The sequence below is a fragment of the Podarcis cretensis genome (genome assembly GCF_951804945.1).
Source record: "Podarcis cretensis genome assembly, chromosome: 3".
Taxonomy (NCBI): domain Eukaryota; kingdom Metazoa; phylum Chordata; class Lepidosauria; order Squamata; family Lacertidae; genus Podarcis; species Podarcis cretensis.
This window is the reverse complement of record NC_137172.1, coordinates 46112338-46689053: the sequence shown is the minus strand read 5'-3', so window position 1 is coordinate 46689053 and position 576716 is coordinate 46112338. Positions and strand designations below refer to the sequence as shown.

The window sequence follows — 576716 nt, the reverse complement described above, 5'->3', positions numbered from 1 at the left end:
CAGTTGCTGAGGCAACTGCAATATGAGCATTCAGAAGAGCCCTGTATAGATAAGAGAGTGATTCAAGTAGCAGAGAAGATGTATCTGCACTGCTGATAAATCCTTGATGCGGTTTATGTACCAAATATCCATGTTTGGATAGAAATGTAAGACATATGAGAACTGTTTTTACAAAACTTTAAAAAATAAATTCACATCCCATGTACCTGTTATTTCAATCTATAAAACTTGCATCTGTAAAGTTATTTACAACCCTTTACATTTCTCCCATAATGCCATTTGAGGGAAGACAAAATTAACCAATGCTTCATGGAAGAAGCTAAACATTAATGCAAATATGCACTGTGATATATTCTTTAAATAAGTTCAATATAACTTGTATTGAAACACAGTGCCCTTATAGCACACACCAAACTGGAAGTCCCTAACCCTTGAGTTATTATTATTATTTATTAAAATTAGTAGTTACTTTTTTAAAAAAATGAACTCAAAGCAACTCACAAAAACAAAAATGACTAATAGATATAAAACAATAATAGAAACAACTTTGACAGCTCACAATAAAAGAGCAAATCCAACTAAAAATATGCACCCCACTAAAAATATGCAGAGAAATTAACTCCAAAGGTCTGCATGAATAAATATGTTTTTACCTGGTGCCTAAAATCAAATAATGTAGGTGCTATGCATGCCTTCCTTAGGAGAGATGAAGACCACAGGGCCTGGGTTAGTTCATGTGGGGAGAGGTAGTTCTTAGCTGCATAAGAATTCATGGGTAAAAAAACCTTTGAATTGTGCCCATATACTAATTGGTAGCTGTCAGAGCTGCCTCTAGGTCCCAGCTCACAGAGGACCAACGCTAGGCTGTCGTTATGTACAAAAATCTTTATTGAGGTTCAGTTTCCATTTCAAAGCCGCAGCGCGCAGCTCTACGTCTTAAAGCCTAGACCAGCGAAGTACCGTCTGAGTCTCCTCCCCTATGACACCAGTTTAAGATCCTAGCCCTGCTCCACCTTTTCCGCTGCTCTCTCCTCCTCTGGGTCCTCCTGCCCGCTGGGGCATTGCCCTTTCTGGACTCTTCCGACGCTGAGTCGCTTAGCTCCTCCCCCTCCCTCCGGCGGGCTTTAGGACCCGGCTCCCAATCCTCATTCTCTGCTGTCCCGCGCTCCTTTACATTTGAACTTGCCTCTCGCGCCAACCCAGTGACCTTCCTCCTGACCGTTACACTACTTCTGTCACTGCTTCCCTCTTCCGGGATGCTGGCCGGATCTGACCTCCCCTCCGTTGTCTGACTCTCCGATGGAGGTGTGGTCAGCCCTGCCTTATCTTCTCTCCCTGGTGGGGAAAGCACTGGCCCCGATCCTTGGGACTCTTCCCTCCCACTCTGCTCTGGTGGGGAAGCTGGTCCTGATTTCCAACTACTGCTCTGGGAGTCCCTGCTGCCCCCTTGCTCCTGGGGCGTTCCCCTTGGGAACCCCCTACCCCTGGCCACTGGCGCCCCCTTCTGTGAATCTTCCGATTCACTGGAGAGGCTCATGGAATCCCTCGGTCCACTGTCCTCTTCTCCTACGCTCCCCTCGGATTCTTCCCCTTCGCTCTCCATCTCCTCTCTTCCCTGTGCCTCTGCTCCTGAACCCATTACAGTAGCCAATGAAACTATGCCAGAATTGTTATCATGTGTTCAGACCATCTTACTCTGCCCACCAGTCTGGCCACTGAATTCTGTACCAGCTGTAGTTCTGAACTGTCTTCAAAGGCTGCCTCATTTATAACGTATTGCAGTAATCTAACCTAGAGTTTACAAGAGCATAGACAACAGAAGCTGTCTGATGGAAGGCACTTTGTACCATCATATCCACATAAACTTCTAGAAACAGTAGAGGAACCAGAAGCAACCCCACCCCCAAGCTGTACTCCTGCTTCTTCAAAAGGAGTGTAACCCAATCCAGGGCAGGCCAGACCTTGCCCATCTGGTCTAGCAAACCACCCACTAACAACGCCACAGCCTATCTATCTATCTATCTATCTATTTCCAGGGATTCAAGTAATCTCAGATGTGTAAAAAAATTGAAAATGATTTAATTGCATAAGAACAGTTAAAAAAATGATGTGTGTGTAAATATATATATATATATATATATATATATATATATATATATCCATTCTTCATTGGATGAGACTTTCTCTTCTTTCCATTTCTGGGCGAAAAGCATTCTTGCAGTGGTCAACGCTTATATAAACAGACTTATGTACAGAGTCCTTTGGTATTTCATCTCCTATTATTCCTAATAAGACAGTGTCTGGTTTTTTGACAAAGATTGTCTTAAACTTTTTTTTCAATTCATTATATATCATTTCCCAGAATTCTTTTGTTATTTTGCATGTCCACCACATGTGGTAGAACGTGCCTTCTTTTTCCTTACACTTCCAGCATGTTGGAGGTGTTTCTATACATTTTTGCTAATCTTATAGGAGTCAAGTACCAATGATACATCATTTTCATATCTGGATTACACTTTAGTTTATTGACTACTCATCCAGGTCATTTTTATATAATTCTTTTATTATTATTTTTTTATTGTTAAAATAATTCAACATTAATACACATACAAACATACAAACATACATTTCATACAACATACCTACATACATACAACATACCTACACTCAATCCCACTGATAATTCCCATCACCATCCACCACCCCTCACCCTTTGTGTTAGACTTCCAATCTACTCAATTGCAATTTCTTTCCACTTCTATTACTTTCTTTCACACACCTTTAACCTAATTTCATACTTCTTTTTCTATTACACATTGTTATCCATCTTATTTAGTATTCCAATATTTGAAACGAAACTTGTTTATTCTAATAGGAGTTCTGATTTTTCGATAGAGTTTTGCAAGTATCTTTTAAACACCTTCCAGTCCCTGTCTGCCTTCTCTTTTGAGATCCTTCCAACTTCTCCCATTGTTTTGGATATATTGTAGTACTCCAATAATTTGGCAAGCCACTCTATCTTTGTTGGTACAGTACCACTTTTCCAATTTTTCGCAATCAATAGCCTTGCAGCTACTGTTGCGTATAAATATAAGGTCTTGTCTTCTTCCTTTAGGCTTCCTGGTACTATTCCCAATAAAAAACCTTCTGGTGTTTTCCTAAATGAATATCTGAACATTTTTTTTCATTTCGTTATATACTGTTTCCCAAAATTGTTTGATGTTTAAACAATTCCACCATATATGTATCATAGTACCTTTTCCAGTGTTGCATCACCAGCAGACATCGCTACTATTTTTATTCATTTTTGCTATTCTTTCAGGTGTTAAATACCATCTGTGTTGCATTTTGAGATAATTTTCTTTCAATATATAACACATAGTGAATTTCATATCTTCCTTCCACAATTTTTCCCATTGTTCAAACATAATATTTTTCCCAATATCTTGCGCCCATTTGATCATTGATGCTTTAACCAATTCATCAAATTATACAATTTACATATATTTTTTATTTTTCTTGTATTAAATATTTATCAAATTTTGATATTTCTTTTTCAAATCCTAACTTTTTGTCTTTCGCTAATCTGTACTTAATTTGAATATATTGAAACCAATCACTAATATGAGCTTTAATTTCTGTATAATCCTTTAATTCCAATTCTCCATTTTCTTCCTTTAATACCATTTTATAGGTAGCCCAGTTTTCTTTCATATTTAATTTTTTCACTGCGACAATTTCTGCTGGCGATGCCCACCAAGGAGTTTTCGGTTCTAGAAGTCTTTTATATTTCTCCCATGTTTTATATATAGACTTTCTAACTATATGCCCTAGGAAGCCTTTATGCACCTTGACTTTTTCATCTATTAGATAGGCATGCCATCCAAATATCGTCTCTACTCCCTCTAAATCCAATACATCCGAGTCATCTAATTTGATCCATTCTTTTGATATAACTCCGTGTCATCCAGGTCATTTTTATATAATTCTCTTTCAACAAGCCATAAATTTTAAATCCTTCTTCCACAACTTTCCCCATGAGTTAAGTTGTATATTATACCAAATGTCTTTTGCCCAGTGTATCATTACTGATTTGACTTCTTCAACGTTAGTATCCCATTCTAACAATAGTTTATTCATTTTTGATAATAATTTCTCATTCTTTTCCAATAGACCTTTTTCGAACCTTGAAAACTCTTTACCACAACCCACCCCTTTGTCACTCCTTAAAAATATCACTTAGTTGGTGATATTGTAACCAGTCCGTTAATAGGTGTCTTATACCATCATTTCCCCCCCAATTTCTGTTGATCTTCAACTTCAGTTAACAGCTCTTTATAGGTTGCCCATTCCCCTTTCATATTAAGTCTCTTAACAGATATCGCTTCCAGTGGGAGAGCCAGCATGGCGAACAATGCCTCGGTCTTATCTGGATTACATTTTAGTTTATTGACATCTCATCCAGTTCATTACTGAGGCCAGGCATATGTCTAACACATCCAATGACACATCTGCAGATGTAAAGGAGAAATTGAGTTGTGTACCATCAGTGTATTGCTGCAATGCACTCCAAAATTCTGTGGTTTCAAGTAGATGCTAAATAGTAAAGGTAAGGGTACCCCAGACCATTAGGTCCAGTCACGGACGACTCTGGGGTTGCGTACTCATCTCGCTCTATAGGCCAAGGGAGCCAGTGTTTGTCAGCAGACAGCTTCCAGGTCATGTGACTAAGCCACTTCTGGCGAATCAGAGCAATGCACGGAAACGCTGTTTACCTTCCCACTGGAGTAGTACCTATTTATCTACTTGCACTTTGGCGTGCTTTCGAACTGCTAGGTGAGCAGGAACTGGGACCGAGAAATGGGAGCTTACCCAGTCGTGGGGATTCGAACCACCAACCTTCCAATCGGCAAGCCCTAGGCTCAGTGGTTTACACCACAGCGCCACCCTTGTCCCTAGATGTTAAATAGTAGGTGTTAAGTTGATGGGGGATAAACCCTGCAGCAACCCATACTGAAAGCTCTACAGATAACATTTCCTAAGCACCGCCTTCTGGTGACAGTCATCCATGTAGAACTGGAATCACTGCAAAGCAGTGCCACCTCATGCCCCAACTCTGACAGCCCTCCACTTTGGTCATCTCCAGATGACCTCTTTACTGAGCGTTTATCCTGATTTGCTTGTAGAAGACACAAGACACTGGCTTTTGCAGAGGTTAATCTATGTCTGTGTACCCCTACCGACTCTGTTTCCAGTTTTTATACTTTGAGAAGGGCATATTTCAAAACTGAAATAAATGTTCACCACTTATTATTTCTGAGAGCCACAAACAATTGGAAAAGTTACAAAAATAAGTGGCTGTGTTAAATGTCATCAAAATGTTTAAACAATGTGCACGAATGCTCTCAGCCTGGAAAAACAAGCACTGAAAACTAAGACAAAACTTCAGCTACATATTAAAGTTTTGAACAATTGCAACAGAAGTGTGGGTTTCCTAAAATATCAACGCTTGCAGCAATATATTCTGTAAGTAGTTTCCCTCCCTCATATTCATTTTTACTGCTACTTTCTAATTAAATCCTTAGTGTAGCATACATTGGGTAGATGATGAGCTGTCAATCCATGGTCTCTTTTTCTAGCTCATTCTGGATAATATTGTGTGGTATTATTAATTTGGATTAATATGATGGGTTTAGGGTTCATATCTTGCTCACTGATAATCCCATTGTTGTGCTTCATCTGCAATGTATTCTTGCTATTGTAGTAGATATAACTTCCCTTCTTGAAGCTGTAATTGATAAAACCAATAAAAATGTTAATTCCAAATATTAGTTTTAATATATTCTGAAGCTTGAGATTCAAAAATAAAATAACCCGAACTTTCTCAGCTAGTAATTGTCTCTAGAAAAACTTGGAGAACTCTTTATTGAGCTCTGCTCCTATAAAAATTCTCTTGCACTAAGTGGGGCTTACTTGAGAGTTGTGCATAATTGAATAGACCAGGGTTTATCCTATTGATGTTTCTACTTGCAAAAGAAAAATAGAAGATCTAGACAAACTTTTTAAATCCTGTTGATTTCAAAAATGAGAGGCAGAGAGGAACTGAAATATATCCCAAAGAAGTTGCTAAATAATATTTGAATAATTGGGTGACATTTCTTGAGCTGTTGTCCTTGAGCCCCATGCAATCATTTGCTGGTTCAGTATTATATGATATAGCTTCACCCAGCTCCCCTGCCTTTGCTCCTTCTACCCTTCTCACTATTGGATGTTCTTTGTTTATTGTTAATTATGTTGTGTATGTGTGTGAATGTTTGTGCTGGTTTTGCATCTCTGATAATGAGAACATTAGCTATGAATGATGGTGGAAGAGGAATACTGGTGTGTGTGTGTGTGTGTGTGTGTGTGTGTGTGTGTGGGAGTACTTATAAAGATAGGATCATCTGAGACTTCCGAGTATACGGCAGTATATAAATTCAGTTAATAATAATAATAATAATAATAATAATAATAATAATAATACTCACTGTTTGGCTTTAGTGTGCAACAATGATTTCAGCCTGATTTATAACTACATAACTTGTCAATTTCATAACTTGCCCATAAAAATCACCTTGGGTGGTATCCAACTACATTGATCCATCAGTGAAAGGATTTCTCCATGCATACCGCACAAACCCTCTCCAGATTTGCTGCAGAGGGTTGGTAGAACCCCCATAACAGATTGAGGGGACATGTAGGGGAGAAAAGGGAGGAAATTCAATTGCATCAATGGAAATCCCTGCACTGACAAAATGAGTTAGTGGGATACCACCCTATGTTGCATTGTCTTCAGTGATAACCATACATCTTAGAATGGCTTCATTTATATACAGTGGTACCTTGGGTTAAGAACTTAATTCGTTCTGGAGGTCCGTTCGTAGCCTGAAACTGTTCTTAATCTGAGGTACCACTTTAGCTAATGGGGCTTCCCGCTGCCACCATGCCGCCGGAGCATGTTTTATGTTCTCATCCTGAAACGAAGTTCTTAACCCGAGGTACTATTTCTGAGTTAGTGGAGTCTGTAACCTGAAGTGTCTGTAACCTGAGGTACCACTGTACTGTACTTGGGCACAGAGCCATCTGTTGATTGTGTTCTACATCTGAATATGCCATGGCTACATAGGTCATTTTGTTTTCCTGATGAGTGGGTGACAATGGTGATAATGAATATTTTCTTCAAAAAAAACCCATTCACAATGAAATCAAACTACCTGAGCTCCAAGTCAACCAAGTTCAAGATGCCAAACCGTTCTGCTAATGGATACTTTTCTAAACAGAATATCATATGCTTAATTTCTGTCAAAAGGGTGTTGAAGGGAGAATCAGTGCCTTCCCACATACTTAATTTTGTACATAACAGTGCGTGGCTACAGAGTGGGAAGATGCCACCTTTCACTGTAACTAGAAAAACCCAGAATGCCAAGAACTAAAAACCGAAATAATGATGATTTATTTTTGGTTAAAAATAAAATTAAGAACTACATGGAATGCTGATAATAGCGATGTAATGGTTATTTAAATTTCCTGCTCTTCCTTTTGTTCAAAAGTGCTGTAGTGTTTCTGGAAAATTATCAATCTTTGAAGTCTCTTCAAAGAAAGTAAACTGTAAAGAGGCAGTCATGAATAATACCTAGGTATTGAAGGTGTGTTGAGCTTTATAACTGAGAATATATATTTTTCCTTCTTGTTGTGGATCAGGCCTACGGGCCCATCATTTGTCAATGGGGGAATGGGAACTGTCAGTTTTATGAGGCAAGAGGTTGCACATAATGTTTCTGAAACTCAGTGGCGTAGCGTGGGTTGTCAGCACCCGGGGCAAGGCAAGTAATTTGCACCTCCTAACCCATGGATTTGCGCCCCCTAACCCGTGGATTTGCGCCCCCTAACCCTAACCCCCAGATGTTGTGCCCGGTGCGGCCGGCCCCCCCTGCACCCCCCACGCTATGCCACTGCTGAAATTTACATGACAGTGATGTTGGTTTCAAGAGATAAACTGTCCCTGAGATTGAAATAATTGCGCTGCAGCTAATCTTGCCTCATTGATAAGTGTACCTTTCTGTGTCTATGTAAATGTGCATTGGATGCATTCCAGTCTGGCTTCAGGCCTGGTCATGGCACTGAAACTGCTTTGGTTGCCCTGGTTGATGGCATTCATCAGGAGGGAGAAAAGGGAGTGCAATCCTGCTCATTCTCTTTGACCTCTGAGCAGCTTTTGAGACTGTTGACCATGGTACGCTTCTGGAGCATCTCAGGGAGGTGGGGGTTCTGTACTTCACTGGTTCTGTTCCTACTTCCAGGGCATTTCCAGAAAGAAGTAATGGGAGGCTATTGTACATCACCATGGGAGTTGTCCTATGGCTTCCCAAGGGTACCATCTTCTCATCCTCCCAACACCATGCTGTATGAAGACTCCAGGAGTCCTCATCAGGAGATCTGGAGTGAAGTGCCATTTAATATGCAGCTGTCACAATTATGCTACTCCAAAATGAGAAAGTCCAGATGTACTGTGGCTGTACCATGATCAGTGATTATGTTTCTGTCAGGATGTAACCCATCTTCGTATGTAGACTGTGACAATTCAGAAGATTGTTCATTAGATGTTACCCACACCTGCTGTGTCTAGGAGGAGGACCTGACAACCTTAGTGAACAGTGTTTTACAGTGGCTGGCAGGGGAGATGTAGACATAATGTGGGCAATATGTGGCTGGTAGTGTATGACATTAGTCATAACACCAATAACTCATCCTTGGTCTTTCTAGCCACTCAACAGATGTGCACCTGAACAGCAACAGGTTAATAACTACCAAATCTCTTCCACTACCTTACAATATTCCTTCATGCAGTAGCATTCAGAGATTCACACTGGGTAGCAATCTGGGAACTGCCTCACAACCCACCATTGCTTGCAGAGCTTCCACATAGTTGACAGGATGATGCTTTCCTGAATTTCTGGATGAACACAGATTTCTGAGACATCCTATCACACGGATAACTCAGGGTAGCAGGTTAGAGCCTAGAAATCTGTTGATACAACAAACTAATACACCAACTTTTGTAGTTTGCATGTAATTATAGAAGCCCATAGGTTTGCTTATCAGTTTTTCAAGACGGATTTTTAATTGCTTGTGGGATTCTGTGTAAGATTAAGATATCTCAGTTTTTTAAAGGATTATTTTCAACCCATGCACACAGACATGGAACTCATTTGTTTTGTAAAATAATTACATTTTGCAACCCTGTGAGTATGAAATACCCTGTTTCTAAAGTAAGGACATGTGATTTGACAGTGCACTACACCCAAGTATTGTTGATGAGCACCTTGCAGTCTATATTCCATTACAAACAGATCACGTGAAAACAGTATCATTGTTTAATTAACCTAAATATAACCAAATGGGCTTTTTATGGGAGCTGGTAACATTTACAAATTATGCTTCATTAATTAGAAAAGAATAGGTTCAGAAGTGCAAATTGTATAAAAATCTAAATACCTTATTAACTTCTCCATAATTAAAATTCTTTTGCCGCCTACCGCAGAGAATGTTAATTAAAAAGGCTTATAAACCCACACCTCTTTCTCTGTTTCAAAACGCTGCCTACAGTCTAATGTTGCTATGCTGATGAAGGATTCGTGTTTTCTCGAAAAACAGCCTCAAATTCCTTATAAAGTGACTTCATGGCTTCAAATAGGCCAGGATACAATGTCATGAAGAAATTGTTTTAAACAAGGCTTCTTTGCACATGTATTTGTTGTGCTGAAAGTCTGTGCTTACTTGCATGCATGGTACAAATGTTTATGCTTATATTCAGTAACATATTTAACAATACACCACTTAAAAGCTTCACTTTAAAAAAACAACAAGAAGTTTTGATTGTCCTCAGAAAGGCATTGTATGATGGAGTCAGGCAGGTCTTCTATAGGAAGGAGTACCATAATTGTGCAGTCACAGAGAATGTCCTGTTATGTTCATCTGCAAGTTGAGGAACACTTTATGGTTGGTATTCATAAGTTGGAAACATGTTTCCAGTTTTATAAATGATGGTTTTCAAAACTGGGAAAGAGCATTGAACCCAACCATTGCAAAGTGTAAGAGGCAATCCTCTCTCGAAGTTTCATCAAACCCCATAGCACTAGTTAAATTTACAAGCTATTTGCAATTATAAAATACTATTTGATTTAAATATAGCCATTTGACTCAGGTAAATGTTTTGGCTTATGTTAAATCTGCCTTGTTACACTTTACCTCATAACAGCATGTGGGATATTTATTCATAAGGTGCAGGGAGAAATATTTCTCATGTTTTAGGTTTCAAGAGGGAGTTTATACCTAACAGACCTATGACAAAGGCCCAGATGAAGAAACTCATTACACTGGGCAGCTGACGTGTTCCTCCTGCAAAATCATCTTCCTTTTTATTCCTTTTGTGTGACATTGTGAGATCACAAATCTAAATTGTCACATTTTAAATTGCTTCTGAGAAGAGGACTTGTCTTAGAAAATTACTCACAGATCAAAAGATAATTTCTTGTCTTGAAAATAATTTAACAATAAGCATAGCTACTGAACCAGACTAGATATATTTATCCTCCAATCCTATTTGGGGAGACTGGTCTATGCTAAATCAGAACAGCAGTGCAATGAACAGGAAATTAGAATTAGACCTAGGAAAGGGGTTCTCTTTCCAAATTACAATGTAGCTACTGTATAGTCCCGGAGCTCTTAAAATGGTTAGAATTTTTGGATAATCAGTAGGATTATGCAATTTTGGATGAAAATGATTTCAATTTAGCTAGTTACCAACTCTGCAATCTGCAAATGGGAATTTAAAATGCAAAATGCTCAGTAGATCATTAATAGGTAGGGATGGAAGAGATGTTAGATTCAGTACATATTTAAAGCCAAATCAAATCCACATCTTCCGAAAAATTATGCAAAGCAAAACAGCTAGCCTTCAAAATCCACATTTATCTAAATTATGTGAAGCAGTTCTCTAACCAAATTGTTGTAAAGTATGGAAAACTGGAGTTGAGATTGTTAAAATTAGAAATTGAGAAAACCTAAATTGACAATTTTTTCCATTCATACTCATCTCACTGGTCATTCGTTAACTCAAGGAACATCAACAAAGGGAGGCTGAACTTGCGTTGGTTGGGGTTCTTGTACCAGCATTTCACACTGATCTCATGGTTGATGAGTTGATCACTATTCTTGATCACTAAACAAATTAGTGATAAACAAAAGGAGAAGATATGTTTCTTGAACATTTGTACTCTCTGAAAAAGTAGACTCCGTATTTTAGTGATGTTTCTACACTGCTTTGCAAAATGTTGAGAATATCTGAAGGACTATTGTATTTTAATATTTTATTGAAAGCCGCCCAGAGTGGCTGGGGAAACCCAGCCAGATGGGTGGGGTATAAATAATAAATTGTTATTGTTATTGTTGTTGTTGTTGTTGTTAGTTTGCCTAATTTTCAGTTTTGTTGTTTTAAAAGGTGAAATACTTTCTGGCTGATTTTCATTTGTAATATTTTACTTTCCAGTGTTTATAGAGGATATTTTTAGTTGTTTTCCATAATTACTATGAAATTTCCTCATATTAATTCTGTTTTATAGAACGTTGGAATTCTCTGGTCCCCTCACCCACTGCATTTTCCTGTACCCCCTCCAAAAGCATCTCCAGAGGGTTGTGGGCTCCCTGAGATGTGCTGTAATGGAGAGAAGGGATCAGGAAAGCCTTAGTGCCTAGGTGGACATATGCTCACATTACTTGCCTTGCAACCTATTATTTTTTCGCAGCATGCAGGCTAATCCCCCCCCCATCAGAAAAGCAAATTAAAAACCCATCAGCATGTGTTTCATTCCTTTCCCCCACTGACAGAAAAAGAGACAATCTTTTTTCCTTCTCCTCTTCATTTAGTTGCTTAATTGTTTATCAAAGTGTCTTACGTACCAATTAGTTTTGTGCACTACTAGTGAAGAGACAAATTTCATTATGACTTCCGGGTTAGCGCGATCGGCTAATGGCGGATTCCCTCCGAGCTCCGGAGGGAATCTGCTCAATGGGGGCTGGGTCTTGCCGTGCCGGCGACACGGGGACCCTTTAAAACCACGGGCGTGAATGCCCGGGGACGTGGTGACTCGGCGGGCACCGTTAGCGCCCTCCCGACCCGCGAAGGAGCCTTTTTAAAGGCTACGGAACGGGTGCCGGGGAGCGGCGTGGTGCTGTGAGTCCTCTGCTTCCCCCGCTGAGTGAAGCCGCAAGCCATTTGCTGGACAGCGCTGACTTCTTCCATCTAAAATTCGGACTTAAATTTAAGAACAACAACCAGTGAGTAATTTGGAACCGAACTTTTTAAATTATTTCGTTTATGGATCTGGTACGAGCGGGGGGAGGTGAAAAGAGGAAGTCCGCCTCACCCCCATTGTAAACAGTCTAACAGCAAGGATCTGCCAACTAAGGTTGTGAGAAGAGTCGTCGGTTATCTTTGGTGATTGGATAAAAGATATTAATTCCACGGACTTTAAAAGATCAAGTTATCGTGCTGGAGGGCAAGAGCTTATATGTTTTGATTAAGTACCACTTTTCTAGAGACCGGGAGTAACTCGTGAAAGAGCCTGTGGTGGACTTACAGGAAGCCTTTGACAGCTGTCAGATTAGCTGTCAAAGTTTGGAAAGAACTGAAAGTTTTAACTTTAGCCGGTTATTTTGATATAAAGTAACTTAAAGCAAAGGAAGATTGATACAAACAACATTGACTTTTGGGTCGGAAGTGAAAGGAATACTAAGTAACAAGAATCCCTCTAGAGGGGATTCACGGACACTACAAGATGGAAATACGTCGGGAAATACGAGCAGAGCTGAAAGAGCTGGTCGTTCTCATGAGAAAGCTGCAAGAGACGTATGAGCAAGGTCATGTTTGGTCTACAAGCCCTTCAAAGTCGAAACCTACAGAAAATATAGTTACTGAGATGGAAAAGGGCCTGATACTCAAAACACGGGCAGCTGGACAAGAAATGAAAGAGGAGGAAAAGACACTTGTTAAACAAGGGACGGCCGAAGTGATTCAGAAGACAAATGAGAGCCGAGGACTTATCAAGATGATTTCAAACCCGACCAGAGTGAAAGTTGGACTAGCTGGGATGTATGAACTTAAGAAATAAAGAAGGAGCTTCACATTTAAACAACTTGACTTGGTTGAAAAAATCACTGACAGTATTGAGAAAGTACTTTTTCGAGTTTGGGTATTTAACATAAAAGACTTCCAAAGAAGCCGGCTGAGAGGGACTGAAGGGGACTTGAGAGCCTCGGACGTAAGGGCACCGGGCTAAAAAGATAGACTTACGGATTTAGGTTTGGGGTGGAAACCAGGGATGGAAAAGGAGGGTTTGGGAGCCCGAAGGGGGCCTGATTTTCACTATGTAGTGTAAAAATCCTCTTTTCTTTTTTTATGTCATTCATTAGTAATAAAATGGGGAATTCGTGGATGGGAACCAGGGACAACCTTAGGAAAAGTATTTTTATTTTGTTTTTTATTTTTTCTGTTCTCTTATCTTTCGTATATATGAATAAGGTATATAGTTTAAGTGTCATTGATTAGACTAAAGTAAATATAACATTGAAATAATGGCTAAAATAAGTGATGATATTAAGGTAAAAACTTGCTGAACAAATATGGGAAATGGAATACAAGAAGGGGAGGCGTGGGGAAGTCCAGAAAAGAAGCTATTGAAAATGGGATTTAAAAGGTGGAATCTCTTTTTCTTTTTTTCTTTTTTCTTTTCCTTTTCCTTTTTTCCTTTTTTCCTTTTTATGTATGTATTTTTGCTATTTGTACCTTTTAGAAATGATAATAAACATTATTTAAAAAAAAAAAGACAAATTTCATTAGGCAAAGAAAACGGATTCAAATGGGTTCCCTGATACCTGCTGTTCAATATTGTTAAGCAGATTAGTTTGGACCTTTTTAATGAACAAAGACATTCAAAATACAGAGTCCTGTGACACCTTAAAAGACTAGCTAGTTTATTGCGACATGGATTTCGTAGGCAAGAATGTATTTCATTAGATGCCTGAAGTGGACAGGGAAAGTGGTGATTTTATCCAAGTCACGTGAAGTGCAACTGAAGTGGGGGGGGGGAGAGATAGGTGAAAGTGAATGGTAGTAGAAATGCACTCTGTATGGGATGTGAAATGTGAATGCAGTACATAATCTAAAACTGAAGTATGGGCAACAAGCAATATAAAAACACACAAGGTTTGTAGGTATAGAGCCAAGCACAATTGTAGGCTGTGGCAAATTGTAAATATGTCTAATGAATTACATTTTTCCCCATTTCAGCTTTCCCTGGAATCTTTTTACATGATTAAGCATGTACCAAGATCATAGATTCTGCTCTGATTCACCTATGGGCAATATGCCTGCAGAAGACAATTTGGCACTTTCCTTAGCTGGATGAGAAAGGCATGTGCAGCTAGGTGCTAGATACACACACTGCTTTCTCCAACCCAGCAGCCGAGACTGCATACATGAACGCTTTTTCTTAAAAGAATAAGATCAAGGTCCTGTTTGGAAAGAGAAGGTGAATTCGGCCTGGATGCTTCCTGTATCTGATAAACAGCTGACCGACCGGGTTTTAGCTTTTTAAAAGGTCTCTGTGTGCACAGTCCCAGCTGCTCCCCTGGTGCCCCACTGGATCAGGGGAGCATGCCCACAGAAAGAGAAGCAGACCTCTCTTCACTGCAGTATACGTTGACTATTTTAGATTCAGAAAACACACACCTACAAAGAGCAACACATACAAACTATAAGTAAATATGAATTATTAGACTATGTATACCACAGAAGGGAAAGCAAGCACCCTTCATTTTCTCCATGATTTAATTGTTAATCAATATTTCTCTAAATTTAATCAGATATGATTGTTTTATTGTATTAGCAAGACCAATTTGTTTCAACTATGTATATTTAATATCAATATGAATAAGATTTAACTATGTATTGATGGATAGGAGGATTAAATTACTGGTAAGTTAGAAGTTTTGCTGTCACCAGTAAACAAAGCACAATTTTCTTCTGATCCTTTAATTGTGTTAAAATATGCTATGAGTATTTTGTTGTTGTTGTGCAAGTGTATTCACCATTATTTTTCAAATCAGAATTCTTTTCTATGAGTTAGCTATTTTTAAATATGTATTTTATATTTTATATCTTTAAGCAGAGGCTTGACATCCATATGTCAGGAATGCTCTGATGGTGTTTCCTGCTTGGCAGGGGGTTGGACTCGATGGCCCTTGTGGTCTCTTCCAACTCTATGATTCTATGATTCTATATCAGTATTTTAAAAACTACATTAGCATATCCATATCTCCAGCATTTGCTTTAAATTAAAGGAAGACTATATCACTGATTTCCAGTACTGATATTTAAAGTAGTCACTGAATATTGATACTAAGAATCTACAAAACCTTTCAGCTGTGGGGGAATTGGTCTAAGCCTGACACATTTTCCTCATACATATCCAATATGTGGAATGCTGGCATTGACATGATGAGCTAATGTAGGAAAAACACTGAGAACTAATTTGAATAGTAGAGTGCTTGGTATCTGGTGGGCGAGGCTTGCGTGTTATGCTTTGGAATCAGCCACTCCCTTCAGAGTGTGTTCAGTTATGTTCAGTTAAGAGTGTCAGTTAAGAAAGATCAACTGCCTCTTCTTGTTTCTTGCCTCATGTTATTGTATTTAGTTTCTCTCAGACATTGTGTTATTTTTTTCCAGTTTTCTCCCCATTTATTAGCCACTTATTTTTCTCAAAGAAAAAGAAACTCAGCTGAGGAATGGTGGAATATCTTAAACTTGGGTGAATAAGGGGATATTCCTAGTTTATCAGGAGGAATGATTTTATTAATCACCCTCCTGCCAGCTCCACAACAGCTAAGCATCCAGCCCTGATGGGACAGAAATGCCTTTCTTCAGCTCTTGTTGTGTACGTGACTCAACTTCTATCCATGTGTAAAGCTAAGGTGACGAAGATGCCTCTATAAAAAACCTTTAGACTATTGGAACTCGTGTCTGTGGCTTCTCCAACATCCATCACTCTTTGCCAAATAAATGTGCACCAGCTATCCTACTGTGTTTTCCTGGGATGGTAAATGTTTGCATAGCACAGATTTAGTGCAAGAAGCATTCCTTGGTGGGCCAGGGCTAGTTTGAATCAAACTACTGGGAATGTACAAGGGATAAAGGTGGTGCTGTGGGTTAAACCACAGAGCCTAGGACTTGCTGATCAGAAGGTCACCAGTTCGAATCCCCGTGACGGGGTGAGCTCCCGTTGCTCGGTCCCTGCTCCTGCCAACCTAGCAGTTTGAAAGCACGTCAAAGTGCAAGTAGATAAATAGGTACCGCTCCAGCGGGAAGGTAAACAGTGTTTCTGTGTGCTGCTCTGGTTCGCAAGAAGTGGCTTAGTCATGCTGGCTATAAGACCCAGAAGGTGTACGCCGGCTGCCTCGGCCAATAAAGCGAGATGAGCGCTGCAACCCCAGAGTCGGTCACGACTGGACCTAATGGTCAGGGGTCCCTTTACCTTTACTGGAATGTACAAATCCTAAATTCACTTCGTCACCTTTATTGTTTCCCCACCATATCTTGCTTGAGTGCATTTCCCCCCTTGTTATTGTTTCTTTCTCTTTTCTAGAGTTAAAAGGCTGCACTGAAAAATGTGTGTATTTGGAGATATGCACTAATTGGCCTTGGGACTTCTCTTTTTTTCCTACTCCATACTGTTGGGAGTCCTTCTCTTGGTGGCAGGGAAGACAAGCTAAGATCTCATGGGGTAAATACCTGGGGGATATTTGGGTTAAGGGCACACTTTGTAATTCTGTGCCATTTTTGGCATTGGGTTCTTTGAGGTCCCTTTTGGGCTTGGCAGGTGCACCAGTCCCTCTCAACTTCTGGGCATGTTTACAGGCTCTATCTGTGGCCCCACAGCAAAGGATTGGAAGGAATTCTTCCTCCTTGCTCCAAGAACTTTGGATATGTGAACCTGACAAGTGCACTGTGGTCTGCCAGGCTGGCATTCACCAGGCAGGTGAAGTAAGCAAGAATCCCTACCCATGCCTTTCGTTCTCAACCTTCACTTTTGTCCAGCATACTTGGGACTTACAGTTTGCATCTGTCGTTACCTGCAATCCCACAAAAAGCTTTGGGGGCACCTCCTATACCATGTGGGAGGAGCAGAAATGCCAGGGGAAAGAGAAGATGGGAAACTTTCATCCTATTCACTTCCTCAAATTCACTTATCTCAGGATCCAAGCCAATGTTTTGTAGCAAAAATAACAGATTTTATGAAACAAGATATGCCTTGTTCTAGCCCTTTTTTTTGTCTCTACTCTCCTTCTCTTTTCTCTCATGGTTTTTCATTTTATCTTTATTAACATATATTGTTGTTTACAACTCTATAAAATATTTCCCAGAAGCAACATTTTATTGGCTTTTTCCTGGGCATTGTTATGTTGGTATCGCAAAAGCCAATAAAAACTAAATCAAGAGAAATGATTTTTTGAATTGTCTTTGAACAAAGAATGTAAGTGCCTGGCTATAAGAAGAAAATTTCAAGTGCAGATTGCAAAGTAATAATTTGAGATGTTACCTAATCACTGCAGTGAATTACTAGGCAATCTGAATACCGAATAAAGAACACATTTTCAATGTCAGCCAAGAAAATGTATTGAGCATATGTGAATCCATCTCTGGTGATATTGTTGCTTTCCCTAGAAGGAGCTGCAGGTCCCTTATTTGTGTATGACCCTCAGGATCCTTCCAACTCTATGATTCTAAGAAGTGGCAAGGAGAAATATCCTTTAATAGATTCAGTCTTGCTTCTTGGAACAACTAGTCTTTGGCAAACTGTCCTAAAAGCCTCTTGCATATAAGTATTAAAAGCTTAAGTCTTATAAATGAATTGGTGTGGGGTTTCATTAAAGGTAGAAAACAAAGAGACTAAGCACAGAACTTTGTTTCATTGTTAAGATTCACCTCACTGGAATATTTTCTCTTTAACTGAAACTACCAAGCTTTATTTCTTCCTTTCACCCAACTGAAAAACTATTTATTTGAGCAGGGGTATGATAAAAAAAGTTCACGTCTTCCCCTTGGGCTATAACAGTTTATGTGCTCTTTAAACACATGAATACCGCATATGCAGCAAATTACAGCTGTCTCCAGTCAAGCCTATAATGGAAGTGATTTCATGCCAAACACACAAGCCCTCAACGATGGCTAAATGTACTGTATAAAAAGCAGGACTTTACCATTGACTGCATTGCTGTGTTTGTCACTGGCAATTCTAACACATCCAACAATGGAGGGTGAAGCAGAAAATGTGGAGAGGCAAGGAGTGGCTAAGTGTTGTGTGGCTGAAATTTTGTCCCAACCTTGTATTTGGTTTGTGATGGTTTGTGAAGTCAGGCCACTTCATCCAGCCCAGCACCTTGGTTGACCAAAAGCTTGTTTAACTTATGAAAGAATGGTTAATTCATTGTTAGTGGACCTGTTTATATGATATTGTAGTTTTTGAATATTGTTGCTTTTTCTGTTTATTTTTAATACTTTGTTCCTCATTCTGGGCTTCAAAATATTCGGTGAAGAGCAGGCTATATAAAATAAAATATAAAATAAATAAAATAAAATATAAAATAAATAAAATAAAATAAAATAAAATAAAATAAAATAAAATAAATAAAATAAAAAAATAAAATAAATAGCTAGCAGGGCATCTGGACAATAGCATTACTATTGTCTTCAGTATCTAGATACAATAGCACTGAAGATGGAGGTTTGGGGAGCTGGAGCTGACTGAAAATTTGATAGGAGTGGACTTGTAACATCCACACTTTTAGATGTACCCCTTTTCTGAAGTCTTTGACTGCCTTCTGTCATGGAAAAATTCCATTACTAGTTCTAAGACAATTTGATTTTAAAATGTACCAATAGTTAAGCCTATTGGCCTGGACACAGATGGCGCTGTGGTCTAAACCACTGAGCCTCTTGGGCTTGTCAATCAGAAGACTGTGAAAGAGTGAGCTCCCGTTGCTCTGTCCCAGCTTCTGCCAACCTAGCAGTTCGAAAGCACACTAGTGCAAGTAGATAAATAGGGAAGTTAAACGGTGTTTCCATGCACTCTGGCTTCTGTCACAGTGTTCTGTTGCGCCAGAAGTGGTTTAGTCATGCTGACCACATGACCCAGAAAGCTATTTGTGGACATACGCTGGCTGCCTTGGCGAGAGGTGAGATGAGCGCCACAACCCATTGTCACCTTTGACTGGACTTAACCATCCAGGGGTCCTTTACTTTTACCTTACCTTACTGGCCTGTACTGATTTTCCATATTTAAAGCATTATAATTTTAAAAAAAATGTGTAGAATACCCTTTTTTATTTTGCTGCTTTAGTATGTCTGACATAGTTCTTAACATTCAAGAAAAATCCTAAACTTTAATGTTGCTCAACGAGACAGTCTTCTAAGCATGTGAATATCCTGAATGCACTCTTAAACTATATGAAAGTGATATGTATTATATAGCCTTGTTTTTATATGAAAATATATGTTAATGGTTCTCCTCCTCTTTTCAACTTCACAACCTTATAATAAGCCCGTGAATTAGGTTTGGCTGGGAGATTTTCACTGGCCCAAGGTCACCCAGTGTGGTTCATAATTTAAACGCTGGTGCCCTAGATCCAACCCAACTCTCTAACTACTATACTGTACTGAATTCTTGTTGCAATGAGGCTTCTAAGTGTGTTCAACCAAATGAATGGAAAACACACACAACCCTTTAGACCTTCCCACTGAATGCAGGTAGGCCAGGAGTGGAACGAGTAGGGCCAGGACAAATGGGATGTTGTGAGCAAAGCTGCCATATATGTCCTCACAACTTCCTTGTTGGGATTCCTTGTTGAGGGATTCCTTGTTGAGGTACAAAGCCTGAACATAGCTTATAACTACAGTGGTACCCCTGGTTAAGAACTTAATTCATTCTGGAGGTCCGTTCTTAACCTGAAACTGTTCTTAACCTGAGGTACCACTTTAGCTAATGGGGCCTTCCGTTGCTGCTGCGCTGCCGGCGCATGATTTTTGTTCTCATCCTGAGGTAAAGTTCTTAACTCGAAGTACTACTTCTGAGTTTGCAGAATCTGTAACCTGAGGTACCACTGTAATGTGAATTAAGGCTGTTTTCAACCAACCCATTGCACTAGCATAAGCCTGCATAAGGATTCCCACCAGTGCAATAGGGATTTCCTGCTTCCTCCTCTGCATGCACCCCACACAACCCCCAAATATGTTCTGGAGGAGTAGGGGAGCTCCCAGAACAGATTTTTTTTTGGGGGGGTACATGATTTGGCTAACACTGAGTTAGGGGGATGGGATGTGTGGGTTTCCTTTCATGACTCTTTACGGTTTTTTCAAGCAGTGTGTGCCTCCTTTGCAGTTTATAGGCAGGCCTTGCCCCACAATCTGTGTTTTAAGCACTTAGGCAGATCTGCCACTGTCAGGCTTAACAGAGAGCTTGCAATGAAAGAGTGGTAAAAAGAAAATCTCACCAATTAAGCATTTTTGCTTTTAGAAGGAGAAGAGACTGCATGATGAATGTTAAGTATTCCTGGGTATGCTCCCCTCAGTGGGCTTCTTTAGCTCTGACAATCATCTATTATCTATCCACATGCCTATTTTCTCTATCACAGAAGGAAACCATCACAGAACTTTTCCTGCTGAACTACCTTAGTTGCTTGGGAAATCAGTTAGTGTCCTAATTAAGTTATTGCTTTTCAAATCTTTTCACTTTCTCCAATACAGTGTCTCAACTATTCAGTCTTCCCCTTCACGGAAATCTCCTTAGGGAAGTCTTCTCAGCACTTCTTTTGTTACCTGCAGATTTTGCATATTCAAATACCTGCCCAAACTGTTCATCCCCTTGGTATCAACAACGATGACTCACTGACTCTGTTTAGTTACAGTCCTCACACATAAGGAAGGAAAAAGCTTCAAAAAACTAGGCCACAAGCCAGTTCTTGTAAGTCATCCATAGTCCCTGTATCCCCACATCTACACAGTTTTGTCTTTTCTCTTCCTGATCACTGGTCTCTTTCTTGCTGTTCAGGTTCAATGCACTGTCAGGTTAGGATCTAGGCAGAATGACCCCCTCCCCTCTCCCTACTCACAAAACAAAAACAAAACAACATTATAGGAAAAGGAAGCATTTGCCTGCCTCTGAAAGGGATTAAAATAGAGATTGTCTCTCAGGAATTTTTTTTTTTTGTATATCTATATCAAAGAAAAATCTTTGAAGATATATTTGTCAAATTAGTCATTCAGTGATTCAAAATAAAATATCCCTTTCCTTTTATATATATATATTGTTGAACTAGTCTGTAAGATTTTACAGGAAGATTACAGGAATGTTGCTTTTTATATCTCCACTCTCATAATTGCAGTGCACACTAAACAAGACATTGTGGTGTTCATTATTGCTGGTTTCTCCCTGTTCTTGGAGTATCAAGTTCACATCCTGAAGCCTGTACTGTGCTTTAATACCGTTGAGCAAATTTTTCTATTCAGACTCTGTATAAAAAATGGCAGTTACATTGACCATCCTCATTTATTTATTTTAAAATGTCTTACTTGTAGAGAAGAACTCAACATGGTAGATGTTACAACAAACATTACAGTGGTACCTCTGGTTACGAACTTAATTAGTTCCGGAGGTCCATTCTTAACCTGAAACTGTTCTTAACCTGAGGTACCACTTTAGCTAATGGGGTCTCCCACTGCCGCTGCGCTGCCAGAGCACGATTTCTGTTCTCATCCTGAGGTAAAGTTCTTAACCTGAGGTACTACTTCCGGGTTAGCGGAGTCTGTAATCTGAAGTGTTTGTAACCCAAGGTTTTTGTAACCCAAGGTACCACTGTACTTTGCATATTAAAAGTATCATATAAATAGTAATAATAAATTGTACAACAGTGGAACATGTCAATCAATAATATAATGAACATCATGAAATATAATCAACATTCAAAGATGAAGTTGTTTGCTTCTACATGTTTAGAGCTTGACACAATGGGCTTGCTTCTTACTTCTCTGTGGAACACACTCTGTATTATTGGTAGTAAAATATGAAGAGGAGCTCCAGCTGTGGTAAGCACAGATATAATAATATAAATAGCTTTTCTCTCTCATCACTAATCTGTGACACCATTATCCCAACAAGACTGCTCCTGAATGCATGGGAGCTGTCCCAGGTGAGGGCTAACCAGGAGCAATGATAAAGCCTGTCCCTGACTCCCTCAGCAACACCATGCTTAGCCCTGGGATGGCAGACTCTAGTGAAGGAAGGAGAATGGGGCTGGAATAGATGTTACCTCTTCCCTCACTCTGTCACCATCTGGTTCCAGTTTAAAGACAGGACTTCCAACTCCCTCCCTTCCTGAAGAGGAGAGAAAGTTGCTAGAATCTAGGGAGGACTCAGAGAAGCAGCATGGCATGGCTGAGCAGGATTCAGTGGGATGGGGAGGGAGAAGGAGGTCTAACACTCTCCCAAGACCTGGTGCTGCCTCTGGAGGAGAAGGGCAATGCATCCATCTAGATGCAGTGCTCCCTTGCAGGCCAGCTACTCATCCAAGGACATGTGCCTTAGCTTTAAAACTTGGTGAGTAGGCATGGACAGCTTGTTGGAACAACTTCTTCACACTTGTGCCATCTTGAACTTCTTGTACTTGGACCTTGAACTTGTGGACCTTGGCCTTGCCCCTAGACTGGGCTCAACCACACCATTCCTTCACCTTGCTAGAGTGCTGGGACTGTGATAAATCTGTGCTGCTACTCTGCCCCAATAAAGATCTGGCTCATACTTGCACCTTAGAGCATCTGCTGTTGTGCTTTGGGAGAGGAGGCAGGACAAATCTGGTACTACTGTTTGGTGCAGTGCTGAAATTGGAGGAAAGAGGTTAGTCTTTGACAGAGAGCTAGGCAGATAAAATGTTAAACAATCAAATCAGACAGAATCATGTATATGAAATCAAACTGTTAGCAGGAAAATTGTGAAATGCCCTTTTTTTGGGAGGAGAGCTGCTTGCCCATCCTCATGAAGGAAAGGGGGAGTGATGTGCAAGTCTGTGCACGTGAACTCTGAAATAAGTCCCACTATTGTCAATAGGGCTTACTCCCAAGTAAGTATGCAGAGGCTTGAAGCCTGAAAATGGCTTGACGCCCCCACCCCATCCCCGGGCTTGATTTCCAGTTGTAGAGTTTAGCTGGGTTGAAAAACAACCTGGGAAATATTTACATGGGGAATGGGAAAAGGATTAGATTCCTCTCCCTATTTTCCAATTGTTCCTTGCCTGTCCTCTGTTCCCCCTCCCCTCCTGAATGCAAGCTAATTTGACAAAGACAGGTTTGAGAACACACATTTGCTGAGATAGTTCTACCCTGAGTGTGGATTTGCTGGGTTGTACTTCCTTTTCAGCAACTGCAGTGTTCATACTCTTCAAACCACTTATTCCAAAATGGCAATGCCCATGTGAACTGCGAATTTCAGACTTTGTAGGATAGTGCCTTACATAAAATCATGTTATTCATTGCTGGGTTTCTTCCAAAGTCTCCTCTCTGCTTCCTTAGGCACCGCCTGTCACTCTATGTGTGTATGTTTTCCAGCTTGAGCTATTGTTTCTGTTCTCTCACTGGATGAGTGATCAAACACTCATTGCATAAACAGTCTTGCATGCAAATTTAAACTGCATTGTCAAAGAATACTTATTCATGTGATTTTAAAATTTTCTCCTCCAAGAGCTTGTAAAGTTCAATCACATGAACATTTCACAGAAAACAAGCACAAAGAATTCCTGAGAATGACTGGAACAAACTCATTTGAAAATTAAAGTGACTATAAATTGATTTTATTTTGATCACCCAGTACTATTATATGCTACTCAGTGCTAAGATATATTTTCATGCAAGTTGGAAGCTGACAAGTTAAGAGTACGTAAACATAAGAAAACCATAAAAGACTCAGCAGTAATTTTAGTTCCTAAGCTTTGGCTCACAGAACAAAGTTCAATCATATATTTACTGCGTGGTTCTCTTAATCAGCTATGGTCAAACCTGGCCCTTCAGATATTTTGGGACTACAGTTCCCATCATCCCTGACCACTGGTCCTGTTAGCTACAGATGATGGGAGTTATAGTCCCAAAACATCTGGAGGGCCAAGTTTGGCCATGCTTGTCCTAAATGATTGACTAGGGCAATATCACACTGAAGAAGGTAAAACCCAGTGAAGTCAATGGGACTAAGTCCAATGGCTACTAGCCACAATAGCTATGTTTCTGTCAATCACCCATCTCATATGACCCTTCTGAGAAAAACCCCATCCCACCCACCCACTATATATAAGGGTCTGGTGACTTCTGTTTCAGTGTACAGTGATACCTCCAGTTGTGGATGGGATCCGTTCTGAAGCTCCGGTCGGATCCCAAGGTTTCTGCAACTGGAGGTGCCTGTTCTGCGCGCACACGCAGCGTGATAGAGCGCTACCGCACATGTGTGTGGGGTGAAATCCGGAAATATACTTCTGGGTTTGTTGCGTGCGTATCCCAAAGGATATGTAACAAGAGGGGCACGTAAATAGAGGTACCACTGCATCTGAAGAAGTGTGCATGCACGTGAAAGCTTATACCCGGAACAAACTTAGTTGGCCTCTAAGGTGCTACTGGACAATTTATTATTATTATTAATTTTGACTCCTCTGTTACAGGCAGTCTGCCTCTGAATAGCACCAATGTCTGGGATTCACAAGTGGGGAGAGGGCTATTTCACTCAAATGCTGTTGTGGTATAATTTCATCCCAGTACAGGGTTTGTCAGACTTGTTCCTGGTAAGAGATAGGTAAATGCCCTTCTCATTATTTCCATGGGTGCCACAACCTGAGATATGATTAAAAAAAAAAAGTGCAAAGTGATGTGGGAATGTGGAAAACAGAACCTGAGAACCTGATAAAAATTAAAACTGACATATTCCCCTCCCTTTTCATGTATTATGATGGAGTAAATGAGCACTAATGTGTCTGTGGGGCAGCATGGTTCCTCCCTGTCCTACACACATTTATTTGTAACATGTGTAGAAAGCTCCAGCCCATAAAGCTGCATTAACACCAAGAAATCAGTGGAACAGCCTCTCTCTGCAATGCCACTCCCCCATGTGCATTAATTTAGTCCCCATGACATATGAAAAGGGCTCATGTTTCCGAAATTGATGCGGTAACTGATCAACCTAACACCTGATGCATCTCTGGGCTGTGCCAGCTTTGGCTTGATGGATAAAGGCTGCTGGAAGAGATTCTAAGAATTCTGCCTTGTGTTGATTCACAGCAGCTTTTAGCATTATAGCCATATGGAGAAGAACATGAAATGGGCATCAACTGAAAATGGAGTTTAGCCTTTAACTTTGAGATCTCAGAATGACCTGGATTGAATGATATTTGGGATTTGTTTCAGCTAGAAAAATCGGTTGCTTATGAAGTTAACTTTCAATTTCTGCTTTCCACACAGTCTGTGCCACATCATGTTAGCATAACTATTAGTCATTACACACACATAGACATAGATTTATTCAGTACCCAACGATAATAAAATGTGATGTTGTCCTATCCTGTTAGGGTAGGTTTCTAAAGGGCAACAACCCAGTAGGGTTACTTGAAACAAGGTGAGTTATATAATATTTCAGTATAGTTCATGGAAATAGAACTGAAGAATGTTGATTCATCTTTCACAAAACAAAGCATTTACCGGTATATTGCTCATGTCTGGTATTCATGCCCTATACATAATATCACCTTTTTTTTAACAATAACCCTGAGAGATAGGTAAGCATTATCCCTATATTGGAGGAGGAGGAGCTGAGGCAAGAGTAGCTTGCCTTAGGCCAAGCATAGGCAAACTCCGGCCCTCTAGATGTTTGGGACTACAATTCCCATCATCCCTGACCACTGGTCCTGTTAGCTAGGGAAGATGGGAATTGTAGTCCCAAACATCTGGAGGGCCGGAGTTTGCCTATGCCTGCCTTAGGCTGTAGTTGTATATTACACTTATTGGGGATTTACCATGAAATTTAGTGAGATGTTCTCCTGAATATACATGCTTTTTTGTTGTTGGCATCCGTCTGTCTCGAGAGACAATGGAATGTGCCTCCAGGGCTGAAGTCAAACCACTGCGTTAGCAGCACCAAAGTGACCTCCCTGGGGTGCAAGCCTGGACAGTAGGCATGGAGGTCCCAAGCTTCCCAGATGACCAGACTCACTGAAGGGGTCCAAAGGAAAGCAAAGCAATACATTTGGCACCATCTTGGCTGCAGGAGTTGCCAGAAAGAGGCGTACATGACACCATTCAACCGTTTTAGGGACACCGTTCCAGATTTGTGTAGGGTTTACTCCTTAGCCTTTTCTTCTCCTGAAGATATCCCACAAAGCACCAGAGGTTTAGGATCAGAGGGTTCCTTCTCCAGATCCCAGAAGTTACCACCAAGGCAGCATGTTCAGAGGAGACAGCAGACATGCATAGGATTGCACTACAAGGCTCAGGATCATCTTTAGCATATGTGCCGCCGGGATGCAAAGATCCGCCTAGCACCCCCAAATTTAGTTTAGCCCCCCAATTAACTTTTATTAAGCTTATGGCAGACACCACACCTTTTTTTAACGATTTCTCTAAACAAATTAGAACTGTAAGTGATGAAATTAAAATTTGCAATGTTTCACTCGGGGTCAGTGGCACCTTTGACACGACTGATCTCGCGTGGCTTGCATGCAGGCGGTGCAAAATCAGTCGTGTCCAAGGTGCTGCTGACCTCTCTGCTGCATAGCAGCTCAATACAATATGTAACATAATATTTTGTAAGAGTTAATTCCACGTGCACGGCGCCGTTGAGAATGACAACTGCCGCCGCTAGCGTGGCGCGTCTTTGGTAAATGAGCGCACAAAGTCTAAAGTCCTCTAGTGTAACAGTAGGTATACATTTTGGTAATACCTAGGTATATATGTATTTTGTTTTTATAGCTTGATCAAAATTATTATTTGATTACAGGTAGATAGTTAAGAGCTTAGGCGGCTTCAGTGGTGGGTGCCTGGTGCCCCCCAGAATTTGGCGCCTGGGTGCCCCACACCCCTTGCACCCCCAGGTAAAGACGGCCCTGATAAGGCTGCCTAGTGAGCTCTCACACACTCAGTAATAGCTTCCACATGTATACTCAAGCATATATTCCACTGATTTAAATTATGATTATTCTTAAATTAATCAGCACAGGACTGCAGACTTTCATTCTATTCTACACCATACTAAATTCTGTTCTATTATTCTAAGGAGTTCTAGTCTGCATATCCTTACTGTGCAGTGTGATATTATCAAATAAAAAACTCACAGATACTGTGCTTTGTTAATAGGGTCTTTTGTACCCCCAAAACTGTGTAAAATAAGAATGTGTTGGAATTCTCAATAGACTAAACTTTCCATAGCAGGTACTGGTACTGGTATAATAAATATTTTAATAATTGATAAAGTCTAGCACATAATTTTTTTATATTTATGTATATATTTTTTTAAAAAACAATAATTCTTTTTCTACTACGCAAATTTGATTTGTGACAAAAAATGACAGAAAGCAAAATTTTCCATTTTGACACTTCTGTAAATAATAAGGGTGATTTGATGCATTCACAGGTATTTTCTACACAAGAAATAATTTTATTTAGACTCTTCCCACCCCACTATCTTTAGGAACTTATTTAGAACATATTACAAAACATGTATCTAAGACAACCACAAAACATTGCTTGTGGGCTTTCTAAATGAAGCAACCAAACTGCTCTAGTTTCTGGTCCTCCTGCATTTCAGTAGTTATTACAAATAAAACAACATAAGAAAATAAAATTGAATGTGCTGTCAGGAAAACTGAAGCACCTGAATTCTAGCAAAGTAAACCAGTGCATGCAATTGGTTCTTCTCTAATTACAGTGGTACCTTGGGTTACATATGCTTCAGGTTATGTACGCTTCAGGTTACAGACTCTGCTAACCCAGAAATATTACCTCGGGTTAAGAACTTTGCTTCAGGATAAGAACAGAAATCATGCTCCGGTGGCGCGGCGGCAGCGGGAGTGGTGCTTCAGATTAAGAACAGTTTCAGGTTAAGAACAGACCTCCAGAACGAATTAAGTTCTCAACCTGAGGTACCACTGTACTTGTCTCTTTCTCTTTTTCACTCAGCATGCACACACTCACACACCTATCTCTCTTTTCCACTAAAAATACTTGTTAGGCATATAGGAAGCTGTTGTATACCGCCATTCCTAAAATACACGGACACATTATTTCCATTCCAGTGAAAAAAGTGCTGATTCAGCCCTCAGATTAGCTGGCTTTAAGCTACTCCTTCCTATCACAAACCAACACTGTGTCTGTGAATAGAGAGAATCCTCAATTTTTTGACTGACATAAGTGTTCCTGGAATTAGTAATATTTTCGTTCAATGGTCTTAAATATTACCCTATCTTCAAGAGTCAGTATGTGATCATTTTCTATAAATGTAATCAACTTAACTGAAGATAAATGTTATCTGCTCAAATATGCTGAAATTTACAGGGGAGTTTCATATCAATCAAGTGACAATAGTGGATTTACATTCCCGCTTGACATACTTATTTAACATTTCTTTTTTAATAACCAAAATCATTACTTTCTGAAAGCCTATCTATCAATCACTCATCTGATATACAATCAAGCTTGGATACATCTTTTATTTCTCTTTTGAGTGGGTCCTTGAACATCCAAGCTGAAAGGGATGAGGAATGAAGTTGCTCCTCAAACTGTATCCAGTGGTGAAGTTTGTGTTCTAACTTCCAGTTCCCTGCAGTCCATCTCTAGTAGGGTTGCCATATTTCAAGCAGTAATAATAATAATAATAATAATAATAATAATAATTTATTATTTGTACCCCGCCCATCTGGCTGGGTCTCCCCAGCCACTCTGGGCGGCTTCCATAAAAAACAAAAATACACTAAAATATCACAGATTAAAAACTTCCCTGAACAGGGCTGCCTTAAGATGTCTTCTGAATGTCAGGTAGTTATTTATTGCTTTGACATCTGATGGGAGGGCATTCCACAGGGCAGGCGCCACGACCGAGAAGGCCCTCTGCCTGGTTCCCTGTAGCTTTGCTTCTCGCAATGAGGGAACCGCCAGAAGGCCCTCGGCACTGGACCTCAGCGTCCGGGCAGAACGATGGAGGTGGAGAAGCTCCTTCAGGTATACTGGGCCGAGGCCGTTTAGGGCTTTAAAGGTCAACACCAGCACTTTGAATTGTGCTCGGAAACGTACTGGGAGCCAATGTAGGTCTTTCAAGACCGGTGTTATGTGGTCTCAGCGGCCGCCCCCAGTCACCAGTCTAGCTGCCGCATTCTGGATTAGTTGTAGTTTCCGAGTCACCTTCAAAGGTAGCCCCACGTAGAGCGCATTGCAGTAGTCCAAGCGGGAGATAACTAGAGCATGCACCACTCTGGCGAGACAGTCCGCAGGCAGGTAGGGTCTCAGCCTGCGTACCAGGTGGAGTTGGTAGACAGCTGCCCTGGATACAGAATTGACCTGTGCCTCCATGGACAGCTGTGAGTCCAAAATGACTCCCAGGCTGCGCACCTGGTCCTTCAGGGGCACAGTTACCCTATTCAGGACCAGGGAGTCCTCCACACCAGCCCGCCCCCTGTCCCCCAAAAACAGTACTTCTGTCTTGTCAGGATTCAACCTCAATCCATTAGCCGCCATCCATCCTCCAACCGCCTCCAGGCACTCACACAGGACCTTCACCGCCTTCACTGGTTCTGATTTGAAAGAGAGGTAGAGCTGGGTATCATCTGCACATTGATGAACACCCAGTCCAAACCCCCTGATGATCTCTCCCAGCGGCTTCATATAGATATTAAAAAGCATGGGGGAAGAGGACGGAACCTTGAGGCACCCCACAAGTGAGGGCCCAGGGGTCTGAACACTCATCCCCCACCACCACTTTCTGAACACGGCCCAGGAGGAAGGAGCGAAACCACTGTATAACAGTGCCCCCAGCTCCCAGCCCCTCTAGACGGTCCAGAAGGATGTTATGGTCGATTGTATCAAAGGCCGCTGAGAGATCCAGCAGAACTAGGAAACAACTCTCACCTTTGTCCCTAGCTCGCCGGAGATCATCAACCAGCGCGACCAAGGCAGTTTCAGTCCCATGATGAGGCCTGAATCCCGATTGGAAGGGATCCAAATGGTCCGCATCCTCCAGGCGTGCCTGGAGTTGTTCAGCAACCACGCGCTCAATCACCTTGCCCAAGAAAGGAAGATTTGAGACTGGGCGATAGTTGGCCATACTGGCCGGGTCTAAAGATGGTTTTTTAAGAAGCGGTTTAATGACCGCCTCTTTCAGCGGATCTGGGAATGTTCCCTCACAGAGGGAAGCATTCACCACCCCGCAGAGCCCATCGCCCAGCCCTTCCCGGCTTGCTTTTATTAGCCAGGATGGGCAAGGATCCAGGAGACAGGTGGTTGGTTTCACGCGTCCAAGCAGCCTGTCCACATCCTCGGGGGTAACGGATTGAAATTGATTCCATGCAACTTGACCAGACAGAGCTCTAGCACTCTCCCGTAAACCTCCCCCCCCGCCAAAGTTGTTGAGTTTTGTTTTTTACAAACATGGTTCAAAACCTATCTCTAGTGCAAGACATTGGCAATAAAATGACAAATCAGAATAAATATTAAATACAGGCAAAAGGGGTACCATGCCACAAATAATGGTCTCTATTTAGATCTCTGTGTCTCCCTTACAATTCACTGCTATATTGTCCAAGATCTTTCTTTTGATATTTTTGGCCACCAAAGCAAAAGGGGTGACTTTATCAGTCACTGAAGTGTTTTCATTGCTAAGAAGCCATAGGATCTTCTCTGCTGGGGAGAGACATCTTTCTTGTACAGATGGTAGGGTGAGAAATCACCTCCTGGATTGAATGTATAGTAGGCAATATAGTGCAAGACGTATTCCACCTGAGGTTGATCACATGTACCGAGCCTGTCTTTGTATGGTACCCTGTTATATCATCCGTCTAGGACTGCAGAGGGCATAGCTTGAAAATGCAACTCAGTAAAAGCAAATCTAAGTGAGGCTGGCTGGAGATTCAACAGGTAACTGGCTCTAAAATGGACCGTTTTTAGAAGGGGGAACCAAGGAGAGCATTTAGAGGAGTTGATTGCTTGCAGATCACATAGTGATTCTGTCCAGTGACGCCAATCCCTTAATTGGTGTCTGTCTATGGATATAATCTCCTCCAACTTGTGGAAATAATAAGAGTTCAAATAATGTTGTATGTTAGATTTCCACCATTGGCTATTCTCCAATACCACATAGCACAGGGCTGGCAAGTGCTTGCAAGGCATGGAGGACAGTTTTTTCATGTAATTAAATCTGGTGCAATCAGCTCTTGCAGCTAATGTTGGCCATCCAGCTTCTGTGGTTACAAGTGTGGCTGCTGTTCCCTTGGGTAGCAAAAACAGTCTCTTGAGAAATTCGTTTTTTACCATTTCTAACCCTTTAATGGCACTCTCATCCTCACCCCAGATTTCAACTTATTTACTAACCAGAGCAGATTCAGCTGAATTGCAAGGCAAAGGTTCCTAGTTGCTTAATTTCCCTCCCCTCCAATGAGGTGGCAAGATGGTGGCATCTATCGCTTGGGAGGGCAACCTCTGGCCCATGGGGCAAATTTAATTCAGCAGGGGTTGCAGTTTGGCCCACAAGGCCATGTTCCCCAAACTACACCCATGTGTGGGGCAGATAGCAAAGCTGTGTGTCCAAGTTCACTGGGGACTTGTTCATACAGACCGAAGAGAGCAGGTTCGAATCTACCCCCCACCCATTGCCCAAATTCAACTCCATTGCTGGAATAGCTTTGCAGCTGAGTTGTCCATGGAGAACTTGATTGTGTAGCCAATCCCTGCAGCAAGCAAGGTTGAAGACACTTAATAATGTCATAATAGCATCTGGTAACTGACAGTTGGATTGTCTCACCCACCTGTCAACGTTGTTGTTGTTGTGATGAAAGGTGGTATATAAATTAAATAAACAAGTTTTCAGGGCAGTTCATAAGATAAAAGTACAAGGTAAAAACACAAGGAAATAGTTGAAACAAAAACAACAGAACAGTAACCCTCCCCTCTCACAAACACATATAAAAGGCTGTAGAATATTAATCAGCCTTATCAAACCAAAAATTACAAATACAAAATACAAATTAACATATAACACTTAAGAACAGTTTAAAACAACCCCACCCCCAATAAACAAAACCCAATCAAATTAAATCCCCACCCCATTGAAACCATAATTTTAGTGCAAGGGAGCTGCCCCATTCCCACATTCAACTCCCAAAGGGACAACTCTTTGATATTGTCCCTTCAGTGGCAGCCCCGTCTCCAGGGCAGGTAGGCTTTATAGAGCTGCCTCAGCAACTGCACACCTGGCTGGGGAAGCAGGTGTTTCCAGTGCTGCCTGCCTGCCTGCCTGGGGTCCTGGTGTGGGTGGGGAGGGATAATGATCTGCCCCCTCCAGCCAAAAATGTCACCCACCCCTGATCTAGAGTAACAATTCCTGAGGAGAAACCAAGGAGTCTCAGTAAGATATTAGCTGGCTTCCTGACTTTACAAAAAGAACAAAAATGTGCAAACTAAAAATACAGTTGACGACATGAAGATCAAAGAATGGACCCCAGTTAGCCTTGGTATGGCCTGATGATTATCAGCTTGTGGTAACAAAGAAGGGGTACAATCCCACTGCTGTAGAGCTAGCTTTGTGGTTTTTCTCTCCTTCTCGGTGAAATTCAGCGTAGAAACAGTGGCAAAAAGAACTGCATAACTAAAATCCCAGTTAACAAAGAGTTAAAGCTATTTAAAAATAAAATAAAATCCCAGGCCTTTGAAAATTGGTATATTCACAGTTGAAATATTCAATCACATGCTATTTCAAGATCAACCACTAAATCTCTTTTTCAATCTTGACCAGGTTACAGTGGTTACATTCAAAGGTTTGTTACGAATTTAGAAATGAAATGGGGAAATAGCTGTATTCCTTGAGGGAACATGGGGGAAGGAACAGCTGTCTTTCATCCAAATAAGGAACAATGCTGAGACTCTAAAAGAAAATTTCTTTCAGCTGTATTGTCGGTGGGAAGTGAAATGTCTGCCTGTGCTTTAAGATAAACTAAAGAGAATGGTACACTAGGCTACAAGCAGGAACCCACTTACTTGGGAGTAACCTCCATTGAATTCAATAGGATTTATTTCTGAGTAGAGATACTTAGGCTTGTGCTGTACCTTAGCCATCAGGTGAGTTGAAGACATTGATTTTTCAGCTTACTGTACTTAGTTACAGTTACCTCAGTGTAACCAGATATGACCAAACTCACTTGCATTGTCTTAACTGACTTCTGGTAATAGAACATTCTAGTTGGTTAAAATTGGTTTATACCAAACTATTTTGATTGATTTTTCATTCAATTCATTAAAAATATCTTTAAGCAGTGTACAGAAAACTGAAGCAACAACAGACAACTCAAACAAAATATTATTAAAATACACAGTTACATATAAAATGTGGACAGGATGTGGTCAGGCTGCTTGGACAAGTGAAGCCAACAACCTGTCTCCTGGATCCTTGCCCATCCTGGCTTATAAAAGCTAGCCGGGAAGGACTGGGCGATGGGCTTCGTGGGGTGGTGAATGCTTCCCTCCGTGAGGGAGCCTTCCCAGACCCGCTGAAAGAGGCGGTTATTAAACCGCTTCTTAAAAAACCATCTTTAGATGCGGCCACGATGGCCAACTATCGCCCAGTCTCAAATCTTCCATTCTTGGGCGAGGTGATTGAGCGAGTGGTTGCTGAACAACTCCAGGCACGCCTGGAAGAAGCGGACCATTTGGATCCCTTCCAGTCGGGATTCAGGCCTTATCATGGGACTGAAACTGCCTTGGTCGCACTGGTTGATGATCTCTGGCGGGCTAGGGACAAAGGTGAGAGCTGTTTCCTAGTTCTGCTGGATCTCTCAGCGGCGTTTGATACCATCGACCATAACATCCTTCTGGACCGTCTTGAGGGGCTGGGAGCTGGGGGCACTGTCATACAGTGGTTCCGCTCCTTCCTCCTGGGCCATGTTCAGAAAGTGGTGGTGGGGAATGAGTGTTCAGACCCCTGGGCTCTCACTTGTGTGGTGCCTCAGGGTTCTGTCCTCTCCCCCATGCTTTTCAACATTTACATGCAGCCACTGGGAGAGATCATCAGGAGGTTTGGGCTGGGTGTTCATCAGTATACAGATGATACCCAGCTCTACCTCTCTTTTAAATCAGAACCAGTGAATGCGCTGAAGGTCCTGTGTGAGTGTCTGGAGGCGGTTGGAGGATGGATGGTGGCTAACAGATTGAGGTTGAATCCTGACAGGAGGCGGGCAGGTGTGGAGGATTCCCTGGTCCTGAATGGGGTAACTGTGCCCCTGAAGGACCAGGTGCGCAGCCTGGGAGTCATTTTGGACTCACAGCTGTCCATGGAGGCACAGGTCAACTCTGTGTCCAGGGCAGCTGTTTACCAGCTCCATCTGGTACGTAGGCTGAGACCCTATCTGCCTGCGGACTGTCTCGCCAGAGTGGTGCATGCTCTGGTTATCTCCTGCTTGGACTACTGCAATGCGCTCTACGTGGGGCTACCTTTGAAGGTGACTCAGAAACTACAACTAATTCAGAATGCGGCAGCTAGACTGGTGACTGGGGGCGGCCGCCGAGACCATATAACACCGGTCTTGAAAGACCTACATTGGTTCCCAGTACGTTTCCGAGCACAATTCAAAGTGTTGGTGCTGACCTTTAAAGCCCTAAACGGCCTCGGTCCAACTACCTGACATTCGGTCCAACTACCTGACATTCAGAATACATCTTAAGGCAGCCCTGTTCAGGGAAGTTTTTAACGTGTGATATTTTAGTGTATTTTTGGTTTCTATGGAAGCCGCCCAGAGTGGCTGGGGAGGCCCAGCCAGATGGGCGGGGTATAAATAATAAATTATTATTATTATTATTATTATTATTATTATTATTATTATTATATTATTATTATTATTATTATTATATGCTCATTCTGGTGTGCTGCTATTAGCAGGGTTTATTCTGAGATCTGATGAAAATTAGAAAATAAAATTGCAATTGCAAAGAAGAATTAAGTCAACTTTTAGGCTTTGTATACTGAATATCAGGAAAATAAACATGTTAAATTAGCTCAATCTCTAGGGCATCAGATTTTTTTTTTTTCAATCTATGCAGAAAATTCACGATTTTTCAGAAAACCCAGTATCCCTTTCCTAGATGCCAAACCAGAGATGTATGAAGAGAGCCAAACTCAGTAAAATAGTACTTTTGCCTTTATACCAAGATAAAGATGCTAATAATGAGCAGATTATTAACAACACCAGTAACTTCTTACAGAATGAGAAGCTTGAGAAATATACTACCAGCAAGATTCTCTGATAAATGCTTCAAGTTTTATGTTGCAGATCCATCATTTGATTATTTGAAGGTGAGACAAACTTGTAAACACACAGGGACATGCATGGTTATATAGCCCTTGGTATAAGTCCACTACATTTGTAAAAATATGTGTCTCCCCTTCATGGTGCTAACTGGGTGGACCCTCTGATATGCCTGCTGCACAGATTATACTGAACACAGGTACAAATTGTACGTGTTTGATCTTATCAAAAAAGAAAGAATGATAGAAAAGAAACTACAGGTCTAGATTTTCAAATCTTCTTTGTTTACTGGAGAAACAGGCATACCTGATAATGGAAGCTGCTTGAGGGACATAGAAGATCTGTAAAAAATAAAAATGTTGGTTGGGCTGCTTGATTTTTGTATTTGCTTTTTAGACTGAAGCTAAAAACGGATAATATTTTGACAACCCTGTATCTTGAGTTCCTTCCTTTTCTTCAGTGTTTTGGGCTAGCTTTAGCATTTCCTTTTTTGTTTGAACGCACACACCTTTCAACGCTGCTTATTTCTATTTTCAAATGGAGATGTTTTTGTTGCTCTTCCTTTTTCAAATGCCTGTCTCTCGAGGCACACCAAATAACGTTAAAATGTAAAAAGAGACATAACAGTTCACGAAAGCATTATGCAACCGGCTTGGTATGGAATAGCAATCAGATAAATTACTGGCAATCTGATTTTGTTTTTGTCTCTTGCAGAAGCCCAAACGGAAGCAAAGCATATTATAACCTTGATGCTTACACAAACACCCTGACACAAGAACCCAATAATGAAAAATAATGTTTTCCCTTTTCAGAAATTAGTGGCAGCAGGAACCTGCTTAGCATCAAGCCATTTTTAATCTCTCTCTCTTCTGAAGTATAACCACTCAAGAGCAGCAGCACAACTCTTCAGGGCAGCAGGCACCTTAATAAGCGACAGCTGAATTTTCAAAGAGCCCTTTAGTCCACATCACCTTCCTGTCTTCCGGGAGAACATCATGACTCGAGTATGCATATGCACGAACATACACACTCTCACACACACTCATACACTAATAGGGTAAAGGGACCCCTGACAGTTAGGTCTAGTCGTGGACGACTCTGGGGTTGCGACACTCATCTTGCTTTATTGGCCGAGGGAGCCGGCGTACAGCTTCTGGGTCAGGTGGCCAGCATGACTAAGCCACTTCTGGTGAAACCAGAGCAGTGCATGGAAACGCCATTTACCTTCCCGCCGGAGTGGTACCTATTTATCTACTTGCACTTTTATGTGCTTTCGAACGGCTAGGTTGGCAGGAGCAGGGACCAAGCAACTGGAGCTCACCCCGTTGTGGGGATTTGAACCGCCAACCTTCTGATAGGCAAGCCCTAGGCTCTGTGGTTTAACCCACAGCGCCTGCCCTCCCAATTTTGCCATAGTCTCTTCCCTGATGCCCTCTTCAAATGAGCACTATAGCAAGGTGACCCATGGTGCTATATATCCTATGATTTTAACCCACAAGCTATAATTTGCCACTGCAAGCCTTACACTTACAGTAAGATGTGTGTGGTACAAGATGGGCTAGCTACCATAAACTTCAGTGCAACTAGTGCCTATGTTGTCATTAAGAACTGCATACATTCTCTGCACCTTCATCTGAACTTTGACTGTCAATAGTTGACCTGTGATAATTGAAAGTGTATTGACAGTTGACACTTACTTGATTTGACAATAGAATGGATGTGAGATTCATAGATTTTGATATAAGCCAATGATATTTAATGCCACAGTAAAAAAGAATTTAATATTCTAGATATACAATTCATTATTCTCATTGATATGTGCAATTTCATATAGTCTTTAAAATAATCAACATCCAGATCCATATATATTGCAACACACTGAATTAATAACAAAAACAAACTTGAAGAAGAGAGCATGTAACAAATCTCAGCGATATCATAACGCAAAAGACATATAAGGAGTAACCTAAAGTTATGTTAATGTGATTGTTCTATCTGGGCGAGCATTTTGGCATTTTCTGAGGTCTTCCCAACCCATCTCCAAGCCAATTTTAGAAGGGGCAGGAAGGGCACAGGCGGAGAAAAAAAAAAAGAGAGAAGCTCCATCATGCAAACAGAAGTCCTTATGCAACGTTCCCACTGATTGGACTAATGAATTGAATCCCACTTATAAAGGTAGATTATGACATTATAATTGGGATCTGCCTGCACCTCTGGGGGTGAAGTAAAACCACAGCATCAGCAGCACCCAAGTGACCTCCCTGGGGTGCAAGCCTGGGCAGTATGTATGGAGGTCCTGGGCTGCCCAGACGACTGGTGTGGTCCAAAGGAAATCAGAGCTGTCCTTCATGTGAGACAGCTTTCCTAACTCCTTACAACTCCCACCGACCCTGACTATGTGGGCTGCAGCTGCAGCCTAGACATCTGGAGGGCACCAGCTTGGGGAAGGCTGACATAGAGGATGACATGAATCCACATTTCAAAGAAGTCTTGTTAAGCTGTGCCATTTGCTAGATGTATTAACTTTTTGGACAATGCCAAAACCGAAATCTTTTTGAACCTTTTCTGGATTGAAAATCCAGAGGAGCATTTCCAGAGCTACCTCCAGTCTGTTAAGGAGGAATAGGATCAGGTCTTTGTGAAGAAGCTTTTCCTTGGTCCCCTTCTTCTATTGAAAGAAACACCCAAGTTCATAGATTCATTATTTGGCAATTACTGTCTTTGGTTATTCTGCTCTTTAAGGTCTCAGGCAGGATTTTGCTTTTTTTTTTTTTTGCAGTGTTATTCCCTGATCTCTTTCTAATTTAATGTGGGACATTCTGCATGCAAAGCATGTGCTATGGCCCTTCCCCTAAAATACTACTTACTGACCATAAGATTTGGGCTGTGGGCTGTTAGTAGAAAAGGAGAGAGCAGAAAACAGGTCTTGGGTGGCTGGTGGAAGCCACAGAAGGTGGTGGCTAGCAGGCTTGAGCAATGGTTGTTTTGCACTGGGCCCTGTATCTCCTGCCCCTTCCTTTCTCTCTTTAACCATGTTTTGCTTACAAGATGGCTGGTTGTGCCGCAAAGCACAGTTCCAGTAAGACCTCAGCCAGCCACCCTTCATCATAACTTGCCCAGAGGAAAATTTGTGTCGTGCTCCTACAACACCCCTGAACCACAAAAGGCAGAGAGGCCATGGAAACAGCACATCTGCCTGCAGGTCTGTACTCTGAAATGCTTTATACTGGCCTACTTCAAAAATAGCTGCATATGAAGAAACTGCAGTTCTAGAAAGCAAGGATAAAAATAATATTACAATTATTGCTTTCCCAGAAGATGTAGAGGAGGTAATCCAATTGCTTTCTTCAATAAGGCACTCAGGGAACTACTGTAATTTGCCTGTTGAAGTTCTGTAGGGAAATCACAAGCTGATCACAGAGAAATAGCCAGAAGAGGAAGAGCCTGCAGAAACACCACTATCTCAGCAAGAAAGAACAATCCACTATGTGCTATAACCTGTCTTACATCAATATCAGAAAACATGAAACTAGCAGGGTGGTGGTGGTGGTGATGATGGTGATGATGGTGATGATGATGATGGTGATGATGATGATATATTACTTATACGCCACCCACGCAACTGGGTGAGCCCCAGCCACTCTGGACAGCTGGATGGATCTTGGGAAGTAATATATAGCCCCCAGTATGCAAATCCCTTTTCTCCCCATCTTGATTCCGCCCTACATTCTTGATCTCTGCTGAGGAGAAGGGGACTAGGAAACGGTTTTCCCTCCACCTCCCCATTCCTACTTCCACCACTTGGACATCCTTTCTCACAAAAAGACTTACCTAATGGTAGAAATCATCACCCCATGCTCCATAATGTCTACAAGCTAAAGAGCTTACCCAGTGGCAGCCTATTCTAGCAATGGCAGGTAAGCCCACTTGATAGCAAGCTCTCTTGGAAGAGAAGGCAGTACCCAGCCTCCTTAGAGCATCACTCCCAGGTGAGTGTATTAATATGTTACCATTGGATAATTCTTTGAGGGAGAGGGAAAGGGTTCTGGTTGCAGAAGCACTACTGCTGGGCAGGGCTGTCTTACCCATAGGTGCTAGGGGTGTGGGGAAGCTGGGCACTGGGCTCTCAGGGGCACCAGGCTGAGAGTCCAGGGCCTGAGAGTTGGGTCTGGGGAAGACCCCACCCGTCGGTTGGAGTGCAGGCTCTTCTGCTGCAAGTGGCTCTGCGCCATGAGTTCAAGGGCAACCTAGCCAGCGAGATGCTGGGGTGGCTGGCTAGCTCCGCCCTCCTGTGCACCTGGGACTGGGCAACCTGGGGGGGGGGGGCGCTGGGCAGATCTTTGCACCCCTGTGCCACATGTGCTTATGACAGCCCTGCTGCTGGGATCCCCAAGTGGTTGTGGGCACTGAAGTTTCTGAACAGAGGTAGTCCTATGTATAACACATTGCAGTAATCTAACTTAGAGGTCACCAGGGCATAGACAACAGTAATTAGGCTTTCCCTGTTCAGATAGGAATGCAGCTGTGCCAACAGTCACAGCTGATGGGAAGTACTCTGCACCACTGAGGCCAACTGAGACTCAAGCAACAGCAAAGGATTCAGAAGTACCCCCAAGACATGTACCTGCTCCTTCAGAGAGAGTGCAACCCCATCAAGAGCAGGGAAACCCCCCCCCCCCAATCTATCCAGTCGGGGGAACCACCCAGTAACAGTGCCTCAGTCTTATCTGGCTTGAGCTTCAGTTTGTGGCTCTCATCCAGTCTGTTACTGAGGCAAGATGACCGTCTAGCACATCCGCTGCCAATCTGATGAACTTCAGCCTTTGTGCAGCATAGGAATTGGCTTTTAGAAATTTCTGTGTAATTACAAGTAAATAGATCAAGCATATTTTTTGCAAAAAGCTTTATATATAATTATGCACAAGCTTTTGCAAAACATAAGCACCAAGGAATAAATTACTGTATAATTAGCGGAATTCAGAGATCTGTGTATTGGATCCCTATTTTGCAAAGGCTAACAAAGCATTAAGTCAATGTTCAGAAGAGCCACCATGGGAGAGCCGTGTGGAATTAAAGTAATGTTAAGTATGGATGTGAAGGGCTTGATGCTCAGTTGGTTGCCATTTTAGCCTGCTAATTGTTTGTTCTCTGTTTGTGGATCGTCACTGTTTCCCCGTGGAGTAACTGAAAGTGAAGAACTGCAAAAGTCTGAGGACCACAGAGATGGAGTTGTTCATTCAGTCTAGCCAGCATGGTTGAGCATAGGGATGAATGCTGGAATATGATTTCCCTAGGTGTTGAGAAGCATTTGCAAACATCATTTGCAATTACCTTTCCCATTACACCCAGTAAGCTGGGATTGTATGCCAATTTTTACAGATGGGTCATATTATCATACACTAAAACAGAAGCAGCTGTAATATCTCAAATAATCATTTCAGATAATTTCCCTGTGAATAGAAGCACAAGAGAACGAAGCTCAGGATTTTCCCTCAGGGTTTATCTTACATTTTTATTGCCACATTAGAAGCTGCAATAAAATAACATGGCCGTCACCAAGATGATAAAGAAGGAATACTCAAAAGAGCTGAGAGCACATGCTGATATCTTAAACTTCAGTCGGAAGTATTTCACCAGTAATTCAGGGGTGTCCATTTCGCCCAGAGTGATGTGCTCCTCACCCTTTGTCCTCTTCCAGCCCATGGAAAACATATGCAGCAGTATGTGTGTGCTGTTTGCATGGGGGCAGTGCATGTTGGACTTGGTGATGGGCCCTCATGAAAATTTTGGAAGGCCTGATCTGAGGCAGAACAATCATCTCTTATAAGTAGTGAGAAGTGATTTGTTCCTCAAATAAAATACAGTTGGTAATATCCATTTAAGTCAAATTCAGAGTAGATCCATTGAATTAAATGGACTTAATGGATATCACCTAATGTAATTTTCTATGCAAAGGTGCTACAAAGCACAAAGAAGCCTGAATTGGGGCTTTTGATTTCCTCCTCCCTCACCAAAAGGGGTCTTTCCTTTTGGGTAACACAATGATGCCCATCATGTCAAGGCCTGCATGTCTTCAGGAATAGGACTATTTATTAATTTAAAAGGGTCAAAGTAAGATAAAATATATACATATTTAAGAAAAATAATGGGAAAATCCCCCATCTCCATGGAACAATGTCTCTTCTAATGTATGAAATAAATAATACCCTCTGTGTATTCTCATAAGGTTGATTTATGCTCCAGGTGTTTCTTTATGGCCTTTTCACATAGCTGCTTTAGAGACTTCCTCAGTTCAGTGAAATATATAATTGAATTTGCGAAATAACAGCCGTTAGGAATGCTTGATTTAGTTTGCTCTTTTTTAGGGAGGATGTGTGTGTGTGTGTCCCATCAATTATGGGAGAAGTTCTTGTAATTATTGCAAGCCTTTTTAATATTTTTTTTTTTAAAAAAAGCTATAGTAATTTTTGTCCAAATCCTTTCTGACATTTCTCTGTAGTATGATGACATTATAAACTGCACCCTGGTATTTATAATGACCTTTACTCTTGGAAGTTTTGTAATAACTGTATTGTTCTGTAAGAGATGATATTAAATTCAGGCAGATGCAACAAGCACAGGTTTGGGAACATAAAAAAATGAGAGAGAATAAAAAGTAGCAGATAGCACTAGCCAAGTGTGGCTGGGGCTGAGGGTTCAAAGCATCTGAAAGGCACCAGGTTGTGGAAAGCTCCTACGAAGACACCCTGACACACACACACACACAGTAATTGTACTAGTTGATTGGGAACCAACCAACTTTGCACTTCAGGGAATCATTTACGTATTACCAATGCGTTAGTTTCCAGTTTTCCCATTATTAGAAAACAGCTATTAGCTAAAGCAGGATCCTGGATGAGAAGAAATGCATGCTGCTTAATCTTATAGCATTTGGTCATAGTGTTTTTCTCCTGGTTTCCTGCAGCAATGTAGAATTTTTGCAATATTAACACAACATCCCAGTCATCTCTCTCTCAAAAGGACTTACAAATGCAGGGGGGTGGGGTAATTAGTAATAAGCAGCTCAACAACTGTAACTGAAGCTCTCTCTCTTTCTCTCATTTATTCATTTATTACACTTATATCCCACTTTTCCTCCAAGGAGGATACATGGTTCTCCCTCTCCCCATTTTATCCTTATAGCAACCCTGTGAAGTAGGTCAAGCTGAGAGACAATGACTGCTCCAAGGTCACACAGGGGAAACCCAATGAAACATCTGTTGTGTTGAGCCATTTCAATTGCTTTTGTTTGATCTGCTCAATGCAAACAGCTGAAAGTCTGTAAATTTTGATAATGAACCTGATTTGCAATGGGGGGGGGGTTGAATAATTTTGATTGCAACTGTATGCATGCAGTGTGCTTTTCAGTGTACTTTAAAAATGAACAAATGCCTGTGCCCAAAAGTAACGGTTGAAAGATTGCCTCTTCAACTCCTTGTTCCTGGGTCCCTTACAGCAATGACCATTTCTGACGGATGTGTGGCTAGCAGGGATCTTATTTGTCTTTCATACCACTGAGGGTGTTAAGCATCACCAGCCTGCTACCTAAGAGCAACTGCAGTGCTCTGGAGATACAATGATGGATGCACGCTAAGTCCTCCGCCCTGAAGAGTCATACAGACAAAAGTGTCATACAGCCTGTAGTTCATAAAGAGCAGTGTACTGAAAGAGCAGTGAGTCCTGAATTAAATACAAGCAGAATTCTCAAAATGAAATTGCCAAAAGTCAATTCTGGGCTGAAAATGAAAAGGACTACATAAAATAGTCTTAATGCGTTGGCATGATGTCTTCTACTTACAGCTTTAGTCCTTCTCAATACTGTGAAGCATTAGGTGTGCCCACTTTGATTTCTAGAGCAATAGCAGTTCTCCAAATAATCTCCTCCCCCTTCAAATGTGCTCTTATATTGATCTCCTGTCCACAAGTGTCGTTTACTGCATCTCTTGCTGTCTTTTAGGATGATGCTAATTGAAAGCAGTGTGTTAATTTAAAGCAGGGCACTCCCATTAACCTTGTCAATATACCAAGGAGGGAGAAGAAAAGGGTGGCACAACAGCGACATTGTTGCAAGGAATCTTGAGAATTTGAGGGCTTGGTATACCAAGCACTGAACATATGAATCTACAAATGATTGGCCCATCCAGCCCAGATGCATTGGTTGTGGTTGTTAAAGCTCTTTTGCTACCTGTGATCCTTTTAAGCAGCAAGCATAGGGACAGACTATCATCTTGTATATGCAAAGCATCTGCTCTGCATAGTTTCTCTCTCTGCAGTCAGCTCAATGGGGGTATGTGATGGATGCCATCAATGTGTGCAGCATATTCTTGAGAAAAATATACAAAAGGCCTGCCTCTGGTCCAGGGAACATGTAAGCTCAAGGAGGAAGCTAGAAGGAAAGTCAAAGGAAGAAGAGGTGAATACAAGCAAAGTGAGTAATATATTTTTTGGGTTCATTTTATTGGGGGGTAAAGATGGGCATGTTAGCATTGCACCCATATAGTTTTTCCACAAGCAAAGACACATGGTTGTGCTAAAGGTTAAGACAGTGATGGTTGATGACAACTACTTATAATTTAAGGCATGATTCACAGATCGCAGTGTGTTTGCATAGCAGGCTTTCCTCTATGCCATTTGGTTGGCCAGTGGCTGCCTGTTTGCTTATTGAGGCAAACAGGACCCCCTGCCGCAGTTGCTGGTGCCCTGTGTCCCCATTGCGGGAGAAATGACATACTTTGTGGCTTCTAGCTGGAGACTGTTGTGATTGGTCACAGCAGGTTCAGTAAATGCTGGACAGCTGCTTGGGCATGTAGCATTCTGGATCCGCAGAATGCCTGCGAGTGAGGCGGCTGCCAGCACTGTTGCAGCCGCACCATATCAATTCTGATTGTAATGAGGAATACAGTGGCAATGTCATCTGTGTGGAATCAGTGCTGGAATTCAGGAGACAAAACATTCAATGTAGAGATATACTCCCCTCAGGCATTTAGAATCTGAGTAAAGAAACCACACTGGTTCTCTCCCACCCACCTTGCTGTTTCCATCCTGCAGGAATTGGAAAATGATTGCCTGAAGCAGTTCTACAGTTTGCCCACCTCATGTGATCCTTTTACTTGGCTTCTCAATGTCTGAAGAGGGCAGTGGGGAAGCAGAATTTCAGGGGGAGAAACCCCATTCCTGTCTTTTCAGCTGAAAGTCAAGACATACCCTATATGCATACTAACTATACATGCTTAGGCTTTTTCTGAGATCAGGGATTATGTTGGCACATAATGTTCAACCAAATAGTTGCATGCATGCAAGGATTACCTGCACAATGGGACTTCCATCCCCCTCTCTCCCTGCCACAGTACACACTCTGTGCCACCCTCAGATCTACTCTGGAAGATTGAGGGAAATCCCAAAACAAATTTAGGCGGGGGGGGGGGGGGAGGAGGGATGGAGAATGTTATGCTACACAAGAAGATATCCTTGTGCTGAGGGAACCAGCAACCCGCAGCCTGTTTGTGTACAAATTGTTGTTGCCACAATCCTGCTCCTTTTGTGCCAATGCATTCAGTGTACCACCAATGAACGTGCAAAAGGGGTTCCACTCCCTTCACATTGGGTCTAACCATTTGAGTAATGCAGTCAAGGACAGAAACCCTGCTAATGCCTCAGCTATTTTAATCTTTAAATTTGGAGGCTGCCCCCCCCCAGTACCCAGTATTTCAACTTTTGTCTCTCACAAGCATTAGTCTGAATTCATTTTAATTTAATGTGCAATATAATTTAGTTTCTTAATTAATGTGACATTAAAATCAAAAACTTAATTAAAAGGTATTTTGTTATATACCACCAATAAAGCTTTTACTCAACTGAGATTACCTAAAAGATACAAATGCCGACATATTATCAAAAATAAATGTGCTTTGTCCCTCCCTGAAGGGGTGGGTGGGCGTGGAGGATGGCTTTAAAGACTTGGAAGCTACGAGTTTTATTCCTTTGTTGTTGTTTTTTGGAAGAAAAAACTTTTGGAAGAAAAACTTTGTTGTTGTTTGTGGTGGCCATGCGGCTTTCAGCAGCCCAGAAGTAGTATTCCTTTCTAATTTCGGAAATAATGTCTCATAAGAATGACAGAACATTCTTGCAGGGGTCATGGTGGTTGTGGTTCGAGGACCCGACCCCCGCAATGTGAAATGAAGACACAAGGACACATGATATAAGGTTAATGGGCAAGGAAAGGCCACAACTTTATTGGTTACAGCAGTGAAAAGGTATTGGCTTAGGCATTGGATCTCTAAAACAAGTGGGTTTATTCACCAGTGGTTCATCACCTGTTGATGCTAATCCAACTATAGGCTCACCCCTGATGTCACCGAGGGTTGTGCCATGGCCTCCCGCCAAGCAGGCATCGGACAGAATACACGACCGCCAGATTCCTTTAATAGAATACCCAAAAATTGAAGGCATAGGCGATGGCCACACCTAGCACTTCGACACACCACAACACATTATTCCAATGCCTAACCTACCCACCAATACCACAAAAGTTGTGACGATTGCTACGAGGTAGGCGAAAAAACCAAAAAGCCTCCTGACTCGCAACGAGACGATGGCGAAGAATGAGGCCGGGGAGAGGCTGGCGCTGCAGCAAAAGGCTGCTGAACACGCCCCCTCTGTGGCACCTGGTTGGATGCCTACCGGGGGGCGTGGGCGCCAGCCAGGTGAGGTGGAGGCAGGGGGCTAACGCCCCCTGCTAGGGGCGGTGCTTGGGCTCCCGCTCACAACCACTCCCCTCTCTTCCAGGGAGGAGAGTCTTTGCCACCATTGGACAATGTCTCAACCCAATACTATACAACCAAACATTCCACCAAAAGCAAGAACAATAATTCCAAGAAATGAGGTCAATCTGAATGGCTACATCCCCAATAGCACTATCCAGGTTTCTGCTAAAGAGGTGAGGGCACAATTTCGCATAGTGAGGGCATGGGTGTATGCACCACCCAGGTCCCTAACATGCACAAAGATCTGAATGGATATTCTAATTTTGGGCATTGCTCTTGCGCGCCATGAAGCATATGGTAAAAGTTACATATTCCAATTAATCAAGCAGCGGCTCTATGACCATGAAAGACAGAGCTTGCTACCTCATACTCCGAGATCTTGTTCTCTGGAGGCCTTAAGTATTACAACACCCTACGGAACCTGTGCCAAATATCTAAAGGATATACTACTCCCTACTACATCGAAGAGCCTTTATACTCACAAGATTAAATGCTTTCCCTTCTGCAGTGACCAACGGCAGATTTTCACATACTCCATATCAAGCCTGTTTGTGTGCCTGCAACCAAGGAGTATCTGATTCAATGGACCACATTGTCTTAGTCTGCTCTTAGATTGACCTCGGCAACTGATGCTGAGCAAAATGTTGAACCTCAGTGTTATGTACTGAAGTTCTTACCCTGGGCCAGCAGGGGGATACTGTAGATAGTTATGCAAATGAAGGATCGAAAGTGACGTTCAGTGATTGGATAGTTTTAGAAAGTTGCAACAGTTACATTGTTCTGGAGCTCTATATAAGCAGGCTGACTGAGCTCCTCAGTTCAATTCTGTTCCAGCTTTGGAAGAATCGCTGTGTCGTCTGGTATGTTCGCCCACAACTTAACACTCAGGCCCATAACTCTGAGAAGAAGTCAAATGAGGTTTCTCCTGGCAGATCGGGACAAAGATATCATTGTTTTAGTAGCTTCCTTTTTAGCCACAATTTTACCCCGAAGGGTTCCCAATAAACCATCCTTTCAGGAAACAGACAGGGCAAAGCAGAATATCTAAGTGCACACGATCACAGTGTGATCTTATAACCCTCAACAGCTTCACCCTTGTCCTTTTAATTATCGCAGTGACTTGAAACGTTTTATACTGTGATGCCAATAAAGGTATTTGATTTGATTTGATTTGGAGATTCTAACCATGTTCATCTGAATGCACCTTGGTGTGTCTGGGGTAGAGGGGGAAGCACACACAGGAAGATTAAGAGCAGGGCCCTGCTCCCAATACATAGTTTGAACCCCTTTGCATTTGACTAAACAGGTGTATAGAGGTAATGGAGTCAAGTGATGAGCCTATGAAAAGACAACCCTCAAAAGCTCAATGAGAATTTTCTACAAGTTCAGTAGTGGAACATTTACTAATCTTAAGTGCAATATATGCTTGCTGGTTTTCTAGGAAATGGTAATGTGAAAAGATTTTGACATTACAGCTAAAATTTGCACTTCCACTTCCTTGATAATTCCATAGCAAAAGCAAACTGCATTCAAGTGGCACTTACCCTATTCATAGCCACTTAGAATGAAATCCTCAGAACACTTCGGTTCCATTGACTGCAGTCTTTACAGAGAATGATATCTAAATTGCAGGCTATTTTTTTTTTTTTTTTTTACTTTCCCCAGCATGAATCTTTGTTAAGAGTACCTTGGTTAATATCTCATACCGAATGTTCAGGCACCAAGTAAACATACAAGAAAAATCTCTGAAACAGTAAACACCCTGAAACAGAAAAGTACAATTTTTGAACAGCTTCCTTTTCTTTCAATAGGGCATCTGTGTGTGACATTTTCCATATACTGTACTCCTACTCTATATGATCGTTCATTAGATCTCTCACTATCTAGATAAATTGCACCACAATCCTACACACAGTTACTTGAAAACAAAGCTCCCCCCCCCCCCAAATTTATTTTCCAAGCATACTTGGTGTGGGATGGGTTTTAATGGATAGGAGATGATATATTAATTGCTATTTATCCCTCTAGGTGCCCATGTGTGGGGGCTGAACAGAGTTTTAAAATCCCACCCTTGGGTGCAAAAGTAAAAGCATAGGAATTATGCTTTAAAGCCTCATTTTGAGCAAGTACATTTACCTTTGAGCAAGTGCTCAATAAAGAATCAGGAAACAACTTAGGAATTAAGTTTAAAAATGTAATAGTTTTGCACTGATTTACAACAACGGCAGCAGTAGAAACTATGCAGGCAAAATACTCATATTCACTGGTGGAGGAATGGGGGTGTGAAGGGAGCGGACTGCTCCCAGCACCACTATTCCATCACAGCACCCCCCATGCGCCGCGCCCCCTGCGTGCTGGACACCACGCCCCCACAAGCGGCGTGTCATGCCCCCAGAAAGCATGCCACGCCCTCATGTGCGGCGTACCACACCCCCGGATGCATGTCATGCCGCCCTGGGGCACGTGTTACGCCCCTAGGTGGCGCCAGCCATGCCCCGCCTGCTCTCTGCCCCTGGTAGCAGAGCATGCAGCTTTGCCACTGCTCATATTTACAGCATAACCAGCTTCAGGCATGTGCCTAAAGCTGGAGCAAGCAGAGGCATATCTGCATCCTACGCCTGGTAAAAGGAAGAGAGAGATTAACAGGAATTTAACTGGGAGGGGTGGCTCCAAACTGGGAGGGGTGGCTAACACCCCAGAGGACAGGATCACACTTCAAAACGACCTTGACATATTAGAGAACTGGGCCAAAACAAACAAGATGAATTGTAACAGGGAGAAATGTAAAGTACTGCACTTGGGCAAAAAAAATGAGAGGCACAAATACAAGATGGGTGACACCTGGCTTGAGAGCAGTACATGTGAAAAGGATCTAGGAGTCTTGGTTGACCACAAACTTGACATGAGCCAACAGTGTGACGCGGCAGCTAAAAAAGCCAATGCAATTCTGGGCTGCATCAATAGGAGTATAGCATCTAGATCAAGGGAAGTAATAGTGCCACTGTATTCTGCTCTGGTCAGACCTCACCTGGAGTACTGTGTCCAGTTCTGGGCACCACAGTTCAAGAAGGACACTGACAAACTGGAACGTGTCCAGAGGAGGGCAACCAAAAGGGTCAAAGGCCTGGAAACGATGCCTTATGAGGAACGGCTAAGGGAGCTGGGCATGTTTAGCCTGGAGAAGAGGAGGTTAAGGGGTGATATGATAGCCATGTTCAAATATATAAAAGGATGTCACATAGAGGAGGGAGAAAGTTTGTTTTCTGCTGCTCCAGAGAAGCGGACACGGAGCAATGGTTCCAAACCACAAGAAAGAAGATTCCACCTAAACATTAGGAAGAACTTCCTGACAGTAAGAGCTGTTCGACAGTAGAATTTGCTGCCAAGGAGTGTGGTGAAGTCTCCTTCTTTGGAGGCCTTTAAGCAGAGGCTTGACAACCATATGTCAGGACTGCTCTGATGGTGTTTCCTGCTTGGCAGGGGGTTGGACTCGATGGCCCTTGTGGTCTCTTCCAACTCTATGATTCTAAGTACTATATGTCCCTTCATCTACAGGAGAAGAGGGGAAATGACATCCCACAGAGCCCTCTCTACTAGTTGTATTTCTATGGTCTGAGTATTCTATGGTGTGAGGTTAGCCCCTTCTCATGTTAACTAGAAAGAATATGCATTCAGTGGCGTAGCGTGGGGGTGCAGGGGGGGGGCGGCCGCACCGGGAGCAACATTTGGGGGTTAGGGTTAGGGTGCGCAAATCCATGGGTTAGGGGGCGCAAATCCATGGGTTAAAGGTAAAGGTAAAGGTACCCCTGCCCGTACGGGCCAGTCTTGACAGACTCTGGGGTTGTGCGCCCATCTCACTTAAGAGGCCAGGGGCCAGCGCTGTCCGGAGACACTTCCGGGTCACGTGGCCAGCGTGACATCGCTGCTCTGGCGAGCCAGAGCCGCACACGGAAACGCCGTTTACCTTCCCGCTGGTAAGCGGTCCCTATTTATCTACTTGCACCCGGAGGTGCTTTCGAACTGCTAGGTTGGCAGGCGCTGGGACCGAGCAGCGGGAGCGCACCCCGCCGCAGGGATTCGAACCGCCGACCTTTCGATCGGCAAGTCCTAGGCACTGAGGCTTTAACCCACAGCGCCACCTGCGTCCATGGGTTAGGGGGCGCAAATTACTTGCCTTGCCCCGGGTACAGACAACCCACGCTACGCCACTGTATACATTTGCTAGGTTTGGCTGTTAATCTCCCACACTTGGGACTCGGGGCCAATCTACACATTCATGTTTACCACCATGGCACTGAGCTAGTCAGGGCCAGGGTAGGGTCATTGGTTGTTGTTGTTGTTTAGTCATTTAGTCGTGTCCACCTCTTCGTGACCCCATGGACCAGAGCACATGTCTGTTGTCTTTGTCCATAGAGTTTTCTTGGCAGGGATACTGGAGTGGCTTGCTGGTTCCTACTCCAGGGGTCATTGGTAGCCATACGCAAATCTAGAGTTGAAGGGTTGCCCAGTCAGGGTCTAAAGTCAGTGGAACCAGCTGGAACTGCTTTGTTGACCAGTTGCAGAAGCACCTGGTATTTGTTGTACGCAGAGGTCAACACCAGGCTTTGGCGAGCCCTCAACACAGTGTCCTGGTACCTTGGCTGCTACTTGTCCCTCCACAGGGGCTATTATTGTCCTCAGTGGTGCCAATGCCAGTGCTTTGCAGCTCCAAATGGACCTTTCCCTACTGCAGCATTACCTGGTGCTACATCCATGCTTCCTATTGAAGCCACGTAGTTGTTTGCTTGGCTTTGATCACTGCCAGGTGGATGCTGTCTTTCTTTTTCTACAGTGCAATGACATGGAGTATAGGTAGGTAAGTAGCTCATTCACCACTGTGTTCACTGTGGGTTGGGGTAGGTGGCAGCTTCAGTGATCCCTGCCAGGTCTCATGGTTGCTGGTAGGAGGATCTGGCAACTCGGCTTGGCTAAACCATTGCACTTAAAGTGGCTCTGGGCTTCGAGCACAAACCACCCACAGAAGCTCACTAGACAACTCCAGCCTCAAACCATGAAGTCCCTGACAGCTATCACAGATAAAACTAGTGCCTCAAATACAATAATGGGTGTTTTATGGTGCCCTAATGTTTGATATCCAGTGATAAAAGTTGCCCCCATATCCTCTCATAGAGGTTTTTAGTAACAGATACTGTACACACTTGGAAAACGCAGCAAGCAAAAATATGAAAAACAACAACAGTCAGTCCCTTTTGAGCTCTGAAAAACCAGTGCATCCATTAGTTCCTTAAATAATAATTTTGGATTCTTTCTACCTACCATCTGTTATTTTCCCACTGTTATGCTTTTATAAATGATGTATGGGATTATTTGTGTTGTGTGGAATTCTCTAAGTGAAAAGGATGGCAGATCATTAGTTCCTTTAGTACTATGCCCTACTGTGAAATTATTATGGGAAGATTATATACGTCATTATAATAATATTAGCTTTACTGGCTGGAGAAGCTGCGGTTTTTCATCAATAACCTGACAATCGCACACACAGTTTCATCAAAACCAACAAAAACTAAACCTACATTTTTTACGTATTAAGGCGTCTTCCATTAACATAGCTTCCCCTTCAACAGAAAAAGGAGGAAATGTGGTATAATTTCCCAGTCCATGGTATATCAGCATTAATAAATGTGGTTTAATTTGACAAACGTTGTCCATTAGCCAGTTAAAATCTTCTTTTAGTTCTGTGCTCACATGCCACACTCATGGCTCTCACTGTGGCCAAGTCCCCACCTCATTGAATGGGAAGCTACACTTTTTATGTCATAAGCACACAAGGAAGTTTACATCTGAATTTTGATTAGCAAACAGAGAGGATGAGAACTACAAAAGCAAATACCAGTGATACTTTAATGTGCAGGATTCAGTTATGCATGTTTAGCCCCATATCCACCTGTACTGGGTTGAAATCGTTCCCCCCCCACCCACCCCGGCCATGTCTTGAAAATCCTCATCCTGTGCAAAACACTTTTGTTGCTGTTGTTTATTTGCTTTTGCTGCTTTTCGTAAGGAGGGAAGAGAAATTTATCTGACATTCTCATGTGGGGGTTGTCATATATCTTCCTGCATTTCCCCAGGAAGTGCAGCCAGCAGGAAGCTGTGGATAGAACCCCATGCTGCTTGCTACTGGTCACACATCCAGGAGAACTTTGGAATTAACAATGCAATGCAGCATGGGGTTATTGTTTTGATATTTTCTATGTATTTCCTAGCCTTCATTGCACTGAGACATGCGGAGTTATATTGAAATCAGTAGTGCATAATCACAGGGTTTGTTGCAGCTGCAGTGGTGGGGAACCTACCTCCCAGAAGTGGTTTTAGTTTGGTCGCATTGGGCATGGAGCCTCAGGGGCACAGCAGCTATTGTGCAGTATGGAAGGTCAGAGGTGGGGGGTGCTGAATTCTGGCATCATACAGGCACCAATGAAATTTAAGACCCCAAGATCTGCCACTGCACCTCCCCTATACCCCATGGGCCAAATCTAACAAGTGGGTCCCCACCCGGCTGTCAGTCATCTGATGCCACAATGAGGTCAGGTGTTACAACACTTTGGCGCCTCTGATAAAGAGCCCTGCACAGCACTCTTAAGAGCTGATAATCAGTAAAGAGTGGGACTTCAAAGCACATCACAGGGCTCTTTGCGAGCCTCTATTCCTGGACAAAGACAGGCCAGCCCTGTCTCTCCTGTGGGAAACTGTAAAAGACAAATCATAATTCACTGCCTCAATTCCAACAAATAAATTACACAACAGATTAAAAAAAATAAATGTTGGAAAGGAGCACTTTGCAAAACACAAACCATACTATGATTTTGCTTTTACAAAGGCTCAAGGGAAGTTGTAGAGAGAAGTGACAGCTATGAGTCAGGCTCCTGTTTACTGGTAAGACAATGACTCATCTCTGTACATATTTAGACTTCTGAATAAGATTCTTGTTCCTAATAAAGCATAACATTGGATTTTGACATCCCCTCCAGTTTTCCCTCACCTTTAAGGAAAAAAGAAGAGGGCTGGTGGAAACTGATCAAGCTGAAGGTTTTCAAAGTCATATTAATTAGCCATTTCCTTTTGTCATCAGTTCTAACAAACTTTGTTCTAGGAGAAAATTAGTGGGAGGGAATCTAATACATATTTCCCCTTAACACCTTGTCTTTTGGGTCTTTGTGGGTTCTCCAGCGTTAGGGATCCCCTGTTAATCAGAAAACATGAATGGTTCAATCACCATACCTTTACTGCATAATCATGTGCATCTCTGCTTAGAAAAATGAATAGTTCAATGCAGTTGACTGCCAGGTATTTGAAAGCAGTGGGACTTAAACATGCATAGGACAGTGTTATACGTATCTTTCTTCAATAAATTGTTATGACTTTGTGGGGGTATGTTGAGATCTGACTAATCCCTGGATCCAGCAAATGTTAAAATATAAGCTAGGCTGGCTTCTTGGTGAGATGATCGCCTAGGGTTGGGAAGAAATGAAGATCTGTGCAAGACGGCAAATGGGTGGGCCCCCTCTCTCAACTGGCTGATAGTTAGAAAGGGAGTGATGTGTGAGGGGAGTCATCTGAGACAGAAGCTGGAAAAAAAGCAGCAGGCTGGGAAGCCAAAGAGAGAGCACTATATCTGATATATTTGTGAAGGGAGCCTCCACATCCTTTCTTATCACTGAAAGGATGATGAAGGGAGAAGCAAAAGGGCTCTTCTGTGAATTTTTAAGAATCCCTGCTTGTTTACGTTTCCAGGTAAAATACTCTGTGTAGGCACAGAAGATACATGCAGGCCTGGCTTTGGTTAGGGTGAGTGGAGCAGAAGATAACTGCCTTCAGTTATGAAGGAGAGAGGAGGGATGAGGCCAGAGTCAGAGAAGTTTAACTGATTTTTTAATGGAATGACCTTGTAGCAAAGTCCAGAGCATTGTCTTAACAAGCTTCTTGTATAAGGAGACATGATGTCAGAGAAACGAAACAGCAATTTTCTGCAGCTCAGAGTTGGTCTCACACAACTGTGTCTAGTCACGAAAAGGTGTAAATGAAAAATGGCCTGTTTTCTTTCTGGGCTCTCAAGATTGGTGCCTGGAGGAGGTTTTTGAATGTGCTATGGGTGACTTGCTCAGTTTAATACCCATTTGTTGAGTTCTTGGTTCCCCCACCCCCAGCATAAATGCACTGGGAATAAACCAGAAACTATATTGGCATTAATATGTGTATTCATTGTAAGAGTTTTAACAAGTTAAAATACTTGAAATAGGGAAAAACCAACAAGAAAGAGACAGAGAGGCAAACTAAGCATGAATTTTAATGTCCTAGTGTACAGGTTGTGATCTGTAGGGCAGTGGTGTTGATTTAGAGATGGCAAATTTTACTCAGCCCAACTCAGAAATGGATCACTACTAATGAGTATTTTTAGAGGACAACCAGGATGGATGTAAACACCAGCTTCAGGTGTGCCCACACACTAAGAAGTGTATGCCCACCTTGTGAACTGAGCTGCCAGGACTTCTACACTGCCTACAGCCACAATTTTACCTGTATGATATCAGAGGATTTCAACAAAAATGGAAATGTAAGCAGAAATTGCTGATGTTTGCTTCTTCACCCCATATCCAGCATGGGAATCCATCCAGTGAATACAAACAATATTCACTGTTGTTGTTGCTTTCAGTTTGCAAATGATATATAATTTCCATTGTCTTTCCTTTGTACTGAAATGAATGAGGTGGAATAAGCTAAGGACCTGTGGTTTTGTTTGATTTTATAAACAAGTGGCATATGTTAAACAAAATAAAATCAATAGAATGAAGAAATTTATGAAATAAGTAAATTGAATAAGCAAATTATGTAAGCTATGCAATTTTGCCACAGTGGACAACAAGACAAATAATATAGTTTTTTGACAGAAGACAAATTGCTATGGAACAGAAACAGTGCTGCAAGTAAAGAATACAGGGCAAGACAGAAAACAATTCTTTCTTATATCTCTAGTCTCCAGTGGAATTAAGGCACAGCAAGGCAGGAGTGTCTTATTATTAGTTTAGTTAATTAAAATGTATGCAGTTCAGTGAATCAGTTCACCTGCACAACATCACTATCTGTGTTCTTTTGATGGGGTTTCTGCAGCAGCTGCAAGATTCAGTGACAAAAGACATCCCTGAGCCCATGTGTTCACTTTCTCTTCACCAAGCAACCTTTTAAGCCCTGTGCATTTCTTTTACTTCCTTTGTTCTCTCCATTCCTTATATTTATCATCTGTTTTGTATGTTCTTCCACACTGGCTGTTGCAGAGGGGCTCACCTCATGTTCAGGAATCTAAAGGTATAATTGTTGTTGTATTTAATTTCAAACAGAGATATGAATAGAGCTTTCAGGGCCCTGGAAATTTGGCTGCAATTCTATACCTTGGAAGTCCTGTTGAACTCAATGGGACTTACCTCTGGGTAGACCTGTATAGACCTGTGCTATTCTCATTTCAGATCTGTTGTCCATATCCAAAGATACAGCTCTACTGTACAGTACTGTACATGCAGCAGAACTTCTTCTGTCCCCTCCAATCCCCTTCCCCATTCCTTAAAACCAGCTCCAGAGGGTGGGGAGGGGGACCCCTCTGGAGCAGATATTAGGGCCATGCATGAGGAAGAGAGGAAACAGAAGTCCAATTGTTCCAGCTGAACTAGGCATGAAGAGCATTAGATGCAACCCTGTATTCAAACACTGATGTTCAAATAGATTTCTAGAACACAAACCCTCCCTTCCACACATGAAGTGTCCGGCTTTTATGCCTATCAAAGTTTGCATTCTCTGGTGTTGATTTTACCACCGAATAATAACTGTCAAGTGAGATTTCTGTCTCTTGCCTTCTACCTTCCAAACACTGAGCAGTGCAATGCAAAAACAGAGGAGCACGTCAAACCAAATGTCAAAACCTGTCAGCTTTCAGGGAGGCTTCATCTGTGTTCCATGCACCACTTTGGGACGGATATTATTCCCTGGCATTTGGGATGACTATCATTTGACTTTGTCACTACTGCTTGGGCTTAAGAAGTAAATATGAAAATGAAAATGAAAAGGACCAGCATGCACTCTCATTATCTCAGGATGAGTTAGCTGTAAGTGTTTATAGAAAACACAGTATCATCATGTGGATTTAGTTCCTGCATTACAAATTATTACAACTGTAACCCTTTGTGGTCAAATCAATTCAGCCTTAACTCACTGCTGGCAAACTTACTAATTCTCTCTCTCTCTCTCTCTCTCTCTCTCTCTCTCTCTCTCTCTCACACACACACACACACACACACATATATATCCCTATGAGCCTCCAGCTCTAACTTTTAAAGTTACTCTCATTGTGGGGAATTTTGCTCTTGTCAAGGAGAGTCTACTTATCCTTAGGAAAACTAGAATAAACTACAGTGGTACCTTGGGTTAAGAACTTAATTCGTTCTGGAGGTCCGTTCTTAACCTGAAACTGTTCTTAACCTGAGGTACCACTTTAGCTAATGGGGCCTCCCACTGCCACCACCGCACAATTTCTGGTCTCATCCTGAAGCAGAGTTCTTAACCCGAGGTACTATTTCTGGGTTAGCGGAGTCTGTAACCTGAAGCGTCTGTAACCCGAAGTACCACTGTATGAGTAATAAGTATGGAACCACCGTTATGTCATAAATGTCAGGGAGTCTGTGACTGCATCAGAGGAGAAGATTGACCTGACTCCATCCATCTGGAAAATATTCCCACAGCTGATATGAGTCTACCAAGTGTGTCACCGCCCCTCCTGAAAATAGTCATCAAAACTGCCAGGTTACATATTGGGAATGGCCAAAGTTAGATGAGCATGGCAGAACACTCCATGCCATCTATTTGCTGTAGGCTTTTCAGGAGTTTGATGCCTGTGTGTGAGAACAACATTATTATCCATCATTAGAGTTAGGTGCATGCAGTGTCCGAACTTGAACTTTCAGTGGCATCTCTGGGTAGGAGTCACCCTAGAATCATAGAATCATAGAATTGGAAGAGACCACAAGGGCCATCGAGTCCAACCCCCTGCCAAGCAGGAAACACCATCAGAGCACCCTGCTCACAATCACTTTGCTCTGGTCTGACTAAAGCAGAAGTAGGGAGCCTGTTGCCCACCATATATTGTTAGACTCCAGCTCTCATCATCCCTGACCTCTGGCTATGGTGACCAAGGCTGATGGAAGTTGAAGTCCATGAACATCTGGAAGGCCAAAGGTCTCTGAACTGAAGGGAGGTACTAATTGGAGACCATCCAAGACCATGGACTCCTCTTTAAAATAGGCAATGGGCAAAAATCCTTGACAATGAAAAGCTTCCTAGTCAGTCTTCCTCACTGCTTTGAGCAACAAGAAAGTTCTGCACCTACATTCCCAATTATAGACTGCTTTTGCCTTTCTGACTCATAGACAGCAGTTGTCCTTGTTGCTGATTAAATTTCTATCCTGCCCTTCCTCCTGAAGGAGTTCAGAGCAGTAAACATCAAAAAGAAAAATAATAACAAAGCTAAAATAAAAAGTAATTGCAGAGTTCCCTACAAAGAGGGATTGATTGTTAAACCACTCTGCAAATTGCAGCTCTGGGAGGGGAATAGGAGCTTCCTAACAACCCTTAACAAACTACAGCTCCCAGAATTCTTTGGGGGAAGTCATGCCTGTTTAAAGTGTTAATGTATGGCGAGTGTGGCCTTGGTGTGTGAGCAAAGCCACTGAGGTAGAGATTGGAAAAGAAATGAATGTACCTATCCAATCTGAATATTGTGGTTTTGAAGGGACAGGGGCAAGACATTTCTTTCTGATTTCTGATACAATTTCAAAATAGCAAACATGTGACATTCTTGTGTACTTCAGCTTTACCTTAAGCCTTGGGAACATTGATTTCTTGTACCTTTAGTTCAGTCAAGCTGTCAGTTTGATTTCAAAAGAATGGAGGGTTGAGAGGGATTTATAGCTAGTAGTTTAATTATTGGTGGAAGGGCTGATATCAACACTTGAGATGAAAGCTGAATCCCTCCCCCTCCCCCAAACTGAAAGCCATCAACCCACTTCTGCTGAAATCTACCGGCTTGCTGTTTCACCTTAATGAGAAAAGGCTCAAGTTCCAAATCTCCCCTTCTGCTCCTTGAAAGAGGAAATCGAAGTTCATTCTGCTGGTTTCATTTCCTCTGACTTGTTCCTCCTCTCTTGTTCCTGCTTCTCAAGGGGTCATTACAGGCACATTACTGAGTTGGCTGCACAAAAGCACCAATGACTTTCTGCATCTGGGGGGCTTTGTGTCACCCTACAGTTCCTCTACATTGAACTTGCATTGCATCTGTGCATTTAAATGTTATGACAGACAGGCATCTCTCAGGCAGGATGGCAATTTATGCCATCAGCAGACAAAACAGTCTTCAGGCTGGCTTTCGAGCATTTCATCTTTCTCACATATAGAATAATAGTGTTGGAAGGCAACTTGAGGGTTATCTAGTCGAACCCCCTGCAATGTAGGAATCTCAACTAAAGCATCCATGTTTTGCATTTCCCTGTGAAATGAGTGGGGGAAAGCAACTGATCCACCCAGTATTTATAAGCCACTGCTGTTACTATGCTTGCTCCGGAGATCTCTAAACATGTCTGTAAATTACTTATCTGTGTTCAGGGACTAAGTGCCCTTGGAACACAAATGGATGCAGGAATTCAGTTCAAATTGTGTCCTAAGTGAACATCTTCCCAATGCAACCCTGGCTGCATTTCATACTGTCAGTTTGGGGCGTTTGTCAAGTATTAAAGCACTCGCCAACATGCATGTGAGCCAAGCATGGTTCATGTCATTTAGTTTGGGGAGAGGAGTGCCCTCACATGGTACTCAAGGAAACAACATAGACGGGTCAGAGCTTTTCCAAGTAAGGAGAGGTTTGAAAGAATATAAGAAACAGGAGGTAAGTTACGGTAACAATGAGGTCTCCTAGGGAATGAAGAAGAGAGAAGTGGACCTGCACAATGCATCTTTTGCCTTTGGAGGAGGGAGGGGGGAGAAAACAGAATATAACAGAATTTACTAAAACAGGCAGGAAAAAGTACAAAGACATTATCACCAATCCTTCTTAATCATTCTGTCTGGGATCTGAAGAAGTGGACAATGATTCAAGAGGAGCAACCTGGAACCCCTAAACTTAAGACAGGTGGCAAAATTATTACGGGACTTAGGAAAACTTTGGAGACTGAGAAGGGGAGGAGGCAATCAGGATGGGATGAAGAGCTTGGGGAAATCTGGTGTAACAAAGCAGTTATAGGGTCTGGTGAACCAAAGCTTACAAAAGAATTGAATGGCCCTGGGCAGGTAAGTCTCAGGTGTACAAGGGAACAGCTATTGTGTGTTGATTGGTTATCAAAAAGAGAGGAATCTTACAGCGGATGTAGTACTTTATATACAGTACTTTTGTTTTTAGGGCTCAAGGAAGACCACAGTGAAGCATTGCTTAGATCAGAGCTGGGTATTGGCAGGGAATTTACACTCTCAGGAGGTCCCATGCTAATGAATAGTGGACAGGACTATTTTCTTGTCCATGTCAGTAAAGACATTTGGTGGTGAACTGGCTTTGTTTACCTTATGCACCCAAGCTATTGCTCAGTTTTCTTTTACCAGGCAGAGTGGAACCTTTTGGAGCCAAATGCTAGGAGATGCACACAAAATTACAATGAATACTTGGTCTCCTGGCAACACCCTACAACAAGTTTTTTTTTAGGCTCGTGTTTCGCTCATTACCTAAATCGGATAATTATGAGACACAACAAGCAGAAATTTCAGCAGTCTGTTGAGCAACTCAGTCTGGTGGACTCAAACAAAATATCAAAACCACCTATTATAGAAAAAGGAATACTTCCATTCCAGGACTTTTAGTTAAATCGATCTGGGAAGAAAACATGGCAGTCTTGAGCATTAACAAAAACCACCCATTTGGTCTTGCAATGTATAAAATAAAATAAAATAAAACAGAATGAGCTGCTCAGTACCAGCACTGTCCATCTCTGATGTATCAGAACATAAGTGGGAAGAATGCTGATTCTGAAGTCATGTTCACCACCGATTTAGAGGAGGTTGCATTGACTTTTATATGCTGAACTTGCTAGATTTTCACTGCAGTGAGCATCTTCTAAGCATCATCAGCACTTAAATCACCAGGGACCTTAAGTCCAGAATTGTACGCATCCAGACAGTCCAGAGTCTGCACTAAGAAAAGCTGCATTCTGCAATCTATAAAAGTTGTGCAAATAGGGAAATGTGCATGGTTGCTCCTATTTTGTGTAAACTGATCTTTTTGCTAATTTGGGAAAATGGCAAGGAGCTGTACAGAGGACTGAGGCCCTGTCAACAACCACTGGAAATCTAGTTACTTACTTCTTTAGATTCTGATTTCATGAATATGTTAATGACCATAATGGATAGAAACTTCCCTTTTATTTTCAAAAACCAGCCTCCTGATACTCATAGTGTACCATCTGAGTGTAACACCATACGTGTTTTCTCAGAATTAAGTCTCATTGAAGGTTAGTATGAATAAATATGTTTGCCTTAACTTTTGTGAAGGCAAGCAACTAAACTACTTCCTCTCACCACCATTTCAACCTAAAACTAAACAGCACCACTTTAATCTCTGGAGTGGCAATGATCAAATACTGGGGAGGTGTTCACGAGGGAAATATACACATTATTGAAACTACATTTGCACCACATTTTTTCCAGTCATTTCCACTGGTGTTCCAAGATCATTACAGAAGAGTCAGCAAAGTAATTAGAGAAAATATTATTAAAAACATAGCTACATGCTCAGACTGAGTAAAAAAAGAACAACCCCAAAATCCAAAGTATCTAGTTGAAACAAGGGCAGCTTTCCAGAATGCATGGATTGAAGTGCAGAGAGAATAAGTACTCTGGTGCATCACATACATGGATTATTAGGATCACCGTCCATAAATATCTTAATTCAGAATAATTACTCTTAATCTGATTTAGGCTGTGATCTGAAGCATATTTACTTTGAAATAACTCCTTATTTAACACAAAGATTAGGACAGTGTTATTATCCCTACGAATATCAGTGAATAAGCAGTCTGGAAACAATGTTATGCGGCTTTTTACATGTCTGGAGGAAAATATCTCTCTAAAAGTGTATTATTATTGATTCTACAATTCTACAATTAAGCTTAGACCTGTGTCTAGCTTAAAATAATGGTGATTATTTTGCTTTCTGTTAAAGGCTACTGTAATTTGTTTTTTGGAATGCTTAGTTAGAGGGACGTGGGTGGCGCTTTGGGTAAAAACCTCAGCGCCTAGGACTTGCCGATTGGAAGGTCGGCGGTTTGAATCCCCGCGGCGGAGTGCGCTCCCGTCGCTTGGTCCCAGTGCCTGCCAGCCTAGCAGTTCGAAAGCACCCCCGGGTGCAAGTAGATAAATAGGGACCGCATACTAGCGGGAAGGTAAATGGCGTTCCGTGTGCTGCGCTGGCTCGCCAGATGCAGCTTGTCACGCTGGCCACGTGACCCGGAAGTGTCTGCAGACAGCGCTGGCTCCCGGCCTCTAGAGTGAGATGAGCGCACAACCCTAGAGTCTGTCAAGACTGGCCTGTACGGGCAGGGGTACCTTTACCTTTACCTTAGTTAGAGTCAGATCATACACTGCATTAAGAGTGTGCCTCATCGCATGTTCCAAGTGCTTCAGTACTTCTTACAGCAACATTTTAAAGGGAGGGGAATGCTTTATATCTCTGCACTGCAGATTTGTATTAATTAAACTTCTTTACCACCTTTCCTCACAAAGGAACTCAGGTTGGCAATGGGGCAATATATGTGGGCTGAGGGGTAGAGAACATTACTACTAAGGCCCCCTGATATTATTTATTAAAAACTATTTAAGAGTTCAAACTGTCCCATAGTTTCAGTTTGTTACTTACATGATATGCTTCATTGGAAGGGTGGTTTGAATACAATATCTAGCACATTTAATGAAGACATCAGGATGATAAAACATGACGCTAAAGTAACCACATAGGGAATCAGCCACCAAGTTCAAAAGTCAACTGAGTAAAATACTAACCTCCAATAAATAATTACAGTTAAAACAGCCCAAAAATCTATTTAAGCAAACTCAAGATGTCTTCCAAGCTCTTCCAAAAACTTGCAGTAATGGGGACGGACATCATCTTCCACAAACGTGGGACCACTGCCCCCCCCCAAGTCTCTCCTTTATGCCTGCCAGCCAGCCTTGTTGCTCTTCATGATTATAGCCAATCACGAAGTCCCTTGGGAATACAATGAAATTAGTAAAAAATCACAAAAATGATACCTCCTCAACCAATCAGATGCATGCAGTTGTGAACTATAACTGTTCTCTGAAGAAGAAGAGTTTGGATTTGATACCCCCCTTTATCACTACCCGAAGGAGTCTCAAAGTGGCTAACATTCTCCTTTCCCTTTCTCCCCTACAACAAACACTCTGTGAGGTGAGTGAGGCTGAGCTGCATGTGGAGGAGTGAGGACGCAAACCTGGTTCACCAAATTATGAGTCTACCGCTCTTAACCACTATACCACACTGGCTCTTTCTTCAGTCAACCAGCAATATCAGCATGTCTGTGGGTTTCTAGTGTTCATCACTCCTATATTTTTTATTTTTCCAATGCTTCCCCCCTTCCTATTTTGTGATGTAGTTTTAGCAAAGTGAAACAACCTTTTCCCTAGCAGCATAATAACAGTGGGTGGTGTTCAACAGTTTTACTCAGTTTACAGCCGTTGAAATTAATGTACCTAAGTGAAACTGAGTTGAATGCCCACTCAGTATAATTAATTAAGGAAGAACATTGGCTTATATACTAGGTTTGGAGAAAGCAGTATAGCACACAAAGTAAATTAAGGAATTGTAGAACTGGTAATACTGAGATGGAAAAGGGTACAATAATTCGCAACTGTTCTATGGGAAAAAAATAGGAAGAGCTCTTTGACATTGCAAACATTTTCTTTTCAAGCTGAAAAAATAGTATTGAGTAAAACAATGGCATTGGTCTACAAGTATCAACACTGATGTAATTTCATAATTCTTATCTGTCTGAGTAAGTTGCCAAGCAGTTGTGAGTTCTTCCTAGATACTTTTCAAGTAATTTTTGTGTGTACCCAAATATACTTTGCATCTAACCCTCTAACTATGCATTATGTGATTGGGTATGCTTTTGATTATGCACACGAAAGCCCAGTGTCAGTACAGTATTTACCGTATTTTTCGCTCCATAAGACACACTTTTTCCCTCCTAAAAGGTAAGGGGAAATGTGTGTGCGTCTTATGGAGCGAATGCAGTGGGGAGGCAGGCAGGAAAAGCCCCCAAGAGCCGCACACAAGCTCCGTGCGGCTCTTGCGGGCTTTTCCCCAGGAGGGAGAAGGGACTGATGCAGCCAGTCAGTCCCTTCTCCCTCCTTGTAGAAAAGCCCACAGGAGCTGTGCGCTCCTTAAAGGGTGCACGGCTCCTGGGGGTTTTGCGGGAGGTGGGGGAAAGCCTGCAAAAGCCATGCGCTCTTTAAAGGAAGCGCGGCTCTTGGGGGAGCCTTAGCCGCATGCAGCCTCTCCCGTGCAGGGGATGAAGGCTCCCCTTGCGCGGGAGAGGCTGCACGCGGCTAAATAAGAAGCGAGGACAGCGAGCGGGATCCCGCTGGCTTTGCTCTTTGGGGCTGGGGGGGGGGGGACCCGGGCTTCCCCCAGCAGCCCCGAGAAGCTCTGGGAGAAGAGCTTGATTTCTTGATTTCCCCCTCAAAAAACTAGGTGCGCCCTATGGTCAGGTGTGCCTTATGGAGCAAAAAATACGGTAATTTAATTTTTAAAAACCCAAAAGTGTCCAAGATGCAACAAGATGTGGGACACCTTGATCCTATTTCCAGTGGCCCTCCTGGCCCTGCCACCACTTAGATACCTGGCTGCCTGAGAGATCTCGTGCTCAGCAGCCTCCATATGACTTCTCCCAGCAGAGGAGCACACGGAAAAGGGTTCCAGATGATCAACATAAGTTTTAATGACCAATATCTAAAGACCTCAACTTTCTGTATACTTTGCATCAAATTATGCTTTGTGTTCAAACAAAGAAATGATGACTACCCAAGTTTTGTCATTTTCCTTTTTTTCTAAAATAGTTTTTCTTAGCCAATTTGGATGTTCCAGCAGATATTTCCCCCCAGGTCCCAAGGCACATAGATGAGTATGCATTACAAAAGCTTTCCAATTACTTTAAATTTTTTTTATCAAAAGTGAGATCCATTTACCTCTCAGGTTACAGCATACTACCCATCTCTTGCCACAGCATGTAGTCTTCAACGGTTCCTTTGCCCTCTCTTCAAATGTAAATGTAATAGTTGACTAGGGTGGTCCATTGAGGCATCTTTTCAACAGCCAAGCTTTTTCTTGGAAGCCAGCATGGTGTAGTGGTTAAGAGCAGTGGACTCGTAATCTGGGGAACCGGGTTCATGTCTCCGCTCCTCCACATGCAGCTGCTGGGTGACCTTGGGCCAGTCACACTTCTCTGAAGTCTCTCAGCCTCACTCACCTCACAGAGTGTTTGTTGTGGGGAAGGAAGGGAAAGGAGCCGCTTTGCAACTCCTTAAGGGGAGAGAAAGGTGGGATATTAAGTCCAAACTCCTCCTCCTCCTCCTCTTCTTCTTCGCATACCAGAAAAGAGATGCTGAGATGACCAGGCCACATAAATTTGTGGTATGAATTCCGACACCTTCAGGCAGATAAAATCTTGAACTGTACACACCCTGGACCATATTCAGCCTGCAGAATAAAACAGATGGGTTAGTGAGAGTTGGGATAAACAGTGGTTTAGTTCATAGGTACAGCACATTTTGGTCTAAATTAAACATTAATTAAATGACCTCATAGTCTTGATTATATTCAATGTAATATACCTAGCGGGGGGGGGGGGAGTGCAACAAGTCCTAATTAAATGTGATCCCTTGCTCTTATTATTCCACATTAATTAAGTCAAGTAGTGCTTCAGGTCTGGAGAACATAAGCCATGAATAAAGTATAGGACAGAAAGTTTAAAAGCAAAAATACACTGATGAGGCAAATCTGCAGGGCACTTAGTTCCCTTCTTTGTCAGAATAAATTCCTTTGGTTCTTCACCATGTTGAGTCATGACACTGATCCGTGGTTTGCATTTCAGGCATGAACAAAAGGGCACTACTAGGGATGACTTGGTTTAAGTATTATCAAGACGAGTCACAAAATCCTTCTCAGCTGCAAGGCAGGAGCAGCCCCCCACCTCCACACTGTGTCATAAGAGAGCAGAAGGTAGGGCAAACAGCTCCAGGTGGTTTAGGTGAGCAAATCAAGTGATGCATCACAGCACAGGCAAACAGCTCAAAGGATGGTTGGGGCTTAACCAGATAATATGAGAGAAATGAAGCTGCTTCTCATTGTCTCTCTCATAATTTCATTGCATTTAGCTAGATGTTACATTCTTTGCAAAGCACAGTGTGATGTCATTGTGCAGTTACTTATCCTTTCCCTGCTTTTAGCTGTTGGTATGAATCCATGCATAGCGTGACAATGTTAGGTCATGCATTATGCTTGCCTAGACCCCTAGAAGAAGAGCAAGCCTCACTTCTTCCCTTTCTAGGGAGATGATTCATTACCCTGGGGGTCTGTGACAACATAGAAAATACAATCCATACCATAATTATAACATCTATACATAAATCTGTAAACCCAAAACATTTGAGTTCACGCCCAAAGGCGCTATCCTCCAGTTTCTCCCGAAACAGATGGGTGCCAACAACAACAAATCCAAAACAGATACACCAACAATACATCTGTGTCTCAAAAGCCCAGGTGAACGGGTATGTCATCATTATGCATCCACCAGCATTTATCCCTAGATAGCAATGGCAGAATTTGGCTCATCTTGTCATAAAGTAGCAAAGGGAGCAACACTCAATTCATCACCCAACCTGTGTCCCGTGAAGGCGACTGGGGAAAGAGTTTTCTTATGTCCCAGTGATGGAGACTAGCAATCTAAATTTGTGAAATTTATTATTTATATTGCACCCTTCAGAGATGCACAAATGGCTGGAACATTAAGCCAAGAGTTTCAGTTTGAAGGGCATCCACAGCATCAATAAGATCGCATGGCTCAAAGCTGCTTAGAGCAAGAGCTACCAGTGCTATGTTTGTGGCTGCCAAGGAGCCCTTGATGTCTCCCCCTGGGGCCCACAAAACTCCTGAGCTCTCCCACCACCACCACCACCACCACCACTGCTCTTTTGGTCATGAGGTTGTGAGAGTAGTTACCTTTTGTGCCCTTAAAAAGTAGGTGGAATTAAATAAGGAAGTTAGAAGAGTGATGATCTTTCTGACTTCCTCTTTCAGTTCCATGTATATTTCAGGATTCAGATTAATTCTCATGGATCTGACATAGATCTGCTGGCAAAAACGAAAATTGTGTGCAAGCACTTCTTTCTTTCTGGCTTGGGGGGGGGAGGTTTAAAAGTTGAGTGGTACCCACAACACTTGCTCATAAACCCAAATGTGCCCAAAGGCCTATAACTTGGCAATTCCTAGTTACAGATTCCGATGGGACATAACTGGACTCCGGTGGCACAGTGGGTTAAACCACAGAGCCTAGGACTTGCCGATCAGAAGGTTGGTGGTTCAAATCCCCGTGACGGGGTGAGCTCCCATTGCTCAGTCCCTGCTCCTGCCAACCTAGCAGTTCGAAAGCACGTCAAAGTGCAAGTAGATAAAAAGGTACCGCTCCGGTGGGAAGGTAAATGGCGTTTCCGTGCGCTGCTCTGGTTTGCCAGAAGCGGCTTAGTCATGCTGGCCACATGACCTGGAAGCTGTACGCCGGCTCCCTTGGCCAATAAAGCGAGATGAGCGCCGCAACCCCAGTCAGCCACGACTGGACCTAATGGTCAGGGGTCCCTTTACCTTTACCTTTACCTTACTTTACAGTTTAAAGCCAGTACTTTGATTTGTGGAGTGAAATGCTTCATTTCAGTTAGCTTTCTTGATATAATTGAGCCAAATATTACTTACAAAAAAAGATGTATATGCGATGCTGCCAAAATTGGCCTTGAACAGGTGTTCTGATTTGTTTAAAACATTTTAAAGGTATGTTAAACTTTCACAACAATAAGCAGAGTGACAACTGATGGGGAACAGCAATTCATGAGTAACTGGCATTTAAACAAGAGCCAAAAAAATATTTGGCAATTTAGGCTTTGCTTAAGATGAGCCTCAATGAGATAACCTTCAATTGCTTAATATATCATCATTAATTTTAATCAGTCACATTTGTTGGGTATTTCCCCCCCACCCCCCCGTGCTGCAAAAGTCTCAGCTAAAGTCTAATGCAACAATTGCATCTATGTCTTCATGCACAAGGCTGTCTTAATGAAAATATGTGTCACTTTCTCTTGTCACCTCATCAATGAAATGACCCCAGTTGACTTTACTATCAGTATAGCTGCAGCTGAAACAGGCAGCATTCTAATAATCATATGCTGAATTTCACATTTCAATCTTACACTGACAAGGACGACGTTGTCAGATAGCTGCTTTGCATGCCGAAACATTGGAATGGGCTTTTTTTTAACCTTTCGGAAGAGCTAATGATTTTCATTCCCTCCTGTCTTACATTTTAAAATTTGCTGCTAATTATAGTACTATTGATAAAACATTCTTCTTGACTGCGAATTTTATTATTATTGGACCAACTGGATGTTGATCAACTATGGCGGATACTGAATTGAGATTCCCAAATAAGCAATTCTAGAGCTGAAAGAAAATGGTCCTATAATCCAGGCTTTCCCATCTAGAAAGATGGGGATTTGAGCCAAAGCAGAAGTGAAATTAATCGAGTTAATGCAATTCATGTGCATGTTTTTAAAATGTAACTAAAAGTTGGGGGGGCATGCTGAGCAGGATCGTAGAATCATAGAATTGTAGAGTTGGAATGGACCATGAGGGTCATCTAGTTCAACCCCCTGCAATGCAGGAATCTTTTCACCCAACGCGGGGCTCAAACCCACAACCCAGGGATTAAGAATCTCATGCTCTACCAACTGAGCTAGGATACAACAACTTAGTTGAATTCCACCCTAAATCTACAATTCTTTATTGTCCTACTCAGAAGTTTTACTCACTTGGTTTGCTAATGTGAGGGGAGGTCATGGCTGCCCTTAGTGACTAGACCCCTGCCACCTTGCATGTTGACTAACCCCACCCCAACCCCCCTTATTTGATAAGCTGTGCTGTTCCAATATATTCAGATAGTACTACACATTGTGTAAAAGCAGGTGGCACTGTGGTCTAAACCACTGAGCCTCTTGGGCTTGCCTATCGGAAGGTTGGCAGTTCTAATCCCCACAACGGAGTGAGCTCCCGTTGCTCTGTCCCAGCTCCTGCCAACCTAGCAGTTTAAAAGCATGTCAGTGTAAGTAGATAAATAGGTACCACTGCAGCGGGAAGGTAAACGCCATTTCTGTGCGCTCTGGTTTCCGTAACAGTGTTTCATTATGCCAGAAGCGGTTTAGTCCTGCTGGCCACATGACCTGGAAAGCTGTCTGTGGACAAACGCCAGCTCCCTCGGCCTGAAAGTGAGATGAGCGCCACAACCCCATAGTCACCTTTGACTGGACTTAACCATCCAGGGGTCCTTACACATTGTGTGCTGATGTGAATACGCTTTTTAAATAAAAAGCTTCCATTTTAATGTAAAGTAGATCCTCAAAGTTTTATTATATTGTTGAGAGTTTGGGGGATTCCATTATTGAAGTGGACAAGCAAGTTTCTTGGTGACTTTATGGCCCCTAAGTATGGGATGCTACTATAAGGAAATAAGTTGTTCTGTGCTAGAGGGCAAAGAGGTGGACTCCCCTCCCTCACCTGGCTAGTAGTGAGAAGAACAATAGCCAGAGCATGTGAGAGAACTGGGCAGGCTGCTGGCAAAAGCCAGAGACTGAGCGCCATGCTTGATTTCTGCTTGAATCCAAAGTTATGGGAGAAGCAAGACCTTCTGGGGTGTAAATGCTGTGAGCCCCTCCATCATAGGCTCAGGTTGTATATATGTGTGAATAAACCATATATCATAAAGACACTGCAGTCTCTGCTATCCCTCATTCCAACGAAACTGAACCCTGATAAGTACCTGTAATCCCTGGAACTTTGCACTGCTCAGAGACTGGGGTGGTGTGCAACAATATATCTGATACGTTTTTTAGAAAATACACGTTGGAACAAATTCCCAACCCTAGCAATGCAACCGAAGACATGTTTCATTTTCTGTGACTGTAAATGTAGTCAGTACAATAATTAGCAGCAATAGATGCTTAACAAGAGTTAAACTCCTAAAGTTGCCTTTCTTCTAATGGAAATACATGGCATTGCATTTATTCCCCTTCTGAGATGGGAGGAGATGGTTATGTAAGCAAGTGGTTCTGAAATGCCAGCAGATACTAACTGGCTTGACTGAGAAATGTTTAATGCGGAGTGGGACTGAAACAATTGGATTATTATGTTGTGTGAGCCTAATGGATTTTTTCCTCCAACTGGGAGCTTTTAATCCCAGGAACAGAGGAATAAGGTGTTACCTGTAAAATTGATGTTATGTTTGTTATAGCATATTCCCAGGAAGGAGAAGAGGGAAACAAAAAGACATGTTTACATTTCTGCAATAGATTATATAATGGATTGTACTTGCATTGTTTTACATTGTCCTACTGGAGCTGTTTTTATTGGAGGATTATCCTTAATCATGTCGTTGAGAAACACATACTTTATACATTGCAGAGTGTGTTCGGAAGCACCATGCAACAAGTGTATAATAAATATACACCCAAGATATGTGTTTCTCATCAACATGATGAAATATAGCTATCTAATTAGTAGGATACTGCAATTCACTGTTTAAAATGATTTCCCTTTTTCTATCAACTATAACAAATGCAATATAAATTCCACAAGTGATAAATGTATTATGGGTGGGCATCCATTGGAGACAGGGAAAGGAGAACTCTTCTGCAGAAACATGCTGGTAGCAGAGCACATGAACTGCACGCTTGACCTAACAAAACAGAAGGTGGATTCAGGTTTTCAAAAAAGAAAGTGTGGTTAATACTTCAAAAGCAGGCACCAGGCTTCCCTGGAGTTCTTTTCATTTATCACTGAATATTCAGTAGAAGTCTGTCAAGTTGCTTGAGCTCTGGTGTACTCAGTGGGTACTGTGCATGCACACGGAAGCACGTATTTTATAAAATATATCTAAAATACAAATTTTAGGCACTATGCACAGACTTACTCTTCATTTGACATATTGGTGTTGTAAGCAGCTTTGCGGGGGGGGGGGAATGGTTTTAAAAGCACGTAGAAATTAATCCAACTAAATAATCAAAGCAACTACATCTAGATAAAAGTTGTTTGTTTGTTTTTAGAGCAAAAAGAAAAAGAAATTTAGCCTGATTTAAATAAGAGATACTCTAAGCATGTGTAATGCATGTGTAATTCTGCATTTTAAATATTCATTTAAATCATAGTGGCATCATGACAACATCAATAAAACGGGGTTTGATTCTGCTACCTGATGCTACTTGGAAATAAGTGCCACTTTGTTGTAGAAAAAGATAACATATAATTAAAAATAAAAATAAGAGAATGGGCCCGTAGCTATGGATGTGACTGTGTAATGCTCTTTTCTATGCTCAGAATGGTTTTCTGCCTTTTTAAAATGGCATGTGAGAAATTCTCAGACACTACAGGCACCCTTCATCATTGTGTGAAGTATAGTTGTAATTAGTTATTGATTCACATAGCATTGTTCTACATTTGCTGCTACAAAACAAAACTATCGATTTGAATCCACTCAGGTTTTTCCTCATGGCGGTTATAAATACCTATGGGCACATGCTGAAGGAAATGCATATATCCAGATTTTTTTATCTTATGAGATACTACATGCCCTTCACAGCTTCCTTCACTGATATGATAGTCAAAAGTTGGAATATTTATCCTTCCTCTGCAGAAAGAAGACAGGAGGCATCTGATTCTTATTAGGAAGGAAGGAATAATTGCTAAGAAGTTATGAATGGTCATGGTCACTATCTCCCGCCTTAAATGAAGTTTTGTTTTCGTTTTAGTATAGTATTTTGAAAGGCTCTATAATTCTCAGTGCCCAGCTTCCAACTTCTAATCTTCTGACCTACACTTGCAATTAAAGTAATGCGTATAGCAGGGATGGGAAAGTCCATGGCCCTCTAAGACCTTCAAGATTTTTCCTAGGCCATATTTCTCCCCAGGCCTCATCCCTTATCAGTCCTGCCCTGAGTACTTTTGTCCGGCTGATATGTGATAATGCCTCTTGCTTCCTTGGATGGGATGAGTGTGTCTCTCTGTGTGTAAATTCTTAAGCACTTCAGGGTCTGGGGCAGTCCTGTTAAGGCGAGCATGTACCACTGTCTCTTTAAGAGGCAGTAGCACCCCTGCCTCGTGGAAGAAGGTACTGACCATTTCCTGGACCCTCCCAGTCTATCTACCTTGATCAGCTTTAATAAGCCATGATAGGGAAGGGTCAGCAAAGCAGGTGGTCACCAGAACACTTGCAAGCACTTTGTCAATAATAATAATAATATAATAATTGATTATTTATACCCCGCCCATCTGGCTGGGTTTCCCTAGTCACTCTGGCCGGCTTCCAACAGAATATTAAAATACAATAATCTATTAAACATTAAAAGCTTCCCTAAACAGGGCTGCCTTCAGATGTATTCTAAAAGTCTGGTAGTTGTTTTTGACATCTGCTGGGAGGGTGTTCCACAGGGCAGGTGCTACTACCGAGAAGGCCCTCTGCCTGGTTCCCTGTAACTTGGCTTCTCGCAGTGAGGGAACTGTCAGAAGGCCCTCGGCACTGGACCTCAGTGTCCGGGCTGAAAGATGGGGGTGGAGACCCTCCTTCAGGTATACTGGACCGAGGCCTTTTAGGGCTTTAAAGGTCAGCACCAACACTTTGAATTGTGCTCGGAAACGTACTGGGAGCCAGTGTAGGTCTTTCAAGACCGGTGTTATGTGGTCCACATAGCCATAGCAATTGGACCAGATGGTGCGGTAGACACTTCCTCAGAGTTTCCTATAACGGGGGTATTTTCTTTTGTATGAATCTTCAAAGTGCTTCTTAAAAATGTCACTGCAAGTTTCTTATACCTTACTTAACCCTTCCTGTTGGTCAGGTGTAATGAGCCTACTTGAAATTCGGAACAGCTGTATTGGAGGTGGAAAAGTAGCATTTATTCACCACCATATGATAGGCACTCTCACTCATGTATGGTCAGGTTCATTTCAGGATTTTCCCTGCTTGCACTCTTGTCATCCTCAGTCTTGCTTCATCACATGCAGTTCCCCAGAATACAAAGGAGCCAATCAGTGATTGGCAGAATCAGCAAGGGCACTCGGGAGTGATCACACTGATCGCCCAAATACATCTCAGCATTCTGCAGAGCCTCAACAAGTCATGTCAACCAAGAAATTCCCCAGCGCATTGAGAAATCCACCCAATTCCATAAGTCTCTGAGAGACTATTTCAGTAGGTGCCACACCCTTACAGAGGGTTATATCACAGCCATTATATCACAGTTATATCAAACCTCACCAGGAATGATCTGTCCATGACAACTGGATAATGACCATGCAGCTGGATAATAAGCATGCAACTTTTTTACAATGCAGTATTACCAAGCAAAATAATTGGGAAGGTTTCCCACATCCGTATTATAATCAGAGAGATACATTTGAGTTTCACTGAACACTGCAGCTAAGCTGTTATACAATTCTACCTTTGCGATTACTACTGCTTCTAACTATATGCTATTACTGTTTTGTGATTATTTTAAACAGTTTTTACCACTTCTTGTGCATAAAAGTACATATTGCAACGAATACTTTCATCTGTTTTTAGCTTAGTATGTATTCTGGTTATTATTGTACTCAAGAAGCAAACACAAACCTGGATAGAGTTACAGCATTTCTGAAGCAGCTGCATATGTGTTTGAGCTTCATACCCTTTTTGGTCACATTCAGAACTGTCACGAACAGGTGCAGGCTCCTGGATTTAGACAAGTTACTGCTTCAAATGCCAGAGGTATTGTCTGCCCTATTTCTAGTCAGCTCCAGATGAGTCCAATATCTGCTTCAGGTCCTTTGACCACTCCAGCTTAGTGCAAACATTTTAAAAAAGAACCCCTCTGTGTTATGAATGAGCCATTTTGCCATTCCAGCTTGCTGCATAACCTAGGGCTTGCCAACCAGGTCAGCGGTTTGAATCCCCGCGATGGGGTGAGCTCCCATTGCTCGGTCCCTGCTCCTGCCAACCTAGCAGTTTAAAAGCACGTCAAAGTGCAAGTAGATAAATAGGTACCACTCCGGCGGGAAGGTAAACAGCGTTTCCGTGAGCTGCTCTGGTTCGCCAGAAGTGGCTTAGTCATGCTGGCCACATGACCTGGAAGCTGTATGCCGGCTCCCTCAGCGTAGTAAAGCGAGATGAGCCCCGCAACCCCAGAGTCGTCTATGACTGGACCTAACGGTCAGGGGTCCCTTTACCTTTTTAAGTATCTTTCCTGCTTTCCCTCCCAGAGGAGCTCAGGGAAGTAAATAACCAAAATAATAATAAACTAAAACAACAACAAAATAAAAATAAATCAAACAAAACCTACTAAAACATCTAAAAACAGTTTAGAAGAACGGTTACATATCCTCATAGCTAATGAAGACCAGACATTTATTGTCACAAAAAAGGAAAAAATGGCTTTGGGAAAAGCAGCACCAGTGTTGAACTGATTTAACTGCAAGTAGTATTTTTCATATTATTTTTCTCTACACATGTTCTTCACATGTAGAGCCAGCCCCACTATTAGGCAGTGAGAGAGTGATGGCTGTTTCAGACAGTTGGTGCTGTGGTGCTGAGGGGCAGAGCGTAAGGTGTTTGGAGTTGTGTGCACATTGCATCCCAGAAGCTAACTGTCTCCCCTCAAGTGTGGTGGTTTTGTGGGGAATAAAGATTCAACTGCCATCCAGTCAGCCTCATTCACCTATTTATTTACATTTATTACCTGATTGGTAAATACTTGGCTAGAGATTTGCGTAATTTTAAATTGACTTTGAAATCTGATGCCAGGTTTGGGTTTGTTTGTGGGCACCGTAAACACTGAATTCAATAATAATTTAAAACACATACCACAGAAGCAAATATATATATATATCTGTATTGGCATTATCCTTGCAGAAGATACAGTACTCTGAATTAAGCTTGCCAGATGTGATGCAGCTATGAATTACCTTGTGCTGCCTGGCTCTGGAGAGATGCCAATTCCATCTACATAGCCTGGCAATGCAACATAATGTTGTAAGTGTCCTTGCATCATAATTCCAGTTCAGTGGAGCACAAAAGACGCTACAGAGTGGGTGGCCAGCCAACACCTTTTCCCATGTTCTGAAGTCAGGAATGATTTAGCTCATCATGGTTCAGCATTGCCCTCTCAAGACAGTGGATGGTGCTGAAAGCATCCCCTTGAATTATAAGATTTAATTCTGAATGCTGAATCACTGTTCAGCTGATGATCACCGCATGTCTGGGCAGTAGCTATCCTCAATAGTTCCCGTCACAGTACAGTTTGATGCCTTTCGCGCTTCATTTCTGTTCTGTATTTGGGAAATTAACTTAAAACCACTCACTGTTTTGGGGTAATATTGTTGGCATCAAATAATCTTTCAATGATCTATCAGCAACACTGCTGTAATTGCTCATCTGTTCAATTATATTGAGTGGGATTCACCTAATTAGCTCCAGCAGTGGAAGCCCTGTGAAAGGACTTCCTCTTGCACAATGAGGTTTTCTCCCCTCTCCTCCCCATGCCCTCCAAAATTGGGAGAAGCCCCAAAACAGCACATGGGAGAAGAAGGGGGAGTCATTCTGTCTGGCAAGCAGGAATGGTAGACCTCATCCCATCCCTTCTAGACCCCTCCCTGTGGTCCCTATGATGATTAGTTCTTCCTCGTGATAGCTATTTACACTAAAAATCAATGCACATTTAATGCAGCAATGCACTGGGATGGGGAACCTGTGGCCCTCCAGATGTTGCCGAAATACAGCTCACACCATCTCTGAGTACTGGCCATGCTGGCTGAGGATGATGGAAGTTGGAGTCTAACAACATCTGGATGACTACGGGTTCCACACCACTAATATTCATCACACTTCAACATTAGGAGTATTAAAAGTCACATGATGCAATGGCTGCATGTCAACATTGGCTTTAAATGCTGGCGAAACACTTAATTGCCCAACCGTCCCTTCTTCCCCATACTGACTGACTGATGAGTTAATAAGAAGCAAATGTCTGAGTGAGGCTGGTGCTGATGATCAAATAACTATTGTCAGATTATGATAGGCAGGGAAATTTACATTTGCCTGGTAATTGCATCTAGAACATAAAGGGATGGCGCATAGTGCTTTAGCCTCATAAGAAACAAAGAAAAAAGAAACTTATGAATATGTGATAGTCTACTGGGATTTAAAGTTGAAACAACTAAATTAGATGTAAACTTCTTTATTTAAAGCACTTAACCCAACGGAGGAGAACTAATAAGTCATTCAGTCATCAAACTCAATTTAATAGATGTGCTTTGTGGCCTTTCTATTACCCCACCAGGTAGGTCTTTTTTAAAGAAGAGCTGTGTGGAACTAATGAGTTTTGCATTGCATGAGTTATATCAAACATCTGCTTCCTTTTATTTGCAGAGGTGTTTCAAATTCAAAATGAGGTGTGTTTTTTTAATAAAGGCAAAGCACTGAATGATTGCTAATATTCCACATTTGTTTAGCACCAGTAGTGTACAAATGCAAGGGTTTCTCGGCAGCCATCACTGTCTCCATCTGCAGCTGCCCTCACAATCTTTAATCTTATATCCTGAACTAATACAAAAAGCAGGTCACAGGAATTTGCTATATGCCAGGTCAGGCTCATCTATCCCAGTCTGGTTTACTCTGACTGGCAGCAGCCCTTGTAAGTTAGGTCGGAGCTGCAAGATTAAACACAATTACAGAAGACATAAAACAAGGTCACAATTTAGCTGCACTGTACTTTTTCATGGTACGTTCAGCCCCCCCCCCCCCAGATCTCTCTGCACTTACTCCATCTCTCAGTTGTCCTCTTTCTTTCTTTCTCTCTCTATCTCTTTAAATATAGTTTCATTGATTTCCAATATATAACAATTACAAAAGACAGAGAGAAAGGCATACAAAAACAAAACTAACATTCCTCGCCCCGCTCCAGGACAGATCAATCTAATTAAATTTGCCCAAATCCAATCTGCGATTTGGGTAGTTGCCAAATGCTTCCAGATTATCAGCAAAGTTTTTAATAAAAGGATACAATGTTTCAACAAATTTGCCTACATCATTTGTATTATTCAATGCATATAATCACTGTTAATTTTTTTTGAAACAGCAATAGACCATTCATTCTGTTAACAAGGAGAGATACACAGATGGTCCGATCCTTTCCAATGCTTCACCACTAGTAGCAGAGAAAATTAATTAGTTCTTTAAAACAAAGAAGGTTGCTCTTCTTTAAATTAACAATCCCAAACTTGAAGCACATTCCACATGTTGGCCTATAATATAACTTATTTCATAGAATCATAGAATCATAGAATCATAGAGTTGGAAGAGACCACAAGGGCCATCGAGTCCAACCCCCTGCCAAGCAGGAAACACCATCAGAGCACTCCTGACATATGGTTGTCAAGCCTCTGCTTAAAGACCTCCAAAGAAGGAGACTCCACCACACTCCTTGGCAGCAAATTCCACTGTCGAACAGCTCTTACTGTCAGGAAGTTCTTCCTAAACACTGTCTGCCAGAACGGCTTTAAAAGTTCTCTTTCTTCACGCCATTCTACAATCTCCTCCCCTGTCCTTCCTCCAAGGAGCTCAGAGCAGGGGAAATAGCTTTCTCACACACATACTGTTTAAAGAAAGTGTGCCTGCCTGGTTGGTTGGTTGGTTAGTTAGTTAATTAATTAATTAATTAATAAGAAGATCCATGAACACATCAGTTGCCATCATATTGTCAACTACTGAACTCTACTGTGTGTCTTTTAAATGCTACTGAATGTGTACTTCCAAACACTGTCAAATGCTAACAATCTTGTTTGCTGCTTGTCAAACACTACTGCATTTCATCTCTCCCCAATGGTTGGGCATGATTGAATTATGGGCGTTATAGTCAAACAACGCCTGGACAGACAATATCACTGGATGCCAAATATGCTCATTCAATATGGAATGTCTGAAACCCAACATTTGTAGGTATGGACATGCTTGCCTTAGGGGTGGGGCATATTGATGTCAGGCCTAGTACCTCTGTAACGTATGGTGAGGAAAATGTGTACCTAATTACAGATTATTGATATACAGTGGTACCTCGGGTTAAGAACTTAATTCGTTCTGGAGGTCCGTTCTTAACCTGAAACTGTTCTTAACCTGAGGTACCACGTTAGCTAATGGGACCTCCCGCTACCACTGCACGATTTCTGTTTTCATCCTGAGGTAAAGTTCTTAACCCGAGTTACTACTTTCGGGTTAGCGGAGTCTGTAACCCGAAGCGTCTATAACCTGAAGCGTCTGTAACCCAAGGTACCACTGTAACTTGTATTCCTTAGTTCTACAAAAGAAAAATAAATCTATGGACAGGTTTCAATATCACTAATAAAATGCTATTGGTGTTCTAACTCCTGCTGTGAATAAGATAGTTTGGTTAAATTTCACCAAGGGACAGTTTACTACAAATGATAGGAATGACTGAGTTGCTTTGTAATGACTTGTCACTGCTAGCCTACAGTAGGAGCTGTCGGTAGTCACCTTTTAATCTTCAGAACACCACTCTTCTCTCTCCATTGCTCAGCTGCCTAGAGTTTATAACTTGTGAGCTGGATCCTGTATAATTGCTGGCATACATGAACACCCAGGGTACAGCTCAAACGCATTATGGCTTTTCCATTTGGGGACAAAATCTCTACAACTCAGAGCAGTCAAGAATGAAGCGGAATGAGTTTAGTGATATTATCTCAGCCCTTAAGGGACAGCAGTTCACAAAGTCATAAGAAAACAATTTCATAGTTATCAGCAGGTTCCAACTTGGGGGGAGAACCAGCACTGTGACTGCATAGAAATGGAATTGTTTCTGATCTTTTTGTATAGCAATTAGGAACATCTGAAAAATGGCAGGAAAGCCACAGAGATATAGCAAGCGAACCAGACCTCAATGTGACAAATACATCTAGCCCTTGCCCGACAGGAAGAATAAAAGAAATCCTTGAGTATTAGCTGGCTTCAGTTCACTCCTTTCTTACTCAGCCACCAAAAAAACCAAAACAAAACATAGGATCAAACATATTTGCCATATATTAAAAAAAACCTAACAGCTCCAAATAGTAAATTTGTGTGCATATTTTCTATGTTGCTGAGAAACACATATGGGTATGAATTAATCATACTTTGACTACAAAAAGAGCATGAACGATGTTAATGTATCTGTAGAAACAGCTTGTCTTTTATATAATTACCTAAGTGCAAAATATAAAGCCATTTAAAGTTGGAAGATTCAGGACAGATAAAACAGAAAGGACTTCTTCATACAGTGCACAACCTATGGGACTTGTTCCCACAGGGGGCAGTAATGGCCTCCCAACTTGATGGCTTTGAAAGAGGATTAGATGAATTAATAGGATATAAGGCAATCACCAGCTTCTAGCCACAATGGCCATGTTCTACCTGCACTTTTGGATACAGTATGCTTTTGAATATCAGTTCCTGGAAATGGCGGGGGTGGGGCGGGGAGAGGGCTGCTGAGCTGAGGTCCTCCTTGCATGCTTCCCACAGGAAACTGGCTGGCTACTGGGAGAACTTGGTGCTGGGCTAGATGGGCCATTGACACCCCCACCAGCAGCTGGAAAAGGAGCATTACTGTAGCTGGACCAACTGCAAAGCGGATAAAACTTTTGATACTATCTTCCTGCTTTGCTTTGCTTTTGCTCCCCCCCGAAGGGAGAGGAGAGATGCCGGACCAGCCCTGGAAGACACTGGACCCACCCACCACTTACCGGTATATGCAACAGCTGGCTTTGACACCAGACTTCTGGGTGGGGAGGGAGGGAGGCTAAAGGGGGGAAATTGTTGGTTTGACGTGAGTGATTTTTGGACCAGGAGGAAGTTGAGATTTATTTATTTTTTTAATGTTATTTAATGGGTTCAATTATTGCTTTGTTTCTTAGCTGAGTATGCTTTTTAAATGGATGCTATGTTATAGGAAATATCAATGTATTAATGCATTATATTATTTCCCCCACTTCCCCCCCCTCAATGTACCGTGTATCTCTTTTTGCTGTCACACATGGTAACCTTCGAGTGACAAGCAGCTAATAAGTCTAATAAATGAATGAAATGAAATGATCGATCCAGCAGGTTATTCCTATGTTCTTATCTTCAGTCTACAAGTTGAAACCTACCCTTGGGACCTGCTACTTCTCTTTAGAAAAAACCGCCATGGAGGCCAATCTGGATTGTGACCATGTTGTTTTTTGGGAACTAACCTTCCCCTTCGTGCCTTTGTTGTTGTTGTTGTAAATCATTCTGAAGCTGCTATTGACACCAAAGATGCTAAGTGCTACAGAAAGTACATGTGGGGGCATCACTCTACTCATGGAGTAGCTGTGCTTCCTCTGTGAAAAACAAAGACTAGTCTTTTTTAAAAAGGGGGGGGGGGTGTAGAAAATGTTGATATCCATTATCATAGCCAAGAATGATCAAAACTCAGCCTTCTCTATTTCCCTGCATTCTGAGCCAGCCATTTCCGCAAGGTAACACTGCAGTCGGCTAGCTGAGCGATACGGCAGTGGAGAGGTCGCATGGAATTAATCATAATTAGTTCTGAATTACTGTACTGTAAACACTGCTGAAATAATTATTAGCGAAAACAGTGTGGGAAGTGCAGAACAATGAAAAGGGAGTATGCGATGTAAAGTGGAGCTTATTTGATTCGTATTTTGCAAATTACTCAGCAGTGAAGCAACTTTTGGTATAGTGTTCTGACATTTATGTCCTACATCTTGGTAGGCTAGAAGTCAGGACACAGAACATGAGAAATATTTGCTGTGTGGCTGCAACCCATAAAAGGATCCTTAAAAGAATCTTTTTCTCCCATAAAAGGATATCTTAAAATATATAAATTAATTCAGAAGCCAGCCGTTTACATTAAAGTTACTACTTGCTTGGTTATAAGGCTGCAATCCTAGGCTCATGTACTTGGACATAAATCCCATGGAGAAGCCTGAAGCCTTTGCTATCCCCTATTTTGTTACCTATCTGTACATGAAGGGAATAGTTGGAAAGGCTCCATTTAGGGCATAAACTACACAAGCTTCAGTGAGACTCTGAATATATCTCTTCATGAATGGCATACTAGGCAAGGCTAAGAACAATGTGAGAAATAGGCAATGTTTCCCAAAAGTATTAGCTGTACCTAGCCTAAAGTCTGAATTAATGTACTACAGTGGTACCTCGGATTAAGTACTTAATTCGTGGTCCGTTCTTAACTTGTAACTGTTCTTAACCTAAAGCACCACTTTAGCTAATGGGGCCTCCTGCTGCCGCCGTACCGCTGGAACACGATTTCTGTTCTCATCCTGAAGCAAAGTTCTTAACCTGAAGCACTATTTCTGGGTTAGCAGAGTCTGTAACCTGAAGCGTATGTAACCCGAGGTACCACTGTATGTGTTTAGTGCATGGCTGGAAAAATGACATGTTTTCTCTGCATTATTTCTCGTTTGGGTCACAGGGAGGTTGGGTGTGTGACACTACAAGTATCTGTCTATGTTTACAGAGCTATAGTATGAAACCAGAGGTAGGGTGTTGAAAAATAAAGTGGAGAGAATTAGGCATTAAATTGGTGTTTTTAACTGAAGTGATTAGTTTCAACTCACTCTTCATAGAAATCTACTCCAAATCCAAGCCTTCTATCTCCCCTTTGTTCGCATTATATGCTCCTTCTGAAAATCAGTGATCAATATTAGCTTTCTATAGTTTCACACCAGAATGAATGTTGAAACCCATCACGTAACACATTTGTGATCTCCGTACTTTAGAACATGGATTGTGAATATCTGGCTGGATTATGAAGCATCATAAATAAAGCAGCATTGGGAAAGCAGAAGGAACTGCAACTCACATTCCACCACCAGAGGCCAGTAACCCCTACTGGAAAAGTTATAAAAAAATGAAACACTTTCCAAAGGATAAGTAACTTACCAACAGCTGGCTTTTTGTCTGGCTAACAACAACAGTTTGTTCCTCAGATTTGCCCATCTTGTAGGAACTGGGCTGCCATTCTCCTTGAACCAAGTCTGTTTTCTTAACTTCCCATCTGTGTTTGTCCTTGTTGAATCATTTAACCCATTTTGTCTCATTCCCCATTGTCTAATCATTTCTTACTGCTTAATGTTTCAGTAGCTAACCCTGAAATACTTTGACTTTACAACTCAACTTCTTATCTGTCATTCACCTATTGGAAATTGTAACAAATGGAAATGAAGAACTCTGTTCAGGTGTATGACAGCACTGAATGCCATTTTTTTCAAAGGAGACCATGAAGGGGAAATATGGATACAAAGAGGCAGTGGAGTCCCACATTTACCCTGGTTCCCAAGTTCATGTGGCTCATCCCAGCACATTATGCACAGAGGAATAACTTGGTAAGCTCCATGTGTTGAGGTAGAACCCACAGTTCTAAATCATGTGTTTGGGGGGCACATGGGTAGAAAAGGTTCCCCACTTTAGGTTCCCCAGGGGCAGGTCTAAACACATGGCCCCACAGTCGTTGGTTGGCCCTTTGTGCAAGCAATGTGTAATGAGGGCTCATCAGTAGACCCAATCATCTTCTGTGGACCACTCAAGACTCACAGCATGGATTACAGCCAAAAGAGAATGCACACAGTCAGCTCCTGGACTATCAATTGCTAGCCACTCTTAATTGAGCTAAGCTGGAGTTGCATCTATTGCCATTCCTACACAGATCAGATCCATTACAATTAAAGGACACAGCTAACTTATGCCTACAGGACGCAGGTGGCGCTGTGGGTTAAACCACAGAGCCTAGGACTTGCCGATCAGAAGGTCAGCGGTTCAAATCCCCGCGACGGGGTGAGCTCCCATTGCTCGGTCCCTGCTCCTGCCAACCTAGCAGTTCAAAAGTACGAAGTGCAAGTAGATAAATAGGTACCGCTCTGGTGGGAAGGTAAACAGCGTTTCCGTGTGCTGCTCTGGTTCGCCAGAAGCGGCTTAGTCATGCTGGCCACATGACCCGAAAGCTGTACGCCGGCTCCCTCGGCCAATAAAACGAGATGAGCGCTGCAACCCCAGAGTCGGTCACAACTGGACCTAATGGTCAGGGGTCCCTTTACCTTTACCTTTAACTTATGCCTGCTAGTTTCAGTGGGTCTACTCTGAGTAGGATGTAGTTGGTTATAACCCATAAATTTAAAATAAGCAAGCACTGTAACTCAAGTCAGAAAAAAATTAATCACTAACATGTTTTATAACTATAGGTCTGTTTGCTAACTAATCAACCTACCTAGCCTGCAAATTGAGAAAGACAAATGCTCTATTGTTTCCCTAAGTTGGCTATAAGTCCTGAATGCTGGGTTCTAAAACTTTCCCTTGATCAGAACTCACTTTTCACCTGTCAAGTTCTTATTTCCTTGTTGTCCTATACATAAGCTGTGGGAATAGGTCCCCAAAGGATCTCAGTACTGTATTTTGAAACAAGTATCCATCACTTTCCTGTAAAATGTGTTTTTAAAATGTTGGTCATTTGATCTCATTTCTGTTTACCACAATTGCTTTCTACTAATGTTATTACCAGGTCTCCAAGGCAACTGTCTGTCTTGTTGGTCTTTGCTGAGCTACATTAGTTTACATGAAGTCCTTAGTTTTCAATATGTATTGGCATGATCAAAGCACACATAGTTTTCAAATGGGGTATAAATATATCTCCCACTCCCTGCAGTTTAACCTAATCAGAACTGAATGCTTTTTCTACTGTTGCCAACTCATCTGTGCACCATAATCTTTCTTTTCGTGAACCAAGGAAAATAAACATAGTCAGACATTTTTAATGAAAGATTGTTCCACAAAGAGAAAATATAATTAGAAATATGAAACATAGACTCAGCGGTAAGAAAGGTTGGGCATTGTGATGGGTGTCATGAAGAATTCTTCAAAAGTCAAAAGCCATGTTGTCAATATGACCATTACAAATACTACAAAAGAAAAGGCTAGGAAAGATCTACATCAGTCTGCAGTCCTATGTTTGCTTTCCTGGAAAGCGTGTTCTCCTTCATGGAGAGCACGTGTTGCGATGGGGACCGCCAGTACACTCCAAAGTTGGGGGGCGGGCTAATTGATCGTTGGCCACTGATGCGATTGGGGCTTCCCTTGTTGTTGGGAAGAAGTTAATGTTGCCATTTATTGATTGACAGCCAGAAATAGTAAAACTCCTTGCACGAGGCTAGGGCTTCCTCTTTTCGCCCGTGCATTGGATTGCCTGTCCCTCCCTCCCTAGAATAGGGTTGTTCGCTTTGACCTTGCTATGCCTGTCATGGGGTCGTCTGCTTTGGAGCAGGGGCCTGGTAGGAATTTTGTCCATCTGGCTGATTGGCTGGGGCCATTTGGTTTTTGCCTACTGAGTAGCAAATCGTAAGGTTCGCGGTTAGGCATTGGTTTATGGTTTGGTTGGTTGAGGGGCATGGATTGGCTGTGCCTGCCCCTCTAATGCTTCTGCTGCAAGGGATTCCGTTAAAGGAATTGGGAGCTAACCATTGCTTGTCCACTCTGTCAAGGGGGCTCGGGCCATAGCAATGAGCTCCTGGTTGCATTTGGGGTGAGGGCAGGTTCCCTGCTCAGCGTAACTCCCAAGTGTATTCCCCCATTCTGACTTTTGCATCGTGCGGAATGTCAGTCTGTCCCCCATGGTGGGGGCAGATAGTCACAACCAATGCCTACGCAACCACTCACAAATTTGTATTTTAATGAAGCTGTGGCCAAAATTATGCCAAAAATCTTAAACAAAAATTTCTGTGTGATGTGTGAGTTATTGGGGTGGACCTGGGGACCTCAACACGCAAGCAAGTCCCATTGCACAGTGTCAGACTAATTTCTGAACAAAAATAGGGTCCCACTGTATTTAATGGGGCTGACTACTAAGTAAATGTGCATTGAATTACAGGGTAAATTTACAACACTCCTGCAGCCTCATCTCTCTCTCTCTCTCTCTCTCTCTCTCTCTCTCTGTGTGTGTGTGTGTGTGTCCATCTGGATGCACACACAAAACCACACAAACACACACACCAATTGATGATAATACTTAATGCTGTGATTAAGTGGCCTCCAGCCCCCAAAAGCTCAAGCCATAATAAATCTGTTAGTCATTAAGATGCCACAAGACTCTTGTTCTTGCTGATGTTGTTTTCCAGAATGGGAACAAAGATTTGTGCAAATTGCACATATGGCACTGTGATGTACTGTTTATTTTAATCTTGCCCTATTTTGCATTTTTACTCTTTGCATTTCCTCTTAGACTTGAAGTTCAGTAAATTTAACTTATCATGGCTGTTGGATTCACGTGCTATTTTATGATGACATTTTTTTAAAAAAAGAATTTTGAACTTTTTCACTTCTAACATTGTGATGAATGATGAAGCACTTGTTCTGGATGCAGATCTATGTGTTCATTAGGACCTCTCCATTAGAGAAAACTGTATCATGGAAACTTTTTAAAAATCAGTTTTCGGTCATTTTGAATTACTAATATTATATAGCACTTTTATACAGCATCTTCAGATGTATTCCCCAATTTCCTTTTTAAGTGGCCAGAGAATTTTCTCTTTTAGAAATATTTAGGCTGGTACTTCACTCAGAGTAGACCCATTGAAATGAATAAACATGTCTAGGTTAGGTCCATTAATTTTAATGGGTCTACATGGAATAAAACTTCATTGAATACCACCCCACCGTTCTCAAAAGACATTTCTACTGCAGTGAAATCACAGGTGAATATATTTTGATGCAAGCATGATCAGGACAATTGGGAGATAAATGAAGACACGTATCACTCTAAGTTTAGCTCCGTAAATTCCAGGGGCAGACACTGTTAAGTGTGATACTGTGTAGGGTGACCATAACATTTGAATTGGCATTCAGGAGCCTAGGCTGCTACAACATCCGTTGCTTTTGTGCAAAGTGATTTAAGTCACATTTCACATTTGGTCTGCAGAGGTGAAGGATGATCATATTACCTCATTGTGACTCCCGCCTCTCTGTCTATATCTCTTCTTGCTTGTGCGGCCTGCTTTGTATGAAAGGATTTCCAAGTTGACTATCTGCTATAAGTTTGGAATACTTAAAAATAAGAAATGACTGTTGGGAAATCTTAAGATTCGGAGTGCTATTTCAGTAACTTGCATTAGCACTTCCTTGTCAAGGTTTGACAGGTAATAAAAATTCAAACTTTTTCATTAAATATACTGAAATGAGCACTTGCAGGTAAAGGACTTCTCCTAATAGCCCCCTGTTTCCTATTAATGTGTCGTGAAAAAATACTTCAACTAAGAGTGAACGTAATGCTCACTACTCTGGAAGAATATTATTTTATGTTGGTTGGATGAAACTAATGATGTAAGTCTACAGTTTGGAGACCCATTAGACAGATTTTGTCTGCAATGCACAGTTTTAGGCAAGGGCATCAATAAATCATTCAGGACTTAATATTTAGCTTAATGGTGTAAACATCCACAACATTTTTCATTATTTCATACAAAGGTGGAGAGTTTCAATTTAATAAGGTGGTGCTGATGAGTTGCATTTTCATAAGTAGGCGAAGTGATAAGACACTCACCACTAGCTGTATGGTGGAATTGGTAGGAGAGGTGTGAAAAGAAAGTAGTTGAGCAAAGCCAACAGTCATATGAGCATAAGGAAAGTTGCCGTTGTGTTACTGGGCCAACATCAAGATTTTACTATTAGTATACAAATGGCGCCACTGCTCCCCACCAGGAGTAGTTTGCTTGAAGGATGACCTTGCCCCATTCATGTAATAATAATAATAATAATAATAATAATAATAATAATACTCCATCCATCTGACTTGGTTGCCCCAGCTACTCTGGGCTGCTTCCAACACATATAAAAACATAATAAAACATCAACATTAAAAACCTCCCCATGCAGGGCTACCTTCAGATGTCATCTGAAAGTTGTGTAGTTATTTATCTGCTTGACATTTGATGGAAGGGCATTCCACAGAGAGGGTGCCACTGCCAGGAAGACCCTCCACCTGGTTCCCTCTAACTTCACTTCTCACAGTGAGGGAACCACCAGAGTTGGACCTCAGTGTCAAGGCTGAACGATGAGAGTGGAGATGCTCCTTCAGGTATAAGTCTGTTTAGGGCTTTAAAGGTCAACAACAACACTGGGAGTCAGTGTAGATCCTTTAGGACTGGTGTTATATGGTTCTGCCAGCCGTTCCCAGTCACCAGTGTAACTGCCGCATTCTGGATTAGTTGTAGTTTCCAAGTCACCTTCAAAAGTAGTCCAACATAGAGTGCATTGCAGTAATCCCAGAGGGAGATAACCAGAGCATGTACCACTCTGGTGAGACAGTGTGTGAGCAGGTAGGGTCTCAGCTGGCATATCAGATGGAGCTGATAAGACAGCTGCCCTGGACACAGAACCACTTCTGTCTGCATTTTACAAATGCCATATCATATCAGATATGATATGACATATCTGTTCCACATCTGTGAGGAATCAATATTTTAGTGTGGCAGCACCTCTGCTTTGGAACTCCTTGCCTCTTAACATTAGTCACTCACCTTTTCTATTCTGTTTTAGACATCTGCTTAAAAAAACATTATTACCTACCCTGACATATAGTTTAGTTATGGATATCTGTTTTTCAAAATGTTGCTATTTTTATCCATGTATTATTGATAATAACCGTATTTTCCCGTCTATAAAACTCCCCCATGTATAAGTATTTTTGGGGACTCAGATTTAAGAAAATAAGGGAGATGGCCCAGAGCATAAGATGCCCCCTAATTTTTGATATTATTTTTAGGGGGGAACCTAGTCTTATACATGGAAAAATATGGTAAGTTTATATTACTTGATTGGCTGGTTTGTTGATTAAGAGGGTTATATTTTTTTTCTAAATAAACTACTAGATAAAATAAATCATCAGAGAAAATGCATGAGATCAAGGTCAAAACCAGCCTGTTCCTCCCCCTTCATACCTTTGATCCATCCTATACTAGTTTTCAATGTTCATTTAAAAAAAATAAAAATCCAGTAGCACAAGAAACATGGACTGCAGTTTACATGCTGCATCCCAACATTTGCAACTGAGAAGCTACTCTACTTCTTCCTAAGAAGTTTTGCATTTTAATGTATCCAAAGGTTAATTTTATCCATAGGAAGCATATGTACTTTTTCATAGTTCTTGCCTTTTGCTGAATTTAACTTTCCCCCAATAATCACATTTCTATGGTGTCAAATGAAACAGTGTGATTAAGCCTGGTGAGCTGTAATTACAGTCATATACTGATAAAATACTGAGTTGAATACATTTGGCCAAGTATTTCCTTTCAGTGGTATGCTTTAAGGGCTCATCATTCTGTGGGAAAGTGGGTGGGTTAGGGAAATTACTGATAATGCAGCAGTGTAATATCCTAAGGATTTGGTACCGAAATCTTAGAAGGATGCCTATAAAAATAGATCAGAAACTGAATGGTAATATACAATCATTTGTGGAATGTACAGAGGAGGGAAAGTTTGCTGCAACCTTTCTATTGACCAGGAAGTGCATAAGCCTATGTGCTTCCTTAGGAGTTGTTCTGGGCTGTGCTGGAAAGTGAGACAGAATGGGGTTTCATGGTACAGTGAAACCTTATAATTTAGAAACATCCCCTTACTATAAACCACCTATGCTATATACTGTATATAATTTAGAGCCATCTCCGGTCTCAGACACTGGTGATTTATGGACATGCCCAATGGTCACATAAGGCTGCTGGAGCAAAGGAATACCTATTGTGCAAGCTGCTGACTGGCTCTGCAGATTAAAGTTGTGTTTTGTGTAAGTTCTCCTCATTCTATGCATTATCTCTTCCCATGTGCCCAAGCATAATATATATGATAGATATGAGATCTTTGTTGGCAGGATTCAAGTTGCAAAAAGGAGAAATAGAAAATACATGTTGGTTTTGGAAGTCTACAAGCCAGGAGGAAGGTAAAGTCTCTAGATGGGATTAGGGGCGCAGTGGGGGGATTTCAGTTCACATTTGAAGGTGAACCTGGGGCAACCCAGTCAGATGGGTGCGGTACAAATAATATATTATTACTGTTACCTAATCCAGAAGTAACAGGCACAAAACAGCATACAATGGGGCAAAATGTCCATAAAAATGCACATATTTGGTGAAAACAACATATAAAAATGCATTATTTGAGGGGAAATTGCTTTGACAAGATGTGTATGTTAGGAGAAATTTACGTTAAAATGCTGATGAATTTTCATGACAACTGAAATAATAATTGCAAGCTGATGTGGAAGAGTGGGCAAGTGAAATTAAGATTAGGAAAATGATAAATTAAGAGAAACAGAAATTGACAGATTCACCCATCCCTAGGTGGGATGCAGAGACATGCTACTGATTTTTTTAAAAAGTGGCTTGTCTTTTTGGTGCTGAGAACAACTGAGGGGAAAACAGCCAGTAAGTATCTAACAAAGATGCAGACCCTTCTTCACCCCTTCTTCATCTGTTCGGCCCTTTTGGATTCCACCACAAATCATCAGTATCATCTGCTTTCTACAGATCAATTGGAAGGCAGAGCATGGAATTAGGAAAACTGTCCGGAGCCAGTTTTCCCCACAGCTGGTTCCTCCTATCTTTATATGGGTCACTTTGCCGAAGGAGTATATTTGCAGTTGGTTCCAAAACCCAAAGGAGACAGCCTGACATATAATTTGGTTGTGCTTTCTAAACTGGTGGTAGTGTGGAGAGTCTTTCCAAGCTTTCCCAGTTAGAAATTTACCAGCACTGCTACTTGTTAAACAGATTGAAAATGAGGAGGTAAGTGAACTCCTTGCCTCCTGGCCCAGTGAAAACTTAACAAGAGATAGAGTCCAAGCCTTTTCTAGCAACTGTTTCCATTTCCTGTGTGAGGGGGCCTGAGTCACCCTTTTCCCAGCAGAGAAGCACAGTACACTCCACGATCAAGTAGACCTGTCACTCATGTCAGTTGTTCTAGGTGAATCTGAAAAATTTAAGTGCAAGAGCGCAGACAGTAGCCTGGCATTTCTGAGCATGAGTGATATCTTTATCATCCTCAGTGTATATACACAGGGCTGCTAGTATCATACTTCAATATTGGAAGTGCAGGAAGCATCAAAACAAGAGAGACACAATCGACACACACTGGCAGCTCATTCTCAGTGCTGCACTCATGGAAAAGGGATGAAAGATGAAACTAGAGCTTGCCAAAATATCGGCCTTCTGCAATCTGGTGAGCTAGACATCAGAAGGACTCAGCCCTACTGCCCTTGCCAAAAGCACTTCATGACATCGCCATTAACCAGTGTGCATTCCAGCCATGCCAAAGAAAAGACTGCCAAGGAACTGTATTTGAATTTCCCCAATATGCTAGGCCTTCAGGGTCCCTTTCAATCCCACACCTGGCAAGACTCCTATTGGCATGATGCCAGGGACTGAGCTTCATAAAGGACTGCATGCCTTTGCTCCTAGGCACTATCACATTTCCTTTTGGCACTGATGGTATGACTTGCTCACCAAAAAGCTGTTGCCTTATTTTTGAAAAATAAAGTAGCATGTGAACATAATTGGTGTGATTTGGAGTGGGGTAGTCAACATTAGTCAGCACAATCTCATCCCTATTAGTCGAGTTCATCACACTGTGAAGATAGAATCCTTAGATTTCTGATGGTATCACTTCAGTTACTTCAACAAGATTAAACTAATTTAAATGTGGGTCCTCTGAGATGCTCTTCAGATGGTTTCCCAGCTGCCATATGGGGAGCCGTTCATGAATAAGTGGCTTCTGCTCCACTGGAAGAGCATCTGAAGAACACCTCATAAATCTAGTTTGTAGAGAAGCCAGACTATCATTTAACATGATAGCCTAGAAGACAACATATTTGAATAATCCAAGATAGATAAATAGGAGTTTTATTTAGATAGCATCATACTTGGGATGACCAACATTTTGGGGCCTGTGGGCACATCTGCAAAGTGGAGTAACTGTATTGGGCACCACGCACACCCCATGGCCAAACACATACTACAAACTATTCCATTGGCTACAACAGAATTATTCTTTCAACCTTAATTTCAGTGGGGGCAGGGGCAAACCTATGTTGAAAAACAGGACCCAGAATTTAATAGTATCAAGAATTGTGGTACAACATATCTGCTCAACTGTTAAAAAAAGAAAAGGCAGTGCAGAATATGACTAGTGTCTTAAGCACAACTATTTACGCAATAAGTCCTATTGAGCTCAGTGGGAAAACAGCAATAGGATTTCAGTGCAAGAGTATGATGAAGGCTGTTGTTGTTAATAATAATAATAATTCAATTTATATACCGCCCTATACCCGGTATCAAAACAAAATCAAAATATAAAATTACAAAATATATAATCAAAATAAAAAGAACCCAATAACCCCCCCCCAAAAAAAACCAAATTTTAAAAGGGCATACACTTTGTACTACTACATTCAATTCCTCAGTGACACTGTTTTGTTATGTCAACACTTGCCTCAAGGTCCAAGCAGAGATGGATGGATCGGCGTCAGCTTTGCCACTGTTCTTTCCACAGTAAGCTGGGGATTTTCAGTTTTTAAAGATTATGGAAATTAATATTTTGTCACAATGTACACATTTCTAAATTAACTTATCCTAAATATAGCAGTTGTTGTTTTAAATGCCATATTTGATAATTTTTCTGAGCTTACAACTGCAAAATTCAGAGGAGTGCAAAATCTGAAGGATAATTATATTCTGATCCCCACATTAGAGTGATGAATTAGGTTGATTTGCATACAAATATAGACTGAACAAAACTCTCTTTCATCCTCACACTCAGAGTCCTCCGGAAGGCAGGTGGTGACTGGGGACACAGCCTTTTCAATAGGGAGCCCCTGCCTTTGGCATTTCCTTCCCAGCAACATCTACCTGGCACTGTCTTCATATTATTTCCTTTGCCAGGTGAAACCTTGTTCTTTGCCCAGACAGTTCTTTCTGCTTGCATATTAACCGTTTGTCTGTGAATAGTCTGAATTGTTACTTTATTGTGTTGGTGGGCTGTGTTGTTTTTAATTATTGTTATTCTGAAAGCCCCTCTGAGAGTTACAGCTGAGGAGCAACTAAAAAATAAACCGACTAAATAAAAAGGGGGCAATTGATATGTAGGGCGAATCTTTGCTTACAGCAAGCACAATAATCATTTGGCCATAATTGGAGGATGTGATCTTCAGGAATACGACAAATGGATGGCATTAGCAGCGCTGATTGCCTTAAAATGGCTTAGATGATAGTCTTACTTCCACCTGCTTGCTGCCAACCTCTAGCAGGGCTATGCCAGGGAGAATGCAGCACAACCATCTGGTTAAAGAAACACAGGGTTGTGTATTTCACTCCATGATTCTTCCAGTATCTCTGGGTCAGAGACTTGTGACTAATAATTCTTAGTTCTCTGAGTGTCCTGAGCACTTACTCACATTAGATTCCACTGGCTCCCTTAAGTATACTTTGTCCTTGGGTCTTCAGGTCTGGCGAGCCTTTTCTTTAAAAAAGCCTATGAGAGAGGAGGAACAAGTAAACACCATATGGGTTGGTTATTCCCTTTTAAACCACCTCCAGAATCACTCTCTGCTTTCCACTATTTGTGGAGGCTGCCTTGAAAGCACAGAAGACTTACATGCGGTCGTGCTGCCGCCTCCGCAAAGCACTCCTCCACACAGTGCCACTTGGAAAGAAAGCTTTCCTCCCAGCGTCTGACGCTGACATACAATCTGAGACAGAGGTGCTGTGGCACTCGGCATGAGCTTCTCGCAGTTCTGACACCTGGCTCTATCGAAGACTACTTGAATCAATGTGAAATGTCAACCCCCTTTTTTTCCTACCCCACAGTAGCAAGTAAGGGCCTTTTAATAAGCCCGACAAAGCTCCATGCTTTTCTTTTTTTGACCTGTCTTCTGTGTGAAATGGGAACTTGGGCACTGGTGTGTAAACCATTTTGGAAAATAGCTATCATCATTTTCTACGTCAATTGCAACAGAAAACACCAAGCAATTGTATTAGCCTTCCTTCGTTTTTTGCTGGAGGTCCATAAACGAACAGATATGCAGCTGAATCATTGTTTTGCACAAGCTGCCCAGACTTTATCTAAACATCATTTTTTGGAAGAATAATGAGATGAGACTCACAGTTCCAATCATCTATGCTTGCTTAAGCCAATTCAATATGCAAAGAAATTAGAATAGAAGAAGGCCCCTGCTGGATCAGACCAAAGGTCTATCTTCTCCAGCATCCTGTTTTTACACTGATCTGTCAGGTGCCTATGGAAAGTCCACAAACAGGACTTGAGTACAACATGGCTCTGCCCTTTTGTGATTCCAGGCAACTGGTATTTAGAAGTATACCACCTTTGACACAGGAAAAAGATCACAGCTATCATGCCTAGTAGCCACTGATATCCTTCATGGGTGTGGAAGTGATTTTTTGTGGTTTGCCCCAAATATGTTTAGAGGAGGCTTTCTTTTATGAGAAGGAAAGAATTACAACAGTTAAATCATCTTTTCTTCTAGTGTGCAGAATTTTATATTATTTTTTTTTGCAATTGCTTCCTAATTGGTGGTAACTGAGTAGTTTTGCTGGGTTACCTCTTCCACTATCTGAAACTATTTCATTTGCTGGGCATATTCTTGTCAGGAAATGATAGCAAGCCACATTAGATTCCCTGCACATTGAAGTTTTGGGAAACAGCAGCATTTTTTTCAGTATGTGCAGTAATAACATCCTTGTTTTTGTGTGTGTGTGTGTGTGTGTGTGTGAGAGAGAGAGAGAGAGAGAGAGAGAGAGAGAGAGAGAGAGAGCAGGGAAGAATAAACAGTTCATCTCTAGTTGTGAGGTGCTCAATAGCGTTAATGCGTTTAAGTTCTGTGTACATAACAAGGACAGGAGAATATCATCGTAGAGGTAGGGGGTCTTTCATTTGCAGCATAGTTGTCTGTTTAATGGCAGACCCATGACTAAATGCAAAAATATCCACAACTTTTGCCTGTGAGGTGCTCAATGCCTAGGTCACTGCAGAGTCAGGTAATATTGATTGGGAAGGTCCCTGATGAACAGAAGCAGTGGAGGAGTTTCAGGAGAAATCATATCCCTGATGAGAAGCCAACTCCAAGGTCCCAGTTCAGAGATGGGCTTTAGCTCAGTGGCAGAGAAGAAGCAGAAGAAGAAGAGGAGGAGGAGGAGGAGGAGGAGGAGGAGGAGGAGGAGGAGTTTGGATTTGATATCCCGCTTTATCACTACCCGAAGGAGTCTCAAAGCGGCTAACATTCTCCTTTACCTTCCTCCCCCACAACAAACACTTTGTGAGGTGAGTGGGACTGAGAGGTTTCAGAGAAGTGTGACTAGCCCAAGGTCACCCAGCAGCTGCATGTGGAGGAGCAGAGACATGAACCCGGTTCACCAGATTACAAGACCACCGCTCTTAACCACTACACCACACTGGCTCTCAGAGGACATGTTTTACATGCTGAAGGTCACGGTTTCGGTCTCTGGCCTCTCCAAGTAGGGCTGAGAAAGACTGAAATTCTTGAGAGTCACTGACAATCAGTGTAGACAATATTGAGTTTGGTGGACCAATGAAAAGCATAAGAACATAGAAAGCTACAATATGTGTTTGATAACTAGGCAGAATACAGCTGAAATACACAGGTCAGGAAGAAGAGGGGGGAAATGGGTGTAGAAGGCACAACAGATAGGAGGGAGGCAAGAAGCAGACAGAAAACTCTCTAGGCATGGGCAGAACTGCCCAGTTATACTCTGTAGGTTTGACAGAGAGCAGAGTGAATTAATTTTTATCCCCAAGGTCTAGTGTGAATGGCATAGGGGTAGGGCCTCCCCACTTGGCTCAGGAGGCCATTTTGGGACTTTGCAAGCATCGCCAAAACCATGTGACCAAAAAAGGTCACCTGATGGCATTCTGATGGCAGGTGATTGGCTGTCAAACTTGGTATGGGTTTGTAGTGGCAGAGATAATTATTTGCCTGCCAGATAGATCCAGTTCTCTTTCCCTAGCATAGCAGAAGCTGGAACAGCTTTGCAATCACTTTGGCAAGAACAAAGTGACTTAGCATGTTTAAGCTTCTCTCCTCAGTCCCAAGGTAGTTAACAGGACATAAAGATTGGGAGGGGGCTGGAATGGCCCAGGGTTGTCCTAGGGCCATGATGAACCCTTTAGTGTGGCAAAGGGGAACGATTTTATACTGTACATGGGGAAATAACTAATGTAGATAATGGGAGAGATGTGAATGAATTGACAAAACTGAAAGCTGTGGCAAACTATACATACCCCAATTCCAGAATTCATTTTAGAAATTAGTAAGAATTGAGGAGCAGCGGAAGACAGGGCAGACCAAACTCATGTCAGAGTAAATGAACGGAACAGATTCTTAATCTTTTCCAAAGAAGATCCACAACGAATGAGAGAATTTACAAGTGCTTGTGGCAGAACCTGTTGGCATTTCTAGCCTGCAAGACTTCCTGGGAATGAAAATTGGCTGCTACTTCCTTCTAAGGAGTGATTGCTAAGGATTTTTCATGCTTGTATTATTGCTCATTTGTACACACTGCAACTAGCTTGGCTTGAGTGTTGAACATATTATCCAGAAAAATCAGCAGGTATCTGTGCCCCAGTGCTTCTAAGCCACAAAATGAATGCGTTTTTGTCTGTAGTTGTGGCTGCTGTAGTCTGAGTTTAGAAAGCAGAGAGCGCCATAAATATATACCTTGTGGAGGATGCACAAATGTTGAGGGCTGGACCATAGAAGGCTGTCCATAAAAGGCAATGCCATGCTTTTAATCCTTCAGAAGGAACATGCAAATTTTGCTTTAAGAGACATGCAGTGGGCTCTTTTAAATGGCACAAACTGGTATTTTTCTCTAAGAACAAACGATGAGCAATTTGCCCTTGTGGATTCCATGGAATGCCGTGATTCATTCTGTGTTTATGCTTTTGAGAATGACTTTGGTTAACTGAGTCAAGAAACAAATAGATTTCACAGTGTTAACACTCAGCCCTGCAATCTGTCATCACACACACCTGGTGTCCACATGGGGCTTGGCGTCCTCTAAAAGGAGCTGAATTTTGTGACAGCACCATGTTACGTGTTGTCAGGACACCACCGCAATCAGAAGGGTAGCCTGACTGCCAAAACCAAAGAGATGGTATATTTTGTAACATTCCGGAGCAAGAATTTCACACTTGAGTCCATGGTTCAGGAGAAGCAATGTCTGCTTTCCCTTGTTCAAGACACAAGAAAAATAGATTACAAAAAGAAATTGAGTTGAATAGTATTGCTGGCATATCCCATACCCATCAAAGCACATTAGTAGAGTAGAGTTGGCTTCATGTACCTTTATAGCTGTTATAACCTGTTATAACATTTTTCCCTTTGCAAATTTGCCACCTTCAAGGATGCTAAATTAGGTAGGTCCACTCAACCCTGCTCTCTTCTGGGTACAGACCTGTTGCCAGAGGCGGAGCAAGGTGGGTGTGGTCCACCCTGGGTGTCATCCCTGAGAGGGGTGACATTGCCGCGTGCCCCCCTGGATGCTCGCCATGGGCGATGCACTCCCTGGGACTCTCACTGCGGGTGGCACACCCCTGAGATGCTCTTCCTGCCCCCTAGGACACTAGCCCCGCCCCCACAGCTAGCCTCCCCCAAGTGCACGCCACTCAGGGTGCTGGAGCATCTATCTCCCCCACTGCCTGTTGCTAGCCTTGTTACCTCCCTATACAAGAAGGCTGACCAATAAGGACCTCCGTTATTGTCATCCATTGGAAACAGGTGGTCATTGAAGTAAAGTCTTTAGACAGAAGATCTCCTACAATTTTGTTATATATTTCTTTGGTATGCGAGGATGTTTGAAGGGCATTCCCCTTGAAGAGCTCTTTTTCTTGCTATGTTACTACCAAATTTGCATCCAAAATTTCTCTCCTAAATTCTTCCTGAAGTTTTGCAATGCGAGATCTTTAACTAACCTGCCTTACATTGTCAGCATTTAACAGCATCAACAGTATTGTACCACTCAACATTTAGCAGTATCCCTATCCAACAGCTGATGTGAGCAGACAGTATTTGATAGGTGATTAGCAATACAGTAAATAGTGTATATTTAATATTAACTTCATTCATGCATTTAGCTAAACAAAACTTAGTGGAAAGGGAGGGAGTTTAGCATTCATCTGTGTTAAAGAAGCACTACCCTTCTGTGATTTTTGGTGATTGCTTAGAAAGAAGATGAACTGCTTCACTTAATCAGCAAGTATTAATCTCACTCAGAAGGGGTTTGATTTACCCTCAGAGCCATCAAGCCAAATCTAATTGGCTTTGTAGCATAATGACATCACTCCTTCACCGTATGATTCCTGATTAGCTATGGTCGTGCCCTTACTTTTAATGCACCATTTGAACTCAGTGACATCAGAACACATAACCTAATCTGATTAAACAGTGGCACAACATCACAACACTGCCATCATACCCACAGCAAGGACCCAAGATGCAACATAAGCATACCAATATACCGTATATGGTATAAACAAGTAATATAACAAATTAAACTGATTAGCCAAATCAAAGTCGTCCAGGCAGATGATGTATCCAATAAGTTGGGGGAGGGGAGGAATCTGATCCCTCTCATCTTCTGGGCAAAGCCAGCTTTCAAAGCCTCATCTGAAGGAGCGTATATACCTGAAGGAGCGTCTCCACCCCCATCGTTCTGCCGGGACGCTGAGGTCCAGCGCCGAGGGCCTTCTGGCAGTTCCCTCATTGCGAGAAGCAAAGCTACAGGGAACCAGGCAGAGGGCCTTCTCAGTGGAACGCCCTCCCATCAGATATCAAAGCGATAAATAACTACCTGACATTCAGAAAACATCTTAAGGCAGCCCTGTTCAGGGAAGTTTTTAATGTGTGATATTTTAGTGTATTTTTGGTTTCTATGGAAGCCGCCCAGAGTGGCTGGGGAAACCCAGCCAGATGGGCGGGGTACAAATAATAAATTATTATTATTATTATTATTATCATCATCATCATCATCATCATCATCAACACCACCTATGCCTGATTGGGTGAGATTTCCCACCTGCCAATTCCCAATCCTTCCCTGGGCCAAACCTCTCAAGACTTCTTTGCAGAGGAGGCTGTGTGTGGCAAATTTGCCCACCATTCACAACACCACCCCTAATTGGATGGAGAATTTTGCCTTAACCAGAAAATAACTGCCACCGTTCTGGCTACAAAATACAGAAAATAAATTACAGCAGACAAGATTGGGGAAAGGTTCATTTTTTACAATTCAAAAATTTAAAAGTCAGAATGTGTAATGTCAAGATCAATTTTCAATACCAAAATCTGATTTCTCAAGGGCCAAATAAAACAAGGTATATACCGTTGAAAACTGAAACATGATGTGAGCACATTTTGTGCTCTATGCAATTGGCTGGGAATATGGAAATTCCCCAGGTAACTGCAAATCAGCTGATAAGTATGGTAATTAAGGGAATATATATATGGCTAAATATCAGTGCATATGTAGCCAAATCAGAACCATTCATGTACAAGAGAAAGGAATCAGTAGCTGTGAGGTAACCCCTAGATTTGCAGGACAAAAATGAGTCAAATGAAGAATGGGCATGCTTAGTGGCTACAGAAGACTTCTGACTCCTAGCGGGAATGGAAAACCTGGTGGGAGTGAGACCTAGAGTACAGTGGTACCTTGGGTTAAGAACTTAATTCGTTCTGGAGGTCTGTTCTTAACCTGAAGCACCACTTTAGCTAATGGGGCCTCCTGCTGCCGCTGCACCGCCACTGCACAATTTCTGTACTGATCCTGAAGCAAAGTTCTTAACCCAAGGTACTATTTCTGGGTTAGCGGAGTCTGTAACCTGAAGCGTCTGTAACCTGAAGTGTATGTAACCTGAGGTACCACTGTATTGTGGAATAAGGCATGACCAGATGGCTAGAAAAGTGGATATTCCCAAACATTAAAAACTTTTCCAAATCAAATTTAAGTTACAGTGTAAGACACTGCTCTTGGTTTTATCTATGTTCTTTAGCTCCTCATTGTATCTATAACTCTTTTGACTATTAATATTATATGCAGTATTATTATATGCAGTAGTATGTCCTTTGGTGCCAGTTTTATGCCACATTTCCACTCATTCTAAAGTAGTTTTGCTTATTTCCCCTACCCTCTTTATTATTGATGCTGAGTGAGCATTGATAATATGCAAAAAGGTCCTGCAGTCTTCAGATATTGGAGAGGGAACTCCCTCCCCACTGAAGCTCAACATGGCTCCTCAGTTGTGGCCTTCAGCGAATTACTGGAGACCGCTGTATTTCAGCAAGCATATGGCATTTCAATTTTTAAAATCCAAATCTTGTTGTAGTTTTATTGGGTAATTTTATGTCTTCTATGGCTTTATTATGATACAGCTGTTTTTCTTTTAGAAGCCTACAACAGTTTCTTGATGTAATTTATATTTTATGGATGTATTTTTTTAAAAAAAATATACATGTATATTATGTATATTTTATGTATTCTAAGCTACTCTGAAGCCTTTATAAAAGAGTCCATGTGGTGAGACATGCATTTTATAACTGAATGGATACAATATTTAATGCTTCTGAGAGCACTCCTTCATAGCAACCGGGGTGTAGGGTGTGTTAGGCGAGGGGTAGTACCTCTGGTGGGGGGCACATTCATGCTCCTTCTGGGATAGTTTGTCCACCTTGCTGTCAGTGGCTCCCAGCTGGTTGCCCAAGAAACTATAAAGACAAGGAAAAGTTTCTTACAGTCCTTTTTTATTTCAATCTTTACAGAAAGAGGCTATAGAGAGATGGTGGAGCTGCAGTCCACAATATCTGGAGGGTGCCACATTTTGGGTACACTGGGAAATAACGTTAGAAGCCACTGAACATTTCACCACCAGGGAAACATGACAAACTTTCAACTACTCTAGGTGAACTAGTTCACATCCCACCCACTTGACAAATTGCTAGTCTTGGCAAATTAGGTCAAATGGCCCTGATCAAATGGGCACATGCATAGCCCTGTCATATAAGTGGGAACCATGCTCCTCAATGGAAGGTGGAGTTCAACTAAGCTGTTTCTGTGGTCCTGTACAGACAGCTGATCAGTTCTATCCCCCAATTGCACAGGGGGCCTACATGCACACAGTCCCAACGGCTGGATAAGAGCAATTACAGTTCAGGTGTACTCCTAAGATTTGGTTTTGAAATGCACCCCTAAACATGAAAAATAAGAATGAAAACAAGTACTCATTGAAAACACATTTTTCACACAAGTGCCTTTATTAAAGAGCCAAGATTCTCCAGATTATTGGCACCAAATTACACTCAATGGCAAACTCAGGTTCATTGCTGTACAACAGGGGTAGAAATGGCCCTAAATCACCTCTACCCCATCTCTGGCAATTATAGGATGAAGTATTTTTGAAGCAACCAAGTCTCTTATTAAAACCTCCCCCCCCCCCAGCCGCTGCCTTTGGTCTGCCCCGGATCCATTTGCATCCCATAAATGTTTATGGATTATATGTTTGCTGTTAGCAGAATGACCTGCCAAGCGCCAGGAAACAAACTTTGCAGAATATAGTGATTAAGTACTAACAGGCAGCATTTATTTTATGTGTTTTTCTCCCCTATGATAAGGAATTGGCCATTGTGGTTTCGAGCTCTAATTAAAGAACTTTGCTGTGTTGAAAGTGCCCATGAAACAAAAGATGATAAAATGCTGTTGGCACGCACTAAGCCAGACAGCTCATAGCAATATAAACCAACCGCAAGCTGTGTGGAACCCATTAGAGAATTTGGGGTACCTTATAGCTTTACATAAGAACAGTAGTTTTGGCTCTTTAAAAAAAAAATCACACCCACAATATAATCCACAAGACATTAGCACTATATGCTTAAAACGGCAGTGGGCGCACAGGTGTTCCCCATTCACCTCACCAGCCTTGCCCTGGGCCTTCTTCCCCAGGATCTGTCCCCTTCTAGGCCCTCTTTCCCCTGCTGCTCAGCTCTTTCACTCTGATTAACACAGCAGGGGGTGGGGTGGGGGAGTTATGGGAATGGTGTGTTTAAACTTAGGGGTTTTTTTCAGCCAGAACTCAGTTCTAGAACCTCTCAGGTGGCCACCATTGACATTATACAAGAACAAGGGAGATAGATATTCATGGTGAGGTTTGGCACCTCTTTTTCTAGAAAAATAGCACTGTTTAAAGCTCCCTTCTCTGTGATCTCCCCACACACAACTGCCCACTTTGAGCTTGCCCCATCACTGGTATGTAGCCCCATTTCATTTTCACCACAGCTGTGCTTTTAAGACTCGGAAAATAGAAATCAAACCAAAAATTGATTGTATTCTCTCTTTTTTAAATATTTTCAGATATCTGAGAAATAAGAAATTTCCCATCTGTGTTCAATGAGGTCTTGGGATGTATCAGTTGTGTATTCATGTACATTAGTCCATGTGTTGTTCTCTGGCATGCAAGTAACATTAAGCTTAGTCTTGTAGGTGTCCTGATATAAATAATTTTCTCCTCATAGTTTGGGTTGTTGCTGCTTTTTTATGAAATAAGGGTCACATAAATATGATTAATTGTACCACAATAATTTTATTATGCATCCCATAAAACTCAGGTTGATGGCCCATGGTGCATATGTGCCTGAGTACATAGGTTATCCACATGGCAAGGCATAAGAGCCAATTTCGGGCTTGTGAAGCTGGAGATACTTTCACTCTGCAGATAACATGTAAAGAAAACCAGGGACTGTGCACACGTGCATATATGTTCCTATGGGAATATATTTTTGTATTGTCTTGCATATACTATTATTCGCATAAACAGTGTGTAATGTGCACCAAATATGTGAAAGAAAATGTGCAATTAAGCATTTTAATACAGGAAGATCCATTACAAAGTAACTTTTGAGAGCTTAAATGAAAATTAGAACCTCTATAACTCACTGAGAATCTGGCTGGCATCCACAAAGAAACATGACCTATGTGCTGATTGAAATCAGATCATGCAGTTTATTCTTGAATGTGTCATTTGTGTTACATAAACAATTACTACATTTGTCTTATTTAAATTAAATCCGATCAGCAGGGCATTCTGTATATCTTTAGCCATTCTTGTTTGCTAATTGTGTTCTTTTAATTTATTCTGTATTTATCTTTCTGCCCCGTTACTTCATGTCTTATGCTGTTCTAATAGAGTGTAGTAAATGCACACTACAATAATTCATATATAACTGATTCCTTGTTTACAGTCTTTAACCCACTGACATAATCCCGAATGTCTGGCTCATGATTTTGAACACTGAAAGTTATTGGGTCCATCATTCCCCCATCTGCCTGGTAGAATCAGCTAGTGTGCCTTGTACTATTCAGCACTCCAGAGATAGCTACCTGAGAATGAAATGCCAGATTCCCTAGGTCTGAGTTTGGCAAATTAGTTGGAGATCAGCTAATATTGACAGATGAGCTTGGCAAACAATGAGCTGAGAAGTAGCTGGGATAGAAAGCTAGTTAATTGGGAAACAGGTAATCTGGGAAGCAGGTGGGTCAGTTTGACAACAGCTTAGTCTCCATGCAAAAGCCAATTAGCTCAGACTAACAACAACAACAAAGGAACTAGGCCTCAGGAACAACCAAGTGAAATTCAGCTGGCAGCTTTTGTGACCCCATTGAGCTAGTAAGTGCAGTGCCACTCTGTGGCCATGGTACTTGGTGGTGCCACCAAGTGGTGGGAAGAGTAGGCCAGAAATGGTCTATTCCGGGACCTTACTGAAGTAGAACAGAAAATGAGGGGGCTGTGAGTCCACAGCTCAAAATTATTTAGCCTACACCAACACACTGAAGTTTCCCTGAAATAAAAGGCACATATGGGTAAACACTGAACCCACATTCATTTCAACACAACTGAAGCACAAGGTGCCTACTTTTTAGGTTATGCCTCCCGACTGGTCATGTTTTAACAGATTTAGATGATATTAGGCCAAATCAATGGTCTTGAGAGCATCCAACTCAGTACTGTATTATGGCCTCTTCATTTCATTTGAGGTGGAAGGAGGAGGACATAAGTCTGATGATCAGAGGTAGGCTTTTAAAATTTTGATTTCAGGGTGTCTGCATGGAACCTGACAGGGCTTAATCTTTAAAAGCAGATTCAGGCTGGAGGCCAAACTACAGCCCCATTTAGTTCAAAGAGTCTTACTAAATTCAAACATAAACCCAGGAAGAGTTGTGCAAATGAGCTGAACATGTTTTGAAGATCGCTAATGGCGACTAGGTACATAGAAATGGAAGGTTATATAAAATATTCTGGTTTGCCAGAATTAGATGACAGCAGCTGAAACAAGTACTGCTCCATTGCATCCACCTGATTCTTCCTTGGGGAGAGCCTGGAGACATTCAGGGATGCTTTGAAACAGAATCACTATAATATTGTTTTGGCACTGTAATTAATCATTTCATCAAGTGGCCTCTTTTTGTTCTTTTAGAGCCACAATCTATTCACAAAAACCTCAAATAATTAAAAAAGAGGTCATGAACCAGCCCAAATTAAGCACTTTACACAGATCTCCATGGGAGAGTCAAGCACATGTTCCAATATCTCCTGGTGGGATGTAAAAATGCTTAATTTTGAGTGGAGTGTGTCCAGTGCTAATAGATTTTAGAATGGGGAAAAACCACACATCTCTGAAAGAGCAATAATTTCTTCTGTTACCCTCAAGCCACTGGGGAAACATAATAATTTTAATTGAATTTTGAAAGATAGCTAATACAGGCCATGATAATGCAGGGAGTTATACAACATGATCCACTAGATTGACTTTAGCTGCAGCTGTTCAAAAGCCGCATGAGAGACAGAGTCCTCCTGGTCTTCCCTAAATGTCATTAAATCTCTTTTCCTAAAGAGGAACTGCAGTGTGAACTCTGTTGCTCTCTCCAGTTCTGGGAGCAATACATTGTCTATGGGAGTTGAACACAGCTCCTCCTGGAGTCCTGGATGGTTGATTATTGCTATTCTGAACACAGAAAAATGAATTAATATCCCACATGGCCATCTGTTTTGACCTATTAGCTGAAAGTCCTTTAAAATGCTCCTACAGGACTATGCTGTTATGACATAGCATTGTTCCAGAAGAGACAGAAGGAGGAAAAGATGGTTATCCCCACTATTATACAGGAGGCGTTTGGACAACTGTAACCTATGCTACTTAGGATGGCTATTGGAGCTCCTATGACTGCGTTTGCAGCACCAAAGTGATGTCTCCGGGTGCATGTATGGAGGTCCTGGACTGCTCAGATGACAAGAATTGGGTTCCAGTCCCATTCAGTTTAGGGAAGACACACAAAGTGGTCACAGCTCTGTTGAATGTATTTTAAGCCATTTATATGCCACTTAATTACAGTAATCCCTGAGCACTGCGCAAGGAGTATAATACCAATAAAAACTACAAAATCAGAATTTAGTAAAAATGCACACTGAAATAAAAAAGGTCCCAGGCATTGTGTACGGGGTGCTGTCTAACCTATACTGGAAGGGTTCCCTAAAACTGGGCCCACAGTACTGAACACACAGCTCCTAATGTGCAAGAGCTGTGTATCTGAGACATGGTAGACCACCATCAACGACTCTCCTCAAAGTGGCTTTGTAAAATTGTGCCCATCCTCTTTTGCCACCTGAGAAAAGCAGGAAGGTGCCCTCCTTCTGCCACTGCCACTGCCTTGCTTACTGAGGTTGTGTGTTTGTAGCTTCCAGAGTCTAGCAAGATCTTGCAAGATCTCCCCAGAAGCTGCAGCCACTACTCCACTGGCAGTGGAGGTGTCCTACCACCATAGGAGGTGTCCCATCACCACAGGTGAAGTGAGGAGAAGCAGAAGCCGTAACGAAATCTCACAAGAGCTCTGTGAGTTCTTGCTTGAAATCACTGCTTCTCCTTGCTTCCTGGTGGCGGGGGCAGGGGCAGACAGGCAGGGTGCCTCAGTCTACCTCAAGGATAGGCCAGACCTGCTTCTACATCTTTGTGGTTTGCTATAGTTCCCATAATCCAGTATACTGAAATGTGAGTTCCTGGTTGGAGATCTAGAAGCCCCTGGCACTTTCCTCATTGTTGGCAACCAAGTCAATAACTTTTAAGATCGGTGGTGAAAACCTGGTGCTTTTGTAAGCAGCAAAATGTTTACACGCAGCTACGAAAGGCACAATTAATCCTAATTGACGAAAGGAGAGAAAGGGCTGCTGCCTGTTCTACCAAACCTAATGGCATTCTGGAAGGAAAAGCATTTTGCATTGTGTGATTATTGCTGATGCCAGGAAATCCTTTCATGCAGCACTGACAACCTTCCACACAGGAGAAGATAAAACAGTGATCAAGTGGAGGAGGGAAGTGGAGGAGGAGAATTTAAAAAGTCAGTCTTTAAAATAATGTTAATTTCTACCAGTTCTACTTTTCTCCTGCGCCTGCTTCTTTTCACTACAAACGTGGCTTCGTAAACAACAAATTGGAAGCACTTTTACATATTCTTTTAAATTTATGGTACATGTGAAGATAACAGAATGGCCCATCTAGACCAGCATTCTGTTCTCACAGCAACCAACCAGGTGCCTGTGGAAAACCAGCAAACAGAACATGAAGACTAGAACATTTGCTCCTCCTGTGGGTCCCAGCAACTAGTACACTCATACCTCATGTTGCGTCCGCTTCAGGTTATGTGTTTTCGCATTGCGTCCTGCAGCAACCCGGAAGTACTGGAACTGATTACTTCCGGGTTTTACCGCTCACACATGTGCAGAAGCGCTAAATTGTGCCGCGCGCTTGCGCAGACACGACACTTCAGCTTGCATCAGTTCCGTGTTATGGATTGGCCTCCGGAACGGATCCTGTCCGTAACACGAGGTTCCACTGTATTTGGAAGCATTGCTGCTTCCAACTGTGAAGGCAGAGCATAACCATTGTGTGTGTGTGTGTGTGTGTGTGTGTGTATCTCACTAGATATATGTTCAGTTACTACATTTGGACACTGCCTACATTTTGGTTATATGAAAGTCCTGTTCATCCTGCTGCATGCTCAGTGATGTTGGCATCTGCCTCTTATAAGAACATAAGACATAGCTGGTTCTCTTGCATGCTGTTTGGCAGGGTTGAATGGTATGAAAGCTGTATCCAGCATCAGGATGGAACAGCTGATAAACTGCTCTCTGTTGTGCTGCTATCGATGCCATAGGAGCTCTGCAGCAGCTGCAAACATGCCACATGTGCCTTGCCTTCAGAACCACCAGTCATTTGATTTGGGCTCAGAAACAATCATCTGTTTTGCTCAAGAGCAAATGGGCCGGCAGGTTACGGTGATGTCATCTTTTCTTAAAACAGGACAATATCTCCCGCCCCACCGCTCCCAATATGATTCCCATTCTCCAGGCACATTCTCAAATGAAAGAGAAGAAATGATCAAATTTCAAAAAAATATGTATAGCCATAGTTTTGGGGGTGGGTGAGGTGCAGGACAGAATATAACTCTTTGCTTCAGTGACTTTGCTAGATCTTTCATCTGCCACCAACTGTGGTGGAGGCTGCTTAACTACAGTCTAGCATCCCAGCTTAACTGTGGTGAATCAAAAATGGCTAAAAATAAGCATCCTGCAATTTGTTCTTTTGGGCAGTCTCTGCATGATTCATTCTATTTTCAGAGATGCAACTCCAATCTGATTAATCATGAATGCTTGCCTTGGCCTCCTTGGATAGTGGCTGAAACATTTCATTTCCCATAGTTCCCATAGAAATATTGCTTTCTATTGTTTGATAGAAACTCAGTAGTGTTCCTTTGCTTTGGGGGTTAGTAAAGCACTATTTATAGGACCTAAGAGAGTTTTATCCATAAATCATTGTCTCCTGAAGGAAATATTAAAGGGAAAACTGGAGGGGGTTCCCCCTGCTTTTTCTGTTATGTGTGCAAACTGTAATACTGTAAGTTTGCCTTTAAGTTTTAACTAGGGGTCATTATCAGGAGATAAATCTGAAAAGGCCTACAGAGATAACAATGTCCTCTTCTATGTAAAAAATGAAGGTATCTTGTAGATAATCAGGATACGGTCAAAAGGTTTGGCTTCCAAGGTCATATGCTCTCCTGGCTTCTTTGGGTTGTCCTCCAACATGTTCTTCCTATTCACATTTTAATGTCTAGAAATACTGCCATATGTAAGGTAAAGCAAATAAAAGTTGGCAGTTGCTTTGTTGCCTCTGATGTTCAAATTTCTAGCAGAAATCACGTTCTTCGCGGATAACACCCCCCCCCCCGAACTATAGATGATATGCAGCATGGTGTGAGCTTTTGACTGCAAATGAGTAAGGATGAATAATCAGAAACGTTCTAATCTTGCAGTAAGAGTAATATACTGGCATTAAATGTGTCTGGGGTATTTGCTCATTAGCGTTCATTAGAGTAATTATTGAACTAGAGGGGGTTTAAGATTACACGAATCAAGATTATGTCTGGTGATTGACTTTTTATAAAAGCAACACTTGGGAGAACAATGAAAATAGCAGGACAATATTGCTTGTTCTGCATTGTGAATATTTGTTCTCACCCAATTGCTTATTTTTCTTATAGGGAAAAAAAGCAGAGGGTCCTGCTTTAAGTAGTGCTTTCTTTTTCTTCTGTATCCATGCATGCATACTGTCAGAGTCAGGCCAACCTATGGAGAACTGTATCCAGATCTAGAAAAAACTAGATTTAAGTCTTGGAAGATTCAGTTTTGGTACACAGGTGGTGGTGCCCACCAAGAGGTCAAGAAATGGGGTTCATCAGGGGCACCATCCAGTTTGGGGGACAGCAGTGCAAAAGGAGGCAGCGCCCATGAGGGTCAGGAAACCAACTTTAGGACAATGGAACCCAGTGAATCAATGCTCTCTTCATCTAAGGTGCTTTCAGGTATTACTGCACATATACATATATCTACCCACTTATCTCTGGTAGTTTTTCAATTTGGGCAGATGTGGCTGTGCCTTTCCCCACACAATTCCTGAACCCAGAACCAGAGCCAATTTTCCATCCCTTTCCATCACATAAACAAAAAGAAATCATCGCAGTCATTTTCAACCACCTGCAAGCCTGCACACACAGGAATCCAATGGGCAATCACTTGCGTGTGTTTCTAGGTCCAACCCCTGTTTGGGAGAGGATATGGGAGCATTTCACCCCGAAAGCAATTCTTTCTGTCAGAGAAAGTCTTAAGCAATTCCCATTGAAGATAGTTGGGCAAGGTGACCAGATCCAATTCTATTCACCCACCTTCCCTTGTGATTGGCAACACCTGGCAATACCAATCAGGAATCCTCAGTGCAGTTATTTCATAGAATCATAGAATCATAGAATCATAGAGTTGGAAAAGACCACAAGGGCCATCGAGTCCAACCCCCTGCCAAGCAGGAAACACCATCAGAGCACCCCTGACATATGGTTGTCAAGCCTCTGCTTAAAGACCTCCAAAGAAGGAGACTCCACCACACACCTTGGCAGCAAATTCCACTGTCGAACAGCTCTTACTGTCAGGAAGTTCTTCCTAATGTTTAGGTGGAATCTTTTTTCTTGTAGTTTGGAACCATTGCTCCGTGTCCGCTTCTCTGGAGCAGCAGAAAACAACCTTTCTTCCTCCTCTATGTGACATCCTTTTATATATTTGAACATGGCTATCATATCACCCCTTAACCTCCTCTTCTCCAGGCTAAAGATGCCCAGCTCCCTTAGCCGTTCCTCATAAGGCATCGTTTCCAGGCCTTTGACCATTTTGGTTGCCCTCCTCTGGACACGTTCCAGTTTGTCAGTGTCCTTCTTGAACTGTGGTGCCCAGAACTGGACACAGTACTCCAGGTGAGGTCTGACCAGAGCAGAATACAGTGGCACTATTACTTCCCTTGATCTAGATGCTATACTCCTATTGATGCAGCCCAGAATTGCATTGGCTTTTTTAGCTGCCGCGTCACACTGTTGGCTCATGTCAAGTTTGTGGTCAACCAAGACTCCTAGATCCTTTTCACATGTACTGCTCTCAAGCCAGGTGTCACCCATCTTGTATTTGTGCCTCTCATTTTTTTTGCCCAAGTGCAATACTTTACATTTCTCCCTATTAAAATTCATCTTGTTTGTTTTGGCCCAGTTCTCTAATCTGTCAAGGTCGTTTTGAAGTGTGATCCTGTCCTCTGGGGTGTTAGCCACCCCTCCCAGTTTGGTGTCATCTGCAAATTTGATCAGGATGCCCTTGAGTCCATCATCCAAGTCGTTGATAAAGATGTTGAATAAGACCGGGCCCAAGACAGAACCCTGTGGCACCCCACTAGTCACTCTTCTCCAGGATGAAGAGAAACCATTGATGAGCACCCTTTGGGTTCGGTCAGTCAGCCAGTTACAAATCCACTGAGTGGTAGCATAGTCAAGACCGCATTTTACCAGCTTCTTTACAAGAATATCATGGGGCACCTTGTCAAATGCCTTGCTGAAATCAAGGTAGGCTACATCCACTGCGTTCCCTTCATCTACCAGGCTTGTAATTCTGTCAAAAAACGAGATCAGGTTAGTCTGACACGACTTATTTTTCAGAAATCCATGCTGACTATTGGTGATCACAGTATTCCTTTCTAGGTGCTCACAAACTGTTTGCTTAATGATCTGCTCCAGAATCTTCCCTGGTATTGATGTCAGACTGACTGGGCGGTAATTATTTGGGTCCTCTCTTTTCCCCTTTTTGAAAATAGGGACAACATTTGCCCTCCTCCAGTCTGCCGGGACTTCGCCTGTTCTCCAGGAATTCTCAAAGATGACTGCCAGTGGTTCTGAGATCACATCTGCCAGTTCTTTTAATACTCTTGGATGCAGTTCATCTGGCCCTGGAGACTTGAATACATCTAAACTAGCCAAGTATTCTTGTACTATCTCCTTAGTTATTCTGGGCTGTGTTTCCTCTGCTGAATCATTTGCTCCAAATTCTTCAGGTCGGGCATTGTTTTCTTTATCGGAGAAGACTGAGGCAAAGAAGGCATTGAGGAGTTCAGCCCTTTCTGTGTCCCCTGTTTGCATTTCACCATCTTCTCCTCTGAGTGACCCCACTGCTTCTTTGTTCTTCCTTTTGCTACGAACATACCCATAAAAGCCTTTTTTGTTGCTTTTAACCTCTCTAGCAAGCCTGAGTTCATTCTGTGCTTTAGCTTTTCTGACTTTGTGTCTACACGTGCTGGCTATTTGTTTGAATTCCTCTTTGGTGGTTTTCCCCCTTTTCCATTTTTTGTACACATCCTTTTTTAATCTTAACTCAGTTAAAAGTTCTTTAGATAGCCACCCTGGCTTCTTTAGGCACCTTCCATGTTTCTGTCTCATTGGTATTGCCTGAAGTTGTGCTTTTACTATCTCCCTCTTAACAAACTCCCAGCCATCATGAACTCCCTTTCCTTTTAGTATTACTGTCCATGGGATCTCACCCAGCACTTCCCTAAGTTTTATGAAGTCGGCTTTCTTAAAGTCAAGAAATTGAGTCCTAGTATGCTTGGCTGCTCCTTTCCGCTGTATAGTAAACTTCAGAAGAGCATGATCACTCGCGCCTAATGATCCTTCCACTTCTACCCCACTAACCAGGTCATCAACATTGGTTAGGACCAGATCTAAAATGGCTGTTCCTCTTGTTGCTTCTCCCACTTTCTGGACAATGAAGTTGTCTGCAAGGCCAGTGAGGAATCTGTTCGACCTTATGCTCTTGGCTGAGTTTGACATCCAGCAAATATCCGGGTAATTGAAGTCCCCCATTACTACTATCTCCCTTCCTTTTGCATGCTTGGCCATCTGTTCCAGGAAGGCATCATCTATGTCCTCCGTTTGGCTTGGGGATCTATAGTGAACTCCCACAATGAGGTCCCTGTTTTCATCTCTCCCTTAATTTTGACCCAAATGCTCTCACTTTGGCTTTGAGGTTCTAAATCTTGGATCTCTTCACTGGTATACACATCCCTGACATATAACGCCACTCCTCCTCCTTTCTTGTCTGGTCTGTTTCTCTGAAATAGATTGTAACCCTCCATTATTACATTCCAGTCGTGGGACTTATCCCACCAGGTTTCAGTGATGCCTGTTATGTCATATTTAGTTTGCTGTACCAAGAGCTCAAGCTCATCTTGTTTATTACCCATGCTTTGCGCATTAGTGTACAGACATTGAAGTCCATTAATCATTCCCCCGTGTCTCTTATTTAAGGATTTTTTCCTCCCGCCACTAGGTCTGCGTGCTGTTTGCTCCATTTGGTCTATGACATTTGGATGATCATGTTCATCAATTGATAGACTCCTACCTTCAGGAGCACTGTCTTCCTCCCCCACATTAGTCAGTTTAAAGCCCTCCTGATGAGGTTTCTGAGATTTTTGGCAAAAACATTCCTCCCAACCATTGTGAGGTGCAGCCCATCGCTTGCCAGAAGTCCATCTTCAAGAAACTGCAGTCCGTGATCTAAGAATCCAAACCGTTCCTGTTTACACCATTTGCGAAGCCAGCTGTTCACTTCCACTATTTTTCTCTCTCTCCCTGGGCCACGTCATTCAACTGGGAGGACAGATGAGATGACAATTTGTGCATTTAATTGCTTCAATTTCCTGCCCAGAGCCTCATAGTCTCTTTTGATCTTCTGGAGGCTATTGCTTGCAGTGTCATTGGTTCCCACATGAACCAAGAGGAAGGGGTATTTGTCAGTGGGTTTTATGATTCCTTGTAGTCGTTCAGTTACATCTTGGATCTTAGCCCCGGGAAGACAGCACACTTCCCGAGACATCTTGTCAGGCCCACAGATCACTGCTTCTGTTCCCCTCAGTAGGGAATCCCCTATCACCACTACACGCCTCCTCTTAGGTTTGGTCGGGGTTCTTCCGTGATCTGTCCGTTCCAAGGTCGCCTGCACAATCCCTGAGGACTGACTTTGCTGCTCGTCTTCATATACCTTATCGACTGTAACGAGGGAGAGATCCTCAAATAGAGTCTGCTCTTCGTCTTCCATTCTAGGGGAGAGGACCTCAAAGCGATTGTGTATTTCTAAACAATCAGAGCGAACCCTGGGCCTCCTACTTCTTTGAGTCACGTTTCTCCATATATCTGGCTCCTGTGTTGGTGAACTAGCCTCCTTCTCAGGGGAGTCCCCTGTCTCCTCCTTGGTGGAGACGGTGTGCTCTGTTGCTTCCAAGAAGAGCTCCAGCTCTCTAATTCTTTGCATGGAAGAGTCTCTGACTGTTGCCCACCACTAATCATATGGTGGTTGTGAAGTTCCAACATGGTGCCTGTGTGGTGCAGTCAGTCTAAATGGCTCTTGATCAGCCACTCACTTTCTTCAACCTGGAGTGCAGTGTGGTTTTGGTGAGGTAGCTACTCAGTAGCAAAGCGGAAGAGCTCAGCTGACTCGACAGACCAGAAGGAAGCAGGAAACAGCAGGTTTCTCAGCAGGAGGAAAATTCCCACTTCTTTCTTGCAGGAGTCTGGTTTGCAAGAGAGAGGTTATAAGAGGAGAAGAGAGAGCTGCCACTTGTTATCTTTCTTTTCCACACCGTCGACTGGGAAAAGAGAGTCTCTCTTTCTACTTTTTTATATTTGAATCCTCTGTGATGGTTTTTTTTCTGGGTGTTAAGGCAGGAAGCTCCTCTCTCTCTCTCTCTCTCTCTCTCTCCACATTCTGTCTTCTTTCTTGCTCCTCTGATTGTATATTATTAGGAAATTCTTCAATAGTAAAGCATCTACCTTCCCTTAGGTTCAAACCTCAGCATTTCCAGGTAAGGCTGGAAAAGAGTCCTTGTCAAGTTTGATTAAGGTGGTTTGGGACCCTGGTACATCCCCGCAAAAGGGGACCCTCTTCTACCCCAAAATGAATGCATGGGATAATGGAGCACAAAGTAAAAGTCTTAAGGTATCTTTAAGAGTAACAAATTAATTATGGCACAATCTCTTTTGTGGACTGCAAAAGATAGATAGATGATAGATAGATAGATAGATAGATAGATAGATAGATAGATGATGATAGATAGATAGATAGATGATAGATAGATAGATAGATGATAGATAGATAGATAGATAGATGATAGATAGATAGATAGATAGATAGATAGATAGATAGATGATAGATGATATAGATAGAAAGATAATCTGAGCATGTGTACTTTCACAGCTCTCAGCAAAACACACAAGGGGGGGACCCCATTTTGTCAACTTTGATAAGCAAACAGAAAATGCTCCTAGCAGTGCAGTTTCACAACTCAGCAAAGCACACAGATGGCACCCACAAACATTTGCCAACCTTGATAAACAAAAGAGCAACATTTCACTGAGTTAAAATAAAATATAAGGGATTTTTAATTTCCTACAGCTGTAGGGTGTTTGATGATTTTATGGTTGTACTTGCTGGCTAGTTTTGTATTTGATGTTTCTCCTTTATGGGACCCTGTATAGTAATCAGTAACACACTGGTGTTGTCCAGCAGCAGTAGCTGTGTGGGAGTTGTAGAAGTGCTTTGCAGTATGGAGAGAGAGAGAGAGAGAGAGAGGGAGAGAGAGAATGCAGTTTCACCTTCTTTTTTTTACTCAGTGGGAGTAAACCTCATGTACTTCACAGAAGCTACTTCCAAGTAAAACATACCAAAGCCAGCCAATTGTCTTTTGTGGTGAAAAGGCAACAGACTTGGGGATTAATTATATGCTTGTTCCACTTCTTCCTCCCTGTCACTTTCCAATCCCTACTGTTCCGAGTATTTCCTTCCCTCCCTTCTCTCTCTCTCATGAGATTTGCTTTGGTGATTGAACAATAGATACCGGAATGTGTTTTGACCCTTCTGATCTTTTGTGTGCCTTGGTGACAGCTTGGCTGCAAATAATATACAGCAAGGCCAGTTGGATGTACAGTATGAACTGAGGCTGTTTCTGGGCTGAGTAATTAGCATAGCAAACTATTTTTTAAAATGTGAAAATTACAGAGACACTGCTTATGGGAATTTAACAATCCTCCCTTGCAAGCATTTATAGCAGGAGTCAGCAAACTTTTTCAGCAGGGGGCGGGTTCACTGTCCCTCAGACCATTTGGGGGGGCCCGACTTTATTTTTTTGGGGGAAAGAATGAATTCCTATGCCCCACAAATAACCCAGAGATGCAATTTAAATAACAGAACACTTTCTACTCATGTAAAAACACGCTGATTCCTGGACCGTTGACAGGCCTGATTTATAAGGCGATTGGGCCGGATCTGGCCCCCAGGCCTTAGTTTGCCTACCCATGGTTTATAGGATTGCAGCCTTGGGAAGGAGGGGGTCAGATAAACGCAAGAATTGAGAGGTAAGTGGAAGACAGAGTGGACTCTTGCAATGTTACTAGATTCGTAAAAGAGTAAATTCTAGCAAACTGCACCTGACAAGATGTCCTCTTCTACTTAGGTGCAGATGCAGCCCTGCCCTCTTTTTAGGGATGGGGAGAAATTACGTTCAGCTCACATTTTAATTCAAACCTACTTCATTTGCACTCCCCAAAGCAATATATTTACTGAAACACTTTGAAATTTGCATATCTCTGAAAGTTGCATTGCAGTTCTCTAACCCCAAAAAATGTATACAATTTTTTTTGCAAAGTATTAGGTGAATGCGTACTTTAAAATGCATGTATTCGTGGAAATAGCATACAAAGATCAATGCTATTTGGGGTGCGTGTGCAAGAGTGTGTTGATTAGGAGAAATTATATCAGGCCAACACAGCTCAATCTGGCACAATCCATTCTAGACTAGAAAGGTGGTAACACAAGTGCAAATCAGCAGAGCCCAAAAGCAGATTACACACCAGTTCGCTTATACATGCTGCGTACTGTGACATTTAACATTTCAAAGGCATTCTAAAAAAATACCTTCCATCCTTAAAGATGGGAAACTCCCAAGCCAGGATCCTTTGTCAAAGGACTATCAGTGTATCCACGACAAATAACTTAAACCAGTTTGATTGTGGGACGTTCCTGGTCAATTCTGGGATTCGGATGCCTCCCTCCCCCCCCCCCCGAAAAAAAATTGAATAAAAAAGCTCAAGAACTTTGGGTCACCCTCCCCCCAAAAAGCTCAATAATTCTGATGAAGTTTTCCCCCAAAAAGCTCAACAACTCTGATCAATCCAAGGGGTAGATCACTTCCAGTTTTTTTTATACTGGGAGTAGATCGCAGTCTCTTGGTAGTTGGACGTGCCTGACTTAAACTACAAGCAGAACTGATAATTAAAAGTAGTACCCAGACCACATTAAGACGCAACACATGGCCAAATAATGCACTTATTGTGTAAACTTTTACATGTTGTGCTCTTATCACTAGCCATTAGTGATTGACTGAGTGGACTAGATCGACGATGGTCAGTTGTTGGCAGGGAGATAAGCTCTGTTGCTCCATCTGCACCAGTGTAACACGCCTGCTGCTGTGTTGGCACCACACTAACCTCCCCGTTGGCTTGCCTGTCACGCTTTTGGTTAGAGGCCATAACCTCTGGGTTGGGAAGTCTGGTAAGCAATACTGCTCTGTCCTGCTTCCTTCTACTGTCACATGTTGGTTGTGGCTGATAGAAGTTGGTTCCAGCATCTGTAGGGCCACAGTCAGATTCCCCATCTCTGCCTTAACATAAATTTTGCTGAAGGATTCAAATAAAAATGTTATGAGTACCTTTTATTGACTATTATAGAAGGCTTCTGAAATCTACATAGAGTATTTCATGTCAGAGACAGCCACAGATTAGATTGAGAACTAATGAAAATGAGAATTTCTCAGATAAGAACCACCCAGAAACAAACCATTAGGAAAGGCCTCTTAAATGTACTGCTTGAATTATCAAAAGATTGCAAGACATTTATAATACCATTAATGAATAATAGCTTTTTACAGCACTGACTAAGATGCAATTAAAATTACTTTTAGGATCTCCAGTTGATGAATTAATTTTACAAATTAGCAGATGAATTATTTCTCTCATAGCAGTAGTAATTACTACTTTCGTGATGTTGATGATAAGACTATAAATATGTAGGCAGATGTTCCTTTTCTTTGATATTTTGTCATGCCAACACTACAGGGCTGGATTCTTAAAAGTTTTAAGGGGGTAACGCAGAGTTTGCAACACAGTCTGTGAAAATAAGTTTGTCAGTTTTGCTTCTTTGAACTTTATCCAGTGGCAGTAATCAGAAAGGGGCCAGAGTCAGACCAAAAGAAAATTAAATTGGGAAGGCTTATTTAAATCAAAGCACAAAAATGGTGAAAACGTACACATGCAGCAGTCAGTGAAATACATTAAAATAATAAAAAATATATAAATGAAATACAAGAGAGCAGTATAGGAATGGGAAAGGTCAGTATGAGAACTCTAAAGATAGCAACATTTTTCACAGGAATAATTAACTCAGGAAGAAAGTTGAGAAAGATGAGTCCAGCATCTAGTGCAGGCACAGGTAAACTCGGCCCTCCAGATGTTTTGGGACTACAATTCCCATCATCCCTGACTGCTAGTCCTGTTAGTTAGGGATGATGGGAGTTGTAGTCCCAAAACAGCTGGAGGGCCGAGTTTACCTATGCCTGCACTAGTGTATAGGATCCATATGAAAAATTAGTTCAAGTAAAAAAAGAGAAGACATGTTTAAGATGGGGAAAGGGACACAGAACACAGCTACCTTATACTTATTCACACCACTGACCTATGTAGCTCAGTAGTGTCTGCATTGACTGGCAGTGTCTGTCCAGGATTTCAGGCAGGGTTCTCTCCCATCCCTGCCTGGAGATGGAACCTGGCACCTTCTGCCTGCAGAGAAGATGCTCCCTTACTCAGTCATGGCCTTTCTTCATAGGAATGCCTGAGCTTCGCAGGGAAATAAACAAACAATAAAAGGAAAGAGGTTTTAGGGAAAATAAAAACCAATATAATATAATATTATATAAGATAGCTGTTGGCATCCTTCTGTCTCGAGAGACAATGGAGTGTGACTCCGGTGGTGAATTCAAACCAATGTGTTAGCAGCGCCTTGGTGCTGCTAACTCAGTGGTTGGGAGGTGTGTCTGGAGGTCCTGGGCTGCCCAGCCTCGCGGATGTGGTTCAGAGGAGAGCAGAGCAATATGTTTCACACCAGCTTGGCTGCAGGAGTTGCCAGAAGGAGGCCTGCAAGGCTCCATCCAACTATATTAGAGACTCCATTCTGGGCTTGTGTAGAGTTTACTCCTTGGCCTTTTCTTCTCCTGAAGATATCCTGGTCTAGGATCAGATTTTTCCTTCTGCTAAATGGACTACCTTCCCAGGTTAACGAGCCCCACCAGCCCCTCACTTCTGTACAGCACATGCAGAAACTGCTCTCTTGACCATTGGACTTACGAATGGTCTCACCCACTCAGACTGCCACAGCCTGTCTTCACATGCAGGGGAAGTCACTAACTTACCAAGGCTTTGAGGCCATTTGGCTACCCTCATCTGGTTTAGCTGGCCAGTCAAAGACATTCCTGGGGTGTGGCCACTGTCAAATTCTGACAGCTTCTAGACACAGCTTAGAGCTAAATGCAAGATGGAGACTAAAGGTGGACAAACTACCCCAGAAGGAGCTTGACATGTCCCCCACCACAGGTACTACCCCTCCCTAACACCCCACATACCCCATTATAGAAGATTATATAATCTCATATATTATATCAGATATAGCCTATATAATATAATAATTTAGAGGCATTAACCCCATGATAAAGTGCAATATATCTCATTCATATGTCAACCTCGCCTACTGTCCACACCGAACTCTGTGTACTCTGTCTACACAAACAGGGCTCTGATGACTAACGTACAGTGGGATAACTAAGGAAATGTAGTCACACAGTAAAATCTATTTCCCTAAAGGAAGACCAGCTCATTCCCACCCGCAATCAGGCCAGCATGGCATGGTAACGCCCAACACCTTCAATGAATCTGACATGACAAAATACAAGACCCTCACTCAGTCCACAGCACTCCTTGAGCCACAGCTGCTGTCAAAAAGCTATAGGGAGAGACGATGCTAAGGTGGAGACCCTACACTTTAAAAGGCCAAGAGGACAGCCATCTTTGTGAACAGAGAACAATGGAGAGAATTTGAAGAGGCGTATACCCAAAGGTGGATGTGAGATTCTGAAGAAGAAAGAAGCCTATAGAAAAGCTGTATGTTTTCAAAAGGCCTGAAAAGGCTGGGGTGGGGGTGATGGCAGAGGGGGAAGCCTGGAATAGCATTGGAAACCAAAGAAGCAAGAGGTCCCTTCTATCAAAGAGGAGGTGAAAAGGCACAATCAGAGATAAGTAAAATTAAGTCAAGAAAGTGAAGAGTTCAGCTGAAACACTGAGGTGCAGCCTCTTACTGATGTATGAACAACTCTGAATTTTCCTGTTTTCCAAATCATCCTTCTTTTCTCACTAAAATGTGGTTTCTGTATTGGTGAATCTGACCTAGGTGGTTAGGGGACCCTTCAGAACAGGGAGGGAGGAGGTGCTGGGAGCTGCTGGAGAAAAAGTGAATTGATGAAAAGCAGTCTAGTCACCTACTCCACCAATGAGAGTCCCCACTAGATCAGAGCTGATTTCCTTCTCTGTAGCTAGTGTTGACTGGGTTGTGTTTTTTTTTAAAAAAATATCACATGGAGCTATCTCTCACACAGAATGGAATATGAAAACCTTTGCTCATAAGTGGAAACTGCTGCCCTGGGTGCACAGTAGACTTGGGCAATGGTCTGCAATTAAGGAGAAAAAATTGTTATATTTCTCATTTGGGTTATGGCATATTTAAAAAAATCCACCCTTTCTGTCTGAGAGCACTTAGGCAAACTAAAGTTTTAATTTAAAAAATCTACTTTCTATAGAAAGAAATATTTACCAAATAATTGTGGGACACCTGGGGGGGGGGACACACCTCCCTGCATTTTAAGCCAGTGGATGACTCACACCACTTGGGGTAGTGTGTTAACAAATAAAGGAAGGATAAGGATTATAAGTAGTTGGTACATGCAAAGTGTATATTGTTGAGTCCTGAGGGATGAGGGGAGCCAGAAGACCTCAAACCAAAGATGCATTAGCCACTGGGTCCATTAGCTCATCAGCAAACTGCACCAATAGCTTCAGAGTAGGGAGAGAGTATTAGGGGAGAGTGAAGGAATGTATCTCTGCTGCTCTTATCTGTCTACTGGGGACATTCTTTCCTGGACTAATATGGTAATAACATAATCGCGTCACATTCTTAAGAAACTTCTTGAACATCCTTGACAGCTTCAAAAAAGAGAGAAATCTCCATCAATTGATAACTGATGATTTACCAGAGCGAAAAACTTTTTCACATTAAACAACTAAAATGTAAAGCAAAATCCTTTCATTCTTGTTTCTCAGATTCCAAAATCCAGCAGTGTTCTCTAGATAATAGAAATATACATCCATACATCCTTACAGTAAATAAAATGTAAGCAACAAGATCCTTAAAACAGAAGGGATTCCATTTTGTTCTGCTCTAGTGATAGTTGTAGCCCCCTCCTATAATCAAATTAAGAAGCAGGATTGACTGAAGCTCATTTCTTTTTTTAAAAAAATGAACTGGACAATGTGGAAACTAATCAGTGCTTGCTAATGATGACTATAATTTTTGAGAACAATTACAATCAGGGATTGTTTTCATGAGGATACTACTTTTTGAAGAGACAGTCTGGTAATTACTCTGGGCAATCAACTTGATTGCCCAGCTTTGTCTTCTAACTTATCTACCAGAATCTTTGTTTACATGCGCACACTTAGATAGTACTTGTACCTTACTAACATGGGTGTGGGTCTGTAGCTAAGAGGGAGGGACAGGAGGAAGGACAGAGAGAGTCATTCCTGTAAGCAGATGAGACTGTGATGGATTGAGGGAAGTCCAGTCACCTCCATGCTTGACAGAATCAATCCCATGTGAAATATGGTTGGGGGAACATCTCAGCTGTCAGAATTCGAAGTTGAATGATTAAGGTGCTTTTATTCAATTTACAACTTACAGTCAGGAATAAATAGTATGAAACAACACTAAAATAGCATGAAAAATGAGGGCAATGATTTCTTCTTGTAAATAGAGACTTCTCAGTCATACCCAATTAATCCTTAAGAAGGAAATTTGTGGGCAGCCTAAAAAAGAACATGAAATGTGTGTAGATTCAATTTCTGTTGGAAAATATTTGATGTTGTGAATGAAGTAGAGAAGCCAGTTCCAAAGCAGAATTCCCCATGGATCATCCAGTCTTTTCCCCAGGCACCTGCTAAGAGAGTCCTCTGCCTGATTTATTAAAGCAATATGGTAGCACTAGCAAATCTGCTGTGCTATACAGCTTGGTGGTCCAGGGTGGGTGGGTGGGGAATCAAATACAATATTTTTTCCTCAAAGCACAGAACTGGTGCGGCTGGTACAGAGTGTGTCAGCCAGATGGGGGCACATAGTCGACAACACCTGGTACCATTGTTAAAACAAATGAACTGGCTGCCCATCTACTACATAGACAGGTTCAAGGTCCTTGCATTAATTTGCAAAGCTCTGAACAACTTGGCTTCAGCATACCTTAGGGACTACCTGAACCCTTATGACTCAGCTTGATCACTGAGATCACCTGTAGGAGTATTGATGGTTGGTAAGCTCATTTGACATCAACATGAAATTGAGCTTTTGTGTTATTGGCCCAGCCCTGTGGAATGCTCTTCCAAGAGAGATGCAGATTTCTGTTTTAACCTTTAAATGCCAATTGAATGCTTTTCTATGCTGCCAAGTTTCTCCTGGCAATTAAGAAAACATTTTCCTGTGTTAGTTGATCCCTCATTTTAAATGTTTATATGGTTTTTATTGTGTGTGTGTTTGGTATGACTGTTGTAAACTGCTCTGATTTTTTTTATGAATAGCAGTATATAAATATTTTTATAAACAAAAAAAAAAAAAATCTGTCTTCCCTCCCTCCCCACAACACTTTACCTCACTATTCCTTCCCCTCCCAGCCCCCAGCTGGTGTCTTTTGCTCTTGGTGTATTTGTGCATTGAGTGTCTGTGAAGGGTGCACGATTATGCCTAATTTTGTTATAAGGGCTCTAGCCCTACCCACTACTGCAGTGTGGCCCATCAGCAGCTTTCCACTGAGGTAATGTGGCCCTCAGTATAATGTATAAAGCAGCCTCAGTTAAATAATATTTTGTATTGTCCATGTTAACCAAGCAGTGGCTTTGAACCATTGATAACACACAATACAAATGAAATGAAAGCATCACATTCTTTCATGCCCTCTTGTAAGGGCACCTCTTGTGTGTTCCTCATGGTATGAATCCAGCCCTTAGTATTCTCACAGTGACTGAAGCAAGCCTGGTAGATGAAGGGAACGCAGTGGATGTAGCCTACCTTGATTTCAGCAAGGCATTTGACAAGGTGCCCCATGATATTCTTGTAAAGAAGCTGGTAAAATGCGGACTTAACTATGCTACCACTCAGTGGATTTGTAACTGGCTGACTGACCGAACCCAAAGGGTGCTCATCAATGGTTCCTCTTCATCCTGGAGAAGAGTGACTAGTGGGGTGCCACAGGGTTCTGTCTTGGGCCCGGTCTTATTCAACATCTTTATCAATGACTTGGATGATGGACTCAAGGGCATCCTGATCAAATTTGCAGATGACACCAAACTGGGAGGGGTGGCTAACACCCCAGAGGACAGGATCACACTTCAAAACGACCTTGACAGATTAGAGAACTGGGCCAAAACAAACAAGATGAATTTTAACAGGGAGAAATGTAAAGTATTGCACTTGGGCAAAAAAAATGAGAGGCACAAATACAAGATGGGTGACACCTGGCTTGAGAGAAGTACATGCGAAAAGGATCTAGGAGTCTTGGTTGATCACAAACTTGACATGAGCCAACAGTGTGACGCGGCAGCTAAAAAAGCCAATGCAATTCTGGGCTGCATCAATAGGAGTATAGCATCTAGATCAAGGGAAGTAATAGTGCCACTGTATTCTGCTCTGGTCAGACCTCACCTGGAGTACTGTGTCCAGTTCTGGGCACCACAGTTCAAGAAGGACACTGACAAACTGGAACGTGTCCAGAGGAGGGCAACCAAAATGGTCAAAGGCCTGGAAACGATGCCTTATGAGGAACGGCTAAGGGAGCTGGGCATCTTTAGCCTGGAGAAGAGGAGGTTAAGGGGTGATATGATAGCCATGTTCAAATATATAAAAGGATGTCACATAGAGGAGGGAGAAAGGTTGTTTTCTGCTGCTCCAGAGAAGCGGACATGGAGCAATGGTTCCAAACTACAAGAAAGAAGATTCCACCTAAACATTAGGAAGAACTTCCTCACAGTAAGAGCTGTTCGACAGTGGAATTTGCTGCCAAGGAGTGTGGTGGAGTCTCCTTCTTTGGAGGTCTTTAAGCAGAGGCTTGACAACCATATGTCAGGAGTGCTCTGATGGTGTTTCCTGCTTGGCAGGGGGTTGGACTCGATGGCCCTTGTGGTCTCTTCCAACTCTATGATTCTATAATTCTATGATTTCATAACACATACACAACTAGTACAAGTTTATCTGCTGGCTTTGTGTGAATTATAGCCTTCTTCAGATGCTCCTTTGGAACACCAATAGGTTTTGATGCTGCTTTGGCAAAATGAATGGGAAGGGATGGGAAAATGAATGGGAAGGAATGGGAAAATGTCCCTATTTTCCAGGGACATCCCTGATTTAGAGAAGCTATCCCGGTTTCTGATTTGATCCTGGAATGCCCCCCTTTTCCATCGGATGTCCTGATTTTCATTGGAGAAATGTTGGAGGGTGGGGAGTTAATTGCCCCCACTGAGCCGACTGAAGGCAATCATGCACAGGGAAGATTTTTTAAAAAATGTTTATTGTTTTACTATGTTTTTATATATGTTGGAAGCTACTGAGAGTGACTGAGGCAACCCAGTAAGATGTGTGGGGTATAAATAGTAAAATTATGATTTTGGAATGGGACATCTCTATTTTCATCAGTGAAATGTTGGAGGGTAAGGAGTGGCAACTTATTTCTCAGGCCAACACAGCAAAATGTATAATTCACAAGAGGGCTAAAACCCCTTCGTGCACTTTAGCTGTAGATAATTAACATAATTTAAATATCATTTACGGGGACATGGAAATGCTGAAATGGAAGTCAGTAAAAATATTCTTACTATGTAATTAGCACTCTTGGGTGAGGGTCAATGCAGTGTGAGAAATAAAATATTTATTTATGAATAAGTGAGAAAGTCAGGAATAAGATATTCAAGGTTAGGAAATTGTTTTATGAGCATAACTGTGTTCAACATTATTGTTGCCATGTTGTGAAACTTAACTATTTAGCTGTAAGGTACAGAAATTTAACTTTTCTTAAGGAACTTAAATCAGGAATTTTCAGGACAACCACCAATCATTTACTCTATAATTATAAATATGTGTGTGTTATGTGATGCAATCACATACGTCAGTCACATAATTCAGGTTGCGCAATTAAAGCTGATTTGATGCTTCTCCCATATAGCTGACTTTTTGTGATAAGGAAAGTGATGGGAAAATACAGTGGAAAGTAGGGTAACACTTGTGTGGGTGTAACATCCTCTACAAACAAACAAACAAATCAGAATGAATTCTCAGTGAATAGCAAGCATTGTCTAATGCTCAATAAGCAGCACCCTACTTCTCTAGCAGTTACATTAAAATTGCAAGCTAGGTCAAGAATCAACAGTAGCACTCTTGTGTTGTGTTGCTTAATATTTTCCATCCACAGGAACCTTTGGCAAACCTGTAGATCAGGCACGTCCAACTCCCAAGACACTAGATTCAGGTAGGTAGCCGTGTTGGTATGATGCAGTCAAAATAAATTTAAAAAATGTCTAGTAGCCCCTTAGAGACCAACTAAGTTTCTTCTGGATATAAGCTTTCACGTGCATGCATACTGGACATTTTTTTAAACTTATCTCCAGAGACTGCAATCTACTCCCACTATAAAAAAAACTGGCAGTGATCTAAGGAACATGCAGTTGACCAAGATCGACCAGGAACGCCCCACAATTGACTGGTAGATCATGGTCGACCCATTAGACATGCCTGCTATAGATATTAATCATAGAGAAGCATAATCATTCAGCCATATTTATGTGCCAGACTCAATCTGCCGCTTTTCAGAGGAAAACAATCCATTATCACCTTTTCAAAGAGATGGAAATTGTGCCCTAAGGCAATAGGAGATTTCTTTAAGGAGATCAGGGAGCGAAGGCTGTGCAATGGCTAAAACAATTAGCTGGAAGGTGTTTTCTGTGGCAAGGCCAAAACCTAAATAGTTATCCAAAGGCATACAAATAGAATGGAATATTTCTGGCACATTTGCTCTGGTTAGAAAAGGCCTTGGCTCTGTTCTGTGGATCTGTGACAGAGCTAGAGTTTTAAAGCATCTCACTTAAGCACACCACCACTTTTCAGGCTCATTAGCAAATTGGTTAATTTGTAATGTGTTTGAGTCTTCTGTTTATTAATTGTTTGCATTATAACTCCACTTTGGCAAAGGATCGCTGTGTGCAGGAGCAAGCATCCATGCAAAGATTTCCTTACTGCAGTGGCTTTCAGAGGTGTTGGAATCTTTTCTGTGCTGATATTTATCAAGGGACCTGTGCCATGGAAACTTGAGATACACTCATTACACATAGGGTACTGACAATGCTCTTTGCCATCACTATCATCCTGGGTGAGAATAATGGTGAGAATGTGCCCTATAAGGAGGGATGGATGAGAGATTTTATTCGCTTCACATTTACCTAATTACCTAATTTCTGAAACCATACACAAAGCAAAACACAGCTGTCCTTCAAAATTCACACTTCTCCAAATCTGCAGTGATTTCCCCCCAGCCAAATAACACACAAAAATGCACACACTAGAATAAAGTGTGCATTAAAATACAGATATGGGTGAACATGGCATACAAAATGCATTATATATGGGGAAATTGCTTTGCAAAATTGTACAAATCTGGCAAAATGTCATACAAAAATGTGTATAATTAGGAGTCATTTGCACAAAAATACTGATGGATTTTCATGAGAAGGTGATCTTAAAAAAAATGCAAACTGATGTGAAGATGTGGAAAGCTACACTCATGGAAAGATGAGAAACTGAGAAAAACCAAACTTGACAGATTCACCAGTCGTTAAAGTGGTGTGTGAGCAATTTCTCCATGGTGTCATCCTATGAAGCTGTGAATACCAGAACTACGTGAATTAGGCCAATCACATAGGTCTTTCCCACTTAACATCTCTGAGTGACTGGGAAATGATCAGATGGAGAACACCTTATCCATAATTTAACTGTTTAGTCTGAGATTATGTATCTTTCGACTTCAGGTAGTTCCAGGTCTCTATATGTATGAAAGAAGCATAAGCCCAGGACAACACCAAGTCTGGGCACTAAGACAAGTTCTGTGTTGAGTCTAAACTATGCACCATCCTCAGTGTCACTGTCATTTGTGAATGGGGCAACGGGACATGTTTGGGGAGGGTGTTACATGACAAATGATGTCCCTGCTTTTCAGCCAGTTCAACTCCGGTTCCTCAAAACCAGCAGAAAGGAAGCTGGCTTCTGAAAGATGTTCAGGCAAGTCTCCAGGAGAAACAAATCGTATTGGCATTCCTTCCTTTGTGTGCACATCCTGGTTGTTCTCACTTGGTTCAAAGGGGTTATTATGAGGGAAGTGCCTTCCACAACTGGTTCTTATCCAACTATTTATGCACACAGCAGCTGTGGCTGCAGGTATACACCCCAGTCAGAAAACCAGCAACCAGCTGAACTGAATTCTGAATCTTTTCAACAGCTGATCAGTACAGTCACTGATTTTTCAGACCAGGACTAGGCATGTACCTACTTGACACCTGGGTCTGAGGAAGAGGCTTGTGTCTAAACTTTTCCGCATCCACCCCTCTCTGGATTGAAGCAACTATGTGCCCGTGAGTGCACAAACAAAGACAACCAATGGATTATTTAGTCAATATTTCTGTAACAGGGTATTATCTATGTGGATACTAGCTCCCTTTTTACTGCAGCCATCTTAATGTAAGTTGTGCTATTATATACAGTTCTCTTGCCGAAATGGAAGTATAAACAGTAGGTGTAACAGTGCATAATTCAGGCAATTATACATCCATTATATTTGATTAACTTTATTATACTTATCCTACCATTAAATCTCAATAGGAAATGAAAAGATAATGCCAATAATTCTGCCCCTTTGGGACTTTTAAATCTTATACAGCATAATGATCTAATTGTTAAATCCTTTACTTTTGTAGGCAATTACCCTCCCTTCTCTAGGATTATAACCAAGCACGTACTACTTGATTTAAAGTACAAATTGCAGTAATTAAATTCAACCTATGTGTTCTCTACATGTTTCTTCTGCAGATGGATGTATAATTTTTAAAACCATCCATCTATAAAGCATTATGATAAATGTCCAGGAAATGTGACAGGCTCAAATACCATTTATGGATGCTTAGAAAATAATCACACTTTTGATCAAGAGTTATTATATTCTTATGTAATGGGATTTAAGAGGTGCCATTGGTCATATAATAAATATTCAGGATAACTCTAAAATGGCTTTTAATGTCTCTGGATTCTATAGCTATCTGTAATTGGGGTAATGTGTAAAGGATGGGTGTCAGCAGGAATTTTTCCAGGGGTGTGGAGTAAAACACAGGGGGGGGGGAGAGAGAGAGAGAGAAAGAGAGAGAGAGAGAGGGAGAGAGAGAGAGAGAGAGAGAGAGGGAGGAGAGGGCTAGTTTCTCATTGAAACATGAGTAAAATGTACACATTGCCTCATATCTCAGGTTCTGCAAATGCTAGAAATTTACTATTTTCTTTTAAATGAAACCTAGGAATCAGGGAATTGTGGTTCATAGGTGTGTGTGTAAACTGTCCCATTATGGATGCTCATGCAGTTGACATGATTATAGCTACAGAGCAATCCATGGTGCATTTACTCAGAAGTCAGTCCCACTTACTCCCAAGTAGGTGTGTTTAAGACTGAAGTCAAATAGAATTGCACTTTCATCCACACAGAAGTAACTGGGTATAGAATTGCAGCTGTGCGATACTACTTTGTACACCCCAGTGGGGCTTACTTCTGAGTAGATGTGCCTAGGACTGCATTGTTAATTTTTAAAAAGAACACCCTAATTCCAGATATGTAAAGGGTGGTTGTGGCCACTCTTAATATTGACCCAAGAGAAAGTTTCTATATGTATTCAGTGGCAGTTCTTCCCATTTTTTTAGGGCATGCTAGGGTAATCCTTAATTCTTAAGACACCATCTGGAAATAAAAAAAAAACTACTGCATATTATTCCTTGAAACCCTTCTTAAATCACAGGCAGGTCTGTGACACCCAATATAAATTTGATTCAAAAGTCTACGGTGATTTTTCCATCCAAAAGCATCTCTCCTTTTCTTATTTTGCAGTGCTTCCTTATAACATCCTGGCAGTGTTCCTTAATTGTTTTCTTCCTTCTAGGAATTAGATGGAGATTATTTCTGTCTCCATTTACTGATCCATTTAGCGATCACGTCCGACTGATAAGAGCTTAGGCATCCATTATCATGTTGATTTATTATATGGACATGCACAGGAAAATAGATTTAGAATGAAAATTTTACAGTGAATGACATTAAACGAAACAGCATTAAAGTACGTCTGAAGGGCTGTAAATAAATAACAATATTTCTCCTTAAGGTTCAGAGGCAAAAGCCACTGTCACTTCTGAGGAGTACTTACATAACTTACATAACAGACATGCACGCCAGTGAACAAAATGCTGGTTCAGCCAATGCGTTAAGAGAATACAGGAAGTTATAGCTGCTGCTGCTTCTTTGACAATTACTCATAGCAGAGTAAGATTGTCTACCATGAATATGGTCTTAACAGTGAGTCCGTAAGTGACTGTGGAGGCCAGTTCTGGATCCACATGTCCTTCCACAGTGGGGACATAGGTTTCTGGACGGGAGTTGATCACGGTGAGGGTTTGCCAAGCGTGCCTTCCTCTTAGCACGTTTCTCCCTTTTGTCCTGAGTTCAAGCGTCTTCAAAGTCCATGACACCTTTGGTAAAGGCTGTTCCCCAGTTGGAGCACTCGCAGGCCAGTGTTTCCCAATTGTCTGTGTTTATACTACATTTTTTTTTAAAGATATGCCTTGAGAGAGTCTTTAAACCTCTTTTGTTGACCACCAGCATTACATTTTCCATTTTTAAATTCGGAATAGAGTTGCTTTGAAGACAATCCTCAGGCATCCAAGCAACATGACCAGTCCAACAAAGTTGATGTTGAAGAAGCATTGCTTCGACACTGGCGATCTTTGCTTCTTCCAATACAATGGCATTAGTTTGCTTGTCTTCCCAAGTGATGTGTAAAAAAGTTAAAGCAACACTTCTAGGACCCCATCAAGAGTGAACACTTGTTGGACATTTTTCATATGGCTCCTGGTGCCAGTCACATTCTTTGAGGAATATTTTTTCCCCCTGGCTCCATTAAGTCCATAACCAATAATGCAAAACTACTCAGGGATTGGGGGGAAAAGGACAAGGACATAGCAGCCAACTCCTAGGGACCAAGGTCCTTTTGCCCTAAAATATTTGATTATTATTAAAATTGGGCCCACAATATCAAATGCATGCCCTCTCAAAAACTACAAGTTGGCCCTGACTTAGGCCTTGACCTTCTCTCATCGGCATCCTCTGTGCACCTCTTAGAGATCGTTGTACACAAATCAGGGTCCACATTTTGTTAGCAATCATGAAAAGCCAGTGCAGTACAAGAACCAAGGAGCTGGATCTGCCATGGAAACCAAGGCAGGATTTCAGTCTCTGCGAATTCTGATAACGAATTGTCCTGATCTGCAGGTCCTGGACAGAATGGAGTAAGGAACAGATTTGACAGTTCTCCAAATGTTGTGCATTTGTCAGTCGATTAAATTCAATAACGCAGGAGTTTCAATGCCTATTTTAAGAAGAAGATATGCTGTGATGGCCTGGGATTTGGACTCGGATGCTGAACCTGAGGGATCCCAGCCTGCACAGGATTCCCCGCCTCCAGAACCAGCTGAGCCGGGGCTGGGGCTTGAGCCTGCAGGGTCCTCACCTGTGCTGGATCCTCAGGTGCAGGCATCAGCTGACTCCTGAGGTGCCTGCAGGTGCTCCACTCTCAGCCCCATCAGAGGAAGCTGAGGTTGCCTCTGTTGGTTTCTGCTCTCTTCACTGTGCAGCGAAGTGCTTGTCACGAGGCAATGTTTACATTCCAGTCAGAGTTGCTGTTGGAGTTTCTCACGGGAAAGGAGACTGGATGTGACGTACACTGGTTTCCTGTTTTTCACTGTTCACACAGTGTTTCTCTCTCTGTGCTTCAGAGGAGAGAGGATGCTTTCTCTGCTCCGGCAGAGGCAAGATGTTTTTCTGTAATCTACCAGCTTTGAAGTGTAAATAAAGTAATATAGAGTATGTGGCACGTACTCCTCATCATTCCGCTGTGCTTGGGACACTGCAAAATCAACAGCCTCTGGGTCCAGTAACCCTCCAGCCTCTCCTGAGCTGCAGAGGCTCAGAGCAGAGAGGCGGAGGGAACTAAGTTCCCGCAGGAGGAGTGCTCGCCTCCAGGCCAGGAGAGGCGAACCAGAGGATCGGGGCCGCCCTATGCCTTGGGGCAGATAAAAGCTGGCTAGCCCCAGTCCCAAGTTGCGGGAGTAACATTGTTGGTTGCTAGTTCCTGCCTGAGCCCTGTCCTGCTTTCCTGCCTGAGCTCCTGACCTGCCCTGGCTCCCTGCTTCCATGCCTGTTCCTGACTTCACCCGACGCCCTGCCCTGCACCCAGCTTTAGCTATTACGGACCGCCTCCACGTTGCACCTTTGACCACGGACCGGACTTGGACCTCGCCTCTTGGGTAACCCACGGGACCAGCACATATGCATTCACTTAATAGGCATTTGAGAGAAAATACATGTTTGCATGGGCATTTTGAGAATAATGCGGAATTATGGGTAAAAACAAGTGACACACAGTAGAATTAGATTTGCCTATTGCTTGAACCAAGTTTAAATCCCCAGGCAACCATACATTTTGCTAGGAGCTCTTGAGCAACCCATTATCCCTGTACTCTAGCTTATTTCACATAGCTCAGATACACTGCTCTGGGGGAAAGGATGGGATGCACATGTTATCAAGACAACCACCACTGGTATTTATAACATCCATTATGCTTACATCCTCAGTTACAACTTACATATAAATGCATTTTGGGGAAAGTTATGTACAAAGTACTGCATAAGCACACTATTATGGTAACCAGGCACAACTAATAACTGAAAACAGGAAAGACATAACACAAGTAACCCCAAACTTTCTGAAGGTATTTTAATTAGCCTCTGGGGAAAACTTCCTTCTTTATCGGAACAGAAAGGGAATATTCTACTTTTTGCCTGCAGTCCTGCACCCACTTACATAAAGGTGAATCCAATTTGTCCAGGCAAATGATTGCAGCCTTAAGGGGGGGGGGTCTTCTAAATGGACTGAGCAGATCACAAAGAAGAAATAGCATAAATTTAGCTGATGTAGAAGGCTGCTGAAAAGAAATCCCTCCTTCGCGACTTGAACATAATCACACTGGCTGGAAATCTGCAAAACTGCCTTCAGAATTTTCTGCTGGAAAATTGTAACGGTCTTCAAAAATATCCCACACTTGAGTCTTTTATAATTTAAAGGCTTTTCAGTTTGCTTTTTTGGAAGATTCTGTGCAGGGGAATCAAGCTGGAGGCAATGATGTTGTACCCACTGTGCATAAACAAATTTGTCATCAGCACAGACACAGTTTATTCCCCAGAGCTCACAAAAGCTATCATAACCCCTTTGATCATGATGTCATGGATTTATTGCTAGTATTATTTAATTTGTGAGCTCTGTCTTTTCGAGGGAGCGTCTGTGCTACAGAACACACGATAAATGGGAGGCAGTGTGTCTTGTGGCCACAGGCCACTGAAGTATTTGACTTTGCAATATGCATTCTTGCTAGTGGCGGTTATGATATGTGACATGGCCTTGAGTCAGTAAACAAGTGTGGGGGACAATGACGAGCATGACACTTTTCACACAGGATGGATCTAAGCCTAGGCTGGGCAGCCACCTGTCAGGAATATCACAGTTGCATGATTCATGAATTGAACAGGGCTTAGACCAGACGACCTCTTGCAACTCTAACATCCTATGATTCTAGGGTGTGCAAGTGTCAGGTAAGATGTGATGTGAGTTAAGAACATAAGAAAAGCCGTGCTAGATAGGATGAAGGCATATCAAGCCCAGTATCCTGTTTTCATTACTGGCCAACCAGAAGCTATGGGGAACATAGCAAATGTGGTATAAAGGCAAAAGCCCTTCCTTCTTTTATATTTCCTGTTAACAGGTACTTAATGCTATACTTAATGCTAACTGGAAGGACAGATCCTGAAGCTGAGGCTCCAATACTATGGCCACCTCATGAGAAGAAAAGACTCCCTTGAAAAGACCCCAATGTTGGGAAAGATGGAGGGCACAAGGAGAAGGGGACGACAGAGGACGAGATGGTTGGACAGTGTTCTCGAAGCTACTAGCATGAGTTTGACCAAACTGTGGGAGGCAGTAGAAGACAACGAGTGCCTGGCGTGCTATGGTCCATGGGGTCACGAAGAGTCAGACACGACTAAACAACAACAACAATGCTATACTGTCTCTGAATCAGAGGCGGAGGAAGCCAATCGGGTGCCTGGGGCAGCGTGTATGCCCTCCGCCTAGGGGTGGGACCAGCTGCCCACAGGGGCAGGGCGAGCTGGGGCAGGACGCTCCGCAGGGCCTCTGTGGAGTCTGCTTGCCTGCTCCCACTCAGCCGTCCTACAGCTGAGGGGGAGGCGGCGGGCAGACCGTTTTGGGCAATGTGGAGCCTGCAGGCACCCAAGTCACCACATCACTCCCAGCAGAGACGCGTGGCTTGAGAACGCTGCAGGCCTTGCGGTGAGTGCCGCCCGGCATTTTGTCACCCCCCTCAGTGGTGACACCCGGGGCGGCCCTCCCCCACTGCCCTTTCCTCCGCCCCTGCTCTAAATATGGAGGCTCCATTAAGTTATTTCATTTTACAACTTCTAATTGCTTAGTATAGTAATAAGGATGAGTAGAAAGGAACTAGAACCAAAGCATTGGATCCAGACTTGACTTTCTATGGACAGAAAGGGCTTCTTCCATTTTAAGTAAGATGTGTCTGTAGTCTAGACTACAGATCCCACTGGTGGACAGGAAGATGCAAGTTTTGCCAATTCTCCCCTCCGCCTGGATGGACGATGTGGGAAGTGGTGCTGGCATCTGAAAGGGGAGGGATGATTAGCAAAAACCACAATCACGTCCCTTCTACTTATAAAAGCATCTGCAGAGTGGAATTCTATTCAGGAGGTTAACCCATCCATGGAAGCAAAGCTTGGATCAAGCCCATTATGTCCACCTCTCCTTCTAACGGGTGTGTTTTAGTTGTAATAAATCGGCAGTGCTTCAAAACTAGTGCAAATGGGAAGACAGTTAGGTATGGCATCCAGAAAGTCTATTGTCTATCCTAAAATATACCTGCATTTTCTGTGAAACCTTAGGTGCCACATATGGCAATTAGATTATTATTAATAATAATAATAATAATAATAATAATAATAATAATAATAATAATCTGATGCAGATTTGTCACAATCAGTTTTTTTTACAGGTGAGAGGGAGAGTGTTATGCAACTTGCAACACATACACCTGCATATTTACTCAGAAGTAAGTCCCACTGAAGGGATGTGGGTGGCACTGTGGTCTAAACCACAGAGCTTAGGGCTTGCCAATCAGAAGGTCAGCAGTTTGAATCCCCGCGACGGGGTGAGCTCCCATTGCTCGGTCCCTGCTCCTGCCAACCTAGCAGTTCCAAAGCACAAGTACAAGTAGATAAATCGGTACTGCTATGGCGGGAAGGTTATCAGCATTTCCGTGTGCTGCTCTGGTTCACCAGAAGCGGCTTAGTCATGCTGGCCACATGACCTGGAAGCTGTATGCCGGCTCCCTTGGCCAGTAAAGCGAAATGAGCGTCGCAACCCCAGAGTCATCCGCGACTGGACCTAACAGTCAGGGGTCCCTTTACCTTTATCTTTAAGTCCCACTGAACAATAAAAAGAGTAACAGACTACAGAATAAACATACATTGCCTTGATCTTTAAGCATGCAAGTCTTTCTGGCATTAGAATATACTTCATCTGAGAGAACTCAAATTGCAGTGAAAAAATAGTTTATCATAAATTGCAGGAGTTGCTCCTTTTCATATTAAACTTTAGAGAAGAACATGTCCAAATATTTGGTATCCATTCTCAGAAAGAAAGAAAAAAAGCTATTTCAACAGCATTTTATTCAGGGATAAACCTTCCCATGTTGCCTTTATGAAAATAAAAACAAAAAAACTCAAAATGTTTTCCTATCTTCTCATACATCTGTAATTTGATGGAACCAATCCAACAACAAACAAAAGCTCATTTATCAAAATGTCTTTTCTCCATAGTCTTGGCTGCCCTGTTTGGTACTTTAATAACATGCACAAATAAATTCACAGTCAGGCAACTGTTTTCCTCCAGTTAATTCAACCCTTTCTGAATAAGACCTGGATTTTGCACAAGCCCAGTACACAATATTGCTTTGTGTATGACACAAAGGAAGGAAATACTTATGAATAGCACCCACAGCACAAGCCCTTAATTAGTATATCTTACCAGTGTCTGACATTTCAAAAGAAGTGCAAAAGTTATACTAAGGGCCTTGGGGGCAATGCAAGGAGCTGAGAGGCAGGGTAAAATATTTTAATAGACAACCAAGGGCAAACATGCACAAATTTGAAAATATATTGCCGTCGTCCTGGTAGGCAGCCACACAGTTCAACCTAACACAGGATGCTGCCTTACGTGAAGTAAATATATTAGTCTGTCTAGCTCAGTATTGTCCACAGTGACTGGAAGTGATTCTCCAGGGTTTCAGAAGTCTGACTTGGCGATGCCAGGGACTGAATCTGGAACTTTCTGCATGACTGAAGCCTGGGCCACCTCAACAACCTATTGAGCTGCGGTGGCAGCATGAGGTGAAAGGGAAAGATCTAAGGGGTTGGGGAGGTTTAATGAGTGGGGTTTGTGAGAGAAGCAAGCAGGGGCATAGCCCCCAGTAATTTCATAAAACTGAAAGTAACATCTGGCTGTATGTGTGTGTTGCAATAAAAAGGCCACCAAGCTGTGTAGTAACAATTCAGCACCTTACTATGGACTCAGCTATACAGCTGCAAATAAAATGTTTTAAGTGTGTTTTAAGTGCAATATACAATGTGACACTAAATGGTGATGGTGAGCCTTATAGAAAATTCAATTATATAAACTTCTATAATGCCCCTTTTACCTTTTTCCGAACTAAAAAGCTCCAAATGCTGTAATCTTTACCCACATAAGAGGGTTTTTTTAAGCTGCTTGATCTTGCTGGTTGCCCTTTTCTGGCTCTACAATATCCAATTCATTTTCTAATGGTCCCAAATAGGGTACCCTAAGGCCATAACTGTGTATGGCTTAACCATTCCACTTTTTATCCCACTCTTTTGTCTTTCACTTTGGACACTGGTTTCAAGTTATTTCTCTGAAAAATGTACTTACTGCACTGGGGAAGTTCTAGAGACTGACTGAGCCATGCCTTAATTCGGAATTTTGCTTCGAGAAAATTAAGTGCAGGTGAAATGGAGAGTAACTGTTAATCTGCACAGTTTTTCAGTCATTAGTTAAAACGTATTCCTGTGTTTGATGGGTTTTTAAATGAGCTAAATACTTTAAATGTTATTAAAAGCCATCTGTGATCATTGTTAAGCTTTACCAGGCAAGGTAACATCGATGACCTTTCCTTGGGTCTCATTTCTTTGCAATTAAGTGTTAAGTGTAATATTCCAGTTTTAATAGATGTGGCTTGCCGTCAGTTTTGTGGGCCATTTAACAAAACTGCAGAAACATGACTGCAGCAGCTTGCGACAGGAAAACTCAGCAGGAACTTGCATTAGATATTTTTGACACTATTACTGAAGCACCTTCAAAAGGTTTACAATACACGTGGGAGGACTGCAGGCCACTTGTGGGCCTCGACTCCACTTACTGTGACCCCCCCTCCCAAGGGAGCTATGAGGAGAGGGTTTGAATTTTTATCTTAAGGCAGGTAATATTAATACAGTGGTACTTTGGGTTAAGTACTTAATTCATTTCGGAGACCTGAAACTGTTCTTAACGTGAAGACCACTTTATCTAATGGGGCCTCCCGCTGCTGCCACGCCACCAGAGCACGATTTCTGTTCTCATCCTGAAGCAAAGTTCTTAACCCGAGGTACTATTTCTGGGTACCTGAAGCGTATGTAACCTGAAGTGTATGTAACCCAACTTAATTCGTTCCGGAGGTCCGTTCTTAACCTGAAACTGTTCTTAACCTGAAACTGTTCTTAACCTGAAGTACTCTAATGGGGACTCCCACCGCCACCCCACCACGATTTCTGTTCTCATCCTGAAGCAAAGTTCTTAACCTGAGGTATTATTTCTGGGTTAGCAGAGTCTGTAACCTGAAGCGTCCGTAACCTGAAGTGTCTGTAACCCGAGGTACCACTATAATTTCATCAAATGCCAACAAACCAGCAACTCTCCATATCGACAAAATTTGGTATTTTAACAAACCTATTTAAAATACTATATTTCTAAATCACTTACTTGCTGTGATATTTGCTTTCTCTCCTATGACTCCACATCTTACGACCAAAACCTACTTAAAATTTATTACCAGTTGAAGCCTATTTATGGACATTATTGCAGTTCAATTTAAAGCACCTTCCTGATGCTCCGCAAATGACCAGGGCTTCAATTTGGCTCCAACTGTGTGCATTCAATTTGTTCCTTGTTTGCAGTAATAATTATACGGCAGTTCAAAACTGAATGCAGCCTCATCTTCTTGAGTGATGCCCATTCTCTTTACTTCAACTGAAGCCCTGCAGTTGCAAGCTGACTGGCTCATTTCCATCACTTGAAAGACTGGGATAAAATTGCCACAAGCAGCTCTCCGTCATCCAGAATGGGAGGGGTAATAATTTTTAGCAAAGTGGATGTGATGCAACAATGTGTGGAGTCAGTAATAGATGTTCACCATCAGTTCATAACCATGCTGACTGAGATCAAGTTTTGGAAAGATTTTTCTTCTTGTGATAAAGAAAGGAAGGGCATTGTTGTCAAAGACAAATGGGCTGATAAATGCAAAAGAAGGCAGTACTTCTTGGCTTCAGCGTTTCCAGTTCTGAAAGTGTGTACACATATTTGAGAATCAGCCCTGTCACCTTTCAATTATAGCTGTACAGTTATTTATTTGCAAAAAGTATAGACACAGGAATGTGTGATGCAGAGTGGGATCTTGAGAGTGTGCAGGATCAGTCTTATGCACCCCTCTGCAGTCTTTATGCATTAAGTACCAGTCACACCACCATAGCATTTTCATCTTGCAACATCTCTATTTTTAATGCAACTTTTCGATTTTAATCAGAAATGCAAATGATCTTGCAAAGAAGTGTTTTCATATCAAAGAAAAATAAATTAAAATTATACATCACAACAAGCGTAAACAACAAAACTATAATCTCTTCATCTGTCAGCAGAGATTATAATGAGATCCCTATTATTTTAAACTCAATAGCTGCATTAAGTTAGTCACGCAAGCTGCCTCCACCAGTTCATCTCTAATTTCAGCTCTGGCCAATGTTCACAGGGATCTCACAGTCAGGTGACTTGGTAATATTTTCTACCCTTCATTTAATAGCCTTCTCTGTAAGATTAAAAAGTCTGCTCCATACCTCCAGAGTTATCACTTCAAGGGGACAGACAGGCTATCGTAAGAAGGGTAAATTACACCCACACACCCGCACCCACACACCCAATGTTTGCTTTGCAATTGACGGGCTTTTCACCAAGTGGTTTCTGTACCAAAATATATCTGAATAAATACTTGGAAACACACAAATCCATAAGGCCCTAGGTCCATAAGCCCTAGGAAATCTGCTTACCTGTCTTCAAAAAGATGAAATACATCAACAACAAAAAGAATACTAATTTTCATATGCTAATTTATATCTATTAACCCAACAAATTAATACAATCTAAATGTAATAGCACTCAAATACAAATAAGATGCATCTTATCATAGTGAGGTAGACTGAAACCAGGTGAGCTGTGCACCTGATCAGTCAGCTGTCCAGGTACTAACTGCTGATGGGCTATTTCAAGTTACCTTCTCTCCCTTCTGATGAGCATCTGGTGGAATCTACAAACATATTGAAAATGCTGTGGAAAATGCTTTTTAAAAAAAAGTTTCGAAAAACACATTGAATTTTGCATACCTCACTGTCGCCAGCTAGTGTCACATTTGTATACTGCACTTTGCAACACATTTAAAATGCCCCCCCCCCAGCTGTGTAGCTGAGTCCTTTTTCTTTGAACTTACCTTTAAAATGTTGGCTGTACCTTGTAAATTAGGACACGTGGCTGCAATATATGTTCCTAGCAGTCTGCATTCATGGAAGCATGGTTTTATTCATAAAGCGTCTGCTATATCAACAAGTGGGGTGGGAAATGGTTGGACCATCACAACTTTTTCTTCTTAGGCTTTCTCACTCTGTCTAAAGAGCAGGCCTATATATGCTGTGCCATTGTAGACTAATGATAGACAATAAATAGCACTGCAAGCCGGCTGCTCACCCCCCTTTCACAACAGCCAAACAAGATTGCAACCCTGATACATGCAATTTGAGGCATGGAGAAGGCAAGAGCTTCAATTTGTTTTCCAAGGACTGAAGTTGGTTTAAATGACTTACTGACAATACTGATGTTCTGTACGCTTTTTGTATAGAGAAATCAAGTATTTCTCCTGTTTTAAAAAATCACAGGGACTGACTCAAACATGGAGATCTGTTTGTTTTTTAAAAACAAAGTGTATGTACTTCACATATTTCTTTTTCTTTTGTTTTGAAGAAGAAGAAAATCAGATGCTGTTTTATAGTTTTTGCCATGTTTGATACTGGAAAAATCTCTAGCCTAAATTGGTTTTTCTCTATGTTTCAACTGTGTAACGATGAACAATGATTAATGCATCCTTCTCCATCGTTCATTACAACAATGGTAAGTGACAGCATTTACTTGGAGGAGTGTGGTTTAACTTGTTTCTATGATAATAGCTGCCTAATTTCATCCTGTTAGTGCTGGAAAATGGCATTTTCTGTAAAATGCATGCTGTGAATTCAAAAAAGCAAGCCGGTTTTTGCAGCAATTAGAAAGAGGGAAAATGTGTTCTTGCAGTGGGGAACATGTAATCATTCCCAACTTACAAAATACACTCCCTATAGTCTCCACAAACCCTCTTGCAGCTAATGCTTGTGCTCCTTGGTGTTTCTAGACCTCTACTTTAGCTTGATCATTGAACTGAGATCGCCACCAAATGGTACAGCGCAAAACACTCCTCTTCAGGCTTCTAGCCACACCCTTTCCCAGGATGCTCCACTCTGTTCCTCTTCCCGTTTTGGTTTCCATATTTTATGAATGGTCAGTCAGCATTCCTTACCCACCAGGCATGTTCAGTCCTCATTGGACTGTTTTTGGTGTTTTTCTGTCCCTGTGTTTGTTTTGTATTTCTGCAAGCTTTTGGGTCCTCCTTTGCTTGCTGATATCCCATCTTGAATGTTATTTAGGTTATGCAAGGCACTTGGAACATTGTTACCTCTTCATGCAGGTCTAACAGTTTGAAAAATTGATGCTTTTAATGTTGATTAACCAGTTAGGGACAGGTTGGGAGTATTTTTAACCTAAATGTAGAGAAATGGACAATTCTGACCATTTTCAGGTCCCTTATTGTATTCTATTGTAACAATTCTCTCTTTTCTGACATGGACTACAATAACTGAAAGAGGGCAGGTTTCATTAGTAAACTGAACAAGGAAGACCCAGATAAATGCTTGTGCTATGCCATCGTTTCATTTGCTTATTTATTATCTTAGAAGGTTGATTATTTAACTGTAGAATTGTAAAGAACCTTAACCAGGAATCTACATCCATTTAAAAATCCTAGATGGAGGGAGGACATCAATCAAACTGCTTTGCCAGCCTCTTTCTTCTGCCTCCCACTCTTCCACCTTGATGGAGAATTATTTAAAAAGCGCCGAAAAGCGCTGAAAAATATGCAGATGCATCATGATGGGAGACATGCACAGATAAATCAGGCAAAGCACAGATAAATAGCACCAAGCAATTTTGTCACTTTGCTGGACCCCAAAGAACAGGATTGACATTTCAATAACTCAGTCACTGACATGATGTTCTTATCATTTCTGAGCCATTGTAAAAGCTTTCAATGAAATGTGGGAAGCTGCATGGAAGACAATCTAATAGGCAGCTAGGAGAGCTGGCAGGAGATTTAGCAAACACTGGCACTTGGAGCCTGAACACATTAACCTGCAAATAAATTGCTCTGATTTCAGTGATCTGTCAGTTCAAAAGAAATCAATGGGATTTACACCCCAAGTAAACATGATTAGGATTCTAATAGTATATTGCTTTAGGCAGATTGCTTAGCCCAAATGGTTATAGGGTAGGGATTCTGATCTTTAGAAAAAGCAGTGAGTTGGACACCACAATGAAGCAGCTGCCTTGTATGCATCAGGTCACAGAAGGAGAAAGCCTATTGGCTTTCACTGATCTCTCAGCAGCTTTCAACACAAACATGGCATCCTTCTAGAACAGGCATAGGCAAACTCGGCCTTTCAGATGTTTTGGGACTACAACTCCCCTCATCCCTGACCATTGGTCCTGTTAGCTAGGGGTTATGGGAGGGCTGAGTTTGCCTATGCCTGTTCTAGAGTGACTGTCCAAGTTGCTTGGGGCATATTGCTTTTCAGTGGTTCCACTCCTGTTGGGATCGTCAGCTACAGAAAGTGACCAGGGAGAGGATCTTTTCAATTTTGGCCCCTTCCTTATGGAATGCTCTTCCCAGTATAGCCCGTCTGGCACCAGCATTATGAATCTGTTTAACACAAGGTTAAGACTGCTGTGCTCCGAGGCATTTGCTAGAATGTGAGGGGCCGTTTATTTTTAATTTCTAGTTGTTGACGTTACAGATAGGTAGCCGTGTTGGTCTGCCATAGTCAAAACAAAATAAAAAAATTCCTTCCAGTAGCACCTTAAAGACCAACTAAGTTAGTTCTTGGTATGAGCTTTCGTGTGCATGCACACTTCTTCAGATAGTTGTTGACGGTCTTTCATTATTGCTTGTGTATTGTGCTGATGTTGACTTCATCAGTTCTAAGGAGCGGGGTAGTAGGGGGGTTGGGTTTTTTGTGTTATATGGATAATTTGTTTTGGGTTCCAAGCTGTTTTGTATAAAACAGAACTCGGTGTTCCCCACTCACTATGGTGAGAATCTAAGAATGGTTGTAACTTTTCCCTCTAATTGGCCCAAACTGATGAAATTTATAGGTACAGGGTGGACTAAACCTGCCAACTGAAGACAAATAGGTCCAGGGGCTTCTTGTGGGGGCAATAAAAGATATTCACTTTCCTCCATAATCCCTTCATGGCAGAGAGAGAAGGGGTCAGTATCCTGCTCTTATTTCCTTTAAACTATTAAGAGGTCACTGAGTGGCATGTATTCTTGCTTGTGCATTAAAAAAAAAAACTTCATAGCTTCACATCAGCCTTCCTAGTTCTTGTCTATGTCCTCTGACAGGCCTTCTAGACCTATGGTATGTGTAACAGCAGGAGGCTGTCTGGAACGCTGCCTTCAAAATTCTGAAGAGCTCTAGCCCGTGTGTGTGTGTGTGTGTGTGTATACACAAAATTAAGCTTTTAAAAAATAAATAAATGCAGAGCTCTTCACTGCTCCACAGGGAACTTTTTCAGCAACCCCTAGATTTATTGGATCTAGGGAAACAGAGATACAGAGAAACAGAAGTACAGAAACAGAGCAACAGAGTGTCACGAGGCTTTGTGGGGTGCCTGATCCAACTCAAATGGGTTTATTGACATCCTGCTTCAAATTGGGATTGAAAGAATTCTAAATCACTTCCAGTTCACCTTTTTATTCATCCCCTGCACAAAGCCAATGCATACCTTTAACAAGAAAGTCTTGGAAAAGGGGTTGCCACACAGGCACTTTCCTAAACCACTTCTCCCCACATATCTTGCTCTGCGGAAGGAGCAAGGCATAGATGTGGGAGAGAGGGAGTCCATGTCTTGTGCCACCTCTTCCTAATGAAATGGTGGGTGCTGAATGACGGTTGAGAAAAGCCGGAAAGCCTGATGGAGCTGGTTTCTCAGCCAGGTAATAGAGCAGCCCTGCTTTTCTTTTCTCTCTCTTCCCATTTTCTACTAATGAAACGACCACTGGAAGATGGTCATTCACAAAAGTTCACAAAGGGAGGAGCCTGATGGAAGCAACTTTTCTGCAAAGCCAATGGAACCGGCCCGGCATCCCTTCTCTCCGCTGCAGTGTAACAGCTTTTCAAACTGAATTATGTGAAACAAAAAACAAAATGCACACATACTTATTTGTGAAATCCTCTCTTCACAAACAACTGTTTGCCTGTTGATGCGTTTGCATTCTGTTCTTTAGAACAGCTTTCAGCTAAAGAACTTCTTATTGAATCTGTTTTTCATCTGTATATGTAGGACTTTTTATCTTATATAGAGAAAATGACTTTCCAGTGCAAAGAATAGCCCTGGGTATTTCCATGGTTTCATTGTATTTCAACTATCTGCAGTAATAAAGGAAATGACTAGAAAGCCATTGAAAATGTACTTATCAGCTTCCTAATCCAAAATACCTCATTTATCACATTACAAAGAGAATTAAACAGGCTGTTATAGCATTCATAAGACATCTGTTGTGAGAATTTTGAACAATTTCCCTTTGCAGCTGACTTTGTTTAGCTGCCTAAACTATAATAATTATTAGAGAGAGGCTTTTGAGAGAGTTTTCAGCTTCCCTCCTCCTCCTCTTCTCTTCTCTTTCCACCCCACATAGAGCTTGCAGGCATTTCTGCATATTATTTTGGTAATGTCACTAGCAGAAGTTAGCTGTTATTTCTTTAATTCTAAATAGGGATAGATGAATTGCCTCATTTCAGTTTCCCTCAGCTTCTCATTTTCCATTCTTAAATTCTCTACATTTTTTCAGCTGTAACCACACACACACAAACTCCTCGCAAAGATCTGGCATTTCGGTGTACATATTTTCCTCATATTCACATTTCAGTATGCAATTTTGCCTGCTATACGTATTTTTGCAGGCAGCTTCCCCTTATATACTTGTGCGTGTTTATTCCCACTGATATATGCATTCTTATGCACACTTTCTCCTAATGTACACATCTTTTGCAAACTTTATCGCATGTTGCTTTGGGAACTGCAAAACCCACATATTAAAAGTTATGAATCCGTTTCTGCTCTGTAATAAGTAGAATGGTTTAGAATTCAGCTGAATATAAGAGACCTAACAGGTAGAGATATAGGCTTTGAGTAAATTCCAATGAATTTGCCACAGGCCTACTTATAGAAGTAACAGTGGACTCCAGAAGTGAGAAGGGATACTGTTGTGAGGTTGGGGGTGGGGCAGGGTTAGGCTGTATGCCTGAGTCCCTACTAATTCCTGTATCCAGCAAGGATTTAATTGTTGGAATAGCCAGGCCAGCCTCTTGCTAGTGGCCCAAAATATGGGACCTTTGCAGTATTTCTTTTCTATAAAAAGAGGTGCAGGAACTCCTACTTTTTTGTGAGGGACAACCTTCAGTTGTTGAACTTTCTTTAGAGATACCAGAATGCATATTTAGTGGCATATACAGAGATACCAGAATGCACCGGTGAGTTCTGACTGAAAATAAAGCCATGGTTGTTAGTATAAGAAAAAGAAGCTACTGTGTGGCAGAGGGCAAATGGCTGGGTCCTCTCCTTCACCTAGCTGGTAGTGAGAGGGACAAAGGCCAGAGTTGTGTGAGAAACAGCTGACCTAGAAGCAGGAAGAAGCCTGAGTGTTAGAGACTTTCTTGATTTCTGTTTGAATCCAAGGCTGAGGCTATAGGAGAAGCAAGACCTTCTAGGGTGTTACTGCCGTGAGCCCATCCATCAGAGGTTCAGGTTGCATATATGTGTACATAAACCATATGTTATAAAGCCACCACAGTCTCCCCTGTCCCTCATTCCAAGGAAACCAAACCCTGGGCTAGCACCTGGAAGCCCTTGAATCTTGCACTGCTCAGATATCAGGGTGGCTTGCAACAATGCAAAGGCATTTCTACTACCTTATCCAGCTGACAGGGTAGAAATGAAGGCAGAGTCAGTTTTTCAGCTTTCAATAATATTTTTACACTTTCCCTCTCACTGAAAACAACCTATGGTGAGCAGCTTAATGAACCCCCGCCCCCGCCTCTCTGGCTCACATGAGCCAGAGCAGCGTTGGGGCTTGCTAAGATGAGGTGCAGTTTTCCTATGCGTCAGCTGCTGGCTGGGAGGTTGAAGAGCCTTGGCAAAGCCCTGCTGCAACTGCCAACTCTCAAGGAGACCCTCTCCAGAGCCCGTAGAGCAGGCTTCCTCAAACTCGGCCCTCCAGATGTTTTGAGACTACAGTTCCCATCATCCCTGACCACTGGTCCTGCTAGCTAGGGATCATGGGAGTTGTAGGCCAAAAACATCTGGAGGGCCGAGTTTGAGGAAGCCCGCTGTAGAGGATAACCCTTGGGGATCCAGGGAGGGGCTCCTTGTGAGCCAGAGGCACAGCAGGGCTTTGCTGAGGCTGGTCAGGTCTCTCCCCCCCCCACCTTTGGGTCCCAGCTGTGAGGGACTGGGACACCATTCCAGCCTGTTCCAGTTGGAGGGGGGGGGAGCCCTGATATGAAATTACAGAGATACACCAAAACTGTGTTGTTCCTAAACAGGAAAGGTAAAGGTACCCTTGACTGTTAGGTCCAGTCGCGGACGACTCCGGGGTTGTGTGCTCATAAATAAGCCTTTTACTAGAACACCCAAGGAATCTTAAGATGTTCTCATTTAATAAATGAAAGATGGACCTCCCTTCTTCTCCCACTGCAACTAGCAGAATATTTTATAGTTTACCAGTGAGGGATGGCCCCACATTCATACTTTAAAAAAAATAATAATTCTGGGATCAGATTCCTATGCTAAAAATATATTTATTTATTAAAAAATATTTACATACTGCTTTCATCCAAAATTTATTCTGGAGTGGTTCACAATAATTCAAAAATTAAAAATTAAAAGAGAGGATTTGGCAGGAAGATGAAACAAAAGATATTATAAGTCGACACAAACTGCAAAGGCGAGGGGGGGGGAATCTTGTTACAGATCCATTTGTCCTCACTCAACAGAGGTGTCCAGAAAAAAGAGATCCAGCAGCTTGTATGAAAGGATGGGTTTTGTAAGAATTTCCTCAGGTTGCAAAGGGCGAAAGCCTTATATAATAGGTAAGATGGTCAATTAAAGTTGTGAAAGCAAGGTTTTCACCTTGGGGCTTGTCTGTATTCATCACTTTACATGGAATATGATCAAACAACACAAGCCTCGATGCAGTGGTGGAGTGGATGAGATCATTTTCACTGGTGGCATCAATGTCATTTTTAAAAAAAAAAGTGAAGTGGGTGGGTGGGAAAGCATTCAGTAATTCCCCATCTGCATTCTGAAATGTTTCGCACGATTCCTCCAAATGGCTAGATCAGCTCTTCAGCACAAAGTTATCCAGGTTAAGCATTGTATAATAAAGGATGCCATAGGCTGCTTGTCCTACTTCAACAGGAGCGGGGGAGGACAGGGAAAAGTGAAAGGAAGCAAAAGAAGAGGCAAAACCTCAAAATGGTGCTGAAAAATGAATCTTTGTTCTATATTAATCCTTGTAAAACAATAAAATGCCCTCCTGTTTAGTATCCTTGAACCTTAATCTTATGTCCCTGAAGAAGATCGTCATCAATAGAAACTTGTTGGGAATGTTTTTATTTTACAAGGACTGTTATTATTTAATAAGTATTCTCCCCACCCCAGCACCACAGTGAGGCTTTGCCTCTTCTTTTGCTTTCCCCTTTTACCTGGCTGTTTCTGCAAGGGATATTCTATCAGTGAGTCACAATCAGCTCTCTCAGTCATGACCCACATCTTTTCCACATTTGTCTACCTTTGTATGGTACAAACAGCTTTCTTCTTCTACAACTGAAGCTGGAGTGGTATTTCCACATGGATAACTCCAGAAAGCCAACCTCTTGGGTGGTGCGGCCTCCCTTTGGACATGACTTGTTTCCATTATCGAACATCCTCCTCTGTTACTGATAGGCGAGATGGAAGAGTGAAACACTTAGAGGATTCCAGAACAGACTGATAGACTGTTGATGGATTAGAGTGGTGGCAGTTGCTGGAAAAGGATTTTAGGAAACCACTTATTAGAAGCTGTGCTTTCCTGACAGCTCAGGGGGTAGCAGATCCACTTGGGTGCTCTGCAGTGGTCTCAGGTTTTCTTTAACTACTCTCTGACTCTGTCTCCAAGGTTTTTAGCTGTTTTAAAGAAGTGTTCAGAAATCATGATATACCTCACCAACGCACAATACATTCCTTCCCTCATATATCAGCAAGGCCTTGTGTTATGGCTTCCTTTCACTAGCACACACACAACACCAGGCTGTACTCCCACCTGACAACAACTGCTGTTGTCTCTGAGGACAGCCTTGCTACACCAAAATCAAATGTCTTTAGGAAACAAGCTCTTCACGAGTCTGCCCCTAACCACAACAATAAATAAGTCAAAAGTGTAAGTGTGTAGACTTCCGGGTTAGCGCGATCCGAGTAATGGCGGATTCCCTCCGAGCTCCGGAGGGAATCGGCTCCATTGCAGACGGGTCTCACCGCGACGGCGACGCGGGGACCCTTAGAAACCGCAGGCGCGGAAGCCTGTGGACCTGGTGACTCAGCGGGCACCTAAAGCGCCCCCCCGACCCACGAAGAGCCTTTTTAAAGGCTGCGGAGAGGGTACGGGGAGTGGCGTGGTGCTGTGAGTAGACCGCTACTGCAGTGGAGCGAAGCCGCGAGCCATGGCCGGAGACCGCTGACTTTCTTCCCTGAAATTCGGACTTTAATTAATCTGTGAGTAGATTGGAATTTGGACTCTAAAAATTTTATCCTTGAATTCGGCACGATCGGGGGATGTGCTAAAGGGAAGTCCGCACCCCCCTGCCTACAGAAAATTTAAAGCAAAGATCGGAGAACTAAGGTGGAGAGTTCTTTCTTTGGTGTTTTGTAAAAGATAATATTTGCACGAATTGGACAGAAGAAGATGTGTGCTGGAGAGTAAGAGTGGATTTTTAGAAGTTTTTGTTTGAACCTCCCCAGACCCGGGGGTGTCCTCTATGTGAGCTGGAGAAAAAGGAACGAGGAGTTTGACAGCTGTCAAAGGAGCTGTCAAACGGGCAGCGAAAGTTAAAAACTTCATTATTTAACACTTTTTGGACTTAATTTGTTACATTTGAACTAAAGTGGTTGGAAATAAAGTAGGGAAATAACAAAGTAAAGGACTATTGGAAAAGACTATTAAGTAACTAGAATCCCCCTAGGGGAAACATTGAAACATTGCAATGGCTGCAGATGGAAAATTACAGGCAGAGTTAGAAAGAATGTTTTTTCTTGTGGGAAAACTGGAGGAGCAGACTACGGTCATGAGTAAACAACTCATAACCTTGAACTCTAAAATAAATGACTCTGCTGAAGGTACAATGGACTTGGCTGGGGAAAAATCTGCAGCTGAATCAGAAGAGATAGCTTCGGAACAGGGGGAGAGTGAGCAAGGTCTAGTACAGATGGAGACTACCAACCACAAGCCTACATTGTTAGAATACAAAGAAGAAGACCCTTGGACCACAAATCTGCGAAAGATGCGAAAGAGGAGGGAGGAAGCCCCTGGAACATCTGGAATATTTGAATTTAAAAGAAATAAGAAATATGACTGGGGCTTCCTATTTGAGTATGGATTGGTTGATCTTCTGCAGCAGCTGGTGTCAAGTACTTTGGATGGAAGAAATTCTGATGAGACCGAGCGGGAACTTCCCCGAAACCTGAGGACCAATGAGGGCTACCAACAAGATCGGCAAAGAGAGACTGACAAGGACTTAAAGGCCTCAGATGTGAGGAACCCAGGCTAAAAACTGTTGTTATGGATGTGGGGACATTTGGAAGGGACAGAAACTGGGGCTGGGGGGGGGGGAAGGAGAACTTGTTTCTAAATCTTTATGACTTTTGTGTTTGATTACTATGACCTATTTTTAAGATTATAGGGAAATTCGTGGAAGGAACTCGAGTCGACCTTAGAAAAGGCTTTAACATTTATAAGAAAATTGGATAAGTAAAATCTGGCCAAGTAAATGGTTTTTTTAATATATATATATATATATATATATATACAATAATATTATGCAAAGGATGAGAGATATGAATTTGCTGAGTTAATTTAACTGAACTAGGATGTATGAAGGGGGGGTGGGGGAGGTCAAGAACTGGGGTTAGGAAAGTAAGGTTATGAAATTATATACGTGTTGTCTTTGTCTATGTGTGTGTATGTTTGTCTTGATAAAATGTGAAAATTTAATAAAAATATTTTTTTTTTAAAAAGTGTAAGTGTGTGTGTGGTGGGCAAAGATTTTATGCACTGCCACACACACACTTTTGTGAGTTTCCCCCTCAGAGAGGGTGTGGAAACAGAAATTAGTGTTTGCCCATTTTTCAGGAATAGGTCCTGGGAAAGAAATGAAACTGTACATGTATTGCCAAGGCAACCTAGTGCCTTCCATCATCCCATACCATGGTGGAGACATTGCCTACTCTTTCAGCGCAGTGCAGCAAGACAGGAAACACATCGCTTTAGGGGAAGCTTTCTAAATGTAAGAATCTTTAATCCAGTTTATAACATCTTCCTGCAGAAAGCTCCCTCAACTGTTCTGCAGTTCTAGGCTCGTACAGAGCCGTGCCGATTTGTGACAGCCCATTTACCACTGGACACCATAAAATAGTTTATTTAAAAAGCTTATAATACTAAAGATACAAACCAGAAGGCTAAAAGTTAGAAAGCAATAGATCCATATGCATTCTTGTAAGAGTGCATGCCAGTGTGGTATAGTAGCTAAAGTGTTGGACCATGAAGTGGGATACCAGGGTTTGAATCCCTGTTCAGCCAAGAGGCTCATGCACTGGGCTACTCATTGCCTCTTAGCCTAACCTACCTCACAAGGTTGTTGTGGGGAGAACCATGTACTTAACCTTCAGCTCCTTGGAGAGAAAGGTTAAGTACATGGTTCTCCCCACTACAACCTTGTGAGGTATATGTGTCAAGCAGCAAACAGTGAAGCACCTCCAGATGATAAGACCTTTCAGCCAAGGACAGGTAAGTTCTAGGGCGAAGAGACCTGTTTGGTCTCCCCCCTGCTGCTTTTATACCCTATTTTTTTCAGCACTACCACTCCTAAAATATGTAACTCATGATGCTAAGCCTCCAACCCATATAGATGGCCTGATGCACCTCAGAGGTCATGCCTATTTCTAATTTTTGCAGATGCTATGAAACTGGCCAAGTTCCTCTTTCCCTATATCCTGATGTGTAACTAATTTCTTGTCCTGTCCTGTCCTGTCCCGTCCTGTCCACCCAAAATAGGTCCTGCCTAACCAAATCATGTTGGACAGCAACTCCTAGCAATGTCCTTCTGTGCACCAACTTTCCTCCTCACCTTCCAATTTCAGTTCCCCATTTTCACTGTACTCCTGAAGACTTATCCTGTTGTTCCAAATTCATGTACCAGAATATACCCGTATTTTTGTATCAACTCAGTACTTTTCCTTCATCCTAGACTTGCCCTTTCACCTAGATTCATCTGCCCTGGCATCACTTTCTCTTTTCCTCTGTTTTAGTTAAGCTCCCATCAGCAAGTCTGCACTTTGTCTTTCCTAAGAATCTTAAGCTAACAGCAAGACACTTTTGAAAACAAGGTATCAGAATGTCAAATATAGTTTTCCAAAATGAGTAGGGGTCTTAGGGTCCTGCCGGTGGGCTGTGAGTAAATACTGGGTTAGATGAAGAAATAGTTTGACCCTGGTGTAAAATGAGTAGGGGTCTTTGGGACCTCCACAATGCCCTCCCCTTCCCCTTCTGGTGCACAGCAGCAGCACAGGTGGCTGGAGGTCAAGTAAGTGCTAATAACTTAGCATATCCCCCCATCCTGTTCACTTTGGACTGCTTTATGGCCTGGACACATCAAGTAACAGTCACACCAGCTCGTAGGAACATAGGAAGCTGCCTTATATTGAGTTTTGGCATTAATCCATCTAGTTCAGCATTGTCCTCACTGACTGACAACAGATCTGCAGGGTTTCAGACGCCAGCCATTCCCATCCCCATTTGGAGAGGCATGAGGTTAGATCTGAGGTCTTCTGCATGCAAAGCAGGTACTCTGTGACTGAGCTATCACCCTTCTCCTGGAACTTCTCACTGCTCATGGAAGCAAAGAGAACCCAACAATATATTATGTATCTTCCTCCTTTCAGCTGTGTATTGGAGAAAGCATATCCAAAAAGAAATATTAAACATAGGTCAAAATGCAAATGGATCAATATGATTGGCCACTGGAAATATTAAGCATCAACTTTCTTTAGAGCTAATTTTCAGACCACACGAGACATATCTTGTTAAGATGAAGTTGAGTTCTGATTTATACGTTCTCTTTGGAGTTCCTTATTAAACTGTCACTCAGAGAGTACAGGAGTGGAAAACCCATTACTGATTTAATTAGGTCTGTGGCACTTTCAGCCTAATAGTGGCAGTTGCCAGCATGTGGGCTAGCATATCTATTACCAGTGTAGGAACACTGACTGAGCTGAATTGTAAAGACCTTGTGTATGCTAGGTCTGAGTTATAAAAACCTAGTGTATGACACACAGGCGGGGGGAGTCACGTGGCTCCTGATTCTGCTAAGAGTTTTTTTGAAACACAAACAAAGCTTCAGGGGTTAGATTTGTGGAAAACAACAGGGAATAACACACACACACACACACACACACACACACACACACACACATTTAAAAGCTAGTCTCCCCTCCTCCTTGTTGCTCAGTGTTTTACTTGTTGTCCAATAAGGCTTGCTTTGTTTGTTTGTTTGTTTGTTTGTTTACAATAAAGCAGCAAATACAGCTATTGCTCCTTAGCACTTATGTAACCCTTTTAATCTGCAAAGTGTTTTGCTGCTTCTGTTATCAAAGCTACTTTGTAGCCACTGCCATTTCCATTTCATAGGTGAGAATCCAGCAACTAAATGACAGAAGATGGACATTACCATTGTACCAAGGCTGTCAATACCCCACTGGCCTAGACAGAAGTCTAAGCAAAATTGACTGTTGCTCATTCAACATGACAGTTCAATGTCCATTTGTAAAATGATACCCTACAGCATCTGACAAAACTTGCTGCGAGAGGTTTCCTACAGTCTTGCTGAATACGATTTTTGAAGAGCAAACAAGGTATCTTATGATAGTCAACAGCAGAAAGTAAAAGGTTCACGTGACAAAAAGCCTTTAGAGAATGATCTGCTGGGAAATGCTCCATTGTTCTTGTGCATCTCCATTCATTTCAAAGAGGTTTAAACAGAAGCACTTCCCGCTGGATTATGCTGGGTTGTGTTTTTGCCGGGAATTCGCAAGCAGTAATATTGTTTATATATTTTAAAATAAAAAGTGAACTGTTTCCACTAGATTTCCACGAAGTCTTCAGAAATCTCTTCCAGCATTTTGTTGTTGTTTAGTTGTTTAGTCGTGTCCGACTCTTCGTGACCCCATGGACCAGAGCACATCAGGCATTAACCCATGCCATATGTAAGTCATTTACAGAAGTCCTTAACAAGTGAGCTCAGTTTTAGATAGTGTGGTTGTACTTTATATATGGTACAGTGGTACCTCGGGTTAAGAACTTAATTCATTCCAGAGGTCCGTTCTTAATGTGAAACTGTTCTTAACCTGAGGTACCACTTTAGCTAAGGGACGCGGGTGGCGCTGTGGGTAAAACCTCAATGCCTAGGACTTGCCGATCGCATGGTCGGTGGGTCGAATCCTCACGGCGGGGTGAACTCCCGTCATTCGGTCCCAGTTCCTGCCCACCTAGCAGTTCGAAAGCACCCCCAAGTGCAAGTAGATAAATAGGTACCGCTTTATAGCGGGAAGGTAACGGCGTTTCCGTGCGCTGCGCTGGTGCTGGCTCACCAGAGCAGCTTCGTCACGCTGGCCCCGTGACCCGGAAGGGTCTTCGGACAGCGCTGGCTCACGGCCTCTTAAGCGAGATGAGCACGCAACCCCAGAGTCGGACACGACTGGCCCGTATGGGCAGGGGTACCTTTACCACTTTAGCTAATGGGGCCTCCCACTGCTGCTGCGCCACCGTACCATGATTTCTGTTCTCACCCTGAAGCAAAGTTCTTAACCTGAGGTACTATTTCTGGGTTAGCAGAGTCTGGAACCTGAAGCGTATGTAACCTGAAGTGTATGTAACCCAAGGTACCACTGTACTATAGAGGGCTTTTGCTGCTGAAGCACACAGCCTAGCAGTTTGAAAGCATACCAGTGCAAGTAGATAAATAGGTACCGCTGTGGTGGGAAGATAAACGGTGTTTCCGTGTTCTCTGGCTTCCATCACAGTGTTCTGTTGCGCCAGAAGTAGGAGTGAAGATGAGCGCTGCACTCTACAATCAAATTCAACTGGACTTAACCGTCCAGGGGTCCTTTACCTTTATCTTTAACTAAAAGGGAGATAACTCTGTTCTCATATCCAATTTGTTGATTATCCATTTTACATGTTTTTTCTCACTGCTGTTGGTGATTTAACTATCATTGGTTTTGTAGTTTATATTGCATGTCTTTTTATCTTATGTTGTAAACTACTCTGAGGGTGGTGGTCAAAGAGCGTAAGCAAATTAGTAGTATTGGTAGCTTCTTCCTAACTAAAAACTGGTAATATAAGACAGGGCTTTCTTCTACATTCATGGTTCCACTTGCAATATACACAGTAAGACACGGGTTAGCAATTAGCTGCTATAATAAGACAATTTACTAGCGAGAGTTAATATTTTGCTCTGAGACCGTTGCTGTCACCTTCAGGAATGCACGGCTGCATCACTAAATGTCAGACAATGATAGATAGAATACAAAGGAGAAAATAATTTTCCTCTTGATTAACTATTCATATTTCATTTGGCAAATTCCTGAGTGAGTATACAAGCTGTTCTCCCCAATCGCCCTCCCCAGTTCCTACTGTTGCCTGATATACTAGCTGAAATGGTCATTGTGTGAAAATTCAGACTTCCATTATTAATGGGCGAGGATAAACTGCCATCACTTAAAAGCCCCGGGACTCTGCTTCACACAATACAGGTGTTTGGCAGACAAGTTGCTAGCTCATTGTCTTTGTGAAGTGTGAACTATTTGATTCTAGGATTCTCAGTAATTTCCAGTGTTTGCTGAAGCCTAAATATCTTGCTGAATGTGAAGCAGAATGCCTCCATTTTGAAGACACTTGACTTTGCCCTACTGAGGTTCATTTTAACTTATTTTAACACAATCAAAAGCCTTTGATTGAGATTTGACCCTTGCTAAAATGAAGCTCCACAGTTGTCATTCCAAGTCTAGCTATTATCTTTCATAAATCTAATCAGATACTTGTCTATTGTAAATGCTATATTTGGTCCAATAACTGCTCAGCAGTGAACAGAGTGATGAAATGGGAAGCAGAATAAGTCTCCAGGAACTTTTTTTTTGGGGGGGGGGGGCAGAATAGCTTTCCTTACTGCCACAGTATTATGATGAGCTGCACCTGCCAAAATGGTTACTCCTTCATGGCTATTAATGGCATCACATCCTTCTATGCATCCGGTTGCCTGAGCTCTGTTAGATTTACAGTATTCAACTATGTTGGAAGAAAACATTTAGTCTTTGGTCCAGATGCCATTGCTATTTTCAGCGATGTATTGAGTTTCCATCTATGCTGTCTGTTCGCACAAAGCAGCTCAACTGAAGCTTAACCAATCATACTTTCTTTGCAAGAGTGGCTTAAACATTGTGGGGCACAGCAGATTTCTTAATAGTACTAAAGAATTACTGCCCACAGCTCTCTGCAGTTTACTTAACTGAAAATGTAGCCGTTTGTGAAATTGCCTCCGCTGGGGTGATTAAGTAGCATATGGAAACAACAGCAACACGGGTGTACTCATAAGCCTTGGCTTAAGGTGCTTCCAGACAGGTGTTTGTTGGGAAAGTGCTCCTCATGCATAGCAGGCCCCATCCACACCGGAGTTTGATGCGGATTTGAAGCTGTTTGTGTCTTTATTTTTTACAGTGTCCACACAATGCCCTCTTCATCTGAGTTGCAGTCTGTACTCTACAACTGCTAGATTTGGGGTCAGGAGTAAGCATGGACCAATGGTACCAAATGGTATGGGAAACAACCCTACTAGAAAAATTAACCAATAAACTGAAACTGACACAGGGACAAACAGAAGAAGACGCCTTTACCCCGGTATGGTTCCCCTTTATCACATACACAGCCCAACAAGACAATGACAATAATCCACCAACAGCATACAAATCAATATGGCTAACCTGATCCAAAACACCCACCCACCCCACTCACACACGAAAGCAAAGATCACCACAGCCAATCACAAACAACCACACCTTGGGCCAACCCCGACTTTTCTCACCACCAAAGGAACACAAGTGAACAGCAGAGAACATGCACAAGCAACGCTGACACCAAACCCTTCTTACACTGAGCAAAATGGAAACATCGCCAGCCGACCCCACCCCCACCCATCTTCCCCCCCAACTCCTTTTTTTCTCCCCCTAATGTCTCAACAAATGAAATGGATTTGTAAAAATGTTACATGGGGAAAAAAACAAGAGACATTACACATACTTCTGTAAAACAAGAAAATCTTTAATAAAACCAAAAACCAAAAACTGCTAAATTTGGGGTTTTCCAACCCATATATAATATGATAAGGGGGGAAATCCAATGTAAAGTTGTTGTCCTACCAAAGCACACTGTGTGTTTTGTTTCCATTAGCTCAAAAGAAAGAAAGCCGAGTTGTTGCTGAAGACACACTTGTGGTGGTTAAAAACAAAACAAAACCCAGTACTTTTGTACAGAACTGAATAAAAAAAACATAATTTTTTATGTTTTAGATGGGGGGGGGCTCTCTCTCTCTCTCTCTCTCTCTCTCTCTCTCAGATGGCATTTTAGTGTGTGGTTATTATTCATACAGGCACATAGCCAATATAATGCAGTCAGTGCTTTTTTTTCTAGAAAGAGAGGTTCCAGAACTCACCATGAACACCTCCTTCATTCCCTTAGAATGGCAATGGTACACAATTTACGCACAATGTTCAGTGTGGATAAATTGTCTTCTTATTCCATGTGAGTCAATGAGGCTTTTGAGGGTTATGTTAAAAGCCCAATTTAGACCATGAGTTGATACGATAGTTGCCAGGTGATAGGCTTATCAGATGATAAGCTTACCTCCATTGAGAATTACTGCATTCATTTGATAAGAAGGTGATAGCTGATCTGTACAAGCTGTTTCACATATCAAACTTGCAGGTGATATGTGAATATTTACTGCAGGTAAATATTGCAGTGCTCCTAGTCACAACAGAGGCACGTGTATAAGGCTTTATCATCCAAACTTTAAGTAATGTGCACATCTCTGGAAAACCTATATAAAATGATATGTCATTAAGCTCAGAGTAGATATCAAGACTGGGAGAAAAACCAAATAATAATTTGTGTTCAGAAGAGAGGCAAAGCGTGTGTTTTTTAAAAACAAACAAACACAATGTGTGTTTAGTATAACATTTACCTCAGGTTCTCCTCTCACCCAGGCACTGGTCTGACAAAGACCTTCAGCCAGATGACTGCACTGCAAGCTCACAGACCACTCCCATCTTTTAATTTATTATTGCAATCTCCTGGTGCTACAATTTTATGGTTTTAGATTTTAATACTGATTAATGATTTTGTGGCAGCACTTCTGCCTCACTGTGGGCTTCATAAAACGTATTACAATTTCACTATCCTATGCATGTCACCTTGAATGCCTTGGCAACAGATAGGTAAATTACTAATAAATCTCATGAATAAATAAAACATGGTCAGTTTAATACATGCCTGCTTCACAGACTCCGTGCAGGACAGCTGTTGCCACCATAAATATGGAGTATAAAGAAGTTAGAGAAGAGGCTGAAGTTTAGCTTTGGGGTGGGGGCCACTGGGGCAAAATCTCAAACGTGTCTACTCAGAAGGAAATCCCATCCAGTTACATGTAGCTGAGTCCCTGGCAGGTGAGTATAGATTTGCAACCAAAGTATTACCCGCCCAGTGTAATTTCAATGGGACTTACTTCTGAGAAGATTTGTGCATACTTGCACTGAGAGAAAGATGTGAAGAAAATGTTCCTTTGTGTGTGTGAACTGTTGGAGGGTATGCTTAGATGAACCTTTGTCTAACCAAGGGGTGGGGTATTGCAGGCCTGGGGGCTCTTGCCCTTGAGACTCTCCCTATATAAAATTCCTTCCACAGCCACACCCCTCTTCCTACCAGGTCACACCCCTAACTAGCCCTCGTCAAATGTCCTCCTTAGTTGCTGTTGCTAGGCTTGAATTCTGATAATGCCTTTTGCTTCCCTGGATGGAGAATGCAGATGGGTGTGAGCTGTAGGATAGGAGCTTGCTGTTGTGCCTCTGCTCTCTCTTCTCATCATGCTGACTCAGTTTCTGTGAATAATTAGGGCTCATCCACACACCTTTTGCCCCATATGTTCTAGGCACAGGTATGTGCTTTGAAGGACTGTGCCTGATCACCTTTTCTTTCCTACCCAGTGTTTTCCCCGCAAAACCCCCACACACCTAGAAACACCTAGAAATGTGGCACAAAAGGAAGTCTGGATGAGCCTTCAGTCTGAAAAAAGCCCCCATCTCCGGGTCTAACCAAATGATTATCTTATCTGTTCCTTTTAATCAAAACCTTCAATAAAGTCAGTGATAAAGAGCTTCGTATTTGATACTATACAGATGTCCGCGGAGAAAGACTGTTAGGAGAATGCAACCAGAATGTTACAGCAATTCTTAATGAGCACAAAGAGGAAACAGATGACCCTCACTCAGATGAAAAATGTCTACCTTTGAGAAGCCATCTCATTATTTCATGAAGTGTTGTTTCATTATATCTACTCTCCTGCCTATTCATTTATTTAGTGTGAACAGCTTTTCAGAGTTGCCCCTGTAGACCTCACATTATTATTTTTCCCCTGATGGCAAGCACTAGATTGTTACTCTCTCTTGGAATCATATTTCTGTTTCTTGTCATTTTCTTTTCCTCTTGCTCTTAATTTACATTATTATTTTATTTCAAAACTTTGTCATTCGGTGCATATCATAACTAAACATTTGAAATATGATTTTTTTCCTGGAGAGATAAAGATATTATGTTTAAGGTTTATAAAGATGCTTTTTTGCATTGATAATAGATATTGATAGATTTGTTGTCTACACACACACACACACACACACAAGTTGATAGATTTGTTGTCTACACACACACACACACACACACTTGCTTGCCTGTAATGGAGCTCGTAGTGTCAGGGACTGAGGTATGTATAGCAGAGGTGGGGGGGGCAGAGACTGACCCAGGACAGGGGACCAGTGACTTACAGGGTTTTGTGTCACCCATGAGGCAGGAGCCAAGGCTGAAGGAAGGGAAGAGTCTGAGCAGTTGGAGACAGAGGAGGGTGCACAGGACATGCTAGAGGTGGAGGAAGAGGCAGTTCACGCAAGGGGTGGGCGGGGTGAGTCCCTGCTATCTCCTGCCCCACTGTGTCCTAGAACCAGGAGAAGCTTGAAGAGACAAGCACTGGAACAACTTCCGTATAGGAGAAGTCTCAGATTGTGTGTATGCATTTCATCAGACAAGGGTACATAAGCCTGGGGTGTGTGTGGGGGGGGTGGTCCCACTGCAGCGTCAACTGCTCCACCAGGCATGAACCTGGGAAACTGAATGCTAGCTATGTAGTCTTTAGTCACTTGTGTGTGCATGTATTCTGTGCACCACAGGAGCTGCTGTAAGTGTGCACTTTTGCCAGTAAAGAATTGAACTATCAGTCGTTTGTCCTCCTTGGCTGAGTGTCTGCAGAACAGGAAGCCACAAGGAAGCAATGAAAGCATAAGGCAATGCAGGATAAGGACATGGTGGGGCAGCTTTCTGATCAGATGAGATGAGTAACTACAGATATAGAAGACATCTGAAGACAGTCCTGTATAGGGAAGCCTTTTAATGTGTAATGTTTTATAATGTTTTTATATATGTTGGAAGCCGCCCAGAGTGGCTGGGGCAACCCAGTCAGATGGGTGGGGTGCAAATAATAAAACCATCACCACCACCACCAATTCCTACACATCTGGATTCAGCTCCCAAATATGTGGGTGCATGGAGAGTAAGGTGTAAGCAAGCACAATATTTGGCAGTACTGCAATACAGGATGGCCTTAGCTTCCAATTTTTCCAGTTTGTGGAGCTTGAGCCAACATCTTATACTGACAGATCTTTAAAAATCATTTAATATATGTAGACATAATATGTTGAGTGGACACTTGGAAAATCAGGACCCTTGGAGGATGTGGGTTTTATACACAAGCACAGCAACCAGCTGGGGCTACTATTACATAAAATTTTGCATTTGTTTGGTCCAAGCATCAAGTCTATTATTTCTAAAGGCTTGCGGGTCATCCAAACAGAAGCTTCACTGATTCTTAAACAAGCCCACAATGCACATGAAAATTCCTGAAGGAGACCACTTCACAGCTGCTGCTGTGCATCATTTCAAAGTGGGAAGATTAGGGTGAGAAGATGAAAGAAAGGGGCAGATAACCATCTGCAAACAGCACACAAATGGGGATGGGTGGAATGCGAGGGCATACAGAGGGCTAGTTCATCTTTAACAACTGTATGACAGGCAAGCTCCACAGAATTTCTTCCAGTTGTGGTGCTTTCACAGGCACACATTAACTCTGCCAGAAAAAGATGAAAACCTATCTGTGGGTTTGGGGACATGACAAGTAAGTGTATATAGAATTGCTAATCAACTAGAAAAGAAACAAAAACCTGTCTGCCCAGTTTTCTTCTGTGCCAACTGCAGGGAAAGCAAGAAGAAAGATTTGTGGTTTTCCCTTCAGCCGTTTCTGTTTTCATTTGGTTTAGCTGTACTCAATACTTGGCTCAATAGATACTAGCTTTGCGCTGGACCTTGTCCTCAGGGTTATTTTAGGGGCCCCGGATCTAGCTCTTTCCTCTGGGCTCCACCCAAGTATCCCCAGCTGGCCCAAGACATTTTGCTGCCTTTCCCTTTCCATATACAAAAGCTGATCACTCTGACTATTGACTCTTCCTTCAAGTATCCTCCCCCACATCTGGGGGAAACCTGGGTAGTTTAAGGGGCACAGGTCAGGTGGCATGCCATAGACCTCATTCTCCTCCAAGACCTTGTGGCTGCTCCCTGTCTTCCAGCATCTGCCACCTGACACAGTTGCCTAATAACAGGGCCGGCCCTGCAAGTATCAACAAAGAAGTGGGTGGGGGAGGAGGAAACAGGAAACATTCTAAAAACAATTACCATTTAAAACATAAGAAACAGTTGCATTTAAAACCATTGTTTACCAGTTCAAATTGGCACCCGCCATCACGGACACCTTTTCCGTATGTCTACATTCCTGCACACATTGTGTTTGGTTGGAGAACCAAATTTAGACAAATACAAATCCTGAAGGATATCTGTTTTTCAGTTTGCGTATAGTTTTAGAATGTGTGGATTACATGATTTGCATTATATGTGTGGTGGGATAATGAGCTGCTTGTGCGTTAAAGCTTGATCCCTCAGAGCTCACTCAGTGTAGTGAAGCCCTGCCTTGAGCGGAGCCCTTCGGGGTGGCTCCGTCAGTCGCTGGTAGAATCTGACAGTGGGCGTTTGCGGAAACGTTTCCAACATAAAAGCTGTTTCACGGACATGCGCCTCCTGGATTCCCTGCGTGACAGTTTCCGGCGAGGGGTGGGGGTCCTTAAAGGGTGTCCTGATACCTCCTCACTGTTCTCACTGGAAGTATCCCAGAGCCTCCCCTCCGACTCCCTTTCCTTTGGAGCTCCCGCACTCCCCCTACTGGTTCCCTCTTCTGCTGAAGAAGTGTCTCTCCTATTCTCCTGAAGCCTTCTCACCACCTGTCCTTCCGATGGCAGTTCCCTGACATCCACCTCCCCCCCAGGGCCCCCTTCACCCCCTCCCGCCTCTTCTCTTACTGGCGGCGAGGACGGAAATCCCTGGAAGGAACTCCCCTCATCCTCCGAGGATTCAAACACTTCTAACCACGGCCTTCCGTCTCTTTCCCCATCTTCCTCTCCTTCGTCGGAATCTGTTTCCACCTCCACCCCCGACTCTGGGAACCCTTCAAACTCCCCTTCCTCATCTGTAGTACCGAAGTGTTCCCTCCTAAATCTTGCCACTGGTTGTGGTTTTCTTGGGAAACGCCGATGAAACGTTTCTATTAAAATCTCGTCTTTGACTTCCTCTGCCGGTACCCATGTGTTTTCTGACTCTTCCTCCCCCTCCCATTCTACCAAGTATTCCACCTGATTTCCCTTCCACCTGGAATCAATGATCCCTGCCACATCCATGTTGCGTTCTCTCTCTTCTATGACGGGTGTCCGGGTGACCTCCCTCTCATGTTCCCCCCACTCACGTCCCTCTCTGTACAGCGACAGTAATGACCTGTGAAATACTGGGTGCAATTTCATGTGACTGGGCAATCGGAGTTTGAATGCTACTGGGTTGACCTGCTGTATGACCTCAAAGGGTCCCAACCGTTTGGGTCTCAATTTCTTACACCCTCCCTTGAACGGCAGTCCTTGGGTGGATAGCCACACCCGGTTACCCACCCTTATGGTTTCGCCTTCCCTCCTATTTCTGTCTGCTTGCTTCTTATATTCTTCTTTGGCTTTCTCTAAGTTGAGTTGGAGCTGACGGTGGATCGCTTCCATCTCTTCAACAAAATTTTCCGCTGCAGGTACACTCCACCTCCCCCCTCCTTCTCCTGGAAACGCCCGAGGATGACACCCATAATTGGCTAGAAAGGGACTCATCCCTGTGGACACGTTCTCCGCGTTGTTGTAGGCAAATTCTGCCAGAGGTAACCTGTCTACCCAATCAGTTTCTCTGTCCTTTACATAACACCTCAGATATTGTTGCAAAACCCCGTTTGCCCTCTCTGCTTGCCCATTTGTTTCTGGGTGCCTGGCGGTGGAAAAACTTACCTCCACATGCAACATGCTCATTAGTTTCCTCCAGAACCTGGAAGTAAATTGTTTTCCTCTGTCGCTCAAAACCCTCAAGGGGGCGCCATGCAACCTAAAAATGTGCTTCACAAACAACCTTGCGGTTTCTTCCGCTGTCACTGCATGTGAACAAGCTATAAAGTGGCACATCTTAGTTAGTAGATCTACCACCACCATGACCGCGGTTTTCCCTTTGGATCTCGGTAGATCGGTCATGAAGTCTATGGATACCATCTCCCATGGCCTTTCTGGGGTGGGTAAGGGTTCTAATAACCCTGCTGGCGCCAACCTCTCTCCCTTTGCTCTTTGGCACCTGTCGCATCCCCTGACATACTCCCGCACGTCTTCCCACACCTTGGGCCACCAAAACTCCCTGGTAACCAACCACATGGTCTTGTGCTGCCCGAAGTGCCCCGCCGTGGGGCTGTCATGCAACTGTTTGAGCACCCGCCCTCTTAGTTCCCCATCTGGTATGTAGAGTGCCCCTTTGTAATATAGTTTTCCGTTCTTTTCCTCAAAACCCCCTGCGTTCTCACCTGTCTCCCTGAGTTCCCTAAGTTTTTCTTGGGCATATTCATCGTTCTCAATACCCTCTACCAGTTCTCTTTGCCCTACCAATGCCGCCCCACAAACCCAGTGGTCCTCCGAGATGATATGTCTTTCTTCCGCCCCTCCTTCCCCCTCCAAGTACTCAGGTTTTCTGGAGAGAGCGTCCGCCCTGACATTCTCAGCCCCTGGCACGTAGCGAATTTCAAAATTGAACTTGGAGAACTCTTGCGCCCATCTTACTTGTCTCTGGTTCAATACTCGGGCTGTCCTCCAGTATTCTAGATTTTTGTGGTCTGTCCGCACTTGAACCTTGTGTTGCGCCCCAATCAACAGGTGTCTCCATCTCTTGAACGCTTCGTGGACGGCGAGTAATTCTCTGTCGTACACTGTATAATTCCTCTCAGATTTGTTCAATTTCCTCGAGAAGAAGGCACACGGTCTCCATTCTGACGTATTCGGTCCTGGCTGCGGGAGCACGGCGCCCACCGCTCTGTCAGACGCGTCGGTTTCCACCCTCATCGGCTGCTGCAGATCCACGTGTAAGAGTTGTTCTTCCGAAGCAAACGCCCTCTTTAAACTTTCGAAAGCTCGCTGCGCTTCTTCCGTCCAGACAAATTTCTTCTTACTGCTGAGACAATCCGTGATGGGGGCTGTTAAGTGGGCGAAGTTCTTGATGAACTTCCGATAGAAGTTTCCGAACCCCAAAAACCTCTGCACATCTTTCTTAGTTTTCGGTGGCCTCCATTCCAGCACCGCTTGCACCTTGCTAGGATCCATGGCCAGCCCCTTGTCCGACAACCGGTACCCTAGGAATTCCACCTCCCTGGTGTGAAACTGACACTTCTCCAGTTTCACCCACAGCTGGTTTTCTTGCAGTTTCCTCAGTACCTCTCGTACATCTCGCACATGCTGCTCTTCATCCTCTGAGTACACCAGTACATCATCCAAGAACGCAGCGCAGTTCTTGTACAGCAATGGTCCTAGTACGTGATTCATGAATGATTGAAATACTGCCGATCCCGCCTGGAGGCCGAAAGGCATAACGCAGTACTCAAATGCTCCCAAGGGGGTGAACATAGTGGTTTTCCACTCATCTCCCTTTCTCATACGTATCAGGTTATACGCCCCCCTCAGGTCCAGCTTGGTAAAAATCTTCCCTTTTCTCACCCGGGTCAGAATGTCATCGATTCTGGGCATAGGGAAAGTCACTGGTTCGGACACTGCGTTTTGGGCCCGGAAGTCCACAATTAATCTCGGTTTGTCCGAATTTTTTTTGTCCACAAAGAACACTGGGCTACCCCCCACCGCTCGTGACTCTCTGATGAACCCACGCTTGAGGTTTTTGTCAATAAACTCCCTTAGCTCCTGCATCTCCCTGTCAGACATTGCATACACCTTGCCCACTGGCAATTGTGCTCCTGGGAGTAAGTTGATTTGGCAGTCAAAGGGTCTGTGCGGGGGTAGTTTATCTGCTTCCCTTTCGCTGAAGACGTCGGCAAAATCTGCATATTCTCGTGGTACCCTACCTTGATCCGTTGCTTCTATCTTTGCTAACGTGGCCTGAGTGCCTACTTGGCCCCCTTTTTCTGTGCAGTGTCCCATACAATGTGCTGACCCAAAGGAAACCACTCTCTGATGCCATCCCACAAGCGGATCATGCAGCGCTAGCCAGCTCATCCCCAAAATGATGGGCGCTCCTCCCAAAGTGGCTATATTAAACGCTATCAGTTCCGTGTGTCTTGCCACCCTCATTGTCATGGGGACAGTCTGCTGGTTTACTTCTCCCCCCAACAGCGCCCTCCCATCAATCGTGGTCACCTGCAGGGGATTTTTTAAAGGGATGGTCTGTATCTGATGTGCGGCTGCAAACTCCTTACTCATAAAGTTGCAGGAGCTGCCTGAGTCTAATAGCGCCTTCACCTTTAGTGGGTGTCCGTTTGCCAGCTCCAGCAATACCTCTATTACAAGAGCTGGTCTTGGGGGTTCTGGCGTGGGCACATTTACTGTTCCTTGGCCTGGCTGCTGTGCCCCGTCGGTGGCAGCCAGGCGTTGGCTTTTACTTGCTCCTTAGCTCCTTCTCCCTCCTCCCCCACAGCTCCCGCCATTCCTTGCCATTCCTTTCTTTGCGGACAAACTCTGGCAAAGTGACCTGGCTGTTGGCAGAGAAAACATTTCTTGGCGCCTTTTCCCTCCTTCTTCCGCCCTTCACTGGGGTTTGAAATTGCGCGCGCGGGCGCTGTTCCGATTTCCATCGGCTCTGCTGGCAGAGAAGGCTGCTCTGGAATCTCTGGAATGCGGAAATCCCTCCAACGCTCCCCTTTCCCTTCCCGCTTCTCCAAGGCTCTGGCCTCCTGGCGTGATCCTATGGCCAGCGCTGATTTGGTCAGATGGTCCATAGACTCCGCCCTGGGCCCCCGGGAAAGTTCGTCTTTCACTGCCGAAGATAGTCCTTCTTCGAACAGCATTTGTATCGGTTCCGCTGACAAATCCCAACCTAATTTATGGATCAACATGGTGAACTCAGTCCAGTACTCACGGACAGATCGGTTCCCTTGTTTACACGCCATTAACTGCCTGCGCGCCACTCCCTGCTCAATCTCGCTGGAAAACATCAGATCCATGGCGCGAAAAAACTTCCTTGTGTCCCTTAGGGCTTCATTATTGGCTGCCATTAGTGGCCTCACCCAATCTTTGGCTCCGCCTTCGAGATGCCCAATCACATAAGCAACCCTCGAATCCTCATCAGGAAAATCATCAAACTGCAGATTGAGGGCATATTGCATCTCTGTCCTGAAGGCTTGATAATTCCTGGGATCACCCCCAAACTTCTGCACCAGTCCAGGCACTTTCCTCGAGAGCTGGGCGGCTTTCCCCTTTTCTGCATCATGAGCCCTCCTCTCCTCAAGCCTCGCCGTTTGCAGAGCTAACTGTACCTCCAACATCCTGTACCTTTCTTCCAGGCTAGGACCGGCTGCAGCTGCTCCCCCATCTCCGGCTCCGGCTGGGTTGCTCATGATGCCTCTCTTTGCACAAGCTGCGTTCAGGGACTGTCAGATTGCTGTGGTGGGATAATGAGCTGCTTGTGCGTTAAAGCTTGATCCCTCAGAGCTCACTCAGTGTAGTGAAGCCCTGCCTTGAGCGGAGCCCTTCGGGGTGGCTCCGTCAGTCGCTGGTAGAATCTGACAGTGGGCGTTTGCGGAAACGTTTCCAACATAAAAGCTGTTTCACGGACATGCGCCTCCTGGATTCCCTGCGTGACAGTTTCCGGCGAGGGGTGGGGGTCCTTAAAGGGTGTCCTGATACCTCCTCACTGTTCTCACTGGAAGTATCCCAGAGCCTCCCCTCCGACTCCCTTTCCTTTGGAGCTCCCGCACTCCCCCTACTGGTTCCCTCTTCTGCTGAAGAAGTGTCTCTCCTATTCTCCTGAAGCCTTCTCACCACCTGTCCTTCCGATGGCAGTTCCCTGACAATATGCAAATCAAATTACATTTTCCCCTTGTCCCTATCAAAGGGTGTATTCGACTTTCTAATGGGAAATGTAGAGGGGACGGATCTTATTTTTCCTCTTAAAAGGCAGGTAAAAATATTGTTCCATTCTCCCACAAAACGTCTTTTACCAGGTTCACATACGTTAATATAAATGAACTGCATTACAAAACATATTTTGGTTTCTTCAGCAAATTCACACTGTCCTTTCATTTGTAAGTTGAATTTTCTGAAAGATTTTTTAAATGGCTTTGAAAAAGCCTCAGGCTTTCAAAGAAACAACTTTAAAAACCTGTCACTGACTTAAACAACTGCGTAAGCAAACTCACCTTTTTTTTCCTAACAACAAAGGTACCTTTTAATAAGACATGAATCACTCCCCTGTACAATAATCCTTTTTGCGTAGTATAAAGTGACAATTTCATAATCAGTCTTTCATTTATTTACAATTCCCAGGAAAGAGCAACTTAATCCTTAATCGAAAGGTCATTCTTCAAGGTATGGCGCTTTCAAATCCGCTTTCTAGATTCACCCATTGACCTCAAGTGGCAGTGTTTATGATCTAGGACTCTGGATGACAAAACTAAACCAGCTTTCTTTGGGCAAGAAAAAAACACTGCAGCACGTTTTATAAAATATATTTTACTTCAGCCCCCTTCATATATTACTAGTGCAAAGTGGCAAAATAAATAGAACAAGGGCTTGCCACCCTCGCATTGTTTTCCAAGCCCACCTACCACCAACCCTCACCTCCGTGTCAGACTCCCACCCTTTATACCTCAACTCAATGCCCGCCAGCTCCCTTCATGGCTCCTTCCATCCCCAGCCATCCCTGCCTACTCACCACCCAGCAGCAGTCATGCAAACTACATGACAGCTTCCATTTTTTATGTATACAGGAAGGAAGAGCAGTGGGGCCTACTCACGCTATCCTGACTGGAAGTTTCCCTGGATCCTGGAGCCCTCAGTGATCAAGATTCCATGATCTGAGGAAAATTTCAGACATAGAAGTCTAGGCATGAAGATTCCCTATCGTAAGCACACATACTAATGGGGAGTCATGCAGCATGGGGTGTGTGGCCCTATACACCCGGATTTTCCCTGACATTAGTGGGATTTCAAAGGTGGAATTGACGTCCTGAGGGAATTTCTGAAAGCTGGCGCTTTGTGCTGTATCAAAAGCAAGTACAAGCCTTTTTTTCGTGGTGGGGGAATCAACAACCTTTGGGTTGCCCTGCCCTACACTACCTCCCCCCTTTCTACACACTTTCCCCCTTTACATGGGGCTAATAATCTGTGAAGATCAATATACCTTAGTTTCCCTTTTCCCAACACATACAGTGGTACCTCTGGATGTGAACGGTATCCGTTCCAGAGCCCCCTTCGCATCCTGAAGCGAATGCAACCCGTATTCACCGTCTGCACGGGTCACGATTCGCTGCTTCTGCACATGCATGTGACGTCATTTTGAGTGTCTGCGCATGCGAGAGCAGCAAAACCCGGGAGTAACGCGCTCCGTTACTCGGAGCGCAACCCAAAAATACTCATCCCGAAGCTACTTCAACCCGAGGTATGACTATATTGAGAACCCATTGCCAGTTGCAACTGCCCAAAATGTGAATACCTGGTGAAATAAATGCACATGCAATCTTCACGCAAGACTGTGCAAAAGAATCTACTTGAAAGTCCCTTTGTTCCTGTGTAAGTAAACTACAAGTGTGAAACAGCCTTGAGGAGTGCTAAATTGAGGGAGGTTTAACGTGCTGCTAATGTGCTAAGGAAAAAAACAATCCATTTCGGAGCAGGAGGTTTTCACTTTCATGCTAAAGATTCCATACGAGCAAGCAAATGCCTCTGGTGACCACAAAATAGCCCACACAACTTCTTTGCGTTCCCTGAGAATAACTGAGTGGAATTGTAACTCTCTGTGACACAGAGCAGAAAGATTGCTACAGATTAAAGATATATAAACAAACTAATCCCAGATAATGATCAGAAGCCCTCATTGTGCAAATTCTTCTTTGGGAGTGAATAGCAGTGGTGGTAGAATGCCAGTTATATGTCAGTATTGTATATGGCACTGTTCCCTTACTTCTGCTGGTAGAACTATCTCCCATGCATTACAGTACTTATGACTACTAGTAGCAGCCACAGTAGCTCTTGTCTATGTACACACACCTGACAGGAGTTAACAACACAATTTAGTACAACTCTGTAACATTTTTATTATCATTATTTAACAAAACATGTTTACTATTATTCTCTGCCGAAGAGGTTCAAGGAGTTCCAGGGATACAATTTCTACCTGAAATATTACTTTGTTTTTTGTTTTGTTTTTATAATTTTTTTATTAGTTTTCCAATTTTTAAAAGACACAACAAGAACAACATACAAACAAACACATAAATTCAGAATTTCTTAACCTCATTTTCATAAGCCTCTTTTCTCGGACTTCCCCATACCTTCCCCTTTTTGCATCCTTTTTTTTTAAACAATTATTCAACAACCCTTTTAACCAATTAAATTTAAATTCATTCTCCTTTTCAATTTCACCCTAAGTCAAACAAAATTTACCGCTGTAATTCTACGTCTTCCTCTCCCTTAACATTTTAGCACTCCTCAATTTTATGGTAGCTCTTAAGATATATTTTAAACTTCTTCCAATCTTCCTCCACAGTCTCTTTCTCTTGGTCACGGATTCTGCCGGTCATTTCTGCCAATCCCATAAAGTCAATCACTTTCGCCTGCCATTCCTCCAGCGTGGGTAGCTCTTGTGTCTTCCAATATTTTGCTAGAAGAATCCTTGCTGCCGTAGTAGCGTACAAAAAAAAAGTTTTTGTCCTTCCTCGGCACCAATTGGCCGACCATACCCAAGAGAAATGCCTCTGGTTTTTTATGAAAGGTGCATTTAAGTACTTTCTTAATCTCATTGTAAATCATTTCCCAGAAGGCCTTAATCTTTGGGCAGGTGCACCAAAGGTGGAAGAAGGTACATTCAGTCTCTTTACATTTCCAACATTTATTATTGGGCAGATGATAAATCTTCGCAAGCTTGACTGGAGTCATGTACCACCTGTAAATCATTTTCATAATGTTTTCTCTTAAGGCATTACATGCCGTGAATTTAATACCTGTGGTCCATAACTGCTCCCAGTCAGCAAACATAATGTCATGACCTATGTCCTGTGCCCATAATCATAGCTGGCTTCACTGTCTCATCTATTGTATTCCACTTCAACAGCAAGTTATACATTCTTGATAAATTCTTAGTATTGGGTTCTAACAGTTCTGTTTCTAATTTCGATTTCTCCACCTGGAAACCAATTTTCCTGTCTTGTTTATAGGCCTCCATTATTTGAAAATAATGGAGCCAATCTCGTACCTTGGACTTTATTTTCTCAAAACTTTGTAGTTTAAATTCACCACCTTCTTGTTCTAAAATTTCAGAATATTTTGGCCAATTAGTTCTCATGTTAAGTTTCTTTACCTCCTTAGCCTCCATCAGTGAAAGCCACCTGGGAGTTTTATTTTCCAATAAATCCTTATACCGAATCCAAACATTATACAGTGCTTTCCTAACAATATGATTTTTAAAACCCTTATACACTTTAACCTTGTCATACCAAATATATGCATGCCAACCGAGACTATTATCAAATCCTTCCAAGTCTAGAATGTCTGCATTTTCAAGAAGTAGCCAGTCTTTTAGCCAGCAGAAAGCTGCCGATTCATAATACAGTCTTAAGTCCGGCAGGGCAAACCCCCCTCTTTCTTTGGAATCAGTGAGTATCTTAAACTTTATTCTGGGCTTTTTGCCCTGCCAGACAAATTTAGATATATCTTTCTGCCACTTCTTGAAACAATCCAGTTTATCAACAATTTGTAATGTCTGAAACAAAAATAACATTCTAGGCAATACATTCATTTTAATTACTGCAATTCGACCTAACAAGGAAAGCTTCTACCTGAAATATTACTTTGGGACACATGAGATCACGAAGGACCGCAACACAATGGAGCTTTATGCTTATCCTGACAATTCTGATGGCACAGGTACAGCAGATAACAATCTTTCAAAAACATAAAGAGAATCTGGAAATGAAATTTTCATCTCTAAAAACAATCTCCCAAAATGTTCTCACTTTATTTTTATATGGATTAGCTAACATACTAAGACAAGGACACTTAAGCCAGCTAATAAAAAGTTTTTCCCCGTCCTGGTTTCCTGAGCAGCTCCAGCAAATGTGGTATTTTTGTGTGCAAAATATTTCCACATTTGGAGGAATGTGCATCGTGTGAGCCCAAACATGTTTTGGTAAAAGCAGGCAAACCAAGAGCAAGTTCAGAATTGAGGCTTCACACAAACTAAACCTTTAGAGCACATCCAAAGCATATTCTTTAACTCAAAGAAATCTGGGCATTGTAGTTTACCCCTTTACTGAGATACAACTCCCAGCAACCCTTAACAAACTACAGTGCCCAGAATTCTTTGAAGGATGGAAATGTGCTTCAAAAGTGCTTTAAAGGTATAGTATGTACACAGCCAGAGAGAGGCTGAAAGGGGGGCAGCAGAGAAGTTTCCTAGGGCAAGACAGGAGAGGTGAATCCCCAGTGGTGATTAATAGTTTTAGCCTTTAAAACAAACTCTGATGGATGCCTCATGGAAACGTGCACTTTAAAAATGTCCATTTTGCTTTATTTCTGTTGTTTAGTTAACTGACAGCTCCATTCATTTCATTTTCTATTCATTGTTGTCTCATTTGTCTCATTTCTCTTTCATTACTACTTCACTTGTCTGTCATTTATTTTATTTCAACATTGATTACAATGGAGACCCAACCTATCTTCCAATACCTACATTTGGAGTGTCCCGTACAAATGGCATGGGATATTCAGGTTCTGTCCAGTAAGCTCTCAACTTACACACATTTAACTTGTCTGCATTCAGCTTTATGTGCTTGGAAAAAATAATAATAAATGAAAAAGAGGTGGAAAGGGTGAAGACTTCTGAGAAAAAAGACCTTGGCAATCACACATTGGCAATGAACCCAATGTGTTTTGACTATATGTGATTTTGGCTTTAGGCGTGATCTCCAGAATGTAACCTCTGCATAAGTTGCAGGCTTACTGTACTACTCACCTACAGAATCAGACTTGCCACATTTTGGACAGTCCCCCATTTTATGAGCAAAAACGAGTGACAAGATTTATGCTTCAGTTTTCATGTCTTGTCACTTTCAGAAATCTCCAAAATCTTCAGCCAAACCACCCACACCCCCAGAATGTTCCCTGGATAACAATGTGCATAAAATTGCTAAGCATGTCATTGGAACGCCTTCTCTCACTTTCAGGAACCCCCCTATGAGAAATGCACGACAGAGAGTAAATGAAAAGATTTTAATTTATTGCTCCCATTTGTTTATACATTTTCATTCACTTTCCTGTGGAAACAAATAAGTGTGCATTTGATTCAATCTTTTGCTCATTTTAGGAATGAATAGCTAGACCTATGCCTGGTGTGTTTTGAGCAAAATTGCTCTTCCTGAGAGGTGATAGTTGAGGATGGAAGCAGCTGATATATTGCAAATCCATACTGAGGCTCTGAATTAATTGTTCTGCAGAAAGGTTGTTTAGGAAACACACACAAATCCCTCGGAATACGCAGTGTCTGACAACAGGCCCCTTTGTGTTGTCAATCAGCCCAGTTGAGGTTCAAAACAGCACGTAAGGCAGCACATATCAATGGTAAGCTGCGGTAAGAAAACCACTGCCTAAAATCTATGAAACATGATGAAGTTAGACATTTTCTTTTTTCTTCTATATCTATATGGGAATCTGGCCAATTATTTCTGGGGCTACCCTAGTGGAGAAGTCCCTGCCTGAAAAGTGGGCAACCTGCTGAGGATTATCACTATTGAAGCACCTGGCATGATTGCTGAGGTCTTTTCTGTTGGAATACTCAGTTGTGTAGTATTAATGCAGTGATTTAAAATGGCATTTTTCACACTATCAACATGCCTCCTATGTAACTTTTCATCATACTCTTCCATACCTAGACCTTTGGAGGAACAGAAGCAAGCATCCTATTTCCCTCTCCTAGCAGAATGTTTTGCCATGAGCAGACTCAAAGGGGCCCTGGACAGCGCCATTTTACCCATAAGCGCTAGGGGTGCAGGGCACCTGGGCACTGGGCTCTCAGGGGCGCCAGGCCAAGAGTCCGGGGCCCGAGAGTTGAGTCCAGGGAAGAGCCTACCCATCAGTAGGCTCTTCTGCTCCACCCTCCTGCACACCTGGGACTGGGCAACCTGGGGGGGGGGTCTGGGTGGATCTTTGCACCCCGGCACTGCATATGCTTAAGACAGCCCTGGCCCTGGAGGTGGTGTTGCAGGAGGGACTCTTAAGCCACGGGAGGTATTCTGTGTTGCATGAGCAAAAGGCAGATTGCACAATAGATCTTTCTCTTCCACTCCCCCAAAGTTGGGTGGAGGCATCTTGCACCAGTGGAGCAAAAGAGTCGTTCACCTGATTTCAGGCAGTTCCCTCCTTCCACTGCAGCCCTGGACAACACAGACCACAGCATATTTGATAGGACACAGGCCCTCCAAGTCACCCTATTTTCCAGGGACATTCTCAGATTTACAGAAGCTGTCCAGTTTCTAATTTGATCCTGGAATGTCCCACTTTTCCTTAGGATGTCCCTATTTTTAATCAGGGAAATGTTGGAGGGGATGGAGTTATGTGACCCCTGAGCCAAGGAACTAAGTAACTATACAACCTTCAGAAGACATCTGAAGGCAGCCCTAAATAGGGAAGTTTAATGTTTTTAATATATGTTGGAAGCTGCCCAGAATGGCTGGGACATCCCAGTCAGATGGGTGGGGTACAAATAATAAAATAATTTATTAGCAGCAGCAGTAGTAGTATTAATATTAGTATTATTGTGATTCCTATTATTATTACTATGATTAAATAAGACACCCCTGTTTTCATTAGAGAAATGTTGGAGGGTATGTAGGACCCTCTGGAGAGACTTTTCAGGGGTTGCAGGTAAGAGAATGAGCTTATCTTCTGCTCCTGCAGTGTTGGATATAGTCCTGTGCATGTAAGGTTTCTCTTTAAAAATACCAAAATACCATCACAAAACTGTAAAAAGTATTTTATTTCTCCTTTGATGTTGTCATATGGTTGTTCCCTTTTTAAAGGAAGGGATGGAGAAGCCTTCTGTAGCGTTTCTTTTAAAACATCACTGAGGTCTGTGAGCATATTGAAATTATCGCCATACTTTAAAGCACCAATCCGAAACCCATTTACTTGGGAGTAAACCGCATCAAACTCAACGGGAGTTACTTCTGAGTGGACTGTAAAAGGTCATCATGAGCCATGGCAAAGAGAAAATTCTGAGCAGGCACTCCTTTGGAAAGCACAGTGGCTTTCTTTGTGCATTATAATGGATATCTGAGCATAAAGGTTCCCGGCAACAGGTGTTAATTGCCACTAGTTATCTGGTTTGCACTCTGCAAGCAGCAACTCCTGAAGCCTGTTGGAAAGCTGGCACAAGGGCAGACCTCTTTGATAAACTGAGCCATTAATTTGTCTTTCTTTATCTAAGTGTTTTGGGTACCATCCAACATAACAGTACGACATAAGCTCATTTATCTGTGTGAACTGGATTATATTTCCTTTGATGTTAGGTTCAATTTATGGACCCTGTGGTCCAGTGGCTAATATGTTTGTTTGAATGAAAAAAATAATAAATCTGATTCAGAAGTCTGCTGTGCCCTGAAGTTCACCAGTGTATCCTTGCTCAGTGGGTATCCTTGGAGAAATCATTGACTGACTTTTGGCCTAATCTCCCCTCCCCTCATCTTCGTAGAACCCCAGGAGGCAAGTGAAGGCTTATTTACTCTGCCAGGCATTCTGTGACCTTTGCTGCTGATTCTAGTATGATTGTTCCATTAGGGATTAGCTACATGTGACATTAATGGTGTGATTAACAAGCATGCTGTATGTTTTTAAATATTAAATACCGGGTGCAGGAAGAAGGGAGGATAATTCTCAAGAATGCAGTGTGTATGAAAGGAGAGGCTTAAACTTCCCCTCCCAAGCCACAATATCATTTATGATCTCCCCATATGTAAACCAAGAGGACATTTTTGGTTATGGGTTCAGGGGGGCTCATTCTCCTAAATTGCAAATAAATAAGCTGAGTACCAGTAAATGTATGCACAGCAAGCTTTTCTTCCCATATGACATATGTTTTTAGTAGGAGTGAGTGGTAGGGCATCATTCTGTACTTCTCCACAGGTGGCAAAATGTATTGGACTGGCCCTACTCTGTATGTACTGTGTTCTTAAGTATATGTGTGTGTCCCTGGTATTTAATTTTTAAAAACCCATAAAATGATTGCAGATCATGTCATTAAAATCCAGTGCATGGAGACCCTTACATCTAATTTTATTAATCACTTTGTTGGATTCTATGTGGACTTCTGTTGCTGTTGTTGCATTTGTACATGTATATCACTATGAAAGTGAAAATGGGTTTTGAGATTTTGCCAAGGTGTTGGTTAAAGGTAAAAGCACCCCTGACCATTAGGTCCAGTCGCGGACGACTCTGGGGTTGCGGCGCTCATCTCGCTTTATTGGCCGAGGGAGCTGGCGTACAGCTTCCGGGTCATGTGGCCAGCATGACTAAGCCGCTTCTGGCGAACCAGAGCAGTGCACGGAAAGCCATTTACCTTCCCGCTGGAGCAGTACCTATTTATCTACTTGCACTTGGACGTGCTTTCAAACTGCTAGGTTGGCAGGAGCAGGGACTGATCAACAGGAGCTCACCCCGTTGCGGGGATTCGAACCTTTGACCTTCTGATCGGCAAGTCCTAGGCTCTGTGGTTTAACCCACAGCGCCACCCGTGTCCCATGAGGTGTTGGTTAGTGTACAGTAAATCTAGCTGGCCTGATTTGGACAGGTCCCTGAAGGAACTGGGACCAACTTTAAATGTCTGTGAAGCTATAAAACCACAGTGAGGTTTCCAAAAGACCAGACTCTTTGGGGAAATGGGTTGAATGGGGGCACATATATCAAGGTCACACTTCCAGGGTTAATTCCTGTCATCATTCATGACATAAGTGTAGCCACTGTGCGTGGCTGTGATAACACAGGATATTTACAAGTGACTTACATAATGTCGAGAACAACTGGTTTGGGGTGGTTTCACAGTTGTACAGTGCTGTCATACCGTTGTGGAAGGATACATAAATGCTGAGATTTGATAACATACATCAGTCACACAGACATAGTAATTCTGTGCCAGTTCTACAGGTGAATGTTCTACCTGCCAGTTTTTGTATTTATACATTGATGAACAGAGGTGGCCAACACGGTGCCCTCCAGATGTTGTGGACTCCAATGAACATCTACCCCAGCCAGCAAGACCAATGGTAATGGTGGACATTGTAGTCCACAGAATCTGAAGAACCAGTGGCTACCCTTCTTCTAGATTCTAGAACATCAACATCAATCTTTCTGAGCTTATGCAATGTTCATTTCCAATGAAAGAGACATAACTTTTTAAAGTAGGTTCAACTGCCTATGTGATTTTTGGTGGCAGGCCAAGACAGTATGTTTTAGTAGCTTATATTACAAAGCTACATTATGCTAAGATGAAAAATTTTCAATTAAATTTGATCATTTTTATAGATTTTCCTATAAAAATTCAATAGGGATTTCATGTTAGCTCTGAAGAATTGCTTGTGCTGCTTTCAGGAACTTGGTATACCAGTATAACGGGCTTTCCATGAATCACAAAAGTTTTCAATAGCTTTTAAGTCTTCTCAAATCTGTCATGACAGAGGAACAGCAGGAGGATTACATGCAGTATCTTATTTTTTTTTTTAATAATATTTATTAAAAATTTTCCAGAATAAAAAGGAAAGATAGCAAGAAAGAAAGAAAAAACAGATATGATTTACACTTGGTTTCAGTGGCATCTTTCCCGGACTTCCCCCCCTCCCCCTCTTGTATTCCATTTCCCTTAAATTGATTCCACAGATTCTTACCCCAAATTTTAAAACCTTATTTGTAATTTTAAATAACCCATTTATTCCAAATTAATTTATCTTATTTATCTTAATGAACCATTTCTCCTTATATTTTATATAATTCCCTAAGATCGACCCCATTTCCCTTCCACGAATTCCCCTATTTTCAAACAACAGACATGAAAAAATAAAAGAAAGAAATAATATATAATTTTACAGCCTTTGGATTCCAAATCTCTCCCCCCCCCCCATTCCCCGGTTCCAATCCCCAAAGTTCATCCACTGTCTACTGCCAGCCTGGTGTATCCACGTCTATATCTCAACTCCACTTTGCCGTCTTTTGATAGCTTTTAATTTCAGAAAGTCCAATCTCGAAAAAACTCTCAGAAAAAGTCATTGTTCTTCCATCCAGACCTCTATGTTTAAGAGTCTAACTTAAATTCTATTTCTTGGTCCTTTTAAAGTCTGGATGTTCCAAATACTCCAGCTTCAAATTTGGTCCAGCTCTTATTCCTCAGGTTGCTTTTTCCTGTTCTGCTGCAGAAACCTTCTAATTCAGAAACTTCTTGTTCTCCACAGAGGCTTTTGTTATTCAGGAACATAACTTGCGTCAAGTCCCTTCCTTTCTTCAATAGATAAATCCATTGTCTCCTTTAGTATAGAAACCTCTGTAGACAAAATAATGCTTCGTTTTTGCAGCTTTCCCAAGAGATAACAGATCCTGCTCAAATTCATAGTATTTTTCCACTTGCTGCTACTGTTGCAATGTCCCAGCCTCCCTCTAGAGGGAATATGGTAACTTAATTTCTTTCAAAATCAGACCCAAAAGTCAAATAACTTGTTGCCTTTATTTCCAATAATTTATGTCCAATTGTAACAAATCTAACCACCAAAGCCATTGTAACAAAGTTCTCTTTTATTTTCCTGCTTTGACAGCTACTTTGACAGCTGTCAAAGTTTCTGTGTCTCTTCACCAGTCTCTCATAGCGGATCGTTCCCGGTTCCCGGGGGGGTTGCACTTTAGTTCCCACAAATCAGTCTTCTCCTCCAGCACAATTATTGTAATTTCCCTTCGTGAAGTTAAAAAATTTTTCAGGTAAACAAGTTCATCTCTCGATCTTAGTTGTCAAATCCTTGCGTTGAGCCATCTACAACAGGGGGGAGCGGACTTCCTTTTTGCACTCCCCCCGCTCGCTCCAAATTCAAAGATCAAATTTCCCTTTTAAGTCCAATCAATTTACTCACGGGTTGTTCCTTTTAGTCCAAATCCGAAATTTTCAAAGAAGAAGTCGTTGCTCTCCACCGAATGGCATGCGGCTTCGCTGGGCAGGGGAAGCATTGGACTCACAGCACCACACCCCCCCGTCACCCGCTCCGCAGCCTTTAAAAAGGCTCCTTCACGGGTCAGGGGGGCGCAAACGGTGCCCGTCGAGTCACCAAGTCCATGGGCATCTCCGCCCATGGTTTTTGGGGTCCCGGCGTCGCCGGCACGGCAGGACCCGACCCCTACCCAGCCGACTCCCTCCGGAGCTCGGAGGGAGTCCGCCATTCAGCGATGGCGCCGACCCGGAAGTCTACATGCAGTATCTTATACAACTTACAAGATCTGAGAGGTTAAGTGATTTGTCCAGACAACTCCAGGGTATTCACATAGACTTTATTGCAGTTGTGGGAGGGCAATGCAGTTTTGACAAGACTATTTTTAATGTATTTTATGAGAAAAGAAAGTTAAATATATGCCTTTGGGCTACAGCAGCCAAGGCTGCAATCCTATGTGCATTTTCTTCAGACTTAGCCCTCATAGAATCAATGGGCCTGACTTTTGAGTAAGCATGCTTAGGTTTGGACTGTAATAGTCCTTTATTGCTGTATACTTGTGGAAAGTTTCCAAGCTTGCTTTTGAAGAATTTTTGCCTATATGGACAAAAAAATACCGTGTCCATCTCCCAAAGTATCACAAATACAAATAATAAACATCATGCATTTGAAAATACAAGAGCTCAGGAGCAGCTGAAACAGACTCCTCTCCAAATATAATCACCATTATTATTATTTTTTAAAAAAAACTATTTTCAATCAAGAATGGGCTCATCAGAGCCCCCAACCACAGCAAAAGGCAACAGCAGCAAACAAGCACAGAAAGCTATTTCATCAAGGAGGCAAAGGTACCCTTCAGCCATTTATTTCTCCCTCTTTCAAGCTTAATTCCCAAAATACAATGCAATGGTAACATAAACTAAAACAGAAAATCACTCTTTCTTTGTCCACCAGTGCTCTGCACTCTTGCCCACAGACACACACCAAAGATCCCTCACTGGTCAAATCCATAATAGCATGAGGAGAAAGCTGCTTACCCAGGGAGCTACATAGCAAGCACACAGTCAGAGATCTCAACAATACTATGGTCTGCTGTGCAGCTCAGTAAACGGTTCTACAACCAGCACTGGATATGTTAAAAATTGAGGAATGATTCTGATTTGGCTTAACAGTGCTTCAGGACTGAGGGATAGCTCAGTTGGCAAAACATGAGACACCTAATCTCAGGCTCATGGGTTCGAGCCCCATGTTGGGTGAAAGTGTCAATGCTCAAATCTCCTTTGGTAAGTGTGTTTGTGTGTATGCGCTTCATGCTAATTCACAGGCCCTGATTGGTGGATTGCCTTCAACGATGCAAATGAAGATGAAAAATTGTAAAAAGTGGCTGGGGCACCCTACCAGTTATTAAGTGAATGCATTTTTCTGCCTAGAGATGATTGGGCAGGATATCCATGCAACAGTAGCAGTTTTGGATTGCAGTTGGCTGAGCAGTACAAAGAGCTGATTAGCCAGTGAATGGAAGATTGACCAAAACAGCTTCACAAGTTCAAACGCTAAAGAGTGTGGAAGAAACAGAAAATATGATTTTTTATTTAATTTGCCCCCCCCCCAATTCAATGTAGCAGGGCAGTGTTCTAGTTGTCCTAATGGAACAGGCTCCAGTACTGGAGGAGAAGGAAGAGGAGAAAATGGATTTTAAAATTATTTTCTCACATTAGGTCACAATAGGTCTCTGGAGGGTTTCAAAGATATGTTTCATACTCTCATTATGGTGAGGTGTTAGGGCAAAGGGATCTCCCTCAAAGAGGTAGGCATGCCCTTTATTTGAAATGAAACTGCCCCTTGTTAGCCTTGCAATGCTATTGTCTTTTTACTATGAACTCTCACTCTGGGCTATCTTGCAATCCTTCTCTAATAGTTACCCAAAGCCATTGTGATAGCTGCCAAATGAACAGTGAAACCCTCGGTTGCTTCAAGCTACCTTATGCCTTTCTAGGGCACCTGGGATAGTTAGAAAACACTTCAAAGCAGTTCTTTCCTTCTTCTTTTTTAAAAATCTCGGTATCTCCCATGGAAGAGGCATTTTAGGACCAAGTTCTTCCAAAAATGACCATACCTTTCCATAAAATACCATGCGATTTTAAATATGCTATTTTACTGTAGATATTAGGTTTGCAACCTTTTTAATGGCTCTGCTTTGCTGCCTTTACTGAGTGACAACAGCCTGCCTCATATTCTCCAAAGGAACACAGAGCCTGGTTGAGTGCCAAGTCCCCTTGAAATCTTGTGCTCCACTTGGCAGAGATTGGGGTGGCTCTAAACAGTATTCAATAATTCTGGAGCTCACTACCATGCTGGTAGAACATGGATGCCAACTTGAATAAAACATAGAGGAGGCATGTAAGCCCTGCTTACAATCAATCACAAGACGCGGTACACACACACCATTTGAATGGCAGTGCCCATCAACTTGGGTGTGGGTGGGTGTGAAATATTTTATTGCCCCCCCAAAAAGGGATCTTAGCCACTAGGAGTGGGCCCCTATGTGTGACAAGGGGTGAACTCAAGAAATCATATAGCTGCAGGCCTGAGCTACTTCTGTGAACTGTGTGTCTTTAGGAATTAATCTATGTTATCTTAAACTAAAATACCATTAAAAATGAGGCTACCATCAATCCCTCATGAATTCAGCTTTTCAAGTGTGAGGAGGTCGTTGTAGAGTTCAATGAAATCATCCCTCTTGTCCACCTCCCCCAGCCTCTCCACCAGTTAAATATATAGCACATTGGGCATTACCTACAGTGCATGCCATGTGCCTGACTGTGCATGCCTTTCAGTGGTCTGTTGAGCCATTTTGCTCCCTCACATGTCACAAAACAATTGGGACACTGGGGGAAATAAAACGAGGACTGGATATACCTATAAGAGGCCAAGGTCTGGCATAAGATTAGGAAAGAAGATGAGGGTTCTGCTTAAAACTATGCTGATGTATATGTGTCTGTGGTGGGCAGGTCATGTCCCAATATATTGTTGTTGTTTAGTCGTTTAGTCGTGTCCGACTCTTCGTGACCCCATGGACCAGAGAACGCCAGGCACTCCTGTCCTCCACTGCCTCCCGCAGCTTGGTCAGACTCATGCTGGTAACCTCGAAAACACTATCCAACCATCTCGTCCTCTGTTGCCCCCTTCTCCTTGTGCCCTCCATCTTTCCCAACATCAGGGTCTTCTCCAGGGAGTCTTCTCTTCTCATGAGGTGGCCAAAGTACTGGAGCCTCAGCTTCACAATCTGTCCTTCCAGTGAGCACTCAGGGCTGATTTCCTTCAGAATGGAGAGGTTTGATCTTCTTGCAGTCCATGGGACTCTCAAGAGTCTCCTCCAGCACCATAATTCAAAAGCATCAATTCTTCGGCGATCAGCCTTCTTTATGGTCCAGCTCTCACTTCCATTTCTTCAAGCCCCTTTGTCACGGCAAGGCAGTGATCCATGAAGGGGTCCCAATATATTAGAAGACAGGAAAGGTTTTAATTTTGTAACTTGCCTTTCAACAGCTTTTACCAAGGGGAGCTGAGGTAATGTAGCGCACAGACTATAGAATCAGTCTCACAAAAAAGCAGACAGTGATTGCCTTAAGAATTTGTTTCTTCCTTTACTCTTTATGACAGAATGAAAATGTGAAGATAGATTGCAGTAATTCACCTGGACAAGTGGTAATCCTGTTCCATGTTCTCTTATTGATTTGTTGAGACACTGACAGTTCAATGTAGTGAAGGCATTCAACAGGCTGCCTTTCTGTACCACTGATCATACCTCACCCCCTCATGCATGGAACGGAGACCCTGTGTTGCTTACATAATAAAAAAAACACACAAATATAGTAACCTTTGTGACTATATTTTTCTCTGTGTAGGTGTAGCTTCAACATGAACTCAAGAATTGGCTGTGGCAGTGTACATGTAGCTTCCTCTGTGAGAAGGAAAGTAGGCAAAGCAAACCAGTAAAAAAACCAAAACCAAAAACCCTCCTCCTTTTTACCACTACCATCAAGTGGATATCTCAAGTTTTCTTTTACTACCTTCACTAAGAAGCTGTTTAATTTTCTGTACATTAATGGCCAAGCCTACTCCCAATAATGTGTAGAATGGGATGGCGCTTAGGCATGGGATGAATAACAAGGCTTCATCCCAAATTTTTCCAAATCAGATTGTGCTTTTACTTAATGATTCAGCAAAGCAACAAGTTAAACATGTTTGGAAAAATTAAGGGGGGACACACACCCTAATTTTACAGTTTGAACAGTTTCCCCATGCCTTCCTTTCTGTACTATCTCAATGAACAGTTTTCCTTCCTGTTGTATGTACAGATTCGGCCTGAAGTGGCAGTTGGATCATATTTCACCTCTGGAAACAGAGTAACATCTTCCTTTGCACTTGTTGAGCAGGATATATTAGGGAGGACAGAACAGCATAGACAGCATTTTCCTTCTATACAGGGGAATGGCTAGGAATTTGGGAGAAACAACTAGGGGGCCCAGGACCTGCTGCCTGGGGGTCAGCCCTGACCTGATCAGTTCAAAAAAATAACTGACAGTTGCCTATTCTGTTCTTAACTATTCCATTCATTCGCAACTCATGGCAGAGAATGTCTCATAGCACACTGCCATTTTATGCGTTTTGTACCTGGCCTCCCAAATCTTGAGTGCTGTATAAAGCATCAAGTTATTTGGATAAAGTACCATGTTTCCTTCCAGATACATGCAAGCAGAGTCTCGAGTCCTTTCAAACTATTTATATGTATTTGGATGAAAAAGGGGGAATGAAATTGTGATTTATAAAAATGTGCCCATCTCAGTGTGATCAACTAAATTACTGAGGTATGGGAAGCCAAGTCATTTCAAATCCAAAAATTCAAGTCCGAAACTGTAGTGTAAGAAACAGCCAAACAACTAAGATTAAGTATTGCCTAGCATCTTCCTTAGTCTTTCAACTCTTTGTACCAGTCTTCTAGTCATAACATATAAATCCAAATAAATGGAGTTATATTTTTATGCTGCAATGTCAGCTGCATTGTGAAGTATCTCTGTGCTGACTTGCAAATGGTACATGTTCCCATATTCTGCGGCCTGCCACGCCAGGTACATCCTGCTCCCAGATTGCTAATTTGGCTACATTATCATGTCATTTCTCTGTGCTTCAGGGCATTTGGAGAAACAAATCAGCAAATGGGAGGGGGGGGGGTGGTGGAATCTTCCTGCAATACAAAACTTCTTTTGCCTTCCTTTTTACCATTGCAGTCAGGTATAGACAAGATCAGTAGTGATAAAAGAGCAAATAGCTAACACGAATTTGGACTAGTGGCCAAGACACTAGGTCTGCTTTGACAATATTTATAAAAATATTAACTAGGGATACTGGTTATGTTTTCTAATCTGAAGGTCAGAAACAAACTCTGGGAACTAGCAAATATAGCCTCAAAGAAGAAACAAGCTTTGGAAAGTACAAAATTATTATCAGGCTTCTATTAAAATCCAAGCCAGGGGAATAATTTCTGGCTTGGCTCCTGTTGATCTGCATCAGGTCGCCAGGATTTGCAATCCCCCAAAGTTCTCCCTGCCCATCACCTAAACATATTCCCTCCCCTTGCCTTATCTTGCAAGCAATGGTGCTAGAAACAGCTCCAGTAGTGCACAAGGTGAGGAAAGGAAGGAGCTTTTCCTCTTCCCCCTTTTTCCTCTGTCACCCTGGGCTCAAAGTCCAGGGAAACATGGGTGAAATAGCGAGGGCTGATGCAGTTGCAGTTAAGTGAAGGGGACATGTGGGGAAGTGGGATGGAGGCTGGCGGAGAAGAGTTGGCAAGGACAAGTGAGGACCTTTTTCAGAGCACAGAAAATGATTTGACATTTTCCGATTCTTTTCCTGTAAGATCTGTGAAAGAAATCAGATAATTTCTGAGTTAATCCAAAACAAGTGTGGGGAAGATTGTCCATCTCTAGTATTAACATATATTATGCATAGGCAATGTGTGCTAACTTGTCTGAGAGCAGAGAGGCAAGGAAGTTCCAAGTTCAGGTGTTAGAAACTTTAGTTGTTGTGCCTTCAAATGGAAGTGAGCTCCAGATATTCTTCAGCTACCCACCAGTATCCTATGAGATTCTGGAATTGGTGAGAAAATGTCAAACAAAATGAACAGTGCCACATTCCACCCTTAAAGATTCTGAGATTATCCATTATGCAATTTTCTCCTTATATATTCAGTGCAGCTTCACTCACAAGTCAGTCAATGTCATGTTGAGCCAATCATTTCTTCTGGGGGTGATGGAAATGATGCTGATCAAATGATTCAGAGAAGTGTTGAGGCTAAAAAAAGATTGCGCTGAAAATGACACTAAATATACAATGTGTGAAGCTGGCCATAGAGCTATGGAAGAGTTGTTGCCAAACGATAAAATGGCAATTCGCAACCCAAGGACACAGAGGCAAGCATGTTGCACTGTTTGATATTCAGTCTTGTGAACACAGTATTAATGATCCTGCACAGAGCATGAGCATTAGCAAAATGAAATGAAATAGGCAGAGTTTATGATTACAAGTTAAAGTAATGGTGTACTTTTCTGCCAAAAAAAAAATCATTTTTTTAAAAAAATATGTATGTCCCACCAATGTAAGACATGGCAGAAATCTATTGCTTTTCCATTTTACTCATCTCCATTCCCCTTCTTTGGTTGTCTTCCCAATAACGAGTTTTATATTTCAAACAAAGCTGTGTGCTCATTAAAATATCCCATTCTACTTTATGGGAAGAAAAAATGGGGAAACTATTTCACTGAATAACTCCAGGGGGAGATATTCTCCAATATATTTTCTCCAATAGTTTCTTGGCCCCACCATAAGCAGTGGCAGAAGCACAGCTTCTTTCTTCTCCCATCCTACCCAAGGTTTTATTTGTTCATTTGATTCACTGCTGCTACAAATGGCAACAGCAGCAACTGTGATGGAAGCTTGGTTGCCATTTTGTATCCTCTGCAGTGCCCCAGACCTAGTTTCATTCTGGAGCATTGTGAGGAGTGATGTCGGAATGATGACTGCCACTCAAAAAAAGTGGTGGAGAATATTCACAGGAAACTATTAAGTGAGGATTGGGAGTTGGGCGGAGGGACAAAGTGAGAAAAAGGGAAAATGTTGCTATTTTCACTAACATAGACATTTTTATGCACATTTTAGTCTACTACAACTGGGCTGGAAAGCTGCAATGCAAAATTTGGAGAAGTCTGAATTTTGAAGGATGTCTATATACTGGTTTGCATCTTGTTTCAGAAAGCATGAATCAGGTAGGTTCACTTTTAAATGCAAATAAATTTCTCCCCCATCCAAAGCTTCATTACACAGAAATACCATCCCTTTTCTCCAAAGTTTCTTTCACTCATGTGTTGTGGTCTTGGTATTCTAAAATATTCTCTAAAGTAGATGTTGAAATGAGGTGAGCAGGATGATCAGTGGAGAAATACAGTAAGAAGAATAAAGCTTACAGCCTTGTTCAGTTTTTTGAAAGGGTGTGCCCCTGGCTGCTATAAACATCCTGTTTTTCTGGAATTTCTTCTAGCGTTCTTCAGTGATCCCTTGCAGAAAATAATTCTCCCACAGCAATCTTAGCATTGGTTCAGTGACTGATCTTTGTACACGATGCTTGTTGTACAAAAAAGGGCTTTCTAACCTGTTGTACTTCAGGGCTTCATTGCAATAAGCTGTCATCCTGGAGAAACAGCATGGCAGGTTTTCCAATCCTCTACAGAATAAAATAGTGAGGTAGAGAATGTAGATCTTTACTAAATTACAGCTAGCGAAGTATAGGTCAATAAGTCTATGGAGCTTGTCAAAGGCATACAAGAAATTATAAGTAAAAATGAAAACTCTTAAAGTTGTTAAATCAAATGCCAGGTTATTCTCAAGGTCAGGATTCTCTGGTGCAGTGCACATAAAACACAGTCTATTATCCCAGGGCCATGGAAATCTTTGTTTTTCAAATCCCTTATTTGATTTCATTTTAAAGACGTAATAGAAAGTCATGAGCTGGTGATAGTAGTACAGTGGTACCTCGGGTTAAGTACTTAATTCGTTCCGGAGGTCTGTTCTTAACCTGAAACTGTTCTTAACCTGAAGCACCACTTTAGCTAATGGGGCCTCCCGCTGCCGCTGCGCTGCCAGAGCACAATTTCTGTTCTCATCCTGAAGCAAAGTTCTTAACCCGAAGCACTATTTCTGGGTTAGCAGAGTCTGTAACCTGAAGCGTATGTAACCTGAAGCATATGTAACCCAAGGTACCACTGTAGTAATATTAGTACCCTCAGTGAACAGGCATATATGAAGTACCCACACCTCAACCAGTTTACCATACTAAGCATGTACCTTGTTACCATGGTTTGCTTACATGGCATGGCTCTGCACTTTCCTGGTTACTAGCCCTCTCTGGCCTAGGAAAGAAGAATTATTTTACACTGACACACAACAGTGACACCAGCTCCTGAGGGGCTGACACACTGTGGGCCTCCCAATCATTTTTTGAGAGGACTGGGCCCCCTCAATATTCAGAGAGCCCCCCGCATGTGACATCAGGACGTCACATGAAGTTGCATCAGTCCCCCTTAGTTCTCCATAGAAGCTGGTGCCTCTGCTGTGGAATATGACAATGGAATCCAATTTGTGTCCTTGCACTTCAGGAAATACTTTTGCTTCAGAGGAACCATCTGCTAATGGAAGAGGAGGGCAGGAGTCTTTTGCTGATTCCTTCTTCCTCTTATAGCTCCAGTACCCTCTGGGGGAATGCTCCAGAACACGAGGAAAGATTGAATGGAGAGGGAAAGGAGAACAGGCAAAAATCCCTCCCGCCTCTGCAGGATCGAAAGCCCTTTTGTGAGCCAAAGGGCATCACTTAGATCTCATCCCGAAACTTTACTCAATGAAACATTCTTAAAATTTGTGCAGGGTGCTGTTAGAGTTGCCAGTCGGAGTTCCCAAAACAAAATATACATTTATATGCACACCATGCCCATGTTATTTGCATATATTTTCAGAGTATCAATGTGACATTTGCCAAAGCTGTAATAAATTAACTAAATACTATGGCATTTTAAATCACAGTGTGGTCATGTGTAGAGTGCTCAACCTTATTTTACACATCACAAGTAGTCGTTTGGGTTTTCGTATCAGGTGAAAGGAGAGAGTTCACACTCAAAGCACCTAAGATGAAGCACTGCTTGAGCTTCGTGTCATGTCACTGACATTTTATTTTATATTTAAGAATTAAAGACAAAAATAGCTCCTTTTTTCTTGTTCCTTTTCTGAGGCTCAGGGCAAGACAGGGAGTCATTATAGATACAGATAAAGAGATGTCTTTTCAGCTGGTGATTAAACCAACCTTCTCTCCCTTCCTCTTTCCCTCCTCCTAGTCTAGTTGTACAAGCTTTGGGCTCAGCAGGTAGGAGACATAACATCTTTGACAGATAGTTAGCCGTGGGCTTTTGCAGTTTTCCCTCACAGAAAAAGGTGGCTTTGAAATCCTCTTCCCACATAATAATGGGACACAATTACACAGCCATTTTCCTGCTCTCCACCCCCTGTTCATTTCATTTGCTGATTTAGCTTTCTGTGTAGATCAACACAGGTCTAGAGCATCAACACAGGTCTAGACCAAGGATTAATGTATGGTGGACTAGTTCACTCTTGTGGAACATTGACCTAAAAGACAGCAGTCTTATAGTGAGTTCTTTAAAAAGAAAAACAAGCAAGTTCTTACTGCCACCCCAGTTTCATGTCTAGAGTGGCCACTGTTGGTGGAGGAGATTGTTACAACATGATGATTCCATGCAATCTGCTAAGCGCTTGTATTATGGTGGCAACCGTAGTATTTAGACCAGCTCCTATATTCCATTAATTCTGGTTTGTTTGGCAGTGCTATGTATGCCCCCACCAAGCCACTGGTGAAATTAGCCATAGCAACCAAGCAGAGCAAATACTTCAGGCATAAATTTAGGAAATGTACTGTACTCCTTGAAAATGCCAGGATCCTGTAGAATAAGCTATGAAAAGGTTAATTCTAAATATATATGGCCATTGCAACTGCAGGAAGTTAGTATAAATTAAGTCAGGATTGAAATTGAGGGAGGGTGGGTGAGGGAAAATGTAGTTTGCTTAGTTAAAATTTAATTAAGTTTAATATAGTTGAAGAAGAGAGGGCGAGGGAGAGATTCCCCTTGTTTAATGTTTACCATCCAAGTCCAATCCATGTGCAGTCATAAATCCTTTGAAATTGATATACTGTTAATCAAGCCGGATAACTCATCCATCATTAATAGGTTATTTTCCTTCAACAGTGAAGTGCCACCTATTTTCTGCTGCGAAGAAAATTGAAAAACATTTTGCTACCAGTACAAATCACCAAGTGGTACGGAACCTGGCAATAAGTATGTCAGGAAAAATCTATTTCTTGCTATAAGATTTACTGACAATCTAGATGAACAGCCCTCAACCCACATATACTTAGAATATCTCACAGTCCAATATATAACCCCAATCAAAGTAGGCAGAACCCCAATCGGATATATTTACGGCAGTGGGATATTCAGCAATGCTGCGATCACATCAATTTTTAAACACTTCAGTACTACAGCTGTCTTTGATCCCTATTAGAAACACTTATGCAATAACATGCTGCCATGTTGGCACTGATTTTTAAGGAAGGAATGGACCCATTCTGAGGTAACTTTTGCATGAGCACTAAGTAATTCTGGAGTTCTTTTTTGATCCTAAGCAAGTACAAAATCTTTCACAGAAAGAGATTTTAAGCCCCCCGCTTTGCTTTGCAGTCTCTGGGGTCTTCCCATAACATCTTGGATGGCCCCAATCTCATGGGGTCTAGTATTTTGGGAGAAACAAATTTTGGAAACAATTTTTTTCTTGATCCACTTTCTTCCTACCATGTTATACACCTGCATCATGTCCCGTCTTATTCACCTTTTTCCTAAACTAAAAAGCCCCAGATGTTGTAACATTTCCTCATAGGAGAGTTCCATTACCTTTCTCATTTCGGCTACCCATTTCTGCATCCTTTCCAGCTCTACATATCCTTTTTGAGGTGGGCAACCAGAACTATAGACACTTTTCCAAGGGCAGTCACACCATAGATTTGTGTGGACATGTTATCTTTGGAAGTTTTATTTTCAATTCCTTTCCTAATGATCTCTAACATGGCATTTGCCTTTTCCACAACTACCACACACCAAGCTGACATCTTCACTGAGCTATCCACCATGATACTGAGATCTTGTTCCTTTTCAGACCCCGTGAGTGCATATGTGAAATTTAGAAGAAGAAAAAAAATGACCCTCTGTGCATCATTTCTATGTCTTCTGACAGGCAGCAAAGACAGTTTGATTCCATTGGCCTTTTCAGATATTGACTTGATTTATCTGCTGCAGTTTTTGATTTCTCAGTTGGTGTTTAAGATGAATTTTATTGTGCTGTTTTTTATTATTGTTAGCTACTTTTATTTTTTAGAAAGGCTAGCTAATGAAACATTAATTGTTGTTGTTATTTATTGAATTTATGTACCGCCCTATACCCGGAGGTCTCAGGGTGGTTCACAATCATTTTAGTAACAGAAATCACAGGATGCAGCAAAGAGTTTAAAAATGCATATGATTATTTTGCAGAATAAAATTGGCATGAACAAATACATTGTCACACACAGTCATGGGCAGTTCTTTGATGTCAACAGCAGTTGAACACACTCTTAAGAAATTAGCCGATTCCTGAAGGCATGAGGTGACAAAAATGCAAATTACACAATGATGAATCGATTCTAGCATTTTAAAGTCAAGTTAGAAATAAATACATAAATTCAAAGATCTGAAATCCTACTCTACAATTCTATGATTCTAAATAATTGAATGGATAATACTTCAACGCTCCATCAGATTTAGGTGAGAAAAAGGGGTTGTTTTCTCATAGTTGTTATAAGTCAGCAAGAGGTTTGGTCATTTCTTTATCTCAGTTTTAACATAGGAGCTAAAATTAGTTAAATAAGCAATTTAAGGCATTTTTTTAAACAAAAGGTTTAATTTTATGACATGATAAAGTGCTTCATTTTGGAGATAAATGGTATTGTTTTAAAGTTAGCATCATTTCGTATAAGGCAAAGATTGGGGGCTTGTGACCCTCCAGTTATCCGTAGACCAACAACCACCATCAGCTCCAGCTAACACAGTCAATGTTCAGGGAATGACTGGATTTGTAGTCCAACAACATCTGAAGAGCCACAAGCTACCCATTCCTGGTGGGTTATTCTGTTCACTTCCTTGTAGTTGTTTGCCATTTCCCCTTTGGCCCATTCCTGAGGCTGTTATGCTTCACCACCACCATATAATTGTGCAGAAAAGTCACCTTCCTGATTAAAAATGGCATTTTGGTATGCCAGTTATCATCTGCTTTGTTCCAACCTTGGAAAGCTTCTGCAAGTGATCCTTACAACTCTTAGATATCTGAGCCACCATTTTTAATTTCCATTCTCCCTCCAGTCAGCAATGTATTTTTTATTATTTAATTAACAAGCAGAGTGGTTTTTGGCTTTCTTTGAAATGATCTGGAACAAAACATTCCATAAATTTGAATATATCCATTTTGTTCTAAGACAACCAGGCAGAGCAGTAGCAGCAAGAAAAAGACTTGTTCTATATAACACAGAGCAAGTTTTTTCCCCTTGGTTTTGAAAAGACCCATACATTTCTTTACTTTCAAATCAATACCTGCACTAGGTAGAGATAAGCAGAAATGTATAAATCAAATGGTGTTTTATATGTAATATGCACATAATATTTACTTGAAATTTCTCATATGAAGTCAATTTCATCTCTGATGAAAATAATTTAGCTAGGGGTCTGCGATAAATGAGTACCATTTGTTTCAATTATCTTATAAAAAATAGGTCAAACATTTATATATCCTACTGAGCAACCAAAGCTTATTAGGTTTGTAGAATTTCCTTCTGCAACGCAAGGGGGTTTGTTGATAAAAATGGTTTTTAATTTTCCTTTTTCGTAGATAAGATATATATGGATGCAGATATAAATACGGTTAGAATAATTAGAGGACACTTATTAGTAAAGCTGTTAGTGCATCCATTAACAGAAACACTTCTTAATATGTTAATATTAGACCTGTAAGCCAAATTGGCTTGGTGAATATAGATTTATTTTAAATTGCATAAACCTGTGATGAAAGTATTATGTCTTAATTTATTGGATGGGGAGGGGATGGTGAAAAACCTAAAATAAAACTCTGCCCTCCCACCCCAGATCCAATATTTTACCATATATTAAAAGTTTTGAACTCAGTCCAGCTGCAGATACACAGCCTGGATCAAATAAGTGAGGATAAGCAACGTTCAGCTCTTGGGGCGGGGTAAGTGGAGGTGGGGAAGAGAACGAAATCCAGCCGTGGAGGATACATGCGTGTCGCCACGAGAGTGAGATCCTGCATTCCCAGTTTGCATGTGCTAGGAAAATGTGCCTCAACATTGGCTTCTGTGCTTACATGCACATCTGCGCACTTGATTAAAAATGAACACCAGCCATATGAAAGTCACCTCCAGTATTGCTTTTAAGAAGTTTTAACAAAGTAAGGTCTTAATAAACAGTTTGGGAAGCTCTCAAGAAAATTATATATATATATATATATATATATATATATATATATATATATATATATTTGTTATGCCTACTGGCGTGGTTGCTCGAGAGTGAACAGGCAAGATCCCCACTGGTCTTTTCAAAAGGCTTTACTATTGGTGCAAAAACATTTACAGTGCAGAACGTCTCAATTCCATGTCTTGCTCAGCCACTAGCAGAATCTGAGAGTGGACGGTCCTTAAACTTTCCCCAGCAGAGTAGTCTCTTGACCCCCATCCAAAGCCTCCCCTCTCTGTGTGTAAACCTACTGTGCAGAGAGGGCATGGGTAAAGGGGGACCTGCCTCCCCCCGCTTTGCTCATGCACGGTGTCTTGGCTCTCTCTTGCATCCTCCGAGCCCTGCATCTCTTACCCACTAGAGGCAGGGCTTCCCTCCTCCATGGAGGAAGTGCTGCTTCTCACAATCTTTGGAGGCTCCCTGTAAGCCAGCTGCCCTTCCACCTCTCGTCTCTGAGCTGATGGCAGTTCCCTGACATATATGTGTGTGTGTGTGTGTGTGTGTGTGTGTTGACAGAAATAGGACGTCAAAGAAATGGATTTGAGGACCAGACTGACCAATAAAATGCCAATTATTCTACTTCATGTCAGTAATAAATTCATTTCAGGAGAGATGAGCAGTGGGTTCTATCCAATGGAACTCCACCAAAGGACTTCCTCTACTCTCCTAGGCATCCTTCTGCACACCTTCAAAACCATCTCCATATGGCTGGAATCCATAGCAGCAGATTGGGAAATGGTGCGAAAGCAGGGATGAGAGGAAGGTGAAGTTCCACTGCACAAGCAGAAATCCACTGTAACAACACTGGATTTTGTCCTGTATTTATGTACAGTGGTACCTCAGGTTAAGTACTTAATTTGTTCCGGAGGTCCGTTCTTAACCTGAAACTGTTCTTAACCTGAAGCACCACTTTATTTAATGGGGCCTCTTGCTGCTGATGCGCCGCCGGAGCACAATTTCAGTTCTCATCCTGAAGCAAAGTTCTTAACCTGAGATACTATTTCTGGGTTAGCAGAATCTGTAACCTGAAGTGCATGTAACCTGAAGCGTATGTAACCACTGTATTATCTAGAAAATATATGTAGCGTAGACAGTGTGGTGTAGTGGGTAGAGTGTCAGACTAGGACCTGGGACCAGGGTTCAAATCCCTACTTGGCCATGAAGCTCACTTCATGACATTGGGTCAGTCACTACCTCTCAACCTAACCTACCCCATAGTGTTGTTGTGGGGATTAAATGAGGGGGGAGAACCATGCACACCATCTTGAACACCTTGGAGAAAAGGTGGGATATAACTGCAATTAAAAATGAAAGGGAGTTAACCAATTTAATATTATGACCTTTGTTTATCAAAATCATGCAACTCTCTTTTTGCTGCCTCAATGCAAGACACTACCCTGTAATAAATTATGTTATAAATGTATATTTAAATGTTAGATATTTATAGGTAACTCATCTGTGGGGAGACTCTTGTCAGACATGCTTATGTTTGGAGTTCAGATATACATATGTCTTAACTCACCACTACCACCCAAAAGACCGGGTGGTGCATTTGGGCATTCCTGCAAAAATATTTGCTCTCCCCAACTTTAGGTATTTGATGCACCAGATCAGCTCCATGCAAATCTGATATCCTGCTAGCTGTCATAGCAGAAATGATCTGGTTTTCAACATTTCTCTTAGTTAAAAAAAATCTAGTGGAGTTTTCAGTATTCCAGGTAGATCTTTGTAATAAATTCATCATCTAAGAAAAGCCTAGAAAGACTGCCAAAAGCACTTTTGTCTAGGATGTAAACTAATCTCTAGGATTTTTCTCACATTCTCCTTTCATTGGAAAGTAAATATTATGATTCCAATAAGCTCCAGAGTACTAGAGCATGGGCCTGAACGCTGTGATTTGCTATTTGTCTGCAGCTTGGGTGGGTGAAACATAAGTCTCCACACAAACCTTGCTATAAATCCACTTTATGGGAACCACCTGCAGAGTGCAAAGCTAGCCTCAGTGTTCAGGGAGGATCACATTTTTCAGCATGCATTATCTGTAGTTATCTGAGCCTAATAGGTACATTCAAATAACACTATTTGTCAATGTAAATGCTTCTGACACAGGCCTTTTGAATGGTAAGCCTTGCTTCCTCACGACCCTCTTGAAAACAGGTATGAGCTACAAGCTTGGGGGTTGGTATAAGAATTAGAGACCCCAGGTTTTCAGCATTGTAATTTAAGGAGGAAAAAAGCCTTTTATCTGTTTATATTGTTAGGAGTCAGAAGCCCTTGGTAGTCCACTGTAGATCACCTGGAAATCTACCAGTAGATCCCAATCTATGTTTCCCCTTTGCATCTCAGAAGAGATGAGAGAATATATTTTAGCTCCATAGATACAGATCTGGGAAACAGAACACCAGGCCTTCAAGGAAAGTGCATGGAGGAAGCAATTAGCAGGTGGCAGATAAGGCAGTGAATGCAAAAGTCAGCTTCACTGAGTAGATTTGGGGGGGGGGGTAAAGAAGGGAAATAATGATTCTATAAACCTGAGCTTGTGGAAATTGTTTTAATGTACCTTAAATATTTATCCCTTTAGTCTCATCATAATATTCATTTTAGGTAGTGCAGTGCATGAGATCTTCACTTTAAATTTCCTGTTACTGCTTTGGTTACCACACACACACACACACACACACACACACACAGGAAACTTCTCTCACACTTTTATTTGCACATGGTTATATCAGAAGATAAGCAATATTAAACAAGGGTATAGTCACAGGTTGTTGTTTTTTTAAAAAAAGTTAATAAAATATAAATCAAGCCATGATTACGTGACGCGGGTAAAATTGTATGCAATGTTTATATTGAGCTATGAATGCTATCACTAGATACATCCCACCCATAAGGCAAGGTAAGACAAGGTAAGACACCTGTCTCAGGCAGCAGGACCTAATGTTGATCTTTCTCCCCCTGTGACCATTCCTGATGTATCTCTTCTCTCCTTCTTCCATGGTAGGGAGAGAGGGGCATCATTTTGGGGTCTGCCTCAGGTGCCAAAATATCTTTGGGCTGGCCCTGACTAAAACTATTGGGGTTGGGATTTATTTTTTAAAATTTTTAAGGAAATGAGATAAAATTCTTGGCTTCTCGTAGCAACTGACAATCTCTTTGCTCCGATACACCTGATTATAAACCATAGCCTTAGCCATGGCCATCTATGGTAAATGGTTATTAGTTATAATCCAGAATATATCAGAAAAACTAAAACACATTAATCATAATAGAATCAAGGTCCACAAGAAAGGAGCACCACATTAAGTCTCCTATGAAACTCTTAACAAACTTGGTTCTTCTGTTGCCTAAAAGTCAAGTGCTCACAAATCTGCAGGTCATTACTCAAGAAAGACATCAAACACCTCGAGCTGATTCACAGCCTCCCCCCCCCCCAAGTATTCTCTGATTCAGCCCCTGGAGCTACGAGACTCTTTCGTCCTCAAGTGTGCAATTTCTGGGTATAATTACAAAAGGCTAATCCCTGTTGGGGAGGGGGATATTCATTTGGAATGCTCTCCACACAGCCTCAAACCTCCAGGTCCCAAAGTTCAATGACTCACATTCAGTTTCCTGGTCTTCAGATTAAGCTAGATGAAATATACCTGGAGTTGAGTGTGAATTTCATGCTCTTTATTCAGCTCAGAGTAGCAATGAATGAAACTTTCCCAACAAAGTCTAGCTATATATACATTATTTACACAATGGGCCCCGCATGATTGCCTAATTCTGGGCTGCTCCTGTAGGCCAATCAGGTTGTGGATTCACCTCCTCCAGAAACTTGATTGGCTGCTCCTGTAGACCAATCAGGTAGTTGATTCACTTCCACCTGGAGCTGGATTGGGTGACTTCTGCGGACCAATCAGACTGCTGCATTCTGGATCCTATTGTTCTAGGATTCAGCTCAGTACTAGAAGAGGCACTAAGCATGTTATCAGGAACCACACCAGCCCCCACCCTTTCCATTTCTGCTTCAGTCCCAATGAAAATCCCTTCTCACTATGCAACTACAGTGGTACCTCGCAAGACAAAATTAATTCGTTCTGCGAGTTTTTTCGTCTTGCGATTTTTTCGTCTTGCGAAGCACGGATTTTGGAAAAGCTTCAAAAATCACCAAAGTCTTCAAAAACCTCAAAAAAGGCTACCACACCGCGTGCTATGAGTTGCTCCTCGAAGTCAAGTCGCAACTGCACCCCCTGAATGCACGGTTTTAAGAAAAAGGAAACAAACTTGCAAGACAAAGGAAACAAACTTGCAAGACGTTTTCGTCTTGCGAAGCAAGCCCATAGGGAAATTCGTCTTGCGAAGCAACTCAAAAAATGAAAAACTCTTTCGTCTTGCGAGTTTTTCGTCTTACGAGGCATTCGTCTTGCGAGGTACCACTGTATTAGCACCCCTTTATCCCCTAGGAGAAGGAGAAGGGGACGACAGAGGACGAGATGGTTGGACAGTGTTCTTGAAGCTACCAGGCAGTGGAAGACAGGAGTGTCTGGTGTGCTCTGGTCCATGGGGTCACGAAGCGTCGGACACGACTAAAAGACTAAACAACATCCCCTAGGAAAGGGAAGTGGGGTTTCTGGACTGAAGCAAGGAAGGAAAGGGTTAAGCTTTCCCTCCCCATGCTTGAAATCCCAATTATAATCCCTCTGCCTGCTCCAGCTATTAATTAAGGAACAATACTGGCCTGGTTCCTAATTATGTGTTTCAGTCATTCCGGTTGAAACTTTCTATCCCCATGCTATTCAGCAAGCCTTCAACGAGAACAACCACCATAAATTTATTTATATGGCTTATCCTATATTTTGTCTTTGGCACCTCAGTTAATGACAATTTGAATGATGTACATGTGCATGTGTTAAATGAATTGGACATTGTACTACGGTGTGTGACAGCAGCATTTAAATGGCTGCTTTGAAAGCAATCCCAGTGCTATCTCAGCTGACAGGTACCTAATGCATTATTTTAGACAAGAGCCATGTTTGTATTAGCATATTAGGCAAGATTCTGTTCTACAAGTGTCATGGTTTTGTTTGCTCACACTATAATAAATTTCCAGTTTGCCAGGGAGTACTTTGAACATCAGAATCACTTTATGGGCCCATCTATTTGTCATTGCAAAGCAACCCTCAAGTAGGTGTCCAATATCTCAGAAAGAGGAAGCTCAGTGATCCGGATGTTCATGGTTCACAATCTTGTGTCAATATTTACAAAACTGCTATGACATTAAGGGTATGAAATGCACAACACTGGTACCGACTTGAAATAATATACTGTTGTCATTCTGAAAACAAAAATATGAAGGCCTGGACAACACTATCCCCTTTGCTGGAAGAAGAAAATTCTTAAATGAAAAATAAACCAGAGCTAAAAAAGAAATCAAATTGTTTTAAGCTTCTTTGAACACCGTTTAGAAAAGTGAGATATAATTGAGTAAAGAATAGGACACTCTCACAGGCATACATCTGTGCCAAAGAATAGGCAGGCAGGCAGCCACCCAGCACTGTTCAGCTGCTTCCTCACATATTAAAAATGTTATGTATCAGATAAACTGCCTCCTTTATTAGACACTTTTAAATAAAATATGTACTTCCTTCTTATGAAGATGTCATATCAAACTCTGTACAGAAAATCGGTTGTCGTAATTAAATGTGTTGTAAAATCCTCAGACCTGATACATACTGTTCCCACATCCAGCCTTCCTTCCTACGTACGTCTTTTGCCAGCCTCTCTCTCGCACAGGGATGGGTGGGTGGATGTATCTCATTCAGGTCTGTGGTACCTTTCACCACATTATCATTTGTGATCTGTTCAGCCCCATTCCTTGCAAAAAATAGTAATAATAAAGGACCAACAATTAAAAGGCCAGATGTAAATTACTCACTCATATGAGGTGACCCAAGGGCTGCCTTTAAAAAGAAATGCTTGGCTTTCTTTTACAGGTAAAAGAGCATCTCAAATGCTGCTGCTGCCATATGTGGTGAAAGTGAGGCTGCAAGTGCCTCTGGGATGCCCCATCCCTTCCTGCAAAATTTTATGGAAGGCTGCCCTCTTGCACCAACTACTCTATACAATGGGCTGGCGCATCAGCAGGCCCCATCGCACCCAGAGGTGAACCCATTTTCATCACAAGCAACAGCAGATATTTTTAAGCACTGCAATAAGTTCTTACTTGTAAAAGAAAGGCAGTTCTCAGACTATCCCATAGAACTCAGAAGAGTGAGAATTTCAGGCCAGGACAACATTGCAATCCTTCATTTAATTTAAGAGCTAAAGTTCGTATAATTCACTATAGCAGGTGGATCTCTCTCTTCCCTGCCTCCACCCAGTTCCTCAGGCATTTCTAACCCAACACACATACATATTAGGCCTGCCTGCATCCTAAAGTGCACATAGAAGAAGAAGAAGAAGAAGAAGAAGAAGAAGAAGAAGAAGAAGAAGACTAGGTACCCTTCTTCTTTGTTAAAAGATGTTGGATCATCAGAACATCAGAGGTGCACTGCTGGATCAAATCAAAGCTACTGAGTCCAGCATCCTTTTCCCCATTGTGGCCAATCAGATGCCTGTGGGAAGTCCGTAAGAACATGAGGGCAATATCCAACTTCCCAGTGTATTGCCTCTGATCCTGGAGGCAATATTTAGCCAACCTGACGTGTTGATTGCTTTGTCCTTTCTGAATTTGTCTAATCCTGTTTCACAGCCATTTAAATTGGTGACCATCAGCCTCTCATACAGAGGCAAATTCCACAGTTTAACTAAAGAATATGTTGAAAAGTATATAGCGACTTTTGTCTTACCTGAATCACACACCATTCAGCTACACATTGAGTACATACACACAAAGGTTATGAAGGCACTAATATTTAGGACATAATCAAACTTCCAGCAAGCTCAAAATCAATATTTTTTTCACCCAAACACTCATGTTTTATATTGCCACTTTACAGATGCCTGAGGAAGTGGAGGGTCTTAAAATCCTGTTAAAAGCCTTTCCTCATTTCCAGTAACCCGAAGGCGGTAACAGAAAGAGTACTTGGTGCTGTACATTAATTTGCTAGAAGCATCCCCCAAGCACACTAACTTCCCTCCTGTCTGCATTCAGCTCCAATTTATTCTCATCCAATCCATAACTGATTTAAAAGAAAAACAGAAATTGTATAATGATGCTTACAGGAAGCTGCAGATAAAGTTTAAAAAGCACTAGGGACACAATGGAATATTTCAGTACCCCCACAGTATTATGTCAACGAAGCAGAGGTCATTTAGTGTTGTCTTCTGAAACTAACCAGAGAGAAAGGAGAGAAACCACTCTTAGCCAGTTAAGCCAAAAAGATTTGCTAGATCAAAGAACACTGAGAGTGATTCAGGAGAATCGACAATATACTCCCCCAGGCTGTCTCTAGATGATCTGACAACCTTTGGTACCAAACCTATGCTCCAATCTAGACTGATTGATATGGATTCGGATAATCCACACCACCCGGGATTCATCAGCTAGTGAAAAGGCACCTAAGAGGATCAATTGTTTATAAACTAAAGTGACTGGATCACTCATCATTCAGATTTAGAGATAAAGTGGGAGGGACAGTTGCACATTACTTTCCATCCTACTTGGCAAGCCAGAGATATGTAGCAGCTTAACTTCATTGCAAGAAGTGAGGTTACAGGGAACCAGGCAAAGGGCCTTCTCGGTAGTGGCGCCCATCCTGTGGAACGCCCTCCTGTCAGATGCCAAGGAAATAAACAACTACCTGACTTTTAGAAGACATCTGAAGGCAGCCCTGTATAGGAAGGTTTTTAATGTTTGGTGTTTTACTATGTTTGATGTTTTAATTTGCTGGAAGCTGCCCAGAGTGGCTGAAGGAACCCAGTCAGATGGGTGGCATATGCATAATAAGTTGTTTTTGTTGTTTTTGTTGTTGTTACTGCTCTTTTACTTATTGGTAGCTATAGAACAGGCATGTCCAACTCCCAGGAGACTGTGATCTACTCCCACTATAAAAAAAACTGGCAGTGATCTACCCATTGGATTGACCAAAGTTGTTGAGCATTGGGGGGGGGTCAACAAGGATCACAAGATCTACCAGGATCAACCAGTGATGCCCTGCGATCGACCAGTAGATAACGATCGAAGGGTTGGACGTGACTGCTATAAAACATCAACAATTCCTTTACCGGCACGATAATTCTGATTTTCAGTTAAACTTGTACTTCTGGCCCTGCACTCCATAACACTATCATTTTAAAGACAATCTAACATCCTGTTTTTAAAATTCTGATTTGGTTAAGCTGGGCATCTGAAGGCTTCCCAAATGCAACCGTTTTGTTCATTAAGATGAAGACTGGCATGAACTCACCCAGAGAAATCTGAATTTCCATTTTTGAAACCCTAATCATGTTTGGAATCCTGGACAAAGCATCAATACATCCTCCAGTGGTAGATTGTTCTGTCAAGGGCATTTCCTGTTATAATTTCTCAAGACCTAGACGAACCATAGTATATATGACATAGGCATAATATTGAATACCTTCATAAATAATAAGATACTTGGTTTAGTATATCTGTCTTCAAAATGAAGACGAAATAAAGTTGGCTACATAATTTTTGCCAGAGATCTATATTTTGCACACTTGAAGAAGAATATAGGGTGGAAAGCTTATTCAGCTTAAAAGAACTTGAAGGCTGTCAGCAAAACTGAAAAGCTGTGAGTACAGTAACAACCACTGTAAATTATTAAAGAAAGCAGGTGGTTAAAGTGCAGAGAACAGAAGTAACCAGGCCAAGAAATGAGCCGCCAAGATGCTCTCTTGAATTAACCACTAATCACACAGAGCAAAATGTAGGTCTGAAAGGGTCCACAGCTATCTACATTTTCACATCCTGTCAGGTACATAATCTCCAAAATGAACAGTATAATCCTACACATGCCTACTGAGAAGTAAGTCTTATTACAAGCAATGAGATATACTTCCAGGTAAGTGTATATAGGATTTCACCCTGCCATTGTGAACTCTCATATTTAAATCTCAACTAGCAGATTATAATCTCAATCAAAGGGGAGCGGGGAATCACTTCCAGAAGTCATAGGTTCCATCACACCCTCTACGTTTCCCCAAAATTATGACAGCGCTTATGGAAATACAGAAGTATTCAAAGTTTGCAACCTGCTTTCAGTGTGAAGCGATTTAAATCCTGAGACATTTTCCCCATTAGTGTCTGCTTCTCAGCATTAATGAGTTTTCTTACAACTGGTAACATCCAGACCTATGACACCTCTGGCCAATTTCTGTGGAATCAGGGAAGCATCGGCTCAGAGTCCAATTTTTTCCTGATACCATTGTTATTCTACTTTTGTGCAGTGCACTCTAGGTACCAGGTGGCTGATGGTGTTCCATGAATAGCCATACAACTTGCAAAGCGCTGTGCCATGTTCTGAAACACAGAACAAAAGTAGCGCAGAGACTGAAACTTGGCAGAGTTTAAGCTGCTTAAGAAACAAAAGGGTGGCTTTGTGAGACTACACAGGTGGAGGTGTATTGTGGAGTTTATTCATGCACCTTGCCAAACTATTCTCATGAGATTTTATGAGGCTTGAAAAGAGGTGTGTGTGCAGAGTGCGTTTGTCATTTGACCGGGTACAACAAATATTCAATGTGCACACACCATGACCACCAACTTGGATGGCTTTAAAAAGAGATGAAACAATTTAATGCAAGAGAAGGCTATAGACAGCTACCATCACAATGACTATATATTATTTTGGAGATCAGAAGCGGTGTGCCTCAGTATACCAGTTGGTTGGGAGGCAGGAGCAGTTTTTTACTGCCCTCATGTCTGGTTTGTGGATCTGGTGGGGTACTATGGGAAAAGAATGCTGGCCTATATTAGCTTTTTGTCTATTCCGATAGGGTTAGTACTGTGTTCTTGCCTCCAAAGAAGTCCAGGAAGGAGACTGAACACCTGCAGTTACAGAAAACACTCAGCATGCATCCAGTAAAATCAATCTATACTGGAATCTAGTTATTTCCTCATTTTGCTAGCATCTCAAGAATTGAGCTGGATCACCTACTTAACTTCAGGCAGCTGTGGTTTGGTATGATGACTGTGTTGATAGAAAATGAGCCGCAACTCTCTGGTGATCAATAGCCGAGACCAATTTTGCATGTTTTACAGATAAAGAAGAACAGCTGGCACACAGGGTAGCTCTGTGGGTGGCAGTATAATCAATAAGAGACAAAGTGGGTTACCGAAAACAGGACTTGAACATACTTGATCTTGGAGCTTTTCCTGATATACCAGATTCCACATCCTTAAGACCTCGTGCTGAATTGCCATTGGTGTTGAATGTGTTTAGCAGAGTTTTAAGCTTTTTAAAATAAACTTTCACAAAGCAAGTCTCTTCAGGTCAGTATGCCAGTATGACAACACCAATATAAGCTTTCCCAGAAAGCTAATCCTGCTGTCCAGTAGTTTGGGTGATTAGAAATATTACATTACCAAAGCCTGCATTTTTCACTGGCCAGATGTTCTAAGAGGCATTTTTTTTGCCAGAAAAAGAAAACAAAGATGACCAGTTTCTATTCCAATGCTAGAGAACAGAAAGGAGGCTTTTTATTGACTCAGCTAGTCCCTGACAATGTCAAAAGCGAACTCACAGTATGCTTCTTCTTCAAAGGTGTTCTGAACAGAAGACAAAAATAGATGGCATTGGATGCTTAGACTATTGGCTATTGCTTTCTGTTGTTCTTTGGAACTGGAGATTAGAACACAAGAGGGGGCTTATGCAACCCCCTGAAGCCTGTAAGGAACACGTGATGAACGAGTTGTGGAGCCATGATGTGTAGCCCATTGGCCCTGCCTCCCACCAGCCATGCATTCAGCTGCTGTTTGAAGGGGCCTCCCCTACATGTTTTGACTTTTTTAGCACTTGCTGATTGCCACCCTGGTCTCCTTTAGAATGAAGGGTGGGATATATTTAAAATGTATCAAATTAATTAAAAATGTAAGTGGAAGTGTGTAAAAAGCTACGTTTTACCCTTTTAAATGGAGACACCTTCCAATTGCAATAATAGTAAACTGGAGACTACAAATGCTATACAGTTATCAGACATGACATCAAACATTTGGCAAGTGTTCCATAGCAGCTACAAGTGTTTGGGTGGGAAGATAAACTGAATTTATGATGGCTGTTATAAACAGATCAATACACTTAGAGTATAGATGAATGGAAAAATACACCTACAAATTGGCATTTTAACCAGCAGCTTAAAAAGAATCCCTTAATATTAGAACAGCATCCATCTATTTCCCTCGTAATAAATAGATTCAGAGTATTTAAGGTATTTATTTCAGATTTAGTCATTTATTTTAATAGGGTGCAAATAAGAGGTCAGATTTGATTTTCTCTACAAGATTTTCCCTATGAGACTATTGAGTTGTATTTTGATACATTTCCATTCCAATTAGTGACATAATGGTGCTCTAGCCTTCACTGTTTAAAGGGCAGCTGAACAGTACTATTTGGAAAATCAGGCAATTAAAAGTCAGGTCCCTAACATAATTGGGTACTTATGAGTTTGAAGGTCCACATGGTTCAGATACACGGTAAGAGGAAGCTGAACATGATTCAGAAAGTACTTTTTCTTATGCTCCATTTGGACTCCAAATATGTTCTGGTAACTCTGTCCACATGTGTGTTTTTCACCTGTCCACATGTGTGTTTTTCTGCTGGTGCTACAAAGATCTAGGATGCACAGTCTGCTAACTCACGGGGGTCTTGAATAGTGTCGCCATTCAAGCTGAACTTCATAGCATATGCCCAAGAGCCTACAACCTGGAGGTGGCCCAACAGCTGCAGAGAGTGAGAGGTAGATGGCAAGCCATGGGGCACCGCAAAGCAAAGTGCTACACTGACAGAGGCTCCTGCCACATGCCATATTCATTGATGCCCCAGAGGCATTCTGGCATAGCAAATAGAGCCTCCATTTCCGTTTACTTTATGCCCAGATACCATTTGGAAAGCAAGAAAGGCATATCAGTTCAAATAATCAGGATATAGCTTTGCATCTACCAACTCATCAAGGATCAGGGGATATGGCTGGCAGCTCAGTCAGTAGAGCATGAGATTCTTAATCTCAAGATTGTGGGTTTAAGCCCCACATTGGCCAAAGGATTCCTGTATTGCAAGGGGTTGGACTATATGATCCTTGCAGTTCCTTCCAACTCTACAGTTCTATGGGTCTATGAGTGACAAGGGACCAATAGGGTTCCACCTGATCCTGTAAAACCACTGATGTCCTGGTTCCACAGCCAGAACAATTAATTGCTGAGATGTTTCTAATTTCCCATTCCTACTTGACTGCCTGCTTATTTGCAGATCTCCAGTCCCGACAGGTACATTATTAATTGCAAGTTGTGTGTCAGGAAAATCGATTTGCCACATGATCTGACCTGCATTCATGACATTTGACGATCTAGTCAAAGGAATAGAAATAAAGGTGGAAGCTATCTCAGGTGTTGTGTAACTGGCTTGTCTTTCTATTTCAGATTGAACTTTATTCTTAAACAGATCTTTCACTATCCTCCTTGTGCCCCTAGAAGCACAGAGAAGCACAGTACAGATCAGTGAAAAATCCTCAGAGAGGCTGAGTGCATCAGTATTCAAATTAACACACAATCTCTGGTACAAGTATATCTTTTTTGTAGCCTTAAAGGTGATGCACCCTTGAAAACAACCTGCAAGGATAAAAGCCATTATTTGGCAGAACCATATTACTAGCAGTTTCTCTCTCTCAAAGAAATCCACTTACTACAGTCAGCCACAGCAAAACACATCTTTTAACTAAAACAAGAGATAAATTGACCTTGAAGGAATGTGCTGGGTGACACATGAAGAACAGATCAAGCAAATATCTGCTGAATGTTACACAGACATTTAGGCTCAAACTCCATTTAAGTAATTACTTGAGAAGCTTTGCTGCTAAATAGGCAATTTATATGTGTCAGATGTTGCTGCCTCTCACCATCTTACAGTAATCAAATGTTTGGGTTTTTTAAAAGAGAGAGAGAGAAAGAGAGAAGGGGAAATAGATATCCAGCTAACATATTGTCATCCCATGGAGGAAGCTACAATAGGTGATGACATGGAATTAATGTGTGAATTTTGCTTCTTTGACTCATGCACTTGAGCTGGGTTGAAGAAAAAGAGAGTGTTTGGTCTGTTAGGACGTGCTGAAGGTTTGTGACAAGCATGTGTAAAAGCAATGTGATCCCATAGTAAGAGCTTGTGAATCTGTAACCGGCAGCTCATTTTTCAAATACAGCTAAGGAATGGTTCCCACAAGCATCTCAGACAAGGTTTGAAAGTTGTTGTTGTTTTATTAAATTCGTATACTGCCTTATACCTGTAGATTTCAGAGTGAGTCACAATTACAATATAAAAAACTCAAAATACACAATAAAAATATGAACAGAAACAAACCAATGGTTTGTTGTGTGTGTGTGTAGGGGCTTAAATAAATGAGTGCTCTCATGCCTGTGGGGAATGGATTCTCATAAATGGAAAACTAGCGTGTCAGGAAGGTTATGCCGTGCTTTCTTTCTGCATCTAGTTGTCTGTGGGCATGTGCATACCGCATGATAATGTGTATTCAGTGCTGGATGCAGTCACCTTCTGGGGAAGTTGTACACATGAGGTCATCCCACTGTTGTTCCTGTCCCTCGCACTTTGTCAATCAAAAACACATTCTGCTGGAATGACTAGAAGAATCCATTTTGTGCCAGGAATCCCTTTCTCAAGTAATTGCTGGATACATGTGTACATGCAGAGCATTTTCTCTTTGGGGGAAGACTTACTGATGTTGCAGGGCTGTGCCACTCCCCCTCACCATCCTTAACTTGTCTATGAATGAACTAGGCAAAACATGAAGCAATACAGTAGCTTAGCCGCCTCTGCAGACTGATATAAATATCCTCTGTATATCAGTATCTCAACACACCCATTTCCAACCCCTCTCAAAAGATTGCAAAAAAGAAAAGAAAAAGGTCTGTGGAAACTCTGAAGGCAGGGGAATAGAGAACACTATTGCACACTAGTTTGAAAACATGCCCACCTGTGTTTACAGACAACAGATAGCGGCTGCCATTTTAAAGGACATTAGGAAGAGCTTTGTGATGGTAAGAGCTGTTCAGTGGTGAAATGGACGGCCTTGGAAGGTGGTGGATGCTCCTTCAGGGGAGATTTTTAAGCAGAGATTGAATGGCTGTTTAGCTGTCAACTTTTTCCTTTTTTTAAAGGGAAATTCCCTTATTCCAAATGGGATTCCTCGCAAGAAAAGGGAAAAGTTGACAGCTATGTACTAGTTGATCCTTGGGGTCTCTTGCAACTCTGCAATTCTGTGACAGTATTGCACAAAGTTGTGTACAATTGCAAACCGCTTTGCACAAAAGCACTCTGAAAGAACAACCCCTGTGCGTTTCAAAAGCAAACACAATAACAAATTGGAGGTGGCTGTTTCAACCAGCTTATAGTCTTGATGCAGTGTAATACTCATTAACACCGGTGGAGTTCCCCTCCACATTAGCAACTCATGTCATAAAAACAGATAAAATCCCTTTCCCCCAATCCAGTTCATAACACAGCAGTATCTATTTTGGAAACAGTGGATCAAGAAATTACAGCTCCAAGTGCTGGATTGTAGGGATTCAGTTCTGGGTGCCTTATATGCACAGCATTCTCGGATAGTTGTTTCCAATTTAGCCAAGCACCTGCATGCAGTAGCCTCCTCCTATATGTGTATGAGATTGGATAAATTATGTCACCACTGGGCTATACGTAACCAAAAGCAGAGGCAACCACAAGTATCTGCTGGGTTAGGGCATAAGTGCCAAGGAACTTTGTAGGCTCAGGGGTGACATTTGAAGCTCCTTTTCCTGTTCCTGTACGGGCAGGATTCATCTGAGTTATTGCTCAAGTTGAATGGGACCTTCATCCCTTCTCCCCTGCATGCCGCCCATGTCCCTTAAATCTGCTCTGGAGGGTTTGGGACACAGGGAAGCAGAGCAGGGAAAGTTCTATTGCATGAGCAGACATTGTTCCACTCTCACATACTCCACTTAGCACTGTGTTGAACACCACTCTATATTTGTCATAAAAACTGAAGCCATCTTTAATGCACCATGGCATTCTCACAGAGATGTGCAACCGTTGGGTCCCCAAGTCATATAATACTGAGTATGGCTGATTAATCAATCAAGGAGTAAACGGTTACAACAGAATATTGCAGATTACGACTCTTCATTGTTTTCCATTATCTTTATGAAGAGTAAAAATGGATATTCTGTAAAGCTTTATTGGTGAAGCATAGATATGCCATCACCCAATGCCAAATTATTATTTTAAAAGCTGTAAAAGAGTGTGCAGTGACACTATAGAAGTTGCAAATTGCAGTCCGGGCCTTAATATTTTACTAGCATGGTAGTTTTATAACACATAAAAGCTGTCACAGTGAATTGCCAGAAGGTCTGAATTACGCAGTGAAGGATCACAAACCACCAAGGCATCAGATTTCTTTTTTAATTATTCACAAGAAACTTTTCCCCCTGTAAGCAAAAATAATTAACCACTTCAGTAATTTTGTGGGGTAAAGGGGGGCACACATTAAGTAAGTTCTTCTAATTATTACAAAGTGAAAGATACCAGGAAAGGAAGTTCAATTTTTGTCTCATGTTTGCATTCACACCTGCAAGACCAACCCACTGTAGATATAAAACAATCTATAAAATTCTGGTTTATTAAGTAGGATTGATATGTACAGTTCCATGTTCAGTTTGCACAAGCAACATTAACATTCCCTGCTTGTGAATATGTTTGGTTTCCACATGCAGAAGAAACTTCTTGATTGCACCTTGATATTGCTTCTGCAAGAGTCTTGTATGAGCCAGTTAGATGAGGAAAACAGCTACTTTGCATGGGGGTAGTGTTTCTGCGTATGGAGGATGATATTGGGGTCCCAGCCAAGACTCAAAAAAATTTTATTAATGCAGATACAGTTTTAGCTACAAAGAATTTTTTAACAAAACTGTTTCCAAAAACCTTTACATTTTAAACTGTTTCCATTTATTACATGCACATCTCACCTTTTCTCCAAATAACTCATAGATTGTCTCTCACATGCTATTTTATCTTCACAAAAACCATGTGAAGCAGGACCCCATCTGCATTATACATTTAAAGCAATATCACACCACTTTAAACAATCAAGTCTTTCCTCGATTAATCCTGGAAACTGTAGTTTGTTAAGGGTGTTAAGGGTCAATTCCTTTCACGGAGCCACAGTTCCCAAAGTGGTTTAACAATCAGTCCCTCTTCCCAGGGAACTCAAGGCTGTTTTCAATCACTCATAGGACAGTGGACATCATCTCACTTGTTCTGGTTTACAGCTTCTTCCTACTTCATTTCGCTGAAGGGTTATTATTCTGCCAACTTGATTCTATCACACTTGTTTGACTTTTGCTGCTGCAATCAGCACATCTTTGTATCTTTTAAGATGCAAAGTCCCCCAGCAGCAATGAAAATTCATTTTAAGATGCTGGATTTTAAATCATAACGAAGGAAATATATGCTGTTGTTGTCTTTCTTTTTTTATATGGAGCATGACGGTTTCTGTAACGAAGTATAGCTTTGAAAAGTAGGGGGTGTTGCTGGTTCAAATCTCAGCTAAGCCATGAACTCACTACATTGCCTTGTGTTTGGCACAATCCCTTGGCCTCAGCTCCCCATCCCAGCTGTAATACTAGCAGCCTACTGAGATGATGATGATGATGATGATGATTTATTGAATTTATATACCGTCCTATACCCAGGGGTCCCAGGGAGGTTCACAGAATAAGATACTTGCTGTAAATATTAGCTTCCTTTAAGAAAACTACTTTCTTTCATGCATGGGCCATTGAAGAATTAAATTCTATCAATGAAGAACCAAAACAAACCACGAGTGCAACATGTAGTGTAGCAAATGCAAAAGAACACCATTCAGTTTCTGAATGAAAAGCACTTGGTCCAGCTGGCTTGTTGACTTTATGTAGTTGATGGGATTTCAAAATACAACAGTAACAGAAGGGTGAAGTCATTCTTGTATCTCCTATTTCAGCTTGACTGGTTTTATTCCTCATAACATGTCCCGTTTAAATGAGGGGAAATTATAACACGGCTTGTTAAGATGCTCAACTGAACACTTAAGGATGCATTCCACTTGTTAGATTAAGTCAGTCCCAACACACTGAAAAAAAATACTAAATTTTCTGACATGTGAGTTTGAATGTGGCTGCATCTCACATGCAGTTGGTCACGGGTGTCTGGTATGTCCAGGCCAATGAGTTACAGTAGGATAAGAACAGGGAGTAGTCAGATCAAAGATGCTGCTGGAAGTTATGTTATTTTTTTGGCCCAGTTTCTTTACTTCCAATAGGTTCTTCTATATACCCGTAAGTCAACAAATATCGGAATCTTGGGGGGAAGGATTTGCTGGGGGTTCAATTCATTTTCATTCAGTAGTTCATTAGCCTTCAATAATTCTAAGAGTTTGAACAAGTACTATGTACAAATACTATATAATATTCTATTTCAGAGCGTAAAGCATACCTATAGATTTGTGTCTTTTAGCTTAGTTCTTCATAACAGACAACTTTATACACTTCTTGACATCAAACAACTCTATACAATTCATTTAAATACTTTAAACAATCTAGTAAGAATCAAATATGATGAATTCAATAGCTATCTAAGTTGATCATTTCAAATACATTTCCTTTTTTGTTGCTTTTTTTGGCTTTGTTTGCCTTTATTATTTTATTCGCATAATATACATTCTTTACAACAGACAATTCCAAAATAAAATCATATATAGCAAAACCATAAGTCTCATGTTTTCATACCTTCTGATACCTTTACTTGATATTCCTTGCTGCTTTCTGTTTTCCTTATATAATCTTTATGAAAATTTAAATCTCTTAAATCCTATACCAATCTTTAACAATTTCAATTAATCGCATGGGGTGATTTTATAGGGCTCTGTGTTGAGCAAAGATAACTTGCAGTTGCAGGATATGAGACTGCCTGGGCTACACACTATCAATCCATTGTAACTTGAAATCATTAACCTCAGAGAGCAATTAGCACTACTAGCTGATTCTCACAAGGCACAATGCAATTATGTTACAGTCCCGAAATGAACATGTGTCACAACTACATTTCCAGTTCAGTGCCTTGCTAGACACTTTGGGTAATTTACCAGTTTAATTCTTAACACACACCCTTACCTAATTAAAAGTGTCAGATCAATATTTATATAGCAAAAATGATAGGATGACATAGAGGATTGTCTGTTGAAATAAGCAGCTAACCAATGTGCATTATACGTAGCAGGGAAAGATTTGTTCTTTACGATTTCAAAAGGTTCTCTGTTTAGAGAACTGAAAACAGATAATGATCTGTGCCACTTAAATGCCTGGCTGTGATACCATGCTCTAAATCCCCTGATGGCATCTCCCAATAGCTTCAGCTAGATGTTAAACAGCATGGTGGACATGATGGAACCCAGAGGGACCCAGGAAGACAACTGTTGTGGGGTCAATGAGTAGTTCCCCATGGCCACTCTCTGGAAACAAGTAGGAGAAGGACCTACTTGTAACACTATGTCACCACTTCCCACCCAACAGAGCCACTACCATAGTCAATGGCATCACCCAGGTTTCTGTTTACCAAGGCTTTTAAACAAGCTTTCATCTTGTCACTGTTTTGATATTGCAGCAGATTGAAGCTGGAACCTTCTGCATGCAAACGAGGTGCTCTACAAGCGAGTGACAGTACTACTGTCTCCCTTAAGGACTTGCCACAAGAGAGGGTCCAATGATAAGAGTCAGAGCTTCTGCCACTTTTTGAGTGCTGGAGCACTTATAATAGCATTTCCCTCTTCTGCCATGTGTGATAGGAATTTTGAAGTCTTAGATATATGGTGATGTTCTAAGACTTCAAAATTCCTATCACACATGACATCTCAAAAGTTCTGGATTTGTTTTCATATCCAAGTAAAATCATTCATCTTATTGCAAGGTTCCAAACTCGTCTTTTCAAGCTATCTAATTTTAATTTCCTTCTCTACCAGTCAAAATCTATCTTTTCCTTAAATCCAGTGGACAATATGTTGTTGTTGCTGCTGCTGTTGTTAAAAAATACAGATAGTTTCACAAGAAGTTCCTGTGCTCATTCAGCATAATGTGAGGGTGCCTAAAGGGGCTCTAGGCATAGGCAAAGCTGGATCCCTACAGCTTTTGACAATGTGCAAATCCAAGAGTGGGAGTTTTAAAATAATAACCTTCTGTGATCCTCTTTCCTTAAAAAAAATAGCTCAGCCACTTTTCTTCTCACCCTCCCGCCCCATTTCCTGACACTGTTTATTAAAAACTTGACTGTTCTAACCTATTATTCACTCTTTTTTAAAAACAACAACAAAACCTTCCACTTCTTAGGGTGTTGCGAGTGGCAGGATGTCCCTGCTGCATTTCCTTTAGTTTAGTTCTTTCTCAGCTTAGACAACAACACAGAACTGTTGTGAAGATATAATTGGGGGAAAAGGGAGAAGCTGGTTTTATTGTCTTGAGCTGGTTGGATATTATTAATTTTTTTAAAAAAGTGATAAGTAAAATATTTATCTCAAAATATTTCAGGGTCCTTTATGTACTGTTTGAATAATGCATTCTAATGCAAACATTGTCCCCATTGGCCAAGTAACCATCAAAGTGCATAAGGAGAAAATTAGCTCAAGAGACTATTCTGCGTGTATTGGTTGAATCTCATATCCAAGACCACCCACCCACCCAAGCCCTTGTCAATGAAAGCAATAAAAACAGCAATCAACCTCCTCGTGATGAATAACTTGCAAAGACTAATTGGTCTAAAAATCTGTGAACTTGTAATCACCACTTCTGAAAATCTTTAAAAAACACAGAACTTCCCTCAGGAAACAAAACAAAGCAAAACTTGTCTTATATCCAAACCCTGGGGAAATAGCCTGAAGTTAACTGCAATAATCACTTTAGCTTACAGCAATCTGCTAAAGACATCCTGAGATCTCTGCAAGTTTGCAAAATAGCAGAGGTGCCCATTGATTATTTATATGGTACCAATAGTGTATGGGGACACCTTACAGGGATTCAAAGAGTTTGCAAACTGAAATAGACAATGAGGAAGAGGGAGAGGTGAATCTGGTTGAAGGGGCTTGCAACCTGCTCACAGCTGCAATTGATTAAGGGAATAAGCCATGTTCTGAAAAGGAATTTGAAGGAAGTGAGAATGCCATGGCTCTGAATCATGCGCCTGTTCAGAAAGGGAGTTCCATGCAGAAGGTACATCATCATAGCGAGCAAGGGGCCTTCAGGCACATGGCCAGATACAGCCCCTTCCTCCAAGCAACTTTAGGGGGTTGAATTGTTCTACTTAGATTAGTCTCTGGAAAATAACTGGCTCCCCAAGAATATAAAAAAGGTAAAGGTAAAGGTACCCCTGCCCGTACGGGCCAGTCTTGACAGACTCTGGGGTTGTGCGCCCATCTCACTTAAGAGGCCAGGGGCCAGCGCTGTCCGGAGACACTTCCGGGTCACGTGGCCAGCGTGACAAAGCTGCATCTGGCGAGCCAGAGCCACACACGGAAACGCCGTTTACCTTCCCGCTGGTAAGCGGTCCCTATTTATCTACTTGCACCCGGAGGTGCTTTCGAACTGCTAGGTTGGCAGGCGCTGGGACCGAGCAGCGGGAGCGCACCCCGCCGCAGGGATTCGAACCGCCGACCTTTCGATCGGCAAGTCCTAGGCGCTGAGGCTTTAACCCACAGCGCCACCTGCGTCCCCCCAAGAATATAGAAGTAGGCAAAAAAAAAAATGCTAGTAGAATGGCAGTAATAGCCTAAGCAGCCAAGCTTTGTCTGATGTGTTATCAGGACTATCTCATTCCACAGTCCTCTTTAGCCATTATCAGGGTTCCAAATCCCTTAGAGGGACACAGGTGGCGCTGTGGGTTAAACCACAGAGCCTGGGGCTTGCCGATCAGAAGGTTGGCGGTTCGAATCCCCACGACGGGGTGAGCTCCCGTTGCTGGGTCCCTGCTCCTGCCAACCTAGCAGTTCAAAAGCATGTCAAAGTGCAAGTAGATAAATAGGTACCGCTCTGGCGGGAAGGTAAATGGTGTTTCCGTGCACTGCTCTGGTTTGCCAGAAGCGGCTTAGTTGTGCTGGCCACATGACCGGAAGCTGTACGCCGGCTCCCTCGGCCAATAAAGCGAGATGAGCGCCACAACCCCAGAGTCGACCACGACTCAGGGGTCCCTTTAATCCCTTAGAAGCTTCTAAGTGTGTTTTTCAAAACATGTTTAGAAGCCCCCTTCAGATCTCCCTGCTCAACCCAGGAAGATCAAGGCGAACAGGAACATGCGGGGGGGGGAGTATGACCCCCATGCCCTTGAGCCCCTATGCACATCCACTCCAGAGGTTGCCTGAATGCCCATCTTGGGTTCTTATAAGAAAGAAACATAGGCAGGAACCAGCACAGATGTTTTCAGTCTGCTGCACGTATGGCGTTGTTATTCTTTCTTTCTTTTACTGATAATGTGGAGTGGTTTTAGAATCAGTTCTTTCTGTCTGGGGAAGAAAATGCCTGGAGCAATTTGCATCACAAACCCATGACAAGCAATTGGATCGGCCTTTAGAGAAATCCAAGACAGGTCGTCTCTCTGTATGTGAAACTGCAGCCTTTATTGTGGCGCACTAAAGGTATTGTTTATGCACCACAAGGTGTTTCATGTAACTTTCATGTTCTGGAAAGAAAAGACAGAAGGGCTATATTGTTTTTGCAGGCAAAATGATTGCACAGAAGCAGGCAAGCAAGACAGTGGTAATCCAGAATAATGCTATCCAGAGGCAGGCATGATAGCACCAAGAAAAATAATCTCAACAGGCATTTTGTTCAAGCAGAACATCGCATACATTTCCTCAGCAAATGCTCTGACAGCAGTTCAAAATATAAATATAGCGAGGCCCACACTGAAACATTTTAAGCCTTAGCAAGAAAATACAGGGGTATAAAGACAGTGAATGTTTCATCATGCCCAAAATGGGCATAAGAGGTGGTCCTTTGAGTGTTTAGGCCCCAAATGGTATATTGTGAGGGCTTTATAAACAAACACAAGCACTTTGAACTTGTGTTGATAGTATACATCCCAGATCATAATATCTTCTTAGCCCTGTTCTAGCTGATCTATTGCAATGTCCCTTTTCTTTCTTGTATCCCTTTTCTTTCTTGTAGTGGACCAACTATCCTGATCTTTCTCCTTTCTCTCTTGATATAGCTCCTTTACATCCTGTCCTGCAAATGCCAAAGATCTCCTTCCAACTCCTTTGTACATCACAGCAGTTGCTTCCTTGAATCTCTTTGGGGTTGGACTGGAGCAGGAGTGAGAAACTGGTGGCCCTCCATATGTTGCTGGACTCCCACTCCCATCAGCCCCATCCAGCATGGCCAATGGTTAGGGATGATGGGAACTGTAGCCCAGCAACACCTGGATTGCAACAGATTCCCCAGTGGCTGACCACCTCCCTGTTGTGGCTTGATCTGCGTCAACAGCATGATGTCTCTGTGGTACACCTGAAGGGCAAAACTGGTGGTGCTGCCTCTTCTAAGCTAGAACAGCAAACCTTTATACTGAGGTTTGGATTCATTCTTCCTGTGGAGCAGCAAGTTCTTTTTATCTGTCAACAGATACGGGAATAAAGCTTCCATTTCTTCCAGATAATAGAAATAATCTGATTTAACCTGTAGCAAAAAAGCTTTACAACCACACGGTGTTGAGAAGGTCACTCACCCTCAGCACTGATTTACACTTCTATGTTGTTGTTAGCTTTTAGGTAGGTCAGTGTGCAAGGCTGCACCACACTGAGGGTTTGCAGCCCAGTTGTTGTCAAGTTTTTCACATTCCCACAGAGCCTTTGTAAGAGCTGCATCTGCAGGTAGCAATAAAAACCTGGAGCTTGAGAGGTAACATTCCCCACCACTTCGATGTGATTGCACAACAGATGCTTCAAACCTCTTAAGTAATTGCCAGGGTTATAAATTATTTCAAGCTCCTTGTGTTTTAAAGGTTTGCAAAATGCTGGCTTATTTTATGTACATTCTCGTTTGATGAAAGGGATATGTCTTTGGAAGCAAACCCAAATCTTCAGTGAGATGTTTTAAAGATGCATTCTCCTGTGCACTTTATTTGTATCACAGGTTTTGGAAATAAAGCAACAGATGACAACCCCCCGGGGGAGTTTTCCCGCAGTTCCCATTCATTTCAGTGTGGCTTACAATGGGAGCATCTCAGCTGATTGTGTGTGTGCTCAAATTGTGTGTGTGTGTGCGTGCATGCTGACTAAAAAGAAAATTAGAAAGTGAAACCAATAGTCTGTCTGCATGGAAATAAGAACCACTGGGTTCAGCAGGGGTTTTAGGAAAGTGCAGACAAGATTGCAGCTTCAGGTTGTGCATAACACAGAGAAACCTTGGCGCAATCCCCACCGATCAGAGTGGGACTTATTTCTGAGAATATGTGCATAAAATTGCAGTGCACACATTCAAAGTCAATAATCAGGAGTTTGACATAAATGGGTGCATCAAGAGAATCCACAAAACTCCCTGTACAATATTATTCCAGAAAAGTTTAATATCCTAACTAACTTAGCAATGAGTAGCTTCTCCTCCGCCACCATCTATGACACAAAGAGACCCATAGTATTATAAGATGCGGCAGATGACGTGTGATTTCCTCTGCCAACTGTGTTGGGACTTTGAGGCTGCAGTGGAGATGAAGACATGAATATTAAAGTGAATGGAGGAACTGTAGGCATATCCTATGCGTCATGCCCCAACCCCAAATCTCCCATGCCTAAGTATCCCCTCTAAAAACAACAATGCAGTCCGAAGTATATATGGAAACCTGTTCAATTTGAATGACAATGGACTGTTAAGAATGTATGGAAAGGATTGATATGTACATCCCACATAAAATGTTTCTAACAAATGAAATTATGATTTTAAAAACCCTCACAGTCAAAGCTCTCTTTGCACTGTTTATCCCTTAGATTCATTATCCATGCAAGATATCTTTGCAAGATATTTGTTAGTGTGCACCTCCCAAAGCATACCATGTATGTTCTATAACAAAGCTTTAATGAAAGCTCTTCATTTGGCATGAAATAAGTGGTATAGGTAAAGGGACCCCTGACCATTAGGTCCAGTCGTGGCTGACTCTGGGGTTGCGGCGCTCATCTTGCTTTATTGGCAGAGGCAGCTGGCGTACAGCTTCCGGGTCACATGGCCAACATGACTAAGACGCTTCTGGCAAACCAGAGCAGTGCACGGAAACGCCGTTTACCTTCCCGCCGGAGCAGTACCTATTTATCTACTTGCACTTTGACGTGCTTTCGAACTGCTAGGTTGGCAGGAGCAGGGACCGAGAAATGGGAGCTCACCATTGCGGGGATTCGATCGGCAAGTCCTAGGCTCTGTGGTTTAACCCACAGCGCCACCTGCGTCCCATAAGTGGTATAGAGAAAGCTCCAAAAGCCGACTATACTGACAAGTAGGTCAGAAAGCTGCAGTTCAGTATTGTTCTCATTTATCTAGGAAAGGCTACCAATGGATTCTGTTAGTATCCATTGCAGTGGCACAATAAGATAAAAGAAAAACATTGTTTGTAGTTGTTGATGGCTTGCTTACATGCATGTGTGTGATCAGTATCTCATCAATCAAAGGCACTGCTTGCAAGCCTGTGTGCCAGAGAATGAGACTGGGGCTGAGAAGACCAGAATTCAAATGTATGATGGGCCATCAAACTCACTCACTGGCTGATTTTGAGCCAGTCATTATCTTCCAATCTAACCTACCTCACAGTTGTTTAAGAATTATGTTTGCCCTGGCTCCTCTGAGGAGGGGTAGGGTAATATATATATATATTTACTCATTATAAAAATATGTGTATATGACAATTTTATTTTTAAAAATCAAAATTATTCACTGCAATTATTTATTATTATTATTGTTATTATAAGCATTTCTTTTTTTTTAAGAATAATTTTTTATTAACCGACCAATCACATCAAATCAAACCAAACTGCGGGAGGCAGTGGAAGACAGGAGTGCCTGGCGTGCTCTGGTCCACGGGGTACGAAGAGTTGGACACGACTAAACGACTAAACAACAAAGGCATGTGTGAATTATGCAACTAACATGTGCAACTAACAACACTGAAAGGGTGCTATCCTCTTTGTGAGGAAAATAGGAAGTTGCCTTATACTGAGTCAGATCATTGGTCTACCTAGAGCTCAGTACTATCTACACTGACTGGCAGCCACTCTAGGATTTCAGAGACGGGTCTCATAAAATGTTATTTTATGAATGACACTGGAAATCATAATAATATATATATTTCTGGGGAAAGTAGAATTTGTATAATGAAGTATCAAAAAAAAAAATCACACACAAAAAGAAATCCACCTTTTAAAATTAACCAGTAATGTAGATCATTGTCTTCTGAAAGTATACCTCAAGTTTGTCATTCTTTCAGGCTGTGTGAAATTGAAGAGTGAAGCGAAAACAAATTATCTTGCAATATTAAATGGCAATGTCATTCAACTTAAAATGGCTTTCTAGGGAGCTTTAGATTTACAGAGATTCTGCAGATGGCTGGTTCAGAGGGAAAAGGGAATTTGCATATGCCAGTTGGGTGAAATATATCTGCTCCTCAAGAACTAATGGGGAGTTCTATTTATTTGTAAACAAGCTATAAGGTAAAAATATGTATATATTTTTCTCTTCATTATCTGAAGGGTGGGCTTTAACAAGGACAAATCATTTACATTTCAAAACCAGAGACTGTGACATGCTGAGAATCTAGTCTGGGGAATGTTTTTTAAAACAGTGCTTGAAGGTTCTCTTGGGATAAGCATGTATAACTCTTCCTGAAATTTAAATGCTCTGCTATAAGAATTACCAAGAATTTTCTGCCATTTACAATTCAGATCTCTAACTCAGCTGAGTGAAAATCATTCTGATGAGTTTGGACAGCAAACAAAAAGCCATTGCCAGCTATTTCTCCTCCCCGCTTTCTTTATTTTTCTCTTTCGGACATGGAAGACATATCCACATAATACAAGCAGGAAAAGATAGCAATTATTTGCATTTATGGAGGGAAACATGGTATTTTACAAAAGAAAAAAGAAAAAACCTCTTGATCAAGGAATGGAAAACTGTGCAATTAAGAAACAAACTGCTTCATTGTGGGGCTTATTCACAAACATTTTGGAGAAAGGTACAAAGAGTTACAATATTCCATATATAGAAGATAGTTTGTAGAAAGGTAGGAACAGCTGAAAGCTTGATACTTCACAGTTAATTCCCCATATTTTAAACGGTTTGCATTATTTATTCAATGGGTTTGGTCAGTTATAAATATATATTCTGTCCTGATGGGTGAATTAATGGGGGGGGGGGAAATATGTTTGTTTTATTTTTTTCCAGTCTGAAACTATTATTACTATTTTGTGCCTTTTCTGTCAATTGTTTACCTCATTTGTGAGGGTTTTTTTTTTAATTATAAACACGTTGAATCTCTTAGCCTCATATTAGGATGCACAGGTGGGGTGGCCAAACTAATAATAAAATAAATTTTAAAGTACGGAGCTGGTGTAGAGAACCTAATCTTGATTGAGACCGTGCTGTGGAGTAGGGGACTTTTGTCTCCCACTGCAGCCTTGATCCAGTTCGGACTCTTTGTTTGAATTGAGAGTAAAGTTGCAGTTGGTGGTACTTACTAGAACTGTGCAGCTGCTCTGACAAATATGAGATTCAGCTGGAGTGGATTGAGTGAACCGCCAGATCCCCCTGGGTCATGCTGTGTTCAAGTCAGGGCCTACATCATCCTGGGCTGGATCCAGCACCACTCTTGATGTGCCAGATCAGGTCCCAAATCAGATCAGTAGTCCATGCACATCTGTATTATTTACTCTTTTCTAAAATGTGCACAATTACCTGTGAGCCTTTAGCTTTACTCACCCCCATCACCACCACTAGATGTCACAGTGCGAGCCGGCAGGTAAATCACACAGTTCAAAGTTGGTGTTAACTCCTTATTAGCAAAAGCACCGTCTTTTGTTGCATTATTTTATTGTTGTTAGCTGCCCTGAGCCTGGCTTCGGCTGGGGAGGGTGGGATATAAATAAAAATTATTATTATTATTATTATTATTATTATTATTATTATTATTATTATTATTATTCACAGACTTGGCTGAATGTCAGGCCTAATGAGCGCAGCAGCTCATTCCCTAGAGCAAATCAGTTGCCAAGACTAAAGCCCCTACCTCCTCACAGCTGTGTAAGCCCCCTCCTCTCCAGAGCTTTGTCTAAGCAATCAGAGACTGTGCCTGTGTGTGCAGCCAACCTCTCCTCCATCCTTTTCATGTCTCTTCTGGTTCTGGGAGACAAGCGGGGAGGGGAGCTTGTCACAGCAGGTGAGGGAGACACCTGTGACTCATCACTAGCCTAAATCATCTCTGTCTCTTGGCCTCCATCCTCCTGCTTGCTGGCTTCAGTTTCTGCCTCCAGTTCTTGACTTTTCTCTGCCAAAGGTTCTCCCAACTCACTAAGTCCCGTTAGCCCTTCACCTTCCAACACCTCTTCTTCCCAGTCTTCTCCTTCCTCCCTGCGACTACTCATCATTGCCCTCCCACTCCTCGGGCTCTGAGTCTTCTACCTTTGGTGGTTCCCCAACTGGTTCCTCCCACCACACCTCTGTATCCAACCAGTCCATGACAGTAGATTGGTTGAATATGCTGCGTGAGAGGACTTCCACTTCTGCAACTGGGCTTCTCTTTACTCTACTCTGCGTTCCTCTCACTTCCTCCACATCTTCTCTGAAGGGTCTCCCTATTCTCTGGAGCAGGTTTTGGTGGTGCCCAGGGAAAGAGGAAAAGAGGAAGAGGAAGACCTGCTGCACCGGAACAACTTGATATATTGTTTCTGACATCTACTGATGTTTTCCATTCATTTTCTTTGCTTTTTCTCACCCTTTTGGTTTAAAAAATTGCCAGCAAGCCTTTGTTTACCTGACCATTTGTTTGCAGGCAGAGAACTTGAAAACATCCTTAACCAAATAGCACTCTGCAGTGACACATTGAGGTGTGTCAATATTAAAATGCATTAGAAATACATGAAGGGAGGGAGATGTCACCCAAATGGCCAGTCTTATGCCTAGAGAAAGAAACTTCCCTTATATGACCAGAACCAGCTAAACTATTGTGTGCAGTGCACATGGTGTGCTGGAGCTCCTTAGAAATAGAAAACAGGAAAACTCTCAGTTGCCTGGTTAACATTTCTGACAGGTTGACAGCTTTCTCTTAGATTTCACTTTTGGATCTCCATCTCTCTGCGGTGGGTTTTGTAACAGCAGTGCGTTTCACTAGAGAGCTTACTTGTGTATGCCCACAGATATACTCCAAAATTGCCTTCTGCCAGCGGGGAGGGGAAAAAAATATCATTTCAGACTATATAGTGTTTCCCAGACATTTTCTGACTATATATTATTTCTGAGTTTCAAAATGCTAGATGACACCTATACAATGAAAAGTGTCATCCACATCTCAGCCCGTCTCCCAAAGCCTTGAAATTCACTTTTAAAGGGAAAGTGGTTTCAAATTGCCTCAGTGTGTCCAACAAAGAACACATCACACAATAGAGGGGAAAGCATATACAACAAACCTTCTTTTAAAAACCCGAACACCTCACTCTGCTGATGTGCTGAAGGACTCTTGCGTTTCTATTCCCCCCTCCAGTTCACAATGTCAAGTTGTGGTTGATATCAGCTGGATGCTGGTTCTGGAGGATCTTTCAGGCATTCATAAGCATGTGGCAATCATTGCAGGAGGGAGGAGCACAGGCCGCATTGCGCACTGTCCTCTTCTCAAGTCCCTCCATGGATTGAGGGTATATTTGCAGTGGGCAAACCTGCCAAACATGCAGAGGTTGTCCTTGTAAACTGGAACCCTAAACCACTGTTTTCAGCAGGTCTACTCTAAGCATGGACTGGTGATCCGGCTCAGTAGTAATTTATTTATTGTGTTAACTTCCCACACTTCCTCCAAGTCGCTCAAGGTGGTACACATGGTTCACTTCCTTCTTGTTTTATCTTTACAGCGACCCTACAAGGTAGGTGAGGCTGAAAGGAAGTTACTGTTAGGATCGTCCTACTCGCGTTTAGGACCCTGGCAGAGACACATGCCCAACTGGCATGTTCTCTCCCTCCCGGTCGGTTGTTCAGGAGCTTCAAAAGCTTTCTCCAGTATCACAGCCACTGATACCAAGAGGCATCAGCCCGCTAAGGATCCTGCAGAGTGTTAGCAGTTTGCGTAACAGAACTCAGCCCAGCATTTTGGCTAATCTACTTTATTTACATATAATACACTCGGAGCATTCTGACTTAGCTCCTTCCTCTTTCTCATCAGACAGCAAACAGAGAAAGAACAAAGGACAATAGTCCCACATCACAGAACACAGTCACATCACCATCCTGTCTCCGTCACTTCCCACACTGTGGAATGAAAACATACACCGTCATGTGATAGACAACAATCCCATGACTGCAAGCACGGAGCAAGAATCCTAACAGTTACTGGCCCAAGGTCACCCAGTGAGCTTCATGGCTGGGTGGAGGGTTGTTGTTTAGTCGTTTAGTCGTGTCCGACTCTTCGTGACCCCATGGACCAGAGTACGCCAGGCACTCCTGTCTTCCACTGCCTCCCGCAGTTTGGTCAAACTCATGCTGGTAGCTTCGAGAACACTGTCCAACCATCCAAGCCAACAACTTCAAAAGGGATCAGTGTGGCACTAGCTGACACTGCCTCCTTCCATCAACCACCCCTTTCACTCTACCAATCTCCTGATTGTTTTTAATGGATCCAGTTTTCCTATTTCTCTGCATTGAGAAGGTGAGGTTTTCGCTCCTATTGTGCGTTAGAATTTCTCCTTTGATGACTTTTTACTCATCATGAATACACTAGCCACTTTGGTTATCTTTAAAGATAAATTTAATGTAAGTGAATGAACAATAGCATTAACACATATGCTGACAACAATCAACTAGAAAAGGTAGTGATTGATAAATATCTCATTTTGATTTTTTACTCAGTGCATTAACACTAACATTCCTCAGCACACAAGTTGAATTTTTATGTCATTAGCTTCACAGAAATGCCTTCTGTTTCCTAACAGATTTTTAGATAGCACTATTGGATAATTTAAAAATAAATCTGTCCTCCACCAACACATGCTCCGCAGCATATTCTTGACAAATTCCCCTAACAGAAGAAAATAAAACTGCTCTTATTTAAGACAGGAAAACTTGACAATGAAAGAGTGGTAATTCGCAGCTTGGTATTTTAATTGCCATTTCTGTACAACTTTGCCTAAACAAGGACTCTTTAGATCCTGCCCTTCAGACAACTGACATTATGTGGGTTCTGGGGGCTCCCAAATGAACATTGAGTTTCTTTCTGCCATTTTGTATAGTGAGTTTTTATATGCTTCCACATTTGCTCATATGCTTCCATGCACCACCTCCATACACTTCAAGCAGCTTCCCATAAGAAGGCCGTGACATGGAAATCAACATTTAGTTAAAAACAAAAATAAATGTCAAGTTTATTTTTACATGATTGGACATAAATAATGCTGCCCCATGCTTAAGTAAAATGCCATTAGTGTTTGTCTCTAAATCAGCATAGTGACATAAAATAACTATTCCCCTATATTTATATGACGCAGCACTGTCAATGATCCATTATATCTTACAGCTGCATGTTAAGACATGCATTACGTTTATGGCCCAATTCTATCATGGCATGTTGGTACATTACTGGCAATGGCATCAATAGAATTTTAATATGCATGCAAAAAGATGAGGCTTTGAGAATACAAGAAATAGCACAGGGGACTGAAAACCAGTACAGCATGCTTTCCACAACAATTGATGCTATTGTCTCTTCTAGACAAGACAATTACAATTAGGTGATGTGAGAAATCTGCTCAGACGTTCCAGCAATTGCAGAGTATATCTGACTGTTTCTCCAGCAAATGGAGAGCTGGCTGGCAGGAACAAATAACACCCAGCTTTATACTCAGCACTGCTTGCAATCAATTATCTAATGGTTAAAATGAAGGTGCCAGCAACAAAGGCATAAGTGATTAAGCACCCAGTTATTTCAGAGACCTGAAACCTTTCTCAAGGAAGATGAGTCAGATTGCTTTGTAGGATGTGACTCTGTTTTCTTAAATCTGGAAGAAGCATTCTGGAAGCCAAAGATTCTGTGGCTACATTAGACAATGGACTGTTGGGTGAAAAATTCAAGCAGAAAAGCAGCCCTCCAGTTGCCTGGACTGGGGCATTCTCCACATGACACAACAAGGTGCTCAGCTGGTCCACTCACTGAGTGAATATTCAACAAGCGACAGATAACCTGGCTCTCTGATGAATGTACTTTTATAGTGCCACACTAAATATTTGCCTATTCAGTTTGGATTCCAAAGTAGACCTGCAGGTTGCTGCAAATATCTCCCTCCCCAAAACTATATTAATTACTGAGAATATATACACACAGAAATGTTTCTAAGCCATTTGTTTCTCTTGTTTATTGGCACTTCAGTGTTATTTCTCCCACACTGTTATTTCTTCAAACTATGGGGGAAATGGTACCCCACAGTTCCTAGCATGATCTCAGACAATAATGAGCATGTTACAAATCTGACAATGTCATAACTCTGCATAGCCAGCTTTGACAACATAATGACATCATTGAGAGCAAATGAAACCAATTTTGGGTGAGGACAATGCTTCCAAGCACTGGTTTCAATGGCAATCCTAGCTAATTAGGCAGTGAACTTAATGATGACTTTTATAAGCTAAACCTGTACAAAACAATAATTCCTAAACTGATGAATACCTTAATATCCTCTTAGAGCAATCAATGAAAACTTCAGAAATGGTGGAAGCCTTTTGATGCTGATGAAAATGTTCCTCAGAATTGCTGTCCCCCCACTTCAACTCAGCTGAATACCTATGTGATTATCTTCATGCAGGTATTGTATTCTTTTGCCTCGTGGGTTTTCCTTTCCATTTTGTTTTTGCTCTCTAATGTAATCTCTGCGTTCATGCATATTTGCAATTTCTATTGTCTTTGTTTATTTCTTTTGATTGCAGTTATGTTAATAATCCAAATTAATAACAATTATAATTTAAAAACCAGTATTCACACTCTATATTAATTCCTCAAAAATGAAATGTGTTAAAGAGGCCTTGGCTGTTCCTGAAGGGGCAGTTCTAAAAGTACAGAAGAGATTGCTCGTGCCTGACATCTGAAATGAGGGTTTCGTTCCACAAAGGTCATCTCCAAATTTGTCCTCCCTTTTTCAGCCCAAACCATACTTGATAAACCTATCTTTTATATGTGTTGGAGTTGCGCTTTCTGTACAACTCATTTACTTTTCTATCACAGTTTTAGATGGAGCCCATTAACAAAGACATGTGTCAGTGCTTTCATAACACCTTATCTGAAAAAAGACAATCCTCTAACTTTGTTCAAAAGGTCAGCCATTAAATGAGCAGATATTCTGTATCACTCGTATTTGCTTTCAGATGTCATTAATGCTTGTTTTCACATTTGCAATGTTTACTTGTCTGCCTGCTGAGTTCCATGTTGGAACTTCAGGAGAATTCCGGAAGCATCATCAGGTACAATTCATATTATGAAAGGGCTACTGCCTCTCCATAGCTGCATTTGGTAACCAAGTTTATGGCACATATACTTGGCACTCAATGTTGCAAAATCAAGTAAATACTGATTCTCCGTGGCAATTTGCTCTCCTCCTGGTCACAAACATACAATTTTTTCTGTAATGGGCGGAAACAATCCCCGAATTCAACAATTCACTCTTTCAGATGCATGTTTTTCTTAGCCCAACCTTTTCAACTATGAGTATTGTATATATTGTCCACTGATCATCTTGTTGTATTGCATTTTATGGTGTATACTTTATTGGTTTAGTTTGGTATTTTTGTACACTGCTCTGATAAATTTCTTAAAATAAATGACTATAAATAAACCTATCAACTTATATCTGTAAATACCTCATTATATTTAAATCTGAAATGAAGGCGGCTTTGCATGGCAGGCATAGATCTACCAGGCAGAAGTCTGCTCCTGCAGAGGAATTCCCACAGTCACGGTTTTTAAAAAACACACTGGCCACTGCCAGCTTCCACATGCCCCTGTTGAAGTGAACTGGGCTCTCCCCACTTCTTCTACTCTCCCAATGGATTCATTCAACAGAGAAAGAAACAACGTGGACATAACTCAGTCAACGCAGAAGTCTCAAAGATCCTTTGCATGTTCAGTGACACCATTAGGCACTCATATGGGCCTAGACGATTTCTGGGACCATGAACCCACATGGGCATGAATCCACGTAGGCCTCTCCATATGAATGAGGCAGGGTAGTGGGAATATCTGGTGGCCTCCTGAGGATGTGTTAAACCTACAATCTCACTATCTCACAATCTTCAAGGTTACTTGAAGCCGAAGAGCCACTGCTGAATGCAAAGTCCTCACTTTCCTGACAGTGAGGGAGGTGGCAGAGGGAGATGCTGTCCTTTTTGCTAGAGCACCTCTGGCATGACAGAGGAGTCTGAATTGGGCCTCCCTCCAACAAATAGACTGACATAGGATCCAATGGATCCTTGGCTAGCCCCTTTCAACCCACCCCTGAAAGACCCTGTTTCAGGACCTTATGCTGACTTCTGCCACATGTATTACATCTGCTGGTAGCTGCACAACAACTCTTGGTGATATAATAATTGTTCTAGGTAGAGGCAGGAACTCAGATAACTGTCCAATAGTAATCTGGTTTTCTAGAATGAGTGACAAATGAGACCAAGTTTTACACATATTTAGGTAGGTACCAAACCCTATCCAAAGCAAATTCAAAATACGTTTGATGGTTCCTGCTTAAGCAACACATCTGAAAAAATTAAGGGAAGGTTGCAGAATTTTGATGAGTATCAACATTTCTTAGAAGTGTTTTGCACATCTCTAAAGTTGATGTGATTTGTCATAACAGTCTTTTAAAAATGAAATTCTGGACAAGCATGCGTTCTAGACAGCTGCTGACTCAGGCGCACTGTAGAGGAAGAAACATCAACTAAAATTATGCTTAGCTTCAAAGCAAAAAGAAAATATGCTAAAATGCTGACATTTGATTTTTGTCCAATGGGGCAGTAGTATAATTTTGAGTTTTTCTTTGGGGTCCTATTAGCACTCAACATTTTGTCTCATGCAAATATCTCATTGACATGTAAACATTTCACAGATGGAGTAGGAATAAAATATAACTATTTCTGGTTGTGCTTGTCAACAGTGAAAAAGACTGGGCTGCTATCCTAATCACATTTACTAAGGAATCCTATTGAACACAATGGGACTTATATACATGAAAATTTACTGGATTTCATTGCATGAACAAGGAATTATCTATAGTATGAAATCTAGTTACAAATGATCACACAAGAGCTAGGTAGTTCTTAATATACTTCAGGTGTGTTATACATGTATATCTGCAAGGACACATCCATGCACAATGTAACTATAATTGTACAACCAAATGACACCATGAGATAAATTCAGCTTTCTTAGGGAGGCATCTGCAATGGAGCCACAGCATGTTAAATGAACAGTTTCATGGGCTGATGTCAGGAGATGAAGTTCATATGTTACTGTTGGCTTGAACAATTACAGCTGTTCCTTTCACTTAATGATGGGCCAGAGTAGCTGTGCAAACAAAAGTGGGATTTTCGGCTTGAGCATTACTTCTTTCCATAAAAAGCATCCAGAAGCTGCAGTATACTGTCAACAGTTCAAAAGGTATCACATAGACGCCTTCTGTGGCTGTCAAAAAGTAAAAAGATTTGGAGAAGTTGAGAACATCCCTACAGTCTCTATAGTTTTGCTGACGTTAGAACCAACTTTTAGAGAATTATAATGAATTATAATGAACTTTTAGAGAATTTTAATGAATTTGAAGGAGCTGTGGTCTATTAACAGCTGCTTGTGAATGTATGTGTGCGCACATATGCATGTTTTGTTTGTGCCTTTTGTTATTGTATATGTTTGTGATGCCAACCTGTTGTTCTTAGACTGCAGCAAAGTGAGAACTAAAGGCCTATTCCCATATTATCTTAGCTGCATGGTTGCTTCCCACCAGTATTTCAAGCTTTGCTGAAATACCGGTGGGAAGCAACCACACAGAAGTAGTGAATCACATGACTACTTCCCATTGTAGTCTTGCCCCTCCCAGATGTTCACTCTGGCTGTCACAAAGGTCACATAAGGGCCTTTTCAGTGGTGGCTCCTATGGAATGTTCTCCCCATGAAAGCTGGCCTGGTGCTATAATTGCTTATCGTTAGGCACCAGGCAAAACCTTTTTTTTCCCCCTGCAAGGCCATTGACTTTTAATTATCTGTGGCTTCCTTCAGTGGTTGGGATGCTTTAGTGCTGCCTTTTAAAAATATGAATGAGTTTTAGATTTTACTCTGTTTTATGCTTTTAATTTATGTATTATTTATTTATTGTTATAAGTATCTTTGAATTACTTTTGTACAAACAAAAAATGACTAATAAGTTTAATAGATGATAATAATGATGATGATGATGATAATGATAATAATTACATCCAAATATAGCACTCTGGAAGTCTCAATCCACTGCATTCTCCTTCAAAACCATTCTAAGTGACAGACACCTGGTCATCCTTGACAGCTGTGAAGTTTGTTTGTTTGTTTGCTTTGGCGGCAGCTGCTGTTGTTTAAAGTGAGGATAACATTTGATGCGACCAAAGGAAAACTATTACTATTTTGGTTCTTGACAAAAGAATTGCCAAGTTCTCATCCTCAAGAGATTTAACATAAGTTACATCTAATGCATTGCAACCTGACTTGAACTTCCTATGTCAACACAGTGTTTGTGCTGCCACAAGTGTCTATTTTGTATCATTTTGGTTCTAAATGCATCAGCTGTTTTTTGTGCTTGGAGAAGGATTTTTTTGCTGTTTTGATTGCGCATCACCTTGAGACGATTGTGTAGAAGGTGATTAATATATTAACGACAACAATGATGGTGATAGTTTGCTGCAGAAAATCGAAGTATTCTTTTCAGTGTTCATAAATCCAAATTGGTTACTCATTAACCAATGTCACCCTTTTTTGTAATTTCACTGGCAATTTTATTGGTTGTAAAAACTGTTCATCTGTTAAGAGAATCAGTACAGTGTGGACTTGAGTAGTACATGCTGCCACAAGAGAGCACATTGGTCTCATTTCATGCAATGATGGGGAAGTGTTGGTGGACAAATTTATGTGTGCATTTTCCTTGCTTGTTCATATTCATTAAAAAAAAAGCCAGAAAGTCTTGGCATGGGGGTGGGGAGATTGTTTTTCATGAGCTGAGGTACCTACTTTTGTGGCTGAAAGATAGCATACAAACATTTCAAAGACTAACAATAACCTCTCATGTAACAATAATTTCATGTAACTTTTGGACCAATTCCATGCACTATGTCAATTGTAAAGGGCACATGCATATACAGTGGTACCTCGGGTTAAGTACTTAATTCGTTCCGGAGGTCCGTTCTTAACCTGAAACTGTTCTTAACCTAAAGCACCACTTTAGCTAATGGGGCCTCCTGCTGCTCCCGCCCCGCCAGAGCACAATTTCTGTTCTCATTCTGAAGCAAAGTTCTTAACCCGAGGTACTATTTCTGGGTTAGCGGAGTCTGTAACCTGAAGCGTATGTAACCCGAGGTACCATTGTATATGCTAATCACTTTCCCCTTTTGAATACACAAGTTGTGACTAGGGGGAAATCCTTGATCTGTTTCCATATGTCCATGGGCTACGCAAAGAGTAAACTGGGTAAGAGTCCCAGCCCGTAATGCCAATTCAGCTCAGAATATGGATGGTGGGTCATGCATATTCAAAACAGTGGGGGAAGAAGAAGAAGAAGAAGAAGAAGAAGAGGAGGAGGAGGAGGAGGAGGAGGAGGAGGAGGAGTTTGGATTTGATATCCCGCCTTTCACTCCCTTTAAGGAGTCTCAAAGCGGCTAACTTTCTCCTTTCCCTTCCTCCCCCACAACTAACACTCTGTGAGGTGAGTGGGGCTGAGAGACTTCAAAGAAGTGTGTCTGGCCCAAGGTCACCCAGCAGCTGCATGTGGAGGAGCGGAGACGCGAACCCGGTCCCCAGATTACGAGACTACTGCTCTTAACCACTACACCACACTGGCTCTCAGGGGGGAAAACTCAATGGTAGAGCAGCACCTATGCATACAGAAAGTTTTGGGTTCAATCTCCAGGTAGGGCTAGGAAAGACTGCCTATCTAAAATCCCGGAGAGATGCTGCCAGTCAGTGTAGACAATGCTGAGCTAGATTGACCAATGGTCTGACTCTGTATAAGGCAGCTGCCCACGTTTCTATGGAGCAGGGTGGTTTTGTCTCAAAGCAGACCAGATAAATGCAGATGGCTTTGACATCTGTTGGAAAGAAGTGGGGTGATAAGTCTGGCCAAGAAGCAGGGTTGTATCTGACCCCACCCCACAAGTTACATTGACATGCACACTGTCCATGAGATCACATGCAGAGTAAAATAAATAAATGGGAATTATATGGCAGCTGCATGTTCATAGTGAGCACATCATGTACTACCTTTCAGTCCTGGAGGAGCACATAAGCTCCTTATTTGCAATGTGTTTAGGACCTGTTACAGGAAAAATCCGAGGGCTCCCTTGGACAAAACAAAGACACCAACCAGGATAACTTGGAGCAAAACAGCAGCCTGTAGGCTTGGTCTTTATTGAACTGTTGCAACAGGGTATTACCCTCACTTGCAGGAGAGAGGAAAGACCCAGAAGAATAGTGTGCAAGGTCTTATAAAAACTTTTGAAATTCCCCTCCTCTAGATCAAGCCCACCCCCAGAAACATCATGCATACATTACAGAAAGGAGGGGTTGAGGGAGGAGTTGTGGTGGTAACATCATGCATACATTACAGAAAGTAGGGGTTGAGGGAGGAGTTGGTGGTAACCTGAGTGTCTTGTCACCTGGCTGGTTCCTCCCTTCCCCCCTCCCCCTGAGTCACTTCCAGGAGACAAAGGGGAGTTTGCAGTTTCCTGCCCCCTGAGGGAAGATCTGATCAGTGTCCTTTGTTTCAGTCCATGCTGAATCCACTCCCATATGCAAGTTCTTTGTGATCTTGATTGTCTTCTGTCTGGGACCATCAGGGTTGGCATAGCAACTGGGCAGGGCACCTGTGTATGTGCTGGGATGCTGAAGGGATTATGGCAGCCCTGTATCAAACCTGCCCCATTTTGTAGTCTTTCCTTCATGGAGTAAAATAAAAGTGGAACAGTGCAAATCCAATGTATGGTTGATTTTCTATGAATTTATAACAGAAGCATAGCGTATGTAGTGTGTGAGTGTGAGTGTGTGTGAAGTTTGTACAAACAGAATGATTGGGGTGGGGGGGTTCCTGCTACAGACCCAAGCTAGGTGAATGGGAGATGTAACTTTTTTTAGTTTTCCAACAGGAACAAAAGCAGCCTTCTCAAAACAGTAAAATTCTGAAACCTTTGCAGTTTGTTGAGGCATAAACATCTGGTCCGCATCCAGCTCTCGTTCATTGTCCTTTTTAGTGCTGATCTTTAAAACTGCAAACAGGCAGGATATCAGCTCAGATAGCAGAACAGAGAGCACCATGAATTTAAACTTAGTGCTTATCATGGTGAGCAGAGTTACTTGACTGGAGACAGGATAATGCTGAAGAGATTCAGGGCCTTTCAGACTTGTTATTACTTTAATTATGCAAATATTTATTACTAACTGTCTAGCTATACTTTTATCAGTTCACCTTTCTCATTTGGAAGCAAATAGAGAGTTGCACCTTGTAAATTTTTATCTGTGTTTCAGTGGCTTATGAAAAAGAGATTTCATATTGCCTTTTAATGATGTGAATGACATTAAAATAAAAGATCCCATCCATTGTCACTGAAAACACAAGTGAAATTCAGTTTAAATGAGAAAAGCCACATACAAAAACACCAAACACTTGATGAATTAGAAAATCAATGTTGATCTGTGAAGATTACAGTAACACATTAGAAGGATAGGTGAATGGGCATAGTGCTCACTTCCTGAAGTAGTACATGATTAGGCTGCATGTGGCAGATGTGATCATTGCTGTGTATGCGTGTGTATTATTTCCTCCTTATCTCTTCCTTATCTCCATTCCTTTCCTTATTTAGACTTTGACTACACAGTGTACTGAGTCCAGTTTTAGAAGTGAAATTTAGAACTCTGTTTCTCTAATGCTGCAGCAGGAAGTGAATCTTATTTGTCTGGTAGTCCATTGATTGTTCTCTAAAGCAGTATTATGGAAGCAAAAGTTTAAACCAAGGGCAAAAACTTTTACTTAAAGTAATTAAAAATATCTCTCTGAATTGACATCACAAAGACTCAAGTTGGCTAAACTAAGCTCAAAACAAGCACACAATCCAAAGACAATGAAGTTAAGAGCAACAAGAACCTTTTTAGAGAGACCGATGCAGCAACAAAAATCAGATCCAGATTAACAGCATACATTATTTGCCTACCCCACAAAAGATTCCTGACTATACCTTCTCCCCACTTTCTGTGGGAGGAATTAATGATCCCATGAAAGTGGGGGTTGGAAGATATTTGGCCAAGCTGTAACCTAGTTAAACATTTTTCCCCTGCTGAGCTCAGTTTTAAGTAATTAAGATAATTCACTTACAGACAAAAGGGGACAAAATCAATACTACAGGAGCCAGTTAGCTAAAACTAGACTAATCAGTACTCAACAAGACACACAAAGCAAATGATACAGTACAATGTCTTTATTGGAGCACAGCAGTGTTTAAAACTCCGGAAGCAATTTTTCAAGACACACAAAGCTTTGGCCAGTTTATTCTTCACCCAGCAGCATTTCTAGAGCTTTTGTTGCCAAGACGGTGAGAATGAGTTAAAGCAGACAGACAATGTTGGTAAGATTTCAAGTTATACAATGGTTTAAATGAAAAATATATGTTTAGAAATACAAAACGCTAGTAGTAAGAAGCGTCTTTGTCTCCAGTACCATCCAGGCTGCACAGAGTTCTTTGAAGACAGAACAGGAAGAAAAGCAGAGCAGAAAGGCTATCATACTAGCAGAACTAGAGATTAATTCTGACAACTGACCAGAACAGACAATTTAAATGTTTTGAGCCATATTTAGTAGCAGTTGCTGCTGACTACCCTCTTAGAACCAAATCCTAGCTTTCAGAGTAAGGGAGAGATTTGAGGGTCTCCTTCACTCTCTGTATTAATATTATAAAATGTTCCACTTACAGGGCCAAATTCAGTATACTCCAGATTAAAGCAAACCCTTAACATTTGTTCCGCAGAACATTTAATCTTGATCAAGAAATTGTAAGAGTTCCCTTCCAGTGCTTGAAACACTGAAGGGAAATGTTAGAGCTAGTAAATACCGTATTTTTTTGCTCTATAAGACTCACTTTTTCCCTCCTAAAAAGTAAGGGGAAATGTGTGTGTGTCTTATGGAGCGAATGCAGGCTGCACAGCTATCCCAGAAGCCAGAACAGCAAGAGGGATTGCTGCTTTCACTGGGCAGCGATCCCTCTTGCTGTTCTGGCTTCTGAGATTCAGAATTTAATTTTTTTTTTAAAAAAAAATTATTCATTTTCCAAACAATTTTATACAGTCAACAAATAATTTAACACTCATTCTTCGATTTTTTACTTCCCTCAGTTTCTCTGTCAATCTTTCATAAATAATATTGCCTTTTAGAACTCCTTTTCCTCTTACTCTCTTTTTTGCAGTATTTCTTACTATCTCACAGAGTCTCTTCAAAACCAACAAGCGATGTCTGTACATCACATATATTTTTCAGATATTCTGTAAATTTCCCCCAGTCCTCGATAAACATTTGCTCTTTCTGATATCGAATCTTCCCAGTCAGTTTGTCCAATTCTGCGTATTCAGTCAATTTCCTTTTCCATTCTTCCACTGTTGGAATTTCTTCCTGTTTCCATCTTTGGGCCAGAAGTATCCTTGCAGCAGTCACTGCATATTGAAACAGTTTACAGTCTCTCTTATTAATTTCGTTTCCTACCATTCCTAATAGGAAGGCCTCTGGGTTTTTAACAAACGTATATTTCAACATCTTTTTCAATTCATTGTATATCATTTCCCAGAAGCCTTTCACCCTTTTACATTCCCACCACATATGATAGAAAGTACCTTCTTTTTCTTTACATTTCCAACACTTGTTGCATGTTTTGTACATTTTAGCCAGTTTAACTGGTGTTATATACCATCTGTAAACCATTTTCATTACATTTTCTTTCAACGCAGTACATGCCGTAATTTTTAACCTTTCATTCCATAATTTCATCCAATCATCATACTGTATATTATAACCAAAATCTCTTGCCCAATGTATCATTACTGCTTTTACCTCTTCATCTTTTGTATGCCAATCCAGCAACATTTTATACATTTTAGACAGATTTTTATACTCATTATTCAATACCTCCACTTGAAATTTTGATTCTTTACCTTCATACCCACACATTTTACAAGCTTTTTTAAACATTTCATTGATCTGATAGTAATGTAGCCAGTCATAAACAGATTTTTTCACCTCTTCATAAGTTTTCATTTTCCATTTCCCCCCTCTCTTATTACCAATTCTCCATATGTTGTCCACCTCCCCCTCATGTTGATTTTTTTTTCACACTCATCACTTCTAATGATGAAATCCAATGGGGGAGTCTAGGTTCCAACCAATTTTTATACCTCTCCCACACCTCTATCAGTGATCTTCGGAAGATGTGGTTTTCAAAACCTTTGTGAATTTTTTTCTTCTCATACCATAGATAAGCATGCCAGCTAAATCTGTTATCAAATCTTTCTAAATCTAACAGCTCTCCGTTCTCTAATTTGATCCATTCCTTTATCCAACAGAGGCATGATGCTTCGTAATATAATTTCAGGTCTGGCAGGGCGAAGCCACCTCTTTCTTTTGCATCTGTTAATAACTTAAACTGAATCCTTGGCTTCTTGCCCTGCCAGATATATCTTGAAATTATTTTTTGCCATTCTTTAAAAATTGATGCCCCCTTAATTATCGGCAGTGATTGGAAAAGGAATAACATCTTTGGTAGCACACTCATTTTTATCGTTGATATTCTCCCCCAAAAGGACAGTTTCAGTCTTCCCCACACCTCCAAATCCCTTTTTATTTGGTTCCACATAGGTAAATAGTTGTTTTGAAACAGGTCAATGTTCTTGGGGGTTAACCATATTCCTAAATACTTCACTTTGTTCACCACTTCTATCTCTGTCCTTTGTTGTATTTCCTCAATTAATTCTTGATCCATGTTTTTAGCAATAATTTTTGTCTTTTTTTTGTTGAGATAGAATCTTGCGACTTGACCAAATTCCTCTATTTCTTCTAAGATTCTTTTGACACTTTCCACTGGTTCTTCTACCATCATTACCAAGTCATCCATGAATGCTTTAAATTTATATTTATTTTTCCCTATAGACACCCCTGAGTTTCAGAATATTTTTTTCTTGTTTTCCTCCTCCAAAAACTAGGTGCATCTTGTGGTCTGGTGCATCTTATAGAGCGAAAAATACGGTAAGCTTCCTTAGCCTGAATGCTCAGAATTGCTGGAGGAAGAGGAGATTGAGAAGGTAAAATGTTGTAAGGAGAATGGCAGAGCCTTTAGCTCAAAGTAAGAACTATCAATGGGAAAGTTCACTGTGTTTTGGCAGTTTCTGTTATGCTTTGGAGCCTGCCATTTTCTTCTGGACCTGTCATCCTCAAGCAGCTAATGGGAGGTGCCCTGTGCTGCAAATCTATGCTCACTTCCCAGGGAGATTTCCCATGATTTCAATGGGGCTTACTTTTGAATGGAGGTGCCTAAGATTGCACTGTCAATGCTATGATCCATGGTTCAGTTAAAAACCTTTAATCCTTAGTTGATCTTCACTCAGCTATGCCTCCAGACTTTTTGGTGCCAAGATGAAAAAGTGAGTTAAAGCAAATAATTAGTCAGCTCATAAATTGCCCTGTGGGCGAGGCTAAGTTATGCCGCAGCCCCACAGAAATAAAAGAAATGACGTTTGTCCTCAACAAAGCCGCCCAGAGTGGCAGAGGGAACCCAGTCAGATGGGCGGCATGTAAATAACAAATTATTACAGGGTAATTCTTAGTCATTCCCATTTTATAAACTGAGAATTATGGCAGAGGGATAGTGACTTATTTGAGGCATCCAAGGGAAAGGAGGTTGTTAAAAGCGGATTAGGAGAGCTGGGGGCGGGGAATCACATCTGGCAACCAATGCCAGTTAGTTGGTTTCAGATAGTACATGGGTAAAGGTAAAGGTACCCCTGCCCGTACGGCCAGTCTTGACAGACTCTAGGGTTGTGTGCTCATCTCACTCTATAGGCCGGGAGCCAGCACTGTCCGCAGACACTTCCGGGTCACGTGGCCAGCATGACAAGCTGCTTCTGGCGAGCCAGTGCAGCACACGGAACGCCGTTTACCTTCCCGCTACTAAGCGGTCCCTGTTTATCTACTTGCACCCGAGGGTGCTTTCGAACTGCTAGGTTGGCAGGCGCTGGGACCGAGCGACGGGAGCGCACCCCGCCGCAGGGATTCGAACCACCGACCTTTCGATCGGCAAGTCCTAGGCGCTGAGGCTTTAACCCACAGCCCACCCGCGTCATGCCGCGTCAGTACATGGGTAGACAAGTCTAAAAAGCCCAGGACACAAATTTTCACAGTCCTCTAACTGCTATGGTGGCTCATTTACTAGAAGTAATGTATTTAGCGCTAACTCGATTCTGACTAAACTAAGCCTCCTATGTATATTTTGCTTTAGGATGCTTAGTTTGGTGGATGGCTGTGAAAATTTGTGTCCTGCGCTTTTTAGACTCATCTACCTATGTACTATCTGAAACCCAAGGGGTGCATTGGTTGCCAGATGCAAAATATATTGGCATTTTTTCCAGCTCTCCTACTTCACTATAAGTGGTAGTGCCCACTTTACATGTAAAATGTCCCAGGCCCAATTCCTAACATTTGGGAATATTTCCAGCCTGAAGTCCTGGAGAGCTGCTGCCAGTACTGAGTTAGATGGACCAAAGGTCTAACTCAGTGTAAGGCAGCTCTCTATGTTCCTAAAGTAGCCAGCATTGAGCATACATTTAAAAATATCTTTTCCATGTAAAGGTCCAGCTCCCTAACCACCATGTAATCTACTCGAAAGAGGCAACTATGGCACCAACATTCATACTTGTCTGGTTTGGAACACAAGCCCATAATGATCTAATATATATAGGGACACTGGGAGTTGCCCTGTACAAATGGCCCATTTAGCTTAGTATTGTCCACACTGACAGGCAGCAACTCTCCAGGGTTTCAAACAAGGGATGTTCCCAGCCTACCTGGAGATACTGGGGACTGAGCCTGTGTTCTACCAAGTGCATGCAAAACAGATGCTGTAGCACTGATATAAGGTAAAGGTAAGGGGACCCCTGATGATTAGGTCCAGTCGCGGACGACTCTGGGGTTGCGGCGCTCATCTCGCTTTATTGGCCGAGGGAGCCGGCGTACAGCTTCTGGGTCATGTGGCCAGCATAACTAAGCCACTTCTGGCAAACCAGAGCAGCGCACGGAAACGCCGTTTACCTTCCCGCTGGAGCGGTACCTATTTATCTACTTGCACTTTGACGTGCTTTCGAACTGCTAGGTTGGCAGGAGCAGGAACCGAGCAATGGGAGCTCACCCCGTTGCAGGGATTTGAACCACCGACCTTCTGATCGGCAAGTCCTAGGCTCTGTGGTTTAACCCACAGTGCCACCCGCGTCCCTTGTACCTCTGATATATGACCCCTAAAACCTGAAAAACATTTTTTAACACTCATTGAGAAAATGTGCAAATGCTATCCCAATTCAAAAATGAAGTGAGGGTGTCCATCCCTTTACAAATGCAAATGAAGTTTTAGCAAGCCTGTCTGGTAGTATGGACTCAAACTAGTGCAAACTTCCTATGAAATTGCTACATCTCACATGAAACTTATTGTTTTACTACAGGACATTACCTAAAGAAAGCTCTGCTATTTGAGACAGACATTAGAGTCAGCTTGGTCAAACAAATAAGTAAGTGTAAGTTAGCTAACTGGAATATCCTTGGGGAAGAAAATTGAACGGAATAACTGTCATTAACAATTGCTAAGCAATTAGATAAATATTTATTCACTGAGATGCACATTCTATGTTTGCAGAAAAGGCAAATAGTCTTTTGTGTGCATAATAAAGGTCACACAATTGCATTAATTTTGAGTTTCTCATTAAGTATGTTTGGAAGGTTTGCTGTGCACTATTATGATGCATAATGTCTGTTGCTGAAATTTTCTTTGGTTGTGATTTAATAGGTAGCTATACTTTAATTAAATTGCGTTTGAATAGGTTGCATATTTTACTGTAATTTGGTAAGTCTCCCTTCCTTGTGATTGGGCAACACCTAGCCAGTCATGAATCCCCAGGGCACAGTCATTTGCATGAAAGAGCTGCATTCCTAACTGATGCCCACAACCAATCATGTGCTTGCTGTGAAGATGCAGCTTCCTCCAGTCTCTGTGTGGCGCACTCTGACTGGCTCCTGAGTGAGTCACTCATTCTTAAGATGGAATGCAGAGTGTTGAGGTTAAGAGCAATGCAGGAAAGCTATGGAGACTCCAGCAAAAAGACTCCAGCAAAAAGAGAACCTCTTCAACTTTTGCGAGGCAGTACTCCAACCAACCAATGTGCATAAATATGCATTCTGTTAGAGAAAATGTTCACAAAATGCATATATGGGTTCTTGTCACTTGTGTAAGTTGTCGTCAAAAGGTGGTTTCACAAGGAATCAGCAGATGTTGTTTTTGGTTGCACAATTCAAAAACCCACAGATCGGTTACAGATAGGTAGCCGTGTTGGTCTGCCATAGTCAAAACAAAAAAAATTCCTTCCAGTAGCACCTTAAAGACCAACTAAGTTAGTTCTTGGTATGAGCTTTCGTGTGCATGCACACTTCTTCAGATACACTGAAACAGAAGTTTCCAGACCCTTCTATATAGAAGTCTGGAAACTTCTGTTTCAGTGTATCTGAAGAAGTGTGCATGCACACGAAAGCTCATACCAAGAACTAACTTAGTTGGTCTTTAAGGTGCTACTGGAAGGAATTTTTTTTGTTTTGACTATGGCAGACCAACACGGCTACCTATCTGTAACTGGAACTATGGAAGGCACCACATTGAGCCGCATGAAATGGAAGTCCATCAACCTCACCAAGAAACTTGCACAGGTACAGACTGATATCTTCTTTCTTACTAAATGCAAGAACCTGGACATTATACCCAAGGGTCTTAGAATTAAGAACCCTCTACAATCCACGTATCCCACTGAATATGCAAGAAAACTATGCAACACTTTCTCTAAGAAGCTGCTCAAACATCTGATCAGCGTTCTCTACTCTAAACAGAAGCTAATAAAGGAGGAACTCCTTGTATTGGACAACTCCATCAGGAACCACCAAGCTTGGCAAGAGTTCCAAAAGGAAAAACAAAACATTTACCACTCTCAACTGGAGCTACTGAAAAAACAGAAAAACAAGAAACTCTCTAACCTTTACAACCTACAGGCTACTAATCAAAACAAGATCAACAATATTGTCAATCTCCCACAGATCGGTGATATATATGAAAGTCAAATATTATACACTGAAGAGAAAGATGAATGAAGCCATTCCAGTTCCAGTGATTTCAAACTAAAGTATTTGACTAGTATTTGTATAACTACTAGTATATATATAGCAGAAAAACTATTAGCAGACAAGGCCCCTCACATTCAGCTGCCATGACCATGTGTCTGCAGTTGGTGAACCTGACAAAGCTAGTAGAAGACAATCCTGGCTACAGATGACAACTGAGCTTCCAGTGACAAAGATGTATCCAGGAGTACTCCAAATCTACATATCTGCTTCTTCAATGCAACCCCATCCAAAGCAGGCAAATAATCTTTCTACTGGACACAGGAACCACCCACCCAAAGAGCTTCCACCTTCCCAATATTCAAACACAGTTTATTGGTCCTCATCTGCTCTACCACTTTTACCTAAACATTGCACAACCACTCCTGATTCGAATGGCATGAAGAAATAGAACTGCATGTCATCAGTACTGTATACTGATGCTGCCATATTGATATTAAATAACATTGAACACAGGATAGTACCTTGTAGAACCCTGTAATACAAGTTCCAGAGGGCCAAGAAACACTCTCCAAGTGCCATTCTATGAACTCAACCAAAAAGGCTGGAGTAAAACCTCAGTAATGTGGTGCCTCTGTTACCCATCACACCAAATCAGTCCAGGAGTATACCATGTTTGATGACATTGGAAACTGCTAAGAGATTGAGAAGAAGTAACAGGTTTGACATCTCCATGTCTCCCTCTCAATAAAGATGATCCACCAGCATAATCAAAGCTTTAATGGTTCCAGATAATTAGCCTCATCAACTGCTACCCTCTCCACCAACTTTTACAATGGAGCTATAGATGAGCGCCACACTCCATAGTTGCCTTTGAATGGACTTCAATGTCCAGGGGTCATTTACATTTACCTTTGCATTACACACCAGTGAGTCCAGAGTAGGCTTTTTTATCTGCCCATCCCTATCCCAGTGGGGTCTGGAATGGCAATCTCCCTTGAACCAGAAAAGGATGAGGGGTGTATTTCTAACAGTGTGAAAACTTTGACATAAAATCATTCATAATGCATACTGATGTGACATCATGAAGCAGAATTCTTGTAATGGCAGTCAAAGTATACCTTTGAGAACAGAACATTGACCCATAAAATTATATGCTTTGCAGAATGATGGAAGCTTATTTTCTACTTCAGAATTGACTGAATGAGTGGCTTTTCCCCTTCAAGTGATTAGCAGAGCATATCTATTACCATGAAATCAGCACAATCATTAAACACTGATGTTGCAAGATTAAGTTGTCTTGACTGCAACACCATTTTAAAATATCTTCATTTAATATCTTCATTTCCCACCTTTCCAATAAAATGCCCAAGGCAGCTGATGCTAAAATCCAAAACACAGAATGACAATAAGCCTGTAAACCACCAATGAAGTACAAGACAACTTCCAAACAGATATAAAAACAGTAGCCATGAAACTCAACTCAATTTAGACAGGCATGGGAATATAAAAGAGTTTTACCTTGCACCAGAAGTTCAAGCTGGATTTCGAAGGGGCAGAGGAACCAGAGACCAAATTGCAAACATGCGCAGGATTATGGAGAAAGCTAGAGAGTTCCAGAAAGACATCTACTTCTGCTTCATTGACTATGCAAAAGCCTTTGACTGTGTTGACCACAGCAAACTACGGCAAGTTCTTAAAGAAATGGGAGTGCCTGATCACCTCATCTGTCTCCTGAGAAATCTCTATGGGGACAAGAAGCTACAGTTAGAACTGGATATGGAACAACTGACTGGTTCAAAATTGGAAAAGGAGTACGGCAAGGCTGTATATTGTCTCCCTGCTTATTTAACTTATATGCAGAATTCTTTATGCAAAAGGCTGGGCTGGATGAATCTCAAGCCGGAATTAAGATCGCCGGAAGAAATATCAACAACCTCAGATATGCAGATGATACAACCTTGATGGCAGAAAGTGAGGAGGAATTAAAGAACCTTTTAATGAGGGTGAAAGAGGAGAGCGCAAAATATGGTCTGAAGCTCAACATCAAAAAAATGAAGATCAAGGCCACTGGGCCCATCACCTCCTGGCAAATAGAAGGGGAAGAAATTGAGGCAGTGAGAAATTTTACTTTCTTGGGCTCCATGATCACTGCAGATGGTGACAGCAGTCACGAAATTAAAAGACGCTTGCTCCTTGGGAGAAAGGCAATTGCAAACCTAAACAGCATCTTAAAAAGCAGAGACATCACATTGCCAACAAAGATCTGTATAGTTAAACCATGGTTTTCCCAGTAGTGATGTATGGAAGTGAGAGCTGGACCATAAAGAAGGCTGATCACTGAAGAATTGATGCTTTTGAATTATGGTGCTGGAGGAGACTCTTGAGAGTCCCATGGACTGGAAGAACAAACATATCCATTCTTAAGGAAATTAGCTCTGAGTACTCACTGGAAGGACAGATCGTGAAGCTGAGGCTCTAATACTTTGGCCACCTCATGAGAAGAGAAAACTCCCTGGAAAAGACCCTGATGCTGGGAAAGATGGAGGGCACAAGGACAAGGGGGCGAGAGGAGAGGGGGTGACAGAGGACGAGATGGTTGGACAGCATTCTCGAAGCTACAAACATGAGTCTGACCAAACTACGGGAGGCAGTGGAAGACAGGAGTGCCTGGCGTGCTCTGGTCCATGGGGTCACGAAGAGTCGGACACGACTAAACGACTAAACAACAGCAGTGTTGGCATCAGGCACACCTCAAAGCTATTGATGGTGGCAGAGCTGCCTGCCTGCACCTTGTGCCTGCCAGCCATCTAGGATACCCACTCACCCAACCATTGCAGCAGAGAGTGGAGCAGCAACATGACAGCTCTCCAGTAAGTGTGTTTAGTTTTTCAGCCTATGTGTTGTGCCACATTGGACAGGGATTGGAGTAGATGACCCTTGTGATCCCTTCCCACTCTACAATTCTATGATTCAGGAGCCATGACACCCATTATGAACAGTTTATAGCATATTGTAAGACAAACATGTTTTTTCAAGTATATCTTTCTTTTTTTAAAAAAAAATTGATTTATATTCTGCCTTTCCTTCCGGAGGCTGCGTTCATAATCCTACCAATTTTATCCTCACAGAAATCCTGTGAAGTAGATGAGGCTGAGAGGTAGTGACTGGCCCTGTGAAATAAATGTGAAATAAATAATAAATGTGAAATAAATGGGTGGTTGTGATCATTTATTGACCCATCTCAAGCAGCAAAATGTGTTGGGCTGCCCCTGTTCATACACCTTTAAGGGCTCCACTTACATTCTAAGTCAATGTGATTTATTTCCAAGTAAACATGCACAGGATCAGACTGGCTTATAAGTCTTCCTTGCAGAGTGAAATATCCATTTACTGCATGGCTTCAGTGAGATCTTTGCTTGCTTGCTTCTGAGTTCACTACATTTACATACTGCCCGCATAATTAGTTCTCTTAGATATCTATTGTAAGCAATGTGTGTGCTAAAATAATTGGCTAGCTGCAGAAATTCCTCTGCACACAATCGTTGTTTCGCTGTTGTGAAGATAAGTCAAACCGTGTCCTTCACCTTAAGTGCCTTTTTCAAAAATTCAATTAAGGACTATATCCACACCTCTCGCAGTAACTGCCTCATTGCAACAGGAAGCGACGGAAGGGAATGCAATGTACTTAAAATAGGCATTGGCAGCTACAATGTGCTCCTGGCTTCCTCAGAAAAGCTGCAAGGGCTCCTAGTTGCCAGCTTTCTTGATCACACCTTCATGCTGCCCTGAGGTGTCCCAAGATAGTATGGAAACCAGTGGGGCAATCAGGGCAGGAATTTAGGGCAGATACTTAGAATGCCACTCAATTGAATGAGAAGGAGTCATCCCCCAAATGCAGCAGGGCTGACTTAACCACATTTTGAAGTAATCAAAATAATACGCATAAAGGGGTGGGCAACATAAGGACCTTTTAGTGTAGTGTAATGCATTAGTGGGTCCAGTAAATATTAGGATTTAATCAAGCCTCCTGAACCTCTGGATTCAATAAATGTTAAAATATAAGGCAGGCCAGTTTCCTGGCCAGGGAATTGTCTGAGGTGATAGACCAACAGCAGAACAAAAGGCAATGAGCCATTAAGAAAGCCATTAAGGCGGCAATGGTTCTGTGCCAGATGGCAAGTGGGCCAGGCCCTTCCCTCAGCTCAGTTAGATAAAGAACAAAAAACAGGATTTAGAGTTGGCTGAGATGTGATCAGGAGGGAAAAGGATGCACTCTGGAAAAGGCAGCAAGCTAGAGAGAGGGTCAGAGCCATGACTGATTTCTGTTTGAATCCACAGCTACAGCTGTGGGAAGTAGTAAGATCCTCTTGGAGTGTCTTTGTTGTGAACCCCTCCATCGTAGGCTCAGGTTGGTATGTATCAGCTCAACAACTTTGGCCAACCCCTCCTCCCTTAAAAAAGCTCAACTACTTTGGCCAACCCTCCCCAAAAAAACTCCTGGCAATGACAATGAGTAGATCACAGCTGGTCTTTTTATACTATGAGTAGATTGCAGTCTTTTGGAAGTTGGACGTGCCCGGTGTATATGTCTCAGAAACCATATATCCTAATAAAGACACCATAGTCTTCACTGTGCCTCATTTCCAAAAGGAAACATGGACCATGGGTAAGCACCTGGAATTTCTAGAATCTCGCACCACTCAGAGATTGTGGTGGTGTACAATTGTATTTAACAAAATCTATACAGTGGTACCTCGGGTTAAGTACTCAATTCGTTCCGGAGGTCTGTTCTTAACCTGAAACTGTTCTGTACCTAAAGCACCACTTTAGCTAATGGGGTCTCCCGCTGCTGCCGCCACTGCCTGATTTCTGTTCTCATCCTGAAGCAAAGTTCTTAACCCGAGATACTATTTCTGGGTTAGCGGAGTCTGTAACCTGAAGCATCTGTAACCCGAGGTACCACTGTATCTCCATGATATTTTTCTCATTTTTACCCTTTCTTTCTAATCCTGTGAGATGAAAAGAATTATGTTCAAGATATAAATAAGTAAGCCATGACTTTGAAAACCGTGTGTCCTTTGAACTAACAATTGAAGTGAATGATTCAGTAAAGTTTATCAATACGTGTTGCATATCCCCATGTTGTTGAAGGCACAGGAAGGATGTTCATATTCAGCAAGTTCAACAATCCTTAACTGTGTGAAGCCTTGCTGTGGTATGAATGATTTAACAGGTCTGCCTGCTCTGCCCCGGGATTGATGACTCTCGTTGAAATGCACCTCCACCAACATGTTTGATTGTTCTTGGTAATCAGCCCTTTCCTCTTATGCGATGCCTTCAACATGGACTTGACTTCGTAATGTAGAAACATTTGCTATTCTGAGGAAGGAAGCTAGCTAAAGCATCACTTTTTTTTCAACTTTGTAATAAAAAGGTAAAGGTAAAGGTACCCCTGCCCGTTCGGGCCAGTCTTGCCAGACTCTAGGGTTGTTCGCTCATCTCACTCTATAGGCCGGGAGCCAGCGCTGTCCACAGACACTTCCGGGTCACGTGGCCAGCGTGACAAGCTGCATCTGGCGAGCCAGCGCAGCACACGGAACGCCGTTTACCTTCCCGTTGGTAAGCGGTCCCTATTTATCTACTTGCACCTGGGGGTGCTTTCGAACTGCTAGGCTGGCAGGTGCTGGGACCGAACGACGGGAGCGCACCCCGCCGAGGGGATTCGAGCTGCCAACCATGCGATCGGCAAGTCCTAGGCGCTGAGGTTTTACCCACAGCGCCACCCGCGTCCCAACTTTGTGATACTCGAGACAAATTTGGAGGACCTTACTTTGAGGGAAATTCAAATAAATATTATATAAATTTGGCAGATGCAGTTCACCTACATATTTTAATGCTACACAAATTCATGTCAAATAAACTTTGATGGGGCTGCTAACAATGACCAAACTCACTACATAAATAAACAAAAACAGGATCCTTACACTTATGTAGTGTAAAATAACCTTACATTGCAAATAAGTAGGAAGACTATTGAGGCAGCAAGTTTCCTTTTGAAAAGGCTTAACAAACATGCTACATTAGGATTTTCTCCATTTCATTTCTACCAGAAGGGCAAAAGGTAAATAGAGGTATGAAACTAAATGGAGGCAGTGGAACTGGAAAGTGATAAAGCAGGTATAAATGCTATAGTTTCAAGAAGTGGCAACTAACAGGATAAGAAAATAGCAGGGGCACAATCCATGATAAAAATGGGTAGGTCTAGACCAGGGGTCAGCAGACTTTTTTTAGCAGGGGGCTGGTCCACTGTCCCTCAGACCTTGTGGGGGCCGGACTATATTTTGAAAGGGGGGGGGAGGAACAAATTCCTATGCCCCATGAATTACCGTATTTTTCGCCCTATAGGACGCACCGTCCCATAAGGCGCACCTAGTTTTTTGGGGGGGGAATAAAGGGGGAAAAAATATTTTTCCCCGAGCTTCCCCCGACCCCAGCCCGCAGAACAGGCAACTGTCCGCAAGCCGTGGGAGCCCAGCGCGGGCTCCCATGGCTTGCGGAGAGCTGCGCGAAGCCTGGAGAGCGAGAGGGGTCGGTGCACACCGACCCCTCTCGCTCTCCAGGCTTCAGCGAAAGCCTGCATTCGCCCCATAGGACGCACACACATTTCCCCTTCATTTTTGGAGGGGAAAATGTGCATCCTATGGGGCGAAAAATACGGTACCCAGAGATGCATTTTAAATAAAAGCACACATTCTACTCATGTAAAAACACCAGGCAGGCCCCACAAATAACCCAGAGATGCATTTTAAATAAAAGGACACATTCTACTCATGTAAAAACACGCTGATTCCCGGACCGTCCACGGGCTGGATTGAGAAGGCGATTGGGCCAGATCCGGCCCCCAGGCCTTAGTTTGCCTACCCATGGTCTAGGCTTCCACAGATATAATTGACTTATACAGGGCGAGTCTTTGAAAAGAGGCCCCATGGAACATGTGTACTCTGTATTTATGGGGCCTCTTTTAAATGACTCACCCTGTACCTTATAGCAATGAGAAGTGAGAGCCAGAACACAATTTTCTTTCAGTGACCACTGTGAAGCCACCAAACAATCATTGTATCAGATTTTCCACCCAGTCACTGGGCATATTGAAAATCCTGCCATTACACAGGGAGCTTATATACCCTTGTCCATGGCTATCTTAAATATGGAGCAGAAATATGCATGCTCACATTATAATGGTGGCTATCCACAGACTAAATTTCTTTGACAGGTACATTAAAGAAACTGGATAATTCACAATAGGGATGTAATCATCAGTGATATCTGCAGGGAAACTGAAGGGGTTAATATCCTACCAGAAATATTACTCCTCCAGTTTTCTACCCATTTCTTCATTGCGACTTCTTTTCTGCCAGACATAAAGCAGAAGCAAAAACCTGGTGTTTATATTTTAGCACATGAAGTCAAGGTACATGGTGAAAGTTTATCGTAAATGAATGCTTCCAAGAAGAATGCTCAGTCTTCTCTCCAAAAACCTTTTTGGTTTTTGTTTCAGTAGTTCTGCTATAAATCCAGACTTCCTGTGTGCTGTTATATCTGAGAGTAAAGAATTTACAGACTGATTTTTATTTTCAGAGAACATAACCTCACCTTTATAAAACCCCAACTTGATCGTTAGGTTTATGTACACCTCTAAGTGTAGAAGCAAACCCTCTATTAAATGTAATAGAAAGTTAGAACAACCACAGTGTTAAAACTGTGTACAAGTCATTTTAAATGGACTCTCTTTGGAGTAGCAAAATCAGTCACACCACAGATGTCAATCGTAGAAATGAAGTACTTTGAAGAAGGTACTTTACGTAGGAAGTTTCGTTTTCATTTGCTTGGGGGAGATTTTTGATAGGTTTTTAATTACATTTTAAAAAGGTAAGCAAGATACCTGTTTTTTTCTTACAGAATTATCTATAGAGTCAAGTTTGTGGCTTGTGAGATGTCGCGGACAGCTCTAAAGCACTAACATGATAAGACATTGAACAGATCCACAACATATCCTTAAAGCACATGGCTTCCCCTTAAAAATCCTGTAGCTTCCTCACAGAGCTACAAATCCCAACAGCCTTAACCAACAAGAGTTTCCAGAAGATTCTGGGCTTCAAATGTGCATTACTATATTATGTAAATGTATGGTGTGGATCTGCCAGCATTCTTACAAGAATGTAAGTTGCAGTGTGCTCCTAGAACAATACGCAGATATAAATGCAACATAATGCAATATAAATGCAGATATAAATGCAACAAATTTCAGGACTCAAACTGACTAGAAACAATTCTCAAGAACAGAGAGGTATCCTGATTGGTCAGATGATGTAGGCCTCCTCCTCTGTCAGTTCAGTCCTCAATGCTACATATGTCCACAGCTGGAGATAGCCCTCAAGTTTTTCCCCTCAGTTGCACAAAGGAACTCAGAAGCATTATATGCCTTTGAAACTTCTTTCAGGTTGAAGGGCTATGACCACCACCACCACCACTTGAATTCATAACACATTGAGCATTTCATTGCAAAACTGTATCGAAATTGAAAACTATCAGTAATGTTCATTAGCATATGGATAATTTAGTTTTCACATTTTTAGTTTGTACTTGGGCAAACTGCATTCTATTGAAAAGTAGATTGTTTTCCTGGGAAAATGTTAACCGAGGGGCAAGAAACACACACTGGACTTCAATTTCACTTAGTCCCCCTCCGCAGCTGCTGTGACCCCAATGCAAATTGTATGTATGCCTGATCTGGATTAGGGCCACAGCAGGGGGTGAAGAATTAAAACCCACAACTCTGCAAACCAGGGTCTCACTCTGGCTTAAGCTCCCTGCACTGCTTATTTGTCTAAAAAGCAACAAAGAACACCCCCCCCCCAACAAGCAACAGTCCTTAAGCGGGGGGGGGGGGGGTGGAATCTATGCAAGCAATGTCACGTGTAATATGGCTCTGGCCAAGGAAAATCAATGCACTGACACTCAATAACTTCCCAACTGTTTTATTTTGTTAAAATAGCTTTAATTTGCATCACATCATTTCTGACATAACTCTCAGAATTAAATGAGTTCCAGGGAATAAAGGCTCTGGTTGATGCAGCATTACACAGTTTGAATTAAGTAGTAAGAACATTATTACTTGCTAATTTGATTGCAATCACTTTGTGCCCCAAATTCAGTGCAGTGATGCTATACATGCAGAGTAGAAAGAGTCAAATCTCATGCATAGCTATTCTCAATGTTTCTTACTATCCACTTAAATGTCTTACAGATTTTATTAATGTATTTCAGGGTAACCCCAATGTGACCCTAGCCTAGATTTTTTTTTCAGTGCTTCATTGCCATGTTTCTGAAAATAGCTGGCACGCTTTCACACACTGCGGTTTTTGGCAATTGCACAGCTGTGGCATATAGGGATTTTAGCCTTAGTAAAAATATCTATCCCATCTGAAAATTTCCAGAAGGCTTCATGGTACATTAATGATATTGAAGCATGGAACCCTGGGAAAAAAAGAGCTTTACTTTTTCATCTGGGCAGATTAAACCTCTTCCTACACACACATTTCAGAATAGCTGTGCTTGAGTCTCTTATGTTAGCGTTCATTTCAAGAAGCAAGATGTGCTTAATTATGCTCTTTCTGTAAAAAATGTCTTCGTGTAGCCAATGCTGTTCCTCTCAACTCTACCCATTTACATATAAAGCTCAACAACTTTCAGGGTGTCCTAGCTTTTACTTTTTGAAATATGGCAACCCTATCAAAAGGTGCACATGGAGAAGGGAAGCTGAATCCTACCCAAGCATTTTACCTCTATAAACTGTTGCTTTGAAACAAGAAATGAATTAGATTGGAAGAAATACACCTGGGGCAATGGTCCACAGGGAGTTAAGGCGAAACAGTAGGGAGAGTTCATGTCCACATACTTTAAACATGAGGAAGTCACATGAAGAAACCAATGTGTCTCTCATTGCATCTATTTAAAGTGTAATATTCCAAGCAAGGCTAAAATCTACCTATCACCAACAACAATTCGTATGTCTAGGTGGCCACAATATGTAAATATGAACTTAAAATATAATGGTCAACTCCTGGCCCATTCTAGGGGAAGAAAACATTTTTCAGGGCCAACATTTTGCAATTCCTAAAACAATATTTTAGACATTCAAATCTCCTAAAAGTTTAGTTGTGAAGGAACTGATTTTCATGAATAGCCAGTTCAACAACTGAGGGGGTCACAGATTCCACCTCCCCATGACATAGAGTGACACAGTTCACACACAATGCTAAGCCAAACCATAGTTTCACATGAACACACAAGTTCCCTGAGGTAAATCCCAGCAGGTAAATGTGTATTAAAGTATTTCTTGCATCGCCTCCAGCAAATTCCCAAACTTAGTGAGGTTCAAGAGACAAACTCAGAAGTGAATGGACCAGTTCATATGTGAAGCTAAGGCAACCTCCGGCTAAGCATGAGAGTAGTCATCAGGGTGGGAAATCCTGGCTGCTTTCCCCATACCAAAATCTTGCCACTGCTTGAATCAGCACAGTAGTCTTCAATCTTTTCAGAACCAAGACCCTTCTTCATCCCAATCCCGGATTTGGAGACCATCTTCCTAACTTTTTATTTTTTACCAATTTTTGTATGGTAGGAGTGCTGCTGTTGTGAAACACCTAAGAGCAGGGTGCAACTTAGCAGTGGGTTCAGAGCTAGAGAAGCCACATGAGCAAAGTTTTGGATGAAATGCAAGTCAAACCATGGTTTACCTGTGTATCATTAGTTTTCTATGCTATTGTCTTTGCCCAATTTGCCATTTTAAATTAAGAGCAGAATTTATGGGGATGGGGGTGGAATTCTATAGATACGTAGGCCCAATCAGAGCGCATTTGATATGCTCCCAGAATTCATCCATGAGCTTTTCTTTTCATCCGTACTCAAACATAATCTCTAATGTCAGACTATCTGATGGTAATTTGGACACACATTTCTTGAATCGTACAGTGAAGATTCATTTCCTAGAAAATGCAAGAATATAATTCTGCTCTTGAGGCAACTATATTTAAATCACACCAAGGAAGCTGGCATGTTCAGGGATAGTTATGTAAAAAGAGCTAAAATGTCTTCAAAGCTCCTTCACAGCTGGTAGCTCAATAGAGTAATCCTGAAGATTCTCTCATCCTTGTGAAAAATGAGAAAATGAAATAGGTTTGAAAGAAGAGCACTGGCTGCTTTACAAAGCAGCAGCTGAGTATAAGGTAAGACCAGGCCAAAATTAAACACACACACACACACACACACATTTTACAGGATTATTCATTCCCCCATAAATTGGGAGATAGAACATCAGCAACTTTCAGGGCAGTGGACTAATTCTCACAACTTTCAGGTGGGGGGACGACTTACCTTTAAAATACAAGGTGCCTGAGATTTTTTTTAATATAAAGTGGGTGGGGAGGCTTTGCTGCTGCTTCAAGTGACAGCTACCTTGCCCCCAGTAGCCTGGTGGCATGTCCTTTCTAATTTAGGGCAGAATGACATTAAGCACAACTGATATTTCTTCCTCCACCTTCTCTGGGGAACTAATGGCCCCACAAAAGTGGGGAGAATGCCAAACTTCAGAATAAATATTAGTTAAGTCATCATTGAGCATCAATATCTAAGAAATCAGAGAAAGCCCTCTTGGTTGGAACTTCCTTTGTAGGAGCAGAGAAACATGTAGCAGAGCCTGGAATGTCAGATCTCTACTCTCACACAGCTCTTATGTCTGAATCAGCAAAACAGAATTAAAAGAAGGACCATCCCGATTGGTGTGTTGGTACTCCTTGTGATGAGTCATGCAGCCAATGAGTGGAAGAGGGTCACTCTTCTCAGCATGGATCCATTCTCTTAGGCAGCCGGTTGGTTCTTCTGAACCTGACTTAGCTATACTTGCTTCTAGGTGAATTTTTGTCAGGCAAGAGCCAGATGCTTGCCTTGCTTGTGTAGCTCCCTAGTCCTGTGCCTACCCACTCCTCCCCAGTCAGCCAGCCTTCCTTAACTGCACACCCTGCCTTCCACAAGGTTCATTAAGATGGAATTCAATGGTGTCTCCAGATTTTTTTACACATCACTTGGGAAGACAGGCGAACTAATATCAGTGTACTGGAAGAAGCAAAGATCACCAGTGTTGAAGCAATGATTCTTCAACATCAACTTCGTTGGACTGGTCATGTTGTGCAGATGCCTGATGATCGTCTTCCAAAGCAACTACTCTATTCCAAACTTAAAAATGGAAATGCTGGTGGTCAACAAAAGAGGTTTAAAGACTGTCTCAAGGAAAATCTTTAAAAATGTAGTATAAACACCGACAACTGGGAAACACTGGCCTGCAAGCGCTCCAGTTGGAGAACAGCCTTTACTAAAGGTGTCATGGGCTTTGAAGACACTCGAACTCAGGATGCAAGGGAGAAACATGCTAAGAGGAAGGTACGCTTGGCAAATCCACACCATGATCAACTCCTGCCCGGAAACCAATGTCCCCATTGTGGAATAATGTATGGATCCAGAATTGGCCTCCACAGTCACTTACGGACTCGCTGTTAAAACCGTGTTTATGGAAGACAGTCTTACTCTGCTACGAGTGATCACCAAAGAAGAAGTGTGAGCCCTGACTTCCAAAGTTCCAGCACTTCCAGAACTGAAATTATGCAGGTGCCATTCTGTAGGTGCTGCTAGAACTTGGGGCATTCTTGCCCCTCCCCCTTTTACTTTGAAGTGGCAATCAAAGGGAAAAATAGAACAGTGAGGGAGAATCTTGTATGCATCCATATGAGAGACAGTGTTCTGTTTTTCCATATCCTGATGGATGACAGCCTACTGAAGCATTCTTCTATCCACACAAATACATGATGTTGCAGTTTTGTCCCGAGACACCTTACTGCCTATGGGAAAGGACAAGGTGGTGCCCATCCTTCAGTACTCATAAAGAAGACATCCAGACTGCTAGCTGAACTTTACTGCAACACTGGTGAAGGGACAGCACACTCCGCCACATTTGAGGGCAGCAAGTTACCTTAAGGCACACAGGGCAGGCTGCTTCATAAGGACAACACTGCCCCATCTTTTCCACTGCTCCCTTCCACCACCACCCCAGCCCCTGTCCCTTGAAGTGGCTGTTTCACTTTGTAGGGATTTACCTGTCCTTAGTGGGGGAAAGTAGAATGGACCAGTTTATGGCTGTATGCAATGTGGAAACTCAGCAACCTACGGGAAACTCTCTATATCATGTTTTCCCCTTCTGCATTATGGATGAGAATGTCAGCAGTAATCCCGAGAAAGGTCAGGGTAACATTGTATTCAGTAGAATCTTCTCCAATAAATGAGCAAACAGCAGCAACGACAAGTTCTACAAGGCTATTAACAGTTCTTCAGAAAACAATGCCAATGCTTTCCTTTCTGCAAGGTTTCAGATTTTTGTGTGTGTTTCAAAGATGAGTCTCAGAACTCAAATCTATAACCTATTATTATTTTATGACTTCCATGCTGCTGGTTTGAAAAATATCAATGACAATCTAGTCTTTTAAGATATGCAGTATTAGCAACTGGAAGAGAATGAGCACAAATCTGCTTGAAAGGCAAGGGGAAATTGTTTCCCATTTATGGACTTCTGTACTACATTAACCTTTGTTCAAAATGTCTCTGAAAAGATATCTTTAGGGGGTTTTTTTTCCACTCTGAAGGTTCCTGAGGGGTATGGCACAGAGTTCTTCTTTACGTGAATGTAAAGTATTAACAGGAAATCCAAAACAAACAAGCATGTCTATACAAAACCAAAGTAGAGGTGTGGAGACTGACAGAGCAATAGCATCCCTGAGAAGAATCTAGTAGTTACAGTAGATCAAAATCTGAACATGAGTAAATTATACAATCATATTGCAAAAGAAAATTCAGTTGCCCTTCTAGGTTCCATGGAACTAAGCATTTTAGAGAAGCAAAATCAGGGAAAAGCAAGATAAACTGAGTAGAAAGTTATAGTGGTACCTCAGTTTTTTAACGTCTCCGTTGATGAACATTTGAGTTTTTGAACGCCGTAAATGCTTTGGTTTTCGAACACGCCTCAGAAGTCGAACATGCTACATGACTTCCACTGAGTGCAAGATCCTGAGGCCTAGCTGTTGGCTATTGAGTTTTTGGTTTTTGAACGTTTCAGAACTCAAACGGTCTTCTGGAACAGATTATGTTTGAAAACCGAAGTACCACTGAATAATGAGAGGCTAAGCAAAGTGATTTCAGTCATGGTTCACAAGTTATGATGCCTCCATGAACACCAGCTAAATGGTTCTGTAAGGCTGTGATCCATGTGAAAGCTATAACATTTGAAGATTATTTAATGCAGTGATGAGCAGGGCCAGATTTAGGTTTGATGAGGCCCTAAGCTACTGAAGGTAATGGGGCCCTTTATATGTCCAGCTGTCCTTTGTCAACAACAAATTGCCGCTGTTTTTGTGTGTTGAATATATGCTATATGGTAATTTATGGACCTAATGGTTATCTAAAGCCATTTGCACATAACAAATATATATTTTATCAAAGTAATTGTTGAACTGAAATACAATTAAGAAGTATGTTGTTGTTTAGTCGTTTAGTCGTGTCCGACTCTTCATGACCCCATGGACCAGAGCACACCAGGCACTCCTGTCTTCCACTGCCTCCTACAATTTGGTCAAACTCAAGAAGAAGCATATTAATAGTGAAATAATTATTAAGCTATTTAGGAGCTTACACAACACAAAACACTGTTGCTGTAGGTTTTATTTTATTTGTTTTTTATCTTATATTTTGGAAATGTACATCTAGGGTTTTTTTCCTTCAATTTTTTTTGGGGGCCCCCAAGAGAGCGGGGCCCTAAGCTATAGCTTGTTTAGCTTATACGTAAATCCGGCACTGGTGATGAGACTTATCCTGTGAAGACTTATCCTGTACTTTCCGGTTAACCATTGGTATTTGCATGAATATGATCAATCCCCCCTGGAAATACTACAGTACTACCTGGTACCATCAATGTAGAGCCATCCATGTTGAACACCCCAGGAGCTACATAAAAAATTTAATCCCCTCAAAGCACTCCCTTCATATTTCCATTTCCCTACTTCAGAATTACTGCTTTCATTTGCATGTTATTTACCGTTTGGCTTTCAGCTGCTACCAAGTCATGCTTTTCTCAGAGAAGAAACAAAGAAGGGTGTAGTGAAAAGTTGATCCTGGAAAGCTGTCATGTGTAAGCACATTGGTTTTTTTACTTGCCTCTAGTAAGAGCACCCTTCAATAGCAAGAACAACACTATATGCAAAAGAAGAAGAAGAAGAAGAAGATTATGAAATAAGCATAAGAGAAAGAGGAATATTTTTGCATCTTTTAAAAGGAAAATGAAGTTCTGTGGTCTTGTTTTTAAAATGGCTGGTGTAAAAGATCACAAGATTACAGGTGATTCTTCTGTGCCTCAAAGCCCATCTGGAAAGCTGTTTTTAGAGCTTCTGGGTTTTAGAGGTTAGCATGTAATGCATGGAGAATATATACATTACAGAACCAGCAGGAATAGTCCTACCTCCATTATTGTCTTCTGTTTTGAAGTGCATTTATCTTCTTTATCTGGTGCTTAGAAAGTTCATATTAAAATGAACTTGTTCAAGTTCATCTCTCCAAAAAGGGACTAGTTCCAATTTGTTCATTCAAATGGCCTTCTTAGTCTATAAAACATCCTTGGCTAAATTAATTCAGAATGTGACAATCTGCTTAATTTGTGCTAACCACACAGCTGTTAAAATCACAAGACAACATTGCATTATTCCTGCACTTCTCAATGCAGTCTGTTCCTATTGGAAGAAAGCTAAACTCTTCAGCAGGTAAGATGCAGGGCATGCCAGACTTTCCTTCCTTTTGATTGATTAGCAACATTGATTATGTGATCAAACATCCTTAGCAACAGCAGTGCCTCTGTATCTGCCTAATAAGCCTTAGAACATTACTTCCCCGTTTTTCTTTCTAACATTCTCTATAGATGTCTGAATTATTTTTCTACATGTTCAACTTACTTTTTAAATGAAAGCTAAGAGTCCAGACCTCCTTCTGGGTGGGTAAGGTGTGTGTGTGTGTGTGTGTGTGTGTGTGTGTGTGTGAATGTAAAGATGAAAACATTCCGAAGTTCCACACCAAAGTGAATTTATTTCACCTTTAGTTCACCTGGCAATTATGGGAACAACCTTCAGGTGTAGTTCTGATATCTCTGAAGTAGTTCATTGAACTTCATTCAGCTGAACTAGTTCATTCCAAGCACTGCCTCTACAATTCTTTAGGAGATGCAGAACTTAGTTCTGGGTAACTATAGTGCTACCTTATCCCTGCCATAATGCTGTTTAAGGCTGTAAGGAAGATTTCTTCTTTTCATTTGAGTCACAAGTAACAGTAGGCACACATAGGTAACCGCAAGGACACAATAGCCGCACAAGGAAACACAAGCGAAACTTGCATAAGTATTTTGACTTAGTCATCAATGGCAAATGGTTATGTTTGAATGTATGGAAAGAACTGTTCCTTATTTAACAAAGTTTTGAGATCGTTCATATAGTTTCCTAACACATGATTAATCACTTACTGCTTAAGAGCAGTAATACTTTAGTGGAAAATAATGTAACCTTTTTACCACATGGGCACATTAGATCTGGATAACAAAAAGTAGTAGTAGTTTGGGTAGAATAAACTTGCCACTCACTCAAAAAGGCTGTAAAAGGATTAATAATTGAGAAGGTAAAAATGCAGAATACAGACAATGTCCCCACTGAAGCTAAAGGGGGGTCTTGCCCTCTATTAACCTCAGTGTCAACAAGAAAATGGCAATGGCGTTGCACTTACATGGTATCTGTACCCACTTATGACGGAGTTGTCAGACTTGGATCAAGATCTACTTTTTGCACTATTCCCTAAGCCACTGAAATTGACAGAGGCTCCTATTTGGGTATCATTTTTCTTGAAGAAAATGTGCACAACGTTGGTGGTGTATCATTTTGAGATTTTTTTATTTCCATAAAAGTACAGCCATTTCCCTTCCACAAAATCTTTCAGACTGGAATATTATACCGCGTCTGCTGCTGCTGTAATACTTTTGCTTTTACACTTCTCTTTTTATGTTGCTTTCGGGATATGAAGCAGAAGAATGCTTCAGCAGAGAGGTAATTTATTCCAGCAACAGTGCTGATGAATACACAGGTGCTTATGGTAAAAATATGATTACCATAATTATAGTATTGTGCTTGCAATGGCATACAGTGCTGCCAGTTATTTAATCTGGCCATATATATTTTCTTAGCTACAAGAAGTGTTTACATTCACCCCATGCCACAACTTTCAATCACTTTGCCTGTTTTTACATTATTCCTTCTCATTTTTTTTCATTTGAAGTGAAAAGCAATAACACACACTGTTACAGAGCATGATTGTACACCAGAGGAGGCATGGAACCACAAATGTTTATCAGTGACCAGATTTTCTGATCCCTTTGAGTGGATGGGGATACATCTGTTGGATTTCACATGTTCTTACTACGGAACACCACTATGAAATATGAGGCAATAAACCATGGAAATAGCAAACTTTCATGTTGTAATAAGGAAATGAAAATGAAATAATCCACAAAATGCACAGTATACAAGCTCTCTAAAGTGAAATACATAGCTGTCAGGAGTTCATAAGCGATGGTTGAATTATTGTACAATAAATGAAATGCTTCTAGCAGGCTGGAATTTCCTAGGCGGTGTGGTTTTTACTGTGTAAAAAACACAGTAAGTCGGCCTCTTTATAGATTTATTGTTGTTCTCAACAACTATGTCATCATTTAGGAAAAGCTTCCTCACCTTCCTCACATCCTTCTAGTTGCAGTAGTACTTGTTGGTATATATCTACTTATTTATTTGATTTATATCCCCAAGGCAGTATACATAATACTATACTATAACAACGGGGCTGCTTCTGCCTCCTCTGACAGATTATCTTCCCTTCCCTCTGGGACTGTAAATCTTTTTAAGAACATAAGACAAGCCATGCTAGATCAGACTGAGTAAGGGTCCATTTAGGGAAGAGATAGAGGAGTCAGGTGAAGCTCACTGTGTATCCGGCATAAAAGGTAAAGGGACCCCTGACCCTTAGGTCCAGTTGTGACCAACTCTGGGGTTGCGGTGCTCATCTCACTTTATTGGCCGAGGGAGCCGGCTTACAGCTTCTGGGTCATGTGGCCAGCATGACTAAGCCACTTCTGGCGAACCAGAGCAGCACACGGAAACGCCATTTACCTTCCCGCCGGAGTGGTACCTATTTATCTACTTGCACTTTGACGTGCTTTCGAACTGCTAGGTTGGCAGGAGCAGGGACCAAGCAACGGGAGCTCACCCCGTCACAGGGATTCGAACCACCGACCTTCTGATCGGCAAGTCCTAGGCTCTGTGGTTTAACCCACAGCACCACCCGCATCTCGTATCCGGCATATTGCCATTCTATTTTTCTAGAAGAAGAGATGCCAGAACTCACCATGAACGCCTCTCTTTCTTAGAATGGCAATGGTGTCCACATGAGAGGTGACAGAAATCGGTTCCAGCTGAAGAAAAGCCCTGACAAATTGTATTTTGGTGGTTCAGAATGACTGGCATTTGTATTTTTAAAAGGAGTTGATGGTTGGGAAGTATTTGAAGATCATCTCTGGAATATTTGGAACACGAAAGCAATTAGAGCTTAGGGGGGTAAAAACGTAAGAGAAGCCTGCCAGATCAAGCCAGTGGCCCATCTAATCCAGTATCCTGTTATCACAGTGACCAACCAGATAACTATGGGGTGCGTGCAAGCAGGACCCGAGTACAAGAGCATTGTCCCCTCCTGATTTCTAGCAACTGGTATTCAGAGGCATACTGCCTGCAACAGGGAAGGTAGAATATAGCCATCAGGGTTAGTAGCCATTGATATCTTATTCTCTATTAATTTATTCAGTCTTCTTTTATAGCCATCTAAGTTGATGGCCATCACTTCCTCTTGTAGAAAGTAGTGAAAAAAAGACAGTCACGCAGTGGTGTAGCGTGGGGGATGCAGGGGGGGCCCGGCCGCACCGGGCGCAACATCTGGGGGTTAGGGGTAGGGTTAGGGGGCGCAAATCCACGGGTTAGGGGGCGCAAATTACTTGCCTTGCCCCGGGTGCTAACAACCCACGCTACGCCACTGCAGTCACGGAACCAAGAAATTACACAAAACAAAAGAATTGCCGGTAAAACTCCTGAAACAAGAAGTAATCGACTATAGAATTGAATTAAATAACAAAAATCAAAAAAGTTAAGGAAAATTTAACCTAGAATTAAACAAAGACTTTACGAGATGCCGGCTACAAAGCTCGTTTCACTGAATTAATCAGTTTCCTCAGAAGGAAATAAAGAAATTATAAACCTTAAATGATTTTAAGTGATATTAAACAAACACAAGAGCAGGGCTGAAACGCTTCCTCGAGTTAACAAAAAAGATATGAAAACCTCAATGACAAGTTTTAAACATAGCCCTAATTAAGAGAACCAAGCAGTAGTAATAAGAAATTGAGGTTTTAAGTTTCAAGCAAACTCAAAAACAGGGCAGAAACTCAAAAACAGGGCTGAAGCGCTCCTGACTGCTGATGTTAAAGAAAGGTATGAAAACCTCAATGACAATTACTTTCTTGTAGAAAGTAACCTTCCTTCTCCCACACCAGCTAAGGAGAGGAGACTAAACTTATATACGAAGGATCCGTGTTTCCAGCAAAGAGAGAGAAAGAGAAGCAGGGCAAAAGGAGATGGAGAGAGAGAACTACATGTTGGAAGCACCTTGGGGATTTTATTTCAGATGGCTGATCTGCCGCCTAAGGGCACTCATGCTGCTTGCCTCCACCTGTGCTCTATTTGTATATTTGTAAATACAAAAATTACAAAAACCTAACAGCATTGAAAGAGCCTTGCTGGATCACACCAAAGGCCTGTTTTTGCAGTTGCCAGCCCATGGGAAGGCTGCAAGCAGCACATGAATATGATAGCAGTCTCCCACTCACAAACCATTAGTGATTTCTCAGCCAAAGGAAGCCAAACCAAGGTAGCCCTCCCCCTGGAACTTCTTAGCTGCTTAGGGAAATGGGGAATATGGAACAAAATGATAGCTGAACAACCAAATTGTGTAAAGTGAACATGTGTAGGATCAGTGGGTTTTTTCCTGGGGGTACGCAGGGGGTACACATACCCCTAAACATTTTGTGAATCTAAGTTTGGCCTCATTGAGGGGCAGTATTTCAATATGCGTAAGAAAATGAGAAGACCCCTAAACATTTTTTGTTTTTAGAAAAAAAGCACTGTGTAGGATAGAGAGATTGATTGCTAAACAGCTGAGAATTATAGCTCTGGGAGACAACCCCTAATAAGCTACAGTTCCTGTAATTCTTTGGGAGAAGACATGACTGTCTAAAGTGATATCATCATGCTTCAGATGTATGGTGTGAATGTGGCCTTTGTGTGGTTTGTGACAACCAGCATGTGTGCAGGATATTTTTTCTCTCTCCCAGTCAGCAGGATCAAACCAACCCACAGGTCCTTTAAAACAATGGTGAAAGTCAGTTGCTAATAATGTTTGTATTACTTTGTTTACCTTTAACATTTGAAAACCAACTTTACAGCAATTACACTATAGAGGGAAATGAGGGAAGGGGGAATTGGGAAACATTACATCTGTTCAAAATGAAGAACCTTTCAATGAAATATTGATAACTGCATTTGTGCCTGTGTCAGGATATAACTATGTGTTCTTAAAGAAAGTTAACCTTTTAGCTGCCTTGCCATGCAAACAATAAAACCATGAACAGGGTAGTGATACAATGACTACTGCAATCGACACATGATAATATTGCCAAGGCAACTATCAGTAAATAATAAAAATGGCAAAATAGCTTAGCCATCAAGCTATCAAAATCAATTGTAACAGAATTGCACTGAATTAACAGGTAGAATAAGGAAAATTAAAATTAAAAATACAACGAGAATGCATAATTAAGACATACCTTTGCAGTAAGAGAAGACAGTATGTAAACGACGTAAAGCAGGGGTATATCTACAAGAATAAAGGTGTGACAATGTTGTTGTTGTTTAGTCGTTTAGTCGTGTCCGACTCTTCGTGACCCCATGGACCAGAGCACGCCAGGCACTTCTGTCTTCCACTGCCTCCCGCAGTTTGATCAGACTCATGTTTGTAGCTTCGAAGACACTATCCAACCATCTCGTCCTCTGTCGTCCCCTTCTCCTTGTGCCCTCCATCTTTCCCAACATCAGGGTCTTTTCCAGGGAGTCTTCTCTTCTCATGAGGTGGCCAAAGTATTGGAGCCTCAGCTTCACAATCTGTCCTTCCAGTGAGCACTCAGGGCTGATTTCCTTAAGAATGGATCGGTTTGTTCTTCTTGCAGTCCATGGAGCTCTCAAGAGTCTCCTCCAGCACCATAATTCAAAAGAATCAATTCTTCGGCGATCTGCCTTCTTTATGGTCCAGCTCTCACTTCCATACATCACTACTGGGAAAACCATAGCTTTTACTATACGGACCTTTGTTGGCAAGGTGATGTCTCTACTTTTTAAGATGCTATCTAGGTTTGTCATTGCTTTCCTCCCAAGAAGCAGGTGTCTCTTAATTTCGTGGCTGCTGTCGCCATCTACGGTGATCATGGAGCCCAAGAAAGTAAAATCTCTCACTGCCTCCATTTCTTCTCCTTCTATTTGCCAGGAGGTGATGGGACCAGTGGCCATGATCTTCGTTTTTTTGATGTTGAGCTTCAGACCATATTTTGCGCTCTCCTCTTTCACTCTCAACAAAAGGTTCTTTAATTCCTCCTCACTTTCTGCCATCAATGTTGTGTCATCTGAATATCTGAGGTTGTTGATATTTCTTCCGGCAATCTTAATTCCGGCTTCGGATTCATCCAGCCCAGCCTTTCGCATGATGAATTCTGCATATAAGTTAAATAAGCAGGGAGACAATATACAGCCTTGTCGTACTCCTTTCCCAATTTGGAACCAATCAGTTGTTCCATATCCAGTTCTAACTGTAGCTTCTTGTCCCACATAGAGATTTCTCAGGAGACAGATGAGGTGATCAGGCACTCCCATTTCTTTAAGAGCTTGCCATAGTTTGCTGTGGTCGACACAGTCAAAGGCTTTTGCATAGTCAATGAAGCAGAAGTAGATGTCTTTCTGGAACTCTCTAGCTTTCTCCATAATCCAGCGCATGTTTGCAATTTGGTCTCTGGTTCCTCTGCCTCTTCTAAATCCAGCTTGCACTTCTGGGAGTTCTCGGTCCACATACTGCTTGAGCCTTCCTTGTAGAATTTTAAGCATAACCTTGCTAGCATGTGAAATGAGTGAAATTGTGCGGTAGTTGGAGCATTCTTTGGCACTGCCCTTCTTTGGGATTGGGATGTAGACTGATCTTCTCCAATCCTCTGGCCACTGCTGAGTTTTCCAAACTTGCTGGCATATTGAGTGTAGCACCTTAACAGCATCATCTTTTAAAATTTTAAATAGTTCAGCTGGAATACCATCACTTCCACTGGCCTTGTTATTTGCAGTGCTTTCTAAGGCCCATTTGACTTCACTCTCCAGGATGTCTGGCTCAAGGTCAGCAACCCCACTACCTGGGGTGTACGAGACATCCATATCTTTCTGGTATAATTCCTCTGTGTATTCTTGCCACCTCTTCTTGATGTCTTCTGCTTCTGTTAGGTCCTTACCACTTTTGTCCTTTATTATGGTAATTTTTGAGCGAAATGTTCCTTTCATATCTCCAATTTTCTTGAACAGATCTCTGGTTCTTTCCATTCTGTTGTTTTCCTCTATTTCTTTGCATTGCTCATTTAAGAAGGCCTTCTTATCTCTCCTTGCTATTTTTTGGAAATCTGCATTCAATTTCCTGTATCTTTCTCTATCTCCCTCACATTTTGCTTGCCTTCTCTCCCCCGCTATTTGTAAGGCCTCGTTGGACAGCCACTTTGCTTTCTTGCATTTCCTTTTCATTGGGATGGTTTTCGTTGCTGCCTCCTGTATAATGTTACGAGCCTCCATCCATAGTTCTTCAGGCACTCTGTCCAGCAGATCTAAATCCTTAAACCTGTTCCTCACTTCCACTGTGTATTCATAAGGGATTTGATTTAGATTGTATCTTACCGGCCCAGTGGTTTTTCCTACTTTCTTCAGTTTAAGCTTGAATTTTGCTATAAGAAGCTGATGATCTGAGCCACAGTCAGCTCCAGGTCTTGTTTTTGCTGACTGTATCGAGCTTCTCCATCTTTGGCTGCAGAGAATATAATCAATCTGATTTCGATGCTGCCCATCTGGTGATGTCCACGTGTAGAGTCGTCTCTTGTGTTGTTGGAAAAGTGTGTTTGTGATGACCAGCTTGTTCTCTTGACAGAACTCTATTAGCCTTTGCCCTGCTTCATTTTGCTCTCCAAGGCCAAACTTGCCAGTTGTTCCTTTTATCTCTTGGTTCCCTACTTTAGCATTCCAATCTCCTATAATGAGAAGAACATCCTTCTTTGGTGTCACTTCTATAAGGTGTTGTAAGTCTTCATAGAATTGGTCAATTTCAGTTTCTTCCGCACCAGTAGTTGGTGCATAAACTTGGATTACTGTTATGTTAAAAGGTCTGCCTTGGATTCGTATCGAGATCATTCTATCATTTTTGAGATTGCAACCCAGTACTGCTTTCGCAACTCTTTTGTTGACTATGAGGGCCACTCCATTTCTTTTGCGGGTTTCTTGCCCACAGTAGTAGATATGATGGTCATCCGAACTGAATTCGCCCATTCCCGTCCATTTTAGCTCACTGATGCCCAGGATGTCAATATTTATTCTTGCCATCTCATTTTTTACCACATCCAACTTACCCAGGTTCATGGTTCTTACATTCCAGGTTCCTATGCAATATTTTTCTTTACAGCATTGGACTTTCCTTTCGCTTCCAGGCATATCCGCAACTGAACGTCCTTTCGGCTTTAGCCCAGCCGCTTCATCAGCTCTGGATCTACTTGTACTTGTCCTCCGCTCTTCCCCAGTAGCATGTTGGACGCCTTCCGACCTGAGGGGCTCATCTTCCAGCGTCATAACTTTTATATGCCTGTTGTCTTTGTCCATGGAGTTTTCTTGGCAGGGATACTGGAGTGGCTTGCTGGTTCCTCCTCCAGGTGGATCACGTTTGGTCAAAACTCTCCACTATGACCTGTTCATCTTGGGTGCCCTGCTCGGCATAGTTCATAGCTTCTCTGAGTTCTTCAAGCCCCTTCGCCATGACAAGGCAGTGATCCATGAAGGGGTGTGTGACAATAACTAGTCTATTTTGTTACAATTGATTGTGACAGCTCGATGACTAAGCTCTTTAACGACGAAACATCTGGTTACCAGAATGATGTTCGAGCACTGAACCACTGGTATATCACAAGTGGACTTTTTATTCCTACATTTGCAATTGTTTAAGATAAAACCTATTTGGGGAAGAAACTACTTTTGCCATTTTTATGGATGTTTATTGTTTGTTTACAGATAGTTGCCTTGTGATATTATCTTATGTCAATTGCAGTTGCCGTACAAACAGCTGCTCCATAATCCTCTTGTGTAACAAAATTAGAATCATTTTGTTTTTCTGAATACGAGGTTAAATATAGTATACAGCTTAAGTTGAGGACATGCTTTGACTATCTGCCATTAAAAATCAATGAGATTTTAGAATGTTTAGCTTTGGCTGAGTTCTGCCTTAATATATCACATCAGTGACTTATGATGTCATTTTTTCTGAAGAAGCAGCTTCACACTAAGGTTCTGGATTCAGTGAGATTTTTGTCTGGACAATAGAAGTGCAAGTGTTAAACTTTCCCTCTATCACCATTCACCACTCTTTTCAGGTTGCTGAACGAACACACACACCTTGCAAAAAGACAAAACAAAACCCACGCTATTTATATAACAATAAACCTAGATTATCCCAAATCTCATGCCTACCAAAGCTCCCAGATTTATTAGGGTAGCTGCTTCATTCCTCAAAACTATAGTCCTAGTAATTCCTGCCAGTCTCCTCTGATGGCTGTGAAGCATGCATCTTTGCCAATACTTCACACCCAAATGTATGAGCACTCCCAAAGGGAAGCCTACACTTTGTGCTGAAAAACAACACACACACAAGCCATTTGCTTTCTCCTCTGATGTTGCCATTTTCATAAGATCCATTTAAGAAAAGCCTAGTAAAGGGTTAAGCTGAAAATATTTTGGAAATGCAGAACACTTCGTTTTCTCAGCTACAGGCTGAGGTTTTTGCTTAGGTTTTAAACTGTAACAATAACGCCATCAGGGAGCCACATTCATCATTGCTGCCCCCGCCCCCCCCATGAAGTGTGATGTAGGTCATATCTCGTTGAAATATGCTTTAAACTTTGTTTATGTCTACTCTGTCTATCCTTTGTCACAGAAACAGTTTGGCCGTACCATTTCATATTTTCAACATATCTGAATTTTACAGTCTTGCCATAGGGTAACGAAACTGCAGCTTTCAAATGACTCCTATTTTGCATTTCTGTGAGGGAATACTTCATGGCTTGAAAAGAGCACTGCACACTGCTAATCCACACAGTATTTTGATCATCCAATTTATCAGTTGTGGGAACCCTATATTTGTTGTTGTTGTTTAGTCGTTTAGTCATGTCCGACTCTTCGTGACCCCATGGACCAGAGCACGCCAGGCACTCCTGTCTTCTGGGTATCCTATATAGATAGTACTTATTCAGTGACAGGAGCTAAAACATGCACTTCATAAAAGCTAGATGGCTAGGTGATCATTCTTCATAGCACACTCAGTCCAGGGAATATTTTAAAGAAGAATTTTTTTAAAAAAGGAAAGGAAATTTCTAGGGTATGCCTAAATTTCATTACAAAACAGATTGAAAAACTATAGAATTTTGCATCGAAATAAACTACTAATGTCTTTGCTGCCAAAGCATATAATTAAAGTTCAGAATCTGATTCATTCTGAACCCAAATGAATTTGCTTGAACTTGAGAAATGGCGCACATCACCTTCTGACTGTCCGAGGTTTCCAGTCCAACCAGTCTGCCCTGACACTACCTCTCCTTTCTCAAATTTACCCTTGTAAGGAAGAACAGTGACAAGGAGATCTGGCAATGCAGAAATCTCCATGATTCTGCAGGAATGCTCATGGGATGACATATCATGGAAAGCTTAGAGCACACAGCAATCAATTAGACAAGAACTTTGTCTCTCTTCAACAGAAAACAGATCAAGGAAACTCCTAACACCACTCAAATACAACCAAGTCCTGTGTCACCTACTGACAAAGCTATATCATGACAGTATCCACATCCAAAAGCATGAAAATATTGTTCTGAATATTTCCTGGTCTCCATGCATGCTCACAGAACTACCTTAAACCTGAAGCTTTTGACATTGTAAAGCCTTTTTGTGAATCACCATTCCTGCTCACAAAGGATAAGTTTGGGTAATAGAGTGGCAGTGAGGGCAGCAAGGAAGTAGTGAACGGGCTCCAGCACTAGAATTGCCTAATTTTTGGGACTAGGAAAAGTGACCTATAGTAAACATGTAGAAATGGAGAAAATTTAGCAGCTGACAGGGGAGAGAATGTGGCTTCAATTGATATTGGGGGCCCATATGAGAATTGCTGAAATAGGAGCCTCAAGATCTGCTTTAGGAGAGCTCATGTCTCAGGCTGCTGCCTTAGATAACAGAAAATACTATTCCTCATTGTTGCTGCTGTCATTTTGATTCTGCAGAGCAGTAATTACAAGAATGAGATGGGCATGATTAGACTGGGCAGATGTAGCTAAATTGAATCATGAAAGTAGTGCCAATAGTATAGCACAAACCTAAATTGTAAAGCATGACATCTGGTAAGTGTTACACTGATAGTTCCATAATTTGTAATGGAAAAGCATATACATTAGACCATTGAAACACTATGTCGAACCTTCAGACACAACTGAGACTATATTATGAATATACCTTAAGACAGTATTACTTGAGTATACTTGAATATATTCAAATCTATGCTTCACCACTTGTTTTTTTCTAATTAGGGAAGCAGTACCATGTTATATGGGCATACAGCTCATTTGGGATGCCCCAAATGTGATTTAAAATAATTGTTGCTATTATGCTGGATCCAGACTGCCCCCATGCCCTTTTATTCCTACTCAGCTTCTTGACTTTTAACCAATTATTGAGCCATAGGAGGACCTGTTCCTTTATCCCATGACTACTAAAGCTTAGTTAGAAGTCTTTCATGAGGCTATATCTAAAGCTTTTTGAAAGTCCAAGAACACAAAGTCTACTGTATCACTCCTATCCATGTGCTCGTTTACATCCTCAAATGACTCAAAGGATAGTTGGACAGAACTTACCTTTGTGGAAGCCATTCAGATTCTTCTTCAGCAAGACTTGTTTGAATTAGTGCTTATTAATTTTATCTTTAATGCTTTCCACCAATTTTGATAAGAACGTAAGAACCAGCTGCTGGATCAGGCCAATGGCCCATCTACTCCAGCATCCTGTCCTCGCAGTGGTGCACCAGGTGACTGCAGGAAGTCTGCAATCAGGATTTGAGCACAAGAGTACACTCCTCTCCTGTGATTTTCAGCAACTGGTATTTAGAAACATATTGCCTTCAACTGTGGAGGCAGAGCAAAGCCTTATTGTTGGCATGTGTCTCTCAAGACAATGGAAGAATGAGCCATCAGAGGTAAAGTCAAATAGTTTGTCTTGAACCCCTGGCCTACCTGGAAGCAAGTCATCATGCCAAGTCCAAACTGCAAATTCCAAGGGCCAGTCCTCACAAGCAAAGTCCAAACTGCAAAGTCCAGGGTCAAGCTAAGTAGTCAAGTCTGAAGTCCAGTAGTCAGGATACAGTCCAGAGTCAAACCCAAAGCACAGTCCCACAGAGCTTGAGAAACATCCAAGTCAAGATCCATCAACACGGGCAATTGAGCAGACACAGTACCTCAGCTCTGCTGCCCTTTTGTGCTTTGCATGCTGATTGTACTTTGCAAGCAACTGGGCTTGCTGAGGGATGTGACCCTCACCTGTTCCAAGCCTACTTCAGTTGAGGAATCACACACCTCCTCCCACAGTTAGCGAGCCCCACCTGGGGCCTGTCTCAGCCTCCTAGAGCAGCCCTCCTGCTGCTCACTACATCTCAGTGCCTGCTGTGTTTGGGGAGACAGAGGCCCTCTGACTTTGGTGATGGGTCCTGTTGCTCTAGTTCCTGTGCATTGGCTGCCATCTCCTCGCCATCCTCCATTACCCTATGAGTACTTCCTTCCCCTGCTTGCCCCAGAATCTGATATGTAGTGGGTGGCTGTGGCTACTCAGAGGTGGAATGTGAGAAACTGCTGTATACTAAGTCAGTCACTGGTCCATCTAGTTCAGTAACATCTACAGTGGCACCTCGGGTTAAGTACTTAATTCGTTCCGGAGGTCCGTTCTTAACCTGAAACTGTTCTTAACCTGAAGCACCACTTTAGCTAATGGGGCCTCCTGCTGCCGCCGTGCCGCTGGAGCCCGATTTCTGTTCTTATCCTGAAGCAAAGTTCTTAACCTGAAGCACTATTTCTGGGTTAGTGGAGTGTGTAACCTGAAGCGTATGTAACCTGAAGCGTATGTAACCCGAGGTACCACTGTACTCTGACTGGCAGCAACTTGCAGTGTTTCAGACCGGAGTCTCTCCCAGCCTATTTTAAAACCATCTAGGTTGGTGGCCATCATGACTTCCTGTGAGAACAAGTTCTGTAACTCAACTCTGTGCTGAAACAGACATGAAGCTAACCAGTCTGCAATTTCCTGCCTCTCTTCCAGATTTCTTTTTTTAGAGGACTTCCGGGTTAGTGCCTCCAGCAATGGCGGAGCTCCTCCGATCGGGAGGAACTTGCTCCGTGGAAAGCAGGGTCTGAACCGCCACGGCAAAGGCAGAGACCCTTGGAAATCACAGGCGGAAGAGCCTGTGAACTTGGGATTCGGCTGGCACCTTTTGCGCCCCCCTACTCGCGGGGAGACCCGGTATCGGGAATCCGGAGCGACATGGGGTGAGTGGCGCGGTGCTTTGAATCGACCGCTTCTTTCACGGAGTGAAGCTGCATTGCTGCTGTCGAAGAGCGCTGACTTTTTCCTGTGGACAATTGGATTTTAAACAACAACCCGTGAGTAGAACGGAAAATTGGATTTCTAAATACCTTAATTCGGCATCAAACGGGGAAGGCTCAAAACAGGAAGTCCGCCTCCCCTTTTTGTAAATAGACTGAAGCAAAGTATTAGTAAGCTAAGGTTTTGGAAAGCTTCATGTAAAGGATCAAACTTCCATTGATTGAAACTATTAAACCCCCCTTGGAAGCAGGGGAAGAGGGGGAAAATTTTGACCAAGCGTGCCTGCAGGAGAGAGTGGAAAACTAAATTACCACGTCTCTGAACCTGGGAACGGGCTGCAAAAAGGAAAAAAAGGAAAAAGTCCATTGACGGTGAACAGTACATATTTGACAGCTAGCTACAAGAGAAAGATACTGTTTCCATTGTCCGCTTCTGCGTTTTAAAAGAAGAAAAAGTAACTGAAAATTGATACTATTTTTCACCTTTGGAACTGTGTTGGAAAGGACTGAGTTTTTGAAACTGTTACAAGAGTGGAGCGGATGCATCCAGCTGTAAGATAAGGACTGTGAGAAACCAGAGTTTGATCTTGAACATCCCAAGAATGTCGGTTAGGGAAGATTTAGTGTCTGCATTTTATAAGACAAACTATTTGTTGGAAAAGCTTCATAAACAGATAGATGCTATGGCTACTAAAATTGACATCTTGGGATCAAAAGTGGGTATCAACACAGAAGTTGTCAAGGATCCGGCACAGGAATCTATCATGACTGAACAAATCGTTGAAAAGGAGAAGGAGAAAGTTGCTGTGGTCGAACCTAAAGTAATACAAGGGGGAGCCTTAACCTTACAGATGCAAATTGAGGATTACAAATTGAGGCCCTTTATGATTGAAACTAGAAAAAGCCAGATCTTGAAGATTGGAGCCTGGCCTGGTCTGGAAAAGGAAAGTTGGAGAGATTCCCCAATGCAGGGATCAACTGACTTTTGGGATATGGATTTGGGTCAGGAGGAGATTGGAGCTTTTGGGGCATTTGGATTTGGAGGAATTTTGAAACAAGATTTGGAATGCTTTATGGATCCTAGCTTTAACTATGGAAATCTGGCTGTCCTGTTAAGAAGGAATAAAGGCATTGTTGGGATGGAGCTCCCCCGAGATCTGCTTTTTAGCACTAAAGATTATGAAGAAGATCGGCAGAAGGGACGGGGAAAATAATTAAGAGCCTCGGATATAAGATCTTCAGGTTGATGGACTGTTTGGAGTTGACAGAAGGGATGGCAGAGGCCAAGACCAGGGAGAGGAGACGGTGGAAGAAGATTGGGAATTTAAAGTTTATATTGGAAATTTTGTAAAAATTTAATGAGGGAGAGAAAAATCGTGGAATGAAATTTTTATGACCCTAGTGGAAATGTTTTAAGAGTTTAAGTTCAAATAGATATATTAATTTTAAGGAGAAATAAGATTTAAAAAAAGAAGAAGCAAAAATGGATTGTTAATTGGTGAAAGAAGAGAATGTAAAATTATAGTACATTAAGATAGATTATAAGGACAAAATAAAGAGGGAAAGGATTTGCTGAAATATTTAACTGAATTAGAATACAAAAAAGGGAGGTGGGAGGAGGTCAAGGAAACAAGCAAATGAAAGATATATTATGTGAAGGTTTGATGTGTTTTTTGCTTTTGTTTTTCCTTTTTCCTTAATCTTTTTTTTTGTATTGTATTCTTTTTTTAATGTGATACATTGTTTTGTTTTTTGTTTAATTTGGTGTTTTTCTGTTTTATCTGTAACCTTTAAAACCTCAATAAATATTATTTAAAAAAACAACAACAGATTTCTTTTTTTTAGAGTTAAATTGTTAACACTTTTTTTTTTTAGCTTTAGCAGTTGGAAACCTAACATCCATGGCTTTGACTAAAAAGTACTGGAGACCTGTCAGAGATGTTTTATTACTCAAATATCTGTTTGGGGGCTCAGGACTGAGAGGAAAGGACCCATAGGGTCTCTTTCAAGTTCTGGTAAGCAGCCAACTTCATGACATAGATTGAATCTTTCAAATAGTTGCGCTACCTTAAGTGTACATCATTAAGCATCATATTCATTACCCGTAAGTGAAAGCTGAGACTGTTCTGGGCATGTAACTGACTTCTGCTCCAGGCAGCTCTTGTATAACTACTGATAAAGCACCAAGACTACAGTGTGACTGCTCTTGTTTTTGTTACACATGTCATATTGTCCATGCCTGAGTTATTTCGAGTGAGTGCAATAATCCCTTAGTTTAACCCTGAGCTGAAGTCACAGGGCATAAATCAGTAAAGGAATTTGCCCTCCCTGTTTGAATCTAAATTCCCTTAAAGTTTGCTGGGCTTTTGATGTAAGTCCATTGCTAGTTTCCAGACTAAAGTCCAGAGAGGAAGAAAAAGGAATAGTACCCATCATCAATGTGAGCTTGGTGCTTCAGCAAGGTGGCCAGCAGGCCATACATCCAAAAATGCCCGGGAAAACCCAAATGTATGGCAACCCATGTTGGAAATGTAGATTTCTTTGTTGAATTTCCTTAAAAATAGCTCAAAAACCTCAATTTTTTTGCACATTTTGCAAAAAAACAAAACAAAAAACACCCTCAACTTTTGTGTCCGAATTTTCACTTTTTGAAGTATGGCAACCCTACCATAATCAAATACAACAATACATACAATCAGCATCACCGCCCCATTATAGTCCAGAAAAATGAATTGTAAGCTGAAACCTAAATGTGCACAAAATGGGAGACAACTGGACTTGTACTGGTTGGGAGTTCCACAATTGGTCCCCATCGCCAAGAAGGCTCTATTCCATGTAACTGCCTCCCTGGATGATAATTGATGGGGGGCCATATTTGTGTTATTTATTTATTCTGTAGATATAAGCATTTTAAAAACATTTTTCTTTATATGTGATCCCATTTCAGCTACTGAAGTCTGCTATAGGAATCGTCCTGTTTTCTAAAGCATATATCTTTTAACATTTTCTGATGGTCTTCTCTTTCTAGCATTTGTGTGAAGAACCTGCTAAGTTTGGCTTGACTTTGAAAGGGAATCAATATTTCACATTATTTACTTATCTAATTGGCTAGCTTTCAGTACAGCAAAGCCAGTCTTTCAAAACTTTATATTCCTTGCTAACTTATTCAAATAAGCAAGATGCCAGCTGCAGGAAGGTATTAGCAAACCGTTTTTCCACCCACTCCAGGATTTAGCAGCCTATATGACAAATTTACATTTATATACAGAAGAAATGTCAATTATTTTGCTTTCTGGACTCTCTATAGGCTTTTAAAGGATTTAATGAACTGTAGAAACACAAGAATAGCTTAATGAACAGAAGCAAATGAAAAATGAATTACCATCTCAAAATAGGGCACTGAAGGCAAAACACGTGAAAACATTCTTGAGTTTGAAAATTGTACAGAATTAGACACTGTTACGTGCTGGGCCCACTACTAAACATATATTTTGTATGAATTAAAATGTTCTATGGGGAAACCAATCTAATAATAGGACTGGATTAGGCATAGTTGAACAATGAAGCTTATTCCATCTAAATCGGAAACTGAATTAAATCTGCAGCAGAATCCTGTCCATCTCTACTCAGAAGTAAGCCGATGGGTAGTATTCTACTAAATTTTACTCAGAGTTGATTCACTGAAATTAAATTAGGCCCATTAATTTCAATGTGTCTTTTCTGAGTAAAACCTAGTTGAATACAATCCACTCAGTTCAATGAGATTTACTCCCATACATGAAACATATCTTGTATCACAGCCAATATTGTTGTTGTGTTTGTGTTGGCTGAAGGCTGTATGTCAGGGACTGGCTGGATGAAGAGGAGTGGTGGAAGGCACCAGCTGGGGAACCCCAAAGGGAAAACCCAGAGGAGGAAGGCTCAGAGCCAGGGGATTGGTGGTGGGACACCGAGAAGAATGGGAAGAGGTGACAAATGCTGAAAGGGCAATAAGGTTTAGTTAGCAGGAAGAGCTTGTGGCAGGGAGAAGTTCAGACACCAAGGCTGAAGCAGAGGAGGGGGTGTCAAGGGACTACTGAATAATCTAGGAGTATTCCTCTCCGGATCCCCTGCCCCCAGTATGGGGCTGGTGGGTTGTCCTGTAGACCAAGTTCATAGGAATAATAGAATTGAATTGTAGAATTGGAAGGGTCCCAAGGGTCATCTAGTCCAACCCCTGCAATGCAGGAATCTCAGCTAAAGCATACATGACAAATGGCCTAGGACCTAGGTAGTACAGACTGCACAACCCCATCTCTCTAGCTACCCAAGCGCCAAAGCTGGAGATTGAAAGTGATGATTTAACAGTAGTTGGTACAGCCCTAGTTTGAATACTTAGTCTCCAGTGATAGGCTTTTCTGCTACCTTCTGCTACATAATGGAGAAAGACCAGAAACAAGCTTTCTCTTTTAGGGTTTTTAACAACTGGGAACAACTCTAGAGAACAGAAAACAAAAATGATTTTCCAAGCGTTGTTCATCCAGATCTTACACTCTAGCAATGTGTGCAAGGGAGGAACATAAGCAGACATCAGCAATGGGGAAAGTGATTCACACCCTATTAGTTACTGAGCAGATAAGTATTCTATCACTATAATAGTAGAATGCATAAGCCAGCCCTCAAGTTATGTTTTTAAAACATGTATGAAGCTTGACTAAAACGGTCTTCTGCATTGGTGCTGACAAATTTCCAGTTTTGAGGTTTTTTTACCACAAAGGTGTTGTTGTGGCACACACGGAACACACAAATTGCAAGGTGTTTTATAGTGGCATATTGCTAAATACCAGTAAAAAACAGTGTCAAGACTTGATCTCAGCCATTTTTTGTTACATGTGCATGCAGGGGAGCATAAGCGCCATCTCTGGAGATCCCTTGGTTCTGAGGCATTCTGCTCACCCCATCCTTACCAGTGACCACTCCCAAAGGTTGGCTGGGCTGGTTGTTATTGTTGTTTTGCAGATTGAAATCATGTGGCAATGACATTGCTGTTAGCAGTGGCAGACCTTGGCATCTCAATCTTCAGTTGCACCCTGTGCAACAGCAAGTGGCAATGCTGGATCGGTAAGTATTCTCAAATTACACACAGCCCCTCCTAGTGTCCCTATTTTCCAGGTACAGTCCCAGAATTACAGAAGCTGTCCCAGTGAAAATAGCCACTTTTCCTTAGGACATCCCTATTTTCACTGCACAAAAGTTGGAGGGTATGGAGTTATGCAACCCCCAAGCCAAAGAGGTAAGTAACTATATTACCTTTGGAAGACATCTGACAGCAGCCCTGAACAGGAAAGATTTTTAATGTTTAAAGTTTTGTTATGTTTTTATATATGTTGGAAGTCACCCTGAGGGGCTAGGGCAACCCAGTCAGATGGGCAGTGTATTATTATTATTATTATTATTATTATTATTATTAAAGACTTCCGATTTTCATCAGACAAATGTTGGACGTTATGTGCGCATCTTGTTTTTTTCAAAGGAAAACAAGGACATCTTTGCGCTTCTCAGACTCAAGAAATGTACCTTCTAATTTGATAACTTGCTGCTCCAAAAACGGCTTGTGGAGAGCAAACATGAATTGGCAAGAGGGTCTAGAGGTGGGTTGCTGTTCGCCTTCCTACAACCACCTGGCTTTGGATATACAGCCTTTCAAAAATCTACCTCTTAAAAATCAATGAAGGCATTGATAAACTTTATTGAGCAAATTTAATTAGGCTGCATTCCTGAAAATGGGTGGTGGCAGTGGCAGAGAAAATTGCAATCCATGCTTGAGGAACCCCTTGCTTGTGTCTTCAATGATTGCAATAGGCAATTTTAAAGAGGATGTACAGTGGTACCTCGGGTTAGATATGCTTCAGGTTACATACTGTCAGGGGTTCAGGAGCAGAAGCACAGGGAAGAGGGGAGATGGAGAGCGAAGGGGAAGAATCTGAGGGCAGCGTAGGAGAAGATGACAGTGGCCCGAGAGATTCCTTGAGCCTCTCCAGCGAATCGGAAGATTCACAGAAGGGGGCACCAGTGGCCAGGGCAAGGGGATTCCCAAGGGGGACACTCCAGGAGCAAGGGGCCAGCAGGGACTCCCAGAGTAGCAGTTGGAAATCAGGACCAGCTTCCCCACCAGAGCATAGTGGGGGGGAAGAGTCCCAGGTATCGAGGGCAGAGGATTCCACACCAGGGAGTGAAGATAAGTCAGGGCTGGCCACGCCTCCATCGGAGAGCCAGACAACGGAGGGGAGGTCAGATCCGGGCAGTATCCCGGAAGAGGGAAGCAGTGACAGAAGCAGTGTGACGGTCAGGAGGAAGGTAACTGGGTTGGCGCGAGAGGCAAGTTCAAATGTACAGGAGCGCGGGACAGCAGAGAATGAGGATTGGGAACCGGGTCCTAAAGCCCGCCGGAGACAGGGGGAGGAGTCAGCCGACTCAGCGTCGGAAGAGTCCAGAAAGGGGAAAGCCCCGGCGGGCAGGAGGACCCAGAGGAGGAGAGAACAACGGAAAAGGTGGAGCAGGGCTAGGATCTTAAACTGGTGCTAGAGGGGAGGAGATTCAGACGGGACTTTGCCGGTCTAGAGTTTAAGACGTAGGGCTGCGCGCTGCGGCTTTGGAATGGAAGTTGAACTTCAATAAAGACTTTTGTACATAACGACGATCGGGCGTTGGTCCTCTGTGAGCTGGGACCTAGGGGCAGCTCTGACACATACGCTTCAGGTTACATACTCCACTAAGCCAGAAATAGTGCTTCAGGTTAAGAACTTTGCAGGTTAAGAACAGAAATCGGGCTCTGGCGGCGCGGCAGCAGCAGGAGGCCCTATTAGCTAAAGTGGTGCTTCAGGATAAGAACAGTTTCAGGTTAAGAACGGACCTCTGGAACAAATTAAGTACTTAACCCAAGGTACCACTGTAGGCCAAAACACAGCTGCTGTTTGCCCTACAATACCTTTTGGGGAGACAGGCATTTAAAAACAAAAAACAAACCTGACTGCTTAGGACAGTGGAGATGTCTGTGCTTTTACTGATTTTAATAGCCACACTGAGGTTGTGCAAGTATCTCTCCCCCCCCCCCGTGTTCTTGCAAAAGCCCTTGAGCTTTTACAAGCAAGAGAAAGAAATGCTCACAAAAGCCCGAACAATTTTGAACCCAACTCCGGGATGTTTGTGATTCCCTGTTGCTGGGTCACTTGCCACCATGGCCTGCTTCCAGGCCTCATAATGTGAAAGATGTTAACACAAGCCTGACTTCTTGAACCAGACCTCAGATGAGATGGAAACCCCAACTGAAAGGAAGGAGCATTTGCATTGGCAGCCAAGAAGTCTGAAAATGAGGCACGCCAAATATGCAAAAGGCATTTACATGCTTTAATAATTCTTATATTAGGAGAGTAGAGAGGCTACGTGAAACTGTTACTAAATAGGTTTGAAATAGCTGAAGATACATAGCGTATAGGAAATAAAACCTTAAAGACTAACACTCCGCACCTTGATTTTGCCAAGATGATGAGTAAAAATTACCATTTGACCCTTCCCTTTCAACCCAAACTATCACATTTTGTAATGTCCTATATTTCATGATATTTTCATCCTGCATTTTGCAATCAAAAACTTGGCAGATTCCCAGTTTCCCCATAATAGAATAGGAAGTTATTTCTAAAAATGACTAAATCCTGGGATGGTGCCAAAATGAATAAGAGATTAATTTTATTGAGGCCCCTAATGAAGATTTGGGCCAGTGCATGTGACAAGTAAATGATGGCATGAGAAAAATACAATCATTTGCAAAAGGTTATATAACGTCCCATTCAGTGTGACACATGGTGCCAACAAACTGACAGGCGGGATATTTTTTCAGTGATATTGGCAGCCGATATGCACCTAATTACACAAAAGCATTGAGACCCATTTATTGATTTGGCACCAACAATGTTTGCCTACTCGCAAGATGAATGGAAGCCAAGATGTAAGAAATGGCCACTGAGCATTGACGGAAGTTCTTAGAGCTCTAAGAGCTCTGGTTACTTACAAACACTTAACAGTTGATGTTAGAATTATGTCCTTGATCTCGCCTCAATCAAGCCTGCCAGTGTCTAGAACATAGCCAATGATGAGAATAAGTTGTGTTTACTCTGCCAAGATTCAACTGCGTCTCTTTCAGGTGTCTCAGAAAATACAAGGTGGAAAGGTGCTCTGAATTTTCAGGTGAAACTAGCAACCTGCACTGCCTGCTTCCATTTTAACTGGAAGCCACCCTTATGAGTACACAGATCTTGGGCTCTAGAAATGGTGCTTAGCAATTCCTTAAAGCAGGCAGAGTAATTCATTCCAGGTCTCCTTAAAACTGATACTCTTCAGAGCCTTTCCTTTGTAATCTATAAATAAAAAGATGGAATTTAATGCTGTATCTTCCAAAAAGGAAACGGACCTCGGAACAACAACTCTGAGCATTTCGCTATTCAGAGAAGGCAGAATCGGGAGTTTAAGAAAAAGGAATAAGCACCTGAAAGCCGATTCTTATTAACTGAGAGAAATCTGCTCACATTGTATAGCTTTTGTCTTCATCCACCTCTGGACGTTACTAAATTTCATGATTTATATGTAACTCCATTCAGTGATTCACAATGTCAACTCTCTATGCAAATTCCCATTCCTGAAAGAATTTAGTAATCAAAAAGCTGCAGAGGAGCAAGTAATTTTTGCCTTCAAATGCATCCCTGGGTTGTGAGCAAATGAACAGAAAAGTAGGAAATATAAGATTTGCAAAAATATGTACTCATTCTTTTGGAGATTAAGTGGAATGTAAATTAGGGAAACTCTCTACACATTAATGTGCTTCTCGATACTTCGAAGGCAAGTGCAGGAAACTAAGCAGTAGAAACTCAATAGGACAGTACCAGATGTACTTTCTCTTCTTAGATTCTTAGGCTACTTGTGCCTATTGGCAGTGTGCCAGCTGCCAAAGAAGGGAGGGAGAAAGGCCACGCTTCCATCCATGGCTTCCCAAAAGGAGGGAATGGGATCAGGAGATTTGTAAGTGGGGGAGTGGATAAGAGAATGGAAAAGAAGTGGCTTGGTAGGGGGAAGGCGTTTGTGGACTCGGGAGATGGAGGTACTGTAGGATTAATTCAGATAGGCTTGGAAATAACCTTGCTGGCTTGCTTATTTATTTAAATTTACATCCTGCATCTACAATCAGAGGAGCCCGGAGTTATCTTTTCAACTGGGCGAGGGGGAGGGCTTAGCTTATTTCTGAGGCACTCCAATGCAAGCCCACCTTCAAGGAAATTCAGAAGTCCTGTCCAGCCTTATCTGGGGATGCCAGGAGTTGAACTTGAGATTTTCTGTGGGCTACAGCCCTTCCCCAACCTTTTAAAAATATATAAAGAACTGCTAAGACACACAAAACTCAACACACAATGGATAAACTCTACAAATGGGTCAACGTAGGCAAGTTGAATGGGCCTGCCTTCTCTCTCATTCCTGCCTGTAGCAGACTGGTTAGGTGGCGGCGGGTTCTTTTTAGCCAGGAAAGGAAGAGTTGAGAGAGTTGGTCCCAGCAGACCAATGGAAAGGACCTTGCTGCCTCACCCTCTCCATCTGCTGTTACAAGATAGCTGGCCAGTGATGTAATCAGAGAGGAGAGCAGTGACCTTGAACAAAGAAGGAACCACCCAACGGCATCAAATCCATCAGTACACGAGCATTACATAAGTGGAAGAAACTGCAAAACCAATGAAATCTACCAGGACTGATATAAATGCAAGCTACATTCGGCAGTGATGGATGCAGGAGAGCAGAACAACATTTTATAGTCAGGTACTCAGTTTTTTCAGAGGAAAAACAATTTAAGTTATGAAGATATTTGTTGCTTATTCAAGAACATGCTACTCTGTGTTTATACTTAAATCACCTAGCAGCTCGTTTTACTAATAGGGTGTATCTGTGCATGTGCACATACATCTCGTTGGATAGAATGATTCATACATCACTAGTTTCACATCACTCTGATATGTAGATATGTTCTATCTTTATTTTGTGAGCCACCCACAGTAGCAAAGCCAAGAATAATTTCATAACTTGGGAAAGGGGGCTGACAGAATGACTATATACAGATGGAGGACAGAGAATAGAGGGCAATGGATAGTTTGCTGAAGCAATTGCAATGGGTGTGCTGCAAAATAACATTGCATTCCAAAGTAACCGAAGCAATCAATATACTCAATTTCATCTTAATAAGATTCATAGTGGTGATGAGGGCAGGAGTTCTGAATATTGTAATATACAGTCACAAACATGTTGAGCTTTTCTCCCCTCCATATGAAAGCAGGCAGTACTTGGAGATCATTTAAGACAGGGGTAGGCAACCTAACGCCTGGGGGCTGGATGTGGCCCAATCGCCTTCTTAATCTGGCTCGCAGACAGTCTGGGAATCAGCATGTTTTTACATGAGTAGAATGTGTCCTTTTATTTAAAATGCATCTCCGGGTTATTTGTGGGGCATAGGAATTTGTACTTTCTTTCTTTTTCCTTTTTTCAAAATATAGTCTGGCCCACCACATGGTCTGAGGGACGGTGGACCGGCCCATGGCTGAAAAAGGTTGCTGACCCCTGATTTCAGATGATCGTAAGCCCTGTTCAGGCTTGGGGTACGCAGACCATCCTTATGCCCCCATGCTGAGTGGAAAGGTCTCATGAAAGACTGTGCCACATACCAAGCATGCAAATATGGAAAACTGTACATCATTGCATCTAAACCTTCTGTACAGAAGGTCACTTGTGTATTCCACTCTGCCCCTCTCCTGATCAATGCAGAAATGAGGTCACTGTCAAGATCTTCCAGGGACTTGAGATTAGTAATAGCATAATAGCATCCAAATTTATCTCTCCTGCTCTCCATTCAACCCATATTGAAAAAGTTAATATGCATAAGAGTTAATAGGAAACACGAAGCAGACTGAAAGCTGTTCTTCTCCTTGCCAAATTGAGTTACATCCGAGACAATTTGAAAAGTTATGGGGGGGGGGAGAGAGAGACTGCACTGTTGCCATGAAAAAGAGAGAGAGTTGTTATTGTGGTCTCAAACTGGCCTTATTAAGAGTTCAGATCTCTTCTCTAGATGATCCAACATGGTTTTAAATGTCAACAAGATGCACTTTGGCTATCCAGCTTGATAGGCACGATACTGAAGGGATGCAAGAGCATCTGGGCAATACAGTCCTGGGCAGATTGGACACAGAATGAGGCTTCTCTTACTGCTGCAGGTAGCATATATACTGGACCTAGTAAGATCTCCTGAGACCTAGTATGGCAACTTTCAGGAGCAGCGTAGTTACCATATTAAAATATCAGGATAGTCACATAGAAGGACTATCATGCAACCAGTTTATTATATGCCAGTTTTCTTTATTCTTCTGTAAATCAACACATCATCATATGCTCAAAAATTACCACTGATTCTACTGTATTCAACTTCCCCCAATAATGAATATGAGTTTATTAATCTTTTACTTTATTATTCCAGGAAGAAAACAACAACTCATTTTCTTGAATTAATTGTCTCACTGCTTATCCTACATTTTGAACAGAGACGTTACCTAAAATATCTGCCAAACTAAACTGGCCTACAGCAAGTTACTATAGCAAGCATTGAGAAATGTTCAAAATTTCTGGCCACTGTGTTTTTGAGCACGGAATACAAAGATATGCCTCGTCCCAATAAAAAAACCTTGACAATTCACATGGTAGAGCTTCTTGAAGAATGGATATTGCACACAATCCAACCAACATTAGTCATGTCTTCAGCAGCAATCCCATGCAAACTTTCATTTGACTGAGGACAATTAAATAACATGAGGCTTACTTCCAAATACACACAGCTAGGATTGGGTTTCGTGTTCTGTTGACAAGAGAGAGAGAGAGAGAGAGAGTTTGGATTTGATATCCCACTTTATCACTACCCGAAGGAGTCTCAAAGCGGCTAACTATCTCCTTTTCCCTTCCTCCCCCACACACTCTGTGAGGTGAGTGGGGCTGAGAGACTTCAGAGAAGTGTGACTAGCCCAAGGTCACCCAGCAGCTGCATGTGGAGGAGTGGGGAAGCGAACCCGGTTCACCAGATTACGAGCCCACCGCTCTTAACCACTACACCACACTGGCTCTCTCACAGCACAAGTGACCTCTTCTAGTTAATTTCAGTGGATTGTATCCAGTGAAGCCATCCCATTCAAGCAAGGATTTCTGCTTGCACAATAGAATTTCCACTCCCACTCCTCCCCAAATGCCCCCAATCTGGTCTGGATTTTCCCCAAAACCCACAGAGCAGGTTTCATAAGGTGCCAAGGAAGCATGAGAGGGGAGGGAAGAGAAGTTCCATTATGCAAGCTGAAGTCCTTGCCCAAACGGTTCAGCTTAGTTACATACAGCCCAGTGGGAATTATTCATGGCAAATATTACTTGGATCAGGAATAAAATCCATAAATTATTAACAGAGGGTAATTAAGGGGATAATTGAACCGTGGTAGTACATGACTAGAGTAGCAGAGTAAGTTTAGGCAGCCTATAAACGAAGGATCTAATTCCTGAAAATCCTTAACACATTCTGTCTCTCCTCTCTCTTATTCATACACACTATTTGCTCATTTGAGTGGAGTAACAGTTCCAAAAGGATGAGGCACAATAAACCCAGCAAGACTGTGTGTGCTGTATGAAATCTGCTCTCCACAGCCTGCTTATCTCCAGCAGCTTTAGTTTCACACCTCATCATTTGTGCGCTTTTGGAAGGGAAAATATTTCTCTCTCTATTCTTCTGGTTTGCTCTCTTCTGTGAATCAGCACATCACTCAGTGAGAGATACAAACTCCTTTTCATCAGAGGTAATGAAGTGAGATCACCCAAACAGGCATTTCCATCTGCTTGAATCTGTGAGGCTTAGCAGTGAATTCAGCATGTGGAAGCATTTGCCAGTCAAGTATTTGCCAACCTGTTCCAATAGAGTACAAAATTAGCCTATGTGGCACCTATGTTCAGACAATCTTGTAAGTTACCTGTGGAGAAGTAGCCTAATTAAGAATACATCTCAAAGTGAACTGGGATGGTTGTATTCTACACCTTGTTGTTTATTTACCTTCCTGATTGCTCCTCGTCTTCAGCTAATGGTAACATTTTCCGAATTAAGCATGTCATGTTTCCATTATAATAAGGTTGTTCTAGAGCCGGGATTTGCTGGAGGAGACTCTTGAGTGCTGGAGGAGACTCTTGAGAGTCCCATGGACTGCAAGAAGATCAAACCTCTCCATTCTGAAGGAAATCAGCCCTGAGTGCTCACTGGAAGGACAGATTGTGAAGCTGAGGCTCCAGTACTTTGGCCACCTCATGAGAAGAGAAGACTCCCTGGAGAAGACCCTGATGTTGGGAAAGATGGAGGGCACAAGGAGAAGGGGGCGACAGAGGACGAGATGGTTGGATAGTGTTTTCGAGGTTACCAGCATGAGTCTGACCAAGCTGCGGGGGGCAGTGGAGGACAGGAGTGCCTGGCGTTCTCTGGTCCATGGGGTCACGAAGAGTCGGACACGACTAAACGACTAAACAACAAAAGAGCCGGGATTGCCAATATAGTTGCTGGAGTCTCATCACCAGCCCAAGCCTTGCTGCCTTGGGCTGATGAAAGCTGGGGAGCACCATGTTGATGATCCCTGTTCTAGAGTATACTACATTTTGTTTGAAAAACAAACAAAATACAGCTTCAGATACTGCATTTGCAGAATGAACTCGTGCAATGGGGCCTTCCAAGGTAGATTGTGAGGGTGTACAGAGGTCTGCAAGGAGCAAGAGAAGATGAAGTCCAGCTGCACAAAGAGAAGTCTGCTCGCACAATTTTGGGTTTGAGCAAGAAAGAAGAACCACCAGTTCTGTAAATGCAGGAAGTATAAAAGTGAATTGTAGCTAAAGAATATAATTAGACAAAAGTAATCACATGCATGCAAGTTTTAAACAGTCTGCCCATTTTAAAAGCACTTTAGAATTGCCCAATTTAAACATATTTCAAAGTAATCCCATCCTTATTCCATAACACTTATTCAAAGACTGCAACGACAACAATGAAAGTGCTCTTAGATGCATTGTTGGAGAACCTGGAGGAGTGGAACTAGAATTCTCTGTCTTTCCCTACAGCTATAGAAAACCCAAACTTAAGATATAGGAAGACTGCATAATTTTTTTTAAAAGAATATTTATTAAGGTTTTACAAAGTCATAAATACAAAAATACATAGTAAAACAAAAAAAGAAAAAACTCTCATACAGAAATACAAAATACAGAAAACAAGAAAAATAGAAAAAAAGAAGTTAAAACAAATCCATTTCTTATAACTTTAAACTCATTAGCTTGTTTCTTTGACCTCCTCACACCTCCCCTTTTTGTATTCCCATTAATATAATCAAATCAGCAAATCCTTACCCTCTTTCATTTATCTTAACTCTATATCTTAGCATATTATAACTCTATGTTTTCACCCATTATCAATTCATTTTTGTGTACTCGTTTTAACTTTGTTGCTAATGCCACTTATTTTCAATCCAACATCGTTTTAACATTCATTAATTTTACAGTGTTTCTGCAGGTAGTCTTTAAATTTCTTCCAATCTTCTTCCACTAGCTCTTCTCCCAGGTCTCGGATTCTGCCAGTCATTTCCGCTAATTCCATATAGTCCATCATCTTCATCTGCCACTCTTCCAGGGTGGGTAGATCTTGTGTCTTCCAAAAGACTGCATAATTTTAATTGCCTTGTTTGCAGTCTTACTCTTCCGTAACTTTGCAAAATGGTTACAAATAGGTTTAGAAATAATGTGGCCAATTGTTTAAAACTGGCTTGGCATAATTAACATTGCTTTGCCATAGCTTGCCTGTTCTGTCTTGTTCATTCCCAGGAAACCCTGCTCATAACCCATCCTCCCTAGAGCATCCCAATCAGGAGATGAGGATAAAACCCAAAGCACGAGGGACCAATTGCCAGAACAGGATAAAGTTCCAGGCTCACTTGTCAAGGAGGGCATCGTCTAACTGGTGATAGGTCGTCACCAGCCTCATCACAGGTTGGCTAACAGGAACACACGGATCAATAGAATTAGAAAGATATAGTAGAAGGAAAAAGATTTGTGCTTCCATGAAAAAATAGCAGGTTGTAAGAGAGCATAACTAGGGGGAATAGAATAAAAAATGAAGAAAATTCAGTGTAAAAACTTTGGGAAAGGATATACTGAAAGATAAAGTCAAGAAGAAGAATAGTGAGGATAATTCATTGTTAAGTTTCAAGATGGGTCATCCTGTTTGCTTGCTCACAGCTGGAAATCAAATATTTTCTGTACTTAATTTGAAAAGAGATGGGCAGGAACTTTTGAACTAAATCTCCTCCTCCTCCTCCTCTTCTTCTTCTTCTTCTTCTTCTTCTTCTTCTTCTTCTTCTTCTTCTTCTTCTATTCTGTATGTGTATCCTGAACAAGCCACAGATTTGCCAAAGTATCTATCCTATGAGAAACCAGTGGTGAGCAATTGTCTAGTATGATTCACAACAGTTTGCCATGACTGTTGTTTGAACATAGAACATACTCACATTAGCTAGCCAGACTATAATTTTAACTAGGTACCTTCACAGTTCACATGTTCCAGGGCTATTTTTAAAATGGGTTTGAGGATGCATCCTGGCAAAAAAATAACCCTAGTTGAGTCCCCCCCCCCAATGTACAGCTAAGATCATCCCAATATCATAAGCAGTCAATTGGGGCAGCATTTTTTGGTTGGGGAGGGGGGACAAAGAAGCAGAGAAGCATCTATGAGGGCCCCTTAGCATTCTGGTGGCACTGGTAAGATTCATGGCATATTGGGTGTTCCTCTCAGCTGAGACAGCGGAGTTGCTGGGAAACCAAAACATCTTGGGTTATTCCTTCACAGCACATTGCATTCGGAAAGTCAAATATCAAAGGGACTTTGATATAAATGTTGATTTATTTATATTTATTTATTAATTAAAAAAACATATTTCTATACTGAACTCTCATAACACATCAGGGCGCTATACAGCAATATAAAGACACAAAAACTATCCACAGCAGTACAAAACAATTAGTAAAATGACTGGCTACTCAAGAACCCAGAGTAGGCTATCAATAAGTGTAACATTTGACATGGCTTGCTACGGATTACTAAACCATTTATTCAATCCTACTGCCCTTGGAGTCAGGTGATCATTAATCCAAATTTCACTGTTGCTACCAGTGGAATCAGATTTGATGTATGCCTTCTCCCCAACCCTATTTTCAGTTCGGTTTGTTTTCTGCATCACATTAGGTAATATTTGCATATACTCCTTGAAGCACATCAGAACAAATTCCCTTTTTCTCTGAGAACCTAACTAAGATTGTTGAGTTGTCTGCTTTTTAAAAAAGAAGAAAGGGTAGAGGGGGGAACTCATGGATTATAAAGATCAAATCCTCCCATCCAGAAACACAGTACAAGCACACAACACTTCTACAGAAATGGTAATGATTTTTTTTAAAGGCTTTGAAAAGACAGTGATATACGATGTAGGATTTACAACACATATGTCCCTTCATTAAAGTTTTTCTGATCTCGTCGTGCAAATCCTCTTGATACCTCACAAGACAATGCCATTTACTGTTACATGACATCTGCACAATATAAGGCAATCTAGACACCTCTGGAATCTTAAAAGACTGTGGAAAAAAATCACCCAACTAAACTTACAGCCTTGCTTAAAGAAACCAATTTTAAATAGTGTTTTTCTTATTGTCTTCTTGGTTTTCCTATTGTCTTCAGGCCATCTTGGTTGAAATACACAAAATAGAAAAGATTCATTTTATACTGCACAAGGCAAGGGTAGCCAACATGGTGCCCTTCAGATGATCTTGGACTACAAATCCCATCACCCTCGATCAATGGCCATCCTGAAACCAGATTAAAATAGGCCTAATCCATTCCTTATTAACATGCTGAAGTTGTCCATCTACCACTTTCTCCACTACCATACCCCAAAAGGGGATATATGCCACTGGAGTGTGTGTGTTATCAAGTACTTTTTTGTCCAGGGATGGCTTCATGAAGAGGGAAGTACCCCTTTCAAGGCTGGTGGGACTACTTGCTCCCACAATAAAGTATTAAGCACCTCCAGGAGACCCAACAATCATCCCTGGCTACTTCTTATTAGCAAAGACGAGCAGGGGTTGAGAACAGAGATGGTAGCCTAAACCTGGTCCACACATCTGGTCCACATCTTACTGTGCTTGGGAATTCTGTTTACATTTACTTTGAAGTTTGAAGGTCTAATTCTTTACAAAACTTCTAACCATGGCACTATAGCAGTAGGAGTGTAGGTACCTTCCCAGGTCATCTTGCATTTCCTCAGAGCAAAGCGGAGAAAAGGGGGAGAAGGATCTGAGGATGCAAAGAGGGAAATTGCCAGCACTTCTGCTGCTAATAAAGTGGCAAAGCAATAAAAAAGCAGGAGGGAAGTGGTTGAGGGAGAGGAGAAATGGGGTATTTGGCAGAGCGGGCCCTCTGCCAAATTGCTTCTTCCTTGATGTACACATGAGCATTCAAAAACATCATCTCCTACATGGTGTAGTGGTTAAGAGCGGTGGACTCGTAATCTGGTGAACCGGGTTCGCTTCCCCACTCCTCCACATGCAGCTGCTGGGTGACCTTGGGTTAGTCACACTTCTCTGAAGTCTCTCAGCCCCACCCATCTCACAGGGTGTTTGTTGTGGGGGAGGAAGGGAAAAGAGATTGTTAGCCGCTTTGAGACTCCTTAGGGTAGTGATAAAGTGGGATATCAAATCCATACCTGAATAGAAGAACAAAAGAAAAGCCTTGTTGGATCAGGTCAAAGGCTCATCTAGTCTACCAATCTGTTCTCACAGTGGCCAACCAGGTGCCTCAGGGAAACCCAAAACAGGACCTGAGTGCAGCAACATTCTTCCCACTTGTGATTCCCAGCAACAGCTGGTATTCCAATGCACAGAACCACCAGTAAGTAGAGGCAAAACATAGCCACCATGGCTAGTGGTTACTGATAGCCTTTTCCTCCATGGAGTGTCTAATCCTCTTAAATTCATTGATGTTAGTAGCCATTGTTACACCTGTGGCCATTGCTACACCATCCTCTGTTGCTCAAACTGTGTGCTATGAGGAGATGTGTGGTTGCTACCAACCTAGGTTCACCCCTACCCTGTTTTTGTCTCGTAATGCAGCTGGAAAAAGTATGACTAGTGGAATGGCAGGTAGGAACTCTCACATCTTTATCCATACACCTGAGGGAACCTTATGATTTAGACTTGTTAATGAAGATGCAATTCTCCCACTTCTTTGTTGATAATATCTCTTCTAGAAAGAATCTTGATTTTCAGATTGTTCAGTTATTTTGATATGGGTTCATGCTGGTAAGGGCGAGAAACTAAATCAAGTGACCTTCAAGTTCAGTCCAGTTCTGTTGCTATAGCCATGTATGATTCTAAGGGGCTGGGTGTTAATGGGAAAGTAGTAGTAGTTTTTAACACACACACACACACACACACACGTAGGAAGCTACTAACACAAGGATACATTTCATGGATTCCCCCCCCCCTTCTCAATTACATATTACTAGGGAGACAACTTTGTAATTCCAGTAGATCTCCTTGCAAAGTGTAGTTTGAGGATTAAGTAAAAAAGTGTTGTAGGAAGTCAAGTTCTTCTCGGCCGATTAAAACGGTTTTGAAGTGGTAACTAATGCAGAGCAATCTAGTAGAACCTTGTCCAATGGAAGCTTTAAAAGTCTGCTGTTCTAGGCAAGTGGGTTAAGTGGGTTTTCGCTTCCCATGCTGTTCCAATACAAAACAGTAAATTTTATTTATCCTCATTAGCTTAAATAATGTTGAAGTTCTAGTTCCAATTTTCTAGACTTTAGCATCCACTGTTGCACAGAGCAGATACAAAAGCAAGTATTCAAATACACCCCATTCCCAAAAATAAACAACCACAAGTATTTAAATACAGTAGGTTGGAAAATTCAATAAAATCAGAGCATCCCACCATATGGTACTCCATCGTGCTGTACACCTGGGAGCCTGGGCTGACAACTCTCAACATGCTTTTCTATTATCCTAACACAATTGGCATTTTAGGAGTGTATGGCTTGGATATTGTGACCAAGGTTCTTGCAAGTACCGTGTTGTTGTTGATGTTTTGGCATTTTTATAGTAACTTTTGGGACAAAGGCCACTTGAGGCAATTCACAATATGAATAACATAATAAAACTAACAAATAAAATGATCAATAAAGATAATGACTTAAATTATGAGACAGCAGCATTAATATCCATTAAAAACCCTCCAATGTCAAATGTAAAACTCAGGCCAATTTTGACAAAATCAAACCCAAATGCCAAAATGCAGACAACTAATAACAACTTACAAATTAACAATTACCCAATAATCCTTTGAGAATAATCTGATGCAGGAAAATGTGGTCCCAAAAAAATGAGCTTTTAGGACCGATTTAAAAGCATGAAGAGTCAAGGCCTTTCAAGCCGCTTTGGGGTTTTGAGGCACCAATGTTTAATTTAATCCATTAAAATCAAGGCATCAAGAGAGGAGCCTCAAACACTAAGTTGGTTAGGAAGCAGAAAATCTATACCACACCAATTTTAATTAACCTTTATGTCAGAACAGTTTATATGTTTGTTTCATTTGCTTGTCAAATCCCCCATTATTTGGTCTGAATCTTACTGTCTATTTTCCCATCTCTCATTCCTACGGTTCCTACTTCTATGGCAGGAAAAAGAGAGATGACCTTTAGGTGAAAACAAAATAAAAAAATTCCTTCCAGTAGCACCTTAAAGACCAACTAAGTTAGTTCTTGGTATGAGCTTTCGTGTGCATGCACACTTCTTCAGATACCAACTGAAGAAGTGTGCATGCACACGAAAACTCATACCAAGAACTAACTTAATTGGTCTTTAAGGTGCTACTGGAAGGAATTTTTTTATTTTGTTTTGACTATGGCAGACCAACATGGCTACCTATCTGTAACTGGACCTTTAGGTTCACAGGCATCTAGACTAGAATTTAACATCCAGATTGTCATCACCGATCCCCAAATGCATCTTCCATGTGAAGGATCTTCCATGTGAATGACAAGAGTGGTGAAAATGAATTGGAAGTAATTTAGAAACATTTTAAACAGGCAGAATTAGGTCTTGTTGCCGTGCTTTCAAATAATTTTGCTGTCCCACACCAAAAATTGAAGAGAAGCTAAACCGCTTTGTAAAACGCTTTGAGGTTCTTGTTGTTTTATTTTTAAAAAAGCCAAGTGGTGTATAAACTTTATGAAATAAGAAATAAATAAGCCTTTTTTCATTCTTCATTTTTTCAACTTCCTTCCTTTTTTACTGGCGGGTCTCCTGCACTTTTGAAAACCTTCAGTATAAATAGATGGATTGGTTGAATACCCTACATGTGTTGAATCTCTGTCCACCATCCCGGCTTTAAAGGCCAGGAGCCTGAACCAAAATAAATATATATATATTTTTAAAAATACATATTTGAATAGTAGGCATGGTTATTTGAAAACACTAGAGTGAAGGGTAGTTTTTGCAGAATACTTCTTGTTTTGTTTACATTATTCTGACTTCCGCTGTTCGTGCTTCATAGATGAATATCTAATTAAGAAACTGGAAGACCTATTTGAAAACCACTAAAATGATATTGGTCCTTTAAGGCTAGACTTCTCTAATGGAGACAGTTGACCAACTGATGTTTAATGGTACATTCTCCCAGAGCTTTCAAAAGGGGTTTGAAACTGTCCTTTCAGAAATGAAATGCAAACTACAAGCTGCCATTACTGCAGATGTCTGCATTCTCTTACATAACGCCCAACAGAAACAACAACACCACAAAAATGTTGCAAGTTTTCAAGTTTTCTAGAATTCATCCATTAGGCAAGCTGTTACAGAAGATAGGGGCTGACTGGAGAAGGAAAAATATTTTGTGGGTGTCTTGGCACCCAGGACCCCCCCAGAGATGGCACCTGTGGGCCTGTCCCACTGGTTGAGTCCTTTCCCTGGGAAAAAAGGATCTGCCATTTTAGTTGCATCCCTGTTACAACTGCAACATATGCTCCAGCCCACTGTGTTCCTCTCAAATGGTGTAGACTCTGTACCACAAATAGCCTAAGACCACTGCTGAAAATCTGAAGCCACTGACTTTGAAACTGATTGAGCTAGAGCTGGGAAACAAACTCTTTTCCCATCTCTTCTGTCAGTTTGGTTTCTCATTACTGAATAGCCAAAAGGAAAATCTATCTAAATAAGACAGACAAAATTGATTCCTCTCCACTCCTGCTTCCTACATTATGAGAACTGGTTTGGGTTTTCAAGGCACATTTCAAGGAAGTTATATTTAGACATAAATTACCTCTCCCCAGGTTCTTAAGTGAATTTCTTCTCTCTGGATATCCTCTTCATTTAATTTGTTCTTCTTGATTATCTTCATTAATCTAAAGAAAAAGTGTTACATGACTCTTTCAGACCTTGTAGTTTTGTACTTGAAGCAACTATGCTGATTCTTTGAGAGGTCAGAGCACCTCATAATTATTTACCTACTACTGTACAGTTCCTGTAAAAATATTTAGTATCACAGGAAATATGGTTACATGGTTTCAAATATCCAACTCTACAAGTCTGTGATCACCCCAAAATCCAATTTTATTAAAGTAGGGCATTTACCGACTATAAGAAACAACTTGTATCAGAGTCTGTAGTTTGGGGAAGTAGCCAAAACTACTGTATTTCATATATGCCCTATATATTTCCAATTCAAAAACACTTGTTCACTATAATAAAAATCTTAAAATGGTTCAGACTCGGCCGCCCTCAGGCCTGGATTAAATTTGTAGGCCTAGCAGCCCCTCCGAAGTGGATTTAGCCTTTAAATTTATCGGCAGATATCTAAAACTGGGTTTTCAAGTGGGGCACCTTACAAGCTTTTCTTGAACTTCAAATAATGGCCCCAGACCATGCTGTGCAACTTCTGTGGAGACCAAACTCTCTCCCTCCATTCTGGAGAACCTCCACAGGATAAGCAGGAAGGGTAAATGAGTGGGAATCTTTTAGCTCTGGTGGTCATCCTGCTACTCTCAATCACCCACCACATAAACCCTACTGCCTTTTGGGAGGTGAACTATTGGGACTGTTGAAAATAATATGTTCCTCAACTTCATTGGCCACCACCTTTTTACAGATCCTGTGGGATTTTCTCAACATCTAACAAGCTGTTATCATCTACAACTTCAAGTAGAAGGGTTGCCAGTGGCAAAGTGTTGCCTGCAGCCTCCTGCTCTACAAAAAGAGGTCTCATAGTAGCAGTCATAGTGGCTTTGCCCCTCTGCTACTGCTGCTAGCCTCAGAGTGGGGAGACAAATGTGCCACTTTTCCTGCTTGCAACAGCAAATATGCTCTTTGAGTTGGAGGAGAAGGGAAAGGGCTCAAACAGCCAGCGCTACTGCCCCCACCTCTGCTGTTGAGGACACCTTGTAGTTTGCTGTGGTATGCGCCTCATGACAATAATGGATTGGTAACAATAAGGATGTGATATCATCATCACCACCACCACCAACAACAACAACATCAAAATGTGTGCTGCTTTGATCTTTACGACAGTGAGTGCTTGTGCAGAATGCTACCACAATATACTACAGTCTAGTAACATAAAGTAGTCTCAATTAGCTGCATTTGGACACACAACTAATTGCTTGGTATATTCTGGCTGCTGATTTGCTGTTAAAATAATAGAGTTGAAATAGACATCAAAGGTCATCTGCTGATGCAGGAAATCTATCATTATAGAATGAATCATTATAGAAGAGAGATGTCCATCCAGAAGCTACAACAATAACAAAAGATATTCCACCAACTTCCAAGGCACTCTGTTCCACTGCCAAACAGCTGATATTGTGAGGAAGTTCTTTCAGATGTTCAATATCTCCCCTGCCCCTTGTAACTCGAATCCACTGGTTCAGATCCTAACTTCTGGTGAAATGAAAAACAAACTTGCTCCAGCATCTATGTGACAGCCCATAAAATACCTTGCTAATTTCTTCTCCAAGCAAAAAAGAAAACAAAGAATCATACAACCTTTTTCAAAGAACTTGGTTTCCAGACCTGTCACCATCTTTGCCATCCTCATCTATTTAGCTTGTGATCCACTAAAACCACTAGATTCTTTTTGTGCAATGTGTGACTGGTTTCTTTAAGAACAGGCCTGGGTTGTAATAGCAGCTCCCTTTCCTCCTAGGATGGGTGTGGTTTTCTATTTAATCCAGGTAGAACTGGTTAGGGTGTGCTTAGGCTGTTTGTATGGCCTAAATGCTGGATTATGTGTACTTGTTCTGTAATTACCCTGATTCCTGCTGCTTCTTGGCCTTAAGACAGAAAAGTACAGCTGTCAAGCCACATGTGGTTTCCAGGTTTGTCATATGCTGATGTTGAAGCAGGAGGTTTGTTTTCTTGTATGTATCTTAAGTGTTGTTGTAAGATGATTTAGAAATTAAGGTTGATAGCTGGTGTGTATATGTGTAATACTATTGTAAGACACTCATGAAATACTGCCAAATGTGTAAAAAACCATTTCCTGTTGGTGTCAAATGCTATTCAATGTCATTGAATGTCATCTTTCAAGCATTATCTGTTATCAGTGATCAAACATTGAAAGAAAACATCATTCTGTGTCAGATGCACATCTAAACTATTCTGTGAATATTTGACAGATATTTGGAGAACCTCCAGTAAATGTTTGATATCAAAATTTACAGGCAGGAAATTTCAGGAGAAATTGTGGAAGCAATTTACTTTTAAAATATTATTAATCTCTATGATTTTCTGCTTCTAGATCCTATTCAAATTAAAAAACTTGCCATTGCAGATAGGTGTTCAGTGTATTATTGATAATATTCCTACCAGGTACATAAAAGAGTGATAACTGGATGTCCAAGCTTGTCATGCATTTCCACATGCAAGTTTGTATCCAGTGTTTGCCATACTCAGAGAACATCCATTGAAATCAATGGACATGACTAATTTAGGTCCATCAATTTCACTTGATCTGCTCTAGGTAGAACATACTGGGATACAACTCACTATGTACAACAATTGATTCACTTTGGTATTGTAATCTAGAGAGATTCTGGTATTGTGGCTGAGCAGGAATTGCAATTCATCCAGTTGTTAATTGTTTACAAGCAACATACAACTGTTGTGGTAAGTACTCAAAAATTGCATAACAATTCTTGCAGATGTATCTCATACAATATGAGTGTGTAGGGTTAAGTGGGTGTTCACGTGTGCAAGAAAATAAAATAGATTTCACCCTTCATCATTTAGAACCAGTTTTTAGGTTCTAGATCTATATGCACTCAGATTAAAATGACCCCATTTTTTGTGTTAAAAAGTACTACTACTTTTCTATTAACACCCAACCCTTTAGAATCAGGCATGGCTATAACAACAGAACTGGACTGAACTTGAAGGTCACTTGATTTAGTTTCATGCCCTTACCAGCATGAACCCATATCAAAATTACTGAAAGTAAAGATTCATTCTAGAAGAGATATTATCAACAAAGAAGTGGGAGAATTGCATCTTCATTTGCTAGTCTAAATCATAAAGTTCCCTTAGGTGTTTGGGTAAAGATGTAGGCGTTATGGTGGATAGCAAATTGAACCCATCAGCAATGTGATGGCATGACCCCAAAGGGCAAAGCCATTTTTGGTTACATCAAATGAAATAAATTTGAAGACTTGGAAGTAATAGAACTATTCTGCGCAGCAATGATAAGACCTTATTGGGAGTCCTGTGCTCATCAGAGTTGGAGAATAATGACAAGTTGTATAGGATTTAGAAAAGAGATCCAGGGAGCAAACACTTTAGGGTAAGTCTTGTAGCAAAGTAAGTTGACTGGCATAACTTTATAAAAAAATGAAACATTAAACAGAATCTGCTACCATTATGGCAAAGCAGTAGTGGCAAAAGAATGACCCCTTCCTCAGAACATGGCATGGATGGCCCCAGTAAATGAGCAGCAGGTCACAGAGGAGGTAGTGGCAGAAGATTAGGGAGGTAGGGAGCAAAAACCTTGGTGCAATATTTTGTGCCGATCCTGCATGGATCTAGACCAAATGCATTATTATTAATAATTTTATTTTATTTGTACCCCACCCATCTGACTGGGTTGCCCCAGCCACTCTGGGTGAATTCCAGCACATACAGAAACACAATCAAACATTAAAAACTTGCCTTGGCTGTCTTCCAGGATAGATGGTACCTGGGGGGTATTCTTCCCCCTGCTGTTGTTGTATTTGTTTTGCGACTGGATTTAACACCCCTAGACTACAGCTGGCTCTGATATTTTTATTTGCTCCTCTCGTTCATTAAATCCGCTGCTGCACCTGGTGGGGAACTAGGTAGAAGTTCAGTGCCACCTCTGAAGCATAGGGCTGCACACAACCTAATTTAGGGGTCTGCAAACTTTTTCAGCAGGGAGCCATTCCACTGTCCCTCCGACCTTGTGGTGGGCCGGGCTATATATTTTTTTTTTGAGGGGGGATGAATTAATTCCTATGCCCCACAAATAATCCAGAGGTACATTTTAAATAAAAGCACACATTCTACTCATGGAAAAACACCAGGCAGGCCCCACAAATAATCCAGAGATGCATCTTAAATAAAAGGACACATTCTACTCATGTAAAAACATGCTGATTCCTGGACCGTCCATGGGCCAGAGTTAGAAGACGATTGGGTCCCCGGGCCTTAGTTTGCCTACCCATTGCCTAATTTAATAACCGCAACAAAAGTGTGAAGTGTGTCTGGAAACTCAGGCATGTAGCAGGCTTGTAGACTTTGGACGTTGTTATGCCTCTTGAACATTAAGACTTTTACCATTCATGTACACACACCCCTTAATTACAGCACATCTCAGCCACCATTTGCTTCTTTCACAGATATCTATGGGGTTACAAATGTTTGATGTTGGCTGGGCTATGCCCTTGCCTTTGAAGACTTGCCCTTTATTTCAGAAAATAGAAAAGCTCTGAAATGCATAAATGTTAACACATTAAGTTACTGCTAATAATTGGGAACAAAGGAAGCTGCCTTTCAAGGAGCCAGACCATTGGGCCAGATAGCTCAGTATGATCTACACCAGGGTTTCCAAATTCAGGTCTCCAGCTGTTTTTGGACTACAAGTCCCATCATCCCTGACCACTGACCCTGTTAGCTAGGGATGATGGGAGTTGTAGTCCAAAAACAGCTGGAGACCCAAATTTGAGAAATCCTGATCTACACAGACTGGCAGCTTTTCTCCAGTGTTTCAGTTTCCCAGGCCTCCTGGGAGACGTCAGGACTTGGACCTGAGACCTTTGCATGCAAAGTAATGTGCTCTCTCTCTCTCTCTCCATGTATGCTTTTGCTGTTGCAATGCTTCTAGAAAGACTTAGACAAGGCCAATACATCTTTGCATAATTTCTGTTTATCATCTAGGTATGGTGGCAAGACTCCACCAAAGCAAAACATCTGTTGCAAATAGCGTTCATAATCTCCTTAATGACAGATAGACAGTTTGCTTTTTATTGCAGTTATCAAAATAGAGCAGTTGAGACATGGGTTATTTATTCTCCTTTGTGCAGGAGAAAAGTCAAGCTCATTTTACGTGCTATACATAATAAGGTTCTCTGAAATTAATGCAGTAGTGACCATGGCACCTAATGCTAAAGCTAATGATGAGACTTGCTGGTGTGAATACCTAACAAATACAGTATAGGAGTTTTATTCTCCTGCCCCCCCCCCCCCCGAACTCATTTTTACTGGAACATTACTTTAGGTTAGTAATCAATTATTTTAAATACAAAAAAATACAAAAAATAAAAGTTGAAAAAGATGGCTGGGGGGAAATATAAAAAGCAAGGGGGAAAGAATTAGTAATATGCAAGTTGCAGTAGAAAAATCTGTTAAATCACATAAAATAAATGTGTATGTACATATATACATACACGGGACAAAGGTGGCACTGTGGGTTAAACCACAGAGCCTAGGGCTTGCCGATCAGAAGGCCGGTGGTTCGAATCCCCGCGACGGGGTGAGCTCCCGTTGCTCGGTCCCTGCTCCTGCCAACCTAGCAGTTTGAAAGCACGTCAAAGTGCAAGTAGATAAATAGGTACCACTCCAGTGAGAAGGTAAATGGTGTTTCCGTGCGCTGCTCTGGTTCACCAGAAGCGGCTTCGTCATGCTGGCCACATGACCCGGAAGCTGTACGCCAGCTCCCTCGGCCAATAAAGCGAGATGAGCACCGCAACCCCAGAGTTAGCCACGACTGGACCTAATGGTCAGGGGTCCCTTTACCTTTACATTTACATATATACATATGTATGTATATATTTAATATGTGCTCCATCACTCATGTGCCTTGTGCTCTTCTTCTTCATCTTGCTTGGTTTCAGACAAATTCCTTTCTGAAGGAAGCAGGAGCGTAATTTTTTATTATATTGTCTCATGAGCCATTGCCCCAGCTGACACCATTATCCATTATTTTAAAATAATGTGTTCTGTTATTAAGGGCTCTTATAGCCAACACTTAAATTGTGTATATACTTAAAAGGAAACATTATGTGATGTCAAATAATTGTCGGTAGATAAACATGTTGTGTATTGAGTCAAAGGATTTTATATCTGTATTTTTATTGTCTGTATTTGCACTGCCTTTTGGTTCCAGAGGGTACAGCTACTATTGGTTCATTTAAGCTGCTGTATTTGGATCCTCTGTCTTATTGGTTTCCTCCAAAAGGCAGGACTGTGATTGCCTGATATTGTTCCCTCCAAAATGTATCCTTTCTAGCTAGTTCCCTGTCCCTATAAATGTAGCTCTCCCCTCCTCAGGCCCCAGTCTTGTTGCTTTAATAAAGAAGTGTTACTAGAGAACTGTCTCCAGCATATTATGTCAAGAGAGCTGAAATCACAAACCCCACGTCACAACAAAACATTTAAGAGACACTGACTTATTACATGCGAATGGAAAAGCTGGCTCTTATCTCTAGGGCCACGGGGGAGGGAAATTCATTCTGAGAGAGACATGACCAAGTCTCTCCCCCCGCCCCCCGCCGCCCCCCGCTGTGTTTTAGGCAGGCAATTATTAAGTGGGACCAGACAGGAATGACAGACCAGATTTCATTTATTTGTTTGTTCAAAACATTGTTATATCCCACTCCTTAGTCAAAAAGGCTCCCAGATTGTTGGCATCCGTCTGTCTCGGTAGACAATGGAGGAGTGCATCTTGCGGGGTGAAGTAAAACTATTGGAAGGTTGCAGTGCCCGCTGTGGCTGTAGAAACCGATATGGGATAGACATGTTTTGTTGCAGCTGGGACAGATGAAGGCATCATATGGTTGAGCTGCTGCAGATGCACCATGGCGTTTCTTCTCTCTGTGCTCCTCCCAGACATCTTACCAAAACAACCCTCAGGCTTACACTCTCAAAATTGTGTTGTGTGTTGAGAAAGGGATTGAGGGGGTGAGGGTGGAGAAAGAAGGGTCAGTAAAGAGGCCGAGATTGCAGGGTCTGAACTCCTAAAGCAATCCTGAGGAAGACTGGGTGGGGGAATATACTAAGGAGTCTCAAAGTGGCTAACATTCTCCTTTTCCTTCCTCTCCCACAACAAACACTCTGTGAAGTGAGTGAGGCTGAGAGACTTCAGAGAAGTGTGACTAGCCCAAGGTCACCCAGCAGCTGCATGTGGAGGAGCGGAGACGCGAACCCAGTTCACCAGATTACAAGACTACTGCTCTTAACCATTACACCACACTGGCTTTATAAGTAGAAGGCCAAACAAGTGGGCAGGGGAGTTTACTGACTGGGATACCAAACCTGCATGCAGCAAAGAGGTGGAAAGTGAAAATAAAGCAAGGAATGGGTTGGTGGGATAGTCACCACAGAGGTGCACAGGAAGTGAAAACAGTGGGGAGAGGAAGTAACAAAGGAGGCGGAAAAAGCCAACTGAATGCAGTAAAAGTTGCCAGGAAAAGGTGATCCTGAAGGATGAGTCTGGAGAGAAACTTGCATACGGTGATGCAGAAAGGACACTCTGCTATCGCTGTTTCTTGTTCCCAGCTGGACTTGGTAATCCTGAACCCTGCACCACACTTAAAAGAGCCTGATTGGAAGATTTGCTACCTACTCCCCTGTTCGGTTCTGAGGGCTGAGGCTCTGTTTCTGTTGGTGATAAAGATTTAAGTGGTTAAGCTGAAGGCTTCACAGAAAATATTTCAATGAGGGATTTGAAGGAACAGAAAAGAGCTGACATTATTGTGAGCGTAATGATAGGGAGTTTCATGCACAGGGATCATCCATAAAGGAGAATGTGTGGAAGTGAGAGAGCACTTTGATTCTGGCACAGCAATCCATTAAGCCTTCTGACAGCTAAATGTCTTTTTTTCTTTTTGCTTCCAGGGCAGACACAACTTTTTAACATGACTGTTCTCCCCAGATTAATCAATTGTTCCTTTACTAGCAAGGCGAGTGATACTGTCAGATTCCTTTGAGTTTATACCAAAAAAAAATTCCACTATTCAGTACACACTTACCAACTGGACTGGAATTCTAAAACCGAAGAGAATTGTCTTGGATTAGCTACACTTACTGTACTGAGAATTGTTAGAATATTTGCACATTTTGAAGAAGAAACATCAGTAAGACACTTTAAAAGGCTTCAAACCCCTACTGGAATAACAAAGGGAAGTTTCTCGTTGACATCTACTTGACTTATTTTTGAATAAATATAGTAATAATTGGGTTGTGTTTTCGGGCATATATTAATTACTGTGTAAGCAAAAAGAATTCAGCACCCCATTCTTTATGATGTCCAAATAGCTACATTATTTACAATAAGCTGTATTTTTACACAACAGCTCTAGCACAAGGAGGTTTATTTTGTTGAGTACGTTAAAAAAAAGGTTAAACAATTTTATCTGAAGTAGGCTGGGGTAGACAAGTAGGCTGGAACATTCTGGATTAAAATCCATGTGACCCATAAGACATTAAATTTATGTCTTCAGTGGGTGGAGAGATGCCTGCTGAATGAAGAGCATGTTAAGTAGTAGTGATTGGGTGGAAACAGACCATTCCAGGATTTCCTTAACAAATATTGCAGAGGTCATTTTCACTGATAAGGAGAAAAGCCTAACTCTTTGTTCAGATTGTCTGCTCACCTGTCTCTCTGGTTTGACTACTACTCTGCCTACCAGACAGTAAGTTGTCACCTTTTTGCTAATATGATCCTAATTTTCCAACAAAAATCAATGCGTGAAAAACCCTTGAGTAATTTATTTCAGGCGGTAAATTTAAAAGCATTGTGTGAAATACATAGTGAACTGATTCATGCTGCCTTTCCCAATCAAACTTTGTTATATGTAGCTTCTTGAGATTGCTTTGCTGATTGTGTTTAGAACTTCAGCAGTCAGGAAGTCTTCAGAAACTCATCTTTCTGTTCAATCTTATACCGCGCAGGGGAACTCAATCATAAAGCCTTTGTTAAGCAGCTTCACTGCCATAGTTCAAGTTCTATCAGCATTCCATATTTTATAAAATTTTATTTTGAGAAATTCATTACTTTGGCTATTCCTATTAGACCAGAGACTGAGCTCTGCATAGCCCAGATGCCTTTTTACTGTTGTGGTGGATGGTGTTGCATAACAATTTTGATTTAGCCATTTTATTCATTGCCTGAAGAGCAATAAGGAAAATAAGTACTGTTTGAAGGTGTGAGGAAATTGTTAAGAGCGAGAGAAAGATGAAGAATCTTTCTAAATTCAAATTGCATTTTAAGAGGGCACTTGATAATAAGCGAAGCCCTTGATTCAGAAAATTCATCTTGGAAGAGAGAGTATCCAAATCTCATAATGCAACTCTTGGTCATCTTCCAAGTATATGGAATCACCCCATGGTGACTGTGCCTCTTCTCTGCTGCAACTGCTTGAAGACCTTTCGGTTCTGGACTAGAGTATTCCCAAGATATATAAATGATCATTCCTTATTTTCTGGTGCCCATCCTGGGTAAATCACGGGTCCTGTTTTGTGCGAAAAGAGTAATAGGCATTAGTCCTTCACAAACATTGTAAGAATGTAGAATGAACATGCTTTGGTGGAGATAGCACTATGGTGTTTATTTTTTCAACTTCTGAAGCCACCCTACACACATATGTTGGAAGGACCTCTCCATGCAATTGGGAATCCTGTGGGAGTAAAGAGACATATTTGCCAACAGAGAAGTCTGTATGGTGCATGGTATTAAAGGATAAATGAATACAGTATGCAGAGAGCAATTATAATGAGGAGGGAGCTCAGTTACATCCTTGGTGTTCTAAGAAGAGAAGGTTCTCCCAAGGTTCATCATTAGAATGCTGAAGGTATGTGTATACCATATATAGTCGAGTATAAGCCGACTTTTTCAGCGTATTTTTTATGCTGAAAAAGCCTCCCTCGGCTTATACTCAAGTGAGGCAGGTGGCGGTGGAGGGACGAGCAGCGATAAAGGAGTCCTTTAGGGCTGCTCCTTCCTCCCCCGCCGCCTTTGCCCCTGTCGGTGGCGGAGGAGCGAGCAGCCTGAAAGCAGCCTTTTTGGGCTGCCTGTTCTTCCTCCTCCAGTGTTTGCATGTGGTGAACCAGCTTATACTTGAGCCAATAAGTTTTTCCAGTTTTTTGTCCTAAATTTAGGTACCTTGGCTTATATTCAGGTCGGCTTATACTCGAGTATATACGGTAGGTAGTGTCAACCTCACATTAAACTGTGGCTGGTGAGCCATTAAAAGCAACCAAACATGGAAGGAAAGGGGGAGACATCATTCATCATGTCATCCATTTTATTTACTAAATCAAGGTGGGGGGGGGGGGAGATTTATTTTTCAAATTTGGCAGAAAGAGGCTGAGGGGAGCTTATGAAAAATGCTGAGTAGCTGCTAAAGTGAATAATTTGGAAGAGGGGCAAATTTAGAATGGAGAGAGATTTTAAGGGTTTGGCAGTGAAATTGGAGGACTGTTTTCAAACAATGTTTGTGTCAAGGGGATTGCTGTTGTTTTTGAAGGATTTAAGGTGCCTCGAGCGTCTCTTTTGAGATAGAAAATATAAATTAACCAATTAATTACTATTTACTTACACAATGTTTCCTCTTTTGCCAGCCTAGGAGTATGGTGAGTTAAAAAGCCAATCTTATCCCTCAGTACAAATTGCTCTGTCAACCACACTTCACATTGAGCTCACTGTGGGAAACACTAAGGTTAACACAGGTGTTTTCTTCACTTCAGATGCATCAGCATGGAAGTAAAATATGCATGTATATATACGGGTGGTTAAACAGACAGATGCACACACATTTTACTTCCACACTTTAGGTATTTACTGAAGAAAACATTGGTGTTTCACAGCAATTGTAACAGATCTGAGTTGGAACTACACCTTGGGCAGTAACAACTGCAGCAGAATCCGGATTGCAAAAAAAGTGCTGCAAAAATCAAGATAAGGGTATTTTAAGTGCACGGTAGCTACTGCAGGTAGTATATATTTATTTTCTGGTATGAGTGACTATATATCCCTAACCTTCACACATACATTTTATATTCTGGAAATTAGCTTGCATTCTTGTTCTAAATTACTCATCCCCCCCATCTGGTCTATTATGGCACCCAACCAGGCTTACAATAAAACCTGCTGGTTGCACTAAGAATAGATTTATGTTGTTTCATTACCTGTTCTTATTCTTTTCTCTCTTGAAAGGCAGAGTTCGTGTGCCAAAGGCATTGATATGATGTGCCGTTTAATTGAATTAACTATCGTGCACCTACATTGTCTCACTGCTGTGTCTTAGCATCTATTTTCAAGAAGGCAAGCTCTGCAATACAGACAGGAGTGACAGAGCTGCTTTCCTAATGTCATCACAGCAGGGCTAACCCAGAAGGCAGTTGTACCAGCCCCATGATGCCAGCAATGTGGGCTTATACAAAGACACACACACACGGCAGATTGGTAGCAGGCAACAGGGAAAATGGATCAAACAGCATAGCTGGCTGAGAAAGAGACAACTGCAAATTATTTTCTTATGCAAACATAACTTGGGCAGGGCAGCAATGTAGAAAGAATGTGGTACACACAAAAGCCTAAACTTTTGAAAGTACCAAACAATAATTTCTGAGAAGGTACACCAAAAATCCTCCTACCAATCATTTCAGTGTATCAATAATTTCTTAATTTTTTAAAATTAAATTTCTATAGCCATTCATCGATAAATAATTCTCAAGTGGCTTACAAGCAAGGCAATGTTAAAAAATATATAGTAATTAGTAATAGTAACAAAAAGCATAAAAGACAGCAAAAGCATTTTTAAAAAGCCTGGATGAGTATACAGGTATTTATCTGGCACCAAAAAAATCATAAAGAGGGCATCAGCTGAGCTTCTCTGGAGAAGATGTTCTGCAACAGGGTGCCGCTACTGAAAAGGCCCTCATTTTGGTAACTACCCATCTCACATCACTTGGAAGAGAGGTCTCCAAAGAGGATTGTAAGGTTCATGTAGGCATATACTGGACGAAGGGATCTTTCTTTTTTTATAATATTATTTATTAATTTTATAAAACAAAAATCCACATAGATAACAACAAGGTCTTTCTCATTAACCACGTTTCATTCACATCTTTGGACTTCCTCACATCTCTTGTTCCTGCTTTCTAAACACATAGATTTTTCTAGCAAATTATTCACTTAATTCAATTTATATCATTTAATTATCCAATATTAAATCTCAAATCTTATAATTTAAAACACTCTAGTTCTAACATATTGTTCATCCAAAATTTATCTCTTCTTTCAATCACATTTAAATTTATATTCTTTATAACTAATTTGTTGGAACCATCTTATTGCGGATCTTACATCTTTCTTAACATTCATACAGTTTACAATATTTTTGTAGATAGTCCTTAAAATTCTTCCAATCCTCCTCCACCAATTCTTCTCCCTGGTCTCGGATTCTGCCAGTCTTCTCTGCCAATTCCATATAGTCCATCAGTTGCATCTGCCATTCTTCCAATGTGAGCAAATCTTGAGTTTTCCAGCTTTTAGCGGTGAGTATCCTAGCTGCTGTTGTGGCATACATAAAAAAGGTTCGGTCCTTCTTTTGCACACTCTGGTCCACAATGCCCAAAAGGAAGGCCTCTGGTTTCTTAAGAAAGGTATACTTAAATACCTTTTTCAGCTCATTATATATCATTTCCCAGAAGGCCTTAACCCTGGGGCAAGTCCACCAGAGGTGAAAGAATGTTCCTTCAGCTTCTTTACACTTCCAACATTTATTATCAGGCAAATGGTATATCTTTGCAAGCTTGACTGGGGTCATGTACCACCTATATGTCATTTTCAAAATATTTTCCTTCAAGGCGTTACATGCGGTAAATCTCAGACCTGTAGTCCATAACTTTTCCCAGTCAGCAAACATAATGTTGTGCCCTATATCCTGTGCCCATTTTATCATAGCTGATTTGACCGTTTCATCCTGTGTATTCCATTTTAACAGCAAGTTATACATTCTTGACAGTATCTTAGAGCTGGGTTCTAACAGTTCTGTTTCTAACTTTGATTTTTCCACCTGGAATCCTATCTTTTTATCCAACTTAAAAACTTCTTTAATCTGAGCATAATGTAGCCAATCTCGCACTTTATCTTTTATTTTCTCCATACTCTGCAACCTCCAATTATCTCCATCTTTTTCTATTATTTCCCAATATTTCGGCCATTTGGCCTCCATATTGAGTCTTTTCGGGGCCTTAGCCTTCATTGGTGATAGCCACCTTGGGGTTTTGTTTTCCAGTAAGTCTTTATATTTTATCCAGACATTAAATACTGCTTTTCTGACAACATGGTTCTTAAAAGCCTTATGTATTTTAACCTTGTCGTACCACAAATATGCATGCCATCCAAAAGCATTGTTGAATCCTTCCAGATCTAAAACATCCGTGTTTTCAAGAAGTAGCCAGTCCTTCAACCAGCAGAAAGCTGCTGATTCATAGTACAACCTTAAGTCTGGCAGGGCAAAGCCCCCTCTTTCTTTAGCATCAGTTAATATCTTAAACTTAATTCTGGGCTTTTTGCCCTGCCAGACAAATTTAGAAATATCTTTCTGCCACTTCTCAAAACACCCCATTTTGTCCACAATCTGTAGAGTTTGAAACAAAAACAACATTCTTGGCAGTACATTCATCTTAATAGTAGCAATACGTCCTGACAAGGAAAGTTTCAATCTTGACCAGATTTCTAGATCCCTTTTAATTTCAGACCAACATTTTTCATAATTATCTTTGAATAAATTCCTGTTTTTGTCTGTTATGCTTACCCCTAGGTATTTAACTTTTTTAACCACATTTAATTCTGTCTCTTTCGGAAACCTTTCTGATACAGAAGGGGTCATATTTTTTTCCAAAACCTTGGTTTTTTGCTTGTTAAGTTTAAATCCCGCCACCCGACCAAACTCATAAATCAATTGCAGTACCCTTTTGGTGCTAGGCTCTGGCTCCTGTAAAGTCAATACTAGGTCATCTGCAAATGCTTTAAGTTTATATTGTTTCGCTCCGACCTGAATACCCTCCACCAACCGGTCTCCTCTGATCATATTTAAGAGCACTTCCAGGACCGATATAAATAACAAAGGGGAGATAGGACAACCTTGTCGTGTTCCTTTTTCAATATTAAACTCTTCCGTCACCACATTGTTCACTATCAATTTTGCCTTCTGCTCCGAGTAGATTGCCTCTATCCCATTCTCAAACCCCCGCCCCACTCCCATTCCTTCCAAGTTTTTCTTCATAAACTTCCAATAAATGTTATCAAAGGCTTTCTCCGCGTCTATAAATATCAAAACTGCTTTTGTGTTAATGTTTGTCTGCAAGAGTTCCAAGATATCAATAATATTTCTTGTGTTTGCAAACAAATGTCTACCTGGGAGAAAGCCTGCTTGGTCCTTGTGGATCACTTCATTTAGGACTTTTTAAAATCTGCTTGCTAAAATGTCTGCAAATATTTTGTAATCCACATTCAGGAGGGAGATGGGGCGGTAATTCTTAAGTTGTGTCTTTTCGGTTTCTAGTTTAGGTATCAATGTGATGAAGGCCTCTTTCCACGACTCTGGTGTGGACGAAGGGATCTTTCAGGTAATCTTGTCCTAAACCAAGGACAGGAAAGACACAGATTATTGTGGGGCTGCCACTGAAAAATATTTGGAAACTGCAACAAGTGCAAAATGCTGCAGGTAGGGTGCTGACAGGAGTTTGGCATCTATCATGCCAGTTTTGTGTGACCTGCAGTGGCTGCCAGTTTATTTCTGTGCTCAGTTCAGGGTGCTGGTATTAACCTTTAAAACCCTTAATAACTAGAAACCTTGTGTATGTTGAGGACAATTGCTCTTCTGAGGCCCTCCTCCAGATTCATGTTTGGCAATAGATTGCCAATCTCTTATACAGTACTGCATAATGTTTGAATATATTGTTATGACCTATTAGATGAAATACAAACAATTATGGCTATTCTGAAATGAACTGTAGCTTGCTGCCAAAAGTACGGAGGCAGCAATATATCTGCCAATACTAAATGCAGAGTTTGAAGACGACAGAAAATAGCTACAGTATCTCCACTATTCTCTGTCTGTGAGCTTCCTGTAAGCTTCACTACTAGTCTAAATGGATCTTAATATGATGGGGAAAGGCAATATTTACGCTTTTAATAATATAAATCATGTTCCAAACTGCTGAGCAATTAAAAAGATTAAGGAGGCATGTTCATCCTGATGGGAAAAAGATTGAGGAGAGAGATTTAGCAGTTTCTAAATATCTTGGGAGGGTTGCCCCAAATGTGCTGCATTTCCTATACAAAAAGCATGCATGTGTAGGGCAAAGTTTTTTCAGCTCGCCTAGGATTTGTCGATCAGAAGGTCGGTGGTTCGAATCCCTGCGACGGGGTGAGCTCCTGTTGCTCGGCCCCTGCTCCTGCCAACCTAGCAGTTCGAATGCACGTCAAAGTGCAAGTAGATAAATAGGTACCACTCCGGCAGGAAGGTAAACGGCGTTTCTGTGCACTGCTTTGGTTCACCAGAAGCGGCTTAGTCATGCTGGCCACATGACCCAGAAGTTGTATGCCGGCTCCCTCGGCCAATAAAGTGAGATGAGCGCCACAACCCCAGAGTTGGCCATGACTGGACCTAATGGTCAGGGGTCCCTTTACCTTTACCTAGAAAGTTACATTCAGAGTGTCATGTCTGAAAATATCACACATACCTGCTTTGCTGTCTTATTCTGAAGCTAGTATTGGCAATTACTTTCCACTGCAAAAATATTGTGTGTATATACAGCAGAAATAACTTCTTTTCTGTGTAGGAGCTTGCTGTGTGGGGATGTTTTCATGTGTGGAGTGTGAAATTTCATGTGTAAAATTATATCATACTGGATAACAATGCATAAATAAAAATAATGGCTCTGAAACACAGCCATGTAAATTCAGGTGCTGATTTCAAGAAACATGGCCCATTTGTGAATATAATAGGACAACGGTGCAAGCTGTCAGAGAAACTTGTACGATTCCCCCAATGGTTCAGGATAGGCTTGGGAGTCGTAAGCGGGCAGTGTGTCAAGTGTCACCCCCTCAGTGAAGACACCCGGGACAGTCTGCCCCCATTGCCTCCCTTCCTCAGCCCCTGGGTTTGATTCCTGTATTGTCCAGGTGATGCGAGCTGTAGTCCAACAACATATGGAGGATACCATGTTAGCTACCCCTGGCAGCATGTGTTAATGGCATGATCAAGATTGTCAAAGGGGACAAAAGTGTGAGGTGAAGAAAGGACAGTCTATAAAAGTCTGGCTGAAAGCATGGTGCTCCATTAGTATGTTACCTAGTCTCACACACTGAGCTGAACAAAAGAATGCCAGGAGCTACTAAAATAAAACAGTTTCCTGCACTTTGTAATGTCATTTGGTCACAATGCCTTTTAAAGCTAGTTTCCAGCAAATTATTTTCAGCAAATTGAGGGGGGAGGGCAAACTCTTGCCCATATCATGCCAACACGGCAGTCTAATTCAGTCTTCCAGAAAGCTAAAGAAAAGACACTTCTGATAAAACACCACTTGATTAGCTCTGAAAGTAACAATATTTAGGTCTTTCCATCTGGACCCTTAGCACTGATTAATTCTCACGGAAACCCCATGAGATGCTAGCCTTGCTGCGGTTTCTCTGTAAAATAACAGTACAGTCAAAACATTGGCAGCACTACACAGAATCTGATTTTAGAGAGAGATTTCCCTGAGGAATGACTCGTTTAATATGGGTTTGGTTGTGTCCCTTGAGACTTGGCTAGATGTCACCTGCTTTTCTTAAGTAATATTCAGCATCTTTCCAGGAAAATAAACCAGACATCTTTGGGGGAAATGTTGAGATATTTTAGCATGCCTCATGTGGACCAATTGAAAACTATGATGGATTTTGTTTAAGTACATTGAGGACACTGAAGAACAAGCAGTGCTCACTAAGTACTATGGAGGTCTGCTTTTCCTTTCAGGAACGGTTCCAATGAAATTAAGCTTACCTGGCAAACTTACATGTTTTGTGTCAGCTCATCTGAGAATGGCCTCTGATGATGTCAGGTAGACACACCCAAGGATCAGTCTTTAGGAGAATAGCTGTAAGCATTATTACACAAATATAAGCTTTTTAGTTTTAGCAACAGCATTTGTGCTTTGGGTGTTTACTTTTAGCACTTTGGACTATCATTTAATTATATGTAATAGCCTCTTAGTACCTGGAACCGGAAGCCGATGAGAGTTATCATAAAATACAATTGGGTAAATGACTGTCTCCTCAGTGCAGTTAGTAGCTGAAACAGTGCAATTCTGTATGCACCAACAAAGACTGCATAGTAAATAATATCACCCACCTCTTTAATCACAGAAGTCTAATTTCTAATTATCCCACACATATACTCAGTGCTATTTTTCTAGAAAAAAGAGGTTCCAGAACTCACCATGAATACTTCCCTTGTTCTGTTATAATAGCAATGGCTCCCACCTGAGAGGTGCCGGAACTGAGTTCCGGGGACTTACAACTAAAAAAAAGGCCTGCATATATTAGTAGAACTCCTTCCATATAGGGTTGGTTCCATGTGGAAGAGAGGGCATAATGTATGGGACGTGAGGGAATCATTATGTTGTTTCCTCAAATTGTGTGAAGCAACTCGGTTACCCAATTTCACTCTTGTATAGGAGGGTCACCATGCAGTAGCAGTGTGTACTGTTTTAATTAACTGTACGTTTTCATGCGCTACCCATGCATGAACACTACACTAGAAGGAGCCACCATCTCCCTCCAGAAACACCTTAGTCTGCATTTGTGTGCTTTGCCCACATACATATTGGCCATAAAAACAACTAACTTATTCTTGGATATTGTTCCACCTCCCCTTCCCCCCACCCCCGACGGGGCCAATGATGTTTAAATTGATAGCATCCATAGGATCCAAAGATTTGAATCATGCTTCTTTTCTTTCTCTTCCCTGTCCTTCACACATCAAGATGGTGCACTAGAGCTATTTGCTAACAGACTAGCAGAACTGATGACTTAAAGAGCTAAGATCTCTTGTGTCTAAAAATTGCCAGCTATTTATTCACTTGAGTTGTCACACATTGACTTCCAAATGATAAATCAGAACACATCAGCCAGTTCTGGGAACCTTTTGGGTGGATTGTCCATTTGGCAAGCTTGCAGGAGAGCTAAGAGGTATAATGCCCGAGTCAGAAACATCAGGTCAAGGGTTTGCATCTTAGCAGTTGCTCTGCACAGTCACTCTGAGTGATCCTGATAACAGGCTTGGTTCCAGGCTTAGGGGTGTCTTAAAAACCCATTGAAATAAATGGAACAGAAGTTTGTCATGATGTAACTAAAGTTCCATTGATTTTTATGGGTATACTCTGAGCATGACTAAGCCGGGACCCAACCCATAATGCTTACTCAAGTAATAGCAAAATGAAATGATGATGGGTTTAAAATTCTAATTACTGGTAATCTGAACAAAAGAAACAAATAGTTGCAACTGTGGTTTCTTTGTAGTATTAATGAAGCAGGTAGCCTTTGTGTTTTCTTTGGTTGTTAACAAGATTTGGGTCATTTTTAATAACTCGGTTCCCATATTTAGTGTAGAGGTTTATCTAAGTTACAGTAAAAGTTTGCCTAAAGTATTGTGTTCATTTTATAGGAAATGCTGCCCAATGAACATTTCTTCTTTTCCTAGGGAGGGAAGGAGAGGAATCAAGTATTAAATCTGTCACTCACCCTTGAGTTGGCATGCTTAAACTCATATAAATCAGAAGGGAGCCTGAGTTGGATTCTGGCCTATCTTTTAACTTTGGGATTGGATCAGAATAATTTATTATGAGTTTTAAGTGTTTTGGCCTTCTTAAGCACTTGGATATTATGCAGAGGAGCGTGGTTTGCCTTGGGAGTATACCTGGATGTGACACCTTATTTATCATGGTTAACTTCACTGATAGTGGCTGGGCTTCCTTACAACCTTTTAAACTATTAAAATTAATGACCAGACTAGACTACTGGACAAGAAGTATTTTTCCCACTCATATGTTTTGAAGAAAAGTTTTCTAACAAATTCTAGAAGGTGAAAGGCAAAGGGAAAATGCTGTCTCTCTTGCCTGGCCTTTGTAACTGCTGAAGGGCAATTTCTGCGTGTGCCAAATGATTTAAAATGTTTTATTGTACTTTCAAACATAAAAACAGTCAGTGGTTCCCCCCACCTTCTTCTGTTGCCGTGTTCTATTATATGTCCAGCTCTTGCTAGAAAGTTTTCGCTATGCTACAGGATAAACTACATTAGGCATCCATGCTGCAGTTCCCAGAAATTTTACGGCACATTGGACTTGTATAATGATGCATTAAGTCTGTGTCTTTCACAGAGTGACTACTGCAAAGCATCCTGATGGGACTGTACATGCACGTCATGCTCATATTACATGCTGACAAGGAAGTGCTGAGCGGGTTATTGCTGCCTTGCAGTCACCAGGTGAGTGTAACTTCTATTGACTGCAGATTGCGTGCATATGAGGAGAGATACATATTGTGAGAGGGAATGACTAAGAATGTTCATCCCATTTTTATTTATTTTTATGTGTGTGTTGGCACCACAATCTTCATAGCTCATTGGCACCGTGTGCTTAATTTTGCATGCTCCACTGCATATCTTGCTCTGCATTTGAGTTTCACCTGTTCATACATTTCATATTCTCTTACAAGCTGCCTGCAAATTAGAATGGTTGAGCTCTGCAGATGCTTAACAACCAATAGACACACCGAAATATGAAATTAAGTTGTTTTAAAACAACAACAAAGTTTTAAAACAACAACAAAGTATTGTCACATATGAAGAACTGTGCCCTGAATTGCCATTTTTTCAGCTACCCAGTTTTTACTAAAATTTTGGACTTGATTCCTCCCAAACATTTCAGAGATATTTTCCACAAACAACACGAACAACCCAGGGCTATACCTGTCTAATGCTAACAATGTCAGAAAAGCTTACTTTAGAATACTAGGACCTCTAAATGACATCTTGAATCTCTTGCTTCTTTGATTAAATGTAAGACATGCATTGGGTAGAATGTATATTCATTTTAGGGTTTGCATGTAACTCTGTCCAACCTTTCACTTGGCACACACACAACACTACAGGCTTGGCAGCAGACACAGAGTTCAAAAGTCACGATTCAGGAATCAGGCAGGATGTTCAGAACTGCATGGAAGCAACATCCTAACTGCCAGGGGTTGCAAACACATGCTCCTCCAGAATGGATGAATCTGCTTCCATCTGCAGAGGGAGTGTTAGATTCTAGATGACAATACATTTGACCTTTTACTTCATGCTCCTGATCACCATTACATTGAAACCTGAACAAGTTGTGGTTAGTCTTGGCTATGGTTTTGCGGAAAAGCCAATGGCTACATTTGGACAATTGTATCTTGGCTTATTAAATGTGTAGTTGAACAATTGGCACATACAGCCCCTTTACACCTCTCTTCATGAGGCACCTCAGTAATAAGTCTCTAAAAACTTCCTGTTTGATCAGAAGAATCCAGGGTCTAAAATCAACTTCAAGTCATGGTTTGTGATTCTGGCTTCTAAACTGCAATGAAAACAAACTTCAATTACTGATTTGAACAGAACAAATCTCTTCCTTGTTACCATGCTGGAGGAGGAGCAGAAAGGGTGGGGGAAATGTCCAACTCAAGGCTAGATCCCATAGCACTAAACTATGGTTTTGCATTATATCTGAATATAATCATTGTGTGCCGTGGTTTCTCTGCTGCTCCAGGTAGATGCAGCCATGAAACCAAGGCCAAGTACACTGCCAAGGACCGTAGCCTTTTTGTACTGCTAAACATTAGGAGACATTTTCTTATGGTAAACATTGTTTGACAGTGGAAGAGTCTGTCTTGGGATGTGGAATGGTCTCTTTTGCTGGCAGCTGAATGGAGCTCTGTCAGAAGTGCTGCAGTTGTCTCCTGAATTGAGGAGGAAGATCTTTCAGCCACTTAAGCGGGGCTTGAGTGGAACAATCAATTCCCATATTTGTGTCAAAATTATCTTCAGTTCTTAATCCACATTCTCATCTGTCCTATCCACACATTACCCCCCCCCCCTTCAACAGCAGTATTTTCCTTCTCTCCAACTGCTTCCTGGAATCATGCCAGAAGCTGCTTGAGTACAGAAATGTGTTGAGCATCAAGCATATGATCAGCATGGCTTTAATATGGCTCTGGCCATGTGCTAGAAAGATCAAAGCCTTAGAGATCCTTATCTCATATAATTTATATGATTTTATCGACGTAAGTGTGAGAATTTCAGTGCTAACTCCCTGTTTCACACTGCTGATAGAAAGAACGATTCACGCCAGAGAATTTACCGTATTTTTTGCTCTATAAGACTCACTTTTTCCCTCCTAAAAAGGGGAAATGTGTGTGCGTCTTATGGAGCGAATGCAGGCTGCGCAGCGATCCCTCTTGCTGTTCTGGCTTCTGGGATTCAGAATATTTTTTTTCTTGTTTTCCTCCTCCAAAAACTAGGTACGTCTTATGGTCTGGTGCATCTTATAGAGCGAAAAATATGGTAAACGGAACTAAACTCCCACCCATCTATTTTCTTTGCCAGGAAATTCTCACAAAGAACTACAAAATTCTTTCCTCCCAGTCCAAAAAAATGCATGCAAGTAGATCTACATCTTCACATTCTGCATAAATCTTTAATCAACCAGGGCACCTTCAGAAAGAAAATCGCTTTCTAGTGGGTAGCTCTCCAGGAAGTGAAATTGTGGCAGTTCATCCTTCATATAACTTTTATAGGGAGTAGGTTTAAGTCTTACTCAGGTTACGCAGGCTGATGGATGAGCAACTAGGAACGATTATGCCCAAGTATTTGGATTATTTATTACATTTATTAATCACTTCCTATGGAGCACCTTGAAGCAATTTCACAATAAAATAAAAACCACATACACAACATTGTTATATATAAGTAAGTCATTTGCTGTCTTATGATACCTGCTTAAAACATTTTGGTTTAGGTATCTTACCTTGAACTTACCCTGGCAGCTAATTGGCAGCCAGTGCAATTCTTTAAGCAGCAGTGAAATATAGTGACATTATACCACAGTGAGCAGTCAAACCAGTTGGGGGACCATCTGCCTGGTGTTCTTTAGCTGTGATTCCTACATTGTGAGGGGGCTGGGCTAGATGATCCTTGGGTGGCCCTCCCAACTCTATACAGTCCTACAGTTCTGCGGCAGGAGATCCACAGCCACTTCACACAATGCCCACTCCCAATTTTCATCGGAGAGACATGTGGCTTCAGTGTCTAGGTAGGTACCTCCCTACCTGCCACACTTCCCCCACCCCACTTAAGCTGAGGGAATTCCTGCCCAGAGAAGCTCCCAGGTGAGGCAAGGGTTAAGATCTACCTCTGGCTGGAGGTACCGCGGCTGGAGAGGCGAGCAAGGCTAAAGAGAAAGCCAGGGCAGCGAACGGGATGGATCGCGCTGGCTGCCCTGGCTTCCTCTTTAGCCTTGCGCAGCCTCCCCACGGCTGGAGAGGTTGCGCAAGGCTTTTCTAGAGGAGGGAGAAGGGACTGACTGGCGGTGTCAGTCCCTTCTCCCTCCTGGGGAAAAGCCCGCAAGAGCTGCGCGAAGCTTTTGTGGGGCTCTTGGGGGCTTTTCCTGCCTGCCTCCCCCCTGCATTCGCTCCATAGGACGCACAGACTTTTCCCCTTAGTTTTTAAGATGGAAAAAGTGTGTCCTATGTTGCGAAAAGTACGGTAATTTTTATTTATACCCCACCCTCTCCAGCCCAGGCCGGGCTCAGAGCAGCTTACAAGCAATAATAAAAACAAGTTGAATGATTACAACTTAAAAACAAAATTAAAATACAACATTAAAATATTGAAACATTAAAATATTAAAATGTAGCCTCATCTCAGGAGGAGAAGGAAAGGAAAAAAGAAAGAGAGGGAGGGAATCAAATTAGCTCCAAGCCAAAGGCCAGGCGGAACAACTCTGTCTTACAGGCCCTGCAGAAAGAAATCAGATCCTGCAGGGCCCTGTTCTTATGAGGCAGAGCGTTCCACCAGCCCGGAGCCAGAGTTGAAAAGGCCCTGGCTCTGGTTGAAACCAATCTAACTTCCTTAGGGCCCGGGACCACTAGGGTGTTGCTATTTATGGACCTTGAGGCTCTCTGTGGGACATACCGGGAGAGGCGGTCCCGTAGGTATGAGGGTCCTAGGCCATGAAGGGCTTTAAAGGTCAAAAGCAGCACCTTAAATCTGACCCTGTACTCCACCGGGAGCCAGTGCAGTTTGAAAAGCACTGGGTGAATATGCTCCCATGGCAGAGACCCTGTGAGGAGCCTCGCTGCAGCATTCTGCACCCTCTGGAGTTTCTGGGTCAGCTTCAAGGGCAGCCCCGCGTAGAGTGAATTACAGTAGTCAAGCCTGGAGATGACCGTCGCATGGATCACTATGGCCAGGTCAGAGCGTTGGTAAGGGACCAACTGCTTGATGCGGCAAAGGTGGAAAAATGTCGCCTTGGCTGTTGCTGTAACTTGCGCCTCCATGGAAACTTTGGGTCAACCCCAAAGTTATCAACACATGTACAACAGTGGTTAGGCTATCCTAGTCCAGAAATGGATGTAGTTGTCTTGCCAGGAAAAGCTGGAACATTCTACTACTGGCACTACAGAATATCATAGGGTGGTGAGCCAAAACCGGGCATTTTTTGGTGTTATCCCTGTTCTGTGGAATGCCCTTCTTTCTGCCATATGTGAAGCCACAATCATCAGTTCATCTCTTTTTGCAAATAAATAAAATAAAATAAATAAAAGTTTCTGAATCCCTGAAATCTGTTTTATTTGCTTTTATATGTTTTTATGCTTTGTTTTTAAATATTGTTTTTATATTGTACATAGTATACACTGCTTTGAGATTGCATTGCTAATTATTGCATGCATTGATTTAACAATTTTTACCTTTTGTTTAATTTTGTAAGCTCTCTGCTCCCCGCCCATGAATTTGCCATGTGGCAAATTCAAAAGAAATGAATGAATGAACACGTGCACACACAATAATTGAGTACGGTAATTTGGAAAGGACCTTAATTTTAGAAAGGACTACATAGCAAACATGAATTATCTTAGCTCATCCTTACCCATAATGATGGTATATATTACAGCAACAACAACAACACCTGCAGTGCAACATTCGAAGTAGCTTTACTTGACAGTTTATTAGCATACGGCAACCTTGCAGAGAACTCTTTGCAGAACACATCCATAAGCAACTACACTACTTTATCATAGGGCACTTTAAATAATCTGGGGGGTGGGGGGGTGGGGAGGAAACTACTACTAACATTGGTCTGTTTTGCTTTCAGGTATAGAATCATGGGTTGTCCAATGGACATTATTAAAAGTACATCTATGAATAACAGTTGCAGGAGAAATCTTAAATTTGTAAACTTCATCAGCATGTAAGCTCTTTGGATAATGGCGCTTTATGAATGCCAATTTCTATTGGTGTGTTAAGACACTCAAGGGCACATTTTATTCCCTATTAGCATACTCCTTTAGTACATTGGTATGTTTGGCTTGTGGTCTGATGCACCCAAGGTGGACAAATAACGCTCATGCTCTTGCATCTTGATACAGTACCATCTAGAGTAAATGAAATGCAGGGTAGAATAAGAGAATAATCCTTTCAGACTGGGGGGGGGGGGGAGTTGCACGCAATTGTTTTTGGTATTTTACAGCTGACTTGCATTTTATTGGCTTTTATGTGTGGGTGTATGGTACATGCTCCAACTTCTGGACGAAAACATTATTCCTTAACACATAATGAATCTCCATTGTTTTATTTCACAAAAATCTGTATTATTGGTTGGTTGTTGGGATCTGTCTGTCTTGAGAACAACGGCGTGTGACTCCGGAGGTGAAGTCAAACTCCTGCTTTAGTGACCTCTCTGGGGTGCAAGCCTGGGTGGTGTGTATGGAGGTTCTGGGCTGCTCAGATGACAAGACCCCCACCTCACTGATGTGGTCCAAAGGAAAGCAGAACAATATGTTTGGCACCAGCTTGGCTGTGGGAGTTGCCGGAAGGAGGCTTAGAAAGTGGTATGGAGAAAGTGGCAAGAGACCAGCTTTTCTTCCTGTCTCATAATATTAAAACCTAGGACCATCCAATATAGCTGAAGGCTGGAAGGCTCAAGGCAGACAAAAGAGAGTACTTCTTCATACCCTGCACAGTTAAGCTATGGAATTCACTCCCACAAGGGGTAGTTCTAGCCACCAACTTGAATCGCTTTAAAAGAAGGTTAGACAAATTCGGGGAGGAGAAGGATCTCATTGGCAACTAGCTCTACCTCCACTCCTGGAAGCAGTCGCTGCGAATCTCCAGTGGGAAGAGTTTTGTTGGGCTCAGGTTCTGCTGGCGGACTTCCCACAATGGGCCATATGTTTGACCACCAAAGAAGTGACTGGCGACAAAGCTAGCAGGTCTATGAGAAATGTGACTTTGTCTAGCTCATCTCGCAAGCCTCTTCAGTCACCTCCTTCCAGCCTACAGTGTCTGCTGTAATTGTCTCCCCTCCCTCCTTGCTCCCAACTGTTTGCGATGGTGATTAGCTTCCAGCTGTCTCCCTTTAATCTCTTTTAATAGATTTCCACCGCCGTGCATCTCATCCGGGCCCCGCCCCAAAACAGGACACTGGCCAGGAGGCCAAGAGGCTACTTCACTTGTGGTGCAATCAATGGATGGACCCGAGCGGCGCAAGAGCGCGCCTAGCTTGGTGCCGAGAGCCCCGCTGCCCGGGCTGGTAGGCGGGCGCCCCTATAATAAAGGCTGCCTAGGAAATCCACTAGGTGGGCGTGAGCGGCTGCGGTGAGGTCAGCGGCGGGAGGACCAATGAGTGGCGCGCTCGGGAGCTGCCTGCTCTTGGCGTGCGAGTGGAGGGGGCGGGGGAGCGCTAGGTGGATGCTGCTCCGGCGGCGGCTCGGACATTCCGGCACTAGGCAGAGCGCGAAGGCGGGAGTCGCCCTACGGCTGCCGGGGCTGTGTGGAGACGTGACGGGGAGAGAGTCTGGGGGGAAGGCGAGAGGAGGAGGAGGAAGGAAGGAAGGAGGAGCGGCGGGGTTTCTAGCTCGCCGCCGCTCGGGAGAAAGAGGAACAGGGAGACGGAGAAGGCGCCAGGGAGCATTTGCCTCGCCTGGCGCACAGGTGCAAGCCGAGAAGGAGCGCCTCGTTGTTGGCGCCGCCTGGCCGAAGGGGGATATAGTGCCTGCCTGGACTCCGCCGCTTCTGTGGGGAGCGTCGCTTCACCTGCCAGCGAGCGAGTCAGCCAGCCAGCGCGCGGCGCGTCCCGCGTCAGCCAGGTAAGAGTTTCCCTCAGTCTTTCTCGGGGAGCCGCGGGGCGCTCGCCGCGCCCGCCTTCTCGCGCTCGTCTTCGGCTGCCAAAGTTTCTGGCAAGAGTCACTCGGGGCGAGCGAGAGCGACCGTGCCAGAGGCGGCGGCGGCGGCGGCGGCGGCGGCGGCCACGGAGGCGCGAGAGGGAGTCGCCCTTTCCATGCCCTGTCGGAAAAGAGGGTCCTCGCGTGAGGCGGACGCGGCTAGAGCTGCCTTCTTTGGACGTTTCTCTCTCCCCCCCCCTCCGCCCCATAATAAGCCCCTTCCCCGCTTCACCCCCACCCCACCCCACCCCACCCCACCCCGGCCACATGGATTCTTCGCCTTTTCTCTTGAGCCCTCGGACAGAGTCAGAAGTCCGTCGAGAGGCATCTCCTGTGCGTGTGCTCGACGTAGCCCAATAGGTTTTAAATGTGGAGGGACTGCAATTTCCTCAGGGAAGGGAGCTCGGGGAAAGCAGTGGTTTGTGTGGACAATGCGTCGGCTTCTTGGGTGTGCTCTTTTTTGCGGAGCGGGGAGGGGGTGTTGCTGAAAGTTGTCTTCTTTAGGCCGGCGTCAGGCTTCTGGCTGAGATCTTGAAGAGCCACTTCTTCTAGTTGGAGCAATCTCAGGGCTTTGTTCCAGAGACACTGCTGGAGTTCAAGCGTATCTGTCTAGGTTGCCTTTCCTACCCAACAGCTCATTGGCTTCGAAAGCAAAGCAGATCCAATATGTGCTCTTCATATTTTGGCAGAAGCAACATTTCATTTCCTTATGTGTTTGCCCTCAGTGTCCATGCATGTTTCCAGCTCTCTGCACGACTAATGCACCCCTGTGTAAAATAGTCTAGAAAAACCATCACTTCTGAGTTGTAGACTTGCTATTGCTAATACTGATTAGAATCCTCCACTTCTTTCATAAGCATTGGAAAAACCTTGTGTGGATGGTGGTTGGATTCAGCCATACCTCTGATGCTATGATCCCCCTTCCCAGTCCTTCCAGTTATGACTGACAAGCAGCTGGAATGGTGGCAAGGGGCAACTTAATCTGCAGTGGAAGTCTATGATTCTCTAAATCTTATGTTCCAAACTCCCATTCAAGTCCACTTGGCGTGGATGCGTTTCGGGGATTAGTTAACCTGCGTGGCACATTTGTGCAAACAAAGGTGTCTTACCTGAGCAGTTTCCTTCATCTCTCTCTATGTGCAATCTCTAGTGATTACGGAAGCATCTGGGGAACAGAGGTGGTTCTCTGTTTACTGCGTAAGTGATCAATCTGAAGCAAAATTGATTTGTTTGTGGACTTAATTCAATTATATGCCTCTTCAGATTGGTACTATAAGGAGTGTAAATTTAAATGGCAAGCTGGATAGCCCGGTGTGTAAGAGACTGAGCTATGAATAGGGAAGTCCTCAGTTACAGCTTTCCTCTGCCATGAAGTCACTAGGTGTTGTTCGGCAAGCCATTCTTTCTCAACCTCATATGAAGATGTTGATAATGCTGCCTTTCAGGGTCGCTGTAAGAGTTGCACATCTGAAGACTTTTTAATTATGAAATGTAAGCATACTTTAAATATTAAGTAGCTCATATTTATATGCTTCACATACATGACTTGGTTGGAATCCTTACAACAACCCAGTAAGGTAGTCAGTGTTGTTAAATATGATATGCAAAGCATGTCTGATATTGATAGATTTGTCTTTTTGTCTGCCACCTGCACCCTCCCAAACTTATAGTGTTTGTTTTCACCTTTTAATAGTTACTGGACAAATATGATTTAAATCAACTCTGTTTCCTGTTAGCAGACTCTCTCCATCCTAAGTGAGCATATTCCTCACAGATTTAAACAGAATTTTGTGAGCAGAGTAGGTTATGCAAATTGTGGTGTCTGCTGCAAACATCTTTTTCAAGCCACTGGGTAATGTATTTTGAAACACATGTATTTGCTGGATTTAGATCTAAGCACATAAATCTACAGCACAAGAACCCAAGTAAGTTGATGCTTACAGGGATATGCATGTTGCTGTGGTAGGTTGTTTATTCATCCAAATATTAATGTAGGCAGAAATTACTTTGATCTCATCTTAAATGCTTCCTATAAAAAGAATTACTGAAGGATATTGAAGTCTCAGACACAACAGAACTTAGCAAAAATAGTGTGCGTGTGTTTTAAATAAAGAGATTAGCTGCTGCACCCTGTAGAAGCTAATGCTGAATTTTAGTGTGTTTTTACATAGCATTGCTTGAGTGGCACTTCGCAATGACCATTGGCTTGAAACATCAAAGTGACTGAACAGTGATTTTGTTTGCATCTGGATATTTAATCAGACACAGTGTTTGATTTGTTTAAAATTGCTTGGAATAGAACTGGGTTTGATGTGCTATCTGCACTTATGGACAGCTGTGTGTCATTGGGGTGGGGGAGGTCTTAAGTGCTTTAATATACTAGCCACTCTTGGTGGTAAATCCTAGTGTCAGTGATGCTTCTGAATTTTCATATGCCCTAAGCAGCTTTTCTACCTCTACTGTGTTTTCTCCCACTCACAGCTAATTAGGATAAGATGAATTACCAAATGGAGATGGGGCTCATTGCTTTAGAATCTCTGATCTTATGTTGTTCTCTCTTTGAAAACTGGCTTGTTTTCTCTTTTGCCTTCATTTGCATGTCAATATGATCATGAGAAATGTTCCTTTCTGCCTGAAGGTTATAGTAATAAACCAATATAGAAATGGGAGAAAAAGGACTCATTCTCCCATGTTTTGTCCAGCCAGGATAGCTTTACCTCCATGTTAGCACAAAGTACTTGAATCCTGACAAATTAAAAAAAAATTGCTTAGCTGTGACACTGTTTTAAAGAGCTCAGTTTTGCTTCTTCTTTTAAATCACATGATATATATCTATGGTCTTTAGGAGAGTTTGATTCTATGTGGGTTTACTACATTTTTCTTTATGACTTGGATGAACATCTCATAGTATAGGAAGTGTACCGAAGAAGCAGAATGTATGACAGACTATTGAATTGAGAATAGTACAGTATCCTTTCATTGGATATTGGTTTGCTACTCCATGCTAATTCCAATATCTTTGAATTGATGAGGTTAGGAAGAACTTCTGATGAGATTGTGTAACAAGAGACCCAAATGTAGGAAGGTAACAACAAACAAGGTGTGTTGTGTGTGTGCATGCTGAATGCCTGTATTTGCATTTGCTTTATTATTAATAATTATAATTTTATTATTTATACCCCCACTCATCTGGCTGGGTTTCCCCAGCCAGGCCAATAAACATTTCATTTTTTTCCTGATGTTAATGGTGCAAAACAAGTTAAGTGTTCCTCCTTCCTTTTATTCTAAGTAAATGTTGAAGTCTTGTTTCTGGTTGCTGTTCGTATGACCAGTATCAAACTTTGTCACTAATTTAGAAATACTTTTTATGAAGACTGGGAAACAACTTTTCTTACAATCACCAACAAGCAAATTATAATTTCAATAACATATTACATTTTTGATATGGAGTTGCTTTGGATCGTACAACATTGATGGTTTGCATCTTGATGGCTTATATCATAGCACTCTCCTCCCCTATGTATAATTCAAACTAGCTCATTGGCTGTACTTGGAGAAATCTCCGAACCAGCTGCATAATATATATCCCTTCTCAATCCTCCCATGCAACCTTCACAGGGTCACAGGAGCAGAAGAGTCATGCTGAATCACACCAAAGGACAATATAGTCCAGTATCCTGTTCTTACAGTGGCCAACCAGGTGCCTGTGGGAGCGCACAAGCAGGATGTGAACACAGCGGTACTCTGCTCCTTGTGAACTGAAGCAACTGATATTCTGAGGCAAACTTGCCTCTTACATTGGATATAATATACTCATCACAAATAGTAGCCAATTCAGAGTCTTATCATACATGAATTTGTTTCATTCCCTGTTAAAGCTGTCCAAGTTGGTGGACCTTGCTACATCTTGTGAGAGTGAATTCCAGAGTTTAACTATACACTGTGTGAAGAAGTACTTTGTTTTGTCTGTCCTGAATCTTCACTCATTCAGCTTCACTGGATGATCCCAGTTTCTAGAATTACCACTGAGTGAGAGAAAAAAACTTCTCTCCATCCACTTTCTTCGTACCAATGCACAATCTTATTCAGTTCTTATCATGTGCTTGTCCTCCATCAGATTTCACACCCCCCCACAAACTAAAAACCCCTAAACATTGTAACCTTTTCTCCACCCCCTTGTTAAAATGATTGCCTTCTGCACCTTTTCCAGCAGTATATCTCTTTTTATATGTGGTGATCAGAACTGAGCACAGCATTCCAAGTGTAGTCAGGCCATAGATCTGTACAATGGCATTATGATATTACCAGTTTTATTTTTAACCCCTTTGCTAATTATCTCTAGCACTGAATTCACCTGTTTTCACAGCCGTTGCACACTGGGTTAACATCTCCCTAACTTCTGCTCATCTGTGAACAAGTTAAAAAGCACAGTTCTCAAAATGATCCTTGGATGACACCACTTCTTGCATACTACCGTGATGTTTGAGAACTGCCCATTTATTCCTACACCCTGCTTCCAGTTCTTTAGTACAGTGGTACCTCAGGTTGCATACTCTTCAGGTTACATACACTTCAGGTTACAGACTCCACTAACCCAGAAATAGTGCTTTAGGTTAAGAACTTTTCTTCAGGATGAGAACAGAAATCGTGCTTCAGCGGCATGGCGGCAGCAGGAGGCCCCATTAGCTAAAGTGATGCTTCAGGTTAAGAACAGTTTCAGGTTAAGAACGGACCTCCAGAATGAATTAAGTACTTAACCCGAGGTACCACTGTAATTGAGAGACTGTGTCCTCTTTTCCTGTGACTGCTAAGCTTACTCAGGAGTAGGGATGGGAGGAAAAATCGATACAGTTCACATTTAAAGAGAGCCTGCCAAATCTGTAGGTAGGTTCTCAATTTCCAAAGAATGTGAGAACTGAAACAATGCCATACTTTGAAATTGACACATCTCTGAATTTTGTGATTGGTTTCCCCAGCCAAGTAATACATACAGGTAGGTAGGTTCTCAATTTCCAAAGAATGTGAGAACTGAAACAATGCCATACTTTGAAATTGACACATCTCTGAATTTTGTGATTGGTTTCCCCAGCCAAGTAATACATACAAAATACAGATGCAGGGAGAAAATAACCTTAAAAAATGCATTAAATTAGGGAACATGGATTGCAGAAAATGTATATCTTACTCAAAACTGCGTACAAAATGTGTATATTAGGAGAAACCTGCCCTGAAATGCTGATGAATGTTCATGATTTTTAAAAAAATAAAAAAAATCTCAATTTGCTGTGAAAATGTGGAGAACTGAATTTAAGAGTGTTAAAATGAGAAAGTGAGAGTTCCAAAATTGACAGAGTTCATAAAACCATAGAGTTGGAAGGGAGCCTGAGGGTCATTTAGTCCAACCACCCTACTCAGGAGTTTTGATTGGGTACTTTGACTTTCAAAAAAGTATCTAGTGTCCACTGCTTTGTACTTTTTATATCTGTTGTTGTTGCTGTTTAGTCATTTAGTCGTGTCCGACTCTTCGTGACCCCATGGACCAGAGCACGCCAGGCACTCCTGTCTTCCACTGCCTCCTGCAGCTTGGTCAAACTCATCCTGGTAGCTTCGAGAACACTGTCCAATCAATATCTGTTGTACTGATGTTTTTTAATGGGTTTCAGCCTAGCTTTTGTTACTATGTGCGTAAGAGCTTTGCTAGTTGCTCTACAGCAAGGGCAGCCAATCTGTGAATCCCCAGATGTTGCAGTTGAACTCCCATTATTCCTGATCATTGGACATGCTGACTGAAGCAGATAGGTGGAGCCCAGCAACACCTGAAGGGTCACAGGGAGTGCTCCTCCCCCAATCTACACAAAATATTAGAAGATTTTTGGCAAAAGACTTGTGACAAAGTGTAATCCTAATTCGTTATACCTTGAGGCACAAGTTAGGGGCTGATCTTTTTTTAAAACCAGGATTTTGTTATCGGGACTAACACTTATTGCCCTTGTGCTTTGGGTATTTGTACTGAAGCGAATGATGTTCATAGCATTCTTCAGTGAAATGAGAATTTAATCTTCTGTCAAACATAACTTGAAGTGAATTTGGTGTGGTGTCCATATGCTCACTATGAAGAAGAAATACAGTGGTACCTTGGGTTACACACACTTCAGGTTAGACTCCACTAACCCAGAAATAGTACCTTGGGTTAAGAACTTTGCTTCAGGATGAGAACAGAAATCATGCTTTGGCGGTGCGGTGCCAGTGGGAGGCCCCATTAGCTAAAGTGATGCTTCAGGTTAAGAACAGTTTCAGGTTAAGAACCGACCTCCAGAACAAATTAAGTTCTTAACCTGAGGTACCACAGTGCAGGCTCTTTGGTTTTTTTTTTTAAAAAATAATATTTATTACTTTTTCTTCTTTTTTGTAAGGTTTAAAAGAAAAGAAAAAAAGAAGAAGCAAAAGAAAGAAAAAAAACAATACAATACAATATATAAACAGTACACAACGCAACATTAACACATTAGACAAAACAAAGCAAAAACAATTTAAAAACATACATCATACCATTTCAATGCCTTATCTTTCATTCCCTTGTTTCATCGACCTCCTCTCACCTCCCTTTTTGTATTCCACTTCTGTTAATTGTTTCAGCAATTCCTTTCCATCTTTCTATATTTTCTGTCATATAATTATCTTATTTTAACCTTATTTTCCATTAATACTATAATATTTATGCTTAACTCCTTAGAATATTTCTACTAAAGCCATATAATTTCATTCCAACATTTTTCTGACACTCATTAATTTTACAGTGTTTCTATAAATAAACTTTAAACTTTTTCCAATTTTCTTCCACCGTCTCTTCTCCCTGGTCTCAGATTCTGCCAGTCATTTACATCAATTCCATATAGTTCATCAACCTGGTGATCTTCTGTCCGAGGCTCTTAACTCTTTTCCAAGTCTCTTCTGCAGGTCTTCTTCATATTTATACATACACTTTACTTTGTCTTCTGCTGATCTTGTTCTTAATTTCCTTCCTTTGATGCTGAAGAGTAGATCTCGGGGAAGCTCCGACCTAGCAATGTTTTTATTCTTTCTCGACAGGTCAGCCAAAACTCCGTAATTAAAACTAAAATCCAAAAGATATTTCAGGACGTGTTTCAAAATCCCTCCTAATCTGAAAGTCCCCACAACTCCAATCTCCTCCTGACCCAGGTCCAGGTCCCAAAGGTCAGTAAATCCCTGCATGAGGTGATCTATCCAACTTTCCTTCTCCAGTCCAAGCAGGGCTCCAATCCTCAAAATCTGACTTTCTCTGAATTCAATCATAGAAGGCAACAACTTATAGTCATCAAATTGCCTCTGTAAGGCTGGGGCTCTCTCCCTATCCACTTGTATTACTTTAGGTTCAACAACAAAAACTTTCTACCTCACCTTCTCCACAGTTTGCCATGTCAAAGTAGATTTCTGTATCGATTCCTGAATGGTTTCTGTATAGATGTTCACTTTTTGTCCCAAATTAGTCACTTTTTGTCCCAAGTTATCAATTTTGATAGTCATCAGATCCGTCTTCTTGTGGAGCTGTTCCAATGAATCACTTATCTTACATAATGCAATAATGCAATAGAGAGCTGAAGTCCCGAGATGGTATGTGTGATGTTGTTGGGGCCAGTAATGGTGTTGTCCGGGTGTATGTGGCAGCAAAGTTGGCATCTGGGTTTATTGCAGGCTCTGGTGCCAGTGCCCGTGTTAGGTCTGGTTGTAGTATTATTATAATACTATTATTCTAATATAATGCCACATACACCCAGACAACACCATTACTGGCCCCAACAACATCACACATACCATCTCGGGACTATTTAATTGCTCATCGTCTAACATTGTGTATGCCATCAAATGCCAACAGTGTCCTTCAGCTCTCTATATTGGACAAACATGCCAGACCTTACGCCAAAGAATAAACGGACATAAATCGGACATCAGGAATCACAAGACAGAGAAACAAGTAGGAGAACACTTCAATCTCCCAGGACATTCTATACAAGATCTCAAAGTAGCTGTTTTACTACAAAGGAATTTCAGAAATAGACTGGAAAGAGAAGCTGCTGAATTGCAACTTATCACCAAACTTAAAACCATGGAGAGACCTGGTCTGAACAAAGACCTTGGATTCTTATCTCATTATACATGACAAAGCCATTTTTCACCTTTTCACCCCTTGCTTTTTCCTGTAAGACCTATTGCAGTCGTTAAGAGTCGTCAACAGGCTCATCACAGCTATCTGCCAATCACCCATTCCCACCACCCTTCTGAGTAATACCCCTCCCCACCTTCTCACTATATAGAAGGGTCTGGAAACTTCTGTTTCAGTGTATCTGAAGAAGTGTGCATGCACACGAAAGCTCATACCAAGAACTGACTTAGTTGGTCTTTAAGGTGCTACTGGAAGGAATTTTTTTGTTTTATTCACAGTCAATGAACTTTCCCAAAACGTCAGTCTTACTAGCAGCCCGTTTCCAGGTTCAGAGCGGTGGTAATTTAACTTTCTTCACTCTCTCCTGCAGGCTTACGCGATCCCAATTTCCCCCCCCCCTCTTCTCCTGCTTCCAAGGGGGGTTTAATGATTTTAGCCGATGGAAGTTTAATCCTTTACAGAGGACTTTCCAAGACTTTAGCTTGCAAGCTCTTTGCTTCAATCTATTTACAAAAGGGGAAGGCGGACTTCCTGTTTGAAACCTCCCCGTTTCGGTGCCAAATTAAGACGTTTAAAAATCCAATTTTCCGTTCTACTCATGGGTAGTTGTTTAGGATCAAATTGTCCACAGGAAAAAGTCAGCGCTCTCCAGCAACAGCAGTGCGGCTTCACTCTGTGAAAGAAGCAGTCAATTCGAAGCACAGCGCCACTCACCCCACCTCGCTCCGGATCCCCGAAACCGGGTCTCCCCGCGAGTAGGGGAGGCGCAAAAGGTGCCAGCTGAATTCCACATTCACAGGCTTCTCCCGTCTGTGATTTTTAGTGGGTCTCCGCCTTCGCCGTGGCGGCCAGACCCTGATTTCCACGGAGCAAATTCCTCCCGATCAGAGGAATTCCGCCATTGTCGGAGGCGCCAAGCTGGAAGTCTGTACAGGCTCTTTGTTATTTGAAGGTGAAATAATAGTGCAAACCTATACATCTCTACTCATAAGTAAGCCACATTGATCTCATTGAGGTTTACTCCCAGATAAGTGGCTGAAGTATTGCAGCCTAAGTTTTCATGCTGCACAGAATGGTACGCTTGCACTATTTGTATGAGAAGCTTCAAATATATTTAAAGAAGTACTTAACATTGAAACTATTTCAAAAGAGTGAGAATGCATATAAATCTGAGTAAAGGAACAGTTTGTGTATAATTTTTCTCTGTCCCCATCCTTTGAATATAGATGGATAGTTATGACCGTGCAACTGGAGAGATTACACTTCAAATTCAACCAATTTCAGCAGCCATTAAAATTTATAAACCCAAATTACCTGAATATCTTCTATCCAAGAATTAGGCCAGACATTGGCCTATTGTATCCTTGGACTGCTGCTACAACAGTGCTTTGCTTTAGGCCCCTCATGCTGAGTGGCTTGAAGCCACCATTCTAAACTGCCCACAGTGTCAAGAAGTGATGCCACCTCAGGAGCATTGTAGGAGATTAAAAATGGCCTCTCCAGTTTCACTGATTGCAGCACTGCTGCTGGCTACTTGCTGCAAGTTACACCTAGTGCTATTTTTCTAGAAAAAGAGGTGCCTGAACTCACCGTGAACGTCTCCCTTGTTCTCTCATAATGGCAATGGCGCCCACCTGAGAGGTGCCGGAACTCAAAAAGCCCAGGTTATACCAGGACCTGGCTAGGAGGGTTTCACCACAGAGCATTTGTCTGGCACAAGTCAATCAGATTCCTACCATCAGTTTGAGGATGCTCAATTCTCCAAAAAAAAAATGGTCTTCCACAGCAGTTGTAAAGATTACACAAAAATATTCTGTGTGAAGGGCATTGCCCATTTTGAAGCATTATGCATTATAAATGCTTTAAAATGGCAAGGCATATTATTTATTACAATTAGGGGAATCCCCACCCTGTCATTAGATAGGATTGCATGTAAAGACTAAAATAACAGGAATATTTTGCAGAAATCAGAGTGTTGCTTTAGATATTGCTTAAATTCAAGTTACTTTATTTTGAATTGTGATGGTTGAATTGTCAATGTTATCGTGCAAGGGTACCAAACTTGTTAAACTACAAATATCATTGGACTCCAATTCCCTTCAGCCCAGCCAGCATGGATGATGGAAGTTGTAAACTGGCAAGATCTAGTATGGTGGAGGAAGGCTCTCAGGTACCTGGTGCGGTGCAAACTGCCCATAGGGGCGGGGGGCATGGTGCCCACAGGGACAAAACAGGGTATGAGGATTCCCATCCCTATGGGCGCCGCAGCGCAACCCATCCCTATGGACGCAGCATGTTCTGTGCTGTCCCTATGGGTGCTGCATGCCCCATCCCTACAGCTGGGGGGAGGCAGCGGGCAGACAGCGTGGAGACTGCAGGTGCCAAGATGCGTGGCTCGTGCACGCTGCAGGCCCCGCGGTGAGGAGTGCCGCCCACCATTTTGTCACCCCCGTCAGGGTGACACCCAGAGTGGACCGCACCCCCCCACCCCCCTTCGTACGCCCCTGAATATAGTCACAGGTTAGGCAACTCTATTGTAGTGTGTGTTCATTTTTATCTATCACGAATGTTCAGTCATTGTATCTAAATTGTCTGTTGTTTGAGTACAATGTATCTGAGGGCAATGTGTATAAATAAAACTATTACTGTGACATCATAGTCCCAGTGAAGTACTCCAAAGAAGATGGTAGCTCTCCTTCGGGCAAGTGATACTGACCCCATCATTTTCCCTTGGGCCCAATGGGGTTGAACTACAAGCTCCCCAGTCCCTGGTGGAAAATTAAACTCCCAGTGTCTACCAAGCCCACCACTACCTGCAAGAGAGAATGGGTGGAGTTTTTCTTCCCCGTGACATGTAGAAGTTGGGAGAAGGCTTGGAGGTGCAAGCAGGATCTAGATGCTTGTGGTTTTTTCCTGCCTTGATTCAGCTTGCAAGAATTTCAGAAGTCTTTCCCATCTGCTTGATAACTGCTCTTTTTAAACAGCAGGTGCCAGGAATTTTTAACCTGCTACCTTCTGCATTGAAAATATGTGCTCAACTGAACTATGGTGCCTCTCAAAGCATAGCATCCCTGCTTGAGTTCTTGCCCCATGCCCAATATCAGAAGTGTGTGAAGGAGCATTATCTGTAGCTTCTTCAGAGTTGTGGAATAAATCATCCATTGCCTGCTTCCTAAGTCCAAAGTTTTGGAAACTGCTGCTAGATTTGTGTGTGTGCTATATTTCGGTCATTAAGGCATAACATAGGGAAGGGGAAGGAGGCTGTGTAGGATTTCATTTAACTGAAGAGTTTGTTTTGCAGAATGCTAGATTAAAATACCTTAGAACTTTATGCTTTAAATGTTTTAATATCCATTTGTGAGGAAGTATATAGCATATTTGCAGGATGTTTTAAAGAACTCTGCACATTTGAAAATATGCCCTTGGGGACAAGTTGAAAGGTTTAGTCATGCTATTGGATGTGCAGCATTCTTTGGCTCTGCAAAAAGGCACATAGTTGTGGAAATTTTTCTGCTGTTGTTTAATGCTATATTACTTGCCATATTACTTGGCACCTTTATTGTCATCATCATCATCATCATTTTATTAAATGATTATAGCTGATCCCCCAAAGGTCTTCAGGTTACTTACATCAACACACACACACACAATCATAAGGGAAGGAGAACAGTGGGAGTCATATCGTCTAATGTAATATTTATCGGGGGGGGGGGGGGGTAATATCCGTAATAACAAACAACATTAACAATAATCAAATAATCAAATAATAAACAAAGAATACTCTCACCCACTAATTAGCAGATAAACAACTATTTCCCCTCTTTTAACCACCCCACCCAAAAGTCTGGTATCAGACCAGCGTTATAAATCAGAGGTGGGTGGGTCTGGCGATGTCCTCTAGGGATGGTCTGTCTTCTCCCTTCGGGGTGGGGAGCAATAGCAAGGCAAAGCAGGAAGATGTAGCAAAAGTTTTACTTACTTTGCAGTTGGTCTGACTACTGCTGCTGGGGGTACATGTAGCATATTGTGATTAGAAGCACAGGCACTATAGTAGCACACCATGGTTTTGTCAGCAGCAAAATGGCAAGATATGCCACATGTGCAAAAATCTCCTGTGCACTTTTAAAAAAAACTTTTACCTATTTCCAGTCTTACAACACCGTCTTTTTGTGTTTTTCAATTATGTCCCACTGTGTAGCCAGTGTCACATTTAACATTCATGTCAAACATCTGATTATGTCTCCTTATATATTTATTCCCAGCATCTCCATATGTGATATAAGCACCTGTTGATTATTGCCTTTGATAACATTAGCGATGAGCGGCAAAACAATTACCTACTTCCTAGTGTTATCTCCTTCTGTGATGTTGTTTCTGTTACCAAAATCCATTTGCCACCAGTGGCTGTGTAAATGCCTGCATGAGGCAACTGCAGATGTAGAGTCTTATTTAAGATGATATCGGTTTGTTTAAAAGCATTTTACATCTATATTGGTGATATTAAAAGCATTCCCTGCCCTGGCTGCCTTTGCATGTAGAATACAATATTTCATATTGGTGCTGGATCAGGACTTGTGGTGATATCACATCCAGCATAAATTAAGTGTGAATGTATGGCCACTTGTCTTCACATTCCTTTCTGTAGGATTTCTTTCTTTCGTTCTTCTATAAATGAAAAAGAGGGTTTTGCATTTTGTTTCTCATGATGAAAGCGTGGGTGTAACTTACTATTTCTGTCTGGGTGGACAGAACTGGTCAACACCAATCCCAGAACCATTTACACTGACAGTTTACCATGGGTGGGTGGTATGGAATGCATGGAGCCTGATACAAGACCTTCCCACAGCAGCAGCCTTAACACATAATTACCACTACTGTGAATATGGAAAGGCTTCTGTACTGGGAAAACACCCTGTAATGATAAGTATATAGTGCAACATAACTTTGTTTCAATAACTGTTTGTTCAGCATATTAAAATAAGATCTGAACAGTTTTTCCACCGCTTTCTCCTGAATAACGATGTTTTTAGCATCTCCTCTCAGTCCACCCCACCCCTCTAGGAGACATGTAATTATCTCAAAGCTACTTGCCTGCGTTAAAACCCATTCCTATTGCTAATGGGTGGTGTTCAGTTAAGATTTCAAAATTTTGCTTAGCCCCTTTTGTTGCACCACCAACTAGGGAATCCTGTTTGTGTAAGCCTGTCATACTGTCTTTGCAACTGGGTTAATGGCAGAGCAATAGCCCTAGTTTAACCACTATTACGCTCTTTCCCACTCTGCTCTAAAAGCTGAGGCCAACCATTCCATTGAAAGAAGCATCTGAGGAATTGCATAGGAGATAGAGCAGGTGGTGTGTGCCCATATAAATAGAATATATAAACATAATTTGGGCTGCTTGAATATTTTTTATTGCAAGTAAAAGGAGAAAAAGAACATTATATTATTGAGGTAGTAGTTTGTGGGGGTATTCTCTTGCTGCTAGGTATAGAAGTGTTTTGTCAATATTTTGGATTAAACTCTGAGTCCAGCCATACTTGGGGGGGGGGGGGTAATTCTATGATAGGTGTTATTTGGGGAACGGGTTGCAAATAAGATGACCAGAACTGAAATGTCTTTACATAATTCTGTGATATGGTTGCATTTTGTTTTTATGTAGAGTTCTATTTGTCCCACTAAATATTTATCTATATCTCTATCAATTTAGTGGGGTAAATAGAACTCTACATAACCCCCCCTCTCTCTCTCCCCCTCTCTCTCTCTCTCTCTCTCTCTCCCCCCCCCCCCCTCTCTCTCTCTCTCTCTATATATATATATATATTGTATACCTGGGAAAGATGAAAAAGAATGACTAAGATGTTGGATTGTGTTTCCTGTAAGGAAAGGCTAGACTTTGGGATACAGGGTGGAATTTTATGTGGTGCTCATATGACTGTTCTGTCACTGCAAGCATTTTTGCTTACTAGTACTGGAGTGGGGCAGTCCAGTCCTCTAACCCACTGCTATCTGTCTCACTTTGGCCTCTCACATTAAATATTTACTTCCCTGCTAGATAAAGCTTACGTGTATGTCCTCAGATCTGATATGGCACTTTGTTAATGCAAACTAATCCCAAGTATTTCACTTAATACATCCTTGTATTTAAATATTTGGTCGTTGTAATGGTTCTAAGGGGGTTGCTCGTGCGTAAGTTGCCGCCACTCCTGGCTAGGTTGCCTGGTTGAGCCCTTTCTCTCTGGACAGCCTTGCACTCGTGGCTGTCTCAGTCGCTGGCAGAATCCGTCAGTGGGCATTTCTTAAACTTCTTCCAGCAAAGAAGTTCTTTGACGCCAAGTCTCCTCCTACTCTCCCTGTGCGGAAGTCTTCTGCGCAGGGAGGGTGCGGGCAGCGGAGTACCCGTGCTCTCCCCAGTGGTCTCCGGTGAAGAGTCCTGGAGCCTTTTCTCCGATTCCCCCATCTGCCCCCCTTCTCCTCTGGTGTTACGCTGATTTCCTTCCCCAGCAGATGGGCTGCCTCTCTCCCTGCTGGGACCCTCTCCGGCATCGTTCTGGAGCCTTCCCTCCGCCTCTGGCTCCGATGGCAGTTCCCTGACAGTCGTTTTGATTTCTGTCTCTTTCCTGTGTTTGTATTTTTATTCCAATTTCAGTTACGATTTGTAAGTAGTTTTCTCCCCCCCCCCCACCCGAAGGGTGATTTGCAAATAATGTCCTTTTATTAAAATTATAAAAAAATTGGTAGGTGACAGTCGGTAGAAAGTTTGTCCCCCAGACAAACCACGAATGGTGAGTCAATAATAAATGATGTCTACAGCTCATGGTTTGGCTGGAGAGAAACAAGCAAGAAGAGTAGGTTTGGATGTAAGTGAATGCCAAGTGAAACCATGCCTTAGCTCTGGGTACTATGACAGCAGGAGAACTTAGGGAGGAGCAAAGTGGCTGCAATTTTTCATTTGAGTATCCACATGCTCACATGTTCATTTTCAGCTAATTTTGGATTTAGGGTGGTTTGTCATGGCCTTTGGCTTCAGCTAGAACAATAAGCATTACATGCACAACAGGCCAATTTTATATGACAACTTCAAATTTTGTTATACCAGATATTACCAGAGGCCACATTTTGGAATATCTTCTTCTTCCTTGGCGATCACTCATAGCTGCGTAAGATTGTTTTCCATAAACACGGTTTTAACAATGAGTCTGTAAGTGACTGTGGAGGCCAATTCTGGATCCGGAATCTACACACACATTAAAAACACAGTATTATTATTATTATTATTATTATTATTATTATTATTATTAATTTAAAAAACATTTTGAAAAATTCATTGAATTTGGCATAGCTCACTTTTGCCATCTGGTGTCACATTTGTATATTGCACTTTACAACACATTTAAAACGTTTTATTTGCAGCTGTATAGCTGAGTCCACAAAGAGTAAGTTCTGCTAACCTAAACTGGTGTGTTGTGACTGATAAGATGCCTTTTCTGAAAATCAAGCTTAGAATTAGCTGCAGTAATTAAAGAGCTTTCACTTCATTGACTCTACGACGACTTCTTACACACTCAGCTTTCTGTGGACATTTAAACAAATAAGTCTGACTAGATTTTAATGACTAGAGAAAATACAGGTTGGAACTTGGCTCAAAATACCAGGCTGTTCAGTCTACCTTGCGCAATGATAAATAACAAAACTACTCATTCCAGTTCCACATATTTGTCCTTGAAATTACTTTGTTTTGATCAATGCAGTTCTGGCTTCTTGTAATTGTAAAGGGAAGCTTTAGTAAATAAATACTTGAGAGAGCTGCAAATGGGTAAGGAAGCCTCTTCTTCCTCAACTTCAATTTCTTGCCACTCCCCCCCCCCCGCTAAATGTGTAACCACGATGTTAGATGAAAATGTTTATTAGAATGCATGTGTGCATTTTGACCAATACAGTGGTACCTTAGTTTAAGAACAACTTAGTTTATGAACAACTTGGATTAAGAATGCTGCAAACCCGGAAGTAGGTGTTTTGGTTTGTGAACTTTGCCTTGGAATAAGAACATGTTTCGCTTCCTGTTGAGTGTGTTTCATTTGTAAATTTAGTGCCCCGCTACTGTAGGAAAGCACGCCTTGGTTTAAGAACGCTTTGGTTTAAGAATGGACTTCCAGAATGGATTAAGTTTGTAAACCAAGGTACCACTGTATTTGCAATTCTGTACTGTGTTTGAAAATATCATATGCAAATGAAATCACAATTTGACATAAACAATATAAATTAGGAAGGCTGGACATATTTCACAAGGACAAGAGTCAAAGCAATCCTTTGACAAATATTGGACATAAGAATATATGTAGCATGTCCACAGATGCATCACCACTTTTTATCATAATATATTTGGGCCCCAGACTTCTCCAAACTTAGATAAAACTATAGGTGTCCGTCCTTGTTTTGTTCAGTACCAGACACCTTATGTTAGCATAAAGCCCAGGGCAGCAGACTTGCATGTAGAGCCAATGCTTGTGACAACTTCATATTTGCTTTTGTGCTAGATTTGCATGTGCATGTAGTTGTCAGAGAAATTACCCTCTTCTGTTTGTTTGTTTGTTCATAAAATCTTATACTGCTTAATATAATGTAATACAAAAAAATAAAAAATCTCTAAGTGCAGAACATAAAATCAATGGAAATAACAACATATAATTAAAAATTTCATTAAAAACAACAGAACAAAACTATATATTGCAGACCACACTGAGGAGTGTATGAAACAAAATAATTCAATGTACAGATTCAATGTACAGAAAAGCTGCTAATGATTTTACCTCATGAATTACCCGAGGGAGGGCATTCCAGAAGGTGGGTGCTATCGCCAAGAAGGCTCCCTTCCATGTTGTCATAAAGTGACAATCCATTGGTCATGGAGCAACCAGCAATGTTTCCTAAGAATGGCTTGGTCTGTACTGGGGGAGGGGGTTTGCTAGGTACTGGCAAGTTGTTTAGGGCTTTAAATGTCAGTGAAATAACCTTGCCTCAGAATGTTCAACACCAGTTTAATACATATAACATGGGTGTTCTACCAATCACCCTAACAGCTGCATTTTGCACTAACTGAAGCTTCCAAACTCATCAGAACATAGGGTTGCCAAATCTTGAAGAGCAGAAAAGAGGACAGCCCGAGCCTCTGCCAGCCCAAGCTGGAGAAAAGGTGCCCCTGCGCCCATGCGCAGTCTCAGGCTGGCAGTGGCTGCAGTGTGCAGCCCACACCAGAAACAAACCCGCAAACCCAGACATTTCCTTTAAAATGTAAAAATCCCTCTGCATGGTATAAATCCCTCTGCAGTGGTATAAATCTTTCTTGCAAGTTCCCTTAAGGTCTTCCCTCTTCTGGACTGACTTCTTTAATATTGAGAACATTTGTTAAAAGGAAGCAAAGTATGAGCTACAGGCTCATTTTCTATGCCAGCAGATATTTCAATATCTCTTCAGTCAGCCTTATCCTGTGGCCGCAGGTGCCCATTGGGCTGCACAGTCAGATGAAGGTAAGACCCATTGAAGACAGTGGGGCTTTTAAAATAAATAAAATGCATAGGATTGCCCTATTAATCACAAGTCATGCCTCATCAGTATAATTAATCATTTTTTTGTAGTGTTTGCATCACTTTTGTTGAGAATAATAATGCCTTCTGGAACATATTTATTCTAACCAATCCAAAGCTGGCCTGGCTATTATAACAATTGAACCATGCACATTACACGCATTGAATGCTTATCTATAAATACATTTAACTAGCAGTGAAGCATTGTGTGACCTGAGTATTAAAGTAATCCTGTCTATTCATGACAACTAACCTTTTGCTACCACTTACTGACAGTTTCTGATGCTCTCAGTTATTATCTGTGGCAGCAAGATGAAGACATATTCCCTAGTCCTTACACATGCCAAACTACATTTCATCTCCATGTTCAATCCCTTTTATATTTAAAGTTTTCAATAAGGTAGGTTTGGTTTAAACTATGAATGATGCTTCTATCTATTTTTTTTTAATCCAATGAGTCAAGTATTATGAGTGAAAGGCTTTTGTTAAAACATCCTCATAATATAATAGGATTAATTATGTGATGGCATACACATCCACTTCAAAGCTTTCAGTCAGTCACTGTTCAGAAATTTCTCATTTTTTTAAGAACCTAAAGCAAAGTGTATGTTATGGGCTATGATATAAAGAATATAATGCATACTAATAGAATAAATAATATAAAATATATTAAAAGAGTAGATGACTTTGTGTTAAGGCTAAATAAAAAGTAGGACGTACTGTGAGTTGCTCAGCTGTTTGAGTTGCAAAGGGCAGAGTGGTTGTCTTTTCTCATTTTCCCTCCTTTCCCATAGGCACATGGCATTAACAACAGACCTTTATGCCAATTCTGAGTTTGCAGAAGGAAGGAAAAGTCCTGAACAGTCAGATTCTGTGAATACCATTTTGTTTGAGTGTGCCTGTTCCTAAGTACTCTGGTACAATAAAGATAGGCTTACCTCAACAATCGTTGAGACGGCTAGAGCGCTGGTGGCGGATAACTCATTCCGAATCTGACCGGACACAGGTTAGAGCTCAACATTGAGCCTACCATGTGGCGATAGCGACAGTGAAGAAGACTTTCTTTACCGCCTCTATTGCATCTGCAGAAAACAGCAGCAGGAGACTTTTTCAGGTGGTTCACAATTTAGCGGAACCACCTGCGACATCGGGGCCCAGTACGGGCCACATGATCTCCTGCAATGATTTCGCAAAGTTTTTTGCAGATAAAATCGCTCAGATTCGGGAAGAGGTAGACTCCACCGTGGGAGCAGGGCCAGGGTGGGAGAGTGCTAGAGTCCTGTCTAGTCAAGTTGTGTGGGATCAATTCCAATCTGTTACCTCCGAGGATGTGGACAGGCTGCTTGGACGAGTGAAGCCAACCACCTGTCTCCTGGATCCTTGCCCATCCTGGCTTATAAAAGCTAGCCGGGAAGGGCTGGGCGATGGGCTTCGTGGGGTGGTGAATGCTTCCCTCCGTGAGGGAGCCTTCCCAGACCCGCTGAAAGAGGTGGTTATTAAACCGCTTCTTAAAAAAACATCTTTAGATGCGGCCACGATGGCCAACTATCGCCCAGTCTCAAACCTTCCATTCTTGGGCAAGGTGATTGAGCGAGTGGTTGCTGAACAACTCCAGGCACGCCTGGAAGAAGCGGACCATTTGGATCCCTTCCAGTCGGGATTCATGGGACTGAAACTGCCTTGGTCGCACTGGTTGATGATCTCCGGCGGGCTAGGGACAAAGGTGAGAGCTGTTTCCTAGTTCTGCTGGATCTCTCAGCGGTGTTTGATACCATCGACCATAACACCCTTCTAGACCGTCTTGAGGGGCTGGGAGCTGGGGGCACTGTCATACAGTGGTTCCGCTCCTTCCTCCTGGGCCGTGTTCAGAAAGTGGTGGGGGGGATGAGTGTTCAGACCCCTGGGCTCTCACTTGTGGGGTGCCTCAGGGTTCTGTCCTCTCCCCCATGCTTTTCAACATTTACATGCAGCCGCTGGGAGAGATCATCAGGAGGTTTGGGCTGGGTGTTCATCAGTATGCGGATGATACCCAGCTCTACCTCTCTTTTAAATCAGAACCAGTGAAGGCGGTGAAGGTCCTGTGTGAGTGTCTGGAGGCGGTTGGAGGATGGATGGCGGCTAACAGATTGAGGTTGAATCCTGACAAGACAGAAGTACTGTTTTTGGGAGACAGGAGGCGGGCAGGTGTGGAGGACTCCCTTGTCCTGAATGGGGTAACTGTGCCCCTGAAGGACCAGGTGCGCAGCCTGGGAGTCATTTTGGACTCACAGCTGTCCATGGAGGCACAGGTCAAATCTGCATCCAGGGCAGCTGTTTACCAGCTCCATCTGGTACGTAGGCTGAGACCCTATCTGCCTGCGTACTGTCTCGCCAGAGTGGTGCATGCTCTGGTTATCTCCCTCTTGGACTACTGCAATGCGCTCTACGTGGGGCTACCTTTGAAGGTGACCCGGAAACTACAACTAATCCAGAACGCGGCAGCTAGACTGGTGACTGGAAGCGGCCGCCGAGACCATATAACACCAGTCTTGAAAGACCTACATTGGCTCCCAGTACGTTTCCGAGCACAATTCAAAGTGTTGGTGCTGACCTTTAAAGCCCTAAATGGCCTCGGTCCAGTATATTTGAAGGAGCGTCTCCTCCCCCATTGTTCTGCCCGGACACTGAGGTCCAGCACCGAGGGCCTTCTGGCAGTTCCCTCACTGCGAGAGGCCAAGTTACAGGGAACCAGGCAGAGGGCCTTCTCGGTAGTGGCGCCCGCCCTGTGGAACGCCCTCCCATCAGATGTCAAAGCGATAAACAACTACCTGACATTCAGAAGACATCTGAAGGCAGCCCTGTTCAGGGAAGTTTTTAATATGTGACATTTTAGTGTATTTTTCATCTTTGTTGGAAGCCGCCCAGAGTGGCTGGGGAAACCCAGCCAGATGGGCGGGGTACAAATAATAAATTATTATTATTATTATTATTATTATTATTATTATTATTACCTAGGTTTCTTTTGGGAGACAGGAGTCAGTTGCCCCAGATGCTGGTTCTGGAAATGCTGCGCAATAGGGGTCAGAGGTTGACATCAGTGAAGATAATATATTTATCAGATGGCAATGGCAAGATAACAACTGGGTCCAGAATGGAATATGTCATGATTGTAGCCTGGGACTAGAGGAGGAGTGCACAGAGACCAAGGCACTGTCTCCAGTTTTGATAACTTTATAATAATTTTGGGTTCCATTCAACTAACTTTACTCAGAATAGACCCATGGAAATTACTGGAGCTAAGTTAATCATGGACATTGATTTCAGTGTGTCTTTCTCTGATTGAATGTTAATTGAACACAACACTTCCTTTATTCAAGACTTCTCAATCAAACAACACATTCATGCACACTGTGATGGAGTATGGTTACTAATTATGATTTCTGTGTCTAACTAAGTGACCAGCTAAATAACATAGTGGTGTGGGTGGGATGAGGTGGAAGCTCCTTGGGGGCATAAGTTTTTACCCAAAGATGGCTAGACTCCAAATACTCTCAGCTAAGTATTTGATTACATGGCACAGAATTTTCTGTATTTCAAGACTGGCTTGGAAAGTTATGGGAATTGCAAGATCCTTGCATAATCTTTCAGACCCCCCCCCCCCTTCAAGGTCTCAGAATTGCAAGCCCTTTTCTGGTTATGTGGCTCAACGGTCATAATCTTTGTCCTTATCAAAGTGCCTTTAGGGCCAAGACAAATGGGCTGTCCTGGAACATGTAGTTTCTTCTTCCAAAGAATATTGTTTTCCTTAAATCTGATGTTTTGCTTAAAATGAAGTCCTGTGTATAGCTACAAGCCACTGGAACTTGTTTTCTCTCTCACTGTGGCAACCTTGTACAGTCATCTTTCCAAAGATTCACTCATCCTTCTCTCATTCACACACATAAGTGATTACATGAAAAGCACTGATACTAGTAAGAGTAACATACAGTATACTCTAGTATAGTCCTGAAACCTCCTGACTAAATTTGCAACATAATATTTGACTTACGACAGTGTGTAACAAATGGAACAACAGAAGATAGAAAGGTGACACTGAACTGGACCAATCCAGAATTACATAGTGGATAGGACTGTTCTTGTCTACTCAGTTTGTGTGGCAGCAGTGTCAAATGCATAATTGGCAACAAACAGAAGAACGAAAAGGTCCAGCAGGTGTATGGTCCATTAATTCTGGGTCATAGCCTATTACCAAGACTTCTCTTTGCTTATGATGATTAAAGGTTATGATGACCCGTCACATAGTGTACCAGGGTGTTTGCTCAGTGAGAAAAGGTGTAAATCTTTGACTCCTTATGACTTTGTGGTTAAGCAGGTTAAAGTCGATGGCTCCCTTCCACTTTTGTATCCCAGAGGCTCTACTGTCGTGGATGGAATTCAGAAATGGTAAATAACCTTGGCATAGTGCTAGGAAGGAAAACCAAGAAGAAAATAAAAGCTAGTAAACTTGGTGATTTGTCTGGATATAATCAACCCTGTCTTCTACAGTTTGGAACAGAAATATTTTAGGGTAAGTAAGTTAAGCAAAGTTTAAACATGGCTGGCTGGCACTGAAAATCTTTTGTTTGTTAGTACAACACCAGATGTGTTGGAAACAAAAGGTGCTTATTCTACTGATTTCTTCATATCTTATTTATAGAGGAAACAGTGCTGAGAATATTAGAAGTTAGACATCAGAGAGTATATAGAAAGTAGGCAGTGAACATTAATTTGATCAGTTTTATTAGAATACTATGGAAGAAGGAACCTTTCTGATATTAGAAATTCTGATAACATTTGACTGCTTGTTAGTGGGACATCTTAATGGGGGTGAAAACTGTATGCTTTGTATATGCTGACCTGTTTATGAGTAGATGGCATGTGGTCCTGTTTCAGTGTGTATTCAGGCCTAGGCTTGGAACAGAAACAAACTTGGGCTGCTGGATGTATGACCTTTTTCAAGAGGACAGGGAGAGTGCAAATCCATTGCTTTTTCTTTACAGTATTTCTCAGTGTCTTTCAGTACTGTCAGCTATGGTACTATGGAATCCTGCTGAATCATCTTTGTGGTTGGAAATTGGTTCGACTCCTGCTAACAGGGCCTGTTCCAGAAGGAAGGATTGCCACTTGGCCCCATGGCATTTGCACTATAGGGTCCTACAGGGCTCCATCTTGTCACATATACTATGAAACTACTAGGAGACTAATTGGCTGGATTGAGAAGATGAGACTCAATCCCAACAAGATGGCTGCACATAGGTAGGTGGAATTTGAGTTTAATAATTAGGTAAATGGGCTTGTTTTTTGATAGGTTTGCATTCCCCTGTGGATGCTCCTTAATTCAGTGCTGACGTTGGAAGAGCAAGTGGTTTAAGTGGCAAGGAGAAGCATCTCCAGCTGTTCCTGGAGAGGAGTAGCTTTGCCACAGTGATCCATGCACTGCTGACCTCACAGCTGGCTTGCTGTAATGTGCTCTGTGGGTGGCTGCCTTGAAGACTGTTGAGAAGCTGCAGCTACTGCAGAATGCTCTGACTCGGTGCTTGGTGCGGATCATAGAAAGAGCTGCACTGGCTGCCACTATGCTATTGAGCCAAATTCTAGGTGCTTGTGATGTTTAAAAAGCTCGTTTTTAAAAGAGGAAGTGGTTCAGTTCAATTCCATCCTGATTAAACTTTTAGTTCATGAAAAGTTCATCCTTAGCAAAAAAAACTAACATTCCGAATGTTACAAGCTGCTGTGCTCAAGCATAATGTCTTGATGCCCAACTGTGGGTTTATACACTCAATCATGCAGACTGCCATAGCAAAGAGAAGTACAAAGCAGCCTGGAAAAATGAGTTAAAAGAGGACTGAGGGTGAAGAATGAAAATGGCATTGGGGAAAACAAGCACTTTCTTGATACTTAAGAATGCTATGCTCTGTTTTCAGAGTTTGTTTTTTAGATATTCACTGAGTTGCTATGGTTAGTGTTAGATTTAGCTGTGCAGGAAGCCAAGGTTAAAATCCCATGAAGCTTTTTAATGTCAGTATGTTTAAACTTAATGTTAAGAGCAATAGTAATAAAAATTACTTAAATACATTAGGAGCAAAAAACAACAACAAACCAGCTAGGGAAGTGGTCAAGGGAGTCAAAGATGTGCTAAAGGAAGAAAAAGAAATTGTAGAGAAGATGAATCCCTTGCAGCTGTCTTCACTGCAGAAAATATCATACAGATCCCTGTGTTTAAGCTAACTTAGCCAATGAGTGAGGAACTGACACAAATAGTGGAAAATAGAGAAAAAGTTATGGGCTTTACTGACAAATTGAAAACTAACAAATCAGCAGGTCCACGTAGTACCCAGCTGTGACAATGCTTATTTTTAAAAGTGCACCTATTTCCAGTTGCTGAATGCTGGGTGTATGTTTGAAAAACTTAAATCAAGCTTTTCTTTTGTTCTAATATGGAGGTTTTGCACAAGACAATTCTTGCACAAAACCTCAGTATTCTAGGGTTGCCATATGTCCTCGTTTTGCAGGACATGTCCTCTTTTTCATGGGTATGTAAAATGAGGTTCATCATAGCAATCCATCGTTAAAAGTAGAAGTCGGCAAATGTATCCTCTTTTTTGCTCTTCAAACCAGCAGCTAAAACTGAAGTGACATAGTGAAAGTGCATTTGCATATTATAAAGCAAGCTTTCTTTCTTTTTTAATATTGAGGTTTGCACAACAACATTCTTGTGCAAAGCTTCCTGGAAGCAAACAGCAATGTCTGAGTTACCTGTAATTGACTAGAATATTGTCCATTTAGTATTTGAATGGGAGCAAAAAGAATCTTTTTTAAATATTTGCAAATGCTTTTGTGACATCATGGATTATTTAGAAAACCTTCCTCTGTTGAAAGTGGGGACCATACTGGGAAAGGGAGAGAGGAAAGCAGTCAGACAGACTTCTCTGGGTGGCTTTCTAGCGACCAATCCAAGGAGAGTCTTCTGCAGGAATCTGCTTTCCTCTCAGAAAGGGGCAAGTTGTATATTTTTGTGAGAATATCCCTCCGCCAAAATATTAACCCCTCCTTTTGCCCACTGTGAAATACATTGTAATGTTCGTTGCACACTTTCTAGGGATGTATATATTTAAAGGTATGTATGTGCATTAGTAAAGAAATATCTACTGCACACATGTCCAATTGAAAAAAATGGTGTGGTGATTGTGAATGGGAGGACTCTTTCTAACCCTGATCTCCTTAAGCATATTTTAACAGCCACACAGCACTGAATGGTGCTTGTAGTGATGTTTTTCTATCACCTTATCTAGTTCATATGCCCTGTACTACTTTATTTGGTAATCGTTTAAGGATTAGAGTGCCATCTGTTAATTTGCCATTCTAACAAAATCCCTTTCTCTTCCTCCTGCAACAAATATAGTACTAAGAATTCTGGCAGCGTGCTTGCATTGGAACCCCCACATTAGCAGATGTTTGATTCCCTCCCCCCACTTCTCACTTGGAATAGCCACATCTGCAACTCTTAATGCTATGCATGGAAATGTTAAATGGGGATTCTGCATCCCTTAAAATGATTAGAATAAATCATGCTGCACAAATCTACTTACTTAGCACAGGTAGTTGTAATGTCAGGAAAAATATGATCAAAATATGCCTTAAGGGCCCCATTTTTATGAGGTTTGCATACTTTATCAGAGCTCATAGTAATGGGAAAAGATCAACTGAAAACAATATTCAGTTCTTTTATAGCCATTTGATTCCTGCCCAACTTGTCTAGGAAATTCACAAACTGTATACAGTATTTCTTTCTTTAGCACCATTGAATGAATGCAATAAGACACATCTTCTAAGTAAAGTTGGACTCTAAGATGATCAATCCATCTTACAGTAAATCCACTGAAATCAGTGTACTTAAGTATATTGCTTTCAATGGATCTACTCCATTGTCTTTTCTCACAATTTTCCCATTCTCAGATAAGCAGAGCTGTGCTTTCTATCCTCCTTAAGGATGGGAAAATTTGTTTAACTTGTTTGTTTATAACACCTCTAATCCCCATATATTTGTTAGGGGGGGAAATAATGTTTTTATTGTTCTTCAAAATTATTATCTTTGGCACTAACTTAATTAGTGCTGCCATATATCTTGATTATACAGAACTGACAAATGCTTTCTATACTATTTATGTCATTTAAAACAAAAAGTAACCAGTCTTTCTGCCTATTCCTGCTCCCAACCTAAACCAGGTAAACAACCCAGAAGAAAAGTTGACTAAAACTTAACAGTAGCTTAGACAACAAAGTTCAGCAGAGTAAGCAACACTAACAAAATATTTGAACAGTATCTAAAGCAAGTGAACCATGGAGGGCAAACACTTCAAGCAGCCATGCACAAGAGACTGTGAATCAACAATAGTATTCTGGGCACTTGGGCATCAAAAATAGAGGGCACTTTAGTAGCAGCCTTTAACTGTTTTGCAGGAAAAGTATGTATCAGCAATGCGTATAGTTAGTGCGTATTTCTCACTTGTTTTCATTGAAGTGGTAAACCAGCATTTGGGTTGTACCACTGAAGACTGCAGGTTGGGAGACCACCATACCCCCTCCCCCCCCCCCGGTCAACATATTGAGGTAAAACATTTTTGCATGGAGGATCATTTTGTGGCAGGATCACTGTGTGGGGGGGTGAGTTCCGGGGGACCAGACCCCCCCCCCCGAAATTTTCAGTAAAGAAGCTGGGGCCCTTAAAGTCCTCGGCGGCCAGGCACACACACTGCCGGGCATGCTCACATCACACAAGCAAGCCAGAGGACATCTGCCCGTCCTGTGGAGTAGGCACTTTTGAGTGTTTAGAAAGCAGGAGGAGATCACAAGTAAGGTTGTATTGGGTTACAAAAGCAGAGAAATGGAAGGATATGCAAGGTCATGGAGCGCTTTGAACGTAAGGAGTAGAAGATCTTTGTGGATCTGGAAACTGACTAGTAGCCAGCACATGAATTTAAGGAGGTGTGTCAGGTGACCAGAGCAACTCCTGGTTATCCACTCATCAATCAACGTTGTCGCGTCACCTGTTGGCTACACATGCTGAAAGGCACAGATTGTCAGGCTGCCACATCTGCTTGCATTGATTTTTTTTAATCAAAGGCCAGAGGCTAGGCCCCCTTGCAGGCATTAGCCCTGGTGAAATTGCTCCAGTTACACTGTTGTTTATCTGGCCTTCCTTCTGAGTAAACTAGGCTCTAGGTTTAAGGCTGAATGCATGGTTGTTAATGCCCACCAGGTTGGTATTTGTAGTGGTTGGGGAGTTAAATGCTGTATTTGAATCACAGTTATAATGATGCTTTCAGCTGATTGTAGAATAGTAATGTTTGGCAAAACTAAAGGGCCCTAATATGGAAAGGTATGTATAAAGGGGTGGGGGAGGGAAGAGTAGAAGTGTTTTGTTTGATTATATGCTGGCGTTATGGAGCATAAAGTGAAACTTGGAATTATATTCTAGAGGTCACCTGTACATATCCTTTATTAAATTCCTGCTGTAGAATTGATCTAATTTGGGAATGATTTCTCGGCCTATAAGTCACCCCTACCAGAGATCGTTTATCCCTGCAGCTCACAGATATATAATCTTCACAGCAAATATTTTGCTTCCTAAACTGTTTTCAAATAACTATCATATACTCTTCAGATATTGTTAATGATTTCTTAGTAGGGTGCTGTCAGATGTTTGTGGTGGTTGCTCGTGAGTAACCAGGCAGGACTCTGACCTGTCTTTTACAGGTTTTATTGGTGCAAACTATTTACAGTGCAGGGGGACGCAGGTGGCACTGTGGGTTAAAGCCTCAGCGCCTAGGGCTTGCCGATCGAAAGGTCGGCGGTTCGAATCCCTGCGGCGGGGTGCGCTCCCGCTGCTCGGTCCCAGTGCCTGCCAACCTAGCAGTTCAAAAGCACCTCCGGGTGCAAGTAGATAAATAGGGACCGCTTACCAGCGGGAAGGTAAACGGCGTTTCCGTGTGCGGCTCTGGCTCTGGCTCTGGCTCTGGCCAGAGCAGCGATGTCACGCTGGCCACGTGACCCGGAAGTGTCTCCGGACAGCGCTGGCCCCTGGCCTCTTAAGTGAGATGGGCGCACAACCCCAGAGTCTGTCAAGACTGGCCCGTACGGGCAGGGGTACCTTTACCTTTACCTATTTACAGTGCAGAAACACAAAGTTCATGTCCGTCTTAGTCACTTGGAGTGGCGCCTTCTGGCTTCTCCTCCAACATAAGAACTTAGACACCCCAAATCTCTGCCTCCCCTCCTTGCGTTTAACCCCTTTGCACAAGCTGGGCAACGGAAGTTGCATGTTTGCCTCCTGGCCAGCTGGGCTATGTGAGGTGCTTGGGCTCTCCGCAGCATCTTTGAGCCCTCTCCTCACTTGCCTGGCCCCTTCCCTCTCTATTCCACTGGAGGTGTGGCTTTCCCCACTGCCGGACAAGGAGCTGCTCCTCAGAAGCCTCGGAGGCTCTCTGCATTCCCTTTGCCTCCCTCCCCTGTTCCGATGGCAGTCCCCTAACAGGTCCTTTGGCTCCACCCATTGCTTCACACCACAGAGTGCTATATTATCATAATGGCGCACCACGTGGTAGCAAAGGGTGGATTTTTTTTTTTAACCAAGCCCAACTATGTTTGGACAAGAATGAAAAGAGGGAGGGAGGCGAAAACAGCATTGGGGACCTGCTTCAGTCTGGCTTCCCAACCTCCAACAGGGTCACCTGACACCAACAGCACTGTGGGAAGGACATTGGGTGCTGTTTCCTGCTTTTTTGGCATGTTGTTAATCACCTTGAGAGATCAAAAGTTAAACTGTAGCATATAAACTATATCCTGTTCAGACTGTTGACTGGTTAGTTGTAAACAGGTAACTGAGAAGACTCCCACTCTCCCCCTTACTAACTGAAAGTTTGAGGATATACAGCTTAAACTCTCAGGAAAACATTAATGTACTCAACCAATGTTATTTTGGAACATAGGGGTTTCTGAATCTGAAAGATGAAATTATAGTAATAAATTAGTGCTTCTGCTTTGAGCCTCCCACAAGATGATGAAACAAAATAGACCCTTTTTGATTTATATTTAAATAATTACTTATCCTGCTCTTCCCAGTTTTATGCCCTTCAGACAAATGAAAGTTTTAAAAATTGGGTATAAACAGGCCAGGGTTTGAAATTCTAAATTTATAGCATGGAGAGTTCAGAACATTTTGTTTTATGTACTGCAATCTGCCTACTTTCCCACCCATTTCATCTTCATTCTTCTTTCAAGGGAGAGTAATTGGGTTAAAAAGGTTACTGTCCCTGCTTATCCACTATGGCAGAACCTTTATTCATTAGAACAGAGAAATAGTTAATATGATTACTGGAAGGGCCAAGAGTTTTGATACTAGTACCTATTGCCTTACTTAATGTGAGTATGCCATTTGTAACAGCAGACCTAGCTACAGAACTCATCCAAAGTTTTATCTATTTGAAGTACAAAAAAAGCTAGATATAGTCCAGGGTTCATGCCTTCCCCTTTTTCTTGCACTATGCTTGGCACTTTTGCCATTATATCTTATACCAGCAATTTCTGTATTAGCACCAAACATTAATATGCCTGATTTACAAGTAAGACAAAGAGCTATTTCCCATGGTACTGTAGTATGAGAGGTATGAGCTAGTGAATAAGTGGTGTTCTCTGTACGGTAATGAAAATCCATTTTCACTTTTCAATTGCTGCTGGAAGTGGTAAAGACAAGGATGGTTCTTGTATGTTGCAGGGAAGATTGTGGATTTGCATATTATATGGATTTATTGCTTCTAAAATTGTGGCTCAATGATTCCAGCAGATATAATTTATTTATTTTTATTAAATTTGCATACTGCCCTTTCGAAGATCCCGGGTAATTCACAACAGAAAAATACAAAATGAGAATAAGAACAACAGCAACACAAACCAAAAAAATCCCCTTCTACAAACACATTTTAAAATCCATAAAATTTTAATCAGCCAAATGCCTAGTTAAAGAGAAACATTTTTGCCTGGTGCCTAAAGATATGTAATAAAGGCGCCAGGCTAGCCTCTTTGGGGAGCGCATTCCACAAATGGGGAGCCCAGCTCCAGAAAGGCCTGTTCTTGTGTTTCCACCCTCTGGACCTCTCGTGAAGGAGGCAAACAAAGAAGGGCCTTAGATGATGATCACAGGGTCCCAGTCAGTTCATATGGAGTGGTCCTTGAGGTATTGCAGTTCTGAGCTGTAGAGGTTAAAGTCAGCACTTAGAATTGGGCCCAGAAACTAATTTACAACCTGTGCAGTTGGGCCAGGATCAGTGTAATAGGCTCAAACCATCTTTCCCTGGTGAGCAACTTGGCTGCCAAATTCTGCAGCAGCTGAAGTTCCCAAATGATCTTCAGAGGCAGCCCTATGTATGTGTTGCAGTAATCTAACCCAGAGGTTATCAGAGCATAGACAATAGGCTATCCATTTTCAGACAGGGGTGCAGGTAGACCACCAGCCAAAGCTGATGGAAAGCATTCTGCACCACTGAGGGCACCTGGGCCTCAAGCGGCAGCAAAGAATCAAGCAGTACCCCAAAACTATGTGACCAGTCCTTCAGATGGAGTGTAATGCCATCATGAGCAGGCAACCTTCCATCCATCAGGTCTAGGGAACCACCCACTAACAATGCCTCTGTCTTATCTGGATTTAACTTCAGTTTGTTGACTCTTATCCAGTGCATTGTTGAGACAATGGTCCAGCTCATCCCCTGCCATCCCCATAGATGTAAAGGAGAAGCAGAGCTGTGTGTCATTGGCATATTGTTGACAATGTACTCCAAATCTTTAGATTACCCCACTCAGTAGCTTTATGTACATGTTAAACAAGGAGCCCCACAATGGAAGGTTCCATGGAGCTGAAGAGTACTCTCCCTCTGAAATGACCACAAAGGTGTGCCACCCAGCCCTAACTCATACAGTCTCTCCAGAAGGATACTATGGTTGATGTTATCAAAAGCCACTGAGAGGTTGATGAGAATTATTAACAAGGAGACATTTCCCCTGTCTCTCTCCTGACAGAGGTAATCATACAGGGCAACTAAAGCAAACCAATTGGAATGGTAAAAAGAAGCTGCTATACCCTCAAAAGTTTGTGTCAGCTTGAGATGCTACATATATTTCTGTTGTCTAAAAAAAAACACACCTGGTGTAGACTGGCAAGTGTGTTGAATATCTTTATTTTGTGGCTGCTGTTCTGGCAGTGTCTTGTTGTGTTCCACTCCTTGGAAACTGTATATGACTAGTTCGGGAAGGGGTAGGGTTGTTTTGTCGGTCTTTAGCTGTGATGGTCTTTGTCTATCAGCTATATTTATCTTGCCTTGCTTGAATTTCAATAGAGCAGGGCTGGGGAAACTTTTTCAGCATGAAGGCTGCCTTCCTTTCTAGGCAACCTTTGGGAAGCCACACACCAATGGTGGGTGGGGCCTGATGTGAAAGTGAGCAGAGCAATGAATGTAGATTTTACATTTGCACAGTAGGCTAGACACACTCATGCATCCATTGCTATTCTCCACGCAGATGAACAAGAATTAAAGGACACATTCCAGCCAGAAAAAAATAATCCCCAAACAGTGAAGTGGTACCAGACATATGTGTGGCCTGGAGTGAGTTCTGAAGGCCAGATAGAGAATATCACATTCAGCCCCGTTGCCTTGAGTTCCCCACTGGTGCAGAGTGTGGAAAGGCCATGAAGGCTTATTTCCCTGTATTTTCAATGGTTTGGCTGATGCTGAGTTCCTGCTATCAGTCTAGGTCTGATGGGACTCTATTGCTGAGTAAATAGAACTATTAATGTATTTTTCAAAATGAATAAATACAGATCATGCAGTGAAATTTGGTATAGTACATGCAGTACAGTTGTGGAATTTTAGAGCAAATAATTTATCCTATAACTTGCCCACTGTCCTATTATATAGTCCTTCATTAAAACAGAAAACTATGAATTATCTCTGGAAAGGCTGATGATACTAATTGAGGGAAGGTGAGTCATTAGGTTAATAAATCATGTGAAACATTAGTAGCTGGGTTCTCAAACTGCAAAACCGTATTTGTAGACAACCGTTGCAAGATATATGGTAACTTTTCAGAGAAAATTCTGCCATGTGTAGACTTGCAGGATTGCGAGTGGGTTGTTTCTTGCATTCCCACTTCTGATTTTGTTATTCTGCTTAGCCCTGGCTTCCCAGAAGTCCAGAATGGAGGTCTGAGAGGTATCATAGGAGCATAGGAAGCTGCCTTGTTCCAAGTCAGACCATTGGTCCATCTAGCAGCAGCTCTCCAAGATTTCAGACAGGAGTATCTCCCAACCCTACCTGGAGATGCTGGGGATTGAACTCGGGATCTTCTGTATGTAAAGCAGATGCTCTTTCCCCAGTCTTCTTAGACTACTGGCTGATAGAGCATTGATTATGTAAGCTCCATCTCATTTTAAACAAATTACATAATTGTGTGCATGTACTTTTATTATTAAAATGAGCTCATTAATTACCATCTTGTGTTGCACTCCCTTATTGTCAGTGGAAGATATTAGTAAATAGGGTTTAAAAGGGCCTAGACCAGGTTTCCTCAAACTCGGCTCTCCAGATGTTTTTGGCCTAGCTAGCAGGACCAGTGGTCAGGGATGACGGGAACTGTAGTCTCAAAACATCTGGGAGGGCCGAGTTTGAGGAAGCCTGGCCTAGACTATAGCAGTGTTTTCCAGAAAGCTAACATATTTACAGTACATGAGTGTTTTGCTGGCATGTTTTATTAGTGCTATTTGTTGGTATTTTATTGTTAATTTTATGGTGATTTTATGCTTCAGCTTTTGTAAGCACATGTATAATAAAAATATAATTTTTAAAAGTCTGCCTGGTTAATCGAGGGCACGTTTTCAGCTGGCTAAAAGACTTGTAGCATGCTAACCATTAAGCATTGCAACTCTAAATAACAAGGACTAATCCACCAGCTTTAGCACTGACATCCCAAATCAAAACAGTTAAGAGTCTGGGGCTCTGCAACTAACCCCATTTACCTGGAAGTAAGCTCCACTGAATTAAATAGAATTTACCTTTGAGTAGACATCATTAGGATTGCAGCCTAAATGGTCAAGCTCACAAATTATCTGCGTTTTTCTTAAGTATCTTTAAGATTAATATCTTAGTGTTCAGTACCACTTGTGATGTGCCAAATATTTGCGAGGTTCAAACTGTGCTGCAAAAGGTACCAGGAAGAGAGGAGAACACATCAAGTACCTGCCAAAAGGTTTAATTCAAGCCCAACGTATTTAATAATAATAATAATAATAATAATAATAATAATAATAATAATAATAATTTATTTGTACCCCACTCATCTGACTGCCCCAGCCACTCTTCAGGGACATTTATAAATAAAAAAAATGTACAGATAACAAGTAATGTGGCTCAGTTTTTCAGTTACAATCTCTTACTGTCTTACTATGTATCTTATTCTATTATCACATTTCCTCTGCCCATATATATATATAATGTGTGTGTTCTTTCCTGCTTTATTTTTGTGCTGCAAAAGTTGCAATTACTTTTTGTGTTTGAAGTTGTTGGCGGAAAATCTGTCAACTTTCCATCATGCCCGTTTGTAGCTCTCATCTGTTATCTGTGGTAAGAGAGGTGGAGGGAGGGATCTCAATTTCTGAGACAACTGGGATGGACATGTAAATATGCATCTTTGTTGATGCCAGAACAACATTTGCATGCGGATGTTGTTCCTGCGCATCTCATTACTTTTAATGGGCTGTGCTTTTGGATGCCTCTCCGAACCTGAGGGACCATTGGCCTTTTCATTTCAGCAGTAGGGGTGCATTTGCTGAATTCATGAGCTTTTGCTGTGTTACAAACAATTTGTCACCCTTTTACCACGGAGTGCAAAAACTTGCCGGAAGGGGGCAGGATCATTTTACACAAGGTAAAAATGTTTACGCACATGCAACACTCGGTGTCACACTGGTGTCCTATCACAATCTGGAGAACCAATAGCAAATTTTCAATCATTTCCCTGTATGCTTGGCATCCAACATTGTTCTTGCAAACCAAAGTTCATGGGCCAGTGATCATGTATTGTGATCACTCTAAATATAGAAAACATTAATCAGATGTCGAAATTGACTTGAAAATAATTGCGTTTGAAAAGCATTGGCACTGACTGAAAGACTCATAAGGAGAGTTCTGCTTACACAGGGCTTTCCTGTCTCCTTCACACTATAGCCTATTGTACCTATTGTAAAGCCTTTCTGGTATGTTAATTAATTTTCTAAAGTTTATTAGGGAACTTAAGTGACTTTTAAAAACATGAGCTGGTAAGGACACACAGTCTCACTCTGCTTAAGGGTAGGGGACTAGTCATCTAGAAAGGCACTGAGAGTTCCTTGCTGAACAGAATGATTCAACATTTCCCCCCATGCAACATTTCTCCCCCTTCTCATGAGATGGCCAAAGTATTGGAGCCTGAGCTTCAGGATCTGTCCTTCCAGTTAGCATTCAGGGCTGATTTCCTTATGAATGGATAGGTTTGATCTTCTTGCAGTCCATGGGACTCTCAAGAGTCTCCTCCAGCACCATAATTCAAAAGCATCAATTCTTCGGCGATCAGCCTTTTTTATGGTCCAGCTTTCACTTCCATACATTACTACTGGGAAAACCATAGCTTTAACTATACAGACCTTTGTTGGCAAGGTAATGTCTCTGTCTCTGCTAGCCCATTGCTAAAACTGATGTATAGTAAACAGGTGCCCAGTCTTGTAGCCTTTGAAGTACAGAAGAGGATTGCTTGATTTTATACCCTCCACTCCCTAATACATTAATTTGTAGATTATATATTGTGAAAACAGGCATATGCAAACTAATTTTGCATGAACTTAGATATTTAAGATTCCATACTGAGCCTAGTTTTACCAGGGAGTTCACCCCATCAGATACTATGGGAGTTAACTTCTGAGTAAACATTGATAGTAATTCACTGTTAAAGTGTGGGATTTAAAAAGGAAAAGTTTGATTTAAAATAGCTTATAAAGTAACATAGGAAATAGTATTGAATCGTTTTTAGTAGAAATAAAACACCACAACTGGGTGCTTGCTGAATGCATATTGGATTTTTACACAAGGGTTCTGTTTGTTATAACTGTTCGTTACCATAGAAGTACAAACTGAAAGGTAGCAATGATGAGTTAGTGCAATATATTATATTAAATAAACTTGTCCTGTTAGCAGTGCATGCAAGTCTTTATTTACATTACAGTAAGCTGTTTTCTGCTGTATTATAATTCTGCTGTACAAATAAATTAAGGCAGCTTGTGACAGCTTGATTTACGTTCTCTGCAAAAACTGAAAAGCTTTTTCTCTCATAGATGGGTGGGCTTCCTTTTTTTAAAAAAAATATTGTGGTGTGGGCAGCATCAATCCTATCATCTGAAAAAGAAAGCAAATGAAAGGCTGAGTTATCTTCTTGTCACTGCATTGAAAGGAAGAACAAATATCAAATATTATTTTTAGAATCCAAAGGTATAGCAAACAGTTCTGAATTACCTTTCTTTCTTTTTATAAAAAAAGAGAGAATGAATTAATAGATGTGTTTCCACAGCACAGAATGCTACTTGGTTTTAGGTTTAGGGGTTTTTTTTAGCTCATGTTTCCTTTTGCTATTCCATTATTGGGGTATGTTGATATGTTTTGCCTCACCTGAAAGGCTTTGGATTTAGATGAATTTGAGGCCCTCTCAGACTTATAGCTGCACCTTTTGACATTTGAATATATCATGAACATGTATGTGAAACTTCCTTTATTTACTTAATTAATTAATTTACTTAATTCACATGTAGCATGAAGCCAAACCATGGTTAGTGCAAATGTGTGGGTTACCTTGAGGAGATAGATCATGACCGCTTCATTCTTCCTCTGGTCTGTTGCTGCTGCACTCCTGTGAATTGAGCAGTGAGCAGTGTGTCTATTAGACCCAGGCTTGTAGTTTGTCTCCATCAGACATAAGCTGCAAAACAATAGCATATTTCTCCTAAAATGTAAGTTTCTTAATATAATTTACATTTGCTTATTGTTTTCACTAATACATGCATTTGTATGCAGACTTTAACCCCAGTTTATGCATTTTTGAATATATTACTTGGCCTTAGAACTGCAAAATTTGGAGAAGTGACAATTTCAAAGGATAGCTGTGCTTCTGTTTGCATACTTTTTCAGACAGTGTGAATTAGCTAAGTTCTTTCCTTTGTGGAAATTACTCCTCCTGAAGCTGTTACATGGCCCCAAAGCTGCTGTTCAATAAAGGGGGGAGGGGGAGAGAAAGAGAACATACAAGAGGTAAAATAGCATAAGAGGAAAGAGTTAAAAAAGAAGGAAAAATTGAAGCTTGAGATGCAAGGACATGGTTAAAGACATGTCTAATTTGATCCTTTGCTGTCTTTACAGCAACAGACTGACACTGCTACTACTTTGGAAGTTTCAATAATGCTTTCCATCAATTTCTCTGGAACAGATGTTAGTCTTACAAGTATGTAATATTCTTTTTTTTTTTTTTTAAATGACTATTACATTAATATTCATCTCAACTCCTTTTATCACAATTTGACTTGCTCTCTTTTCCCAGCAGTTCAGGAGTGGGTATCTGTCCAACAGCTGATGGAAGTAATTCGTTCTTGTCTGCAAATTACCGCATTCTCCTTTGCTTGTTCATTGTTTCCCAACCTTGGGCCTCCAGCTGTTTTTGGACTACATCTCCCATCATCCCCAGCTAGCAAGACCAATGGTCAGGGATGATGGGAATTGTAGTTCAAAAACAGCTGGAGGCCCAAGGTTGGGAAACACTGGTCTAAATGATCTGCCAGCTTCCCTAGATTACTTCCTGTTTCTGATCAGGAGGACTGTCTTTAAATTTAAGAGTTGGGGGTGTCAGGTGCTGCTGTCCCCTTTGCTTTTTGTGCATTTCAAGAAATTTATGTTTAATGTTTTTCAGCATTATTTTCAGATCTTGTTTTATCATCAATTTATGTGTTTTGGGTAGGGGGCGGGATGGGACACACTAGCAAACTTGCAACCAGCTTTTCCTTTTCATAACAAGCTTTCATTCCTTAAATGAAAATTGTAGTGGAACAACTTAAAAATCCTAGGTAGGGTACACCGGTTCTCTAGGTGGGGCCGCACACTCCTGACCTTGATCTGGCTACAGCCCTGATCTCATACCATATGCTAGGCACCACCTGGGATTGGGTCCAGGGTTACCTCCCCTTTAATAAGCTCCATGACTAGCTGTTCCACAGCCAGCCATTTATCATTTCTGGAAACTGTCTCTTTGTCGCAGCCTAAATGAGCATTTATCCAAAGGCATGCTTTACTCATTCTGTAACAAGCTGAATGTGAGTAAACTTCCAGTTCTAGTTTTTGTTTTTAAATTGTCTACTATGCCATTCAGCAATCCCTCCAAAGCAGCTTAAAGCAATTTAAAAACTGCTGTTTTATTGATCTTATGCTGCCTCATGTGGTTTCATGCTAGTTTTATGCTAATTTCTGTTCTGGTGCAGTTTTTGCCTTGATTTAATTGGTATTTTATTTATTTAAATTTATGATCTGCCCAGAGAACATAAATGCTATAAAAAGATAATGTATAATAAAATCACAGCAATAAAAATAATAAATATATAATAAAGGTTAATTTATTGTAGTTTAAACAACATTATTGAATTAAATAAAATTTACCACTCCTGTACATTCTAAGTCTAGGTGATAGGTACCAAAATTTTCAGTGTGGTCTCTGTCAGAGGGTCTAATGACAGAAAGGATGTGTCTGAGCCTCAAAGTGTGTCCATTTCAAGGGGATTTACATCTAAATAAGTGTGTTTAGGATTAGTCTTTAATAAACTGACAAATAATTCCTATAAACCAAACAACAAAATAAAAACACACAAGAAATCTCTGGATGTAATAAGTGGTTTATGCCTTCAGAAACCCAGAGGAACAATGAGAATCAGTGGGAAGCTTCCCTGGGTCCCTATTGTTCCTTTGGTTTTCTGATGGGATAAACCATTTATTATATCTAGAGATTTGTGGTATGTTTTCATTTTGTTAGGTTTGCAGCTCATGATTTGCTGCAGGAGACAAAACCAGAAGCCTGAGTTTGGATAAAATGTGAAGCCAAGCAGAAGGTCCAAGGAGGGAGCCTGGCAGCTGCAAACTCTTGTCAGAACTTTCACACCGGTGTGTTTTTGCTAACCCATAGTTTGGTTTAGTTTTATGTATAAACTGGGCTCTTAGAATAGCATGGTCTCATAAAAACGAACATGATGTTTGAATGGAATGTTTGAAAAGCCTCAATTCCTACTGGGTTAATGGAAAGATAAGCATCCATCATACTTTAAAGGCATTCTGAGTGCCTTTCAGCTGAGAATCCTCCTGCTGCAGTGGGAATCATCTGGCAAAGACCCTTGCGCTGCACTGTCACCCATTATCTGCTTCATTTACCAGGGATGTACAATATATGAACCCCATAAACTAAAGTTAGAATACAAGGGTCTAGCTAATTCAATTACATGATCATAGAATCGAGTTGGAAGGGACCTCAAGGGTCATCTAGTCCAACCCCTTTAATGCCGGAATCTCAGCTAAAGCATCCATGGCAGATGGCCATCCAACCTCTGTTTAAATTGTCAGCGATGCAATGGAGGAATTTTTCAGACCTTGCACTCTTGGGGAAGTTGAAGTCCCACATGATTACTATTTCTCTCCTTTTTGAATGTTTGCTAATCTGCTCTAGTAAGGCATTATCCAAGTCTTCAGTCTGTCTTGGCAGTCTGTAGCAGACACCCACAGTAAGGTCACTATTCTTTCTCTCTCCTACAGTTTTTACCCATATACTTTCAATCTGCTTTTCATGCTCCAGGCCATGGATTTCTTCACAAGTGTACACATCCTTTATATACAATGCTACTCCTCCCTTTCTGTTTGGTCTATTCCTTTTGAACAGGTTGTGCCTCTCAATTCCTTCACTCCAGTCATGAGTCTCATCCCACCAGATTTCAGTAATGCCTGCCAGGTCGTATTTGCCATCCTATGTTAAAAGCTCCAGTTCATCTTGTTTGTTTCCCATACTCTGTGCATTTGTGTAGAGACAACTGAAACTACGAGTTGTTCCCTGCAACTGCTTCCTTCCTCCCTGTAGTTTTTGCCCTTTAGCAGGTTTCTGGAGCACCACCTCAGTTTTCAGTGCATCAGTGACGCTATTATCCCCAGTGCCAGCTGCTCTTTTGTCATTCATATTGTTTTATCCCTCCCACTCAAGATCTAGTTTAAAGATTCTCAAGACTCTTGACAAACACATTCTTGCCAAATGCTGTGAGGTGCAGCCCATCTCTCGCAGAAGTCCTACCTCAAGGAAGCAGAGATCATGATCCAAGAAGCCAAATCATTCCTGATGACACCACCTGTGCAGCCAGTGGTTTTCTTCAAGTAATGGCTTGGGAAGATGCCTTAACTGAGAACATATTTCTGATACTAAAGCACTTTTCAACACAACGTTTGGTCTTCTAGGTGCTGTATAGATTTCTCAAAACAATTATATTACATCAATCCTAAAGTGGAATAATCCATTTTTCTATAGTTTTGCTCAACACATTTCATAACAGGCTGATGAATTATGAAGTCATATTCTTCTCACTTTCACACAAAAATCTGTTTATTACCAAGATAACACAGAAGCACATATTTTGCAACATTGATTTTTGTTGTTGTTCAAAGAAAAAAATCAATGATGCAGTGTTGTATATAAGCTCAGTCTAAGTGTGTGTTGACCCATAGTCTCTTGCAATATATTTTCAACTTCCTCTTTTAATTTTGAGGTCTTTGGTAGATTCTTATTGCTTCCATGAAAAGTCTCATTTGCTGTTCTAATGACAGAGAACACACAGAGAGAGTGAATGCCATGTAGAAATTATGTTTTTGGTTGAGAAAGCAGTGGAACTACCCTTAGCAGTATGAGATTCACCCTCTGCCGCAAATGTTGCTGCTGAGTAATTGGTCCCTGAGCTGAAACATTTAGCCCAGTCTCTCCTTGTGAATAGAAGTTTAAGAATGTCTTTCTGCAGTGTGCTCTGAGAAGGACAGTTGTTACATGTTCTAAAAGAGTTCCAGGGGGGTCTGGATCCTATTGAATTTCAGTAGTGTCTCAGAATTCTTAGAAAAACCCTGTATGTGGCAAGGTACAAAGCCAAAACAAAAAAAAAAAAAAAAAAACAACAATCTAGTCCCCAGCAATTAAAGATGCATTCATTAGATGTTGGGACTTACTGCTTTAGGACCATTTTTAATCCTTCCATTTCCCAAAGGCCCAGACAGGGTAATGTGCTAAGGGAAATAAACAATTTCATGTGCAGTCCTAAATGCACTGATCAGGGACTAAATCTCATTGAACTTTGTAAAAGTTGCTTTTGAGTTGACATGCGTAGGATTGCCTTGAAAAATATAAATACAGATTTACTCCATGTGTGCTTAACACAGGCTTTTGAATGCCAGTTTAAAGAAGAGAGTCTTAACCACTTCATAATACTGCAAGCAACATATGATACTTGGACTAATGCTTCTGGCCCACTTATTATAAGCAAGATGTTTTTGAGTACCACTATATCTGAACAGGTTAAAATAGGAGTCAGAACTGCTTCACTTGTGAGAATTTGTTTTTATCTTGGGGTTGGGGTTAAATTTATTTTGGTCACCTTTTGTCAAAATAGTCAAGCCAGAAACAGGCATAATATTTACTACACTTTGAAGCACGCATTAAGAAGCACATTAAACTGCAAATCCAATCATTTTAAAAACTGTTATTTAATTGGTTTAAGACAAAATTGAGTAGTTTATTGTTTTAAAGAACACAGGCCCCATAGGCATTTGGAGGTAAGTGAGAGGGCTGGCATACTGTGCTTATTTCTCTTGAATCCAGAGAAGAAGAGTGGGTTTTCACTATAATGTTTGGATACACTACAGCTGGGTTAAGAGGTTTTCATAGGTGCCCACTGTTTCTTTCCACCTGTCGAAACTGTGATCATAAAGGGGTAGCAAGCAAACTGGCCCAGAAGTCAAATCTTGTATTTCTTTTGGGTTCCTGAGAACCCAACTCATACTGTGAAAACAAAACAAAACAGAAGAACTTAATCTATGGAAAGATACCAGTTTATGTCTTCCTATTAGGTGTCCAGGCTTTTTCTGAAGAAAATAACAAATACAGATTGGAGGTAAGGATATGAGGATGAGGTGCGAGGAAGAGCTAATGACTAAAGTTAGACAAGAAGAGAAGAAAGCTCCCACAATGACTTGGCAGGGGGTTGGAGCATCTTAAGAATAGAAGCATGAAGCAGCCTTTTGGGCATGTCCAAAAGCTGAACAGCTTTGAGATACGGGGACTGATTTATGGAGGGGATTGGATGACTTTTGGGGTTCCTTCAAACTCTGGAATTCTGTGATAAAGAAGTGGCTTATCAATGAGTGGTAACATGCCCTGAATTTGTAAAGGTGTTTTCACTATTGTGAATCATGAGTGACAGCAGTTAAGTTTTCCATCACAAAGTTATGGCAGAGAGAGTCACACCGACATCTTAACCAAATGGATCATGTTCAAGATGTGTCCTCATGCCCATGCAAAGCTGAGCTTGGTTTCTCATGACATGTAAAAAAAGGCACTTACTTACAATTGAATATACTTACTGAAGGGAAACTATCACTTGCAAGGGATAATTAATGACTGAATTAGAAGCATTTCCTGTATTAGATGTGGCAATCGTTTCAGAGGATTAATTAGGCATGCGCACACATGATTCATTAAACATATTAGTTACTGCAGGGAAATTCCCCTTTACAGCAGCCATTCCAGGGAGGATCTTTGGTGAGAGTAATTGAAGTTGAGCTTGCACACCTTAATTAAATGATGCCCTTGCCTTGTGCTTCCTCTAGTTACTTAACAGTAGTGCTGCACTATTTGCCCAAAGCATAGCCATAAGCACACACAATCTAGACGTTCCAGTTGGACAAAGCTTGTTGGTACCAGCTTCACCCTGTTCCTGTCTCATAGATGTTATGGAAGATGCAGCATGAATCATGGATATGAACATGTGAAGCATTCCTGAGTGCAGTTTATATGCATCTACATTCCATTTAATTCTGAAAATACAGAAAAAATAATACTAAACCATAGTTTAGCTTTATAAGCATGAACCTCCCCCCCCCCACTGCTTCTGTCCCCCCTCCCCATTTAGACCAGGAGCTGCAGTTATTTTTAATTGTAGTTTGCCTGTACAAATTTGGATCAGAAACCATATAGGCTTGTTATTTCCATTGTGATGTAGCAATAAAACACTTTGCTAAAAATAAAAGAGGATGCATTTGTTTTCACATTTGTGCTGGAGGAGTGTGGCAGGGAGCACATGAGCTGGAGAATCATTCATATGGTTCCTCTGACCAGATCATCATGCTGTTGAAAAGGGGAGTCAGTAAATCCCATACCCTCCCCCCACTGGTAGGAACATTACACAAGCAGAATTCTTGTACGACTTCTTCTAAAACCATGATACACTTTTATCCTGTGAACCGCCCTGAGACCTGTGGATATAGAGTGATATATAAATTTTAATAGTAATAATAAATAATAATCATCGTAATAATGATAATAATACATTTCTTGCTTCCTGGCACCCTGAATTCAGAGATTTCCAAGTGCATTCAAAAATAAAGGTCAGGTTTTGCTCAGATATCTAACTTTATAATGAATACATATATTCACTATAGTGAATACTCTCTTGCTTCATTTCAGTCAGACTTTCCATAAATAGTTAAATGCTGATCATCTGATGCAACTGTGCCATATCTCTTGTAGCGTTTTTGGCTCATTGCTTTTAAGAACATCATTACCCGAACTAATTTTGTCTCAGCTGATTAGGCCATGGAGTTTTTAACTTCTCTATGGATTTTTAAACTATTGAGAAAGCAACAGCTTTCTAAATCTGGAGGCAAAATACACAGCTCAAATGATAAAGGGAGGTGTAACAAGACTATACATACATAATTTATTTGTATACTACCTTTCCATAGTAAAAACCAAGGCAGCTTACAACATGAAAAAATGTAATCATAAATATAACAAAAGTAGTCAAAACAATAAATAAAACACATCAGAAAGGACGCAACCAAACTGAACAATTTCTACATAAATCCTAATAAGGTCTAAAGATAAAGATACAAAAAATAGTGTGAATAACGGCAACAATTCTCCAACAAAAAACCCTAACCAGTTCCCCAGCTCAAGAGTCTGTTCATCAGCCTCAACCTCATCAGCTGGAGTCAGTCAGGGCCCCACTTTCCCAAGACAGGTGAAAAATGCTTGCAAGGCAGGGAGCAGGTGGTCTAGGACTCACAGCCAAGGTGCGTCATCTTGTGCAATTTTGTATCTTGTCTCCTTTGCTCTAGTGTTGGTAGTTGGTTCTGCACTAGGCAAATACCAGTCTCTTGCTGTATGACACCAATGCCAGAGAGAAGCCCCTGCGCAGAGCAATATTGTTACTTAACTTTGTTTGCTTCACCACACCCTAGGCCAACCCCAACCTCTCTCACCACCAAAGGAACACAAGTGAACAGCACAAGCAATGCTGACACCAAAGCCTACATACATTATGCATAATAGAAACATCGCCACCCGACCCCACCCCCACCCATCTTCCTTCCCTCCACCCCTTTTTTCCCCTCCCCCTAATGTCTCAACAAATGAAACGGATTTGTAAAAATGTTACATAGAAAAAATACGAGAGACATTACACTTACCTCTGTAAAACAAGACAATCTTTAATTAATTAAAAATTATATATATATATATATATATATATATATATATATATTACTTTGTTTGCTTCAGGAAAGGAGCAAAGTAGTAGTAATATTAGCAGAAATAATGCATAATAGCTAAACGAAGAAGTCAGGAGTCCTGGTAATGCTTTTTCCTATCACCCAAGTACAACAGAGCAGAGTACTGCTAGTGCAGAGATGCACTGACCAGTGTGTCAGGAGGACCATGGCAAAGCTATTTTCAAGATCACAGCTACAACTACAATAGGCACACTTTACTCCCACTTATCAACTATAATTTCTGGTGCATGGCTTAGGAATGATTGGAGTTGTAGCCCAGTAACAATTGGAAGCTGGGCCAGCCCAAGACATTTTGGCACCTGAGGCAAACCACAAAATGAGCCATCGGCCAGGGAAAAAGGGGTAAATGAACATCTGCACCAGGAACAAGGAGAGAGGAAAATAATATCAACATCAGAAATAAAAGGGGTGAGCGAAGATCAGTATTGGCAACAAAGCGGGGAATCCAGTCAACCTACCCAGACTGTAGAAGTAGAGATCAAAGGCTGTCATGGGTTGTGGGGAGGAAGGCACCCACTCTGAATCATGCTGGGTGGGTGCAGAGCCTGGAAGACCCCCCCCCCCAAGGCAGTCCCTGCCATTTCCTCCACAGGGGTGGGAGGAGACCAGCAGCACCTCCTATTCATTGAGAGGCCACTATTGAAGCAGGACTGGAAGGGGGACTGCCAAGGAGGCAGCAGATCTGGCCTCCAAGGAGTCTGTTGCATCCGTTGCTGCCCCTGAGGCAGTAGCAGTGTACAATGCATTCCTGGAGCTCAGATCTGCTGCCCTTGTGGATCCTGACACCCAAAACAGTTGTCTCATTTTGCCTCATGCATGGTCTGGCCCTGTCTAGCCCTAGACTGCCTTGCTTTGTATCCGCTCACTATTGGCTGGGTTGAGAAGTAACACGAAACAAATATTTGTTCAGCAAAACAAAAAACAGGATAATTGCTTGTTTGGTATATAACATTAAAACATAGTTAAATTTTACTTGCACAAACCTCCTCCCTCCCCCGGCATGGCAGCGTGGAGATTGGAAACTACGGCTGTTGCAAATGATGGTATCATGTTACTTTAAAATTCCACCACTATGAATTGTTGTGGAAGTAAGACAAATCTGACTTAATATATGGGACAAGTATTTGTGTGATCACACATTTACAATCTACTCATCTCCTACGTATAAATACTATTCAGGTGCTTATATTAATTTGTAAAATCGGCTGAGAACCAAGTTGTTGACTTATTAGTTTGATTATGTAATCAATATGCTTTTACTTTACCCTCCACTTTTCTTGACTCTAATACATAAATTAACATTTTAAATGCAGTTACTGATTTCATCCTATTAGAATTTAATTACTTGTGTTTAGTTTCTGGCATTTAAATTTTGGGGTTTGTTTTTCATTTATACCTAACCCGGCTCTTTCTGTATTCATATGCAGGAAAACTATTTGAAATTGAAGCTATACTGCCCTATCCCCCAGAAATCCAAATTACAGAAAAATATTTGTACCTTTGTGGGCTCTGCCAACATATAATCTCTCCCTATTATAGTTTAATACACTGATCTCACCAGGTGAACCATCTTAACCTCCTTCCCATGCCTGTTCACACTTCTCTTTTTATTTTTATTGAGTTCTGCATATTTTTAACCAATCTTGGAGAAAACAAGGCATGAGCCATCTATGGTTGTCCCCCGGAAGTTCACTTAATCTGTCATGTGGCAGACAAGTTTCAAAAAGTGTGAATTTTACAACTTAAACAAGGGAGGTGACAACTCAACAGCGGGAGCCCTTAACTGGAGGGGTCACAGAGCTTAACACTGCCTAACCTTGTCTGTTCCAAGTGACTGCTGGGTTGGAATAACTGAACTGCTGAGTACTCTATGTAGAGAGGCAGGATGTCTCAGAGCCTTGGAAATGAGAGAAATGTTTTGAGAGCTCTCATTGAGATGCAAATAACACTTGCAGTAGAAATCTTTAAGGTGTTCTCGATTTAGGATTCAGTCTGTGTTAGCTTGACTTTCAGCATTGACAAGGGGCAGATGTTGGCATATATTTAAGTTGCTGATCACATATTTATGAGACTTGGCATATATTAGCTTTAATTGCTTGATACATACCTTAGGTGGGAAGTAAAGAGTAAAATTAGTTGTAACCTAAACTGTGTTATTTTCAGTCTATTGCTGTTCAATTAACTGAGGCTTAACCTAGATGAGAGAGAATGCTTTGGACTGATTGAAAAGCTGATCTAGGGGCAAGTGTACAGCATATTGTGGGTAGATTGTACTCCTTTTGAAGGGTTAGTTTGCAGCTTGAGTGTTTCTGGACCTGGCTCTGTTCCTGTTTTACTAGATAGTGGCTGTGGCCATGAACACTTATGCTTTGCTTAGGCCCTTGCCCAAACTGTTTCCTGGAAAAGGCAGATCTGTGGTCAGAAATTTCAGCTGGTACCAAATACTGCAGACACATATATAACAGCAGTATTATGTAATTGTTAATGGCTCCATTTCTGAGCCCAACTGCCCAATTCAACATGTTGATAATTACCAATAAAGCACTAAAGGTCTGTGCACCAGGATATTTAAAGAACCAATTTCTTGCATATATGTGTTAAGAATTGTTCTCCTCACAGAACAGTGAAAGATTAAAGGTAAAGGTAAAGGTACCCCTGCCTGTACGGGCCAGTCTTGACAGACTCTGGGGTTGTGCGCCCATCTCACTTAAGAGGCCAGGGGCCAGCGCTGTCCGGAGACACTTCCGGGTCACGTGGCCAGCGTGACATCGCTGCTCTGGCCAGAGCCAGAGCCAGAGCCAGAGCCGCACACGGAAACGCCGTTTACCTTCCCGCTGGTAAGCGGTCCCTATTTATCTACTTGCACCCGGAGGTGCTTTCGAACTGCTAGGTTGGCAGGCGCTGGGACTGAGCAGCGGGAGCGCACCCCGCCGCAGGGATTCGAACCGCCGACCTTTCGATCGGCAAGCCCTAGGCACTGAGGCTTTAACCCACAGCGCCACCTGCGTCCCTTAGTGAAAGATTAGGGATGGGCAAATCTATTAAAATCCACTACTTCCTAGTTCTGCATGGGGACAAGACTATGTCTGTTATGCCCATAAAATGCAAAAACACAAAGATAAACAAATAAAAGCTCTTATGAGTTTGCCATGCTGCCTATTTTCCTGTAAAGGATACTTCTCCCCTTCAAACTTTTAAAAACAGATAATCCATCAGTCCACTTCCTGGAGCAGCTAGCACATGGGTCTCCTTGTCACAGCACTTTAAATACAATATAGCAGCCCCACCTCATCCTGATTCTGAAGCGGACCTGGAAGTGGAATCTGAGTTTGGTGGATTCCTGCCTTATTTCTGGGATTTTATGACTGAAATGTGATAGGTGAGCTGAGGAGTTTTCAGCTCAGAATTCTTAGCTGCTTCTGTATGTCAGTACGTATCTGCAGGCACACACAAACTTAGTAGAGCTAATAACTTTTGCCTCAGTATTTCTGAGGCCTGGCAAATGAGATGAGGTTGTAGAACAGGAGTTCTTAATTTTATGCCTATCTATTCACCTATTAAGGGACACGGGTGGCGCTGTGGTCTAAACCACAGAGCCTAGGGCTTGCCGATCAGAAGGTCGGAGGTTCGAATCCCTGCGATGGGGTGAGCTCCCGTTGCTCAGTCCCTGCTCCTGCCAACCTAGCAGTTCGAAAGCACGTCAAAGTGCAAGTAGATAAATAGGTACTGCTCTGGTGGGAAGGTAAACAGCATTTCCGTGCGCTGCTCTGGCGACTTAGTCATGCTGGCCATATGACCCGGAAGCTGTCTGCGGACAAACGCCGGCTCCCTCGGCCAGTAAAGCGAGATGAGCGACACAATCCCAGAGTCATCCGCGACTGGGCCTAACGGTCAGGGGTTCCTTTACCTTTACCTTTATTCACCTATTGAGGATGGTAAATGACACAGTATCCCTCTGTTCTGGTGCCATGGGGGGTGCCCTTTAACTCTGATGTTGCAGACACTTCAAAAGAGAAATCATTTTTTAGAAAGCTGAAGCTAGGGTAATTGAAGATTCATGCTAGTACCTGCAAATTGCCTACACTTAGACCCTATTGAAGTCAATGGTATTTGTCTGTCATCTCCTAATATAGAGAGAATTTCTTTTAGGTGTTTATATTTTTCTGGATCCTTAAAGGTTTCACAAATTTTAAAACATTTTACATAGCTGGTATGCTTTTCTTACAAAGGAAATGCATTGGAAATATTGTTACAGGTAATGTCTGTGCGGTTCTCTAAATATAAGAACTTTCTAAAGTGACTTGGGATATACAGTAAGCATTAAGAAAGGAGATGTGCTCAGAGTATCAGGCCTCGCATAGGCATCTGGTGTGGCCTAGAGCCAGCTTCATCAGTTATAAAGCGATCACACCTTCTTATTTATTTCTTTGCTCTTTCTTTTGTAGCTTTGGAAAACTCCATATAACAATTGGACCCTTTTACTGTGTATACTCAGATGCACTTTGTACTCAATCCTTGTTTGTGTTGCCTTTTCCACAGAAACAGAGCTCTGTTTGATTAAAAACAAAAGCCAAGATGGTTTTCGAAGCCCAACCCTGAAAAATAATCATAGTACATGCTTATGGTAATACTTTTTCAAAAGTAGGGGGTCCATGGCTTGGCTTTTGAAAAATAGGAGGTCCTCAGTAATTAGCTAATTGGGAACCACTGTATTAGAGCAACTGGTATGTGCTTGTTGCATGATGTTCCTTCTCTCTGCTCTAAGTAGCCTAGCGGTGGTTGCTTGCCTCTCAAAATAATTCTGGCATTTAGTGATCAGAGGCATAAAGATGATTCCTCTGGGTAGGAGATATGGCTATGGAGATATGTGATGTGTTCCTCTCTGTCTTGGGACTTACGATTGTGGGTGCATCTGTCAAGTAACTAGAGAGAAGCTTTCAAGACAGACTGAATACATTGGCCAGAAGTTAATATAGTTATATAACTACTATATTTGTTAGAGTAGTTATATAATGATTAGGTTGCATAAATATAAATATTTATATAAATATAAATCTGATTAATCTTAGTGACTAAAATGCCTCTAGCACTTTTAAAGTTAAAAGCATATTATCAGATGTTTATAAACACTTGTTGAGGGATGAATAGTTAGACACGTGTTAGCAATTTATGTAGGGATATTAGTTGAAGTTTGAAAATAAATTCAGTGGGAACTTGGCTTTCACCTTTATGACCTGAGTCGTTCATATACATTTCTAAGCAACACACTTCTCTGTCTTTCTATTAAATGTAACAGTAAAGCAATACATGGTGACTGCTTACTTCTTGGCTTTCTTTATTTCAAGGAGTTCCCATTTTGCTATTAAGATACCTACCATATATACTTGAGTATAAGCCAACCCGAATATAAGACGAGGCACCTAATTTTAGGAGAAAAAACTGGGAAAACTTATTGACTTGAGTATAAGCTGGTTCACCACACCACAAACCTAGTGGTGGTGGCGGCAGCAGCGGAGGAGGAAGAACAAGCAGCCCAAAAGGGCTCCTTTCTTGTTGATTGTTCCTCCGCCGCTGCTGCCGCCAGCAGAAAAGTTGAATTGGATCAGTCCATGGGAAACCACATTGATGTTTGCTCCAATTCAGCGGTAAAGAGCAGGGTTTTGCAGGGGGGGGGGCAAGTGGAAGTGTGGATGAGCCTGAGAATGCTGTGGAAGGTAGCCTTTAAAACATAGGTGGGGGAACCTTTCCATCTCTGTGGCAACATTGTCTTGTGAGCAACTTTCAGGGGTGTCATGTCAATGATGGTGGGGTCAGAGGCAAAAATGGAGGGTGGCACTATTACTATGACACTATTACCTTTGTAGTATAGGTGTCAGGAGTCCAGGTTCGCGGCTTGATAACACAGTAAGCGTACGTAATTAAAAAGGGGGATTTATTGCAAAAACAAACAATTAACTCTGGATGGCTCTAGCCAAGCCGCCGGCATAATCTCTCAAATTGACCCTTCTGAAGACTCCTTCCTGTGATGACAGAAGATATTGAACTTTCGACCCTTACGTCTTTTATTTTGCTTCCTGTCTAGCAGCCGTCCTATTTGCCTACGCCTCGGGCTTATTGGGTCAACTACATCCCCTTCCTGTTGAAAAAGGCTGTCTCTGTGGCTTTTCGCGCCTGTTTGGGCTTCTGGAGAGCTTTGGCTCTGTTCTAGCCTGCTCTCAGTTACTCCCTTAGCAGCCGGCCATCCAAGAACAGGGGGAGTCGACGCTGGCAGCTGTGGGCTCTCCTTTGCCAGAGTATAAGCCAAGTCTCTCTGTTCCTGACTGCATTCTCCAGCCGGCTGTAAAATTACACTCGGAGCTGGCATATTCATGACAGTAGGCTGCATTTCAGCCATATAAAGGTTCCTGCACCCACATCTTTACATTCAGGCCTTTTCCCATGTCAGGGACACCTCCACGTAGGCAAAAGCACTCAAGAAGGGAATGGAGCAGGACCAGTGAGAGGTGGGGTCTGGGAAGAAAGGGTGTGGCTCCTCTAGCCACTCTTGTGGTATTCCCTGCAGAGAGGCCCAACAGCTATAGAGAGGCCTATAAAGCTCAATTTGGCCCCTGGCCTGAGGCTCTACACCCCTGCCTTAAAACATAAGAGGTCGAGTGTGGTAGTTTGCTTACCAGCAATATAAGTCAAACGAGCATGCACACTAGGCTGCTGCTGTTTCTGAGAAATAAAATGCACTTTATTTTACCAAAGTTAAATGTGCATGTAGTTGGATCCACCCTTTAATATAATCCACGTATTTTATGTTACATTTTATAAAATATATTTGACAATTTTTCAGGAGCTTTATAGAAAAATAACTATTTCCAGGATATGGAGATAATTTCTATATGGCACAGCTAATTACATTTCCCTTCTTATTCTCTTGCTGTCAGGTTTTTAAAAGTAGCTTTAAGATGTTTTAAGATCCAAAGTAATTTTATCAAAAAATCCCCCATGGTAATTATAAGTTTCTCAAATTTTCAAAAGTTAGGGTCGTTCAAGGAGAAGTAAGACTCGGTTGCAAACACTTACTGCGTAAAGGCAAAAATATTCCATTCATTGTGCTCTGTTAGTGCTGGATGTTCTACATGTGTAGAATCCAATGCTTGTAGGCACTTATCAGATTCATTTTTCTTCCACTAGGGTATCCACTGCACCCTATTTTGGGCTGTGCACATTGGATTTTGTGCACATAGACATATTTGGATATGTCAGCCAATGTACTGACCACCAACCCTAGACCCATATGCTGCCCCATGGAAGACTCAAATGAAGAAGAGGAACAAGCTTCCCCATTTAGCATCTTCTCCCAGGCTTAGATCATAGATGTTCCACCATCCCCATGTCATATGACAAAGGTATTTGAGAGCAGAAGGAGTAAAGCAGTCTAGAAATGTTGTGAAATGCGGAAAAGCTGCAGAATCATTTAGCATGCTGAATCACTGTGACTCATCTTGAGGATGACTCTTTCTCTGTATAAGTATTGTACAGTGGTACCTCGGGTTACAGACGCTTCAGGTAACATACTCCACTAACCCAGAAATAGTACCTTGGGTTAAGAACTTTGCTTCAGGATGAGAACAGAAATAGCACAGCGGTGGCAGAAGGCCCCATTAGCTAAAGTGGTACCTCAGGTTAAGAACAGTTTCTGGTTAAGAACGGACCTCCGGAACGAATTAAGTTCTTAACCCGAGGTACCACTGTATCTGCTTGCAGGCAGACTCACTGCAGTGTCTCAGTCAGTGTCTCAGTGTGGAGCCTGCGCTCTGTGAAGCCTGTGCTCAGTGGAAACTCTGTGTATGCTCTGAAGCTAGTTTAATCTTCTGTTCATTATGCTGTTATTTACAAACATGTTTATTTTAACTCAGTAAAGCCTTTATTCTTTTACTGAAGAAGACTCTGCGTTATTTATTTACACTGCGCCTCACCCCAGACTCCAGGAAGGAATCCTTAGTAGCATCTCTATTTCTTCAGCCTTTTGAAAACCACAGCTACAGAACTAGACAAGCGTCCTTTAAAGAGCACAGCCAGCTCTTTGGAGGAAGTGGGGTCAATTGCAGAACAGGTGTTTCCTCCCTTCATAAGTCTCTTCACTGAGGCAACACCTCTTTATTACTGACAGTAAGCAGAGAACAACCGCCAGTGGAGCTGTCTGAGAGCCTTCTGAGATCCCGATAAAACCTGCCCGAATCTGGATGAAATCAAAATAAATGCTTCTAACCCTGACTTTGCATGATGTGACCATACCACATATGCATGGTTCCAGTTCCAGTTGGTAGCAAGACAAAAAAGGAGATTCCGACCAAACACCAGGAAGAACTTTCTGATCATAAGAGCTGTTCAACAGTGGAATGGACTTCCTCAGAAGATGGTGCACTCTTTCATTGGAGGTTTTAAAGCAGAGGTTGAACGGCCATCTGTCATGGATGTTTTAGTTGAGATTCCTGCATTGCAGGGGGTTGGAACTTGAATGTTTATTTGTTGATCCACATTATTTATTTACATATTTCTGCATATTACATATTATGGTCCTTACATATTACATATTATGGTCCTTCATCCAGACATTCTACAGTAGTGTACAATAAGCATGAATAAATGGATTGATACACAATATAAATACATTAAAAACATAGAGCCAGCCTCATAACAAAACAATGTTGTGGAACCACCTTCCCTCTGAGCTTAGACGAACACCAGCATTATTGGTATTTTGGTGCTTATTAAAAATATAATTGTACTCTCAGGCTTTTGTTGAGTTGGCTGTGGTTTTTAATCCTGCCAAGCTTTATTAGCTGCATCTTAGTTGTATTACATTTTTAATTTTTGATGTTATATATTTTCAACACTGCCTTGAAACATGAGATAAAAGTCTATTTTAAAATGTTTTAATAAAAAACTATAATGTAGGACTAAAGCAGAATGTTATATTCACTCTATGTTTATCCGCCCTTCCCACTCCTTCTCCCTCTCCCATTCCCACCCCCTTGAGGTTCCTCAGAGCCCTAATATACTCTTACTTCAGATCATACTGCGTGGGGCTGTTACTATAAGAGCTTAGACAACCTTTTCATCACTGGACGACTCCTCTGGGGTTACATCTCCTGAGGGCAAAACTTCAGTTTGAGGGGTGCCACAACTTCTTTTCCCAGAAAACATTTTGAAGAACGCTGTAGCAGTGCGATATCTATGCTTGAAAACAAGCATTGTGTGTTTTTAAATCATGCAAAAGTGAAGGTTTAGAGATCTAATTTTGTTATGCTTAATTGTACTGAAGTTTGTATTTAATTGAGAAAAGTTAGAGGTATTGGAATGAGTAATATCATTGTTACACATTGTATGAATACTTTTCCGCTATATTGAAGAACGCTAGTGAGAGGCTACTAATGAGAGAATGTAAGGAAATATGAAAACAAACTGAGAACATATGTCTTTTGCTTAGTGGTTTGAACCATATTAGGACATATTGATTAAGCGTGATCTGTTAAGATGAACTGAGCATAGAACAATGAAACTGAAAGAAAATAATGATGGTGCCCAACACAGATATTAAATACTTCTCATACTGTTCTTTACTTGTTTTACTAAATCATTTCTGACAAGTTAAGCTAAGGAATGGATAATTGTCTGTCCTCCTAGTCATTATTATAAAATACTTTTTGTTATGAAAGTATAAGTGGCTGGAAGGTATGCAGAAAAAATGACCTTCACTCAGTGCTGCCCATTGAAATCTGATGGCATTACAGTGGTACCTCGGGTTACATACGCTTCAGGTTACAGACTCCGCTAACCCAGAAATAGTACCTCGGGTTAAGAACTTTGCTTCAGGATGAGAACAGAAATCGTGCAGCAGCGGCACGGTGGCAGCAGGAGGCCCATTAGCTAAAGTGGTGCTTCAGGTTAAGAACAGTTTCAGGTTAAGAACGGACCTCCGGAACGAATTAATTACTTAACCTGAGGTACCACTGTACTCAGATTTTCAAAGTCTGAAATTATTTATTTCATTTAGAAAATGATATTTGGTTTGCTAGAACACTCTGATGTTGAGGAGAATATGTTTGGTTTTATATATGTTTAGTGAACACATCTGGAGAGAAGGGAATCTGAGGTGTGGGGTGCGTTTGCTGGATGTTACTACAATGTAGTAAGCTCTGGAGAATGTTGTCCCAGTTATAGAATCATAGAATCATAGAATCATAGAGTTGGAAGAGACCACAAGGGCCATCGAGTCCAACCCCCTGCCAAGCAGGTAACACCATCAGAGCACTCCTGACATATGGTCAGAAGTCTTCTCAGAAGTTTGCTGAGAAGACTTCTCACTATGCATGCAGGTACCTATATGCACATTTCACATACAGTAATTGCCATTCTGATGGATCAAATTACAAACATACTACCCCCAAAGAAAATATGTCTTAGTTGAATATTAAAAGCTGTACCAGAAAATTCCAAATATGGGATCCAATGGGCCAGGAGACCTTTGAGTAGAAGCAAAGCTAGATAAGGAGTTGCTTTACCTATTTCCCCTAATAATCTCAGTTACTACTAAGGACAGTAGCAATGGTCTAACATTGACATTTATTGCCTTGCTGTGAAACTGAAAATAATAGTCCAAATTTCTGTTTCTTTTTTTGTAGGTCTAGCAGCAGTGGAGACAATGATTCAAAGAAAGCAACCTATTCTATGACCTTGACAAATCTGTTCCGTTCTGAACATTGTTTTGAACTTTGGATGGTCTCTTGCAACAGCTATGCTTCCCTGACTTTTTGGCAAAATTCTGCAATTTGGATGGATTCCTCAGCAAAAAAATGTTAATTCCACACTTATATGGCCTTTTTTTCTATGATGGTAAGTTGCTTTACTTAACTATTAGTGGTATTGGGGTTTTCCATTTTAGTGTACAGATTCTGGGAATTTTGCCAGAGAAAACCAGAGGGTGTTCTCTTTTCTGCTCTGAGAATATCAAACACACACTTTTGTTGACAAAATAGAGTTATCTTTTAAGCAAATGTGCTCCACTTACACTAAATTACAATAGGATTTATTAAGACAGATTTTAATGAGTTGCTCTCCCCAAAGAAAATAGAAGCAGAACATATTACATAATATCATTAACTTAAACACTGCAGTTCCATGTTAAATCAGTTCATGTCATTAGACAAAAGATACATCAGATATCAAAATGGTCATTAATACCAGTTGTTTAGGTCACTATTGATTTAGCGAGTTGCTGCCTTTAGCATGTTGCCCAAGAGAAGAATATAATCAGAAATGATAACTTTCATATTTGGACATGGAAATAACCAATAACTCTCTTTCAATAGGGAAGTCATGCATTATCTCTATGGTGATAAATTCCGTGCCTGCTAGAATGCATTCACATAGTACATTTCGGTTATGAACACATTTCAGCTGTACTTTCCATGAAGTAAGTAGTCAGCTTACACCTGCTATTGCTAGTCTTGCAGAAGAAGAAAAGACACACATCCACTATGTTGATCTCAAAGTGCATGAGCTGGAACAATAGCTGCCAGACCTGGCAAGGTTATTGAATTATTGTTACTTGGTAGATTTACAATAAGGGGCTACATGTTTCACTATTGGTTCATTATTTGTTTTTCATGTTTCACTTTTTACAAAAGCTTTTCCCAGCATGGTGCCTTTGTGGGACTTCAGCTCCCTTCATCCCAGACCATGCTAGCCGGTGCAGCTTGGGAGGTCATTGAGTAGGAGAAGGCTGTTTTACATCAGTAACACTGCTGTATTTGGAGCCGCTACTGTCAAATGGTGGACGCAGGTGGCGCTGTGGGTTAAAGCCTCAGCGCCTAGGACTTGCCGATCGAAAGGTCGGCGGTTCGAATCCCTGCGGCGGGGTGCGCTCCCGCTGCTCGGTCCCAGCGCCTGCCAACCTAGCAGTTCGAAAGCACCTCCGGGTGCAAGTAGATAAATAGGGACCGCTTACCAGCGGGAAGGTAAACGGCGTTTCCGTGTGCGGCTCTGGCTCGCCAGAGCAGCGATGTCACGCTGGCCACGTGACCCGGAAGTGTCTCCGGACAGCGCTGGCCCCTGGCCTCTTAAGTGAGATGGGCGCACAACCCCAGAGTCTGTCAAGACTGGCCCGTACGGGCAGGGGTACCTTTACCTTTACCTTTTACTGTCAAATGATTAGGGCAAAATATATCACTAGTGGTTTAGCATATGGTTACTCTTTCTGTGTTGTATCAGAGATGTTTCTGTTCAGATAATGCTCTGGTGTAGACTGTGCACTGATGATGATAGGACATGGAAGTTGAATCTCTAAGGTCCAAATCTAGTCTAACACAGAATTTTGTGCATCTTTCCCTCAGCTTTTTCTTTCTACTGAGAGTTAACTTAAGAGTGTGCAAGCTTGAGTGGTGAAACAGTGGGATGCAGGAACAGGTTTCATAATTGTTTCACCCTTGAACAATGTAGGGTTGTTGTTGTTGTGTAAAGTGAGTTTTATAGAAGAAGTGGGCTTCTTCTCTTTCCTTACTCTTTGTATAAAACAATGTGGGGCAATTACTGACTTTTGGAAATTGTTTTAGGACCATGTTTATAGTTCATTGCTATGTTTAAAAATAGTATGAACTTGCATTTTACTATAAGATAGCATCTGTACTGCCCGATAAATATCTCGAACAATAAACACATGAAGGATGAAGTTCTGACTACACAAAGCATAAAGTTTCAGCTGAATCATCTTTCTTTGTTGGTGAAGGATTTAGTAAATTACAGTTGTTTTATGAAGGGATTTAAAACTGGGTTACAGTCTTAGGCTGGGGCTCGGGGGGTATCTAGTCCAAGCTGGTGACCTCTGTATGTTTTGGATCATAATTCCCATCATCTCTGACCATTAGCCATTCTAGCTGGGACTGTTGGGAGTTGCAGTTGGAAACATCTGGAGCATACTAGGTATAGGAAGTTCAGCTGATGACACCGCTGTTGTGTTTTATTGCAGTTACTTGCTGTAAATGGGAACTTGCATACAATATCCATAACAATCAGCCTATGACCCTTTTTTCTGCATATACCTGAGAATGGAAAGTTGTCAATGCTTGGTGCCTTTCTGATTGGCCAGTTCCCCCACTGTGATATTTCTGACACTACTGTTTTGCTATAACCTTGAAAAACACAAATTTATAAATGCTGTTATAACAGACAAACTCATTTCTTTTCAAATTTCTTCATATCTTTGTTCTAAGATAGCTTTGTAACTTATGGAGAGCTGAAAAGGAAATACTGTACAGAGATCATTGGGACTGTAAAATGTGACAGATTTTAACAAGCATGTTTTTTGAATGCATGAGCTTAGAATACAAAAAGCGCCTCAAAATATTGCAGCAAAGTTATACGTATAGGATATTTTTTTGACCAGCTGTTCTTATGAGCCAGCTGAAGGCACAAAACACTTATTTTCAAGTATCCTTGTTTTGTAAGACTTGTTTTCAAGTATCCTTTCCCTCATGGGCTAGTAATCATAACTGTGTTTAAGATAAGCATCCATCAAATCAAGTAGCCACATTCTGCTAAGGCAGTCTTGCACTTAATTAATAATGTTTATATTGTGAGTTCCATGCCATATATAGTATAATTTTTTTCACTGTTTGGAAGCTTCTGCCATTTAACTGTCTAGGATTGAGGTCATAGATTTTATAGGTTTTAAATATTTTGCTTCTTTTTATAATGTGGTTATTCTCACAATAATTCCTTATTTTATATTTGTTTTTTGGCAGTACATCACACAGAATGAAATTTTATCTATCTTTTCTTAGAGTTCGTAAACCAAATCATTTTTAAACAGGACTGTTCTTAAACCGAGGTACAACTGTACATGTCAAAATGATAGGAACATGGAAGAGAACAATATATTGCTGGGTACGGGCACAAGGTACTGGTAGAGATGTTGTCAAAAGCAGTCAGTCCATCATTTGGAATTGCAGTGGAAGTACTAGTGAGGAAATGAGGGCTGTATTTTTCCACAATGTGGTCTGAGAGCTGAACAAGTGAAGAAGAAGAAGGAGAGTTTGGATTTAATATCCCGCTTTATCGCTACCCGAAGGTGTCTCAAAGCGGTTAACATTCTCCTTTCCCTTCCTCCCCCACAACAAACACTCTGTGAGGTGAGTGGGGCTGAGAGACTTCAAAGAAGTGTGACTAGCCCAAGGTCATCTAGCAGCTGCATGTGGAGGAGTGGAGACACGAACCCGGTTCCCCAGATTACGAATCTACCACTACACCACACTGGCTTAAGAAATGAGATTTCTTAAGGTGTGGTGTGGGGCGATAAATATTTGGGTCCCGAAATAATTAACTCTGTTAACTGGGGGAAAATGTTTGCAGTGGCTGAGTGGCATGTGCTCAGACATGAAGCTCATTTGAAGCTGCCATCTTATTTCTCACCTTAAACTGCCATTCAGGATTGCTATAAGGATAAATTGGATAGGGAAGACCATGCATGCCTGTCTGAAATCTTTGGCGCAAAAATGGGATACAAATGTAATACATAAAATAACAAATAGTTACATTTCTTATGCAATAAATAAAGGTGTAGGAAAATACAATTGTACCCTACTTCCCTATAAAAATTGCTCATGTTTAAGAAGTTTAAATAAACTGTTTTGTTTACTCTTGATTTTCATCCTAGTTCGAAGCATTGCCTCTATTTTTCTTCAGGCAGGCAAACAGGAATGAGTTTGAGTTCCACAGTAAGCATTCTCTCTTGATGTCTCAAACAACAATGGAGATAACTTTAAATGGGCCAGCTGGCTCCTTTTCCCAAGAACTTTCTCTCTTTCCTGTGTGCCATGCCATGAATCCCTAATTTCCCAAACTTTTTTTCAAAGCTGGCAGCCCTTGTAAACTACAAATCTAATCACTAGCTTAGTTTTTATATGTGGCATTGTTTATTTCACTTAACACATTTATGTACTCTTTTCATTAATGGTTTTAGTATGCTTTACAGACATTACAAAAGCAAGCAAGACAACAATAAACACATACAAAACTTTGTATTTATACAATTGCTACATTATCCTGTAAGTAGGATCAAATTTACTTCATGGTTATGCTTGCATGTAGGGAGTAAACATTCTTCTTACTCCCTACATGCAAGCATAACCATGCAGTGAATTTGAAATAAAAACAGGCTCATTGAATAAGGCCAATACTTTTCTGGCTGAAAATTAACTCGTCTCTAGAAGTCCATCAGTGCTGTTAATTAATCAGCTGGTTGACCAATGAAGCACCCCAGTGCCCACAGGAAGAGATCATTCTGTACCACCTTCCTTTGCTGGTGAACAGAGCAGGGTATAAAGTCCAGGAAACACATTTCATTCCCCTGTTGGGTAGGAAGAGAATGAATAGCACGGAAACTTGCTTTGCCAGAATCTGTTTTGTGCTGTTCTTAATTGCATTATCAGATTTGTATACCTGATACCTTAAAACTAGCTTTCTCTTGACGAGTGGGTTATACAATATTTTGAAAACAATGTTATGAATGTTCCAATCAACCTTGCCCTGCACAACCAGTGTAACTTGTTGGTAGCTCAAAAATGCTCATCTGTCCATTAATATGAAATTATTTCAAATACCATCTCCTGTAATGCATCTGTAAATGTATCTGTTTACATGCTTTTAATATCATCTATTTGCATAAAGGCAGTGTTAATATGTACTGAAAATAAAGTTTATCTTATTAAAGTGGCCAAAAGTATCAGAATTGAAAGTAACATTTACATTTAAGATTTTAGACAGAATGAGTTTAAAGATGGATGAGGAGATTGAGCCATTCAGAAGACGAATCATTTCCTTTCATTGAGGTGGAAAGCAGAGACCTTAGTTTACCTTTTATGGTGATAATTCAGCCAGTGACCCAAATGTGTTATAAGCAGCTACTTTTCCCTTGTCTTCCCTCTTTTAAGAATCCAAGTTTCTTTCCAGGTTCCTAATCCCAACCAAAGTGTGCAGTGGGCATTTGCTTCACAAAATTGGGTGTCCTATGTAGCAGCGAGAAGGAAGAGTGGCCAAAGCACGAGTTTTAAAAACAGAATCTGAGTCATCCTTGCACTTTTCAATCCAAATGCACATAGATGAATCTGACATGCATTAAAAAGAAGTTTGCCACGAGGAACTTGGTTATTTGTGAATTATTTCTTCAGGACGGATTCTGTTACAATATAATTCAGTGCTGAAGCATTAAGAGCTGAGGTTAATGTACTTTGAAAACTAGTATCCACTCAGCTGCACAGTAGAAGCTCTTACCATGCATGTAGAAGTTTACTAGTGTTAGACTAGGAGTGGAAAGATCCCCATTCAGCCTTGGAGCTTACTCAGTTACTTTGGTTAGTCACTGCTTCTCAGCTTAAACGTCCTCCGCAAGCTTGCTTGGAGGCAGTGGGATGTATACTACCTTGGGCTCCTTGGATAAAAGGAAAGATACAAAGGTGACAAATAAAATAATTTCATATAGTAAAACTTACGACATTATAAAATCCGTTTTGATTCTGATATGATCACCTGAGAAGGAAAGACATTGTTACTACAATAGTATTATTTTATAAACCATGCTGCAAATATTTGCAATGCTGATCTTTCCCTTTATAGCCTTATCTTTCCTGAAGCCTAGGTAGGATTTTAGTTTTGAATTGCCGTTTATCATTTCTCTGTAGCTTCAGAATAACATCATATATTAGACCTTGACCAAAGCTGTAGGTCAGGGCTGGGAAATCTTTTTCAGCTTAAGGACCATGTTTTCTTCTGGGTGATCTTCTGGGGGCCTGGATGCAGAGACAGAAGTGGGTGGAACAATGAATGCTAATTTGACTCTTGTATGGTAGGCTAGTTTCTTCACTCCCACATACCCCTCGTCTCACCTCAATCCAAACAAGAAAGAGACAGGACTCTCCTTCCTTATATTTTCTAAGAAGAGGTTGGATGGCCATCTGCCATGGAAGCTTTAGGGGAGTTTCCTGCATTACAGGGGGTTGGACCAGATGACCCTTGGGATACCTCCCAACACTACAATTCTATGATTCTAGGATACATTCCAGCTGGGCAAAAGCAATCAAACAAATTGCAAAGCAGGGATGGCAAGACTGTGTGACTTGGGAGGCTAGGTGGCCTGGGGAGAGTCAAAAGGTCCAGATAGGGAGACCAGGAGAGCTGAATTTGGCCCCCAGGACTGACATTCACATTCCTGCTGTAGATAGACTATCCTCTTCATTGCTGCAAGAACCTTAAAGCTGGTATATCATTAAAGTACAGCATTATTTGTCTTCAGCCTCACTCAGGGTTGCTAAATGTGTTTCAGGTAACAGAAATGCATCAAGTGTGAAGGAGAATACAATAGGCATACTCCCTAGCTTGAGCCTCTGGGTGTTTAGGGAAATCTTTCTTTCTTTGACACTTTGTGTGTTGTGAGAAACTGCAGCTGAACACCTGTGTACCTAGGCTGCCTCATAAACTGCGAAGCAGCTGTCAAAAAGAGGTGTGCACATAAAATCCTCCTTTCACACAATTTCTGGCTGCCTCCTCCAAAGAGGTGAAGGAGGAAGGAACAATGAATTGTCTAAAAAGGGAGCCATTCAGTTGCCATTTTTATATTCAGAATGAGGTTAATTATTTCTCAGTATGGTGATTTCCCATATTAGTATTTGCCATTGTTAATGAAACAGAGCTTGAAATATATGAAAGTGGTGCTTCCTTTGAACATGCCCCTATGTAATTCATATTGCCGAAGTCAGTTCTATGGCATTTCACTTCCATCTTCCACTGAAAATATTATCTATGATATTTTAATGGCATTGAGGCAGGATCAGTTTACCCTTCTACACACCCCATGTCGATGGAAGAGGTATACCAGGTTCGGACTGCCCCAAACACATTCCATGGAAGTCGGCCAGTGTTGAACCTCTCTGTTGTGCAAGCCAAGCAAGCAAGGTCTCACTGGGCAACCAGGGCACAGATTCCAACCAGGCAGATACTGAACCCAAACTTGGGAGTGCCATGGTCAATCTTCCCCTCAGGCCCCTTATGGGGGACCATCTATACTATGTTGATCCTTCTCAAGGAAGCAGCCTTATATAAGCTTCCCCTCCCTTTTGCAAGGGCTCATGGGATAGCCTTTTCCCATGAGCCCATTGCACGGGCCAGATACCGAGCAAAACCTTGACCAGTATTTTGCTGCAATCTATGGGCCCCAGCTCTGCCAGGCAACAGTGCCCCACAGTTATTGGGCATAGAACAAGGCTTACATTAAAGCTGTTCTGTTCAACTACCATTTACACCTGGCTTCTTCTCTAAACTAACTTGTGTAGGCCAGAAGACTTGGGGCAGAAGCAGGATATCATTTCATCTTCTGTCAGGGTGCTGAGAATGCAAAAAGTAGAATGAATATCTTCTGCCTTTCCCCCTTTCCTTAGTTCATGTGGAGTAGCTAGGGAGGTGGTGAATTGCAAGAGGGGTTCACATTTCTTAACCTCTCCAAAACCCTGCAGGAGAAGAAAGTGCCCTGCTTTCCAAAAATGGTTTGCACAGTGCTTCTCCTTTCTTAAAATGGGACCCATTTTCTCCATTACATTCTTTGAAATTAACTGATAACTTTGGGAGAGGAGGTCGCTACTGGCAAGGCAGGTTAATGGCAGGGATCCAATGACTATTTCATGTTGCAGAAAAAGGATCTTTCATCAATTCGTCCTGATTGCACTGTAACTGACTGCATTGTAAGATTCAGTTCCTCATGCTCTGTCGGCAGCTATCAGTTAAGTCTGATTTTTGCATAGGCTACACAGCATTTTTGCACAGCATTTTTTTCTGGTTATGCTGTAAGTTTCTCCCTTTCTGCCCTCCTTTTCCATTCTCTTTCAAAAATGTGAATATGAGCATTTAAGAAAATGTATACTCAAATTCAAGTTAATAGCTATAGGCTGTTAATACTCAATTTTGGATTATCAAGTTAATGGCTTTGCCTATGAAGCAACTTTGACAGCCACTTCAGGCAGAAGGTTGCTGAGAGAGAAAGAGCTCACTACTAATCTCTGTCTCTGTCATTAAAAATAATGAATATTTTTATGTCTTTCGTTTAAGTATGAAAATAAATTTTGGCGCTGTGAAGCTATGTAGTGTTCAAATTCTGGAACGGGGGAAATTATTATATACTGCAGGTCTATAAGTACTGGTGCTGCAAGGCAGTGTTTCTTAGACTGTTTGACCCTGAGCCATACTCTGTTTTCTGGATCCTCCCCCAACCAGCTCTAGTCTGCTGTTTGTAGAGTGCAGATATCTCCATGCATATCTGTGTTTGTCTTGCTGCTGCTCTGCATGCAAATCTGAAGAAAATGACCAAGGGCTGTTAAATAACTTAAGTACTGCCCTTCACTTCACTGCCATCAACCACTTATCTGGTGATGGATATAAAAATGTTGTTAATGGCAGTGAAGTGAAGGCTTTGATCCTTGGATTATCTCCACGCTCAAGAGTGGCTTGCCTGGTGAAGTGAGCGGCAGCAATAGCCTCCTACTAGCTTTCTGACAGAGTGAAGGCAAAGAGAAAGGTGATAGCAAGGTTAGGGCTCCATGGCACCCTGGTGGACTGATCGGCTATTTGGTGTCCACTTCTGTCCATTTTTTAAATCCCATACCAACAGGACTGATGAATCTGTCAGTTTAAGTTTCTCACTTTTTTGAATCTTCACTTCCTGCCGCATTGCTACATACATTTGCAAAATTTTAAGAAATTATCACATGAAAAACCAGTTGTGTTTGCATGCATGTTTCCCCTAATAGTTGTATTTTGCTTAGTATATGCATTTTTGCAAACAATTTTCACTGAATACATTGTGTCTGGTTGTTTTCAGTTATACACACACATTGCATGCACTTTCTCTGTTCTTTGTCTGGGGAGCTCCATTGCAAAATTTAGAGAACTGTGAATCTCGAAGGAAACCTGCATTTTGGTTTGTGGCTCGGTTCAGAAAATGTGAACCTGCTACAACCACATTAAAATGTGAACCAAATGGCTTTCTCCCCCATCCCTACCGCCAGTATAACCACAAAGATGAATGCACAGGTGGCATGAAAGGAATGAGATGTTTATGTGTCTCTTATATACCAATCCAGTCCTCCATTGTCATCTTCTTGTGCTCCAGAGCATGAGTAACATACATGGTAGAAAGAGACAGAGGGAAGGATGAGGATATGGGAGGTTTGCAAGGGCTTCTCATACCATTCAATGCCCTCCTGGTGCTGTGTGCTAGCATTGGCATGAAGAACAGGAAACTAGGACTGCTTGCATTAGCAATCAACTGGATTTTAAATGTAATTGATAAAATGTAATTGATAAACCTATTTAGCAGAAACAGCAATGAGCCACCCACAATTCTGCCATTTCTAAGAATTAAACACTTTGCACTCTGACATTTGTGAAGGTGTGCCATTGAAAGATAAACCGCAATAACCCTTGCAATACGGCAGCTAGCTGCTGATTACAAAAAGAAGGGAAATGAAAGCAAATCTCCCAATTCCATGTTGCTAATTCCAAGCATTCAGATTCTGCTGCCCAATCTAAAATATAGCACCTTCAGATTCAGTTCTTGTTCTTGTTTCTAAAGTTGTAGATATAAAAGGCACAATTTATGCCAGGATACCAATTCATGTGAGAAGAATTAAATTTGTTTAGGGTTCTGCTTGATTAAAAGTATACAATCAACAGGCAAGATTTCAGGACCTCAAGGGTATTATTTATACATGGGTTTTACAGCTATACTTTCTTATCAGCGGTAAGATAAACATGAATGCTTTATAGCTTCATGGTGCCAGTTTACCCTTACTTAATCAATATAACAGTTATAGACTGTAACATGATTGTAACTAGACTTCAAATACATAAACAGGAAACTGGATGTGGTTCCTGGAATATGGGAGTAACACAGCATCCAGGTACAAAAAATTCTAGCACTTCATCAGTTACTTATTTTCTCTATGAAAAATCTTGCAAACAAAAATTATTTTGAATGCAGTCCATGAAATATACTGAAGGCAGATGCAGTGTTCAGTATTGAAACACTTGATTAAACTATATAAATTAGTTCTCCCTTAACAAGACTTACCAAAAAGGGGGGGTTAAAGAATATTTAGGGGGTCATAATAGTACGAAGTACAAGGAACACTTAATTTTTAGTTTGAAGCATATTTCTGAGATATTTTAGTAATCTTCACATTCCTTTAACCCTGGGGAAAAGGTAGGGCACATGTGGCTTTTTTCACCATTTTTTGTGATTGTCAGCTATCCTTGGTGATTCTCTAGTAGACAATGGGCTTTTATAACTCATTTTGAGCTTAGGGAGAGGGACTTACCCCCTGTTGCCCAATGCTTATGACCAGATCAGGCTCTTAGCCTCTTTCTTCTGATATCCAATAGATAATGCTAGGATATCCACAGATTTCCATTATAGTCAGTGGAATGAATTCCACCAGAAAAGTATGCTGAATATTTATTACCCCTGTTATTAATTTAGTATTCCATCACTCTTTTAAGTAGTCTTGATGCTTTGTGGAATTGATTTTGTATGGCTCTTCATCACATATCCAATTTTATTTGGAAACAAAAATTAATATAGGAGAAATCCATAGGCCACAAGTAAGGGAAAACTGCTTCCAGAAAGCTAATATATCAGAAGATCCCTGCTAGGTCAGACCAAAGGCCCATCTAGTCCACCATTATTTTATCGCAGTTGGTACCAGATACCTGTGGGAATCCCATAAGGGGGACATTTGGTAGGGGAAGAAGCTAAGCACCCAGAGATTCTGATTCCATCATAAAAGAGCAGTGCCCTGATTTTAAAAAGCATTCAACTGACACAAAGGGAAGTTTCTGGGATATTGTTTAAAAAAACGGGGTGAAGGCAAAGGAAGGAGGAAGAACAAGAATGAATGTTCGAAAATTACATTCCTAAGTGAATTATTAATGCCAGTTGTGATGCCATAGAAGCCTATTTCACACTGAGACGATTAACCCTACAAGCTTAAGGATTGAACTGTTATGAGGTTTGTGGCTGGGATGTGTTTCGTTATTTCCTTTTAAGAAATTAAAAACTTTCTGTTATATTGCTTTCAATATTCAACAGTTCCAGTAAGAGGAGCTTTAAGTAGGCATGTCAGAGAATTGTGATGGAAATGGAAACCGTCAATGTAAAAGATTCCTGCACTGCAAAGGGTGGGACTAGATGACCCTTGTGGTCCTTTCCAATTCTCCAATTCTGTGAGTCTCCAATTCTATGACTAATAGGTCCCATGGGAATCAATCGATCTCTGGAGATTAATCCAGAAAAAGCAATCTGCATTCACTGTAGCAGTTGTTTTCAGTTTGTAGATGATACTTGGCAACACAGCATTTTCGTTACGGTACTTGTCAAGGAGCATGGAGTACCATTACTTCTTCCTTCTTTTCCTGATGTATGTAGGGTGTTGCAGGCCCAGGCTCAGCGGAGCCAAGGATGGAAGGGGACTGAATACATTTATATACCCAACTTACCAATGACAACTTGTTGAATTAAGTCACTTTGAGGGCTACCATCAGCTTTTTATTCACCCCAGAAAATAGGTTACGAAAACATTGCATTTTAAAAATATACTGGTAATTGCAGGTAAGCAGAGAGGTTCATCCAAGTTTACTGTGCTTATCAGTAATTTATAGGAAGTGTATGGTGGTTGATGTGCCATAATTGTATAGTTATGAATGAAGTTATTCTGGCATTTATTATGACACACTGTGCCAGGGACAAAATGTTTCTGTTATGCAATTACTTGGCTTAAATTTTCTTTGGTTCTTTTGTTTTTGGGTGTGTGTGTGTTTGCAATTGCTTCTGAACATTTGCATGACTAGATATCAGATTTTAAGAACTGGCTTGCATAGTAAATTACACAGTAATTCAATTTTTTTTTTTTAAGCGTTAGTTCAGTAGCCAATGTAGAACTGTTTTAGCATGTAAGGGAAGCAGGCAATTTTTGCTGTAACATCAATTTTTGCCAATTTCTTGCCTCCATAGGGTTCCCAGGTTCTTTTTAAAGAAAGATGCAATCCATTGTTGATTTTTATTAGCTCATTAACCTTTTGTAGATTCCATCCTCTGCAAATGCTGAAAAGAATTTTTTATTTATTTAGAGAAATTTACCATTTCCTGCTGGCATCAATGCTAGAAGAGATGTGAAGAGTACATGAATCCAAGGGTTGTTTCCATAATAATAAATAAAAGTTTATTGATTTGTTCAAATGCAGCCATTGTCTGAACATGGAAGTACCATGTAGCTGTCATAGGTAGTAGTGAATATTTTAAAGCCATTTAAGTCAGTGGCCACCATCACATCTTGTGGCACTGAGTCCCATGGGCTAATTATCCATAGATTCTAAATCTTACTACAAACTTCAACCTTTGATGAAGTTCGGCTTACTGATATTTTGCATAATAATTGATGGAATGGAACTGATGTATGAAGTTGGATTTTACTGCTTAGAGAAAAATAATTTATGAAGTTCAAAATTAAAGATTTTAATTTGATCTTTTTTTTCTTTTTTTTGCTTTGAGCTTTTTTGCTTGGCAATTAATATTTTAAACGTTCAGCACATATTAATGAAGGGTTTCCCCATGGTGCAAATAGATGAAACCTGCCATTGGAACCATAGGACAGGAGTGGAAGGATAGAGTTAGAGGAACAAGATGCTGAGCTAGACTAGTCTTTGGTCTGATCCAGCTGGGCTATTTTTATGTTTTAAATTGTGGCATTAGAAGTAGCTTTCCAAGTGAAATAATCAGCTTTGCAGTTGGTATGCAGAAGTATCCGCACTGCTCGATCCTCATGTGCAATCCTTTCTGTGTGTGCTGAATTCTTGTAGTTCTTTGATCTGGCTTTTTAGTTACTGCATTTGCAGATTTCTCCAGAGCCTTTACCTCCTCCTCTCCTGTTCCCATTTCTCTTATCAGCAAATGTGCTGTGCATTTTGGAATCTGTTTCTGCATGCTGAATGTACTGTGGCTTATCAAAAAAGGAGAAAGCCATACGCCTCAAGACATTGGATGATTGGTAAAATGTGCTTAAATGCAAAAAAATAAAATTAAAAAGAAGTCATGGAAAGGTTCATATTCAAGGCATTAGAGGGCATTTTATCCACTTCAGCAAAAACAACAACAGGCAATTGCTTAGTGAAGAGTTGTATAAGGTAAATAAATTATCTTAATTCTCTAAAAAAGGGATCCCTAATTCAGTATTGTATTTTAAGAAAGCTCAGATTTAACCCAGTTTCACAATTCTAGCACTATCAAAAGCCCTTAACACAGCTAAAAACTGTTGACTCTGAGTCTCTCAGAGAAAAGAGAGAAAGTCTTCATATGGAAAGGAGAGGTGGGGAAATTTGCATGAAGCAGAATTCTTTGGAAAGATAAACACCTTTGAGTTCTTATTGATTCCAGGTGGGATGCACCTCCTTTCTCCTTTTCGGAATGACTTATGTTCACATGCTGGATTTTTCCTTACTTTGCCTACAGTTCATAGTGTTGTGAGTTGGGGCAGCAGGCTTTGGCTATAGGCCTGAGTCCCTTCTAATTTCTTGATCTGCCAAGGATTAAATTGCTGGAACAGCCAGGGCAGCTCCTTTATAATGGCCTCCCTATGGGTTGCAAAGGAAGTGGCTCTCTGCCAGAGGACAAATGGGTGTCCCCCATCCCTCAGCTGTCTGGTACTTACAGTGGTGCCTCGCAAGACGAAATTAATCCGTTCCGGGAGTCTCTTCGTCTTGCGGTTTTTTTGTCTTGCGAAGCACAGCTATTAGCGGCTTAGCGGCTATTAGCGGCTTAGCGGCTATTAGCGGCTTAGCGGCTAGCGGCTTAGCGGCTTAGCGGCTATTAACGGCTTAGCGGCCTAGCAGCTTTAAGAAAAAGGAAACAAACTCGCAAGAACTCGCAAGACTTGTGAAGCAAGCCCATAGGGAAATTCGTCTTGCGAAGCACCTCAAAAAACGGAAAACTCTTTCGTCTAGCGAGTTTTTCGTCTTGCGAGGCATTCGTCTTGCAGGGCACCACTGTAGAAGAACAAAAGCTAAACTTGAGGTGTGTGATCTAGAAGCAGGAAGCAAGCTGGGCAGCTGAGAGACAGAGCCATGGCTGATTTGTGCTGGGATCCAAGGCAGTGGCAGGCTTTGGGCTTTCAAATTTCAGTGGCACTCTGTGCAATGCAAGATTCACCCCACCCCCAATCTCTCGCCTTCCATTCTACATCATTGTTATGGTGGCTTCTCATCTTGAGGCCCAGTGCAGGGGAACTGGTCATACACTGCTAAATCTATCTCTGTCCAAGGCTAGGGCTATGGGAGAAGCAAGACCTTTTTGGGACGTCAACACTGTGACCCCTCCATCATAGGCTCAGGTTGTATATATGTGTAAATAAACCATATATCATAAAGACACCACAGTCTCTGTGTGAAGATCTCTCTGATAAGATCTTAATTGCACTGGCCATCTAATTGCTTTATGGCCCCAATTAGCCCCAGTGGTCCGGCACGCTCCCAGCCAAGCTGCGCAGACCTTTTTCTTCTCCGGTTTCGTCTAGCAGAGTAAAAACACAGCGGATCAAAACCGTTGCAGTCTGCTTCAGATCCAGACAAACACCAAGCACTGTGTATGTCCAAATTCAACAGTTCTTTATTGTAGCAAATATTTACAGCTCAGCATTTCCCAAAATCTCCTGGACTGCTAGCATTCATGGCTTCCGTCCGTCTCTCTCAGAGACACAGAGAGAACAACAAGCTCCTCCCTCCTTTCCCACGTCAGAATGGGAGGCACACTCAGAACAAACATTAACCCAGTAAGTTCTGAACCCCAACACCCCCTCTTGTCGAGCATTCTGACAAGACCTGTGGATGTACCTTTGCAGACCTCTGTGAGATCAATCCCTTCCCCAATGCCTTGCGCCCTCTCCTGGCGTCCCTGTCAGGCATCTGTGGAACATCCTCACAACTCTCAGATTCGCACTGTGCGAAACTTACCCACGCACCTGTGGCCTGATACCTCTCAGGTGGAATTCCCTTCGTTGTGCGACTGGACCTCCTGGGCACAAACTCAGGCACTTCCTCTGACTCACTGTGGTCAGCAGGTGTGTCCTTTGCATCCTGGGATTCCCCCTCTGACTTAACGCGTCTTCGAACCTTTGGAATTACCCTCACAGGAGAACTAGGCTCACTCTTGGGCTCCCTTTTTACAACTTGCGGAGATGCCCCATCCTGCTCCTGACTTTGGTCAGTGAGCTGATCGTCATCAGCAGACTCAGCCCCTGGCTCTCCTTCCTCCTCATCAGAACCTTCCTGCTCTGAATCGGAAAGACATTCTGAAAGAATATCGCGTCTGGCAGGGGTCTTTGACCTTTCCTCCTGCTTACAGAACTCAGCGTGTTTACTGATCAGCAGCTTACTCTGATCACCTGACGGGTACGCAAACCTCCATGCACGAGCCGTTGGCTCATACCCACAGAAGATCATTTTCTGGAACTTGGGTTCACCTGGCCCTCGCAAAGCTTCAGGCACCGGCAGCGAGGCCGTTGAACCGAACTCACGGAGGAAGTGAACCTGAGGCTTCCTCCCGTGAAGCATGAAAAACGGTGTGTCTCCTACCACTGAATTGTAGGACCTATTCCAGGTGAAGCTCACATATTTAACTGCCTCCATCCAAAACTTTGGAGGTAACCCAGAATCTGACAGCATCACCTGTGCAGCCTTAACCAGAGCTTCACTTCTGAGCTCTGCCACCCCCCTCTGTTGAGGAGAAGTCACTGTGTGACTTATCCCTTTCTTGTGAAAGAACTTCTGCAAAGCAGACCCAGTAAACTGTGAACCTCTGTCACTAGCAATTTCCCTGACTCTGGTGGAGAACATTAGTTCCACCTCCTCAATCCAACGTCTAATCAGCTGTGCTGCATCTTCCTTGGATTTGAGACCATGTGTCCAGGTGTTCTGCGAAAAATCATCCTGCAGTGTCAACAGAAACCTGGCCCCTCCCAAACTTGGTTCCTTCATGGGACCCAACAGATCTATGTGCACAAGATCAAAAGGTTTTGTGGTTACCCTCTCCACCCTGGGGTAACTGCACCCTCTTACCTTTGCCTGTCTGCAAGCCTGACAATCTAGGACTCTTGCACATTCCTCAATTCTACAGCCTTTGGAAACCTCAGGTAGCACCTGTAGTTCTTCAAGACAGGCATGCGCTGTCTTCCTATGCCACACACACGAACATGAAACATGAGTGGGAACTGTAGCACGCAGGGCTTGTGCTTTCTCAACCTTCCCCTCACCCTCCAGGGACGTTTTAAGAATGAAGAGATCATTCTGCCCCTTTGCAACTCTGACCAGTTGCTTCCCTCCTTTGGAGATTGTACAAACATCGTGTTCAAAGCAAACCTTAAACCCCTTTTTCAACAAATAAGGCACAGATAAAATACAGTGTTGCACTCCTGGCACAATGCAAACTTCCAACTGCTCCTGCAAAACAGAAAACAATACATTTGCAATGTTAGTCACATTTTTCTTTGTCCCATTTGCAAACTGAACAGTTTTTCCAGCCGGAATTGCCTTGCAATTCCACATCTCGACTGCAGGGGTCTCTGGGATCAGGTTGCAGTTAGCTGCTGAGTCGATTAAAAAACGAAAATCAGTGTGTCTCTCAGAGCTGTCCTCAAACAAAGCCATACTGGCAACAAACGTATCGCTGCCCCCTGTCTTTGGGCTTCTGCAGCAGACCTGTCTGGTTGTCTTGGCAACCAACTCCCCCTTGCTCAGGACCTTGGCAGCTTCCGTAGAAGTAGCCTCCTCCGTTGCCATGGAGACCGGGCTGGCCTCTGCGTTCCCACACGACTCTTTAGGCCTTATCTTCACTTTGTCCAGGTGGCCGACCTTGCAGCGTCTAGCTCCCCGGAGCTTCCCAGCCTTTGGCTGACGACGACGATCCCCAGTGGAAAAATACTGCCCAGGGCTCCTTTCAGCTGGCCTGGCCCCCCTTCTTCCGGAAGAGCACTCTGTGCCAGCCCTGCCCTCGCTGAAACTGCGTTCCACTTCAGCACTCACAGTGGAAAACTTTTGAAACTTGCCTTTGGAATTCTCAGCCCCCCCGACTTGCACCTCAGGAACTGGGGCTACAGCCATCTCCAGGCTCTGCATGACTCCTCCAGGGCTCTGGCATCCTGCTGAAGTTTCACACAAACTTCTCAGCACCTCCCAGGCAGCCCTTGCTGACTTTACGCCCTCCAAACTGGGCAAAAGTGATGCATGTACGCATGCTTTTAGCATAGCAAGCTCTCTTTGCATTCTCTGCTGGCTTTCTTCAGGCAACGCAGCCTCAAAGCCTGTAACGTCTGTCCCTTCAGGACCTGAATTCAGGGGTAATGGCTCCTTCTGGCTCACAGTCCAAAGCCCAGTAACCAGAAACCAACCCCTTACTCTTCTGGACCAGGTTGCCCAACTTCTTAAAGTGAGCTTTTCAAGCGGAACGTCCTCAAAGACCTGGCTGTCTGCCATTCTCTCCTCTTTCCCGGGGGGCCCCAGCTGCTGTACTCACGTTTCACCAGTCAGCTCTCCGGCACCCGATTCTTCAGCTGCTCTCTGCTTCAGCAACTCTTGCCTCTCTGCAGCAGGCAAAACACAGAACGCAGACCTCCACTCTGCTTCAGTAGCGTCTTCCAGCTATTGCCAAGCTGACTTCAAGACTTCAAAGCTCACCGGCAGACTCTTAGCAACAGTTTTATTAGCGGTAATTAGGCCACCCATAACCTGTGAAGATCTCTCTGATAAGATCTTAATTGCACTGGCCATCTAATTGCTTTATGGCCCCAATTAGCCCCAGTGGTCCGGCACGCTCCCAGCCAAGCTGCGCAGACCTTTTTCTTCTCCGGTTTCGTCTAGCAGAGTAAAAACACAGCGGATCAAAACCGTTGCAGTCTGCTTCAGATCCAGACAAACACCAAGCACTGTGTATGTCCAAATTCAACAGTTCTTTATTGTAGCAAATATTTACAGCTCAGCATTTCCCAAAATCTCCTGGACTGCTAGCATTCATGGCTTCCGTCCGTCTCTCTCAGAGACACAGAGAGAACAACAAGCTCCTCCCTCCTTTCCCACGTCAGAATGGGAGGCACACTCAGAACAAACATTAACCCAGTAAGTTCTGAACCCCAACACTCTGCTGTCCCTCAGAACCCTGAGTAAGTACCAGGAAATCCTGGAATCTCACAAAGCTCAGAGTTTGTGCAGCAATAGTAACTGCTTTTTGTCCCTTCATTCATCCACCTCAAGTTCATGCGGCTGTTAAGCAGAATTGGCAGAACCATACATGTTGATTACATGCAGTATATTTAATTGCTTTAGGACATATTTCAATTTAGAACTTAAGTAGTGACTATATTAAAGCTGTGAACTTCACTGCATGTAAAGCCATAAGGAGCAGGTGACACATGCTTTTCAGGAGATATTTATGTTAATTAAAAAGAGAATATACAACACAGTTAAAAGGTCAAGCAGTCTGCAAACAAGATAAATTGTTGAGAACATATGTTAAAATGGGAAGAGGCAAGGGGTAAACAAAGGATCTCCATGGATTAGTGCAAAAAACACCTTGGCAACAAAGAGACCTGATACAATTAGGTGAACATATCCTCTGTAAAACTCAAACTGTTCCTGCTTAGGGGCAATGAGATAGGAAATAACATTGCCTCATTGCACAGCACTCATCTGTAGACAAAGCCAGATCTTTATCTCTGCCCTTTCCTCCCTCTAGTTTAGCAGGTTTACACAAGAAGATGATGATATTAGATTTGTGTGTGCATGTTTTTAATTCTGTTCTACTTAAATAATATACAAAACCTGATAAGAATGAAAATCATTAATGCTTTTTTTAAAAAAGTCAATAGGCTAAGCTTTACTTTTTGTTCTAATTCAAGGCAATTTCCACCCTGCCAGCAAATAAAGAAACCAGGGCAGGCTGATATAACTGTTCCAGTGGCATAAAACTTATCATTAAAATATATTTAAATTAAATGCTATTATTTTAATTGCTTATATTGTAACCTGCCTGGAAAGATTTTATTTTGAAAGGTGGGTCAAAACACAAGGAATTACTAATCTTTCAACAAGAAAATCCTACACTATTATTTTTTTCTATGTGAGCTGTATTCATATAATTGGACCTTGTGGGGTGTGTGTTGGGGTTGGTTTTTGTTTGTTCTGCTTTTATCTCCAAACAGCTAGATAATGGCCTGCTTTGATGATCTGGTGCTGAGTTGGCAAATAATCTTTGTGTGTTGTGTTGGTATGGGAGGGTGAATGATACCTATTCTGTTTCACTACAGCTGCAGAACTGGCAAACATATGGAAAGCAGTAGTAAGCCTAATGAAGCTCTTCAAATGTCTCCTGCTTTGCTAGCGTTCTGCTGTAGAACTTCCCAGTGTGCCAGCCAGCTCAAAAACTCATTGATTGATGTGGAGTTGCAAAGGCATTCTAAAAATTGCATTTGCGATCATTTAGAATTGTAGTTAAATTGAACACTCAGTGAAATCAGAAGTAACGTTATGAGATTGGGAGGTGGACAGAAGAAAGTTAATGGAACACTCCTACATTTTGTTAGGGACCATTTCAATTCCTGCAGGGGCATACAACTGGGATGTGTCCTGCCGTTCTATGCAATCTTAAGAATAGCCTTGCTGTATCAAGCCAATGACCCATCTAGTTCCCACAGCATTCTGTTCTCATACTGGCCAATAAAATGTCCATGGGACGCTCATAAGCAGTCCTGAGCATAACAGCATACTCCCCTCCTACATTTTCCAGCAACTGATGTTCAGAAGCATAATGCCACCTATAGTGGAGGCAGAATATAGCCACTGTGGCTAGTAGCTGCTGATAGGCTAATCCTATTTTAAAGCCATTCAAGTTAGTAGCCATCACTGCCTCTTGTGGGAGCAAGTTAAACTATGGCATTTGCTCCCACAAGAGGCAGGCATGGCCACCGATTTGGATTCAGTTAACATAGTTGGGTAGTTAGCAAAGACGGGCTTTGCTGTTGATATAAGAATTGGAGAACCCAGGTGTATATTTTATTTTTATTATTTTAATAATGTTTCATATAACCCTTTAGAATGTATTAGGCTTGATTTTTGTGTGTTCTTTATTTGTGAGTCTCCCCCCTCCTACGTTGCATCCTATCTCTCCTTATCTACTCCTGAGAGTGGTACAAATGGCAGGAAGCTTTAGCAACAGAGTGTAAAACAACTATCTTTGAAGCTATCTGGGATCCGGGAAGAGGATTTTATGATGCTCTTCCCTCACTGAATTCTAAGTTGCCAGGGTAACGCCGGACATCCGAGACCTAAAATGGCCAAATGGCCTGGGCACATCGGGGCCACTCCAAGGTGATGTGAGGTGAAGATAGCAGTATGGAGCCATGCGTGCTTTACTTCTCATGACCTGTAACCTTTCCTGACATATGTGAAGATGTTTTATGACTTTGCTGTGTTCAGTTTTTGTTCTGAAGTGCCTCGGGAGAGACCTTCTCAACTGACACGTTGAATTGAGTGAGTTCTGTACTATTGCTATAGCTATAGTAAGTGCTGGGTCCCTAAATCTGGATGCTGGACTTGGAAATAGTTTCCTTGGTTCTGTGGTTTATTCAAAAGGTGGTTGTTTCTCACCTGGGAAACGGGCAAGGTGGTGTAGAGGTGAATTCTTACCACACTATTCATTAGGTATTGCATTTCCCCACTTAGGAGGGAATTAGAGCTTTTACTCTAATGCATGTGACAATAGTGTGATGTTTTGTTTTGTTTTAAAGGCTCTTCAGGAAAACAGAATTTGGAGAGAAGAAATAGAGAGGGAAGAGGAACTTTGCCCGCCTTCCATTTTCTGCTCCAAATTGTAGTCAGATATTTTTCTGCTGCCTGATTCAAAATATCTTTTCAAGAAAACCTTAGAAGTAGGAGGCCCTGAGCACTGATATTTAAAAGTCCAACAGATTGATAAATTTATTTCGTGTTCTATTGCATACAGGTATTCAAACCATTCCCTAATTTTTCTAACATGATCACTCCTTATCTTTTCAAGTATTAGTAATAAGCTAATTTCTAATCTGTCCTGAAAATATCTCCTGAAATAATAATGGGTTTAACTCCCATGAAAAGTTTTCATTATTCCATTTCCCAGTTCATGCGCTGCAAATTTAGCACAGTCTGAAACTCTTCTAGTTATAATTGCTATCTTAATTACTTTTTACAATATAGATGAAGCAAAAAGGTAGTTCATAGTCTAGTACGTTAAGTGACTTATAGAGCCATATGTATACCTTCTCTTGTTCAGATTATAAAAGCACCAAATATATTCTAGCCTTCTCTTCAAGAACCATTTTTTTTAAAAATGCAGGCATAGTTATTTTCTATTGGTGTTAGTGGGGGAGGGAAGAGTTCATTTGTGGAAACAATAAAGAGGAAGCTGCCCCCACTTTCATCCCTGGCTGTGTGAGAGATGCTGGTATTTCTTCTATGGATTCTACTGCTCCCACCATTGTAGGACTGCTCTTAGCCTGTAATGTTACCTGAAATGTTCATCCTTCAGGACTTTGCACCCTCTCTAAATACTGTATACAGTGGTACCTCAGGTTAAGAACTTAATTTGTTCTGGAGGTCAGTTCTTAACCTGAAACTGTTCTTAACCTGAGGTACCACTTTAGCTAATGGGGCCTCCCGCTGACGCCGCACCGCCGCCATGCAATTTCTGTTCTCATCCTGAAGCAAAGTTCTTAACCCGAGGTACTATTTCTAGGTTAGCAGAGTCTGTAACCTGAAGCGTCTGTAACCCGAGGTACCACTGTATATGAACAAAGCTTGCTTGACCCATTATGCTTTAGTACAGTTTACCACAAACATTTGATACCTGTGACTCAGGTAAGTCCGTCTCCCCGGTCCGTATTTGATCAATTCTGAGAACAAAGATTTCTCACAGGCATCTGGTTGGCAACTGTGTAAGAAGAATGCTCTTCTTATGTTCAACTATGGGCAGGTTTTCTCTTTACAACTTTACAGCTCCCATTAGTCAGGTTTTGTGGGTAGGACCGTGTTTTCTTAGCACAGGTGATGTTTATAGGATGATCTGTTCCTATCAGTAGTGTTTATGGGCTGAACCTGTACCCAGGAATTGCAGCGCAACCATATTCCCTGCTACTACTTCCCATATGCTGACAGAGGGTGGAATTAATTTTGCACCAAATTTTGCTTTCAAGGCACGCTTAGGCAGCCCCTCTCATGGCAGCAGCACTGTACTTGTGTATTCTAGGACACTGTTTGGGAATCACTTGCATTACTTATACTTCTGCAAACATTTTGAATCAGGAAAAAAGTAGTGTTTATTTGTCAACGCATTTCCTACTGGATCCTCGTGATCATATTTCAAAGAATAAGAGATTGGAGGAAAACATCTGGGTTTTAGCCACCTTTGTAGTATACCTGTTCCTATTAATTATTTCATTTACAATTTATAACACAAATATTTGCATTGAAGCTTCAGACTGCTCTAACACAATTTGTGTGTTGTAGAAAGAGCTCCTTTGGGAGAGCTGAAGGCTGGGATGTTCAGAGGTTTGTCAGCAATATAACATCTGTGTCCAGGTAAAAGGTGACCTGAATGTAGGTGAAATGTGGAAGAAATCCACTTTATGAACAAGTGAACAGCCCCTTCCAGTTTTAATTATGTCCCTAACATATGTAGCAATTGGAGGGCAGAAGGAGCAGTGCCAGTTGAATAACTTTCAAAGGCAATTTTGCATCTCAGCTAAGCAAGACAAAATCTATAGTGTTGAAAGGTTTAATTGAGCATTTTGGAAGGAGAGAAATGGGATAAATAATTATGCTTTGTGCTGCTGTAATATCCATGTGAAGCTAAGTGCATATTTTCTATTATATAGTAGGCTAAATGGAAAAATGAGTGAAATTATTCAAATATTGTAGATAAGACATGGTTTGTACTTTTATTGTTTTTATTAATGATGCCCAGATATTGTTAATTTAGGGTCAAACTTAACATGTAATGACTGCAAAATGCAGCTCAGGAGACTGCAGCCTGCAATGAAAAAGTGTGCACTCATCCCTCACCAACTGCTTTTTCATATGAGAAATTATAGTTTAGGTCCCTAAATTGAGAGAATATTCTTTATTAAATGTAGCAGTACTTTGAAAGGGATATTCATTGCATGGAGTTATGTATGTTTTTCTCATGTTTCAGATCTGTATGTTTTTCTCATGTTTGCTCACTGGTGGAACAAGAAAATGCTTTAATATTTCACAGCTTCCTCTTTTGCAAATAATGTTCATGTTTATCTCCTTTTATTTAAGATCAGTATACAATCTGCCTCCTTGTCTTCACTTGATTTCTCATCATCAAGCAATAATGAGACCTGCAGGATTGGGGTGGGAGTATACAAATTTAATGAAGAAATGAATGACTAATGTGAATATTACTAATGTACTAGCAGTTGTAGTAGTGATTTGTTTTTAATTTATACCAGGAAATAGAGGAACTCAAGAGCATTCTTACGGTCCAGCAGAAAGTATGATATGGTGGTTGAACCACCTTGGGATTGCAGCCTTGGAAAATGGATAGTATTGGAAGCAGTGTGAAAAAAGAGAGCTAGGGCAACATTATGAGATAATAGCAGTGAGGAAACTTGGGTTAGGAGTGAGCTGTTCAAACTATTCATTAAAACATTTTTGAGATAAAGCGTTGAGGTTTCTTCCATAGTTGCACAGTGGTAAACATATCAAAAGATTTGACACTTTGATTGAGTCAAGTTGGCTTATTCAGAAGCCTTTCTGAACTATTCAGAATCTCTACCAGAAATGTGAAAACCTTGCCCTAATATATTCTTTGAAGTATTATGACAATAGCTCAAGACCTGCTGACTTGACCATCCCCAAAGCATGATTTTGCAGTTTTCAACCACCACACACCACACACACGTACTAGTTTAAATTGAATTCTGAATCTTCTATTTTAGAAGTTTTAACACACGTTTGAAAATATCTGAAATGCATTTCATTGTAAAGTTCATTGGATCTGGGCCAAGGTCTGAGACTGGCAGAGAGAGAATAGTGTGTATGTGTAAAAATCCCCCAAAGAAAATAACAGTGTTTGTGGTAGTCTAAACAACCTTTACACTACAAACTTTCTCTATAAAAATGCAGTACTGTACACTGTTACGATATACAAAAGAAAGAAAGCTGCTTATTCTGGATTAATATAGCTACCCTTTGTGCTGAGAAATCACCAGGATTTTGGATTACCACTTTGTAGGGAGTAAAAAGAAATGAATTTGCAAATTAAAATTAGTTTTTTAAAAAAGAGTAGAAAAAATATGCACTTCTCATGAATAATTAGGAATTTGTTTGGCTACTGTAAGCAGGAATCAAAGTGTAGAGGTGGGCATAGCAAGAAGGGCTCAAAGAAAACAGAGATGAAGTTGGATAAACAAAATATGCTGCAGCCAAACTTGCGGTATAGTATAGTATAGTATAGTATAGTATAGTATAGTATAGTATAGTATAGTATAGTATAGTAGTGGTAGCGTTAACAGAAGTGCTCATTAGGTGACTTGAATTAGCATAATCCAATAGTGTTTGAAGTTAAGCAGCTCAAGTATCTCTGTAGATGAACGTAAGAAAAGCCGTGTTGGATCAGACTACAGGACCAACAGTCCAGCATCCTGTTGACACAGTAGCCTGCCAGATGCCTCTGGGAAACCTACAAGCAGGACATGAGCACAATGGCATCTGTTACATTAGCAGTTCCCAGCAACTGGTATTCAGAGGCATAGTGCCTCTCGCAGGGGACGAAGAACACAGCTGTCACAGGCCTAGCTGCAAAATGTACTTGAGTTTCAGAAATAATTATTAGGAATTGTCTGATATAAAAACTAGTCTAGACCCTCAGAGGGAGCAAGTGAGCTACACCCTCTGATGATTACAGTGGTACCTCGAGTTAAGAACTTAATTCGTTCCAGAGGTCCGTTCTTAACCTGAAACTGTTCTTAACCTGAGGTACCACTTTAGCTAATGGGGCCTCCCGCTGCCATCGCGCTGCCGCCACACGATTTCTGTTCTCATCCTGAAGCAAAGTTCTTAACCCGAGGTACTATTTCTGGGTTAGTGGAGTCTGTAACCTGAAGCGTCTGTAACCTGAAACGCCTGTTACCCGAGGTACCACTGTATTGCATCCTGGGGCGACAACATGTTTTCACGTCAATAGATAAACCGCAGATAGGGTGGGGGGGGTATTATGGTTGGGTGTATTATTGTTTGTAGCAGTTCATCTCACTTAAGTAAATTATTACATAGAAACATTTTTGTTCCCTTTCTTAGTCTTTCCTTTCTTCCATTTCAGAGTAATACAATCCTTACTGCACAAGCGGTGCCTTTATCAGTGACCCTTACAGCTGATAAAGACAAATAGAAAATCCAATGAGCAGTGACGGACAAGTAATCTAGTGTCTGATAGCTTCTACATGTGTCCCTGGTGAAACAATCTTCCTTGTACTTTTGACTGAGTGCAAAGTCAACCTTGGTAAAGCAGTGTCTATTTGGAGAACTTTAAAAGATGAAAAATGATATCAGTGAATGATGGGTGGCATGGCTCAGCTTTAATAGCTTATGATGTGCAGGCCAAAAGGAAAGGGCAGTAGGAACTGTGATCGAACTTTCATTTTTGAAGGCTATGGGCTCAATCCAGACTTAGTCATGCTTATGGTAGACCCTATCAAATCAATTGATCTTAAGTTAGTCATGGGCTTATTTGAAGCACGCTTAGATCTTTATCCAACCCTATATAATTAGGTATCAGTCTAGTCCTGTGATATATTTTGAATTGAAAAAAATCACCACTATGCCAATCTGAAGACAAATTGCATCGGAGTTGGATTGTTCAATAGCTATGAATGGGTGTGCATTAACTAGCAAAAGTTGCCAGAAACATTGCAAGAACAAGATCTTGGGGTTACAGTGGGCTCATTGAAGCTGCTAACTCAGTGTGCTGCATCTGTGAATGGCTACTAGCCATGATGTCTATGCTCTGCCTCCATTTTTGAAGTCAGTATTCTTCTGTTGTTGGACACCAGAGGAGGGGAGAATACTATTGTGCTCAAGTCCTGCTTGCAGCTTCTCCACCAGTGTCTGGTTGGCCACTGTGAGAACAAGCTGCTGGACTAGATGGGCTATTGGCCTAATCCAGAAGACTCTTATGTTCTATGTATTTAATATGCAGTTAAACTCTGTGTCAGCTGTAAAAGATTCTGCTGTTTGATAATATCCAGAAGTATTTGTTCTTTATCAGGTTGGTGGCTTTCTGGCACTGTTCTGTCCTCTGCAGACTCTAGTGGCTCTGAATGAGGCCCATGAGGCCTCTCCCACAGTTGCGTGTTGAGTCCCACAGTGCCACCCCCCAAAATAATTCACACTTCACAAATCAATTTTTGTTTAAGGTTTTTGGCATAATTTTGGCCACAACTTTATTCAAATACAAAAAATGTGAGTGGTTGCTTAGGCATTGGTTATGACTATCTGTCCATGACCTCAGGGACAGAGCTGGCCTTCCGGACACCAACGGAAGCCAGAGTGGGAAACAAGTATTGTGTGAGAAATGAGGCTGGGAATCAGACCCACACTTCTCACCCTCATGTTCCTGTGGGGCTTGCACGGCCCAAGTCCGGCTCCACGGACAAGGACGAAAAGAATGGCAAGCCCCTGGATTCCTTTAACGGAATTCCCTTTCCGCATCATTTGGAGGGGTAGGCACTTACCCCTCCAAGCACCACTTTAACCAATGCCTAACCGCCAACCTTACAAGTTGTGACGATTTGCTACGCAGTAGGCAAAAACCAAATGGCACCAGCCAATCAGCCAAGTGGCAAAATTCCTACCAGGCCCCCGCTCAAAGGCGAACGACCCCATGACAGGCATAGCAAGGTCAAGCGATCAAGAAAAAACCACCCTATTAAAGGGAGGGAGGGCGGGTGATCCGGTGCAAAATGGCCAAGAGGACGTCCCCATGTCTGGCCCCTATATTTAAAGCCTCTGACCCCTCCTCCGAATTGGCAACAATCAAAATTCCCCAGCAACCCAATTAACCCCTTAAAGGCTAGGGTTGCTGACCAAATTTGCCTAGTCATGGCAGGGTGGCCTGTTCCCCCAACCGCAACACGTGCTCTCTGTTAGGGAGAACACGCTTTGCTGCTGGAGACTTCCTCAAAAGCTTCCCCAGCCATTTCCCCATTATTTTTCTCTTCACTTCACAAGCAACCTGTGTGATCTGACTAGTGCTGAAGAACCAAACAATTACTAGATTTTATTTTTTAATATATAACCAGCATTATTGTTTCATTGCCCTGCTAGCCCTGTGTGCATGCTGACATTTTTCAACTACTGTATCTGATGAGGATAAACTAGCTATACCTGCATTAACTCCTCTTGCAGACCATCTTAAGATTGCTATAAACAGCGTCAGCGTCAGCTTTTGCCTCCCCTCACATTTTGTTCAACATCCAGTTCTGGAGAATCCAAAAGCTTTGACTTTGTGGCACACTGGTTGGTGGAAAAGGTTTTTCCCATGTTTGAACACTTTGAGGGAAGATGCTTGTAAACATCTACTCAGGCAAGTGTAAAATAAATGTCAAGCATATTGATAGTCTTGTTTGCTATCTCATTTCTTAAATGTTTGTCCTGATAATTAAGACTTGTAAACATATGGTCCATTAAATAAGACAAAAGTAATGGTCATTGTGTACACCACACTGACACAAATAATCTTCCTGTTAAAACAATAATCATGGAGATCTCAGGTCACTATTTGCTTTAATGAAATAAAACAATAGATTTTCTCCTGTTTCCCAAAGAACCTGGTGTTGAGCAAGCTACGAATTAGTGATTTCAGAAGAGAGTTATGTTTATATTTGGCTTATTTCTGTTGCTTTTGTTTTCATGCTGTAATTCTTAGAAAGTATTGTTGAATGTTCCTATTGTGATCTTTTTGTTCTTTCTGCTGTCAAATCCCAAGGAACATTTGGCTAAAACATCTCCATTCTGTGTGAAGCCCCAAGAGAGCATAACAGAGTTTGGTCAAAGTTAGATGCACATGTGAGTGGCACTGCATCCCAAATCTTGTCCAGCAGCTTCATTATTCAGCTTCACCAGTCAGCAAATATTTTAAGCTAGTAGTCTCAGTCCCATTTCCAGCAGGAAAACATGCTCCACCAGGCCTTGAGGAGCAGCTGCCACTGCCTTCCTTTGCACTGCCTCAAGGTCCCTTCAGGTGGAAAAAGAGGGAGGTGGCAGTAAAAAGTGTTTTGCAGGTGCCTTTCATGCTTTGAAAACTTTCAAAAAGTTCTGAGCTCTAGTTTGAATGCTCAGAAAGGTTCAGCTAATTTTGTATTGAGCAATAGGATGCTCATGCAGCCCTAGTAACAAGTGCAGCCACATCCTGGGAGAGTTGCTATGACCTTGGAAATGTTCTGCATTGAGGAGTGAAGGTGGCACTAAGGAATTTAAGAAAAGGAAATGCTGAATGTTTAGGTTTCCTTAATCCCTTATCCTTCTGTCGCCACATCCATACATCCAAAAAGGAGGTTGTGGCAAAGAAAGGGAAGTTCCTCAGCATGATAAATGCTAGACTGTATCCCACTTGCTATGCATATAAAGGTAAAGGTAAAAGACCCCAGGACGCTTAAGTCCAGTCAAACTTGACTATGGGTGTGGCGCTCATCTTGAGGCCAAGGGAGCAGGTGTTTGTCTACAGACAGCTTTCCAGGTCATGTGGCCAGCATGACTAAAATGTTTCTGGTGCAGCGGAACACCGTGACGAGTGCCAGAGCGCATGGAAACACTGCTTATCTTCCTACCACAGTGGTATCTATTTATCTACTCGCGTTGGTATGCTTTTGAATTAGGTTGGCAGGAGCTGGGACAGAACAATGGGAGCTCACCCCGTTACATGGATTTGGAATCAATGAACTTCAGATCGACAAGCCCAAGAGGCTCAGTAGTTTCTACAGTTAAGAGAAAAAATGCTCAATGACCATGTATTGAATGAACCACTTTCAGGTAGCACAGAGAGGAGGTCACACACATATCCATTTTGTTGTACTCCTTAGGTTCAAAGATGGCTTACCACAACCAGTCTATAACAACTGTGATCCATCCTCTGTAGCACAACAAGGCTCAGCATAAAACAATACAGCACAGGAAGAAGTTCTTCCATTGCAACCCTCCCCACTTGCCCCAACTGCATCCCTCCCACCTTAACACAGAGTAATAGAATGTGGCTTGTCCAATTCTATGTTGTACCTATTTATCTATGAGTAAGTCACTTCAGCACAGTGGAATTTTCTTCCAAGTAAACAAAGCAACCAGTAATGACATCTTTTTCCTACTAAGTTGCATTTTACTTTTCATATCAACATGTGAAGATTTCCAAGTACCTCTTTCAGAATTCAAGTCGCTGTTGGAGTGTCTCAAAGTGATTTGTAATCACCAACTTTATTTGGAAATAGTGAGAATTTTTCAGTATGTTTCCCAGTGTAAAATGTTTAAGAAGGGACAAAAAAATCTGTTTTGTTAAGCAGGAGGGTTTCTTTAGAGGAATTACTAGTAACATGACATTAGACACAATCCATGTCTATCCTGTCATTTCTCCCCCAACCAACTTTGGTCTGAACTGAGAAAAAGCATGACCTAGCTGCATTTTAAGCCACTAGTGTGTTCACAGTCTAAATCTGTGTAGAAAAATTCTTAAACACAATGGTCAAATGAGTTTGATATTTCCTGATACAAATCAAAAGCTGAGAGAAAATTAGTGGAAACAAACCAATTACTAGATGCCAAGAGGCCTGCTGCTTCCTATGTGTTTGTATGCAATGTTGGCTTTTGATGGGAGCAGTTTAAGTCTGCTCTAAAAATGGCCTTGGGTAACTCCATCACTAAATAAACACAATCAATAAACCCATTTACCTGAGATTATGGAGGAAATGCAGTTTCCAGTTGGGTATGTGTCATTTCTGCTCTGAGCAGAGCCCTCACAACTCTCATTTTAGACATGGAGTTCTAGAGACTCATTGGGAATCCTGTAAATTAGGCGGAAAGGACCAAGGATGAGGACTAGTTTGGAGAAGGTGGGAGCTGGGGTCTTTGAGAAAAAGAGCAATATAATGGATGAAACTTTTGGCAAGAGATGTGGGTTTAGACAGTGAGGAAAAGGTTTACAGAAATGTGTTTATATTTATGCATGGAACTTGAGGTAAAACATGAGGTAAAACAGGGTTTTATTGTGGGGGGTTGGGGTTAAGGAGGATAGGGGATCCAACTCTGACTACAGGTGCTTCCAGACTGTCAATATTTTCAGATGGGATTTAATCACATACCAGCAAATTCACATTGTATGATTAAAGTTCATTAGTGTTCTAGTTCAACAAACCTGCTCCCCTCAAAAAACCAACAACACAACACATCAGACTTTTTGAGATAAGTAAGGTTATGGGAAAATGCACTGAAAAGTGTAGGATAACATTTGCTTGATGCAGTTATAGTCTAACCTCCCTATAAAGCAGATGAAGATGAATGCCTAATTAATAGCCAATGTTATCTAATCTCTCCAGAAACAAACCAGGATGAATGCTCAATAAAAAGGTCTGCTGGAAGTCACCTAGGATACAGTAAGCTGGGGAAAGAGAAGAAGGTGAAGGAAGCCTTAAGAAGACCCAGTGCCACACAAAAAGGAAGCCCTCCCCACAACTAGCCCCCTTTCAAGTAATCCGTAGTTTAGTTTCTGGGCAGAACTTCTTTGTACATGTTCATTGTGCTGAAGGCTTTCTGGAGGCACACATAATGAGGAAGAAATGTGGGGTTAGGTACATTTTATTCCCTACTTCTTTGTCAGTGTGGTAGGTAGGGATTCAATGTGGTTTCAGAAAGTGATAAGATCCTCCACTAATTGTGTGTAAAAAGATCACAAACTGACAAACAGGCTGGTTTCAGATCCTAGCTAAATGGCTCTTCAAAAGGAGCCTGGATTCACTGTCTTCTGTTCAGCAGTATTCCATTTAATGAGTTCTAGGCTCTTACATTTTGTACCTATTCAACACTTTTCATCTTGAGAGGGAAAACTGGGTAGAACCCTCTAACAATGTGGCCCCTGCAGGAGGCACAGTAATCTTGCTGTATTTTTAAAAGAACAAAAGAATCAAAGTGGTTTTGGGATATATGTTATGCTTCCTAATTTGGAGATCATAAGATGCTTTCAGCTATTATGGCTCTTTAAGATTCCTTTTCACCATTCTTCTGAGTCTCCCATCTTGATTTGTTCACAGTTGGTTATTCACTCTGCCCTATTTATTATTGCAGCTTTGAGTTTTAATTTTTTAGTATTTACAATCTATCTCTTGTATCTTATTAAGTAAAACATTATGTGTGGTGATTTTTACAAATGTAAATGGTTGGTTAAGGCCAGTGCTTTGTTTTCTGGGGGTACGCATACCTCTAAACATTTTGTGAATCTTTGTACTTTGGTCCATTTACTGTATTTATTTTTCCTGATTTCAACTCTAAAATGGTGATTTTCTGGAGTCAAAAGGAGTCTCCCTAAACATTTTTTTAGAAGAAAAAAAAGCACTAGTTAAGGCATAGACTTTTTCAAATACTTCTCTACCTGCCCTCTACCCTCCCAAATAATGTCATGGCTGTAACCTGCCAGCTGAGGAATTTGGAACTCTTTTATTTCTAAGTGAACCAGTGATACGTGCATTTATTAAATAGTGTTCTAATAGCAGCACAAGAACAGTTTGTCCTTAGAGTGCATGTAGCTCTTGCCCTTCTGGGTTTTCCTGTTTATTCTCAATGAAGTGTACCTTCCTTCATGGGGAAAGCAATACAGAAATAGCTCACCATTAAGGCAGCAGCAAGAAGAAGAAGAAGAAGATATCCCGCTTTATCACTACCTGAAGGAGTCTCAAGCGGCTAACATTCTCCTTTCCCTTCCTCCCCCACAACAAACACGCTGTGAGGTGAGTGGGGCTGAGAGACTTCAAAGAAGTGTGACTGGCCCAAGGTCACCCAGCGGCTGCATGTGGAGGAGCGGAGACGCGAACCCGGTTCACCATATTACGAGTCTATCGCTCTTAACCACTACACCACACTGGCTCGCAAAGTTAGAGTTAAGTTGTACTAGTCATTCCCTTGCTTTAATAGAAATATATATGTTAGGGAGGGTGTTTATCAGCAGGTTGCTATCCTTAAGCATATCAACATCATACAGTTGGTAAATGCAAAGGTTCCTGGCACTAGCAATTTTTTAAAATACAAAAAATGCAAGTATTGTACAATACTATTAAATACTGATTCATAAAAGATGTAGCTGCAGAGAACCAAGTAATTCAGCAAATTTGATTTTTGACACCAATATTGCAGCTCCACTGATACAAACAATTTCCCTGATGTCAAATTCTATCCAATTTTACCTGGTTTGCTTTCCACTGATGGTGAACAATCAGGAGTTAGAAACACAAGCTTCTGTACAAGCTAACCAGAGGTGACTGCACTTGCTGCAACTCATTTTGGATTGACTCAGAAATAAAGCCAGTAATTTCTGAAAACTTTGGGAGTAACTTAAAATCTCTCTAAAAGCTCTCCTCCCTGACACCCCCTCATTCTCCTTCAGGCCTTCCATAGCTGAATATCAGTGCCATGCAAGGGGAGAGAAAGAGAGAGGAGATATCCCTCCCTCGCATCCTCACATGCTGATACTCATTGCATTGGCAGGTCTGCTGATCCATGAGGCAACTCCTCAGGAGAACTCCCACAGATCATCAGGCTGACTGTGTGCCAAAGTACCAGGTGGTGGCTTAAGAAAAATCTCCCTCTTTTCCTCTCCCCACATATGCTGCTGCTAGGAAAACTTTGCCAGCATACCTAAAGCTGGTATCAACTGCAAAATGCTCTTATATATATCAGTATGCATATGCACTGGATGTTGGGTCAAGTTGGTAATTTTTAACAGGGGAAATTAATGGTTGATATTTGGGGAACAGACTCTACTTCTGCCTTGTACCCGGTGTGCTGTCTTGGCTCAGGAGGGACTGCAGTAGATGGGAAAGCAGCTGAACGTTTTTCAGAACCTCAAGACCTGCACAGGACCCACCACCATTACACTGGTACCATTTCCACTTTTTCAGAGTACACAAAATTGTCAGATATAACCAAATAATTCTCATTTTGCATGCCCCACCTCTTCCTGGCTAGGAGCCCCCCAACTTAGGGTGCCATGCCCAAGGCCTTCCAGATTCTAGAATCCAAACTATCTTGGCCAAATGACTGGTCTACATCTAGTCCAGAGTTCTGTCTCCAGCAGTGGCCTGCTGTGACATCTGGGAAGCTTACAAGAAGACTAGGATGATAATGTTCTACTTTCTTCCCCTCTCATAGATAAGGAGTACATTTCTCTGAATATGGAGTTCCCACTTGTTTGTCATTGACAAGAGGGGCTGCCCAGGCAGCTAGGGGCTTTGTGTTCTAGTTCACACAGAATAGTTTTCTATTTGAATGCCTATCCAGTACGACTCCAGTTTAAATAAAAAGAACCATAAGAAGGGAGAGTAGGAGCTTTGAAATTGCCCATCAACTGTTGCCATCTGAGCAGCAGACTGTGTAGGTATATAAGTTGGTGGATCATTATTCCTAGTGGTGAGGTCTATTGCATTTCTATGTATTATATAGCATTTTTTTCTATGTTTGCATCTCTATATATAAATCAGCACATGCCAATGTTATGTCCTCTTTTAGCCTATGTTGCACTTATTCTTTTTTGGTTATGCATAAGAGGTCACCCTATGCAGAGCTTTGGGTGGATGGAGCCAAATGACCCTCTGACCAAACAGAACACGCAGTTGAATAAACCCAATTATTAAGGTGTTATTTTGTATACACTGCTTTGAAATTACTGTAAACTTCAGTACGTAGCTGACAGTATCATAGTGTACTAGGGTATATTAACCCTATTAACTTTTTAGTTCAAAGTGTGATGTTTATTCAGTGAAGCCAAGAAAGAGGTCCAAAGATTGGCAAATTCTACCCTTGTTTTCAGTAATAATGTATATTGTGTCAAGGAATATATTTTCAAGCAGGATTTGCAGGTGACTACGCGATACATTATTTTTAGCAGGGACGCAGGTGGCGCTGTGGGTTAAAGCCTCAGCGCCTAGGACTTGCCAATCGAAAGGTCGGCGGTTCGAATCCCTGCGGCGGGGTGCGCTCCCGCTGCTCGGTCCCAGCGCCTGCCAACCTAGCAGTTTGAAAGCACCTCCGGGTGCAAGTAGATAAATAGGGACCGCTTACTAGCGGGAAGGTAAATGGCGTTTCCGTGTGCGGCTCTGGCTCTGGCTCTGGCTCTGGCCAGAGCAGCGATGTCACGCTGGCCACGTGACCCGGAAGTGTCTCCGGACAGCGCTAGCCCCTGGCCTCTTAAGTGAGATGGGCGCACAACCCCAGAGTCTGTCAAGACTGGCCCGTACGGGCAGGGGTACCTTTACCTTTACCTTTAAATTATAGGGGACATTTTGTAAGCAAATACATACACTTATCAGGCAAACTGTATATGTCACAGTGCCAAATATAACAACTGAAACATTTCAAACTTGGCAAAAGCTATCATTTGGGTAAGCCAGGAGAGTATAAATGCTTGACATTGATACAAGCACCAAGAATCTGCAGGAACTAGAAGCCTGCTATATTTCATAATTTTAAGATTTGTTTGAGTGATTCTGGTAAACATTTTTAAAATGATTCACTCAATATGTCAATAAGATGTTAAGGAAACCATACAAACTTGCTGTCAAACAATACTATCAAAGGTCAGGAAGTTAGGTAAGTTTTTTGTTTATTTATTTAACAGAATTTGTATACTGCTTAATTGTAAATTCCTTCTAAATGGTTTACATAAAACATAGGTAGTGAATTTTCTGTTTGATACCAAGAGTGACATTCAACTAAGTTTTATTCAGATTTAGACACACTTAAGTTAATAAACATTACTAAGTTAGTTCCATTAATTTCAATGAGGCTATTCTGAGTAAAACATTATGAGGTGAGCAGTGTTACACAGTAAACACAACAGGACCATCCCTACTATTGGGGAAGTGAGGTTTGGGAGCACAGAGCGATCTGTGCAATGTGCAGTGAGGATCTGTCTTTCACCCACTAAACTATGCTTCTGCCTTTACGTGTAGCGGAGTACACTGTCCTGTTCTCAGTGTTGAAGAAATTCAGCTGTCTGTCTATCTCACTTCTCTACATGGAATGGATGTGGGGAGTATCTCCTATTTTGGCTTAAGCCAGCCTTGAAGAATTAGAAACAGCTTCTCTAATACAGTAGTACCTCAGGTTACATATGCTTCAGGTTACACACTCCACTAAGCCAGAAATAGTGCTTCAGGTTAAGAATTTTGCTTCAGGATAAGAACAGAAATCGGGCTCCAGCGGCACGGCGGCAGCAGGAGGCCCCATTAGCTAAAGTGGTGCTTCAGGTTAAGAACAGTTTCAGGTTAAGTACGGACCTCCGGAATGAATTAAGTACTTAACCCGAGGTACCACTGTACATCGAAGACATATAGACATATAGTAGACAGAAGAAAGAGCAATATTTGCTGCAGCTTGGAAACAGTTGATTGTTTAACTCATGTATCAGCCTCAAGGATTCAACTGAAGTTGTTGCAAAGCTTCCACAGATCACTTCATGTAAGGCTACATAAAATCTAAATTGGCCTAAAATTGATTTTGCTTGTGTAGGAGTTCCATACAGCTGCCATCTAATCTAAAAGTTGTTTACTGTGCCTTTGGGGTATTTGCAGCAGTACAATTTGCATTGCTTTTAACATTCAAATTCAACCTCACTTTAATACTGTAGTTGATCACAACTCAAAAGTTTATTGTTGGAATTGGAAGGTTGGACCTGTATTTATGATATTCACAGGGCTTCTTCAGTAGGGAAATACGGACATGCCTCAATCCATTCTGGCATTCCTATTCCATTGCAATTGCTTTATTTTGCCCAAATCTGCTTTCCATTTTGTCTTCCACTGCTGTGAATATATATGTATTCTTATGTATCTCTTCGTGTGCAGTGGCCATTCATATCAATAGATATTTACCTTACCTTCCAAATATAATGAATTAGTGAAGTGGCTAATGGTCCACCACAAAGCCAGCTGCAATTCTATGCATGTCTACCAAGTCCCATTGCTCCCAAGTAAGTGGGGCTAAGATTTTAGTCTGTCTTGCAATTTAGTATACAGTTGCGGCGGGGTGTGATGTTTATTCAGTGAAGCCAAGAAAGAGGTCCAAAGATTGGCAAATTCTACCCTTGTTTTCAGTAATAATGTATATTGTGTCAAGGAATATATTTTCAAGCAGGATTTGCAGGTGACTACGCGATACATTATTTTTAGCAGGGACGCAGGTGGCGCTGTGGGTTAAAGCCTCAGCGCCTAGGACTTGCCAATCGAAAGGTCGGCGGTTCGAATCCCTGCGGCGGGGTGCGCTCCCGTTGCTCGGTCCCAGCACCTGCCAACCTAGCAGTTCGAAAGCACCTCCGGGTGCAAGTAGATAAATAGGGACAGCTTACCAGCGGGAAGGTAAACGGCGTTTCCGTGTGCGGCTCTGGCTCTGGCTCTGGCTCTGGCTCTGGCTCTGGCCAGAGCAGCGATGTCACGCTGGCCACGTGACCCGGAAGTGTCTCCGGACAGCGCTGGCCCCTGGCCTCTTAAGTGAGATGGGCGCACAACCCCAGAGTCTGTCAAGACTGGCCCGTACGGGCAGGGGTACCTTTACCTTTACCTAGTACCTCCGGTTAAGTACTTAATTCATTCCGGAGGTCCATATTTAACCTGAAACTCTTCTTAACCTGAAGCACCACTTTAGCTAATGGGGCCTCCTGCTGCCGCTGCGCCGACGGAGCACGATTTCTGTTCTTATCCTGAAGCAAAGTTCTTAACCTGAAGCACTATATCTGGGTTTGCGGAGTCTGTAACCTGAAGCGTGTGTAACCTGAAGCGTATGTAACCCGAGGTACCACTGTAAACTTGTCATCCCGTCCCTGTCTCTTTCCCTTCACTTCAGGGACATCAGGAAGTAACAGTTTGGTACCTTTCAATAATATGCTCTTTGTGTCCTGGATTACAGAACAGAAATCATGCTCCAGCAGCGCGGCGGCAGCAGGAGGCCCCATTAGCTAAAGTGGTGCTTCAGGTTAAGAACAGACCTCTAGAACGAATTAAGTACTTAACCAGAGGTACCACTGTATATGAATTATTATTGCAACGTAACTACATACAAGTTATTTTTAAGACAGCAACAAATTTTTTTGTAAATGTAAATTGTATTCAGAAAATTGCCCTGTTAGTGTGTTTGAAACAAAATGTTCAAGTTTATTTCCATGTGAAAAGAACATTAAGGAACAATGCATTCCTTTGGTTCTTAAAACTAACAATAGAAAGTGGATTAAAACTGCAATCCTAACCTCACTTATCTGGGAGTAAACCCCACTGAATTACTTCTGAGTTCAAAACAAAACAAAACAAAAAATTTCCCAAAGTCAACAAACAATAATTCCGGAAAAATAAAAACAATGAATCTTATATTGAAACAGTGGTAATTATACAACAATAAATATGTAATTGACATACATTGCAAAGCAATTTACATGTCTGTTTATGTATAATGTGCACCTGTGGGTTTTTAAAAACTTTCGTACAGAACGAAGGCGAAAATAATGTATAGCAAGTGTTTGTGCCGTGATGGGGATTCAGTGGGTGGATAGAAGGAAAACCGCTTTATAGTCCATTTTCAATTGATTCCTCCAGCATCCCGATCCTTAATCCAGTTATTTGTTAAAGCACAGAGCCTTTAAACTTGATCTAGACTGGTGCTTCAATATCAAATTTTCCGACTTGAAACAGATTTAATTGCACTTGCATCACGATGATGTTGAAAGTATAGGATGAGGTATTTGAAATAAATAAATAAATATGAAACCATTATGGATCGGTACAATCCTGCACATTCCTAAATCCTTGCAAGGCCCAGTCTCAGAACAATGAGAAACTGAGTGTTATATAGTAGTAAAGGCACCATCAGTACAACATATTTATATTCCTTTCTTCCATCCTCCTCCTTGCAGTGTCCTCTCCACCTTAATTGCCTACCTGCTTTAGTATCATGGTGGATCTGTCAGCTTCTTGCATTCTCAGTCTTCCTGGTCCCAAATTTGCTGTCACTGCTTTGACATCAGTTGACCTGAAGCAGATCTGAGGTGTTATGTCTGTTCAGGCTATCATTGGATCAGCCGTTCTGATGCCGTGGAAGGCCTCATTTAGCTGACTGGTTTAGGATAAACAAGAGAAACTTAATATGAGGGATTCCAATCCCTAATATTAGGGGCAAAACCAGCGATATTTCAAAACAGTGCCCTTGCAGTGTTTGAGCACTTTGAGTTTAGCATGTGGAATTAGGGAAAAAGTGTTGAATTTTTACTGCTCCGCTGAAGTATTATGAGCCCTGAGGGAACAAGGAATCAGGTGCTTTTATAATTTAACATGCCTTTTGATCTGTGCATATATCACTTTATCTTTTTCTAAATTTAATTCTCACAAATATGCTACAGTTTAGGCTATGGGAAAAGTTTAATTAGAAACATGTTGCACAGATTAACTAAACTATGTTAATCCTTAACTGATGAACATTATAAGTGGTTAAATACAGAGAGGAAAGTTATCAGAATGTCTGTATACAGCTTCCTAGAGGATAATTGGGTTCAGAGCCAAGTTTATGGAATTATACTTGATTTTTGTTTTACTGAATAATATGGAAGCATTTAGTAGAGATACCTGGCCTTGAATTGAAGAGGTGATGGTGCACCATTAGTATTATGTGTTTATTTTCTTTATAGTTATATCCTTTCTTTCTTCCATCATGGAATCCAAGGCAGTCTACATATGGTTCCCAGGTGGTTACCCATCCAGGCACTGACCAGACACAGGCCTGCTTAGCTTTAGTATTGTGATGGCCTGATGATCCTGTAGTTAAGTATGCAAAGATAGGAGCCCAGGCATCCTCCAAGTCTGCTTTTCACACATTCACTCCCAATCAAAACAGAATGAAAATACTGACTGTTACATGATACACGGGCTCTGTTGTGAGGCTGTAGAACTGGTTACACATTCAAAGAGCTTATTCCAACAACTTGTAAGAATAAGCCCATAGAAATGCCAATTAAATCACATTTTTGTACCTAGTTAGATGTGTATTGGTACTATCTGGATTCCATAAATTGAAATGTGCAACTCAGTAAACTAATAGAACTGCATTTTAAAAAAAGTAATTTAGCCCAAATCTGATCCTTCAGTTTCATAAAGAGGAAGCATGTATGTATAAGTCTGTGGAAAGATCCCCACCAATGTACTATGGGTAGGTAACTTAATTTCATCCACTGCCCTTCCCTGTTTATTTATTCTATGTGGGAATACATGACTAAACAGCACAAGCTAATATATTGATCTATCTCTGAGTTTCAGTTTTCATAGACCTTGTAGAATGATAGTGCTAACTGATGAATCCATTAGAACAACCACAGCATAGATTGTGTTTAGATAACTCAGTGAGCCATGAACCATTGTTTTCCATGAGCAAGCAGTGTGCTGCAAAATCGCTCCTGCTCTGCTCCTCTCTTAAAGCAAGCTGGAGCAACAAACCAGAAACCATGACCCCCAAACCAGTACCTGAAGTTGGGAAGCCAACACACATTGGCTTCAGATAGGGGTTTATTTGGAAACAGCCTACAATCACTTGTTTCGATGTCATGGTGAGTCAAGGCTTCTGGCTTATTCCTCCCACTAGGGGAACAGTGTAGCAAGAGCAATTTGACAACATGCCCTAGCACACTGCTTTTTCATGGAAGCAAGGCTCTATGGTTTATTCTGTTGTCCAGACACTGATATATCTTTCAGAAGGAGTGTAAGGCGTATCAGTCAAACATTATTGTTATACTTGTAAGCAGGAATGGACTATTTGAATTAAAGTTGGCTCCCTCCCAGCTTTCAGAATGGATAGGATCAAGTCTATCCTGTTCCATTTCCAGACAGATTTTGCATAGAAAATCCTTACCACCCGCTTCCCCCATAAACACATATTTAAAATGTATTTAGAAGTATTTATGAGTGGTCTGGGGACACGGGTGGCGCTGTGGCTTAAACCTAGAACTTGCTGATCAGAAGGTCGGCAGTTCGAATCCCCGCAATGGGGTGAGCTCCCATTGCTCGGTCCCTGCTCCTGGCAACCTAGCAGTTCGAAAGCACGTCAGAGTGCAAGTAGACAAATAGGTACTGCTCCGGCAGGATGGTACACGGCGTTTCCGTGCGCTGCTCTGGTTCGCCAGAAGCGGCTTAGTCATGCTGGCCACATGACCCGGAAGCTGTACGCCAGCTCCCTCGACCAATAAAGCAAGATGAGCGCCGCAACCCCAGAGTCGGCCACGACTGGACCTAATGGTCAGATGTCCCTTTACCTTTTTATGAGTGGTCTGAGGGTTGCATGCTGCCTTTCCCACTCCCTCCCCTGCCCATTTTTTTTCCATTAGAAGCTTCAGAAAAGGTTAAGGGACCTGTAGATCAGAGGATAGAACACACAGTTTACATTTATTAGGTCCCAGATTCAATCCTTGGCATCTCCAGGGAAGCTGAATGACATTTGCCTGAAATCCTGTAGATCTGCTGCCAGAACTAGCTGGACCCGGTGGTTTGACTCAGGTAGTTTCCTATGTTCCTATCTTTACCATACTGTGTTATAGCAATCTTCACTTGAAAGTACAAAAACTTCATAGTGCTTTGATAAAGAATCTACAATAGAGATACAGCAGCCACGGCAATTGAACATGAACGCAGTCATTTATTTCTATCATCTTGCATGATCAAAGGAAGATATTGTATTCAAATATTTAATATCTCTGGATTAATTTCATATTCTCGGCATGTCTCCACACCAAGAAAAAAGTGTGGCAGGTTCTTATCAGAGATGTTTGCAGATGACATAACATACACACACACACACACACACAGACATATATATTTATTTTCCATTTAATAATATACATTCATATCCTTATTATCCACTTAACCTCCCTGGCTCTTTAGAGCCTATCGACTTCCTTCCCTCCCACCTCATGGCTTTCAAAATTAACCTTTATATCATTGCATTTTGTACATTTTCCAATTCTAATTACACTCATTACAAAATAGCTCAAGATTAAAATAAATATAGAAAGGTAAAAAACTTCTCATTACAAATCTTCAGACAACCCTGTTAGTGATGTTAATTGCTTACCATAATCTTTCAGATATCATATAAATTTACTCCAGTCTTTTTGTAATACTTGATCATGCTGGTTTTGGATTTTTCCCGTCAGCTTCCCCAGTTCTGCAAAGTCCATCATCTTCATCTGCCACTCTCCCTTTATTGGTACTTCTTGTTGTTTCAATTTTTGGGCTAAGAGATTTCTTGCCACAGTTGTTGCATACATAAACATTATTTTATCTTCCCTTGGCATCTCTTCACCCACTGTACCCAATAAAAAGGGTTCTGGTTTTTTAACAAAAGTATTTTTAAATATTTTCTTTAACTCATTATATACCTTTTCCCAGGAAGCCTTTACCTCTTTACAAGTCCACCACATGTGGTAGAAGATCCCTTCCCTTTCTTTACTTTTCTAGCACTTATTGGTTCTTATCTTGTACCTTTTAGCAAGTTTAGCTGGTTTTAAATACCATCTATACATCATTTTCATAACATTTTCTTTAAGTGCACTGCATGTAGTAAACAGATGACACAGTCTTGACAGTGCAACTGTTTTGCCCAAGTCTGCATGGAGTTTGACTTCACCATCAGCCTCACAAAGACCTAACATCTTGGGTCAGGATGTCACCAAGAATCCACAACATTGGACTAGTGGCCACCTTTCTTGAGGTGGTAGACAATTTTGTCAACCTGGGCTCCACCATAACCAACAACCTTTCCATTGACACTGAGCTGGACGAGAGTATTTGTAAGGCAATTGCAGTAGGGATATGGGAGAATGCGATGCTAATGACCAATACCAAGATCAAGGTCTACGAGGCTTGAGTGTTAAGCTTTATGTTTTTTTTTTAAAAAAAAAAATTATATTTTTATTGCTTTACAAATACAAAAAAAGAAAACAGAATTGTACATTCAAGCTTCTTAATTTCCTCTTAGTTCCATTCTTTTGACTTCCCTCAATTTGTCTGAACTTCCTTCATTTTATAACTTTTAACACAATCCTACTTATTATTAATTATTCTGGTAGCTTCAATTCATTATTTATACTTATTTTTAGATTTTCACATCACAGAGCTTCCTTAAAGCTTACAAACATAATCTGGTTATCACTTAGTTTTTGCAAATATTGAATAAACTTCTCCCAATCTTCTGTAAATCTTTGATCTCGTCGATTCCAAATCCTTCCTGTCATTCTGTCCAATTCCGCATAGTCCATCATTCTGGCTCTCCAATCTTCTATCGTAGGCATCTCCTCTTGTTTCCATTTCTGGGCCATCAATATTCTTGCTGCAGTCACTGCATATAAAAATAACTTCTTCTCTTTCTTGTTTATCTCAATCCCTGTAATACCAAGTAAAAACGCTTCTGGTTTCTTAGTAAATGTGTATTTCAACATTTTCTTCAATTCATTATAAATCATTTCCCAGAAGCATTTTACCTTCTTACACTCCCACCACATATGAAAGAAAGTGCCTTCCTTTTCTTTACATTTCCAACATTTGTTACTTATCTTATACATTTTTGCTAACTTTACGGGGGTTATATACCATCGATACATCATCTTCATAACATTTTCTTTTATAGCAGTACATGCAGTGAATCTTAAACCATCTTTCCACAGTCTTTCCCATTCCTCCATTTGTATATTATGTCCTATATCTTTGGCCCAATCAATCATCACAGATTTTATCTCCTCATCCTTCGTATACCATTCCAGCAATATCTTGTACATTTTTGCTAAAATCTTACAGTCATTATTTAATATGTCAGTCTGAAATTTGGATTCTTTATCAGCAAAGCCCCTTTCATTTAAATCTTTTCTAAACATCTCATTAATTTGAAAAAAAATGCAGCCAGTCATTCACATAATTCTTAACTTCTTCAAATGGTCTCATTTTCCATTTTCCTTCACTTTTACATATCAATTTCTCATATGTTACCCAGCCCCCTGTCATATTGACTTTCTTCATGCTCATCACTTCCAGCGGTGATTACCAATAAGGAGTTTTTTGTTCCAACAGATTTTTGTATCTTTTCCATACTTCAATCAAGGACCTTCTTATAATGTGATTTTCAAAACCTTTGTGGACCCGTTTCTTATCATACCACAAATACGTGTGCCACCCAAATCTATTATCAAAACCTTCTAAGTCTAACACATCCGTATCTTGTAATTTTATCCATTCCTTTAACCAACGGAGGCAAGATGCTTCATAATATAATTTCAGGTCTGGCAGGGCAAAGCCTCTTCTTTCTTTTGCATCTGTTAAAATCTTAAATTTTATCCTCGGCTTCTTACCCTGCCAGATATACCTTGAAATTTCTCTTTGCCAGTTTTTAAAAATTGCTGCCCCCTTGATTACTGGAACTGTTTGGATTAAAAATAACATCTTCGGTAGCACATTCATTTTTATCATTGTAATTCTTCCCCAAAAAGAAAGTTTCATTCTTCGCCATACCTCAAGGTCCCTTTTAATCTTATTCCATGTTGGAACATAATTGTTCTGAAACAAGTCAATACTCCTGGGGGTTAACCAAACCCCTAAATATTTTACTTTCTTAACCACTTCTATCTCAGTTTGCTGCTGTAGTCTATTACCTAACTCCTGATCAGTATTTTTAATAATTGCTTTGGTTTTTTTCTTATTCAACATAAATCCTGCCAATTGTCCAAACTTATCAATTTCTTTCAATACTTCTGATACTGTATTCCTAGGATCTTCCAAGGTTAATACCAAATCATCTGCGAAAGCTTTAACCTTATATTCTTTTCTGCCCACCTTTACCCCTTTAATTTGCTCATTACTCCTGATTGCCCTTAAAAACACTTCTAAGACTGTGATGAACAACAATGGTGATAAAGGACATCCCTGTCTTGTGCCCTTGGTTATCTTTATATTTTCCGTCGTCACATTATTTACTATCAATTTAGCTCTTTGGTCCATGTATATAGCCTTAATACCATTTAAAAACATTTGCCCTATTCCCATCATTTCAAAATTTTTAAACATAAATTCCCAAGAGATATTGTCAAAAGCCTTCTCAGCGTCAACAAATATTAACATAGCTTGTTTGTCATTTTTAACATTCAGATATTCCATCACATTAATTATATTTCTAATATTATCCTTCATTTGTCTGCCCGGCAGGAAACCCGCCTGATCTTTGTGTATTAACTCCTTCAAAACTTTCTTCAATCTGTTTGCTAATATGTTTGCAAATAACTTATAATCATGAGTGTTAAGCTTTATGAAAGTGAGTCATGGCAACTTGCACCCACCAGGAGCGAAACCTCAGGAAGATTTTGGGCATCACATGGCAGGACAGTCTCAAACAAAGATGTACTCTTCCAAGCCCACATTCCCTGCATGTTTGCACTTTTGTCTCAGTGACATCTATGCTGGCTTCATCTTCTGCATATAGTGGAAGATAGCAGGATTGACAAGGACATAAGGACATGCTCTACAACAGGCATGGCCAAATTTGGCCCACCTGTTTTGGGACTACAACTCCCATCATCCCTAGCTAACAGGACCAGTTGTCAGGGATGATGGGAATTGTACTACCAAAATATCTGGAGGGCCAAGTTTGGCCATGGCTACTCTACAGGGAGCTGGCTTAAGGCACCAGGCCTGTTGGCAGACCAACTTTGCATTATAAATATGTATTTTTTTATTGTTTATGCCATCTGCCCAGAGAACTTGGCTTTATGGGTGATTTATAAATTTAATATATCATTATTATCATCTGACTATGTTACCTGTTTCTTTTCCTCTGAACCAGTATGTGGGAAACTGCTACTGATAGCTTTTGAGGTTATGTAAATAAATCTAAGATGAAACAAGTAAACTGTTTTTATCTATGGGAAAGTGATTATCTAAGTCTTGTGAATGATATCTCATATGCTATCTAGGGCAATCCAGAATTCATTGAACAGGGAAGACATAGATTTACTTATTATAATTTCAAAGTACGCAGGAATGAGATTCTAAAATTATTTTTGTTGGCCAGAAGGAGCCTTTGTGAATATATAACTCTGTTTATTTAGAGTACTTTTAACAATACCCCATTTTTAAAAAATTAATCTCAAATATCAGATGTGCAGAGCTTCCTTCTCCCACTAACACAGAGGAAATGAAAATCCCTGGAGTACTAGAAACAGGCATATTTGACAACATCATCAGCTAAATGACTTGGCTTTCAAGCACTGATACTGTCCTATACAAGATACTAAATTAATTACCAAATTAGGATTGTCTCCAGACAAAACTTTAAAAACTGCTTCACACTTTTGGCTATTCAAGTTTTTACTGAAAACTTTTCTAAATGTCTGTGGTATATTTGCCATAATCATGGCATAAATGAAAGCCAACTGCACTTTGTACACCAGCAGCCTGTCATCTTGTTTACTTTTTCTTAATAGCACAATAAAACTTACTTCTATTGAGCATTTGAGCCAATGATATTATAGCAAGTAGTCTGTTGCTGTTAATAACTTTGATATTCTACTTGGACAATAATGGAATAACTGAGTTTTAGATTTGATTGGATCAGTTTTTCAGGGAGTGTAGTATAAATTTGATTTACTCAGCAGCAGACCTCAGAGTGTTCAGGAAGGTCAGAGACAATCAATTCAATACTTTGCTTGTTTGATCTGCATACACCTTTTATGGTTCTTGACCACATGTGTGTTTCATTCACAAAATTACTTCATAATCAAATTTACTACAAACTTTAATTTATCAATATAGGATCAAGTACTAGTTACATATTCTTCAGGTATTCTCCATTTTATTTATATTTCATAACAACATATCTGTTTCCTTAAAGCCAAGTTTTTGTCTGATATACTGAATTATTGGAACTCAATTTTCCAGACTTTAAATAATATCTTTCAAAAATATGGTCAAGTTAATATTTTCTATTTGATCCAATATCTTTTGTAATAATTTTCATATTTCACACTAAGCAACAGGAAAGAGTAGTTCAGCGAGGTAAAAACAATACACATTTAAAGGAGAAATTACCATATAATGGTAGAATTCTTAATCTTATAGAAAGCTGGAGATAATCGTGTCAAAAATGTGCCTTGCATTTCGGCAAAGCTTGAATTAATCGACTCAGAGAAATGCTAGATAGAATGGAGCCCAAGGTGAGTAGCAGTTCCTGAAGAAAGAGTTAGTAATGGCACAATTTCAACTATTCAAATGAGAGGGAAAATGGAAGAAATTTGTAAAAGTGTGGCTGTGGAGTCACATGGATTACTATATCTGCTTTGGAGCACTGCATCTTAAGAAAAAAATCTCTGTAACAGTTTCTGAGGAGGGCAACAAAGACTACCTGATGTGTGGAAAACAGGCCCTATGAGGAAAGACAGAAAAAGCAAGATAAGTTTACCCTGCAGAAGAGCAGATGGAACCAGGCAGGAGAGCACCCTTCAAATACCTAAAGGGCTGCCGCATAGGAGAAAGACTTGATCTTTGCTACCCCAGAGGCCTGGAAGGAATCCAAAGATGCTCTTCAGGCTGATCCTCTAAACTCGTAACAACGTGAGCAGTTTGGCAATTGAAGCAATTCCCTGAACCTTATCTCTTCCTCGCTGGAGGGCTTCATGCAGAGGCAGGACAGCCACCTGTTGAGTATGTTCTAGCTCTGAATTTTCCTGCATTTGAGCAGGGATATGGGCCAAATAATGTACAAGCCCTCTCCAACTCAGTAAGGCTGTAGTCTTTAGGAAATCAGTGAAACCCACTTCATACCAGCAGGCCAATGGAAAGCTGTGGTGCTCCAGGCTGCCTGGCCTTTTGGGTACGGGGGAGTAAATGGTCAATAGGGGACTTTATCACCATAACAATACTGCTTCTGCTTTTTTAATGTATTGCACTTTATTGATTTGACTTATTGATTTTTATGCTTTGTAAGCTGCCCTGGTGGCTTTTTAAATCCATGTTTGGAGGCGTATGCATTTCAAAAAGAAATCAATCTAAAACACAATGCCTTCATTTAATCCATTTGCCTATGAGAGGCGCAATCGGAGAGACCATATTACAGTTAAAGAGAGAGCCTTTGCTTAGCTAAAACACGTGTCATAAATGAGAGCCAAAAGAGAAAGAGAGAGTTAAGGCTGTGGTTCATTTGAAAAGCAATGAATATACAGTGGTACCTTGGGTTACATATGCTTCAGGTTACATACGCTTCAGGTTACAGACTCCGCTAACCCAGAAATAGTACCTCGGGTTAAGAACTTTGCTTCAGGATGAGAACAGAAATTGTGCTCCGGCGGCGTGGCGGCAGTGGGAGGCCCCATTAGCTAAAGTGGTGCTTCAGGTTAAGAACAGTTTCAGGTTAAGAACGGACCTCCAGAATGAATTAAGTACTTAACCCGAGGTACCACTATATAGTTGATAATATTAAGACAAATATTCCAGTGTAACATGTCTATTTCAATATATTGTGGTGATCTGTTGTGGAACAACCCCATTGAAGAAGATAACAGTGCTTAGACAGACCCTGTTGCTGGTTGCAAATGGCCCCCAAGGGTTCAAGCTTCAGGACCCCCAAAATGTAGGTCTGCCACTGTAAGTTTGTCACAATTATTGCTGTTTCTATTCTGCTACATTTCATCTTTTACTAAAGCCTACATTGTTAGTTTTGCTATCTGCTGTGGCTGAAAATAATGTAATTATTAGCATGTAATTTCAACAGAAAGGAAACATCAAGAACAGTGTAACTGTGCAATGTTTGCAGATCAGAAGAGCAATAGTGAAATACTGCTCTTATTCATTTGCGTGATTTCCATTCCTAACATCTGATAAATGTGTGAATTGTGGCAATTTTCACTCCCTTTCCCATTTCCGACAGAATTCTCTAGCATCCCTACAAGGAGGGTTGCAGGGTTAAGAGTGGGGGCAAAGGAAGCCTAGTTCCACAAGCTTACTTCTGATCATGGCTCTTGGGATCCAAACTGTAGCATTTACATTGTCCCTGATGGAGTAATGTGAGAAAATGTGCTTGAAGATTATCTTTGAGCAGTGGTTCATGTTGGCTTGTATTTTTTATTAATTTCCCATGCCTTAGAAATCTTGGAACATTGGAAAAAGTAAGCAAAACAAAAAGAGTGAATGCAATTTAAATCTTATTGTTCAGTTGTACTTTGTTTCCCGTGTATTCATATTTAAAAATATTGGTGAACATAAATGTCACTTGTACCAAAATACTCCCCCCCCCCGTATATTTTGGTTCAGTTTAGTTAGCTAAAATTGCTTTGATATTAATTTCCATTGTTTCTGAAATATGCAGATTGAAAACAGGTTTTTTTATTGTACTCATTAGTAACATTTATATGCAATGCCTATCTTTTCTTTGAAGAGCTACAATTCATTTCATTTGAGAACCTGTCTATCCAAAAGTTAGGCTCTGTATATTGCACATAAATGTACTTTCAAGCCATATTTTTAGAAAAAGGTCATGGCTCTTATAATTCATGAATTGTTTCAGTTTAAAGACAAAATTAGGGGAGAAAACCAGTTCCCAGAAACCAAATTCTCGCTTGGGGCCAAAATAGATATTTGAATCACAGCATTGTAGAGTTGAAAGGGACGTCAAGGGTGATCTAGTCTAACCCCTGCAGTGTAGGAATCTCAACTAGATCATACATGACAGATGGGCATCTAACCTCTGCTTATAAGGTTTCAAGGAAGCAAAGTACACCACCTTTTTCCCATTTGTGATCTTGAGAGGCATGTTCATTTGCACAACCCAAGGTAACATAATATCATATACAATAGGATGTAATTTCCGAAGGTTCCATGAGATCTTGAAAATACTGCACTAAGGGGGCATTGAGCTTAAGGGGGGCCCTTGAATCTCCCCTGCAAACCTCAGCGATATCCTTTTCTAAAAAAATAATAATCAGGGAAAACAGAACAAATTCTGGAAGTTAAAGAAAATTAGTAACACGTATTCTCATTAATATAATGTTCCAGTATGGAAGACCAAAGCCCCAAAGTGGTGAGGTGTCTGCTTGTATGTAAGGAGTGGAGTGCATCATTATATGGAAAAGAGATGGCTTGAACTAACATAGCCGGTCAAGAACATTTATTACTGACCAGGGGTTTAAACTCACATTTAGATAAATACAACAGGAAGTTTAAAAAAGCAGAGGTGAGGAACTTGTGACTTCAGATTTTGTGACATTACAACTCTCATCTTCTCTCACCTTTGGATAGGCTGGCTGGGCTGGTGGGAGTAAGTTCCTCTGAGTTCATTGGGGAATGGTGTAAGCCTGTAATAGGCATGTTTAGGAGTGCATTCTTAAATAGAGTTGCATGAACACATTTCAGAATTCCTTGAGCCACAACTGGCAGAAAAACACAATCCTGATTCATATTTTGTTTAATGCAATGTCAAAATTAACCAATCTGATTATGAGAGTGCTTTCTACTGATGCATACCTGTGTGATATGAAAATTCTGGTCTCTCTTTATATTCAGGCATTGCCTCACTCTGGGGAGAAAAAGTAGGTTTTCATGTTCTGTTGTTTATTTCCGTTTTCCTTTTGTGTTGATTTATCAAAGTATAAAGTGGAGGTTATTGCTGCAACTAGGGAGATGGAGAGGGCCTTGCCTGTGGGAAGGCTATTTCAAATAAAAATGGATGTGTGCGAAAGTTCATCAAAAAAGCCTAAAGTAAAGTTTCAGAAGTGATAAGGTGCTTTCTCACTGATTTTAGCTGCACATCAAAACCAAGGCACCCCTGCTGTCCCACAATGGCATTGCAGTAGAGTACAACTGAGGAAGAATATATGCATTCTTTTGTCAAAAGGTAACTGTAGCATATGCAAGCAATTCTTAAACGTTTTGTGATCTGAGAAGAAGGGACTCTGTTAATTGGCTGTCCTGTTGTGTGGAGATTCTTTGAATGTGCTCTCTGTGGAAAATGAGAATGAGTCAAACAACTTGTGTAGGGGGAAAATAAAAACTTGTTCACATGGGGTGTTTTTTTTGTTTTTTCTTTTGTTTTTGCATAAGAACCTAGAGGTATAGGCATCTTCTGAGAGTCATAGACTGCACCATTGCTGAGATGTGCAAGTCCTACCTTAATATCAGAAGCAGCCAGGAAAGACGTATGAGCCAGTTGCACCTCATTTCTTAATACTGTATGAGCCAGCCCTAGGACTCAGAGAAACATTCACATCTATTCCAGTACACATGATAGATTTGAACGAGTGTTTGTTAGGCAAAATATGACATTTTGAAGCAAGTTGTCTTGGGAGAGCTAAGGAAAGAGTGAGTGCTTTGTGAAACCGAAGTGAGTGAAAATATTCAGTTAACGTTGTGCTGAAAGAAAACATATTGAAAGGAATGCAGAATGGCTCCGCTAACTAGTGTGCCATTGCCATTGGGATAGTGTGAAAGGCTATGTGGTGGACTACTGGTGGACTTCCATTTTATTAACAAAAAGTGAGCAGTATACTAGAGATTAAAGGTACCGCTAGCGCTGGCTTTGCTCCTGGAATAACAGGTGGCAGCTCTGCCCAATAGTTCTTATCATTTATGTAAACAATGAGGTCTGGCCACCATCCTTCATGTTTTTGTATTCCCAACAACAGACTCCTGTAATGAAGTCTGAGTGGGGGCTGCTACAGAGGAGTCTTCAGAAGATATTGCTTCTGTAGAATGCTCCACCCACTTACTGATAAGAACTGTTGAGAACATACAGGGCTTGCTTTGTATTAGCTGTTCTATGAATTTTCAGTGCAGCCCTAATCCCCTAAATGATCTGGACCATCATATTTTAGAGAACATCTCTTCATATATAAAGGTGTTTACTCACTAAGGAAGTGTCCTGATCAGTATTTGGCATCTATTGGGCAAAAGAACTTACAGCCAAGATATGGAGCCTTTTTTCTTTTAGCGAGTTAATTGAAATGCATTTGCATTGCTTTCTTTGACGCTACCTTAATGTTGCTGTTTAACTGCGAGAGATGGAAATGGCTTGGGATTTATAAACACAGATGAATGGAATAATCGGTGTCAACTAAAAATAGATAGAGAATACTTTAAGGATCTCTGCCCACTTCAAGAGCATAAAATGTGAGTGGAAACAACCATACTTCAGGTGGTCCACAAGCTAGAAATTCGTTTACATTTCAGTGCAGTAGGTGAATGGTTGGTCTACACATACATAATGCAAGAGGAGTTCTTTAGATATAGTAAATGCAGGAGAGAGAATCTAGTGGTCTGACTTGTGAGAGGCAACCTGCAAATGTAAGAGAAGGAAGGAAGGCACACAAGACTGAGTGGGAAGGCATGCTTGGTGAAGAAAAATTATGAGAAAATGTTTAGTAAGGCAAATGGAGAAATTAAAGAATATGACCTGTGATTTGGGAAACTGGTTGAAATAGTGCCGGTGGTGTAAACAATGGAGAGAGAAGCTTGTAATATGATCATGATAGTACTACTTACCATGTTTTACATATTGTATGCAGTGTAGAACTTTTATATATTTATATTTAACCAGTAGAAGGATCTAATGCAGCCTTTGAGCACAATGTACATATAAGATTCTCTCTCACCTAGAACAGCCTTCCTAATGAGGTGGCAGGTGATGAAGGCCTTGCTGCTTACGCAGGCCTTTTAAATAACCTTTAAAAACTGAGAGGCCCAGACTTTAAAATCTGTATTTTGATTTTGAAGGTGGTGAGTTTCGATTTTGTTGTACTTCCAACAGCTTTCGAGGTTATGGTTTTATATCTTGCTTTGTATCTAAATTGTTTTGACACTTATTTATCATAAGTGTCAAAACACTTTGGATTCAGCTGTATAGCTGCAAATAAAATACACTGTGACACTAGATGCCAATGGTGAGCCTTATGAAAAATTCAATGTATTTTTAAAAACGCTTTTTTAAAAAAGCATTTTCAGAATGTTTTTTATCTGTGTGTAGTTTCCACCTTTGTTTGGGTGTGGCATAGTCAAATGCCATCATTATTTTAAAATAAATAAATAAATAAATAAATATTAATTTGAACAAACTGGGTGTAGGAGAAGTTCAAAGCTGCATAACCAGAAATTCTGAACTAGTCTGTTATAGCTAACTTATTCCCCCCTACACTCTATTTGCCAAAAGGATGTCCAACAATCTCATTCTACCTTCTTGTCTGGATTCAACTTCAGTTATGTTCCCAACTGTATTCAAGCCCTAAAGACAATAGCTTGATTGAAGTGCAGGGCGTGGTAAATTAAGTAAGTAAGTATTTGGAAATATAACTATGGAAATTAATGGGATGTTTTCAGTCTGCCGGTCTCTGAACCTTTCCAAACAGACCTCTTATAGGTGTGAACCAGCATTTTTGGTTGCAAAACTGCAGTGAACCTTCCACACTACTGTTGTTGTTGTTGTTGTTGTTGACAACAACCTGACTTACTGAGAACTTATGTCTATAGCCAATGAAGATTTCTCAATTAGCATAAGGATAGTATCAACCAATGTATTTCTGTTTACAAATGCTTTGAACCAGATGTTCAGATGTTAAAGGAGCCAGAAATATGCACCCAAAGACTGAAATAATCAGTTCCAATGAACTGTAGTACATGCACACTTAATTTATAATAGAATAAAGACAGTGCTGGGCTGGGAGCCAAACTTCCCATTTTCAAAACCAGTGCTTGGCTGTTATGCTCAAGCAGCAGCAGATTATTAGTCCAGTTCAGCAGAGCTTCTGTGAAGTTTAACTCCTGCATTCTTAAAACGCTGCAACTTTTGCAGCCTGATCCTATGCAAAGTTAGGAATGCATATAAATACATTTAAATCAGTATGTTTTAACTGAAACCAAAATTTCAAAAGGTTTGCACCTGTACTTTAATTGACTCGTCTGCACTGGGAAACTTGTTCTAAATATAAATCAATTCTGCTGTTTCTGCACAGGGGCATATGCTACTTAGAAACAAGAACTAAGCAAATAGTTGAAAGAGAGAAATTCTGAACCAGTTTCAACTTCTGAAATATTTTTTGAAAAATTGTTAATGAAGTCAACATTTGAAAAAGACTGCTGGTCCAGTATCATGCAATTTTATGTATTTGCAGAAAGTATTACAGAAGGTGCATTGCAATGTTCTTCGTCTACCTTCCTTTTTCTCTAGCGTATATCAGACTTGTGCAAGGTGATTCAATCAGTTATCATGATATGTATGTTCATTTGATCACATTGCTAAAAGCAATGCTTCATACGAATATGTTTTCAGATATATTTAGTTTCGGGGGTTTTTGGTTTTTTTAAATAGCAGGCATTAAGGATTTGCAATGAGGCATGCAACCTTTCACAAATGAGACCAACAGTAGTAGATCAGACTAAGTTTCCATCTAGTCCAGCATTCCCTTTCTTACAGTGGCCAGACAGATGTTTCTTGGAATCCCATAAGCAGGGCATGAAGTAGTAGCCCTTCCCTCACTGTTGCTCCATGAATCCTCCACAAATTTGTTTAATACCCTTTTAAAGCCATGTAAGGCAGTGGCCACTATTACAAGCTTGTGGCTGTAACTTCCATAAATTAATTATGTGTTATGTGAAGAAGTACTTTCCTTTGTTTGTCCTGAATCCTGCTGGCCTACTGCCAATCCATTTCATCAAGTGGATACAAATTCGAGGAGGAAAAACGAACACACACTTTATGCTTATTTTTCAGAGCATCTGCGTTCACAGATCTGTGGGCGCATGCTTGGAAGGTAAGATTAATGCTGGGGCATATTTGCCAGTACGCATTATGAAAGGCATCCAAATATCTGTAAATTTGATGTTTAATTTAGTTCCTCTTCTCGGTCTGTGATGTTGCATAAGCTTCTCATGTAAAGCAAGCTGCCAAACCCTGGCAATCTAACCCTTTACGGAAAAGTCTGCTATGACAATGCTGTTTCTGCTCGCAGAAGGAAGACTCTGCAGTTACTAGTAATAATGAAACTCACTCTGCATATGCTCCAGTGCACTTTATTGTTATTCAGTCATTACTTCTGTTGAAAAATTATTCTTTTCTAGACACATATTTCTTTGTCTCATTATTACTCAGTTTAAGTGTGACCAGTGTTGTCTTATACAATGTAATGTGCATGCATGTGTATTTACATTTACTTCCCTTGTCTTTTAATCTGTGCCTCACCTCCCAGTTTCTGTTACCTGATCCTATCTCATTGCATTCTCCTATAGTTCAGGCTAGATTGTGGTCACCTTATCAGTATCCACCAAATCCCTAGCCTGACCTACACATGTCCAGAAATGTCCTTCTTTAAATCTATAATGCACACTTGATCATATGATCAAGGTCTGTTCTTCCTTCCAAAATAGGGAAGAGAAACAAAAAGTCTGCTTTGAAGAATGAAACACAGGCATATTAACACATAATATGCTAACTAATATGCCCATGCTAATAACACATGCTCATGATTAACAGACAATAACACGTGTTTTAAAACAAGGGGATATTATTTCATGATTCAGCCTTTTGCCCTATTATTATACTTCTGTTACTCTGCAATATTTTATTGAGTGCATCCTATTTGATATGTTTAGAAGGCTGATAGACCCTATTTTTAAGTTTTCTATCATGGATTAAATTGATTCTTTAAATAAACTGAGAGACAGGCACATTTTCCCTCATCAAGTGGACTTCCTAGTTGTTTATAAAAGATTTATCCTTCAAGTTTCTTTCATCTGCACAGCTATCTTTACTAATAGTGATTTCCCCCCCATTCCCCCCAAAATGCAAAGAAATTTGATTGGGCATCAAATATTCATCTATGGGAAATGAACAATGTAGAGAAATTACAGGCTAGCCCAGCTAGTGGAACAAATACCTGCCAAGAGATTTTTAAATGTTGTACTTCCCATACATTTTGCACGATGTTTAATTGTTAATTATCTTGCAAAATGCAAAGGAGGTTTAACTTTTTAAAAATGTTAATGTACGTGCAGCAGAATTCTGCAGGAAGTACAATTCTAAATGAAGAAGAATATACATTTTCATCATAGGTCATCTCTTCTGGATGGCCTGGATTTGAATAACCTTGATACAGTAATGAGAAATGATTGCTTTTCTTTCTTTCTTTCTTTCTTTCTTTCTTTCTCTGACAGAAAACATTATACTATAGCGATATAACAATGGAAAGAGATCCTGGGTGCAAAAATTCTCGATGGCATGGGCAGACTAATATGTGCATAGCACATTCCTGCAAATAATTCTATCTACATACCACTCATGTGTAAAGCAAGCACTCTGGTAACAGGTGGTGGTAACAAACATCTCCCATAAGGCTCTCTAAAATGTGGGCGAGTACTAAAGGAATGCACAAGCTTGTCATAAAGATAGGTCTTCAACTAACCATCTCCTAGATAGGCTGTGTATTCTCAAGGCTTTTCATCAGATCGTATTGCATCCTGCAAAGTGCAATGCCTTAAGTTCAGAAAAAGGACCCAACTTTTATTAACAGGATTAGTATGCTATGAGGTATGGTCCTGTGAGTATGCTACCAAATGCTGGCATACCTCACTTTATTGTGCTTTGCTTTATTGTTGCATTTCACAGATATTGCTCCTTACAAGGATGCGGGTGCAGCTGCAAGTAGCCTGGCTGCTTCCAGGGGAAGGAAGCTACCTGCTACCAGCACCCCTCTTCTAAACACAGGAGTGGAGTTGGCTAGGGTTGGAGCTGGTTTTTTCCTCTTCCGTCCAGCAGCAAAGGGTTCTGGGCCTATTAGACTACACCAGTGGTGGCCAAACTTGGTCCTCCAGCTGTTTTGGGACTACAATTCCCATCATCCCTGACCACTGGTCCTGTTAGCTAGGGGTGATGGGAGTTGTAGTCCAAAAACAGCTGGAGGGCCAAGTTTGGCCACGACTGGACTACACAGTGTAGTGTAAATATCTCTGAAGTGTGCCTGTATACTGGATGTTTAAATTCTCTTGCTCAGCTGAAATTCTTATAGTAAAAGAAAAATAATGAGAAATTATTGTAAGTCACATATCAAAATTCCCCTCCCCACATCTTTGTCAGCTCAATTTTCTTAAGAGAGGGAGAGAGAGAGAGAGAGAGAGGTATATATGTATTTAAATACATACTATCTGATTGTACTACCCATATGCCAAATTCACACAACAAGGGACCAGTCTCACCACTGCCAACCTTTGCAGGAGGCGAGTCTGAAGAACTAAGACAGATAATAATAATGTGTTATACATAGGGCCGTCTCTGAAGATGGTTTGGAAACTTCAGCTAGTGCAAAATTCAGTGGCCAGGTTGCTCACTGGAGCAAGACGGTTTGAGCATATTACACTGATTCTGGTCCGACTGCACTGGCTACCAATTAGTTTCTGTGCCCAATTCAAAGTGCTGGTTTTGATCTATAAAGCCTTAAATGGCTCAGGAACTCAATACCTCAAGGACTGCCTCTTTCCATATGAACCTACCCGGACCCTGAGATCATCTTCTGAGGCCCTTTTTTGTGTGCCTCCTCCTTGAGAGGTCTGGAGGGTGGCAACCCGAGAATGGGCCTTCTCTGCAGTGGCTCCCCGTCTGTGGAATGCTCTCCCCAGGGAAGTTTGCTTGGTGCCTCCATTATATACCTTTAGGCGCCAGGCAAAAACATTCCTTTTTAACCAGACCTTTGGTTGATTGACATCCTATTCCCTTTTAAAATATGTTTATTTTTTTTGGGGGGGGGATTACTAGGTTGTTTTTATTTTGATTATGTATTTTGTGGTTTTATACTTTAATTTTATTCTGTGAACCGCCCTGAGACCTCCAGGTATAGGGCAGTATATTAATATTAACAACAACAACCAAAAAACCCCCAATGAATTGCTGGGTAAAGATGGCATTCACAGGAGACAGGAGACATCTCAAGGAACTCAGATGTGAAATTGCTTATCTTCTAACAAAAATATGTAACTTATCCCTTGGATCAGCCACTATACCCAAGGACTGGAAAGTAGCCAATATAATGCCCTGAACTCATGAAAAGGGGTAGAACAAAAATTGAGTTAGACAAGACAAGTCTTCTTGCAAGTGGTAAGCTGACAGCTTGAGAACCCTTTGGTTTCCTTCTTCCTTGACTGACTCCACAAGGATTGTTTAAGGCTTTTATGAGAGGCAATAGCAATTTCAGGATAATGGACATAATTTACATTACTTGGTGTCCTTGAAACTATTGCCTCTTAACTGTGGCACACCCTGAGAACTACCATGCATTCTTATTTACCAGGATGTTAAATCCTGTAAACATTCCTTTACTAAAATAAACAGGCGACAGAATTGCCAAAGATTGGCTCATTTGCGTAACTGAATTAGTTATACTCCAGGCCACCTTTTGATTACAGTATGTATCTTTGTTCTTTGTAGACGTTTTCATAGGTTCCTTTGTTGCAGGTTTCCCTGAAACAATTTCGAAACCTTTGCAAATGCTTTTCCCACCATTTAAAAACTAGCAGTCATATTTATATTCTAGATAGCTACTAAAAACAAACAAAGCAAAGCAAAAGAGAACTACAGTGGTGCCCCGCAAGACGAATGCCTCGCAAGACGAAAAACCCACTAGATGAAAGGGTTTTCCATTTTGGAGGCGCTTCGCAAAACGAATTTCCCTATGGGCTTGCTTCGCAAGACAAAATGTCTTGCGAGTTTTTCCGACTCCCCCCCTTTCCCCCCTTTTTCTAAGCCGCTAAGCCTCTTATCTGCTTATCCGCTAAGCTGATAAGACGCTAAAAGCCGCTGAAAGCCGCTGAACCGCTAATAGCGCTAATCCACAAAGCCGTCAATGGGCTTGCTTTGCAAGACGAAAAAACCGCTAGACGAAGAGAATCGCGGAACGGATTCTTTTCGTCTTGCGAGGCACCACTGTACGGTCCCAGCTGCGAAAGGTGGACCCTGTGGGATGTGATCCTGTATTGCCATCAGAAAGAAGCCACAGGAAGTTTATCCAACGCCTGTCAGATTTAAATCTGAAATGCGTCTTTGCAAAATGCCATCATGATGTTCATGCTGTATGACAGGCAAGAGTTCATCTTCTCAGTTTCTTTGGAGAAGAGATTAGGAAAGTAAAATATAAATACTAGTAATGGGATTAGGCCAGTTTTTATTCACTGTCTATGCTAAATCATTGGTGATATGACAAATTAAATGCTATATATTTATATTTTATAATTTAGTTAAAAGGGAGCATATAAAAGCTTAACTGAAGATGAAGTATGAGTCACCGGTATCAGAACACTTTATAAGTAAATATTTATTCATAATACATCCATGCTTACAGGTTCCAAATGAAACTGGAGTGTCTTTGTACTAGACTAGATGTTCATTTTGAACATGCCAGAAACCAGCAGTTACCTGAAATAGAAAGGTGAAGTGAGGGACAGCATGTTATCCGTATATTTCATATTGGAACTGAGTTGAAAGCAGTGTACTTACAAAGTCAGGCACAGAATACAAATGTCAAAGATTTTAGTGTAAAGCTCAGAATACAATGCTACAGCACAATTCTTACAGCAAAGTTTAGTCCAAGTGACTGTTCCTCTGTATGGCTTTTTTCAGAAGATAACAAAAATAAAACACAAATGGGAAGTTGTAGGAGTACTGCTGCTTAAATGGATTATTCTGACTCACTTTTTAAATACATGCCAGTGCTTTTCTTATCATGGCTTTGTCAAGACTCTGACATATGATTTGTTTCTGTGCTGATAATAATTTGATTATCACATAGTGCTGATTCTTGCTGGTGGTAATGGTAGGGCTTCTTTTGACTTTTGTCCATAACAATTGGCTTATCTTTTTATTTGAGGGCTACAAAATATTCTGTTATCATAGTGAACCTGGAGGACCAAGGCATCGATTCTTTGAAGTCCACTCTGATTAAGAGCTAATTAAGAGCTAATCCCACATTGGGATGCCAGGTAGGACTGGAGAGTTGCTCTGCAGAGGAATCCCTCTGTTTTTAATTTGATTTTTAAAAGGAACAAAGAACTCAAGATTTCTTATAAGCAACACAAGCAAGTAACCAATACCATTAAGCAGTTGCAAAGAAAATGAAGCAGGGAGATTATATTTCTGGCCTTTAGTAAACTCCAACTACAGTTTCAGGCTCTGGTTCTGGCTGTGAAGGAGGCACCCATAATAGCCGTAGGGATGGATGCCTATCTCCTGCCTAGCCCTGCAGGCTCTATTAGTGAGAGGTACTGGCATTGCCTCATCTCTCCGCCTGCAAAAGGAAGCCTCTTAAAACCCCTTAACTTGGATTGAAGTTTCATTTGGCCTTTGGCCTTTGGCCACCTCTTCCACTGCCATGTAGCCCTCAAGATGAAAAAGGTTCCTCACTTCTGATCTAGGGATTCTTTGAGTGGGGGGAGCAAGTGAGAACTGCCAGAAACCAAAAGACCTAACACAAGTATGGGGTGTTGAACCAAGGCTACATTTTATTCAATATAGGTTTCAGTAGAGGGTAAACACTGTATGTGAGCAGCAATACTTGAACTCAATGAGGGCAAGCTACCTTGCTCAGGGCACTTGCATCCATTTTTCATTACTGTCAGGGGCTCAGGAGCAGAAGCACAGGGAAGAGGGGAGATGGAGAGCGAAGGGGAAGAATCTGAGGGCAGCGTAGGAGAAGATGACAGTGGCCCGAGAGATTCCATGAGCCTCTCCAGCGAATCGGAAGATTCACAGAAGGGGGCACCGGTGGCCAGGGCAAGGGGGGTCCCAAGGGGGACACTCCAGAAGCAAGGGGCCAGCGGGGACTCCCAGAGCAGCAGTTGGAGATCAGGACCAGCTTCCCCACCTGAGCATAGTGGGGGGGAAGAGTCCCAGGTATCGGGGGTAGCGTCTCCCCCAGCAGGGAGAGAAGAGGAGTCAGGGCTGACCACGCCTCCATCGGAGAGTCAGGCAACGGAGGGGAGGTCAGGTCCAGCTAGCATCCCGGAAGAGGGAAGCAGTGACAGAAGCAGTGTAACGGTCAGGAGGAAGGTCACTGGGTTGGCGCGAGAGCCAAGTTCAAAAGTACAGGCGCGCAGGGCAGCAGAGAACGAGGATTGGGAACCGGGTCCTAAAGCCCGCAGGAGACAGGGGGAGGAGTCAGGGGACTCAGCGTCAGAAGAGTCCAGAAAGGGGAATGCCCCAGCGGACAGGAGGACCCAGAGGAGAAGAGAGCAGAGGAAGAGGTGGAGCAGGGCTAGGATCTTAAACTGGTGTCAGGGGGGAGGAGATTCAGACGGAACTTCGGCGGTCTAGGGTTTAAGACGTAGAGCTGCGCGCTACGGCTTTGGAATGGAAACTGAACTTCAATAAAGACTTTTGTATATAACGACGACCTGGCGTTGGTCCTCTGTGAGCTACCTTGCTCAGGGCACTTGCATCCATTTTTCATTACCCTTTACCTGAGTCTTCTTCTCCCCACCACCAGGGCTACACAACTCATTGCGGACGAGATTGGGCACCCCAAATATGTTCCATATCCAGCCCCACAGGTTGCACAGCCAAGAGGGGCTGCGCTCCAAATCTGCTCCTCAGCTCCAAAGGTGTCTAATGGTGCCCACCTGCTCATCTGACAACCCTTCCATCACTCATAACCACCTGCCAAATGTGACCAAATTAGCCACACTCACCACCCTGCACTCATAAGGTGCAGTACAGAGCAGGCAAAAAAGAAAGAAAGAAAACCCTGCCCACAGAAACCAATGTGTGGAGAAGCAAATAATCCCTACTGAGTCCTGCAGTGATATGTATCAAGACCTGCTCTGCAACCCAGGGTGGGCCAGGTGGGTGCCAGAAAAGAAGGGGAGGTGGGGAGTAGCCTTCCAAGCCATGCCCCGGCACTGAGAGTAGCATGCAGACACAGCCCACATCACGGACCCTGCCCCGTCTCCCCCACATAACCCCAACTTGGAGTAGGGGAACAGTTTCAAATGTTTCTAATGAAGCAAAAGAAGCTATTTGGGGAAGGATTAAGTGAGAAATCAAAATGCATGTGTGCAATGTATTTGTACCTAGAGAGGTTTCTGGATTGCAACCTAGAAAGTGAAATCTAATGAAAGCAAGTATTTAAAAATAGGCTATGCAGATACAATGATCAGTTTTTAATTCTGTGTTGTTGTGGAGTGCGGAATGGAATGTTACCCTGCTGTAACATGTGTTCCTTTTAAGTTACCGGTCTCTATATTCTGTTAGGTCAAAAATCATTGACTTCACTGGCACCCATACCAGCAAGTATAATATCAGCAACCTTTTCAGCAACAAATGGCTAGAGCTGAAATTCAGAAGCTTTGCCTGAACTGGATATTCATCTGTGAGTGACAACTAAGGAGAAGTATTCACCATATTTGGCAATAGAGTGTAACTCAAAAGAAAGCTGTAGCGTATAAAGATTGTAGTCTCTCTTTATGCTCCATGTCTCTGTACCAGCAAACATATTACAATTGCTGGCATCTAGAGAGTAATAATTCCTTAAGCCACATAAACTGACTTTTCCTGCAGAGTGAAATGGCAAAAATAAAGTCTTGGTTTGTGTTTCATCACACTGATTAGTCATGCATTTTCATTGCACACTTCTTTCTAACAGCGGGAGTTAGTTTTGACTCTTGTCCAACCAGAATTAATAGACCATTTAAAAATGTTTAAAGAAAATTAAAATAGGAAAGACAGAAGCTGTGTGCAATTAAATTCTTAACTTTGTTTTTAGTAATAATTCTTATTTCTCCAAATTGTTGACTTTCTATTAAATAGGTGACTCATTTCATCTATCTGGCTAGTTTCATTGGTCTATCTATATTTAAAGGTGTGTGCACAATATTTATGAGATTTTAGTAATATATTAATCTGGAATAAAATCACTAATGGCTTGTGTATGGATTGTAAGAATAAGAAAAGTATTTAAGAAAACCCAGATGGATATTAACACGGATGTTTGGGCTTGCCTAGTATTTTTACCTCACTGCTCAGCTGAACAAAAAATTCCCAGAGCAGATTACAAAGTTTAAAAATAGGATGGTCCCTGCCCCCAGACTTACATTCTAAAAGACACACTTCAATGCTGCTTGCACAGCAAAAACAACATGGGGGCAGCACTTACGATTTACTGGTCTTTGCAGCTTCAGCAGCCAGTGTGATTCTCCAGTGTTTTACACCCTAGAGTTGCACTCCATTGTCTCTTGAGACAGACAAATGCTAACAACTTCCACAACACATTGTGTAGATTTGAAGTGGAAGAATTGTAGTGGCAGCCAAGAATCCATATGTGAACAACATTGTGACACCCATGCAGTCCTTTGGTTAATGTCACAACTACACAGTACATTCAAGTTGTTTGTTCTTCCAAAGCATTCTTTGGATACTTTTGAATTATGGTGCTGGACTGCAAGAAGATCAAACGTATCCATTCTGAAGGAAATCAGCCCTGAGTTCTTACTGGAAGGACAGATCGTGAAGCTGAGGCTCCAATACTTTGGCCACCTCATGAGAAGAGAAGACTCTCTGGAAAAGACCCTGATGTTGGGAAAGATGGAGGGCACAAGGAGAAGGGGACGACAGAGGACGAGATGGTTGGACAGTGTTCTCGAAGCTACCAACATGAGTTTGACCAAACTGTGGGAGGCAGTGAAAGACAGGAGGGCCTGGTGTGCTCTGGTCCATGGGGTCATGAAGAGTCAGATACGACTAAACGACTTAAACAACAACAACAAGTTTAGAGAAAAGGTGATTAAGAGCTGACACAATACAAGTTTATAAAATTATGCATGGAATGGAGAAAAGAGGTAGAGAAAGGTCCCTCCCCCCCTTGCGACACTAGAACATGGACATTCAATGAAGCTGACTGTTGAAAGAATCAGGATTGATAAAGGAATGTACTTTTTCATGTGTCACCTAGCTAAACTACGGAACTTGCTCTCACAAGAGGCACTAATGGCTACCAACTTGGATGGCTTTCAAAGAAGATTAGACAAATTCATGGAGGATAAGACTACCAGGGACCACTAGACATTATAGCTATGCTCTTCCTCTACTGTTGGAGGCAGTAGGTTTTCAAATACTGTTGCTGGAAACCGCAGGAAGGGAGAATGCCCTTGTGTTCTGGTCCTGCTTGCAGGCTTCCTATAGACATCTGGTTGGCCACTATGAGAATAAGAACTGGACTAGATGGGCTATAGGCCCAGATCCTCCAAGTGCCCCTATTTTCTAGGGACATCCCTGATTTAGAGAAGTCGTCCCGGTTTCTGATTTGATCTCTGAATATCCCACTTTTCCTTAGGATGTCCCTATTTTCATTGGAGAAATGTTGGAGGATATGGAGTTATCCAACCCCTAAGCCGTTTGAAGGCAATCCTTTATAGGGAAGTTTTTTGGTTTTTTTTAAAGAAAACAAACTTTAATTTTTAAAATGTTTTTATATATGTTGGAAGCTGCCCAGAGTGGCTGGGGCAACCCAGTAAGATGTGTGGGATATAAATAGTAAAATTATCATTGTGAAATGGGACGTCCATCAGAGAAATGTTGGAGGGTATATGGCCTAATCTTGGAGGCTGTTTTTTCGGTTTTTATTTAGGGCTTTTAACTTGCTGGAAATGGTCAGTGAACATGGTTTTAGGAGCTGCTTTTATTGCCCATGTTGCTGCTGTTTTTTAAAATTGTAGTTTGGTTGTTAGCTCTGCTGCAGAAATGTGGTATATACATTTTTTTAAAAATAAATGGCAGCCCAAATCTGCCCAAGGCTTTCCTCAAGCCACCTCAGAACTGCTTCAGAGATTTGGAATCTCTTCTTCCCCACACTTCATGTTACCATTTTTCTCCAAAACATCCAAGGTCACAGTCTATCTTTCACCTACATCTGTTTATTCCTGAGGCATAGTTTCTTTTTTAAAAAAACAAAAAACAAAAAACACCTGTTCACCATTGAAGATCGAAGGGAAAGAATTAAGCTCAGTTTTGGCAGTTTTCCTTCTAAATTTTCCTTTGAAGAGCAATCTGTTTTTTTCCAGTGGAGATCATCTCACAGTCATGGAAAATATTTTTAGGCAGAGGCTTGAATCACAGCATAGTTACAAGGTAGCAATTAATATCACTAACCATACTTAAGTTACCTTTGAAAGTTATTTAGATTTACAGCAGGAAGCAGCAGCATCCACTTCAGTTTATTCAATGTCCTTCTTTAGTCTATTGCTTGGGTGGAATGGGGAGCAAATCCATTTGTTCTTGCCGCTTGTGGAGTTCCTAGTAACATCTCTGTAAGGTACAGTTTCATCATATCAGCAGACATCAATAGGATGCAGACCTGACACCACAATTAGAAAGAGAGATCATTAAATGCAATTAAATTATATATTCTGTCAGCATGGGTAGGACAGTAATTATAATGCCTTTGAAGGAGATCAAGAAACAAATACTTACTGCACAGTGGTGGCTGATGTTGGTGTCTTTTATGTATTGATTTGGGGGTGGAGGGAAGTAGCTTTTCTGGTCCTGTCTCTTTTTTTGTTCTTTTGAAGTTGTAACTAACCATTTTGTGTTGTGCCACATCACCATGGTAGCCATTTAGTGACTGGTAACCATACCACTTTTTCAAAATCCCAAATAGGCCCACTGAACCCAAAAGGTTGGTGACCCATGTTTAATGAGGATAATGGGGAATATACTGTGGTTTTGGTGAATGCATTGGGTATGCATCTAGTCTCAAGCAGCCTGCCTGCTGGTTGATCGGTAAAGTGGATCGATCCTGAGTAGACCCAACAGGGCTGCCAGCCAGAAGGTTTCTATAGCCCATGGTTCCTGAGTGAAATTCCGGGCAAAGTAAAACTTTCTTGGACTTGTGTATCAGGGTACCTGATGTCTCATGATACACTCCAATGACTTATCCTCCAAAAGTTGTGACATTTGCTATGAAGTAGGTGAAAGCCTGCAGACCGGCCAGTTTGTCAGCAGGAAAAAATCCTCCTTGGCCCTGAATGCAGTGACCAAGTATTCTATAGCAAGGTCCACCAGCCTGCCCTATTACCTTCAGTCAGGACCACAAAGAAACAGGGTGGGCGGGTGGGAAAGCCAGCGGCAATCCAGGAGAGAGGGGCCCCTGGGTGCAGCTTGCTCTTATGAGGGCTGCAACCAGCCCCCCCCCCCCCGATTGGCTCATTCAAATGGGCTTTTGGTGCCAACCCATCTGACCGAAGAGGGAGGCTCTGTATCCCTCCAATGACTGAAGTAGTCAGAAAATGGCCATGCACAGAACCACCGCCACACCAGACCACAAACTCTACTCACTAGAGTTCAGAGGAGTCTTTTAATTCAGACAACTCTTTTAATTACAGATTGCATAGGTTTGGAATGATTAGTGCAGCATCCAACTAAGTTTTACTCAGAGCAAACCCATTAAAATTAATGGACCTAACTTAGACATGTTCATTAATTTAATTGGGTCTACTCCGAGTAAGAGAGTCATGGTTTCCATTGTTCCACTGCTTTTAATCAGTTGGATTTATTTTTTCTTGTTTGAAGTTCAGCTTTATATTCTACCCATAGAGTTCAGAGAGCTTGTGACTACTACAGCCAACTGTGATTTAGAACTTCTTTTCTTTCTCAGAAATAAGTTTTAAAATAGCTTGCTTACTTTTAAAAAAGAAATCAGCTCCATAAGAGCCTTTCTTCCTAAGAAAGTCAATGCTGTCAGAATTTCTGTTTGTTATCCCTCTTCTTCTTTTTAGTGCACCAGAGAAAACATTTAAAGAATGGATGCTAAACACTTCTCAGGCATTCCCAGCTAACACAGATACATGATTTTAATGTTTGGATATAAGAATATTGCTACGTTTGTTGTCTGGGTTCATCCAGGGGGCTGTTTAAGCTTTACGTATACATTGTTTTAGCAAGAGCTTTCTTTTTACTCAAAAGTATATGATTTGTAATATGATGGCGTCTTGCATCTTTCTCACATCACTTTTTAAAAATCTTTTGGATAAAACATTTTTAGAATCTGAAGGTATCAAGCAGTCCCATGTTAAGACAACTAAACACTGAAAAAATCTTCAGAGTCCTAAAATATAGTAAATATTGTCAAAGTAGCTTGACATGGACATATTCTATTCATTATTGGCTCTGAATTTGCTCTTCTGCCTCTTCCAAGTTTCTGACATAGAAGGTGTTGGTTGACTCTATTGTGTCTTTATGGAAAAATGAGTTACGGCAGGGAAATTGTGCTGTTAGTTTTTCTTCCTCTTACTTGACGTCATTAGAATAAGTAAAAACCAAATCTATTTTGAAAAAGAGAATAAAAAGATGGATGTACAAGAGCTACATGTGTTATGTAATGGACCGTGCAGTCTGTAGTCATTGGGCCTGGCTTCATCTGCATTATTAACTGTATGACATACTTTTAAACAAGCACTATTTTATCCACATTTGAGCTGACTTTGAAGATGGTTTGGAAACTGCAGGTGGTGTAGAATTAGGTTGGAGGCTAGATTGTTGACTAGGCTTCGATGGTTGGAACATGCAACAATAATTCTGGCCCACAGTCAGCTCATAGGTTGAAGTGTTGAATGGCAAGCTGAATCTCAGTGCCCCCAACCTGTGTCCAGCATGCTAACCATTGCAGTAAATTTCACTGTTGGAGAAATTGGGATCAATTCCTCCAAAAGTGCACTCTGGTGGTATAAATGGTGACAAGGATTTGAATCAAAACAAGGCCACTGAAAACAACAGGGCAGTATAAGAACTGTTGGTCAAACTCTTCTTGGTTATCTAAATTCATGTTTGTATATGTGACACCACCACTTGGTTCTGCTTGAGGGCTGGCACATTTGCTAAAGTGTTGTTCCATAACTGAGAGCTTGGCATTCATAGGGACACAATCTCCTAACCACTTTTATACAAGGGTGTGTTCCCCCAACACCTCATACAGCCCAAACAAATGTTGGAATATTAATTAATTAATTAATTAATTAATTTTTATTTATTTCTATTTCTATTTATTTATGTATTTATTTATTTCTCTCTTTTCCATATATTTTGTCTCCTCTCTCCTACTGTCTCTCCTAAAGTAGGGGTGGAGGATTTTTTCTGGATTTCACCCCACCCCACCCATTTATTTTTTTTTAAATTCACGTATCTCCTGTTGCAAAACAAAGCTGCTTATCATAACATACTTGATAAGCTGTGTGCAATTAGAAAGTAGGTGCATTTAATCATGTAGAGAGGTGACCTTTTCCTTAACGATAGCCTCGTTTCATCTCTCAAGTCTAATATGAGGGAAATTAAAGGTGTAATATAAAGAAATGTGGACATTTTCAACACAAGAGAGGAGCTGGTGGTGATTTCATTTTGTCAAAATCCATCAGTAAGTCTCCTGTGGAAGCTTATTGTCCCATAAATTCAGAGATAACTTTGTGTCTGCCCCCACATTGCAGCAATTCTAACAGCAGTATATTGCTTTGCCAGAGACATGAGAATGAGGCAGCCAGCTAATATGCAGGGCACATCTGTTTGATTAAAATCGTACTTCAGTGAAAAGGTTGGGGCTACTGAAAATCTGCATCGGCAACATTGTCTAGTATAGAGGGAAATGATTACACTTCTTGTCGTTTTCTTTTAAACATACAACAGGAAATGGAAGGTGACAGCCAGTTGGTATTCCTTCTGTTGCTTCTCATTAACTAAGTGCTTTGTTTCTGTCAATTTTGTTCCATGGTTTAGATAGCAGAATGTTTTCTCTGATTTAACCTTAGAAGTACAACAGGACTAAACAGCATTCCAGTCTATTACAAAGTTTATGCACCAGCTGTGTACATTCTTGCCCCAATTTCTTAACTATTCAAGGTTGAGCATTATTTAGAGCAGCCTTTCCCAACCTGGTGCCCTCCAGGTGTTTTGGGCGTCTGCTGTCATCAGCCTCAGCCAGCATGCCCAATGGTCAAGGGCGATAGGAGTTGTAGTCCAAAACATATAGGGGAGCAATAAGGTTGAGAGAGGCTGATTTAGAGGAAACCCAATGACCTGACCAAAGATATTAAAGTATTTCTTTATAACCTGATAGCCTCATTTTCTTTTAATGTGTTGAAACATTTTATTGGGTCCATATCAAAACATTGTGAGATTGGTTCTCCTTTCTGATGAAGACATTGCCTAGTAATTTGGGGGTCATCTCTGTTAAACGCCTGCCTGATGCAAAATATAGCTCACCGAAATCAAAGACTTTACTTGTAAATAAGGTTAGGGATGCTACTGTGATTGCTTACTTCCCCATCATTAAAAGAGCAATAATATAAAAATCTAGTGTGGTGAGAAGGTGTGGTGAATCTACATTTCATTTGCATTTTTTTAGAGGGGATCAATATTGCTCCATCTCTCTCTGCCACCTACAGACTTACTGTTTTAAAGCATTCTTGTTTTATCACAGAACTTAATCAAGCTAATAAGATGTTGAGGACTAGAAAGTAGCCAATGTAATTCCAATTTTCACAAAGGGGTCCAGTAGGGATGCTTTAAAATCCATGCTTGTTAGCTTCACGTATGTGCCAGGAAGACTAGTGGAAAGTATTGTTAAAGGTAAATTAAGTAAGCATATAGAAATACAAGCCTTGCTGAAGCATAAGCCTCATGAACTATTAGAGTTCTTTGAGAATATCAACATACATATGGATAGAGTTAATTTGGTCCATATAGTTAGTGTATTTGGACTTTCAAAAAGCTTTCAACAAGGAACCTAATCAAAGACTCCAGAGTACCAGTCATGGAATGAGAGGAGAGTTCCTCTTGTGAATCAGGAATCTGTTAAATAGCAGAAAGCAGACAGAAAGAATAAATGGACAGTTCTCCAAATGGAAAGATGTAGGGACTCCCTCAAGGATTGATACTGGGATCTGTGCTTTTTAACTTGCTGCTGAGATTCAGTTTTATATTTCAGCAGCAATTTATATAAATGTTGACAATGATATTGAAATTATTTCGTGACTGTCGTGAGATCTAAAGGGACTTGGGAAATGGCCAATTGTGTTCTGATCTTCTCAGCCCAAGTGTGGATTACATGCATTAATAGTTTCCCTTTTGTTTTTGTTTCAGCCTTCATGCAAATACAAGACCAGCTTTCCAAAAGGGAGGGCTAGTACTTGATGCAGCAGATGGTGTTAACCATCTAGACTACGTAAGTAATATTTTGTTGTTGTTGTTGTTTAGTCGTTTAGCCGTGTCCGACTCTTCGTGACCCCATGGACCAGAGAACGCCAGGCACTCCTGTCCTCCACTGCCCCCCACAGCTTGGTCAGACTCATTCTGGTAACCTCGGAAACACTATCCAACCATCTCGTCCTCTGTCGTCCCCTTCTCCTTGTGCCCTCCATCTTTCCCAACATCAGGGTCTTCTCCAGGGAGTCTTCTCTTCTCATGAGGTGGCCAAAGTACTGGAGCCTCAGCTTCACAATCTGTCCTTCCAGTGAGCACTCAGGGCTGATTTCCTTCAGAATGGAGAGGTTTGATCTTCTTGCAGTCCATGGGACTCTCAAGAGTCTCCTCCAGCACCATAATTCAAAAGCATCAATTCTTCGGCGATCAGCCTTCTTTATGGTCCAGCTCTCACTTCCATACATCACTACTGGGAAAACCATAGCTTTAACTATACGGACCTTTGTTGGCAAGGTGATGTCTCTACTTCTCAAGATGCTGTCTAGGCCTGTCATTGCCCTTCTCCCAAGAAGCAGGCGTCTTTTAATTTCGTGGCTGCTGTCACCATCTGCAGTGATCATGGAGCCCAAGAAAGTAAAATCTCTCACTGCCTCCATTTCTTCCCCTTCTATTTGCCAGGAGGTGATGGGACCAGTAGCCATGATCTTCGTTTTTTTGATGTTGAGCTTCAGACCATATTTTGCACTCTCCTCTTTCACCCTCAATAAAAGATTCTTTAATTCCTCCTCACTTTCTGCCATCAAGGTTGTGTCATCTGCATATCTGAGGTTGTTGATATTTCTTCCGGCAATCTTAATTCCGGCTTGGGATTCATCCAGCCCAGCCTTTCGCATGATGAATTCTGCATATAAGTTAAATAAGCAGGGAGACAAAATGCAGCCTTGTCGTACTCCTTTCCCAATTTTGAACCAGTCAGTTGTTCCATATCCAGTTCTAACTGTAGCTTCTTGTCCCACATAGAGATTTCTCAGGAGACAGATGAGGTGATCAGGCACTCCCATTTCTTTAAGAACTTGCCGTAGTTTGCCATGGTCGACACAGTCAAAGGCTTTTGCATAGTCAATGAAGCAGAAGTAAATGTCTTTCTGGAACTCTCTAGCTTTCTCCATAATCCAGCGCATGTTTGCAATTTGGTCTCTGGTTCCTCTGCCTCTTCTAAATCCAGCTTGCACTTCTGGGAGTTCTCGGTCCACATACTGCTTGAGCCTTCCTTGTAGAATTTTAAGCATAACCTTGCTAGCGTGAGAAATTAGAATAGAGTAATATTTTACATGTACATAATACCCCTTTCTGAAAAAGGTGGCTCTAGACACCCTTATCATGAACCCATAGAGGCAAGTGAGATATCATGGGAGCAGGAGTAACTATGGTAAAGTAACAACTTCAGTGTCTTGAAATTATCTCCCTCCCCCAAGCACAACCAGCAGCTTAGCAGCTGAGGTGACAGAATCTTAATGAACATTTCACCTGTTGAACGTTTCAGCTGCTCAAAAGTTTTGAAAACGCAGACCTTGAGACAGGAGGCTGCAAAATGTGTTGAAAATTGTATTTAATGTCATGTGCGTTTGTCTTGTACTTTCTGTCCAGAGAACAATGAGTCTAGAATACAACTATGGTCAGCGGTACCAAAAGCCACTGAAATATTTGCGGAAATTGATAGGGCTTGAGACTGCACAATGCTAAGCTACAGAGCTTTCCAGCCAAAATACTATGAAATTCCATAATTTTTTGTGTGACTAATATTTATATGCATGGGCCCCCATGTGGTGAAACTTTTGCTTTCATGAACTGGAAATATCTAGTGTCTTACATCCGTAGTTGCACACATTTTATTATGTAAAAAATTAAGCATGCCAGTCCCATTCGCCTAATGAATGCAGAGGTTGTGTACTTCATTTTTATGTATTAATAAGTGGTGGTAGTTATGAAAGTAGCCTAAAGTGCACAGTTGTCTAGCTACTGCCTCTGACAGAATTAAGGGCAATCCGAAGATACAGATGACATAAGAGTGAAAATGTTACCACTAAGCTGCACTGATATTCTCCCACGTTGATTGATTGTAGGGGCTTCTTTCCTACCACTCATGCCCTGACCATATGGAACAAGAATAATAACAGAGAGAACAATTAAGGATCTAAGAGCAGCCATGCAACTATTTATTTTTAATGTGTCCTTAAATTACTTTTAAAGAGAGTATGTGAGCACGGGCAAAATCTTGCTAGAGCAATGCTACCAAGTATGTTTTGAGATTTTATTAATGGGAAATAATGTAACAAAAGTGTTAGAGCAAAACCTGATATACAGCACATTTTGTCAGTGTGTAAGCTAAACCTTGTTCTATCAAGACCAGTGCTAAGCTGCTCAAATGAATCCTGGAATGAGGCTTTACCCCCTGTTTCCACATACTGGAACTAGGACACAGAAGCTTGCACAGTAAAGCACAGCTGGCATCCCTAAATTACAGTTTTGGCATGTTAGCTGCAGTGCAATGTCTTTCTACTACACCACTGGGATTATTTTTCAATTCTAGTTTTAGAAGCAGAGCCACTGTCAATGTTCTGAGCCCATACATGCTACTTCCATGTGTATGTGGCTTTTCTTAAGCCATCTCCCCTCTCCTCCCCCCATCCACATTCAAATGGCAAATGTTTTTCAGTGCAACAACAGGATGATTCCTTTAGCCTAGTCAGCTGGTACATAGGCTCCACTCGCAAGACAGTTCCTTCGTTCTTCTTGCCAGTTTTGTTCTCCAGGCCCTGAATCCAACTGCCCCAATTTCTAACCACGTTCTATGGCTTCAGGCTCTGGGTGTCTGTTGCTTTATGGGTGGGGGCAGAATCGAAAATACTGAAAGAAAGTAAAGGCATCTGTATGAAGAGCAACTGCAGTTTTTTTCTTGGGAAGAATGGAACAAAGTATTTATTTTTCCTCAGAACTCTTTCAGTGGGAGATTCCCTGCCCATGCATTCTAGGAACCTCATGATTAACACTGCATGGAGGGCCATTGAAATGTGCTTGCCCACTATCACATTCCCTGTTGACCCCAACCCATGCTTCCCACGCATTCCCCCTTAGGAAAGTTCAGCATGCCCAAGGTCTAAAGCTGGTGAAATCTCTTGCATCCAGTTTTTAGCTGTTTGGATATGTCATGTTATCGATAAATTTTCACCTAGTGGGGACAGAGCTATGAGAAGTAGATGGAAGTAATATAAAAGACTGTGCTCTTCCTGATTTATTAAAGAGCTTTATGTTTAATTTATAGAAATGCTGCTGAATGTCATCTTTAATTTTTATAGGGTAAAAAGTAGAACATAAAAAGTACAGTGTACTGTAGCTGTTATACAATAACACCTTTGTGCATTAACAAAAAATTCAAGGACTGTAGGAAATGGGATTCTAAACCTATTTATTTGGAAACTAATGCTACTGATTTTAATGTCATAATTTCCAAGTAATAACTGATGGTTCTATTATGGCATCTATCTACGATAGGGGTAGCCAATGCTGTGCGCTTTGCATGTTGTTGGCCTCCAACTCCCATCGACCCTAATAAGTTGCCAAATGAAAGGTATCATTTTGACCACTATTTAGTAGTTTTGAGAGTGACTTATTTTGGAAGCCCATAATATTTGCACACTGCTTATCACATGAGCAAACTGGTTGAAGAGTGTCCATACTAGTGCTAGAAACTGCTAGAAATGTGTAGCCCTTATTGAGCTCAGCATTGGAACCTCAAATAATTTTCTTAAAACGTTGAAAATACTTCTGCTTACGTTTAAAACTTTGTATTAGTAAAGATTAGGTAAAGAAAACATCCGGTAGTAATCTTGAAGTAAATATGTTTAAGAAATCAAACTACTAGTATGAAAATTAATATCTACTGTATGCATAAAAAGGTAAAGGTAAAGGGACCCCTGACCATTAGGTCCAGTCGTGACCGACTCTGGGGTTGTGGCGCTCATCTCGTTTTATTGGCCGAGGGAGCCGGTGTACAGCTTCCAGGTCATGTGGCCAGCAGGACTTAGCCTCTTCTGGCGAACCAGAGGAGCGCACAGAAATGCTGTTTACCTTCCCGCTGGAGCGGTACCTATTTATCTACTTGCACTTTGACATGCTTTCGAACTGCTAGGTTGGCAGCAGCAGGGACCAAGCAACGGGAGCTCACCCCATCGCAGGGATTCAAACCGCCGACCTTCTGATTGGCAAGTCCTAGGCTCTGTGGTTTAACCCACATCGCCACCCTTTCTATATGCATATTGTTGACTTAATATTATGTACTATTTTAAAAAACTTACTGTTATTACTTTACAACATTGGTGTGCTGCCCCTTAACATACATTTCTTTGGGTAGCTGACAATAAATATGTAAAAAAGTTTTAAAAACAAAATAAAACATAAAACCATAACAGCCCTGAAGTTAAAGAACAGCTTTTAACAAATTACAGTAGTTTCATTTCTTGCTCATGGTTCATCATGTATGGTGCACCAATTTGCCAGCGCATCAGCTCTCATTGCATTGGATAACAGATAAGTAGAATTGTTTTGACACTCCAGGCTCCTTACACACTCTCTGAAGTGCCTGAAATTTTAAGAGTCATCCTCGAGTACCATGTGCTATTTTGTAAATCTTTCAAAGCATAAAGGTAAAGGTAAAGGTAAAGGTACCCCTGCCCATACGGGCCAGTCTTGACAGACTCTGGGGTTGTGCGCCCATCTCACTTAAGAGGCCAGGGGCCAGCGCTGTCCGGAGACACTTCCGGGTCACGTGGCCAGCGTGACATCGCTGCTCTGGCGAGCCAGAGTCGCACACGGAAACGCCGTTTACCTTCCCGCTGGTAAGCGGTCCCTATTTATCTACTTGCACCCGGAGGTGCTTTCAAACTGCTAGGTTGGCAGGCGCTGGGACCGAGCAGCGGGAGCGCACCCCGCCGCAGGGATTCGAACCGCCGACCTTTCGATCGGCAAGTCCTAGGCGCTGAGGCTTTAACCCACAGCGCCACCTGCGTCCCTTTTCAAAGCATAGATTGATACAAATGAAATTTATATAAATAGAAATATCTGGCTTTTGCACATAACACAGCTAGAAGTCAATTTTTTCTTGGAAGTATGTGAACAGTTTATATCAACTTATTTAAGAATATGTTTCATACATTTTTATTTGAAAAAGTTTTGCCTAAAGGGACAGCAGCTATAATTTAAATTTAGTCTAAATGCAGAACAGTGAAGATTGAAGGATTTATTCTTTAAAAATATTTTTCCAAACTGCAGTGTGTTTATTTCCAGCACATTAACTTAACCTAGTATATTTGTATTACAGGATTCTTCAAAATTCTACATGATTAAAATATTGTAGTGTTCAATTTCTCCTTCTCCTCCAAAGGATGTCCAGACAGAATGGAAATCTGTATTAATATATTTAATTATATTTTAACCTTTATTGCTAATCTTAATATTAAGCTAATGTACACACACACACACACACACCCCTCTTCTGGATTTAGAATTTTTAATAGGTTATAGTTGTACATAAAATAAGTTCAGTGTCAATACAAAATCATACAATGTAGAATGTTTATGATACTGCTGTTAAGAAGTCACTTTAATTTGTAGATTCATTTCATGTGTAATACAAAAAGTAATAAAAAAATTCCTTCCAGTAGCACCTTAAAGACCAACTGGTCTTAAAGGTCTTTAAGGTGCTACTGGAAGGAATTTTTTTTTATTTTTTTTTTGACTATGGCAGACCAACACGGCTACCTATCTGTAACAAAAAGTAATGTTTCTGAAATTCATATTTTTTAGTTGAAGTATGAGTTTTGTTAGCCTGCAACACACACCTTAAAATTTATTTGAAAAGTGAACAACCTCTGAAGTCGCTCACACCCCCATGTCATTGCTTTCTCCGTTGTTCTGATTGTGGTAGAAAGAAAGAAGAAAGGGAGGTCTCCCACTCCCTCTGGGATAGTTGTCAGACAGGTTCCCAGGAAATGGGTTTGCTTCAGCCCAGAAGCTAACACCAGAACAGCAATTCAGATAAGGGGTGGAGGGAGGGTGTTTGAACAAAAGAAGAAAATGAGGAGCGGGGATTTGGAGGATGACACGACAGGGTTGCATCAATGGAACCTTCCTTTCTGCCTCACTGTTTCACATTATTTAGCAGAGGGGAAGGATGGCAGGTAGAGAGTTTCCATCAGTGTTCAGATACCACAGTGGAAGTGGGAACTTGAGCGTTACCCTGTCAGTGGCCATGGTGTGTTACTTCAGAAGTTGACCTGGTCACTAATATTAAAATAAAGAAGGAAATGGATTTTTTTGGGATTTCTGCTTTAAAAGGAAATGCCCAAGGGCCAGCGGCAGAGCATATGCCTGCGCTGCCCAGGGCAGGGATGCTCCCGAGGGGGGGAGGGAAGTGGAAGGTGCCCTCCCAGGCGCGGGATAGCCACTCGGGTGCACAGAGCAGCTTGTGCCCTGCAGCGGGGAATGGAGCAAACTGCCAACGGAGGACATTCGGCGCGCCACCCACCCTCGACTCCCAAGCCTCCCCCAGCTGTCAGAATGAAGGGGGAAGGGGGGGCAATGCTACCAGCAAAGCAGCACAGCTCCCCCTTCCCCTGACGGCTCAGGGTATGCTTGGGAGTCGCGGGCGGGTGGTGTGCCAAATGTCACCCCCCTCAACAAAGACACTCGGGGCAGTTCACCCCCACCGCACCCCCCTTCCTCCACCCCTGGCAAGGGCAACCTTTCAACTTTAATAATGGTCTGCCAGTAGTGCTTTCTCTTCCAATCTCTCTCTCTCTCTCTCTCTCTCTCTCTCTCTCACACACACACACACACACACACACAGCTTTCTGCAATTCCTTGCTTGTTTCAACTTGTGATATATTTTTCTGTATAGTATTTGTTTCCAAATCACTTGGTGGATCTAATATTTCCAGTAGCTTATATTCCAGCAATAAACACATTTTGCTATCCCATAAGTAGAGAAAGTGTTTAGTCAATCTTATTTCTGTATTTTGAAACCATAATTAGTTTTACCCTAGAGGTCCTCTGAGAGAAGGAAACTATGGTTTTTGAAGCTCTTCTTGTTAATAGTGAGGAAATTATTTTCATGGAACACACTCAATGCTTCTGACCTGTGTTTTGACCCTCATCAGATGCAGCATTTTAATACAGACAGCAAAGGATTTTTTTATTTTTTATTTTTTTTGAACTGACACCAAAGGAAGAAAATAAATGATTCAAGCCGTGACATGTAAAAGTCACATTTTCCCCCGTTTGTTTCATTTATCTTGTTTCTCCATCACATTATTAGCAAAACCACCAATATACTTGGGGCTATTTTTTCTAAAAGATAGGGGAAATAAGGAAAGGAGTAATACAAGCTATAGGGTTCCTATTGAATCATAGAATCATAGAATCATAGAGTTGGAAGAGACCACAAGGGCCATCGAGTCCAGCCCCCTGCCAAGCAGGAAACACCATCAGAGCACTCCTGACATATGGTTGTCAAGCCTCTGCTTAAAGACCTCCAAAGAAGGAGACTCCACCACACTCCTTGGCAGCAAATTCCACTGTCGAACAGCTCTTACTGTCAGGAAGTTCTTCCTAATGTTTAGGTGGAATCTTCTTTCTTGTAGTTTGGAACCATTGCTCCGTGTCCGCTTCTCTGGAGCAGCAGAAAACAACCTTTCTCCCTCCTCTATGTGACATCCTTTTCTATATTTGAACATGGCTATCATATCACCCCTTAACCTCCTCTTCTCCAGGCTAAACATGCCCAGCTCCCTTAGCCGTTCTTCATAAGGCATCGTTTCCAGGCCTTTGACCATTTTGGTTGCCCTCCTCTGGACACGTTCCAGTTTGTCAGTGTCCTTCTTGAACTGTGGTGCCCAGAACTGGACACAGTACTCCAGGTGAGGTCTGACCAGAGCAGAATACAGTGGCACTATTACTTCCCTTGATCTAGATGCAATACTCCTATTGATGCAGCCCAGAATTGCATTGGCTTTTTTAGCTGCCGCGTCACACTGTTGGCTCATGTCAAGTTTGTGGTCAACCAAGACTCCTAGATCCTTTTCACATGTACTGCTCTCAAGCCAGGTGTCACCCATCTTGTATTTGTGCCTCTCATTTTTTTTGCCCAAGTGCAATACTTTACATTTCTCCCTATTAAAATTCATCTTGTTTGTTTTGGCCCAGCTCTCTAATCTGTCAAGGTCGTTTTGAAGTGTGATCCTGTCCTCTGGGGTGTTAGCCACCCCTCCCAGTTTGGTGTCATCTGCAAATTTGATCAGGATGCTCTTGGCTGAGTTTGACATCCAGCAAATATCCGGGTAATTGAAGTCCCCCATTACTACTATCTCCCTTCCTTTTGCATGCTTGGCCATCTGTTCCAGGAAGGCATCATCTATGTCCTCCGTTTGGCTTGGGGATCTATAGTAAACTCCCACAATGAGGTCCCTGTTATTCATCTCTCCCTTAATTTTGACCCAAACGCTCTCACTTTGGCTTTAAGGTTCTAAATCTTGGATCTCTTCACAGGTATACACATCCCTGTATACACATATTGCTTCATTGGATGCAGATATGAGGTAGAATAATACTGTTATACTATACCACACAAACTTTCCACAAAAGATTAGAAAGCAAAAGTTAACATAATTTTGAAAAAACTACTCCAGCTGATCAACTTTTTTTTGCATGTTGTCAGATGTTGATAGTAGAATTATGGGTGTTAACTGGCCATTTGAATTCGTGGGTATTTTTAAAGGAACATATTGAAGTGTTTCTGTGTCTTTAGATGATGAAAAGCACAGTGATGGGTATCTAAGTCATGGCCATTTCTTCTATGAAATTGGAGATGTGGATTACTGTGGGTTTATTTTGCAGAATGGCAATAAAATAGCAGATCCCTGCTAAAAAACCCTCCTACATGGATGAAAGGACTGCAGCCAATCCTCAGACTATGATCCTTTCTAGGAGGCTTCAGAAAGATAGCCTGTCTTGGCAACCTCCTAACTTGTAAAAGTCACTTACCAGCACATTGTTAAAGACTAATCTTGCATTCAGTTAAATGGTCCTGTCTATGACAGTACAGAATCACAAGAGACAGTAACAGATGTTCCATAGGCCAGGCCTTGCCACTCTGTTTTGTGTGGCTATACCAGGTTTGAGAAGGATAAGGCGATCAGTTGCTGCTAGTCACAATGGCTAGTCACACTCCCTCAAGTCTCAGAGCCAGTAAGCTTCTGAATGACAGTTGCTGGGGATCACAGGTGGAAAGCAGACCCTCCAAGTGTCCCTGTTTTCCAGGGACATCCCTGACTTAAAGAAGCCATCCTTGTTTCTGATTTGATCCCCGGAATCTCCTGCTTTCCCCTAGGATGTCCCTATTTTCATTGGAGAAATGTTGGAGGGTATGGAGTTATCCGAACCCTGAGCCATCTGAAGGCAATCCTGTATAGGGAAGTTTTTTTTTAATGTTTCATGTTTTATTATATTTTTATATATGTTAGAAGCTGCCCGAGTGCTGGGGCAACCCCAATAAGATGTGTGGGGTATAAATAATAAAATTATCATTATGGAATGGGACGTCCCTATTTCCATCGGAGAAATGTTGGTGGGTATGGGAGAGGGTGTTGCTGTGCTTGGCTTCTGCTTGCAGGCAACTGGTTTGCCACTGTGAAAACAGGATGTTGGACCAGATGCTTCTTTCTTCTGATCCAGCAGCGCTCTTATTGGGTTCTGAATACTTGTTTAAATCTTTCAGTTGTGTCTTGGTTTGAACAATAGGAACACATGTTGTATTTTGGGGATTCTCAGGAAGCAGCAGGTCATATTTTCTGTTCTTGTCGTAGATAAAAATAGCAGTCAGCTGTCATATAGCTATCATAATGGAAAAAAACTTATTACATGACTTGGACAGTGGGCCAGGTTAATGGTAATGTTGAAGTAATTGGTCCTGGTTGAATTTCTTTAGGACTCCTTCCTGTGGATCCATATAACAGTGGTGTCATACATTGTACATAAAAAAAGGAACTTGGGGATAGCAATGAGGAAGTATTGCTTGGAACCATTCATAAATATGTTCGCATACTATGGAAGCTTGCAAAATGTTACTAAATGTTACTAAGGCAATATATTCGCATACTATGGAAGCTTGCAAAATGTTACTAAATGTTACTAAGGCATCTTTTCCCACTGAGCAAACCGAGGTACTTGTATGTAACTTGCAGCAAAGTTACAGGGAACCAGGCAGAGGGCCTTCTTGGTATTGGCACCCGCCCTGTGGAACGCCCTGCCACCAGATGTCAAAGAGAACAACAACTACCAGACTTTTAGAAGACATCTGAAGGCAGCCCTGTTTAGTGAAGCTTTTAATGTTTGATGGACTACAGTAGTTCAATATTTTGTTGGAAGCCCCAGATGGGCGGGGTATAAATAAATTATTATTATTATTATTATTATTATTAAAGCTGAAAATTGTAAAGTTTACAGGTGAGTCTTGTGCCTGAAACAATTTGTCATAAACAAAAGTGGGGGGTTGGGTTAGAAACCCTTTCAGTCCATCTGTTTTTCATCATAAAAGAACAGTGCAGAACAAACTATTGTTTGACTATGCCATAATCTAGTCAATGTCAGCAAGATCAAATGAAGGTTACAGTAGGATTGCTATACATTTGGAAGTTACATTTAGCATTTGAAGTATTCAGCCCAACCCTTATCTTACGTTGCTGTTGTTGTTATGTTATGTTGTTGTTATGATGTGATGTGATGTTTTATGTTATGTTATGTTATGTGTTATGTATGTCTTCTTACACTGCAAATTCTTTTGGGGTGCCTCATGGGAAATGATTCATGTGAAATTGTTGTTGTTGTTGTTGTTGTTAAAGTCAAGAGACATCAGTATGTCATGAGGAGTCAACCAGACTTACCAAACTACGAATGTAATCAAAAGCCCTAATATAGCCCCCAAATAAAATCTAATAAAATACATATGTATTGGACATGACCTCAAGTTGTTAGAAATTTCACTTTTTGACTATATATGAGAATCTGCAATACTAAGCCACAGTGAGTTTAGTTTACCTCATCATGATGAAAACATGCAATGGTATTCTCAGCTATTAAGTCTGTGCTTCCACAAAGTCTGGTACCAAAGACTTGCCGATTTACTTCTTAAAGCTATGAATTCTTATTTTTAAACCTCTAGTTATTGCTTTAAAGAATTTTTCATCTACTGACCATACTCTTACAAATGCATTTTCCAGGAGCTGAAGGATTGCTAGCAAGGTATTTCCTGAAGAATGCAAACTATTCCTGATGTGTTACTAGTTTATTTCTAATCAGTCCTTAAAACACTTGAGAGAAAAATGATTGTACAGCTTTCAGTTTCAACATCATCAAACATGTGTATACAACTTCCAGCTTTTTGTTGAATTAAACTGGAGTGTGTTGAATTAAACTAGAATGTTAAATCTTCGGATTATTTATCAAATGTTTACAATTTTCACATCATAGTCCTTTATTGGTTAACAAGCGACTCATTTAGAATAACTAGCCTCCTGCAGCCAAAGATCTGGCTGGCTACTTCTTCACAATATTTGGAATTCATCCTACTCAAGCTCCTCACTGCCTCTTAGAACTCCTTAATCTGAGGTCCCACAATTTCCATTATGTGTCTTTTGTTTGCACTCCTCTAGTTGCATTTAGGGTGGGTAGGTTAGTAGAGTAGTGCATAGCGAGCACCTGGAAACATGTTGGGTTGTGAACACTTCACTACTCACTTGCTATTATTGGTCATCTTGGAAGGTTGCTGCATGGTTTTCTGCAACCAAGGCCTGGTAGGTGCCACCTTCTGAATGCTGGCACCTGCCAAGTAGCATATCATGGGTTCCCTTTATGGGAAGATGGCTATTTGCTGTGTTATTTTTATAGGAAAAGAGGTGCTGGAACTCACCATGAATGCCTCCATTGTTCTGTTATAATGGCAAGGGCGCCCACCTGAGAGGTGCCAGAACTGAGTTCTGGCGCGTTCCAGCTGAAGAAAGCCCTGGCTGTTTGCCTCCTATCATGCCAGCTTGGGTGATAGAGTTTATCTAGGGTGCAACTTATCTAATACTGAATCTTGAGAATTACTTACTGATAAGGAAGTAAGAAAACCTGGCGGTGGTGGGCGGCTGCTTTTGGCACACGTTCATTGACTGTGTGTTCTCATCTAATCTTTATTGACTGCAGTGATGCAACATCAACTTACCTGTTTTCCTTTGAAAAGGTGAACAGGGTAGGCACAGATGTGCACATGTGTGTCAATGCAGAATGATCGATGTAACCCTCTGGATTGAACATGCCCACCTGTTGATGGGTCTGAGTCTGTGGCAAGTGGTAGGGATTTGAAGACAACACTACATTTACTTACCCTGATCCCAGGAAGTGAGCACCATGTGAACAACACCAAGGTTAAACAGAGAACATTTTTTGGGATAAATAAGATCCCTTCTAGTTTCAACGTCTGAAGCCCTGCATGTCTTGAAAACTCAATACCTAATCTCCTTTCTGTATGTATCTATCTCCATTCTTGCCCCCTCAAGCTCAAATCCAGAGGGTGGCCACAAGAGAAAGTTTTTGTTGGGGTTTTTTTGTAAAGGACCCCAGCTGTGGCATGTTCTCTCTAGGGAAGCTTACCTGCCACACTACCCTTTTGGCACCAGACTTAAGTTTTTTTCTGTTATCTCAGGCCTTTTAAAATCTTGATTTTAGTAACTAGGATATGGCTGGTGGCTTTAAGTGCGTGCCTTAGATGGTCATTTCACTTCTTGTGCTCTTTATAGTATTTTATTGTTCTAGTCTTTTGTATGATTTTGTACACTTGTTGAATTTTTAAAAAAGATTATTGTGGATTTTCATTTGTACCATCATCTTGCTGTTACATTTTATTTTTCTGTCTTGATGCCTGGAGAATTTATTTTATGAGGAGTCTCAGAAGCACAGAAATAATAATTAATTTTCTCCCTCTTCAAATGGATTGATTCCCATAAATCACATTTTCACAAGTCTGCATTCCATCTGTCCATTTTCTTGATAGAATGAAAAGCAATAAACTGCAACAACCTGCAAGCTTCTTCAAATAAAGGTCTGGGTGACATCCTGAAATTAAAGCTCAGTGAAACTTTCTATTGCAGTGGAACTTCAGTTGATTTAAGCCTACATGCAGAGTAAAATCTAGGAAGAACAATTTCTTCTGAAATTGGCATTATGTTATTTGTTGTACTTTTATTTATTATGCAGTTTTAATTATGTATTTTTTCGGGATTGTAGTTTATTGATATTTTGCCAGCTGACCTGGGAAAGTACTTGTGAAAAGTGGTGTATTTATATTTAAATACATATTTCCCATGATGATGATGATATATTGTCAGCACACATGGTGCTTTACTGTTAAACATAAGCAAAAAAGATGCTGCTCAGAGGAAGGGTAGTGTGGGTGGAAGCAGAAGCCAGAAAATAGTGGAGATGTGAAAATGCAGTTGCACTTTGATTTCAGTTATGTGAAGTCTCAGTTCTGCTCTGAATGTGATATCGGGCTTATTGCCAAATGTGATGGGGCAAATCCAGCTATTTAAAATGTGACAGCTACTAGGAACTTGCAGCCAAAAGTTGGACTAACTGGTACGAATCAGTATGCATAATCCAACCTCATTCTCATCCTGCTCCCTCCCTTTCTAGGGTAGTCTGTTCACAGTGCTACAATGTTAGTGAAAACCACAACATTGGGAACAATGGGACAGTGACTATTACGGTTGAGCAAAGAAATGTAACCGCAATGACTTGTATACTATGGGTGGTGTTGGGTAGAAGTGGCTGGACGTATGGAACCGAATAAGGAGCAAGTCATGGGGAAGACCCCTGCAGGGGCCAGCTCACATGGCAGATAAGGCATTGGGCTGGATCCTTAGTTGAACAGGTGCCTTGTTAAAGGAGTCCAGGAGTGGTGACTCTGTCCAGGAGCTCACACAGGGGCCGATGGGCCAAACCCCCTTTCAGAAATGGTGGTCGTGGCATCCGGTCCACGTCAGGGGTGACTCCCCAGCACAAGGTCAACCCCACTGGGTTCCGATCAGCCAGCATTCAGGCAGCTTGATACATGCCCAATGCCTTGCCCAAACCTTCTTGCACCTGCAATCAATAAATTATACCCAATGCCAATCTCTTGTGTTCATTTCTATGGTCTACCCCACACTAGGCTGCAGGCATCATCACACACCCCTGACAGCAACTGGAACCAGAGTGCAGCCTCTGCATTGCAGGCAAGCAGGATTTGGTTAGATAAGGGAAACAAGGAAATCTGGGGTTGTGAGATCAGGAGCCAAAGGCCATAGGTTTACCTTGAAGAATTGCATAAAAGTGTGATTCTGCAAGGTGGAGAGAGGAAATAGAATTTTATATTCTGGAAGATGACATATCTGGCTAGAATCCTGGACAGAAGGACTTTACACTGCAATGTTTTGTTGCAGACCCACTTTTAGTTAGATAGAGTAATAGCCTGTCCATAAAAGAAGGTTCATCTAGCATTTTGCCCTTTGACACTTCTTTCTGTTTCATAATAAAGTAACTCTTCCATGGAGAGTGTCTTGTGGGTGTTCTTCTTATTAGTCTCAGTGCCAAGGTGTCATATATCCTTTATCTCTTTCATAATAGCTAGACAGAGATCTTTGTACTTTCTTACTTTGTTTCTTTTTCCACTTAGGGGCAGGGAAGCTTCTCTGATCATTTTTATTTCTGTTTCCGCTTGGTGCCAAATGGACTTCTTTTAGAGGAAAATTAGTAATACTTGCCTAATGTAATTGATAAGAAAATCAGAGATTGATATTTGGCAGCTGAGTTTTAATTGCATTTATAAGTATATCCCAGAAGTGTTTTTCTGAGTTCAACGCCGAACATTTAATTTCTAGAACTGTCACAGAACAAAGCTTACTTGATGGACTGACTGAATGGCTAAGGAAACATTCTTATGGGCTTTTTTCTCATCCGGAACTCTCCGGAACTCAGGTCCGGCACCTCTCAGATGGGCGCCATTGCTATTATAAGAGAAAAGGGGAAGTGTTCATGGTGAGTTCCAGCACCTCTTTTTCTAGAAAAATAGCCCTGCTTTTGGGCATACTTTTGGGGAATCACTTTATATGTATCCGTTTCTCACTAGGTGCCAATAGTGAAATTACATTTGAATGAGCTATAGTGATTCAAATTTTGTTGCAATGGTAGTTTTTCTTTTTATAAAGAGCATAGCTTGGTACTATGTGTCAAACTTCAATGCTGATCTTTTACTCCCATAACTCCAGAAGGGCTCAATATCGTTATTGCACCTGCTTTTCATCCCCTGTAAGTCTATTTCACAGCCCATTTGTGAAGCCTTAAGGTGAAATGGTGACTGTCTCCTACTAAATTCATGGCAAATCAGAGTCTGACTCTCTGAGATCAGAGACTAAGCAATCTTATTATATCTGCCAGGATTTTCGGGATGTTCTTTTTGGAAGAAAGTTCAGAAGCTGGAGAAAGGTAAAAACAAAATCCATATATTGATATATGAAGCTTGATCTTGATGGGACTGGCATCTTGCCTCATCATTATTTTTGTTACGTGCTTGAGAGATTCACATAAGTCGTAAAGGAGTTATTCTATGTGTTTGTGTCACAATTTGACCAATTATTGTAACACAAGAGATCTTTTTAAACTCCAGAAAGTAGAAAGCGGACAAGCTTGGCATAAAATGCAAAGTTCTCATACTTTCCCATGAAAGTTAATTTGATTCACTTATTACAAGATTTAAATTATGAAAATATTTCACTAGTAAATGAAGAAAATGAAGCAATAACTTCATAATTCAATTTATGTTTTGGAGAGAGAACTCTCTGAGGTTTCTTCATATCTGCCTTTGATAGGGTTATTGTGTGACAACTATCAGCAAAGCTGTTAAATCCTCAGATATTGATTGAATTATCTGTCCTTTTGGAAAGTTTTCATAGAGGCCCAACCTTTCTTATTTGGGCCACAGACTTTGTTTTCTAACTCTGAATGCTAGAATCTTGTTTTACTTCTTGGATATCTTATATAAAAATGTGAACACATCCTTGAGAGTAAGCCTTTCAGCCAAAACTCCCCCACATCTTCAAAGCTCAAAATGCCAATAGATGCCTCCTCCATTCTCAAGAGACATTCTCTGAACTGCCTTCTCCATTAACCATTCTGATAAATCTTTAAATCTGGGTGTGCACTTGTGTGATACTTAATAATGCATTTTTGGAATGGATTAGCAAAGTTTAGAAAAGTTTAGAAAAGGAGGGTAGTTTAATTATTTTTAATTTTCAATTTTTATTTGTATAAAATAAATTAAATCTTATCAGGCTTCAACATTTCCCTTCCGGGGTGGGATGGGGAGAGGAATCCGGTAAGTAGGATAAACCATAAACTTAATGCAGAAAAGATTGACTTCAAATTTTGCAGTGAGATACTAGATCACTAAAGAATTTTTTTCTAAACAATTTATTCTTCCTCTATCTGAAAAGGGGGAGGTGAGAAAAAGTTCATTGCAATGGAGGAATAGAATTTACATACAGAAGCATGAATATTTTAAACACAGACTTTAAAATCTTAACTTCTTTAATATTTTCAGTTTTACATATCAGACAAACCATCAGTAGTAATTCCAACTTCAGTTAGATAGGGAATAATGCAATGGGGAATTTATAATGCTGTCTGTCTTGCCTCAAACAGATGTTTGAAATCTTTGTAACAACAACAGAAAACACATGAAAGATGATGCGTCTCTTCCTGGCAGGCCCCCCGCCACCAAGAAACCCCTCTGTAGCTGTTTGTATGAGGCTTTGAAAATGAATTTTAGTTTAGGGTTCCCAGACGTCCCCAGTTCCCAGGGAAAGTCCCTGGATTTGCAGATCTGTCCCTGGACAAATTCCATCCCCAGAATGTCCCCAGATTTTCAAATCTGTCCCCGGGAAATGTGGCAGCGGCAGCGTCAGCAGCCCAGAGCCAGCCTAGTAGCGCCGTTGGCTCTGGCTGGCTTCAGGAGTTGCTCGCTGCTGTGGCACCCACCATTTTTCCTCACCGGAAGTCCCCATATGATGTGTCTTGTGCACCTATGACGTGTCTTGTGTGATCTCCTGCCCCCTTCCCCCTTTATTTTGATTGATCGGGGGAAGCTCAGGAGTCATGGGCAGATGGCCATTGCCCAGTTTTTTAAAAACTCTGTACATTTATGTTTCACAGGGTGCGAAAGAAGGGCTTTGCACTTTTATACAATATGTATGTGTGCTTGGGTCCAGGGTGTTTTGCCTCACCATCTCCACTACTGACTCCCTGTTGCTATTCAGCTTCAAAAAAAAAAAAAAAAAAAAAAGTGTCCCTGGATTCATTGAAAAAAAATCTAGTAACCATATCTTAGCTGCCACTATGCTTGTCTGTGGAAATACAGTGCAGAGCGGAAACAACGAAACCCTGTGCCCAAGTGTATCCTTGCTCCTTCAGAGCCTGGCCTCAGCCTGAGCAAGTCATCCTTCTGGCTATACTTCCACCCGCTGCCATCCACCTGGAGATATGAGAAAGAACCCCAGTGAAGAGTCTGCCTCTGCTCCACCATATACTGCTGGCACTCTGCTGGTTTCTGTTTGAGTCATTGAGCCCTGACTGTCTCTGCACATGTTGAAATGCAGGAGGAGAAGTGGGGGTGCAACCAGACAGTTCCACCTGCAAATTGTGTTGGTCGAGCAGGCAGCATATGTTACAATTTTTAAAAATAAAAAATAAAAACAAGTAAATAGGAGAAAGAGAGAGGAGAGAGAGAGAGAGAGAGAGAGAGAGAGAGAGAGAGAGAGAGAGTGTCAAATTTTGCCTATCCTGCCCTGGTCCAAAAGTAATAACTTTGCTATGTAACACCCCCATTAAACTACACTATCAGGTCAATCAAAGGTGCACCAATTTTTTCCTCTTGGCCCCACTAGGCAACCACATGCTATAATCAAGGCCGGGCTGGATTGAATATCCAAGCCGCCTGCCTTTTTCAAACTGAGCAATCCTTTTCCTAGGTGTGGCTTTCCTACTGGAATGCATCCACTCTTCCCAGACCCAAATAGCCTTGCAACAGGTGCTTGGCGAAGGACTGTTTTATTTTCATGTGATGTAAATAATTGTACCATGAGCTGTGCCTATTTTACAATCATTAAAATGTCCAGGCTCTAAGGGAGACATCATAGTTTGAAGCACTTTGCTGAAGTATTGATAAACTACCATCACTATGCAGTTCGCTCTTAGGAATTGCTTTGGGGCACCTACTTCAACTGAAAAGCACGCTGTCAAACAAAATAGCTTATGGAATTTTCTGTTGTCTCTTTTATAACTCACTATTATGAAGAAAAGGTTTTTCCCCCAAGCTTGGATTTAATAACTGCAACCCAGTTCCAAGTTATTAATGGATTTATAAGATTACTGATTCCCAGGTGTACCGTGGGGGAGGGAACTCTCCTATTTGCTTTTTAGGAACCTGATATTACTTTTGTTCCTCTGATATGCCCTCCCTTTTTTCCTTATATTTATTTCAGAAAATAGGACTTGGTTGAAGAAAACTAGTGATTTTATGCCTTTCCCATAAAAAATATATAAATTTACAAAGTACAAATAGCAACGCCATAAAAGGCAGAGCAGAACTCTTTCAGGAACCCAAAACAGTGCAACTCCTGCAATCTGTCAAAACTTCACAAGAAGGAATTTGAATGTTGAGTGACAGAATTCTACAACTCACATGCCCAACACCTAGTTGGAGATGTTGTCTTGCCTTAGATCAGGGGTCAGCAAGCTTACCGAATGATGGGCCGGTCCACACTGTCCGTCGGGAGGATGGGCCAGAGTGTGTGCACAAGCATGCTCTTCTGGGTTGGAGGAGCATCCGTGCTCATGCACACACACTATTTCCGGTGCTTCTCCATCCCGCACGCATGTGCACACACTATTTCTGCCGCACATCCTGGTCGGAGGAGTGCCAATGCGCATGCACACAGGCGCCATCAACCCGGAAGTCGGTCCCCGTGCCGCACTGGTAAGAGGGGGCAGCGAAGGGCAGCAGGGGTCGCCATGGGCTGGATAGACGAGCTCCATGGGCCGCTACTGGCCCATGGGCCTTAGATTGCTGACCCCTGCCTTAGATGAACCTTTTGCTCATGAAAGGACCTCCCTGTAGCCGAATCAATGTATTTATTCCTTACAGGTCAGAGGATAGGCTCAGATGACAGGTGCACTTCGCTCGTGAAAATAGTGGCCTGGTTGTTAGCCGCACAACACACAGTTGCAAACTGTGCATGTCATGGTGAACATCACAAAATGGTTAAAAGGATTAAAATTCTTCACTTTTTGCCTAAATGCTTGAATGCTCTGTTTGAACAACCTGCCTACATTGCAGTATAAACACAAGGGCCTATTTCATGCTGTCTTGCAGTACATTACACCCTTGAAGCAACCTGATGCTGAAGGTAGTAGAGGTGCTTAGGGCGCAGAGTTTATATGCCCATTTCCCCACTTCCTCTCCAGCAGTGTTCTGTTCCTATCCTTTCAGCACTTAAAATCAAATGGAGGTGACACAGCACTGAATCATCATCAATTAGAATGGCCAGTAACTGACTCCATTATACCCCTTCAGCCATGGCTTTGTGGAGAACTTCCAGGTGGTTGAATCTGTCAACCACTTTCTTTGGAATTCACGTTCTCTTAAGGACTTGTTCAAAACTGGCAATTTCTTGTTCAGTTGTTTTAGGAGCAGAAATCACCTCACTGGTTGTCTTGAAAAATGTTCTCTCTCTTTTTAAGGCTCTGATATTTACGAGTTAATTAGGCACCTCTTTTCTTCCTAAATTGGCTTTTCATATCTAAGGTTTAATGATCCAAAGCCAAACAATAGTGCCAGCACATGGCTTTTTAATTTTTACCCAAATCATTCTTATGTTTTTTGGAATGTTTTTAATCCTCCAGTCACTTGGTTCACCCTGAAAGTTTGACTTGCATGTATGAAGTCTGTGGGAAAAAGAATTATCTTAATTTTTCATTCAATAAACCTCTCAATGAGAAATCAACATTTCATTACCACCTTTGTTTAAAATTAAGATTAATGTTTTAACATGCCTACATACATTCAAGAGTATATTTTCTCTGGATTTCTTGGCATGAACCATGGACACATTTTTCTTTTATGTCTATCGTTCTTTTCCCTAGGAAGTAACATGCCAGTTGTTTACAAAAAGAAAACCTGATTTGAATAATAATAATAATTTCTATATTTACTGAGGTGGAGATGTGAGTATGGCAGGAAAGAGATGACAACCATAGATGATAATGTAGGTTTTTCACTAGTTGTTTCAACATCTTTTCTTTTCTTACTTTTTCTTTTCTTTTCTCCTGGACAGTGAATTAGTAGAAGTAACTGATTTATTGTCCAATTTGTTGCCCAATGTCTTTGCTTGTTGAGAAAGTTATCATTCTGACATGTAAAAGCTTCCACACAGAAAACAATTTTACAGTGGTACCTCGGGATACAGCTGCTTCAGGTTACATACGCTTCAGGTTACAGACTCCGCTAACCCAGAAATACTACCTTGGGTTAAGAACTTTGCTTCAGGATGAGAACAAAAATCGTGAGGCGGTGGCGTGGTGGCAGCAGGAGACCCCATTAGCTAAAGTGGTACCTCAGGTTTTGAACAGTTTCAGGTTAAGAACGGACCTCCGGAACGAATTAAGTTCTTAACCTGAGGTACCACTAGATATCCTTTTACCACACAAGATTGCTTAGCTTTGGTACCATTTTTAAAAAAGGTTTCTTTATTGTGTCCTCCTAGTCAAACAAGAGAGCATGTAATGAATGTGGTGATGTCATACTAATCAGATTTGGTTATGTGATAATATCGCTAAAGGCAAATTAAACTGTCTCTTTGACCTCACTTTGAGTCACATGCACTGCATTGCCCCCATGATAGAGGGGCCCCAGGGTCAAGTGAAATCAGTGCCCTGTGCGTGCGTGCCCCGAATTGTGTGCGCATGATGTCAGCGCACACCACAGTGTGTTGGCATTGCATGCGCACACCTGGCAGTGTGCATGTGTGGCCGCTGCAGAAGTTGGGGGCCCTCTGAATTAGAATTTTGTGGGGGCCAGCCCCCCACATTTGGCACCCCTGCTTTGACTAGATGGAGGGAAAGTGTATACCCAATTCTTTTTTTAGTTCTTGTTTTTAATGTGTGCTGAAACCCATATCTTGATGAAAGTGCTATGGATGCCAGCACAAAATGGCTGCCACGGGCAGCAGCAAAATAAATAAATAAATAAATAAATAAATAAATAAATAAATAAGTAAGTGATGGTACTCTGAATCAGTGAGTTTGGTCACAACCCCACTACCACCACTGCATATACTGTTTGCTAGGGCAACCTTGCAGATGCTGGTGGACTTGCTGTCAGGGTATTTGCTTTTTGCTTTTGCCTGTATGCCCCACACCACAATATTCTAATCCAATTCTAATCATACATAGTTCCATGTGATGAGCTGGGACAGAATAGAATGTGCTTTAATTTAAAAGCAAAGTTGTAAATGGACGACACCTGCACCTCCAGATGTGGATGTTATCAATTGTACTACATTGACTTTGCATGATGGTTTGCAAGAGTTCATAAACAGTCATCTCATTCACTATACCTAGTCAACCCCAGTAAATGTAACAAGCTCCAGAGTTCCTCCTGTTGTTGTAGCTAGGGATGGAGTAGGGATGCAATGTGCTTCTGATAACTTGAGCATCTAGGAAATGTGGTGATCCACTACCACCTTCTGCACCCCTGGAGCTAGCGACCAGAACAGTGAATTTCTCCTGAAGGATTCTGGCAACTACACATTTTGGGTTCACTAACAAGGCCAGCCAAAATGCTAAGACCTTTGAGTGACAATACCCAACACACTGATTCCTCCAATTGGTCAACTGTGTACAGCCAAACTGTACAGGTTCCGCATAAATCACAAGACCTAAAATAAAGATACAAAACAACAACAGCAAAAGCAACAACCCCCCACAACCTCCTTCCACCACACCCTAGCCCAAGAGTCTGTCCAGCACCCTCAGCTTTTGTAGCTGGAGTCAGTCTTAGCCCTGCCCTCCCAGGCCAGGTGGGGAAAGGCCGGAAAGGCAGGAAGCAGATCTTCCAGGACTCACAGCCAAGATGGTATCTGGCTTTTCAGCAGCCTCAGCTTTCAGTATACACTGATACTGCTGAATATTATATTAAAGATTATGGCTGTATCATATGTCTTCTCCTCTGCTGATCTGACTTGAATGTATCAGGGACTTTGATCTTTGTGAATTCCAAGCTAAATTGTCCTGAGCTACTCCTTCTCAGGTAATGTGTGGGCTGAAACGTAGTTATTCAGTAGTTGTTTTCTTCCTGTTCCAATGCAGATCTCAGCTCAAAACAAGAGAAAATACATCCAGAATGCATATTTGGGGGTGGGGGGGACTATTTAAAAATGTTTATTTTTATTTATTTTAATCTGAATGCATTTTTCTCTGTAGATAATTGTTGATTGAAAAAGACATTTAATGCAGAGATTTCCATGGTAGGGGAAGAACATTTTTCCAGTTCTCAATGAGCAGTGCATTTTCTGTGGAAATGCCAGCAGATCCTTGCCCAAGGTAGCACATCAGTTATAGTACAGAATATTGTAAACCTTATTAGAGAATAATATTATAATAGAAAAATCTTATTTCTATTTTTAAGAAGACAGAAATCATGATTAGAAATCTGTATGAAATCCAGAATAATGCAGATTGAAGATACAATTAGTAATCTGGTAGCAGGTGCATTTGCAATGAATAGGGGAAAAAACTGTTTTGAGTTGCTGGAGAATTGTATATTAATTCAAAAGGAAGGAGGCACTGCAAATTCTTAAATGCTCATGAAGTTGTTTAAATTGTTAAAGCTAAATTAGATTGTTATCTTGCCACTCCCTATGACTTCTTTAAACTAGCACTGCACTGCAATTGTCCTCCCCTTTTAATAACAGTAATAGCATTAATAACTATTTCCTGTTTGTGGATTGTGGCTCAGAGCAATTCTTTCTACTTCTTGACTTCCAATATTTGCAGTTTGTTTCATGCAGAGCTATTTGCAAACTGTTGCCAGATTAGACTTGAAGTAAGCTGATTTTTATCAAGCCACTGGGTAATTCTGACCATTTCATCTGACAATTTTAGTACTGTACCATGGCAGCTGACCTGTGTAAGTGAAGGATTAGAGTAGCATCAGTATACTGAGAAATATTTTTGGAAGCATTCTTTCAACATGTGCTCATTAAAGGTAAGAGAAAAATCTATTGCCTTTTGTGTTTCAAACAAAAGATTTACCGAGGTCTGTTGGCATTTTCAGTTTTGTTAAACAAGGAGGCTATAAAATAATGGGGGGTGTTACATAGCAAAGTTATTACTGTGATGCCCTTCCCATTAACGATTAAGAAAAGTATGAGTATCTGTCATAGGTTTCTTTGGATAAACTACTAGATTACTGCTATTCAGACATGAAATGTGTGTTAAAACAAAACACAATATGTATGCTGCGTGCTTTCCATTTAGCTTTACAGTGACATTTTTCTTTTAATGTTGTTGCTGAAAGAGAGCACTGTATTTTCCTTAGGACAGTTAGTGTTTGATTAGGAGTAGATAATCCTCCATACAAGTCAATAAGCCTGAGAGGGATTTCAGCAGATTGTTATTAACCCAAAATCTTGTCTTTGCCTGTTTCCCCCCCTCTCTCTTTGGTTTCCCTTTATTCACTTTTCCTAGTCAGAAATGGTTTCACATTCCAATAAAGAGAGAGACTGCTTTGATTGAAATGGTGTTCTTATTGGACAACTGATTCTGTTTGCTTGGCTTAGTCACATAGAGGAGATAGAGGTAGCTCTATCCATCATCCCCTGGCACCACATTCTGAGAAGCAAAAGAAACGGTGTCAGAATATATTTTTGCATTCATAGAGAGCTGTTTTTGTACTTGATTTTTTTTTCTTTAAAAACTTCTCCTGGATGAAATTTAATTTTGAAATCCCTGTTTTTCAGAATAACTGAAATGATAACATTGTAGAATAATGTAATGCCACAGGTTATAGTTAGTCCCTGTGGGTTACTTTATGCAATTTATCAGAGAACACAGAAGATATAACTTCTGCATATGTTTGGTTTCCTATTTACATTTTGTGCCATAGTTAATAATACAGGATACAAAGTTAATAATACAGGATACAACTTGCTTTTAGCAAGTATTTCTCTATTGAGGGTGGTGGAAATAACACCTGAAGCAGCCTTTGTTAGATATTCCATTTTTGTTGTTGTTATGAGCTTAAAAGGTCTGAAACTCAGAGATGAGTAGCAAGAGGTTCAAACCCATTATTCCATCAACATGCATTAACACTTAGTTTGTATTTTTTTCTGTTTGTGTTTGTTTGCTTTTACAGTTCCATTGCATTCTTGTTTAAGAGCTGGCTCAAATGTTTATGGGTTGTTTGCCATTTGGAATTAACAGGTTCAATTCATACACCGTTATTGAAATGGAAATATTTTTTTAAGAGTTAGGTACACATAGGTCGAAAGCATGCATGGAGAGCCACATGTGTTTTATGTAGCATATTTGAGTAGTATGGGTTACAAGGACAGCAAATACCTTTTGCTTTCCAAGTGCAGATTCACAGTACAAGGGGAAATACCTTACTGCTTGTAGTGCGAGCTGACTTCATTATTTAAAAATCGAAATATGCACACCCTCCCAAATCATTATTTTAGTTTCTAAATGTTTATGTTTTGTATACAACTCCTGTTTCCAAGATGGGAGCAAATAAGGCACATTCTTCTTACTTTGTACATTGTTTAAAATGCAGTATTTGTAATCCTAGAGAGAGATGTCACAGAAGCGATGCAGTTCAATAAAGCAAATGTGGTTTAATTTAGACAACATGCTTTTGTGATTAGGTGTGATTAAAGTATCATTTTCATCCTGTGAAGTTATTGTCTTTTTTTGGAACATCCTCCTATAAGGAAAGCCAGACTGAATATTACTCATCACGACACACCATATGGTTCTTAGTTGGTAGAATTCAAAAGCTGTTCCAGGGAATCTGTTATAGTCACAGCAGGGTAATGCTGTGGCTAACTAGCTGGCTTCTTTAGTGCAGGCATTGTCCTGTTTTTGCTCTCCAGGGGTCTCACTCATCAGCTCTGGGTTATTTGCAGTGTTGTTCCCAGCAAAGATGTTCCCCAAACAAATGCGTGCTTGCTATGGTACCACTCATTTATGAGATTTGATGTGATTATGTGAAGTATATACCACCTGATAATGGTATGATAACGTGTTGAAGGTTCTGCAGTGTGTGTGTGTGTATGTATTACCGTATATTATTATATTATATTATATTATATTATATTATATTATATTATATTATAAACCTTAGCCCTATCCAGGGTTGTGCATCTTGCAGGGAATTTATTGATCATAGAATTCAGCATCTTGAATATTTCAGGTCCATTTTGTGGTTCTAAGGGAAATTTTGGGTATGTTTTTGGGGAAAACTTGCAAATTATGAGAAGTGGCAGTGGTCACTGGCCACATGACACTGTTTCTTACCTTTCAATGATTAGCAGAGTTTTGAACAAGGTTATCTGTATGAACAAGTTTATCTGCTTAACTCGAATAATTATGCTCCAGGATTCTGCCATACCTAGCACAGACTTTGGATAACTTAAGCATTGTGCAGGACTGTGATTTTTAAAAGATAATTTGTTTTGTTTATAAATTTTTAAAAATCACTTTTTAATACATTGCAAATCACTCTTACCCCACCCCCAGGCCAGAACTGTACATGATTTTAATCGAAGTTTTACAGTCAGGGTGACAGCGATTTTGTCAAAGCCATCCGCAGCAGGGATTTTAATCTAGGTTTGCTTGAACTTGATCTATATAGATTGTGGTGCAGAGAAACTGTGCTGATGCACCTACTTGAACAAGATAGCCATATGCCAAAAATTGGACATTCTAGCTACTATACAAGCCACACAGCTTAATTCATAATTTTTCTGTAGTTTGGTACACCTTCTTTAGTATCATAACCTCATAGAGTTGCCTTGTTGTTCTCACATCTTCATTGTTCCTAAGTATCAGGTTAACCTTTAAAAATATGCTTTTAGGTGAATGTTAGCCTTTGTTGTCCTTTTTTTTGGGGGGGGGGATTGCATGACCAGGGTTTTTTTTTGGGGGGGGGGGAGAATGGAGTAGGATCCCAGGAATCATACTTCTTCTTTTCTTCTGGTTACTTTTTGTTAAAGTGTAGGCAATAGTCTCCAGCGGAAGCTGCCTAAGGACGGCTTCTGGATTATCAGCATTACTCAGTGCATTACATAATGTCATTTGTGCTCAGATGATTTAGTGAAATGGGTAAAAAGATGGAAAAGGAAGTCAGGTTGACTCTGAAATAACAGTTGAAGGGAACTCTCAAGTTAGTAATTCTGGTGGTGCTCTAAACTCAGATTATGATTATTATGATTTGTTCACATACTTTCTTTTTAAATTTGGCAGTGTGTGAATGTTTTGTTTAGTAACTGTAACACTGGAAAACCTTGTTCTTTTTATTGGGCAATGAAATATTTTCCTTTGGAATCATTGCTAAATATCCATATCACAGTCATCTAATTTACTCTGCACAGGTATCTATCATTGGCTGTTTGCATATTGCTGGCAGTAGAGAATTTTGGTAGGACTGCCCCACTGTATGGTAGTCCATTAGTCCATGCTTGTAAGTTAGAAACCAGGGCTGTTTAGTGTTTTTTAAATGTGTTTACATCAATATACCACCTCTGATTCCAAGTGGACAATAACTTTATTAAGCCAATACCAGTCTTGTATAATCACATCAAAGGACGGTAACATTACTAAGAACTAAATGTTCAAATGTTAGGTTTCAGCAACTGAATTTTTCACAATGAACATGTACAGTTGGATAATGTTGGCCACCCCACCCTCTTCTTTATATTGTTACACATGCAGTTAAGTTGAACACATGGAAGTCAGAAGCCACCTTTCCTCCTTCCACACAGTCAGTGTAGCATGTAATGTTCTATTCTTTATTTTGAGAATGGCTGTATGAATGGTTTATAAGGGATAAGGCAGTCTCTTAACCTGGTCCTAAGCTGTATAGGATATGTACCTATAGCTGTATAGGTTAACACAAGAGGCACTGGCAGCAGTGATTTGTCGTCCAAATGGGTAGCAGGAAGCTTATTTTATCTGGTTATCACACAAGTTATTGCTCTTGTATTTCCCATGGTGCACTGATTCTCCCTTCACCAGAAGAAACAAATGTATCAAATGACCAGAAGTGGGGGCAGTGGGGATAAATATGTATGGTAGTATGCATTTGAGAAGTACTTTGATTTGTCTGTAGCACACTTGCCAAAAAGATTGGGCAGTACTTGTAAAAGCCCCAGTCTCTTGTCAGAAGAAGAGCTCTAACAATTTGACTGAACTTCTTTGGATAATTAAACCTTGAAATGGTTTTATTGGATTACACAAATACACACCTTTCATCTGAAAGGAGTTCTGTCATGTCCTCAGTGAAATAATCCAAGTTCCCCCCATGAGTGCACAGATAGTATTTCACATTCTGAAAACATTTAATTAATTTCTTTGCCAAAGTATGTAAGCTATGAAAACACTCAATCAGTTGTTGTTGTTGTTTGTTTTCCTTGGCTGCAATCACACTGTTGTTTAAGATGAAAGAAGAGATATCATGCATATCTGTAATTAAACAGTCGGTTCAAAGCTACAGGATGAAAAGGATGTTTATCTGTTCTCTGCTAACTACTTACAGATAAAGACACATAATCAACTTAGGATGTATAAACCCAACACAACCATTAACAATGTTTCAAAAGAGCATAGCTGATGTGGCAGCAACAAAAAAGAAAGCAAATTAGTCATAGAATCCTTTCTGTTTTGAAGATCATATTTGGGTTTTTATTTTCATTTATACAAGGCAGGTCTTAGCCTTAGTGCCACTGGTCAGATCCAACCTCACAGCTCCCCTCAGCCTGCCTGTCCACATAACAATTTTTCTCCCCACTTTTTCCAGGAGGTAGGAGATTCACTCATTTTGATTGTTAAACTGTTCCTATGGATCATGTGAACAATGCTCAGAAATTTTGGACTCAGACAATTTCAAATTCACAGTAAAGCCCAGTATGGACAAGCCTGATATTCAGATATTTTATGCTCCCTATACGTCACTGGTTTATTACTAGAATGGTGACAGGTTCCCCCCCCCCCCCCAAATTGACATAATAAAAAACTGGCAAGTGTCCCTTCTTGCAGTAGAACAGTCATTTCTAAATTGAAAATATTTCAACAGTGCAAGAGAAATTAGACAACTGTCATTAAATTGCAATGCTACATGAGCTGAAACTAAGTGAAAATAAACCTGTTTCTCCTTAACCTGGGGCATGTTGAAATTCCCATTGACATCAGTCGATTTGAGATGTTAATAGCATTTGACTCATTTATTATCTTAAATAATGAGCAAAGAAATATATAGCATTTTTATTTTTTATTTTTTTAAAAAACCAACTAAGCTGTTGAGAACTATGTACTTCTCTTAGCCTTTTTTGGTATCATCCGTATTATTATTTTTATAAAAACCCAGTTCATTTTAAAGGACTTTTGTGCTACTTTCCCCGCTACTTATAATAGGCTTTGAACTAAGTATAAAGAGTATTGAAAGGTATGTGCTTTTAAATTGAATCTAAGTTAATCTGTAGCTCCATCTCTGTGGATCAGTGAGTGTCAAAACAGCATGCACTGCCAACTGAAATGAAGAGGCAAACACGGTATGCTATGATTAAAAAGACCACCACTTTACTAAGGAACGTGAAGGATTCTAAGTCAACATGGCCAGTGTGGAGGAGAGCGTGAGGCATCAGTGTGAGCGGCAAGGGGGACCTTTGATCTCATTGTAAAACAAATTGTGATCAGCATGTTGAATCTTTGCCAATGATACAGACGCTCAAAGAGTCATAATAACTGGCAAGAGTCTGAAAGCAACCAGGATTGTGCCTTTCTTACATTATTTGCATTGTGTTACTAGCTTTTTAAAAGAAAGAAAGATGTATTCTCACTAAACCAATGCACCACATAATGAAGGCCAGCCAACTTTTTTTCTGACTTTCAATTCTATCCCAGATTTAGCTTGCAATGTGTATTACGGTTTCTTAGTTCTTCACAACTCGATGTGGTATTGCCATTTATATTGACATATTAAAAAGACCCCTAAAAATTGAAAAACAGAGTTCCAAAGCAATCTACTGAGTTCATGAATGAATAGGGATTTGAACCTACATTGTCTAAATCGTATGCTCTGTCCATGAATACATTTTTTTTATTAAAGATTTTCTTGTTTTACAGAAGTATGTGTAATGTTTCTCATATTTTTTCCATGTAACATTTTTACAACTCCGTTTCATTTGTTGAGACATTAGGGGGAGAAAAAATGAATATATATATTTTTTAGAAAATGGAAGCTCTGTTGGCTTACATTAATTTCCAAGTAATAAAGTTGTTTCGTATATAATATGCTACTTGAAAAAAATGTGTTTCTTCAAATGTTTGGATCCTTCATTTAAAAATAATGGTTTTAAGATACTTGATGATAGTCCTATTTTGCCCTTTTAATGTAAAACATTGAGTTGGATTTCGGCAGCATGCAAAGACTCTCACTTAAATGTTCAGAATAACTTTTTGTTAGACACATCTAATTTGCAATCCCTTGTTTACATTCCATTCAAATAAATAAAAGTCAGTATTGGAGCATTTCTGATACTTTTGTTCTCCCACAACAATTAAAATGCAAAGAAATCATGGGGGGGGGGGGAGGTGGAAGAGTAAGCATTTGCTTATTCCAGTCTACTTTTAATATGTATTGCAGGGCTCCTCAACATGGTGCCCTCCAGATATTGTTGGATTATAAATCCCACCATCCCTGACCTTTGGCTGTCCTTGCTGGGACTGATGAGAGCTGTACTTCAACATCTGGAGGGCATCAGGTGGCTTCCTGATACATTGAGTTGAGAGTATTAAAAATGACTTGTGCAGTGTTAAGATCCTTTTATAAAAAGTCATTGAGAAACTTAGCTATAAATAATTGTACTTTTAGAAGAACTGCTGCTATCAGGGGTGGGAATCAGTTGATTCATCTTCCTTTCTGATAATAGTAATTAGATGCAATAAAATGATACAATTCCAGTATTTCCAAGTTTGGAACACAGCAGTTAGTTTTCCAGATATACGCCTCTGTTGGGGAAAAGCCATCCAAAGTCTTAGAATCGGGTATGGGTAATGGGGAACTGCAAAACAGTTGTTGGAATTAAAAGTTTTTATTAAAAGCTTCCTAAAAACAGCATCATATTCCTTTGGCAGGGCTTCCAACTTATTTTGAAAGATTAGTAACTATGTATTATTCCACTTGAATGATTCAGTTCAGAAGGCATCTGAAGACCACTCTGAACTTTTGCTTCCCTGAATATTCAAGTGATTTTTACAGTCAAAGCATCATTGAACTTTTTAAAAGTACAATATAAATGGCTTTTTCTCTTTTCTGTATTATTCTCATCCCTGAAATGCCCTTTTATTGGTATTATTTTCTCTAGATCCTCCTCGTGATCCATGGCTTGAAAGAAAATGTCTGGGACCATCGCCAGTTGCTCCAATCTCCTGCCTCTTGCACTCTGCTGAACTCTAAATTGGTGCCATGTTCTGTGGTACATCGTTATGGTATGGAATGTGTCATGAGGTGTTCATCACTTGGATTAGTTGCTACACTTCTGCCTCTGTCAAAGAGAAGTGCAGAGGCCTAAGGTGGATACAACAGGATTGAGTGACAGAATACAGCACCCTGGACTTATTCTCAAAGGTAGGATCACTTTAGGCAACTTTAAACAACGGAAATATGTCTGTAAAATGTTATCATTTGAGTCAGTATGAGATAGTGAGACAATGTCTTTCTCATATTCTAAGGCATTTTGCACCCATTTAAAGAGTTAGCATATGAAATACAGAGATGGATTATTGTGAGATACAAGCATTTTTGGAGCCTTGCCTAAGAAAATGATTGAGAATGGTGGCAGGGAAATGTATCAATATATGCATTTTCATATAGTTAAGATTGTCACCGTAACTGTATTTATGCTATCATTTAGGGGCAAATAAGGCAAAAAGAAGCAATGGGAATTTAATTTTTTTAAGCAAATAACATCATTTAATCTTCTGTTTTGAATTAATCCACTTAGCACTTTAAACAGAATTAGAAACAATTATTTAGCATTGTGTTAAATGTGCGTGATGAAGGGTAGCATTGGAAGGATTCTGCACCCAACTGTAATTTCCAGGGCTAGAAATGTAAAGTTTTTCAATAAATGTCAAGCATTTTATTCCCTGCTGTTGAATTGTCTTCAAATTTGTTTCCCTTAGATGCTCATACCACAATTAAATTAATTTAGATTAGCCAGATAACTACCAGGATATTCTGTGACATTCTGTAGGAATGTATGCAAGGAATTCAGGCTCAGGCAGTAAACCAGGTAGACATGTTTTAATAGTTTAGTCAGTATTTGAGTTGCAGGGTGGTAAACATTTTCTTGAACACATTCTCATACATGAAAAATTGATTTGTGAATTTGATGTGGTCTTATCCTTTTAAAAGTGTGTAGTTCAATGCGTGCTAGGATTTCCAGACAAGTATTACTGTTGGGTTTGTATTCCACATGCTTCCTGCAGAGTGCAGCAAAAATCTCAATAGATTCTAAATGACTGTAGATAAATTTCATTAGTAACAGTCTTCTAGAGTAAACATACATCTAGGCTATGATGGACAAAAACCATAATGCTTTAAGATATGTGTTTTCAGTTATGTCTGTGCAGTCGTGAGTCCTTGATTTCACTTGGCACGGACTACTCCACTGATTTCATTGTGTCAAAAAGAATACTGTTCATTGTCATATTTTTGAGTCATTTGCCTTCTATGGCAGACTGATGTGTGTCATAAAATACTACTCTTTTCATACTGGTGTGTGGTTGTTACTATATATTGCTGAGGAAACTTCTAAGTACAGTGTTACCTTGGGTTAAGTACTTAATTCGTTCCGGAGATTCCTTTCTTAACCTGAAACTGTTCTTAACCTGAAGCACCACTTTAGCTAATGGGGCCTCCTGCTGTCGCCGCACCGCCAGAGCACAATTTCTGTTCTCATCCTGAAGCAACGTTCTTAACCTGAAGCACTATTTCTGGGTTAGCGGAGTCTATAACCTGAAGCATATGTAACCTGAAGCATATGTAACCTGAGGTACCACTGTAGTGAAGTTGTTCACATGCTGTTCTTCAGGACACCTACTTGACTCATTCCTTGACCAATAAGTCTCTCCCCACTGCCCTAATGAAACAAGGTAGCTTTAATTCACTGGTCTTTCCTCAACAGCTGGAACTTTTAAGGAGCTGACTATTTATGTCAGATGTCCTTGAACATCAGTCTCAAACTCAGTTTATATGATATATTTAGTGTTCTAATATTTTATAGATAACAATGTGAGGGTGAAGAAGAAGAAGCTGATTTGTTTTGATTCAGACCATGGGTCCTTTTCAGCCCAATTTTGTCTGTTTCAACTGGAAGCAGCTCACTGAGGTTTCAGAGAGACTTTCATAGTCTCACTACCCACGATGCTTTTAATTTGAAAATGCCAGGTGTTGAAGATGGGTCAATTATATGCAAAACATTTGCTGTGTCAGTGAGCTTTGCTCCTCCATAGTATCATTTAGATGGCTGGTTATCTAGTATCATGTTTCACTATGAGGGTTTAGATTAGATGAATTCCCTACCTGGGATGAACCTGAAGGGTGGTTGTAGCCATTACCTTGACAGCTTCATTCAGTATATCATTTGACAGGGCCCTGAAGTCTTCAAATTGCCTTGCCTTGCCTTTCTTTCTTTTTTCCTTTTTAAAAAGCTTATTGTCACAGAGACACACAATATGATGTGTATTACTGCAATGTAGGTATTAATGAGTTTAAAACAAACTAGCTGTTAAACGAATGATCATGCAGTTCTTGGTCATTAATGGAGGTTGTTATTTATGGATTTGGAAACAAATGCTAGCTGACAAATTAAACAGTGGTTATGAACTGAGACTTACTGGGTTAGGAAGTGACCTAGGCTTCCGAGTTTATGCCTTTAATCATTGGATCGATGTTTCTCCTTGTGTAATTATAAATGTAACAGTTCTCTGGCAGGGTCAATACATTCTGAAAAATAAACCTTAAGTGTCATGGCCAATACTTCACATGGCTATAGCCAATACTTAACTGTGCAGAAGATTTTAGCACTGCTTGTTTGTCTGACTACATAATCACTATTTTTTGGTGTGGGTCATTCCGCTATTTCTGAGTTTAGGTCGATCATCAATAATCTGTGGCAGTTTCTTTATTCCTCTCTGAAAGTGTGAATTATTCAATCAGTTATGATTTTGTATTTTACCTATTCAATTCCAGCAGGCAATATTTTCTCTGTAGTCCAGTTGGCAATCCTTTTGGACTTCAAGATGAAATGTTTTGACAGGCAATTCCCTGCTGTTTATCCAATTTGTACACTATAGATTAGTTGCTTTTCCCATTGACTGAAATTGGGTAGAATAAATCATGTGCTTAACTCTACCATTAATCAATGGCTTTAAAAATTGGTTAACATTGGCAGGATTGCACCCCTCAGTTGTAATTGTTTACATAAAATGTAAGATTTTCCCCCTTTGCCTAAGGAGAGTGTGTCACGTGGCAACTATAGAACTGAGATTTTGCTGGATAAAAGCAGTTCTTCTTGCAGGGCCACCCCAAAGCATTTTGGCACCTGAGGCAAATCACAAAATGGCTTTTCCCCATGCCAGGGAAGAAGGAGTGAGTGAAGAACTACATCAGGAACAAGGAGGGTAGTAAAGATCTACAAAGGGATCTGCTGCCCCTGTTGATCTGGTTGCCTGATGTGTTCTCCTCATCTTGCCTCATGGGTGGGCTGGCCATGTCTTCCTGAATATGTGAGTTCATTAATAGGCACCTAGGCATTAGTGTTAAGAATAGGAGAAGGGCTATAGCTTGGTGATGAGGGCATGTTTTACAGACAAAACGTTCAAATTTCAGTCCCTGACATCTCCAGATAAGGCTGGGGGAAACTCTCTGAAACCCCCTGGAAAATTGCTGTCAGTCAATTCAGATAATACTGAGCTAGATGGTGACAGCTTCCTATGTTGCTTCTGTCCAAATGAAATACCAATGTCAAGTTAGCCAAGTCTAGTGCTGGATGACAACATTACTTAATTGAGAGACCTTATTTCTTGCCATCTTTGAGAACTGATCTTCTGGTGCTATTATGATCCTTTTTATTCTACAGCAGTCAGACGCAACCATGAACATATAGTCTGATTTGAAAATGGCAGTATTTAGTTCTGAACATGTGAAATTGCAACCTGATTGGTGCATAGTTAATCCGACAAACTTTTTCTGTAGCTGTAATGTTAGGTAGCAAACAACTTTAAAACTTGTAATCGGACACATATAGCAATGTTTATTACTTTTAGAGGATGTTACTCTGAATATAACTGAAATGCACCAGGCTTTACCCACTTTTTAACACTCTTCTATCCAACAGATGATGTACGAAATGTGCAGGAAAATGTTCTTTGGGGGGGTTTTTGGCTCTAGATAACAAAGATCCCAACTCACAATTTATACATAACCAAAAATAATACTATTCAGCCTTATTTCCAAAATGGAATAGAGTCTTAAAGTAATTCTGGTAATAATGCCCAATTACTTTGTGCTATTCTTTGAATCAGCGTCAAAAATATTTGCCTTGTGCTTGCAACTCATGACTGTTTTGGCAAACTATTGGCAAGCTATGTCTGTCCTATGAAAGTTGCTCCCTTAGAAGGTAGGAGGGAAGGGAGAAGAACAAATAGGAATAAAGCAGTATGCTTTGCTATCTGGTCTGAACAACACTGGATTGCTTTGCCTGGGGGGGGGGGTGTAGTTTATTTTAATGTGTTTGGCCTAAAGTTCCTTGGAGCTGTAGTGGGATGGTGATGGAGGAAAATACTTTCAGAATAATTTTCCATTACCCTAATGGCCAACATATTAAATTGATTGTTACGGAATAGCTTTGGAATGAAAAATGTTGTGTGCTGAAAAGTTAGGGACCTATATCTGTTCATTCCTGCCTGCGGATGTCATTAAGATCTTAAGTGAGCCAAACGGACTGGCAAACATGTCTTCAGTCACAGCAGACTGGCAGCTGTGGGAGAACAAGATTGTGGAGGGTCACAGACATTGTTGTACAGCACATGTTAGTTTTAACCGATTGCACCTCATGACAAATGTATAATTTTTGTAGTGTTTGGCAGTCTTAAACTCTTTGGGATACTTATGAGACGTGCTAATTGCAATGCTCAGAGATCTCTTGCTGGTATCATTTTGTAGCTTTAGGTCATATTGTGTTGTCAGTGAAAGGGTTAGAGAAGCATGAATGAGCACACTGAGATACTTTGCAATTAAAGAAAAGAACTGGTGTGTATGCAGAGTACATGTTTTCCTTACGTAAGCTGCTGCTTTCAGAACACATTCCTTGGATACATGCAGTGCCATGATTTTGCTCATTCTGTACCACAGAATGCATGTTTTTATAATCTGAAAAGGTAATTAAACAATCTTTTACATTGATTCTAAGCATATAAATGAATTTGCACTTCTTACATGAAAATGCAGTGTTCAAGGAACAAGCAAACTCCTAAGCCCTTGTTAGGTAGGTGGAGCTTTGAAGGAAACAGCTCAGAGCATGCTCAGAACAGATGCATGATTCTGATAAAGGCTAAGGTAACCACATGTGGCTGATCTTGAAGCAGTCCTGACTCCAGCCCAATTCGCTACAGTAGCTGTGAAGGAAAGCCCTGATAACAACAGATGGCGATGGAGCCTTCCTAGTAGGGCTGAATTTCAGGCAGTTCGATCAGGCTCATAGCAGGGACCTCTTCGCCATAGCTATACTTTTGGATTAGGATTGGTTGTCTGGTGCAGAGCTGATTAGCCAGAGGGAAAGAAATAGATTGACAGAAATGTTTGCAGGGCTTCTCTCAGTTCAAACAGAAGTATAAGATGTGTATGGGAGATGGAAGAGTACATAGCTTTGAGATTTGGAGAGGAAACTCTTTAAAAAAATTGCTTGACATTCTCATTGTGTGCACTGTGCTCCTGTAAGTCCTAGTGGACCAATCTCCACTGGATATAGATTTTTCAAACCCATAGATGGGGCCAACTGATTAACAATGATTTGTTTATTAATTCCATGAAACACCTGCAGTGAAATATTATACTAAGCTGTTTCTAGATTTTATCCCTTTGCAGTAAACTTCAATAATTAATTATTGCTTTGCAGCTTAAGTCTCAGCTACTTCTGTAAGTTGGCAAAACTCCTTCTACTTGTTTAACATAAATATTCCTTTTGATTGGAAGTTAACATTTTCATAAATGGAATAGTCCCTACTGTGTGATACCAATTATAGAAAAAGAAGCATGTGTGGATGGGGGGTAAAATCTGATGGAAATTTGTACCCAGGTAGTGATTTTCCCTGTTTGCTCCAAATAAATATTTTTCCCTTCCATGTTTTATATTGTACACTGAAGGATGCTGGTAATGTCATTGAATAATATAGCTTCTGTACTTACTATAGAAAAGATTTTGTGCTTGATTAATTATAATGAAATGTAAACCTTTTATAAGTAGCTTAAATAATCATAAAGAATCATCAGCTTTTAAAAGATTGCTGATACTCAGAACCACAACTGTTATATCTTACTATCATTTGCATCTGTTTATATTTTGACACCAAGTAAATCATTGTCTTAGAGTAGTGTCTTCCTCCCTGTCCTTACTGCTACCATTCCAGCCTCCTTTCTCACAAATTTCACATTGTCAAAATACAAATCTGCTTTGCCCTTCAACAAGCTTCCTTTGCCAAGCCGACACCCACTCCAAAGGTCAGCCCTATAAGGACTGAAAGGTAGTAATCTTGTAGGGAGGCACCGGTCCCACACAAGATCTAACAGTTGGGAAAAGTCCAGAGACTGATACAGAATTTCTCAGAGGGTTACACAAATGCCTCAGTGCAATTGCAGAGTGAACATATGGTGTCATACATTGCAGTGACTCTTCTTTGACAGCATCTGAAGCCAGTGAATGAACTCAGTTGGGATTTGGGTTAGAGATGCTTTTGATGATCCTATAAAGATCTTGATTGAGAAATGTGGTATAGTGTAGCTTTCTGTAATGGTACACAAAGCATATCAGGCTGAATTGTTTGATATTAACCTATCATGGTATGAGGACTTATTTGTGATGTAAGAAATCTAAACCAGAAGTTTTGACTGTCACAGAATAAAACAATTTGATTTGGATTATAATACATGCATATCTGGATCTGCTGCCACAGTTCTGTTTGCTCTTAACTTTGGACTTTAGTTGTCATATTTTTTAAAATAAAAAATAAGCCTCCTTTCTACTCTCCTAAAAGGTTTTTTTTAAAGAAAATGAAGCAATAATGTTTATAATGCACAACTAACTTTGGGGGAAAACACTATATCTAGGTTCTAGCTACTTACTCCAAAAATTAGCCAAGTTAATGGGCTTGCTCATCTACATGTTCCAAAGATTGCAATCTTTTCTTATACCTTGGTCACTGATCTAAAATTATTGGTAAGATTCCATTTGTCTTTTCCTCACTTACAGAGTCACTGTCTAGAGTACCTAATATTCCAAGGATTCTTGATGATTCTTGTGACACGTTCCTTTTGTATGATTTCAAGTCCATTCCCACTGCTAATTGCACTGTTTAGTAGAATAAAATACATGTTAAATGTTATGTGATGTTACTCTCATTGAAGATGTGCATACCCTGGCTAAAATGCCATCATATAGTCGGGGAAAGAATGCTGTCATAATTGCAGTTATATTTATCCTGACACATAGCATAGAGCAGTCAGAGACACTGCTATTCTCAGTGCTTGATTTTCCACTTGCTGTTTTGACAGCGAGCCTAGTCATGGTTTCCTATGTTTGTGAGTCTTTGTTCTTATTTATTTTTTAGTACTGTATAGTAATCACAAACTTCCTTGTAAAGTTTTGTCAGGCGTTCCTCTTGTGGTGTTATTTTTAAAGAAACCCTAATTAATGAAAAGTGTACATAGTGTGTAGAAAATAGACTCTCTACAATATCTATCAACTCTCCCCGCATTTGCCCCTGTATCTATATTGTCATTTTTATCCTTCTGTTAGTTTTGCAACCATTTTGTCATTGATAAATGCAGGGGAAAGTCCAAATGGCCAAATCCTCTCTAAGAAAATGTGTTTACAAGATCTCCAGCAGAACACTTGATTTTTGTGACTTGTTCACCAGAAGACAAATTGTTCAGGATATATCTATGGCCAATATTTCTTAGAAATGTGAGAGTTATTTTGGAGTTTTGTTTGTTGGAAATGCAACAACATGTATTGAACATTTTATAATGAATCTTTACTTACATCAGCTTTCCCCATTTCTCCCTCATTTTGCTTTGTCCTATTTGTATCCAATTGTCCAAATACATGATCATCTAAAGCTGTCCCAGTAGAATGTTATTACTTAGAATATCCCTAGTTTCTTACTGGGGAAAACTCCCCTTGAATCCCAAACTATCCCCTCAATTAGACATTAAATGGTGAAAGTACAAAATTGTGCATGTTAAATTGTGGGTTGACATAGCAGACGACACAGCGATTTCTCCAAGTAGCTCTTTATTTTGTAAGCTGGAATAGAACTGACTGCAAACAGCTCAGCCGGCCTGCTTTTATAGGCAGCCGGCTGTCAACATTGTAGCAACAACAGCCCAGCGTTTCCCGCCTAAAATAACTGACGTGGACCTGAGTGAAAACTATCTACAGACCTGAGTGAAAACTATATACAGTATCCCCCTGCTGGCCCAGGGTGAAACTTCACTACATAACACCCCTCCCCACCGAGATAAGGCATTAGTTACAATCGTAATGGTTTCCTTATATACAGCACTACGCGTAATGGTTCAATTAGGCACAAAAGCATATCAGTTACATTTCCCATACTTAGACCAACAGTGATACATGTCCAACAACATAGTCCTTTAAATAAGTTGGGCGCTTGGAAACTCTGCCAGACCGCCGGGGACTGGTAGCCAAGTCCAGAGGGCCACACAGTTCTTGCTGAGGCTGTGGTGCGACCCTAGGTGGCATTGGAACCAACTCCCCTGGATCCGCTGCTGTGGGTGGAGCCTCCGCAAGTGGAGTGGTCTGAGTCTGTGGTAAGTCTGGCAGACCCTCTGAAGCGGCTTGGTTCGGCTCCACGCTGGCAGTTTGCGAGGGAGGTGTAGGTGGGGCCTCGCCATCTGTACGTGTCTCTTCTTGAGCCGCAAGCGCGGTTGGGGGCACCACAGTAGTGTCCAAGTCCCCAACCCTGCGCCTAAGCTGGTCTATGTGCCGTCGCCACAAGCGTCCGTCTTTGAGTGCCACCTGGTACGAGCGAGGTCCAGTGACTCCCACTACTGTGGCTGGCACCCAAGGAATGTCCCCCACATAGTTCCGGGCAAAGACCTGGTTTCCTGGGACAAATGACCGTGGCGCGTTGGCACAGCCTGGGGGTTCAGCCACGGCAAAGTCCGGGTGCAGCCGGTCGAGCGGTGACCTGAGGCGGCGGCCCATAAGCAGTTCAGCAGGACTCCGCCCTGTGGCCGCATGAGGGGTGATATGTTGCACGAACAAGTATTCGGCGACCCGCTCATGCCAGTCTCCCCGGTCCAGGTGCGCCAGTGCCTCTTTTGCCGAGCGCACCATTCTTTCCACTTGCCCGTTGCTGGATGGATGAAAGGGTGCCGTTAGGGCATGGCGGATGCCCAGTCCCAAAAGATACCGCTCAAACGTGCCTGACGTGAACTGCGGTCCGTTGTCAGAGACAAGGACATCAGGACACCCATGCGTTGCAAACAGGCCTCGCAGCACCCGGATGACAGCTTCGGTAGTGGTGGAGGGCATCAGGGCGACCTCCAGCCATTTGGAATAGGCGTCCACCACTACCATAAAGGTCCGGCCGTGAAAGGGGCCAGCCAGATCGATGTGCACCCTCGACCAGGGTGTCTTTGGTGTCTCCCAGGTGTGTCCCTTAGCTGCCGGTGGTGCAGGCCTTGACTCTTGGCACGCTTGACAGGCGGACACCCAGGCAGTGATGGCATCGTCCATATTAGGCCACCAGACGTAACACTGAGCCAACGCCTTCATTTTGACAATTCCTGGGTGGCCAACGTGCAGAGCCTCCAGGATGCGCTGACGGAGTCCCTGGGGAATCACGACGCGGTCTCCCCACAGCAGACAGCCGCGATGAGCTGAGAGTTCATGTTGTCTGGTTGCGAAGGGCTGGAACTCCGATGCAAAAGGCCCTTGTGGCCACCCCCTCCACACCCAGTTGAGCACCCGGCTGATGGTGCGATCCTGGGCAGACGCGGAGACCACAGTGGCAGCCGATACAGGCGCTGCCGGAAGATCCTCAATCAGAAGGAGCGATGAAGCTGGAGCCAGGTCTTCCACAAATGCTGGAAGAGGGCAACGGCTGAGGGCGTCGGCATGGCCCATCAATTTCCCGGGGCGATGGATGAGCCGGTAGTGGTAGGCAGCCAGGAAAACAGTCCATCGCAGCATGCGTGGCGAGAGGACCGGTGGAGTTGGACGATCACCGGCGAGGAGGCCCAGGAGTGGCTTGTGGTCAGTGATGAGGTCAAAAGTCCTGCCATAGAGGTATTCATGGAACCTCTTCACTCCAGCCACAAGTGCCAGTGCCTCCTTGTCGAGCTGGCTGTAATTCCGTTCCGTCGGAGATAGCGTCCTGGAAAAGTAGGCGAGCGGTGCTTCTCTTCCGTCTGGAAAACGGTGACTAAGGACAGCACCGATGACAAAAGGTGAGGCGTCGCAGGCAAGGACCAGCGGCCTGGATTCACTGTACTGTACCAGCACACTGTCTGATGAAAGGAGAGCCTTGACCGCGTTGAAGGCCGCCGTCTCCCGATGACCCCAGGCCCAAGGCGTCTTAGTGCTAAGGAGTCGGTGAAGAGGCTCAGCCACTGTGGCTTTGTGGGGCAGGCACATGTTATAAAAGTTCAGCAGCCCCAGGAACGCCTGCAACTCCGTCTTGTTCTTTGGGGTGGGGGCCTGCTGGATAGCGCGGATCTTGGATGTGGTCAGGTGAAGGCCGGAGGCATCGATAAGATAGCCCAGGAACTCTGCCTGTGGAACGGTGATCTGGCACTTTTCCCTCTTTACCTTGAGCCCAGCCTCTTGGAACCTGGTCAGCACGGCACGGAGGCGCTCGAACAGCTGCTGGTGTGAGTCTGCAGACACCAAGACGTCATCAAAATATGGTACCACGCCCGGAAGCCCTTGCAGGAGACGCTCCATAAGGCTTTGGAAGATGCCAGGAGCCACACTCACCCCGAACTGCAACCGGCGGCAACGGAATGCCCCCCGGTGGGTGACGATCGTCTGGGCTTCAGCAGTGGCATCATCGACGGGCAGTTGTTGATAGGCTTGGGCAAGGTCCAGCTTAGCGAAGACCTTACCCTCACCCAGGGAATGCAGCAGGTGTTGGACAACAGGAACAGGATAAGCGTGCTGCTGAAGTGCCTTGTTGATCGTGCACTTGTAGTCAGCGCAGATTCTCACTGACCCATCTGGCTTGACAGGCGTGACGATGGGGGTTTCCCACTTGGCGTGGTCAACCGGCTCCAAAACTCCTTGGGCGATCAGTTTGTCCAGTTGTTCGTCCACCTTAGCCTTGAGAGCAAAGGGAACCCGGCGTGGCTTTAGCTTGATGGGGGCGACTTGTGGATCAAGGCTAAAGGAGATGGGCGTACCTGTATATTGCCCCAAGGTGCCGTCGAAAACCTCGGCAAAGTCTTTGACCAGACCCTCAGTCTCTGCGTTAGAGATGCAGTTGATGCCGGTGACTTCCAGGCCAAGGGCATCAAACCAGTCTAGCCCTAGGAGGCTTCGACCACCACCAACCGGAGCAGGCCCGAAAAATCCTTGAAGGCAATCCGGAACCGGCCAACGCCTACCACGGGAATGTCGTTTCCCTGGTAGTCTCTCAGGTGTACGCGGTGAGAGTCGAGTTGCCTTTTGGACACTCTGGGTACCAGTCTTTTGATGGTGCTCCATGACACGATGGACAGGGCAGACCCGGTGTCGATCTCCATGTCACATGGAGCTCCTTCAATGAGCACCGTGACGTTCAGCTTGCGTCGCGTAGGCGAGTCGGTTTGGCCAATCGTGGTTCCAGACGGGCAGCGGCAGTTGGTGAGAGCGAAACAACTTTCCTTGGCAGACTGGAGTGAAGACTTGGACTTGCGAGTCGATGAAGGGGGGGTGTCAGACGGAGCCGATCGGCAGACCTTAGCGATGTGGCCCCTTCTGGAACACTTCCTACAGATGGCATCTCTGAATCGACACTTGGCACGGGAATGGTTGCCTCCGCAGCCGGCACATTCCGGTTGGCCCTTGGACTTCTGTTGGAACTTCCTGCGCTCCCGCTTTGTCTGGTGCACGTCATCGTCTTCACTGGAGGATGCCTCACCACTGCTGGCCTCTTCATGATGCACCGGAACTGGCTCCCTAGCAAGATGCGGGCTGCTGGACTTGCGGATCTCCTGGGCGGAGCGTTCAGCAGCTTCTGAGGCCACAGCCTCCTCAATGGCTTTCTGTAGCGTGAGGTCTGGCTTGGCGAGGAGACACCGTTGCAGATGGATGTCCCGGACCCCGCAGACGATTCGATCCATCAGGGCATCGTCTAAGTCTCGGAACTCACAGTGCATTGCAGCCTGTCGCAGGGCGGTGGTGTAGTTGTTGATTGACTCCCCCTCTGCCTGGTTCCGGTGGTAGAACGCATGGCGGGCAGCAATCTTGGACGGCTTTGGTGCATAGTGGTTGCGGAGCTTCTCTTGGATTGTGTCCCATGGTGTTGCCTGGACTGCTTCAAGCGCAACCAATGCTCGGGCCGTCCCAAACACCTCAGGCCCACAGAGGCTAAGGAATAGGCCCCGCTTCCGATCCTTTGATACTGCTGTCAGCTCGTTGGCTTGGAGGTAGCAGTCGAACCGAGCGAGGTAGGAGTCCCATGATTCAGAGGCTGGCGCAAACGGCGGTAGAGGCACAAGTGAAGCCATGATTCCGATGCCGGCGTGAAGGGCGATGGATGGAACACAGTGCTCTTAGCCAGAACAGTCAGCTCTGAATTGGTTCTGTCCAGTGATTTCGCTCAGTGATTTCGCTCTGTGATTCAGCTCAGTGATTCAGCTCAGTTCAGAGGCTGGCCGCATCTGGCTGTGCTCTGATGTCCATCGATCCCATCCTCGTCGCCAGTGTTAAGTTGTGGGTTGACATAGCAGACGACACAGCGATTTCTCCAAGTAGCTCTTTATTTTGTAAGCTGGAATAGAACTGACTGCAAACAGCTCAGCCGGCCTGCTTTTATAGGCAGCCGGCTGTCAACATTGTAGCAACAAAAGCCCAGCGTTTCCCGCCTAAAATAACTGACGTGGACCTGAGTGAAAACTATCTACAGACCTGAGTGAAAACTATATACAGTATCCCCCTGCTGGCCCAGGGTGAAACTTCACTACATAACAGTGCATATCACTTCTTAAATATTTGTAGCATGTATATTATGACAAACATGTTATTAGTCACATGCATCTTCCTGGTTGTGTTCTAGGAGCCCAGGAACTAACATTATTGCTTTCAGGCTTGGCTATCACAGCATCAGCACTTCAGAAACACACTAGATATAGTGAGTTCCATAAAAACTTTGGCTGCAATTCTGAACTAACTGGGAGCTTAGAATCATAGAATCATAGAGTTGGAAGAGACCACAAGGGCCATCGAGTCCAACCCCCTGCCAAGCAGGAAACATTGAGCTTGTCCCATTGAACTCAATATGATTTACTTTTGAATAGAAATGTATAGGGATTGCAGATTTAGTTCTATTATACCTTTGCGCAGAACACGATAAGGGCACTCCAGGTCATACTAGAAAAGTTCAGAGAGTCTATTAAGCTATAAGCCTCTTACAGGTCATATAGGAATATTGAAAATATGACTGTAGATAGCAAAAAGGGCAGTTGATCACAGATTGTTTTCAGTGAGCAAGCTGGGCCAGCCCAAGACATTTTGTTGCCTGAGGTGCAGGATACAATGGTGCCCTGCCTCACAACTGCATGCAGAATGATGGAATGGCAAATTGATTTATCTTTAGTACTGACATTGGGACAACATCCTCCACCATACCTGGGAGCAGCAAGCTAGCTAGCCCAAGAGTTATAGAACAGGCTAGTGCAGAAGACTCAGAGGAAATGGTGAAGGCATTGTGCCAGCTACCACCTGAGGCAATTGTTTCACATTGCCTAATGATAGGGCCAGCCCTGCAACAACATGGTAGAAATTTTTAAAACAGGCATACTACCCAAATGAAAGTATGTATAAACAACGGAAGGTGAAGTTTCCTGGGCATACCTTTTGTACCACAGGTATGTAATTTGCTCTCACCCCCTTCCAAGAGGTGGGCAGGGTTTGCTACACCGCATGGGTTTACCTGGCCAGGTGTCTGGCCACCTTGCTGCAGGACAATGGGCTGCAGGCTGGGAGTGGGGTGAGGGCCAGGGAAAAGGCTGGTGCTCTCCATCCCAAACTCACTTGGTTTTCCTTCCAGATTCACCCATCAACCCCCCCCCCAAATATAGCATGGTCTTCTTTTGCAGGCTAACCTCTTGCTTTCTAGGTCAGCGGGCGCTGCTGTGGTCGTAAGATGGTTGCTGTATTCAGAACTGGGAAGGAATTTCCCTGCATTGGCAAGTTTTGCTTTCCCCATAGCAATTTGTCACAACTTTGGTCAGTATCCTATAGTCTATCTTCGAGATGGGGGGTGACATCTTCATGCACCCTACACGGCAGTGTTTGCAGGGCCTGTTAAAAGGTGGATTTGTGGGTCACTGGCCCTAGAGTGGCAGCATATAGGTCAAACTCCCGGCTTTTGGTGAAGTGGGAGGGCACACTTTGTAAGTTCACACTTTACAGTCCCCTCCCATTGCGCCTGACTCCCCTGCACATCCTCAGTCCCTGTTGGGTTGAGAGGAATACCTTCTAAGGCCTAAGCCATGGTTCCTACACCTGAAATTCAATAAAGTTGTGGCCTAATTTAAACCCATACAATGTTGTCCTGTCTCATTTCCTGGGGGGGGGGGGGCTCCAGGTACAGGGTTTAGTACGTGGGTTCGAAATAATTATTGATTATCTATTTAGACTACTATAGATGTTCAGTTAATATGCTTATGTGTGTTCTGCCTTTATATTATGCTTTTTGGAATTGATTTGATTTTAAAAGCAAAAACTTCAAGAATTAAATATTAAATGTAAACACAAAAAAGTAGTGTGCATCTGCTTACGTTAGGGATTATTGTTTGGTTATTGTTTCCAATGGAGGGAAAATCTTTTTATACATTCATGCACGTGAACCATGCAAAATGGCTTTTTACATGAATAAAGAAATAAAGGTGTATGTTTTCTCATAGTCTAAATGGGTGTCCATGAAATGTGGCTAATTAATACATATTCAGTTATGAAATATACAGTGGTACCTCGGGTTACATATGCTTCAGGTTACATACGCTTCAGGTTACAGACTCCGCTAACCCAGAAATAGTGCTTCAGGTTAAGAACTTTGCTTCAGGACGAGAACAGAAATCGTGCAGTGGCAGCACAGCGGCAGCAGGAGGCCCCATTAGCTAAAGTGGTGCTTCAGGTTAAGAACAGTTTCAGGTCAAGTATGGACCTCCGGAACGAATTACGTACTTAACCCGAGGTACCACTGTATTTATTAGTTGTGCTGAAAACTTATACTGGGTTTTTTAAAATGAAAATGTTATATTTATTCAGTATCATATATACTCAGTATTTTCTGTTAGTAACACTCAATGATACATTAGTGTAGAAGTGAACAAAGTTGGCTTTTCTTCAAAGATGCATTAGAAGGGACTCTTATGAGCAAGAACCTTTTGTAGCTCAACAGTATGTAATCAAACCCAAATTCTTGTTCTTAAACTAAAAAGGAAAGCTTTCTATTTAGCTTGGTAGTTTGAGAGCTAGTAGAAAAAGTAGCTGACAGAATTCGCATAGCAGCTGATCTGTATTGAAGGAAGCAGTGATTGTTATATTGGCAGAAATGTCAGATCTAGTTGCTTGGAGTACTTTGGCTTTCTGAATATCTGCTCCTGCATTCTGTAGGGAGGGAAGCCAGTTTAGTAGGCTGGCAGAGGAGCTCTATGTCCCCCATTAATCTTGTGTTTTCTGTGCTTACTTTTCCACAATAAGCCTTTTCCTCTTCCTCTTCTTGCATTGTGTGTTCCCTAAGCAATCATTTCCTGAATCTGATGTGCACAGAGAACAGGGCACGACCAAATCACGTATGAAAGGAAACATTTAGTTTGGGAGAAGTGAAAATGCTTTTCCTATTAATAATAACTGTAACTTTCAATGTGATAAGATTTGGATTGCAAATGACGATGGTTCCCAAAATAGCATTAATAAGGGCAACTTAATAAGCGCAATTGGGGCTGTGGGTAAAACCTCAGTGCCTAGGACATGCTGATCGCAAGGTCAGCGGTTCGAATCCCCGTGGCGCAGTGAGCTCCCGTCGTTCAGTCCCAGCTCCTGCCCACCTAGCAGTTCGAAAGCACCCCTAAGTGCAAGTAGATAAATAGGTACCGCTTTACAGCGGGAAAGTAATGGCGTTTCCGTGTGCGGCGCTGGTGCTGGCTCGCCAGAGCAGCTTTGTCACGCTGGCCACGTGACCCGGAAGTGTCTTCGGACGGCGCCGGCTCCCGGCCTCTTAAGCGAGATGAGCGCGCAACCCTAGAGTCAGACATGACTGGCCCGTACAGGCAGGGGTACCTTTAAAAAAATAAGCGCAATAAGTGATAGAATGCATTTTGTTGTAACGAGGGGAGCAAGGATGGAACAAGCTGTTTCAAGCTTTCATACCTGTGTTTTATTGCATGTGTGAACATTTCTACCACACTGAATGATTTTGAACAATATAGTAATTCTACAGTGTGTCATATTAATATTTCTTGGCATGATTTTGCCTCCCCATATGAAAAGTGCTCTGGCAGTAATTTATAACTACACAGTGTGTGTGGTTTCCTCGGCATTGTGTGTCTCCATTCCCCACACCCCACATTTCCAGCACCACAGAAATGTGAAGAAGAAAGGTGGGACATGACATTTCAGGGAAACACACACGGACAGGAGGGGGCCAGATGGGTTGAGATGCCCTAGCTATGTTTAAGATGGAACATTATAGTCCATATCAAAAGATTCATTGACGGATATCTACCCAAACTCTCCTAGAAACCCTCCAAGTAAGAACATTTTCCACCTTCCTTTGGCAACCTACTGCACTGCTGAGAAGGACTTGGAGTTGAAATATTATATATAATGCTAAACCCAAATATCCCATTCTGTCTCTTTAAAAAATCCCATAAATGCCAGACAATATAATATAGTTTTCATATGATTCTAAGAGGTCTTATCTTTTCTCGCAATATAGCTAGTCGATAAAGCATTCAAGTGGATTATTTGCTTTCAGCAGTAAGAAAAAAGTAAAAAGTATTGAATGTCAAATGTTTTTTTCTAGAAAAACAGGCACTTTACTTTTCTAAGAAATGGAAACAATACAGTCTCAGATTATCCAGAACAATGAGTGGACAAAGAAACAAAATTAAGAGACAGCTGCTTTTCCTGTGAGCTCACAATATTTAGGCATGTAACAGACACTTTTAATTGTATATATTATTACTTTAATTTTTTTTGCAGTCTTACAAGTGAGAAATTAACAGTTTAATCCTATGAATGCTTACTTGGAAGTAAGTATCATGGACAATGGAACTTCCACCCTAGTAAAGGTGTTTAATGTGAATGTGTTAGTCAACCATCTGTCTCATTATCAGATTGATTCATAGAGTTGGACAGGGCTCAGATGTCATCTAATCCAACCCCCTGCCAATGCAGGGAATCCAATATTACCTATCCCTGATGAATATACATCCAGCTTCTGTTTAAAGACCTCTGATGAATGAGAGCCCACCACCTCCCAATGTAGTCTGCTCCACTGTCTAATAGTGGAAGTTCTTTCTAATGTTTAATCCAAATTCTTTTTCTTGTGACTTGGTGAGTCAGCTAGCCAACCAGCTAAAGTTAGTAACAAGCAAGCATAACTGCTGCCCAGGTCAGGGGTTCCCAAACCGTAGTAGATGAACCACCAGTGGTCTATAAAATTCATTCAGGTGGTCTGTGGCATGTCTGTAAAAGTACAATAGAAAAATTGTACAGTTTCTAGCATAGTACATTACAATTGCTACAGGCGAAGCAGGCAGAAAAATCTAAGGCCTTTATTGGTTTTCAGGTGGTCCATGGGAACAGGAGGATAGGCATGGTTTAGGCTTAGAGAATGGCCAACCCCACTCCTGCTGTGACCTAGCCAAGATGACAATTGATTATGGCAAATTCTTGGGTGAGCTGTTGTGAAGACAAGAGGGTTTTGGCAGAGCAGATAGAGAAGGCCATGTATGCCACCCTGAGCTCTTTGGAGGAAAGGTGGGATGAAAATGTAGTAGTAGTAGTAGTAGTAGTAGTAGTAGTAATATATATAATGTTATAAAGAAATTAAATAAGATTTACAAGAAAACTAGGTGTGTGCTTTTGTCAAAGGTTTGCTGCTGTCTGATGGCTTTAGGCCCACTCATACTCAGAAATTAACCATTGAAAAAATGGCCATCAGTTTCCAAAGAGATTATATATTCTACTCACATAGCCTTTTTTCATGTTCAGGCAACCCCATTTATCAAAAGCTCTTGAAAATTGCAAGTGAAGATCACATGCTATAATAGCTGCAATGCTTAATTCGTCTTCTCATTTAGACAATACATGCATACTAAACGAGGGAACTAATGAAGGATAAAGATGGCACAGTTAGTCTGACTTGGAAAACAAAACTGTAGACCTTTTATATCAGCTATTCTTCAATAGACTCTCTACTTAGTTTTCAGGAATGAAAGGTATTTCTGATTAGTTTTTATTCTGCTTATTTATTCTCTCTTTCTAGTTCATAATAAATTCTAGCATGGTGCGTTCCTTAAAAGTATCTAGCTTATCTTTTGTTTAACATGTTTGCTTTTCCACATAAGCATTTGAATTGTTTTATTTCCCCCAATCAAATCATTGTTATCATTGTTATTTATTTATATACCTCTTGCTTGCCCAAATGAATTCTAAGCTGTGTCCAAGTGTAAAAACAATTATAAAAATTATAGACACATATAATTAAAATGCAAAATTGAACAATTCCAACAAAATGTTAAAATCTGCAATTAAAATGTACAATAAACAAGTTGATTAGAGCAGCATAACAATTGAAACAGTCAAAATAGCAATTAAAACAATTAAGGCAGGCGTTTCAAGTCAGGAGATTAGAGTAATGGTTGTCTAAACAGGCATGTCTTCAAGAGACAGTGGAATGGGGCCTCACGTATTTCACCAGGGAGAGCATTCTGTATCATTGTACTACAAACCAATAATCAGCAGGCCATAGCAAAGCTAACTCGATTGCAGGGCAGGGGGAGATGATATTTCAGGTAACCTGGTCCAGAGTTGCTTAGGACATCATATCTTAAAACTTGTTCAGGGGCTCATAGGCAGCTGGTGCAATATGTGCCTTGTAAGGAGCAACACTCACAAATTACATGAAAGGTCTCTTAAATGTGTCTTTTGCGTTAAGAATGCTTTGATTGCATGACTGTATTGAGAATAGATTAAAATTATAATGAAAATATTATCCCTTTCTGGAAGCAACATGTTTGATACGGCCAGTGTTTTTGATCACTGGATAAGAGTCCAAAACCACTTGGACATGATGTACTTTAATAGACACACAATCTTTTAATTCCATCTTCAGATCTGCAATTAAAGGTGATGCCAGTGGCTATTAACGTAGTCTTTTTTGTTCAGTTACTCTTTCACCACATTGTAAACACCAGCGAGTGCCATATAAGGTATGAAACATATAAAAACATTCATGAACTGGTTCGTGGCACAAATAACTTAGGGTTATATGTATACCACAATATAAAATGAAACTGCTATCAGATATTGGACTTGTTCCTGTAATAGCTTGGGTAACTTGGACCAAAATGTGGTTACTAAGTATTGTATTAAGTTGTTCTTCATTGCTATTTTTTGTTCAATAATATGAATTCTGCAAAGTCTCAATTAAGCTTGGTGATTTATCTTAATACACCTACCAATATGTGAAGGTGTGTCTTAGCATCTCTGTTATATCAGTATCCAAGAAGCTTTTGGTTTGTTTGCTAAATCTGCAATAATTCTGTTATATATTTGTCATCCCCACAATAACTCTGCAACTCTACTGAATTGTATCCTCAGTTATTCTTGGCGATGCTTTGAGAACAAAAGAGAGCAAGGGGGACATGATCTGAAGTGCTTTAAAATAAACACTCTTTCTCCACCCCCACCTGATAAAATCATGCAGTTAAAACTCAGTGTCTCCTTACCCAAGATTTCCAGTTCAGTTAAAATACAAATAAATTCAAGTCTAAATATAGAAACTGCACCAAACCTAAGTGAACTTCTTAATGTGAGTTTAATGACAAAATAATAGGGTCTAATGCCACTTCAGAGGTTTATTTTCACATGTTATAAAGATCGTCATGCTATTTAGGGTCTCACCATATGCTTTTTCCTCTATCATGAAAAGAATTACAATGGCAGATATTGGGAATCTGATTGCTAATGTTAATTTAGGAAGTAAGAAACATTCTCCTAAAAACATTCTCCTAAACAGTGAGCAGAAAAACTGCATCTTAAAAATACAATTCTAATTCATGAAGGGGTTCAAATCTTGTCTGCATTATAACACGATCCTCATGTTTCTTATCTAATAACTTGTGCAAATGTTTTGTACAAGCCCTTGGCTTGTTAAGCTCGTGAGTTCCACAGAAGTCTTCCTCAGATTTCCTGTCTAAAAGAAAAGTAGTGTACAACTTGAAAATGCAGAATTGCCTTGAGTGTTTCATTTCCTACAAACTTAGTTGGTTGAGTGAAACACAATCTCCAAATTATTTATCTAGGTTTAAGTTTCAAACAAATTTGGGTTTGTTAGTTTCCCTGAATGAAGCTTGTAGCATTGTACGTGGTGATGTAAAACTGTAACATTCTGTGTATAATTCAGTGGCTGTTTCTGCATTAATCCCCCCCCCCAATAACTCATGTGTATTTAATAGAAGATGTTAGCTTCAAGGAATCAAAATATCATTTGCATTGAGACCGTAACATTTTATTTAATCATTTCATCAAGTAATTAAATGGCTTTTTTAAAAAAGAAAATCTAAAACTTGGAACTGACAGCCTAATAAATAACATTAATGTAAGATATAGCAAGTGTTTTAATATCACTGTAAGTAGAATGCCAACTGATTTGAGTTTGAAATTACAATTTGATGTCAAGATGTCAAATGAAGGTTGAGTAAAGCCTTCAGATTGTCAAAGATAGTAGATATACACAACACTCTATCTCGAGCAAGTTTACTTTCCATGTCATTCTGCTATATATCGTTCCCATAAAAAGTATTCTCAAAGCATTAGCAGCTTACACATAAGACCTGCAGTATCAACTCTGAATCTTTCGCTTCACAAGAGAATAAATTTTGGAGAGTTTATGTGAAGAGCTGAAAAGCAATTTTAGGAGAATTAATAAAAAAAGTAGTATAAATGGGATACTTGAAGCAATCTGAAGGTGCTTGAAAGGACTTCAGACTAAGGGATTTCAATTCTCAGAGAAACAAGACATTAACCTGTTGTAACCCTTAATGTGGCAAATGAAATTAACAATTGAAAACCTGTTCATAACATAATGACATGAGAAGAGCCTACTGGGTGACCCACAGGCCCATCTAGTCCAGCATTGTGTTCTTCATGACCAGGCAGGTGCCCTCAAATGGGACATAAATGCAACAGCAGTTGCCCCACTTGCAATTTCCAGCAACTGGTATTCTGAGGCATGTTTCCTCTGGCAGTAGAGACAGAACTTAGCCAGTATAGGAATGGATGATTCTGTCAATTTCATTTAACTGTTTCTCATTTTTTCCCAATCTCAAATTAAGTTCTCTACATTTTCATATTAATTTGTGAATTTATTTTATTTTTATTTTTAAAAAGGGCACTAGTCTTTAATGCAAATTTCTTCTAGTATACAAACATTAGTCATCTTGCCTAATAAACACATTTTTTTTGCTAAAGACTGTCCCCTAATCAAGAAGAACTTTCTGATGGTAAGAGGTGTTTGACAGTAGAACAGACTCCCTCATAAGGTGGTGGAACCGCATTCATTGGATGTTTTTAGGCAGAGTTAGGCGTGGGTGGCACTGCTTTGCAGTGTTTCCAGTCCTACTTGGATGGTAGTTTCCAGAGAGAGCTTTGGGAGTGCTCTTCGGCCCTGTGGAGCTTTCAATGTGGGGTTCCTCAGGGTTCCATTTTATCCCCTATGCTGTTTAACATTGTCAGCAATATGCTGATGACACACAGCTCTACTTCTCCTTTACATCTGCAGGTGTGGCTGCGGTTTTGCTGAACTGGTGCTTTTAGGTCCATTGCTGTCATTTGAGGCTCAGCTAGTCTTAGTGACACAGAGCGGTCTGGAGGGTGGAAACATGAGAATGGGCCTTTTCTATGGTGGCTCCCTGCTTGTAGGATGTTCTTTCCAAGGAGGCTTACCTGGCAAATTCATTGCATATCTTTAGGCAAAAACATTCTTATTCTTCTAGGCCTGTGGCTAATTAAACAATCTATGGCCTTTTAAACCGGTGTGTGATGTTTTTGTTTGTTACTATGGTGTTATTGTGTTTTGATATAGTAAACTGCCCTGCGATCCTCAGATGAAGGGCAGTATAGAAATGTAATTAATAAATAAAGACATTTAATAAGATGTATTGAGGGTTAAGCCTCAGAAACAAACAGCAAGAGCAGAGGGCTTCCTCCCCTGTTTGTAGTGGCTGAGATCTACCTTGCTGTTCTCTTTTATTGTCTTGTCCTGCTTTAATGATTGTATTCCTTGTTTCCTCTCTGCCACAGTCAAGACACAATAATATGCTGGAGCCTAAGGAAAGGGAATGTGTAACTACAGCTTGCTTTGCTCTGCCTTGTTTATTTTCCTGGGATTGGCAAAACCAACTGCTTACTTGCTCTGCACTAACAATCTAATGGAAGGTGTATACCTTAAGGCTTATGCTTAAAATCATTGTGACAGATCCATGCATAACTGTGAACAGGAACGTGACTCAGTAATAGCAGTGTGAACTTGTGTATTGAATTTTCATACCAATGAGCTGTTCTTTAAAAGGCAATGGCCATACATGTAAAATCATATATAAATTATGTGTTCGTAGGTTTTTCTCCTCCACACACTAACATTTTGGACAGGGAACAATATTTGAACCAGATAAATTTATAAAGTACTTGTAGGATGCAACATTTTGCAGTAAGCTACACCGAACACAATGGGACTTATTTCTGAATAAAGATACATAGGATTGCACTGCACACTATGAACTGGTTTCATGTAACCTGGTGCAAATACACAGGCTTGCATAGAGGAGACAGTTGCCACTGCTCTCCTTTCCCATTTATTCTGCTGCTGTGCTGCTGTGAGCTAAGCCATGGTTTGGCTTATTACATCATCTGAACTTGGACTTATTGTTTTACTCCTCCAGAACAAACTTTGGTAACACCTCATGGTTTGTCTGATTGTTCTGTGGTATTTTGGCAGCGGACAAAGCTGTATTTTAACTTTTTTTAAAATGTTATTTTTTAAAAATGGTTTGTCTGGGTGAGTCCAGGTTTGAATGACACACTGACCCAAACCATGGCTTAGCTCACAGCAGTGCAGGAGGAGTAAAGCAACCGTGATCTTCTCTCTAGGAGACCACAAAGTTGTGCATCATTTGTTTTAGCATTATGTGTGGACCAACTCTACATATTTGGCAGGCAACCTAGGATGTTGTTGCCAAGGTCCAGATTCCTTGAAAATGTTATTTTGTTTGGAAGCTTGACCATTGTTTTAGTATTTTAAAGTATAATTGTTAAAGCTCAGATATTTCCTAATATTTCAGTTTGATGTTATTTAATTTGTTCAAATTAGCCTCCATTTTTAAATGATCACTTGCTGTGTTCTAACTTATACATGACTCTGCTATATAAATAATTTCTTGATCTCTCATCATAAAATTTATTACTTAACTGGAAGATGACACTGTTATGCTAGGCATCTATGCTATATTTAGCAGCATATTGTCATAGTATCTGAATATACAACCATCTTGGGATGAAATATTTGAGTGCTTATATTTTCTTTTTTTACCTTGTCATTAACAGATTGTCATGGGCGGGAGAGCCTTGGTATTTGAATTTGAATTAAGTGGATGAACTTTTTCTGTTTCATATGCCATTTTAAAATTGTGAACCAAGGTCATCCCACTTCAGTTACATAAATGGAGGAAGCTATTTAGGGCCCTTTCAAGGAGAATTACATCTTTAGTCTTACTGTGACCTGCAGAAGCTGTAGGAAGAAGCTGTAGGAAGGATTTGCACAGCAGGCATGCACAATCTCTCTTTTGTCAAGTAGGAAATACCACAACAGCAAGACTGTTATGTAAGGTGTATTTCTCATATGTACCTGATGCAGATCTTTCTCTGTATCCACATTTTTTCAGCAGTATATGAGACTGCATAGGTCTTTTTTCTTTTAATTGTCATTTGTGTTCACAAGCTGATGGTATATATATTTGTGGGCCCAGGCCCAGGGCTCTTGAAGTATACCTCATCCCATCAGAAATATTGGCGTAGGTCCTGCCAAGAGACACATTGTATGCTTGGAGGAGGCCAACAACACTTTCAGGTCCTCTTTAATCCCCTGACTGATCCTAAGGTGGTGATGAGGAGCAAGTGCTCTAGAAGTAATGGGGGCCAAACAAGTGTAGAAGGCCCTGCCTGGGGCCACTACCCAACAGACAAAGTTAAGGTGCCCCATGAGGGACTGCACCTCGTGTAGGGACTGCGCCTTCTTTTGTAGTAGCAACTGTGATCTCTGAGGCCCCTGGGCTTAGAGTCAGGGAAGCAGGAGTTCTGAGCTTCAGTGTCCAGTTTGATGTTGAGGTGAGGCAATTTAGAGGAAGGGCCCTCAGTCTTTCCCACTGCCAATGGGATGCCAAATTCTGTCACTAATGAGTCAAAAGATGCTAGGAGGGAGTGAAGCCGTGGGCCCCATCATTGGAGAATCGTCCAAATAATGAATTACCTGGTGCACTCCTTACCTGTTCTTCAGTGCCGTTCCAGAAGTGCTAGAGGTTTTGAAGGCTGCATACACAAAGGAGCAGTCCATGTGCGTGGCCTTATTGATATACCAGCAGCCACTGTATTTGAAGCCCAGAAAGCTGAAATCTTCTGGGTATACAGGAAGCAGGCGAAAGGCACTCTGCCATGAGGGCACCAGGGCCTCTGCCCTTAACTTTCCTGCATGGTCAGAGGAGGCATACCACTCTGAGCATAGCGTGTGGAGGATAGCATTGTTTACCAATATCCCTTTAAGACAGAACAGACGGTGAATTAACCGGTAGTTGCCCGGACCTTCTTGGACACAGTGTCCAAAGGAAACACCTGGAGTTTCTTTAAGGGTGGGGCAGCAAATATCCTGCCTGCAACCTTCTCTTTCTCATTTTTTTTTCTTGTGGCGATTTTTGGATGCTCGCTGACTGATTTCTGGTTAAGTGACTTGCTGATCTGGGTAAATATGAAGGAATGAATATAGGGCCCCTAGTTTGATCAAGGATGGGCCTAAGGAGCACAATGTTTCATTTTCATGTTCTGTTACTGGCAATAGGTGTGTACAAACCAGTATTCTTACATGGGACCCTGGGGCCAAAGCCCTGGAAGCTAAGAAAGGGGAAGTGGGTCTTATTGCAGGAAGTGTGGAGGTGAGGTCTGAGGCAACAGCCATGTATGAACCTGTATTGTGTCCTTTTGCAAGCTCCTTGATTATATTGCAACACACCCTGCGGAAGGGACTGCAGCTGTGGGCAGGCTTGGCCAATTTAGCTGGTTTGGGCTTCTTCTCTACTACTTCTAGCTACGTCAGTGTCTTTCAAGTCACATCTGGAGCAGGAGTTATTAGAAGCCCTCTTGTGGAACCTGACGTCACACTCCATGGCAGCCATATTGCCTGCCATGGGTTGCAATTTCAAGAGGACACATGGGTAATTCAAAAGGTGACAGCCCCTCTCTGGGTATGTTACGGCGATCATACCCAGATACTTTGAGAAGGTGGCCAACCAATGTGTAAAGAGTGCTCAACATGTGTCCTTCCCCCCTTCTTTGTATTATCTCCCTTTCCCTTCTCCAGCTCTGGGGGCATCAGAGGCACCGTTTTCCTGATAATAAACTAATATACTGCTTTCCTGGTCCAAAGTGAAATATTGTGAGGTGGTTAGTTATAAAATTTATCTCATAGAGCAGGTGTGGATAATTCACAGGACCAGCCTTACTATTGTGCAGTGTGAGGAGGCTACCACTGACAGGAGATGCTGAGGAATGGGAAGCAATGGCCAGGTGCTGGAGCTGTGTGTACCATATGCCCTGCCCTGCATCCACACCTTGTGCATTCAGGTGCTGTGAAGGCCAGTGCCAATGTTGAAGTAAGACTTAGTTGATAGTATGGGAGATGCCGTCTTGCCCTTTGTCTTGGACTGGCACTCACCTTCATCATGATTGAAAATATTCTTCAGTCTGTTCTCATTTTGTTTCTCATAGTGCAAATTTATGCATGTCTAGTAAGGAATTACTCTGAGATAAATGTTTATAGATTTGCAGCCTAATGTCAAAATCATAATTTGACCCATATAAGCACGAAACAAAACAAAAAAGGAATGCAGTGGTGCCTCGGGTTACAGATGCTTCAGGTTACATACGCTTCAGGTTACAGACTCCTCTAACCCAGAAATAGTACCTCGGGTTAAGAACTTTGCTTCAGGATGAGAACAGAAATCGCGTGGCAGCACAGCAGTGGGAGGCCCCATTAGCTAAAGTGGTGCTTCAGGTAAAGAACAGTTTCAGGTTAAGAACGGACCTCCAGAATGAATTAAGTTCTTAACCCGAGGTACCACTGTATTGAAATTGCATAGTAGTTGTATGAAGGTCCCATCACAGATGGTAAATCACCAAAGAAGCTTCTAAATGTGTTGCAAAATTGTTCTTGGATGATACTGTAGCACACATTTGATAATGGGTGTCTTTTGTTGTGATGCAGATTTAGCACTCTCTAACAATATTCCATATTGGGGGACGCAGGTGGCGCTGTGGGTTAAAGCCTCAGCGCCTAGGGCTTGCCGATCGAAAGGCCGGCGGTTCGAATCCCTGCGGCGGGGTGCGCTCCCGCTGCTCGGTCCCAGCGCCTGCCAACCTAGCAGTTCGAAAGCACCTCCGGGTGCAAGTAGATAAATAGGGACCGCTTACCAGCGGGAAGGTAAACGGCGTTTCCGTGTGCGGCTCTGGCTCTGGCTCTGGCCAGAGCAGCGATGTCACGCTGGCCACGTGACCCGGAAGTGTCTCCGGACAGCGCTGGCCCCTGGCCTCTTAAGTGAGATGGGCGCACAACCCCAGAGTCTGTCAAGACTGGCCCGTACGGGCAGGGGTACCTTTACCTTTAACAATATTCCATGATGAAGTAATGGAAATGCTGGAATTCAAGTTACATTTGCCAAATCAAATAACCTCTCTTCTACCCATAAGCATAACCAACTACTTATTTTAAAATAATATGTGCAAGCACTTGTTTGTTGTATAAACATCTAGTGTTGGCATTCTCATGATGAGATGAGTCACCTCTCCAAGTTGTTGATGTACCAACTGGATGGCAGAGTTAGTCAACTATATTGTTTCTTCATCTTCTCTAGCCATTCCCAGAATTCAGAGTTCTGTTTTATTTTTACATTTCTTAAATGTCTTCATAACTGCTTTGTAAGGATACTTGATTCCTGAGTGAATGTAAGCCAGATAATTATATATAGCCAGGGAAACTACTCTGTTGTTTTACAAAAGCAGGGTTGGATGAATATTCCAGTTACCAAATGTTCTGTTCTCAGCCAGGTATAATTGCAGTATTATTCTATACAGATTTTCTCAGAAGTATGTCCTGTGTTCAACAGGACTTAACTTCTAGGTAAGTGTGTATGAGACTGAAGTCTATTCACACTTAGACTGGGAGTAAAACAGATTTAATTCAGTGGAATTTACTTCTGGGTAGACATTGCACTGATGATTTTTAAGCAAATAGGAAAACATTTTTATTCTACCTGCTTTCTGTGGTTTTCAATTTGACATTTGTTTTCATTATAATGTTCCGTTTCAATTTTATTCCTGTTTAGAGTGATTTTTTTTTTTTTTTGCATTTTCCTTTTTTTGTAAAATGCCCTGAAGGTGCAAAGGCTGTAGAAAAATTTAAAATAATTTGGCTTATTCTACCAATATATGTTTGCCCAAAGCAGGTCAGTGTGAGTGTTCTTATAAGGCAAATAAGAATAAGGATGTTTGTTTGAAGTCTCTTAAATAGAACTTTAGTTTCATTCATTTCAGCCTGAAAAGGCAAATGTGTATTGACCTAGGAAGTTTCGAAGAAATTGATCTGCCTGTTTTTCAAACCAATTTTCTGCTGCTCTTCTTCTCAGTAAATTGAGTAGGCAGTAATTCTCTCATCATTTCTGATATTTTATTTATTTGAGAAATGTCAAAAATTCCCTTTTGATCTATCTGCTTCACCACCCAGGCTATTCATTCCCCAATTCCTTCAGCTTAATCTAATCACTACCCAGTTTCTTCCAGTAACCCACCACCACACCTTTCTTTCTACCTGATTTCCATTCTATCCTTCCCAGGACTGGCCACAGGACTGGGCGATAGCGGCTTTCCAACACTGTAAGATACCGCCAGCTAAACATTGCAATATGGCAATATATCATGATTTCGGAAAGGAGGTGGGAAGGAAGAAGGCAGTTGCTGTCCACTGTGTGCAGTTTCTGCCTCTTCCAAAGCGCCTCCTTCTTCAGATCCCACCATTGCTCATGTCAAGGCAGCGGTGAATGAGGCCGGCATATGAACACTCCACCTGGGCAAAAATCTTTGGCTGGAGTGTCATTCTTGCTCTTGGGGGAATTGCTTCACTTGAAGTGCAGAGTATGGAGTCATGGAGTGGAAGGGAAGCATACTTCACACCACTGGTGTTCTCCATCAACAGTGGGCAACAGCAGTGTCGGATCCAACAACCCCAGAGGGCAGGCAAATCCTTCACACGGCCATCTAGAGCAGCACAAAGTAACCAAATAACACCCTACACACACACATGCTTTGCAAATCTTCTGTCTTACAAGAAGCTGCAATCCTAACCCTGTTTACCGTAGGAAACAAATAGATCCCCCAGGTTCAGGAACGGTCTACCTCTCAATACTAGGTGGGGGTGTATATGACGTTTTCTTGTTTGCCTCAGGTGCCAAAATGCCTTCAGCTGGTTAGGCCAGAAGTTATTTGCCTTCACTTCCCTGTGCTTTTAGGACACATATTATTTTAGAAACAACAGTGAGCAAGTATAGGTGATGAATATTGTTATTTCCCTATAAACCTGCATTGCAGTGATTGCTGGATTTTTAACTGGTGCCTGGCTTGCTCAGTAACATATTTATTATTAATTTTTGTCCATATTCAAAACTCAAAGTTGTGGGAGGGAAATTCCAGAGCTGAGCCTATCGTCCACCTCAGGAGTTTTCCAATCACCCTCGGCTCCCCAATCCACTTGTCTCCAGATCTGGCTATGGGCAAGATACTTTTTTCTGTCAGACTCCATTCTGATTTGCACACAAACTTCCAGCATAAATCTCCAGCACACACACACCGCACATCCACCCACCCCATACACATGTCCAGGCAGGTGGAGCTACTAATTCAGACAGTGTCAAGTCCTATTCCTGCTTTTTTCTTGCCTGATTAAAAATCGTTGGGTGCTTTCTTTACCAGGATTGCGGGAAATACAGTACTGGGACATATTTGCTTTATGTTGTGTTTTATGTTATGCAATGTTAAGTAAACAACCTCCTTTTGAGGTACAGCATTGTGAGGGAAGACAGATGCCTTGAGAGAAGGGGAGGAGAATAAAAAAAATGAAGGAGGGGAGAAACAATGAAGCAGAGCAGATTTAGAGGTTATTAGAATAAGGGAGAATGAGATCAGCTTTGCCAGGAAACGGGAGACATATGGGCGAGAGACATCTTTTCTTTTCTTTTCAAATGAGGGCACATGATGCTGTAAACTGGGATTGCATTCTCTTCTGTCTGGCTAGGTATCTGCTGAGAACAAATCCAAGTTACACACACAGAGCCAGTCAGAACTGTTCCTAACACTTAGCTGAACATTCCCTCCTGGTTCAACAGTTTAGGTAGGAGAGAAAAGAAGGACGGCATGGATATTTTCTTTTAAACAATCTCTTTTGTCTGAGGATCCGAAATGAATGATGTTGACAAACGGAAGCCTTTTCCTCTAATCCCTTCTTTTTAAAGGGGGCTTGATATAGCTGGACTAGCTCAGTGTGTGTGTGTGAGAGAGAGAGAGGGGGGGGGGCTAAATATAGTGACTTGAAACAATGGATAAATTCAGTGTAGCTACAGGAGACAAGAGCCAGGCTCCAGGACTCCCCAGATAATTCTACTGGGTAGCTGCAGTAGTGCAGTTTAAGATTCCTGTGCACATTTATGAATGGGACATCCAAGCATAGATTTTTCTCTATGGAGAGTGGCGGGACTCTGAAAGTGCTTCTTCTCAAGGAGAAGCATTTGCAGATCCTCGTCACCAGAAGCTGAAGCAGGAAGCCACCCCCACCGAGGCCGGAGAGGGGTGGCTGCTAGAGGAGGAGAAGCAGTCTGTTGGCAGTAAGCCTCAGCAGCTGTGGCAGTGGTCTCAGCAGCATATTGTGCTGCTTCTGAATTCTGTCCGCTGAGGCAGTCGCCTCATGGCGTGTCATGGGTGGGCTGGCCCTGCTCCTTGCAAGTTTGCAGGTTTTAATACTGGAGTTGAAGGAACTTTTTATTTTTATTTTTGTCTACAAAGATAAATCTGGTTAGAGTGAAAAATGTGTATTTTAATAGCCCCCCCCCCGCTTTTTGATGCATACACGTATGCATACACGTATGCAAGATGCATGTAACTTCATTCTACTGACCTAGTTCCTAATGCTGTTTATACACATCCCCAAATCAGCTGCAGTGTGTTCAGTAAAGCCAAGGATTAGCAGAGCAAGAGAGTTGAATTGTAAGGATCCAGATGCATGGCTAAGTTATTTTGGGAAATCTGTATGGTGCCTTTTACACTATGCTTGACTCCAGCTAAAGCTTTTAATCCCCCATTTGTATTAGCACCAGACTCTCACACAGTTGGGAGAAATTCACATTTCACTTGAAAGGTGGCTGCAACTTATTTCCAATATTCCTAGGTGAAATGTATGAGAAGTTCCTCTTTCTCTAATGAGCATGACCCACTGGACACAGTGTGGCACAAAGTTCCAAAAGAAGGGCATATATAGCTATAAAAATGAATTTAAATATGATTAAAGTGCTTCATGGGGCAATTCATACAATCCATATTTTTGTGGTTGGCATAAGGCAGCTGGCATGCAGATGGATAGACATGCTGCCAGCATCTGAAAGAATCATTTTCCTGGGTTATTTGCAGTTCCATCACTTACAAAACCTGATCAGAAAATAATGGTGACTATTCAAAAGATTCACTGTGCTTTTCATGAATCTGCTTATAAGATATGAACAAGTATTACGAACTCTTCACATCTCTATTCTCATTAAACCTCCACTTCTTTGTATCAAGCTGTCGGTAACAGCAAAAGGCATGCATGAGCCAGACCATCTGTATTACCTTATTTTAGCTTTTTCTTGCACCAAACGTTCCGTTATTGCAAGCAAAATGTATGTGCACACCAAGAATGGCAATTTAAATCTGTGGTGAGAAACTTACAGCCCCTGCCTCAATTTCATATTGCTGTGTGGATGCTGCAGAACCACTCTTGCTCTCTCGACCACCCCCTAGGAATGTTGGAAAAATAGAAAGAAAAATAAAGAAAAATAATTCTTTAAGTGAGTCTCAGGGTAGGGCCTGGAGGGAGAAAGGAGGGCAAGACAGGAAAAAGGAAATGGAGGGAACCAAATTGGATGATGTGCAGGAAGTTGAAGGAGAGAAGCCCTCTGCAAGCAGTCAGTTCTGATTGTCTTAATGGAGTGGTGTTGGAGAGATAGAAGGTTGGGTGGGGGAGCAGAGACAGCAATAAAGACTCCCCTTAGTTGTCTTATATTGTAACCTAATTTGTGTACATCTTTCATTACAGATGTAAACAGCATATCAACTAACAATTTGCTTTTGAAGCTTGTTAAAGAAATAGAGCATGTTTTCCACTATAAGGCTTCTATAATATTGTTACATGCCACCCCAATCTCTACAGCAGTGTGAGATTGCAGAGGTCCCAGACGAGGTCCCAGGGGCTGTGCTTCCTTTCGGAAAAATGAGGCACATTTTTGTGGCGTCTTTATGATATGTGGATTATTTACACATATATGCAACCTGATGCCTAGCTAGAGGGGGATTCGGAGCGTCACGTTGAAAGAGGTTTGTGTTTCTCCCCTCATTGCAGCCTTGCAGCTCAGCAGCAAATCAGCCATCTCTAATTCCTAACTTCCTCCTGTCAGCTGGCATCACACTGGTCCCTCCCCCCTTAAGCTTTCATTGTCACTGCTTTTCTAATGCAAAGGCAACACTCCTTTGATGTGCTAATGACTCATTATCCCCAGGCCATCACCTCAAAGGAAATTAGGCTGAGTTAATTAACTTTTACACTTGTCTTACACTTGTTGATTCCATGGGCTTAAGGATGGCTGGCACCCTGCTCAGCACACAGGGTCTGACAAATAGCCTTCACACATGTTTTGAATAGGTTACATGACCTATTACACACATGGGTCTGATATCCTGTTTTCACACATAAACTCTAGTTAAATTATAACGTTTATTGAACCCAGACATTTGGTACCCACAGCCCTATAACAATATGGACAAATCTGCTGTGATGCAGTTCACCTCTTACACTCACTGACATGGGGACAGGTGATTCCCCTACTACACAATTAACAAAAGGGGCAGGCAGGGTTTGCAGTAAGGGAAGTATTATTTGAGACAGGGACTTAAGAATCTCATTGCATAGACCATTTATAGCATTCTAAGAAACTGCAGAATGCCTTTTTCAAATCAGATCAAATCTCCCAGAAGATGATTCAAACCGTATATAGTGGCATCAAAGGGTTGAAATTGAGGATTATTTAATTTACAGGGTGAAAGGCAAGATGATGGTGTTCAAATCAAATGGTAACAGCTGAGTTACTTTCTGAATCTATTCCAGTTCTATTTAACCTTTGTATGATGGAAGACTGACCATCTTTGAAAGGAAATAGATCTAAATTGGGTGGAGGGGTGTTCCCTTTGAAACTTCCTCTGTGGATTTGTTTGAAGCTGAAATTAAGTGAAAACATCTAATTCTCTTTGATTGTGATTTTAAAAATGAGAACAATTAGGGCTAAGATTGCACTGTAGTATGGATAGATACTTGAGGATAATGTAGAGGATAGTCTTTATTATAATCTTTGCTGTTTCCATTTATTTGTGACACTAAGCCTCCATTCTATATTTTTACTGCTGAAGTTGGAAATTTTATATTTTCTATATCGGAAAGGGCTTTGGCTATGCACAATAAAGCTGACTGACTGACTGCTGTAGTGCCAGGAAACTTTAATGATTATTACCAAAGTCAAGCGTGGAGCTAGCTTTACTAAGCAGACTCTGAGCACTTGTTAGCAGGGATGTGCAAATTCCCTTTGGTTCACTCTGCAAATAAATTAGGCTTTGAGTGTTCCAATCAAATTTCTCAAACGATTCAGAGCTGTTTCCCCTGTCTGCTATCCAACCCACTCTTTTCCCAAGGCACAAAAGGAGGGGGGGAGTGTGGAGCAGACGTCCTGCAACTCTTCTTCACCGTAAATGAGAGCCCTGTTTCATAGAATTATAGAATTGCAGAGTTGGAAGGGACTCCAAGGGTCATCTAGTCCAATCTCCTGCAATGCTGGAATCACAGCCAAAGAACCCCCAACATATAGCTCACCAATCTTTAGACAGCAAAGTATGTTTTTAGTACCTAAGTTCAGGACGATATTCGGACATTATCGACTTCCGGTCGGTGCCAGCGATTGATGGCGGACTTTTCCCGGAGCTCCGGGAGAAGCCTGCTCCGCGGGTTCGGGTCCTGCCGCTACGGCGAAGCGGGGACCCTTTAAAATTACAAGTGCAGAAGCCTGTAAACAAGGAGGCTCGGCGGGTACCATTACGACCCCTCCGAACTGCGAAAGAGCCTTTTTAAAGGCTCCGGAACGGTGTCGGGGGAGCGCGGTGCTGAGAGCCGCTACCCAGCCTGTGGAGCGAAGCCGCGTCGCCATTATCGGAGACCGCTGATTTCTTCCGGCAAATTGATTCTGAAAGCATCTACTCGTGAGTAGGATTAAAAGTTTAATTGGACTTTAAAGAGTAAAGATTTAAAGATTTAAATTGGATCATAAAGTTTAAAAGATTGGCCACCACGGGAAAGGTACAAAAGGGAAGTCTGCCTTACTGCATTGTAGAAAGAAGAAAGCAAAGAGACTTTTAAACTGAAACCTTTTGAGGATTGTATTTGAACAACAAACCCATTGTCTAAAAGCAAGATACCCCCTCACTTAGCGGGCAGGAGCGGTGAGGGAGAACTGTCATTGAAACTAATTAACCTGCATGAAAGGGAAGAATTGAATTCTACCCACTGTCTTTTATATCCTGGGAACGGACTGCTCTGTAAGAAGGGATAAAGAATTTTGAACTGTTAAAAAAGTGAGCCTTGAAACAACTGGGAAAGATACACTGTTGAGGACTTTACCTGTACTGTTACATATTTGTAACTATTTAAGAAAAAAGTGCTGGAACTGGGGACTTTCTCTGTTTTAGAAGAGATAGGGGGGAATTTTGAAACAATATATCTCTTGTAAGAACTGTGAACTGTGAATGCAAGTTGGGAATTCCCCCCTCTAGAGGAGACTTTGTTACATTGTGAGGAACAACTAAGCAACTAGAAGCTGAGCCACTGGAAATTTACTAGTAAAAACAAATCCAGGAGTGTGGGACTGACCTTGGCCTGGCTGATAGTGGCATGGCAGATGGCAAAGGAAAGATAGACCAGGCTCAGGAGAAAAACCTCAGATCCGGCAAAACTTACAGTACTACACAGCCAAGAAGGGCCTCAGTGACAGGAACAGCTGCGGCCTCGCAAATAAAATCTAAAGTTATGTCTACAGAAGATGCTCTGACGAAAGCTCTTGGAAAAATAAATGAATCTCTGGAACTTTTAACAAAGCAAGGGACTGACACAAGTAAACAAGTAGCTGAGATCTCAAAAAAATTAAATTTGAATACTTCCAGTTTAAAAGAATTGGTTACTCAAGTTACTGCTAATGCTCAGAATATTGGGAGACTCCTAGAGGAATCAGCCACTACACGAAAGATTGCTGAGGACGCAAAGGAGATTGCAACTGAAATTCAGGGAAAAATACCACCGGTTGTAAAGAAACTGGCGGACCATGATTTATCCTTTGCCATGATAGAACTTCAGAGGAGGGATCGTAACTTAAGATTGAGATTTGTCCCAGAAAGCGAACAGGACAACCTGGTGGATTTTATCACAAAAGAATTCTATGACTTTTGGCAAGAAGGCCTGCAGGGGGAGGAGATCAAGATTGTGAGTGCATTTAGACTTGGAATAAGACAAAAAAAGAACAAACCAAGAGACTGTTTGATTACTTTGGGATCGAAGGAAGAAAGAGATAAAATTTTAAACCTGCACTATCAAAATACACTGCAAATTGAGGATTCTTTCGTGGAGATCTTCAAAGACATCCCAAAGCCCATTCTAGATGCAAGAGAGGACTACAAAGATCTGGTTGTACTACTGAAAAAAAGCAGAATCTTCTTCAGGTGGGAATTCCCCCAAGGTCTATCTTTCAAATACAGAGGAAAGAAAGTTAGAATAAAGACACCGAGTGATAAAGATAAATTTTTGAGAGATCACGAAGAAGATTTAGTGAAGGAAGCAGAACTTGGAGAAGAGCCAACAATATCAGGAAAAGGAATACTGGACTTGGCAAATTTATCGTTCGGACTACAGCCACCAACAGATGAAGAGCAACAATCGGGAGCAGTAGGAGGAGTAAGTAAATAATCCCATCATGGCCCTGCGATTACTGAGCTGGAATTGTAATGGCCTGAATATTCCTCGGAAGAGGAAAAACGTATTTCATATTTTACAGAAAGAACAATTGGACTTGATTTGCCTGCAAGAGACACATGTGACAAGAGCACATAGAAAATTACTTATTAATAAAAAATTAGGACATGAATTTATTTCATCGGACAGAGTCAAAAAAAGAGGAGTGGTTATATATGCAAAGGATAGATTGATGCCGAAACAAATATTTAAAGATGAACAAGGAAGATATCTGGCAATTGAAATTCAAGTACAAGGCCAGAAATTTTTGATTTTAGGAATCTATGCACCAAATGAAGGCAAATCTGAATTCTTTAAAAAGCTACATGAGATTTTGCTGGATTACATGGACTTAAATATAATTTTGATGGGAGATATGAATGGAGTTGTTTCTACAAATATGGATAAAGCACAAAGACAAGTAATTTCTAAAGACGGAAGGTTACCAAAAACATTTTTTGAAATGACTGACAATATGGATTTAGTTGACATTTGGAGACTAAAAAATCCTCTTGAAAGAGAAGGAACCTTTTTTTCTGAAGCCAAAATGACCTGGACTAGAATTGACCAAATATGGGTTACTAGAGGACTGGCAACGAAGATAAAAAAAGTGGAAATCTGCCCAAAGACTTGCTCCGACCATAACGCTGTGAAGATGGAGATGAATCAAACAACAGCTGGCACATTCAGATGGAGGATGAATGACTCATTATTTAGAGATAAAGAATTTTGTAAAAAGGCCCCAAAAACACTAAGAGACTATTTTGAAATCAACATGAGGACAAATGTGGATAAAAGAGTAATCTGGGATGCAAGCAAAGCGGTCATGAGAGGTTTCTTGATACAACAGAATGCAATAAAGAAGAAAAGCCAAAACGAGAAAAAAGATAAGATCTTAGAAAAAAAAAAAGAAGGAGAAAAGAAATTGAGATCAAAACCAAAGTTTCAGGAGATTTTGAGAGAAATTAAATTATATCAAATTCAATACATGGAATTGATGAACCAAGAAATAGAATGGAAAATTAAACAAATGAGACAGAAAACGTTTGAATCTGCTGATAAATGCGGGAAATTTTTGGCTTGGCAATTGAAGAAGAGACAAAAACTAAATATAGTGACAAATTTAGAAGTGGATGGAAAGAACATTAACAATCCAACTGAAATCAGAAGCTGCTTCCAGAGATACTTTAAACAATTATATGCACAAGGGCCAGAAAAAGAGATTGATATAGAACAATTCTTGAAGAAAAATGGGATGAAGGAAATCTCATGTCAAGACAAAGTGCTTCTGAATCAGAAAATAACTGAACAAGAAATAGAAGATGCCATTCAAAACATGAAACTAGGCAAATCTCCGGGACCTGATGGACTGACTTCCAAATACTACAAGGCTTTAAAAGAATGGCTAATACAACCACTGAAGGAAGTATGTAATGAAATCCTTGAGGGGAAAAAGGCACCTGATACGTGGAAAGAGGCTTATATTACGCTTATACCGAAGACAGAGACTGAAAAGACTCAATTGAAGAACTACCGCCCAATATCTTTATTAAATGTGGATTACAAAATTTTTGCTGACATTTTAGCTAAGAGACTGAAAAAAGTTTTGATGGGGGAGATTCATGGGGATCAAGCGGGCTTCCTCCCGAGAAGACACTTATCAGATAATGTAAGGAATATAATAGACATTTTGGAAATGCTAGAAGTAAATATAAATACAAAAGCTGTTTTGATATTTGTGGACGCGGAGAAAGCCTTTGACAATATTTCTTGGACCTTTATGAAGAAGAATCTCCATGGGGTGGGGGTAGGCCAAGGTTTTGAAAATGGTATAGGCGCAATTTATTCTGAACAAAAAGCAAAGCTAATTGTAAATAATGTTATTACAGAAGAACTTAGGATAGAAAAAGGGACACGTCAGGGGTGCCCAATTTCCCCACTACTTTTTATTTCGGTCCTGGAGGTGTTGCTGAACATGATAAGAAAAGACCAGCTGGTTAAAGGGGTTCAGGTTGGAGCGAGACAATATAAATTGAGAGCATTTGCAGATGACTTGGTACTTATATTGCAAGAGCCGGAATCTAGTACGAAAAGGGTTTTGGAATTAATTCAAGAGTTTGGCCAAGTGGCAGGATTTAAATTAAATAAATTAAAGACTAAGGTTTTGGAGAAAAATCTAACAGTAAGAGAGAAGGAGAGGTTTCAGGATGAAACAGGTTTAACTGTGGTTAAGAGTGTAAAATATTTGGGGATTAATATGACAGCTAAAAACTTGAACTTATTTAAAGACAATTATGAGAAATGTTGGAACCAAGTGAAAAAAGACTTAGAAATTTGGTCAAACTTGAAGCTTTCTTTGTCTGGTCGAATAGCAGCTATTAAGATGAATGTATTACCTAGAATGTTATTTCTGTTTCAAACACTACAAATTGTTGACAAGATGGAGTGTTTTAGGGGATGGCAGCGAGATATATCTAAATTTATCTGGCAGGGCAAAAAACCCAGAATAAAATTTAAGATTTTAACTGATGCAAAGGAAAGGGGGAGATTTGCCCTGCCAGACTTGAAACTTTACTATGAATCAGCAGCTTTCTGCTGGTTGAAGGATTGGCTGCTCCTTAAGAACACAGACATTCTAGACTTAGAAGGTTTTAATAACTTCTTTGGGTGGCATGCATATTTGTGGTATGACAAAGTTAAGGTTCATAAAGGCTTTAAAAATCATATTGTCAGGAAAGCATTGTACAATGTGTGGATCAGATATAAAGACCTACTGGAGAACAAAACTCCAAGGTGGCTTTCACCAATGGAGGCAAAAGCTGTGAAAAAACTTAATATGGAATGTATATGGCCGAAATATTGGGAACTCTTAGAACAGGAGGGTAGTAATTTTAAATTGCAGAGCTTTGAGAAATTAAAGGATAAAGTGAGAGATTGGCTTCACTATTACCAAATAATGGAGGTCTATAAGATGGATAAGAAAATTGGCTTCCAGGTGGAGAAATCTAAATTGGAAACAGAATTGTTAGAACCCCATACTAAGAATTTATCAAAAATGTATAACTTGCTGCTGAAATGGAATACACAGGATGAAACAGTTAAATCAGCTATGATCAAGTGGGCGCAAGATATTGGTCATAACATTATGTTTGCTGACTGGGAAAGGTTGTGGACCACCGGAATGAAATTTACGGCGTGTAACGCCTTGAGAGAAAATATTATGAAAATGATCTATAGGTGGTACATGACCCCAGTCAAGCTTGCAAAAATTTACCACTTGTCAGATAACAAATGTTGGAAATGTAAAGAAAATGAAGGTTCATTCTCTCACCTCTGGTGGACGTGCCCAAGGATAAAGGCTTTCTGGGAAATGATATATAATGAAATGAAAAAGATGTTTAAATACACTTTCTTGAAGAAACCAGAGGCCTTTCTCCTGGGTATGGTCAGCCATGTGGTGTTAAAGAAGGACAGAACTTTGTTTTTATATGCAACAACAGCAGCAAGGATCCTCATTGCAAAGTATTGGAAGACATCAGACCTACCCACTCTGGAAGAATGGCAGATAAAGATGGCAGACTACATGGGACTCGCAGAGATGACGGGCAGAATCCGAGACCAGGAGAAAGAGACAGTGGAAGAAGATTGGAAGAAATTTAAGGACTATCTTAACAAACATTACAAGATTAAAGAATGTTAGATTGACATGGATTTAAAAACATTGTGGTTTTCAGAGACATTAGAGTAAGAAAAGGAATGGAATTTGTAAAAACTTTTGGGGAAATAAGGGAATGGAGTTGCTGATGGGATAATGAAACTAGAATACAAAACGGTGAGGTATGAGGAAGTCGGGGAAATTAGGTTGAGAAAATAAGTTTTAAAATTATACTTGTTGTTTTTTGTTTGTGTTTGTCTTTATTGTAGTTGTTTTGTATTTGTATGTTTTTATTGGAAATTTTAATAAATATTATTTTAAAAAAAAAAAGATATTCGGACATTATCACTGTGCCTTGGCATGTGTGGAACCTAGGAATCAACTTTGCTATTTGAATTTTTATGTTGTACCGTTGTATTCCAGCATCTTTTTAACCTTTAGGCGGCAAGATTATTCATCATTACTCTCAGAAACGTCTGCAACTTTATTATTGAGTTACAAAAGGATTGATGGCTCAAATTCCTTGACATTTCATTACAAATAATTGCATTTCTAAGTGCAGAATATTGTGTGCCTTGAAGGCTGGCTGTATTAGGAGAAGCCCAACACTTGGGTGCGTTTGGTAAATGACAACTAAAGTGAAGCAATAGCTGGGGATGTGAGAAGGCACTGTTTTCCAATCCGCCTTGCATTTATTGCACCTTGTATTTCCAATCCACCTTGTATATATATGCAGCACTGTTTCCATTCTGAGGTAATTTGTCTTCTACCCAAAACTATGCTATTAGTCTCACTGTGGCGAAATTACATAGCTTAATCAATTTATGTAAATAATTGTGTAAATAGTGTAAGTTATGTCGTCTGTATGTCATTCCACTCCATTCACTTAAATGCAAAAGAAACAATTCAAATGGTGGGCATGGGGTCTAATCAATTATATAATGTTTGCAGAGTGAAAGCAACAGTGAATACAAATCATATTTGCTGGGTTGATTTCTGTTCCAGGTGTGAACAAAAAAGCAAACACAGATACTTTCTGCTCCCATTTCTGTTTTTGGCAGAATTCTTTTACATCCCTAGCAGCAACCACAATGAGTGGGATTCCAGTACACAGAGTGAGGCTCCCTTTAAAGACTGGTCTGATATCTCCTGTATTGCAGAGGTGCTCCATGGGAAAGTGTTCCATGAATCCACCCCTTGACTCAAGGAAACGGAGGATACTGACAGCCCAGTTCTATGTTCTTACAGTTCTATTCAGCCAAGCCTAGGACCAAGCATTAGGTATCATGCTCTCAAGAAAGAGGCATTGAGTCAGGGCTGGCTGTCCATGAGGTGGGCTGAGGTAGCTGCCTCTGGCAGAGAAGTGGTGCCAGCAGCAGCTTCCAGCAATATCTCCCCAGAACTCGCTGCCATTGCTGGCACTGCCATGCAACCAAGGTAAGGGAGGCTAGAGCAGTGACGCTTCAGGTGGCGAAACAGGATGAGCCGCTCCTGGTTAGAGTCCTCCACAGAAACACAATTTCACATCTGTTGGTGTTGAAGAAAGGAGACGGTTTCCTTAGTATTGTCCCCCTCACTCTCATTCCCATCCTTATATGTGGTGAGATGTCTGAGCTGTTGCTCACGGGTCATGTACCATGTGGAGACAGTCTCCTCTTGGATATGGATGCTCTATAGGTACAGATTTAATCAAGCATGCAGCATTAGTGCTATTTAGCTATGTCTCTCTCAGTGAATATTTCCCAAAAGACAATGGTTCTTGTTGTAAAAGGTTAATCTTGCAGCATGTATTTAGTGCCTGTCTTGTCATACACTCTCCCTCATCATACACTATGGAAGCTAAAACATTTGTTTGGCTTCTTTGGCCGCCCTCCTTTGCTCCTTACCCGAGGTTCTCGCAGCCTCCTTGCAATCTTGTAATTAGCTTCTGTGAAAACAGAGAGGCTTGGAACATATAGATAAATGGAGACAGGTTGCTGACTCATTCTGAAAGCCAGACTGGACAAATCCTATTAGTTCTGAATAAATAATATCAAAAAGAGCATAGGAGGCAAAGGAGAGAGAAAAACCAAGGTAGATCTCCTGGTACAACCTATGATTGGCGGGGGGGGGGGGGACAGAGTGACGTTATTCTTTTCTGTATTGGAAATAAAATTATTTGCGAAGGAAGACTCAAAGGAAAATATAAATATGTTAAGCTCAAATTTGAAATTCCACTTCCTTATATAAACAGTTTCTACATTACTGACCATGAGATCTGTGTGGCTCTATTTTGGGGGATATAGAAGAATTTGTTGAAAATCTAAAAACAGAACTGTCTGCAAAATTTCAGAATGACTGTCTCCAAGGGTGGTGGGCGGGGGAGGTGACTTATGTCAAAGCAGAATGGCATGGAATCATATCGGAATACATCGTTGTAATTTACATTTGCTTTACTAACAGTATTTGTCTTCATGTGCTGCAAGTGTCCATTCAAGTATCTGTGGTATAATACAGATTCTGTATGCAAATATTAAAAAGCTTGAATTGTATCCAGTGGTATTTCTCAGCTGATGTCAAGGCTTCTGTCAGTGGAACATGGAGGGAAGCAATTGTGGGCTATTTCTCCTTCCCCTGGATGTGATTCTTAGGTTTATAGAGGTAAGCTAAATTTCCAGCCACATCTCAGAGGTTTCTACACACACATACCTCATTGCCTCTTGCTTGCCACATGGAGAAAGAGGTAGAACTTCATCACAGTTTAAGGGCACATTCCAGCCAGGCAGACGCACTCAGGGAATTTGTGGAGCATGGCCAGTGAGGTTGGGGAACCACATGTGATTCATGCATTGCAGGGGGCTGACTAGATGACCCCCAGGTTCACTTCCAACTCTATGATTCTAGAGTGTGATCTTGGGATAGGAGGTGAGATCTATAGAGGGCCCCGAGGGCCAGCTAGATAGGTCTTGAAGGCTCAATTTGGCCTCTAACTCTGTGGTTCCCCAAGCCCTGGGCTATGAACATGCTGAAAGCCAATTTACAGCCCCAGGTTACCACATTTAAGGGTTGTTGCTAAGCTGGGTGCTCCAGTCATTTATCTCCCTGCATAACATGTAGGTTGGCTCCAAGTATGTGCTTGCATGTCCAATGTCCATGTGAAGGATTAGACTAAGCAGTTATTCGTTTTATTTTAAAATACAAATAGTTCATCAATTGAGGTTCTAGATTCAAACATTTTCCCTGATAATCTTTGTGGAGAGATCTCTTCCACATTGTAATATATTGCTTCTTATACTGTTCTGTAGCCTGGGCCAAGCATGAGGACATTAATTTTTCACTAGGCAATGGCTGCTGTGAATAATGACTTCAGCTCTCAATGTGTCCTTTTGTGTGAGACAGGCAGGTATGGTGCCAGGTATGAGGTAATTGTAACCCAAAGGGAAACTACTGCAGTGAGTTATGGTATTATGAAGGGAAACCTGAAGGACTAAAAACAGATCTTCTGCAGCACTATGACAATTGTGTGTGTGTGTGTGTTCAAGAGATACATGAAAGTAAAAAAGGATGCCTGCTGAAATAGAGTTCCACAACATGGGATGGCCAACACTAAATGCCCAACCCCTAGTGGTGACCTATAGGACCTCTGTAACACAGGGAACAAATAGCAGTGCTCCTCTAGTTGATCTCAATGATCAGGCTGGGATATAAGAGCTCAGGTGTTCCTTGGATTATATTGGTCGCAAGTTCTTCAGAGCTTTGTGTGTCAACACAAGAACCTTGAACCTGGCCTGAAAACATATGGCTGCCAGTGCGTATGTGTCAGAGCTGCCCCTAGGTCCCAGCTCACAGAGGACCAACGCCCGATCGTCGTTATGTACAAAAGTCTTTATTGAAGTTCAACTTCCATTCCAAAGCCGCAGCGCGCAGCCCTACGTCTTAAACCCTAGACCGGCGAAGTCCCATCTGAATCTCCTCCCCTCTGACACCAGTTTAAGATCCTAGCCCTGCTCCACCTTTTCCGTTGTTCTCTCCTCCTCTGGGTCCTCCTGCCCGCCGGGGCTTTCCCCTTTCTGGACTCTTCCGACGCTGAGTCGGCTGACTCCTCCCCCTGTCTCCGGCGGGCTTTAGGACCCGGTTCCCAATCCTCATTCTCTGCTGTCCCGCGCTCCTGTACATTTGAACTTGCCTCTCGCGCCAACCCAGTGACCTTCCTCCTGACCGTCACACTGCTTCTGTCACTGCTTCCCTCTTCCGGGATACTGCCTGGATCTGACCTCCCCTCCGTTGTCTGGCTCTCCGATGGAGGCGTGGCCAGCCCTGACTTATCTTCACTCGCTGGTGTGGAATCCTCTCCCCTCGATACCTGGGACTCTCCCCCCCCAACTATGCTCTGGTGGGGAAGCTGGTCCTGATTTCCAACTGCTACTCTGGGAGTCCCTGCTGGCCCATTGCTCCTGGAGTGTCCCCCCTTGGGAATCCCCTTGCCCTGGCCACTGGCGCCCCCTTCTGTGAATCTTCTGATTCACTGGAGAGGCTCATGGAATCTCTCGGGCCACTGTCATCTTCTCCTACGCTGCCCTCAGATTCTTCCCCTTCGCTCTCCATCTCCCCTCTTCCCTGTGCTTCTGCTCCTGAACCCCTGACAGTATGTTTTAGCCAAGATATCACATGTTGTCATCCATCTACTCCCATCAACAGCTGAGCTGCTGCATATGTGGTCAAACAGGAGATAAATGTTAAAGCAGGCATCCCCAACCTTTGGCCCTCCAGATGTTTTGGACTACAGTTCCCATCATCCCTGACCATTGGTCCTGTTAGCTAGGAATCATGGGAGATGTAGGCCAAAACATCTGGAAGGCCGCAGATTGGGGGTGCCTGGGTTAAAGCATCTTATGAATCCAACCTCAACAACACATGCAAAAACAATGCAGCATATAGTATTCTGATAAACCCTAGGATATAGATTGGGGGGATGCAGTAAATCCCAAGTGAAAGCAAGGTGCTTAGGAAGGATTCTGAGCTTGTCTTAGGAGAAAAAGGATCTGTAAAAAATGCACAAGTCAAAATGGGGACCCACCCCACTGAAGCACATCATGATGCCTCAGCAATTCAGACACCAAAAGCAAAACAGAACACTACAGGCTAGTGTCTGCCAAAATTCAAACTTTTCATATGAAGAAAATCTCTATCATGACTGAACAATGAAGAGAAAGTCTCTATCATGACTGAACAATGAAGCTTATTAAACAAAGGAAGAATTTTATGCAGACACCCCAGTGCAGTGTCTTGGAAGATGAAAGTGAATTCATTTCTATTCTTTGCCCCACCCACCCAATCAAGGGGCCTAGCACAAAATCCACAGGACTGATTTGCCTGTAATTTGGCATGCTTTTGACGTAGGGACATCTCTCTCCCTCTCATGTTTTCATGGTTAGAGATAGTGAGAGTTGTAGGGCACCAGGTTGTAGAGAGCTGTTGTTGCTCATATCAAGAACTTGATTATATCAAGGAATAACAGGTTTTATATAGCTCCACCCTGACCCTCTTTCACTTTTACAATCTTCTCTGTGAGGCAAAAGCAGTTAGAGTGGATAAGGATTTGCAACGGGCTGATCATAACCCAATTTATTATGATATAATATCTAAAAATCAGGTTTACAGGAAAATTGTGATACAGAAAGGGAGAATAAAGATAGGAAGGAGGAAAGACTCTTCTCAAATAGTAAGCTTTTTACATGCTAACACTATTGATTTTTGTGCAGCAGTAATGGCATTAAAACATCCTTGAGTTTGACATTTGGCTACATTGTTTTTTACAGAAGTACATCAGTGGAATTCAGATAGATAATCTGAAATGGAAGATGATTCTTCAATTGCAGTTTTACCCTTTCTGTGGAAACGTGCTGTGGGCTGTATTCTTCTAGTGAAAAATACAAATCATTTTCAATCACCATCAGTCTTCTGTGCACACAGACAAATATAATATAATTGTTCTGACTGACACAGAAAAACAGCCTTTTTAAAAGAGTGAGTGAGGCCCTTGAAAAAGAAATTGCTTCATGAAACATGTATTGATAATGTAGCCTGACAGGAAATTCCATGAAAAGCAACAGAGCAAATTAAGTAGTTGGATAACTATCTGAGAGGCTCTCCCATTTCTTTTGACGCTTATATTATAAAGATGGTGTCTCATGATTCCCACTTCACATCATTTATTTCAATCGTTTCTTAGGCCAATTACAACTAGCCATTTTAATCAACTGGATGTAGTAACGTTAACATAATTGTGGTTTCTAATGATATAAAACACACAGAATTACATCAGAGCCACTGCTGCCCCATAGATAGTTAGACTTGGTTTTGGCAAAGCAGAGCTCAGTTGTGTCATGCCATCCAAGTCACACATGAGTGTGTGGCCTTGGGCAAGTTATCACATACCTATAAAATGGGATGCTGTGAGAGCAAGCAGCAGCAGCAAGAAGAAGCGTGCCTCATATAGAAGAAAAGAACTGCCCCTCCCCTTCTATCCCTCACTGCCTCCTGCTCCCACATCTGTTGTCATTCACTTCTCCCTTTGCTCTATGATTCATCTTCCCTCCCTCACATATGGATATCTAATGTGACACATCAAGCAGTTCTATTAGGGGTGTTCAACAACCACCAGATTCAGTTCAGACCCCAATTCAGTGATTTGGATTTGAACACCTGGGCTTGGGATTCAGACTTCAGAGCCTGCATGATTTGGCTTGTGATTTTGAGACAAACTTCAATTTGAGGGGAAACAAAGCTTCCTCTCCCACCATTCACTTTGGATAATTTTTTTTATATAACAATTTTCTTTCTGACAGGTGGATAAAACTTGTAGGCATTGTAGCCCTTGAGAGTGGAGTAAGCCTGCCACATTACAGGCAAATAAATGCAGGCATTTATGTATGAGGTAACTTTCTTTTTAAATATATTTTTCAAAGGAAACAGGCTATAGGGTGCTTTTTTGGCAGAGTGATATAAAGTGTGCAGGCACCCTTGCGCCATCAGAGGGGGTGAATTCTGCCAAATTTCATAAGGATAACTCCAGTGGTTTTCACCCAAGAGCAGTCTTTACAGTTTTGCATTAAGCAAAAAAAGAATATTCCCTAGTTATTTATAGGAAATTTGTCTGAAAATAGCAAACCCAAACCTCTACCTGATTGGGGGCCTGAGCAGCTAACAGCAGCAGCCCTTTGCCCTGAGAGTTGGTGACAGTAAAAGACACCAAATGCCCTCCAGCCTAGGAGATGCTTCTGATGGGTTGCCCACCTGGCTGCTCACCAGCCAGGGGCAAGCAGGCTTCTCTGGCAAGGACATTCCACTCAGGAGGATAGTGGCCAAAACCATTTTCCAGCAGCTGCACCCTACTCCCTTCCACACGTCACCTTCTTCAAACCTTGTTTTCTACCAGCAACATTATCGGTCTTCATTTCATTGGGGATCTGGATGAATAAATGGTGCCACCGTCACCCTCACACTTGATGTTATTCACTGTGCCTGTACTATAGGTGATATTTTTTTCTAGCTCAGTTGGTAGAGCATGATGAAGCTCTTAATTTCAGGGTTGTGGGTTTCAGTTCCACATTGGGCAAAAGATTCCTACAGATTACCCATGTGGTCCCTTCCAAATCTACAACTTTGTGATTTTTAGCTTATTCTCAGCTCTTGTTGACCCCAGGTACTCAACACTACATTATGGAGTTACAAGTGTCATAGAAACATTCAGACACTTCCATTTTGCAACATTTGGGAAAGCAATCATTCATCGTGTAGTATACTGCAACAGTAAGGTTTGGGTGCTAAAAATCATACAGTTGCATGTTCAAAATGTAGGTGAAAGGAATTAATTCAATGGTCTGTGGCTCTACCCATGTACCTTAAACATATATATTTTTTAGATTTTGCATGCTGTTCCCATAAGCATGAATATTTGTTGTATTAATTTTGCTGAAATACAGTTCTGCTCAAGGAGTCCAGTACATTCATATTAGTGAGGATGATACATTTTTGTAGCTATCTTTAAAATGTTATGTGGAGTTAAAATATTATGTGGAGTTCTAACTAGGTGCATGCACACAGATGCATACACACACAGACCAAGAGAGAGAGACCAAGTTTTAGAAGGCATTTATCATAAACCCTCACCAAGCCATGAGGGTCCAAATCTATCAACTAAATGAGATATATTATAAACCACCCTGTGATCTTCGGATTAAGGGTGTTATAAAAATGTAATAAACAAAACAAAACAAAATAAATAAAATATTGACTGTGACTGAAGAAAACTTATTGGACACAACCAAGATACTGTTGAAAACACCTGTTGAAGTCAATGGGATAAATGTCTTAGTTGAGGTTGGTTTTTTTTTTAGTGTATGTCATTCCACTAATTTTTGTGTGTGCATTACTGTTGAAAATCATAGAATGGAAGGGACCCCGAGGGCCATCTAATCGAACCCCTGCAATGCAGGAATCTCAACTAAATCATACATGACTGATGGCCATCCAACCTGTGCTTAAATACCTCCAAGGAAGGAGACTCTCCCACCTCTCATGGAAGTTTGTTTCACTGTCAAACAGCTCTTACTGCCAGAAAGTTATTCCTAATGTTTAGTGAGAATCTTCTTTCTTGGAATTCCATCCACACAATAACGGACAAGGAGAGTTAATAAGCAAGCTGTTAATGTGCCAGCACAGAACAAGAGTTATGCTCACACCAATAACTCCATCTTATTTTTTAAGAGAAATTTCTCTTACATTGTACGTTTCTATAGATCTGTTTCTATACGTTTCTATAGATCTGTTTCTGTGGAAGTGACCTGTGGTCTAACTCTTCATATGGTTTGCTTCATCAACTAATAATTCTATAAAAATCTTCCCAGCATGACAAACAGCACTGCCTCAAAATTACAGGACCTCAGATACTACATGACCATTAATAGTAGTAATGAATAATAGAATGATGGACAATCATTAACTGCAACACTTTACTATTTGTTCTCTGGACCTATTCTGCAGTTCCAAATTTCATGAGAGTAACTTCACATCTTACAGTGTTCATGTGATGGTTATAATTATTACTTGATAACTGGAACATCTGAAACTTCTGTCATTTATTTAGCTTTCTTACTCATACGTTGCTTTTTGACTGAATGGTCTTCAGAGCATCTAATGACAGGTGGAATAAAGCACTTGCAATAATTAAAAATCATTACAATCAACAGTGATAAGCATCAATCAAGCACCATAACAAAAAATAGGCGGGCCGTGTAATGAGTCTGCATGGTTCATTGATGCTTAGCATGTAAGGCAGTTAGCCTTTTATGCCGAATGCTGATAAACCATGAACGGGAATTTTATCCATCATATGACAGCTGCCACTTTTAGTGAAGTCATTTTTATGGTAAAAACACACACACAAAAGCCATCAGTTGGTGCTGTGCATTCAATCCCCACCCCCCACCCCAGGCAATCACTATGACATGGCAGAGAAACATGACTATGGATGAAATGTGGTGGGGTAGGGGGGTTAAATGTCCAAAGTACTTCTAGTTTGTGTAGAATAACAAGTGAATACCACCCACTGTTCCTATTTTGTTTGAAACAAAGAAAACAATCTGTTTTTTGTCTCTCTATTAACAGATGTAGGAAGGGCTGGAGTTGCAAATACAACAGTTATGACAGATCAGTTTATTGCCAATGGCATGGGAGAGTGGGGCTGTATGTGATGAAGCCACCAACATTTTGTTTTTGTTTTTCTCTTTTAACATTCATTAAATACACACAAGCCCATCTGATTTTGCCCTCCCAGAACACACCATTGCTAGAGGCATCAAAGCTGACATTAGTATTCTCTGTGAGATGGATTATTCTGTGTAGCTTTTATACTTACTGGAAGGCCATTACGTAGATGTCTGGGCTGTCATATTCAATTTTGCACAGAACCTTTATGTAAATGGGGGAGGGAATCAATATTTTTTACTATGACCATGAATAGAATGCATAAGCTGAAGTAGGCAATAAATGTAGTCTTTGAGAAAGACATATTGCAATGGGAATGGGTCTTTCTTTTATTTTAGCATCAGCCTGGAATGCATGCTTCCAGTGTAATTACTATTTGTCATCCTCATCCTCATTAGTTTGCCAAACTTGAAGGAAGCTGTCATGCCTCTTTGAATAGTGGACAGTAATAGAAGGACATTGCTCCCCATACCAGTTTCCAGAATTGGTTGGCACTCTTGTTTTAAGCTAAATGGCTGGAAAATAAAGACTTTGTGAAGTGTTATTGATGTGAATAGAAACAATGGAGATGTGCTAGTTATATTTAACACTTGATCTTAAACCAACTTACATACACTTCATTTATTAGCTAACTATAATGTAAAACAGCCTTTTTAAACCTTCAGCCCCAAAGTGGAGAGAATAAATATACTGCTCTAAAAGTGAACAACAGAGCAATGGCAAATGCCACTCCCTCAGCATATATGGTAACATTATGGCCCATGGCAGCAGTGGCACCTCCAAGTCATGTAGACATGGAGGTAGCAGATGCAGTGACATAGAGGATATATCTCCAGGACAACCGCCTGCCCTATGTACAGTGCAACACATGCACAATGATACTGCTTCATGAGCTCCTGTGACACAGACAGCAGTGACACAGCTGGCACACTTCCTCAAGCATCCCTACAAGCAGGGGGTTCAAATCCCTTTATAAGCTCATTGCCCTATGTTTGATCACAACACCCAACAGGGAAGAAGGAAAGGTAACAGAACATAGCACCCAAAAACCTCCCTTGGCCACAGGCCTACAGAGAGGACGCACAGGCCTCCTTGGCACAAGTGTTGAAGATGTACTGTGTCAAAGAAAGAGTCTTTTGCCAGTCAGGAGCAAGGAGGAACCTGTGTGGAGCAAATAGTTTGGCAAACCTCCAGGGCTCATGGTTGTGGGCCTTCCTCATGATCTGCAAGGAACTGGGCATGGGGTAGGTTTCATAGCTGTTGGATAGTTGGCTGTGAAGAGCAAAGGGTGGAGACAGAGTGTAATGAGCCATGATCAGCAGCTGGGACACATAGTCCCTAGACCTGGATACACCGTGGGTGTTTGTTAGGAAATCCACCTACCTTCATGCATGGAGAGCCTGGAAGAAACTGGCACCTGACAATTTCCAGTTCCTGACAACTACCAGTTTGTTCCAGGCTCTCCATGCGTGAAGGTAGGTGGAGGACTGTAGTGTCTGAGGCCATACTCACCTCTTTCCCTATAAGGGCTGTAGTGGAACTCTGGGTGCACAGTGGCTGTTTGTTCTCCATGCATGTGCTCTGTGATCCTGCAAGGAAAAAGTGTTCTTCAGTGCGTGGCCAGCAGTGGCAATGGCCTTCACCAAAAGAGAACTTGCATGCATCATGCATGTGAGAGTGAGTGTTTACCCAGTGCGAGAGATGCTACTCTCTTACACTGTGTTAATAGCAAGACAGGACTCTAACAACAACAACAACAACAACAACAGGGTGTGATGATAATATACATAATCCATATATAGGAATAAATCACTCTTAAACAAATACAGACACGAAATAAAACAAAATAAATAAATAGGTATCTGAAGAAGTGTGCATGCACACGAAAGCTCATACCAAGAACTAACTTAGTTGGTCTTTAAGGTGCTACTGGAAGGAATTTTTTTATTTTGTTTTGAAAATAAATAAACTACAGGTATGTGAATGCAGGGGCGAAGGAAGGCTCTCCAGCACCTGGGGTGGGGTGTCGAGGGGCGGGGCAAACTTCCCGGCGGCGCATGCGCGGCATACGATCCTCTGCTCGTGGCTGCAGTGACGGCGACAAGATCCTCCACTCGTGGCTGCAGCGGGATGCCTTCTTGTCACCCCCCCCCCCCCCAGAGATGGCACCCAGGGTGGACCGCCCCCCCTTTCTCCGCCACTGTGTGAATGTGTGGGTGGTAGCAACTGGAAGAATTTATAACACAGACATAATGGCCAACAAGACAGGATTACAAAACATAGCTGCTGTTATACCAAGAGAGCGTAATTTAAGTATTCAAACCCCCTTACTCACTGTATCAGCAATACCTGTTCATATGCCAAGGTGGGTCCTTGGTCATGTTCCTCATTTACAAATGAAATAAAGTCAGAGCAAACAGGGGTGAAGTTGTCGTTTGTCCTTTGGCCCCTAAAGACTCTCAGCTATTTAGTTACTTTTTCCAGCAAGACAATTAAAGCAAGTTGCAGTATTTATTGCAATGTTTTGAGAGAGAGAGAGATGGGAGACATTTGTAGCATGTATCCCCTGCACCAAGCACTTTCCCTTGGAGAGATCATTATTTTTGTTATTTGATAATGTGGGATAGAATGTAGAAAGGAAAACAAATGTACGTTATAGCCAATATTGGTTTTGCATTTGTGTTTCAGGCTGATTTAAGTCTAAGCAGCCTTCTAAGCCTCACATGTGAAAATGCTTTACTCTTAAGTTACACAAGTGAAAGATAGCATGAAAGAAAACTACCTCCTCATTCATATTCGCCTTTAGGTACTAAAAATCTAATCATTTTAGCATTAGAATATGTTTGGCAAGCATTACAAATGGTGAGGGTTTTGGTGCCTTATGGGCAGAGCTCAGAATGAGCAGAGGCCACACTGCGGTTCAAATAATATAATTGCAGAACATTATAGTGCAGCTATAACTATGACATTTTATTTATTCTCCCCTGGTTCTTTCAGGCTTTAAAGGACAGATCAAAGAAACAGGAAAAAATAATTGAAAAGCATTGCATTTGCTGCAGTGGAATTAACTGCTGAGTTGAAGCATTTGTGACTAATCTTTGTGTATACACTTAGTAAATTAGTTTAAGAATCCCAATTTTTCTAAATGAAGGAGGAAATAGAATATATAGTTCATAAGGTTTAAAAATAATAATGAGAGTAAATGTTTTGATTCTTTATAGAATCATGAGAAAATGTCGTAATTATTTTATAGGCTTTGAAAAACAGTCACAGCCAAAGAGTATGAAAAACTCATAGAATCATAGAATCTTAGAGTTGGAAGGGACCACAAGGATCATCTAGTCCAACCCCCTGCAAGGCAGGAACTTTTGGCCAACATGGGGCTTGAACCCACAACCCTGAGAGAAAGATTCTTACGTTCTATGACTAAGCTATCTAGTGCTGTGATTCAATAAATTTAACAGACGTTTTCATCTGCTCATCTACCACTTGCTACTCCAATACGGGGGAAATGAGAATTCACTTTAATTGTTCCTAACTCCCCATGATGTAAAAGGTGTCATTCTACCTTCTGCCCTAAGACAGACCTACAGCACCACCCTATGCTGAGTAAGTCTCACTCAGTTCACTTATTCCTAGGGAAGTGTGCATATGATTGCTAGTTGACAAGATAAGCATAATAAATGACACCCAGAGTGGGGCCATCTGAAATGGATAAAGGCTTCTGTGCAAGCCTGTGGTTTAAAAATATTATTATATTGCTTTATTTTAATATTTGTCCTTTGCTTATCTCAGTAGTAAATGGTCACAGTTTGTTGAAAACATTAAATATGGAAGTGGGCAACCCCACTTCCTTTTTTTTTTATGTTTGTTTCTCCTTTCAATTAAATAAAAAGTAAGAGCCCGTGCAGTGCTGATCAATTTTCACTGTATGCTGCAATCATAATAATGGTGTGTGAAAACACAGCTTTTGATCAAACTTGGTTCAAGTATTTTTACGATGACTGAACAATGCCTTTCATGACAAAAGTAATTCCAGGCTTCTGAAAATAAATTGCATAAAGGTAAAGGTACAAAGGCAAATTCGCAGAGTTCAGACTCTCACAAAGCTTTACCGAAGGAAACCAGTCAATAAAAATGCTGCCAATTTTTGTTAAGCTTTCACAAGCTATTTAGGGCCAAGGATGTTTCTTTTTCCTTGTGAATACTTGCAGGAAGTGCCACTTCACAGAAAAGAAAAGAAAAGAAAAAAACCTTGGAGGAGCAACTGTCTTGATTTGTCTGTTTCCAGAATGCTAATTTCTCATACACTGAACACAATAGAGATCTTACCTTGAGAACAATCATGCTTCCTTTTACCTCCTAATTTTAGTGGCGCATTTCAGAGGCTACAGAATTGCAGGCAACCAGGGGGTGGGGCCCTGCAAATGAAAAGTTAAAACAGAAGTCTCTTCTTTTGCAGGGAAAGAAAACTTTTGAGAAACCAGAGGACAGGTTTTGACAAAGTACTAATGGGAAGTAGAAGACTGGGGTTTGAACCCCAAGGGGAGAAGGGATTGCACTAATAGTGCCCCACTGCAAGCTTCACAGAGCAGTGACAGTAGGCACACTGGATAGATTTGGAATTCGGTATCAGGAGATGTGAGTTCAAGCCCCCTCATGGGCAATGGAGCAAAATGGTACCACACTTCCTTTGCACTGTAGAACATCTCACATTTTTGTAGAACATCTTGTAGAACATCTCACATTTTATACACAGAGAGGGTCCCAGGTTAAAACCCACAGTATACCTTTACACTAGGAAGGAGGGAAGGGATCCTCCATTCCCAGGCACTCCTGGGCCAATTACAAGGTGTTCTGCATGGGCCAGTAGCCTATTTCCACATTGGGCAAATAGGTCTTTTGGCCAACTTCTCCCTCTGTCAACCAGTGTGAAAAGTCCACCCTCCTACCTTTTTTGCCTGATAAGACAGCCTTATCAGCTAGCATTCCAGCAGAATGTAGTTCCTCCTTTCTCCCCACCCTCAACAGCATACATGCTGGCAGAAGCAGTCATCCCACTTGTGGACCTCGAGAGGCCTGCTGCCTCTGGACACAGCATTTCTGCTTGAACAGAGAGAGGAGTAGGGACAGCTAGTTCTGGTAATCTGAGGTCTCTACAAAACTGCACAGAAAGTTTCAGGCCCCACAGCAAAAAGATAACCAAGAACATTTGTGAGTGTGGGTGACCTGGAGAATTCTGCCTTTGAGGAAGAAGTAAGGACTTGACAGAACATTCTCAATCCCCTTGATTTTTACAGATTCTGTGCATGATTGAATCAATGAAGCTCTTTCACTGATGTATCCTACAGATTTCAAACTATAAATTAATTTTGCACAGTTTTGTTTCTTACCAGTCAGTATTTTCAACCACCTTGTCTTCCATCTTATTAGTATCTTCAAGAAACAGAGTTGTCTGAATCTGTGTTTGCTCACATTCATAAAATTTTGTTCCCTTTCTCTACAGTATGGATCAAAAACTGTAGTCCAGGAGTTTTGGATGAAAAGGGAAATTCATATTATATTAATAGATTCCACCACTGATGTTTTATTTTAATAACCCACTTTGTCTCTTCCCCTCTCTTTATTTAAATACCATAGCACGAGTGTGAAGGATTTTGTGATTCATTTTATTAGAAAAGAAAATTTAATAACTATAAAATGAAGATGTTATTTAACTTGTTCAGAGATCTTGCAAATAGTGGAAACATTTTCTGTTATGGCAGTGCCTTATGATCTTAATGTAAGAGTTTATTAAAATAAAATAAGGACTAGTCAGTTTTGTACAAAAGTATTATTTGAGGTTTTCCTTCTCTGATAATGCTTATTTCAAAATAAATACAATACTATTGTGTCTTAATGCCAGAGTTTGCTTTCAAGGATTCTGTGTAGATGTAAAAACATGCATACCCAGAAGCCCCAGGGTGCTCTCACAAGATCTCATGGGGCCATCTGAGTCCCCACATTACAAGGGTCAGCAAACTTTTTCAGCAGGGGGCTGGTCCACTGTCCTCAGACCTTGGGGGCCGGACTATATTGGGGGCGGGGCGGAGAAATGAACGAATTCCTATGCCCCACAAATAACCCAAAGATGCATTTTAAAGAAAAGGGCACATTCTACTCATGTAAAAATACCAGGCAGGCCCCACAAATAACCCAGAGATGCATTTTAAAGAAAAGGGCACATTCTACTCATGTAAAAATACCAGGCAGGCCCCACAAATAACCCAGATATGCATTTTAAATAAAAGGACACATTCTACTAATGTAAAAACACGCTGATTCCTGAATCATCCATGGGCCGGATTTAGAAGGTGATTGGGCCGGATCCAGCCCCCGGGCCTACCCATGCCCCACAAGATCTCATGGGAGCATCTCAGTCTGGGCATGATTAGAGAACCTTGCTTGCAAAACGAGGTAGTGAGCATAGAAGCTATTTTGTGCTGGAACAATCCAGCACAAAAAGAGTTTTAAAGCTTTCTGCTTTGCTTTCCAAGCAAGGCTTTCTAATTGCACTGGCTGCAGAAGCCCCACAATGCTCTCACTAGTGGGGACATTCAAGTTCCTGTGAGATCTTGTGGGAGTATCCCAGACCTGGCGTGTAAAGAGTTTATTATTGGATGCCACTCAAGTTCAATTGCCACATCAATCTCAGGCACAGATTAGCCAGCCTTCCAGGCTTCCAGTACTTCAATTAAAGACCAAGAAAAGACAACATCAAATGCAGAAGTGCAGGTGGCAGAGGAAGGTTCAGAAGAAAGGTAATATCTCAAGTCCCTATTGCTACTAGAGGTTTTGAGATGAAATTTATAGGAATATATATTTGGCCAACAAGAAACCAAGAGGTTAGGTCTCATGTGTGCAAGCTTAAGTGCACACTTGAACACTCCAACTATACCCCTTGATTAAGTGAAAGGAAGAAAACAAAAACAAAAAACAGTTGGACAGGCAGGATAAATCCCTACAAACACTTAGGGTGAATTTAGGCAAATCTTTACCCATTTCGTTAAGTCAATTGCTTACTATGATTATCTTGCCTGTTCCATTTCACTATGACATGCTATTAATTATATTTGAGTCTGCGTAAAAATAAATGTGACAAGAACAAATGATAGGTAATAACAGGAGCCATAAAAAGGTGGTAAGCACACTGTACTCGTCTCACGTACATTGTCATAATGGTTCACAAAGACACAGAAGTCTTGTTGTTTTTTTTCTTTTTACCTCTAGTTGACTTCTAAATTCTTAACCACTATAACTTTTCAAAGCACTGTGTGATTGTCAAATAATCTCATCCAGAGCTGCTTCTTTTTCAGCCAGAACTCGCTGGAACTCAGTTCCAGCACCTCTCAGGTGGGCGCCATTGCCATTCTTAAGACAACGAGTGAGGTGTTCGTGGTGAGAAAAATATCACTGATCTTATCAACACATATTGTGTGTTAAGAAAAGAGCAATGAAATGAGGATTCGGAATCTCTATTTCTTTATTTTGTTGGTATGCCACCTCCGAGGGCTCAGATCATCTATTTTGTCCTCACAACAGCCCTGCGAGATAGGCCAATCCAAGAAATTATGATGGGGCCAAGGTCACAGAGTAAGATTCATGGTGAAGAGGCATTTGCATCAGGTCTCCCAAGCCTATGTTCAACACTGCATTAACTTCACCGGCTCCCACAGCCAATATGAAGAGAGACAGCTATAACTTTACCCATACAATGTCCCTAAAAGTGGAAATGATGGGTCACCATGGCCTACCATTTCCCAATGGCAGATTCAAGGCTTCAATTTGTGCAGTGCAGCATCAGGCCAGCAGCAGAGCTGCCATGTTGCCCATTTTTATTAAGTAAAATAACAATGAAGAAACTCCACCAACTGCTAGCCACTTCAGAGCCCTCTTCCTTGAGCACCCAAATTCCTAGAATTTTAATGGATGACCAAGTAAATAGAACACCATCCCAGGCACTTCTGGAGATACCAGATGATCCAATATGTAAGACACCTGGTCACACTAAAAGAGACATGGGCCATTCAAATCCAGATTCTCTATTTATTGTATAGTAGTGACTAAGGCCCAAAACTCACCTTGGGAATGAAAGGAAAGAGGCTGAGGAATCCTCCCCCTTCTCCAAATAGATACTAGGTCAACTTAGTGCAGGGTAGAGAAAATGCTGCTCTCCAGATGTTGTAGTGGCTAATGGATAAGGCTAACGATTTAGTGACATCTGGAGGGCCACAGATTAGCCACCCCTACCTTATAGCTTATGCATTGTAGGAGACGTTTCCCACATGGGCCCACTGAACAGGGGTCCAGCCAGCTGAGTTGCTTGGGTGTTGGCCTCAGCTCGTTTCCATTTATGGAAAGTGGGCAAAAGAGATTTCCCTTGCTAATATTTTCTGAAGGTTGAAAGCCAAAGCTCTCTTCGGTGAAGAGTAATAACATTCGTTATTGTGGTTGAAAGGGGTTTCCACTTGACCTGTTCTGAACCTCTGGAAGGCTGCACATGGAGAATGCAGACTCAATTGCTGTAGCATGTGGAGTGATCATCCAACAGAAGAAGCTGAACTAAATGCTGGGCTATCACTTTTTATTCAACAAAGACTTGTAAATCAATGAATAAGTTTAAAATGACTTCAGACCATTTGGTGAGGTGGGTGTGTGGGTGGGTGTAGATACATAGTCTCAGGTATTTTTTAAAGCAGATTTTGCAAGCAGTTAAGCCAGCACTGACAGCTAAGTAATATCAATGGAGTCCATATAAAATTGTCCAGGCTTGGGAGTATTCCATAGCTAAGATGAATGAACACTGGACTGAAATACCCAATTCATGCACTCATCTAAACACACACCTGTCATAGACAGGACAGCCTGCTCAGTTCTCTCCACCAGAGGACTTTGTATTGTCAGCAGAATAAAGTTGCCAGCCAATTAAGCTTTTCAGAGGATTTCTAGGTGGCCTTTCTCAGACTCAGTCCACACCAGGCTTCCTCAAACTTGGTCCTCCAGATGTTTTTGGCCTACAACTCCCATGATCCCTAACTAGCAGGACCAGTGGTCAGGGATGATGGGAATTGTAGTCTCAAAACATATGGAGGGCCAAGTTTGAGGAAGTCTGGTCCACACCAATTACTGGTCTGGCTAATGTAAAAAAGGCAGGTAATTCCAAGGACTTCTGAGTAAAACAACAGAAGGAAGGCAAGATATTGAGGGAGGGAGTCATTCACTACAGATGTTAGCATTTATGGTCAAACCTTTTGTGAGGTTCTGGTGATAGTCAGTGGGTATCAGCCTGAGGCATCTGTTGTTCTGATAATTATGCTTTATTAAAACTGTTAAATTTAAACATTGCATTTAAGATCTGAAATTATGTGGAAAATCAAAGAGGTGATATTTACTTGATGTCATGCTTTATATAGTTATCAGATGAAAATTAAAATGTCATCAGTGATATTAGCAGGGCCTCTTAAGTGTGTAACGACTGAATAATACAGTAGTTTAATCACCCATTCATAGCAATTAAAAACAAGCCTTTGCGGTGAAGTTTAACACTACTTTATAACGTATAAACTTAATATGGAACAAATGTTTAAACCAGTCTTGTAGTATAGTAGTTGAGAACTCAGTCTAATCTTATTAAGGCACAACTAGAACTCAATTAAATCAGGGTTAAACTGGTCATACAAACCTAGGGATCAGATTCTGCTGTCACAGATTTGTAGAGTTGAATGGGACCCTGAGGGTCCTCTAGTCCAACCCCTTGTAATACAGGAATAACACAACACAGGCAGTTTCATATATAAGCTGAAACTTCCAACATCCTGCTTGATTGCATGATTCCGGGTTCAGCTATTGTGAGAGAAAGAGAAAACAACGTTGCCGGATGTTGCCTAAAATACATTCTCTCCCACAACAATTTTCCCTTACAGTGGTACCTTAGGTTAAGAACTTAATTCATTCTGGAGGTCTGTTCTTAACCTGAGGTACCACTTTAGCTAATGGGGCCTCCCACTGCCGCTGCGCGATTTCTGTTCTCATCCTGAAGCAAAGTTCTTAGCCCGAGGTACTATTTCTAGGTTAGTGGAGTCTGTAACCTGAAGCATCTGTAACCCGAGGTACCACTATATATATATAGCCTAAAATGCACACTCTATGGTAAAGTGTGATATATATATCACACTTTACCATAGAGTGTGCATTTTAGGCTGGAGAACGGCACTGTAAAATTTGTGGAAGAGTGATTTCAAAGAATGGCTGTGAAATACGAATGGAACCCAGTTCCTCAATTTCCTCCCTGTCACAGATTTTAATCTTTGATTGAGCTGAAATAGACCCTGTTGGTTAAGCATCCCTCACAACTCTTACATAGGTATTTTCTACAACTGTCCACATTGCTCAGCTAAGCCATTTCAATGGTACTTTCCCCTATACTCCCCTAACAGTTGAGCTGATGCTTTAAAGGGCGGGTGAGGGTGGGGACAAACTATAACACTACAATTGCTCAGCCACTATGTGGATTTCATATAGCCCTTAAGTGGGATTTAAGTGATAAGCAGTTAGATCCTGTGCTTGTCTTTGAAAAAGAATATCACTTACACTGTATAAATATTATTCACCCCACCCATTTTCTGTAAATTGCTCAATCACAGCCATATTTTTTTCAGCAGTTAAGCTTTGCCCCAGTTCTCTGCTAGGAGCAGAACAACGTGCTTGGCTAAGCTGGAGTATTCCGCTGTCATGCAGTTGTAAATTTGCAGCAATCTGAAAAGATGCTTCCAAAAAGGCAAAGTGTTACCTTGAGCTGTAAATTTAGTATTATAATCTACTATAGGATTTGAGAAGTCCTGATAAAAAGGATAAATATTATACAGATATGTATGACAATATTTTATGTGCATAACTGATAGACCACCTTAATTGCTGCCAGGCAATTTCAGAATTCAATGTGAATTTTTCATAAACCTCCAGAATGATCAGATATAGTTTGTTGATAATGCAGGGTTTATAACAGGAGTGTATTTATTGATCCTATCTACTGAACAGATGCCAGGCATAAAATATTTCAATGACAATAGAATATACTCCTAGTAAATATATTCCAGGGGTTATATCAGCTCTGTATGGGACTGAATAACATTCAGAGTTATTCTCCATGAATCAAAGTGCAATGTCAGAAGAGCCCCACAAAGTTTCATGTTTTACTCTGTTGTTTATCCTCTTTTCTGTACTTTATAGCTGTATTTCTTCCTCTCTCTCTCTCTGCTCCCATTGTGTCTGCATAGTCCAGGGACAGGATCGTTTAGGCTCCTCAGAGATGTGCTATGACCTATCTACACATTTAAGATAAAGTCAACATACTTAGACTTGGACACTATAAAATCAATATACTTGCATACTAGTTATTTCAGAACCAGACCTGGTGAGCGCAAGAACCCCTATTCAGTTTTCTATGGACACACATTAGCTGCAAATGTGGATGAGATCCTTGCAGAGCTTTGGCATGTTATACCATATTGACTTCATTGCAGTGTCTGTACGGGTATGGGGATTCAGCCTCCGTAATAGAAGTAGTATTTGTCTTAATGTAGTTCAGCAATCTGCTCCTTAATGTTATAATTTGCTTATTTTTGTTTTCCTTACTGCCAGCTTTCATTTCTTTTCCTATAGTATGTGCAATAATGTTTCTGCATCTTTTTAAGTGAATTTATTGCCTTTTTAGAGCTCTGTTCTTGGTATGCATGCTATGGAGAGATGTGTAAATAGAAATGTTTAATCTCTCAAAATTGGATTCAGAATTAGTTCCGTTGGATTCAAATGATTGAATCCATCATCTGAATTATAAAATTACAGGAACAGTTTAAAAATGATTTATTGCTCTGGTTATAGAGCTGAATTCCTAGCTTCCTGACTAACTATCTTTCAAAACATTCAATAGCTAGAGTTTATTTTCTTGGTTTAGCTTCCCACTCCCCACAGAGATGCTCCTAGAGGTGTTGCAGAAATCAGTGTGACTGCTCATGCACACCAGCATATTCTGGAGCTCACATATGTCTAGTTATATACACAACCTTTAGCTATATAAATGACATTTTTGCCTCTGCAAGCGATCACTCATGCACATAGACTCACACAGCATCTTCACCTTTGTTCTCTCCCACTTCTGAAATATTTAGCTGTGCAGACCATATTCAGCACAGTTGATGCTGTCTAAGTTACAAATATTCTTCATTTTTCAATATTTGGAAACATCTCTTTTTTTCTGTCTTAGCCTGGGGGAGCAACCACCATGTTCAAAGCTACATGGGATTTTTAAGGAGCCCCCCCCCCGAAATATTGGTAAATACATTTTGGAGAAACATCATGTAATGAGGCCTTCACAAAGATCCCAGCTTATCTGTGGTCATAGTCTGTAGCATACGTAGCATATTTGTTAGCATAACTGTAGTAGTACAAAATCATTGTTCTGCCTATTAGTCAGAACTGTGGATGATAGAAAGAGTAAAGATAAAAAAAAAAAAATCCTGTCCTTTTCTGGCAGCTTCTGTTTCTTTCCAAAACTTAGCTTTCAAGCTTTGACGATACTAGCTGAAAACTCATATATGTTGTACTGTTAAGTATTAGAATAGTTATAATGGTGACTATCAGTGGAGGCTGGTGCTCTTCAGAAGTATTGGCTCTACACGTCCCATCCACTGTGCCAAGCCACCATCACCAATGGAACATGCAATGCCCATGGGTCAGCAAGACAGAACTTGGTGGAAACTGATGGGTTGCAATGAAGAGCCCACAGAAAATATGCTGTTCCGCTTAGGTGCATAGTTTTTGAATAGATTTGCAAGTCCCATGCCATCACACTGCACTGTCCAGACATGTCATCAGCCCTCAGGTTCAACACAACTATGTTACCATTTCCAAAACACTGCATAGGGCAGGATATCTTAAGAAAGTAAGTTCAGCCACAGACCACATGATATGATCATACACAATATGGTCAATAAATTACGGTATTTGCAGAGAATATTTTCTAGAAAACACAGAGCAGAGCCTGAAAGACGACAACATGGAAAGACCGAACTCATATAAAAAACATCACATAAATCCCCTGCTCTATTTTTATACCAAATGCTGAAGTGAAGTGTTGTTGCCCTCATGCCCTGTTTGTGAGCTTCCTAAAGCTTTTAGCTTGTTCCATAAACAAATGGAACACTGCTTGACTAGATGAGTCTTGTCTAATACTACAAACCGAACACAAGGCAGAAATAGGACCTGAGCCCCCAAATGCTCCTTTGACCCGAGAGATGTTGTGCAACACAAACGCAGGCCCACAAGTAACCTGCCTGGGAAACTGAGTGTAGGGCAGAGGAGAGATCTGAGCATCAGAACACTAAAGTACTCCTTTGTTCCTGCAACAAAATAACCATTTCACAGAAGGAATGCCAATTAATTACCCACCCAGGTCTTGCTGCATCATATCCATTTCCCTTCATCTAGTAGACTAATTAATAACCCACCCATATACCAAAATAATATCCTCTTCAATCAATGACACATGTTTAGTGTCCTGCAATCTCCGTAAGGGTGGGCAAGAGGAATCCTATGAGCATGTAACTACTCTGCAAGTTGGGAACACTGATTTAAAGCAGTGTGCCAAAATAATAGTGGCAGTGGTGTTCTGTTGTTTTTAAATCAAACTGGTTGGTGGGATTTTAATAACACCTGCTTTGCCTTTTGAAGAATGGTAGGTGTTGACAAACTCCTTGGCCTGAATGATAAGCCACTCTGGTGACAATAGATTAATCTTAGCTGACCTGGAAAATGGCCAAGAGACTAATGCCACAGCTTATATAAGGTATGCAAAATACTGCAAGTGTTTGCATGGGATCCCCCTTGAGCTAATGTTCAATTCAGATACCTGTTCTAGAATCGAATGTAGAAATCATTATTTCATCTCATGATCAAACATTAAGTGACCCACTCTTTTATGTTATTGAATGTTTTTGCTCCCTACTCTTCTTGGCCATAACTAGAGGGGACTCTGGAAGTTAAATTTGACCAGCCAGCCTTATACCATCAACTGCAATTTCTCAATTTCTTGTTGGCTGAGTAGCAGCTCTTGATCTTTGCACTGCTATTTCAGTGAAAGGAGATAAAGGTCAGTGAATGCCATTGATTTTCTCTGACAGGTGCAGAACTGTGGTACTCGAGAAGCTGTTTTTACAGATAAGAATCTGCAGTGGGCTCTGCTAGAGGATTCTGATCTCAGAAAACACTGAAGAGGGGGTCTACAAATGAAAGGGAATGAAACATTTTAAACCACTTCCAACAATAAAATGTTCATTTCCATCCTTGGGTTTTATTCAAATTCACATGCACAGCCCTGTTTTTCATGAGCTGATTTCAATTTTTAGTGATTGTGAGACATTTTCATCTTATGTGAGCTCTCCACAGTAGGTTTTTGGTTTTTTTTTCAAAAACAGAAAAAAGTACTCCTGCAGTAGAAAGGTTAGCAAGAGAACTTCTAAGTAGATGACTGCATCATTCAAAACCTTTGTAATTCAAAGCCTCAGATTTATACAGTTGCAAAACAAAATATACTGGAACCATGCTAGACATCCTTTTTTTTCATGTTGCTATTGGGGCAGTCATACTTCCTTTCTAATCAGTGCATGTCCCACGACCTTCTACTCAAATCCTATAGTTAGTTATAACACAAATGTTCTGGTTTCTTTTTGTTCCACTTTTGTTGCACTATAGCCCTTCCAGACAGCATTATTGTGTTAGCATCAGGGAAGCATTGCAGAACAAACTAAAGTAGAAAAATCTACCACTGATGCATTATTATTGTGTCAATCTCTCCCCCCCCCCATTATTTGCCATTAAGCATGTGCTATCATTGTCAAATATCTATTTAAAGCATTGCTATTAACCTTGAGTTGGAGCCAAGAGTTCTGTGAGCAGAGTTACTTTCATACAATGGTGCATTTGCCTCAGCTCCCACTTCTCCTTGTACCCTCAAGTTTGCTTTAGAGGGTTGGGAGATCCTCCAGGACAACATAGGAAGCAGCGAGGGGAGTGGAAGGTGGAATAATCAAATTGCCTTCATGGAAGTCTCTGCTGAATCCATACCCCTTCAATGAACAGAATGACACCTTCCATTCACAGAAGGGAACCTTTGCATCCAACCCAAAGTCTTTATAAATATGTGTTGTCTCTGTAAGTATTCCGCAGCAATTAGAGTACACTGCCAAGGAGAAACAGATGGTGGGGACACAACACTTATATTGTGGAAAAGAACGATGCATTATCTAAGCAAAATCATTTCTTCTATTTTTGGAACACTAATAAGTGAAGCTTTATCTGGGTGTCTATATGCTGTTATTTTAGCAGGCAACAGAAGTGCCAAAATGGTAGATGGCAGCCAAATCAATAACCCTTCACAAAAATATGCTATTGCAAGTAGAATGTTTCAGTTATCCTCAAGTTATGGCAATTTGGGACCAGATTTAGAATATAATAATTCTTACACACTACAGTAAGTATGATCTCCAGAGATGGCTTGTTTTCTAAACAATGTTAACATTCATGGGAGCAATGCGAAATTTTGACCACCACCTCTTCCTCCTCCTCCTCTGGATTTAATGGCATGCCAAGATCAAGATGCTGTCACCTACTAGCAACCATATGATCACACTTCACTCAAAGCCTTTCATAGAGCCTCAGATATTTCACAAGCTGCCATTAAATCTCTAGCACCAAGCCCCAGAAATTCTTGTCCTGAAGGGCAGCCCCCACAGATAAATTTGTAAGACCCAAATCAGTAAACCTATAAAAGGAGAAGCTCTCGGGGTTCCATATACCACAAACTATCCAATATAACATTAGCAATCATTTTGTCTAGCCCATGATACCCAGAGGCAATCCTCCTAAGTTTGCACAAACCACTTAGAACCGACTAACTTGACTCTGACATCCTTTCAGTTTAAACATTCAGAATAATTCCAATGGTGGACAAAAGGAGAACACCAATCTAATCCACAGGACACACCTCCTACTGCCCTTGCAATTCAGCCAGCATGGTCTGTTCAACCCAACTTTTAACATCTGAAAAGGACAGTGGCAACACATGATCAGTGTCTCTGTTCCAAAGCCTGCCTAGCTGTCTGGTCAGCCATCTTGTTCCCCCCAAAAAGCCCACTTGAGCTGGAACCCAACTTAACTGAACCAAAAGATCAATTAGCTGCAATCCAGTATTCAAAAGCCTTATTTCATTCACCAGATTACATTTATATTCTATGCCTACACTCTGATAGGGAGTCTGGGAGCAATACTGCCCTGTCAGGGTTCACATCCCTAACACACTCCAATGCCATAGGCATAAATTCAGCAGTCACTATTGAAACCCAAACATTCATTAGGCCTTTGGGACCCCAAATGCTGTAATGCAAAAGATTGCACCCACATGCCTGCCCTGTAGTTCCCGGGATCCTTCTGTGTAAATTTCACATCACCATTTAGAAAAAATCCACTTCACTGCTCAATATTATGTCTGATCCAAGCTGACTTTTCATAGTTCCACCACAACTCAGATCAATCAGAGGAGGTATCCACAGCCATTCATAAGGCCAGCAAGCCAATAGTCAATGGATACTCAAACCTTGCAGCACATTGGTCCTCAGCCAAGCCTGAATCATGACCACACATGGAGCATACTTAACTTCCCAGGAAGCAGCAAACTCCATTTCACTTGGATGAAGTACTCTAATCCTGTTGCTGCTGTCTAAGAGTGTCCCATTGTCCAGGTGTGCTCACAAGGGCTTCCTCCCTTGCAGAGCTCTGCACTGTGGAAGGTCGGTCAGACATTGAGGAGAATGAGGCAGCCACTGTAGGGGCAAAGATCTATGTGCACACTGGAGTCCCAAGGGTTCTGGCTGATGCTCCAAGTGAGCTCTATGGTAGCAAAACAAGGTTTTTATGTATGAAGCTATTACAGGAATCTGCCCCCCCCCCCCCGCTTAAAAATTATGGTGTGTATTCAGTTTGTAACATTTCCTACCATATTATCTGAAAGAGTGATTACACTATGAAATGAAAAGAGGGTTGTTAGCAAGAAGTGAGTCTCAAGGTGAAATGCATTCACCCATTTCTCTCTATGGAGTGGTGATTCTCAATCAAGGGTAGTCATAACTTTTAATATTCCCTTTCTACCTGCTCTGTTCTCATAAGGTCACTGAAGTCTGAAACTGAACCGGATGGTTTCTGCTGACACTTTACATTGGCAAAGTTGTTTCCTCTGTTTCATTAATGAAGCTCTTTTTGTTCCTTCTGTCTGATGCAATTTGCCTCCACCTTGGCAGTGAAAGATGCTACCTCCTGTGCGTAAATGCATGATAAAGGACAGGTGAAAGGCGGGGAGATAGAAGAGTCATCAAAAGGCTCTTCCTTGAACTGTTTGAGCTTTGATATTTCACAGCTGCAGGATGTTTCTTCCACGGATATGTAGCAGCATAGTGTTGATGTCTATGTAAATTTTTAATAGTTGTGCTTTATTATTTGTAGATACAAGCAAAATCTGCTGCATAATGTCGCAGTATATCCCTACCCTTCACAGGCGTATTCTGGGGATCTAGGCAGCCTGGAATAAGAGCTTTGTACTGCAATTCAGACCACTCACCTGGGGAAGGGAGGTTCAGCAAAGGGAAGGGATGGATACATCTCCCTTCCCACCTTCATTGTCCAATTGTTTTGGCACTAGAAGACTGCCAGTCCCAAACTAGCATTTTATAGAAGGGGCAACACTGTCCTGGAGAGTAGGAAGGGAAGAAAAGTATCTTCTCCTTCCTTCTGCAATGTAATTATATAGTGCAGGGGAGAGTGCTTTAAGCTCACAGTATGCATCCTCCCAGGCTGACCCCCCAACTTATTGTAAGTGGTCAGAGACTTGAGAGGGAGAATCCTTTCTCTTCCCCTGTCCTCCATCTTCTTCCTTCTGTCCCAACTGACACCCAAGCATTCTAGGCATCATCTGCTCTCAACCATAGTTCTACACATTCTACCTGATTTCTAGTTTCTACAGCGCCCCCTGCCCTGTCTAAATTATGTACTTCTTGGAAGCTCACAGGTTCTTTTCAGGTAGGTTTGGTATATACAGTATTATAAAAACAGCAGTCCATTACTCAGATTGGTTGTCGTTCTCCTAATGTAAGCCTCGAGTTGTCCACAGTTCAAGAAGGACACTGACAAACTGGAACGTGTCCAGAGGAGGGCAACCAAAATGGTCAAAGGCCTGGAAACGATGCCTTATGAGGAACGGCTAAGGGAGCTGGGCATGTTTAGCCTGGAGAAGAGGAGGTTAAGGGGTGATATGATAGCCATGTTCAAATATATAAAAGAATGAAAGGTTGTTTTCTGCTGCTCCAGAGAAGCGGACACGGAGCAATGGTTCCAAACTACAAGAAAGAAGATTCCACCTAAACATTAGGAAGAACTTCCTGACAGTAAGAGCTGTTCGACAGTGGAATTTGCTGCCAAGGAGTGTGGTGGAGTCTCCTTCTTTGGAGGTCTTTAAGCAGAGGCTTGACAACCATATGTCAGGAGTGCTCTGATGGTGTTTCCTGCTTGGCAGGGGGTTGGACTCGATGGCCCTTGTGGTCTCTTCCAACTCTATGATTCTATGATTATATTCTATGAATGCTTGTTCTCTTTAGTAACTGTGTTGTAACCTGAAAGCCTCACATCATTTACATTCAGACCGCTACCAAATTTATGAGATTACACCAGAGTATGAATTTTACCTGAAGTGAAATTTCAGGTCAAGCCTAGAAGTTCCTGTTTAGGGGAAGCATCTATTGAATGTTGAGGAAAGCAAATCACACTGGGATGAGGCAAAAAATGTTTCAAAAAAGCTTAGAGAAACTTATGGTGCGCCCGTCCGCCCCCCGGCTCTGTCTAAAGCAAATTGTTAAGGGGAATTTAGTCTAAGAGAAATACTTGTAAAATTGAAGCAATCTAGGACCAATTCTCAAGGGTGGTGGTGGTGTGTGTGCCTGTTTCATGCATCTCTGAGGCCTATCCTTCACATGAACAGCAGATAAGGTGGTAAAACTGTTTCTGGTTGTATCACCGTGGACTGCAGTTGGAGGCCAGAGTGCTCATCCATATCTTAAACAAGCAACCAAATGTAAATCCTTGAACACTGGCAACCTGGCAAGTTAAGTGGGAATTGATTCTTTTAACTTTCTTACTGGCATCTAGTTTTCTGTGTGCAGGGTTTTTATGTTCTATGTTTTGTTTGTTTTGAAGATTGAGCTGCGTTCAGTCATGTGAGACCCCACATGGCATGTGAAGTGATTCAACTGAGACCACATGTTTATCTTCTAGTAATATATATGGCTTAACTTGCCCATGAGGGTAACTTCTGAAGTGATGTTATGAGGCAAATGTGGGAAATGTCCAATGAAATTTTGATGCAAGTAAAGATAGAGCAAATTCTTATAAGAGTGAGTGGTATTTTGTATTTCAGGATAATATTTAGAACTGGGCACCATTTCTTAGAACACTGAATTCCTCCCAATGCATTAAATGAAAGTTTTCTAACACCATCTCATTATACAGTAGCTAAGCATGTTTTACTTTGTATTTTGCACAAGAACGGAAGGAGCTTAAAAATTATGTTCTGTAGGGAAAATCCAGTTCTATACATTTAAAGTTTGAATGCCATTACTCAACATCACTCTCATCATGAGCTGACTAGACCAGTATAGTTCTCCCCCCCCCCAATGGAAATTCAATTACTACATGAAATAGCAAAGTTTTATGCCTGAACAAGGGAGAACTTTTAGAAGACAGACTTTAAAAAAAAGGTTCCAAGCGAAATGAGCTTATTTTTCAGTTATTGGAATTCTGTACATAATAATGATATTCTGGCTTTTAATGGCTTGTTATCTGACCTGTAATTATCATGCAGATCTTTATAACAACACAATTTCCATTAAAAATAAACAGAGAAGTTGGGGTAGTTTGTGTCTCCTCATAGATAAAAGCCTCAAAGTTTCAGGAGATTCTGACTCCTACCTTTGGCTCAATTTCAAGCACTGTATCGTTTTTGAAAGAAATGTTTCTGTGCACTTATAGCCATCAATATTACTGTTATGAAGTCCTTATCCTATCACTTCTAGCTACCCCAAATAGTTAGCAATGTCCTTGTTCTGCAGTGGCTGTAGGCCAAGAGGAAAGAAACTAAAGAGTTATGACTACTTTAAGCTAATGGAAATTATCTGTTAGCTGAGTGGTATTGCTGCTGCTTTTACATCCAAGAGGCCTTGTTTGGTCCCCGCAGAGAGAGATTCCTTACATATTCTCTCTCCCTTCAGTGCTGAATGTTCAGATACTTGGAAAGAAGTATCAGGTGGCCTTCTCATTTTTTCCTCCCTCTGTGTATCTTTTTTTAAACCAAGCTGTATCTATTTGGACCTTTTAACTTTACATAGGTCATTTCTTCCAGTTTATTCATCAACCTGTTCCCCTTTATCTGCTTCTTTTCTTTTCCTGTCCGATTTTGTTTGGATATATATATATATTTCAAACCATGGTTAGGTTTATAAGAGGTTTCAAAATAATTTTGCCTCTTGACATATTGATATTTCTTATTTCTATGCTGATTACTCTCTTTCATATTGACAAGAAACCATACTCGCCCACCCTATGTGCTGCAGCAGTATTGATAACAGTAGTCACATTGAGTCCCAGTGCACAGCAATTCCAACATTAGAGTTATTCTCCTAATTCATGCAGAATTAACTCAGTTTGGGGGACAATAATGGAATGGAGCAATTTGGTTATCCTTAGCCTAGGCTGAGGATGATCATCGCTAGCCTGACTCTATGCTAGCAAAGATTTGTTTCATTCTTCAATTTGATGCATAGCAAAAGTGTTGGGTTTCAGTGCTCAAGTGGATTAAAATAAAGGGCAGTAGAAGTCAGTGAGGTGGGATGCTAACATAACCTCCAATCAGCTGCATTGTGGTGACCAATGGGAGGTGAAGGGTGGTGCAGTGCAAACACACTGGTGGACCTCTGCATTGGCTATGCCAGTGCATTTGCACCACACCAACCTTGCCCCTCCACTTCTGCCTTCCAGTATGAAGCAGCAGCAGCAGCACTGTTGCACTGACTGCTAATGATAGAAGATCTTCTGCCTCGTCCTACCCAATGTCATAAGGCAGTGGTTTTCAACCAATGTTTCATGGCACCCTGGGGTGCCTTGAATGATAGTCAGGGGTGCCATAGGCAACACTGGCCTCTGTCCCTCTTTCCTTCCCTCCCTCCTCTGATGCCCTCTCACATCTCTGCCTCCCAAATACTTGCATGGCTATTGGTTGCAGCAGCCCTGCAAATGAATGGTGCCTTTGGGACTGGTCAGGGGGTGCTGGTTGCCAGGAGCTGAGGCAGCCTCAGAGTAGGCAAGCAAGCCGGCAAGCCCTTGCTGTTGGGAATGGACAGATAAGTCCCAGGCCCCTGTGGGGCAATGTGAGGTGACACCTCTCTTTGGAGCAGGGAGGGGGCAGCTCAGAGACCAGGGGTGGCAGGAGAGGGGAGAGGAGAGGAGACTGAGGGAACACTCCACAAGGGAGGGTGTTCGAAAAAGGGTGAGAGGCTGCCAGCTGTGCAGGCAAGGGGTGACATAACTGGGCTCCTGAGCTCCACAGGAGTGCCACAGAAAGAATGCAGTTGGTCAAGGGAGCCATAGGTTCAAAAAGGTTGAAAACCTCTGTCATAAGGGATTCTTTTATTGTCTAATTTCACTTTCACATATCACCCAAAAAATGTGGTTTCAGAATGGGGGGAAATTAGACTTCCCCATAAGCACTGAATTGCCAAAAGCACCAATTATTATCATCATCATCACTACCTATATTATCACCTAAAAATAACAAGAGACAGCAAACAGCAACATATATCCTTAAGATATATGTGCTACCAGTGTAACAAAATTAAAAATTCAGAACAATTATAATAAATTTAAAGCCTTCAGTTATCTGTGATTTGTGAAACAAGCCTTAATGAACTCTTGACAGGAAAGGACGTTTTACCACACTTTCCCACCACAAGCTATAAATCAAAAGTACATTTTCATAAATAACCTTGATCAAGGTCACTCTGATAGCACTTTCCTACATGATGGTATTTCACCATATACAGTGCTATTTTTCTAGAAAAAGAGGTGCTGGAACTCACTGCGAATGCCTCACTTGTTCTCTTATAATGACAGTGGTGCCCACCTGAGAGGTACCGGAATTGAGTTCCAGCTGAAAGAAAGCCCTGTTTGGATTTTAAAAGATAAAAACAAACTGGAAGCAGCTGGTGCCCACTGGGTCTGGTGGAGCAGAGAGGGCAGGTCAGCTAACAGTAGACAGAGCCAGGGGTAACAACAGTCAGGCAAGAAACTGAGGGCAAAGATTCAAATCCCATGCAGACCGACATGGGAGTAAACCTTCTTAGAACTCACTGGGGCTTTCTTCTGAGTAGACCTACATGTTTTGTAGGTTTTGCTTATACACAACCTTTTCCCCCCTTGGGTGAGAGATGCAAAAAAGGGCCTTGCACGTTAGTTATGTGTAACTTGCAGCGAAGTTACAGGGAACCAGGCAGAGGGCCTTATCTGTAGTGGCACCCTCCCTGTGGAATGCCCTCCCTTCAGATGTCAAGGAGATAAAGAGTTACACAACTTTTAGAAGACATCTGAAGACAACCCTGTATTGGGAGGTTTTTAACGCTTGATATTTTATGTTTTTAGATATGCTGTAAACCACCCAGAGTGGCTGGGGAAACCCAGGCAGATGGGCAGGGTATATGTAATAAAAATATTATTATTATTAGTTGTGCAGATGAGATAACTTATCAGGTGTAGCTTGTTCCCCCTTCTACCCAACCATTAAGGTTGCAGAAGCCACCTGTGTTCTGCCAAAGGTCTCTGCTGAGTAGAACTTTGCAGGGATGGGGCAAACAAGAAGTTACTACAGGGTGGGTAGGACGAGGGGAAGAGAGAGTAGCCTCTAACTTTGGGGTGTTTGTCCATCTCCACATGCACTGAGCAGCCAAAGACAAGAACACAGTGGTAAATTTACAGTACAGTGGTAAATACTACTGATGTGTTAATAAACCCATTCACTTGCTGTTTTTTTTTTTTTTTTTTTTTTTTTTTTTTTGCTGCTCTCACAAGTTCATCATGTTTGTTAAACCCAATCCATTTTAACATCAACTTTAAACTTATCTCCAAATGCCTGGATGGAATGCCAAGATTTACGTGCTTTCTCCATAATTGTCATATGGTTGATCTTTTGAATTAGTAACTCAACTTGGATTGCTGTTCTGGCTACTTCTCAGGTTATATCATGTGCTTGTACTAAACTGTGAACTTACATGCAAGATTATGATTCATTTATTATTGCATCAGGAACTAGTATATAGTTTGGGCTTACCCAAACCAAAAATCAATTAGGAGCAAAAGCAGTACAAAATGTTCCCTTGTACATTTCTAGCTTCCAAATACACAAATAAGCAGTGTATTGCAAATATTTATTACCTTTTTGAAAAGTGTTGTTTTGATCTTACATACATTAATTGTAGCAATTTCATCTGACTTGTATGGGGGGGCAACTTCTATTTGCATGTTTATGGCACCACCTAGTGGATTCTACTATATAGCATTAATGTAAGCTTACATTAATGTATACTTCAGTGTTTGAATCTATATACTGTATCTATGCTGCTGCTCATACTTTAGGATCAATAGATCCAATATAGTTGGTCATAGCGCAAATTAATACATGCAGCCTCACCCTTTGGCACGGTACACCTCCAAGAGCCATCAGCGTAATTGGGCAACTGTTAAGTAAAACTTAGAAGGTTGGCTCTGAAACAGAACATTCCTGCTGCTAACATAACACTGGGTTGTGCCGAAATAGTATAATAGAGAAAGCAGATATAGCTTGTGGTCCTCATAGTATAATAAGGTCATATTAACAATTTATGTCATGCTATAGATAATTTACTCTGTTTGAGCTGTAAAACAGACCTTGTTGCCCATTATTTGGTTAAAAGTAATCACATAATCATAATTTATATGAATGTCCATAGTGGTTTCTAGAAAATCTGGTAATTTGCTAAATTTGCAACACAAAACCATAAGTTAAATAGGTTACTGTAACTTCAATGGTGACTAGAACCTGTCAGAGTGGTGTTGCTGATTACCAGTTAGGCAGAATGGGCCAAAGAAGCAGCAGAAGTTTGTGTATGAAAACTCCTCTTCTTGCATGACTAGACGCAGATATGAACACCAGCTGCATTCACTGGGGCTCATCCTGATAGTTCACATTTATAATAGCTCACAACATTCAACAAAATTTTCTAAAAACATGATGAAAACAAAATGCAGCTGTGTATCACAAATAAAACTGGCCCCTGTACAAAACCTGAAAAATTGGAGAGTCAGAATCCAGTAAACTTTGGAGAGAACAATGAGTTTTTAAGAGGAATTTAAAGGGCACTACTGTCTCTAGAGGCTGGGCTGTATCACCAAGAAGGCCGGGGTCTGTATTGTATAACCAAATGCAGAGCAGAATGTGTGGGAATGAAAACTGAGAAGAATGTGAGGGTGACTGGATTGGGCCCCAATTCATATTGTAGCCATGATCTGCAAGAGTCAAAGGGAAACCTGGCATATTCTTTAGAAGATGCAACAAATGACTCTTTCTGTAGCACCCAAGTTCATTTTAGGACAAGTGAGGTAGAAACCAAAGTGACACAGCTAAATTCATTTCTGGAAGGCTTTACTGAAACATGTTTCAATCATTTAGGAGTGGCTGCAAAGCAGCTCAAAAAATTATGAGACGAATGAGTCACTGAGCTTCTGGAATATAAAATATGATGTGCTACTCCTGCTTGGTACAAGAAGTGCCAATATTTTTAAAATTCATGTGCTTAACTTGATGATGGTTTATGGCTTAGATTTATTTTTTAAAATCATGCTTCAAAGATATATGTGGCAGCATCATGCACTTCCTTTTGATTAATACAGATAAAGCAATGCCAAAGTATGAATGAACAATCAACTCTGATTGCCTAAATTTTGAGACTGCATTTGTGTATAAAATTAATGTAAGATGTTAATTTCAAAAATCAGTACACTGCCAGATGTGTGGTGTACCTTAATTTAGCATTGATTGGTCAGGTCATTCGTACAGAAATATATGAAATCTAAACTAGTTTGAGTCCATTTTTATTTTCTCCTTACAGTAATAATGTTTGGGTAGTGGTGCTGGAGCAACAGCAATCAGAGAACTAGATCCTGAGTTTTTACTCCTTGAATGGAAGGAGCCTCCACTCATAAAAGATCTCTGCTCATGGAAGGGCTCCTACCTTATGCAGAACTCTCCTTCCATGAATGGAAGCTCTGTTCATGGAGCACAAACTTCAGCATCAAAGCCAGGAAGGCTGAGACCCATTTTGGTCCATTAGTTTTTGTTATTAAATGTGCATATAAATTTTTTGACCAATAAATCAATCAATCTCTGAACACAGATGTAAACTAGAGATGCACACTTCACGACCTTTCATTTCACTTCTGAGACCCCCATTCATTTTATTCCTTTCCCTTCTCACTGTTAATGTTTTGTTCATTTTTCATTTGTTCTTTGTTTCTGCAATGATCACAGCAGAGACCCACCCTGTCATGTCTGATCTATAACATCGGTATTTTCCACCTAATAACATAAAAGTCTCGAAGTATTATACTACTCTCCAAAAACATTAAACCTACAAAGGCTCAGACAGATTGGACAAAGGGTCTTCCCGTTTTATAAGCAATTGAAAAGGAATGACATCACCTAAGTCCCCCTTAGCAGTTTTCATAACTCTCCCCAGGAATTAAATGTGTCCATGAAGAGGGCCATAAGGTGGTACATGAAAGCGCTTTCCCTAACACTCCAACACCTCAGGGGGTCTGAAGAAGGCTTTTAACTACATTCACCTGAGCAGTGTTAGAAACCTTTGTGCAACTAGAAACCCTGCATTATCAGGGTAACTAGCTATGCAAAGGCTTTTAAATACATCACCTCATAAACACTTTAAAGCCCCCAGACCCCACTCAGTGCAGAAAGCATACAGGATGGAAATGTTGCATGTGGGGTAGTACAGTGGTACCTCGGATTAAGAACTTAATTCGTTCTGGAGGTCTGTTCGTAACCTGAAGCAACACTTTAGCTAATGGGGCCTCCAGCTGCTGCAGCGCTGCCAGAGCACAATTTCAGTTCTCATCCTGAAGCAAAGTTCTTAACCCAAAGTACTATTTCTGGGTTAGCGGAGTCTGTAACCTGAAGCGTCTGTAACCTGAGGTACCACTGTATATACCCAGTCTGCATATATACAGACTGTATATACAGGGTCTGTATATACCCAGACCCTGCAATCATTATCTGAGGTTCCTCTTTGTGTACCCGTCAACGAGGGGGGGGGGGCAATATGAGAAGGGCTTTTTTCTGTGGTGATTCTCCATTTGTGGAATGCTCTACCCATCTGTCACCTTCATTCCATGGTGCCAGGTGAAAAGGATTCTATTTAACCAGGCCTTTGGCTTATTAACATTGTATGTCCTTTTAAATGTGTTGAGGTGTGTGCGTTGGTTTTGTTTTGTTTTTATTATGTTTTTCGTGTTCTCATTTTGTATTTTTATGTTGTGAACCTCCCTCTGATATTCACATGAAAGAAAATATACTAATTTAATAAAAATAATAAAACTATAGTAGTAGACATCTGCCCATTCACCTTTCAACATTTTGCACTACTCTCAGGTTCACGTCCCTTCTTCCCATTCATTTAACTTCATACTGCAACATTCTTAATGACAGGCTTAATGCAAAGTTCCAGGATCACCTACTGCACCAACAACATACACTATAAAGAAACAAACTATCTGTACATTGATATTGGGTGAGCATACGCCCCACTTATTCTTAGTGAGTGAAGGACAGGAAGGGTTCAAAGAGGCAAATACATTTCTAATTGGCACTAATGTGCAATGTGATAACAGGAGTGCAAGGTATAGGGGTAGAAGGGGCTTCAACCCCCTCAGTATTTCTAGGCAGGGGGCTGAGTCTGCAGTATTGAGGGGGCCACCATCCCCTGCAGTCCCCAGGCGAGAACGAACGCCCAGCCTCAACTTTGCTCTTGAGTCAGGTCTGACCTGGGGGCCAAGTAGAGAAGAGGCAGTGGCAGCAGTGTTGCTGCCCCTCTCCTGTAAAGTGCTGCACGTGAGAGGGAGTTGCAAGCTCCTTTGCACTCAGCCGCAGCTCCACTCCTGGGTCAGGTCTGACAGCAGGAGAGTTGCAGCAGCGTTGCTGCCCCTCTGCTTGACTGGGCCGCGCCATACAAGGATGCTGCAGAGGCAGCATTCTTGGGCAAGTGCTGCCCCACCAGGTGGCAGCGGGAGGCATGGAGGGTGATTTTTGCCCTCCATACCCCCTGCCACTGACGGGCGAGCGCTGGCCCGCCGGGTGGAGGCAGGAGGCTTGGAGGGCGATTTATTTCTGGGAAGGCGCTCTGGCATTCCTCAAAGGGACTCCCGCATGTCCCAGCAGGCCTGGTCAGATGGGGGGGGGGAGGGCATCACACATGTGATGTCATGCACATGTTACAGCCTCCCCCCACCCCCACAGTGTTGGGTCTAACTCATCGCTCCTGTGTGTTAATGAAGTATTTCTAAATGGCAAAAATATGTAACTGGAATAATGAATTCAAGTCTGACTGTTTTTCTGGAGCCGTGTCTTGTTATAAAGAGAAAATCAGAGAACATTACATTGTTGGAGTTTTAACACAACATTCAGGTTATCATTGCAATTTAGAATGCTTTCCCTATCTCACAGTTCTAAATCCTCCAATGTTTAAACTACTTCATCTAGATAACGGTGCAGACAAAGCAGAAATATAAGCTTGCCAATTATATTGGCGGTACAGGGAGATCGGATTTTGAATACTAAGTCTGCCGTTCCCTTTTCTCTCTTTTGCTTTGTTTGGGCTTCTGTCCAAGACCATCAGCACAATAGACTCTAGCTTTATGGGGGAAGTAACACAGAACATTCTGAGGGCGGCAGAAAAATAGGGTGTGTTGATTTAAATGAGAAGGAAAGGCTGGGTTTGCAAAACCTCACACAGTATGCAAATAGAATAAATTATTCCCCTTATATTTGAAGTTAATTTAAAGGGCCCTCCTACCTCCAAGGGACACTTTCAGTGTTGGCAAAAGTGGGCAATGGGCTATTTATCCATGTAAAGGGGCCACCCCTGCCCTTCCTTTGACTTCTGTAATCACAGTTGGCCATTCTTCCTTCCTTCAGACAATCACCCTCACAGTAGTAAGATATTCCTTTCCATCTGCTGCTGAGCTGCAAATCCCAACTGCCCCAGCAAGCTTGACCGATAGCCAGGGATAATGGGAACTGCAGTTTAGCCGTATCTGGAGGATCAGTGATTCTCTACATCTGTCCTAATACATGCTGGATTAGGCCACTGACTCATTTGGTCCAGCATTCTGTTCTCACAGTGGCCAACCAGATGCCCATGGCAAGCCTACAAACATTATATACATAATTTCTGTATATGTGTGTGTTTAAATGTTTATATTTTGCCTACACAGGGTGGTTTACAGAATATAATAAAATACATCTATCAATCAAATAACAAGCCAAATATATTAAAAGTATATTAAATATACCAGGTTGAATGATGGAATTTGAAAGCATGTGAGGTTGGGATCGGTGCTCAGGCTGAAAGAGTCTTTGAAGAATTGTCTTTTAGTCCAGCTGAGGAGCAGTAACTATGTTTACGTCTTATTTTTGGTAAAATAGTACAAAATTTGTGAAAGAGATTTATCACAGACAATAAAAAGGTAAAGGTACCCCTGCCCGTACGGGCCAGTCTTGACAGACTCTGGGGTTGTGTGCCCATCTCACTTAAGAGGCCAGGGGCCAGCGCTGTCCGGAGACACTTCCGGGTCACGTGGCTAGCGTGACATCGCTGCTCTGGCAAGCCAGAGCCGCACACGGAAACGCCGTTTACCTTCCCGCTAGTAAGCGGTCCCTATTTATCTACTTGCACCCGGAGGTGCTTTCGAACTGCTAGGTTGGCAGGCGCTGGGACCGAGCAGCGGGAGCGCACCCCGCCGCAGGGATTCGAACCGCCGACCTTTCGATCGGCAAGCCCTAGGCGCTGAGGCTTTAACCCACAGCGCCACCTGTGATCACAGACAATAGCAGTCCTCAATAAATCCTATGCAAACTCGTCATGTAAATTCCAAATTTAAATGTCTCTGAATTGCCATTCTAATATTAGACTGATCTTCCTTATTGATTAGGGCCTCATTCTTACATCTTCAGCATGACTGAGTATATGTGTCAAAAATTTAAACAATGTTTCGGTGTTATATGCCACCAAGTATATAACAATTTCCCTTTGAATTAGCAACTAGTGAACAATTTTCACTATGTTCAAGTCTTGAAGCTTATATAATGTCTCAGATCTTGTGTCCAACAAACCATAAAATGTGTCACCTGTTCAGTTTCACAATAATATCCTGGCAGCAGTTTTAATAAAGCAAGTGGTTTTTGTTGTTTGCTTTTCCCTCAAATTGTGTTAACTCAGCTGTAAATGTTCTTCCTATAACCACTTCACGTACTTTGATATCTCAGATGTAATAGATATTCAACTAATAATAACTGATACGGTGGTGCCAGCAAAGTAACAAATCCTAATTTGTTTCTCTCTCTTCTGTTTCTCCTCCACCTCCCCTTGCAGAATATGTCAGAACGTCACAATGGTCCCATCTAGCAACAGTACAATCTCTTCCTTGGTTTCTGTGAGCGCTGTCTGGATTCAAGACTCCCAAACAACAGGCCTCCCAAGTGATGCATCCTCGTTCACTAGCAGCCATGGCCTCTCCCAAGCAAACGAGAGCTTCTCTTTCACCACTATGGAAATGACCAATGGATCACAAGTTCCTGCTGATCCTTTGGGTGGCCACACCGTTTGGCAAGTTGTCTTGATTGCTTTACTCACTGGCTTCTTGGCCCTTGTGACCATCATAGGAAACATCCTCGTGATCGTGGCATTTAAAGTCAACAAACAGCTGAAAACTGTTAACAATTACTTCTTGCTGAGCCTTGCTTGCGCAGATTTGATCATTGGCATTATTTCCATGAACCTGTTCACTACATATATCATCATGGGCCGCTGGGCTTTGGGAAACCTGGCCTGTGACCTGTGGCTCTCCATCGACTATGTAGCTAGCAATGCCTCAGTTATGAATCTGCTGGTCATAAGCTTTGACAGATATTTTTCCATCACAAGGCCACTTACCTACAGAGCAAAACGAACAACCAGAAGAGCTGGGGTGATGATTGGCTTGGCTTGGGTCATCTCCTTTGTCCTTTGGGCCCCTGCTATTCTGTTCTGGCAATATTTTGTTGGGGAGCGAACTGTTGGTGAAGGTGAATGTTACATCCAGTTCCTGACTGAGCCTATCATCACTTTTGGCACCGCAATAGCTGCCTTTTATTTGCCCGTCACCATTATGAGTATTTTGTACTGGAGGATATACAAGGAGACAGAGAAGCGTACCAAAGAGTTAGCAGGACTCCAGGCCTCTGGCAGCGAAGCTGAGGCAGCACGCTTTGTCAACCAGACAGGCAGCTCTAGAAGCTGCAGCAGCTATGAGCTGCAGCAGCATAATACAAAGCGCTCAAAGAGAAGAAAGTATGGCGGCTGCCACTTCTGGATGACATCCAAGAGCTGGAAGCCAAGCCCAGATCAGGTTGATCAGGAGCACAGCAGCAGTGACAGCTGGAACAACAATGATGGCAACGCATCTCTTGAGAACTCTGCTTCGTCGGATGAAGACGACATTGCCTCTGAGACCAGGGCCATCTATTCCATTGTACTGAAGCTTCCAGGACATAACACTATCCTAAACTCTACAAAGCAACCCTCATCAGAAGACCTGCAGGGGTCAGAGGATGAATTGTCAAAGATGGACACAGAGTCAAAAGACAAGAAGCCTAAAAACCTTCATCCACAAAAGTGTTTAGAAGATGGAAACTTGCAGAAGAGCTTTCCTAAACTTCCTGTTCAACCAGGATCAGCAACACACACAGGAAAGGCTACTGATGGCATTTCAACAGGACATAAGGCACCTGCTGCCCTGCCTTTGTCATTCAAGGAAGCTACCCTGGCCAAGAAGTTTGCCTTGAAGACAAGAAGTCAGATCTCCAAGCGGAAACGAATGTCACTCATCAAAGAAAAGAAAGCTGCACAGACACTCAGTGCCATTTTGTTTGCCTTCATTATCACATGGACCCCATACAACATCATGGTCTTGGTAAACACCTTTTGTAATAAATGTATCCCCCAAACCTTTTGGAACCTGGGGTATTGGCTTTGCTACATCAATAGCACAGTGAACCCTATGTGCTATGCACTGTGTAACAAAACATTCAGAACCACTTTTAAGATGTTACTGCTATGTCAATGTGACAAACGTAAACGACGTAAGCAACAGTACCAGCAGAGACAGTCCGTCATTTTTCATAAGCGGATTCCACGGGAAGCTTCATAAAATAGTATGTTTTAACAATGGAAAAACATATTAAAGGGATTGCAAAAATGGGAGGGAGGGTGGTTGCTGGAGCCAACTACAAATATTTCATCTTCAAGATGAGAAAGGATCAGTCTGGTGTATGCATCTATCCTTTTAATACTTCCTGTTTAATGCAATGGTTTATACCGCATTAAGCAAAAACAAACTAATTGCAGAGGTTTTTTACTAAGGAACAATCAAACGTCTGAAGGTTTTGCTACAAAATCCCAAGGAGTTGCAGTGCAATTATGAAAGCTATTGGTGATCTGCCCAATTATTCAAATGTAAATCCATTCTGGGATCTCAGGTGAGCACATGCAGCTAGCCCATTCCTAAGGAGTAAAGTAGGTTTTAGCTGAAGTAACTAGTTGGACGGATCTATCAAAAGAAAACATATGTGTGCATTCTAAGCTTAGGTTGCACCAAACCTCTTAGAGCTTCCCTTCCTCACCTCTTTTGGATGTAATGACAATTCTTGTGGGCCAAGTTATTAAAGAATCTGCAGAGGAGAACCCAAGGCACTCAGAGCCTGCCGTCTGTTTACCAGGAAATAAGATGCCTGTATTTTGAGGCACTGCTTATCATGATTGTCAGATGCGAGCAGCACAAAGGGGCCTTGAAAATCATTTTTCAGCTTATATTTATGTTTTCTAATTTATTCTGAAATTTTGGCTTCTCCTTAAAGTGGCGAACCCCTCACAATAAATGAGCACCACATTGAAGAACACCAGAAGGCCCCTGTTTTATGATTGTTATAGATGCAGTTTTAATTATGTTTGTGCCTCGTCCTGGAATTGCTTTGCAATGAAGGGCGGGTTAGAAATATTTTTAAATAAACAAACAAATAAGGGCACTTACTATAGTCACACATTTTTACAACGGAAATGAGTATCATGTATATTTTTCATATAGAGATGTACCTTGAAGAGCTCACAGTCTCTCAACTGGAGATCTGAGGCCACATGCAGATGAGAGAATCCTTACTAATATTTACTTTAACAGAGAACACAAAATACTGGGAGCTGCAGTCTTTACAGGATGTACTTCTGCATCAAACGTGAATGTCGATGGACTTTTGGCCTGGTTCTCAGACTTCAATTATGCCAGTACAAATAGGATAGCGCCCAGTGTGGCTCTGGGAGTCTCCAGGTTGCTTAGAAGTTGACAGTGACTTCTGTGCAGATTAGGGGAGTCCAGCCCACTCTGCTGGTTTGGGGGGTAGGCAAGAGGGGACAAGAAGGAGTTCTGAGGACAGCACCAGGAAGAAAGCATGTGATTATTTCAGTGCATTTATTCAAGGGTTTGAAGAAGTCAAAAGTCTATGTAATAAGCACATCAGTTCTCTCAGGCAGGCTCCTAAATCAGACTGCACCAGGGGATTCTCAGAACGAGTGTCTGTCTCTATTTTCTGCACATTTAGAAAGTGTTTTTAGAAATGGGGGGAAATAATTATGTATTTAAAGAAACTGACTTGGCACTTTCCAAAATGCTTGTCAATCTTGAAAGCTTCTGTTGTTGTTATCGTTGTTGTTGTTGTTGTTACAACCAGTAGTGGAAAATTCAAGTTTGTGCAGTACAATGTCCCAAATTAATGTAAGTAGTCTGCTATTTTAAATAGCTAAGCACCTTCTGAGAAAGACAAAAAAAGGGCTTTAATATTTATAGTTGAGATGTGAGCAGTGATGGCTCCTGGTATTTATAATGTGGTCAGTTCCTGAGATCTTGGACACAACCCACCGTCCTCTTATGCAACTCCCATTCACTCAGTGATGATTGCAGAGGAGATGTTCCAAGTGGATTGTGCCTATACTGTACTTCACAAAAGTCAGGACTTCCCCAAGGAAAGGATTGTAATTTAAAACTTAGTTTCAGTTCAGATTTACTTACATTTTGAAAGGTAATTTTGTATGTTATGCTTTCAGTTGACCAAGCTTCTTTGTGTGGAGTTTTTTTTTCTCTTCCTTTTTTTTTTCATTAGACCTGACACTCAGATTTAACAAAAATAAAAGTGCAACTTCCTTTATGAAAAGGGGAATCAGTGTTGTGAACACAGAACTGGTATAAAAGCTGCTTTTGTATTCAGTGTAAGATGGTGTTTACAGATGATTTTGACAACAGTGGAAGTATATTAAATAGTGTCTGTGTATCTGAGCTATTTAATTTTGTGTTATGTTTATATGAAGAAATATTTATACATAAAAGCCACCAAAATGTTTTATTTAAATGTTGATAAATATTGCTCTTCAGTCTTCAACTGTAATGTCCTTTAAATGCAAAATCATAAAGGTGTTCTTGAGAAATGAACACAGCTTTCAGGTCTGTGCATCACTGATTGTAGTAGGTTCCATTTGTGAGCACGGAAGAGTTTCCCCCGTTTATTGCACTCCACCAACATAGACTGGTCTCGGCAGGGCTGGAGGTCAGGATAGCTGCAGCTGCCACGTACACCCAAAGGTGTATAGGGGAAACCTCCTATGAACTGCATGACAAGTATACACTGAACAGGAAAAGCTTTTCCCAGAATTGGGGAGGGGGACGATGACACAAAACAAGTTGGAAAGCAGCAACTACTATCAGACTCTAAGCAGTGGAGAACTTCCAGGTAGGAACTCTAAAGGAGGGGTGTGTTTTTGCTTTTCCTATGGAACCAAGTGATTAGGACTGCTGGCATGCATAAGGGTGTAGTGCTTTAGAGGCCAGGACCACAAGGTGCAGAATTGGAATAGCTTGGATACCATTGTGTAGTAAGGTGGGGCTGTAAATTTAAACAACAAATAAATAAAATACAAATGGTGAACTTGAGTAAATGTCAGAATTGCACCCCATACCAAATGCCAGATCTGCTTTTATTTTTTAAAACTCACATGCAACCCAAGGCACTTTAGAAGACCATCACATATAAAGCTCTCATGCCAGGCTCATCTAAAAAGCCAGTTACATATTCTACCCAAACAAATATAACAGAAACATCAATCTTTTTTCTTTTTTCTTTAAGGGTGGAATTCAGGCCAGAGAAGCATTGTGTGGGGATGGGGCTACAAATAATTTCCTAAGCAATCCCTTCCTGGTAGGTTTGCAAACTTGCCTGTTCCCTTGGAACTGTGGACAAAAGGAGAAGCATGGATTTCACAGAATCATAAAACTGGACAGTTGAAAGGGTTCTCGAGGATCATATAGTCCAACCCCCTGCCATGTGGAAATCATTTGGCCCAATGTGGGGTTCGAACCCACAACCCTGAATCTTAAGAAGCTCATGCTCCACCAACTGAGCCATCTCAGTCAATCCACATATAGGCTAGTGTTAAAGATGGAAAACAGAAAAAGCAAATACCTTGGGCGATGGCAGAGAATGCCCCACTGACCATTAGAATGATCTGTTTTTAACAAGTGAGTGGGCATACGGCCATGGACTGAGGGGCATTTTGCCTCCTGGCCCTATGAATGCAAAACTTCAGTGGGAACAGGAATCTGACAGCAAATAGTGCTTCCTCCCTCTAAGTTCTTGCAGCTTGTTAGGACATTGCCTCTTGAGTTACTTATTAAGAACAGAAAGACATTTCATAGCTCAAGTTGACCTTACAACTATTGTTTGAACATTTATATATACAGTATATTCATACATATATATTGTCATATCATTATCTTTTGCTATTTAGGGTAAATACAATTTCCTCTATGAGATGTGAGGAAGCCAGACTACAACAAGGAGGTTATCTTGCATATTGCTGATTTATTAATGAGAGAGTATTTTTTTAAATCAAAAGTTAGCATTTTTTTGCAAAAAAACAACTTGTGGCCACTGTTTACACGAAAAAGCAAACATGCGGGGATTGTTTTCAGAGAAATAAAATTAAATAAATCTGATGTTTGATGTGTGAAGATGTCTTTAACTATCCTTTGTAATTGTAGTGCAACTATAAAATGTTCAACGGCTTCTTGATGGAACAGTGCAATTTTAAGGGTAGGGTTGTGGTTGATTTTATTGTGCGAGCCCAAGTGTGCTTTGGTCAGTAAGAATTTAACAGCCTAGTCCATTATCATGCAGGTATACTCAGTTTCACTGCTACTTTCATACCAGGAGGGACTCAGCATGCACCATCCCCTGTCAGAAATAGAGTTCCACGAGTGCCTTAGCATCTCTGGCTCAAACAAACAAATATCTAGATATACCTCTGAGCAACTTAAGAGCTGCATCCTAATGCTAATACAGATTGGAAATGTTCTTTTGAGCAATTGACAGTATAAAAATAGCTATATTTTAGTTCCTTCCCTCTAGACCTTCATTGCACTCTGTTAACTAGTGATAGTGCTGGTGTAAAATGACCTTAACAGTCAATAAGAATTGCTTGTACAAAATCTACACTGATACCTTGATGTCGTCTCCCACCAGGCAAGAGTACCCCAAGGAGCCTTAAGGTGGCAGATGCTGGTATCGTGGATCAGGGTGCAAAGAAGTGCATGCATATAGGAATATATAACACCTTCGGTTCCATCTACATGTATAAAAACACACCTGACTGCATGCATGTATGAAATTGGCTTGTTCTTCAAAGAGTAGCAGCCTGTAGGTAATAGATGGCAGTTGGGGCACAAACATTCTGTCATAGACACAACTGTGTAGAGCAGGAATGGTAAACCCTTTGGAGGTTTGTATTGACATGTATTGACATGTATTGACATGTATTGACATGTATTGACATGTATTGACATGTATTGACATATTGACTTTGGAGGCTACATGTATTGACATGTAAGGACAAATGTGGGTGGGGAGGGAATTCAGCATCATAGAATTGTAGTAGGAGTGGTAGGTGATTTTTTTAAAAAAAGATGAGAAATTTGGGGGAAGCTTGAGTAGGTGACAGAAAGCAGCAGGGTACCTATGGGAACAGCCAGTAAAAAACAAACAGACAAATAAAACAAAATATATTTTTAAGATTAAAAACGGGGGACGGGGGACGGGGGACATTGGCACTGTCAAACAAACTACTCAAGCCTGTTGCATGCAGATGCAGTCTATAGACCAAAAGTTAGCTACCCCTGGTGTAAACTAAAGTGGCGATAGATAGACAGACAGATAGACAGATGGATAGATCGTTTTCAACATAAGCTACAATAAAAGACAAACTAATCTAATATATGCTCAGGCTGAAGGGCATTCAGGTGGTGATGAAGAACAGGCTGCCACCATCTACCCCTTTGCTTAAAGAAACAACATTGACTAGTACTGCTGTATCATTTTTTTCTGTTCTAAACAACAAGGAGCAGAGAGGGAAATCTATAGCCAGCAAGTTATGGCCAGTTCAAAATAGCACCAGTTGGTTTTATGAGGTTATTGACATTTTCTGCATTGCTTGGCTGTTTCAAGAAGAACTCACTGCAGGAATAACAGTTGACCTGTAGTGAATACTTATTGAAACTTTTGTGTGTGTATGGGTAGAGGAGAATACTTCAAAACACTGCAACTTTATTTCTGTTGCTAGCCTGGAATGAGAAAGTGGTGTAGCAACAAAATAGACCTTTGAATTTTCCTGAACAGCTCTCTGTAAGCGACACTTCATATCCAGGGCTTGGACAAAAATAACAAATGTTCCAAAGAGCTGTTGAAAGCACAAGAAAAACTGGAAACATTTCTCAACACCAATAAAAACAAAATAGAAAGGGGTATTTTTCAGCTCAGCTTCACCCACTATACTTGGATTATAGATGGCATGTTTTAACTTTATTGAACTGCATTCCTTTGGCTGTGGAATAAACAGCATGGGCTCAGTGCTACCTCCCTGTGAAGGGCCCTTAAATCATAGGGGTATTAGGGAAACAGAAAGTTTCTATCATTCTTCCCTCACACATTAGCTCTGCTGTGCAATTTTGGATTGTGGTTCTGTAGGTAGGGTGCATGTCCAATGAATGTTAAACCAATAAAACCTTTCCAGGATATACAATCCCTGTATTTTCCCCAGCATACATGTTAGCGCTTAATTTCCTATTTTAATGATAATTAATTTAAATCTTGGTCCAAGTTAGTTCTACAAGGCTCTTCTCCACGCCAACACCCTCTTGCTTTAGTGATTTTTAAGCAAATCATGCACAACTGCAGTCTGCAAAGGCATCATGAAGTGGACATACAATGAGTGCTTCTCCACAGTGAGTAGTTCATCAAGACAGGAAAAAGGCAAACTATTTGCAAATCTAGCACCCTACTATTACTAGCCAGAGGAAGCATTAAGAAAGTTATTTAAAACCCAACACAAAAATCATAACAGTAACATTATGAATTCTAAATGTGAAATACAGCCTACTTATCATTGAAGAACAGGGCTCTGCTAACAATATTTATCGTGACAGATTGCACTTTTGCTTAACAGGTGTATTTCTTTAAAAAAAAACAAAAAGCTTCTGTTGGAACTTACCAGCACAAGTTCTATTGTAATCTACAAGCTGCCTTTCCCCTGAATAACCTTGATAACAGCTACATTAATGGAAACTGAGAATTCCATTTTCCCCCTTAGTTGCTGCTCATAGTCCTGCTTGCTTGATAAGATAAAAATAATACTAATCTAATATAAAAATCATATCTGATTGTACTAGACAATGTGTACCAAAAGCTGATGATGTAACGTTTACATAATCGCAACATGTTGCCTGAACGTTTCAAATGTGTTTCCGGTTTCTCTCCCTATTTCTGTAAATCTGAGGTCAGTGGAAGAAAACTAGCTCTGCAATAGAACAAGCAGGGTAGCTTTTAAGAGAGAGTGCAATATTGGGGAAGCTCATATAGGGAAGGTCATATACCCTGATCTACAGTAGCTGGCAATGCTGACACAAGGGATCTATACGCTCTTGCCTTGGAAAAACAGTCGTTCAGAGGATCGTTGCACTGATTCCTCTTATTTCACCACCACTAGCCTTGTTCTGGTAACAAACTGGTGGGTGCTCAAGGGATACTAAAGCATAAGTACTGTCCAGCTGCTCATAACTCCCCTCCCCCATTCTAGACCTACGGTAATGGCTCAAAGTTGATTGGAGAGTAATAGTAGCAAAATCTCCTTACTGGATCAGGCTGCATGATAAATCTGTCACTGTCCATTATTATGTGGGCAATTGTGTTTTCTACTGTAAGAATAAACTGCAGCAAGTCTTGAGCATCCACACTCCCCATTTCCTCTCCTCTGTTGCACACATGAAGAGGTGAACAAAAGCTTAATTTTACATTTTAAACTAATTAAATTTTCCTTGTGAGGTGTAAACCTGGGGAAATTGTGTCTTGTCTAAAACTGGTTACTGAGAACAAGCTGAATCAAACCTTGGTTTCATATCCTGACTTAGTTTCAAATCATAGTTTAAACAAACCACAGTTCTGAATTTGGACTTCACAAGAAATTGTGGCTAGCTTTAAATCAAATATTTTATTCATTAGTGCAAAACAGGGTAAAAAAGAGAGTGCAGCATGAATACGCAAAGCGTGCTGTGTCTTATTCTCACAGTGGGAACGCAGGTTTGCCAGTTCTGAACTGAGTCACTCTCTTAAATTTCCTTGATGCTATCTACTAGGCTCATTTGGCAATATTCACACACAAAAATGCACACTTGCCAAAATGTCTGTTGATTATAATTTTGACCTAATTCATTTCAACAGAAGTAACACAAAGTGCAAACTTATATCACTCACCTACTGGCTTAAAGAAACAGGAATGTAACCCTCCCCCCAACCCCCAACCCCCCATCCAATAATGCTTGCTTTTAATGTATTTATGTTCCCAGCTTCTTATAAAATGTTGGATGTTCCATAAAAATGTATAGAGCTAGTTGGTTGAGAGAAGCAAAATGCAAATATTCAAGATCCACCACCACCCCTCGCATAAAATCTGAGTGCCTACACCTTTAACTCTGTTTCAAATGCCAAAAACCACAATCCTGCATGATAAGAGAGCAGAACAGTTTCTGAAGTCCATTCTAAGTCTCCCTATCTTCATTAGCAGCTGCCATGCTGGTTGTTGCATGCCCTCCCATACATTTCTCAGTATATTTAGTAACTTGTTCTCCCACCACACAGCGCACGCACACACACACACACACACACGGGTTAAAACAGATGCTCATAGACTGCGGCCAAGACATGCATACAGCAAATTAATATACTGAATCCAGTTCTTCCCAACAATTTTTAATGGAGAGTTTTACAGTGCAGTTCTAACACGTCTACTCAGAAGTATGTCTTATTGAATTCAGTGGTGCTTATTCCAAGATGAAGGGGGCTAGAATTATGAAAGGATTTGTTCGGTTTTTCTCTTTTAAAATTTACTTCCCTGCAGACTGGTTTTAAGTTCTGTTCTTCAGGATCCTTCCAACAGCATTACCAACATTGTCCCTTTGCAGTTAGACTACTTACGTAGTTATGGAGCAACTGGCTACACTGAGTGTTTCAGTTGGTTCCCTCAGTCTTACAGCCATTTTGGTTTCACTCTAGGGCCCTCTCAGACTACTTCAGATACCACACAGCAACAAACCCAGTTTGCTTCTGGGTATACATTCCCCAGGTAGCTAAAGTCCAACTCCAGTCCTCTTAATGCACGTGCCTGCCTTCATACACACTTGTTTTTCGCATGTTACATGGTTTGGGGAGTACACCTAAAACATGCTCTGTGAAGAGATATGTAGTTTGCCTTGGGGAAATCAGGAGAAAAGGTAGCTGTGAAAGAATGGAGGGGAAACTGGAAGGGAACAGTGAAGAGACCTGGGTCAGCCTCCCCTCTTGCAAATGGGTTCACAAGAATTTCTACAGCAACATTTCAGGCTTTTCTTAATATATCATCATCTTACTAATATTTGAAGTGCTGAGAATCCTTCAACTGACAGGAGCACAACTGCAACTATACAATCGTTCTTAGTAAAAAAAAATATATCTCCAATTATGCATTTTACATGCATATATTCATGAGAAAACAAAGTTTTGCAGAAATGTTACTAAACAACGCAAACCAGGATAATTTATGCAAAGCCCTTCTACCATTCCACTTTCAAACCTCCAGCTAATGGGGAAATGTTGGTAAGGTATGCTGAATTAAGAAGCGCTTACATAATGTGAATAAATATCACTAAAAACTCAACAAGTTTCATAAGAAGTTAACCCTTGTATCCTGTTATGTGCCCTCAGGGATCCCCATTTGGTACTAAAATGCAGTTTAACCTACTAAACTTCATACTGTTTAAAGTATCTGGATGTATCAGATTAAAAATGACAAAAAAATTGTAAATTGTGTGATTGAGTGAAGTTGTATGTATATTTTTCAAGTCTTCAAGATAGTTGACGTTTTAACTTATTTGAGTTTTTAAGTTGCAGTCTCTTCATATTTTGAAATTTTGTACACCTTGTAAACTTAAATATTTTGTCACTTGTAACTTATTTTTGTTGCCATATACTGACACATGCTCATTTCTATATGAAGTGTATTGTTTATTAATTGCTTCTGAGGCAGCAATAAAAACATCAAATTGTTCTCATGTTCCTGTTAACATCCATATATGGGGGAAAAGGGGCATTCTACCATTATATTTCCTAACAAAAATATTCCCCAACTGTCCATCTCATCTTATTTAGGGGGAAACTAAGCTAGTACTCACTGAAGATAACTGAAGAACTTTTGCTGTTGACTGCAGCACGTAAGGTTTTGCTCAAATTCATTAATTTCTTGTGGAAGCTTTTCTAGACAAGAAGGAACTAACTGCCCCACAATTTCATGTGTGAATGGTGCCTGGGGGAAAAAAAGACATAGCCATAAGTGGTTTTGGGGAGGGCAGTGCACCAATTTTCCCAACTTATTCAGCCATGAATTAAACCCTGGGTGGACTTAAGAGAGACCATGTTGACAGACCTAATTACCCTAGTGTTCACACCAGCTAATTTTCACAATACGCAACTAAGCAGGCACTACTTCAGTGTCATTTCCTGCACTGATTAGCACTCTTGTTCCAACAGAGTTGCTATCTAATAAAAATATTTTGAAGAAGCATGCTTCCATATGTTGCTCTCTTGTTTGTTGGACTGGGGTTGTTTCATTTTATTTATTTTTCTAAGCTTGCAGGACTCCTGACCACTGGAAGTAAAGCAACAATGCTTGCTGTAAGTGACCTGAGCCAATTAGGGGAGACTGGCAGAGACGCAACCAATTCTTCCCTCATTGATTCCTTCTATTTCAGTAACTGCTTGTTGGTAAAGTATAATTCCCCCAAGTTAGTTAGTCCAAGTATGGGTTAGCATGTGCTAGGATTAAACTTCCTGGCTCCATCTTGGCCACATATAAAACCAACACTTAACAAGGCATTGTTTGCCATGGGTAATAAACTGGTAAGATTTTTTCTTCTTCTTTCAAGCAGCAATATTACCAGACTATTTATTTCTGCACACCACTGCAACGTATTTACCAAATTTCAACACTAACTAGTACACAATCTCACAGTGACATTCCCATTTATAATACAACACTATACATAACTGAACAAGGTTATAGCTACCTGTATGCACGTTTAGTGTTAAAAACTAGCCCCAAAGCAGCTCTAAAGCATACATACCCTAGTTCCTGAAAGTGGACAGGAGAGTGATTTGATAAAATTCTCAAAATGCTGTCTGATTATATTTAGAAACAAGTGGCAAAATAAAATAATCCAAAATGTTATGAGTTGCAAGAAAAGAAAGGAATAGCAGTGAATCTATTTCCATACATCACATTGTTTCACTGTTGAATATTCTGCAGGCTGGCTAGTTCTGTACTTCATTGAGTATTTAATTTAATTTAACAAAATAGCTGTATAAAACCACATTCCAAAAGTCTTGCTTGAAAAGGAAAAGAACCCCATCTCTGATCCTTTTACGTATACCTTTCTGGTTCTACATTACCATGGACAGGTGTGTATACTGCAAATGCTGTACACTCATGCATAAGAAGATTTGGAATCCAACAACCCAGGGAAATGAGGACCAGAATTGCCACCATAAAAACAGAAAATGTTACCTTTCAGAACAGCTAACAAAGCTCATTTGAGCCAACAGAAGCTAAACCTGCAAAGTTCATGTGAAAGATTATCCCCACCCCACTTAAAAAATCTCAAAAGGTAATTCAAGTCAATGCACTGAAGAGCAAAACTACTTTAAAAGCTTGTTCAGATTTGCAATACCACAAGGCAATGTCTTCCAGTTGCGGGGGAGGGGGGGCAGATTCTCAAGTGCAAAACTTAAGCACATATTCAGCATGGAAACATACACATCGTAATGAAATGAGACAATCCTCAATTCATAAAGTCTGATCATATGCCTAGGAAATCTTTCAACTGGATTTTCCCTTTGCTAAAAGAAGCAGTTCATGAGGCAGGAGCATTAGACTGCTTGCATGCTTGCTAGGAGTTAACCAGCATAAACAATCCAGTTTTACTGTGGACCAGTAAAAACTGGAATACCACTGGCAACCTGAGGTGAGTAGCAGCAGGCCTGGTCTACCTGAGCTGGGAGCTGTTGTACCCCTTTAGGATCCTGTAAGGGGGGTGGGCTTGTCATAGCCTAGACAGATAGATAGCTTGTCATAGCCTAGACATGACAAACCTAGACAGCTTCTTAAAAAGTAGAGACATCACCTTGCCAACAAAGGTCCGTATAATAAAAGCTATGGTTTTCCCAGTAGTGATGTATGGAAGTGAGAGCTGGATCATAAAGAAGGCTGATCGTCGAAGAATTGATGCTTTTGAATTATGGTGCTGGAGGAGACTCTTGAGAGTCCCATGGACTGCAAGAAGATCAAACCTATCCATTCTGAAGGAAATTCTGAAGGAAAGCCCTGACTGCTCACTGGAAGGACAGATCGTGAAGCTGAGACTCCAATACTTTGGCCACCTCTTGAGAAGAGAAGACTCCCTGGAAAAGACCCCAATGTTGGGAAAGATGGAGGGCACAAGGAGAAGGGGACGACAGAGGACGAGATGGTTGGATAGTGTTCTCGAAGCTACCAGCATGAGTTTGACCAAACTGCGGGAGGCAGTGGGAGACAGAAGTGCCTGGCGTGCTCTGGTCCATGTGGTCATGAAGAGTTGGACATGACTAAATGACTAAACAACAACAACAAGGGGGGTGGGCACGAGGCATATGATTAGGTCCTGCCCAATGTCATTTCTGCCCAAGTTGTGACAATTAAATTGGTTAAGTGTCAAAACAATAACCTGCCAATTGGTGAGAGAATGACAAGAAGCTCTTGACCAAGGGTCAATTGTGATTGAGAATAAAATTCTTTTCTAGTCCTATAGACCAGTAGCAACTTAACACCTCAACAGAACTCTTTAAAACTGAAGGGGGTAGGCTGGGGAAACAGAGAAAATAGGGCTTAGGTGGCAGGCTTGTTGTCATGCCCCACTCCTCCTGAGATCTGGCAGGACTGTGTGACATTGTGAGGCCCCAAGAGAATCCAGGGAAGAAGGTCTCTGCCTTTTGCCACCCTGCAAGTTGGCCCTTTCAGAAGAGAAGCACCACACTGAGAGTTCACAGAGGTGTAAAGAAAGGAGCAACTTTCTTCCTTCTCTGCAATCATTTAAAGTATGGCAGGATGTTCATTTCCATGCAAGTTTATAACTTTTTCAGTGCTCCTTTTCAAATGATGCGTGGGAAACCTTCATGCCCATGTATGTTTGATTTGTTTAAAGAAAACTTTAAAAGGGACACGCCATCTTCTTGTGAAAGAAGCATGGGCAGGAAGATATCCATTCCCATTTGGGGACTCAGTATGTTGAGGGGTATGAGCGTTGTGGCTGCCTGCAATTCTGAATCTGACTTTATGCAAATTAAAAACTGCCTTTATTGCACAGTCACTGCAGAAGAGAAGCGAGCACACATAACACACTACCATTTGCTGATTTTTAATCTGAACATAGTAAGGTAAAGGTAAAGGTACCCCTGCCCGTACGGGCCAGTCTTGACAGACTCTGGGGTTGTGCGCCCATCTCACTTAAGAGGCCAGGGGCCAGCGCTGTCCGGAGACACTTCCGGGTCACGTGGCCAGTGTGACATCGCTGCTCTGGCGAGCCAGAGCCGCACACGGAAACGCCGTTTACCTTCCCGCTGGTAAGCGGTCCCTATTTATCTACTTGCACCCGGAGGTGCTTTCGAACTGCTAGGTTGGCAGGCGCTGGGACCGAGCAGCGGGAGCGCACCCCGCCGCAGGGATTCGAACCGCCGACCTTTCGATCGGCAAGCCCTAGGCGCTGAGGCTTTAACCCACAGCGCCACCTGCGTTATCTGAACATAACTTCAAGTTAAAAGTTTCTCAGAGTATATCACAAGTGGTACCCAATGCCATGTCATACCAACACCATTTCCAGAGAGAGGAAAGTTCTGTGGGACGTTTTAAGAGAAACTATTTCAGAAGTGTAAACCCAGTTAACAACACAGTCCTATAAAGAAGCCCCATAATTTTCAATGGGGCTTATCCCCAGGTAAATGGGACTAAATATCCCAATTATAAGAAGGGGAAATTCCATCAGTGCCCTCCCTTCACCCCCTTCCCACCAAACAAGTAAGAAAGAAATATTCTGAACCAGTCAGAAAGCTTTCCTACATAACAACCAGAAGTGCTAGCTATGTAAAAGGTACAGGGACCCCTGACCATTAGGTCCAGTCACAGATGACTCTGGGGTTGCAGCACTCATCTCGCTTTATTGGCTGAGGGAGCCGGCGTAAAGCTTCCGGGTCATGTAGCCAGCATGACTAAGCCGCTTCTGGCGAACCAGAGCAATGCACGGAAACACCATTTACCTTCCCACTGGAGCGGTATCTATTTATCTACTTGTACTTTGATGTCCTTTTGAACTGCTACGTTGGCAGGAGCAGGAACCGAGCAACAGGAGCTCACCCCATCACAGGGATTCGAACCGCCGACCTTCTGATCAGCAAACCCTAGGCTCTGTCGTTTAACCCACAGCGCCACCCATGTCCCTAGCTATGTAAGCAGCAGCAAGTCAAAGCTTTTCCAACACAGAATACAGTGATAGGAAGAAATGTTTTCTGTCAGAAACAATGATAATCCCACCTCTGAAACATACCTGTCATGGTGTGAGTGTACCCAACAAAATAAAAAGGACACCATACTAGAAACAACGTAGACAAAATCTATATTTTTCATTATTATTAATAAATGTAATACAATAATTAAACACAAAATGAGCTTACCACCAGGAGCTAAGTTGTTCTTCAGCTGACCCTTATGACGACTTCTTCTTCTTCTTCTTGGTATTGCAGGTCAACATGGATTTGAGAGAAAGCTTTACCCTGTAGACCCCGGTTGGGACACTGCACTGACTTTATCAATAGTATCCATCGTGGTAACAGTCTGAGTTCCAAATCTGAGGGGGGAAAGCCAAGGCAATGTCAGCATTTGAAGTAATCAAGTATGTGAACAGATACAAGCAATGCAACAATGTTTTCTGACTGGGGACCTAGATGGCAAGTGGGGAAGAAAAGCCACGTATGTTAGTCTTTACTGACAAAACTAGCTGCTACAAGCTGGTCCGCACGTATTCTTATTTGAAGAGTGTATTTGGTACTCATGCTTTTAGATTAGCGGGCTATGGACACTAGATGGCAGCACAGGAACACCAGAGATATTCCAGTGCACATTTCCTTGGAATAAAAGCACACCGTCATTTGCAAGGATGGAAAATCAACATCAGATGCTGACACGACATATACTTTAATTCAGCCACTAGGCGGAGGTAGCTGCGGGTAGTGACTACCTTTACTTGCATTCCCATTGAAGCTTATTTCTAAAAGAAGAGAAACCATGTCAAACATACGGTTAAGAAACAAGAGAATAGGCTCAGTCACCTGTTCACATTTCCTTGCCATCGTTATCAACAGAACTTTCCCTGCTCCAAACGACAACCCAAAATAGACGAACCTACCTTGCGTTAGAGCTACAAACCTTGTACTATGACTGTATGCTAAAACTATGGCTGTATGCTGATTCCTGTGTCTTGATTGGCTGGATTGCCCTCATGACAACAGGAAGGGATGAGAAGCTGTTAAACTGCAAGGACTAACACTAGTGAAATGCTAATATGACCTCCTGGCCATAGCAAACAGTTTGGGATTGGTCGAGCAATGTCGAGAGGTGGCTGGCCATAGGACAGAAGATTGACAGAATTGTATCTAAATTCAAATGGAAGGTTAATGAATGCATGGGAGACTGGAAAAATTGTGCCATTGAAAGTGTTGTGAATTTAGAGAGTTTTTTCCTATTATTTGCTTGCAATTCCCCTAGGTAAGGGAATACCCCAGTTTGCTCCAATTCTTAAGCCTCCACTGTCTTTGGAGATTGCGGTACTCATCCATTCTTCTGAAAATGTTGGAGTTTCTGAAGTCTGAGAAAATATGGAATAAAGTACAAATTGACAATGATTGGACCACAGCATTGTGTGGATGCCCTGGAAAACGTGAGTGAAGCAGCCGAGCAATTGCATACTAAATGCCAGATAGTCGTGGCAAATCCCAGCCACAGCCCTGGTGTATCAGCAGCCATTTTTCACTGCTATAGCCCCTTCACCTGCTGTAGCGAGCACACCTGCATGCAAAGTTAAGAGAAACTGCTAAAATACTTAAAAAGACAGTTACCTATTTCTCTTGCTGGTTTGTTTCTTCATCATATGAAGAAAGCTGATTTATATTGTTAATGATTCCTAAGAACAAACCAAGCTATGTAAAAATTTGTGTTTCTAAGTGGAGTTAATATGGTGCTCTACATGAAATATAGATAATATGGACATGGTTCATAATATACCTAACATGCTGCAATTTAAGTAAGCCATGATTTAGAAAACAAACTAGAGAAAGAAGACATTAACTATTGCAACCATTTTAACAATCAGAAATTCTCAGATTAAAAAAAGGCACCCAGCTATCAAAGGTAGATTCTTGTTTGCCATAAAATGAAGAGTCAGCATATTGGGGAGAAAAAAAAATATCCATGTAGAGAGGATGATTGCCATCCTTTTAGATACCAGAATATTGCCTGGATGAGGCATGAATTCTCAAAGGCACATTGGTTAGTGTACCATGGCTCTGTTTGCATACGGCACAGATGGTATAGTTCTCTCTAGAGGCCAGTACAGATGTAACACACCAATCTTCTAACCCTTTCAGACCCAGCCATCTGGTTCCCTCTGGCCCCAGTAAGAAGGTCCACTTCCTAGTAACAGTCATATCTGGTGCTACTGTGAAACACATCTTGGATAGAGCATTTCCCCATGGCTCACCATCGTCTTCTTTGGCGATCACTCGTAACCAAGTAAGATTGTCTTCCATAAACACGGTTTTAAAAGTGAGTCTGTAAGTGACTGTGGAGGCCAATTCTGGATCCACACATCCTTCCACAGTGGGGACATTTGTTTCCGGGTGGGAATTTATCATGGGGTGGATTTGCCAAGCGTGCCTTCCTCTTAGCGCGTTTCTCCCTTGCGTCCTGAGTTCGAGCGTCTTCAAAGTCCATGACACATCTGGTAAAGCCTGTTCTCTAATTGGAGCACCAGTGTTTCCCAGTTGTCGGTGTTTATGCTGCATTTTTAAGATTTGCCTTGAGAGAGTCTTTGAACCTCTTTTCACCATAGTACCATAGAGCAACAGGGAGAAGAATGTGCCAAAAAGAGTTGGAGCAAGAACACAGCCCTGTTTCACACTGCTCTTTATATGGAAGGTGTCCGAGGATGAACCATCATACTGGATGGTGCCGTTCCTGTTCTCATGGAAGGACACAGTCATCTTGTGGAGCTTAGATGGGAATCCTATCTTGTTAAGCAGTGTGAAGAGTCCCTTTTGGCTGACAAGGTCAAAGGTCTATGAAGGTGATGTACAAGGGGCATCTCCGCTATTGGCATTTATCCTGCAGTTGGGAAAAAAATCACATTGACTATTAGCCTCTGAGCTCTAAAGCCACATTTTGATTCAGGAAAGACCCTGTCCATGAGTAACTAATCTTTTGAGAACTACATGGGCAAAGGCTTGCGTGTTCAGACCCAGAGACCTCCCCCCTAAATAAAGTCACACTTGACTCAAATTTTAGTTTGGGTTTTTGGCAGAATTTAGGCCACAACTTTATTGATTACAGAAGGTGGGTGGTTGCATAGGCTCTGGTTTGACTAGCTCCCTGCACCCTGGCAGGCAGCACTGCCCCAGAGCTCTATCATAGGTCAGCCAAGGGTAAACACCTGGGTAGGTGAAAAGCTGGAACAGACTATGTTCACCACCCAAATGCCCCCCTGGACTCAGGCACGGGCACAACCCCCTCTCAGGGGTTGACCAAACCAGCTGAGTCCCTGGATTCCTTTAACGGAATGCCCTACACATAAGGATGGTGAGAGTGTTCTCCCATCCCTATCACATGAACCAGAGCCTATCCGCAAGCTTACAAGTTGTGACAATTTGCTGCGTGGCAGGCGAAACCCAAATAGCAACAGCCAATCAGCCAAGTGGGGAACGACAGATGACACATGGCGGCATAGCAAGGTCAAGCGCAAAATGGCCTAAAAGTAGGGAGAGGTGGGTGGGTGTTCCAATGCACGAGCTGAAAGAGGAAGCTCTGGATCACATGCATAGGTATATATAGGTCCCTCGATCCATTTAGACTGCACCCCATTGGCCAGACTGAACCCAGCATCAAGGGACCTACCAATCGGGTGTTGTGGCTAATCAATCCAACCCACCTACAACACAGGAGGTCATTCTTCAGGTCTCACCGCAACACGTGCCCTCTTTTAGGGAGGACATGATTTCCCACAGAGTGTTCCCACAGTAATTGTTACAATCATGGTTGTCACCTTTGTTCTTACAGAGGGTCACAATGCTTGGGTTGTGCATGTCATGTGACATGGATCCTTATTCCTAACACTGCAAGAGAAGGCCGTGGAGGTGTGTCATTAGGGAGGAATTGAGACCAGCTTTCAGCACTTTTGTTAGGATTCCATCCTGTCCTGGGAGTTTACCATGTGTGAGAGAGCTAATGGTGTTCTTCAGCTCGTCAAGGGAGGGAGAGATTGTTCCAATACTGGCAGAGTTTGAATGTTGTCAATTGCTGTGCCAGAGACCATGTTTTCCTGTGAGTATAATTCTTGATAGTGCTCTGCCCTTTGCTTCATCTGCTTTCTTTGGTCTGTGATGATCTCTCTCTCCAGGCAAGGTTTTCAGTTTTCTCCACTGTTGGTGCAAAGACTGTCTTCATGCCTTTGTGCATTTTCCAAATGTTGCCGCTGTCAGCAGCAAGTTGAATGTTCTGACACAGCTTTAGCACAGCTTTGGCACAGTGCCTGGCAATCCACTGGGCATCACTCCTTGCCTTTCGCAGTGCAGCAAGTGTCTTCTCGCAGAGCACATACTTGTAGTTCACAAGAGCCTTGTGTTTCACAGCAATAACAAGCTCTGTGTCTTTAATGCCAGCCTCAAAGCAGTCAGGGATCTGTCTTTTGCCCCAAGTGGAAATAACTGTGTTGTCAGATGCCTCTGATGTAGTTCCACCTTGCTTCGATACTGTCTCTGAGGCAGATCAGTAGTGCTCGCCATCACATAGTGATCTATGTCACACTCAGCACTGTGGTGGCTCCGTATGACACAAGCACATTTCAGAGTCAATCACCTAGTTTCTGAATCACTTCAGACAACTTTTACCAGCCCTCCAATTAATGTCCATTTAATATGTTTTTTCCTTTTTTTCCTTTTTTTTTTTTTTTTGCAAAGTCATAATCTGATGGATTTGGCTACAACAGAAGACAACAGTGCTAAAAGCCTACTTTCAAAATGGTGCATAAATCAATACTTCGCCAAAATGGAAATGTTCCACATTTAATTTCCTAATGTACACTGGGCTGTGGCATGTTAAAAACCAAAAGTGCTCTAAGAGATCATTATAACCTTGTGACATGATGTAAACACCATGCAAATTATGCACGGAGCTTTTCAAGTCTTACATCTCCCACTGGCCATGACAAATTATAATTATGAATAAGAGTGATAAAAGGAACAAATATAAACACAACAAAATAAAAAAATTCCTTCCAGTAGCACCTTAAAGACCAACTAAGTTAGTTCTTGGTATGAGCTTTCGTGTGCATGCACACTTCTTCAGATACACTGAAACAGAAGTCACCAGACCCTTCTATATAGTGAGAAGGTGGGGAGGGGTATTACTCAGAAGGGTGGTGGGATTGGGTGATTGGCAGATAGCTGTGATGAGCCTGTTGACGACTCTTAACGACTGCAATAAGTCTTACAGGAAAAAGCAAGGGGTGAGAAGGTGAAAAATGGCTTTGTCATGTATAATGAGATAAGAATCCAATGTCTTTGTTCAGACCAGGTCTCTCCATGGTTTTAAGTTTCGTAATAAGTTGCAATTCAGCAGCTTCTCTTTCCAGTCTATTTCTGAAATTCCTTTGTAATAGAACAGCTACTTTGAGATCTTGTATAGAATGTCCTGGTGACTTCTGTTTCAGTGTATCTGAAGAAGTGTGCATGCACACGAAAGCTCATACCAAGAACTAGCTTAGTTGGTCTTTAAGGTGCTACTGGAAGGAATTTTTTTATTTTGTTTTGACTATGGCAGACCAACACGGCTACCTATCTGTAACTGGAAATATAAACACAGGGAACAAAACAAAAAAAGAGGGTGGTGATGTAGTTGCTTTATATTCCCACCAGGGATGTAACAAAGCTGGTGGCTTTCTAAGTTCCAGTGTTGGCAGCCCTGTAGCTAGGGCAGGCCAAATGGGTGCAGCACCCGCCACCCCTGTAAAACGCACTTTGCAAGTTCCCCCTTGGGTGGCTGCTGTTTTTTAATTGACTTTCTAATTTGTGACATGACAGACAAAGACAGTCCTCCATTTAAAAAATGATGGCTTTTTTGAGAACAGGAGCAATTTAAAAATAAGATCCTCTGAAAAATTCAGTGACTAAGACTGAGTAAGTGCACAACACAAGCCTCATCTGGAAGAGTCTCTAAAAGCTTGCTCATTCAGGACTTTCCTTGACTTAGGGTAGATTTTTCATGGGCACAATCCCCTATAATTATTTCAGTGAACCTGAAAAAAAACCAAACCATGATCCTTGAAGCATAGAAGCCAACTCATAGAAACATAGAAGCTCCCATAAAATATTTGAGGCCCCCCCCCCAAGTTTATGGGCATTGCCATTTTTAAATGGTGTGAGCGCAGCTTGTCTTGTGATTAATTCTGTGGATTGTGGCTTTTCTTCAAGTTATTTTCTTCAAGTTGGCACTCCTGCCTTGAAGAGTTAAATATTAGAACTTTGTATTATGAGCTAGAGTTAAGTCTCTGCTCCTGGACTTCCATCCACCCTGAAGTCTTTAAACGCACTCACTATCCTCAAAAAGGTTTATTTGTGTTTGTGGTATGCATGTATTTGTGGTCTGTGGGAGGTGTGCGCATGCATGCAAGAGAGTGTGAGGTGGCCAACTTGGGACACACACTCACTTCTGCTTTAACTATGCCCACCAAGTCTAGCATGAAGTCCTGTGATGATTGGCCAACAGGGAATAAGGCCCTCAGACTGAAGAGCATTTTCTGCCCTGATATAAACCTAAAAGTGTGAAGACATTTAGCTGAACGGAACCACATATAGAAGACAGGACACTGCTGGAAAGAACAAGTCTTAATTTATGCCCACTGTACTGAGAGGGAATTAAGTTCTGATTCTCCTCACAATGTATGTAGGCCCAGGAAGCTATTTGCCATTTCTGAGTTGTGAGTTCACTGCTCTAGTAATGGCTGATAATGGTTAAAACCCTAGTTTAAAACTTATGGCCATGTCATTCTTCCATATGAGGAGATAAAAACATCCTCTGCCACACACTTAGCAGCTTGATGGCCTCATATGCTTTGTGGATGGTGAAGTGCAGCACAGAGTAACAAAGATGCTAGTCTATTCCTCACAACAGTTCTATTCACATTCAGCGTTGAGATGCATTTGAGACTGCGGAAATGACCCCAAAGCTGATAAATCTGGGCACAGATTTATCTTTTCACTTGTTCTGTGGGCCCAAATTGTCAAAGTGAAAATGTAAGTGGTTTTCACAAAGGAGGAGCGCAGCAAGGAATAGAGCACCCCCCTTTTAATTTTTCCATGTCTTTTTCTGTTGATAAAAGGGCAGAGCAATGGGGTCAGAAGAAAGGCGGCAACCCTACAAGCAAGGGAATTCTGGTAGTCAGAAGACCAATGGTTTAAACATTGCCAGTCCTCTTCCTTTAAGTGGTGGTTTCTTCTGAGGGAAATTCCACCAGGTGCAGCTTTTCCCAGCACTGTAACACTATGATGAGAACTGCCACACCTGGGACAATTCTTTATGCATCTCTTACAAACTCCAGAGCCCTCTCACGGCTGGACTCACCTACTAAATTAAACAAATTGATGGCATCTTCATGCTCAGCTCCAATTTGTTGATTGCTAGAAGTGGAGAAACAGAACGAAGGATGTCATAGCACACATTTATTGGCTAGTGTGGTTATGAAAGGAGCCTGTGTATCAGCCGAGGCTCTTGGTGGCTCTCAGATAAAGGTTGGCTAGCTTTATCTGAAGCACTGCCAACAATGACAATGAAGTTTCCCATGATTTTGCTGCACTTTCTGTCTTGGAAGCCATGCATGCGACGGGCTCCAGGAATCTGGAAAGGATGTCTATGGTTGCATGTCATTGAGCCATCAGGTGTTAAGGTGTTGAGCTGGGAGTGGTGAAGGGAAATGCAAAGATAGGGGTGGAATTGGATTTCTTGAGCCCCTAACAAGCATAAGGTGGGCATGACAGGCAAGAGATGACCTCTGGAAATGAAAAACAAAGCAAAACAAAACAAAAGACTACCCTCTGTTCCTGATGCTTTTCCCCTGCTCCTAACTATATAGCAATAAGGCATTCAGGCAAGTTAAAACATTCATACAAATACTACGTGCAGTGATTTTTTCTGGAGGGACGCAGGGGTACACATACCCCTACACATTCTGTGAATCTTTGTACAGTGGTACCTCAGGTTAAGTACTTAATTCATTCCGGAGGTCCGTTCTTAACCTGAAACGGTACTTAACCTGAAGCACTACTTAAGCTAATAGGGCCTCCTGTTGCTGCCGTGCCACTGGAGCACAATTTCTGTTCTCATCCTGAAGTAAAGTTCTTAACCTGAAGCACTATTTCTGGGTTAGCAGAGTCTGTAACCTGAAGCGTATGTAACCTGAAGCGTATGTAACCCGAGGTACTGTATTTATTTTTCCCTATTTGAACTATAAAATGGTGATTTTCTTGAGTCAAAATGAGAGTACCCCTAAGCATTTTTTTTAAGAAAAAAAGCACTGATTACATTGTCACAGAGAAATGGGTTGGTGGTGTTTGACTAGGGCCTTGGTTCTGAAGTGCCCTACAGAAGGTGCTTTCCCCCAAGTAGAATAACCATAAGCCCTCTAGCCTAAGAGTGGTTCCAGTAGTTATGTTGATGTGCGAGCCAGTCACACATCTTTCCAGCCTTTGTCTAAAACATGTCTCCAAAACCTCCCCCTCTTTTCTTCTAGACACCCCTCCCTCCCTCTCTCTGACTTGCAGTGTGAATATCCTAGCGAATAACTGACATCTGCTCCGGAAACTACATTTTGTGAGTGATCTGTAATCACACTTCACCTGCTGACTGAAGTAAACTTGCGAGATTCCCACACCACATAGAAACACACAGGGCTACACCCTGATTCTTGAGCCTTTTGCAGCAGTTTGACACACAGAAATTTAGCAGGTGTAAATTTCCACACAATTTGCATCTGGGCAGGGGATCGCAGGCAAAAGTGCTTTTTCTTGCCTCCTAGTGTGGTATTACAGTACCTGTTTTCTATCTGCTTTAAGGATCCACATTTAGTTTCCAATTAGCACATTCTTGCGTCTCCACTTTTAGCTTTTGAGAATGTGATAAATAATTACATTATTTTAGGAGCAAGGAACATCTGGCCCAAGGGTGGGTGTGGCTCTCCATGCCTCTCTATCTGGCCCTCTGGGGACTCTTTCTAGGCCATGCTCTGTGCCTTCTTCAAGTGCTTTTGCTTAGCTGCAGTTTATCCTTAAATGAAAATAATGTCTCTTGCTTGCTTGGAAGTGTGTGCGCGCGTAGAAACTGGCTTTTAATTTGACTGGAATGTTTCTTATTGGACAAAGGTAGGAGTCAAAAAACCTGTCCGCAATAACACTTTATTTCCTTTAGAATAGTTTATATTTTCTGACCAGAGATCCTATATAAACCTTGGCCTATAGTAAGGGTTTAAGACACAAAATACAGTGGTACCTCAGGTTCTTACTTCATTCCGGAGGTCCGTTCCTAACCTGAAACTGTTCTTAACCTGAAGCTCCACTTTAGCTAATGGGGCCTCCTGCTGCTGCCGCATCGCCGAAGCACTATTTCTGTTTTCATCCTGAAGCAAACTTCTTAACCAGAGGTACTATTTCTGGGTTAGCGGAGTCTGTAACCTGAAGCGTATGTAACCTGAAGTGTCTGTAACGCGAGGTACCACTGTAGATCTCTCACATTTAATCTTGCCAAAGTCAGTGCCAGGGCATCCAGTTACAGTTATTTTGTATCTATACATTTTTTGCAGAATGGAATTTTATTACTAAAGGCAATTGAAAAGCCTCGTGAAATTGCCATTGGGAATTTGATAAACAAAAACAACTTGATTCTGCAAGTACTTAGCAGGGACCAAGCTGGGTACTGCTGCTTCCCATATAGCATACGAAAGAGTGCAGTTCTGCAGTTCTCTTCAGTAAGCTTTTCATACAGTTCTAGTTACAGGTAGATAGCCGTGTTGGTCTGCCGTAGTCGGGGGGCGGGGGGGTGGAATTCCTTCCAGTAGCACCTTAGAGACCAACTAAGTTTGTTATTGGTATGAGCTTTCGTGTGCATGCACACTTCTTCAGATACTCTTCAAAAAGTGTACTGGTTACTGGTACTCATTGAAAGTTCAGCTCTAGCTACCAATTCTCCAGTAATATTTCTTGTACTGTAATAATAAATATAACAACTCATATTCTACTCATATTCTAAAAGTACTAAAAGAGTGGTATACAACATGAAACAATGTACCAAAAGAAGAAAAAGGTAACCGTTTCTAAAAAAAAACCAATGAACTACCACTAATAAAAGCAGTGCTTTGTAGTGCCTCTTTGAAGCAAGAGCCTAGGCTTGATCCAGATATTGCCTTGATGGCTGAAACCTCAGTCTTATCCCCTTTAATTAAAAAAAAAAAAAACGCTTAAAAATAAAAAAGTAATGGGTTGAATTTCCCTCATGTTTTTTGTTTCCCCAATCAGTAATTATCATGAGGCTTGTATAAAGGAAAGAAAAAGGAAACTGAGTTCTCTTCAAACTTTCCTGTTTACAGGTTCCTTTCAAGGTCATCCTCCATTTCTATCACCCCTTTATATTATTTTTTTCTGCATGAACCCCTTCTGGTTTCAGGGCAGTTCAGGCATTCTAATACCTAAGGACATGTTGATGTTGTTTTGGTTACTCTCCCTAATGATTTTCCATGCCCTGGAGAAAAAGTTGTTCTGCTTACCTTGGCTTTCTTCCAGGAAATGCTAATCACCTGCTACAGGTGCAGGGAACAAGATTCCTACGTCTTTTCCTGTTCCTGCAAGTGCTGTGAAGACGTCAATGCAGTCCAAAGTAATGGTGGTGAAGAGAAATATGTGGAGACTTACACTCAACTTTCCACCTGTGTGGTTAGGAGTAGATATATGTAGCTGTGGAACTATAAGCTACAGGAAAATGTAAGTTTCTGTGTTTTTTTAGCAGGGAGTTGTCTGCACTTTGGCTGGTTTATTTTAATTTTGTAAGGAAGAGTGAAATTAGAGAATTACAACTACTGCAGGGAGTGATCTTGTTTCTGCACCAAATGTATATTCAGCATTTATTTATTTTTTTGGTCTATGCTAATAATGAATTAGTATTTGGTTCTTAACTAAAATTTACAACAAAACCCCAACATTTGAGAGGAGGTGCCTATAGCATTACTCTTTAAACTTTCAACACAAAACCAAGTATATCCTGACTATGTTTACTTGGCGATAGCTCCAATTTCACTAGGACTTTCTCCAAATAAGTAGCCCTCGGGCTGCAGCTAAAATCATTTGGATGCTATGGTTTCTGTTTATAGTGGCATGGTCTGTGGTGTTGAAATCATGTATGATGACATGAAGATGTCAGTTGCATCTTGGAGCTTACAATAGATGTGGCAGAATTCATTATCTTTGTAAAGTTAATAATCACTCTGGAACTCTATTTGCAAATTGTGATACTCCTTGGAGGAGAAATCTCATCTCCCAGGACAGTGGAAGACATTCATAAACCAATTCATATACGCCCTCCCATCAGATGTCAAGGAAATAAACAACTATCTGGCTTTTAGAAGGCAGCCCTGTTTAGGGAAGTTTTTCTGTTTGATGTTTTATTGTGTTTTTAATATTCCATTGGTGGGCAGGGTATAAATTATTATTACAGTCATACCTTGGGTTACAGGTGCTTCAGGTTGCGTTTTTTCGGGTTACAGACCGCCAAAACCCGGAAGTACTGGAACAGGTTACTTCCGGGTTTCGGCAGTCACGCATGCGCAGAAGCGCCGAATCGCAACCCGCGCATGCGCAGATGTGCTGCTGCGGGTTGCGGACACTGCGGGGTGTGAATGTGCATCCCACAAGGATCACGTTCGCAACCCAAGAGTCCACTGTATTATTATTATTATTATTATTATTATTATTATTATTATCCCATTTTCTGGATTGATACTGAATAGTAGCTCATGTAAAAAAAGATCCTTGCTATAGGGACAAAAATTAGCTTGAGGAAGTTTGTTGCATATTATTTAGGTTACGAGTTTACAGGTGGGAACACTGCATGTTCTTACTTCATCTGCTCCATAACATTAAAACAGATGAAATCTGGCACATATGAAGATCACTTAGGCACCAATGCAACAAGTCTTAGGACTGGACTGTGTAACAAAGATAAACATTTATGTCATATACCATA

At 41.5% G+C, this 576716-nt stretch overlaps 1 protein-coding gene and 1 long non-coding RNA gene across 4 annotated transcripts; one reads left to right on the top strand and one right to left on the bottom strand.

Annotated features, from left to right (window-relative positions):
• The first annotated feature begins 313796 nt into the window (after positions 1 to 313796).
• Positions 313797 to 555545, top strand: CHRM3 (cholinergic receptor muscarinic 3). Of its 2 annotated transcripts, XM_079969517.1 has the most exons (7): positions 313797 to 314205; positions 368708 to 368918; positions 438600 to 438681; positions 454227 to 454274; positions 469487 to 469749; positions 548802 to 555284; positions 555372 to 555545. In XM_079969517.1, the coding sequence occupies exon 6, from the start codon at positions 548821 to 548823 to the stop codon at positions 550615 to 550617; it is 1797 nt and encodes a 598-aa protein (XP_079825643.1). In that variant the 5' UTR covers positions 313797 to 314205; positions 368708 to 368918; positions 438600 to 438681; positions 454227 to 454274; positions 469487 to 469749; positions 548802 to 548820; the 3' UTR covers positions 550618 to 555284; positions 555372 to 555545. The 2 variants fall into 2 exon arrangements, with proteins under 2 accessions (XP_079825643.1, XP_079825642.1); XM_079969516.1 differs by lacking the exon at positions 454227 to 454274.
• LOC307212372 lies at positions 518213 to 566302 on the bottom strand. 2 transcript variants are annotated; one of them, XR_013836977.1, is made up of 4 exons: positions 564842 to 566302; positions 520438 to 520514; positions 519077 to 520197; positions 518213 to 518352 (listed from the first exon to the last, which is right to left on the bottom strand). It is a non-coding gene; the product is annotated as an uncharacterized lncRNA (long non-coding RNA). The 2 variants fall into 2 exon arrangements; XR_013836978.1 differs by lacking the exon at positions 564842 to 566302 and adding an exon at positions 523258 to 523569 and having other exon boundaries at positions 519077 to 519129.
• Between the last annotated feature and the right edge of the window lie 10414 nt (positions 566303 to 576716).

Excerpts from the sequence above, each read along its gene's own strand:
- CHRM3 (XM_079969516.1), top strand. The coding sequence starts at position 548,821 with ATGGTCCCATCTAGCAACAGTACAATCTCTTCCTTGGTTTCTGTGAGC.